The sequence below is a fragment of the Gasterosteus aculeatus genome, chromosome 4 (genome assembly GCF_964276395.1).
Source record: "Gasterosteus aculeatus chromosome 4, fGasAcu3.hap1.1, whole genome shotgun sequence".
NCBI lineage: Eukaryota > Metazoa > Chordata > Actinopteri > Perciformes > Gasterosteidae > Gasterosteus > Gasterosteus aculeatus.
In genome coordinates, this window is record NC_135691.1 from 21342484 (window position 1) to 21857299 (window position 514816).

Here is a 514816-nt window from a genome sequence, read left to right on the forward strand (position 1 = left end):
CAATGACTTGGAGATTGATGAGTGAGCGAAAAGTATCAGCATTTAAGTACACCTTTATTAGGCAAAGCTACAAGCAGATTATATTCGTCTAACAAAATGTTTTTACAAAAACATGTGTTTATACAACAAAGAAATACGTTTAGTCACATTTGCATATTTGTCTGTTTGAAAAATGATACACTGGCGTAAAATCATCAAACATCAAATATTTAATGTTTGCAAACAGGAAACAGAATTGACACATGTATGCATTAGTGCTACTCAAAGGTCTTCATCTTCAGAGTGGGAATTTCACTGGCAAGGACCACGCCACCAACTAAATGCGTTTAATGATTTTATTTGCGAGACGTGACGATAGGATTGTAAATTAAGCCTTCACGAGAGAACGGATCAGATTAAAGAGCTTTTGTCGGAAGAAATGCGTAAATATGATCACTTATACAACCCGTCATTGGCAAGCCTTTTAGAACCATGAATTGAAACGATTGCGTCGACACGACTGCGCAGAAGCATGCGCCAGCCTTTAATCCGTCTAGGCCAGGGTTCCTGGACTGGTCGCCAGCCAATCGCAGGGCTAACACAGAGACATACAACTATTCACACTCACATTCACACACATACAGGCAATTTAGAGTTACCAATCAACCTAATCCCCTGTGCATGTCTTTGGACTGTGGGAGGAAGCCGGAGTACCCGGAGAGAACCCACGCTGCCCAGCAAGGCCACTGGGCAGAGTCGAACCCAGGATCTTCTTGCTGTGAGGCGACAGTGCTAACCACCACACCACCGTACCGCCCTGCCTCACTTCTAATATTATACATCAAATGTAGCTCTCCATTAGTAGATTTTGATTTTTACAGTGACAGCCTCAGATTGGTTCTTAAGGTGCTGATCCGCCGTCATTGTCCTGTATTAAGGCAGAGACAAGAAGAGAAATAGGGGATGTGGATATTTCAAGCTTATTACACAAATATATTATTGAGATTGTTAACACGTTAACTAACGTTTGTTAAAAAATTGTCTTTAACTTCAAACACAGCCATTAGATGATGGGAAGGGAAAGTGGAGAGAGCAGCAAAGTGCACGAGGATAGTTGGAAGAGTTGCTAGTACAACATGTTCCAACCCGGCAGAATTCCACCAGGTGGAACATGTGTGAAACTACACACATTGATGATGAAATGTGTATAGTTTGTAAAATAATAATAATACGATTAAATAAGTGTCTGGAATACACACTTTCTAAAGTGATTACATTCATTTATAAGATTTAGTCTTTACAAGATAAACAATCGTGATTATTGAATTTTAAAATGTGAGATTAATTAAATCATCTTTTGTATCTTTCATCTTCTCTATTGAAAGCCCTGTTTTTGTTTTTAAAACGTCTTTTTTATACAATGTTCCAGAGTAATTGCTATGCTGAAGGTGAAGACTTGTCATCATGAAGGCAACATCTTGTACAAGAAGAGATTTCGGCGCCATCTTCCTCTTTCTGACGGTCTTTGCCTTGATCTTTCTGCTCCATCACATGGACGTTCTGCGAGTAAGAACTTTTTTGAAGGGAGGACTTTGTTTCAATTATTTAATATTAGTCAGGTTATGTGATGGTTTTAAAAATGTGTTTGAATGTTCTTCATTTCAAACAAAAATGGAATTTGATTAAACTACTTTCCCTCTCACTCCTGCACCTTGACTTGCTGACAGCAGCAGCTCCTGCAGTCAAAGGATGAAACTAGCACTATTCTATGTCTGACAGGCATAGCCAAAGGAGGACTCAAGTGCACAACTCTTGAGACGGATGTCACAGGAGGATCTATTCATAAATTTAGTCAATGACAGGCAAGGTCCGCTACACAAAACCATTTAAAAGCATAAGCTTAAGACGGTCAGGCAGAGACGGAATCCAGGGAACGTAATCAAGGTTGTAAACTTGATTAGTAAACCAATTACTAGGCTTTGGGGAATTAAGGTGCTGGCACACTTGCCGGTCGGTACAAGACAAACTAGCAACAAACAACACAGAACACTTCAGGAAGGGGAGCTGCAATGAGCAAACTGGAAAGACACGAGGGTGGCGTAGTCAAGAGAGAGACATGTGAGTGTGAAAGTAATACTGAAATCATTGTAAAAACTGAGGTGAATAGCGTACTTCACGCTAGAGTCCAGACAGTCCAGACAGAAACGTTTTACAACTTACTGTTTTTTATTTGTTCTTACGGAGATATACATCTTAACAAAGTGGTCCAACCACCTGTGAGTTTGGAGAAGCAGACTGTACTAGCACCGATAGAGCACTATCCAACCCTTGCAACTCTGTGCAGTTTAAAAACTAATTCACAGGACGGTTTAAATAAATGGGGAAACTGTAATACAACCATCCCGCTTCAGTTAAACAGATCTGTATACACCAGAAAACATAACTTTTACACTCTTGGTTTGTGTAAAACAAATTTTCCCATGGGTCAATTATTAGAAAATAGTTTTTAGAAACCCCCCCAAATATTCAAATCTTTATATGGTTAATTATTTCTGTATAAGTGTTTCATGTTTTTTTTTACATCTTTTTTTTGACCCCCTGCCATTTTCACCCTAAAGTCAAGTCCAACATCATCATCCCGAGAGTCTCCCCTCATCATATCGTTAATCGCAGCTTCTGCACCTTCCAGCCACTGTCCCCCCAGTACGCTTTGGAGGAACGTCTCATGTTAGACTCCATTGCTTGGCCTGAAACTCCACTTTTACCATCTCCTATTTCCTTGGAGCAGACTAGTGATCCAGCCTACAGCACCTTCACCATTCTCCCAGGGAGGAAAGGGGGGCAGTGGCATGTAGGGGACCAGCTGGAGGTTATGATACAAACCTTTGACTTCCAGGGTCGTCCCAAGAAGTCTGGGGGGGACTTCATAACTGCCCGTCTGCATAACTGTACGCTCAAAGCAGGTGTGGCCGGGCAAGTTGTGGATCATCAGAATGGGAGCAACTCTGCTGTGTTCTCTTTACTCTGGAAAGGAGACCCACAGATTGAGGTAATGCGAAAAACTATTACATATTATGTGTAAGATTTAGAGTCTGCAACCAGGTGAAAACCCTTCTGCTAACCAGTCCTTTTCCAAACGTGTCTGCGAAATAAACTGGCCATCAGGTAATGCAAACATGCTAAAAGGTTCTCACTAGATCCAATGTTTGGTTTATCTATTCAGGGATACTCGGCGTACTAATTAAGTAGAGAACACTCCCTATTTAGTGACTTTTTCAAAGTTAACAAAATATTATTTTCAGGTGAAAACATACCAATGAAATGTTGACGGAATATAAGAAAATTCGTTAATCACATGCAATAATGTTTAATATCATGTTATGGTCTGGCTCAAAGGCCACAACAAACAGAGGAAACCATGCACGCTCCAGGGATTACCAGCAAAAGATGTTTATTCACCGAAGTAACTGATTAAACAAAGGAAAACGCCATTGTGCTGGGGACCAGGAGAAAACCAGCAGTCACCCCCAAACAATCAGGCCACCTTTACACATAGCCGAGTATTTACAGAAACGATTATTTCTGCCCCTCCGTTTTCAAAAATAACGTTGTACACACAAGGTCGTTTTCAAAAAAGTTTCTGTTTATATGAACCCGCATAAATACGGCCCGGGCGCCATCATAACTATGCCAAACCTGTAGTCGGTAGTGTAACGAGAAGGAGACATGCAAACCAATCAGAATTCTCAAAACCAACAACAACTACGAAAAACACTATCAAACTAACTGTAAACATAGGACGCTCAAATGACGTGAAGCATTTTTAGTCGCATACTGTGACGTTTGACAACCTAAAACTCCACTTTGGCCGGAGAAATGATCGTTTTCCGTGATAAAATCTCAGTTTTTGTGTAAATGAAAGGCCAAAGCGCGTGAAAATATATGCGTTTTCCCATTGTGTAAACGGGGTCTCAGAAAGGAGGAGACAGTGGCCAGCTGTGTCTGATCTGCCTGATGGCCTCAGCTCCACCAGGAAGTTCACCCTGTAACACACACAGACAGAGACACACGACACAAGATTTACCTGTTTAACAGTATAAGTACTAGAAATAGCTTGTTGAGTTTTAAAAAGAAAGGGAAAGGATTTCCAAAATGTTCTTGAACAGCCCTGATCCCGACTCAGCTAATACCGGTTCCGAGACTCTCAGCCACGATCCTGACTCGGCCAGTACCGGCCCCGAGACTCTCAGCCCCGACCCCGACTCGGCCAGTCCCCCGTTCAGGCTCCCTCCCTCCCATCCCATGGTCCTCTCCCACCCTCCCGTTGGTGATTTGATGGCCGTCTGGGATCCAGCCCTTGAGGGAGGGGGTTATGGGGGGGGGGCTGAGCCGGCTACTCCAGAGGTGTTCCATGTTCCCCAGCAGCCGGTGTTCCCGGTCCCCGCGCCGCCGACTACTGCGGAGGTGTTCGGTGTCCCCGGGCCTCCAAAGGCTCCCCGGTCGTCTGGCCGCCCGCCCCCAGAGTTTCCCGGGCGGTCCGACCAACGTCTCTGGTTTCCCTCCCACCCCTTGTCCGCTCTCTGCTTTCCCCCCCACCCTGCAGTACCTCAGCGGACCCCCTGTTGAAGACCTCTGCATTAATTTATACATTTCTTTGACCATTGGATTGAGTGAAGCCCTCCCCTTCAATCCTAACAACGTAACTGTCCTCCTGTTGCCGTCCCACTGTTCTTCTCCTTCTCCTTCACTTGCCCCTCTATCTAGTTGTTGATGCTAAACTAACTGGCTCAGTCTGGTCGGCTAACCCTATCTTGCTGGCCCTCCCATTCTGTCTCCTACATACACAAACATGAGACCGTTGTCCCACAGCTAGTGTCTCTACACTATCTTACACCTTTTGCCATCGCTAGGGTCACGATGACTGCTGTCTTTCCATATCTTAACAACCTTGCCTAGTTGGCGTCTCACTATATCTGTCTACAGGCCTCCTGTTAGCTTCTCCCTTCACTGTTGAAGAAACCGATTATAACATGACTACATGTTGGACAATAAGAAACATTTGCCTTAACACTTCCTGAAATCTACTATCATCTCCACTGCCTTCTGAGCATTGAGCTCAAAGTTGTTTTGACTGCACCAGACTCCAATAAGATATTCCTTTATTAGTCCCAGAATGGGGAAATTCACAGCTCGCGGCAGCAAAGTGGACAGTGCACACAAGATACATGGAAAAAACTAAATAAAAACAGAGCAGCAGCATCATAATGATAAAAAAATAACAAGTGAAATAAAAATTAAAAATTGACGAGTGCAGTAAGTAAGTACCAAATAAATATATGTATATGTACACATACTGCAGTGATTATTGCCGTCTTTATTGCACATATAAAAAGATGAGGTTACTCATTCTCATTGAGTCTACACAATGATCGATCCTAACCCCTCAAAAACCTAAAAACCTTTTTATTTTTATTTTTTTGCATCAACCTGCGTGGTGTCCATTTTTGTAGATTGTCTGGAAAATGTAGAATAATATACTAATATAGTCTTCTCATGAAAGATCAAGCAGATATTTCTGTGCCTTGGTATACTCAAAAACTGATGAAACGTAGAGGTAATCAGGTGGAACAACAACAGCATCTTTTCCTTTGTTTTGGTTTGATCACAGTCATTGCAGAGAAGGAGCCCTCAAATAAATATGTGGAAACAAAGGGTAGTAGGTGTTTCAAAGTTTTCTCTCAGGTCAGGAGGCTCCTGCACCTTGCTTTAGAGGAGACAAATGTTTTTTACCTGGACTTACATTTGGGAAAAAAAAAATATATATATATATATCCCCTTATAGCATACTGTTGCCCTTAGACAACACAATACTTTTTTGTACCTTACTCTGTCCCTTCAATTTTTTTGCACCTTCCTTCAGAGGAGAAAAATGTTTTTTTCCTGGACTTATATTTGGAAAAAATATATATAGGGATGAGTATCGTTTGTTTTTTTTCCGATATATTTGTGCTAACTCGATACTTTTAAAACAATTCTGGTGCCTAAATGGTACCTGAACAGATACTTTTTTATTTAAAAAGCACACAGCAACATTGATGAAATTAAAGAAAGTGTGACAGAACGTATCTGTATTTAGTTAACGCTTTGCTGCGTACGATAAAGACGAAAGAATCAAACGATCTCCTGCCTTTCGTTTGAGGAAATTAAGGCACGTGTCTGCAGAACGCCCTTACACTCTCGGTTTACAACTTTGAGAGAAGGTAGAGGAGGGTCGTTGCGAACTCACACTGTGACCGCTGGTGGGTCCGTGCTCACCTGTGCACGCACGTGTCTGCCTGTGGCCATCGGGGCAGAAACTTGCCGATTTTAATAACGGAGAAGAATCACAGACTTAAATAAATATAAATAGATGGCAGATGGCGAGCTAGCTACTGTAGCTGCATGAGTGGTAGCTATCGTTAGCTGTTACAGGGATGGCGTCATCAAAGTATTGTAAATAAAGTTTTTCACATCGCTTCAGGCCCCGAAAGCAAGCACCGAAATCTGCATCGCATTTTGGAACAGTAGGTACCGGCCGTATAGGAACTTGCATAGGGAAAGTATTCACAGGGCTTCACTTTTTCCACATTTTGTTATGTTACAGCCTTATTCCCAAATGGATTAAATTCATTATTGTCCTCAACATTCTACACACAACAACCCATAATGACAAAGTGAAAACAGATTTTTGCAAATCTGTTAAAAATAAAGAACGAAAACATAACATGTACATAAGTATTCACAGCCTTTGCCATCAAAATTTAGCTCAGGTGCATCCTGTTTCCACTGATCATCCTTGAGTCCACCTGTGCTAAATTCAGTTGATTGGACATGATTGAGAAAGGCACACACCTGTCTATATAAGGTATCACAGTTGATATCAGAGCATAAACCAAGCCATGAAGTCCAAGGAATTATCTGTAGACCTCCGAGACAGAATTGTATCAAAGCACAGATCTGGCGAAGGGTACAGAAAGATTTCTGCAGCATTGAACGTCCCAATGAGCTAGTGATGGCAAAGTGAAGCTTTCTGAACCACTGAAGCTTTCCAGCCAATCATATCGGAAAAAGGTTCATTCATTCAATGCATCGCACCCTCTATGATGACCTCTGCTGTATCGAATAGCCTACCAGTATATTTTGGCCAATCTCTGATTATGAAAAGTTGAACCAATAAATCATCTAATAAATACATGGATTCCTATATGACTAAAACTATTGTTTTTCAGGTTTGAATTGTGTCCTTGTTTGTGTATTTCAATTCTCTGTACATTGGAAAGAAGTGGAACAAACATTTATCTATGTCTTTCTGCACCTTTGTGCATGTATGTTTGTGATCATACTAGCAGAAGAATTAATAGAATATATATATATATATATATATATATATATATATATATATATATATATATATATATCACTTATATGTAAGCAATATAATTTAAAATACCAGCAAGTGTTTCCTACTGCATGTGCAGTTCATGGCAGTCATAGGTACTTATGTGAATTGTTTGAATGTGGGAAGTGATTGGCAGAGGAAAGGACAGTGGGGCAGTGAATGTGCTTTTGGACAGGTTTCTTATGACAGGATATTGAGGTGCTTGTGGACACATGGGATGGGGCATGAAATTATTATTGATTTTTATTGAGAAACACAATTTTATCCACAGTATTGGGGTTGAGTTGGTTTCTTAGATACTGTTTCCCCAGCTTTAGAAAAAAAACTCGCTCATCGTGCCTCACACGGCACGATGAGGCAGGAATGCTCAAAAGATTACGTGCTAATACAAATAGATGTAAGTACACATGTTTGTGTTTGACCCAATATTTTAGCGGGTCTTCACTCCGATGAATGTTTGATTCAGCCAAATATCTGGTGGTCTCCACAATAAAAATAAACATCCATAATTACACAATACAAATGACAGACTTTGCCTGCCTATTGCTAACCGTGTTAGAGGAAATCAAATTGAAGTGCTCCCACATCTTGGAGCGAGCTCTCTTTGCCACAGGTTCCATTGTAAATTTGCGCTTTGCTACGACTACTACTACTACTACTACAAGCCCAAAACCTGTTTCGAGCCGATTTGAATCAAATCGAAGCAGTCAAGTGACTGTGCGCAGGAACGAAGCTTCGAACGTCACTGATGACGTCACTGAGCCGGACCGAATCACCGATCAGCAGCGAACGAACCGAGCACCGATACATTTGCTTCGCCTTGCACTGGTTCATATTTTGACACAAGCTTCGAAGCAGGAGGGTCGGAGGTAACAACACTACAATGCGCACAGTGGCCTCCATCATGCGGAAATGGAAGAAGTTTGGAACCACCAGGACTCTTCCTAGAGTTGGCCACCCAGCCAGACTGAGCGATCGGGGGAAAAGGGCCTTAGTCAGGGAGGTGACCAGGAACCCGATGGTCACTCTGACAGAGCTCCAGCATTGTTCTATGAAGAGAGGAGAACCTTCCAGAAGGATAACCATCTCTGCAGCACTCTACAAATCAGGCCTGTTTGGTAGAGTGGCCAGACGGAAGCCACTCTTCAGTAAAAAGCACATGACAGCCCGCCTAGAGTTTGCAAAAAACGCACCTGAAGGACTCTCAGACCATGACAAAAACAAAATTCTCTGGTCTGATGAAACAAAGATTGAATTCTTTGTCTGGAGGAAACCAGGCACTGCTCATCACCCGGCCAATACCATCCCTACAGTAAGCATGGTGGTGGCAGCATCATGCTGTGGGGATGTTTTTCAGCGGGAGGAACTGGGAGACTAGTCAGGATTAAGGGAAAGATGAATGCAGCAATGTACAATGTACAGAGGCCTCCAACCTCTGTAGCCCCTCTTTGCTTCCACACCGTTTTCTCCTGAGGAGACGCCCCCTTTTGGGCTTTGTGAGATGCGTGTAGTGGTAAAAACATTCTGTAAATAATTGTCTTGTGCTAAAAGCCAGGTCGCAGTGTTTGACCCTGAGATGGAGAGAGATAGAGAGATTTAGGATTTGCAGCTGTGTTTGGGAAAGGGGGTCATCTTGCTCTCACGGACCTTCGATCAGAGGAGCATGGTGTGTTACCCTCAGCTTCACCTAAGTTCTTATCTCAACTTGAGTTGTGGCTTCTCGAGACTGGCGCTAAGAACTGTCGGCAAGCGTATAAAAACTCTGCGTTTTTACTGCTCAGGAACGTCTTTACACAGAGCGCTGGAATACGTGCTGGTGTGTTGGACCTCCTGCTTTATAAGCAATAGTTAGAGACAGATATCTGCGGAGAATTGCTCATGTAATCTTTTTCTCTTCTAAATAAATGTTAACTTTTTTACTTTAATTGATCAACGTGCTGGATTTTTCTCATCAATCGACTCGGGGGATCGGAGATCCCGACAAAACCTATGCCGACAAAGTTTCTGTTGGTACTAGCCTTAGAGAGTTTTATGATAGGAAGCAAGGGCCAGGTGAGAAGATACGTGCCTATGCTTATGATCTTCAGGAAAAACTGTGTAAGCTGAAACGGCGAGACCCAGGGCGAGTTCAAGATCTAGACCAAATGCTGAAAGAACAATTCGTACTGGTGTTAAGAGATGACTTCTTACGGCGTGAGACAAAAAGACAAGACAAGGCGCAATCAGCTCTGACCTTCCATGATCTGATGTAATCTACCATCATGTGGTCGGAAGAGGAAGAAGCCCCGGCAGGTGCGGCCAGGGGCCCAGTGCGAGGAGCAGTTCATGCAACAGCTGCTGAAAAAACATCTTCTCAATTGACCATGAAATCACTTCATGATGCTATTCAACATCTTGCTGCCCGCCAGGAGTAGCTTTTTAAAGCAGTTCACAGCAGGGAGCAGGCTGCAAGGCCTTCTGAACCACCTCTAAGAGACAGCGAAGGACGACTCATTTGCTATACCTGCAATCAACCTGGTCACACGAGCCGCATGTGTAGACAGGGGAATCAAGCAGAGCACAGAGTGAGGATGACAGTCGTTGATACCACAGGGGGGAGCCAAGTCGAGAGCGATACACAGAGCTCTAGTGGTTCGGCTTTAGCTGGCATTAGAGCAGTCACCCGGTCAAAAGAGAGAGACTCTGCGACTCCCAGCAGTGCATTCGGGGAGTGCTTCACAATTGATATTTTAATAGGTGGTGTAAAGACCAGCTGCCTTTTGGACACCGGTTCCGAGGTCACTACCATTCCCGAGAGCTATTTCAAGGAGCATTTTCAGGGGAATGAATGTTGTCTGTCGCCAGCTAAATGGGTTCGCCTGACGGCTGCCAATGGCATTGAAATCCCGGGTGTTGGGTGTTTAGAGGCAGATATTGAGTGTATGGGCAAGCTGTTTAAGGGTCTGTGTGTTTTTGTGCTGAGGGACAGTTGCAGTGGCCCTAATGGAAGGAAAGTAGTACCTGGTATTTTAGGGATGAACGTGATCGGTGAACTCAAGGGCTTTCTGACTGATTTCGAGGGTATTAAGAAGCTGGACCGGGGCACACCACCGCCAGGGCAGGCTAGCCTACACCGTGTGCTGGCCACCATCGAAGAAGAGGAGCGGTGTGTGGGCCCAAATAGACGAATAGGGTTCGTGAGAGTGGCAGGGAAGCAGGCTGTCACCATTCCCCCCTTCAGTGAAAAAGTGATCGAAGGTTGCTGTAGGATACCCCCTAGAGTAACATGTTGCTGGTTAAAGTCGTTTCTGTGGAGGAGGTGGATGGAGGAGTGTATGTGAGGAAGGTCACCCATGCAGAGGTTAAGGACGTAGAGGCGGATGAATCACTGTCCGTTCCGGTACAGGCCAATCTCCAGGGCCTGACACCACCACAGGTGCAGAAGTTGGACCACCTTCTCAAGAAACACCAAGATGTGTTCTCCGAACATAACAGTGATTTTGGATACATAACTACAGTGACTCACCGTATTCGGACTGCGGATGCAAGGCCAATTAAGCAAAGGCATTGGCGGATAGCCCCACATATATTCCAAGCGTTTAAGAAACATGTGCATGACTTGGTTGCGCAAGGGGTACTCAAAGAAAGCTGCAGCCCGTGGGCCTTCCCGCTGTAATTGTCATTAAGCGAGACCAGTCTGTACGGTTCTGTTGCGATTACCGTAAGTTAAACAGTGTCACCTTGAGGGACGCCTACCCTCTCCCAAGGGTCAAGGAGTCGTTGGACGCCCTGGGAAAGGCTAAGTTCTTCTCCTCTTTGGATTTGACAGCAGGTTATTTTCAGGTGGCAGTTCATGCAGACGATCAGGGGAAAACAGCTGTTACCACACCGTTTGGCTTATACCAGTGAACCAGAATGTCATTTGGTCTGTGCAACGCCCCGGCCACATTTCAGAGGCTAATGGAGGTCGTCCTAGGCGATCTGACATTTGACCTTTTAGTTATATATTTGGACGATGTCCTAGTCTTCTCCAGTGATTTCGACAGCCACTGTGAAAAACTGGACCTGGTGTTCAGTCGTCTTAAGGATCATGGACTGAAGCTTAAGCCAATTTGATGTTTTACTTATATATTTGGACGATGTTCTAGTCTTCTCCAGTGATTTCGACAGCCACTGTGAAAAACTGGACCTGGTGTTCAGTCGTCTTAAGGATCATGGGCTGAAGCTTAAGCCAAGCAAGTGTTTCTTGTTTAAGTCGGAGGTCAGATTCACACATTGTTTCTGCGGAGGGTGTTCAAGTGGACAGGGAAAAGGTCCAAGCACTCCAGGATTGGCCGGTGCCCAGGAGTACCAAAGATGTGCGCCAAGTGGTTGGGTTTATGTGTTACGTGCCTCGGCCTGCTTGGGGGAGGGGGTGTGTGTGTGTGTGTTTTGATTTGTGTTCCCACAGGCGTTCTGACACACCCACCATGCAGTAATCTCCACTGCCCGCTCCCACCTGCAGCCACTAATCACCCTCACCCACAGCCAATCAACTGCAGGATGCCGTGGCTTAAAAGGAGGTTGGGAGGGAGAGACAGGGAGGCAGAGCTGGTGGAGAGAGCGGAAGGACTGTTGCGAAAAATAACTTTTTGTAGGAACTATTGTTTTGAGCGGAGCTGGGTTCAAGTGACAGTTCTTGTGTTTTGTTTACATATGTATTTGGGTCATGTAAACTGGTGAAGGTTAAGTTATTGTTGTTATTCTGTCTGTGGTTATCACGTTGTTTGTACTTTTTATTTTTTGCTTCTTCCGTTGTCCCAGGGAAAAGGGGACCGCACAATGGGAGTGTGTAGGTAAGAGACCCTGGGGTTTACATACTACCCGTAGATAAACCTCTGTCTATATACACTAGGTAAGACCTGGTCGGACCACCCCCTGTATTTATCAGAGTTTAGCAGATTGTGTTTAGACTAGATAGTTTAGGGGTCTTTTTCATTGGTTAATTTCTTTGCTTTGGTTCCGCTCAGCCCCTTTTCCCCTACTACCGTATTATAGGTGTAATAAACCTTGTTTAAACGATACTTTGTTTTGTTGGTCCTGCTTGTGCGCCCACGCAATTTTTTTTCACCTCACCCACCTTTTGGCCAGCTCACGTGTGACAGCGAGTTACGGTATCCTCTCTCTTGAGAGGAGGGCGTAACATTGTCTTACTACAGGCGTTTTGTCCCGAACTTTGGTCAGTTAGCAAAGCCGTTATATAGGAAAATATCGGGTAAGTTGCACATATAAACGCTTATGCCTGTATTTTGTCCCTTAGGTCACCATCGTGACATTTACAAATCCTAGGGCCGAAACTACTATATTCGTTACACATCGGCAGGTTAGGCTTGAGACTAGTAGGCTTGGGGTTTAGGGACTGAGATCCTTTTTTATCTCCAGCCATTCAGGGAAGACTTACTTACCCCTACTAAGCAGACCGTGGTCCCGTTCGCTACACATGGAATCTACTCGCGCAAATTATTCGCTTCTGGTGTGAACGTACCATTAGCGTTCTTGAGTGAGCCTAGAACTCTGGTGACAAAAGATTCAGGGACAGAGATAGCATTCAAAATGTATTTACTCACAGAAAACATCAAGGACAGTCACATGCCAAGAACAAACTTTGTTTCCTGTTTCCCTCGTCACATTTCGCCTGCTGTCTCGGAGTAGTGAACCTAGTTTTCACTTTCATTTTAAGTTGCTTCATTGAAGTACTATTATCTTTGTTAACTTCTTTGGATAATCCCATATTTTCGAATTACCTCCAGCTTCATCAATGATTTTAATTTAAAAAAATAGCTTTTGCTTTTCTAAGTTCTTTCGTTACCTGGTTTATTAACATTATGAATGTCTGCATATCATTTCCTAATATAGACTTGAGTGCCAGTTTTAACGCATAGTCACGTTTTTTCCATTAGATTCCAGATTTACCCATGGAAGTGCGTTCTTTTGATTTTTGTTAACTTTGGCTTTTTTAATGATAACTGTTAATTGTGGCCTGTACTCAGGATAAGAAGATGTCTTCCTCAACACATGAAAACATGTTGCACTTAATCTATGCATCTATGTGTTACCTTACCTCCATTCAGTTCAGACACAATTACTAACTTCCCACTCAGGTGATGTACTTGACCCACGCCTGTATGGAGCTGAAGCTTGGACAGAGGCGGTTCATGTTTGACCCGTGGCTGAAGGGTCCTGCATTTGCCAGAGGCTGGTGGCTTCTCCATGAGCCTCCAGCAGACTCCCTGGACAGACTGCGTGCAGCTGATCTCATCTACATCAGCTATATGCACTCCGACCACCTCAGGTAGACTTTGGCTGTCTCTTCCCCTGCAAAGACAACACATGACAAAAAGGCCTTATCTGTAGAGTTGCACATTTGGAGGAACAAGTATAAAATCCAACTCCTGTTCTGTTGTCTGTTTAAAACATGGGCCTTTATGTGACTAAATCTTTTCTAGCAATCCCAATAAAGGCTTGAATGCATATGTAATTGTTGCATCTTTGCCGATAGCACTTTTGAGCTAAGTCAAGGTGGTGACTTCTTCCAGCTCTGCTTCTTCTTTTTCTTGGAAAAGGTTTCCAGCAGGTTTGCCTTGCAAGCAGTCACATAAAACTGCTTTGTGCACAAAATACACACATGAACAAACAAAACTTACAAACATGGATTAATTTTCGGAAAGACATCAGAGTAATGGGGTTGCCTCATAGGACGGCCCCCTGAGCCGTTAGGGGTTTGCGTACGTTTCAAGCAGGTTGGTAGTGTTTTGGGATTTACATTTAATTTGTGAGGTGAACAATAATCAGACATTTTTAAAAGCAATGTATGTTGCCCTTTTTACTTTTTTAGTTACCCGATGCTGAAAGTCTTGTCAGAGCGGAGACCAGATATCCCAATTTATGTTGGTGACACATCCAGTCTTTTGGTTGGTAAAGGGATCGAGCCAAGTTGAATCCATATTATTCTAAAACCGATTCTTATTTCATCATTGGTATTAACCATTGTTCAATTGTCTCTTTTGGTCTTGATGCAACAGGTATATGGAGCAAAGCCAAATCAAGCTGACAAACATCCATGTTGTTCCTTTTGGTGTCTGGAATAATGTAACCACTGCTGCTCACAATCTCAACAAAATATTAGAATGTTTTATAAAGTGTTGTAATTGAATAAAAAAAATTATTCGCTACACTAAAATCTTGACATACTAATAATTATAACATTTTAATTTTCATTCCCTACCCATTGTTCTCAGATTGACGCAGACCTAAGGTTTATGATCCTGATGGATGGAGTGCACCCTGAAATGGACACCTGTATCATTGTTGAATATAGAAAAGTGTGTATTGAATGTACTGTATGTAGAAAAGTAAGGTGCATACTTTTCAATGTGTTTCGTATATTGAATACTAGTTGCGGCCCGAAACATACAATTCAATTGTTAAATGCATTTGTCACAGGTCACACAATCCTGAACAGCGTGGACTGTACCAGGCCAAACGGGGGGAGGTTACCACAGAATGTGGACTTGATGATGAGCGACTTCGCTGGGGGGGCATCTGGATTCCCCATGACTTTCTGTGGTGGGAAATACAGTGGTGAGGCTCAAGTCAGTGTTTGGGAAAGTCTCCCCTCTGCCAACCTAAATTTAGTTTGAACTGGAACTACGGAAAGAGAAAGTAATGGTCTGATGTAAGATTTAAGCTTCCTGAGTTTCTATGCACATTTTGTGACGTGTTTAAAAGTTCCATTTAAACCCAGGGAGCTTGATAAATATTTGACTCTCTATCAAATAAAATTGTTGCTTTTGATTTCTCAATATCAAATCTTGCCAATGAAAGCATCAAAGACTAATCGACGTTACTCCCTGTTTCATGTTCTATTGTACACACAATTAAAGATAAATGCTTGTCTTTTAAGTTTGGATATTTTCAATTTGAGTTTAAACTGAAATACAAACAAAAAAACATTACTAATTACAGGTGTTCTACACCCAATGTCACTGTGGACCCCCCTGCTGACACTATATACAGTAACACAAAGGTCTTTATTTATATGCCCAGACTCCTGGAAGGCAGAATTTATCAAGAACGAAAGGAAGAAGCTGCTGAATTACAAAGCTCTGCTGGTGAAGTCCCTGCAGCCGGCGATTTACTGCCCGTTCGCTGGCTTCTTTGTGGAGGCCCATCCATCAGACAGGTACTTTGTTCAGAGGGGTTGGCCAGGATCTGTACAAGAACAGCAGATCACAATAATGGACAGCAAGGATAAATTACTTTGATCTTTATTTCTCTCCTCTTTCTTTTAGCTGTATCAGAGTTTATATGTTATGTGATAAGTTTATCTTGGAATAAACCTGCACTTTGCTTAGTGGTATTCTTGGGCAGTGTATTCTTGGGTTGTTTGTCTGTCTCTATGCGTGTGTGTGTGTCCAGATACATCAGGCAAACAAATGTTGAGAACAGTCCCGAAGACCTGAATGCTCTCATCAATAAGTTTGCACCAGACATCAAGACATGGACGCCCAAGCCGGGTGCTGTGCTGGACCTTGGCCTGGCTCTGAGAGACCCCACCAACAGGTACACTAGCCCTCAAGCAGTCTGCAGACTGAGCCGATACAAACGGGCCAGTACCCAGTTTGGTAGCAGGCTACAGCAAATACACTTTGCTACTAGATAGTGTTTTCAACTAGCATACAGTAATTTCTTTTTTAACAAAATATTTTCCAGCCCGAATTACAAGCTTTTGTCTTGAATCAATGCATTGTTGAAAACATTATAATTGGTAAACTTGAATGATTTTTAGTAACTACGGAGGGCAGGGCTTAGCAAAGTGTCAAATAACTTGGTATCAATGCTTTTATTACACACAGAAATGGAGGCAAAACTACAAAAAAACTTCGTCTTTAATTCTGCATTCATTTGTAGATGAAATAAATAACCCATTTAAATATTTTAATGTCATGGTGGAGCTATATGAAAAGTAGGGGATCTAAAAAGGTTACAAAGAATCATTTCCTTGGGAATACACATCACTTCTTGCTATGGACGCCATGCGTCTGCACAATTCTGTAGAAATCTCTAATAGTTGTTGAATTATTTCATTCTGGACCAAAGTGGTGGAGCAACCCACAGGCTAGTGGGGTCATGACGCCACATGGGGAGGAAATCAGGTTACACTAAGATTTACAGCGCTCTGCTCGGTTTCCTCATCACGTTTTTCTTCCTCTACCTCTGTGATAATCAGTTTTTCATGAACTGGTCCCACTGGCTGACCCTACGTTACTTTCTTTCTGTTGCTTTCTTTTAAAAATGGATGCCTGTTTGATTAAAAGCCAATGTCCCAACATGTATATTCAAGATGATTGAGACAGATGACAGCTTTGAGCCCCATGCTGACGGCAGTGACTACCTGGTGGACTTCTTGGATCTGACGTTCCCCACAAAGAGACCTGAGCGGGAGCACGCCTACATAGAGGTGAGAGTCCATGGAGACAACACGGGACAATAAGTCCAAAATCATAGCAGATAGAGAGAAGATGTTTCATCCACCGTCTTTTTCTGAGCGCGCCACCTTTTATTAAGCAGCCATTTCGCACTGGTGACGTCACTATAGTAACTTCAGGAGAAGCTTGGGTGTGTCTAATGATCTTAAACTTATATTTCAGACTTGTAACAAAGACAGAAAAGGCCTTTTGCGTGAGCAAAGATCTGTGCTTTTTATACTATGCAGCTTGTTTCTGACATACTGCCTCTCAAAGAAATACATACATGAAATTTGTTTCCCTGACAGCAGAATGATAACAGATAAAGCAAGAAGTTCTCCAGCACTCACAATGCTTTGGATCCAAGTCTTCTCCATCATTAGAAAAAAGGATTTGATCTTTAGGAGATATGTTTCAAATTGAGTTAATTGAGAAGCTTCTTTTTAAACACAGTACTAACCAGGATGCATCATGTTTTTGTCCTTCAAGATTAAAAACAGGATTGGAGTGATGAAATATGTGGTGCAGCAGGGTCTTCTCTGGGATGATCTGTACATCGGCTTCCAGAACCGCATACGCCGAGACCCGGATGTCTACCACCACAAGTACAGCCACTTTAATATCAATACATCAAGTTCATTGACAAACAGCAAGTGTTGATAAACTAATAAGCCATTTTTTCATTTGATCCACTTTACCTGACGATGAACATTATGTTTACTCTCGGTCTGACATTGAAAATATTCTCAACTTGAATCCGTCTCGTTGGTCTCCAGGTTCTGGAACCACTTCCAGACGCAGCTCCCAGTTCGCAGGCCAGACTGGGACCAGTTCCTGCAGGAGATTTCCCTCCAGGAGCCTGACACAGCAGCTCGGGGCCAAGGAGCTAATTGTGTAACGTCTTGAAAGACAGATGTGTGTTTTTCTGGAGATTATTTGTCTTCTATTACTGGCCTGTAATCATTTAATGGATTTGTCTAATTTAATCTAAAACTGGAGATAATTTGTGTGCTACTCTGCTGAAAGGATCAGCCTTATTTACCACTTAATTTTTCTTTTGATTGCTTATATTTTGTTAACCATGTCCTCCTTTGCAAACATCTAGTATGGATCTTATGCACTGTTTAATAAATTAGACCAGATTTTTTTATGGCTAAATGACATTCTCAGGTAGAAGGGTTTTTATTTTTAAATGTGACTTGCAAAGTCACACATACAGGAATGAGGTATGATTCTTCTGAAATTATTTTATTTTAAAATGCTGCTAGGAGTCATTTATTGGCCGTCTAGTTTTATTGAAAGGGGAGATGTTTTTTTGTATGATGTATAATTAGTCATTAATGTATTCAGTGGTTTTTAGTAATAAATTTAATGATTAACCACTTTTTGTTTTAATTGCTTATATTCTCGAATGTCTATATGCAGTGATTTTCCAAACACCTGAGCCACTTGCTGAAATACACTTAAGTTCTGTTGCTGATAACATGGAGAAGCTGTTTGTTTTGATCTCAGCTTCTTTTATTTATTTTTGTTTTGTCATTTCAAAATGATTCCATTTTGATATTGTCTCACAAAAGAGCAAACTACCAAAATGTGTTGAAAAAAGTTGGCCGCAGGGATCAGGGATTCGTGTCACGAAAAGTCAAACCAGACAAAATCCAGAGGGTTCCAGAATAAAAGATTTGAATGGACTTGACCGTGGATGTATAAAGACAAGTGGTACATAGTGTTGGAGGCTGAGGTTGTTTCATTTCAGTGGAAGTTACTCAGTGGAGCATGAAGCAAACCAAGTTTGACTTAGATCCACAGATCTTCTGCTTCATGGGGTACATAGAAGAAGCACGCCAACCCCTTCTTTAAGCCCGCCTTCCTGTTAGGATCCCTGTCATTGGATCAGTTTCCTTTTTTATTAAAAAAGTATAAAACTTGCAATTCCATGGTCCAAGCCATGGCAACTTGGGATGCGACATCCAATTGTAGTGTTCAGTTTCAGTCAAAGCTCAGTTTTCTTCCTGACAGCAGTGTAGGACCAACACTGAGCTTCAAAGTCCAGGGGACCAACATTCAACAAAGAACAAAAGAAAGTGGGTCATCGGCCGTTCATATGAAGGCATGTCAATCTCAGTGATCTCTTGTAGCACTCATGAACATTATGGCAGTCTGATTCAATACAACCATTTTCCACCAACATGAATATGATTCAGAGCAGTGTATTTTTCCTCTAGGTTTCATGAAAACACATCTATTAACACATCTAACATTGATTGCGGGTTTGGTGGCAGTGTCCTAGTCTTTCCAGCAGAGGGCATTATTGGACCAACTCTGTGCTAACTTGGTGTCACTCAGAATCAAGTTCAGAATATATTTTATTTGCAATGTATGCGTTTGAGTACTAATTTCAGTCCGGTTACATGTGGTCTCACCATACACACACAGTTCATCCGATGAACAAGAATACATCAAATAATTAAATTAGAATAAAATAGAATAGAAACCAATTATTTAACAACTATACAATATAAATATTCAAAAGTATACATTTAGTTGACTTTAGTTTGGTCTGAAGGGGCTACAGTGATCTTTCTGCCCGTTTCCTCACCCAACAGCTCCACAAGTCCAGCGTGGAGGGCAGGCTGATCCCGATCATTTTCTCTGCTGATGATCTTTTGTAGTCTGTGGTTTTGTTTAGTGGCCAATCCAAACCACACAGGGATGGTAGTGACGTGAGAACAGAGAATAGACTGGATGATGGAGTTAAAGATGTAACCCCGGTATGATGGTGTTGAATGCCAAGCCAAAGTCCATAAACAAACAGATCGCTGGGGAGTCAAGGTGGTGCAGACCCATGTTGACCGCATCACCCACTGACCTGTTTGCTTGGTAGGCAAACTGCAGGGCATTCTGCAGGGTCCCTCTGTTGATCTTCAGGTGGGTGTTGTGGAAGATTTTGCACAGACAATCGGTAAATAAGATTAAGGCTCTTCGGGCGATAGACAGGACTGATTGCCAGCCCATCACAGGCGGTGTGAGACTCCAGCTCAATTCTATATCATGGCAACACCATCCCAGCATTTGCAGGTTATAACCTTGTTCATTCAATGAAACATTTTGAAGGGTTACATAATTTTTTCCATTACATGGGTCAACACCAGCTTCCATAAGACCATAAGCGTCAGGACAATGGGGCTGGATTCATTTAATCCTGTGATGAAGGAGCGTTTGGAGAAGGAGGGGACTTTACACAACTCCAGAGATCAGTTAAAGATCAGCGTGAAAGGTGCATACGCTCCCATGGCGGGAGCGTATGCACCTTTATGTTATCTGGGGGACATAGTAAAATTTAAAACCAGATCATAACAAACAAATATCTGCTTGTGTGTCCCTGTCTATGCAAAGTGTCCTCCTTTTTGACGTGAAGGAAATGGCCACCCTAGTTAAAGTAGTCGAGTCTACTGAGATTACAGTGTAGCAGTGGTCAGGCAAATCCTGAGGAGAGCAGCTTCTCCTCCAACCAAAACTCAACAAACCACCATGCACTAGGCATTTGTTATTATTTAAGCTGTCTCCATGTCAGTATGGACATGGAGTAAGGGTACACCCAAGGGTAAAGCATTTTAAAGTGTAAAACTTGCTTCTTAAGTATTGGTCAAGAGGTTTAAATATATTAGTGGTTCTCAACTGGTCTGGCACCGGGACCACCAAAACCGCGACCCAAATCGAGGAACATTGAAAATATCCGAGATAGTATGGAGACAGAATACGTATGCCAACACAAAAACAAGTTTAATGAAAAAACAAAACAGCCAGCTGGTAGTAATGCTTGAGAAGGAACTATTCCCCTTTACACTAAATTAGCTTAAAAAAAACCAAGTGTATCTTAAGGACACGAGGTAATCCAACATACATAACAATTAAGAATCTTCACCCATTTCAAACAAACTCAACAGCTTTCATGCACAAACAAAAAAGTCTAAAAAAGTCTAAAATGATCTAACTTTAACAGATATGACAAACACTATGTATTGAGGAACAGCTTTTGCACAAATTCAAAATAAATTAAATAAGGATTCAGATATACAAAATGAACGTTTCTTGTGATTACCTCATCAGGAGGTAAATCCTGAAAAACATTGTGCTTTACAGAAAATTAAGCAGCACTCACTTCAACCTGAGGTGAAAACTGACAGACTTGAGTCTGGAGGCATTTCTAATGGGAGAACTTGGGATGTTTTTTGCTCTTGGCAAGAGTCTCAAAGTCTGGAGTTACAGTTGACAAGGCCAGTCTGAGGTCATGCTCAATGTCCAGTCTATTCCTGTGTTTAGTCTTCAGCTGAGAAGCCACACTCACAGAGATAGGTAGTGCTGAAGGGTAGCAGGACTTTTACTGCTCGAGTGGCGAGGGAAGGATACTCGCTGATCACGCTGCTGCACCAGAAGTACGGTCACATGACCGCTCCATCAGCTGACTCTCCGTTGCTTGGCAATGTGACACTTTCTATGTCGATTCCAAACGGGTCACGTATCCAGTCGTCATCCCTCCGTTTCTCGGGAAAGTAGCCATTAAACCGCTCCAGAAGTTTATTCAGATGCATCGTGATGGTTTTCTCCATTCTTGTGTGCGGTGCCAGAATATGGCGTTATATTTGTGCCACAATCCTGAGCGCGTAATTTTAAGTTTTGAGCACAGATAACTATATTTTAGCAAAGAAAAACATATTCCGTGCGCGCAGTTTACTCAAGTGCCCTCTCCACCAGAATGGTTTGACCCAACCTGGCACACGCTGCTGAAAATATGGACGGACGAGCCGGCAAAAAAAATCGACACTCCGCTGCATTAAAAAAAAGTCCCTTCAAAATAAAATCACAGGGTGAATTTTTTTTATTTTTTTTATTCTAATTTGTATTTACCCAGGCAAAGGCCCGCGACCCATTAAAAACGGGTCCCACTAGTTGAGAATTACTGATCTATATACTTATATATTTTTGAATATTGGTTTTGTATATATGTTATGCCTACTTTAGTACATACATGGGCAGTAAGAACGTGTCTATGTGGATCCATTCTTTGGCTAATAAGGCGTCTTTTTTTAATGTAATTGTTTTGATTCAGCAAATAACTAATGTGTTCAAATGTAATCATCATCCGTTGGACAAACTATGTAACCAGGGTAAGCTGATGACCGTTGCTCACACTGGTGACCATTCAGGTGTGTGTGACACTAACATTTTTTTGAAAACATTCTGTAGAAATCAGCCTGCATTGACCTTTAGGCTATATGATAATGGTAATTTTGTGTTAATATAAACTGATGACAGTGGCCAAATTGGATCCAATTATCTCAGTTTATCAGCAATAGCCCAAAAAACCTTACTATTAGTCATTTGTATGATTGAAGAATATTACTTCAAACTGAACGGCTCATTCTCAAAATGCTGTTGCCTATTTTTCAAGGGAAGACAATATTGAATTGTCAGTTCTGTCTTTATTAAATAAATATAAAGACTTTCAGAGCAATACAAATTTATTCAACTACTTATAAATTAAACAACACAGCTGTGTACAAATTCGTTGAAATCATCTTTAGCAGCGGCAACATTAAAGTGATGAATCAGACTTCCATAAAGAGACGATCACTGAGTCTGACAGGCCGCTAATATGATCGGAAGATGCCGATGACCCACTGACATGCCGTTCATGTAAACGAAATGTGACAATAGAGAGAGACAAATGTGCCGACCGTGCATAGGTGTGAGGGGTCAGGACTTCGACTCAGGTGCAGAGCAATAAGGCAACAGAAAATTCTTTCAAGGTTTGGAATCTTTTACTAGGAGAGTAAACTAATGCAAAACAACGGGGGCACAGGCAAAGGCGGAATCCACACGCTCTTGTAGAAACAAAAAGGAAGAGAGCCTGGCAACAAAGTAGAAACAAGATTACAAAAACAGCACTGGGAATTTAACAACAAACATGTACCTCTAGGAACGACAAAAGATAACCTGACACAGACAAGTGGGGAACTGAGGCTTAAATACAGGTGGGGGTGATTACAAACCAAACTCAGCTGTGGGGGGAAACTAGATACAGGAAGTGCCGTGGTTACGAAAATAAAACAGGAAGTTAATCTTCAGTCTCTTCGAGTCGTCACAATAGGGTTGCCACCCGTCCCTTAAAATACGGAATCGCCCCCTCGCCCCGTCATCCCTGTCGTCGTTCCCCCCGTCGGTCGCATCGTCATCGCCCCCCTTATGTTTCTGTTCCGTGCATGCTATATAACATTGGTCACCAAACTAAGGCCCGGGCCTTAGTTTGGTGACCCCTGCTATGTCAGGACCAGATAAAAATGAGGACTCAGATGCAGAGGGTTTGGCGTCTTTAATCGCGTCGTGAAAAAACAAACAAACAAACAGCTATGAGCTATCAGCGTTTCCGACGAAAGTCTACAAACTAAAATCTCTCTTAAACGAGGAAAACGAACGGCTTCGAAAGCGCGCTAAAACTAAAACTAAGAAGCTCCAACAAAGGTCACTCTTACTCAGAGGAAAAACATAAAGGGGTAATCATTCCGAGACAAGGCAATGGTATTAACAAATCCTGTGGCTGTGGCGAGGCTTGGGTGATCGCACGGTGGTACACTCAGGCACAAGACAAAGGGAGACGCAGACTATAAGACACATGAGGGTAATGGGAAACAGGTGGACACAATCAGGAATCAGGGGAGACGATTCGACTGGTGACATGAGGAAGGGCAAGTGACCTGAAACGAGAGGAAGGTTACTACTTTCAAAATAAAACGGAAATGACAAGACCAAAACATGCCGACAAAAACCCAACTTGACCTCACCCTGTGACAGTACCCCCCCTTCTAGGGCCGACTCCTGACGGCCCAGGCTGTTCAGGGTGGTCCCTATGAAAATCCTTTATGAGGTTAGGGTCTACAATGAAACGCGATGGGATCCACTGTCTCGCCTCCGGTCCATATCCTTCCCAGTCTACTAGGTACTGTCTACCCCGGCCCCGAGTGCGTACCGCCAACAACTGCTTGACCTTATACACCGGACCGCCGTCTATAACTTCTGGTTGTGGCGGGGGTGCAGCAGCAGGGACCATCGGGCTCTCTTTCGCAGGCTTGACCTGGCTGACGTGGAAGGTGGGGTGAGCACGAAGGGATCGAGGCAGGCGAAGACGGACCGCCACAGGGCCGATGGTCTTAGTGATGGGGAACGGGCCCACGAACCGTGGAGCCAGCTTCCTTGAAGGCACCTTGAGGTTGAGGTTCTTAGCTGACAACCACACTTTCTGACCTTGCTGGTAGGCAGGGGCGGGTCGTCTCTTGCGGTCTGCAGCCTTCTTTACTCTGTCCCCTTGGCGAATCAGCACCTGCCGGGCGGCTGCCCAGATGCGACGGCAGCGACGAATCATTGCAAGGGCGGAGGGCACAGACACCTCCGGTTCATTGTCTGCAAACACGGGGGGAAGGTAACCAAACACACATTGAAAACGGTGGGAAACTAGTGGCTGAGGTAGGCAATGAATTGTGGGCATACTCGGCCCAGACCAGGTTCTTGCTCCATGTTGAGGGATCCTGGGCCACCAGACACCGGAGGCTGGTTTCCAGTTGCTGGTTGAGGCGTTCGGTCTGGCCGTTGGCCTCTGGGTGATATCCCGAGGTCAGGCTGGCCTTCGCTCCGATGAGCCGACAAAAGGCCCTCCAGAACCGGGAAACAAATTGGGGCCCCCGGTCCGAAACTATGTCCTTGGGGAAGCCGTGGATCTTAAAAACATTGTTCATCATTACCTCCGCCGTTTTCTTGGCGGAGGGTAGTTTTGGCAGAGCAATGAATCTAGCCATCTTAGAAAATCTATCCACAACCGTGAGGACAGTGATGTTACCTTGTGAAACCGGGAGCCCCGTGACAAAGTCTATAGAGATGTCTGACCACGGTCTGGAGGGGATGGGTAGTGGCTGTAAGAGTCCCATGCGTGACGTAGAAGAAGTCTTGTTTCGGGCGCAGACCGAACATGCCTCAACGTACTCCCGGACCTCCGGTTCCATGGCTGGCCACCAGAATCTCCGGGAGATGACGAACATCGTCCTCCGAACTCCCGGATGGCAAGAAAGCAGTGAGGTGTGGGTCCAGTGGATCACCTGTGGGCGTAACTCAACCGGAACGAACAACCGAGTTGCGGGGCACCCACTAGGTGGTGGGGTCTCACCATTAGCCTGCTTTACCTCATTTTCTATCTGCCAAGTCACTGCTCCAACCACACAGGTTAGTGGAAGGATGGCTTCTGGTTCTTTGGCAACAGGCTCGGGGTCGAAGAGTCGAGACAAGGCGTCTGGCTTGACGTTGCGGGACCCCGGCCTGTAGGAAAGGGAAAAGGAAAAACGGTTAAAGAAAAGCGCCCACCTGGCCTGGCGAGAATTCAGTCTTTTGGCTTTTTTAATGTATTCAAGGTTCTTGTGATCAGTCCAGACAATGAATGGGTGGTTAGCCCCCTCAAGCCAGTGTCGCCACTCCTCCAGGGCCACCTTGACCGCCAGCAGTTCCCGGTTACCAACATCATAATTGCGTTCTGCTTTGGACAGCCGCTGTGACAGGAAGGCGCAGGGATGCATTTTACCATCCTGCTCCGACCGCTGTGAGAGGACTGCCCCGATCCCTTCGTTGGAGGCGTCCACCTCAACCACAAACTGTCGCCGGGGGTCTGGCATGGTGAGAATGGGGGCCGAGGTGAAAAGACGCTTGAGGTTCTGGAAGGCCGTCTCCGCCTGTGGAGACCATTGGAACTGCACCTTTGAGGAGGTAAGAGCATGGAGAGGGGCAGCTATTGCGCTAAAGCCTCTGATGAACCGTCTGTAAAAGTTAGCAAAGCCGAGGAATTGCTGAACCCTTTTACGGCTATCAGGTGTGGGCCATTCTGCCACAGCGCTAATTTTTGCCGGATCCATCTGCACCCTTCCAGGGGCTACAATGAAGCCCAGGAAGGAGATGGTGTCGGCATGAAACACACTCTTTTCTGTTTTGACGTAGAGTCTGTTCTCCAACAGTCTTTGAAGTACTCTGGTTACGTGGTCTCTATGGGTGTCAAGGTCAGGTGAGTAAATGAGGATATCATCCAGGTACACATACACGAAATGGTCTATAAAGTCCCTTAGGACATCATTAATCATGGCTTGGAACACTGCGGGCGCGTTTGTTAGCCCAAACGGCATGACCAGGTATTCGTAATGTCCCCTTGGGGTATTAAACCCTGTCTTCCACTCGTCACCCTCTCTTATTCTGATTAGATGGTAGGCACTGCGAAGGTCTAGCTTAGTAAAGACTTTAGCCTGCTGGAGCTGATCGAACACAGAGGACATGAGGGGTAGAGGGTAACGGTTCTTTATTGTGATGTCGTTTAGAGGGCTGTAGTCTATACAGGGCCTCAGGGACCCGTCCTTCTTTGCCACAAAGAAGAAGCCGGCGCCTGCTGGGGATGACGAGGGACGGATCAACCCCGCTTTGAGTGAAGTCTGGATGTACTCCCGCATGGCCTCCTTCTCCGGCCCCGAAACAGAGTACAGGCGGCCCTTGGGAACGACAGAGCCCGGAAGCAGATCTATAGCGCAGTCATATGTCCGATGTGGAGGAAGAGACATGGCTTTAGTCTTGTTAAAAACCTCCCGAAGGTGGCGATAGCAGGGGGGCACGGTGTTCAGGTCCGGGTACTCTGAGTCTGTGGTAGATTTAACGGAAGCAAGGTTAAGCACTGGAATATCCTCTGCCGGACTAAAAACGTCGAGGCAGTTCCCAACACAGTCCTCCCCCCACCCTATAATTTCTCCCGTTCGCCAGTTCACATGGGGGTTGTGGCGACACAGCCATGGCTGTCCCAAGACCAGTGCCTGAGAAGGGGATTGAAATAAATAAAAACGAATGATCTCTTTATGGTTCTTTATGTGCATTTCGAGAGGTTCGGAGGTGTGGGTGATGGTGAACAGTTCAGCTCCGTTGAGGGCCTTGGCTTGGATAGGCTTTACCAAGAGCTCGGACTTGATACCGAGTCTCTCCGCTAGTCCCCAGTCCAACAAGCTCGCGTCAGCCCCCGAGTCTAATAGCGCCTCAAGTCCTGTGGTGGTGTGGTGCATTACCTTGACCGCTGTGAGGGTTCGGGAAGCAGAGCCTGGAGCAGCGAGTTGTCTCACCACTGTGGGTCTCCTGGCTGGACAGCCCGCAACAAGATGGCCCAAATCCCCGCAATAAAAGCACCGCCCTTCTTGCTGTCGTCGCAGTCGCTCTCCCGTGGTCAGCCGGGCCCTCCCCAGCTGCATAGGTTCCCCCCCTTCTTCCGTGGTAAAGGGCCCCGGCTGGTCGGGCGGAGCGCGTTTGGGGTCTGGCCCGCCTGGCGCACGGGAGCGTGGGTATCCCTCAGCCGTAGCAGAGCTGTTGCTCCGCTCTCGTCTGAGTTGGCGGAGCCGGTTATCCGTCCGGATGGCAAGCGCGATGAGAGAGTCTAAATCTGGGGGTAGATCCAAAGGCACCAGGAGGTCTTGAACAGGAGCAGCCAGCCCCTTCAGGAACACATCGTACAAGGCGGTGGAGTTCCACCCGCTCTCTGCAGCCAAGGTGCGGAAGTGTATGACGTAGTCACAGACAGAGCTGTCGCCTTGCCTCAACCTGCTCAGCTCCTGAGCCTTTTCGCGGTCGGTCGACACTGGGTTAAAAACCCTCTGTAAGGCTGCTTTAAAGTCGGTGAGGGAAAAACAGAGTGGGGAGTCACGAGCCCACTCTGCCGAGGCCCATGCTTTGGCCCTGCCGGTCAGGTGGGTCATCATGAATGCTACCTTGGACCTTTCGGTGGGGAAAGCATGAGGAGTCAGTTCAAAATGAATAGAACAGTCAATGAGAAAGGTCTTGCATAGTCCCTGCTCCCCCGCAAATTTCTCAGGGGGGGCTAACCTTCCTCCAGACCCATGGACAACCGCTGTCGGGGGAGGAGCAGCCTCTACTGTCGGGGCCCTGGGGGCTGTGGTGTCCTGGACGAAAAGGTCACGCAGACCCTGAATTTGGGATGAGAGTAGGCTTATGTGAGAAGCCAGTGACGTCTGGAATTCCTCTTGACGGGAAAGACGGGCATCTTGGGCACCCAGGGCTGCCGCCATCTGTTCTGCCTCTGCTGAGTCCATACTGGCCTGAGTGTTCTGTCAGGACCAGATAAAAATGAGGACTCAGATGCAGAGGGTTTGGCGTCTTTAATCGCGTCGTGAAAAAACAAACAAACAAACGGCTATGAGCTATCAGCGTTTCCGACGAAAGTCTACAAACTAAAATCTCTCTTAAACGAGGAAAACGAACGGCTTCGAAAGCGCGCTAAAACTAAAACTAAGAAGCTCCAACAAAGGTCACTCTTACTCAGAGGAAAAACATAAAGGGGTAATCATTCCGAGACAAGGCAATGGTATTAACAAATCCTGTGGCTGTGGCGAGGCTTGGGTGATCGCACGGTGGTACACTCAGGCACAAGACAAAGGGAGACGCAGACTATAAGACACATGAGGGTAATGGGAAACAGGTGGACACAATCAGGAATCAGGGGAGACGATTCGACTGGTGACATGAGGAAGGGCAAGTGACCTGAAACGAGAGGAAGGTTACTACTTTCAAAATAAAACGGAAATAACAAGACCAAAACATGCCGACAAAAACCCAACTTGACCTCACCCTGTGACATGCTATATAACTTAAACCAGGGGTCTTCAACGTTTTTGAGGCCAAGGCCCCCCAAACTGATGGCGAGATGGAGCAGGGACCCCCTACTATATAAATTGCATAAAATTGTGTTTATTATATACTGGGCCTAGTGCCATATAAACATAGCTACCCTGTTATTGTGCATTCAATACTAAGCTATTCAAATAATACACAGGTTAATATATTCATTAAGATTTTTATTTTTTAACATTGAATTTAACTTAAAAAAATGTAACATTGAATTTAACTTAACATTTTTTAACATTGAATTTAACTTAACATTTAACAACATGAAAGGTATAGGGTGGCCGTGCCACTTCCATTTATAAACATACATCTTGCATACAACAGTTAATGACAACTTATTATTGACTGGCTGCGGTCAGTTATCAAAATATTGGCCAAATTACCCGTTTCAGATGACATGAGCAAATACAGAATTCCTTTGTCTTTATTTCTAAAGCCTCGCATTTAGCCAGATAAGGAAATTGTACACATTAACAGGTACTGGGACGTATTGGTAAAATGACGGTTAATTATCTGGTTGTCGACATTATGTTTTAACACCGTTTTGTTGACGAGCTATTGAACCGTGAAGTCTGAATCTGTGAATATCTTGTAACTAACTTTACCGAACGTTTTTATGTCGCAGTGTTGTGCTAGTTTCTAAATGAAGTCAGAATAAACCATTTACTAAAACACAAGGTCTAAAGATCATTTACATGTGATTTGCACGAGGAGGGGAAGAGGCGGGTCCATATTGCTTCATACCTTAGTGGGGCAGGTTTATGACCTTCTGACAAAAGGCATTTGTTTCGTTCTAAAAACAGAACAGCCTACTTTCTGATCTCGGCGGAGTGCGCCACCTGTAACATATACGGGGAAACGCGGAAATTCCTGATTCTATAACAAAGGCAGACAAATTAAAAGGCACAGACCGTTAAGATCAATTGTTGGTTCGCCGTATTTTTATTAACAATAGAATAAAATATTACATTCATTTTGCTAATTTTTGTGACAAAAAGACCACAATATACAACTAATACTATATTTGTTTTTCCAGCCATTCTTTTTTTCCACCGTGCATATGTCATTAACGCTGTCCGTTTCAAGTTTATTTCAAGGGCTCGTATTTTATAATTCCTCATTGATCTCGCAGAGACTCGGGTGGATGATGAGACTTAAAACACCTGTGGCAGAGACAGGACAAAAACAAACAGACCTCATAGTTGTTTACTCACGGGTTGGCGTGTCATTGTAGTATTGTTTTGTCTGTTTTTTGGTTTAACCCCATTACCGGCGTCTCTTTGTGTTTCTTTATTTAGATCGTAGTCATTTGGCGTCTCTTTCGTTTGAACAAATGACTAGCCTTCCCTCAATAGTAGACGATGGGCGGAGAGAGCAGTGACTATAATATCATGTCACATGGCCATTCAGACCAAACAAGGCATGTGTTCTTATTGTGTTATGAAAGCTACTTAAATGTTCTGAGTAAACAGTGCTGTTAAAGCAGTTTCTCCTATGCAAAGGGATGTGTTACATCTTCATGCACACGTTTGACCCCAAACAAACTGATCATAACTACATATTAAAAATAAATAATATCAATAAAATGAAATAGTTACCTGAATAATCTACAAGGAAATATGTCCCGCCCCCCAGCTCATGCAGTGACACGTCGAACACTTTATTTGGCGCATCTGCGAAGAGACTGCGCACCAGTCGCAGTCCTTGTGGGACCAGGGCGCATCTCGTGTTGGTGAGTTTGAGCTCCTGTTTTCATTCTCTTACAGCCTTGAGTCCACTGCCAGGTGTGACAGGGATTACTTTCCCTCCTCTCACAGCAACCAGTCGCTTAGATTACGACGATAATCCATTGATACAGTTGTGTATTTATTAGGTTGAAAAGTCAATTGCCCGTTTAAGTAAAAATATTTCGTCACCCAACATTCCATTAAGGAGCCTAAGAGTACGTGGTTTAGGAATTAGCAACAATATGTTATTAAAGTAAACGTTCTCATAATGCAGATTGATTTTGGCAGTATTATATTATTGTATTTTTTTTTTAAGGTGCAACATTATGGAGGGAACCCTCTCCCCCCAACTCTTATGCACTGATTCATTTGGCTATTTGGATTCCACAACATGTCTGCTTTCAGATTAATGTAAATAAAACATCCAAAATGCACATTAAGTGTTTTTTAGACTACTTTCCTTTTTTTGTGTCTCAGGATTGGTCAACAACCTAAATTCACACATACACACTTTTTTTTTTTTTAAATTAAATTATTTTTCACATCTTTGTGCAATATTATAGTTTGGTTTTGGGGTCTTTTCAATGAAAAGATGTTCTCTTTTTTTGTATATGTCTGTCGGTGGGAAGCCTAGCATTCAAGACTTTTTTGTTTGTTGCCTCCTTTAATTTACTGTTTCTGCATTTTGGAATGTTGGTACTCTTAAACTAAACTGAAAAGCGTGTCTTTTTAAAATCCTACGGTGCAACATTACTGAGAACCCCTGCTAATTTGCCTATTTGGATTCCACAATACAGCTTTCAGATTAACAGAAAATGAAACATTGAAAAATATACATTAAGTGGTTTATTTAACTACTTTTTGTGTCTCGGGATTTGTAAACAACCACTATACATATCTAAATTCGCACATATACACATATATCTGCACACACATACACGATTGAAGATGTCTGTGCCAGGTTGTAACAGATCTACAATAATAATAATAATACATTTTATATATAACGCACTCTTCATCAGCAGATCTCAAAGTACGACCGAGATGGCGAAACATTGGTAAAACATAGTTATGAAGAAAATAAAAGCTAGTAAAAGCTAGTAAAAACAAGTAAAAGTTAGAGTAAAAAACGCCTTCTTGAATGAAAAGGTTTTCAGGCCAGTTTTCAAAGAGTCCAGTGACCGTACTGTCCTCAGGTGGTCAGGGAGACTGTTGTATTGTGGTTGATTCTCTTGCAGTTCACTTTGACTTTGTCTATAAACAGAAGAAATTATTGAGTTACTGAAAAAGCAAATCGGCACAGCAGGGTAATGTTAACCTCACTGAGCTGAAATATATTCATTGGCATCTACCTGCGTATGGGTCTTTGCAACTGCTGGGAAATCGTGCTTACTATGGGAAAAGACACAAGGTGTGGCATGGAGGCATCTCTACACTTTACTGATAACACTGATAACAGGCACATCCTGATATCAACGGTTCAAACATGTCACCAAGGCAACAAAAGGTTTCTAAACTCTTTAGACAAGACCTCCAATTCTTCGTCTTATTTATTTGTATTCAGTTTGCAAATCAAATCTGCAAATCTGAAAAAAATATTTTGTTGTTCAACCTAAGGAGGGGGAAGGTTGTTTTTTTTTAAAGTCGGGAATTGTGTCAGAAATAAGAAATCTCCAGACTCCCCAGAGGACACGGATATGTGTCCTCTGGGGAGTGTGGCAGAAGTCTTGCTGAAACACATGAGCAGATTGTGTCTAGAGCTTTAGGGAATTATTTAAAATAAAATCATCTATCATTGAATTGAATAACTGCCACGTTTACCTTTAAATTAACGCTCTAAGGAAGGAGGGAAAGAAACAGATGTCTCAACCATCAGAGTTCCTCAGAAGATTATAAAGTGATATACATCTCCACACGAAACCCTGCCATAACTTGTTTTTCCTGCTCAGCCATATGAAGATGTAAGGATGTCTTGCACTTTCGTAGATGGATAGATAGATGTGAGTCTATGAAAACACAAAATCTAACAAAAAGTTTCCAATTATCTTAATGTTGAGGTCCTGTGAATATATTTATATCCATTATGATTGGGGAAATGGTGGTGGACCACCCGTCTATGTGGTTGCTTCAGAACTGTGGTAGTGTTTTGTAACAACATTTCTGTGGTAAAGTTTTTAAATTGTTCAAAATGTATGTCCTATTTTTAGGAGCAATGACCTCACAAAGAGCAAAGGTGGTGCTGTCACTGGGTGCTGAAACAGTGTGCTCACTCAAAGAAGGAGTCAACTTCAAGAAAAACCCACAGGACGGTAAATGTTACATCATATTCAAGAGCGACAATGGCTTCAGAGCGTGCAAGAACCAATGCAAACACCAGGGAGGGCTGTTCATCAAAGACATCGAAGACCTGGGTGGCATGTGAGAGCAGTTTGGCAGAATTGTCACGCAATGTGAAATGTGATGTGTTAAAGGAACCTTTGGGTACTGACGGGCTGCTCTGGTTCAACAGGACTGTTAAGTGCACTAAGCACAACTGGAAGTTAAATGTGTCCACGATGAAATATGTGAATCCACCAGACAGCTTTTTGCAGGACGAGCTCGGTGAGTCTGCTAAAATCATATTTTTCTATTTGGGATGCTTATTTTATTGCTGTTACACCAAAGAGGTCTGAATGTTGAGATAGTTCAGATCATCTAAGCACCCTTACTGTTAGGATACAGATGAAATGTAAAGCATGCACTTCCTGTTTATGTTCTGGTTCTTGAAAGTGAATGCATGCCTGATTCATTCTGTGAAATTTGCACAAAAAGTATTATAGAAATTATATTTCCCAATAATGTATCTGACTGCTTCATATCCAGCTCAGGATATATAATCTGTCACTTACAGAGGTAGAGCTTTCTGAAGATGGAAGCCTTCAGTTGATTGAGTTGAGCCCCATCGACCCCTGGCTGGCTGACCCTCGAGAGGCTGTGCAGCTCCAGGATGGAGAGGTGAAAGTATGTATCATGCTGTTAACCACAATCTACTGTTTATCAAATTTACACTATATAAATTTACATTCACACAATGTAATTCTTGTATAAACATCTATGTAGTGAGAAAAAGTGAAAGTTTGAATTTATTGATTTAGGCTTAATTAGGTCATCTACTACTGTGGAGGCAGACTGCAACTAACTGAATACCTCTTATTTATATAAATATACTGTATATATCCTTATTAGTCCTGGAAAACTACAATTTTGAATCATGTAATCTCATTGTTATGCACAATATCATGTATCACTAGTTCAAAACTATTGCACACTTAACCCTCCACGATCATAATATTATGACAGACAAGTTAACACTAACCATGTTTTATTTTATTTATTTTGCGGGGACAATGCACACTAATCAACAGGTGTACTGTAAGTGAGCCAGAGTTAGCTAGAGAGGCTAATTTCCATCTGCTGTTCCGGCCAGATGTTTTTATGGCAACCTAAAATTAAAAAAACATTCAAAATCTTCAAAGGAAATGTAATTAAAATTCATAGACAAAACGGACACAACGTGTCACACAGCAAAAAAAAGAAAAGCTTACGACAATAAACTAGAGAACCATAACAGGCTGCAGCATGCGTCAGGCAGAACAAACAAACCTACAGTGGAAGCACATATACAATATACCACTGAAGCACATAACGTACACAGAGAGAGAAAAAAAACAAGAAAAAAAAATAGCAACACTGAGCAAGACATAAGCACATATAGGTGAATCAAGCAGGCAGGACAGACGGCACGTCAATGCTTGCAAACCTGATTGGCAACAAAACCAGACAAACATCAGTGAATTTAATGAGGTTCTCCCAACTCAGGAAATGGTGTTTGGGGAGAATATTGCACGATGGTGACTTCTGTTTTTAGGGCTTGTTTATGGAGAATGTGAAAACATGTTAATGTTGTGCTGCTGGCTTGTGCCCAGCTAGTTAAACAGTAGGTCAGATAGGGGACAATCATGGTTAAACAATCATGGTTAAACAATGTCTTACATATCTAAAATTCACAAGATTAAAATTCAAAACCTTTGTCACATGTTTTACGTGTTTTTTAAAAGAGAGATTAGAATCAATAATAATGCCTAAATATTTCAAATCTGACACTACCTGTAGCCTCTCACCTGCAACATGAACATCTGGCTCTGGTGACGCTTCCTCTTTGTGAAGAACATACATCATTTTTAACATTCAGATGAAGGCAGGAATGTGCAAGCCATTTAGTTACATTTGTCTTTGTGGATGTGAGTCTAAGTGCAGCTTGTTCTTTGTTCTTTGCGTGAACATAAATCACTGTATCATCAGCATACATTTCAATACCGCATCCATTGCAGACACCCAGCAAATCATTTATGTGTAAACTGAATATTAGATGTCCCAAAATAGAACCCTGAGGCACTCCGACATTAGATCTTCACCCACTCTGACACAGTGGTTTCTTCCTTCAAGATAGGATTCCAGCAAGGCCAGAGACTCTTGGGAAAAGTTAAAATGTGACAGTTTATTGATCAGAGCATTGTGATTAACTTTTAAAAGCCTTTTTGAGGTCAATAAAACTGCTGCTACCACACCCCTTTATCCATTTTAAGCTTCACGTTATCTAAGAGGAAACAGCAGGAACAATACAGAGACATCATTTTCTTTGCCTGACTAAAAAATTGGTGATACTATGGCTGATTTACATCCTTTTGGGAAGACACATTGCGTAAGAGAGTTATTGACAATGCTTATGATTGGGTGAGCCAGTGTGCCTTTGTGTTTCTTCAAAAAAATATTGTGAATTCCGTAAACTTCCATAATCTTTGACCTTATGATACGTTCACACCAAAAGCGAAGAAGCGTAGAAAAAGCGATTTATTCGGTTCGCTCCTTTCGCGTCCCACGCGTCATTCGCACCGCCCATTTAAAATTTGCCTCATTCGCGACCAGACGCGTCTGTGCATTGACTTTACATGTGAAGCCGTTCGAGACGCTGGCGAGTCGCGCTACACCGGCCAGAGGAAAAAGTTGGAATTGCGGGAGTTGGGTTCGCGGTGCTTTTCATCTTTGCCGCCGCGGAGATTGACGGATCCCTGCCATCCAGAAACAGAGCTCCGATAACGGGTGCAAACTAGGGGGACACGTAAGGTGAAGTAACCCAACTTTGTACTATTTAGCAGCAGGCTACACAGAAGAATAACTTTGCCCGGATTGGATTGATTTTTTCTTAGCACCAGCTAGAACCAGGCTAGCCTATTTTATTTGGTACTTTGTGGACTCAGAGAACGGAATTTGAGGATTTTTGCTCTGGACTAAGCCGTAAGGCTGTTGGACATTTCCACTGAGAATAAGGTATTTTTCTTATTGTTTAGGATGAACCATTTTCCTGTGTAAAACAACTACTGAGAAACGGGGACACTGGTCAGTGACGTTTATTGTGTACTGTCTTTGGTCACTGCTGTTAATTTCCTGTCATGTCTTCCTGTGATGAAACTATATTATTCATTATCGACTGAAAGCGTGAAGCGTGATTTAGGGTAACCAACCCATTCCTATATACTTTGTATTTGTTTGTTTATTTTCCTAGTGCAATTAGATTGATAAATCATTATTGATTTTCATTGTTGAAATTATGTGCTTATACTGTGCAGTTCTTTATGCTTCTCTGAAGTAGGGGCGTCTCATCCTCTGTCAGTACATGGTAGTAGAGGAAAATATCGGGTAAGTTGCACATATAAACGCTTATGCCTGTATTTTGTCCCTTAGGTCACCATCGTGACATTTACAAATCCTAGGGCCGAAACTACTATATTCGTTACACATCGGCAGGTTAGGCTTGAGACTAGTAGTCCTGGGGTTTAGGGACTGAGATCCTTTTTTATCTCCAGCCATTCAGGGAAGACTTACTTACCCCTACTAAGCAGACCTCGCGCAAATAATTCGCTTCTGGTGTGAACGTACCATTAGCGTTCTTAAGTGAGCCTAGAACTCTGGTGACAAAAGATTCAGGGACAGAGATAGCATTCAAAATGTATTTACTCACAGAAAACATCAAGGACAGTCACATGCCAAGAACAAACTTAGCTTCCTGTTTCCCTCGTCACATTTCATCTGCTGTCTCGGAGTAGTGAACCTAGTTTTCACTTTCATTTTAAGTTGCTTCATTGAAGTACTAGTATTTTTATCTGTTAACTTATTTGGATAATCCCATATTATTTTCGAATTACCTCCAGCTTCATCAATGATTTTAATTTAAAAAAATAGCTTTTGCTTTTCTAAGTTTTCGTTACCTGGTTTATTAACATTATGAATGTCTGCATATCATTTCCTAATATAGACTTGAGTGCCAGTTTTAACGCATAGTCACGGTTTTTCATTAGATTCTAGATTATTTACCCATGGAAGTGCGTTCTTTTGATTGTTGTTAACTTTGGCTTTTTTAATGAAAACGGTTAATTGTAGCCTGTACTCGGGATAAGAAGATGTTGCTGTCTTCCTCAACACATGAAAACATGTTGCACTTAATGTTGCAGTTAATAATATATTAACTTAATTCAGTTTATCGGGGTTGTCAGACACAATTACTAACTTCCCACTCAGGTGACGTACTTGACCCACGCCTGCATGGAGCTGAAGCTTGGACAGAGGCGGTTCATGTTTGACCCGTGGCTGAAGGGTCCTGCATTTGCCAGAGGCTGGTGGCTTCTCCATGAGCCTCCAGCAGACTCCCTGGACAGACTGTGTGCAGCTGATCTCATCTACATCAGCCATATGCACTCCGACCACCTCAGGTAGACTTTGGCTGTCTCTTCCCCTGCAAAGACAACACATGACAAAAAGGCCTTATCTGTAGAGTCGCACATTTAGAGGAACAAGTATAAAATCCAACACCTGTTCTGTTGTCTGTTGAAAACATGGGCCTTTATGTGACTAAATCTTTTCTAGCACTCCCAATAAAGGCTTGAATGCATATGTAATTGTTGCATCTTTGCCGATAGCACTTTTGAGCTAAGTCAAGGTGGTGACTTCTTCCAGCTCTGCTTCTTCTTCTCTTTCTTGGAAAAGGTTTCCAGCAGGTTTGCCTTGCAAGCAGTCACATAAAACTCCTTTGTGCATAAAATACACACATGAACAAACAAAACTTACAAACATGGATTAATTTTCGGAAAGACATCAGAGTAATGGGGTTGCCTCATAGGACGGCCCCCTGAGCCCCTGAGGGGTTTGCGTGCGTTTCAAGCAGGTTGGTAGTGTTTTGGGATTTACATTTAACTTGTGAGGTGAACAATAATCAGACATTTTTAAAAATAATGTATGTTGCCCTTTTTACTTTTTTAGTTACCCGACGCTGAAAGTCTTGTCAGACCGGAGACCAGATATCCCAATTTATGTCGGTGACACATCCAGACCTGTCTTTTGGTTGGTAAAGGGATCGAGCCAAGTTGAATCCATATTATTCTAAAACAGATTCTTATTTCATCGTTGGTATTAACCATTGTTCAATTGTCTCTCTTGGTCTTGATGCAACAGGTATATGGAGCAAAGCCAAATCAAGCTGACAAACATCCATGTTGTTCCTTTTGGTGTCTGGAATAATGTAACCACTGCTGCTCACATCTCACCAAAATATTAGAATGTTTTATAAAGTGTTGTAATTGAATAAAAAAGAAATGATTCGCTACACTAAAATCTTGTGACATACTAATAATTATAATAATAACATTTTAATTTTCATTCCCTAACCTTTGTTCTGAATCAGATTGACGCAGACCTAAGGTTTATGATCCTGATGGATGGAGTGCACCCTGAAATGGACACCTGTATCATTGTTGAATATAAAGGTGCATACTTTTCAATGTGTTTCGTATATTGAATACTAGTTGCGGGCCCAAACATACAATTCAATTGTTAAATGCATTTGTCACAGGTCACACAATCCTGAACACCGTGGACTGTACCAGGCCAAACGGGGGCAGGTTACCACAGAATGTGGACTTGATGATGAGCGACTTCGCTGGGGGGGCATCTGGATTCCCCATGACTTTCTGTGGTGGGAAATACAGTGGTGAGGCTCAAGTCAGTGTTTGGGAAAGTCTCCCCTCTGCCAACCTAAATTTAGTTTGAACTGGAATTACGGAAAGAGAAAGTAATGGTCTGATGTAAGATTTAAGCTTCTTCTCTGAGTTTCTATGCACATTTTGTGACGTGTTTAAAAGTTCCATCATTTAAACTCAGGGAGCTTGATAAATATTTGACTCTTTATCAAAGAAATGTTGCTTTTGATTTCTCAATATCAGATCTTGCCAATGAAAGCATCAAAGACTAATCGACGTTACTCCCTGTTTCATGTTCTATTGTACACACAATTAAAGATAAATGCTTGTCTTTTAAGTTTGGATATTTTCAATTTGAGTTTAAACTGAAATACAAACAAAAAAACATTACTAATTACAGGTGTTCTACACCCAATGTCACTGTGGACCCCCCTGCTGACACTATATACAGTAACACAAAGGTCTTTATTTATATGCCCAGACTCCTGGAAGGCAGAATTTATCAAGAACGAAAGGAAGAAGCTGCTGAATTACAAAGCTCTGCTGGTGAAGTCCCTGCAGCTGGCGATTTACTGCCCGTTCGCTGGCTTCTTTGTGGAGGCCCATCCATCAGACAGGTACTTTGTTCAGAGGGGTTGGCCAGGATCTGTACAAGAACAGCAGATCACAATAATGTACAGCAAGGATAAATTACTTTGAATGATCTTTATATTTCCCTCCTCTTTCTTTTAGCTGTATCAGAGTTTATATGAAGTTTATCTTGGAATAAACCTGCACTTTGCTTAGTGGTATTCTTGGGTAGCAATTGTTTGTCTGTCTCTACTTTATGCGTGTGTGTGTGTCCAGATACATCAGGCAGACAAATGGTAAGAACAGTCCCGAAGACCTGAATGCTCTCATCAATAAGTTTGCACCAGACATCAAGACATGGACGCCCAAGCCGGGTGCTGTGCTGGACCTTGGCCTGGCTCTGAGAGACCCCACCAACAGGTACACTAGCCCTCAAGCAGTCTGCAGACTGGGCCGATCCAAACGGGCCGGTACTCAGTCCAGTTAGATTGCAGGCTACAGGAAATACACTTTGCTACTAGATAGTGTTTTTAACTAGCATCATCTTTTTTTTAACAAAATATTTTCCAGCCCGAATTACAAGCTTTTGTCTTGAATTAATGCATTGTTTCAAACTTGAAAGATTTAGTAACTACGGAGGGCAGGGCTTAGCAAAAGGTCAAATAACTTGGTGTCAATGCTTTTATTACACAAAGAAATGGAGGCAAAACTACAAACAAATAGAAAATTGAAATTATCATTGAAAATGCGAATACATAAAGACTAATACGTTTCATTTTATTTTCTTGTGAACATTTCCTTTTATCCATGACCAAACGCAGTGGGGCCATCACCAATCCCTCAGACAGTACAAAAATCTACAAGGACAGTTGGGATTTGGATCTGTATGTGGATGAACTGAACAGAGCAATCAACTGTGAGATATTTAAACATCAACGCTGGACCCAGTTTTATTACACCTGGGCAGGCCTCCAAAACTACAACCTTGTTGTGAGGGTAAATACACTTGACAGATCTTCTCTGACCTTTTGAAACCCTTATCGTGAACGCTAGTTGGGTCTTCTCTCTTTCCTGAGCCGTGTAGCATAAGAACATGGTCTGATACACTTGATTCTGGTGTTCTACTGAAGAGTTGTGATGTGAGTCTTTTAGCCAGCTGTAGATTTGGTTAGAGATTGGAGGTGGGAGAGGACTTTAAATGGGTTTAAGGACAACTTCTTTGTTCCTTGTTTTATGGGATATCTGTATAATAGAATTATCTAAATATCGCTAGACTACACAGCAATGTCTTCATTTTTCTAATTCTGCATTCATTCGGAGATGAAATAAATAACCCATTTAAATATTTTAATGTCATGGTGGAGCTATATGAAAAGTTGGGGATCTACAAAGGTTACAAAGAATCATTTCCTTGGGAATACACATAACGTCTTGCTTGAACGCACAATTCTGTAGAAATCTCTAATAGTTGTTGAACTATTTCATTCTGGACCAAAGTGGTGGAGCAACCCACAGGCTAGTGGGGCCATGACGCCACATGGGGAGGAAATCAGGTTACATTAAGATTTACAGCGCTCTGCTCGGTTTCCTCATCACTTTTTTCTTCCTCTACCTCTGTGATAATCAGTTTTTCATGAACTGGTCCCACTGCCTGACCCTACGTTACTTTCTTTCTGTTGCTTTCTTTTAAAAATGGATGTCTGTTTGATTAAAAGCCAATGTCCCAACATGTATATTCAAGATGATTGAGACAGATGACAGCTTTGAGCCCCATGCTGACGGCAGTGACTACCTGGTGGACTTCTTGGATCTGACGTTCCCCACAAAGAGACCTGAGCGGGAGCACGCCTACATAGAGGTGAGAGTCCATGGAGACAACACGGGACAGAATAACAAGTCCAAAATCATAGCAGATAGAGACAAGATGTTTCATCCAGCGTCTTTTTTTTCTGAGCGTGCCAATTTTTATTAAGCAGCCATTTTGCACTGGTGACATCACTATAGTAACTTCAGGAGAAGCTTGGGCGTGTCTGATGATCTTAAACTTATATTTCAGACTCGTAACAAAGACAAAAAAGCCCTTTTGCGTGAGCAAAGATCTGTGATTTTTATACTATGCAGATTGTTTCTGACATACTGCCTCTTAAAGAAATACATACATGATATTTGTTTCCCTGACAGCAGAATGATAACAGATACAGCCAGAAGTTCTCCAGCACTCACAATGCTGTGGATCCAAGTCTTCTCCATCAAAAAAGGATTTGATAAATATCTTTAGGAGATATGTTTCAAAGAGTTAATTGAGGAGCTTTTTTTAAACACAGTACTAACCAGGATGCATCATGTTTTTGTCCTTCAAGATTAAAAACAGGATTGGGGTGATGAAATATGTGGTGCAGCAGGGTCTTCTCTGGGACGATCTGTACATCGGCTTCCAGAACCGCATACGCCGAGACCCGGATGTCTACCACCACAAGTACAGCCACTTTAATATCAATACATCAAGTTCATTGATAAACAGCAAACAATGCCAGAAATGTGCCACAACAGCATTGAGCTTAATTATTTATGATCAGAGTTGTTGTAATGAAACATAGACATTGGAACTTGCCTCATCGTTATCTTCAAATGATATTGCAACTCTCTCTTCAACTGACACTTGGATGACCATGAAATATTCTGAGTGTTGATAAACTAATAAGCCATTTTTTCATTTGATCCAATTTACCTGACGATGAACATTAGGTTTACTCTCGCTCTGATATTGAAAATTCTCAACTTGAATCCATCTCGTTGGTCTCCAGGTTCTGGAACCACTTCCAGACGCAGCTCCCAGTTCGCAGGCCAGACTGGGACCAGTTCCTGCAGGAGATTTCCCTCCAGGAGCCTGACACAGCAGCTCGGGGCCAAGGAGCTAATTGTGTAACGTCTTGAAAGACAGATGTGTTTCTGGAGATTATTTGTCTTCTATTACTGGCCTGTAATCATTCAATGGGTTTGTCTAATTTAATCTAAAACTGGACATAATTTGTGTGCTACTCTGTAATCAATTATACATGAAAGTAACGAAAGAATGAAAGGATCAGCCTTATTTACCACTTAATGTTTCTTTTGATTGCTTATATTTTGTTACGCATTTCCTCCTTTGCAAACATCTATGTATCTTATGCACTATTTAATAAATGAGCCCCAAGGTGTTTTATGGCTAGATGACATTCTCAGGTAAAGAAGGGTTTTTATTTTTAAATGTGACTTGCAAAGTCACACATAGAGGAATGAGGTGTGATTCTTCTGCAATTATTTTAGTTTATAATCCTGCTAGGAGTTTATTGGGCGTCTAGTTTTATTGAAAGGGGATATGTTTTTTTGTATAATTTATAATTAATCATTATTGTATTGAGTAGTTTCAGTAATAAATTGAATGATTAACCACTTTTTTGTTTTAATTGCTTGTATTCTTGAATATATGCAGTGATTTTCCAAAGGCCTGAGCCACTTCTGTGAGCTGAAATACACTTAAGTTCTGTCCCAGCAGGAATTCTGATAACATAGAGGAGCTGTTTGTTTTGGTCTCAGCTTCTTCTATTTATTTTTCTTTTGTCATTTTCAAAATGATTGCATTTTGATATTCTCAGAGTTCACAAAAGAGCAAACTACTAAAATGTGGTTTGGCTGAAAACCAAAGTTGGCCACAAGTATCAGGGATTAGTGTCACGAAAAGCCAAACCCAAAACCAGACAAAATCTTGAGGGTTCCAGAAAGTTTTCAATAAAATATTTCAATGGACTTGATTAGATTGTCTGAGTTGAACTTGATCCGAACTACAGAGACTCAGCGTTGCCACACCGTGGATGTATAAAGACGTATAAAGTGGTACATAGTGTAGGACGCTGAGTCTGTTTCATTTCAGTGGAAGTTACTCAGTGGAGCATGAAGCAAACAAAGTTCCACTTAAAAAAATAAACAATTTGATACAAACACAGATGTTGTATAGCTAAATTGATATGGATATTTAAATGTCTTCAAAACAAAATGTCACATTTTTTGATGGAAATAATATTCTACAGAGCAATTTTTTTTAGAGACAACCTGATATTCAAATTGAAAAAATGATGTGCCAGGCTAGTCTATTTTGCCAAACTGTAACATCTGCAACTCAAAATGCTTCTCAATATCAATATCTTCTCAGTACCCTGGAGGTGTCTGATGGACCGAAACCTAGAGTGGATTTGGATTGTCAAAAAATACCTCCCAATGTTCATACCTAACCATTCGTCATGGGGTCAAAGAAAGATGGTTAGGAGAATTCCTGAGGATTTAGGAAAGGAAAAATCCACGGGGTTCATGGAATCCGACTTTCACTAAGCTTCATAGTTATGATGGCCCCTCAAGATAAGGTGATCGTGAGGAGCCATCTATTTGTATCAATTCCTTAATCGTACAGCTACTGTTGCCACAAGAGGCCGGTGCTCAACCTGTTCTTCCTTGCACAAAGCAGCAGCAGCTATGGATGGTGTTGATGGGTTGAGGATCTACTACAGCCCTGTCCAGCTCTCCTAGAGTTACTTCCTGTCTCCTGGAATCTCCTGTTGTGCTTGTGCTGGTAGAGACATTAAATCTCCTTGCAATTCAGAAGGGTTAGGAAATCGCCTCAAGCTCCCAGTAGTGATAATGACTCTACCTAAAGCCAGAACTAGTGGAAAACCTCCACTACTGTTACGGCTGTCACCGTGGTCTGTATTTCTTTCCTGTCTGTACCAAGTAGGCTGTGCGGCCCTGTGGACTGAAGCCCCGCCTACTTCCTGGTTTCGGTGGAGCACCACAGGTTCACTCCAGCTCCACCCATTGGTCCACCCTGTCCCAGCGCGCCCAATGGCAGGTCACCATCGCAGCCTTACCTCCAGCACTTAAGGAGAGCCCACCAGTGGCTCGGGGCAGCTTGTCTTGGCCAGTGGACTTGTATGCCTGCTGTGTTTGTGATTGAGTGCACCCGGGTTGAGTACTGTGCTTTGGGTCTGTGTGTTTTTTGCCAGCACGGAGCTGACAAAAGGGGGTGAGTTAGGGCCAGAGTCTACACTGATTTCACCACACGTAGTTCTTTGTTTGTTAGCGTCATAGGTGTAGTGGGTGCTGTGCTCTTTGTGTTTTTTTCTGGTACGCGCCTACTGTTTGTTTTAACGTATGTTCAGGCTTAGTCCTCCTTTTGGGGATCTCTTTCATTTTACTAAGTTTGTCTTTCACAGCACCCTCATCCACCCTCCTTTTGTTTGTTGTCACGTGCCTGTTTACCTCTGGTTGCAAATAAATCCTACCCTTTTACAACTGACCAGGTTCTGCCTATATGTTTATGGTCCCCGCACCCCTAGACCATCCAGGGGGTCGTAACACTACATTCCAGACCAGATTGTTATCTGTGCTTCTCTGCATGTTCATACAGACATGGGACGACGGCGTGGCCATCACGGCCAGGGCCTGGGCAAGGCACCGCGTGTTTGAACACAACTCCTATCTCAAAAATGTCTGCCGTGTGCACCCTACCTTCTCCTCTGTGGGAGATAACATATGGGCAGGGAACCCACCAGCATCCTTCCATGTGATGGAAGGTTGTGTGGGGAAGCAGCTACAGGGTTGGCTGTGGCCAAATGGGGTCCAAGGACCAGGCTTTGCGTCTAGAGAGGGGGCCATTTCTTTCTGCAACTATGAAACAGCATGAGTTAAACCCATCCATAAACAGACATCAGAGTTGATCACTTTAAAAGATGTATACTTAGGAGGGACAATAACAAGGCTTGGGGGCTCTAGAAGCGTGGGGTGAATAGGAAAACCATCAGCTGCCTGGTCAACATTTACATTTATATTTAGAGGTGTTTTATCTTGGATGTTTCCTTGTGTAGGGGTAATGTGAACGGAGGGCAACCATATAAACTGAGCAAAAAAAGAAACGTCCCTTTTTCGGGACTATGTATTTCAACAATAATGTTGTAATAATCCAAATAACTTTACAGATCTACATTGTAAGAAGGGTTTAAACAATGTTTTCCATGCATGTTAAATTAACCATAATCAATCAATTAACATGCACCTGTGGAATGGTCGTTAAGACCTTAATAGCTTCCAGAGAGTAGGCATTTAAGGTCACAGTTTTGTCTACCGACTGAAAAACACTCAAAGAAAGATGCCCAGGGTCCCTGCTCAGCTGCGTGAACGTGCATTAGGCATGCTGCAGGGAGGCATGAGGACTACTGATGTGGCCAGGGCAATAAATTGCCATGTCCGCACTGTGAGACGCCTAAGACAGCGCTAGGGAGACCGGAAGGACAGCTGATCATCCTCGCAGTGGAAGACCACGTGTAACACCTGCACTTGATCGGTACATCCGAATATCACACCTGCGTGACAGGTACAGGATGGCCACAACAACTGCCCGAGTTGCACCAGGAACACACAATCCCTCCATCAGTGCTTAGACTGTCCGTAATAGGCTGAGAGGCTGACCGAGGGCTTGTAGGCCTGCCCATAGGCTGACCGAGGGCTTGTATGCCTGCTTGTAGACCTGCCTTTGTAAGGCAGGTCCTTACCAGACATCACCAGCAACAACGCCGCCTATGGGCACACACCCACCTTCGCTGGACCAGACAGGAGTGGCAAAAAGTGCTCTTCACTGATTAGTCACTGTTTTGTCTCACCAGGGGTGATGGACGGATTTGTGTTTATCGTCGAAGGAATGAGCGTTACACCGAGGCCTGTATCCTGGAGAGGGATCGATTTGGAGGTGGGGGGGGGTCCGTCATCGTCTGGGGCGGTATATCACATCACCATTAGACTAAGCTTGTTGTCATTGCAGGCAATCTTAATGCCTTGCGGGACAGGGAAGACATCCTCCTCCCTCATGTGGTACCCTTTATGCATGCTCATCCGGACATGATCGTCCAGCAGGACAATGCCAGCCATACTGCTCATTCTGTGCGTGAGTTTCTGAATGACAGCAATGTCAGTGCTCTGCCATGGCCAGGGAAGAGCCCGGATCTCAATCCCATTGAGCACGTCTGGGACCTGTTGGATCCCAGGGTGAGGGCTAGGGCCATTCCCCCCAGAAATGTCCAGATACTTGCAAGTGCCTTGGTGGAAGAGTGGGGTAACATCTCACAGCAAGAACGGACAAATCTGGTCCAGTCCATGAGGAGGAGATGCACTGCAGTACTTCAAGCAGCTGGTGGCCACACCACATACTGACTGGAAAATTTTAAGTTTATGTCTTATGGTGTTGACTCTTGTAGTGTTCATACAAATATTTACACACATCAAGTTTACTGAAAGTACAAACAGTTGAAAGTCAGAGGACGTTTCTTTTTCTGCTGAGTTATCTGGAGCAGCAGGTGCTCTTGATGTGAGGGCACCTGTGAAAGGAATCTCTGCCGTGAGTATTTTGTCCACTTTGGGGTTTGACTTTGCATCACAGATCACCAACATTTTTTGTGACAGCAAAAATGTCAGCATACCTACCGATATGGACCTTAAATTAATTTGATGTAAGACACAAAATATTTCTGGTTTAGGTGGTGTTCATTTCAACCGTTTGTCACATTGCGTTTTATTTATATATTTACAGGCTACAACTGGACTCCAGACTGGGACCCCACCCCCACTAACCTTGTGACTGCTCCGGTGGCCCGACCCATTGCCCTCACAGTCACCTTCATCGCAGCGTATGCAGTTGGTCAGAATAATGCCAGCGTTTAAGGTTAATAAACTGCTCAAGCAGATTAAAAAAAGATGAATAATTTCTTTATTTTTACAAAAAGGTAATTGACTTATTGTCCAAAAAGGACAGAAATAAGGACTTATTCTGTATCATCTTCCAAACCGCATATAGGACTTAAGTTTATTTGCCATAATAATTGTCAAATGGAATTAAAGCAAACCTAAAGTCCAGGTTGTAAAAAAAGAAAATCTGCCTTTAATTTCGCATTTTCATCCGAGCCGGCCTCTGAGGAAGGACAACAACATATGATGAAAACCTATAAATACTGACCGTTGAAAACAATGATAATAGTTAAATGAGGCAAAGCAGAGGACAATGTATAACATTGCTCACTGGTGTACCACTGGTCTCCAGATAGAGAATCATACTGGGCAATATGAACATGAATTCTTATTACACGTGGCTGAATAAAAGCCTCTTTACTGTGTGTCTGATGTCCCAACTGCCGGGGTCCTGACAGGGCCCTCCAACAAGCACCAGACCACATGGTCCACAACACAAGTACCATGGGGACAGTCTGTGGTTAGCCTTTGTTTTTGTTCTTTTTCTTTTTGCCATTGGTGGTGCTGATGGGCGGAGTCGGGTTCACTGGAGGAGCCCCTAGTCTCTTGGTTTTGGCCCTTTTCACCTTCTCCTTAATGGCTTCGATGTCCAGCTTGTGTTCTGTAGGAGCTGGAACAGAAACAAGTGTTGGGGGAAGGTTAACGGCACCACTGCGGTGCACAGGTTCACACATATTTGCTTTGTCCTCGGATGGAGATTTGTGCACTTATTTCTACCTTTGTTGGTTTTCTTCATCAGAGGCTTCTCTTTAGGAGGAATGAAAGCTTTGTTCCGCTCTTCCTGCTTCTTGGTCAGCGCTTCTGCTTGTTTCACCTGTGAAAAAGGAACAATGACAGTCACACTTTTGGCATTTCTAAACAATAAGATGGACCTCTTCCTAGAGACTACACTAAGTTGATAATGTTTTTCAATACAACTAACCAAGCAACAGGATCAAAGGAGTGGTGGGGTTGCAGCCCTCCCTTTCAATCTGAATACACAGCGTTTGTCTCTTGTTTGTCTTACGTATAATCTCTCTCACACACACTCTGAACGTAGTAGGTTTTTCTATTGCAAAATCCGAGTTCTTATCATGTCTGGGTATACTTTAACTCAATGCACACATTGTAAAAACTTTTAAGAGACAGGTGTGGTACTCGAACTGGCGTTTTTTTACTATTTAACACTGGTTTACTTTATTAGTTCTGTAGGAGGGACAGTTTGACTGCCAACCCAACCCCTGTTTGATGAACGCTCAAGCTGTTATTACCACAGCCATTGGATTGTGGATAAAAATTGGAAGAATCCCCCCCCACACACACGCACACACAAAAAACCTTTGTCAAAAGGCATCAAGTTTGCAGGTATGCATTACTGTAAGAGATGGATCCACTCAGTGCTCACCTTTATCTCCTCCATCTTCTTCCTCTTTTTCACACTTTCATGCAAGAAAAATTCTCCCGTGGCCAGCTCCTTGTCGACCTAGAAGAAGATCCGCAAAGTGAAACTCAAAGCTCTAACCCATCCCCGTCTACAGTTTTTTTAATAGACCATGTTGCATGAGCTCAACCATTGAAGCTAGTAAGCTAACAGAGGACGAGATAAGAGGCAGTTATCACCAACCATGAATGTTAGCATAAACATGGGTAAAGCAAGGGTCTGACCGTGCTCTCCGGCTGTGGCGGAGGGAATGGTGTGTACTCCTTCTTCAAGCTCTTCTTCTTGGGCTCCCTGCGCTTTGCCAAGTTCTTGTGGCGGAACTTAGGCAGAAAGCGCTCCCAGCTCTGCATTCGCAGGTCGGGGTCTTTGGACAGCTCCTGTTTGATCATCAACGTCTGACGGATCCGGCCATTTGAATGGAGTGGCAGGGGCGTGGAGTAAAAGTAACAAAGATGTGATGCTTTGCCGATCCAAGAATGTTTTATTACCATTGCATGTTTATACTGTATTTAGTAAGTCTTTGAATTGAAGGCAGTGTTAGCCAGCTAACCTGGAAGAATCACAGGATATGGGGACACCGTTTATGGAAACTTCACTTACTGAAAAAAATACTACTTCATTTCATGGATGCAATGAGTTATTGTTATCATCTCAGAGCCCCAGGTGATGAGGAGCACATGGGGCGCTATCATGCCCTCAGCTCCAGGTTGAGCCAGCCTTGGCGTACAAACCCAGAGGGGTTTATTTCAGTCAGGAGATCAAGAACAAGGATGGAAATATCTTCATTGGGCAAGCAGTCAGTCCAAACGTTCTAATTTATCCGGTAAAGCGGCTGTCAGCAGCTTAAACGTACCTTAATGTTGTAGATGGGATGAATGTTCTTCATCGTGTCCATCACCACCTTGCGTACCTAATAAGACAGTGGAAGACGCGTGAAAAAAATAAAACAAATCCAGTGGGATACATATCATCATTTCAAATGACAGAAAAAAGTACAAATGTGTGAAATCAATTATTCAAACACAACTATTTCTCCGCTGAATGTTTCTTATTTGGAATCCTATTTTTCATGACAGCAGCGATACTGACAGTCACTGCCCGACTCTGCTCTCATTCTTTGGTTTCCTCTTCTCATGTTCAGACGATCTGGAACTAGCCAGAGGTTGGAACGAGATCTAATATAATAAAACCGGTGCCAAAAGTATAAACTATAAAAAGGGGAAAAAATCTCCATTATAAGGACAAACTCTTAATGCGTAACCTCGCTCACAGAACATGTCAGTCAGTTACAATATTATCGGACGGTGCCTTCATCATCATCATCATGTGACCGGCCGTTTGGATGATGGAAACATGGCGGTATTCAGAGAGGCAACGCTGATACAACAGAGGGACAAATGCATCGACCCGCATGCTGTATAACTTAAACAGATAAAAAAAGAACCCATTTTCCAGTGACGGCTAAATAACACGAGTGTGAAGAGGACGGATACACGCGTTGATCCCATTGACTGCAGTGTCTCCCCCAGGTTTACTACTTCGTTGGTTATCAAACCATTGGCCAAATAACCAGTCTTCTCAGGCTTTATGAGCAAATACAGAATCCCTTTGCGTTAATTTCTAACGCCTCGCATTAAGACACACATCACTTTATTTACGACGCTGCGCTGTGTTGTGCCAGATTCCCAATAAAGTTAGAAAAAAACATTTACGGCAAACCCATGGTCATGAAGACTCATTTAACGTTACATGGAATGTGCATGAGGAGGATGAGGGTCCATGTCGATGAATATCCAACTGAGATCGGCTTGTGCAGTTCAGAAAAAGGATCCTACCACCGAAGGAACCGACCACCGATCACACCAACCTGCCGTTCTGGCAAAGGAACCTGCCACCGACCACTTTTCGCAATCTGCGTCACTCTGATCTGCAGGTGCATCGCAGAGAAAACCAATAGGGTGTCTGAATGGTAAATGTTTATACTTCTCATCCAACCACACTCTATCGAGATGGCGCGATTTATCTGGATAGGTTTTTTGTGTGTGTGTGTTTTTGAAGGATGATAAGCCGGAATGAAAATAGGCAAGAATTAAATAACGAGGCTATTTTAAAAATGTGTGAGTAGAAGTAAAAAAGTAGTCTGAAAAATACTCCAGTAAAGTACAGATACCCAAAATGTCTACTTAAGTAAGGTAACAAAGTATTTGTACTTTGTTACTTGACACCTCTGGCATTAACTAGCATGAAGACTATGCTAGGCTGGCTACAGATGCAAGAAGCTGCTTTTGCATTTGAATCAGTTTGACATCCCAGAAATATCGTTCTGTCTGTTGACCCTACTTCAATGAGTGTAGTTAGTGAAAGTGTGGGGTTAGTAAAGGTTCATACATCCTTTGTTTTAAACTATGAATTGTATTTACACTTGTGGTTTTCGACTCCTGTGGAGAGAAATAAGTTCTTACCTCCTTCAGGCCATTAAAAGGCCCGAGGGCTGAAACCGTGTTGCCCTGCACCATCACGTAGCAGTTTGTCAACAACTCTAAAGCCTGGACAAAAAAGGAGAGAAAAGTAGAGTATTTAAATTGGGATAGGCTTAGCTCATTACTTTTACTAAAAATGAGCTGTTTATAGCAACAAGGATTCAGACAAAATGTGTGGCTGATTAAAAGAAAGCAATGCTTCCCCCTAGTGACCCTTTTCTCAAAATACACCATTGTATCTGCAAAGGAACTATTTTTTTTGCATCCCAGATGTTTAAAATCTGCCTTGGGCAGAACTAAGACATGAGAAGAGGAGGCGAGGAAGGTCTGACCTCAAGTCCAGTGAGCATTCGAGTATTTTGACCGTATGCAAAATAGGCCTTGATATTGGTATGGGACTCACCTTTAGGGTGGAACCCTTGGGGCCAATCAACCGCTGTCTTCGCTTCACAAACCGCTCTCTGTTTCTCACCAGGGTGCCGACTTTGATGATGTCACACGCCATGTCATCCTGTAAAATCCGCACAGCCTGAAGGCAAAAAAAAAAGTACCAACAAAGCAACACAGAATAATAAATTATTATCAAGCTTTCATTTTCTTAAAGCACAAAGTGCAATCTTTAGGAAGCAAAATCTTTTGCGTCTGCTCCAAGACAGACAGCGTTCCAGAGGACAACCCTGCACGACAGACAGCGGTGTCCTCAGATCGTTACCTGTTCGAATGGGACACTCCTGGCCAGCAGCTTGATTAGATCTCTGGCTCTCACGATGGCGTATGGGTCGTAAGTCTTCTTAGTGGTGCAAACTGAGATGCTTCCCTCAATCAGGTCCAGAGTGGCTTTGATGTTCTGGAAAGAACAGGTATCCACGTTAGGTAAGGTCTCAACACCACCATATGACCAGAACTAGACTGCAAAGTGCAGAACAGCAATTCCGACAGTGATAAAAATAACCCAGTCAGGAGCATTTCCATGTGCATACCAAGGGGTCAATGGCCAGAAAAGGCTTTAAAATACAAATGCTTTAAAAAAAAAAAAAAAAATTAATTACTTTGAGACAAACAAATATCTTCCTTCATCATACAGTCACCCCCTCACGGCCACATAAAATTGGAGTGACGTCGAGTGCGAAAAGTGGTTGGTGGAAGGTTTCTTTGTCAGAGCGGCAGGTACCGATGGTCGGTGGTAGGATCCTTTTTTAAGAACGGCATAATCAGAGATTAAAAAGAGATATTTGCTCGCTCGCAGAGCGTGAACTTCCTCGCTCGCGAGGTTAGTCTCTGCTTGTGTTCGAAGGTGTTTTCTACGCGCTCACTGTTTTTCTTTGACAGTAAGGGGGCGGAGCCAGTCACCATGGTATACACCTGATTGGTTACAAACCCCGTCTTTGGATTGGCTGGAGTGATGCATTCGCACAACTATAGAAGCCCATTTCCGCACTAATGTAAGGGGATAAAATTATGAGATAAAACCTTGTCAAAAAACAAACGCCCCCCTTCGGTAATCGTAGTGGACCGTAGATGACAACCAGCTACAACCATAATTTACCATCATTACCGGCACATTAAGAGCAATGCGTCCAGCTCGCAGACCGGTCCGTCAGTCTGAATATCTTGCCAACTTTACCGAACTATGAAGGAGCCTGCGCATATCTCACCTCATTATCTCGATTTTCTACCCGTATTGAAAGTTGGCAAGATATTCACAGATTTGGATTTTTTTCCGGTATTTTACAAAATATTGTGTTGAAATGCAAGCTGCATTGCAGTGTTAATTTTGGCAGCTATTTTTGATTTAGTCTTAGTCTTTAGACGAAAAATGCATATTAGTTTTAGTCCCATTTAGTCATTTTAATCCTTCTTAACTTTAGTCGACAAAAAATAGACTAAAATGTAATTAGTTTTAGTCTAGTTCTGGTCCCATTTAATAGCCATATTAAACTCCTTTTCTTCCCTTCTCAGGCCCAGGGACCCCCTGTGTTGTGTCTACAACTGCATAATAGTCTAGCTTGCAGTACTTGGTTGTCCATCAGATGTCCCTCATAGGACAGGTCTATAGCAGGTCGGCAAACTTTTTGACTCGCGGCCACAATGGGTTGTAAAATGTGACGGAGGAGCCGGGCCAAGAACAAATGGTTGAAGTGTTTGTGTGAGCTAATATAAATGACATGTGAAAAATCATTACATGAAAGGATTTGGATTTTAACAAATAGCAAAGCATTTATTTGCAAGGAAATTTAACAAATTGGCAAAGGTGTAACAACTTCATGAGGACCAGGGATCTAAACGCAACACTTTACGGTCTCTTTACTTGCAATGCTTTTGACATGGCCACCAGAAACTTCATGGTCCTCTATTGTTTCCACTGTCCCAACAAAAGAGACCTTAACGTCCTACAATCGGTGCAATACATAATTTTCTTGGCTTCAGAACCTGCAATGACTATTATGTTACACGTGTTTGTGACGGAGCGTCTCATCCAGCCGAGGAAACGCTGCCTGCCGTCGCCAGAGAACAGAGCAGAAAGGTCCGACAGTCTTTAAACGGGTCTTCATGTTTCTCTGAAGCAGCGCGGCTTCAGCCTGCTAACAGTCAGCTAAACCGAGACAGCTGAGCTAAACTAAGGAAGCCACATTCAAACTCGCCGAAGCGTAAAATAGTCGGCGCGGTCCTTAGTCGGTGCACAAGAACCACCGATGCGAGCGAGCGTTCTAGGTTCGTGGATGACGTCATCATGACGCGTTAATAACCGCCTTACTTGGCCGGTCTGTTGTCTGTCAGCTGCGTGCAAATTTAGGGGGGGAAAGTATCGTGACTTCGTCAACCACCAACATGTTCGTCTCGTCTCGTTAACGAAAGAATAGATTTAGTCATAGTTTTTATTTTTTAAGATCGTTTTCATCACGTCTTAGTCTCGTCTTAGTCATGGAAAAAAGGTCTGTTACCAAAAAAATTTCGTCATTGTTTTCGTCGACGAAATTAACACTGCTGCAAGCCTAGAAAAATGGCTCGACACACGCAAGGACACTAGGGAGGTGTGAAAAGACACGCAAGGGGGGCTTGCGTCTGCGTCGCTCTGAAAACGCAGAAGCATAAACTAGGTTTTAGGAAAAAGTTTGAGCGAACTTACCACGTCGCTTAAGGCCTTCTCCACAAGAGGCCAGCACTCCTTCAGGTAGGCTTCTCTGTATTTGGGGAAGAGCGTTGCAAAGCTGCTCTCCTCCAACAGACCCCGCGGGTTGTCGTCTTTGGTGAAAGACGCCTCTTTCCATCCATCAGGAACAGTAAGGAGGTCAGATTCGTCCACTGCATGACACGGATCAGATCAGAAACATGCAAAGTGTGTTGAAGTTCGTTTCCCCCGACAAACCAGTCAAACTAAATTGGTCAAGATACCAATATACAGACGGACCATGTTTAGGCAACCATTAAAGGATGAGGGCTTTAGAAGAACAGCTACCAATGGATGGTAGTGTTTTCATCTGTAAGGTTATTCTATTGTAGAAAGGTGATCAATAAAATAAAAAAAAATCAATTGTTACTTCGAAAGGAGACCCTGGTGAGTACGTAATGTGCAATAACCCCCATGTTCGCATTGCAACGTCTGACCACAGCAAGAGTGGTTTCACAATGTACCAGCAAAGAACACAGCGAATAACGTTGTTGTTTCGGGGTTGAGTTGCAGAGGTGAACAATGACTTTAATTGCTACATGCAATAAGTTAGACCCTCAACAGATAAAACAACGTTAAATATGTTTCTTTTCGTTTTCCATGGTGCGCAATGAAAGTCAAACAGGGGGAAAGTGGAGAGATATCGTTATACAAGTTAGTTAACACATGTTTCCAACACACGACGTCTCCCTTGCTAGCTTAAAGCTAATCCATGCGTGTTTCGGAGGTGGCATGTACACACTTCAAAGAAGCGGACATAATTCCGCTTTACTTCACAGCGCATTGGTCGCTGGGTGTCAAATATGTTTGTTCATCTCGCCATCAATAATTACTCACCTTGGTGTTTAGTCTTTTTCACTTTTTTCCCTGTTTGTGTTTCACTCACGCAGTCTCCCCTCTTGGAGGACGCCATTTTGTAGGAGGGTCCCACTTCTTCTTCTTCGTAGAAGTATTACGGTAGCTTGCACCCTCAGAGCTGCAACACTGCCATCTCCTGGAGCAAACCTGTCCTGCCGCTTCGGGTATTTTCTGACATGCCGTTTGAACGCTGGTTCATGGTCACCTTCTTGGTCAGAAACCCTCAACTCAAACAGAGTCAGTGGTTCTCTGAGGGGAATCAGCAGAGCAGGAAAGGATTTGGTTTTTGTCAGACACGACTTTGCTATAAATCCTGGGTTTCAGGTTCCCTGTAAGTAAGGCAGCTGGACGTCAGTACTAGCTGAGTTCAAGATTGCAAAACTTGAAATTCCCACGGTCTTCCTCCAGGTATGATTGGCACCGCAGCCTTATTTTGTTGCATGTATGTTCCTGTGAACAATGGTTGTTATCATTAATGATAACAGACTGCATGGTACAGGACAATATTTATAGTGTTGCTAATGTCCAAAGCACATAGTGGGGACCTGAATAAGAGGCATGAGCTATTGGAGGAACTCATCAAGAGGGGGTCCCAGCACTGCTCTTATTCCAGGCTTAAAGTAAAAGGAACTTCTGAAATGGATAATGCAGATAATATTGATGAAATATACTAACTAATTTGACCGCAGTAGAGTAAAAAGGTATTTGAGTGGGGAAGAGACACTGCTGCATAAAGAGCTGAACAAGGTTGTTAATTCACACCTCTAACACTAGCAAACAATGCAATGCAAGATCCATTCATTGGGAGGGAAATCAGCTGCAGATGGCAAATTTCTACCCCAATCATGAGGCTTACATTAACCTAACAATTAGCAGCTGCAGCTATAAAAATGGTTATTTCAGGTGTAAGAACTGTAAGGTTGAGAGAAGACACAAACGGCTGTTAATTGAACAAATGAGTTCTACGTGTACAGTTAACGTTGTTCTAGTCAACATGGAGCATAATAGAAAGAACACCTCTCAAGTCTGAACACGTGGGCCTATGTTCTCCATCGAGCCTAAGAACACCATCACTAGTATACAGATTAGAAATGCACTCAGTATCAGTATTGTTTCTCCGTTCTGTAATAGTCAAATAGTTCTTATGTCACCAGTGTTCCCTCTTTCAAATCGTTTCATCTGTAAAAACTAAACCATCATTTCTGTCTAATTAGAAATACTGTTCAGCATCTTCATGATTCACACAACTCTCACAAATGGGGATCCAAACACTTTATTGCAGCTGAAGACGCTCATAGTATGACATGACAGCTTTGGTTGCACTCACTAAGAGTACGGCTCCTCCCAAAAAGCCTATTGATCCGGCCACAATAGAGATCATAGTCATGTGCTCCGTCCCTGCAAGGAGAGGCACACAGGTCAGTTAACTGTAACCACAGTTCATGAATGCACCTCACACTGAACGCCAAGACTTACCATACTGAAAAACAATCCCAAAGAACTTCATGCATATCCATTACTTCAAGTGAGTGAAAAACTCATTCCAACTTGTCAGAAAGATTATAACGTCCAAATATGAAGTACAACAACAGCTGCAGGATGATGTGATCACGTGACCGTGTACTGTGGACTCCTCGTCATGAACTCACAGTCAGATGGGACTCCTGTCGTCCTCTTCCGGTTGATGACCACCACAGGTCCAGCAGACACAAGAGCAGCTTATTTCCCCTCTCCGCCCGTCTGGCTCACCAACCTCTTGGTGTGCTGCTGGCTGGTGCAATTCTAAGGCAAAATAAGGCAGTTGATGACTTTCACTCCCCGACCGTCCAGTTGGGTCCGTAGTTGTCATAATGACACGTTGTCACAATCAAACCCGTTTAGAAATAAGGCATATATTAACTAATTCCAAATTTAAACGGAACCTTGATGTATGAACTGCTTTTGGTTAAAATTCCTTGAATGACAGCGAAGCCATTGAATATTGTTCATTGAATATAAGTATTTATTTTCTGCATCAGACTTTTTAGACTGTACTTGCCAGTTGTCTCTGACGGCCGCTCGGCAGCCCAATGACAGACCCAATCCCAATCTGTACCTCTACGGATTTACGGACATTAAGGCGCGTTCCCGCTGACTCCTTGAGGGTTTCCATTGTCAATTGTTGAGTGTTTGAGGGTTCTCTGGCAGACATTTCAAGCCCTTTATGAACCCTTTTCGTAAAAATCTGCATTAGATGCCGACTTTGCCCAAGGGAAATTACCCACAAGTCGTTGCAATGTGACGTTGAAAACGAGGAAACCAGTGATAGCATGGATGTATAAAAAAAAGGTAAACAAAGAGGATGGGACACATGTGTTTAGACTGTCATACTCGAATGTATACATTTAAGATAGTATGGATTAAAGATAGGAAAACCCCACATGGAATCAGACGATATGTAGTAATTTAGTCTTTGAAGCCATTTTGACAAAAAAAAAACATTTTAGAAAGATTTTAAATCACTCATTTTATGAGAAAGGAGCCTGGAAGACGTTTAAATCAGAGAGTAAAAAGTATCAAATAAATACTCGATTGCAATCTTTTTTTTGACGTTGTCATGGTGACGTGACATGTTTCCCATTCATATTCACACCATTTAAAGCCCCCACGGATCACTTACCGCTGCATGTCAGGTAAGTCCCTGAGGGTTCAGGGAGGACATTGGGATTGGGCCATTGACCAATATTGATATTAGTCGTCAAGCATTTAATACATTTTCCAAACTTTAACTTAGCGCAAATACTTGAACAACGTTAAAATTTGGTGACACTAAATTGGCAGTCGTTAACTTAAGGTTACTTAACATTAGCTTAGTATTATTTAAAATATAAGACTCCTAGACTTTGGTAAGTTAACGTGATTCAATAATGCAATTATTAGTGAGAAATAAAAAGTTTAATATCAATTGTTGTATATCAATTCACATTGTCACAAGACTAATTCAAGCTAGCTCACTGCCTTTGCGTTAGCTTAGCCACTTCCGCAGCCGCCCTCTGCTAATGCACCACGTACGAAAGAAAGCTTCTCCCACGTACCTTCCTATGGGACTATGTAATACATTACGAGGAAAAACGCGATGTCAAACAGCACGAACAGCCAGACGTCGAACCAATAAGAATGTTTCGGTAAAGATATCGAAGTTTCACTAGTTTTAAGCAGTTTGAGGTCTTTTTCCGACTGAGCCACGGAAATTGCACCTTTCCCCATGTTTGCTTTGGGGACAGCCGTGCGCGAGCCGGAAAACAACACCAACGTGACGTCCTTCAAAATAAAAACAAAAGAAACGTCCTTTCTATATTTTCAAAGGTGTGATTTGTTAGTTAATTAAATTAAATTGAATACCAGTTTTTTATATATTGTATCATGTGAAAATATACTGGAAACCCTTTTTAGCTCATTTGTGCTGCGTGTCAACAGATGTAAGAAGACCATCACCAAAACCTTATTTCCTTCTTGTTACCATCTGTCTATCTTTCTGACTACACGTGTCAATGGCATCGTGTTTACATCAATGCATTGCCATTTCCTATTATCTTAGAATTATTTCACTTATTGCTTTCACAGTTTAGATATTGCAGTATTCATTATACTTGATATAAATACAATTTGGCATTCAAATTCTTTTTTTTTTTAATGACAGCTGCAAAGTTGTTCACTTACTGTAATTTTGTCAAACCACTGCTAGGAGTGACCGATAGTCTTATGCTACTCTTGACACCAGTTAAGCTAAAATCATCTAAATTCTAAAAGTTTGCGCAGATTTATACAAGATGAGCGTGTTTCTCCGGATGCTCTAGTATATAAAACCAACCGAAATGAATCCATAAATGCAACAGTCACTTTGGCAGAAATAATATTACTTGGGACCATTTATCATATGACTTTTTAGAATTATCTCAAGTTAAAAGACCCTGTAACATCTTGGCAGTCTTAATAGTCTCTTTGAAATACTCTGATGCCTTTACCCACCACTCCAGAAACTAGACCAAAATAGACCACACACACAAATAAAAGCCCACCATACTGTTAGCTCATGTGACACCAAATACCATTTATTAGGGCTTTACAAAGACTACAAAATCCTCCAGATGAGTTAAATCACTGTCTCTGTCTATTTACATGATATGTTACATACAAATGTACAAAATATAAAACATTTAAGCACAAATGTTTTACCCCCCACCCCCGAAAAAAGAATTCAACTTTCCCTCAAACCAGAGTAAATGCTATGGTTTTTTAACTGAGATGTAACTGCAAAGTGTTGTGCGGGAAACACGACCAGCTGATCATCAACACTATGGCGTACACTGTTAATGGTGTCAGTGCTCTGCTAGCTCGGGAACTCATGGCCTACACCGGGAGTGAAGAGTAGCTGAGAGGGTGATTTGTGGGAGGTCTAAGCTCAGGTGTGATGCATGGGTGCAACTGTAGGTAAGGAAACACTGGTCGGCCCCGTAACTACCCCAGTACCATGCAAGGACACAACCTTGCAGGTATACGTGGGACTGTGAGAGTCTTGGCCTTAGATACACATGTGAAGCTGAGCAACAGGTACGATGGTAGAAGGTATTATTGTCCTGAGGTTGTGACAACACAACTTCTTGGTCTCCGGTGGGCTTTGACTGACCAGTAGCACCTGTTGGTTGTTGGTAAATGTATACAGTCAGTTCAGCTTCGATGCCTCGGACAGCCGGAGAAACACGAGCTTGGGTGAAAAATGTCCAGAGAGGAGCATCTAAGGAACAACAAGGATTCCTAAAGATGGAGAGAACTTTACAGCTGAGGGAGGGGAGAGTAGGATATTGGAAAAGTGCATTGTTTTTGTTCTCAGTCTGTGATTTTTTAGTGAGTTAAAACATTTTTCTTACTGTACACATTATGCCTCCTGCACAGGCAAAAACATCCAATGACCACAAGACACACACCCGTTTGTGAGTATTGAGTTTGTGCACTCATATTTTTTCTTTTTCTCTCTGTTCTCAAAGTACAATAATTTACTCAGCAAGTTAAGCATGTTGTTACATCAACAGGGCTGAATGCATCTTTGATTCCCTGTGCATGACTGAAGTATATACAGTACAATCCAGCCCAACTTCATAGTGTGCAAAACCAACCCGCTCGTTAAACAAAGAGAAGACAATCAAAATTCTAAATGGCTTCCGTCCATTACACGCATACATAATGGTAAAGGTCTCTTCTCAATGCACCCCCCTTTAAAAAGCTTTAAAACATGCTCATTAGGCTAGAAAACCCCCAAACTCTTGGGTTGTGCTCCTATCAGTTCAAGTGAGCCCAGCTCAATTGGATGAGAAAACAACAACTAAAAAACACCCCAACCTCTCTTTATGTTTTTTTTTTACAATATTGGTTAGTTTTGAATTAAAATACATAATCAATTATTAAATACTTTATTTGTCAGAAACAAGGAAAGGGAGGTTTGGAGGAAGGTAATAACAAAACAGGCTGTTTTTCCGACTACAAGCAGCTTCTTTGACGTAGCAGGAAGCAGATCATCATCGGCCAACATCAACGTCTCTTCTTCTCACTGAGGATGCTTCCTGAACTTTTGCACATCTGAGGCAGTGAGAAAGCACCAGTATCACTGTCCCCCTATTCAGCTCTTGGGCCAATCGTGTTAACTTTCTTTTCAAAAGCATTTGGATTTCTTTTTGGATACCAGATGGGTGCAGATAGTGAACAAGACAAAGTTAAATGAGTGACAGAGAGTTCCACAGGACACTGTCAGATTGCATCATTCAATTTCATATGACTGATACATTGTTAATTGTTTAGCTCTGATTTGTATTCGTTGGAGTTAAAGTCAAGTTTCTCGTTACTTTCTGAATTGCCCTGTTTCAGTATAATGCCCTGCCCGCTTGGTTCTCCATGCAGAGTAACGCAAATGTCTTGCCAAGCCACGCTCCCTTTGGCATCGGATGCTACGCCGGCTAGGCTTTCCGTTCCGGTCCTTGTGCAGCGTACAGTGACAAAGATTGCATATTTGCCACTCAAATTTGATCAACTGTAACTCTATAGCTAATTAAATGTTACACAATACATTTTTTTCCCTGCTGTCTAATATGTGCACTTGCTCCCGACGTGAAGATCCTGTCCTAGGCAAACACTCAGCATCCAATCAGTTGCAGTCCACGTGGAAGTAAAGAAAAAGCATTGTCGTTGTCCCCAGTGAGGGTAGATACGTCCGTTTGGCTCATAGCTTGCATACTTTTTCATATATGTATATTCTCACTTTATACAGATACATTGGGAAAGTCGTTTAGAATGATGACTAATATGTTTTGTTAATGCTATCTTACTACTAAGTGGTAATATTGTCAGGAAATTGTGGTAACATCTGCATGTGAGACCTTCTAGACCTTCTAGAACACAAAGTTCCTCTCTAACTGCATCTCCATGTGCACCAAAGGGTTGCAGAGTAATGGGGGCTTCTGATTGGACAACCGCTGTTCAAGAGAGGGGTTTAATTAAGAACCCTCATTCCATGAGGACCCACAGAAAGTGCTGTCTGCTGATAAAGTGACACATTATTAGCAATAGAGTGACGGGAAATCCAAGTTGACGATCATGCATCATTTGGCAAGTCTATATGTAAATCTAAGGGAAACATTGGCACTTTTCCATTTTCTTTTTCCTCCACGGTAGCACTAGATGACACGAGGACCATGGCGCTTTCGTTGTGCTGGTTGTCTGCGTGCATAGCGGGGGGGGGGTGGTGGCAGCGCCTGACACCAAGGAGGCACGGAGCGGGAGACCAGCACACCTCAACCGAAGGCCGGGCAAGACACGCGACTGTGCTCAACAATGAAACTCAAAATAGCTTGTGAACAGCCACTTTGGCTGAATGTGTTATTTAACAACGTCAGTGAACAGCCAATCAGGCCACCACTGCATCACTTGTCGACGTTCCACAGTATTCTCTTGACTCCCCATCATTAGTGGAGTTAGAGATGAGGGTCCCGAGGTGGAAACAGGCAGGCTGGATGGTCACAAGGAGGGAGAGGGGGCCTCCGATTAAAGGACAGTATCCTCCTGCTGCCTGTGGCTAAGCATGTGTGTGTGTGTGTGTGTGTGTGCATGTTTGTACGAGAAGCACCTCTATAAACAAGGAAAGTTATTAACAACAGAACTACCTCCCACCATTGTAAACATTTGAAGATATGTCTGAAAAAAAAGAAAAGAAAAATAATCCAATTCAAACTTTGGGCTTTCTGTTTTTTTTCTAACACGATCTACGATCTGTTGTTTGTTCACTCCTTAAAAGTTAACTTTGTATCCTTATCAGACCTGTCCTGCCTACACATGTATGAAAAGTTGTACTCTAAAATGTTATACATACATTAAAAAATAACCAGCTGACCTTATCTGAGTTGGATGCTGTGCTTCAAATCATAAAATAATTCCATTTTAATATTGCACCATAGTAAGGTAAAAAAAAAAGTTTTTTTCAAATGGCGGGTGTATCATTTTGGATAATAAAACTTTCCATACATCCTACATCTGTGCGCTACAGGAGGTGTCAGGCGGAAATTTAAAGGTCCCCCTTAAGGTTCGGTCTGCCGACGCAGCTCTGGGTCTCATAGCGCCGACTCCAGTGAGGAGTCCAGCTGGTCGTCATGGTGACTGGTGCTGTCGCTGTCGCAGCTCTGCGTGCTGGAGTAATTGGCTGCCTCCTGCAGCCGTAGCAACATGTTCATCTGAAAATGCAGCACAGAGGCAGAGCCTTAATGATACACAGGGATAAAGAGGCGATTGCGTTATCAGGTATGCAGTATTTCAGATAATTCCTTTCAAAGCTAAACTAAATGCATGCATTAACAATTTAAGCAGGTGTGTCATCTTATATCTCTTTATCTGCTATCGGTCAGAACCTTCGACTTTTATGCCAACACTGTACACATCAGCTAATAGGCCCTGGACTCGTGGCTTACACAGAATGCAAGCACAACATTGTAGAATTCTACTGACAACTCAAAAGAAAAAGACGGACATAAAGGAGTTTAACAATAGAGCCAAGCAGTGGGACCAAACATAAGCGAGAGAAACCTTTGGAACTGGCATGATCTTCAAACCATCCATCATAGACGCAGGTCCAATGATGCATAAGCTTTGCCTCCTTACTTTAAATGTGGTGAAAGGCACTTTTTAATCCATGAATACATATACACATAAACCTGCAGAACGTCTCATCCCTAATCGCAAATGAGCTAAATGATGCAGACGTGCTGCTGAATCTGCGAATTGCCTCAAGTGTTCTTAAAATGAGCTTAAACACACCTGCTGCAATACTGGTCTCACCTCGATGGACAAAACACACACACACACACACACAAATGCACAAATTGCCAAATCAAGCCACGTGTTGTTATTTCTTTTGGGCTGCAATAATAATAACAATAATAATACAAATGGAAAGTCTCTCTCTCTCTCCCCCTCTCTCCACCCATCCTCCCTTAATAGTTCCTATGTGTGTGTGTGTGTGTGTGTGTGTGTGTGCCATGGTTGTACTCCAGAGATTACACCACCCAGCTACATTCCTAGCTTCGTTATGTATTTTATCCGGCCTTGTGTCTTTCTCACCAGTGGGTCTCCCTCGGTGTCACTCTGGGACACCTGCTTGGACGAGGCTCCCTCCTTGGACGAGCTGTAGCCATCGTAGCCCACGTCCTCTGGCCTCAGCTGGAGAAGCGACTGGCCGTCCACCTGCAGCGAGGCAGCGTTCCATGGATATGTGTCGTTCACCCACTTGGACGGATCTTCCCAGGTGGCTCTTTTGCCGTACAGCTGCAGGCGTATCACAGAGGGAGAGGCGGTATGAACGATGCGGGAGAACGTACTCATGGTAATCACTAGTGCGGACTCCTAGCTCACCAGCTGTTGTTTTTCATACATAAAGATGCTGGCTTTCCTTAAATGATTGATGTAATAATTAATAAATAATAAAAATTATTTCAAGGTATTCTTGTGAATTTTGGGAAGGTTTCAGCAAACAATCGACCCACAAGTACGAAAATAATTTGGTGATGAATCAACCCATCATATAATAGTGTCACAGTCACAGGGGAAATTATTGTTCTTTCCTTTGAGTAGGTGTTTTTGACTATTAAACTCCTATTATTTTACTATTTAACATTTGAGACGTTTGATCTCAACTGAGTATTTTTACAATTTAGTAAGTAAAGGATTCAAATTTATTGCATTTAAAAAGTAACTCGTAACTATAGCTAATGGCTGTTTCAAATGATGTCTGCAAAGTCCAATATTTTCATCAGTGCATTAGATCTTTATTTAAATATGAAAATCAATTTTGATTCTAGAAGTGGGAAAATAGATTTTTTACCCAGAGGTTAGAAAAGATTAGAAAACTCTTTATTAATAAAAAAAACACTTCATATACACAATAGATGTTAGACATAATGTCACGGTGTGGTTCACTTCCGGTCTTATTTTGTAGCTTTCTGCCACTCGTGTCCCCGGGTAACCTCACTTCCTGCCTTGTCCTGTCATCCCCTGTGATTGTCTGATCGTTTCCACCTGTGTCCAATCACCTGCACCTCCCTAGTGTATTTGAGCCGTGTGTCTCTTGTGTCACTTGTCGCGTCATTGTCTATCGTCCTGGATGCTCCTCGTTCCTGCCTGCCTTTTTTCCCCCCGGTACTTGTATGTGTTTTTCCCCGTTGGCGTTTTGCTTTGTTGCCTTTTCGACTATTAAAGTCTTTTTGCTTTAAACTCTGCATTTGAGTCCTGCCTCCCACACATCCCCTGACACATAACAATACAAGAAAGTACATTACAACCAATAAATACAACCTCAAAATGCCATAAGGTTCACGAATAACATCAGAAAGATGATGAAATCTAAAAATCTGGTTTAGAACAGAGGTTTAAAATGTCATAGCAACATCCGCTGTTGATGGACACCCAGGACGTACCTGCAGCCCCTCCCTGACAGCCTCCAGCAGGTAGGGCACCAGGGAGTAGTTCCACAGGTCGGTGAACCAAACCCGAGAGCCTTCTACGTCCATGGGACAGGACAGGAAGAGACGGGGACCTGCCGGGGACCAAAGTGCACAGGATATCAGTGTTTGATGAATGGAAGGTGGGAAAGACACACAAAGCAGACTCTGACCTCTGAACTGGGTTCCCACACTCACTTACTGGCTCTGGTGTCGGCCAGAGAGACAGAGAGGATGTATGAGACTGACCTATGGTGACATCCGAGGAGCTGTGTGCCTCCAGGAAGCCATTGAGGTGCTGCCAGGTCTTGGGAATCCAGTCGATGATCTTAATCAGGTCATTACTGCGCATGCTCTTATCGATCTCCGTCTCTATCAGCTTTCGCCGCAGGAAACGGCCCAAGAAGCCTCTGACCGGCTCAGTGTGGTTGGTGCACAGAACCCACCTGTGATTGGACAGCAAAAAAAATGTAACCCACATTTCTCATCCAAACAGCTCAGTTTTTAGCTCATTCCACTTCACCATAAGATATTCACATCCAAAGATTCGGCCCATGAAGGGCTTTCCCCTAATTGTTGGAATGCATTAACGATGCATTCCAAGTATTGTTCTTCGAATCTTTATTTCCGACTTATTGTTGGAATGCATTAACGATGCATTCCAAGTATTGTTCTTCGAATCTTTATTTCCGACTTATTATTGTTGGAATGCATTAACGATGCATTCCAAGTATTGTTCTTCGAATCTTTATTTCCGACTTATTATTGTTGGAATGCATTAACGATGCATTCCAAGTATTGTTCTTCGAATCTTTATTTCTTCATCTTCATCTTCTTCTTCTATTTCTTCCGCGCCACCTTTCAACTCCTTCACACTTTCAGCTATTAAAACAGTTCAAATATTAAAATGTTCAGCTCCTTTCTGGCTTGAGGGCTATGACTTTTCAGCTTTCTACCTCTTAAGCTTGAATTTATATAAATCAATAATCATTAATATTTTAACATGGTTTTCAAATGGAGTTTGCTTTCAAATCCTCCTAAACTTCTTCAACTTTCAGATTTTTCAGCTTCGCAAATCTTTCAGCTACAGACACCATTTAAACTTTTAAATGTTGACACAAGTCTTAACTATTTTATGAAAAAAACTGCTTCTTGATATCTATTGTACTTTTTTCATAATCACTGATTATGTTTCACTAGTTCTTCGCTCCGTTTCTGACTTTTACATGAGTGTGTATTGCGTCTGCTAGAGTGGAGAGCTCGAGGCTAGAGGCTGAAGCAGCGCAGAAATCTGGTTAAAAAAGTATGGAACTTCTGTCCTTGCAGCCAAAGTATACACTCTAGAGGCTTCATTTCTTCAGATTAATGAGGGTATGGTTGTGCTGATTGGATTAATGTGTTCATGGAATCCCAGAGTTTTTTAGTTTTGGCGCAAGGAGTGTTTGAGTGACACAACCTCTGCCAAAAGCCCCATAGGCTCCAATACAAATCTGCCGACATATTTCTCACAAAAATCCACAAGGTACACGTTCTGTCAACGGCCATAGGAGCCGTATTCATTACCGGACAGACATAAAAACACATCCACGCGTTCGGTAGAGTCTTGGGTCTCATACAAACGCCGTATTTTTTAGATAGCTGTTATAGTTTTGCGCTGGTTCTCATTTGTTTGAGGTGTGGATTCTGTGTAACTCGCTGTCCTGTGTCTGCACTTTTGCAGCCGCACAGGTGCGTCGTTGTCGTGGTTACGAGCACTCACATGCTGCAGGATCTGTCTGTGGCTCACAGCTGCTCGCTCCTATGACCTGATTAGTGGAGTCACATGACGCAGCTATGCTTTCTGTCAACAGACCAATATGATAAAGACACTAGCCCCCCCTCCCCCCTCCCCCCTGACCTCTACTTACTGTTAATCACTCTCAGTCAGTCAGTCAGTCTAATTCTCCTCCCCTCTCCCTCTCTTCCTCACCACCATTCCCTTCCTCACCCTCTCACCCTCCCTCCCTCTATCTACACCCCCCCACCCCACCCAATGCAATAGGTGCGCCGTTGCCGTGGTTACTCGTAAACACGCTGCAGTATCTCTGTGTGTGACTCACAGCTGCTCCAATGACCTGATTAGTGGAGTCACATGACGCAGCTATGCTTTCTGTCAACAGACCAATATGATAAAGACACTGGCCCCCCCCCCCCCCTCCCCCCTGACCTCTACTTACTGTTAATCACTCTCAGTCAGTCAGTCAGTCTAATTCTCCTCCCCTCTCCCTCTCTTCCTCACCACCATTCCCTTCCTCACCCTCTCACCCTCCCTCCCTCTATCTACACCCCCCCACCCCACCCAATGCAATAGGTGCGCCGTTGCCGTGGTTACTCGTAAACACGCTGCAGTATCTCTGTGTGTGACTCACAGCTGCTCCAATGACCTGATTAGTGGAGTCACATGACGCAGCTATGCTTTCTGTCAACAGACCAATATGATAAAGACACTGGCCCCCCCTCCCCCCTCCCCCCTGACCTCTGCTCACTGTTAATCACTCTCAGTCAGTATGTATGTCTATTTCTCCTCTCTCTCTCTCTCCCTCTATCTCTTCCTCACCACCCCTCCCTTCCTCACCCTCTCACCCTCCCTCCCTCTATCTACTCCCCCCCACCCCACCCAATCCAATAATTTCAAAATAAAAGCCCCATGGAGGGAATTTTTACTGTAATGTCTGTGATGAGGCCTATTAATTAAAAACTTTTAAGTGTGAATAACAAACATTCTGTCTCCCACTACGAATATTACTCGTACTTCTAGTACTACAACTGATACTTCTACTACCATACTACTAGTATTTCTACTGCTATTAATACTACAACTACTACTAATGTTATTACAAATACTACTATGGCTAATAGTATTCCAGTTGTTTCTACTGCTATTGATACTAAACCTACTATTACTGCTTATACTGCTAGTACTACTAATACCACAATTATAACTAATACTACTACTAATATTACTACAAACAATTTTAAACAAATTTAAGCTCCTGCAACTTCTGTTTTTAGAAAATCTATTGAAATTCAGCTTCCCCACTTCCTGTATTTTCAGCAGTTCTTTAAAATAATTTCAGCTATTCTTATGCCTCTATCAACAGCAATTTTTTAATATTCATTTCTGTATTTTTTTGCAATATTTCAAATGTATTTCAGCTGTTTTCATTTCTGCTTTTTCAGCAAATCTATTGAAATTCCTTTCAGCTTCTCCCATTTCTGTATTTTCAGCAATTTCAAATTCATTTCAGCTTTTCAGCAAATGTATTCAAATTCCCTTCAACTTTCTGTATTTTCAGCTATTTTTAAATATTCAGTGCAGCGTTCAGCTTTTTGCATTCCAACGCATTTTCAGCAGGAAATGCCTTTTCTAGTTCCGACTTATTATTAGTTGGAATGCATTGAGATGCATTCCAAGTATTGTTCTTCGAATCTTTATTCTTCATCTTCTATTTCTTCCGCGGCACCTTTCAACTCCTTCACACTTTCAGCTATTAAAACCGTTCAAATATTAAAATGTTCAGCTCCTTTCTGGCTTGAGGGCTATGACTTTTCAGCTTTCTACCTCTTATGCTTGAATTTATATAAATCAATAATCATTAATATTTTAACATGGTTTTCAAATGGAGTTTGCTTTCAAATCCTCCTAAACTTCTTCAACTTTCAGATTTTTCAGCTTCGCAAATCTTTCAGCTACAGACACCATTTAAACTTTCAAATGTTGACACAGGTCTAAACTATTTTATGAAAAAAACTGCTTGTGGATATCTATTGTACTTTTTTCATAATCACTGATTATGTTTCACTAGTTTTTCGCTCCGTTTCTGACTTTTACATGAGTGTGTATTGCGTCTGCTACAGTGGAGAGCTCGACGGCTAGAGTGTGGGGCATCGCAGGAATCTGGTTAAAAAAATATGGAACTTCTGTCCTTGCAGCCAAAGTATACACTCTAGAGGCTTCATTTCTTCAGATTAATGAGGGTATGGTTGTGCTGATTGGATTAATGTGTTCATGGAATCCCAGAGTTTTTTAGTTTTGGCGCAAGGAGTGTTTGAGTGACACAACCTCTGCCAAAAGCCCCATAGGCTCCAATACAAATCTGCCGACATATTTCTCACAAAAATCCACAAGGTACACGTTCTGTCAACGGCCATAGGAGCCGTATTCATTACCGGACAGACATAAAAACACATCCACGCGTTCGGTAGAGTCTTGGGTCTCATACAAACGCCGTATTTTTTAGATAGCTGTTATAGTTTTGCGCTGGTTCTCATTTGTTTGAGGTGTGGATTCTGTGTAACTCGCTGTCCTGTGTCTGCACTTTTGCAGCCGCACAGGTGCGCCGTTGTCGTGGTTACGAGCACTCACACGCTGCAGGATCTGTCTGTGGCTCACAGCTGCTCCTTGTGACCTGATTAGTGGAGTCACATGACGCAGCTATGCTTTCTGTCAACAGACCAATATGATAAAGACACTCGCCCCCCCTCCCCCCTCCACCCTGACCTCTACTTACTGTTAATCACTGTCAGTCAGTCAGTCAGTCTAATTCTCCTCCCCTCTCCCTCTCTTCCTCACCACCATTCCCTTCCTCACCCTCTCACCCTCCCTCCCTCTATCTACACCCCCCCACCCCACCCAATCCAATAGGTGCGCCGTTGCCGTGGTTACTCGTAAACACGCTGCAGTATCTCTGTGTGTGACTCACAGCTGCTCCAATGACGTGATTAGTGGAGTCACATGACGCAGCTATGCTTTCTGTCAACAGACCAATATGATAAAGACACTAGCCCCCCCTCCCCCCTCCCCCCTGACCTCTACTTACTGTTAATCACTCTCAGTCAGTCAGTCAGTCTAATTCTCCTCCCCTCTCCCTCTCTTCCTCACCACCATTCCCTTCCTCACCCTCTCACCCTCCCTCCCTCTATCTACACCCCCCCACCCCACCCAATGCAATAGGTGCGCCGTTGCCGTGGTTACTCGTAAACACGCTGCAGTATCTCTGTGTGTGACTCACAGCTGCTCCAATGACGTGATTAGTGGAGTCACATGACGCAGCTATGCTTTCTGTCAACAGACCAATATGATAAAGACACTCGCCCCCCCTCCCCCCTCCACCCTGACCTCTTCTCACTGTTAATCACTCAGTCAGTCAGTATGTCTGTCTATTTCTCCTCCTCTCTCTCTCCCTCTATCTCTTCCTCACCACCCCTCCCTTCCTCACCCTCTCACCCTCCCTCCCTCTATCTACACCCCCCCAACCCACCCAATCCAATAATTTCAAAATAAAAGCCACATGGAGGGAATTTTTACTGTAATGTTTGTGATGAGGCCTATTAATTAAAAACTTCTTAGTTTGAATAACAAACATTCTGTCTCCCACTACGAATATTACTCGTACTTCTAGTACTACAACTGATACTTCTACTACCATACTACTAGTATTTCTACTGCTATTAATACTACAACTACTACTAATGTTATTACAAATACGACTATGGCTAATAGTATTACAGCTGTTTCTACTGCTATTGATACTAAACCTACTATTACTGCTAGTACTACTAATACCACAATTATAACTAATACTACTACTAATATTACTACAAACAATTTTAAACAAATTTAAGCTCCTGCAACTTCTGTTTTTAGAAAATCTATTGAAATTCAGCTTCCCCACTTCCTGTATTTTCAGCAGTTCTTTAAAATAATTTCAGCTATTCTTATGCCTCTATCAACAGCAATTTTTCAATATTCATTTCTGTATTTTTTTGCAATATTTCAAATTTATTTCAGCTGTTTTCATTTCTGCTTTTTCAGCAAATCTATTGAAATTCCTTTCAGCTTCTCCCATTTCTGTATTTTCAGCAATTTCAAATTCATTTCAGCTTTTCTAATATCTATAATTTCAGCAAATGTATTCAAATTCCCTTCAACTTTCTGTATTTTCAGCTATTTTAAAAAGTTCATTTCAGCTTTCAGCTTTTTGCATTCCAACGCATTTTCAGCAGGAAATGCATTTTCTAGTTATTCTATTTCTTCCGCGCGACCTTTCAACTCCTTCACATTTTCAGCTATTTAAACCGTTCAAATATTAAAATGTTCAGCTCCTTTCTGGCTTTAAGGCTATGACTTTTCAGCTTTCTACCACTTATGCTTGAATTTATATAAATCAATAATCATAAATATTTTAACATGGTTTTCCAATGGAAATTGTTTTCAAATCCTCCTTAAACTTCTTCAACTTTCAGACTTTTCAGCTTCCCCAATCTTTCAGCTACAGACACCATTTAAACTTTCAAATGTTGACACAAGTCTCAACTATTTTATGAAAAAAACTGCTTCTTGATATCTATTGTACTTTTTTCATAATCACTGATTATGTTTCACTAGTTCTTCGCTCCGTTTCTGACTTTTACATGAGTGTGTATTGCGTCTGCTAGAGTGGAGAGCTCGACGGCTAGAGTGTGGGGCATCGCAGGAATCTGGTTAAAAAAATATGGAACTTTTGTCCTTGCAGCCAAAGTATACACTCTAGAGGCTCCATTTCTTCAGATTAATGAGGGTATGGTGGTGCTGATTGGATTAATGTGTTCATGGAATCCCAGAGTTCTTTAGTTTTGGCGCAAGGAGTGTTTGAGTGACACAACCTCTGCCAAAAGCCCCATAGGCTCCAATACAAATCTGCCGACATATTTCTCACAAAAATCCACAAGGTACACGTTTTGTCAACGGCCATAGGAGCCGTATTTATTACCGGACAGACATAAAAAGCACATCCACGCGTTCGGTAGAGTCTTGGGTCTCATACAAACGCCGTATTTTTTTAGATAGCTGTTATAGTTTTGCGCTGGTTCTCATTTGTTTGAGGTGTGGATTCTGTGTAACTCGCTGTCCTGTGTCTGCACTTTTGCAGCCGCACAGGTGCGTCGTTGTCGTGGTTACGAGCACTCACATGCTGCAGGATCTGTCTGTGGCTCACAGCTGCTCGCTCCTATGACCTGATTAGTGGAGTCACATGACGCAGCTATGCTTTCTGTCAACAGACCAATATGATAAAGACACTAGCCCCCCTCCCCCCTCCACCCTGACCTCTACTTACTGTTAATCACTCTCAGTCAGTCAGTCAGTCTAATTCTCCTCCCCTCTCCCTCTCTTCCTCACCACCATTCCCTTCCTCACCCTCTCACCCTCCCTCCCTCTATCTACACCCCCCCACCCCACCCAATCCAATAGGTGCGCCGTTGCCGTGGTTACTCGTAAACACGCTGCAGTATCTCTGTGTGTGACTCACAGCTGCTCCAATGACGTGATTAGTGGAGTCACATGACGCAGCTATGCTTTCTGTCAACAGACCAATATGATAAAGACACTAGCCCCCCCTCCCCCCTCCCCCCTGACCTCTACTTACTGTTAATCACTCTCAGTCAGTCTAATTCTCCTCCCCTCTCCCTCTCTTCCTCACCACCATTCCCTTCCTCACCCTCTCACCCTCCCTCCCTCTATCTACACCCCCCCACCCCACCCAATGCAATAGGTGCGCCGTTGCCGTGGTTACTCGTAAACACGCTGCAGTATCTCTGTGTGTGACTCACAGCTGCTCCAATGACCTGATTAGTGGAGTCACATGACGCAGCTATGCTTTCTGTCAACAGACCAATATGATAAAGACACTCGCCCCCCCTCCCCCCTCCACCCTGACCTCTTCTTACTGTTAATCACTCAGTCAGTCAGTATGTCTGTCTATTTCTCCTCCTCTCTCTCTCCCTCTATCTCTTCCTCACCACCCCTCCCTTCCTCACCCTCTCACCCTCCCTCCCTCTATCTACACCCCCCCAACCCACCCAATCCAATAATTTCAAAATAAAAGCCACATGGAGGGAATTTTTACTGTAATGTTTGTGATGAGGCCTATTAATTAAAAACTTCTTAGTTTGAATAACAAACATTCTGTCTCCCACTACGAATATTACTCGTACTTCTAGTACTACAACTGATACTTCTACTACCATACTACTAGTATTTCTACTGCTATTAATACTACAACTACTACTAATGTTATTACAAATACGACTATGGCTAATAGTATTACAGCTGTTTCTACTGCTATTGATACTAAACCTACTATTACTGCTAGTACTACTAATACCACAATTATAACTAATACTACTACTAATATTACTACAAACAATTTTAAACAAATTTAAGCTCCTGCAACTTCTGTTTTTAGAAAATCTATTGAAATTCAGCTTCCCCACTTCCTGTATTTTCAGCAGTTCTTTAAAATAATTTCAGCTATTCTTATGCCTCTATCAACAGCAATTTTTCACTATTCATTTCTGTATTTTTTTGCAATATTTCAAATTTATTTCAGCTGTTTTCATTTCTGCTTTTTCAGCAAATCTATTGAAATTCCTTTCAGCTTCTCCCATTTCTGTATTTTCAGCAATTTCAAATTCATTTCAGCTTTTCTAATATCTATAATTTCAGCAAATGTATTCAAATTCCCTTCAACTTTCTGTATTTTCAGCTATTTTAAAAAGTTCATTTCAGCTTTCAGCTTTTTGCATTCCAACGCATTTTCAGCAGGAAATGCATTTTCTAGTTGTTGGAATGCATTAACGATGCATTCCAAGTATTGTTCTTCGAATCTTTATTTCCGACTTATTATTATTCTATTTCTTCCGCGCGACCTTTCAACTCCTTCACATTTTCAGCTATTTAAACCGTTCAAATATTAAAATGTTCAGCTCCTTTCTGGCTTTAAGGCTATGACTTTTCAGCTTTCTACCACTTATGCTTGAATTTATATAAATCAATAATCATAAATATTTTAACATGGTTTTCCAATGGAAATTGTTTTCAAATCCTCCTTAAACTTCTTCAACTTTCAGACTTTTCAGCTTCCCCAATCTTTCAGCTACAGACACCATTTAAACTTTCAAATGTTGACACAAGTCTCAACTATTTTATGAAAAAAACTGCTTCTTGATATCTATTGTACTTTTTTCATAATCACTGATTATGTTTCACTAGTTCTTCGCTCCGTTTCTGACTTTTACATGAGTGTGTATTGCGTCTGCTAGAGTGGAGAGCTCGACGGCTAGAGTGTGGGGCATCGCAGGAATCTGGTTAAAAAAATATGGAACTTTTGTCCTTGCAGCCAAAGTATACACTCTAGAGGCTCCATTTCTTCAGATTAATGAGGGTATGGTTGTGCTGATTGGATTAATGTGTTCATGGAATCCCAGAGTTCTTTAGTTTTGGCGCAAGGAGTGTTTGAGTGACACAACCTCTGCCAAAAGCCCCATAGGCTCCAATACAAATCTGCCGACATATTTCTCACAAAAATCCACAAGGTACACGTTTTGTCAACGGCCATAGGAGCCGTATTTATTACCGGACAGACATAAAAAGCACATCCACGCGTTCGGTAGAGTCTTGGGTCTCATACAAACGCCGTATTTTTTTAGATAGCTGTTATAGTTTTGCGCTGGTTCTCATTTGTTTGAGGTGTGGATTCTGTGTAACTCGCTGTCCTGTGTCTGCACTTTTGCAGCCGCACAGGTGCGTCGTTGTCGTGGTTACGAGCACTCACATGCTGCAGGATCTGTCTGTGGCTCACAGCTGCTCGCTCCTATGACCTGATTAGTGGAGTCACATGACGCAGCTATGCTTTCTGTCAACAGACCAATATGATAAAGACACTAGCCCCCCTCCCCCCTCCACCCTGACCTCTACTTACTGTTAATCACTCTCAGTCAGTCAGTCAGTCTAATTCTCCTCCCCTCTCCCTCTCTTCCTCACCACCATTCCCTTCCTCACCCTCTCACCCTCCCTCCCTCTATCTACACCCCCCCACCCCACCCAATCCAATAGGTGCGCCGTTGCCGTGGTTACTCGTAAACACGCTGCAGTATCTCTGTGTGTGACTCACAGCTGCTCCAATGACGTGATTAGTGGAGTCACATGACGCAGCTATGCTTTCTGTCAACAGACCAATATGATAAAGACACTAGCCCCCCCTCCCCCCTGACCTCTACTTACTGTTAATCACTCTCAGTCAGTCTAATTCTCCTCCCCTCTCCCTCTCTTCCTCACCACCATTCCCTTCCTCACCCTCTCACCCTCCCTCCCTCTATCTACACCCCCCCACCCCACCCAATGCAATAGGTGCGCCGTTGCCGTGGTTACTCGTAAACACGCTGCAGTATCTCTGTGTGTGACTCACAGCTGCTCCAATGACCTGATTAGTGGAGTCACATGACGCAGCTATGCTTTCTGTCAACAGACCAATATGATAAAGACACTCGCCCCCCCTCCCCCCTCCACCCTGACCTCTTCTTACTGTTAATCACTCAGTCAGTCAGTATGTCTGTCTATTTCTCCTCCTCTCTCTCTCCCTCTATCTCTTCCTCACCACCCCTCCCTTCCTCACCCTCTCACCCTCCCTCCCTCTATCTACACCCCCCCAACCCACCCAATCCAATAATTTCAAAATAAAAGCCACATGGAGGGAATTTTTACTGTAATGTTTGTGATGAGGCCTATTAATTAAAAACTTCTTAGTTTGAATAACAAACATTCTGTCTCCCACTACGAATATTACTCGTACTTCTAGTACTACAACTGATACTTCTACTACCATACTACTAGTATTTCTACTGCTATTAATACTACAACTACTACTAATGTTATTACAAATACGACTATGGCTAATAGTATTACAGCTGTTTCTACTGCTATTGATACTAAACCTACTATTACTGCTAGTACTACTAATACCACAATTATAACTAATACTACTACTAATATTACTACAAACAATTTTAAACAAATTTAAGCTCCTGCAACTTCTGTTTTTAGAAAATCTATTGAAATTCAGCTTCCCCACTTCCTGTATTTTCAGCAGTTCTTTAAAATAATTTCAGCTATTCTTATGCCTCTATCAACAGCAATTTTTCACTATTCATTTCTGTATTTTTTTGCAATATTTCAAATTTATTTCAGCTGTTTTCATTTCTGCTTTTTCAGCAAATCTATTGAAATTCCTTTCAGCTTCTCCCATTTCTGTATTTTCAGCAATTTCAAATTCATTTCAGCTTTTCTAATATCTATAATTTCAGCAAATGTATTCAAATTCCCTTCAACTTTCTGTATTTTCAGCTATTTTAAAAAGTTCATTTCAGCTTTCAGCTTTTTGCATTCCAACGCATTTTCAGCAGGAAATGCATTTTCTAGTTATTCTATTTCTTCCGCGCGACCTTTCAACTCCTTCACATTTTCAGCTATTTAAACCGTTCAAATATTAAAATGTTCAGCTCCTTTCTGGCTTTAAGGCTATGACTTTTCAGCTTTCTACCACTTATGCTTGAATTTATATAAATCAATAATCATAAATATTTTAACATGGTTTTCCAATGGAAATTGTTTTCAAATCCTCCTTAAACTTCTTCAACTTTCAGACTTTTCAGCTTCCCCAATCTTTCAGCTACAGACACCATTTAAACTTTCAAATGTTGACACAAGTCTCAACTATTTTATGAAAAAAACTGCTTCTTGATATCTATTGTACTTTTTTCATAATCACTGATTATGTTTCACTAGTTCTTCGCTCCGTTTCTGACTTTTACATGAGTGTGTATTGCGTCTGCTAGAGTGGAGAGCTCGACGGCTAGAGTGTGGGGCATCGCAGGAATCTGGTTAAAAAAATATGGAACTTTTGTCCTTGCAGCCAAAGTATACACTCTAGAGGCTCCATTTCTTCAGATTAATGAGGGTATGGTGGTGCTGATTGGATTAATGTGTTCATGGAATCCCAGAGTTCTTTAGTTTTGGCGCAAGGAGTGTTTGAGTGACACAACCTCTGCCAAAAGCCCCATAGGCTCCAATACAAATCTGCCGACATATTTCTCACAAAAATCCACAAGGTACACGTTTTGTCAACGGCCATAGGAGCCGTATTTATTACCGGACAGACATAAAAAGCACATCCACGCGTTCGGTAGAGTCTTGGGTCTCATACAAACGCCGTATTTTTTTAGATAGCTGTTATAGTTTTGCGCTGGTTCTCATTTGTTTGAGGTGTGGATTCTGTGTAACTCGCTGTCCTGTGTCTGCACTTTTGCAGCCGCACAGGTGCGTCGTTGTCGTGGTTACGAGCACTCACATGCTGCAGGATCTGTCTGTGGCTCACAGCTGCTCGCTCCTATGACCTGATTAGTGGAGTCACATGACGCAGCTATGCTTTCTGTCAACAGACCAATATGATAAAGACACTAGCCCCCCTCCCCCCTCCACCCTGACCTCTACTTACTGTTAATCACTCTCAGTCAGTCAGTCAGTCTAATTCTCCTCCCCTCTCCCTCTCTTCCTCACCACCATTCCCTTCCTCACCCTCTCACCCTCCCTCCCTCTATCTACACCCCCCCACCCCACCCAATCCAATAGGTGCGCCGTTGCCGTGGTTACTCGTAAACACGCTGCAGTATCTCTGTGTGTGACTCACAGCTGCTCCAATGACGTGATTAGTGGAGTCACATGACGCAGCTATGCTTTCTGTCAACAGACCAATATGATAAAGACACTAGCCCCCCCTCCCCCCTCCCCCCTGACCTCTACTTACTGTTAATCACTCTCAGTCAGTCTAATTCTCCTCCCCTCTCCCTCTCTTCCTCACCACCATTCCCTTCCTCACCCTCTCACCCTCCCTCCCTCTATCTACACCCCCCCACCCCACCCAATGCAATAGGTGCGCCGTTGCCGTGGTTACTCGTAAACACGCTGCAGTATCTCTGTGTGTGACTCACAGCTGCTCCAATGACCTGATTAGTGGAGTCACATGACGCAGCTATGCTTTCTGTCAACAGACCAATATGATAAAGACACTCGCCCCCCCTCCCCCCTCCACCCTGACCTCTTCTTACTGTTAATCACTCAGTCAGTCAGTATGTCTGTCTATTTCTCCTCCTCTCTCTCTCCCTCTATCTCTTCCTCACCACCCCTCCCTTCCTCACCCTCTCACCCTCCCTCCCTCTATCTACACCCCCCCAACCCACCCAATCCAATAATTTCAAAATAAAAGCCACATGGAGGGAATTTTTACTGTAATGTTTGTGATGAGGCCTATTAATTAAAAACTTCTTAGTTTGAATAACAAACATTCTGTCTCCCACTACGAATATTACTCGTACTTCTAGTACTACAACTGATACTTCTACTACCATACTACTAGTATTTCTACTGCTATTAATACTACAACTACTACTAATGTTATTACAAATACGACTATGGCTAATAGTATTACAGCTGTTTCTACTGCTATTGATACTAAACCTACTATTACTGCTAGTACTACTAATACCACAATTATAACTAATACTACTACTAATATTACTACAAACAATTTTAAACAAATTTAAGCTCCTGCAACTTCTGTTTTTAGAAAATCTATTGAAATTCAGCTTCCCCACTTCCTGTATTTTCAGCAGTTCTTTAAAATAATTTCAGCTATTCTTATGCCTCTATCAACAGCAATTTTTCACTATTCATTTCTGTATTTTTTTGCAATATTTCAAATTTATTTCAGCTGTTTTCATTTCTGCTTTTTCAGCAAATCTATTGAAATTCCTTTCAGCTTCTCCCATTTCTGTATTTTCAGCAATTTCAAATTCATTTCAGCTTTTCTAATATCTATAATTTCAGCAAATGTATTCAAATTCCCTTCAACTTTCTGTATTTTCAGCTATTTTAAAAAGTTCATTTCAGCTTTCAGCTTTTTGCATTCCAACGCATTTTCAGCAGGAAATGCATTTTCTAGTTATTATTCTATTTCTTCCGCGCGACCTTTCAACTCCTTCACATTTTCAGCTATTTAAACCGTTCAAATATTAAAATGTTCAGCTCCTTTCTGGCTTTAAGGCTATGACTTTTCAGCTTTCTACCACTTATGCTTGAATTTATATAAATCAATAATCATAAATATTTTAACATGGTTTTCCAATGGAAATTGTTTTCAAATCCTCCTTAAACTTCTTCAACTTTCAGACTTTTCAGCTTCCCCAATCTTTCAGCTACAGACACCATTTAAACTTTCAAATGTTGACACAAGTCTCAACTATTTTATGAAAAAAACTGCTTCTTGATATCTATTGTACTTTTTTCATAATCACTGATTATGTTTCACTAGTTCTTCGCTCCGTTTCTGACTTTTACATGAGTGTGTATTGCGTCTGCTAGAGTGGAGAGCTCGACGGCTAGAGTGTGGGGCATCGCAGGAATCTGGTTAAAAAAATATGGAACTTTTGTCCTTGCAGCCAAAGTATACACTCTAGAGGCTCCATTTCTTCAGATTAATGAGGGTATGGTTGTGCTGATTGGATTAATGTGTTCATGGAATCCCAGAGTTCTTTAGTTTTGGCGCAAGGAGTGTTTGAGTGACACAACCTCTGCCAAAAGCCCCATAGGCTCCAATACAAATCTGCCGACATATTTCTCACAAAAATCCACAAGGTACACGTTTTGTCAACGGCCATAGGAGCCGTATTTATTACCGGACAGACATAAAAAGCACATCCACGCGTTCGGTAGAGTCTTGGGTCTCATACAAACGCCGTATTTTTTTAGATAGCTGTTATAGTTTTGCGCTGGTTCTCATTTGTTTGAGGTGTGGATTCTGTGTAACTCGCTGTCCTGTGTCTGCACTTTTGCAGCCGCACAGGTGCGTCGTTGTCGTGGTTACGAGCACTCACATGCTGCAGGATCTGTCTGTGGCTCACAGCTGCTCGCTCCTATGACCTGATTAGTGGAGTCACATGACGCAGCTATGCTTTCTGTCAACAGACCAATATGATAAAGACACTAGCCCCCCTCCCCCCTCCACCCTGACCTCTACTTACTGTTAATCACTCTCAGTCAGTCAGTCAGTCTAATTCTCCTCCCCTCTCCCTCTCTTCCTCACCACCATTCCCTTCCTCACCCTCTCACCCTCCCTCCCTCTATCTACACCCCCCCACCCCACCCAATCCAATAGGTGCGCCGTTGCCGTGGTTACTCGTAAACACGCTGCAGTATCTCTGTGTGTGACTCACAGCTGCTCCAATGACGTGATTAGTGGAGTCACATGACGCAGCTATGCTTTCTGTCAACAGACCAATATGATAAAGACACTAGCCCCCCCTCCCCCCTCCCCCCTGACCTCTACTTACTGTTAATCACTCTCAGTCAGTCTAATTCTCCTCCCCTCTCCCTCTCTTCCTCACCACCATTCCCTTCCTCACCCTCTCACCCTCCCTCCCTCTATCTACACCCCCCCACCCCACCCAATGCAATAGGTGCGCCGTTGCCGTGGTTACTCGTAAACACGCTGCAGTATCTCTGTGTGTGACTCACAGCTGCTCCAATGACCTGATTAGTGGAGTCACATGACGCAGCTATGCTTTCTGTCAACAGACCAATATGATAAAGACACTCGCCCCCCCTCCCCCCTCCACCCTGACCTCTTCTTACTGTTAATCACTCAGTCAGTCAGTATGTCTGTCTATTTCTCCTCCTCTCTCTCTCCCTCTATCTCTTCCTCACCACCCCTCCCTTCCTCACCCTCTCACCCTCCCTCCCTCTATCTACACCCCCCCAACCCACCCAATCCAATAATTTCAAAATAAAAGCCACATGGAGGGAATTTTTACTGTAATGTTTGTGATGAGGCCTATTAATTAAAAACTTCTTAGTTTGAATAACAAACATTCTGTCTCCCACTACGAATATTACTCGTACTTCTAGTACTACAACTGATACTTCTACTACCATACTACTAGTATTTCTACTGCTATTAATACTACAACTACTACTAATGTTATTACAAATACGACTATGGCTAATAGTATTACAGCTGTTTCTACTGCTATTGATACTAAACCTACTATTACTGCTAGTACTACTAATACCACAATTATAACTAATACTACTACTAATATTACTACAAACAATTTTAAACAAATTTAAGCTCCTGCAACTTCTGTTTTTAGAAAATCTATTGAAATTCAGCTTCCCCACTTCCTGTATTTTCAGCAGTTCTTTAAAATAATTTCAGCTATTCTTATGCCTCTATCAACAGCAATTTTTCACTATTCATTTCTGTATTTTTTTGCAATATTTCAAATTTATTTCAGCTGTTTTCATTTCTGCTTTTTCAGCAAATCTATTGAAATTCCTTTCAGCTTCTCCCATTTCTGTATTTTCAGCAATTTCAAATTCATTTCAGCTTTTCTAATATCTATAATTTCAGCAAATGTATTCAAATTCCCTTCAACTTTCTGTATTTTCAGCTATTTTAAAAAGTTCATTTCAGCTTTCAGCTTTTTGCATTCCAACGCATTTTCAGCAGGAAATGCATTTTCTAGTTACTTCATATTTGCCGAATTATTGGCTAGTCAAACATGCCGGGAAAAGTTAAAGTTTCAAACTTCATCCTATTTTGAGTGGCATCATTAGAGTTCTGAGTCAGTGTAGCTTGTTGTTAAAGTGTGCATCCCCAACCTGAAGTTGTGGTGTAGCTCAAGGTTAGGAGAGGAGGAGACTCCCTGGTTCATGGTCCCAATAACATAAGGGCTGGATGGAGACCAAAACAACAACACATCATTATTAACAGTCACAACCTACAAACTGAAAGTAGATTTGAAAAACATTGAATTATGATCCGGTTTCTAAAAATGGGTTATTTCTGCCAGTTCTAATAGGTAATATTTAAAAAAAAGAAATAGACGGTATTCCTGACCCACCATTTGTAGTACTTGCAGTTGAGGAAACCGTTGAATATGTCACTGAGGGAGCCGATGTGGTGGAGGTTGTCCAGGATCACCACAGTGGGGAGCTCTGTGTCTGTCTCCTCAGAGTTACACTGCTCTGCCAGGTTGGACAGATACTGCCGCAGGTCCTGGGCAAGAAAGCGTTAACAGGCAGGTTTTAAACTGGACACAATGACAATGTTTCTGACACGAACGAATGGTCCCTTTTTTCCATTCCAGATAAAGTGTAGTTACGAACGGCAACTTCTACCGCTTACGACTCTACTGTATAGTCACTCCTCCCTCTGGTCAAACTTTCACTTTAGATAAAGATTGTCTGCTACTGGGGGATGCATGTTAGATTGACAAGCCCGTCTCCTAAATGCTAGGATATTTTACTGCTGCTGAGGAAAATGTCAGGTTGTAGAGTCGGAGAAAGCCACCAAGTTTTACACCAACATTTCAAAGCTCACCAAAGTCACACAATGACACAAAGACAAGCTGATGCAGGCAGACTTGTGTAACACACAATACACAATGTAGCAGAAAATATGGATATATCTTTCTACATGCACACAATATTATTTTGGTGTAGGAAGGTATTCTGGGAGAAGTGGGGAAGTGTTAAACTGAAATGTAGGTAATGTTGATGAGGTGCACCTAGGGATGGGTATCAATTTTTTGGGGGGATTTTTTTCTTTCCAATGGCCTAAACCTACACTTAAAAAAAGAAGGAGCACAAACCGATTATTGACGACATTGAGGCCTTTTTTCTTTTATTAGACGAAGGGAATTTATTTTCTTCAAATTGAACAATGTATTAACTGGTTAAAGTCTACAATAAATATAAATACATGAAAAAACATTGGCTTCATACTTTATAACTTCAAACTATGAACAATATATTATAGTACACATCCTCAGTTTACAACTTTGCAGAATGTGGGGGGGGGCAGTCGGGGCTTTGCGTTTTGTTCAAGGAGGCGCCCATACGGCACCGGTTTTTGGTAACCAATCGTAGGTATACTGGGTGGGAGGGAAGACTTTAGATCTAAAGAAGAACCACTGGATTGTTTGAATTCCTCTTGCTACCTTGCTGGAATTCTGGTCCACGTTAAAGCTGGCCACGTTGTGCTCTGTCACCGGCCGTCCCATCTGGGAAATGATGTACTCGGCCAGCTTGGCGGCCAGAAAGGATTTGCCGGTGCCGCTGGGTCCTGAGAGGATTATGCGACGATGCTCCATCAGCAGGTTGAGGTACCGTTGGACGACTGGCTTTGGGATCAGTGTGTCAAACACCAGGCTGTCTATACTGTTCTCCTTCACTCCTAGAATGAGGATGGGAGGAAAGAATGATAGGAAGAAGGAGGGAATATGATGGATAGGAAGAAAATAAAATTAAAACAATTTCAGTTGCATTTCTTTACTTTATTAAATACGGTCCAATTTTGCTTTCTCTACTCCAGAAGATTTTCCTTACGAATTCAAAGCTGGCTTCAACATCAGCTGTAATTCTAACATAGAAACTCTTGTTTCTTTCGCTGCTGTACCTTTGAGGTTGACCTTGATGACGTTGTTGTCGCCCACCAGGTAGCCGCAGGGCAGCAGCTCAGGCACTTCGGAGGCGTGGGAGCGAACCACCTCACCTATCCTGTAGGAGACGATGCTGTCTGAGCTGAGACCCAGGCTGGTATGGGGGTCCACCCGAAACACATACTCCTGCAGGGAGGGAGGGGTTAGAGCAGGGGTGTCAAACTCAATTTAGGTTCGGCCCAGATACTGCCCACTTTGATCTCAAGTGGGCCAGACCATTAAAAATCATAGGGGAGGGGGGGGGGGGGGGGGCGCAGATGGTCTGGCCGACGTGGGGGGGTTTGGCGCGTATGGCGCGCATGGTCCGGGGCGGACACAGTCATTCTCAAGCAGTTGCTGCAGCCTGGAGTAACGCCAGGGTCAAAAATGTCCAACACAGGGGTCCCCACACTTTTTCGGCTCGTGAGCTACTTTTCACTCAACTTTTCAATCGAAGCAGTAGCGGTAACCAAACAGAACAACAGCGCTGCATACTGGGAGCGCAAAACGATTCAATATAAAAAAACAAACACAACGAGCCTCTCGTCTGTCAGAAGCGATCGCGTGGTGACCTGACGTGATTGTTCTTTTTTCAATGGCAGGTGATCTACCGGCACTGCGTTGGTGAACGACCTGGTACCCCTGGTCTAACGCATGCGCTCACTCACAGAGTGCGACCCCCAGTGGACTTTCTAGGAATAGCAGCTACTTTTATGTAATTGATGTCCTTCTGTGATTCTCACAACAGCAAAGTCATCCAGTGGGCCGCTCTGGACCCCCCCGGCGGGCCGGATTCGGGCCGCGGGCCTTGAGTTTGACAACTGTGAGTTAGAGGAACAGCGGGAAATAAAGAACTGCACTATCGATTATGCATATAGGCTGGGATTCTTTTTGACCAACTCACCTTTAAAGTGACAGCGGCTCTTCATATTCACTATTCTAATGCTTAAAAATGTATTATTAGGTAGGAATGAATGAATATTGGTCAATACAGCATTTGTATTAACATATGTTCACATGACAAGCCATCCTGAAAGAGGGATCCTGCCCTGTTTCTTTGCTTTCAGTTAGGTTTCTTTTGTTTTCTTTCTCCCCCTTAAAGGTTTTTTGGGCAGCTTTCTTCCTGTGCCGATGAGAGACATGGTCATATGTGTGCAGATTGTGAAGCAATCAGAGGCAAATATGTAATTAGTGATTTTAAGCTAAAAAAATGGAATTGAATTTAAATCGGTTCATTCCTAACTATTTTTCCAATTGGTTTTATTGCAAAAAGCTTTTGCATTTTAAGTTAAATTGATTAATTGATTCCTATAAAATACCTTATTAGAAAAGGCACATGACAAATTATTTTTTACATGTCATTTGAAATGTCACACGATAAGACGTGAGGGATTCCAATGCCGTAAAATAATTCAGAGCAATGGCCGCGTTTACCTTGAAGAGGCGTCGGATGACCCCATCCAGGACGTCCCACTTGGTTTTCCCACTCACACCTATGGACCCGATCAGGTGGGCTTGGTCATCTGTACCCTGCAGAGGTGCCAGATGAATAAAAGCAGCAGGAATAAGCACCAAGGAGACCAATATAGTGATTTTACTTGAAGAAAAAAGGGAATGTCCACTTCTCGCCACTAACCTTGGTGGTATATGGCCCGCTGCAGATGGTGACCACTATTCGCACACTACGGCCCTCTTTGCGCAAATTGCCCTCGTAGCTTTCATCCAACAGAATATCTGAAAAATATTAGGAACAAACTCTCAGTCTGCCTGCTGGCAAATTCCAGCTGGAAATTGACAAACAGACTCCAAAGCAATAAAAGATAATAGATAATGAGTTTCTTTGTGTGGTAATTACTTTTACATCCAATCAATGATTCCACACAGAACTTTTTCTGGTGAGTGCACGGAATACTAATGACGACTGCGTGTCAGGAAATTACATAGACTGCAACCCTTTTTACCTCACAGACCGGTTTCATGTAAGAAAATATTTTGCGGACCGGTCTTGGAGGTGGCAAGATAATGGAAAAGTCCTTCAAAATGAAATTTGAGGGGTTTTAAATTTATTTTCACCTTATAAAACCACTCTGAGGCTGTTTTGGGCCTCTCCTCCCCTGACACTTCTGAGAAACCACTGCAGACTTCTCCAGCCGATGTACACAAACACTTGGACGCGCTGCAGACACTGAACCCACCTGACATGATGGTGTCAGTGATGTTGAGGTTGTTGAGCGACAGCCCTAGGGACTGGCGGGAGGAGGACGAGGACGTGCTGGAGGTCTCGGATGGCGGCCGGGCCGCCTTGACGGGCGTGGCCGTTGGCGTGGCGTTGCCGCTGGACTTGAGGCGATCGTTCTCCGCCTTCAGTGCCTCTATCTCGTTCTTTTTGTCGATAAACAAATGAAAATGTTTGTCTTAGAGAGTTGTAATGTTTAAGTCAAACCCAATGTCCCCTTACAAATTAAATTATTCTAAGATAAACATAGGAAGGAGAGAAGAACTTCCAAACATCAAAGTATGGGTCAGAATATACAAAGTTTAAAAAAGTTAACAAAATAAAATACACATGCACCAAAACATTTATTTTTTCCTTTTATTGTCTTCCGTATTTTATGGATCATCTGAAATCTTCCAAATAAAAACGTTAAATCTGGGATCAAGTAGCAACGACGTCATATTGGTAACCAGCCATCAGGGATTTTGAAGTTATAATTGTTAATCCAAAATGTTTACTCACACAACTTTAGCACTGTACTACTGTCATGTGTAATATTTGCATGTGTAATAATAGCTGATGCATAAGTACAGGGACAAACACTGACTTATCTGCATCCTACAGCCTGAAAATATACAGTAAGTTGGCTGAAATGGGGTTTGATGTTACCGTCAAAGTGCTCGGCGACCAGAGAGGCCAAAACCAAAAATATTTTTAAAGAAAAGGTATATTCTGGTCACACAAAAAAAGATTTCTTCATTAATCTAAGTTACGTTGTGTGAAGCCACTGTGTCTGCAGACACTCAGCGTTCCCATTATACCCAATGCCTCCTGAGCACCAAACTCACAAACTGAAAAGTCCAATATTGATAAATACTAATGAATACCTAAAGGTAAAGGTACTACTTGACCCTCCGAAACCTAAGCAGATTCAAAACGGGTTTTTATTTAACGGAGTCAAAGACACATATTCTTGCATTCAGGATTGTCACTGTTCTTATATCGAATGAGTATTATTGGAGTTATGGGGCCTCATAAAGCCTTTTATGGTCTTCAAGGCTCTCTTTGTACTGAAGGGTAAATCTCAGATTAGGAGCCTTACATGATCCCCAGATCTGAGAGGAGACTACAGGCTTCTACAGACGATCTACAAAGGGACACTTTATGGCGTTTATGGCGATAACCTTTCAACATGGGCTCCTTTTGAGAATATGAAATTATGCAGCACCTCTGAACAGTGTGCTTGAAGTGACGAGTGCCGTCAAGTAGTAACACTTCAGTGGCAATGATATCACAGATTAAATATGCGTTCTCACGGGGGGAAAAACGTATCTGATCTTTTTCTTCACAGGGATTTTAAACAGTTCTTTTACTCCTCTCTGAGGCGTGTTTACCGTGACACCTCATTTATTAATTGCTGATTTTGAAAGTTTCAGCATGTCAGATTGCGGCGATTTGTGATGGAAAGCCACAGTATCCAATAGATTTCCTAATATTGCTCAGATTTTTGGGACGTAGTTACGTGGGGAATGAAGCAATTCTCCATCAGATGTCTCTATCTGCATTTAGAGAACAGAATGACGGCCAATTGGATATTTTGATTTGAGTCACCCAGCACAGAATTGAGCTGCTATCTGGCCCGGCGGGTTCTCACCTGCATGCGGTTCATGGCCTCTCGTATCTGGTCGAGGTGGTGTGCCGAGCTGAGCGCCTCCAGGCGGATGTCTGTCAGCTTGAGCTCCTTCTCCCTCAGCTCGTTCTTCAACAGGAGGATGGTTTCTGCCTCGGCTTCGGTGCATTCGCAGAGCCTGTAACCAGGGTTACACAGAAGGAGGGGGAGGGCGGGGGGGGCGATCACCTCGAGGGTTATACCAAACACACACACACATAATCTAGAGAGAAGAAATACACACTTTAAAAGGATATTTAGAGGGAAGCTGAAGTCAACGACAGAGAGATAGGACGCCTGGGAAAGCGTGTCCCACCCATTGATGACACCCCCCCCTCCCCAATAACCAGCACACTGAGCTGCTAAAATGTTGCAGTTACACTGAAGAGGCTCTTCAGCTAGTGGAGAGGTAGTTGTCCCATCATGATGATTCAGCCACTCTCAAAAACACCAGGCAGAGCTCTAATATGCAGTTAGATGCAATTTTCTCAAAATCAAAAACAAAACAAGGATGAGACACATTTGAGTCGTTTACTGCGTGAGAGTTCTGCTGACACCAGCGCATGCTTTGACCCACATCAATCTTCTTAAAAAGGAAGTAATCTCACCAGCTGCCACGGGTGCACAGTACCTACATGCTGTAAAAAAGCCTCTTGAAGCAGAGCCAGTATGCTCTGGTTGGAGCTCATCTTTCTCACCCTTTATTCAGCCTACGGACAAGTCAGTGAGACCTTGACCTGGCACATGCCGAGGTGCTTACGGCACCTGAGATGCAGGGGAAAAGTCACACCAATAAAACCCCAGCGCACGCACACCCACTCCCCGGGAGCCCACTGCCCAGCTCCTATTACCGGGACCGGTGCTTGTAGACCACATGACCGTTTGGCCTTTTCTTTGGCGTCCAAATGGGGGAGGACCTGCTTTCGCAAACACACTTACTACAGTGGGAGGGGCGTTCAAGAAAAGGATGAAGAGAGAGGCCAGAAAAGATGGTGAGGATTCACAAACATTTGTGAGAAAGAAAAGAAACAAAGAAATAACAATGAAAATCGTTTGCATTTGTTTGCAAGGAAGCGCGTGGGAGTAAACTAACTGTACGTCGTGTACGTGTGTCAGAGCTGATGTACGCGTCAAAGACTCACTCGGTGGTGGAGGGCGAGGAATGCAGCGTGGCGATGCTGCCTTGCCTGTTGTTGTGCTGCAGTTTGGGCGAGGATGGCAGCGAGTCGATCGTCTCCTCCATCTCGTCATGCGCCGACTGCGATTTGGTTTTCTTCTTGCTGAACGCGTGCTTGAAAGAGCTGCGCAACTGCACATAACACAAGGGCATAACACAAAGATGCCAGCATCAGTGCCCCGAGCGTTGAGGTGCCTGTCACATGACATGTTGCCATCAGGAGGTCACTCTGCGTTGTTTCCCAAGCAGTGGGCGCTGTCTGGTTTTAGGTAAAGAAGGAGGCAAAAAGCAAGACCGTAAGTAGAGATGGAATGAGAGTGGAGGGGACCGGGCTTTGAAATAAGCCAACACATTAGTGCTGAACAGGCAATCCAAACGAACAAGGGAGCAGAAAAACGAGGAGGGAGGATTTTAGGGGTCGGGGGGCTTGCTGTATCCATGCCAACGCTTCCAGGGAAGGGATAGAAGAAAGTTTCTCTGAGGGGGGGAAGGAGAAACAAACAGGGGGGACGAGGAGAATACGGGGGGAACAATCCCAGCACACAAACACACACGGATGAGACGCTGGAAGCCACTGACCTGAGCCGGGATAGAATCGGCCACCTGGAGATGCAGAACACACCCAAAGTTAAGCAAACGCACACATGCCCCCCTCCACCCTCTGTTGCTTGATAAGAGATAAACACTGTTAGTGCATCTCATTTACAGAGCACATAAAGACCGGTAGATCCACTCGATTCAAGTAACTAAACATTTTGCAAAAAGGCCCAGTACATTCTGGGGAAGGCTCCGGCTCCCCTGTTACCCTTGTAGGATGAGATAAAAGGAAGGGCTTGGATGGATTTTGAAACTGATGTTTACACACATTGCTGGGATGGGACATTGCTTGCCACGTTCCACAAGGATGCTCGTATCCTGCTTGAAGCTAGTTGAGCAGGTCAGCAGCTTGTCCCCCGCCCTAATGAGCGTCCCCCTCCCAATTCGTTATTGCATCTCTAAGCATGATCTAGAGAGGCAGTATTAATGCAAATGAATAATGAATTTCTGCTGAACTAAGGGGTTGAGATTTGTATTCATGTCATTAGATTGTTTTAATGTTTAGTGGGGGGGGGGGGGGGTCTCACCTAACGTGACAAACTTGGGTGTCACTGTCAGTGGTGGACTAACATTTCATTTCAAAGGGCAGGCGTTTTGCAGTAACACTGACACTGCGCTCCTTGGCAGAGACGGAACTTGTCCTACGTCATCCGTCTGACTGAGAGGGGGGGGGGGGGGCTGCAGAAAATAACAGATTTTCAGCCAGGGACACAGGGCCGCTATTACACAGTGAAGCAAAGAACAGGAAAATCTGAAAGAGGGAGCGAGAGAGAGAAAGCGAGAGAGAGGGGGAGGAGGCGGCTTTCTGGTTGTGGATGGGCAACAACATTTTTTTTTTGCCTTGATCTATTTGTGAACATAGTTGTCTGTAGAAAGAGACACAGGAGACACAATGCAAACCCTATGGCAGGTGAAAGTACAACCTACACCGTAGCAAACTGGGCCATCAAAGAAACAAAGACAGAAAATAAAGTGAACTTTGTGTCTTTGAGTCATTTTGAACCATCAAATCTGACAAAGTCCCAGTGAGTACCTGGGCGATTAAGAGCCCTTCTCCAAAGTACTGTGGGAAGAGAAAGTGTTTCTCGGTTGGGCTCACTTGACTCAGATACTCTTCTCTAACCTCGGGGCAGCTATCGCTGTGGTTTAAAGCTGAACTTCAGTAACCATGGCGCCAGCGGCCTCTTAAACCAACCTAAGCTGCATGTTGTCCCCGTCTGTGAAGTTCAAAGTGCGTCTTGAACAATAATTGCAAGGCGGTTTGACTCTGCTCGACCCCTTCTGTTAGCCCTCACCACGGGATGGTACATCGGCCACTCAGAGGACATTATCCGGACACTGTAACCTAGCAAAGGGCATGTGTGGGTAGAGTGCAGTCAAGCACAAGGTTTTAGGGTGTAGCATTTCACAGAAGAGAATCTGCCTCTAAAATCGGGGGGGGGGCGCTCCAAGCGCACAAGCACCGATTGGTTTGGATTGGAAGAACAATTCTTTACTAACTGACGCACTTTGGTAGCTGCGCAAAATCCCTTTTCACAAGGAATAAAGGGAGAAAGAAGCCAATATCGGAGTGGTGAAGCACTGTATTGCCTTTCGGGACAGAAATGATGAAACTACTTTTGAGTCACATTCAAACTCAGTCATCCTTAGCTCATTGTGAGGTCGAGCTATGTGCAGGTACATCCAGACTTTTAGCTTATTTTGAAGCTCTGTCAATGGAAGACATTTCATCTTTTAATGCAGACTTCAAAAGTATATACAGTATAGATTAACTGCCACTGAATAATTCATATGGGTTTGAATGAGTCTTTCACTATTTAAAACACCTCACTAAAAAACTAAATGTAATATATATATAATTTTGTATAGAAAAGCAGTTGAGCCTGATATTTTACTCCTTTGTTCTTGCTGACAGTCTTTGCGCGTAACCTTTTTTGGCCCCTTCTGTCTCTCAATGACAACCCTTTTTTCACCTACCCAGCTCTTCTTCTTCTTCTTCTTGTCCTCGGCGTCCTTGCCCATGCTGCCCATGCTGGAGTGACTGGCTGCACTGTTGATACTGGACATGCTCTCTGACGAGTGCTGCCGTCGCATGCGCAGGTCTGCAAATGACGGGCAAAATCTCCTTAGTGTTCTGAAACGACTGGTTACAATGCACTGCTGCATGGACCAAAACCTTCTTCATTTGTCTCTTTCAATCCATCGTGTTATAGTGCCGGTTGAGGAGGCGACATTGATGGTGCTATCAGACATTTACGTTGAATACAAGAGCCAACAATTGCTGGATAGCTTCCTTGCCAGAAAATGTCTTCTTATAAGTCTTATAGACTTTGTGTATGTGAACTAGCATCAATAGGAAAACGTAGGGTTAGCATTAGCACGTTAATATTAAGGAGATCAAATCAACTGAGTTATTATCATTAGGATGATAGATTTTTCCTTAGAGTCTCTTAAAGCCTGAAAAACTCATTTTCAGTCACAATATGTTGAATGGCTTTTGCTGAAGAAATGGACCATGAATTGATAAGAAACAGTTTTTAACCATAACTTAACACAACATTGTTGTTCAGCTATGGTCGGCCTGTCAAAGATAATCCGCTATTAAGGGTTTTGATCCTTGAACTCTTCAGAAAATTGCTTAACACAACACATTCAGGACTAATAAAGACTTTCGCAAAATGACATACACAACACAGCAGTGTTAATTTGGCAGCTATTTTTGATTTAGTCTTAGTCTTTAGACGAAAAATGCATATTAGTTTTAGTCCCATTTAGTCATTTTAATCCTTTTTAGTTTTAATTTAATTTAGTTCTAAAATGTAATTAGTTTTAGTCTAGTTTTGGTCCCATTTAATAGCCATATTAAACTAATTTTCTTCCCTTCTCAGGCCCAGGGACCCCCTGTGTTGTGTCTACAACTGCACCAATAGTACTTGGTTGTCCATTAGATGTCCCTCCTAGGACAGGTCTATAGCAGGTCGGCAAACTTTTTTACTCGCGGGCCAACAAGTGTTTGTGTGAGCTGATATAAATGGCATGTGAAAAATCATTATATGAAGGGATTTGGATTTTAACAAATAGCAAAGCATTTATTTGCAATGCAATTTAACAAATTGGCAAAGGTGTAACAACTTCATGAGGACCAGGGATCTAAACCCAACACTTTGTTGTCTTTGTCTCTTTACTTGCAATGCTTTTGAAACTTCATGGTCCTTTATTGTTTCCACTGTCCCAACAAAAGAGACCTTAACGTCCTACAATCGGTGCAGTACATTATTTTCTTGGCTTCAGAACCTGCAATGAGTTTATTATGTTAGACGTGTTTGGAGAAGCCTGTAACGCAGCGTCTCATCCAGCCGAGGAAACGCTGTCTGCCGTCGCCAGAGAACAGAGCAGAAAGGTCCGACAGTCTTTAAACGGGTCTTCATGTTTCTCTGAAGCAGCGCGGCTTCAGCCTGCTAACAGTCAGCTAAACCGAGACAGCTGAGCTAAACTAACGAAGCCACATTCAAACTCGCCGAAGCGTAAAATAGTCGTCGCGGTCCGTAGTCGGTGCACAAGAACCACCGCTGCACCAATGCGAGCGTTCTGGGTTCGTGGGTGACGTCATCATGGCGCGTTAATAACCGCCTTACTTTGCCGGTCTGTTGTCTGTCAGCTGCGTGCGAATTTAGGGGGGAAAAGTATCGTGACTTCGTCAACCACCAACATGTTCGTCTCGTCTCGTTAACAAAAGTTAGAATAGATTTAGTCATAGTTTTTATTTTTTAAGATAGTTTTCGTCTCGTCTTAGTCATGGAAAAAAGGTTCGTTAACGAAAATGTTTCGTCATAGTTTTCGTCGACGAAATGAACACTGCAACACAGAACGCTTCATTTATAAACGGCTGAATTCCTCCTGCGCCAATCAAGCCCAAAATAGAAAACGCATTGACTTGTGGATCATTAAGGCAGCCATCGTCGTGGTTCCCTCGTTACCTTTGTGCAGGTGGTCGGGGCCGTTGAGCGCCACCTGGATGGCGGTCTGTGCGTCGGTGTTCTGGGTCTTCAGCGTCTCTATCGTTTCCCTCAACTCAACCAACTCAGACTCCTGGAGAGCGACACGGTTGTTAAAACAAAGGATGACGCACAAAAAGCTGTTCAACCAAAATGTGTGGAGCCTCATCACTGAAAATACATTCTTAAACCTGGCATTGGAATATAAATGAGGAGGATAGGAGTCTCCCTGTGGATTTTCCCAAACCCCGCACCACCTGCTTATTGTATAAAAAAACAACATGAAACCCCTTTGAACCCACACAATCAGATAGAAGGAGTCACCGATTCTGCCATTCCTGAAAAAAATACCCACTACGGGCTGCACATTTCTGCTTTAATTAAAAGTTGTGACGGCCTGGTTTAACAAAGACATCCCACCATATCCCAGTATGCTTTCATTTATAGAGGATTAAAAACAGCTGCCAGAACTCTCAGCATTCTGTGTGTGTAATATGTTATGTGTGTGTGTGTGTGAACAGAAGAAAGATTCATAACTTCTGGTCGGGATTTATGTTTGATCATATTACCGCTGCTGCTGCTGTATTATCAGTGTTTCGTTCTCTTTTGAAACCTCCCGTTAGTTTTAAATGTTTTTTTTGGGCCTCAGATTGAGGGAATATGCTAAACCCTTAAATGTTGGTCCAAAATTGTAGAAAAGAAAAAAAAACTACTTCAGACAAGCAAGTCAAACACCTCAGATAAGGTTAGAAGTAATGTTTGCGAGAAATTCAGGCAACAACTAAAACCTATAAGAGAAGAGAATTGCCGTTTCTAATCATCTCCTCTGTGTAATCCTTTCTCCTTCCGTTCACGCAGTATATCTGAAGCTCAGGACCGAGCTCTTGCACCTTTTGTTCGGCCGTCATGGTGAGGCTCTGCAGGCGGCAGGTCATGTTACTCAGACTCTTCTCGAAGGCTGCCACCAGATGAGCCTGCAGACACACAGACACACATTTGAACAAATGCAAACTATAAGTAGCTTCAACTATCAACTGTCTTTCGAATATGGAAATGAAAGGGATCAAAACCAAGGAATTTGGACTGAAATGAGCTTTGCCAAAAAGTACAAAATATTTGAACATAACCGTTCATATAGAACATTGAAGAAAAAGTTGGTGCAGAGACTGAATCAGTTGGTCTGCTGGCTGGCGACGTGCGCTTTACAGTGAGATTTACTGGAGCCCAACTAGCTGCAAACGAGACATGGCGTGCAGGGTCCCGCTACCGTAAGGTGAACAGCTGAGACATGTAGATTAAAACAAACAACAGTGAAAACCCATTGAGTCCCTTTCACATTTCCAGGGCAAGTTCCCAGGGAGCATATTCAGACGGGAAGCAATTCATTTAACTTCTCAGTTTGTTGTGAATTAACCATCATTTCTGGATAAATAATACCAAGAAAAAGTGAAATAAAATAATGTTTCCCACAGAGGCACACAGTTCAATGAGCCCCCACCCGACTACATCAGCCGCCCCAACATGCACAGCGACACACTGGGAGATGACAAATGTATCGTGGGCATCACACAGTTTGTGTATGTGTTCGTCTGAACGTGTAGCTGGATTTGCTTGAGCTTTTGCATGTGTGAGTATATGCTTGCGTGTGAATCTCTGGTGAAGCCTTATGTTCACGGCTGTGCAAATAGGAGGGATGGGCGCGAATTCTGCCAGCTCATCCTCCTGTCCTTAGCTAGAGACTCAGACACCTGTCAGGCCTGGTGTGGCACATGGAGGTGGGCAGCGAGCCCAGACAGATCAGACAGTCTCTGCTTAACACACACACACACACCCTGTGCTGCCTCCTCCACTCTGCGTCCCTAGCTGAATCAGCAAAGGTCTTGACCTTTTGAAATGCCACCTGCTCCAACTCATCCCTGAACTCCACATCTCCTTCCAACTCCACCTGAGAACCCCCCACGCCTCCATCCCAAATGTCAGCCACGAAAGGAGGCGCTGATCACAACTCTGACGCGTCCCGTGGCTGAACCTTCTGTTCTGCTCCAGGGCCCGGCCCCGCTTGACCAGCTTGCGGCCCTGGCCCTGTGTTTGAAGACGGCCATCCCGATCCTGGCGTCTAACCAGCAAACTGGATGAAGACCACTCTGCGGTGCATCACAAGGGCACCGTACAGAGTCAGAAGACAGCTGGCACACCGTCACGACTACGGTTGATCTTCTGTAAACTCTAAGGCAAAGTTGAAAGCAAATGAACGCATCCCGTCCATGGCTGAAAGGCAGTACAATACTTTACCCGTTTGGCAGCATTTGCTCTTCTTTATCCCTTTGCAGGTTGTTGGTTTTTACTAATTTTGCTGCATTTTAATCAAATAATACCAAAACAAACACAAATTATTTTAAAAGGACTTGTTTAAAGGGTTCTCAATCCAACGTGATCACGGTGGAACTAATGAGATTAGTAATAATGTTTTCAATATGAGAGTCGGTATTTGGTTTAACCACCACCCTTAAATCCCATTCAAATCCAAATTCAGGTTCTGCAAAAGAGGAACACACAAAATGATGATAATTAAAATCAAGCATGCAGTGGCGCAGCACACAAAGGAAGGCCAAGATCAAATGACCTCAATCATGGAATAATGATCTCTATGACTTTCTGATGAAAAGACAGGAGAGGAAATGAAAACACGTTCAGCCAATGCACAACGACACAATGTAGACAACTGTTCTGCAAATATTTTCCCTGCAAAAAAACCCAAACCTCCCCTTAAAAAATAACTTTTTTCCAACATCATTTTTTAAGGCTAAACTCCTACGGTTGAGCTTCTCTTCCAATTGAGAAAATACATTCAGAGCACTTGATGTACTTTCCAAAATCAAAAGTTAAAAAATGCATTAATTTGATGTCACAACCAAATTGGAAAGACATTATATTTTACACTCAATAATATATTAAAAGATTAATAGCAAAGAAATTAGAGCTAAAAGGATGCAGGATACGATCAAAATACATAACAGTTATTTCTTTTTCAACATTTTGGAAATGCCAGTATTTCTCTGTATAGACATAATAGGTAAACAAAAAACATTTCCATGTATTGGGACATGTGTTCCAGGAATGTACACGATTAAGTGGCATGTCTTATAAATGGCCCAGTCAGTGGACCGCTGGTCGGGTCACACTGCCCACTGGGGTGAGTAGATGCAACCCAGTCACAGCAAAACGTGTAATAGCTACATGGTGGAACGTGGTATTCTCACGCTTTTGGGGAGAAAGCGTGAGAATACCACGTTCCACAACGTTTCGTTTGCAACTACGTCACGTGACTATCAACTTTCACTCAGCTAAAAATAGAAAATGGCGGACTATCGGTCTATTATCTGTGAAAAACACAATATTTTAAGAAAGCATTTCGATGGCATTTCTTGCGAGAAGTATGCGTTATATTTTCATAATCTTCTATCAGAGAATGTAGAAGACCTTCCGTTTATTAGTTTCTAGTGACGTAGTTGCAAGGCAATGTAAATGAATGGGCCAAAATAAAACATAGTATTGTCACAATTTTGGGGAGAAAGCGTCAGAATACCACGTTCCACAACGTAGCTATTACACGTTTTGCTGTGAGACCGGGGCGAGTAGATGAGACCCGAACCGGGAGGAGGATCCATGGTTTGTACAGTGAATTAGTTCCCATTCTACAGGATCCCAGGTCCCTGAACCTCATGTTCAATACCCAACTTGATCCAAGAGGTAATGGAACCAGCAAAGTGCAACGAGCTTTTCTGACCGCAAAGCATTACCAAGTGGAACCCCAGCTCTGGGGTCGCAGGTCATTCTCATGATAGCAATCAAGCGATGGGAACATCAGCAGCAATGGCCATGAACATTCGTCATTATAGTTCAGAAAGTGAAAACAACGAAAGTCAACTTTATTAACGCCCAATGCAACCAAGCTGCAAAGATGAGTCGATTAGTCACGCCAATCAGCAAGAGAGGAGTGACAAACAACTTAGATGTATTCGACCAACTTCCCAACTTAAGGAGGACCGATTATGTGTGTCCCGGCCAGGCGGAGGGGAGAGGGCTATTGGCTAACGTTAAAGAACTGAGCTTTGTTTAACTTGATCATGGCAACGAGCTGTAAAATCAGTGACAGTCACCTGTGAACAGACTTTGATATCTAAAATCAGTGGAGTTCGCTTTCAGGGTACTGAACGATAAATGATTTCACTGACACTATGTTGCAAATTCAAAGCTTCATCCATCAAGGTATTTCACACAACACGAACAAACTAGTAAGTGTTCTGACTGTCCCTCCATAACTCTTTCATGAAATCATGTCTCCCTTTTCCATTCGGCAACTTTTCCTGCTGTTTAGCCCCTTAGTTTCAGCTCGGCACAACTTTGAGATCAAAGCTTCAGACCGAAGCGAAGAACCCGTCTGCCTCCACGCTTGATCAGGCACTTGGCATTGAGGGTGGCACAAAGACAGCTCCGTCTGGGGGTTGGAGGTCTCTGCATCTCCCTCTTATTTCACCCAAGCCTGACGTCTAGATTCAGTTATCCTCGTTCTCTCTCCCGCGCCTGTCGATCTCCATTTGATTCCTCCTGCTCATTTGAATCGTGGAGAGGCTCCGGTCCTCGCTTGAAGCCCCTGCCGGCTGAGACAAAGGCAAGGAGGCCATGCGAGCTGTGCCGCAGGTTCACAAACACGCACAAGACACATTGCGTCTTCAGGACAAGCGCACCAAAACGCACGCTTAAAAATCAAAAGCCTGAATACAGGCACCTGGCTTCAAACAGAGGGATAAGGAATTGGTCGGCGTCTTCATATCACTCACAGAGCTTCGATAGGCAACGCTCCCCACAAAAGCTCTCCCAACGGAAGTTTGTTATGCAAATGAGAACCGGCTGTTCTGACGAAGTAAACAAACTCACATTGGTAGATAGCTGAGACGTCAGGGTCGCCACCTTCTCCTGAGAGGCGTCGAGCTCCCGACGAAGCTTTCTGATTTGCTGTTTGAGGGAGAGAGAAGACGTAGTTAATGCTCCGGGTAAACATAAACACAGATAGACCTTGAACAACTCCCGTGCTGATAACTTTGATGTAAGAAATGTGTAGTAGTGGTAATACTGTGCAAAGAAGCACAAGTGTGGACACAAGGTGTGGGGGATTACCGTGGAATTTTGGACTGTTTGGCCCTTGATTGAAAAGAGAAGAGTAAATATTAACACTATGTTGCATGCCTTCATCAAATAGCATGTACTGCTGTGGCTGCAGAGACAGGGGTCATCACAAGCCACAGCACTGGTCTTCTCATGGTACCACTTTCAGCAGCGCAACCGGAGAAAGGAGTATGTACTACTTACTACCTACATAATAAGTGCCAGACGTGTCAGTTTACCAAAGTGGACAACACAAGTACATCAAAGTATTGGTTTCTTTCTAAGTTCCAAATTGTTGTCAATGTCAATGTCAATATCAGACATTTTGGATTTCACTGTATTTCTGTTTCTTGGATATTATTCATATGACAAACACATGTTTTTCTCTCCTTTTATGATTTATTATTGTGCCAACATGACAGCAAACGTCTCAAGTAAATGTTCATCAATTAGGGTCCAAATGTGGAAAACATCGAATGTTGATGTGAAGGAAGGAAAAAGAACCAGGATGGGGTGTCTGACGTCATTATTGGCGGTTTGTACCGCATGAGCTCTCCTCCAATGCTAAACTCCACCCATCTGGCAGGGTTCAAACAAGTGAGTGGATTTGCCAATACTACCAATACAAGAAGCAGAAGCTCAAATAAAGACACAGAACAGGTTTTCTCACTGAAGTCAGAAAATCAAACCATAAATCTAAAAAAAGAAATTGGTTGAACAAAGGCCAAAGGGCAGAGCATGCACTACTTACTACACTACACTACTAATATGCAAAGGCTCTTAGTTAGATTGGGTTGCAGAATATTACACATCCTTACCTCTGAGTGTGCTTTCTCCTCCGTCTGTAAGGAAAAATATGGAAAAGATTATTGGCCCGGTGTGCTCTGTTCAATCAAGCCTCTTTAGGCGAGTATGCTGCATGAGAAGCATTGTAATGTCAACAAAAAAATAAAAGAAATGGACAAAACATAGCAGATGAGAATCAAACCGAACATCATATAAAATGAGATAAATAACCGAAAATAATCCCCCTCATCCTGTCAGGCCTTTCCTCTGCAATCTTTGAGTGTAATTGGAAACAAGTGGGGGTGTGTGGTTATTGATTTGCTCTCCTGAAAGCTAATCTGTTGACTGGAAAGCTGCCGGCGCAATTAAAGCCAGAGAGCCAGTACTTGTCCGAAATCTTATCAGCCAAAGTTAAAAATGTGCAGCTTGCTAAAGAATCCGATGATTCTTTTGCATCTATAATTCAAGTTTAAAAGGACAGACAGTGCAACTGCATTTACCAATTTTATGGCCGTTTGGGGGCAGCGAAGCGAGTATTAAACACTGGCATATCGTATAAAGGCTTTATGACAAACTCGCAGACCCTAAGCAACAGTAGCCTTCATTTGGAGATGTTTGTCTGGCAACCTGGCAAATAAAAGTAAAATATTTCAGCTCCACCTCTTTATAGGCCACATACTTTAATGTTCCTTGCTAGGCCAACAGATTTAATTACAGGTTGGAAAACCAAATCAAAGTGGCTAAAACTCAACAGTGGTGAGTGGAACTGTCAGCCCCTCTGCGTTTGTCACTACAAACCTTAAAAAGTACTTAATGAGCCAGATTTCTTAATGTTTTAAAAGTATTGTCTGAAATAAATTGCAATTCTTTCAAGATGTCCATTCATCTGTACTGTAGAATATTATAAACAAACTGAAAAAACGTTTTTTAAAAGAATGTATTCAATAAAGAAATTGCCATTGAAAAACATTGGCGGAGAGAATTCAAAATTTGAGTTACGTTGAACGCATCTTCCAGTGTAATACCACATTGCACCACCATATTCAGGAAAAGACACTCATAATAACTAGTTTCATGAATGCATCATAAGACACCATGTGTGTTGACACAGCCTACTGGACCAACTCTTGTCTTCGAGAAGAGCTCTGTTTTAGGCCTTTTCGATCAAAGATGTCCTTTGTTCTTCTGGAGTTTCAAAATTGAAATCTCCAATGGATGTGCCATTTTATTCCATCCCTAATCCTAAAGAACCATGCCACGTTAAACTTGAATCCCCTAACTTCCCCGTTCTGATGCTCGGTTAGAACTTCAGGTTGTCTTGACCACGTGTACATGCCCACGTAAATGCATTGAGTTGCCGCCATGTAATTGGTTGATTAGCAAATTGTGTTAACAAGCAATTGAACAGGGTACCTAATGAAGTGGCCGTTGAGTGTATACTAGGGCACTAGACGAAGGGACCACTATCCTTTTTTAAACACTCACATCCAACTATACTAACCTTCTATCAATCTGGTTCATCAGCCATAAACTTTACTTTCTGTGAAGATGGCAATGAGTGAGAGCCAATCAGAGGATGGGAGGTTTGGGATTTTTTTTGGCTATCAAAGGGCTCTTTAACATTTAAAAAATACGCCCTTGCACTAGTATGGCTAGTGTTTGAGCCACCATTGGTTCAGCCACTGCAGGCCCCTTAAGGTGGCCTATTTCTAGTTTACATAATGTTTTACTAGTTTTAGATGTACAATACTTGACTTTAATGCTAGCTCTAAAAGCCCAACATTTAGGAGTAGAGGTTGGTAGGCAACTTACCGCAGAGTACAATGAAGACGTGCTGGAGACCAGAGACAATGAAGAGCCATGGACTGTAATCACAAATGTGGAGAAATGAGTGTCAACATTCTTTAAAAGAGGAGTTAAAGTATGATTACAAGAGCATACAATATTCTAATCTTTTATATTGAAATGGACCAGATGGCAGTTCTGTAATTTCTTAATTATTTATTATAATCAACTCAATAGCACTTGATGGTAAGTCATTCAGATGATAGAATCAGTTAATAGTTCTACTAAAAATCTTGATTTAGCCCTGAAAACTGATATCTATAAGAATGCAACCACGGCCTCTTATAGTCACCACTACACTCACAAAAAGATCAAAACATGGCAAGACATGAGCCAACAGCTCAAATCTGGTATCTAAGTCCTTGGTGACTGACACAACCTTTCCTTGCTGAATGTGGCCCTTATATGATCTATAATGGCTTCCTAGCAGCCACCTTTTAGCACACGGTGCGTCTACAGCGTCTGGTTGAAGAGTTCACCCCACCTTCGTCGGTGCTGTCCCTGAAGGAGCCTGAGCGGCTGATTCCGCGTCCAGGGCGGTCCTCTAGGGAGGTTGCGCTGCCACCCAGCGGATGGCCCTCCCCGTATAGGTCAAAGGAGTCCTGGGCAGGGATGCTGTTGGAGCGACTCATGTTGGTGCTGCCTGGTTGCAGGTTGTACTGGCAGATGTTAGTTGGGCTCACTGCACGCAGGGGAAAAACACCAGGAAAATGTTCTAAGGAACTGTTTTGATTACATTGTATTTTCCCTCCGTTACATTTTTGCAGGTGTTAAAAGCATCAATGATCAATCATTTATGCAGGACCATAGTATAAACAGGTGGATATGATCAACAATCATTTCAGTGTGACAGAATCTGTTTCCAAGCCAATAACTCCTAAACGGCCCCTTACGAGAGGAACGAGAACGAGACTGCATGAACTAGTGTAAAAGGCAGGCATATTATGATAGAGTAATAGTGACATTCCCTGCAGAATGACTGATACAGAGTGAACTGCACATGTCACTTAAAGGGTCTGTGTGGGCTGCAGACCTGGACCGATTGGTCCGAAAGTAGACGTTCGCTCCCCATGAACATGCAATAACAGATCTCTTTTCTATGTGCGACAATGAGTTTGGTCCTACAGACTTACACAGGTTGGAGTAGTGGTATTTTCCAGTGTTTGTGCAGGACGCTCCGGGAGGAGACAGTGGGGACTGGCTGCCTGTGTCCTGAAGCCCTCCTGTTGAATGGGACCTCAGCCACTCCATCCCTTCCTCATGGGACGTCTGCCTGGAGGACGGAGGGTACCTGAATCCCACAAAGACACAGTAGGTAGAAACACAGATAGAAAGTCCCAGTAGGATATTTCTGTGGTGATGAAATGAGTGCGGAGCTACATAATAAAAGTGTGTGACCAGATGGCCAAAAAAAAACACAACCATGCAGCCACACACGCAGATACTCGCCTGCAAGTCTCTCCTCACATTCAGTCGTTTATACACACAGTGCGCAACGTTGCCAAAACACACTGACACTGCCGTTCATCTCCTCCCTCCCCAGCTCCAGAGTGGCTCAGCAACACAAGACCCCCTTATCGCCGCCTTAACAATCGGCCATATTTAATCCTTTAAGGATAATAATTGAGTTTGCACTCATCCCTTTACAGAGCCGCCTTCCGTCCGACGCCCCCATTACTACGCTTGTCACATCTGACCCTGCTCCAGTGCCCCACGCCTGTGCTTCCTATTGCTCCCTGGCGGGGATTGGCTTTCTGAGCATACATCTGGTTTCGTTGCTCGTTGGTGTGGAAATAGAGCGGACTGGAATATCCAAGGGTTAGTGTACTTATAAAACGCTCCATGAGCAGGACTAAACATGCTCATTGATTTGGCTAAAGTGGGCAATTACTTGCAGGTCATTTAAGATCAGGCAGAAAAACGCTGCCTGGTTCAAGATGAGAACAGAGTAGTGAAAAAAAAACGTTGAGAAGAAAACACTGCAGTCTATACTGAACATCAGGCATAAATTTAAGTGTAAGACGAGATGCTCTTAAGCCAAAATAGAGCTTCAACACCAAAAGCTATCAAAATGAAAGAATGGTTTAAAACCAGCAGGCCCCCTCTGCAGCGGTGCTGTATAACTGGATAGAGAAGTTGTTCCCTGCAGAGGTTGTGCCAATATGTGATGAATGGGTTATGGTATTTCTGTCTCAGTCTCTTTAGTCCCAGCTAAAATGAAAGTACTACTTCTCCCCTTTGGCTAGCAGTGCAAATGTTATGAGGAGGTTGGGGCCACATTAGGGAGCTGAGGAAGAACTGCAGAACTGCTCTGTCGTGGTGGCTGTGTTTGCCGCATCTCTCAAGAAGCAGACCTACAAACGGCTTTCATGCCTGATCACCCTGTGGCAGCGTTTACAATGCAGCTGATAAGGTTGCCCTTCTTAAAGAGAGTTATAATCTAATATGGACTTCGGATCTGTGATATGTATTTCCTTGCTGCATTGTATTACAAAATATTTTTTGCAAATCCACAACAAGTCTGATTTGTGCTGGAACATAGTCCTGCAGTGAGACAATCACAAAATGTCTGTGGTCTGTGGTGTTTCAATTGCAGATAACTTTAAGCTAAATATTTTACTCATTTACTCTAAGCTAACTATTTGAATTGTTCATGACATTAATATAAGCTGTTCCTTCTGTGTCACACCGTGCAACCCAGACATACAGAAAAATGAAAAAGTATATTTGATATCAGAATGATTATATTCCTAAAAATGTCTAATAATAATCTCGAATAAAGGAAGAATAGTGCAGAAAGGGATCTTGCTGCAGATGTGTTGTACCTCAGTCCCTTTTTGGGAAGCGTGTTTCTGTCAAGAGGCATGCTGTTAAAACACAAAATATGAGTGAGTTAGATGAACAAAGACACATTTCTGTTTGTGATACACTAAAAAAAGAAACATTTTTCAAATCTGACCTTTAACACGCACACACACTAAGACACACACACATGTGCTCGCACATACACAAAAACACACAATGAAGATAAAAAAGACACTAATGTATCACATTACAGACAATATATATAAAATACAAGCCAATTAAAATATTAACTAATTGTTATTAATCATTTTCACTAAGCTAGTAAGGGAAAATAATGATTACTCTTCATTCTGGTATATGTTGATTGCATGCACACTATGTGGACAAAACAATGGAAAACTGATTGACTTGTCGAGACAATGAGGGTCTGGATGATCTCAATTGATTGTGGGATGTTTCCAGCATGGCTTCAGACCCACAACTAATGGTGTGTTGATTGTTTACTCTAAATGATCTCAGAACTACTGAAGAAAGATTGGTACCTCTTCAATGCAAGAGACTAACTTTGGAGAGGTTGCCATGGTAATGTGGTTCAGCGAGTATTAAAAGGGTTGGATGGTGGAAATCATGACAATACCGAAACCACGTCGTAAAAAAGAAACAAAGATTTTCTTCAAAGTATGTTACCGAGGCTTCCTCTGTATTACTCCTGATATCTTAGGATAAAGAGATACACCTCTCGTCTCGGTTCTCAAATAAACAATGAATACGACTCAGCCCAATTGTATTCCCTGTTACTCACCCCTCAGACAGGGTGGACTTGACACTGCCGGTTCGTGTAACCTTGGACCCGTGGTGGCCCAGCGGGAGATCAATGGACTCAGAGCTGGTGTGCAGACTGGTCATGCTTTGGCAGCTCAGCGTGTCCTTGCTGCCAGCTGACGAGCTACAGGCCGGCCAGGGCCGAGCGTTGGAGGGCAAGGAGAGGCCAGAGGCCGGGCTGGAGGCCGGGGAGTCGGTGCACAGGTCTGGGGTTTTACCGTACAGCGGGCTACTGCCGCCACTCAGGCCACCAGCGCTGCCCAGGCTCCCCGTGCCAGAGGAGGGCGAGTCCAGACTGGCCTGCCTCGCCAGTGTGCCGTGGGGGCTGCCCAGTATTGAGGGGCACTTGCCAGAGTCGGGAGTGCCCGGAGAGCTGGCCTTGCTGCTGGCTTTGGTGCCAAACAATCTGGGGGGTAGAGAGGTGGGTCATTCAGAAATGCTCAAAGGACAAGTGATGAGCTTCTGTAAGATCCATACTAGAAAGTGGATTACATTGAGGTTACCTAATGTGTGTTGCATTTGAAATTACCGCAGTGGTCAAACACATCAAGGAACTATGTCTTCAAATTGTAACTTCAACGTAAAACTTAGGCTAAAACACTGAGCACACTTGTCAACACATTTATCCCTCGCAGGCAAACTCCAGCTCATTTCAGCGGCGGACCCTGAGTATCTTACATCTGCTTTCACAGCTTTGCCCGTTCAGCCCTGTGACTTTGAAGAAACTAATATGTCAGGCCACTCAGCCCCGTTTGCCTCCCACATATGCTCAGACAGCCTGCTACTCATATTGCGCCTCTCCCAGTCTGTCATTGCATTAGCATAAAATATCAAGGTGCAAAAAAACTAGCAAGCTTGAAGGCATGCAGACGAAACGGGTCGGCTTGACGGATCAGATAGGGACGGATGTTGTCAGGGATCGGCCAGACGAGAAACTCCCGTCTCCTGTCTGTTCTAATCAAGACTGCTGAGCTGGGTTTGCCCAACGCCAATGAAAAGCCATCGCCCCTTCGTCTGCGGGGTAAAACATGTTTCCTCTGCAGTTGCAGGGAACACTCTATGATAAAGCACCACTGCCTGTGCAGCCAAGGGAACGCGCCAATCAATCTTTTGTCGGCGAAAGGATATGATTTATTAAATGTCATACGTTCATCTTGCGTATTCAAACACCTCTAAATTAGTTGGAGTATTTTTTACAAGACAGCTACAGACAATGTCTTCCACAAATGCTGCAGGACTGCTGGGGGAACCGTCTGAGTCAGGAAATGACTATGAACCAAATTCTGAAATAGATAGAATCAGAATCACCTGAATCCAAAGTACAATCTAAGTACTGCAAGACATGAACTTGCATTGCAGCTTCCTGTACTGAAAAACTAACGCACAGCATGTGATGAAATGCTCGAGTCACATAGAAACACACACGGCGAGAGACAAAGACAGAACGGAAGCCGCAAGCATGTTTTGTGTGTCTGACCTGCGGAACGTAGGGGAAGCGATATCCGGGTACTTGGAGCCCGGCTGCCTGAGGCCCGATTGGCTGGTTGAACTGGAGGTGGGGCTGGACTTTGGGGAGGTGGAGAGTCCTGAAGCGGCGTCCTGGTCTGACACCGCCACTTTCTCCTTGTCCGTCTGGTTGATGGTGATGGGACTGGAGCGGTCGGAGCCCACCTTTCCGTCCCTGCGTTTGGCGCCTGCTTGCGTCGGCGCCGTCCCGGCTGGCTTGCTGCTGACGTTGGAGTCGATGCTGGTGGAGCTGGAGCGGTGCCCGCCGCGGCCCGCTGCCGTTCCGCTGGGGGATTTGGCCGGTCTGGGCAGAGAGCGGTACTGCAGGGTCACTTTGGAGGCGCTGCAGTTGAGCAGGACGCCGTCGTCTTGAGGCTGTGTGCCGTCCAAGCTGGTCTTGCGCACACCGCCGATGCCTGTGCCTTTGCCGAGGGCAGCTGAGGATTTGGGCGCCTTGCCCAGGGTGGCTGAGCCGCTGGCCAGTGTCGCCCCGCTCGAGGTGATAAGGGTACCGCTGGAACCTGGGATCTTCTTGTATCCGAAAGACGCCGTGGTGGGTGGGCGTCCGATGCCGGAGGGAGGTTTCTTACCTTCGTCTCCACTACTCTTTCCGGCATCAGAGGGTGAGCGCTGGATGGCGGGTGAACTCTTGGAAGGCGCCTTGCCCTTCTCCGAGGCCTTAGCGTCATCCGTTTTGCCTGTCAATTTGCATGAAGACATATTAGCACAAATATAAAAAACATCAACACCCAAGCAGATTCTTGGCCCAGTGCCACAGAGCAGGGAAAGCCAAATTAGTGTACCTTTGGGAAAGCAGCCAGAAGGCTTTATCACAGCTCAACTGCAGTGAAAAGCAACACTTAACTGCAATAAAGATGCCAAACTTGTTGAGTGGACTAAAATGTAAAAGGATCGGCACATTCTCCAAGCACAGGTATCCGTGAATTATTTTTTTTTGGGTGGGAAAAGGCAACAAATATGCTAGCAACTCCTGTCCTTCACAAAACATCTTTTACCAAAATCAATATTTCGACATGAATGTCCTTTCATGAATCAACTCCCACCTGGTGTCTTGTGAGCAGCGGAGGCACCCTTGGTTCTGGGCGGCGTGATGCCCACCTGGGCCGTCATGCCCCGCCTCCACGAGCCCGTCTGGGTGGCCTTTTGCCCGGCGTCCTCATACTGACTCTGGGCTTGAGCGGTAGAGGAGGACGAGGAGGGCTTCCAGCGCGAGGAGCCGCTGCCGGGGTCCATGCTAGCATCCAGCTCTTCCTCCACCTTCTTCAGGTCTTCGGCTCCGGCCCAGCTGCTGCTCACCTCTTGCTCTGCATGTTTGGACCTGCTTCCTTTTTGGGACTGGGGTTGTGGTGGGGATGGGTTTTGAAGAAAGCATAAATAAATAAAATAGTGAATGTGCTACCTAAAATCTTGAATGTTGTTGCGTCCTTAAATGTACCAATGGGGGAGTCTCAATGTACAGACAGACATAATGAAAGTGCTATTTAATGTGTTTAAGTTGAGCAATGATCAAGGGCGTGAAGAACTAGCTATTTGTAGTTGATACAATGTTATTTTAAGACCATATTTAAAGACACACCATAACGTCATAACAACGCGGTAGAAGTCCCTGCACCAACTGAGCAGCAGGTTGTTTGCGTCTGTGTGAAGTCGTAGCCATCTCTTTTGGGACCCGTGCACACGCGCACATGCACGCGCACACGCACACGCACACACACACACACACACACACACACTAGGGATTACTAGCCCACCTTGACAGATGGCCAGTCTCCCTAGCAACACCAGGGTCTCTTAAGAGCCCGGTCTGTTGTGTATTTCATGCGGGGCCAAAGATACTTGGCAGAAAAACGCAAACACCGGCGAGGAGAGATGAGCAATGGCCTTGGGTTCACAGTTAATTCCCGTAGCTGTTTTTTTAGAGCTCACGCACTGCCTGGCCTTGGGTTCCATGCTCAACCAGCATGCTAGCAGCTCCGCATCTGATATTTAGTCCGACTGTATTTTTAGTACTGATCACTTTCTGTAACTGCTTTGTAACCTTACTCCTATGATTTATTTAGTATTGCACTTTCACAAAGTTGAGGGACTATAAGAGACAGGTTAAAGAGTCTTGTCTGCCAAGATGTCCCTACTGTACTGAGGCTGCAAAAACACTTTCGAGTTGTCATTCCTAACCACTATTCCTTGACCCCAGTGGAAAACGTCAAGGAAAGATTGTTAGGAGGATTCTTAGGAGTAAGGAGAAGACAGCCGTGGTGAATCCGACTAAGCTACGTCATTATGATGCAACGGGAGACGCATGTTAGTGACGTCAGTTTGCAGTGCCGAAACTACAATTTCTCCAAAGATGGACTACAAAGACGCATCTAGGAGGCCTTCGTGCATTTATCATTTTTACTTTGTAGCCCTTTTTTTGTGTGGAAATGGGCTTCTATAGTTCTGGGAATGCATAACTCCTGTCAATCCAAAGACGGGGTTCGTAACCGGATTTGTTTCACAAGACGCCATTTTACCAGCTCATTTTACCATGGTGACTGGGTCCGCCCCCTTACTGTCAAAAACGAAAACCGCGAGCGAGCAAGCAGAAAACAGCCTCGCAAGCGAGGAGATTCAAGTTTCGAGCCAGAGCTTTGCACGCGAATGTTCGATTTCCGCGCGTGCATGGACCTGATTTGCGCTCTTTTTACATTGATTTGCCTTCATACTTTCCGTAAAGGATGGTCCAATGGTTCCTATGCTAAAGGAGCTAAGTAGGGGAGCATTGTAGCTCCTGTCCTAAGCATTTAGAGGATTCAAACAGCTGTTACTGGCCACTTACACTACTTACAGGTCATTTCACTCAGTTAGGAACCTTCCTAAGCAAATCTCCCTGTAGTGACGCTGTGCACGACCAGATCGTTTCATAAGAAGCCATTTTACAAACTAATTTTGAATCGATAGAAAAAAAGATAGTGGTTCCCTATAATAATAATACTATACTAATTATATACTAATACTAATTTTATATCGCGTACCAAAACACAAAACAAAAAAAGAAAGGGGGAAACAAAACAAACAAGGAGGAATGTGCACGCGGCCTTACCTGCACCCCTTTGGTTTTTCGCGATGAGCTGGCGGCGAAGTAGGTGGCCGTGTTCAGATCATCAGTGCTGATGTTGTCTAGTGTGTCACTCAGGCCGCTGCTCACAGAGCTGCTGTCGTCCCAACTGCAAGAAGAGAAGAACGCGGGTTGCCGAGTTTGTTCTGTTATTTCAGAGCGTGCAACGGCCGCCACTCTCACACCAGGACCGACCGGTATGTTCTGACCTTACACAGCGGTACATGTGCCATCTTCACCTTCCCAGTGTTGCAACTTTGAAATGTCACTGACCAATAAAAGACTTGTTAGAATGATGCGCAAGTATAATTTTCCCCTCTAATTTTAGGGAATGACATGCAAATTGTGGGTACTAGAGTTCTCAATTCCAAATGCCGAATTGCTCAGCTGTTCCATAACTTGTGGGTTTAATATAAATACAGAAGGAAAAATGACTGAGCAGCCCAGCAGACACACAGGGAGAGGGAGAATGAGAGATGACAATCGGTACCGACAAAATGGATGTTAACACAATGGATTACAGGCAGATAACAAAAGAGCCAACCCCTTTTTTTCAATAACCGATCCCATCTGATGGGAATTTCCAGTCTGACAGATTTCGAACAACAGCTTGAGTCTCTTTGAACAAACACCCCCCCCCCCCCAAACTACTAATTACACTTTTATCAACCAGTCAATTCAACTCTCGTCATTTATAATTGATCCCAGGCGAGGATGGGACCCGAATACAGGCGGAAAACAAGGGAGTGATGACTCATTCTTCACAAAGGCTCACAAAGGAGGAAGGCGATAGTAGGTGTGAACGTGGGCGAGTTGGAGACATTCGGACCTGTTCAGCAGTGACGTGATTCATTTTCTAAATATTGTCTCTGAAAATCAATATCAGGTGTTCATGCCAACCATGACTTGTGTATTTGACATGCTTCACGTTGTTGTGTTAAGCAGCCTGTTGCTGGAGACTACACGTGGAAATTAATATATGCTCTATATTGACAAGCCATCTATAAAAACGTTTGTAATTATATAGGGGTGCAACCTGGTTCTCCACCCGTGCAAAGTAAAATTGATTTGCTCCTATGGCAGATTCACAATGAGGGGCATTTATCTTTATCTAATTTATCAAATTTTGCAGATATAGCCTTATATAGTAAGTTCTTATGGAGAGTTTTAGGCTGAAATATACAAAATAATAAATATATATCATAAAAGAAAGTGTGAAAGAGACAAGAGGCAATGTGCCTCCTTGTTCTCTCATTTTGAGATGTCCTTCTCCTTAAATTCAAAGCCGTAATCGGAAAAAGAAAGCCGCAGAGACTGATGTTTGAAGCGCAGAGCAACGTTTCGTATGAAATAAATTGGAAATGTGAGCCCCAGTGCTGTGTGTGTGTCCACAGCTTTACTGCGTTAGTGGGTAAAACTGAAAAAGGCCTCTCCTGAGCTCTGAGAGTGGAGCTCTGATATCAGAGTCGAGTGTAAGTGTCTACACACGCCGAGCTTTAGCAAACAAAGCCCTGGGAAATCGATGGCTTTGAAACATGCCCGGGTTGTTTCCCTCTAATCGGTTCCTCTCATCTGCACTTAAGACCGTCTTTGCTGATAACGTGCCTGTGTTTTGAGTTGAGAGCAGCGTCGTCTGACCCACGCCGGCTGCTTAGCACGTTGTTTGAAGAAGGCGACGGCGAGCCGAGTGTTGAGGTTAAATACGCAGTCGTTCGTTAAGGGAGGAGGGGGCGGGGGTGGGGGGGCTTTGAGCTTCGGTGGTTTGAGCTGGTTGACGGTGCATGCGGGTCACCTTGACGATCCGATTCAAAGGTGCTCAGCTTTACAGCCACGGGGGATTTGCACTGCACTCCTCTGAGACCGGAATGGAAACGGAGCCCAATTTAAAGCTGAATGAAGCAGACCAAAACACTCCAAAACATAAATAAAGGCTGAAATCTATAAACTGTCATGTTGATCTGCTGTAAGATGAAAATTAGAAGAGATCAAAGACACAGATGGTCTTTTTACAAGAGCTGATTGCCCCTTTTGCCAAATTGCACTTCTCAAATATCATTCAGGCGACTTTCAAAGTGAGAAAAGGTTCACTTTTTCCCACATTGCCATTAATTCCCCCCAAACTGAGACAAATTGGACTTGATAGCAAGACGAGCAAAATGACAAAGGGGCAGTCAGAGGAGGTTTGGCTATTACCGTAACGTGGGGGGCAGAGGCAGATGGCACTTACTTCCAGTTCTTACATATATATGTAAAATGCTCTTTTGGGCCAATTAGCAGGACAACTATGTAAAATATAATTATAACGATAAGTCAAAGATGAGAGCTCTCGGAGTCACAAAGGAAAGATGCCCCCTTAGCATGTGCGTTCACTTCTGTAAATGGAATTATTCAGTCATAGGGGAAGATGTCAATGTATTGGCCTCAAAGCCAGAGGTTAACATACGAGTACATGACTGGCTTTTCACCACCATTGAACCATTGCAGTGCAATGAAAGGAGCTTTAAGTTCTCCATCTTTGGTTCTGTTTCTAATGATCATCATCTGTTAACATTAACATGGCATTGTCCACCAACCTTTATCCAGACGAAGGCGAAGGGTTGTGTTTGATGTGTGATGTTAACATCACAGTCCTCAAGATTTTTACTGATATAATTACAAGAGCAACAACAACAAAAAAGACGTCCCCATCCTGAGAAACCCGCCTGACTGTAATGGGCTGAATATTTCATTGCGAGCGGCGATGTACGGAGCAGAATGCTTGAGACGCGGCCGCTGAGGGGAATGTGGCCTTCTCTCCCATATCTATGAATATGAGCACAGATGCCACCAAACAAGTCATCTAATCCCACTGTATTTTAATTGATACTTATTTTCATTACACAAAGCTGCGTTGCCTTGGATCGTGACGCCCAACCAAGCGTGTCCTTTTGTTGATGGGTGTAATGCAGTAGCGCTATGGAATCAGCAAAAAATCTGGCACCAGAAAGCAGCTTCTCACCGGCCAAAGGCAGCTCTCTGGTAGCTAAATGAGGATGTCTACTCTTCTTTGCATTTCTTTACAGATTCAATTGCCAATCGCGGATTTGCGCGTTCGGCTGCTACCGAGAAACGAGCACACTGCTGTGGCTCCATCCAACCGTGCAAACGTCCCCTCATGCAATATTCAACAGACTCGGTCTTGATTCTTTTAAAAGACCCAGAGGACAAAAATGGCCATCAGCAGCACAAAAGAAAAGGAATAACATTGGTAATTACTCTGTTTCATTTAGATTAATGAGATCATGATGAGGGTTGATAGATTATTGGGCGGGATAATGCTAAAGTGAGTGGAGATGGGATGTCCACAGATGGGGGAAGGCAAGGCGTAGTTAAGAGGACTTCTTATGTAATGAAACATAGAGGGGGGGGGGGGGGGGGGGCTCATATGCAGCAGTGCCTGAAGACGTCGGGAACCCAGCAGATGAATTAGCGTCTACATCTTCAATTGAAATATGAAATATTATTGTCAAATTTGTAACACTTTGGATATTATTGAACGTGTTTTTTGTCTGAAAAAGCAACATGTGGTTAAATTGCAAAATCTGCAAAAACATGAGAATTTAGGAATTACTTCTGTCTCCTAGCAGCAGGTTGTTAGTTGGTCTAATATACAAACAGCCGTCAACAAATCAGGCCTTCAATCTCAACTTTTTCCTGCGGTTCATTGTGCTCCTCGGGTGCTCCAAAATAAATCCTTAACTGCACACAGAAAGCGAGGAGAAGAAAACAGAGAAGCCACAACAAAGACGTCTTCTCCAACCACCATGACAACTATCTGTGTCGCAAGAAGAACTTTGCTTTGAAATGCAGGTTTTTTCCCCTCACACACACACACACACACACACACACACACACACACACAGAGCAGGGCTCTGCAATACAAATGGAAAGCGCTCATCCTTCATTTGCCTGTGCCGTAATCCCAGTTAATGCCTCTGAGCCTTTGCAATTAAACATGAGAAAACACCAAGACATCCGCTCAAATGACTCTTCTTCTCTGTGGGCTGCCAACGCTGCCGAGGCTCCCCTAGACTTTGATGGGGAGCACAAAGAGCCGGCCTATCAGAGCCCACTAGGCAGTCTGACTCCACTCGAGCGGCAGCACAAAGCAGCATCAATGGTCTGTTTTACAGGTCATACGTGTGTAAGAGGGTTTCCAGCTGTGCCGCCAACTCACCTCTGGTGGGATGGACGCTGGCCGTCTCCTTGCCGCAGAACTCTTCCCCACTCCCCCACTACCACGGGAGGGAAAACCCCAGCTGATGGAAAGGCTAGAAGCTGTGAGACGGAGTCCAGAGAGGGAAAGGGAAGGAGAGAGGGGAAGGAAAGCACTAGCTCACTCTTCCACTTTCACCCTGGTGCTTTATGCTGCCTGCTGGCTCCTCTGGCACCTCTCCCTCTCTCTCTCTCTCCCCCCTCGCTCTCTCTCTCCCTCCCTCCCTTCTTCCCTCCAGGATGGGCCTGTCAGCCCTTAAAGATGCTGTCGGACATGCCCTCAGCAGCGGGACTACCGAAGGTCAATCAAAGCGGGATTTCAGTGCAAAAAGTAGCTTGATCAACAGAAGAAGGGCTTTGTGCCGAGCCGTGACCAAAACCCCTTTGACTGGAAGTGATCTCATGCATTATACGTGAGATACTCAGAAAAGTCTGCCTGCAGTTGGGACATTATTCATGATCAGCGAGGAGCGGAATGGAGGGAAGCACGGGAGGAGAAAGGGGTGATAGAGTTGGTACATTTATTTTTTTTCATACAAAAAGACTCACGTCAGTGCAACAAAGTCTTTATTTGATGACCGGTGACGCAGAGCCAGACAGCTCATCCAAGAGATGCCATACGAGACACCCTGCTTCATCCTGTCTTTTGGAAGTTCTGGTCACTTCTCATGCTATCAACACAATTCTTATTCACATTGCAATAAAACGTTATGTTTCTGAAGCTAGAGGTGTGATCTTACAGAGGAAAGAGCTTAAATGATGCTGATACTATGTTTAATCACCTCTATGAAATGAGACCAGGCAATAGGAAAAGCAAAGCGGGATTATTAAGCTATTGTCACAGGAAGAGAAAAGTATTTGATGAGACCGATTCAGGTCGGCACAACTCAATTAAACAAGAGGGACAGAGCGACCTTGGGGAGACAGGATGTAGACGAATCCGTTGCCAAGCAGTGACGGACAGTGGGACGTGACGGGCTGGGCGGTTAAAAAGCGTCCAGGCTTCCTACCGCATTGCAGTCATAGAAAACAACAAAATCATTATCCGCTCAGCATCGAGGGGCTTCTGACCAGCTGATGAATCCTGGCAGGGTTTTGTTTGGAAAGTGTGCAAACAAACAGCCAGCACACGGCCGAACCCAGACGTCCTCCTACTCCTCTGGCCAGAAAGGACATGAACTCACTAAACCTCGTTTAAATAAGATGGACGAGTATTATTATCTTAGAACATGTGAGGAACAACAAACTATTGTATAATGGAGGCTTGTCTGTTACTTTAAAGCAGAAGAGCTTGAAAGAAGAGTCGAAACAGTGTGTTGATGAAACAATTTTGATAATTGACTAATTGTTGATTAATTTAATTTAATTTAATTTATTTTTCCTTTTATCACTTGACTGTTCTATGATTGTAGAGATGCATTTCTCTGGAGCTTGGACCCGACATTGTTCGGCGTCTCTCTGGGAAACGCTCGATAGAGTGGCAGAAGTTAACAGCGTGTCAGATCTGTCAACTTTATTGTGCTTTTCATGGTATCAGACTAAAAGATGACCGACGATGAGGTAAGTGTATGTATGGGATGTGGGTTCTATTGACATTCGGGTCAAGTTGTCTTTACAGGTGCACTGAAAAAACAGAAAAACAGGTTGGGGTGCAGCTTTATAAACGTTCATCTGCCTTAATTGCACCATAATGGCCGTCATCTAACACAATTACATTTTCATAATCCACCACAGACTCGGGCTCCATAGCACCGAAGTGAATTACCAGTGATGGGAACTTTGTCGATTCTTATCTCACAGACTCATTTGGCCTGTCAGATGAAGAATGGATTCATATCCTCTGCAGATTTTCAACCACATGCCGGTGCGGGGCTTCAGCAGAAGTGGCCCGTAGTCTACTTATCCTACAATCTATCTTATGTTAGGTCTAGATGAAGACAGATATTTCACGTACCCTATTATCTGAACCCTCAGAAAACTCAGGAGTTCTAAGACCATCCTAGAAGAAGATTATTTCCATGCTCCATTAGCAAGTTATGAATAAGATGAGAGATGACACATGGTAAAAGTGATAACAACAGCTCAAGACGACGATATAATCTCAAAGGTTTGAAAGTTTGAAAAATGACCAGAGCGCTGAGGCTCCACGTATATTGGAAAACTGTTATAGTGAGGGTTTGTTTCCTGTTCTATTTTCCTCACTTCCTGCCCAGGTGTGTTTTCTTCACCCTCTGTGATTTTCCGCCATGTTCCTGATTGTTTCCTGCCGCGTCCAATCACCTGCACCTCCCCAGTGTATTTAAACCATGTGTGTCCTGTCTCCTTGTCGGTTGGTTAATCATTGCTGGTTAGTCACTCAAAAAATATCTACAGTTGTCAGTTTCTTTAAAAGACTTAATTGTTTTAAGAGAATGTAAGGGAGATATTTAAGCTTGCGGAGAACAATAGCAATGCAGGATTTTTAGACAAAGTATAACGAACGTTGTGTAAAAACATATTGACTAAATAGGGCACCCATTTAAGGCTGAAGTCCAACAACAATGGAAACATGATTGCTAAACTGGAAGGTTAGTATTTATGCAGTGAAACAACACCTGTGGACATTTTGGCTTTCATCACCATTCATTCAGACAATGGAAGTGGTGTGGTGTGTCTTCTGGTTTCATCACTGCCCGAATGAGTCAACGCCAGAGAATAAGAAACAAGACGATAACTTAGTTTCCATTCCCCCAAAAAATGGAAACTTCCCCTTGAGCTACTGTGAATGATTAGATGTTAATTAGTGCGTGTTTGTGTGGGCTGCAATTTGCGGTTTTTGAGAGGAAATATATCTGTACTCAGGCACCTGCAAGTGAGGACACACTCTTGCATGCACACACACGCACACACACAGGCAAGGCAGACACAGCTGAGTACTCAAAATGGCTGTAGAACTTCTTCCAAGTACCATCACAGGGTGCTAAGTTTTGTCTGCTCGTTATTAAGGGGGGAAAGACAGAAAAAAGACGTGTGCGTGAGAGACTGACGAGTGCCAGATAACTTGCATTCCAGGTGTGACGTGAGGGGATATTTTCATCATTTTCAGCAGAGTCAAACTACACAGGATGTTACATAACGACTGTGTCATTGATGGGAAGAAAAAAAAATTGATTTCAAATCTCCTGGCCGCTTACGGCAGCACCGAGGAGCTGTGCAGCCTCAACCACGACTGTCACAGAGTGACAGCTGTGACACACACACACACACACACACAGAAATCTCCACACACACTTACCTAAAAAATGGTGGCCAGAACAAACACACAAACAAGCTGTATTTTTTTCCCTTTTTTTTCACACACACAAACTGGTCTCCAATCCCCCAAAAGCTTCTAATGAGAACAACAACAAAAACGCAGAGGAAGCTGCAGAGTTCAGGCCTCAAACAAGAGGCTGAGAGAGGAGGAGAGATATACTGACACACACACACACACACACACACACACACACACACACACACACACACACACACACACACACACACACACACAGAAGAAACCAGGATGCTAAAAGCGAGGCCCGGTTAATTATTCATGACTCTGGTGAGGATGGGAAGCCTGTCGGTGTCAAAACACTCTCCTTGGGCGTCTTTTCTCGACAGTAAAGCCACGAGCACCCGCTCATCTATGTTGGATGACAGCGGGGTATTTTTAGAGGGCGGCTTCAGGCCGAGCACATTTCCCCATTGTTTTAAAGCCAACTGATCAGAAAACAGGTCTGAGCCTTTGCCGTTCTGCTCTGCTCAGCTATAAATACACCGTTTGTGTATTTCTTTATATATATATAAATATTATTATATACCTTCCATACCAAGCAAAAAGACGCTGCGATTCTCCAAAGCGACGTGGACACCCACACAGCTGATCCGATCAACAAACACACATCAGCCGTATCTGACACCAGCCTCATCATGCACATGTCTCATAGCGCAGCAACCAAAAGACCTGGTCTCTCAGTCGCCTGCAGGCTGTGAGTCTTGGCGAGTGGCTTCAACGAATTTCCTGCAGGGTGCTGTTGGTTTGGGATGAAGCTGCCATGGGGGTTGTTATGGACAGAGTAAAGCATAATGAGCCTCGTGGGAGATCGGTTTATGTACACAGAGCCCAAGTGTCTCTACTCCTGCCAGTGTGCTCCCAATTACGGCTTATTCAAAGAGGAGGAAGGAAAAAATGCTCAGTAGCTTACTTTACGGATAAACGATCATTTTACACTGCAGTGTAATGAAAATAGAGTAGAATTTGTCCAAAGCTATGTATTCAACAAGAGCTAAAATCCCCCGGTCTGCTGTAACAACTTCTTCTTCGTCTTTTTGTGACCACAAACTTTATGAAGAAGCTGTCACTTATATCATGGCGAACACTAATAGCCATTGCTATACATATTTGGCCGGGCGCTTGTGAGAAGCGGAGCCAACGAGGAAGCTTTGCATTCTACTGAATACTCCTCCAGTTCTCTGGTTGCAGAACTAAGAACACACTTTATAAACCAATGGGTGACGTCACTATGTTCACTTACTATACGGTCTATGTTCTTATCCTTCATCCGTACAGCAAACAATGGGCTGGTCTCACAAGGATATTTTAGACTGCTGTCTAGCGTTGGGCCAGTGCAAATAATGTACTTATATTTGCATTATATGAAAATACAATTACTTGTTGAGCCCAATATTTTTCCCCCAGCCATGTCTCTATTGTAAAAATCAGTAACACTTGCAGGCACCAAATGACAAAAAGATAAAAACAGGGCTAGTCCCATAGTTTGCCAAAGATGTTGCGAGTGGGTAACAAAGGAAAAACAGTTCTAACACATTAGATATATTGAGTGAGTCAGACTGACTGCTGTCAGCATAACTGAACTCCCAGCATCCCCAGCTCTGATGATATGCTCTAAGAAGTTCCTGCGTAATGTTGCTTTCTTCACTGATTAGTTTTATTACCATGTCCTTAAATCCTCCTAGAGGACAAACGGACGGAACAGAAGGCTTGTGTGTTGAAAATCTCTTAATAATCCGCAGCTGACTGCAGCAAGTACAGATTCCTCGTCTGGGGAAACATGGTTAAAGATATTTGAGGAAATTTACATTTAAATGAGCCACTTTATAATTATAAAAGAAAATAAATTAACCACAACTTTTATCAGAAAATCCCTCATGAATATCAGAAATTGAAGATCTACCTTATTCCTTTTAATCAACCATTCACTCCAAACTCAAAGTATCTCTTGGGTAAGAGAGCCAAAAGGAAACAGTGCTGGAGCAGACATGCAAGAAGAAAAATGGCTACAATGTTGCCTGTGTTCCGACTGGTTCACGTCGGCCATAAAGAAAATAAATGTGACAGGGGGGGGAGGAGAATCTACACAATAGTAGATTCAACTCACTTCCAATCTAAGAATAAATAACTGATGGTATCTGTCCTTCCTACAATGGCGGCATGTGCAATTCAGGAGATGAAAATTTCTTAAAAGTCAGCAGGAAATTGTTTGAACTTGAGCCTTATCTGCTAGTTATTTCCCTTAAAGCCAGGGCGGGGGGAGTGCGGGGGGGGTTTATATGGCGGGAGAACAAATCCTGTCCTACGGACGGAGCTGAAGCCGGGCTGAGGTCGTGTGTCAGTGGGATGTGACCGCCCAGCATCCGACCATCACACATGTCAGAGAGGCAGCGAAGAAGCATTAAAGCCATGTGTACTTTTGTGTGTTTGTACATTTGTGTGAGGAAGGGAGAAACAAACATGGTTTCAGCGTTCTAACTCTGCTCCATTCAGCAGTCTGCTGCCTGCAGGCAGCTTAGGGGTAAGAAGGCATCAATATTTCCTCGTCACTCCCAGAATCCCCGAAGCGCTAACAGACATTAACAGTGAAAAGCCACAATTTCTCTCACGTCACGGCAAGGTGAGGAAGACTTTAGACATGATATCCAAATACAGAGATAATATCTGAGCAGGCTGAGGCGGCGAGTTGGCCTATGTAAGAGACAGTTGACAGGGTTCATACTTATTCTAATCCATTCCTTCCCTTATTCCCCACAGTGTCAAAGTGTGACAGGCAGACCAGCGCGAGACTGACGGGGCCTGGTCTGGCGGCTTAGGATGCTCTGCCAGTCAGGGATGTGATCGGACACACTCCCTGGCTGATTGGCTCGACTGGCCGCTGTGATGAGGGCGCCCTGTGAGGGCGTGCACGTGGACCAGACACGGAGGGATCCGGTGGGCCGTGACACAACTGGAGTACTTAGACAGGAGGCAGAAACATCATCAGCACTAGTCCTACCTGTTTAAAAGGTCCCTGCATATGGAGGACATTGGCCCCTGGAATGGTATCCACAAAGGGAGTGTGTCTTTAACAGCACTGTACTGATTCAAATGATTACAGCAAACTTGAGAGCTGTATCTGATTGCTTTCCAGTCCTCACACCTCAAACTATTGCCGCTCATTAACATTCTGGCTGAAGCTGAGAGTTGCGACGCCGGGAAATGTCACTGCATCGGTCAATTCCCAGCAGCCCCTCTGACGGCCTGTCATCACAATCGTGGCTCGACAACCTTAAAAATCGATGGCACATCTCTCTCTCTCTCTCCCCTCACTTAGTCTTGGATGTCCCTGCAGTAGGGGCGCTGCCCTCTGAAGGACAAAACTTTCCTTCTACTTTTGTTAATTGTGGTTTTAGGTTTATTTCTTCAGTTTTTTTAGTTTTGTCACGTCAGCATTCGTCAGCAAACCTCTTTGTAATTGTCGGTTGGAAAGTGTCATATGGTCATAAAATGTGCATGGTGGAGACTAATATGTATATAACGTGAAAGGCAGACACTGTATGAAAATGTGGTATATTTAAGAATTTGCATTCACATATCCAGTGCGTCCGTGCGTGGATCACAAAGTCAAAACGTGGACATCGTGGCGCTGTCCACCCCGATGTCCAAACCTCCGGTAGAAGCGAGCAGTGGGATTGACGGACTCCATCCTTACCTGTCTATGTCTCCCTGCATCTCTTTGCTGCCTCTCTGGGACGCTTCTCGAGAGGGGGCGGCGGGGTCGGAGGCTCGGCCCGCGTTCCGCGCATACAAATGCAGGCCGCCGTCGGTGAGGTATCTGCGGGACGGGAGTCAATTAGAGCAAGTAGATGTCGAAGAGGGGGTTGTATGCTGTACAGATTTGCAAATGCGTGATATTGGGCTAGGATGTATGTAGATCAAACTGACCCGACTTGATATGTCCGGCCACAGTTTGGTATAAAAAGTCTGAGTTATTCAGTTTTTCCTTTTTTTTTTTTAATGAATAAAGAGCAACGGATTAATTAAATGAATCCTTTAAATGATTATGTGTGTGCGAGGCAACGAGGGAGCTGTACGATTTTGAGGCTTCTGCCAGAAAGCTATCAGACACGCCTGATAAGACTTGGGGATCATCAGTGTAATTAAGCTAATAATTCAGCTAATCACCTTTCCTCCCGACGTGTTCTTACATTTTCTGTTCTGACACATCGTTAATCCTGCCGATGCTTTATCGCATTAGACCCCCCCCCACCCCCACCCCCTCCTGACAGTACGCCGTGCGCCCAAAACTCCTTCACGGGCAATCTAAAGGATGCCCAGTGGGAGCGCTGTTATCGGGTGCGTTGTGTGTGGCATGTCAATTGCTCCCACGCGTTGAAGGTATTCATCGCTCATGAGCGATTGAAGGCCGGAAGCCAACGTGCGTGATGTTGGGTGGGAGACACTAGCTCATCTTTTTTCATTCAGGCAGTCTGTCAGTGTATCGAGTGCCCTGAAAGTGTGTGTGCCCCTTTTAATGCATGACCGACCTGTGGTGGCCTCGGTTATTTGTATTAATGAACGCAGAAAGATGGGGGAGGCCGTGGTGGAATGAATGCACAGCCAGCTGTGACATTGAATGGAACCATTCATTGGTACGGATGAGCCTTCAAAAAACGCCCTCTAAAGTAGCAAGGTATTAGTTTGTGCATTTCTTCCTACGGTGTAACTACTAAAGTCTTTGTATTTAACATTTTAGAGTTCACAGGAAAGGCGGCCTTGGAAGCGCGTCATACTGAAAAGAGAATACGTTCAACTTAACACAGCACGAGTAAATGAGAAAACGACTTCACCGCATGGACAACCCATGCAAGGGCTTCAGAAAACATTGTGCTCAGCGCGAGACAAGAATTGTTTCCAGGAGACACTCAAAGTGACGCGCACAACTGGGTCACACACCACTTGTTGTTGCCGTTTGTGGATGATGAAATTATTGTTCTTCTGACTGTTTTAACAGTACAATCCCATGATTTCAGATAACGGCTGATGAAGTAATGTTAGTCCTTTGCTCTTTTTCATGATATCTGAATCATGCGATGACAATGACAGATCTCAGACTTTGAGCTTTAAGTCAGAAACCATGGCAACAACAAGTAGGTGCCGGCCATGTGCATCACTTATTTCCCTTGGAGACAGTTTTGGTAATGTTTTGAACTAAATACTTAATTAACACAAAATGCTGCGCATGGAGGTTTTCAATGTGTGTCAGGTTAGTGAAGATGTTAATTCATTTGTGGATGTATTTATGTATGTATGTATCTATTTGGACGTATTTTTTTCATTTGCAGTGGATTGAGCTCTTGGGGGCACTAACATGGCTGTCGAAAATGTTTCTATATGCAATAAATCTACAGACACCGATTGAAGTTTTATGTTCAAAACCAAAGTTCGGTAGCTGCTATGATGCTATAGTATCATATTGAACAACAATTATTGTGATTTCAGAGAATGATACTGTGATCACGTTCACCGTCTGAGTTTTTGGCTCCTAGCAGTACTGTGGAGGTTTGGTTTTTATGGGTTGGTGCCCGTTTGGTTCATGCCATGAACACAAATTAATTTCATGCTTTTGCAAAAACTTTCGCACACAAAGGATAAGGAAAGTGCGTCTTGGCAAGTAACACTGTGTAAACGTAACTTTTGTATGTGAGTAAAGCACTGATTAGGCTTTCCAGCAGGAAGTCAGAATTAGTCATTGCATCAGAGGAAGCTAACATGCGTAGCACTCGTCATCCTACCCGCTTGTGATCTCATCCGTCCGGCCGTTCCTCCCTAGGATGTCCCCATCACTCACGTACCCTGCCACCTCCATCTGCTTCCCTCCTGCTGCACTCTCCCCCTGCTCCGCCCCTCTGCCACCCGCTGCCGCTCGCCTCAGCGGGGCGCTGTACACAAACCTGGAGGGGTCCGAGTGGCCGCTGTAGCGCCCGGTGGTGGTGCCAGCGCTCGTCGTGCTCGCTCTGGGCGCAGCGTAGCTGCTGGGCAATGAAGGCGCGTCGCCTGCCTGGAGGCGTGGGGTTTGTGTTTGGCCCAGACGCCAGGCCATGGGGGAGGAGCGCGTGGTCAGGGCTGGTAGGCTCCGCCCATTGACCTCGGTGGTCACCGTGGTGTCGAAGGTGGTTTCTAGTGTACTGTGGAGACAGAGGAAATAAGGCCTTTATTCCGACGTTTTGGTGGAAAGTGTCTTGAATGATTCGAAATCTCAAGTCATCCTATCAAGTGCAGTCCTGTGCAAAGGGCAAATCCTTCAGGGGGAAATGATCACATTTGAAGCCGAGAGTTGTCGGCATCCATCGAGCGCCACTGCCTTCCTGCTCTTATGTTGTTTCTCGTAACCTTGCTTTCTGCACGTGTGTGTTCGGCTCTATAACCTTCCCTAAAGTGCAGTTCCTTCAAGCGTGTTAACTTATAGCGAATGCTCCCATGAGAGCGTACGTCAAACCATAATGGTACATCTCAAGGAGAAAAAGAGACAAAGCTACCAAGCATGCTTTATAAAGACAAAGGATGAATAAGGTTGATTTAAGTAAATAAAACTAGGAAATAACTAGAAGTCAGTAACGGCTGAACTCTTGTAATGGCAGCTTCTCAGGTCTGTACAGATTGGTTATTTCAGAATTTTAAATTTGTTTAATCATTGACAGGAAAGATAAATCTTGCGTTAAGTAAATGAAATGTCATCAACTAAAGGATTGGGGAAAAGTAATGGAACCTGATGGAAGGAGACCGAGAGCATCTTACCGAGCCTCCATCAGCCCTGCAACAGCCACTCCACGTATTTATTTTTATAATATTGCTGCAGAGGGATTGCAACATGTCAACTCCTGTGCAACACGCAACTTCCATCTATCTAACATATTTTTCCAATTTGCAAACAGCGTGATGGAAGTGCAGCCAGTAAATCAGCTGGACTGTGAATGCAAAAACAACACAGTCATGGCCACACACACACACACACACATCCAGCCCTGCAGCTCCATGCAGAATGACACGGGGAGCGCGGCGTGGCGGCAGTGGCAGTGTGAGCTCTCTCTGCTGGGAGGAAGGGGGCACTGCATTCACACGCTTCATCATAAGGATATCATGTTTGTATGTTACAATGAGCTTTAGCAACTTTTTTTACTAGCTTTTCCCTTATTATGTAAATGAATATATAAATGACGCTTTGCTGCACGTCTGCTGCAATATCGCCTTTAGAATTATTTTTACGGACGGTAGTGCGGATGGAGACCTGCGTCTGCAACCTCCATTAGGTGAGCAAAAAAAAGAAGCAATGACACCTTAAAGCAGCGTCTCACACATAGCTGGGAGAGAGGTGTGAGCCTCCTTGTGCATTTGTGTCTGTGCGTCATGGGCAATGCCAAGTTGCCGTGAGAGGGGCAACAAGGCCGGCCAGATTCACAGCACATCTCTGTCAACACCTCCCGAGGTTAACACAGAAACAAACACACACAGACACACAATATAAGTGATACGGGCAGTGTCAGTTCCGAACAGCCAAATTAGACAAAAATAACAAAAACTGCTGCATATCTAATAAATTGATCACAGGCAATGTGACAATACCAAAATCAATTTTGCCGTGGTGTAGAACTCAAAACCATTTAATCATTAGTACACAATGTAGGTTGCAAAATCAGCTTATCTTTATCTCCAGGCAGCAGAGAGAGAGAAAAAAAGAAGAGCGGCAGATTCAATGAGGGAGACTGTGTGGGTGTGTATGTGTTGAGATAAATGAGCATGCAAAACCAGAGATATGGCCCAGCAGGAAGCAAAGAGGAAAAGTGCAGAGATGTTTAAGACCTACCACATATGAACACACATGTTCAACTACGGAAAACACACAATATCCTCAATATAATTGGGTTCATGGCATAAACAAAACATCTGTTCAGCCACGAGATCAGCAGGACAAAAATCCACATTGACTGCAGGAGGTGTGTTATTGCTGAGCAATGGTGAATACAAATGCCCTACATCTTTTCTCCTGCTAACGGGGTCTGGGGGTCTAACAGTTAAACAGAACCTGTATTTCCAATAGTTTGTTGGAAGCTCTTTCTGCGTTCTCAGCTTCAAATGCTGTCAAATGTCATGTACTGTACAATATAAGCCACAGTATTTCTTTCTTATGTGTTTTTGTAACCACATAACTAAGTCACACATGACTAATGTATCGTGAATAAATACCAAAACAATTTTTTGGGACCTTTAAAAACAGGTGAACTTGAATTAATTAAATAAAAAGTGGGGAAATGAATGGTGGAAAAAAAGATTGCAAGATTCTTTTTTTTTACAGCTGTCCACGCACTCCAAACATTAGGTAAATACGCTGCATATATTTGTAACAATTTGTATAACATAGAGGAAAATTAGTTACATTTGAGGAACTTTATCCTGCCGTTTTCTTTTCACCTTTTCAACATGAAATTTCCCGCTCTCACTTGTACAAATTGGTAGGCTTGCAGGAACATTTTTAGTAGGAGTGAATAACATTCTTTTGGAGGCAAGAGCTTATGAGACATGTGTAAATCCCCCAATAAAGTGTTGTATCCATAATTATTGAATAATGACAGAGAAGTTCACCTAGTTGCAGTCTGTCAAATAACGATTCAAAAGACATGAAAAGCTAAATAGCATCAGACTGTAGACTTGTTGACATGAATAGGTCGTAGACTATGTAGACTTGGTCTCACAGTGGAATGATATAATTTACTAAATGAACATCATACTGTATTAAATACAGCTTCAAACCATGAACTCATGTTCACGCAGGGAATACATCAAGAGAAGTAGTCATTTTACACGATCACACACACATCCATAGGCACACTGCTTGCAGCGCAGAGAAAACTGTGACGCGCCGCGGCCTTGTTTTGTGTGCGTGTGCATGTCGCAGTGAGTCTGGTAAGGGTGCGCTCGAATGTTATACCCTGCTAGCTTGAGTGATTCAGAGGCGTAGCTCACCGCCACCACAGACACGCGTCTTCAATCTGGATCGCCAACACAACCATTACTCACACACACACACACACACACACACACACACACACACACACACACACACACACACACACACACACACACACACACACACACACTCTGGTGAGAGGTCACTTTCCATCTTCCATCATGGACGGAAAACTCCTCCTGTCAAGAAGCTCCCGGTTTTGTCGTCCTCCAGCTAAACCACATCGCTCCTCATCTCCGTCTAACTGCTCTCACAGCAACATTGTCTGGGATCGAGGAGTGTCTCTGGCTTTGAAACATCGTTACTGTTCAGAAATGTAACTTAACTCCTAGTGAACGGTTGCAATCTTTGCAAATTGCCTGGTAATGATGCGTCAGCTAAAGGCATATCTACAACAAATTGCTCTCTTCTCAGAATCCTGTACATGAGCACAAATACGACCAGCGGCTATCTCCTCAGTTCAAAAGCAATGAATAATTTAGCCTGCCAGCGTTCTCTCCGTACCCCGAATGTGAGCACCAAATCAACAAACCACAACGGAATGCTTAATAAGTCCAGCGGGTTCCTGAACGTCTCTGAGGGCAGACGGGGATTTCTCACGACCCTTTTCTGTTTGTCCTGGCAGGTGAGTATTTGTTGACAAATTCATACCTTTTTCTTCCCCTTTAAATGCGAATTAATAAAAAAAATTTCGAGGGCTCAAGGCGATTTTTCATCAATATAGACAGTCTGTGCGGCCTTAAAAAATCGGGATCTCTGAGGAAATTGTGAAGTGTGACGTGAACTGGGCTCCCGTGAAGGCTGCAGTATCAAAGGTTAAACGCGTAAACTGTGGCATCATGTTTTTCCAACCGGGCAATATTAACTGCCACTGGCTACATGGCAACAATGCAGTCTTTGGTCTAATGGTATAATGGTTTCCACAGAACTGCAGTGGCTGTTTCTGTGCGACTCCACGTCCATGTTCTGATGGCTCCAGCTGGCAGACCTAAAACCAAGCCTGCACGAATGGGGTATTAACAGGTTCTGAGTATGACAGTCCCGTCTGCTCGAGCGGAGCGGTGATTAATTACTAAAAGAGCTCAGAGCTTCTTGGTGATCACAGCCATTTCTCCTCCATGGGAGGGACTAAGAGGGTCCGGTCGGGGTTTTGTCATGGACAGAATTGGCATTGGGAGGCTGGCTTTGCATTGACAATACAAACATGTCCGCAGACTCTTCAACGCAAGAGCCCAATTCCCTTTTTGTTTCCGTTAAATGTAACGGCTGCTTAGCGGTTTGCGGTTCAAGCCCTCAAACACAGTATATGATGCTGGTGACAATCAGGCACTTTGCACATCTTTCTTACTGACCGTCCCTTACAGACCGATCAATCGCACCCCAACCCAAACCTCTGTGATAAGACAATGGCGTTTTATTGATCGCGCCTGGCTTAGACTCCTCTGAAAAAAAAAGAGAACAAATGCACACACACAGACCGTCATCTGTCTTGGCTGTCTCAGCCCAGCCAAGCTCTTCTACTGCAAATGGGGCAAAACACACAAAATAATAGAGTGAGGGAGGGAGAGGGGCAGAGCAGGGAGCCACTGCCCAGAGGAGCCGACATAAACCAATGGTTATTACGTCATCGTCGCCTGAGCCGCTGCCTCCACACTGTTGAGATGGTCGGCGGCCCCCCGCGGCTCACAGAGTTGTCTATCAACTCCTGAAATGTCATTTCATGAGCGCCAGCTGGTGGCGCCTGGGATTTCAGATGATTAACAGGAAAATGCGGGGAGAAGAAGACATGCTAACAGTCGGTGACGCATCTCCCTGTTGGATCGCTGAGCTGAACTGACTCATTTCAAAATCAGAGAAAACACGAGGAATCTCCAGTGATAAGTGCTGGGAAGTAAAACTCACAAAGGAAACCTATTGTCAGCGGTTAGGTCGTGATATTGGTGCGTCTCCTGCATAGGGTTTGAGCAGTGTCTCTCAAACTGTGGGGCACGACTCTCTAGTGGGTCGCAGTGGTATTACAGGTGGGTCGCAGAGACAAACAACCATTCACACTCACATCCACACACCAACGGGCAATTTATAGTTGCCAATCAACCTGATCCCCAGAGCATGTCTTTGGACTGTGGGAGGAACCTGGAGGGAACCCACGCAGACACAGGGAGAACATGCAGACTCCACACAGAAAGGCCACTGGGCGGAGTCGAACCCAGGACCTTCTTGCTGTGAGGCGATGGTGCTAACGAACTACGATATATTGAGAACTTCCCAAATTACTAGAGCAAAAAGTACACAGACTACTGATACCTCTCTCAAAATGATAAACAGATCCCAGCTCAACTTTAATAAGAAATGCCCGTATCAAGTCTGCAACCCTGTTTTAAAAAGATTTGTAGGGAAAAGCAGGCTCATTGCAGCCACGCAATAAAATATGTTAATATAAGTTAGTATAAGGTGGCTCATACATATCTACACTCAGTTTGTTAAGTGTTGAACATTATTGTTGTTTTGAAAAGAAATGGAGGGTACAATTTGCGTGAAAAATTTGTTCCTCAAAAGTGGCCGTAATTCACTTAAAAAGTGTATTTTTGAACTTTTAGACTTTTAGACGTTTTAGGAGTGAAACACATCAACAATTGCAGCCTTGGCAGTTTAGTGAGTGGAAGACGAGGTCTGGGATTGTCGTCCCCTTTGCAAATACGTGAGACAATGTATTCCCTCACTTTTCTTTTCCAAAAACCAGAACGGAGTAATTTAACATTGCCAGTAAGTGATGGGTAGTACATCTGTGTGCCTACCTGTGGCTGATCTGTGTCCCCCGAAGATTGGACATGGTTTCTTCCAGGTTCTGCCGCAGGTCGGCAATGTTCTTCACCGTCCTCATGCGTCTCGTCTCAGGGTCCTCTCCTGGGGACGAGCATTTTAACATGATTTACTGAGATGTTTGGACACACACACACACAGACACACACGCAGAGGGGGCAGCCACCCAAAACCCACACATGAAGGCTACATGTGCAATACAACAAGCGAGGAGGACATCTGACATGCGGCATTTCATTGAACGTCTTCGTAGGGACACAGAATGACGGCAGATCACGGGCGCACGTCTCTGGAAGCCATTGATTGAATCAGTCAGGCTGCGCCACACGCATTCTCTTTTTTTAGTCTGAGAAGCGGATACATTGTTTTACGCAGCGCTGACATCTTCCCTCCAGGCCCACGCAGGAATGCCGTGACACCACACACTTCCTCCGCCAGGCAGAATGCAGCTAAGACTCTTCCATGTTGGGTAAGCGCTATGTTTAGAGAACTCCCCTCTGACCAACAAGCGCATGGGAGGGGGGGGGGGGGGGGGGACTATACTTCAGGACTGCGAGCCGCACCCCAAATGATCAGCTTGTCTGATCGAATTAAGCCCGTGTGTTCACTCGTCAGGGTAGCCTTTGTCCATTGAGCTGGGTGATGGCTAAATAAGGAGTGGCGTGACGCCGGGAAATGGACGGTGGTCACACTGCTCCTCCAGGTTTGCAGACGGTCGTCAGAAGTCTCCACGGTGGAGACGGATGAGCCAGCAGCTCTCGTGCAGGGAGACGACACAGAAGATGCTGCGGTGATTGGAGGTTTAGAAAAGGGCCTCCAGCGACATCAGTGCCGGAGAGAGAGGGGGAGATGGTGGGGCGTTTATCATGCCGATTGCAATGCGGGTCGGTAAAAAGTCATCAGATTTCAGAGTTGACTTCAAGGTATTTGGATACCCCCCTTCAGCACAAACGCACAGTATATATCTCATTCTAATAAAAATTGGTCTCCGCATTACTGCCAAATATGTTGGACATTAATGCATTTCAACACAGGCGAACAGCCCACAGTTGCTACAGTTCTGCTCTCTGACCTCAACTGAACCTCATTTTACTTTCTGCAATCATTTTTCTTTAAAACTAAGCTAAAGATGCAGGGCAACCAGTAACAGCAGCAGTTTGTTTGAAGACTTGTAGATTCAAACAATCTGCTGTCTGCACTCTCAAAAAGTATTTTCCAAAATGAAGACATGACCTCAATTATAACATATCAAACTGGGTAGCGAACCTTGCAGGCTAGCATAATTGAGGAGCATGCTTTGCGGAGCAAACGCACTGTAGATTGCGCGATGTTGAGTTGGTCCCCTATGCTCTTGACCTCTGACCCCATACTAGATACCCACAATAGATGGTCAGTAATTAGAATCCATGTGGCACTGGTGAGATAAAACCTAGGAGAACAAATACACACATTCAAAGTGACAAAGTTGTGTTGGCAGCCACTACACAGAAGGCCTGAATAAGTTCCTGTATCATCTAAAACCGAGCTGAGAGACACAGAATGTGCTGTCATTCTACAGCAGGTTGACGGATCTCTGCTGCCAAAAACTTTTCTGGGATCTGATGTTCTCTAATTCTTCTTTCCTCCGCTCCTCTCCTCCTCTCACCGGGGCCCCTTTGAGGAAGATCCAATTATAATGCCATTGAAGTATCATGGGGCAATCAAGCCCTCGAGTAGCAGCCATGAGCGGACACTTCATGCAACATTGATATCCTGCCGAGACGTGTACGTGTGTGTGTGTGTGTGTGTGTGTGTGTGTGTGTGTGTGTGTGTGCATATTGTTTTTTGCAGGTGCAAAGGCCAGAGTCCAGTTGAGTACAGGACATCTGGGAATTCTCTGCAGCCCAACACATAAACAAACACATTAAATCACACCAGTGACCATGCCAACGAGTTAACCAGCTCATCGGCTCTTGTGTGAATCACTGTGAGCAGCAGGAACGAGTTACGCCTAATTCCTTGCATAGCGCGGACGTATACAGGTGGTGTTTCAATCGTTTGGACCGGAGCTGCGCGTCCAGCTCTCGGCCCCGGTGAGGCTTAGAAGCAGCCACATTGAAAAAGAAAAATGGAAGGCACGTCCACAAATGCATCTAGACACACACATCTATGAGGTGCAGCAGAGGGAACACTGCTCAGGATAAACCTGTTGTCTGCGTTTTGGGACTGACACATTTACAAACACGTACTGTACCAGCAGTCCTGGCTCTCTCCCCCTCTCTCTTTTAATAATGCATGGGATCTGGTGCCGATGCCCCTCGCTCTAGCTGAATACTATTAGGGAGCCATTCCAGTCCTCTAATTATACCGGCGCATGCCAACACACACACTCTCACAGACAAACGCACAACGAGCTTTACAGCGGTTTGTCACAAATCTGCCTTAATGAAGCTTTGGCTGACATACACTGGGGTGTCGCCATGGCAGCTTTCAGTCACTCTCACACACAGAAACACACACACACCCATACACACAGGCAAACTGATCGATGTATCCACAAGCAATTTTTCCTTTTTCGCTCCCTGTGGCTGAATGTCTGTGGGTGACAGTGTGTGTGTGTGTGTGTGTGTCCTATCAGGCCGAATGGGTACCAACAAAAAGCTGGTCCCGGAGCTAAAAGCTCAAACTGCCACATCAGCAGCCGGACAACAGGTGAACAAATTATTTTCTTCTTCTCAGATATCCAGACAGAACCCGGGAACACTCGTGCGTACGGAGGCATTCACACACAGGGAGAGAGAAGGATCACCTGTATGGACGAACACTGTAGATGGAACACACACACACACACACACACACACAGGTGTAATAATGAGCTATTGATTACGTTGCTGCCGTGAGTCACAGGCGGCGAGGGGGGGCTGTAAGGAATACAAGCTGTTTTTTCTCAGTGGGTGTAGGGGCTGACATTTCCATCGCCTACATCTCGGGGTATTCCTTTTTTCTGCTGCATCATGACGTGGTCCACTCATTAAAAGGGATCAACAATCTGCCCACCGCCAAAGCTCTCCCTGCCGTGCCTCTTCCTTTGCTTTATCTGCAAGGTGAAATTACAATCTGTTTAAATACACGGTGCTTCCCATCAGCTAAACCCCCCCTACCACCTGCCCCCCTCAGCACCCCTTCTCCAGGATCAAAGCGGCGCGTTTTTCTGTCATTCCAGAATGGAAAGCCCGGCATTAATGGAGCTACCGTCAAGGTGTGGCAAGGTACGCCTGCTAAATACACAGTGGACACTCAACAGGGCTGCAGAATGGGACAGTGCAAGCGATAAAGACGGATGTGTGTAAAGGCATCTTTTCATCCGAGTGTGTCCATGACATCACACTGCATGCTGCCAGTGTAAATCCTGTGGATGCTCTGAGTGAGTGTGTGTGCGTGTGAATGCACAAGGGAGGTTGTGTGTGCTTTTCCAGCCAGTCTTCGAAACGTTTTTTGAATAACGTCTTAAAATGGTGTGCCCTGAGAAATTGTCAAGAGGATTAAGAAAATAACCGGCTTATTGAAGGCTTTTTTCTGCTGTGACACTATAATATTTGGTACAAGTTTGCATTTTTAAACTTCATATTTAGGTGCACCCTTTGACTTCCCATTTGCGGTGTTGCCATTGTAATCCTTTTTCAGCGTTGGAAAGATGGCAACCCCCAAATGATTTGTGTCTATAAAAGTCCACATTCATGATTATTTCCTGACTGTGTTGACTTACGTGGGCGGGGCTGCGTGTGCAGCACCTGCTCCAGGTCGCCCAGCATGGTGAGGATCAACTCTTTATCCAGCTGAGCCGCTCCCTCCCGAGGTCCTCCCCCCGAGACCTCCTCCTCCGCCCAGTACCCGCCGTCCTTCTCTCTGCCCACCCGCTTACGGTCGGCCCTTCCCGCCGCCGGCTTCTCGTCTGTGCGCCCGCTGCCGCCCTCTTCATCCGTTGCCCCCTCCCCCCTGGATGCCCGCGCCGGCTCCGTCCGCGGGTGGCCGCTGTACGACGCCCGCTGCGGCCGCCCGCCCGCACCTGTGCACCGCCAGGGCACCGGGATGAGGGAGTGCTCTGACTGAGAGAGCACCTTGGTGAGCGACAGCGACAGGGACCGGGCCCTGGTGCCCTGGGCGCCTCCGCCCCTTGCGACCGCCTCCTTTCTCGGGCTTCCCTGCAGGCTGCCCCCCGCCCGCTGCGTGTAGGACGAGTGCAGCGGCGAGCTTCTGGGTCGCGACAGGAGTGGCGGCGGCTCGTCAAGCTCAAAGGAGTAAACCCGCTGCTCGCCGTCGCTGGACAGCGTCAAGTTGGTGAGCGAGCGCTGCTTGATCCGCAGGTTGAGGTTGTCGGCGAGAGGCTGGGGAGGCCGTCGCGCCGGGCTGCCTCCCTGGTACACCGAGAACTCTGCTCCCCTCTTCATCTCCGCCGCTCCCCCCCCCCCCCCTTTCACGGCTTACCTTTCCTCCGCGGGAGAAACTGCACGCGCGAGTGGAATCCACCTGTGCGCAGCTGTCCGTTTCACATGGCGGACACACTGTCACCGGGAGAGGCGGGTGGGACGGAGGAGGCTGAGACCGAGCTGCGGTGGGCTGCAGGGAAGGCGAGCTCGGGGGGGGTCCGGGTAGAGAGGAGATGAAGCCTTCCTCTCAGGCGTGCAGGGGGACTCCAGGTCCATCCTCGAGCCGCTCCATGCTCAGGTGGAGACGACGAGCCGGATGCAAGCACTTGTTTCTAGCACTCCGTCTTCTGTCCTCATCTCCTCTTCCTCCACCACATTCAGGGGCGTGGAGTCGCTACATCTCTCTCTCTCTCCCTGCCCTCCCGCGCTCTCTTTATCTATTTCCCCTTTTAAAAGGACAGTCCCTTTTCGTCCCCTCTTATCTGCCTTCTGTCGCTCCTTTAATTACCGCCTCACCGCCACTGGCTCCCCCCCCGTCCCCCTCCTGCCCGCGTCTCTCTGACAGTCCCTCTCAGCGAACGGCTGGTGAAGCCAAAGAACGGACGCACATAGCGCTCAGTCGGCTTGTTCATTCCTGTGTGCAGCCTGCAGTACTCTCTCTCCCTCTCTCTCCCTTTCTCTCTCTCTCTCTCAGCCCTCCTTCTCACTGCTCATCACCGTGTCTTTCTCCTAATCCCTCTCGTTCTCCCGCTTTTCTGCTCGCTCCCCTCCTCTTTACAGCCCATATGGTTTCCAACTCACACTCTCCTCCGTCCCTCTTGTCTTCTTTCTGTCTCTCCGTCTCTCCCCTGAAGTGTGACAGCGAGTTGTTTGGACAGCAGCACCTGCGAGCTCGCGGCAGCCGACATAATTAAATGCTATCTGCAGCAGCAAAAGCGTCGGACCGGCGGCGGCTTATCGTGGATCAACAAGGAGACCACAGAACCAGCGTATCCCCATCAATCAGTGCGAGCTTTATTAGCCCCGTCGTTATTACTCACAGCCCGTCTTCCACACATTGTCTAATCTTGGTCACCAACAGATGGTTAGGGAGGAAGCAAGGGGCCTCAGAAACCCTAATTGAGGTTTTGCTCATAGTTAGCGCATTGCTCAGAAGCTACTAACGATGTTTTGAGCTATTCCTAATCGAAACCAACCGTTTAAACGACTGAGGGCGTCGCCTCAGCTGCTTTTACTTTTGTCCTCTCCAAATCGTTTCACAAAAATCGTATATATCAACCTTGTGGATAACGAGCTTGTGCATGCAAACTAAGCCGGCCTGTCATGTGGCGTTTGTGGTATTTGCAAAAAGTGGAATTTGCTTTCCCAGGGACCCATTTCCCCCGAGAGTTTGGGGAATAAGGGAAGGATGTGAAACGGCCACAGCAGAGAGCGGAGCGTTTGAAATGGACCTCAAAACAAAGGCCCACGTCGGAGTCTAATTCCATCCTTCAAATAATGGGCTGCGCAAAAGCCGCAGCCCTGCCACAATGTCTGGAATGTCACAGCCGACCTGACATCCCTGAGACCAGTAATCACGCGCTGTTGTTTGTGTACGCTGCACTTTGTAGACGCTTTGTAGAGTCTCTCCGGCTTCACTTGGTTGACGGCTTAGTTTTTCCTGTTGAGTTCATGCCCGTTAGGATTCATCGGCCATAGCTATTTCAGGATCTTTGGAGGTGACTTGAATCATTGCTAAAATTCCAAAAACAGACAACACGGTGGATATTGGAGAATGCGAGGCAACCGTACCACTTTAATGCACACGGGATGTACTTGACACAGAGGTCTCCTCTGGCGAATGGCAAGATGCAAATGAAAGAAAGGAATGTGTCTTTGCCAGCGGTTTGTGTGCGTGTTGCCTGCACGGAGCTCCCATCCGGCTCCTTCGACAGGGGTTTGTGGTTCGAAGTTGGTCATGTTCCTCGGCACTGATCTCTGGGCTGCAGAGGCTCAATTGAACGAATGTCCACTGACCGTGATTAAAGGAAGATGAAGATGTTCGCACTCTCGGCAGACAAACGTAAGATGGAATCATTTCAAACAGCAGCTTTCAAATCATAAACTAAATATATATAATATACAAAAGGTTGTAGAAAATGTTTGAATTATTGGGGCCTTGTATCACTACACTCTTCATGAAAGTTGTATCTTGCTTTAAGGCTTCAAAACATGGCCAGTTTTTTGATTACGTTGTGAAGTGTGTGCGCGTGATGTGCATCCATCCCCCATTATGGAAATACCGCTGATATCTGAACTAACTACACATTAGGAGCTTTGGATAAAATCTCAAGCAACTCTTTGCTGGGATTTTGAATACACAGCAACATTCTGCAAAAGCGTAAAAAAAAAGAAACCACCAAAAAGCTGCAGATGCTCGTGTTGTCAGTCTGACAGCGTTGACCTTATCCCTTTACCGCATGTTACCACCGTCAAACAGGAACCCCCAGTAAGCACACACACACACACCAAAAACAATCCAATACCTCGGATTAGCTATACACAGCATTAGCCTTCAATAAGTCTCCCACCATGCAGCTCCTCTTTAACTGTAACTGCATTAACCCTCTATCTCTGAAATATTAGGTAGAGGAGCGAATCCATAATGTGAATAAACAAATGTTAATGCTAGCTAAACCACTTGTTCCATCTCCTAAAGAACACAGCAATACAGCAGGCATATGGACGACCACGGCTAAAGCCCCACAGTGTAAAGCCAGTCCTATAGGAGCCAATGCACATGGCATTACACATTCGGACACCCACACAGAGAAATATAATGCATGCACAGTCCACAGAATGTGTGTCGACCCACTGTACCTGATATCTCCTCCAGGCACTGTTTGGCTGTCTTGCTGTAGACCAGCTCTCCCTTGGTGGGGCTGAGGCAGGGGTCAGCTGGGGCCACCATGGTGCAGTCGTTTTCTGAGAATGTCCTGGGGGCACAGGAGAGAAAAAACGAGCGAGCGCGAGGCAGTTAGAAAGGCAGGCCGAGACGTCTGAAAAGCTCCCTGCAGCTTCCAGGGTGGTTGCGAGAGACAGAGATGCTGCGGTGTCTGGTTCCTTCAGTCACTGTCAAACACTGCAGCGGCATAATGCTTTCGGACATGTATGTCAAAAAATGTAAAAAAAGTCCAGCTCACACAAAAACAATATGAATTGTACTTAATACCCACCTGCCTAAAACATATGGCGTTGGCGGTACCAACAGACTTTGTCAAGAGGCAAACAAAACGGCAATAAGGTGATTCCTGAGCACCAAAGTGTTCTGCGTCTTTTTGTGGCTCATGGAAATCCATAAACGATCTTTCTAAACTATTGCCAAACAAATCACTTTTAGAATATCCTCATTTTTTGCTTTGTTTTTGCAAAAGTTCAGAGGAAATAATTGTTGATTGTTAAATTATTTGTGTTTAATAACAATTGTTGTCCTCTAATCGTCCTTAAGTCTCATTAAGATCCATTTGGATTGATGTTAGAGCGCTGCTTGGACACACACAGATAGCATTTCTGCTCAAGAAGGGCTGGGTGATGTAATATAAACATGGCAGCGATATTGTCATTGTTCCACAATATATTTACACATGAGATTTTTGAAAAAAAATGGACAGTGGATTGACCAAATTATATAATAACCTTTACAATCTGGTAATTCCGAAAATGATTGATTGATGAATTTGATCAATTTTACTGTGAAGCAGACTTCCTTTCCTTTTTGTTCCATTGGCAGCATTCACACCAACCAGCAGTACAGTGTAGTTACTGCTGGACTTCTTAGTCCTTGCATCCGGTCTCTGCCGTGTTAAACAAGAAAAAAGTCTGAATTTCAGAGTCTGTTTTTAGTCTCAGTCACATGTGCAACAGATGGACATCTCCAAAGTGGGGGAGGTGGGAGGTGGGGGGGGGGGGCTTTCTATTAGTGCTTTCGAATGCCAGTGTGCAACTGCCTGTGTCCTCCTCTACGTGCTCAGCCGTGGGCTTGCTGATCTGAAGAAACCAGGAGCGAGTCCAACCAGCCTCTACGATGGAGCCAACACACGCACAGACGCACACGCACTCAAACACGCACACACAAGGGACCTCCACCACCTGCAGAGCTGCAGATAAAAATTGGTTGCCAAATACAACAGCAACATCAGCCTGTGATTTCAGCTCATGTGATAAAAGCTTTTCTTTTCTCTTCCTGCAGGCTTCCCTCACCTCAGTGCATTCACAAAAAACTATCGCTGCACACAACAATAATGCACAACCCACAATATAGTACACATACAGCAGATATATGGGTTGAAGGTAAAATAATATTAAAGGGATATATTAAAGGGAGCGTCAATGAACCGATATTATCCAGTTAGAGCTTATTTTCAAATGTAAATGTGTAGCTGGTCGTCACTCACTGGTTGAGGAATTCACTTTCCCTGAAGTGCTCCTATCAGTCACGATACTCCTCCGAGCAGAAGAAGACACAGAGGGGGCCAACCCGAATCAATCCTGCACACTAACTGCGGCAAAGTCCTGCAACCACTCCGGTCTGTTAAACTTGGCAGAGGAAACGCCTTAATGTGGGCATAGAGGAGAAAGTGACTAAGGCAAAAATGCCCAATTGGGCTGAAAATGATGGTAAATTTGCAGCACAGCGAGTGGTGTGTGTGGGGGGGGGCTATTTATAGCCACAGAAGAGGAGGACAAAGATGAGAGGCAACAGAAGTATGCTCACAAGGTAATAGCTGGGATTTCATGGAGACCCTTGTGGAGGTCAACTATAGCTGGACTATATTTTTGGGTGATGAAGTGATGAACTAGAACATACGGTGCAAGTGGCTCTGCCAGAAAGGAGGGGTTACCCTGTCCTTTTATGAGCACTTGACTGATGTAATTCACAGGTCTGAGAACCAAATGTCAAGGAGTGTAAGCTGCCCAGTGCAGAACAACCCAACAGACTGCCGCTTGGAGAGCTATTGTGTTAGCCATTAGTTAGCCAACTCCAACTAGACCTCCACACAGTCATTTTGTCACATATTCTCGGACACTGACCAATTTATAATTAAATATTATTACATTACATTACATGTCATGTCATCTTGCTCAGGGACACTTCGACATGGGACATGGAGCAGCCGGGGTGCAAAACCGCCAACGTTACGCTTCCCTGCGCACTCCATGCGCCACCATCTATATATAACTACATAATAGAGAATATATATTGTGTAATAGAGATAATAGGAAGAAAGGGTTTCTAGTACCACTAGAAACTCAAACTGTTGAGTAGAAACCTGCAGCATCTCTCGGTAAGTACAAATTGTGAATTCGTTCCCCAAGTCTGTTTATATTAGGTTTATGTTGTGGCATCACATACGGTACATTTTGGAAACATTTTTTTTAACCTATTGCTCATCGATTGGGCCTTTGGATCCCTTTTTTTTTAACTGACTCATCACCCAGTATCGGCCGCGGACTGTTTTAACTTGCTGAACGTGGAGGATTAAAGTAATGCTAATGCTGGAAAGAGGCACAGCTCAGTGAGGCAAAGCTGACTGTGCACACCAGAGTAGTCAGACGAGAGAGGGAGAGAAGGGTGAGGGATTAAGCCTTGTTTAATGGGATTCAAAACTCTCTTTCTCTCTGAATACAAAGCCATCTCAGAAACTTTGGCGGCGCTACCGTTTTTTTCACCCTCTGGTACCTCTGCCGTCGTTGAAGCTGCCGGGCAGATTTACCCACTTCCTGCAACGCCAGCTACGTGCATCAAAACAACACCGGTTGTGTGACGAGAAGACACTGCCGATGTCTGGGATCCTCGCATCAGAGACGATACCCAGACAGGGAGATAATAGGCTTTGGCAAGCGTCAGGCAGGGGATGTTAATTTGTACTATAATGACTGTGAAAAGATGTGGAGGCGGGAGCAAGATGCAAAGTGGGGGGAGCGCCAGCTGATCACTGGGAGTGCTCCAGGAACATCCTGGGTGAGTGTGTGCAGTTAAGGTTATAAGAATAAGGGTCAATATATGGACCTCTCTGGGGTTAAATAGTGTAGGACAGTTGGAAATAGACAACTTTGCTTGTGCATGGATGTAATACACACACACACACACACACACACGCACGTCTCACCTGTACATGAAGGGGGCCACAGTGGCAGTATTGGGGTGGTTGTGCTGCTGCTGCTGGGGAAGCTGAACTACTCCGTTCCCTCCGAGGGCTCCTCCTCCCATTATCCCACTGGTCCCAGACAGGGCTGAGGTGCTGGTGGAGGAGGTCATGCTGGTCCTCTTGCCCTCTGGGCCCCCACCGGGCCGCTGTATGTAGAAACTCCCGCCTTGGCCCCCTTTTGTCAGCTTGGCTCGGTCCCCCTCTCCACCCCGCATGTTGCCGCTGCTGTTCAAGGTGGCCTGGCTCTGAGGCTTAGACGCTGTTTGTGAGGGAGTTTTGAGTCCCGACTTGGGGATGCTGCTGGTAGCCGAGGAGGTGCCTCCGTCTTTCTTTCCCGATGACGGCTTCCCCCCCTTGGGGATGAGGCTGGCAATTTTAGAGGTCTTCTTGGTGGGGTCGGCGAATGACTCACGCTCCTCTTTGGGTGGAGAGCTGTCTTTAGAGGACTTCCCAGATCTGCCTCTGTCCTCCTTGTCTTTGGACGAGGCCACGGATCTGCTGCCGTTGGCAGACGCTTTTGAAAATGAAGGGTTGGAGGAAGAGGAGGTCCTGCTTGGTGCAGCGAGGGACGGCGCTGTGGTCTTGGTAGACATCTGCTTGGACGTAGCGTTGTTACCGCTGCTGCTGCACACCGACCCCGTGGGCGTCAATTCCTCTTCGCCGTACTCCAACATGTCGTCCTCCTCCTGCAGAGACATCTCCGCCACCGACGCAGACGCGCGTGAAGCCGATCTGGGGTTGATCAAGCGGAACTTCTCCAGCATTGACCTCTGGGCTCCGCCACTACCGGCCAACCCTGCTTTTGACCCATCCCCTCCGTGCGGGTGAAGGCCCTCAGAGGCCTGGGGTGAGAGGATGGGGGAGTGCGTGGGGCTTGCCAGCATGGACGAAGTGGCGCTGTGCTTGAGGTTCATGGACTTGCTGCGCCAGGACTTGCCGGCAGCGTGCGAGGGGATGGCAGAGGCCAGCTGCTGCCCACTGAGGCTGGTGGGGACCGTCCCGCCTGTGCCGCTCCCGTTCATCCCGACGGGTACTGGGATGCTCCTCACCGCTTCTGAATCAGGCAGGAAGAGACAAACAGGAAGGATTATTTGGTAAATATGTCATATTTCCCATTAAAATACATATTTTTGTGCCACATTGATATTTTTTTCTTTTATATGGTTGAAGTATCCACTGAAGTGACAATAGGAAGAACTTTAAATACCGACCAACATTTCTTGGAGAAAACACTCAACCTTCACAGTCTTCCTGGATTCATCTGACATGAGAAAAATAACCTTTCCAAAGTCCCAGGTGGTTTTGCACATATTTAGCTCAAAAGTTAAGCGAGAATTGGAAACTTTCAGAAGATTCTTCGTGTTCAGTCCCAATTGGCAGAATATATTACAGTAAAAAAGATTGCAAGGTTACATTACACTGGATTCTCAAAGGTGCTTGCACTCAAATGTGCTCTAACTTTGTGTTCAGACCCCCCCCTCCCCCTCCTTATTCACACTTGTATAGAAGCTTGTCACAGCATGTTTGCAGGTGGATGACAGTGGGAATAAGGGATGGCGCAACCATGTCGTAAACCCGCAATGAAAGAGATCACAGCAGCTTCGACCATGAATGGAGAATTTCCCTCCAAGAGGACACCATTCACCCAGATTTGCTGTTCATCAGTCTTGAAAGTTAGTAAGAGTAAGTAAGAGTTTGAACAGTTATTTTCAAATTTTCAAACTTGTTATAACTGAAGAATGTCAGCCTTTCCTAGAACTATGGGTTTTAGAACTATAAAGATATCAGAAAAATGTGGGAACTTAAATCTCAACTCCAAAATGTCTATATATTGAGAAAGCAGTGGGTGTAGAGCAGCTGACGCTTCCTTCTGATCCAGGGATTTATCCCTGCAAGGTTGTTCAACCCTGGCAGAAGATCGAGAGTCCTCGCTCCTTCAGAGAATCCACAAACAAAATGCATAAAATGCTGCTGATATAACGGGTTATTATTCATCTACACATATAGGAACACGTGTGAGGGACATCACAGTGGGTTTTGTGTTACATTTGGAGAGTAACGGCATGGGAAACGTTGTAAAGAGAAATGCTGAATTCAAACGGAGCACAAGTTGTTTTGCTTTCAGCTCTATTATGTTCTAATAAATGAATTAATGGTAGTGAAAATAAATATTAACAAAAGATTATGTGTATGAGGTGATAAATTAGGTTCACAAATAATCCTGTAATTAATGCCAAAAGTCAATTACTAATCATGTAGCCCATGTTGTCTCTATGTCATATTTTTTTATAAATAATAGAGACAACTATCTTTTTAATTACAGGCCACGAGCTATGATGCATTACAAAGGTGTTTACAGCTACCAGATTAACATTTTAATGTTACAAGAAAATATGACTCGCTGAGCAAAATCACACACAGAAACACAAGTACAGATCACCCAAACATCTGTCATGGGTGTAAAATACACGCTTTAGGTTCCAGCGCTGAGGGATGACCTTTATAAAGGCGCACACACACAACTTTACCTGTCTGGTTGACAGACTGACCATCAGTACTCTCTCCCTTTCCTTTATGCCGAGAGCATCCAGCAGCACCAGACAGATAAATATAGTATTTAAGAGAGACGGTTACAACAGAAGACAGGCAGGCAGGCGCGTACAGATATGCAGTTTGAGGCCACTTTCCAGGGAAAGACAATGCATACGGGGACAGAGAATTAGGGATGTGAAGGGAATGAAGACCGGAAGGCGACAGTGACAGCATGAGGTTGTGCGCCATTAGACAGAGTGAGTGTCTGTCTGGCTGTCAGTCAGCACTGTGAGCCGGGTTTAGGTGGCTGTGAGGCTCCTCCAGTCTGCAGTTTAAAGCCCCTTCGGGCAGGCAGAGGGGAGGGCGTTCCGTTTCAGCTGTGGCTGAGAGACTTTACCCAGCTTACATGTCTGAAGACTCGAAAACGCCCCAGTGCACTGTGTCGTACAGCAATAGCACTTCTTTTTGGCTGTAAGACAGATCTTTAAGAGCAATGTTCTAGAAGACACTCTCCTTCTTAGAAAGGTAGGAGGAGTCAGAATGCACAAGGATCTGATCTCAGACCAGAGGAGGCATGATTGGGTTACAATCACAGTATCACAGCCAGAGGTGTCAAATAGCTTAGTTGCGCACCTCTTACTTACTTAAGTTAACTAGCGCAATGTACTTTACTTATCTACATAAATTCCGTTAAATTCTAAACCTAAATGACGCCAAAGAATCCTAACCAAGTGTGCTAATGCAATAGATGAATTCATAAAATCAGATGGCATATAGAAAACACACCCTCATTGAGTGTCTCTTTCTGTGTGTGTGTGTGTGTGCGCGCGTGTTTGTCTAGTCACTCATAAACACAGATGAGACAGCACCCATGCGTGTGTTTGTCTGTGTCCTCTCTGTTACCCTTCATCTTTAGAGATGAGTGCAGTAGCCCTCAAGGCAGTTTTAAATGTTAACTGAAAAGGTGGTTACAAGCATTTGCGTGATTCTGTGTCTGTGTGAGTGTTCGTGTGTCCAGTCAATTAACCTCGTCTTAGAAATACACCCCCCCCCGCCTGTCTCGTCTCATTTTTCACCGCGCAACGACTGGTCGTTGCCATGGCAACAGATTCCTCTTGTCTTGTTTTTTCGGGGGGGAAGAATGAAATGTCATTCCTCCTGGTCCGGTCTCCTCTAAGCGATGCCTGGATTCCAGTGATACAACCCTTGTTTGGAATGACTCGTTCACACACTAACTCACACAGATTCACGGACGATTGGTTCAAATGTCGGCTATGCAGCGATGACATGAGCCCTCTTCCATACCTCTGCTTCTTTTTTTAGTGCTCTTTGAGTTGACCGCTACAGCTGTTCCCCTAACACCACAGTCAGATCAATAAGGCGCTGTCTCCAGAGGACTTCAGCAGCTTCATTCTTTGGCTTCTTTGGTCGAATATTACAGGCCTTTCTGTGGTTTAATTTAGTCGGCTGAAGCTAATGAAATAGTTGCAAGGCGACACGGGTAACTCCCTTCGTGCCCTTTGAGCTCTTGTCAGAAGGAGGTTCTGTGTGCAGTGAAACACTGAATCACTTCATCCTACATGAGGCCGTAGATATAAAACAAATGATGGTAATTATGACTCGGACCCGTAGCCTCTTTTCTGGGTCACAGTTAGGCCTGTGACACAAAGCTACTATCCACATCTGTGTCTATAGCCATTCGAAATCCTAATACCCAGATGTGCAACTGCCAAACTACATAAATTAACATCACAGTGTGATCATCTTTGTTAGTGAATTGACTACAAAAATGTTATAATTATTTGAACACAAAAAAAGGGAAAGTTGAGAAAACAGCTGATATGAGCATAACATCCATGTGGAAATGAATAAGCTCAGTAGAAATTAGACAAGAGGCACAATGACAATACATCTGGTAATTGCATGTGGGCCAACAGCATAATATTGTCACCATAAAACTGTAATGAGAATCTGGACTGTCTATTGACAAAAATCTGAAAAGCTCTGCTGACTATTTTGTATGTATTGAGAGGGTGGCTGACTATCAGATCATCATGCCCAAACAAATGGGATGCAGATGGATGAAAAGGGCTGCATCCTTATTGACGTCAGCAATCAGAAACATTTATTTGCCGAGTGTGTTGGACATATGAGGAATTTGTTATGGTGGGTGGTGCACACATGGCATTGAACAAAAGAGAACAATTTCTGTTATCAGAACTGTTATCTGATCATATATGAATATGTATTTGTATATATTACAAAAAAACAATGGCTTGTAAAGCCCTGAGTGAAAGAAAAGAAAAAAAATCAAAGGATTTAAAACGAAAGGGAATGTGAAACATGATCCGTAAGAGAAAAAACCTCAAGAAAACCCTTCCTGTCTTTTGTTCTCTCTCTCCTGCTTCTTCCCAAAAGGCTCTGGCTGCATCACTGACATTTCCTCACAATTGATTTTTCTTCTTTGCTTTTCATCCGTTACTTTAAAACAAATGAAAGGATCTGGTTTGAGCTTCACTGCAGGACTCATACCATGTGTGAATGGTCCCGCTAAGGATGCATCCACCTCGTAAAAAAGTAAAAAGAGACCGATGGACCGAATCGTTTGTGACTGTTTCCTGAAAGATCAACCTAAAGGAAAAAAAATATTTTGAAATGAAAGCATCCCTTGCTGCTCTCTTTTCAACTCCAAACAATGACCCTTCCATCACCTCTCACCATGCCCTCCCTATGAAGTGACACTCAGAAGGGGTTGGGGTGAGTGCACATCCCGCTTGGACTTTTAGGATCTGATGACAGGTGAGAAAGGAAACCTCTCCTCCACCTCCATTACCTTCTCCTGCTCATCCTCTGTTGACTCTATAGAGTGATGCCAGCCGTTGGAAAAAACCAAAAGGTTTGGCATCACAACGACCTAGACCTCATCATTAATGGTTTTCATCAGTAAATGACTGCGAGCGCTGGGCTTGATTTGAATCTTTATCACTCAGTGAGCCGATGAGTCATGATAAATCTTTTGATGATCCCAAAATTCAATCTTAAAACTGTTAAACAATAAGCTACATTTAGATTGAGTGAGCTAAAGCAGATTATTTACAGACCAAGTCTGTAAAGGAAATATTCACTTTGGTGTGAAATAAACTGCTGCACACTCCACTGTGAGACCGTTCTCTTGAGAACATAATCACTCTAATTAGCTTTGCCGCGCTCGGCAGAGCAGCTGCCTGCATTTGCCCCTTTCTGTCGTCCCTAAAATGACTTTTTCTGTGGTGGGAGGACCTCCACTTAGTGGTGCAAAGAGCCGTAGATGATTCAGCAGACGGGTGGGGACTGGTGAAATGAGGGCCTCGCCTGCCTGAGCCGGCGGTGCCACCAAGTGGCGGGGAGGGAGAATGTGGCCGTGGGCGCTCCGCACTACCTTCTGCTCCTGCCAAGCAGGAGCTTTCTAACGCCATCAGCCACGCGGCGCTCTCACCTCTGTCGTTGCCGCTGGCATACTGGAGGGGCTTGCTCTTGTCGATGCTGTTGAAGCTCTGGCTGCGACGGTTGAGGTTGGACGAGCCCGGGCTCCTGGAGGACCCGCCGCCTGCAGCAGGTGCTCTGGAGGGGCCTGGCAACCTGCGACAGAGGGGTCGGATGTTAAGGTGACATATTCGGAGTGTGAAGCAGACTCTACATGACAACATCACTCATTGTCATGGGGTAAGACCAATTTGGACCTTCAGAGAAGCTTTGCCTCCGACCAGGTTTGGAATAAATGAAGGGACATTTCTTCTCTCTTACAACACACACACACACACACACACACACACACACACACACACACACACACACACACACACACACACACACACACACACACACACACACACACACACACACACACACACACACACACACATATTATATTGAATGATGTCATCAAAAACTACTGCAAAAAAACTGTTTTTGTAGCACTATAACTTTACATGCATTAACGCCAGTTGCTTCTAGTCATTTGTTGGTCAGTTATTCCAACAACAGATATGGCATCTGGCACACGGATCATAGCAAGTTCATTTTTACTATTGATCATCATCATCATGGTTGACGTGATATCTATATATATATATCTATATATATGTATATATATATATATCTATATATCTATATATTCTTTATAGATTGCGTCCTTGCACGTTGGGGAGTAGACTATGCCAAGTTCACTCCAATCAAAATATATTTGACAAGAGAAAGAAAGACGAGCCCAGTCTTAAAGTCTCCCAGCTGACAGGGTGGGAGTGAAGGATGGTGGTTCTGAAAAGCATTGAGAAACGACCTCGCCTGCATCAGAGAGGCCGTGGGTGTTTCCATTCATTGCCTGGTCTTTATAAAGAAATAGCAAACAACAGAAAACCGAGTTGGTTTCTTCCTGCCTCCCTGCATGAAGGCTGTCGTGATGTTCTTTAACAGTGTTAAAGTGAAAAAGAAGAAGAAATCGAAGAAAATCGAGGGTCCCTGCTGAATATGTCACTCGCGTCTAGATGGCAGATGGAACCAAGATATCGGAGGGGAAATTCTTTTTTTAAAAGTGGTCAAAAAAAAAAAAAAACACCAACGTATTTCATATGTTTCATTTTGCTTTTAAAGCTCTTAATAAAACTAAAACAAGAAAGAAATTGACATGGAGCAATGATTTAAAACTAGTGAGAAACATCTCCCAACACTGCCTGAGCTTGTGATTTATCCCTCTGGCAGATGGAAGGAGCTATGATTACATTCATCTGGACGTTTCTGCTTCTGCAACCAAAAACTACTACAGAGTGACCAAGTCAATAGTGTGGCAACTCCTAATATCCTTTAAACACTTTTAGACATACGTTAGTAACACAGCTTAATTAAAAAGGCTGGGGTTCTGTTTTTGTCCAAATAAATGATTGGAACTGGTCCGAACTCTGAGAGGTGGTCTGCAACCGGGTGCTTGTAGGATGGAGCATAATCCACATCTCAGTTGACATATACTTTTTTTCTTGATAAAGCATGTTTTTTGGGAAAATTCTGTTCGCCCTTCTAATAATGGATACGTATATCATATACTGCACACCGCTGGCCTAAAAGCATTTATTACCACGCTGATGTTAATTACGGGCGTATTTTCTATTGCAATAAGAAAAAGATTGTAGTTTACTTTAGGTGTCTCCCTTGAAAAGAAATGAAAGAAAGAGCCCGGCTCAGCATTTAGGAAAGCAGCACGACATGTACTCGGAGGAAAAACTGCCTTATAAGTCCATGTGCTGAACAATGAATACGCTGCTTTATACAGACGGTTGTGCATTGAAAAAAAATGAAAAGAGCAAATGTGCAGAGATACAGTTTCTCTGAATATCCTGAAAGACTGCGACAACACTAGCAGACTATTCTGTTCAGAGATGCTGATCCAGGTGGGAGAGCAGAGGTGGTCGTGCCGATGGACTGGTACTGCAGCAGCCCCACAAAAAAGAGAGAAAAAGGAAGAGAAAGAGAGCATAGACAGGACCGGGTGGGAATAGAAACTTCACATTTGGATGTTCAAGATAAATACCCGACAACGACGAATGAGCACACACACACACGTACTGTACACGCACGTGCACACACAACAGTGGCTATAAGCCCTTTAGCTTTGTCACATACAATCAACAAGGAAAGGGACAGAACAGAGTGAGAAAGAGATGAAGAAAAAACACACTAAGAAGACACAACAAAGAACAAAGGAGCGGGAATGGATGCAGATAGGGAGAGAATGAGAGAAGAATACAGTAGCTGCAGGAGATGATAAGAGCTAAGCATCGGGAAATGAGGGTGAGATTGAAGCAATTTGGATGGATATCAGATCGAATAGCCTTTTATCATAATATTCTTTCATCTTCCAAACTACATGTTTGATAATGCTTCAGAAAACTGGAGCCCAAGAAGAAAGACATGTAACAATGATTGTGTTTTGGGACTGCACTGGACACAGAACAGACACATGCATGAACCGGCCTGTCAGTCACAGCGCTTAACATGACTTTTCTCTGGCCAAGACTTTTGTCACTGATTCTCCTCCTGAGAGCAGGCGATGTGGTGCAGCGCGTCTGGAGTACAGACTACCTTCAGGTCACAAGGATTTACACAGGGTCACCTCAGGCTCATTAAAATGGAAGAAAAGTAAAAGAAAGATTGCACTAGCTAGCAGGTGGCCAACACACTGTCCAACATGACGGTGAAGGACCATTCCTGTAGGTTGTAGCCGATTTTGTAGACGTGTGTTATTTGAGCTAGAAGTGGGGGCTGGGGGACAGGGTAGGAGGCGGGAGAGGTGCCATTGGTCTCCTCACTTCCGGCCCGTGGTTTAATTTGGTGTTACAGCTGGTGATCACAATATTGCTGATTTATACACATATTTTCCAATTATCCAGGAGGCCTTGGATTTTGACTAAATTCTGTATTTAATGAGATTGGAATTCTCTCTTGTGTGGATGCGTCTGCCTACAGGTGTGGTGACCTGGGGCCTCATTTATAAACGTTGCGTACGCACAAAAGAAGGCGTACGCCGCTCTCTACGCAATAATTGGTATTTATAAAAAGCAAACTTGACGGAAAAATGTGCGGTCCTTCACGCAAGCTCGGACCCATGCGTACGCACAAAAACGGGTGAAATGAGAACCGTCGGCAAATGCAAGAAACACGCAAACGTGTGTGAAAGTGTGTAAAACTAGACTGTTGTAAAAAAAAATGCTAATACTGCCTCTCATAAATAACACGAACACCCGTTTGATCGATCTGCAGCGTAAAACAAACAGAAATACAAATTAACACATTTTCAAAAAGAAAAGTGAAATATGTTCTGCAATAATATTGGCATGTTATGCAATTCATCCTCAAAACACAGCGGTTGCTTGTCAGATGCAATCAAATGGACGGTAATAAAATGCCATGATGCCATCACAATGTGTAATGACGCGTAATGGCTGATCTTGCGCTCTTAGAAGATGTGGCACATGGAAGGATTCGCGCTGTAGTGCAGCGCACCATCGGCATGTTTAAGGGCAGATGCCGCTGCCTCGACTGCACTGGAGGGGGGTTATTGTCTACTCCCGAAAAGGTGTGCAAAATCGTGCTGGCATGTGCTGTGCTACATAATGTGGCACAGCTTCCAAACGTGCCTCGACCCCCCTGACGCCGATGTTGGCCCAGACCCTGTCCCCGATCCCCAATCATTGCCGCCAGTCTCTCATCAAGAAGGGACAGCTCTGGTGTCCCCTTCCCCCCCGTAACAGACATACTTTGGCGATGGCCCGCTAAACGTTTTTCTGAGGCAGCTGAAGAAGTTCAACCTGCCAAAGACAATAATGATTCCCTTTGACGGGGCCACCATGGAATCGAACCTCCATCACCATCGCTTTCGCTCTGCTGAGAGGGTGATTGGCTGTAATCCGCCATTCCTCCATGACTTGTTCACTTCCAGGTCTCATTGTAGCTGACGCCTCTCACCCTTAATACAAACTATTCCAGTCCCTCTGGCAGTAGGCTGCGGTCCATCAAGACTTTAGTCACAAATACATCTGCAGTTGTGTTCATTTTTAAAGTCTGGGACTGCGGCAGATTCTGACATTCTGATATTCACAGAAGAATTTATTTCTGTTGCACATATTTTCTCTTTAAAAATACACTTGACACACTCCTTGTCTCACACTATTGGGCTTTGTTTGACTCCCGACTATAGTCCCAATACTCTGGATCAAAGTGTCACAGAGAAAAGCGAATGAAAATGAATGGCTGACACCATAAAACCGGCCCACACAGCGGTTCATTGGAGAGATGACTACCAACAAGGAACACAATTCGAGTTTAGAAATGTACGAGGAGCTCTAAGGTGGCACGCAACAATCACCAGTAAGTCTTCCTTGTAAAGCCAAGCGTAAAATAGACGATCAGTGGACGCGTTCCGCCTGTGTTAAGAACAATGGCAGGAATTCACAATTACTTGTCAATTAACTGGTAAGCACACTTGTACGAATGAGGATCAGATGGCAACGGGGCAATGGTTACATTATCACCGTTGTGTTGTGTCTGTACACATTTGGGCAGAAATGAGTGTGCAGAGCAGCAGCATTGAGGTTTGAATTGAGGTTTGTTGTCATTGATGTGAGAGGGCTGATTACCACTCGGAGGGCTGGAGCTGCTGGCTACAGCATTTTTGCCATTGCTCAGTGGCGACTTGAGAGGAATTATTTGCCAACACGTCATTTCCCACTTCCCCCAGAGCTGGAACAAATGCAGCGAGCATCAGACAACTGGGCTCCAGGGTGTGTACATACCGTATGCGAGGGGGGGGCCACTATGCTTATGTTAACGAGATGATAGGAAGGTCAGTGGCCCAGAGTGTGTGTTTGATAAGTCTACCAGCTCACACGTGACACCGAAAAGAGAAGCCTGTGGTTCCCTGACCGCGAGCGGCAGCTTGGCAACACAAAGAGTGTCCTTATAATGTCTGGTGGCTTATTTGGCACCAGCCTTTTCCCCAAAGATGTGTAAAAGGCACATTTGCAAAGGACACGCCACACAGAACGGAACTTCTCGAGTCGTAAAAGTTCTAGTCTGAGCACAGAGCACAGATCACAGATGTGCAAATAAACTACTTGCCTTTCCCTCAGATCAAGTGGGCGTGAATGTGACGTCTGAAGGTGAAGGTTGTCTTCTGTAAAGTTGGTCAGTTTTGATGTGAGTCATGTCATTTGAGAATGTGTTCAATCTACTTCCCGAATACTCATGTTGCATTTAATTCTACCAATCACATATGAAAATGTAACAGGGAGTGTTAGAATGTGGATGGAGCACGCCTTTTAACTGTGGCGCTCGTCTACGCCCTGCTGCAGTATCCTTGAGGAAAACACTGAAACCCTGCCAGCTGCTCTGTAGCTGACCCTGACCTTTGACCTGCCTGAGGTGGTAATACAATATCACAAAAGCATGGACATGTTTAGCAAAACATAAAACATCTGTGAAAGCATGGAGGTTGTGGTAAAAGCAATTCAAACACACACACAAACAAAGAAGTAATCAAATAAAGGCAGTAAGGCAGTGTTTGCCATGTTTACCTTGTGTTTTTCTTCTGTGGTGACCCTATTCCACTGTGGCCCGGAGGACTTGCATATCGCGCTGTGAGACTGAAGAGAGAGCAGATGACAGCAGGACCGTTAAAACGGAGAGAGGAGGACCGAGAACAGTGTCTTCCCGGAATTTTCTTAATAATCCATGCCTTAATCTAATAATGTGCGTGAGAGGAGTCATTCAGATGGAAGCAGAGGAGATTAACAGGGAGGAAAGAAGAAGCGCATACCACATGCTGCACTGCAGCACGTCAGAAAACATTTCTATTTTATTGCACATGATGGCTCACATATGTTTATTACCACATGCGAATGACTAAGCCAACAACATCTCTCAAGATATTCATAGGACCGTTGACATGAAACAGCTCGAGAGACTTCGCAATCGGGAATTTGGCGGCGGCGTCAATTGAAGAATAAACCCAACGCACGAGGCTGAGGCAAAAGGAAATGCCGGCAGCACCAGTCACAGTTTATAGCCAAACACTAACTCTTAGTCACTCGTGGAGATGGGGAATTAAGTTGCCTCGATGCTTGACAGGAAGTAGTTAATCTACTTGTGGAGTTCTTTAATCATCATGCCTACACCAGTAAACAATGTAGTGGAAGGCCAGGTGGCGAGACTGCTGTTTATTCCAGTGTGTAAATGCTCTGAAGGAAACTTCCTGTGTGAACGGTGTAACTTGCAAACCATTGTTGTCATAGACTGAGTGACCGAAGCCGCCATTCAAAGCCCCTCTATTGCTCATGTCTTCACCTTGAGTTAGGTAATCCCATACTCCAAGAAAGAGCATAATTTGAGCTTCTGCCAGAGGTTCTGTCCAGGTTTTCTATGGACACTTGGGCTAAATGCACCTCAGCTAGCACAATGCTAACATTTATAAAAATACACACAAAAACAGAATGGAAAATGGAACTAAAATATGTTGTTGCGGGCAGTGTTGTGGCAAGCAGTCCATGGTATGAACCATTGAACATACAACAAAGATAACAATGACTACAGGAAACCAGATGCTAACAAAGATGCTACCAGATGCTAACAAAGACTGTGGTTGGCTCTCAAGTGTCACGCATTGAGCGTGACAGTCACGCATTTCGGGCTCTAGTCACGGACTCCCGCCACACATCCAATTCCTCACTCCGGGCCGAGTCGTGTTGGTTAGCCCCCCCCCCAATTTTTCAGTTTTAAATTAAAGAAACAAATAATAAGCTGACTCTACTTGCCAGCTAGCATAATTCTCCATTAAATAACTCAAGTGCACAAAAGCGTCGCCCATCACAAGTTTTGCAAGCAATTTCTTATTGACACTTGAGTATTACAAAATAATCTGTTATGACTGACTTGAGACAAAAAGTGGAGTCCTCAAATAAGTCCTTTTTACCGTACAAGATAATCAACTGTAAATCCTAAAAGTGTCTCTCCAAAGACCGGTATGCTTCAGCTGGTGGACTGAGGACGCTACCAACGTCGGCCTGTTCAGACATCCGTCTCCGCTGTCAACGAGGAACAATTTGTCCTGTGCTGCGATTGTGGGTTGCTGGTTTGGAGTTGGAGAGTGAAAGTAAAGTAAACTAGCTGTACTGGGTTGGCTGAGTTACGCACTGCGGTCATCTTATTCTCTGCCCCGACTAATTTCCTGTGCTCTGAAATGCCAACACACTTCTACATTATAGCACTTCACTCATTTAGCTGACACTGACCCAAAGGGAATGAAAGAGACAAGTTCAGCAGACACATTCACCTTTACGTAGTCCTAGGTACTCCTCTCCTCCTCTGCAGAAGCACACACCATCTACTTTACGCACGTCTAATATATCTACACGACGCTTTTAAAACACCTGCGATAAAGCGCCGACTCACTGTACGTTGCCAATCGACCTTGCATGGTTTTCATGACGCGGCGTTATGCTGACGAGCTCCGGAGCAGACAGGAGAACAGAGGGGAAACAGGTTCAGGTTAGCTTCCCATTATAGAGCAGAGCTCATTTTGCCAAAAATAATTAACTATGTGATACATGACACGCTGCTTAATGGTGTCTGTCGACAAAATATGTTCTTCTTCTGCCGCGTTCTCCAAACTCCCCCCACAGTCCGCACATTTAATTTCCCAGTGGTATGTTTTGTGCTCTATTAAATACCCTAAATGGCTATTAACACACAGACAGGACCTGTTTAGACAGTGATTAATGGAGCCTGTCAAACTCTAAAAAGCCTTTTCAGCATTATGTTGGAAAAAGGGGTCGCAGTTAACTGTTTTTGTGCCTTTGTGGTTTTGCCTTGTTTCTGTCCCCTTTCTTGAGTGTATTCAGAGGGGTTAGCGAACTAGGTTTAAAAGAAGGTAACGTCAGTGAAGCTCACATATAGACTACAGTTGTATATGACAGTGCGGTTCATATTCCCCCCACAAGACCCATCCTGACCTCCCCCCCATCCAACCCCCAGGGATGTAAGATCTTTCCGAGGTGGAAAAAACCCCCAGCACGCATAAGGGGCAGGATGTAGGGCCAGGGAAAAGGGAAGGAGTGGAGGTAAAGATAAAGAGGATGCAGTCTGTCACATTTGACGTACATCAACGGGGGCTCCGCTTAAATCTCCACCACGCTGCGGGACACATGCAAGCGATATGCCTTCAATGTCCTATTAAATATGAGCACTATCAGTTTCAGCCTGATTGTAGCCGCTCTCTCTCTCTCTCGAGGGCAGACACGAACTGGTGGGTCAGAAATGAAAATGGCGTGCGCTCAACCACTGCAGGCCGGCGTGATGACAGCAGGTAATGGGATGTCATCCAACCTTGGTGTCCAAGGGAGGAGGGGGTGGGGAACTCCTTGATGGGCACTCCAAAAACAGCTACATCTAGCAGACTCACACATGAAGTCATATATCCATTTGGGCATGTGACGCAGTCAACTCAAATAGCTAATGTGAACTGATGCTTGATATGTTTCATGAAGCACATGAAGCACTTAACGTGTGGGCAGGCAGCTGTTGTCAAATTTAGATTATGGTTATTTACGGCATGCTGCAACTAACCAATATTAAAGAGTGAAACCGGAACAATCCACGGCAAGCCAAAGCTCTTGTATTCATCTTGTACCGATCATGTGACTGATAAAGAAAGCTAACAACAAAAAAAGATGGCATTCGTTTTTTGGAGTAAAGTGGTCTAAGAGGTCCAGCAAAACCCCAATGTCATCACTATTTTCCTGGGACTTTTAGGCTCAGGTTATAGAAGAAAGACTTCTGGGTCATCCAACATGTACTTCTGATGAAGCCCCCTGGCGCCTTATGTCCGACAGGTGGAACTGTTTCCTGTCATTTTAAAGCAAGACTGAGACTGTTTGACGTATATCAGATGCTAAACCATGTAACCTGACCTGGGTCATCTAAGGGTGCTAAACCAGCAGTATTTACTTGCTAGGCTCCATTAACATCGGGAATTTCTGTATTTTTCAGAGGATTCAAATTAAGTGTTAAAACGCAAACACATATCTCTTATTTCTCAGGCAGATAGTTTACCAAACTAAACATGAAGAGAATGTAAACATGCACAAGCATGCAGTACAAAAGACTTTATTCACCCTGACAGTAACAACCAAGATCAAGGAAATATCCATATGTGAAGGCCTATGCCAGAAAAGCTTCACACAAATGAATAAAAACAGGACACGTGGAACCAAACCATTAAGCAGTTCATGATGCACTAGTCCCTCCTCCTCATAGCACCGGGTGTCTCGCAGAAAGGTCCAAGATGTAGCCGTGATGCAATCCCACACCCAGATAAGCGAGACGGTACCTAGGAGACGAGCCGGGCTTGGCCAGGCTGTTGGCTCTCCCGTAGGGCGAGCAGCTCTTCCTGTCGCGGGAAACGGAGGTCGGCAGGCGTGAGGAGCGCCGCACGAGGGGGTCAACTTGTTCGCCCCGGAACATGGCAAGATAAAGAGGGAGGGTTTCACTGCGCCCTGCTAGGCCCCGGGCCCCTGTACACCCAGCACCGACAACCTCCCGTGACTGCGGTCTGTCGCAAGCCGTCCAATAGGGAGTTCCCTTTAGACACACACACACACACACACACACACACACACACACACACACAGTTGCATACATCCCTGCCCCAGAGACACCAGTCAGACCAGCAGGTGGTGTCTATAGAAAGCTTCCCCACATCCTGACTGTAGATGGCCAAATGTGTGTGTGTGTGTGTGTGTGTGTGTGTGTGTGTGTGTGTGTGTGTGAGAGAGAGAGAGAGAGAGAGTGTGTGTCTCCGCATTTTCTGAGGCACATAATTTGATAATTTAAAAAGCTTAACATTTTGAATTTGAACACAGCCATTCTGCTGGCTTATCTGAGTGTTTTTGAAGTTACTGAGACATGCGTAATCTCCTTGGTCGGCCAGGAGGCTCGCAGGACCCCAACAACATTTATTTTTTCTTAATCTTTTAATGACAATACTTAATTTAAAAAAATGGATGAAAAGGAAAGGGAGGTGTTCACCAGCCTGGTGTGAGGCCTCGAACAAAAGAAACATTACAAATCATTGACAGGATTTGAAGTTGAAACGTAAACTAAGATCAGATATCCAATCACTTTGTGCAGGAGTTAATACAGGAACTTGCTACATATTAAAGTACAAGTAGATGTTGTGTGGACAGTGTTGGCCTTCCCTGTGCTACTAAACCATGGCATGCACTCATCGTCGGCTTATTGTGCTGTTGGACCACCTGAGTCCATTCTTCTGATTACCTTCCCCAAGTTGTTGCAGGCAGGAACGAGCGCTATCCAGGACGATTGACAATGACGCGACAAGTGACAGTAGACACACACGGCTTAAATACACCAGGGAGGTGCAGGTGATTGGACACAGGTGGAAACAATCAGACAATCACAGACGATGACAGGACAAGGCAGGAAGTGAAGTTACCCAGGGAAACAAGAAGCAGAAAACTACAAAATAAGACAGGAAATAAAACCACACCGTGACACAAAGAAGTGAGCCACTTCATGACAATCTTAGTACAAGTTCTTTCCTTCATGAATATACTGTATATGTTCTCCCAGTTGTATTGGTGTAGAGTCCTCAAACATTTCATTAAATAAAAGCTCAAGAAACTCCCAACCAACTTCTTCCGTCTCAACCTGGTGTTTTATGAATGGGAACTTCTGTAATTCCTTTAATGCTGCGTGTGTGCGTGTGTGTGTGTGTGTGTGTGTATTGTCTGTTTCCAGGCTGGACCGATGAGGTTGTGCCTCCAATCTCACAGTCTGGTGTATACAGTATGCATGTGAGAAGACTCTCCACCTGTTGTGGCAGAGGGAGAGTGTGTGTGTGGGAATGAGAGGCAGCTGTGCCCCTAATAACCCCCAGCCCCCCCACCCGCCTTCCCCAACACCCACACACAATACACGGACCCCATTGCCACCACCTCCTAACCCGTGAGGCTAAAGAGATCGACGATATCATCTTACCCACATGCCCCCCTCAAGAGCTGGGACTAAGTGCTCTTATTGCTGACACACGCACACACACACACACACACCGCCGGGCAAAAAGCAACTGGATCGGTCCCGGAGGAATGCGGCTCATGTGTGGCATGGCGGGCTTTCCTCTAAATGCTCTTCTGGGGTCTATTCGGTCTATTTAAGTCTCACAGGGTCATGATGTCCGTCTTCAGATTATGAAGTAACTCCAGTACCAAACTCAACTTCCACTTAAAATAGTGCTACACACCGATTTAGCATCGCAATCCTGTGAAGTTGAAAAATAGATTTAGAAGAACTATTGACAAGAGTCTGGTTTTTGTCTTAATGTTTTGCATATTTTAACAGAAAATCTGAAAGACCAAGCAAAATGAATGTTGATTTCCATCCAATATCCAATTAATCTAATAAGAGTTGGTTTTATAGAGAGAAGCAGCAGCTGGTGCCAATTCTCCATAATTTCAAAATAAAAAAAATGATATGATGATCTAGTGGGTATGTCCCCTTCTTCCAGCTCACAGACGTCTAACTATCGATAACTCAACCAACGAGTGAAAAAGCAACATATTATTAAATGTAATCGGTCCGCTGGTCAGCTGGAGTCCTCTTTTTGACCGTGCGCATAGAGCTGACAACAGTAGAAACCCTAATGAGAAACGGTATCCATGAAGGCTGTTATTCATTTCACACTGAGAGACGCTCATGTCCGTATATCCCGAATTAGGAAAACCCCTAACTGGACCTATTCAAGCATAGAAAAAAGCTAAATCAGTCGACCTGTCTGTCAGCAGGAATCCTAAAACATTCTAAAAAGAATTGGTCCACTGATTCAAACCAGTGTCATTAGCTTGCGACATTCTGGCCCGGGACATCAGACACCAGAGGAGTGGAATGCATGGAGTGGGGTGTACCTGGACTGCATCTCCTGCGTCCTGGGGCCGCCGGCGGTCGGGGCGCCGCTGCTGGTCTGCTGGCTGAGCTCCACCAGGGACTGGTAGTACTGCTGCTGCTGCTGCTGCTGCTGCTTGTAGCGCGACAGGATAAAGAAGAGGCCCAGGATGCTCTTCAGGTTGCCATTCCTGATCTCTGTGGGGACGAGAGCGGGAGGGAAGCGTCAGTGTTATGCAGTGAAGCCCCCACCTTTGGTTCCACCTGTACATGGTCTTTACCCTGCATGGAACAAATACATTTTCTTGGTGTGAAGCCATTTCTGAGGGTGAAATAATGCATGAGCTTTTTTTTTCTTCATCTGTCTGGAAACCAAAGCAGTGTCCAGTGACGCTAACAATATTTTCCAAACCCTTTACTGTAAAGTAAACATATATTTTTAAAAAGCCACTTGGGGATAGAGCTCAAGTGCAGCTGCTGTGCAGCAGGAATAATATTGTTATTAGAGTCATTATACAATAGCTTTGACTGGAGGAGATACCAATGTACAGTATGTAATATGCAGAGGTACAGCATAGAGTGTACAGCACAAGGTAACACTGTGTAGGCCACAGCTCATGAGGAGAAAAAGATGTCATAGATTCCGGTCTAAGGTGTCTGCTTCCACGCAGCTGGTTCCTTTTCGTATGGGAACTGCTGGACTGGTGTTTAACTGGCTGGCGTCCGGTGTGAGGGCAACTCTGGGGCCAAGCCCACCAAAATATACAACGGCCATTACATTTTGGCATTTGCCACGAAATGAATAACTGATCATGTTTTTTCACAGGTGCAGCGGAGGGGGGGGGGGGGTGAAAACGCATCCAGAAGGCGCAGAGGCGGAAGGATTGATTGCTATGGCTAATGCACCCACTTGTGAAATGGAGTTTTTTGGATGAAAACCCTCAGTGGGAACTGGCGCACGCAGGGACAACGGAGGCTGACGCAGGGCTTTTTTTCGCTCCGTCTGGCGAGGCTCAGACGTTCTCCCCGGCTACAGTGTGCCATCTGCAGGCGGGGAAAGTTGGAGGCGATTAATCTCACTGGGGTTTTGATTATTTTCTTGCTTCTCCAACGCCCAGAGGCAATCGTTTATACTGAGCGAAAGAGAGTCCGAACAGCAGCGTTTTGCCGATTCAGCTGCCCCGGAGGAGGGTGGGGGGGGTGCTTTGGCACTTTGGCACCGAAAAACGAGGAACAAAGCGGCCTGCTCCTTCCTGCAAAAGGGAAGCTGCCGTGTAAGGTCAGGGGCAGAATTCTCTGCCGTTATAAAGCAGGATGTACATTCTGAATGGATTTCTGAATTTCAGTTCTGCTCGTCATCGGGTCAGAGCAGCGTCAGTGTATCGGCTCAAACTGCATTGTGGATCTTTCACAAGGCGTCACCTTGTGGCGAGTTGTGACAGAGAATAAGGAGTGGGTGCCATTCTTCTGAGACTAAGAAAGGACATTGCTGGGGAACTCTTCCTGCCCTGAGCGGAGCGGGGCGATGTAGAGGACACGCGTTTCTGCTTGGCACTCGCTCAAAATGTGGAGGCCATTGAAAGTGTTTGCAGTGGATTTATTATATATCATTTTTTTATTATTTGGAGTCATCTCATTAGTCACAGAGGACTTTGAAGGAGGAGAAGGAAAGGCTCTAAGACGGATCAGTAGTAGGAAGAAGAGGAAAAATGCTGTGTGAGCATGACTACATAGTTTGTAGTTTATTTTTAGTCCCTACCTACTTTACTCAGCCTTTCTTGGGTGTAATCCCCAGACATATACACCATATTGCCCTTGCTGGTTGTGTCCTTGCTTCCTCCAATACCCTTGGCTTGCTTTGTTTTAATGTAAAAATGCAAAAAACGTGCAGTGTGCTCCCTGGGTGACCCCAGCAGCATGGCCCTAATGAAATCAGACCCACTTAAAAAAGGAAATGGACCCACTGAGGAAAAGCAGGAGGAACTTAAGTGTTGAGCAGGTCGCCCTCTGGTTCTACAACCAATGAGAAGCTGTTCTCATCTGGTGAGATCCTTCACTGGAAAGAGGCTTTAATAACCTGCTGGGAGGACCTCTTACTCTAACCCATTGTCAGTTGCAGGAAATGTGCGTTTTGGAGATTTACACCTGGTTTTTAATGCTGGTAACAGAAATTCCTGAGGATAATTATCACAATTCCTTTTTTTACAGTCACACTTACGGCCGTAATGTACTTGTCGAAAGCTTGGTTTCACAAGGATGACTTCTCTGTAGGGTTACTCCAAAAACAGCTAACCTCCCTAATTAGGAGGTTAGGGGCCATCCATTGGCTACAATAGGGACGGGATGATGACTTTTCTGCTCCTTTGAATCAAAGGTGTCAGAGACGAAGGGCGCTGACCAAGTAACATTATTTGTTGACATTTAGAGATACACGTTTTTCACTGGACAGAAACTAATTTGATCTTGAGTATAGCATATAGTATTAAAATATGGCAGATGTTGCTTCATTGAACATCACACAGAAGCTCCTCGCATGCCGTGAAAAAAACCCGGACTGATTGGATTTGATTTGATTGATTTGGATTGATTTAGCATATTCTAGGCAAATGCCACATTAAGTGTAAAACTATCAAACTGTCACAACTGAAGAATCACAGAATCCTGCGTGGGAGCTTTTTTTATCCTCCTACAATCCACTCTGATACACTCTTGAGAATGTTGAGAAATGGGCTTCAACCAGCTTTTTCACCGACATATTTGGTCCTGTGGAGAAATGGTCGGCGGCGCTGGGGCAGAACGGGTTTATCCGGGGCTAGAGATACAACAGCGAGTCCTTCGTGTGCTGTTGATTTGGTTAACTTCAATCAGGCACGTCGTATATCCGTCTTACCTTCTGCCGAGAGCCCTTGCACATTCACTCCTCTGGCGTCCAGGAAACTGAGGCAGGCGTCCACATTCTCGATCTGCGGAGGGAGATGGAACACAGTCAGCTCAAGGGACGGACACGAGGAGAATGCGGCGATACTTTACATTCCGCCAACCCAAATGTCTCGGGGCTTCGAAAAGGACAGTGACCGTCACCCGCCCATAAAGCCCACCATTGTGTGGCTGTCGCCCGACCCCCAGAGCTCCACCCTGAGCCTCGGCAGCGTGGCATACTGACTGCTGTGTGTCGCCACCTACACACAGCCTGCTTTTTCATGTCTCACTCATGCACACAAATACATATACACACACAGAAAAACAATGTAGACATCTAGATAGAAACACAGGTCGTGTGGGTCAGCGCGGCTTTGCCAGCGTAGTCAACATGTGACCTCTGCAGCCGGGTTTCAGTTTCACAAAGTTCCACCGAGGGGATTTTGAGCATTCGTCGAGGGCGGCCTGAGGGTTGCTTCATTAGCATGTCGGCCAGCCGCCAGGGCCCCCCACAGGAGCTCTTTTATGACAAGGTCAAGGGTCGGAGCGCTGTCGGTCGGCGCAGCGTGCCAGGGCCACACAAAGGGCAGACAACCAGCGGGCAATGATGATTCATTGAGCAGTGACTCAGCTCGCTCTCTCTGTGGATCAAATGCTCTCTCACTTAGCGACTTAGCAGCACGATCCAAGCACAAGCATTGATGGAAAGACGTTCGCTGGAAAGTTCTCTCTCCAAACTGTTCTACTATCACGACAAATCGTTTGACTTGATTTTCTCCCACTCAACAAGAAAAATGAGCATCACATCACAGGGCAGGAAGAGAGTTTTCATTGAGCGGCTTATCGATGGCCAAAAAACAACACAAACCAATGGGTGAAGAGTCAATGGTGTCAACATGCTGCCGCAGAGAAGACAGAGCAGAAAATAAGGCCAACTGAGTATTACAGTCGCTACGAACACTTTGCAATACATCTATAATTTGATATTTTTCATCCTTTTTATGACCATTCCACAGGAAAGATCACTGGTTCACGTGCTTTCTTCCAGCACCTACTGGCACACGGCGCGATGCAACCACATCCTCGGAGAAGCTACGCTGCAGATGGAGTTCTTTATTCAAAGGCGCCCAGACACGTTGCTGCAGAACAGCTCGTCCCCTCTATGACACTTTTTACTGATGAATGGGGAGCCCCTGTGGGACAAGAAGTCCGACACAAACTCCCTCCATCTGCCTGACACCCCTCCCTCCTCGCATGTGGGCCTCTGCATTCCCACACAACCAGACGCTGACACATGTGTGTGTGCGACCGGGTGCTAGGTTTGTTTGATTATCCCACGGTGACTTTCAGAAGTACGCATGTTCGGAGAGCCATGTGCCGAGCAGCGCTTTGTTAGGGCTCATTACGCCGCTCTTAATTAGACCGAGCCCCGGGACGACGTGGGATGCAGGAGGTTTTCAAAGTGAAACCTCCTGCCAAACATGCATGCGGTTTATGGATAATGTGTAATCGACAATATTTGCACAATAAATGCCATTTTCATCAAGGGACTCCTCAATTAGGCTCAGTCAGTTTGTATGCTAACATCAAACTTGCTGAAGACGGTCGCATCTGTTCCGCAGGCAGCGTGTGTGTGTGTGTGTTTGAAGGCTGCTTAAAGAGCCGATAAAGACAAAAAAAGGAGTGAACTCATGACGGGTAAATCTCTGCACTTGGAGACAGGCGTCTGTCCGCGGGCGCGCAGACTTTGCCGTCGAGGCTTCCAACAAAGCTTTTAGACGCAAAACCGCCGTTTGTTTTTAGTCTCCGAAATGACGTGAATGGGCGGAATGATGATTGAAGGCGTCGATGACGGCCGGGCATCAATGTCCCGCAGGGTTTCTGGCCATGTTTAACTACTCGTTTGGTGGGCACTCTGGCTTTGCGGCATCCACCTCGGGTAAACCGACATCGTTTATTTTTCCAACGCGGGCTGGCATCAGACGGATCCACGCGAAGCCATTAAAAGCAATTTGGAAAAGGGCATTTTGATGAGGCGCCAAATCACAAGTGCACATTTTTTTGATAGGTACCAAGAGGAATGGTGGTGGTTTAGGGGGGTTTAGTGAATGTCACGGTTCTACTGACGAAGGCATCAGAGCGGACAAATGTGTTATGGCTGGGAGAAGAGCCTGAATCTCTGCCTCAACCTGCGCTCTGGAGTCCCTGATGAGTTCAAAACTAAAATCAAGCTCAAAAATTCTGTGAATGGCCCACGGACCGGTGTTTGGGGACCTCTGCTTTAGTGCATTGGGATTCTCACTTTGCTTCCGGTAAGAAGCCAGACTTGGTGAGACACAAGCTCAAATGGTGGCTACATCTGCGTGTGCAGCTCAACGTTCCTGTTACCTTGTGAAAGGTGTCTCTGGGTCTCTGCCAACATATTAAGTGACTGATGCATCAAGCTATCCCTTAACTACAAGTGTCAAATAGAAATGGGCCAACACCATAACTACCGTTTCCTATGAAGGACTGAAAACAACCTCCTTCAGGACGGGGCTGGAAAACCAGGCGTTAATTGAGGGGTTTCAGTCCAGAATAATTCAAATTGAGCGGAAAAAAATAAATCTCCAAAATACAGATGACTTGAGCTTTGTAAACAAAGCAAATTTGGGTTGAGGCGGTGGACTAGTTTTTCCTTCCGATGTGTCGCTGTCTGTATTTATTATTCATTGAAAATCTCATCGTGGTGGAACCTGAATCAGCGGTGGGGCTGTTGGAGGCTGCACGTAGACAGGCAGGGCAGCAGGCAGCTGATTGGCCTCTTTAGCATCTCTGTCTTTTGCCTCGGGCAGAAGTCAAAGTGAGGGGAGGAGTTTTGCCTCAGAAAGCCTGCATCAACGTTTGCTTGCTCTTCTTCCGATCAGTGCACCTGGTACAATGTTGACAGGATGAATGCACGTTATTTTGCTCCTGTTAATCCTCACGGCGCTGCACGCCCAATGAGGCAGAGCTCATCACTCACGCTGAGGCGACACATTACTGGGATGCCTCTTATAGCCGGAGTAGACTTTATTAATCATTGGCGTCGAGCGGAGCTGCTCTGAAAGCCAAACATTTACACGCAGACAAAGCCAAGTCCCTCTGCTCACTGCAGCTGAGTTGCGGCCCGTAGGTTTTGAAAATGAGTTATTTACCGAGCTGTCCCCCCCCGTGTGTAGAGTACCTCATTGACGGTTAGTTTTATTGCAGTTTTGTTTGCAACTTTCCTTCAAAACTCTAATTCAACTAATCCAAAATACAAGAAATGTATTTGTGCTAGACAATAAATTCAACTAGCAACCTCTCCGTGAAAACATATTCTACTAGAAGTTATATTCTACTAATTCTACAGACATTTTATAACTTATACTGTACTTTTATAGCAAATTAATTAATTAATTTATTTATTGGGTGTTGAAATTTTAAAATATTAGTATTACACTATAAATAATATATTTGAATTTGAAGTTTGTTACTCACCGACAAACAATTAGTCACAAGATGCAGTTTTGGCTTAAGAGGGGCGTCATCACGTGTCTTAACCAATGAGAGCATTGGGGGACGGGCCTAAGAATGCTTAGAATGAACCTCAGCAGAAAAGAACTTACGCAGAGATTTGTATTTGAAATCTCTTCAACGGCGGAGTTGATAGAACAGAAGTTATTAATAACCTGCATCACTGAAAATGTGTTTTTTTTTGTTTGTTTTACTGAGATTCTCCAAAGGAAACATCCGTCACAGACTATGTCCTTAGTGCTGGATCACTCGACTCCAATAGAGACACATGCTGCTGAACATAGATTATATGACAGACTGTCATTCTGCTCCCTGATCAAAGAAACATGTTAATGCTCTTACCTGTTACGAAAAAAAAGGATACAGATTTATGAATGTTAACATGCCTGTTTGTGTGATTATGTTATTATTGTGGAGGGTACCTTGTCTTGTTAAAGAGAGCATCAAACTTTGATGCCCAGAAGGTGGAAAATAGCTTTGTTTTTATAATTAATTTGAGAATAAGAATATTTTAACTGTTACCATGTAAAGAAAATTCTGAACCTTATTTGTTTAATGTACACAATGTAAATCACTACTCTTTAGTAAATAATAGAATTTTGCATTTTAAAATGTGATTAAATGCATGAATCTATAAAAACTGTAATTGTTGCCCAGCACTAATTTATATTCCTTCTGTGTATTTTTATATGTATATTGTCTGTTATTGATGGTCGCTGCCATTGGTTGACTGAGGGCCACCAAACAAATTTCTGTAGTATCACTATGATGAAAATAAAAACCTTTTATCTTATCAACCGTTTTCTAGAAAACTAAGTGTCATCACGGGACTTTGGTACATTGGTTTATTGTGTGTATCTACAGTTGATACGACAGCTGCGTCGTTCCTGATTCCAAAACCGACACTAGAAGGTATTGACCAAGCGGAGGTATTTGACTTGTTCTTTTTCTTTTCCCACGAAGAGCAAAGAAGGACACTACACTCATTTCACCACCTCTGCCACCTTTCCTCCACTCTACTCCCCAGAGTGTCTCTCCCCCAACACTGCTCTATCGCCCTGAATGCATCCCAAAAAGTCAGACAGCTAGTGGCAGGCGGCGAATCAGAATGGAGCTTTACGGCGGATGATGGCCTGAGGGGCGGCTGGATCCTCATAATTTGGGGATCATCGCTCATCACGTCAAGAGCCAAAGGAAAGAAACATTTTTCCACCGGAGACGGCACAGGAACTGTGTTATGCAATATTAATCACAATGGCGGCCCACATAATTCCAAACCCTGAGTGAAATCTTTCACGGCCCAGTGCTGACAATCTGTCTTCCCTCAAATCTATCCAAGAGTGGCAATTGCTCATTTTTAGAAATCCCATGAGAGTAAAAACTCACGCTGAACCTCCTGAATCCAGATCGAACTGGCCTGCTCGGGCTGACAAAGACCATGTTTGCTTTCATGGCAGCCCAAGTGTTATGAAACTGAATGCTATAAAACTCTCTAGACTGCAAGAAAACCGAACTGAGGCGATTCGATTCAAGTAGCCAGAGACAAAACAACCCGTCGCAGATTTTTATCACATCATGCCTCATATTTGCGTAAACACAACACTCATTTTCTTTCGGGATTACACTGGCTGTGACGTTGTCAGTTCTTTAAGAAGCTGCCGCACTAGCTCAGTCAGCACATGAACACGCATGATGTACAATGGACGGCCTGCGCAAGGCGACACAGGCGTATATCTGCGGATGTGTCAGTGACATATACTGGTTGAATTTCAAATGTTTACAGCACCAAATAACTTGGGAGGGCCTCCGCGTGGCTTTGCTCATCTGCTGCACAGACGGTGAGGGGTTGTGAGGAGTGTGGGGGGTTCACACGTGTGTGTTAGACAGTCAAACAACCGTGTCTCATGTTTCAACATGTCACCTGGGCTTAACCTTTTCACTGCAACAGTCAGAGCTCGGGACCCCTTCTGTTCATGGTTCAACGCCTGCAAAACACATTACACTGGCAATGAGGCAAACTTGTGTCGGTTGAATAAAAAGTTGAGCCAGAGCAGCATCACTGTCTGGGGTAAATTAGTTAGTTTTTTTGTATAGCCTAAACTACTGCATGGATCAATGTTCCATGCTCTGAGCAAATTCTCATAAAGTCTGTGCTGCAAGGTAAAGTAAACAATGAAGTTTGCTGTTTGGGCATCACAGGACGTCTTGATGTTGTTGTTAGGGGAAACCTGACCGGTCCAAGACTTTTTTAAAGCATGTGATCCTACGATAGCAAAAGGATGAAAGTGTCACCGCAAATATTAACATGTTGACCCACTTATGGACATGAAAAAGTCACTATGCAGAGGACTGAGCGGCAGATGTTTCCCTGAGGGGGGGGACTCTGCTGTGTCACGTACGCACTGTTACAGTCTGTGTAGGTAGACATCACCAATGTGATGGATAGTATTACTGTTGACAGGTGACAAATTAGGCTGTCAGCCCTTGTCTGGGGGGGGGGCTGCTTCTCCCAACGGGGTCAGCGGTGTTGAGCTTCTAGCTCTGGAGGGGGCCTGTGTGTTAACCTGCTGACCAGCGCTGATGCACAACCTCTCTAACCTACTGCATCTCATGGCAGCTGCTTACGGCGTGTGGAGCTCAAAGTGCAAAGAGCTATGAGGTGTCGTGACAGCTGACAGGAGCAACAGGTCACACGTTAACTGCAGAGAACCTGTAATGCTACTGATGGAGGCTAACACGGGGGGGGGGTGGGCTGTATCAGCCAACATACAAGAGAAGGAGACGATACAGTATGCTTATTTCTAACACGCAGGGGATTTGTAAAAAAGACAGATTCATACTTTATTGGCTGTAAGTGAGAAGAGGTTCAGAATAGTAAAGACAGACTGCAGCTGGTCACAGTCCAACGGATCAGAGGTTACCGCTTTAACAAGCCAGCAGAACACACACGTCTTAATACAATACAATAAAAAGTAGACAAACTAGAGGGAGCAGCAACAAAAAAAGTTCGGAGTCTGGGAGAGAGGTTTTAGCAGCTGCTGAGGCAAGTCCTGGGTACTGCCTGTAGACATCCTCACTCGTGGCATCACGCATTCATCCCGCCCCCCCCTTTCAACGGACGTCGCAGTTATACGAAACATGCTGACACAAGACAGCTTGCTCTTTGACTGTGTACTGTGCTGGCAGCAGGACAAGCGTGCGTCGGTCAGATACACGGACGCATCGAGCTCCTTTTCAAAATGTCGAGAAAATATAAAGACGGATAAACCCCAACTCTTCCCGTTGAAACAATATGCTGATGATTTTGATTGCGTTTGTTATGCAATATCAAAGGAAAACAAATTATTAAAGACAAGATTCTCTCAAGCAGCTCTCTTTAACATCTGGCAGATAAATTAGGAGAGTGCATGTTCCTTCATCTGATTAAAGGTGCTTTGATCAATCGGCAAAAATGCATTGGAAATAGTTTGATCATTGGTCTCCACAAAGGCCGGTCAGGAAGGAATCTCCGAAGCCTCTTTCACAGTCCACTCAGCCTGGGAGCGTTTTGCTGTTATTCCGCCCCACTGATCCAGTAACTCCACTAACTCCAGAGAAAGATATCTGGCCCAATGCTCCACTGTGCTCATCATCTGCTAATCACTACCCTCGCCTGGGAAGGAAATCTGTTCTTGGAAACAACAATGGTTTTCCATCTGACTAGGGATTTGAACTAAAAAAAAACGTCAGTTCACAAACGTACCGCTCTTCCATCACTGTGTCCCGACTGTGAGCAAGAGGAGAGAATGAATGATACTCTCCCTGCACAGCCATAGCGTCAGCCGTCCAATTGGGCCATCTGCCTCTGCACTTTGTCGGCCACTGGCTGCCAATCGCTGGGCAGGCACAATGACATCGGGGACGGTTCAGAAGCCCACAGTTCCCACCATCCGCTTGTCTGCGTGCATGCAGACGGACCGGCATTCATTATGGGCGAGTAGCCTGACAGCCGGGGATGGTGTACTCAAATCAACGGACTGAGGAAGAGTGTCACACAGAGGAGAGTTAGTTTGGCCTCGCAGGAACCCAGGCCCGGGACTCCAATTAGGAGGACAGGATTAATTAAAGGCTGAGATGAATGTCCAGCTGCACTGATGATGAAGCATTAGGACAGTGAGGATGATACTGCTGAGTGGCTCGGCCCATTTGTTCTCTCATCTGGCTGGTGTGCAGGCTGCCAACAGATGGGGCCCAGATGAGACCCGGGAACCCAGAGACTATTCGACCTCACACTTCTACTACCACAATACTGAACGCCTTTTCTAGTTTTAATTTCAGTTTAGTTGCTTTAAATCACTTTTCTGATTCCATTAGGTTTGTGGAGTCACTGACTATGGAACCACTTTGGTTCAGACTAAAATATCTCAACAACTTATTGCTAGTTATAAAATGTCAGCATGCTAACACATTAAATTAAGATGTTGTAGAGGGTAAATAGTACAGCTGTGGAACATCAGCATGTTGATATAGCTAATATTAGCATTCAATTCAAAAGGCTGCTGAGCATGAATACAGCATCATAGACAGCTAGCATAGCGCTGACCACTCTTGGCTCACCAGTTGAATGCCCACAGCCATAAACTGTATGAAAGAAGTGGACGTAGCCACCATGACATCACCCATTGGATTGTGGAGTACAGATTTTAAGCTTTCAGTTTTGCATTGTTGGCCATTGCCATCATGATTTTGGCTGTCACCTTCTCGTTGAAAAAAATATGTGATGCAGTAAAATTGGTCAAATTGTATCACACTTTCACACAAACGCTCCCTCACCGTGAAACAAGAGTCAACGAAATGAAATGATGAATTCCAACTGCATTGGGCGAGAGCCAATAATCGATCAAAGTATGATTCACAACATACTTTTCAAATCCAATACCACAAATGAGAAGCAGCGATAAACAGTTGTCTCTAAAACGTTGAGATGTGTGATGTAATCTCTGGGCCTCGTTCTGGTGACAGATGTTGCATCCGTGCATCTTTGCATTCATGGAACATTTTGACAGTGTTTTTCCCTGACATCCTTTGCTGAGGTCGCTAGAAAAACACACACACAACCAGAACGCGAAACTGCACAATCATCCGGATTGCAGGGAAGCGCTCCATGGTTTTATAATGATGTCTGTCTGTAATGAGGAGGATTAGTGTTGCGAGGCTTTAATATTTTTCTGCTGAATGGGCCTCTTCTTGGTCCCTCGCCTGCTGCTCTCGTGTTTTAGCACGATTCTTCTGAGGAATTAGGAATTCAAAAAAAAGAAAATCTTTCCCTCCACTCAAAAACCTGGATGTCGGCACAATTCTGGCAGTGAGGTTAAACTGCACATTGGGATGGAGAGACGTTGCAGAGTGCACAGTGCGGTGAGTCAGAAGCTTAGAAGCCTTCACACAAATACTGTGTGAGATCCTCAATCGATTATAGTTTTACATCACATGTATTTAGCTGAAATATGGATCCTAATCCCTTTGATTGCATGTGGAATGTTCACCTAGACAGGATGAGGAGCATAGTGTTAAATATGACAGGGCAAGACATTTAAGGGCAGGCCCATCTGCGTTCTTTTTAAGAAATGTTACAAATGACATAGCCAGCAAAAAGAAAATCAATAGCAGAACTAGTAGGTCGTGAAAGTAAGCTAATCAATAATAATAAAAGAAGTGAATGCTAGCACTAGCTCAGTCAAAGTCAGTTTTGAAAAGATAGAAATGACAGAAAGGGTTAGTTCCAATTTTCTTAAGAGACGTTGCGATATTCTTCTCTGTAGGTGAATTGTTTGGTTTGTAAATGGAGTCTAGTGCCGTTGAAGAGAGCGAAGTAGCGCTTCCAGGCTCTCGTTGCAATGGACTCTCTGGCCGTTAGGTAGAGCAGCTGTAGACGAGGGAAGCAACTGACAGACGGGCCGCCTAACAAACTTAAACTGTGAACTATATTTAGGTTGTATCTCTTCACCTCGTCATGACCGCACTTTCTAATAGGGAACGGCAACACGGAAGTTCCTAGTCTTCTGACACATTATTATTATTATTAGTATTGTGTTATTTTGTGATTGTGCAACTCCAGATGTGACCTGAACAGGTCCATAGCAGTACACGTTGCCGCCCGCGTGCTATTAAGAAGGGCTTGGGCGAATGGCTTCCTGACGCTGCACATAGATGCATACATATGATTCACTGGGAAGACACACCTTAAGGTCAGTCTCCAAAGCAACTTTTTCTCTTCTTTGCACTCTTTTTCTATTATCACAAAGATATACAACAGTAAAAGCAGAATATGCTCAATCCAATGGAAAAAAGACGGAGCAGACAGAGTCACCACTGATTTAAAAACCCCTCCTTCCACACTCCTGTCAGTTCTTACTCTCATCATCTTCACCGGCTCACTTGGCAGGTTTCAGGCCAATCCTTCCTGTGCCGAATATGCGGTCTACGGTTCTACGGTTCTGTGGACGAACCTTGCTCGTCCCAGCAGACGTTGGTTACACACATAAATCCAAAAGAACCTATTCCCCCGAAGCACAAGTGACTTGTGCACACAACGTTTTGTTGTGAGATCGCTGCACAGCTGCTCCAAACTCAAGAAAAACATAAGAAGACCGGAGACCAGAGGTCAGACTCTTCCACATAATGTTCCAATAGCGCAAATGACATCAATATTAGTAGCTATTAATTCATAGTTGAACAGTACTTTGTGGAAGTACCCCATGGGGCCCCTGCAGACAGGGGTGATGGGCTTTGGCCTCAAAGAACTTTACTCTACGTGCCGGATCACGTAGCTTCATCTGATCAGATATCAAAATGAATAGAATACACATGAAATGCTACCATTTGTCACAGTGATAGACGCAACTTTTTGGAGCAAAATAAAGGGAAGTGGATGGATTGTCTGCAGGAGGCAGAAGTCTGTGAGGAGCCGTAAAAAGAACTTTCTTGGCCATTTCTCTCACTGCTTGCTGAAGCAGAGGCCCGTTGGATCACTCCTTTAGGAAATGCTCGGACTTCAGCTGACTTGTGGACCCACTCTCATTGGGAACATCTGGTTTTGGAGAGGAGGAGTGCCTTATATTGGTAGATTATACATAAAAGCTTGCAGATGCCACTGCTGCGCTGGTTTTCGGCTCCTCAGCTCTCAGCAGCCAGCAGCTGCATTGGCCTCAGTCCACTCGCCGGACCGCCAGCGACCCACCACTTAAAAAACATGGCCTTCGGGATCCCGGTTCAATTCCCAAGTGGGGGAAACAAATAAAAATGCATCTGTGGAGGGGAAGTAAATCAGATCTGTCTGCCACTCCGCCACTGACAGCTGCTACTGTGATGTCTCTGAGGCGTTTAAGCTCCAGGTGCCAGTGGCGGGTTTCCAATATTCACAGCTCCAGTTGTCAATATCTGGACAAAAGTTTGAAAAAAGAGTTATACCCAAGCCGGGGGAAAGGGTGTCTGTAAATAACGAAGGTGTTCAAGCCTGTGGGACAAACAAGTCTAGAAAAAACAGTTTTTTTGCACTTGGAGAGCAATACGTTACGTCTTGGTCTCTTTAGGGGTGTTTAGGTTATTCAGCCAAGGAGACAAAAGGCTGCGCTACAGTCCAGTGGACTGAAGGCTCAGACAGAGATTTTTCAATTCTGGCAGATATCCTCTAACCTGCATCACCCGCGTGGATGGGATTTTATAGTGACTTGTGTTCATTTCTGTTCTCTGGTCCCAGTTCATAATAAAACAGTAGACTCATTTTATGTATGACCAAAAACAGAAAGCAGAAAGGTTGTCACTTTATTGTTAATGAGGAATGGGAAAAATCGAGCGGGGCATGAGGGCACAACACTTTAGTTTAGACTCTCTAACTTTAATGTACTTAAGGAAGATCACCACGGTAACCAAATGAATCCCCTATACAGTCCTTATGAAGATGGTCTCTACATGGCGTCCTGACAGTCCACAGTATATCCAGACAGGGTGTCGCGTCTGTTTGTGTGTGTCACATGTGTGGCACCCCCCCGGCCCCCGAACCCATCTGCACCCACGCCGACAACAGAAGTTGCCGCATGTAGCTCCCCCTGAGTCCAGACTCACTTCATGTGACAACAAAGAAATAAATGAATAAATGCTCAAGAGTGTGTCTTTCCACAGCTTGTGTGGAACCAGTGATTTATCTCCTAGTTAGCAAAGCTTTGGGGATACTGGGAAAAGGCGGCTTGAGCCACCCTTCCAGGTATTTCACCGTCCATCCATTTTCTGCTTCTTTAATTCTAACTGAGTGCCTCCATCGCAGCTGCCGGAGGAACTGCGATGGACGAGGGGAAGCAGTTGTAAACCCGTTAATGGGGCTCTGGGGGACAGAATCCTCCGATTCTTCATGGGACGAATTGATTCCTCTACTAATGTCAGGGATGTAAGCAGAAGAGCCGGCCTAGTGGTAGAAATTATAATATGTGTGATGATTAGTAGTTTGTGCGTTATATGAAATTTATTACATTAGTATGTTAGATTATTAACTGCAATATGAAATAAACAATTTATAGACATTAAAGCCATTTAATCACTGTATGTATAACATCCTTCCACAATATAACGTTAAAGCTTGGGGGAGTTAAACGTAATGGTTAAATAAGATTAGATGCTAGATAATATCAATATAATTGATGTAGGTTGTAGGTTGCTTTAGACTTGGACGGCGAATCCTCTATTTCTCAAAATATCATTCCATTCACAGGCCCTTTCACTTTGTAACTTTATTACTTCTGTTAGTTATTCAATTATTTTTGATTTTTAAACTCAAACCAGTTGACTCTTTTTAACTATTGGCCTCCGGCCGTGGCGAGGGGACACAGGAGCAATCCTCTTTGAGGAGTTGAGAACTTATCACACACACTAGGACCAAATACACGATGCAGTGGTGCATAGTGAGCTCTACATGTAACGAACACAGCTCTGAAGAAAGGGGCCCAGCGACACAGTCCTCGCCCAGCGCGCGCCACAGAGCTAAACAGCCTTAGACGTTTTTAATGGAATGAGGGCCGATGCCAGGGCAAAACCGACGCTGCATAAACACTTAGTCGACTCTAGTTAAAGTGAGGGGCAATCATCTACCAGAGACGACAATCAGCGGTTAAGCGGCCCGTCATCTCGTTAAAAACGAGCACGGGGGGAATGACACCGCCAGCACCGCTCGGCCAGATTACACAGATTATTAGTCAGTCATCGCCATCCTACTGAATAATAAATAAATCATGCTTTGAGACCAGAGTGGTTACGATTGGCTGCTCGGAATCGTGGAGTGAAATCAAGAACCACAAGTGGCAAGTTTATTTTTGAGAGAGAAATTTGTAGGTTACATTAAGTAAGCGTGCATGCCAGGCGGGGGAAGAACAATTCAGATTATTTACTTGGAGAAAAGTACAAATCTAGAAATGTAGATAAAAAAATAACCTACTACAAAACTTTCACGCACTCAATCTAATAAGTTCTCAGTTTGCCGGAAAATGGCCCATGTAGGTATTCCGGTGGGCTGTATTAGTGGATTGTTAATACTGATACATCAAATGTATTTTAACAGTGTGGCTGCTCAAGGTGAAACTGATTTGAACTACTCTACATAGTTTGGTAACTTTGCCCAGTTGTTTTCCACTTAGCGGCCAAAGGGCACCAATGACTCTAAAGTCCTTCACCTTTTACTTTTTTTGTCTCTTTGGTGGAACAATAACAACTCATACATCTATAATACGACAAGAAGATGCTGGTTTCTATGAAACCACGAGATAAAAGGATTGCCTGCATAGTGTCTTGGATATTCCCCTTATGTATTCTATTATCTAAATGTGTAGTAATAGCTGTCAAACAAGTGCGGCAGAGTAAAAGGCACAATGTCTGAAATGTAGTAGTAGCAGTAGTACCCTCAGACGTTCCTACAAAAGATTATCCGTCAGTGCGTTAACGATGGATAGTGTTGAATATCAAAGAGTAACACTCACCATTTGCGACTGACTCCTGGGGCTGCCATTGATATCCTCCACCTTCTCATTGGCTGCGGGACGGAGGGAATGAAGAAACAAGATGTTTACCACCGTCCTGTTTAACAAACTTTGCCACGTCCAGTGACTTTGAGTTTAGGGGCACAAATCCAGCAGGAAACCTTTGCTGAGGTTATGTAGGAGCATGTGTGTGTGTCGAGGTGCAGAGCAACGCAGGAAAAGGTCTGGGAGGCAAAGCTGCCTAATTCGTCAGCTGCCGCAGGAGAATTACTGACAGGCCCGCTTGGCCTCATTGTCTGTTAGGGGGTGAGCAGGGAGGGTAAAGTTTCAATCCAGCGGAGAGCGAGAAGAGAGAGAGAGAGAGATGGGGGTAAATGGAGGCGAGAGAGAGAGAGAGGGAGGAGGGAAAGAAAGAGAGAGAGGAGACGTTGGAGAGGACAAGAGAGCAGGGAGACGGGTTGAAAATGCAGATTGGAGGAGACAGACAGCATCTGTGAGAAAGGCAGCATATTTTACGGTGTGTATGTGAGAGTTAGAGTGTGATAAACACAGGGAGAAACTCGAGCAAAGGCAGGGGACGTAAGAAGGAAAATAATGTTCGACAACTGGTGCAGAGAGTTGCTTCAAAATGATTTGTCTCGCTGTGAGTAAAGAGGCAGATTACACCACAAGGTGTATCGCTGTTACAAAGTGTTACCGTATAAGGTTGGTGAAATAAGCGCTGTCCAAAGCTACCGTTTGATTTCCTACGTTTTGCTCCCTCTTGGATATCAGTCTGGTCCAAGGGGAGTGCGTTGATTTCTTTGTGGAACGTGATGTTGCGTCGTTTTTCCTCCTCCACGGGGAGATATTGTAACCATTGACCCGTCAACAACAGTCATAATTTGCAAAAACGCATTTGACTCCTCACCGAGTTGGTTTAAAGCGTTTTTACCAAATGTGACAGAGGTATGGTCCTTTCTCAACCCCTCCACCTGTCGCATCACGCTAACGTGCTCCCGAAGCAACACCATCGATTGGCCCCTTTCCGTCGGTCGGAGATTAGTAACGGCAAGCCATCGAGCGTATGTGTGTGTGTGACTGGGTTCATCTAACAGACAGGGAGTATCATCAGCAGAGGCAGTGTTTTATTATTAGTGCTTTATTACTGCTGATAACACACTGATTTGTTAATATCAACATTGAGACCTGAAGAAATCAGTAAGACAAGATAGGGGCGATAGAATGAAAGATATGACAGCAGATGATAGAGAAAAGACAGGTGTGTGTGTGTGTGTGTGTGTGTGTGTGTGTGTGTGTGTGTGTGTGTGTGTGTGAGAGAGAGAGCTACCTATGATCTGGATGATCTGTGCCAGCAGGACTCCATCGGTGACGTCCTGGCTCAAGTCCTTGATGAGGCGCTGACAGCCAGACCTGGCCAGGTAGTGGTTGGCCCAGTCTGTGTAAATCTGCAACCATAAAACAAGACGTTCTGTCAATGTTTGCGTGAAAAATAGATACAGAGACGAGTACTGTGTGTGTGTGTGTGTGTGTGTGTGTGTGTGTGTGACAAAGTTCTAAAGCTTCAACAATTGGCAGAGATGCCGCTCACTTGCTTTTTGCCACTGGATGCTGTAAAGGAAGGAAAGGCCAATCTTTGCCACTGAAGCTTACAGACTTAAACATTAACATGGATGAATGAGATGGGTGTCAATGTGGCAGTCTGCTGGCAGTAGATGTTAGAAAACACAAAAACAGATGGGTGGACATTGATAAAGCAGAAGAGGAACAAGCTTCAAAAGGGGAACCTTCCTCTAAACGATTGATTATTCTATCCTGATGTCTTAATGGGGAGGTTTGGTGAAACAGGGGCGTCGTCTTTCCCCCGGTGGGCTTGTACACTCGGGCCATGTTCGGACGATCTTTCGTACTGTCATCCAACCTCTCAGCGGCCTATTTGTCCGTCAGCAGAGCCCATGCGATGGACCTCAACAGCTGCTGTGGCTTCCCCGGGCTCCAGAAGATGTGAACCACATCTGGCCCCGCGTGAGCTTGAGGGTCAAAGACTCTGCCACGTCCTCTGTCCCGGCTCCGCTGGCTCAAGCACACCGAAGCAGATTCATTGGCCTGAAAACTCAACCCGATGTGGTGTTTTCCCTCAAATGGCCTTCCTTCCAGACCCCTCTGAATAAGAAGCAGGAACCCCCCTCATGATTCTCCCCTCGTTTGCCTCACGCGACCGTGATTAAAAAGCGCTCTTTCTCTATTTTTTGGAAGAGCTCCTTTGAGCTCTTAAGACTTTTTATCTGATGTGGCTTCCATCGGCCACGTTCTCTAAGACGGCACACAAATAAACACAGGCTAAGGGATTCCACACACACACACACACATGAAAAAACACACACTGGAAATGCAGACCGTATCACGGCAAGTAAACAAACAGGATGGAGAAAGTGGGGAGGAATTGAGAGTACCAAGATGCTGGAGAGCAAGGTCATGGGACGGGGGGTGAAGCGGGGGTTTCCATCTGCTTTGTTGTTTGAGCAGCCACCCCCAGCTGCCCTGCGTCCCTCTCTAGAGGGTGCCAGGGTGAGGCTGAAATCAGCCAAGTCGGGTTGACCTCCAAATGTAGCACTAAAGTTCATAAAACCTCCAGGATGGCGACTGAAAGGGAATGCTAGGAAATTGCGCTTCTGAAATATCAAAATAAATATTTAGCACTTTCCCATATTGGAAACACACTTCAACAAAAAGGGAAAACTCCTCAGCTCTCTGGGAAAAACAGAAAGGGCTTTTGATCAGTTCGGAAGAGGAGGTGGGGAGCGGGCCCGATAACCTGACGGATGAATCCAAGCTGGACAAATTTGTGGTTCAAATAACCAGCTGCCGCTGCATCTGCTGCAGCTCCTGGGGGGACCTGACTCCAATAAACACACATCTCCAGGCTCTGTAACTGCCTGGAGGGAGACAACGCTAGCTTCACAGAAAAGGACAATCACAGGAAAGTAAACTGAAGACACTTTAGAAGAGGGCAGCTTGAAAAAAGAAAAAAAGAGATCACACGATGAAGAACGTTGAGGCACGAGGGCGAAAGTGTAATGTCCTACCTCTAACCCTGACCTGGGACCTTTTGCCCCCCCCCACCATCCCTCTCTGGTACCCTCTTCTCCCACAGCTGCCTCAGACATCAGAAGCAACCCTTCCAATTTCAACCTCCTACACCCGTTGACCTGCCTCTCCTCTCTCTCTCTCTCTCTCTCCCCCAATCTCAGTGGGAGTGGGGGCAGAGCCGGCGCTACCACAGACGCTAAACATCAGCTTCAGCGGCAAACTCCAGCTGGGATGACTGAGGCACCTGACACCATGGAGACGCACATGCTGGATGAGACAACATGCAAATACAATCCGTACAAATATAAACAATCCAGCAGCTGATCATATACAAGCAAGCCAGCGCTTTCACTTGCCCACCCGTTCTGTCTTTCTGCAGAAAGCATCAATCAGCAGAAGTGGGGTCAGTTGACATTATCCTTACTGATGAAGCATCCTCTCCTTTCCTCCTCTGTGCAGATCCCCCCCATCCCTTCCTGCCCCTCTCAGCGCCGCTCACACCGGAGCCGATAAACCGCCTCCAACAGTACTGATCACAATGCAGTGAATACAGCTACGCAGGTGCTATTCGCAGAGGCTGCAGTGGCGCCGTTGAGCCTTTGGGGGGAGCCAGGTAAAAAGGGAAGAGAGAGAGAGAGAGGGAGGGGAGGAGGAAGTCAAAAGAACCCCCTGTGTGTGTCAATGTGCCCCCACTCATAGACTGCTGATGTATAGGCTCTTTAATCAGCGCAGTCTCCCAAATTAAGAGCCTAAATGGTTTCAAGGGGTTTGTGCGTGCACACAATCGCTCAGAGGACGATTAGTGCAATGCTGTTTTCAACCACCATGCGAGACGTCAGGCTTGAAAGACACCCAGACGTGGCACGGCGGGGCGCCACTCGGGTCCGAAAGGTAATTAAAGACGGCATAAAAGCTGCGTTAAACAGAAAACTCAAACAAGTGATGGGCCAGATCGATGCCTGATTCTCCTCCTCCTCCTCCTCAGATCTCTGCCCGGAGAAACCTTCCTCCTCCGGTCGATGGCGGTGAAATCCGCATTCAAGCATCAAACTATTTGAAGGTCACACAACTGCCAGTGTGTCTCACCACGTTGTGGGAGCACCTGGAAGCCATTTTCCCTGCATAGGGATAGTGTCCGACGCGTCTCCGCTCCCTTTAGAAACCATCATTATCTCGTCCTCGCAGTGGGGAAACGAGTTTTCCTTTCAAACCCACCTAATCCTGAGCTAATGGCGGCAGGCAGCTTTCCAACGTGGCCCCACTCCAATTTCACCGGGCGGGGAGTTTACACAGGTCGATATACAAATCACACACTCAAAGTTTCCCTTTGCGGACTGGCGCCAGCGAGGAGGGATCAAGAGTAAGAACACGTGACAGCGTTATCGGCAACAGTTTTTAAAACCTTTTTTTTCAAAATCTGTTCATGGCGATGGACTACAAATCCGGAGGGATGTGAGTGGGACGGGCGGTGGTTGTAAACTGTTTAGTGTTTGGCAACGGATCTGTCCTGTTGTGTTTACGGCCGCAATGAAGGACACTGTGATAAAACACAACAAATGCAACTAAGAGATGGAACGAAGAATGAATGAATGCGACTAAATCGTGGCTTAGGAACACACGCCCATTGACTCAGATTCCTCTTTCCAGAAAGCTCCTTTGACTCCTGAGCCAAAGTCTTACTCACTATTTCCTGAGAGCCTATTAAGTGTTTGTTTGGACTATTCCTTTCAAGGAAAATTGATTATATATGCCTTCAAGGTCCCGCTGCCTGCATTTTTACCAGTGAAACGTCATGGAGCAGCTCCGGGCAGGCCGGTGCCTTGCCCGTGGGCCCCGTAGGAGCTGTTCCGAGCTATTGTGTAGGATTTAAACCAGCATCGTCTGGCTTCTGCTCGGTTCTCAGGCCGCATGACGCCACTGGGATCAGCAGACAGCAGCAGAAAGAGAGTCTCGTACTGCTATAAAGTGACCCACTCGCTCACTGTCTGCTCTGCCAAGCCAACGCGTCCTCTCAGGGGAAATCCCTTTGCAGAAAATGACATAATTGCACGTCGGGGAGAAGTTTGGACAGCCCAGCCGCATTGGACGTGCTCGCAGGCGTCAGTCAGTCAGTGCAAGAAACCCGAAGGCCGAAGAGAGGGAGAGAGAAAAGTATAAATGACAGCTCCAAAACAGTTAGAAGACGTACGAGCAGAAGACTGCTTGGAGACAGACGGCAATCAGAGACAGATGCTTTTGTTAACTAATTGGATAAACCGTCAGTGGTCGCAAGAGGTTGGCCACAGCAGCAACGTGTTTTAGGCAGCACACAGGAACTACTACATGTAGTGGCTTTCTATCATTTTATTACGGTAGTAAAAAGAACAACGTGATTGACTGTGAACATCTTCATTGATGCATCAGCTCCCGGCGTAATGAATGAAAGCGTACAACGCTTGGTAGGGAACAGGGGAGGGAACAGGGTAGGGAACATATAAAGGAAGACAATGCAATGCCAGAGATTAGGGCTGTGAGAATACGCTGTAAAATATACATAGTCTGGTCCTGTTAAATACCACTGACACGCACACAGCATTTCTAGCATTGATAAATCAAAATCTCAAAAGGGAAGTCAAAGAGGATTACATTTTTATACCGTTGGTCTATCAACAGTTTGAGCAAATACAACAAAATGTTATTTTAATCAAAGTTAGACTGTAACTTTAAATACAGTATCTCATAAAATATCAATCTTCTGATAAGGAAGTAAATGAGTTTGTAATTCATGTTTTTAATCTCCTACTGTGATCTAAATAAAGACGTGTAATACATATTTCATGAATGTAAAAATGTCCTTCATTTATTGTAGTAGTATTTTTAATAATTTAAAAATCCCCTCTCCAGGATTTTATCAGCAAGATAAAAATATTTAAAATCCCATAAACCACGGCAGTGTGTTCAAGAGATCATTTTTTTTCCACACAGAACAAACACAAGGACTGCAGCAGTCACACACACACAGCAGCATCTCACCTCACCATGGTAACCACAGTAGCTCGCTGTGGCCTGTGAGCCAGACGCTGCCACCACGAAAGCTGGTGCGGCGCACACACGCTAATACACACATGCTCACACACTGGCAGCCACACGCTATACTCACAATCCTCTTACAGACAACATTTCAACAGAGAAAATAACTAGAATATTATGATATAATAATATACTAATAATAATAATAATAATAAAGAGAGAAAAAGAAAGACACTAACTAATATTATATTTGTGTGCCATTCAAATGACGAGAGAAGCCTGTGGAGGGCTACGTGCTAATTAGCCGCTAGCCAACCAGATGGGCTCCTTCCACAGGCTGAGATCACACACCGCATCGCCTCACGGTGACTGGTCTTGCTCGGAGGCGGAGGACGGTGGACTTAAGTTCCCCCGTGGCTTTAGGCTGACCCGTCTGTTCTGGGACCCCGCGGGGCTCTGTAATCTTTCCTGCAAGACCACTGCAGGCTCTGCCCACTCCAAACACACAAACACACATACGTAGAGAGGGGACAAGCGGGTAGGCCGTCCCATCAGCCTGGCAAACAAATCACATCCTTATCATTGGATTTATTCTCTGAAAAGCATTCCAACAAAAAACAGACCACGAGGATGCTGACTCATCGTCACGGATTAGTCACACTTCCTCGCAGAATATGACCGGCTCGCTGTTCATTTTATTGTAATGAGTCAGTGACTTTGATTGGTTGTGGTTCTGTTGGCTTTTACAGCCCAGGCCCCAGTTGAACCTGCTTTGGAGGCACTTTCACCCGCAGCAGCAACTGTTGCTTTTTTTTTGACAGTCTTGCTGATACAGTCTGCAGTGGAACAAAAAGTTCATCAAATGCATAATAAAACCAAGAAATAAGAACACAACGGTTGTAATCAGGCCTATGCAGATGGCGGGTTTTGCCGATAGAATACTCGTGTCCAACAGTGTGTTCTGAGCCATCAAAGCTACCAGCGGCCTGGCCACCCGGCACCAGCCCCTTTGGGCGTACGTGTTGTTTGGGTATAAAAAAGCCCATCTAGATGCATTGCACAGCCCACTCTTTGGCTTCAGCCATCTGCTTGTTGAGGAACCAATTAATGTAGAACAATGGCTTTTTGATTGGATGCCGGAAACATTTCTCTTTCCTCTCTTGTTACAAAGCCCCCAACTCTGGGAGAACAATCACCCGAGCTCCTTTATTCGTCAGTTTAGACATTTGTTGTTTGGTCTATAAAGTTAATCAACCTGCTTGTAAACCGTTCAAGAAGGGCACAAGTTTGGGCCGTTGTTTCTATCCATTAATACAGGTGAGATTTATGTCTCAACCGGCATTAAAAATGTCATGTCAACCTCACACGTTCATTTCCTGTGTTTTCTCTGACTGGTGTTGATACAGCGACGTTAGATTTGATCCTTTTTGTCAGCATCAGCTGAGAGTGTGAGCAAGCTGCCTTCAGTGGGCCGGAGACAACACAGGGCCCCTGGTCGTCCACTCTGAATGAAATGCTCTTCCACACAGCGACCAGCAGAGGGCTCCACACTGAGCCTCAGCATCTTCATCCAGCAACAGCTTCCCTGGAGCTGTTGGCAGCGAAATATTTTTTGGGGGGGTTGTTACCAAAACATTTAATGAGTCATCCGAGCATCATGTTAGCCGCTTCACATACAGAGCAGCTTTGGCTCCGTATGTGACGAGGGAGTGTTCTCTGCAGCCATGTCCTGTAAGGCAGACCTTAAAGAAACACATGACTGACCGTCGCAGTGCAGGAAATGACGCTTTAAGGGCTGTCATTACCCACTTTTAGAGATAGCACAAAAGCAGCACAAAAAAAAAATGGTGGTCTGTGGTTTTGGGAAAAAATATTTGTCAAGTCTGGAAACTCTGACGTAAACGAGGCCGGCATGAAGTTTGAAGATGTGGGTACTTAACCTCCAGGGAGGGTCTAACCAAGAGACTTGAAGTTGAATTATGGGAAATGTAGGGTCCAGCGACGTGATAAACTTCACCCAACCGCACGCACCTGGCTGCAGAATTAAAACGTCGACCCCCCCCACCCGCACAGGAGTGTTTTCAGATTAAAGGTCAGTATATCTTAGCCAGTGCACCGTAGACTTTGGTGGGAATATGTCTCCCACAATATGAAAGTGCATAATCAATCCTCCTTCGTAGCCCTTCGATGAGGTCACTGCTCGGTGAGTCATGCTCATGCTTACACTAATACGTAATGATGCTAATCAATGGTAATTCAATGGTACTGAATTGGTAATATTTCAAACAACATTATTTGGGGGGAAAGGATATTTTCTTCAACAACTCAAGACAATAATTTAGTTTATGCGCATATCCGGTACAGTGAAGGCCACAGGCCTCAACCCACCAAGTTCCATTTAGAAACTTTTTAGTTCTGTAATTGTTTTTAACCCATTTCAATAATCCTGTATGCCCTCCTCTACAGAGTTACAGAAACCAGAGACTCTCTATCCGTAACCAAATGAAGCAATTTGTTCACCGCTTCATAAAAGCAAAGTCTGGCTCATCACACCCCTGTCTGCCCTAATACTCAACCCACCCACCTCCTTTATCTACAGTCATCACTTAATTCATTCACCTCAGGTCAGGCAACAGGATGTGTGTGTGTGTGTGTGTGTTAACCAATCAGGGGGAGATTGGGGTCCTGCCTCTGGGGTTGGGGACTGAATGAACCTCGTTGGCTGTCCAATGGGCCTGTCTTTGGGGTTGGACCTTCATTCCCCTCAAGGTCCCCTTCATTGACAGTGTGTAAACAGAGCTCCGTTGTAACACTAAAAGCTTCTTTACACAAATCAAAACTTGCCGTAACGATTCATTGTTACATTAAATACCTCAATTTCACTAAAGCATGAAGCCGGAACACATCAAAAGAATCTACCAGAAAGTTAAACTTCTGCAGAATGACACGGATACGTGCGCTGCCAAGCAGACGGGCACGTTGCCAGACTCCCACAAAAACCCATTTCACAACCTAAACCGCCATCCAGCACTAAATAAAACACCCACACACTCAAGAGTCAGAGCATGGTGGTAACCAGCCGGTGCTGGGCTGCCACCTCTGTGCCTGCACCAGCAGAGGGACCTGCAGACCAGAAAAGAAAGTGCTTGATCATTGATGGACTCATTGAAGTGATATTGCGGTTAATCCCCCCAGTGGCTCTACCAGCTCAGACATGAACAGTCATCTGATGTCACTGTGCACAACAGCAACAGACTTTATCGTGAGCCACTACCGGAGCTACAGGCAGAATGACTGCTGCAGCCCAGCTGGGTTCTAAACGCTACCCTTGCAGTCTCTCTTCTCTCTTGCTGTATTCCATCAAACATGAGTTTATGGGCTTAATCTCCAAGTCTTCTTCAATGCAGCATGATGTTCAATTAGTAAATTATGCTCCATTTAAGTGAAACAGAACGTTACGGGTGTACTTTGGGACGGGGCTACTGTGAGCGACAGATTGCTACAGCTGCGCTGTCCAGTCCGGGTGTGGTTTGTCTACTTTATATTGTATTTTTAGCTCCATCTTCTTGGGTCACTTCTTCATGCAAAAAGCCAAGATCGTGACGCTGAAAATGTGAAACACGAGGCTTCAAATTCGCGGATAACAAATCAATGGATGATGTCCCAGTCTTTTATTCTGAGCTCACAGTTCCATATAGACTCTGCAGCTGACACCGTGACAACACTCCTCAGAGAGATCCGTCACCACCAAGAATAAGAACCGATCCAGACAGGGAGTTCCAGTAACAGTCCAGCTTATGCGGCGTAAAAACACAGGTTCAATGGCGGTGTGGTTACTTAGACATTTACTGTAAATGTGGTGCGCATGGGCTAAACATCTGAGGCGGTTCGGGGGTCTGTGACTCAGGCCTGATTCACAGGTGATGCTGCTGAGTCACAGGGTCCACACAGTGGGCTCTCACTGTGGGTCCTTACGCTTCATCACAGTGTGAGCAGCTCAGTCCTGCCTTGTGCCTTTTTCACTCTACCATTCACTTTTTCATTTCTTTCCTTAGGTTCAGTTGATTGATTGCGCCTTCATGCTGTATGTGTTACTCGCTTTGTGTTTTGACAAGGCTATCAATCAAGGACTACTTCTAATTCTCTTAATGTGACTACTGGTGTTGCTACAATGGCTATTTTTGCTATTTTTTTATATCTTTAATACATAAATCTTGTGGCCCGTAGCGTTGGGACAAAAGTGCTGTATCATTGCTTCAACGGGGCTTTCTCATTTCTTCTTCTCATTCCTGTCCCTCCGGCCTCTCTGAGCAGGCTGAACTATGCAGCTGTTGCAACAGAGGTCAGAGGTCATTCAGTCGGCGCTCTGTCAGGATTTCCTCCTTTTGCTTTTTGAGCCTCGGACAAGCGGGAAATAGCCTCGTCCTGACAGATGGAGGGAGGCAGCCAGAAACACACTTCTACCTCTGGCTGGTGACATGGAGCAGCAGGGGGGGGGTCTCTCAAAGCATGTGCCCCCTTTGTCTCTGTCACAATCTCACAATCTATCACAGCATTTACACTCTTTCAGCCCTCCCGCACAGCTACAGCAACAAGTATGTGTGTGTGTTCGAGAGAAGAGGATGAGGCAAGAGGTAACCAAAGAACAAAAAGTGTAAGAGCCTAAAAGAGGGAACAAAGAGGTTTAAAACTCCAGTCATTAGTGGGGAAGAACTATGAGAATCTGCGATAAACATGTTCACTCACAACGGACACCTGCTCGTGCTGGGGGGAGAAGCCAAAGGAAAACAGTGGGATGAGTTTACTTTTTTCATATAGGTGAACCTGCTAGACTTCCAGCCGGGGCAAAAGGATAACATAAACCGCTATTTTGAACCAATTCTCTACGACTTTGCTCCTTACTCTCCCGAGTTCTATTGTTTTGCAGTCGCATGGGGCAGAAAGAGAAGGGGGGGGGGGGCTGGCTGCAGGACACTTGGCAATCACTGGTTGCTGCCACGCTGAGGCAGACGCTGCCAACTCTCAGGGAGCATTCAAAGGAGCTCACAGTGCGCCTGAGGAGAGACTCGTCAAGATCAGTCGGGAGGGCAATACGAGACAATGCGTCGACGGGGAGGCTGCAGGGACTACAATCATATCAGGCTCTGAAAGTCTCGGGGGGCTTCATCAGGGCTCTACAGGCTCTTCATAGACGTAGCATCAGCAGCCGTCCTCTCTGCTGCTGCGCCGCTTGAGCTGGGCGCCTATTAGCTTCCCTAATTACCAAGGAGCTTTCAATGGGGGAGAAATGAGCAGGGGGGGGGGGCTCTACGGATGAGACTCCGGGGTGAGAGACGGTGTGCTCAGGTTACAGGAACCCTGAGCTGCAACGTTCTTTACGACCTATTCCCAATGGATTTGGACCCACAGCAGTTTCAGTCCACTGGCAGGGTCAAAGGCAGAGAGACAACGCAGAACTAATAGAACGAGGGCGACGGGTGTGAAGGGGGCTCTTAAAATGGAAAAGAACAAGAAGTGAGAGGTAGCGATGCGAGGGGGAGGAAAAGGGAGATTAGTCTGGGGACGTTTTTCCAGTCCACTTGCCCTGCGTCTAGACTCCAGAGTGGACTGGACAGGTCCAATAAAAGAGGATGGATATTGCAGAGCAGAGAATGGGTTAGACGCAGTCCAAAAATACCGATGAAAGGCTACACTATGGAGGAGCTAAAGACACTGAAGGCCAGTCATCAAAAAGCTCTCATCTGAAAAGGGAATAGGAATTTCTCTGACTAAACCGCGAGACCTCAACTTTACAGGTGGACTTGGGAGCGAACACTAGCTGCACTGCAAATTAAGAAATTACAAGCTTGAAGTAGCTCAGAGAAGATTCCTGAACCCATTCTGAGCAATAAATACATAAATTAAAATATAAAAGTTTTGAGTAATGAGGATCAAAATATAGTGTTTGATGTAGGCACGGAATGAAATGTGCATATTTAAAAGGAGTGTGTGTGTGTGTGTTCTGACACTGATTAATGTGCATGGAGTTTTGGCCTGGCGTTGGGTAATCAGTGTCCCATGATCAAAAGGATGGTTGGACCGGAGCTCTCTCTGCCGTCGGAGGAGCGTGACTACGGCCTCCTGTTCACTGTCCTCACTACAAGGGTTAAACGTTTACATCCCATTACCAGGAAACTCAAGTAATAATGGAGGGAAATAACTATATAACAACCAACTCTGGCAATTTTCACATCATGTCAAAGGAGGAATTACATGCTTCCCTCTGGGGTTGGAGCCTCACCAACCCACCCTCCACCTTTTCATTGGTTCAACTCCAAGAAAGTCTGGTCATCAAGTCACCACGGATGCACTCGTTCCACACGCTAAACACAGTATTGTTTCCATCTTGTAACTAAAAAGAACCCAGGTGACGAACACCGACCAGACCCCAATAAGCAATCTGGCTTCACGCCTCCGGAGCTCATTGCAGCACACAGCAGCACACTCGGAGGACCCAGGGTTTAGGGGGGGTTGTAGATCGATTGTTCGAGAAAACAAATTGAAAAAAAAAGTTTGCTGTCGAGGTAAAAATGGCTGTGTGGAAGAAAGAGAGTACACTGCATTTTCACTGCTTTACAGAAGGGTTTTTCCAACGAACTTCATCATCTCCGTGCAGTAAGCTGAGCTGTGAGAAAAGCATGACCCTTCTGTGTTTATCAGACATTAGAGAAGGATGTCGTGTGTGGGTGGCTGATGAAGATGAGGAGTCGGAAATACAGCAAAGAAAATGTATTTAAGCCTCTGCTTTCCACAACAAATGTAATGTCTGTGGAATTTGAGTGCTTGTTGTGGATATATCAAAAATATGACAGATAAGAACTTGTTTACAGTTTAAAGTGTGTCCAAAAGGCCTTCACCTCATTTGATCCTATTTACCATTCAAGTGAAATTGGAATCCCTTAGTCTAAGCGCATATTTATTCCAAATACAAGGACATTCCCTCAAAGTGTTCCTGAGATATTTCCTTCACATGAAGGTTAAGGTCCTTTGACCGCAAAAATAAATCAGTTTAGTACCAAAAGTGACACAATTCGGGAGAGTGGGACAGACGCTGGTCTATAAGGAAGGAAAGTAGAGATACAGTCAGGACGGGAAGGAATTAATCCTCTATCAGCGCTCAGCTCCCCGGCCTGAACAGAGGCGACAGGGTGTTCGATATCCAGCCACATCTACAGCCAAGCAATGAGGGCCTGTTAATAATAAATAAATTCAAGTGGCCCGTGGCTCAGCAGATAAAGTTCACCATTCAGCGAAGTGAGAAACATCCAGCTGGTGCATGCGATTTGATTTGGTCTGTTATGAAGGAACATTGTCGAACAAAAGGATTAAATCCCACAGAGGCTTCTGAATACAAAGCAGTATGGAGTGAAGAGTAAGAGTGAAGCAGTTTATCAACTGAACCTGCCATGTTGCAACGTAACCTACATCCAGTGAAGGTCTCCGGCTGCTTTCATCCTTTAGACTGACTGTTTCTCTGCAGACTCCGCTGTGATTCCAGCTAAAAACCAACTCTTCAAGAAATGCCTCACGCCTGTCGCTGATCGACAGACCAGCAGACTGGATTCTTCTCACAGGCCTGTTTTTAAGTGGGCTGTGCTGTTTATTTTCCAAACTGGTTAAGTTTATTCAGATTCTCGTCAGAGCTGTGTTTTATTTAATAGTCCACATTCTACTACTTTCTACACCTGTATTTGTTTGATTGGTCCATCTCTTTCACATTTTGCCTGTCATAGCCGGTAAAAACCTTATCAAATCATTTTATCTGATCACAAGATCCATGTCTGAACGCCTCCTCTGCTCTCCATATCCACTGCGGGCTGTAGACACTCTCTCCTCCCTTATGGACCTCTGCTCACATTTCTTGCCCATTTTTACTTCCCTCCCAGTGCTTCATGGTACATTTGTCTTTCCTTACATGACATCCTCCTCTGTCTTCTCGCTATCTCCTATTTGTCCTTCTCATCTTCCACCAGGCGAGTGATCACAAAGCCATGCCTGTGCCCTGGTGGGATGCTGAGGGAGAGAAATCTACTGCCTCTTATGAGACGGAGGGAGATGATGAGAGAATCAGGTGCTTAAGGCTGGATGACATCATGCGACCGAATAAGCAAAGTTTCACAGCCTTGAAACTTGCAATAAACAATTCCCTGGCTCCATTTCTTCTCTGCTCCTTTCCTTCCTTTCATTGTTCATTAGACCTTCACTTAAGAATCACCCTTTCGTCCTTTGCAATCTCCTCTTCCGAAGGATCTTCATTCGGGCTGATTGTGAATAAAGATCGAATTCTACCGGGGAGGTTTGGTTTCGACTGCTCAGAGAGTAAGATCTCAACAAGAGGCAAGAGGAGAGATCCCGGGGTGCGTTTGTGATTTACCTCCCCAACATGATGTGGCCGACCTGAAGGGCCAGAGGAGCAAGGCTTCTGTGATCAGACAGCGACTCATTTGGCTCATGGATCGCTTCTCGACCCCGAGCTCCCCTTGCTGCAGCAGTACAATTGACATAAATATATACAGTGTAACTTATGCTGCTTCTTGGAGGCTATAATCCAAAGTGCTTTTCAATATGGAAGGCGGGGGATCCAGCAGGAGTCAAACCTCCCAACCACGTAAATCAGCGGCCGTTTGGATTTCTCAAACTGAAAACCACCGTACCCACAAACCCCTTGCCTTGCTCTGTTTAGAGCAAGAAGAAGTATAGGAGCTGAGGAGAACCTGATATAGAAGCCAAAATGCACCCGATAAGGTCAGACAATGTCAGCTCATCGATACAAAATTCCTATCAAAGGGTGACATCAGGTTAGATGCTTGCTGGGGATAATTTAACTTTCATAGGTGATGGTGGGGTTAAAAAGAACGCCAGCGCACGTGCTCTGTGGGCAACCTGAGGGTAACCTTTCATAGGGACATGGCCCCCCCTCCAAGGCTGTATGCGGTTCTCTTTACATATCCATGCTTTGGACAGAGCCGGGCTCCTGCCACGAATGGCATCAGTCTTCACAATGTATTTTCTCCAAGAAAAGTCAAATTATTCCTCAAAAGAGTAACGGCGCCGAGCTATAATCATACTCTTTACTTGGACACTGTGCTGTGCTCTGCGTACCTCCTCTGCTCTTTCATGTTCCAAGCAGAGGCAGAACTCGCAGCTTGTAAAACACACACGGAGCTGCACTGCACCGCCGGTCAGATCTCAGGTCGGCCCCGTGCTCCTCGCCTGCCGGCCCCTCTGTCTGCAGCGCGGACGGTAGCTCACTGTGCCTCTGGCTTCCAGAGGAAAACTAGAATGTGTGTGTCTGAGTCCCCGCCGTGTCTGGCTTTCGCAGCAGTTAATCCTAACAGCCATGGCGTGCCGCGCCGCTCAGTTGCATTTGAAAGTAGGAGTCATGCATCAAAGCGGAACATGTTGTTATGCGGATACCAAACCCTTCAAAGCAATATCTTGGTTGATCCCAGATCTGAACCCAACTGTTACCAAATCCAAAAGTTTTTAACACAACAAAAATCGGAAAACATCAAGCATGGCTGTTTTTACATTAGCCACATATCGAGGATACAAAAGGGCACATCTGTTTAAGAATTTGCCCACTCCCAAAATAAATGGCCTGAGTCTAGTAAGAACTGGCTGTTTTGATTAAGAGGTCTATTTTGTCCATGTCCTTCCTCTGTGCCTTTTCCATACCATCCATCATCCACCGTGGTCACCGCAACCTTTCGACTGAAATATTCTTGGCCTCCCAAAAAAATAGGTCCCCCCCAAAAAAATCAATCATCAGTTTGCAAAATTTGAACAGGCTTTGATGAAAGCGCGAGCGGAGGAAAACTCTGCTTTAGCAAGTGAGTAATTATCGCTAAAACCCAGACTGTTCCATATGCTTTGCGGCTATGTGACGTCAAGAGGTCTCTCTGGAAGCGAGGCAGTATCCTAAAAAAATGTAAAAATAAAATAAAAACAGTAATCCATTTCCAACAATAAAAAGTCCTATCCCAGGGAATGCTTTGTAAGCGATACGCTCCTCTCCGATGGAGGCTTTTGAATGCGTGGGCCCCTGAAACCTTAGACCCCGGGGCCACTTAGTTTTTGTGGAGCGTGTCAGTAATCCATCCTTCCAACAGGGAGAAAGCGATATTTTGCAGCGACGGGGGAATTACCCACATCACCACAAACCTCATCTCAATACCCTAATATATAGAGGATCTAGCGAGAGGGGCGGGGGGAGATGAAAAGAGAAATGATGTGAGTTATATCAAATAAAGCAACTTTTCATCAAAGGCAGCTCTCAGATCAGTTTGTAAGGATAGAGAGGGAACAAAGCCAGCTGGGTCAAACGCACGCTAGCTCTAATTTGGAAATGCCTGGGCCCTTGTTTCTTGTCGCTCTGATTGAAGTGGAATGGTTTCCCCGGTGCTCTCTCTGGTGACCAGTGCCGCCGCAGGAAGCAACATCTGGCACGGCTGGTTTTAACCTTGACCTGCCCTTTGCTCTCCAATACCTCTGTAATCACCTGTGCTACAAATAAAGTACAACAGGTACTCTCTCAGATCCTTGCTAATAATCAGACAGTGGATGAAAAATCAAACCCAAAAGCATCAACATCAACCTGTGATGCATCGGTAAAGTACGTTTGATCGTATCTAAATCCAGGATCCCAGTAACACTTCTGAATGCTCACATTGCCAGGAATGTGCGTCACCTCCAGTTCCTTCCATACCGACCAGTGGTGGAGGTAGTTCCCATGGGCAGGGAGACCTCGGACTGGTCAGGTAAACACACGGTGACCTCAGCAAACAAAGATCTGAGCGCGCTCCGTGAATCTTGTGTCATTACTGATTTTGGAGGTCTTTCAGACTGCAATTAAAGGACATTAAAACGTTCTAGTATAATGATGATGAATGATAAATCAAACAATCTACGGAAAGAGATAAGACCCATGTTTGTAAACTTAATGTAATGTTATTTTTTAATATCACAGGTTGATGTTTTATGCACATCTGGTCCTCCAATATAACTGTATTATCGAACAAAAAGAAAGCCAATATACCTATACTCACTTTTAAAAATGAACGGATATTGTTCACATCAGAAATAACGGCACTGTGGGGTTGACACAAATTCTTCAGCTTAGAAAGTGAAATTGCTGCATAACCCCACCAATTTCTACGAGGAGATAAGCCGTCAGCTTCGCATGGCTGCAGCTCACCATCACTGCGGCTGTCACTCAGAGATTTCTCTGAAGGTGTGTTTGAAGCTTCCAGGAGCTGTGCCAGCATGCAGTCCTCGGGGGTCGACCTTTCCCCCCCTCATTTGTCCAACAAAACAAGTTTCTGAACCTGAAAAAGGTACCTGACTTTACCCTGAGCCCCGCAGGAATGTGGCAGCCGGCATGTTGGAAGGATGTGCAACAGTGAAGCACATCAAAGGCTGATGTGGTCAATTGGTTCTGCACACACTGAAGGAGAAAGAGAGAGCTGGGCTCAGAGACAGGGGGACCTGGTGCGGTTTTAAAGGCTAAAGTCAGAAGCAACTTACTAACAACGTCCCAGCACTAGTGGAGGTAACGAGAATGCAACTAAGACTGATTGACGATCAGACCATCAATTAAAAATAACCACTGCTTTGCATTTCTTTCTCTTGTCAGCTGTTTTGAAGGGCAATTTATCTCCAGGGGCAGAGGCAGAGTGTTTCGTCTAGGAACACCATATGGACACAATGCTCAAACTACTAAACATCGCTCACTTTTTGTTTCAAGTTGTGTGGGGTAACAAAGGAAGAAGGGATAGGCAGGAAGAAAGCAGAGTGCATTTCTAACAAAAAGAGTAATGCGGATTTGATTGATTACAGCAGGTCGTGTTGGCTCAGGGTTATAAAGAGTGGTTTGAATATTTTTGCCACAATTTAATCCCCCCTGAGAAAAAGGATACAGGTGGATATGTCTTTGTGGCAACGGTGCAAAATCAATTCAAAGGTCTTTTTGGGGGAGAAAATTGTGACAATTCAACAATTTTCTAGTATTGGGTATGACGAAACCTTTCAACTGTTTACCATAGTCTCATCTGTGTGCCTCCAATTCCCAATCAAGAAGGACTTCTTCTGGTTCCAAGCAGCGCTATGGCTTTCTCATCCTTTCTTTATATTTCAGGGTTTGCCTTGAGGATCAGACCGCCAGCTGGCCCGAGTGTGCCGCGACAGGAGGACTGATTCTCCTCGGGAGCTTGTGTGTGTACGGTATTACTGAAAGGAGCCAGCAAACAAGACTCCGCAAAATCCAATTACATGCCATAAAAGATGAATGGCTTGTCTGTGTAATTGTCAAAAGGAATTATGCACTGGGAACAAACCGGAGAAATCTTTGCAGAGGGGCGATGCTGTCGAACAAATTATGGTTTGACAGCGTTCATCCTGTTTTGTGCTCCCTTCCCTTGCATATTGAACAATGCAGAGGTTCAAGTAAGCATGTTTGTTACGCACCATTAACCACTGCATCATGTTGCATTGCAGCTAATACACTGAGACAAATCTCCTTCCCCACAATGTCACTGATAAGCTCCCTCTATCTCTTATATCACCTCCTAAAGATAATCTAACATTTGTCTCATTAGGATATCAAAGTAATGGCTCTTTGTCTCGTCCCATCCAGACCCAGCTAAGTGAATCAAGAGCAAGACAGCAATCTAGTAAGTGTGTCAGTGGATTAGTAGGGCCTGTCACCCCGGTAACCCTGGATGAGGAAGTTGCTTCCTGAAGTTTTTTTGCCTCCAAATGACGGCAGAGCGTGCTCGCTCAATATCTGCCTGATCCCACTTCCTTCCAGAGGCGAGCGAAGCGATCCCTCATCTTTCTCAATATGCGTCAAGCAGGAAATGAGACCAGACGCTAAACATGAGAGGTCACTAACTTGAGACCTGGTTGTTGCCATGCCGTTGTCAGCCTGTGCATCTGATGAAAATAGGAAACCTTTAGTTTGAAAAGGAAAAAACAACCTCAGTGTGTCTCTGTCTGTTTGTGATGCTTTCATACCCTCCGTTCATTTTCTTTGCTTCCACAACTTGCCAATATCAGCCCCCTCTCCTTATGTTCGTCTGTCTTACATTCTTGTTTTCTTTCCTTTCCCGTGTTCTGGACCGAAGGATGTGAAATCATCCGGCGCCGTCTAACGGCAGCTTCGATTTGCAAAAGATCTTGAAATGAGGGGAAAGTAACTTTGGCACAAAGTCCTGCGGGGGGAGGAGGAGGCGTGGCGGCGGCCTTATCTGGTATATTTGCCTAAACTGGTCACAATACCGATGTATGGGAAGAGAGATAGTGAGTGTGTGAAGGCCTGTTTTTCCTTTGGCTTTTGTTGTCCAATTGTCTGTTGGTGGCTCTAATTTGTTTCAAAGATATCAGAGAGACATCAGAAATGTAAATAACCATATGTCTTGTGCAGTAAAATATTTTTAATGAAAGGAAAACCTGCCCAAAAGTTTTTTTGGGGGGGGGCTTTTGGGAATGTATCAACTGCGTGGGGGGGGGGTGGATGCAAAATGGTAGCGCATAGCAGAGAAGATGCCCACACGAGAATGATGCAGATTTAATTTAATTACATTTTTTAATTTTAAGGAATATTTTGGATAATATTTCTTCTTTTCCTGCCAGTCCTTTTTCTTCCCCCTGTTTCCTTTCTCATGAACTCTGTTGGTGTCAACTCAAGCTTCTCCCAGGGGCATCTTCCTCTTCCTCCTCCTGCTCCTTCCTCTTGTGAGAAGGAGGCTTCTGGAAGCTCAGAGAGTGGTTGCAACACACAAACCCCTGCTGCCCGAGGCGGTCCCGCCTGGATATCTTCTCAGTCGTGGCTCAACTGTGGGATTACATCTTGGGAATGTGCTTAACGGATGAATCTGGAGGCCTGGAAATAAGGAGGATAACCTAGAGGCTGGTTTGTGGTCTTCATTGGGAGCAAGTCTTATTCATTATATCCTATTTCCTGTTTTACAATCTGCTTAAGGGAGCTACCGTAAAGAAAAGTTCAGTTGCATTGCATTTCCAGCCTTAACAAGTGTGCAGTAAGTGCTTTCAGTGATTCATCTTTCAACACTTTCTATCCTCAGCTGGCATGACTAGCAGCCTCTTGACTGGGATGAGCGCGCAACAACAAGCTGGGTTTGCTCAGCGCTGAACTGGAAACAGGCTTGTAAAATGAATGAAAAGGCTTCTGCGGGGAGGTGATTTGAAACGAGGCGGGTGAAGCGGGAAAGCTTCCAAAGAGGTGCTGCTGAGCAACCGTCCCAACATGAGGCAGTCGGCAAGGCACACAGTGTGTGTGTGTGTGTGCGTGTGCGTGTGTGTGTGCGTGTGCGTGTTGTGGTTGCCGGAGGAAGGTTCCTACGCTTATTAAATGATCTTATTCTATTTGGAACCGTTTGCTGATCTGCTACTTCCTGCTCCGGGGGAAGAGAAAGGACTTGGGAGTTGGAGGAGTAAATGCGGTCGACTCTCTATCCATCATATTACACAATTAGAATTTTGAATGAAATGTAAATCCACATGTTTCTATCGACAACTTTTATACCTGTGAAAACATGATCATATAATTAATCAAACCCCATAACTGACGGATCATGGCCTGTCGCGGCCCCCCACTCGAGTGCAGAAGAGAGGGCTTCAGTACTGTAAGTGATCAGTCCCACTGACGGACGGGCCAGGTATTGTCACGGGTTCCTTCAATGCAGGTGGGATTCTAATGGAACCCAAGCCGACCACGGGAGGAGACTTCAAAGGGGAATGTCAACCTCGAAAGACACACACACACAACCACACACACGCACACACACACACACACGCACAAGACATGTTCACAAATGTTTAACTGGCCTTTGAGGTTTAACAGAGTTCTTTCAACACACACCCACAATAACTCTAAAGTGCCTGGATCGTCTTTGAGGTGTATCTTATCTTGTCTGCCAGCTCTCTCACACACACACACACACACGCACACGCACACGCACTCTCATGCACATACATACGATAAATCCAAGTGACAGGTTGTCTATATCTTATTTCACCTGTTCACGCTCACACTGCTTTGAATGCTATGTTTGCTTTTGTGGCATATCTTGTATCGTCTGCACCTCATGCACACACACGCACACACACACACACACACACACACACACACACACACACACACACACACACACACACACACACACACACACACATTACAGAAGCTATGGCTGTCTCTGACTGTTAGAAAATACTTTTTTGTCTTTTCCAAGAGTTGTGGGCTGAGCGAGACGGCTTCTTAGCGATATAGTGTGACTTCAAAACGCACACGTCAGCCGTCTGTCAGTGTGTCAGAGCATGCAGAAGTCAGTCACAAATACCAGGAAGGACATCCATTCAAAGACGGCCGTGTTAGTGGGTCACTGAAGCCTTTTCCCAGCCCTCTACATGTTGCTGTTGTGTTGCCTGCAACACTCCTCCTTCCTCCCACTCCTCGACCTACCTTGACATCAGAAGAGCTGCTGCTGCTGAGGCGAATCCTCCAGCCAAAGTCTATGCATATTTTTAAGTGAGTTTAAAATAGCAAAATAATGTATTCATATAGCAATTGAGTATTGCGCTCAAGAACAATTAATATGAGAACCCAAAACACTTCTTTTCTTTCAGTAATGACTATCAGAGAATCGGCAATGTTGCCATATTCTCAGATCCCAGGAGCTAGATTGGTGTAACGCTGTCCTCTAGAACATTACGTTTCCAATCAACTAAACGGCACTCTGAATGATCTTTTCATGGAAATACTTTTTCTCCTTTAGTCTAAAATGTTGTTCAATTTTGTAAATTTAAGCAAAACCCGCGTCTCTGCCCAACCAGACGCGGGTGTCGTTACCGTAAACCAATCGCATCGGTGCAGGCAAACGTTAAAATCTGTTCTCCTCTCTTTTGCTGTCAGTTGTCATTTCAGCACGCACCAAGGCGACCCACCACCACCCCTGACACCTCCAATCTACAGCAGAACCTGGCATAGCAGGAGATTGGAGCAACTTAGGCTCTACCACCACCACAAGTGTCTGGACTCCCAAAGGGGAGGACATGCCTCATCTCGGCTCGGTATCCCGGCCCCTGGTCTATCCTGCAGCAGGATGGAGTCCAAGCCCCAAACAACTTTGCAATATAAATATTATGCCTGTTATAATAAAGCATTGTTCAAATTTCAACAAGTCTCTCCGGATTGAAATGCTACAAAACACCTATGTAGGCAACTAAACTATTGTTGTACATGGTTATGTATTATATATAGATCTGATGATCAGTGAGAAGTAGAATAGAAATGTGATTTTTAAAAGATAGGGCTGCATGTGGAGTACAATAAAATAATTATTGATGGAAATGATGGCAAAAAAAACAAGAAAATCAAAACTCAAGATGGAATGATTCATTCCATCTTCATCTTCATTCATTTGCGTATGTGTTCATAAACTCAATAGTATCCATGGACTGTTTTATAGCAGTAAAACAGCTATTTATACCCATCTGGTCTAACCAGCTTGTGTTTGTAATGTGTTGTCTTTTATTAAATTCATTTCTCGTTAAGAACTGAACTAAACTGTAAAATGGCTCAGAGCTACTCCAAAGGGGATCCTCTCCATCCAAAATATCAGCACACTGGCAATCAATGTTCTCTTACGTTCTCACTATAAAAAACAGACCACTGAAACAATTACAATCACATTCAAATTAGCCCCGATGCACCCTCCCTCAAAACACAATCCATGAAGATGTGAGGGAGAACTGTGGTGTGCGTTTCCTCACTGCTTATTAAAATGCCTGAATACAACCCGAAGGGAGTTTCAACTTCCCATAAGAAAAAAAAGAGAATGCTGTCAAACAGAGTTCATTTTGCTTTCCACACATCAGTGGCGTTTCCTCACAAATGTCCTCCTTAAATATTCCAATTAAAATGACATCAATCAAAGTCCTTGTCTTAATCTCACTTTACAACAGGCCTGCAGAAAAGAAGACATTTCTGCATTCTTGCACAAACTGACAGAACGTCTGGATCTGTGCCATACGCTTTCTGTAGATGTAGTAAACACTGTTGCTATGCAACTGTTTCCAATTGAGCCTCTGGCAGTGAAGACAAAGTCCTATGAGGTATAGAAGTTTCAGAGATAACCTGGGAAGAGTAGAATAGAGTAAAGCAACATCATTCTTGCTGACGCATCCTTGAAAATAGTTGAAAACTACATTCTGTACCTTTAGGAATGGGTGTACTAATGGCTGCTCACGACAATCCATCTGAAAGTTTCACCCCAAACCCCAGATGCAAGGGGGATTATTACCGGTCGGAGGGCGGGCTGTCAATTTATCTCCACATTGCTGCCATCCGCAGTGTTTGAATGTGTGAATATTGGTCAGTTTCGATAGCATATGTGCATTAAGGGGTGCGAATGATTGAGAGGTCTGAAGATGAAGAAATATAGAAGCGGGATTTAAAGCGTTAGCGGTTACCAGGGGTAACTGATGCTTAGACGTTTCACAGGGTAAATTAATACTTTCACCTGCTGGTGGCCATAGAGGGAAAGTTGAGGGATCTCCAAATTAATTTGTATTAATCTTCGAGGAAGCGAGAAGGCCCGAACAACGCGTCATGGAAATCCATCCGATAGATGGATATTTCAGTTGTGGACCAAATGACTACCTAAGTCATTACAAAAGATGCAAGTGGTTCAATTTGACAACACTGTTGTTATCAGTGGGATGGCGCCAACAAATCTTCTTTTATTAAGTGTTCCAGGTTCCATTATATGCTTTTACGTGTTTCTATATCATTCCTAATGACACTCACGGAGTGGAAATGAAAGAATTTCCACTCCATGAACTTGTGTGACTACCATGCCTCTCTCTCTGTCTCTGTTCCCAGGCGCTGTCCTGAACTGAGTGGAGCCTCCATGCAGCTAATGGTCCGCGTATCTGCCTGACCGAACCACCAGGATATTGTCTGCGTGACTGAGGGACTATTCTTTCTGTGGGACGTCGGGTCAGCGAGTTGGAAATTCTGACTTCTTGAAAGCAATAATACAATGGAGCAGGCCTCAAAGTGATTAGACCAAGTAGGAAACTCTCTCCACCCCAACTTTCCTCTAATCTGACGTCAGCACCTCAAGCGGATTATTTATAACTTGTTTCTATTGCTAAACGCAACTGTAGTCTTTAGCCCAGCCCAGCTAACGTTTTTTCCCGAACTTGGGGGGTTACAACCAAGAACCACTAGCTGATCATTTCCAGCTTCTGTCTCAGTATATGGAAGGGTGACAAGACGCAGACCAGAGGCTCCACTAGCAACCGAAGCACACTCAGCATGGTTGATGAGACAGCAGTGCTTCCAGATAACGTGTGCAGTGTTTACGAGGCTTAAACAATCAGCCGACCTCGGCCTGTTGGTGCAAAGAGCAGGCAACCCCCCCTGGAGATCTTTCACCATCCTCTAACATCCAGACATTAGGAAAGTCTGACATTTGTGTCTTTGTGACAAAGCATGTTGCGTAGTTCCCTGACGTGTTTGTAGCGGCCGGAGAGGATAATTGGATATGAATCTAGATTTGAAAAGGTTTTTATTCATCCAGTGAAGGTTGACAGCGTGCATACATTTGCACCAGTGCTCACAATGTTTCACACTTTAATGTCAGAAGCTGTTGGCTGCGGAGCAGCTCCAGCAGATGACTTAGTGCCTTGCTCGAGTGCACTCATGCAGACGTAAAAGCTTTGTAATTGAAATGACCCCATCCCCGATTGAATCTGTGACCTCCGGCCACTGCCTTTTTTCTCAAGCTTCCGCGACTGAATAAAGACACTAGCTGTGGAAAGTGTGCGTGTGTGTGTGTCTGGGGATGGTTGCGTGGTGGAAACTGAAGGTGGAAAAAAGAAAGCTTGAATTTAAAAGCTTAGGAGGAGGCTGTTGACCGGATGCCAGACAAGAAATGCCAACTCCTAACTGCTTCAGGGTGAACGTGACTTAGCTAAAGCCTGCAAGAGGACGGTCACCGAAAGAAAACTTTCGACCGGTCGGCTTTGGTGATGGAGACTTTGCTATTGGTTCAGAGGAAAGATGGAGGCTCGCCGGTAAAGAGAACTCACTGGAAAGCTTGTGCAGTCGTGACGCAGTAGGGAACATGATTCCCCATGACACAGGGCATCAATAAATATGTTAAAATATTTAAACAGATTTGCCCTAATTACCCCCTCTCTGACCTCTGGACGCAATGCTCCCTCTGGGCCGACCACTCCAGGCTTGTGTTAAAACAACTGCAGGGTTAAATCTGCATGTTGAACGCCCAAGTTTGCTCAGCACGGTGTCATACCGCCTACCGCTTGACATGAGTGCCGGAGATAATCGACTCGGAGGCCACTTCCAAGGCAAACATACTTGCGCCCCGCGCGGCGAATGCGCCAGCCGAGATGTCTTGAGCTGAGGACAGACGGAGTGCAGCCACTAAGTAAGCTGGCTGCTGTCTCGGCTCCGTGTTTGGGCTTGGCCGATTTTTGAGGACAGCGGTGGAAAATGTACCCATAATTCCATCTTAATGTTCCACCCACCTCTTGATAAACCAACTGTCTGCTTCAAAATGACTCATTCCGACTTAAGTGTCCCGCTTTCCTCTTACAACCTTGTTGCCTCAACTGAGGCTAAACACTTCATATGGTTAAATATTATTTTTCACTTATTGTGCAAGTTCATCTGAAAAAACTAAACGGGAAAAACACAGGTTCCTGCCAGTATGAGGGGCCGTTTAGGAGACACTCAATAGTTAAGTCCTAAACACATACTACACGTACTAATGAAACACTCTCCGACATCCTCAGAGAAAATTGTTACAAAGGCTGAATGTTGACAAACCGGCCGCAAAAATGTTGCTTAAACAACTAACTTCTCGTCTGAAAAAGTCCTAAAATGACATTTCATTCAATTCCGTGACTTAAATATGGTGGTATTTATAAACTTGGACTTACACAAGGACGGACAAGTCCGAATGAAGTAAGGACGTAAGATTGGCGCTTTTTGCTGTTCAAAACCTTCCCTCTTTGCTTCCGCCTTCCGGTGTAACTGAGATGCCTTCCGTAAGCTAGTGAGATTTCATGTATACACACTAGTGAGATGTATGTGTATATGACACAGCAGTATATATGTATGCGCGCGTGTTTCTCATATGTGCGTGCATAGGTTTACAGAGTAAGTATGCATGTGAAAGTGTCTCAGTAGTGTACGTGAGAGCATTTCAATAGCGAATGTAGCGAGTGTTTCATTAATACGCGTAAGAGTGTCTGAGTAGTGTGCGTGAGAGTGTCTCAATGGTTAAGTCCTAAACGGCCCCTCATATGCCGGGGGGCACCTTACATGTAGCTGCTGTCATCAGAGTATGACCGGCGGTGAATGGCATGTAGCGTTAAAGCCCTTTGAGTGGCCGTAAGACTAGAAAAGAGATAAAAAAGCACAAACCTTTTACTATTCACAGGCTCACTTAGTGAATACTATTTTACATTTCTGCTTTGATCTCTTATGTGATGCATTAGTCAAACTACACTGAAGCACTACCTCTCATGGAACCTGAGGAGAGAATTTAGCAATTCATCTTTACATCAGAAAAAGAGACAGACGTGTGGCCCTGGTTTGACTTCTGCAATCCTGCAGTTAAAATAAACACTATGTCAACACAATTCCACACACACGCAAACCCTATCAGTGTGTGTGGGATTGTTGGAAGTGTTCGCTGCTTTTCCCCCCGTCATGTTTCCCGTTACCCTTTCACGAGATGAAAAGTTTAAGAGAGTGTGCGATGCGAGGTCTGCTGCTGTGGCCAAAACCTGGAAAATGTCAACTTTCTGGCAGACACTGATCACCTTTAATCATCATATTGTAACGGCACTTTCCCCCTTCAGGCTTGAGCGGCATAATGCTGGTGCTGGTGAAGCCTCCACGGCTGTTTGCAGCTGCGATATTAATAAAATGCAAACTTCCCCGTGGTGCTCTCCAGATAAAGCTAGCAAATTGCTTTTGGAAGTAACTGCCAAGGTTTGGGGTCGTCTTCTCACCAGGGCCACCCATGCTAAGGCTACAGCAGGCTCCTAGGCGCTGCTTTGACATTTTCACTGTCTGTAAATGGCATATATTAAATGGAATCATCTCCAAATCCTGTTGAATGTTGTTTGCAGCAATGACTGTATGCAAGCAAGCAGGCCGGTCATTGCATCACATTGGGTTTTTGAATTGACTGGTCGGAGCCTATTTTGCAATAACGAGTTTACTGGACATTAGCCTGCTGGTACACAGCTACTGGCTGAATACACTGTTTTTTCTTTTCTAGTAATATATATGTTCAAGAAATCGACAACGTGCGCAGGACTGCATCATCTGGAGCTGGCACACATCGGCTACAGTAAGTTGTTAACGAAATGTAAGCAGGCACAGACAGAATATACACAGTCGGCAACTGTTGAGTTTACAGAAGAAGCTAGGCACTAAGATCAAGCGTTTGGCAGATCTGAAGGCTGATTGCATAACCTGCAGTTATTAGAAAAACACACACACTAGAACTATTGGGCCATAAAATCCGTTAGCAAGATGGTGTCGAGCATACTAAGCAGTAAAAATGTCTACATGCTATTTGGCCAAAGGCAGAAGAACCCTCCCAAAATGGGGGTGAAGTGGGTTTGCATTAAGAGTAAACAACTCTGCTATTAAAGAGTTACAGGCCGGGCTTTCAGCTCCATGTGCCACAGAGTGGAGACCTGGGAAAAGGAGGCTTACACCCAGCCATACATAAAAGGCAGTCCCACAATCCTCTCTGCTTTTCACACACTGGCATCTGCACATGCATACATCGACATATGCACAAAAAGATGGGCTGCTAAACGATTAATGCATGCTAATTGGTAGCATGGAGTGCATTAAGGGTAAAGCTGCAGACTTTTTACGAGGTGAAAAAAACCTGCAGCAACCACACATTATACTGAGTACCAGTGAAAAGTTTGCACACACTTTCTCATTCATTGAATAACAAGCGGTGTCCAAACTTTTGACTGGTACTGTAACTTCTCAATGTATTCTTCATTCTGAGAGTGAGAGGAGGGGAGAAGAATTGCTCGGTGGGAGTGCAGCCACTAATGGACTAACCATATCAGAAATCATTCAGTGGAGGTTTATCATATGTGGGAGAGGACCTTACCTTTCAGCCCAAAAGTCCTACCTCGTTCTTAGATTCTCTCGCCTGTGCCGGGTAAAAAACCCTGTAAGGGACTTGGCAGCAGACAGGCCGAAGGCCCAGTGAGACCAGCCCTTCCTCCCCCTGCTCAGTCAACACATCTGGGGAGCACAGTGATCAGGAGGAGAACCTAAACATCCTGGTGTACAGCACAGTCAGCACAAAGACCGGACCCTGCGGCCTTAGTTAGTGTAGCGAGTCTGCCTCAGGTCCGCTGGTACCGCATCAAAAGGATCTCCTCCAAGTGCTTCACACAAATAGACCCATCAGATACATGGGAAGCATCTTTTGCACATTTCCATTACTGTCTATCCAAAAGTTTGAATCGTTGTTACTGAATCCTGCTCCCCAAGACTAATGCTCGCTGTCTAGCTCACAGAAATGAATATCAACCAACGGCGATCTGACGACAGAAAGGGTAGAAGGGTAGTGGCCGGTTTCTGTACCTCCATAAACCTGCTCACACTTGTCCAGATGCATTTCTGTTATTAGTTGTGCATTGGGCCTCGTCAAATATGATCAAAGAGAAATATATGCCAACTAAATGGGCCCCAAGAATACTTACCTTTTAGAAATTTCCAAGAAATAGTCAGAATCGTATCTCTGTATGGTACCCTTGACATGAAGCTCCTGGCTGATAATGCACCAACTTCCCGGCCCCTTAAGATCAGCCTGGCTAGTGCTTTTAGACTTCCACCAACAATCCGCTTCCTGTCCTCCTCCTTCTGCTCTCACGTCCATCTTTCGCTATACTCAAATGGTTCCAACTGTGACCTACAGAGTAATATTTATCTCTTCAAATCAGGGCGGACGGCAGTGTCCCTGACACAACTATTTCTCCTTTTCCTTCAAAATCACATTTACACGTCTCACCTTCCCGATTTGCCTCAACCCTCCACTCTCTAACCTTCAGTTTTTTCACCCCACAAAGCCACAGAGTGGGAGCCAGATGCAACAGCGCCCCATGCCGGATTGGGTTATGGGTATCTTCTATAAGTCATCTTCTGTAGTACTGTACATCAGCCTCTCCACATCAATCACATCAACTTTGGACCAAAACTTTTCTGTTCCTTTTCCTTGACTGTTCTCCGTAGTGCATTATCAAGCACCCGACCCCCCTAAGTTGAAACAATCCTCCAGTACTGCCAATTAACTGTGGTATTGAACATTAACACTTAGCTTATTTCTTAAGGTACCTATTGGATGAAAAATCTCTGGTTCAAATTCGGCAGTGAACCTACACTAAGCATAAAATACACAAAAAAGACTGAAAAGGGAAGCTGACTTGTTGTGTCAATAACGTAAACAATTATTACACATAACCTGTCTCTGTTTTGCTCTAGATAGAGAGCTACTGCTTGGAGAAATCTGCAAAGGAAAGTAGCATGGAGCAATACAAAGGCACAGCTGACTTTGTTCAAACAAGCTGTTAGTATGACAGCTGAGAAATAGAGAATAAATAGTTCCTTCTGTGGCAGGGGGAAAAGAGATGAGATTGGTTATCAGCTTAAGCGAGGCCACTTTTGATATTGCAATTGAACAGACCCACTGCTTGTTTAAATGACAATAATCAAGGCCGCTGGATTCGGAAAGTAAATGAGCAGAGGCACTCAAAAGTATCATAGGATGCATCAACAAAAAAAGGGGTTGCTAAGAAAGTATGAGCTTTCACAAGGGACCAACAACAACAGCAGCCAGTAAATAAAACCAAATTCCACGAAAACCAAACTCCAATGTGCGCTTGGAGACTGTGAGAAAACTTCCTCCGGCCCAAACAGCAGAGCTTTGTTGGCCATGTGGGGAGGCCAATGGAGGGAGGAGGGAGGGGGAAGAGAGGAAAGGGGAGGGTAGAATAAGGTTTCAGCTCTCTGGAGGCAATGTCAAGGGCTGGTAGTTCATGTTAAACACTCATTAATGGCAGAGTTAACACGCTTTATGGGCTAACCTATTACAGTGGAATGGCAGAGGCATTAGGGCTTTGAAGTTGGTGTGGAAATGACTTTTTTTATGGAGAGGTGCTTTGCACTTTGGTGGGAAAGAGGTCCACCTGCAGCCGCAAGGAAGAAGAATATCAAGACATTAGAAGGACAATAGAACAGCCAAAGCACTGAATAATTGTAGCCCTGTTTTGATGGATGTAGATCATTGAGACCTGTCTTTCCAAAAGGTCCTCACATGTGATTAAATTATATAATGTAACGGGGTGCACTTGAAAAACCATCACTAGCATCACACAGTAGATTAGCATTAAGTGTGACGTATAATCATACCAATGAGTGATTGAAACTCTCCAAAGCACTTCAGTTACATGTCTATAAACAGTGGGAGGCAGCACACAAACCGCAGGAAGAATGAAATAGGACCAGGACTTAAGGCCAACTTTGTGTTGCTGTGAGACAGCAACGTTGAAAAATTCACCCACCGAGCCTCTAAGCACTGAAAAACTGCTTCATAATTTAAATTACTGTAAAAGACCTCAGTTTGTTTTTTTCCTACACTTTTATTGATGCAGACACAGAGACACAGACAGGCACCCGCAAGGCTCCAGTCGCTGCTTCGCTACATGCAGTTTCACACTCGATTTACTGCCACCAAAAGGCCACAGACACATCAAATGCTGCGACAATACTGTGCAGACGGGTCAGAGGCTGCGGGGGTCACGGACCACTGCCTCAGCCTGTGACCTCATCACTACACTGGATCTGTCTCTTATAGGCTTTATTGCCCCGTGCATCGCCACAGCTGCTTTTCATCGCGGACACATTTGTCCCGTAGTTTCCTCCACAACTTTGTGCACCTCTCGACCGGCAAACCGACATTCATGGAGATCTCCCTCCGTGAATCGGAGGCCATCCGCGCGTAGCTTTCGACGCAAGCCTAGAAAAATGGGCCGACGCACGCAACCACGCAAGGAGATGTGAAAAGGCACGCAAGGGACACGCAAGGGGGTCTGCGTGTCCTTGCGTCTCTCTGAAAATACAGAAGCATAAACTAGGCTTAACCCTCCGAGAGGTGTCTCCAACATCACCAGGGTAACAGCTGAAAGGCCAATTGACATCTGCCCCTCATTTTGCAAAATCTCCAGGGTCTCCAAAAGTTCTAGAAAATAGTTCTTTAAACTAATGGAGGAGCAAAAAACGCTGATTCACGTGAAAAACAAAACTTTGTATTGCTCCATGCTACTTTGGGCAAAGGATGATTCAGGATGGGGCCACCTAACATTTTTTACTTTCAAGGTAATTGTAAGACAAATCCCCTGACAGCTCGCTGATAGTCAGATTAAACATATATATGACATATGAGAAACCGTAACAATTTCCATTTGGCATTTTTATTGCCGTTGCAGAGAAAATCCAGAAAATCTCATTAAATTGACATGTCTGGAATGAAAACGAGGGAGGGCATCGATGCGGGTTGTGGGTAATGATGAGTCAAAATGTGAGGGCCAACCACTCCAAAGAAACATGTGTGCTCCCTCTGTTAAGGGCACCGTAAAAGCTTGTGCCAAGGGAGGCTACCGCAAGGAACTACCACCCAGACTCCCACCAGAACAAGCTTTTTCCTCAAGCCATCTGCTCTGTGGCTTGGTTTGTGTTTTCTATTTATTTATCAAAAACAACCTACAGTAAACATGCAAATGGGCACCATCGCTGGAGGATCGGTGCTGTTTTCTGCTGTTCACATTCAAAGTGCAAGAAACATTCACACCTGGGAACTACTCAAACCACTCAAACCCCACTTTTCTACTAAGAAGTTTGGGATCTTGGATTGGATTTTAATTAAGATCAATATTCAGATAACTGAGGGAGAATATTTAATCATCTAAGCATTTGTTTTGTATTAAGCTTGTGCATTTCACTGGATGAACATGGTCAGAGCTACTCCCTGTCCGGGGGACCCCTCTTCACCCCAGGTGGCTCTGAAGAACCAAGGAACACAGTAATGGGGCTGAGAGTCTGTGATCTACCGCGGCTGCTGTGTAACCTGTGAGTCAACACCACAGAGGCCGCTCGCTTGACTCATAACATCGGCAATCCCAGCCACGGAGCCGGGGGCCCATGTTAGCTTGCATTAGGGTGTTTGCTCCCTGTCCATCCTTTTGACACCGCTTGTTGTTGTTGTGCTCTTCCAGATGTTTCCCTGCAGCTGCCTGGGTCACCATTAGGCATGCTGCTCAGAGGGAGATATGAAAAGGTTGTTGGGTAGGAGAGCAGGGCAGAGGATACAGCTCTGTGACAGCTGGAGAGACAGAACTGGGCCAGGTGCTTGTTAACTGACTCCTGCTGCTTTTTGCATTAAGAATATAACAGGGGGGTGGATGAAAAGAGATGATTTCATCAGATGAAAGAGATGATGGGGAGGGTGGAAAGAAGAATATGACAAAGACAAAGGGTGGGGGGTTAAAGGAAAACTAGTAAGTGAGTTGGAGGGAGCGAAATAAGAAAGAAAGAAGGAATGCTGGGAACGGGAAAGAGCAGCAAAATGATGACAGGAGACCGCTGAATGGAAAAAAAGCGCTGGGGATTGAGAGAGAAAGAAGGACAGAGAGGAAGCTAAGAAAACACAGATGACGGAGGGACCGCTGACAAACAGCTGAGGGGAGACAAATGGAGGTGGAGGTGAAGGTGAAGCGTATCTGCCACCGCCACGCAATGAAGAGCGTGCGTGACCTTGTTGTGACCTCAAACTAGCAAGTGGTTGGAGCGGGGGTCTGGGTCTGTAGCGAGTGTGTGCGTGCATGCATGTGTGTGCACTGTGGCCCGCCAGCCTCTGCATAACAGCATGGTGACTGTCCACACACACCAATGTCCAATCAGTGCCAAGATGTCTTGGAATATGATGGGTTTGCGTTTATCTCACTTATTTGTTGAATTGTGGGGCGGAGAAAGCATGTGTGTGTCTGTGCGTGCCATAGTGTCTCATGCAAGACGATGCATTCTTAATAGCTCTTACTCTGTGGTGTGATACTCAATCCCAGGTTCAGAAAGGGTGAGCTTTTCTTTTATAAAAGACTCCCATTAAAAGAAGAGCTGTTGTTTCCTTGAACGAAGCCTCGGCCACCAAAAAAGGCTTCATTACTGCACTCGGGTCCATGATTCGACTTCTCTTAGTGTTCTGGAGCAGACGCTGTGACTGTACTTCCAGGAGAGAGTATTTTTAACCGGTGTGGCTGTACAGTAAACACCAGCCACCCTGTGTGTTCTCACTCCGACATTTAAACATGGCGGCTGACAGCAGACTCCCCGCCAAAATTCCCATTTGTGGTAGTGATTCAGCTGCGACTTACGTTAACCTGGTCTGTCTTTTCTTTCTCTTTTTTTCAACCAGGGCAATTTTCATGCCAGCTCTCTATGTCATTCTAAATGACAAATCGATGAGAGCCGCTCGCAGTGAGTCTCAATTCAAATTCAAATCATGGGCCTTGCAGACGCTCATTAGCATCGGCATCCACCCTCAGGACGAGGACGTCTCCTCAAGATAAAGAGTCTGGTAGACTAGGACACACTCGCATCACCTCTGTTGTCTTTGTTGTATGAGCTGTGTCTCGAGGGTGGAAGAGTGAGAAAGGACGGAGAGTGAGAGCGAGAGGGAGCGCCCTGACCGATGTGCTGAAAGAAAGAACCATCATAAATGCATTGCTGCAAACATTTCAGGGTTAAATATGTCTCTTTTAGATCATTTAGAATGTTGACCGCTGTTGTAATGGAGCTCAAAAACTAAACTGTTCATATGTGACAAATGTTTCCAATGCATATGAACAAACGAAAGCAGTCTGTTCAAATGTTTGTACAAATCGCCTGAGGGATCTAAATATTAGAGAGTACATGGATGCTATAATCAAGTCTGTGGATGAATGTGTTTGTCATTTAATTCTAATTGTTCCCAATAGCATCTCATATAACTTGAATGAGAGGGAAGATATCACTTTTTTAGCCTCTATGAGGCTTATTAGCTTCTTGGAAGGTTTGCAATCATTCATGAAAACTTTGCATGCGAACGCGGATAGAAAAAATGAGATGGAGAGAGAAAGAGGAAAAAGAGGAACTGACAGTGGCAGGCCCACCCAGAGAAAGAGAAAGCAGAGCTTTGTTTACATTCTACTCGCTCGCTCAAATTCACTGGACCCCGACATCGTTCCCTGAGGCACTCCACCTCACTTTAGAACTCTGAACCCACGCATGATGCATCGAACAAGTAAAAATATGCAAAGACACATCCTGATTATTCTCCTCAGTGTGCACAGAGAAGAGACCCAACCGGATGTTTTTTGTTCTGAAAGTGACCGAGTGCGTCTGGCACTTGTCCATCCTTCCGGCAAACACTTGTATACTTATTCCTGAGGAACAACATTCCGTGATAACGTTTCCCTGACATGAGTCCAGCCAAAATAGCAGCCTGAGTTGCATTTCTGAGATAAAGACTCGCTCACCATATACATACATGACTCTGTCCTGTTGACACAGGAGAGGGCACGTCAGTGTAGACTGACGACAGAGAAAGATAACCTTAGAATGTACAGGAGGTACTACGGCCTCCAACGGCCATACAACAGCCACTATGTTGAAAGTCTAAATGCTCACCTAATTTGCTCTGGGAAGTTGAAATAACCAAGTGTTCTTAACAATCGGAGCTTGATTCAGTAATTGGCTGTATTCTCAGGGTCAAGACAGAAACAGGCTGAGATCAGAAGAGCGAGCTCGCCACAGGTACAGCCACTTCTTCACATCAAACACTGTAAACACATTTCACTCAAATGAGAAACCAATCCGCACCCACACAGTTATTTAAGGATGACTAGAGATGGATCCGATAAACATCACGTTTTCTTCTGCCATGCTGTAGATCTATTCAAGAGGTGTGATGCAATTTTCAGTTCCACCACAAAAGGAACTCACTAAATGAGTCCCGGGGTTGTTTGATTTGGACACCAGCCAAAAACTCTTGATGCAAAAAATAATTCCATTATCAGTGAGGGCAGCGCCGACACTTCATTAGAACCCGGTCGACTCGGATGAGCTTTTCATTCCAGCTCGTCATCCCGTGACAACGGAGGCAGTGGCTGGAAGCCGAGAGGACAAGATGAATACCGAACATCTTACCTTGGGGGGGGGGATCTCAGATTGATTGAGAGGGCAAACATTGCGATTTAAATTGAAGTTAATTAAGCTCAAAAAGTTAAATGCAGATGTCCACGGTCCAATTCACACATGTTAAAAAAACAAAACAAAGCCCGGTTCTGGAAGGCCCAGCAGTATCCCCGACAACTCACCAATCAACCACCTCTGCACAGTTACACACAAAAGAAGACACAACGTGCCTATTAAGGTGTGCGCATTCGGCTGTGGAGTAGATCTCAGGATTTATTCATCAAACAATATATGCAGACTGGACTAATACAGCTTAAAATGAGCTGAAACTAATTCTGAAGGCTGTCCGAAATAAGTCATCTAATTAACATTAAGTGTCCCTTCAAACAACACCTCTCATTCTATAAGTCAGGGAGGACTGCAGATCAAATGCATACTTTGTTTTTCCTTCCTTTCCAGGATTGTCTTGGGCTTCCTGCCCTGCATTTGCTCAAAACAACATCAGGCCTGCTGTCTTCTGCAGAAAACCATACCAAAGGAAAAACAAATCCCTTCTTCCTCTCCGCTTAGCTCCCAACCCTTTTATTTATTTTTGCCCGCTCTTGCGTAGTGATCGTTCTGCTTGCACAGTCCGTGGGAAGTATGATGCTGATTCTTGCACTTCAGGCTTTGGCAAACACCACCTAGGTTTGGATTTGTCTACCCTCGGGCAAACAAGCCAACACATGCTGACTATGGTAAATGCATGGGGGCTTACTCCACCCTCGCTGCCCTTTTCTCCCCCTCTTAAAGGCTAAAGTTAAGAAAAAGAGTTAAGCTCTTAAGGAACTACACAACACAATTAGACGGACTAATTACCCCCTCCGTACCCCCTCCATTCCTCACGCAGACCGACAGGCTAGGGCAGGAGTTCTGCCCACAAGTTTCCCGAAGACGGCGACTTGTACATTTTGAGCAATTTCTGGGTGCTCTATTCTCAGGAAGGCCAGAGACAGTTTTATAGTCCAGTATTATAGTGCACAGTAAGAAGGGTTAAGGTGACACCCACAACCCCCTGACGGCATTTCCATTATTTTGTGTTGATTCTTGCGCCCCCTGTGGATGAAAGCAGTAGTGTTTCCGAGCAATAGCGTCCGTTTAGAAAACTATTGACACTGCAGCGGGGTCTGACAGTGTGCCATGTGCAGTCCTGCTTCTGGTTCTACCTACTGCTGGAGATCAGACAGCAAGTTAATAGGTGTGATCAAACAGAATATGGGAATCCCAGTCCCTAGTGAACCCGCACGATTAACTGTAATTTTGTACACAGTAGGACCAGGTCACAACAATGGCAAGCATCTAATCTTCTCCCTGATGGTCTAGTTTCCTTCTTAGGTATCAGTGTTCAATTGAGACTGTTTAACAAACAGTTGAACACAGGTTGAGGAGCAGCGGGGGAGCCTGCATGAGGAGGATTCTTTGGGAAATAGGATGTGAGATGGACGCTGACACAAGTCAAACCAGCACTCATCTTCTTTAAACCCAGATAAAACACAACTCTTAGGAAACCTTTTAAAGGGCCGAGCAGGAGGGTTGAAAGAACGTGGTTGTGTTTACAAGCTGAACGTCAAGCTGAAGCTGCCAGTTCAGCAGCAGGTTAATGATGAATGGAGTCACCCTGCAGTGGCCAGGACCCTGCAGGGACCTGGCCACGGACACACTGGAAGAGTTTAGAGGGCTGACATGCTCTTTGATCCTCCTGCCCACATTTCCTCTGGGTCACAAGGAAAGTCAGCAGCTTTGTGGTCTGACAGTTGTGGATGGGGGGCGGGCCGAGGCACCGCTGAAACTATTTGGCGGGGACTTTTGAAAACTCCTTCTTCCTCAGGACGGGGCCGAGCCCTCCTTCTCCGTGTCAGCCTGCGAAAGCGAGCCAAACCCTCCCGCAAGACGGAAAGGACTCTGGCAGTTCCTCTGTTTAGTTTAGTTAACCACTAAACGATCTCTGCGTGTCTATTAAGCCACATGTAACATTTTATTATGAATATGCTCGGGGAGCAAAGGGGGAAGTGATCTATCTGAAATATTACCCGGCGTGGAAGACACATTGAGGAGAACAGAGGGGGGTTCAATTGCCCGTAGATTAGTTTCACTTCCTATGGAAGAGCAGACGCAGGTCACTTCCAAGGTAGGGATCTGTATAGTTTTGACTGAATACTAACAAACACAAAACACACAAACACACACACTGATCAATAAATGATTTGCAGACTAGGTGGGCAACCAAATGAGATAATGCACTGAAAGCGATGCATTAGTCATCTGGTTTCCCCTCAGTTGGTGACCGACAACCAACTACATCATCCCACCAGCACACATGAGTCACCACTGCGTGTGAGCCTGAGCTCTGCTCCAGAGCTACACCTGCTCCAGCAAAATAGAGAGAGAGACACCTGCGTGAGCGACACCACCCTACATGCGGAGCCATCACTACTGACCTTGCAGATCTTGCTCTCCTCCGTGTCTGCTCTGGACTTCCCCTCAGGTGTCCTCTGGTACCCGGACTTGATGGACAGCTGGCAGGAGAGCCCAGCCCCGAGCTCCTGCTGCCGGGCGGCGTAGCCCTGCGAGGCGGCCGCCCTGACCGCGCTGGGGATGGGGAGCGCGGGGTGCACCGGCTTACCGCCCACCACGGAGGGCTGCCTGAGCTTGGAGGCGACGCCGACCACCGGCATGGTGCGTTCCCCCGGGGGCACGGAAATAAGAACGCAGGGGTGGGTACGGAGAAGTAGGAAAGGGCAGACAGTTCTGTGGTGACCCCGTCTGATGTCTAGCACAGGAGGGGCAGGAACAACTTTAAAGAAGGAGAAGAAAAAACAGCAGTCTCCTCTCGGATTGAGAGGAGAGCAACTGAGCTCATTCTGTAGCCTACAGTGAGCAGAAAGTGAGAGAGCTTCTCCTCCCTCTAGTTCACTCCCTCCTCCTTCTCCTCCCACAAGCAGCACTCCTCCCTCCCTTTCCTTCTCTCTTTCAAACTACCACAAAGTCAGCCAAAAGCGCCAAGGGGGCGTGAACTCCTCTGGAAGGTAGAACGCCACGGCCCTGATGGCTCAGACCGGAGCGTGTCTCTCTCTCTCCCCCTCTCCCTATCTCGTCCTAGTTTTCTTTTCATCTCATGAGAGAAACAGTGGCAATGTGAGGTGGGCGGAAAAATAAGGACTCCCCCCCCCCCCCAAAAAAAACCTGAAACGTTTGAGTGGTTTAATTAAGAAAAAATCCTGGAATTCCAGCGCAAACAGCTGTTGGAAGGTCTTTGTGAGAAGGAAGTGGAGGAAAAAAAAAGTAAATCCGGTAGCAGATCGCGAGTTGCTCAACTGGTTTCTACTGCTGAGCGTTATTTGTAGTGGCTGCACTCTGTCTCTCTCACACCAACTCTCCCTCCATTCTTCCAGAATGGAAACAGGGAATGAAAATATCCTCTTAAATATCCATTTTGGTTCAGTATTTAGAATGGTGAATCATTTACTAAAAAGTCTAAAAGGAAAGTGACTCACTGTCACTTCACGCTCACAAGAAATACTGTGTACATTTTGGGAAAAGAGAAAAGTGACAGAAGGGTCTATGATTATATGAGACAATGAGACTATATTAGACTACAATATGATATAATAGGATTCATCAGTGAAAACCGGTTCCAAAGACGAAGACCAGATAACACCTACACATCTCAGTGTTAGTGAACCATCTGATCACCTGGTGAAGAAGAAGCGCACCTGGTAGATGCGAAATCTTGTCCCTGAAAGAGCATCCCTCTTGACACATTTCAAGATACTTATCTCGGTCACCCGATAACTACTGCAAGATAAGCCCACAAGTTAGTGCAAAAAAAAAACATCTTGTGATAGCTTCTCTGGAAAGGGGAAAAGCCCCCCTGAGGAGACACAAGAAGAGCCTAAAAGGCAGTATCAGGAATTAGACTAAAAATATGGGTTTATTGCGCCAGGTAATTATATCCCCAAGCCCGCTCCGCGTTATATATATGTGTGTTATCATGCCGAATGTATCTTTTTATGTCGTCTTGTTTATCCGCCACTCCTTGTAGACCGGTCAGCAAAATATGAACATATCACACAAAACTTGTCCGTGAGGCAAGAAACGTTGGGGACCACTGCTGCTCTGACTTCATCGTGTTGGTCAGAATGTGTTTGGTATTCAACTAGAACACAACTGTCTGAATGCTTGGATAATGCATGCTCAGCACTACAAGTTGATATATTCTTAATGGTTGGTCAAAGTATATGAAAGATCTTGATTGAACCAAAGTGGAAATAGTGAAGCGAGAGGAAAGTTACAACAGAGTTACAACTACTGGCCACAAAACTGTCTTGAGGCTGTTTTTTTTCAGAACAACCACCAGAGGCTGCATTGGTGTCCAATGCACATCCCTGATGTGGAGAGCAGGAGGCTGACAGGATCCTTCACAAACATCAGAACCACAACTTTTAGACATCATGAATATCAAGCCTATTGCGGCTTTTTTATTTGGGGATTTCTCAGTTGGTTTCAGCAAGACAAAAAGTAGAGTTAATGCGTGCAGATAGAAATGTGCGAGTGAGGATGTGTTCAAAGACCATAGCTGTACAATGCTATTGGAAACTACATATTTTCTATCGAACACTTTGTTGGTTAGTAAGAGACAGATGAGACATACCGCATTTGGACTGAATTAACCGGACACAGTATTATATGTAGCAGCCCCCTCCCTCCCCCCTCTTTTACATGAAAGGGAGTGAAAGTTTTATATCGAAGGGTCCCATCTGGTTCAGGTTAGGGATGTGCTGGAGTCAGAGGGGGACATTGCAGTGTCACGGCAAACCGGAACTTTTTAACACGGCATTGTCTAATAAAAAGGGGAAAGTCGAAAGCAAAAAACCCTGGGGTTGTCTCACAAGTGTTTCAGCTTCAGCGTTACTCCCTCCACGAGGCCTACTGTGTCACCCCTTCTGGCTTTGCAGCAGAGTTTGACTCACACTAAAAGCTCAGCCTAATAAGTTCTTCTGAGAAATCAGTTGAGTGGGACATGATTCCTTTACACGCCGCTGCTTCCTCCTCTACTCTCTTTCATACTGCCTCAATGCCTCTGACAGTCAATTGCCTTAATAGGCACGCTGCTTCCCCCGGCCCCAGAATAGCTACTCCAGCATGTTTTCAATCACGCACCAGGAGCTATCATGACTGGCCTAAAACAACAGGATACCACGTGAATGAATGGCGCGAGTCCAGCCTTGACTCCTGCTGCCTGCCGAGCAGCACGAACCCCAGCGCCATTTGGCGAGGGTCCAACCTCCGACGAGAGTCGCTGCCCACGGGGTCCGCAGGGACCAAACAGCTCACCGTCGAACCTCAGAGCGGGCTCAAGAAGAAAACCCTCTTGCTTCCAAATGTCCGGTCATCTTAAGCTCTGATATCTGCCGGTGATGATGCCTCTGCTGAAAAGCTCTTTGATTAATATTTCAGAATATTTTGCAGCCAGATTGCAAAGCCATCAGTGGCGGTTCAGTCAAGACCACCTTGTCGAGTCCGGGTCGAAACGAAGTATGCAAGACATGAAACACACCACGGCAAACTAAACCTAAAGGAAACCCTGCATTAAAAACTATGAGATGTGTAACAACATATAGCGCAACCCGAGCATTTCAACCTGAAGATAACGTCTGATCAACATGCCTTCCTCTTGTTTTGGCACAAACATGAACAGACCGCAACTAAAATGAAAGCTCCTGTGTCTATTCCTGTTACAGCTGCGCAGCAAAGTTTCCCTGTGTTTCCGGATAAACCACCACTAAATATGTGGAGGAGAGGCAGTGCTGTCCAGCCGAGTGGAGGCAGAAGGTGGAGGTGGCATTTGGGGAGGGAGGGATGGAAGCCGGGGGGGGTTGACACACTTGTTAAGGGGTCTACTTATGAGATGATAATGCACTGCAGAACGTGGCCGAGTACACCTGTACACACCGGGGGTCATGTTGATATGTGTTTTGAACCGTTGTCATGAGTACTCAAACAGAGCCGTTTATGTAATAAAGTACTGTTATAACAATCGCAGCAGAGCTTGTTTTATTGGTGACCCCCCCAGTATAAGACTGTCATGACCAAAGGAAGTCTCACTCCACGAGGACCCACACTATGGTGTCGACTCATCAATGAGTTGATTTAATTGACAGATAATTAGTGTCCAGCTAGTTGACCTTAGTGATGCTCGTGTCCGTGTTCTGTGGTTTGGATGGAAAACAAAACATGTTTCCTCAGTTAGAATAACACATATTTCTGGGTAATGGAATCATTAATGTCATTTGTTTATTATCTGTTCCAGGCGGTAGGATGCTTGGTAACCTGCACCGCTATGTGTTTGTGTGTATGTGTGTGTTTGGTTTATGTGAAAGATACCACCTAGGGTCACATGACGTCAGCACTGAGGTTGTGTTGTAGCTGTGAAAACAAACACACTGGGGTGCTGGAGATAAGAGAGGGTCAAACACCTTCCGTACACACACACACACACACACACACACAAATCTAGACCCCCCCCCCTAGATAGTCACGCACCCGTCAGCGCTCTGAATGCTATCAGTCAACCGCACGTCAGGCAACATGGAAAACAAACACACGCTCGCGCTGACACACACACAACAAAGAGGTGCGGCATCCTTTGGAGGCGTGCGCGGCGGCTCTGTGAGCTCAGGCATGTGCCATTACTGACGTCAAGCGGGACCCGGGCCGACATAAACATGCACTCACTTTCATCCCCAACTTGGCTCAGAATCCACAGATAGATTCCGGCCCCTCAGTCAACCTTTGGCTTCTCCGCGCTCAATCACCCATGCCAACAACACACATTCACCCCAAACACACCGGGCCGCCCCATGATCAGTTCACCTAGGAAAAGACTAGGCTCATCTGCTTTAGGTAAGGGGCAACCTACTGCCCACTTTGACCTCAAGTGTCCCAGGCCAGTGAAATCAAGGCCGGTGATCACTTTAAAGTACAAATATTTGTTGCAAAATGTACCTGGAGTATCGAAAGTTTACATTGTCATTCAGAAAAACATCTCTTACATTTCCTGATGAATCAGATGAAACTAGTGAGTGTAAACTAACGGAGTTGGAGTAGTAGTGATAATTGATAACACCATTCCAAATGGCTGTAACACAAAGCTCAACATTCACAGTTCCTCCATCATGTATTCATGGACTTCTATCTGCTTTGTCTCTCTGGATTATTCCCACATCCACTTACTCAGTCATTGGTAAACGTATGTTGCCTTTGGTATTGTTACTCTCCAAAGTATTTCAGCACTTATTTCCCCCCCAAACCTTTTTCCAACTCCCTCACTTTCCACTGCAATAGCTCCCTATCATTTGATATTTTCCCTATTGTGTCGCTCCATCTAGCTCTTTTTGATAGCAAAGCCGCCCGGCTCGTGTTCCACGTGAAAGTAATGCGCTACTTCTGGGCTCGGAACTTGGATCAAGAATCATAGTAAGAATGTTGGGGAGTGTCGAGAGTCATTTGGATCCCATTGTGTCGGAGGAGAAAAAAAAAAAAAAAAAACACTTCATTCCTGTTCTATGACAGGAGGATGAAATGATACAGAAGAGGAATGAGGGACGACACGGCGGTGGCAGTACACCATTTTCACCGCAGCTTGCAGGCGGCGTGATGCTTGGAACCACTCTCCAGTTCATCAGTGACATGTTTTCATATTACAGAGAGAGGATCTACCGTACAGGGAGCAGTTCGAGGATCACGTTTCAAGCAGCTCCTACAGCCAGCTCACCTCTCCATCACGATACATCACTTTATAGTCTCTGCCGTCAGAGCTTTCTTCTCCTGCACTTTTACGCTTGACAAATACTCAAAGGCCAGAGACTCTAACTCCCGTCGGCGTCAATCAATCCCATTTAGGACCGTGGCATTCCTTTTGGCTTCGCTCTTCCCCACATCCACCCACAACCTTGACGTTTCCCCTCTGTGAAACACTGGTGTCCTCGGGAAATCTTGGATTTCACAGCTGGAGTTAATAAAATCCTCAAGAGCTGAATGGAAGTCTTTGCTCAAAACAACAAGCAGGAGAGGCGATGTGGAGTTGTCCTGACGTTTGGGTGAGCTGTGCAGTGGAAAATGAAACAAAGCTGACCATTCAATTGAGACGTTTTGAGAGGGGTCAGAGGTCAGAACACAATGACGTTTTCATGTAATTGTGCCCAGGCTATTCCTCTCTCTGTAGAGCTCATCTATTTTAATAACGTAATTCATATTTACTGAAGGCATCAAACCAATCTGACTGATGGGGACAGGAACCTCTTTAACAACTTGAATTACATTTTATGTGCAAATTGAAAGTAAAGGCAACCGTGCCATGCAATCAGTTCAATTTTCTGAAAATGTCCCATTAGAACAAAAAGCTCATCTCAGCTCAGGGGTCATTATCAGGCAGAATGACTCTGACTCAGCTCGGCTTACTCATCCTAAACTAACCAGTCTGACTTCTCATGCCTCAACCTACTCAACTTAAACAAGTAACCACAGCATGGGAACAAAGCAATGCAATGCTGTGGAAAAGTCTGTCGAAGATTAAGTCCATCCTATATTCACAATATATTGTCTTTCTTCAAGTGAAACTTATCCATACTGTTATTATGATTTTTGAGTGTTGGACATTATTTTCCAGTACCGGTGACTTATCTTGTTCCCGACTACTGAAGGTTAGTTCCCAACCCCAATCCATCGTCTCTGCCTCTGTGCTGGCCAAGACATGCAGTGGGATTGATAACTATGCGGTCTTGGAGTGTAAATAGAAGTTCCCCTTACAGCTCAGTTCCATATAAAAATATAGCAGACTCAAAGAGACAGACTACATAGACTTGTAGGTGCCGTCCACAGCAGAGGAGCTTTGCCCTTTTGGTCTCGAGTCGGAACTAATGCCCGTTTGTCCAAACTGGAGCTCCAATTCAGATATGTACTACATACAAGCCTACTTCTAAAAACCCAAACTGCCCCTTTAAATCTCCTCTACACGTTTATCTAACAGTATCCAGGATTCATCATTATCTTAGAAACAAATATTTCTGCACCAAATGGCCCATTGGCCTATTATTGCATGTGGATCAATTCGACAGTTAGCTGGTAGTGCGCATTGATCTATCACAATTTACACTGGCTCCGCCCCAAAATACCGGAGCGTCCCAATCCACCATCAATCCCCACAGACGAGAACTAGTCCTGTCCGAATCACTGCTGGCTTCTACAGCCAGACAGCTGTCCACTTCCTCCCAACGGGCTCCTGCTCACAGGCATCATGATATGAAGACAAGACCAATTCAGAGGCTCACGTCAAAACGTTTAATACTTGTATGTAACTTCAAAAGGTCACAGTCCGTCAGAAACTCTGCTTCAACCGGCAGGAAGATATCTCACCACTTCTCCGTTGAGAGCAAATGTATCATGTTGTATTCATGGAGTCACAGAAAGTCCAACGATGAAAACCTATGTGCATTAAAACCAGTCAGTACAATACATCATTCAATTAAAGTGTTGTATACGATATAATGGAACTCATCCTCAGCTGCAGGACGACTGCTTCCATATCTCATAATCACTACAGTCATAATAATAACAGCTTCATAATACAAACCAAAGCGGCGGCTTTGGACCTTATAAACACTTTCCATAGTCCAAGTGCTCGTTAGCAGCCAGCTTAAGCCGCATTACTTTCAAATGTGTGTTAAGGCACAGCTTTTAACCTGCCTCCCCCCGTGGGCTGCAGAGTAGTGAGAGGTTGTTGTTCGCTCATCTGATGAACACAAATTGGTGTCATCTGTTGCTATCCATATAAATAAAAAAGAATTCATTAATTCATCTCACATTTTGAAGTTGTCCCTAAATCCTATAAATTAACTACTAATCACTTTACGAAGTGTGCATTTTCGACACGCTTTAATGTTACAATACAATGTAGCACAAAACTCCACACATTTGATCATCTCCAAAGCAGAATTCCACAGGGTGGAACATCTTGAACCTCTCCGTCATTTGACGGCTGTGTTTCAAGGGCCAACAATCTCCCCACATTTAGCCAAGCCACTGTCTTTTGGGGACACAGTGGTGGTCCTCTGCAGACTGTGTGCCGTGCAGGGTAGATGTTGAGATGGAAGTAGCTACCAACATCCTCTGGGCACTATCAGTCCTAAAGTGATCCGTTCGCCTCTCATCCCCTTTCTGTTTGACACGTGGAGAAATTCCTCTGCACAGCTTTACACTGTTTGTTGCACCTGTTTTTACTTCCAATGGAAGTCTTGGTCTCTCCGATCGAACTGACAGACACGTGACAGTTTGAGGGGTCAGGGGTCAACGCACACCAAAAGTAAACCAAGTTGCTTTGACTATGTGTTCAAGTATTTTATTGCGTTAATCTCCGCCACGTTATTTCATCAATTAACGTGTTATTACATACATACGTATATATATATATATATATATATATATATATATACACAGTATATAGTACATAGGCACCTTGTTAAGGACACCTCTAACACATTTCCGCTGCCTTGTAAACTACACAGTCTTGCATAAGCTTCTAAGAAAAAAGTGCAGCCGGCGGGCGTCTCAGCTCTGTTTTGATTTATGGTGGGCTGAGCTGCCGTTAGCAGGAAGAGCGCCAACCCGTGATCAGGTGTTTGTGTGTTTGTGTGCGCGTCTGCGTGACAAGATGGGAGTCTTCTGCGTCGGCTGCTCATCCTGTTGACTGGCGGCGTGTTGAAGCAGGCGGGGCTTATGCACCCGTCCGGTTTAATGTACTGCTTTACTAGTTAGTTTGTTTGTTTACTTACAAAGACACTGAATCTTAATTCCTCATTAATGACATTTTTCTCAGGCTGACTATAAGATCATCATTTCAGTAATGATATTACAGCAGTTTGGGTTTGTACAGGTTTCCTCTGGGTCTGCGTGGCTCAGCTGGTCAGGGATGCAGGACTCAAACGCAGAGTTTGCAGGAAACAAAAAATACTTTAATAGTCAAAAACTCCAACAAAGTAACAGGCCAACGGGCAAAAACACACACAAGTACCGAGGGAAAAAAAGGCAGGCAGGAACGAGGAGCATCCAGAGGGTAGACAGGGACAAGGACCATCCAGGACGACAAAAAATGACGCGACAAGTGACAGTAGACACACACGGCTTAAATACACCAGGGAGGTGCAGGTGATTGGACACAGGTGGAAACAATCAGACAATCACAGACGATGACAGGACAAGGCAGGAAGTGAAGTTACCCAGGGAGACAAGAAGCAGAAAACTACAAAATAAGACAGGAAATAAAACCACACCGTGACAGCTGCTTTGTGTTAGGGTTACATAATCCATGTGGACTAACGTGACAACCTGTGCGCAAAACCTAGAGTTGACAATGTTTGCTTGTAGAAAAAGGTGGTTAATATAACATCAACCGCACTTAAAACTCCACTTGCACCCTCTGCCGCTTATCTTCCTCTACAGGTGCCGTCTCCATCCATCAGTGAGATGATGCAAAATGCGTAGTGTGTGCGCAGAGCACAAGGGAGAACTAAAAGACAAGCCAGCATTGCTTACTCTGTGTGTATGTATGTGTGTATATGTTGTGTGGGTGCGAGAGATAGAACCCGCTCTAGTGTAATCAAACCATGAGGGATTAAACAAGAATATAGTGTTCTCTAAAGACTGTTTACTCCTGTGTGTGTGCGTGTGTGTGAATCTAAGGCAACTAGCCGGCGTGTTTACACGTGAGGCTCTTCTCTGTGTTCCCCCCCCCGTGTTTGACGGCAGCCCCTGACAGCTTAACGGCGCTCCGCGTTCCTCCAACCAGAGCTCTAATTATCGCCGGATTCCACTACAATTTGTCAGCATCGTACACACACCATTGCTCAGATTTCCTGTATCAGGTAATCAAATTACTGTGTACTGTCCCTCGGATTAGCCATCTCTTAAATTGTTATATCTGGCAGTATGCAGCAATTGGAGAGTCGTGCAAAGTGAGAATAGATCAAGTTCAGAGTTTCTCCTGCTGCACAGGGTTGGATTAGGTGAGGATTTGACTGGCAGCCTAGCTTTGGATTGACATGGGGAAATAAATTATGCTTATGTTATTGTATGTCCTTCTTTACTCCATCCAGACCAATCCAGACCATCTGGATTCCTATAGGCCTTTATGAGTGCCGCCTGTGTTGATAATAGGCAGCTGACGACAAGCTCTCCGACCTGCTGTTGAGCTGCCAGCTGTTTCTGTTGCCCAGTCTGCACGCAGGAAACTTTCATTTCACTCTCCACCGCTGCAGATTATTCCGGTTACTTTCAGGGGCAAATTCACGGCTAAAGAAACAGGCTCATGCGAGCTTCTTCTGAGCCTGAATATATAGGAACCCAGGTCGCTAGGCAGGAGTAGTGTCATACTCAAATGTTATGGTAACAATGGTTGAGAGGTAATATATCCATCACTCATGTAATAGATTTGAGAATATTTCAACTGGGAAAAAAGAAAGCACTGGCCCAAACACCAGTGAGGACGACCTCTGTAAAGAGTCAGTACCTACACTCTTTTCACTGTCACTGTCCACGCAGTTACTGGTACTGTGATGGGATAAAGGGCTGAATTGACTGAATCATCTCCCTGTGTAGCACACAGGAAGTAAATCAAATCCAGAAGTCAAGGGCCAGTTGCATATGCCCTCCTTCGTTGGCTCCTTGACTTCAGGCAAACAGAAATCTCCATGTTCAAATCTGTCCACAGGTGTCAAACTCAAGGTCCACGGGCCGAATGCGGTCCGCTGGGGGGGGGGGGGGGGGGTCCACATGACTTTGCTATTGTTAGAATCACAGAAGGACATCATTTGCACAAAAGTAGCTGCTATTCCTAGAAAGTCCACTGGGGGTCGCACTCTGTGAGTGAGCGCATGCGTTAGACCAGGGGTACCAGGTCGTTCACCAACGCAGTGCCGGTAGATCACCTGCCTTTGAAAAAAACAATGACGTCAGGTCACCACGCGATCGCTTCTGACAGACGAGAGGCTCGTTTTTTTATATCGATTCGTTTTAAGCTCCCAGTATGTAGCGCTGTTCTGTTTGGTTACCGCTACTGCTCGCAATTATTATTATCCCGAGCAGGAGGGGGCGGGTAGATCGCCATCAGTTGGATTGGAAAGTTGAGTGAAAAGTAGCTTGAGAGCCGAAAAAGTGTGGGGTCCCCTGTGTTAGACCTCCAGGCATCAGCACCCGTTTGAAAATGACTGTGTCCCCCTTGTCGACCGGACCATCCGCCCCTATGGTTTTGAATGTTCTGGCACACTTGGGATCAAGGTGGGCATTATCTGGCCCAAACCTTTTTGGTTTGATTGGGTTTGACACCCCTGGTTTACACTGATGATTCCGGGATTTAAGGGGATATCTGAGGCAAGAATAGTCAGTCTGCAGTCGTCAATAGATAAGCACACTCACTCTTATCCCATTTCCTTAATGCACATTTTAATGTAAATTCTGTTACCTTAACAATTTTGTGCACTGTGCAATTTAGCGAGCTGTTGCTTTGCCTGATTGGAAGCAAACCGTATCCGCGGGTGATGTGACGGTGGTTATTGGTGACAGCTGCAACAAGTAAGTCATTGATATCTTTACCTCGCCTTGATACTTCTGTGAGGACCAGCAACTTCCTGCCTGGTGCAGAGCAGCGAGGATGAGGCTTTGGACCTTTCTGTGGCTGCATGCACACTATATTAAAGAGCTCTATATGTGGCTGACCATTGGCTGGCCATTCCTCTTGCTCAAATCACTCCGATGAAAACCAAACGGGGGCTGAGGGAGGCCAACGGCCAACAATCCAGCCAGTGAAGCCCCCCTCCACCCACCCCTCGCCACCACATGTGTATTGTCCAATTAAGGTATTCTACTCCCAACTCTGTGCCTAGGCAGACTGCCACAGGCTGCCATGCCCCACACAATCTGGTCAGGAGAGTTAATGTGGCTCTCTGGGCCTGACGGGACCCGGTGTGTGATGCCGCCCACTTTGACACTTCATCGTCAGTGGGTGGGCAGTGGCGCGTGTGCAGAGGGCTATAAAAGGCCTGGAGGAGCTCCATCTATGGCTCCCTACCCCTCTTGATGCTGTGTTTGGACCAACTGCCAGTCTGAAGAGAGTGTGCAGATGTGTGTGTGTGTGTGTGTGTGTGTGTGTGTGTGTGTCCTGGAGCGGGGTGGCCAGACTTTACACTTGCTGCAGGATTGTGAGCAGTGTTATAACACATTGCAGACTCCTGCAGTAACACTGAGCCGTAACTACACTTGAAGTGCAATATGAAATAGTGACCGGGTTGGCTGCTAGATAACTCTTTAACTTTTTTACTTAGTCGTCTGTGTCAAGCAACTCTTGAAGGGAGATTCAACTCAATTTCAACATCAACTATTTATTATCAAAAAAAAATTTCTCTAGTTGTATGGAAAGCTGGGGAGAAAACTATTTTTTGGTTCCTTGAATAAAAACAGAAAGCTAGCTCCAGCTAAGTCCAGCTGCTAGCATCTTCTGTACCAACATCTGTATGCTGGAAGTTTAAGGGCAGGCGAGAAGGTCATGCCCAGGATTACTTACTGGTCAGACTCAGTGCAAGTTGTTTGGCATGCTGGGATGTCAGCGGGATGTCACTTTTTTTTTTTTTTTTTTGGGACTGCCATTTTGAAGCCTTGGGTTTGATGTTTGGGCTTTTTTGCAACCAGGGAACCAAAGCGGGTGAGGAGGAGTGGCATAGAGAGAGTAATGTTCTCATAGACTTCTACCCAATCAGACTGCTTTTTGCAACAAGGGGCCTTCTACGTTCAGACCTTGAACCAGAGTTCTTCACCTGGAATGAAGTGTTGACAAAACGACGATCACTCACTAGAATGTAATTAAAAATGACAAATTATATTAATAACATAGAAACAGGTGCCGGTATTTCAAAAATATATAACAACTCCTATTCTTCCAGGGTTTAGATGCAGTAATAATTGTTACACATGCTTTTATTGCCCTGCCAGTAAACTCTGACGGCTGCTGACGGCAGTGGAAACAGCTCTGCAGCAGTCGGGCAGATAAAGAAATAAGTGTTGCCCGCTTGTAGACTGATTGATGCGACAGTTGGGCCGACCCAAGGAACAAATCACTCTCCCGTTCTCTTCACAGACCAAAAGCACACGCTCTCTCAACACCGGCGGACCAGGGCCAGGTCAAGAGTCAGCAGATCACTTTGCAGCCGTGTAGACATGATCCAGTCAGATGAGCTAGACGGGGGGGTCGGGTCAGGGTGAGGGTTGGGTTAGGGTTGGATTGGGTAGTGTAAGCCTGCACACTGTCGCAGCCCATACATTAACAACCTTGCACAATCTTGTAGCACAAAAATGAAATAGCGTTAAATTCTTGCAAGGATGCAAGCTCCTCACTCCGTCCTGTGGAACAGAACCAACCTCATTCTCCCGGCTCCAGGCTTGACTAATCAATGAGACTGAAAGCAGCCTGCCTGCCAGCGTCGGTCTGCTCTATCTCTCTGTCGATCTTTGAGATGCTGTCAGAAAAGCCATTGATCTCTATCTGCCTCTTTGAAGGTCTCAAAGAAGAACGTGTGAATGCATGAAACGGGCTCGCTCGGCCAAGACCGGCCCCGGATGGCAAACTGCGGACGAGCAGCGGGCTCGCTCCTCTCACTTCTCAGCTTCTGTCTACTGGAGGAAAGAGTTTTCCAGAAATGACGGCGGGTGCTGGTATGTCACAGTCGGGTGCTAGAGTTTCCTACAGCCTCAGTAATTAGATGACATGCATTCACATGTGTGCATCACTAACTATAGGCTTGGATTCCACATGGCCTGAGGAAGTCCTTACTGACTCTCAGCGAAGCCTTCACATGCACAGAGTGGTGCTGGTGGAAGTGAAGGCAGACTTGGTCCAGAAGCTCAGAGTCATAGCCTGCCATTGTTGTATTAGGAGAGACAAACATTCACCACGACCGTAGTAAATTGTAATATAACTAGCATTAAAGAGCTGATTTTACCTCTATAAATATTTCTCAGAGGCAGACCTACTGCAGGAGCAGATTACCTCACTGCTCTATATCTATTGATTTCTCTAGATAGATATAAGTGTTTACAAGATATTTGCTAAAAAAAAGGCCTGACAGAAGTGATAACATCGCAGTATGGACAGTAAGCTGAGGCTGAAGCATCGCAACCCCCCCCCCCAGCAAGCGAAAAACAAAATATCTCTGATTGTACATTGAGGGCCAGGAAGACAGAGGTTGGAACATAGCCTTTCTGTTCAGGGACAGAAAACAAATAAACTCCACGAGTCAGAGGACAATTAGAAAACACAAGCAAAGCTTGATAGAGAAGCTGAAGGCGGGAAAGGTGGAAGAAATATCTGGCAAAGTTGTTAGCCGTCAATCAGAATTAAGAATAGTAAAGAAATAGAAAAACAGAGCGCGGTGAATGAGTGACAATAAGCCGGATAATGCAGTTTGTCATTAAGCCGCTTACTGGAGCAAACCGTGGACCACTGCATGTTGACACACCAGCTGTGATTAAAGCTGCATTTCTATTTCCTCTATTGGGGTGTTTTTTTTTGGGACGCTGTTTTTCTTCATGCCCCAAGATATATTCTTTGCGCGGCCACGGTCAGGTGGTGAGAGAGGTCAGGTTTGGCGAAGTGCTCGCGGCGAGGACGGTGAGGGAACCCCCTCCACCCCCTTCTCATGGCTAATAGCCACTGGAGCCGCCATTTCAAGGCCTCGCAGACCGAGATGAGGAGGAGACGGGCGGACGCTACGGGCCTGAAGCGGGGCGGGCCATGGGTTTCCGAATATTTGCACAAACGGGTCGAGACCACACTACTCATTATGGTAATAGCTGGCTCTTAGAGGCTGACGTGTGGACAAATAGCTGTGGTGAACGGGTGAAGGTCGCAGAGTGCGTCGGCAGGATGAAGGAACCTTCTGAGCATCCTGGTATGACCTCTTTATTCATTCATTCCCTCACCTCACTCGCCCCGTAGAACAATTTAGCAAATCACCTAGTTTAGGGAGACTACATTCCTACTGATTGTGTTTACCTGAGCGGGTTGAGTCTGGCAGCGTCCCTACAATGCAGAAATTGAGTAAATCAGATTCCTTTCCCCCTGTCTTGCCTGTTCTCGTCTACGAGGGTGATGGGTATGGCTGAACCATTCAAGAATACACAAGTAGCCTTTTCTCAAAATTGTCTGTAGGTAAATACAATGTCAAAAAACAGTTTGAAGCTCGTTTCCAGGGCCAAGAGTGACCCTTTTTTTCCGGTCGAAAACCGAAAAATGCAATCATGATGTAAATCATTGATAAGCAGAATCCTCACAATTAAAAAACTGGAACCAGAAAATTTGGCCATTTTGAGGAAGTCAAATGGTTTAAATAGTGTCACACCTGGCAATTTTATTTGGATTACGTCCAATTAATAATGGCAGACCCCAAAATAACCAATTTATATATAATTATGTACTAGAAAAACATCACATGTGTATATTCAAATAACTGGCCTGGCTTGAAAAAAGAAAAATTAAATTATCAACGTGATTTCTGTTTAATTTTCTTTAGCCAAAATAATCAGGTTTTGAAGCTACAGTCTACTAATAACATTTTCTTCCCCAAGACTTTTCTATGAATTGCTTTTCAATCACTTCAATCAATTGTTTCATGAATCAGTTTGACTTTCTTCTCCCCCCCAAAATATTTACAATGCTTAAAAAGTGAAGTAAGAAAGAACTAAAATGCAGAGCAGAAGAAGAGGGAAAGCTGACGAAGGCCACCGGTCACATCGACCGTGATCTCACTGAGAATGAAGTCATTCTTGAAGCACCTCTCGGTGTGTAGCAACTGGGGGCAGACACTGGAAAGCTACACCCTCTGGAAGAAGCCACGAATCAGGCACCAGCTCAGCGATCTGTTAGCGCTGCCGGCTGCAGGGAAGAACACAACTCTCTCGGGTCCGTGTTAGCAGCTTCCAGTGTCTTGCCAGTATGTCAAGAAAAAGTGGGGGCTGACGCTCGAGGGGGATGGATGCCGCGGGCCGCCCGGTGGGGGCCGGCAGTGAAGTCCACACATCAAAGCAGTGCTGCTCGAAGCTGCTTCTGATTTAGTCTCTGTCTGGATGGACTGTCCTGGTGACCTTGGGTCGTGGAGTGTTTGCTCTTCTCTTTCTGTTTCTTTTTGGCACAATAAAGACGAAAGAACGGGAGGGGGGCATAAAGTAGGAAAGGTGGATACGACAGTAGCACAATGAGGAAAATATAAAAAGGATACACATCCATCTTTAGTCTATAAAGACGAGTGGAACCCTTGGGATGTTCCTACAACTTGGATTAGAGGAAAGGTTTTTTTTTTAAATCCGTTATCTATAAAGGCCAGAAAGAAAAAGTCAAATTTCCCAGCAATGCACAAAGAATCCTTAGAAAGTCCGTTGAAACCATCATCGGACATCATCGTCCTTCAAACCAGGTCGATTATTGAGAAGTCAGCAGTTAGAAAGGACTGACGCGTAGAACTTTAGGACTCAAGGACACGAAGAACAAATGTTTTGTAGTGTCGCATTACATAAAGTTAATCACAGGATTTACTCAGATGGGTATAAACCTCATTATTTACTATTATTATTACTATAATGGCTGACATGTGTCAGTATCACTGAGTATGCTGGAAGAGAAAAGTATCATCTTTTTTGCTCAGATTGTTACAAATTATGTTCATAAGTGCATGAGCTTGCACTCTGTATTCATTGTTATGCACTGCAATGAAATTGTCAGATGTCATGTAATTATTAAAAAAATATATTCTAAGGAGACATTGGCGATAACTACGGGAAGGAATTGGCTGAAAATACCATAGAGGAAAAGCAGACATGTTTCATAGAAATATTATAAGAAATGCTTGGATGAATCTTTTTAAACACATGTGGACCAGAGGCTTTCAGTCTGAAATCCTTATGTACTGAACTCTGGACCCTGTTTAAAATAAACAATATTTTAAAAGTATTGATGTAAATGGCAACCTGTGGGAAAGTCAACCTCCTCTCACTGCATCACCGCCACTGAGCTGAAAAGACCTGCTCGGATATTCATTTAGCAAATGGATAAGATGGAAAATGTCAAATGAAACTATCCCAGATGTTCGTGCCGAGTCTACTGCCATGTCCCAGGAAGGGGCATGCGCTGCAGACAGGAGACAGCCAATGGATTAGTCTCAGCTGGGTGCCTTTGGAATTGGAAGCCGTTCGCATGAAGAAGGAAAAATAAAAAGACATCATATATGTCGTCTATCCTCCAGCATGCCAAATTGGTGATTACAGCAGTTACGCTGCTTATTTCTGATCTAGTCACAGGACTGTGCTTCGAGGCTAACGAGCCAAAAAATTGCTAAGAGAGTAATTTTGTCCTTCTGTCCTTCGTTCATTTACAATTCAAATACAATCTAAAATATGTTTATTTTTTCCGTTGCTCCGAGCAAAGTAATTACAAATTACAGCTGACTGATGGGGAGGGAGAGATGACCTTTTCTGCATTTCACCGTCTGTGTCCGTCTTTTCTGTTATCTCACTTTGGACGGTTAAAGGACGACGTGTCGCTTTTTAAATGTATCAATCACTCAGCCGTGAAAGTCATTACTGCGTGCATGAGGAGTGTGTGTGTGTGTGTGTCTGTGTGTGTGTGTGAGCATACTGTAAGTGTGTGTTGCCGTGGTTTGGCTCCTGAATCTAGGTTCTTCTTCCCAAACGTTTGGAATATATGTTCTCTGACAGGCAAATGATGGGGCTGGGCACCAGAAGCAAGTGTTGGGGATCATTTAAATATCTACTCAGGGATTGTGTCATTCCCAGGGGAGCCAATAAACATGTTTGCCAAGCTTCCACCGTGATTTGGAGCGCCTCCCAATAGGCAAGGTCAAAGGTCGCTGAGGGGATTTGGATTAGGCGTCAATAAAACTATAAACCTGACTGGTTTTAGATGACAGACAGTTCCGATTTTCACTGATGAGCAATTCTGTCAGAGCAAGAGACAAAGCTGAGGGTGATTCCTCTTGTTCTGTGGCGTATCTTATAATAACCATTTGGCCAACTGCTATATAATTCTGACAACGCCGCTCTGTGTTTTGGTCTTTATACGAGGTCAAACCTGTGTTTGCCAGCCCAAATAATGTCCACTTTGGTCGAATAGAGAAAGTCCAGCCTTTCAGCTTCCTTGACATCCTGAAGGTTCAGAACACAGGCTCCCTCGGAGCGCCTTGCAATAATTACATGCTGCAAAATTAAAGGACAATTACAGTTTATTACAGCTTGAGTTTTATTTTTGTATTTTTTTCAAACACTTTCCATCAGCTCAGTCAGCCAGCTATCACGGGACAGAGTGTACGTACGATGTCCCACGAGAAAACACAGCATGGCGTTTGAATAGAACCTGTCTGAACCGGCAAACTCCCCCCAGAAAGAAGTGTGGCATTTGTGGTTGGACTCGAGCTGACTGCTGGGAATAATTTGGCTTCTTTTTAGGTTTGCGATGGTGTAAGACGTTTTAGTCATATTAAAGCTAAAACATAAAAGGGGCAGAAATTAGGATGATACCAAGTAATTTCCTCAGAAAATAAGAAAAGAGTCAAAATTGAGGTGGGATCAAGTAGTGTCTTCTTAGGTCGCTAACTTATGAATGCGCCTTTGGCCCGAAACATGTGCCAGCTAGCTAGCTAGCTAGCCAGGGTGCTAGTTTTAGCGTACTGGTTTCATGAGCGGCTGATGAGTTCAGCTGAGCACATTTCAAGGTATTTCTGATTCGCAAATGATATAATAGCGTCTCACTCACAACGCAGAGACGAATGGCCGTTCTGAGTGAGAAGACAGCCTCACGGTATCGGTTTGCTGTCCTCACATCTAACTAACCGGAACTCTCCTAACCAACTTGACTAGCTGACTAGCCCAAAACAGATGAACACATGCCTCCCCTGATGTCCCCCAATGACTGGCCGCCCCCTCCCTGGCACGTCCGGTGACTCCCCATGATTGGTCGGGGGGAAAGGAGGGGGCGTGACCCACGGACCAAACACACACACTTACTCAACAGGGTCACTACAATATGTTACAAGGTACTGCATTTAATATCTCACTTGCCACCGTGCAGGAGAAGAAGTTTACAGCTGGGTTGGGTAGTAATTTTGTTTCTTTATATTTAAAAGGAGCTTGAGTAAATTGGGGGTTGGTTTGATATCGTTATGAGTGTCTCTTGTATTTGTAATGTAATCACAACCCATGTGATGTAATTCTAACTAAAATAACAGATGGTAGCCCAAACTATGGAAATTAGTTTGAATGAACAAACTTCATTCAAACTCTTCAGGAAGTTTGAGAAGCAGTTAAGAGAAATTTCTCACTTCAACTCTTGAAGACCAATGTGGGGGGAAGAAAAGAGAGCTAACAGAGAGGTAGAAAGTCTTCCAAGGTGAGGGGCACACTAAGGTCTGTGCAGGAGGAGAATGTGGAGGAGAGAGATATGATTCAGCAGTGAGAGGCGGATGTGAGGAACAGCCGAAAGTCCACTGCTCCACCAATCCGGAGGGGTGGGAGATACCGCACCCGGGCGGCTCACTGACAGGCTCCCAGCATGGGGTTATCCCAGAAATAACACACTGCGTAACGCCCCCTGACCCCCACTCTCACGCCCATTCCGCCTGGCTCCGTCTTCTCATATGCCTCTCACAAGCAGACACTTTATACGTGGGATGGGACCTGTCAAGTTTTTGATGAATTTTTAAGCCTGAAAAGAGAGTGCACGAAGGAGAGAGACCATGGATTGACGTCTACTAGCAGAACCGTAACAACAAATGTCGAAACCTCTCTCAATGTTCATTTCTCTGATTAAATTAATTTGTATCATTAATTGTCATTTAAACTAAATACATGTCTAAACATGTATTATGTTTTTCCAAAATCCTATATAATGAGTGTGTATCTATAAGCGCTCACACGCCTTTGCCTCCTTTAGCCAATAAGTAGTAGTCAGCAGCACTGAGTGGAGAAGAGGGAGGCGGAGAAGAGAAGAAAGAGACACCACACAGCCGTGACGAGAGAGAGAGACGGATCTTGAGACTAAGCGATGGAGGGAGAGAAAGAATAGCAGGAGGAAATTAAAGAGGAGGGGATGCTAGACGTAAAGAGAAAAAGAGAGAGGTTAATAGGTAAGTCAATGGGGCTTGACAGGGCCAGCACAGTCACTTCAGATCCAGAAAGAGAGATGAAGTCACACTTGAGGCAGACTGAGATGGAAAGTCTGTGAAAGTCAATGGATTCACAGAGCACGACGAACCTCCGACCTGTTAAAATTTGGTCCCAAATTAATGTTAGTGTGGCATTATATAGCCTTTAATGTTACCCTTTTTCCCATTCACTATTCCACAAGAGGTGGGAAGGAAGAGCAAGCGGGTGAGGGCAGGGAGAATCGAGACGGCAGATGGAGCGATGGGGCGCAGAAGCAGCTACTAGTTGTGAGAGAGAGGCAGAGCGGGGGAGGTCACTCACCCCTGGTCTGTCTGAACAGACACAATGGAAGCATTAGTTCAGCAAGCAGTGACATGAAAAGACATGTTGCCCTTCCAATGGTTGGCTACACACGTCCATCTGATGCTCATGTAATGGCAGACAGTAACAGTAGAAGTCCCTGAAGTGATTCAAAGTCAGCTTTACTCGTGCAGGCCTCTTCATGTCACTATAGTGCAAAGAATTCCTGTATGCCTGGCCTGTCCAAAGAAACATTTCTAGTTTGCATATTTCATATTCCATCAAAAAGTTAGCAGGACAGAGTAATGATAGCCATTTGGTATTAATAGGCAAAGAAAATAGGCACATTTAACCAAGTAGCACATGCCCTTGAGGAATAAAGTGCAACAGCCACTTACAACCATTACGAGGTGCTACCGTATTGATCTGAGAGGCCTGAGGAGAAGGATGGGAGGAGGAATACGCTGAGGTGCTAATAGCTGTGAGTCATTCATGGTTCATCATCGCCTGCTCTGGTCATCATGCAGCTGTTGGGGACTTCCCTTCCCATCTGCCAGCGGTCTGATAAAAGAATCAAAGGGGCAACTCAAAGTCATTGGGTTGTGTCCTCTCTTCATTTCTCACCTACATCTTTTTTTCTCTTTCCCCTCTGTCGCTCTAGAAGATGAGCCTTGTTTTCTTCTCCTCTCTTCTACTTTATCCTAGCTGCTGATGCTTGTGATTCTAAACAAATGCATCCGGGAAGAATGAGTTTAACAGCTAAGTTGTGGACAGGAAATGCTTCAGTTTGTACCTGGCACTGTCTTGACTTCCCTCTGTCACCGTCTGCGGTTGTTTGAGAAAAGACACGCCATCCCAGCCCCGGTCACTGGATGATTGGGCGCTACCCGGTCATCAATCACCGAGCCTCGGTCAGAGACATTCCCGCCGTAAATATGAGGTGATTCAATACTGCTTAGCCCTCATTATCTGCTATTAGGCTGGAAAGGAAAAGTTCTGAATCCGTGACCCCCCCCCCCCACCCCCACCCACACACACACACACACACCCACACCAAAATCTTGCTGGGCCATGGACGAGGAAGTAATCACTCCGCTGGGTAGTCTGAACATTTTCAACACGAGCGAGTGCCAGCTAACCACGGAAGCCGCGGTGAAAAGGAGCAATCCACGGGCAAAGTCAGTTTGAGAGCTTCTTTTAGCCGTTCCCAAGCCGTTGCAGCGTCCCTGGGCTCATTGCAGAAGGACTTGGCTCGCTCCTCCACAATTCAAATATCTGCTTTATCGCAACAAACCACCCTACCACTTCTGTGCCCACTTTGGAGGGACAAATAAAAGGTGTGAATGCTCCAGATGTTGATGTCCAAAGTATGAGACTAACGAACCACAAACATTCTTCAGTCAGACATGAGTGTCATCCGGCTTGGATCAGGCTGCACCAAATGAACTGAACACTGTGGACACACAGTGGACCGAAGCAGCTTTCAAATAGCTGTAATTGTCGGCGCATTAGGAACAAGACCTTTTCAAAGTTTAGAAAGGACAACACGTTTAGGCGTCACTCATCGCTGTGCAGTGACTCTGCAGCCTCCATGGTGCTTTCGTAATGGAGCGGTCTAAACTCATTCATGTTTACGACAAACTGTACTGTATACAATGCTTGTATGCTCTAGAAAGACTAAGGTAAGCGCACGCGCATGTGCGACAATTGTTTCTTGCTGCTCCACCTATGAGAAGAATATTATACTCAGCCTCCGATTTGAGTGTGGGCTTTAGTAAAAGGATCAGGCAGCAGGGGACTCGCAGGGATGTTGGATAGTTGCAGGATCAGTGCAGCATGGGGTCATTGTGAGGGATTAATACCACTACTGCGGCCCCACACAAACACACGCACACACGACGAGCCATTATTCCCCAACATTGCTGCGCACTTCCTTCCCAACAGTATATCCGTGGATTCATGAGCCGGCCTTGAGAACACAGAGCTGATTATTTGGATTATGCTTGGATATAATGGGAGGTTTGCAGCAGGAGGAAAGGGTTGCAGCTCTTTCCACACAATAGCACGGTGGAGCACTGACTCAGGTTTACTGGAAGCAAAGGGGAAGCAGGACGTCCAAGCAAAATAAACTCGCTGCTTGCTGCTCGTTGATTTTGAGCAGGTCACATGCACACGCTAACACACCGAAGCACTGCTTCTTCCGCTCAGCGCAGCGCTCCTTCTCCTCTGATCGAAAGTGCAATTAGATGGATTGTAAAAATCACTACAGGCAATCAACGACGAGACTACACGCCCGGAGAGGATCACAAAAACTGCGTAAGGGGTGGATTGGGAATCCCTCAAGAAAGCAGACGGACTGAGAAGCGGACAAAGAGGCTCTGAGCTCAGGTCCTTCCAGCTTACCTGCTTGGCGTGCTGGTCTGCCTTGGAGGACATAGTGGGGCTGGCAGCCAGGGTGGCGGGGGCACTACGGCTGCCCCCGGCTAACATGGAGCGCACGGACGCCAGCCACTTCATGGCGATGGTGGGGGGATGGGGGTTGTTGCCCCAAGGTGTCCCAGAAAAAAAAAAGGCGTCCTGAAGGAGGGAAGAGAGCGTGGACGAGAGCCTGGAGGATGATGAGAGAGACGTGCGGCCGCGTGTACGGTCTAAGAGCCTTTCAGTGGCACGGATCCCTCCACGGCACACACGCTAACAGGCACACATTTACAGTTTATATGAACATACAAACACACTAATCCCACAAACAGGCACACACATGGATACTGGCACGCCCCCCCCCCCCCCCCCCCCAACCCCTTCTCCCCCACTACGCCAACCCAGTGACACACAATCCTTTCCCCCATAACTCTGCCACCATCTGTCACTTTCCCCGTGCTCTCCAGCCACATTACTGTAACCCACTGACACACACACACACACACACACACACACGCCTCCCGCTGTGCCCCATGGCCATCAGGCAGGGCAGAGACAGATGACTGGCTTAAGTCCGTCATTAGTGCGTCCTGTGAAGGTTGAGACACTTCTGGGAAGAAACGATGGAGGGACTGATTTCCGCAGATCAATGTATGGGTGTTCGCTAAATAGCCACGTGAGCCACTTCACCACTTCACCCAGGTCACCGTGCTCCACTGACAGATACCACTTTGCATCAGCACGTTTCATTGTAAATAGTGAAACGTTAGGGTTCATATTGCGCACATTTTCTTTAATTAGCAGTTGAATTTGAAATCCTGAAGAATGAACTGTTGAAATCACCCAAACATCATCTCTAAAATCACTTAAAGGTAAAAGAATATATATACTGTAAATGTTAACTGTTTTGACAATATAAACAATGAAAACCTGAGCAGCTATTGCAAAGTTGAACAAATGGCCACGCACTGCAGTTGTTTCTTTTCTTGTAATAATCACAGAGCCACAAGATCACACGAAAATGCATCTTATCAGGCGTCAAGTCATGCGTACGTGTCGGGACCACACTCGTTCGGACCGATCATCGTTCTCCGCAGCAAGTGGGAGAATTCAAGTCAACACTAAGGGTGTTTTTCCACTGAAAAGATGTTTTCTCTCATGGCCTTGGCAACAGTTTGACCGAAGCTTTATCCAGTCACCTGCCTGGTATTTTTCTCAAGGTTTCAGCATTTTTAAAACAGTTTGACGGCTTTTGGGATGGTTTGATGTGACAAACAAGCCGGTGCGTCGAGCTTTAATATAAACTTGGATAAAAGCTACCTGGAATATCCAAGGTCTAAAACTTCATACCTAAAAAATGACTTTCCAGCCATAATTAAGGAGAAAAAAAAAATCTTAATTTCCTTTTCATTTTAGTCCCTTGAATGTATTCGTCTTCATCGCAACTTAAAGGTGAAACACTGTTTGATCAAAACATTGCATTATGGACAAAGCTCCTAAATTGTACAGTCAACCTCCTCACAATAAAAGTGGAAAAACTGTTTCTGTAGGCTTGCCGCTGAAGATGTCGATCACGACACCAGAGAGGTCTACGTCTCGTCATGTGGGGGAAAGAATTGCAGCTCTCGGGTTCTATAAGGTTTGCTGTAGAGGAAGCAATAATCAGAACAAATGGAATGCATGTTCATGCCATCGATGGGAGTTAACTGGGCACTTATTCAGGTCCCTCTGACTGGGCCTTTTTATAAAAACGCTGCACTTTGATCCCACAAGACAGCGCTTTGTGATTTTTAAGTAACAAGCCTGCAAATCAGAAGCAGTAGAGCGCACGAACAAACGTCAGTGTTTTACGTTTTGAAAGACGATAATCCCCAGCAGACTTTACGAGGAGCAGGACAGTATTATTGCTGGCTGGAAGACACCCTTCAGACGCGGCACGGAGGGGTGTGGGGGCCGGGGGGGGGGGTTTGTGTAAGAGTGTTTCCGGCTCGTCCTTCTCTGTGTCTTACTGAGGACTTAATTTATCTTTTAATCCCTCGTGTGGCATTGCATATGGCACAGGGTTGGCTCGGGGGAGGCGGGGGCGCCTAAATCGGCCGGACCTTCGGCCCGAGACACGAAGCAGCCTGGTGGAAGGGAATGAGTGGTTGGAAGAGGATACACAGTGACAACGGTAGCCTACCTCTGCTGACCGCGTGTTCCAGCATCCGAGTGTGTTCATGAGAGACACCTCCAAATGAGGAACTGTGCCTCCGGGGGCTACACCCCCTCCGTGTAATCGCCGAGACCTTTTCCCGGAGACAAACACTGGATCATGCCAAACCACGTCACTGAGACAAGGCACCGACTCATGTGCGAGGTTTCTGATGTGCTTAGGAACCTCCGTGTTGCTGTGGCCTCAATGCTACAAGGGGGAAGGATTCGATTGCGCTTCAGATGGAGCAAAAACCCCGACAACGGCTCCGGCGCGGATACAGCCGGAGGCGGGGTGGGACACGGCAAGCGGCGTGCGTGTTCGGGGGCGGGCCGTGGAAAGGGAAATGAAAGCGCTGTCAGTTGTGGTTGGTGAATTAAGATGTTTGAGTGATGAAAGGAGACTAAAAAGCCCACATGTTGCACATCCGTGAGAGACAGTCACTGGCTCTTCAACAGCTGTTAAATACTCATAAAGAGGATGTTTTCATGAAATTGGCTATGATGCTTTGCATGACAATGTCTAATAAAAGATGAAGTAAGACCATGTAAGCTGCTGTGTCTGATTATCCTTTAATTACACTGATACAGACTTCATAAAATCTCCCTTAGAATATAATGTCTGATCTGATTTTTAATATATACAGTAGGTATGCATTGACAATTGTTAAGTAAAACCCAAAGTGTAAGATTGTTTCCCATTAACATAACATAACAATGTGCAGGTGGGTTTATGGTCCTGAGTAGTGTCTGGAGGGCCATGTGTAGCTTTCAGAGCTTCTATCTGCATTATTCCTGCTGTGCCTTAAAGAGTAAACCTTTGAGTGAGACTGTAGGGAGCAAATAAATAATCAGAAAACGTGCAGTGTCGCTTCGACTCACAACCAAAGTGGACTTATCTCAAGAGGTCTTTTTAACAAGCCCAACCTGCAGCGGACTTCGGCCCACCTCATCATCTCATCATCTGTTGAGCAAAGACTTCATGAGCCACCACAAAGCCGGACAAGAGGACCAAACATCAACAGGGGAAAGGACACTGAGGTGAGAACAGGAATAAATGCTCACAAGCACAAAAACTCATCTTTCATCATCATGCTTTTGCGACAACAGCCTTTCATGTGAGGCCAATGAAACCAATTTAACTGGAAGTGAGAGTGACAGATGAAGAGGGGGGAGGAGGGAGGGAATAAAGAGCGGAGTTATGGGCTTTGGAACTCCTCCACATTCCATCCCCGCTCCCACAACCCCCCCACGTTTTTCGCCGCTCACTCTGTGCTTAAATGCCCCGGTGGAGACGGCCGCTTTCATCCGGCTCCAGGAGACCCGAGAGAAAATCAAGAGGGTTGTAAATGTCCCGGCGAGAGAGAGGCATTAAAGCTAATTCTATCAAGGCAGCAGAGGGCTTTTCTAAAGCAGGCGGGACAGCACTGTGAACTCCGCCCTGGGACACGGCCCGCTGCTGTACGGGGGGACCGCCGTCCACTGTGAACCTCAGCTGTTGTTACGGATGGGGCCTTTAGCTCAGCCAAAACTTTGCCTTTACGGAAAAGAAGGGAAAGTAATGTAGAGGGTATATTTACTGTCATTTTTCCTACAACTTTCAAACGACATCTCACTGCAACATCTGTTTGTCCCTGCCTAGAACAAATACCTTTCTAAGAACCTCACAATAAAGATTAGAGTTATATGCTTCTCAGGCAAGTATAAAGTGGCAGTGGAATAAAAATATATCCTCCCTGTAGGCTGTTGCTAAGCACCTTTCAGACTGCGCTGCAGCCAAAGTTACACTGGGGAGTTAGAAAGGATCAGAAAGAACAAAGTCAGGAAACCCCAGAGGGTTCTGGGATACGGAAAGCTGTTCGTCTCCATCGTAGACGGCACATATAATGACGCCTCTCTAGTTTTAGTTTTGCTCTCACACAGGTCTTGGAGGAAAGATTTTATCGAGATCGGATTGGTTCTTTTTGAAAGAATACCGCTCATGCTCGTTAAACGGCGCGACGCGAGCACTAGCACTGACGGGAGCGCAGCCTTGGGCCCGACGACGATGGCCCAAGGCTGCATCTATATTAGGATGCTGATTGGCTAAATTATATGGCACTCATTTATATCTTTAATCATTAATTAGCATCACATGTTACTGGGTATATTCTATAATTCAAAAACACAAATACAAAACATTGACATAAACATTAATATAACTAAAAAAAGGTGTATTATCTGAGGACTTTGAGCCTGTGCTTTGTATTAGGTTACATCTGCAGTTCCTTTTCAGTTTGAAGGAGTTGGGTTTGATGACGCTTTCACACAACACACCTGTGGTTGTAGAAAGCACACCTGGCTCACGCTCACACTGTATGACAACATGACTGAATACAAACTCAGCAGACTCAAGTTAGACAGCATGAAAACAGACAAAGAAGAAACTAAGGCTGGATGTTGCTCAAGCTTCTCACTGCAGCTGTATTTTTCCAGAGAGACATTTGTCAGCTGAGTTCAATAGTTTGCATTGCGACAGTAACCAGCAGCTCACTCTCTTTTCCCAATTAGTTTAATGGTGTAATAAAGTAAAACGCATAATCTTCCACATGTTCCAACAGTGAAAATGGAACGGAAGTAATTGATGCACAGGTGGCTTTAACTGGAGGATGCGGCGGGGTCAGGACGGGCCACTGTTCCACTTCACAAGCGTACACAGACGGTGGAGCAGAACCACCACAAAACAGACGTGGTGACCTTGATTGGACAAATCCACTTGGAGCGGGAGGACTGGTGTTGCTGTAGTGCAGTGCAGCTTGGCTTTAGTTCTGGATGGCCTCTCTTATCCTCTGCCAATGGATCAAGGGCCAGGGGGGACTTTAGACGTTTTTGGAGGGTTCTTTCCCCTCCGGAAACAGCTTTTTTGGAATGAGGCAGATGTAAACAATTACTGAGCAAAACACTCATGACGGGAGGAAACAGAGGGGGATTAGCTGAGTTTCATCGCCAGAGTTTTGGCATTAATTGACACACAAGCAAAAACAAACGTGTTTTTTTCTTCTGGTTTCTTTTAATAGGAGAGGAAGCCCCCCCCCCCCCCCCCCCCCCCCACACATCCCCTTTTAAATGATGTAGCCCACAGCTCCTGGCTCGGTCATAAGCAGCACTGCTATGCGTTGAGACCCCCCAGAGAAAACACTTTAAATCAGTGGTTTCTCTTGACTTCAGGGATTATGTCAGTCAAAGGGGAAAATAACTGAGGACTCTGGTTGAGAATGTCAGACGGAAAATCTAGCATTTGTGGAAAAACACAGGGTTTACAGTCTGACAGGTCCGATGATTTCCAAATTTGATCCAGTGGTAAATCCTTTGCGTGTCTTTTAACTTGATGAGAGGGACCAAAAAAATTCCTGCGCTGAGGCCAAAAAGGGAGAAAAGAAAGGCGTGTATGAAGAGAGAAGAGAGAGCAAGAAAGAAGGGATTGAAGAGATCTACTTTAAGCCACCGGTGATGCAATGACACCTCACAATATCCATAAACCCAGAATTAGAAATCAGTTAAGCCGGTTGTTCATTGGGATCATTATGCACCTGAAAGTTCAAAGCTTGCCAGTCGAGTCTTGTAGCTGTGAAACAGAAAAAGTGCTGTGCCAGATTTATGCTTGGTCAAAATTCTCTGAATACACAGAAGTTACAAAAAAAAGAAAGCAAACAGGATTTCTTTCATCTCCTTAAGTGGTTGCCGAGCACAACGCAGTCCCAGAATAGATTTTGGGTAATGACTCCCCATGCTGCCTGAATAATTTACCCCTCACTTTTCCCTAGAATAAGGCTAGGAGGTTCCTGCCAAAAATAAAATCTCTAGTAAACACAAGCTCTTTAATATGTGTGTGTTTAAAAAAAAAGATAATAAGTGGGCATTACATGGTAGAAATGCAGCCTGACATTTTTGGCAGGCACATGTCTGGTTTCTGACACGGCAGGGAAGAGGAGGCAAGGTCACAAGGTGCATCGGCGGACGACAGGCCAACAAATGGCCATTGTCCCTGCAGGGGCCCTCCTGGAGGAACTGACACTGTGAGATTCCTCTTCGAGGTGTGGGTGTGCAGAGGGGTTTGGTTTTTTAAGCCTTTGAGAGATGAAGGAGGCCTGCCAGGAATATTCACATTCAAAACAGACACACACAGGAAGTAGGTTGTGTATGTGTGTGTACCGGCTTGCTGTTGGAGTTGTGAGCGACTCGTTGAGTGGCAACAGGGACGGCTGTTTGTCAAAACAAAAGGTGAACAACACTGCTGCATTGTTTCATTGCCAACTTGGATCGGCACGCGCGTCTTTCTGCCACGCCGTAGGGCTTTAACAGTAAATCTTGTCCGGATGGGGAAGGCGACATATCGTCAAACTGGTCAAACTGGTTTCCCTCTCGTGGCTGAACAGATGGATACCAGAAATGCGTTGCTATATTTAAGCTTTTATCTGACTACAGAAACGAACATGAAACTTCTTCGTCTGTCAATGCAGCCTGATAGGGAATTAATGTAATGGAGCTTCAGGTTTAATATTCTTGATGCAGATTTACGCAACGGGAGCGCTCAACTGGCATTAAGGGTGGCGGCCTTGACATTTCACCTTATGTGGAGCAGGGAAACATGTGTAAGGCTTGTTTTCTCCTGAGGGACTTTGTCGAGGCAATTACATTTTTGGTGTCTTGCCTTTGTCATTTTTGGCTCTTGAAGGTTGTTCTTGCACCTCTTCCATTATCTTTTCTGCACTAACTGTATTGTCAAAGTCAGTATTTTCCCACCGATATGTTTTTTATCCCTTTGAAAACTAGCTGACACTGGGTGCACTGGGTTATGCTTGACTGGTTGTTCTATAGAGCACATGGACGACACTATACCCTCATCGCGTGCATAATAATCATCATGCAGCATGACATCTCAGATACTGTTTGGCCCGTCTCTGCATCTGTCAGATTGTTCAAGAAATTATTTTGAAAAGGGGCACGCTGCTTTTATGTAGACATGCCTGCTCTTCTCAGTAATGCCCTGTTTATTCACACATGAATACAACCCATGTCACCCGCAAACCACCAGATGTTATTTGTTGAAAGCACATGACCCCGGGTCTTCTTACGTTGTGTTGTGGGTGAGAACAATTTGAGAGAGGTTTATATATATATATCTATATATATAGATATATATATATATATAGATGATCAAATGAACTAATATGCAGCCTCCAGCCTCAAGACATTGATTATAGTTGGCACCATGCAAAATGCCAGCAAAAGAACAAAAAATAACAGCATAACACAGACCACATCACCAAAAGAAGCCAATGTCAAACACCAAATCCACCAGTGATGGGTGAAAGATGAACTTTGGATATTGCTGTAAACGCAATACACATTCTACCCCTTTTCATCACAACAATCCTTGAGGCTTCACCAGTAATCTTTGATCACCTGGGCTCCCCTTTTCCGAAACATCATAACACAAAGGCCCACAGGTATGTCAGCCATAATGGATTCCCATCGCATCCATACAAACAGACACCAATATGGCCTCATACACAAGCATGTGTGGTCCTCTGTCGACCATATTTTGAGCGTTGCTGTTGTCCTTTCAGGTAAAGCAGGCGTCCACGGCAGAAAATGACTTGCTCTGGTGACTCGATGGGACAAACAAGTACCAAAAATCCTCAGAGTGAGCTTCACACGGCAGGGAATTTAGGGGCAGAGAGAGTCTGTGTCTGTGCACGCATTTTGTTTTGGATGTGACTCTTTGTGCGTTGCCGTTTGGGTTAGAGTTAGTTGAGCCGTCGCTCCTGGACCCAGCATTGTTTCTGTTGATAGAGAAGAACAGAGAAGCAGAAATATTTCTATTTCAAAGAGAATTGTCATGTTCCCCTCTGCTGACATTACTACAAAAATTTTACCAAATACTTAATCAGTAGTGTGAGCTTTCACTCACGCATTGTGTCTGTGAAGCGTCCGCGCTACTCCGGGCGGCCGCCAATTGGTAATAAAAAACAAAAGCGCCACATCTGCTGTGGCTTTGGCGAGGGAGCGTCAAGGCGGCCTCAAAGCAAAATCCATCCTTTATAAGATCCATGAAAAGACCGCACTCAGTGCTGGGATATTAAACAAGAAGGGAAAGGAAAAAAAATAAAAATAAAAATCTGGGTAAACAAAATGTGCTAGCTGTACAGAAAAGCGCTCGGATGGGAAGCCAAAGGCGCTTGGAGGCAACAAGAAAACTATTGACTGGGCTCAGGGCACGACACATAATTCTTCCAACGGAGGAAACTGGACACCATCATTATCCCCACCGTATCTGCAGTTCTGGTGAGGAGGAGAACACAAGCTAGACTAACGCCACGGCGCTTGAAAGGTCCAACGTGTAAAAACAGATGTGCGAGTCCAAGGGATGACATCACATGTAGTATTCTCTTGGAGATGACGGAAAAAACGATGCTGCCCATAGTGAAGGGGGATTGACGCAATTACAAAAGACATGATGAAACTGAGGCAATAGTTGGGTCAGATTGGATGGAAAATAATTCTCTTTGGAGCGTAAAGCAATGGGGGCCAAATAAGTGAGACAAGTCGGCCACGTCTTCCGGTTGATCCCCGTTGGTTTCCACTCATTGACAGATAGAGGTCATGAGCTCGCAGAATGGACAGGACTGAACAACTTGGATCAAAACCACTGCCTCGAACTACTGAGAGCGGCCTGTGTTGAAATCACTGCTCGTCATTTCCTTTCATTTGTCTTGTGAAGGCATTGAATCTTAGGTCCTTAGGTCAAACCCAGAATGTTGGTATGTTGGCGAAACGGCTGCAGGAAGCTCCCCAGCAGTGGGCTCGAGCCGCCAGATCAACACTGTTGCATTAGAGCACTGCTTGAAAAACAGACAAGCCCCTTCAATCACGTTCCGATGAAGACATCCATAGGAAACATCTGCATTTTTCACTGTGAACAGATGTCGGCTCTCACACTACTCTTCCTTCCGCTTTGTCTAAAAAGCAGCTTCATTGCTTCTTTAATTCCCTCCTCTTGGAGGTCAAAGATCAGGATCAGACTCCCACGGCGGTGGTTCGCATTTAGTGTCTCAGCCGAGGACACATGAGCGGGGAAGTTAGCGTGGGAATAGCACAAATGTTTTCAGCACATGTTAGGTGAGTTTAGTTTACTGCTTGGTGCTGAGAGGGACTGCTCTTAACCTGGAGGCTGGAGGTTTGGTCCACAGGTGAGCTCTAAGCCAGCGGTCCCCAACCTTCTTTGCCTCACGGACCGGTTTCATGTTAGACAATATTTCGCTGACAAGAGCGGCCCGCGGCTCCGAACCATGCTGATGGTTATATGCTGGAAAGGATCAAGCTAGTGTTAAACACTTTGGAGAGGTCATATGCATTGTGTTTATTTACGTTTGTCTCATTTGCTGAGTCAACACAGTTGGAACTAATCTGTAATCAAACTGTTTAGTTGAGTGGATGAAAGACATTAGCACATGCCATAACAAGTAAGTTATGGCAATTGTGTACAACCAAAGAATTTACTGTGTCGTAGGAAAACGTTTGGCTTTAGTAGTTTGGCAAACAATAGTGTTTTGGCAGATGCAAGAAACTCACAGCCTCGCTGGGAAAAAATGGCCGCCACAGAAACGACTCCTCTTGCTAGCGCAGGGCCGGCGTGAAGGCTTTCTGGTTTGGACCGAGCAGCGGGACAAGCAGGGCTGGGTGGGCACAGCTGGATCCCGGCTGCCTCCATCCTCACGCCGCATTAGGGGAACAAGAGGCCGGCGGCTGCAAATCCTATCCTAGAGGAGCAGCTCTCCATCCCTCCTCCCAGCTTAAAGTGGGATACCGAGGTCCCCCTCCCACAGAGGCTGCTAATGCTGCACACGGCTGAGCTGCTGCCGCAGATCTGTTGTTACTGCGATAGGATTCCGCAGGATATTTATGCTAAGTTAGTCTCCTCCCGGTGCTGCAGGGAAACTGCATGAGGTAGCCAGAGGTCACTTCTTATTCTATTATTCACAGCAAACCGTGGTAACACTCTCTTAGATGACCAACAGACAATTGTAATGTGCTTTGTTCTACAAAAGGAAGACTAAACCATTCCACAAAGAAGGCTGTGCCATTAAAAGGTAACGTGATGGGGAATAACATTGTGTACCTGTTGACTTGAACAGAGCAAGTCAGATCCATCATGTTGGGCCTTAAGCGAAGTATGACTTCCTGGACCAATCAGCGTTTTGTGAGGAGCGACTGGCAGCAATGGGCGGGGCTTAGGGGTGAGAGATGGCATAAAGGGGTGAAAACAATGGTGGCTCTTGAAGAGGTTGGCGTAGATGCTGCATGAGCATCGGCTCATCAGGACTGGAGCAAAGAACAATACGTTCAACATCTCTTCCCTCTACATCCACCTGGCTTTAGTAAGAGTTTGATGGACAGATGGTTCATCCAATCATCGGAGATCAAAACCTCGGCAGGGTCAGGTTGATATAGCAAATCATGAATCTTTTTCATTTCAGTCACGTATTGATACAAATTTGACAAACCTCAGGTGATCAGAGTGAATAGTCTGGGTCACACTTGATCTGTGCAAAGGGTTAGGCACCAATATTGGAATGCGATATCAAGCAATCCTTTCAGAGGGGTCACATGATGTAAAGCAGCGGCTTGTAAGAGCTCACCAACATTTCTCAAAATGTGATGTGATTGTGTTGGGGTATTAGTGGACCAAGGGGCTGCTGCTATATGACAGAGCCGAAGCCAGGAGTAATCACTGATCTACCCCGACTGACCGTCTGCATGATGTCCTCTGAGTAATGTGTATGGATTAGCTGACAGCCATGGATCAATTTGCGTGAATAAAAGTTAATCTCGCACCGGTCTCTGGAGCACTGACATAGTTTTTGGTTACGACTGCCAATTTTTTGCTAGTAAGAATGGGAGGGGAGGGACCCAACTTAAAGCAGCTCAAAGCTGCAGTGGCTTCAGTATGTACCTGCAGAGGACGTGGGTGAGCTCCCATGTCATTGGGCCGTGCAGCAGGATGCAAAAAGAAGAGCGTTCTTGATGCTGCACTATTTACAGAGATCACCTGGGATGTGAGAGCAAGTTCATCAGCTGTATGCTGCAGGTAAAACTCTTTTTTCTCATTTCTTATCTTCAAAATTTGACATTGGAAGTATGCTGAATCAAAAACAAGTAGTTTCTGTTAGCAATGCTCCCACCACTTGAACATTCTAATTCTGAATTTTAAAAAAGCGTGATATTATTGATACCACTCTTTAGGTAGGTTTCTATGTATTTGTCTTTGTTGGACTATATCTCGTACATTCCTGATGAGTTGGTTTAGTGAGGCGCACAGTGAATGTTTCATCCCCTCCCAACTGGACCGTTAGTCATTCTGCTTATTGTTGGGATGAACTTGTCTCTTTCCCTCCATATATTCACTATTTGTATCACTCGCTGAGCTGCCACTCGGCCCCCAGGTTTCCCTGGTCCCTTAATCGAGAGGAGAGCGAGGGAGGGCTTTTTTTCTTTTGTGCCTTAAACCACACAGTCTTCTTCTGAAATAATCCTTGACCCAGCTTTCCCTCAACACCACCAGAGGAAAGCACAAACGGAAATGAGCCATCAGGGAGCCTACATGCTGACGGTGCACATTTTGGCCACAGGAGGAAGAGTCCGATGACCCACAAGGGCCCGCTTTCGCTCTGGCGTGACTCTTCAGAGAGGAGAGAACCTCCAGATACACAAGTTTTCATTACCTTTGCCTGTGCTCTACTGGTCTTAATGGAGGGGCCGGACGCTGGTCGGGGTCCTTCCTGTTGGGGCTGGTTGACCACCGGCAGGAGAATGTGACATGAGAAAAACAAAACTGTCTTCTGAGAAATCAAATAGGAGAAATTATTTTTCATGTCAGGACTTCCTCGGGTATCAAACGCCACAAAGCTTGGAGGAATTTTTACACGAGTTTGAATTATGTTCAAACGCTTTGCTTTTGAGCATAACTGTGCGACTGCTCTATTTCTTTTGTCACTGCCTTTCCATCGGCAGTCCCATCAGGGAACCACAGTCACATAACAACAATGCTTATGAGGGATTATGTTAGCTGGTATGAATGTACTAACAACCTAAAGCAGCCCGCTTCATCTCATCATTCAATATAGTGCAGAAGCAAAGCCCTACCTGGCAGCCGAGCTGGATGCAGTAATTAGAAAAGTAAAGACATTTCAAAGGCTGTTAAAGAGAGTGGGCCGGGGGACGTATTCTTTCACTCTAATGTCACTGCACTGCTATTTTTCAACTCAAATCAAATACATGTGTTCAAGCAAAACAAGTGGAATCTCTTATAAATTGATTTACATCCCCTTAGAATATACAGACTTTTTACTCTTTTAGCAATTCTAAAAATACCATGCATGTTAAAATGTTAGATAATAACAAGCAGATCGAATCAATAATTTGATGTGCACAATCGGACAAGAATGATGCATTCAAATGTGAGAGGAGCAGCTTGTAATGACCAGCCCACAACCTTTAATTTAAAAAAGTGAAGCCAATGTGGAAGTATCCTAAACCTGCGTTCTCCCTACTGTACACCAGCGGGCGACTCCTCTGGTCCTATAAAATGACTACTTTTTTCTTGATTTATTCCCTCAGTGAACATGAGTTCATGATCTCAATCTCTAGTTTCAAGTCTTCTTCAATATCTCATGATGTGAATTATGCCAAACTCAAACAAAATGCCAAATTAAAGGCTTTAAAACAAAAGCAATATATCTTACACAGAGTCTACACGGGTGACAAGGTCACAAAGACTAATCACCATGTCTGCGTTCCCCATAATCACAAAGCACTTTCAGCTCACTGTTCAACCCAACTCTCGCCCAGCACCAAAATGGGCAAATAAAACAGAGCTGGCAGCATTGAAAGGCTAAAGAGTCATGGTTGGTATAACCTCTGCCAAGTGGCCAGAAATAGGAGAAAATCAGTGGTCATTTTGGGATGTGTCACGGTTCTAAAGGATTGCTGTCAGCAATGTCCTGTGCCCTTGCTCTTCGTTCTCACGGTCAAACCACAGCGTTATAACATCTAGAATCCCACTCAAGTCCAATAAGAGCTGTAGGAGAAGTGTCATCCAGCTTTGGTTGGCCCGGCAACGCTCGGATGCTCCCTGTTACGTTGCAGTCATTAGGCGGCAGCATCGCTCCCCCAGACACACGACTGCATGACTCTGCCGTTTGGTCCTGAGCTCAGGCAGAAAGCTGACAGCTTATCGGGGAGAGGAGGGAGGTTGAAGAAGCAAACACACTGCTGCCAGTGGATGATCACTGAAGTCAGAGCGCTGGCTCCACTCTTCAAAGTGTCAAACTGCATGATTATGCCAATTGTTGGATACAGTTTTAGTAGTAATTATGATCTATCAACTGTCACAGCAACCTTATTCAGTTTACTTTGGCAACAAATCTGTCCTCTTTTAACAATTTCTGTGTAGGATCACATGGCCTGTCTGTTGGAGAAAGGGTTGTGCAGGAATGTGTGTGTGTGTGTGTGTGTGTGTTTGTGCACCTGCACATGCAAATTGGGGAGAAGATCCTTTGCATATCATCACTTCATCATCGCCTCGGTCTCAAAAACAAATCAGAGCAACAGGGTATTGGTGCGGTTGCTGCAAACACACAGAGGGGTGTGGACACAGCTATACAGAACAAACAAGTGGGACATTGTCTGCAATCTGAGAGCCAGATGATAAACACACAAGATAACAGCCGATGGAAAACAAAGGTAAATACAAACGTGCGACTCTGTCCCTGATTTTCTCTGTGCTTCTCTTTCTTTCTACAAGAGAGACATCTACTGCCCTCGACAGGTCGACCATGGTTGCTCCATACCTGCGTCATGAGAATGCTCCGACTACTGCAAATGACTTGACAGTATTTTTAGTTTTGTTACATTTCATTAAAAGAACTTCAGGAGTCAAAGACTCTCACTTTTCCCAAACACACACACACACACACACTTGAACAGACCTACATCCTGCACCGGTCGCTCTTTGTTCCTCATGGCCAGCAGCAGACCACAGAATTCTGAATCACGTCTCACTGCAGCGCTTCACCTCAGACTCGTATGTGATAAATGAGCTTGCGTGTCACACACTACACACACCACGGGAAACCTTACCTCTGGCCACAGAAGTATAGCGCACTCTAAGAAGCAGCTAAGCAGCCATGAACAGGAATTGTTTAGCATTTTTGCTTTAAAATTCAATTCACAATGATGTGATCATTTAAAGATAAATTGATTACATATAAAATGGAGTTGGTCACTCTCCAGAACTTAAAAACCTCTAAAAAAAGGCACAAGGGTTCTATATTCTATATGAATATGAAGAGCTTATTGTTGTGTTATTGTATAGTGACGTGTATTCATATTCTGAATGAATGCGGATTGAACAAATAAATAGTAGTTGTAACAGCAGATAACTAATATATTTGCGCTTTTATTCCTATCACATCACATTTTGACTATGCGTTCAACACTGTCAATGTTTAGAGGGAAATGAGAACACAAACAATGCTTAGCCTTTAGGCTGATTAATAATTCAAAAACCATTCATGCGTGCGTTCACCAGTATTTGTTTGATAAGATATTTATCAACCGCACGACACTAAACGAAAACCAAAGAATGAATGACCTAATCGAATATTTACTGGCTCCTCTTTACGAGCGCCTCTCACTAATGCAGCTGGGACCTTAGTCACATGTGCAGCAAATGAAAGGGGCCTGCAACTTATTTAGATCTTGTCCCATATATTTTTTCTTTCATCCACATCATTTTTGGTAAGATTCAGATGAAGGATTTTGGTAAACAACGAAAAGGGTTCTGTCATAATTCCAAAAGCACAGATGGGGTTCATCTTTAGGAAAGAGGGAGTTTTTAAGCGTTTTAAGGGTTTATAGGTGATACTGATCTTTGTGCATTTAAATGCAGCATGAAAGGGAACTCACTCTATTACACACTTCCTGCTGGTCATTTAAAAAAATAGAGAAAAGAATGTAGAATTGCACGCTGCTGCCGCCAGTAGCTTAGAGCATGAAGGTGAACACGGCATCTGTCAAACAACACTAATCCCTTTGATGTCCACACAGTGGGACTGTGTCCCACCCACACTGACCAGAGCGCCCATCTACACCCCCCTCTGGTTACATGCTGTTTGAGGTCAGGCTGGCGGTGAGTCCCTTCCTCCACTATGTAACTTATTATTAGTGATCAGTGGCCTGCTGTATGGCTTGGCCCTATGGGGTCTGTGTGGGTGTGACCACATAAGGCCCTTCTGAGGCCATGGAGACCTTATGAGGCCTTGTGACGCCCTGTGGGGCCACATGATCTCCTGCTGATGAGGCCCCGCGTTTTGTTTTTAAAATTAAATAATTAAAAAACTTTAAAAAACAGTGATATGCGCGTGCAGACACGGGTGGAAAATGTCTGTGTGCGTCCGTACCCCCCACCTCCCCCGCGTTGGTCCCACTACCACTAACTGCACACACTGAAGACACACCGGCAACACACACTTTAATAACAAGAAAAAAAGATTACATGGCTTAGGTAGCTCTGTTCCTGAGAAAATAGCTTTTAGGCGGTCCTAAAGGAAAAAGCAGCCCGAAGTAAGGAGGGGAAATATTTGTTCAACGGAGTGGAACAGTTGGGGAAATTACCTTTGGGCAGGTAGAGAGGAAGCGTCAAAACAGAATTAATGTTGCAACCCAAAGCTTCGAGGTCAGATGATAGAAGATATGAGGAGCCGAGTCAAAGTTGGACCTTAAACTTTATACAGCACAGAAGAAAACAAAAGGTTTTCGGCTGGGATTATACAGCAATGTACCAGTCCTCTGGTAGGGAGGCTGAGTCACTGCTTTTCCAGATTGAGTTAGGCGATATGGCTGAAATGAATATAAAACAAAGAATATTATTTTTCCTATTCAAGCAAAGACTGGAGAAACCTATTTTCTTTAATATCACATCCCCAGTATCATCCCGCCCATACGACCTAAAGCCAGGTCAGAAAATGCACTTCACCATTTTTCCAACAAGCTCAAACCAGGATCATCTGGATTATGCTATAACAACAGAGTCTAAATCTAAATCAGATCTTGTATTCCTCTTGGGCTTACATTGCCAATATCGTTGACATGTCCTGGTGAGGGTAATAATCCTTTCTTCGCCAGAGGTCCCTGAGGGGACGACGGTATGAAGGAAGGAAAATTAGATGGAAAAGGTTTGTGACACGCGAGTTATGAAGTGTGAATTGTTACTGAAGTGACTTCTGACACACCTCGCTGAATTAGCTTACAATTCAAGGCTCATCCCGTCCCACTGGAGATAGTAAACCCGATTCTCCAATTTAATTTCCTACCTATCTTTGCTTTCTGTTCTATGTTCCCCTGAGCATCTCTCTCTTTCTGTCCTATTTCAAATCCAATTAGCTAACTGAAGGTTGAAGGCAGTGAATGCTGATAAATGCTGCTAAAAGGGAGGACTGATTGGATTTTGATGGGAAGCAAACAAGCCCTGGCTGGAACAAAGCTAATGACTTTTCCCTCCGCTCTTTCTGACCGAGGTCGGACGGAGATCAGAGCCCACGAACCTCAGCTGAGGATCCTGGGAGGCCTGTGTGTTATCTCATCAGTACAAACAAGGCTGAGCACAGCAGCTACACGAGGCAGATGGAAATCTGAAACCTTCCCCAGTCCGACCGCTTGGCCTCAATCCTAAAAAGTACAGACAATGACAACAGGCCTAGACACACAGCCCGAGGCAGGGAAAGATGCAGAACAAACAACTCGTAAATTTCAGAGGAGTGCATATAAACGTCATTGTGAAGGGAGCGCGTGCCCTCCAACGCTATGCTTCTTTCCTCCAATACGTTTGTTTAGCAATACTGCAGATTGACCTTGCCTCCAATCCCTAAAACGCAGCAATTATGGATGGAAAAATCCGAAACGCAGGCCTCCCGTTCCAAAGCCACCGTTATTCATAGCTTCCCTGTCTGCCACAGTTCAGCGCCGATAGGATTTACAACGGCGTAATTGATGCGGGAACTCTTATAATACGAGAGAAAAGCCAGGGCAGGATTTCCTCCTGATCTGTTAACGTGAAGATTCCCGGCGTGCGTGGACGGGCAGAGGTCGGACGCAATGAGAGGCAAACCATCTGTTGGTAAAATGAGCAGATGATTTGTGGAGATTTGTGAGAGGTGAGTCTCAGGTCCCCCTTCCTCTGAGCAGCTCTTAGATTAGAATACCGACTGAAGACGGAGCAGAGAGGGAGAGAACTGAGTTTGTTCAATGGCTCCATAGATTGTGAACAAAGAGTCTTTCACACACCTGAATGTGTGCGTTGACTTGGGATGAGACTATAAATTTGCAGACAGAGGGGTAAATTGGAGGACAGGGGGTAGGAGTGAAGGGAATACGGGGTCATATAGGGGCAACGAAGGAGAGATGCTTCTAGCGGAACACATTGGAATTTTGTAATTGTTTAATGCAAACGGAGATTACACAACGACAGAGCGGTCCGGTGATTAGGTTGCCAGGTCTCTGGCCGTACCTTGACAGCGGTTTCATGAGTCATTGCCACAAGCATTCCGTAACTTCAGCTGTGCTGTTGCTAAGCTTATATATAGTTCAGAAAAGGAATTTTAATATGTTACCAATGAAATCAATTTGCCACACAGGTTTTTCCAATTTGTCCCAATAGTGGCGGACAAGCCTGGCAGTGGGTTTGGAAGAGTACCTGGAATTTGAGTTAGACCGTAGCTGTACCGCTCCACTGTCCAATTCAATGCTGAATCCGTACAGATCAGACCACACTGGAAAGAAAAGTCTGGTCAGAGAGGCTTATAAATTACCTACAGCTGCCTGTGGTCACGAATGTTTGACAAGTCACTGATGAAGGCATGATTAGAGAAAAATAAAGATGGCACGCCTATTCTAAATCACATTATATGAAGTTTGAGGGCATTTTCTGCTTCTGGTCCAAGTTTATAATGTAATGCTATCCAAGTCCTGCTCTACCAAGAGAGCTGCATGGGTGGCACGGGTAGGAACAAAGCCTCCAACTCACAATGGAGTTCAACCCACAAACCTTCTTCTTCTTCTAACATTGCTCACCGCTACCTGTGGGTAAGGTCTGATTTGTCGGTATTCTCTTCAAAGCACTAATCAAATAGTAACTGTGGTCTATCAATCAACAGTTCTATCCTTATAGTAAAACATTAAAAAAGTCAACAGTATTAAGGTGAGGGATAAGCTGGAGAATTGCACGAAGGGTGACTTGTAAAAGTGCTACTAGTTTATGAATGAAGCTTTCTTGGACATGTCCCCCTTCATGGGAATACCTGTCAGGAGACGTTTGTGGGAGAGCTGCCGTTTCCCATTTTGTTGCCGTCAGTGGACAGATTCTTTCCGACTGCTTTCGGCCCACCGGGACGTCTCGCTCTCTCCGATGGCTAGCAGCCGATTAAGGCTATGTAGGAATGTTTTGTTGAGAGGTTACTATTGGCTACCAGAAGCCAACTCCTGGGAACCGCGACAAGAATTGCGGTGGAATTTGGGACATTTTTTGCCCTCTAAATATTGTTCCCAGGCATGTTTTTGACCAATTAAACTGCCAGAGAGGTAAAGGATGAGGGCTGACTGTGATAACACTGCAGCAGTTCACCAAAAAGTAAGACGGTGAAGGTGAGAATTGACAGCAAAGAACGTGTGCGCGACGCGATAGTCGCCGCATGACAAATGTCTGCCAGAACACCGGAGCTAATCACATCAAGGTCAAAACTGTGGGGATCGAAGAGCACGGTGATCCTTTTTAGATGATTAAAGATTACGAAAGCCCCTCTGCCCTGTATGAAACGATGTCGCTCTCAGCCAGCGAAACCCGAAATGAGGCAAGACTGAAATGGAAGAAGAAAGGAGACAGACGCACGGAGGGTATTATCGAGCATGCGTTTTGTTGTGTGTGACAGGATAAAAGAGAATACAGTGTGAGGAGGAGACGAGAGGCAGGGACCAACAGAGATGGAGTGAAACTAAGGCAGGAGCTTTGTTTCCTTCCACCTGTCAGACAAATTTAACATTCCACATGGTTTTATAGTCACTAAGAACCAAGTCCAAATGTCTCCCATCTGTTCAGACGGAAAAAGACCAGGATGGCTGGCAAAATAAACTGGATCCCGGATGTCTAAAAAAATAACCAGATTAATCTGAAAAACTAATGCTTTGATATACTATTAGCAGCAAAGACAACTATTTTTTGGCAAAAGCTTCAAAATGAAAAGAATGAGAAGAAAAGCCAATAATGCATTAATGTCATGTTGGTTTTTACTGCAGGCTAGAGGTAGTGTGATCTATTTTGGATTTGATACTGTGGGTGACCCTGACCTGACCCCAGACACACCTGGGGCCACAGTCAGGGCTTGGGAGAGGTGAGGAACCACAAGAGGAAACAGTGAGGGGGACGGGAAAGGATCCCAGCTCCGTGCGGCGGAAAAGGCAGGAAGACGGGGTCCCGCGGCGAGGTGGAAGAGACAAATGGAGTGAGGCTTGGAGACAGAGATGGGGACGGGGACGGCAGCCATATCCAGTAAGAGTGAAGGGAACCACAGCAGAACAAGTGTAGGTCGAAGGCCCACTCTGTCCGCGTGAACACGCAGCGCAGACGTCCAGGCCGTAACACACACGTTGACACAGCAGACGAGCAGGGAGGTCAGCGCCACGGAATAGAAAGCCCTGGATTATACGCAGGCGTTGCTCTACAGCCTGGAGTTTTAAAACCACAGTGGAGAGTAGAACTTGTGAGTCGGGCCACTCTGGAGCTTTATTCCTCGAGCCGTGGCACGAATGTTAACCAGAGTGCTTGCGCTCGCGGTGGGGGCTGAGTGAAACCCGACCGTCGGGCCGGACCGGCAGCTCCGCATGCGGGCGACCCGCGGCGTTTGTATAACGGGCCTTTAACGAGGTGTCTGACGGGACGGCTCGGCACCGGGCCCAAACCGATCGGAACCCGTGTCTGCAGCCAAAGCCTTTTAATATCAACGGCCCGCTTTCTACATGATTTCGCTGACGCACTCATTTGCAGCAACTTACGAAGAATTAAAATACACTGAGTATGAGACGTGAGGCTGGGCGAGGAGCAGAAGTTATGATTAAGTAACACACAACGTCTTCTGTTACACTACCTGCTTCCTTTCTGAACACCTAGACACTTTCTTCGCCTCTTCGACACTCTCTAATTCGCTGGATTAATACTTTGTTTCTTTGCATTATCCAGCCTTGAGTTGCTAAGAGATTTTGAACCTGAGTATTGCAATTTAATTCCAAAGAGTAATATGACATTTAAAAGCTCCTTATGTGCAGTAAATGCTTGTAGGAAAAAAAAACGTGAAATATTTTGGAATTATTTAAATAGAGAAAATGTGATGCATGAACCAAATCTCCCAACCATTCCCCAAAGAATAGGTTCTTATATAGAAAGCAATGTCTCTGAAACATCTCGTTTAAGAGGCACTGTTTTTCTGAAGACCCTCTTGGAGCAGCACCAACTAAACTCCACAGTGTGACAAGATAACAATAACGTTCTTCCAGAACAAAGCTGTGTGCGCATCAGCCTGCGTTTACCTGCAGACCAACCCCAGACGTGCAATAGCCCCACCCGGCAACAGATGGCAGTGTTCTGTCTGTGATGGGGAAGCTGCACGGCAGACGGAGGCTGCTGGAATGATGGAGCCAACCTTGGGAGGCAAATGTGAGGCTCCAAATTGAGCTGGAGAGGTGGAGAGTTGGGCGGAGCTGCTCCTTCTCCCTGCAGAGCTCAAGATTATCATCCTTTTACATTTATACTACGGGCGTTTAGCAGATGCCTCCGTCTGCTGTGACGGCAGGAAAAGCTCTCAGCTGCTAGTTCACCAACTAATAGGAGGGACAACGCGGAGGCCATCACACTCGGGTGTGTCCACTCCTCATATTCAATCCATTTTAAGGCAGAACGTTAATGACCTTGTTAATAGAAAAGACAAACGAGAGAGCAGTGGAGAGGATGGGGCTCAAGGATGAAGAAGAAGGGGCCAGGAGGGAAATGGGAGCAGAACACTGAGAGGGAAGCAGGGAGAAGTCAGAGGGAGGATGCTGCTGCAGTGGGGGAGTGCTGGGGAAAAGGTCAGCTGCCTTTTCAGCACTTCGCTTTGACAGACCAGGGAAACCGTGGCCTGGATAAATCCCCTCCTTTGTCTTTATTTACCGACATGTCGAGGGTTCGTACCGCCGGCTCTATAAATGGGCTCCGGTGGGGCAGAGAGACTTGGTGCACAGTCGAGTGGTAGCAAGGTGCCGCGTCAGATACAGAAAGTCCCCGGTGACATTAGCTGGGATGTAAGTGGCTGTGTGCTTGGTGGGGTTTGGTAGCCTTTTCGTTATTTTGGTTCTCCGTAATGATATTGGAAGCATTGTGTATGTCCCTGAGGTGACTTAACGACAACGAGTCTACACATAGAAGGCTGACAATACATACTTTAGGTACATTTGCATTCCTGCAGTGTTAAGGCTTAACACCACCCTGTAATATAAAACCTTCGGTAGCTTAGCATGAAGGGAAAGTGTCGGCCTGATAGCTGTAAAAGGTAACAACCTCCCCACGCTACAAGTACCGCTAAAGCTCAGTGATTGAAACCATACGTGTTGGCTTGGTACAACAAGTAAGTGGGCTGAGGTGTGTGGCCACGTGGAGTCAGCCCGTTCACTGGGGGTTGCATGTTTGTCATTTGACTAATTTAATGGTTGCCCTTCCCCAAGAAAGAAACACGAGATGCGAGTGAGTCCGCAACAGTAATTCACCACACGCACACACACAGAGTGCACATCATTTGCTCATCATCTGAATCAATTTCTGACCAGAGCTCATTGCTCTGCACCTCCTTATCCTCCGTCACGACTCACTCCCTCCGCTCCTGCTGCTCAGGCTAACATTACCTTCCGCTATCAGCAGCCCCCGCTCACCGCGTACTGAAAGCCCGTCGTAAAATATTTGGTCGATTCCAGCGGCAACCACACTCCCATCCACCCTCCCAGTATGATAACATAATGCTGAAAAGTGCTTATGAAAGGGTATCCTAGAGGCTCAGCCCCCTGCTGCCAAAACCACACACTCAAACTGAAACCGTGGCACAAAGAAATGGGGCTTGAACTCTACTGACTTTCCATTCGGAATAATAAATAACTACGAACCGTCATAAAAGGTGAGAAGTGGTCGCTTCCTGCTCATGTCTGCCGCGAACGAGAACTGGAGTTCACTTGGCCAAAACAGCTGATTTAATCAACACACACAATAAGTCAACAATGTTTCATGTGGAAAAAAGTTCCTTCTTACGTGTCTCACTACACATGTGATGCACCAAACTTTTAAAAAGGGATGTGTTTATGAAACACATTTTGGGGTAATAGGAGTAAACTGATTTTAACCTGTGTGTGTGTGTGTGTGTGCCATACAAAGACAATCCCCCACATGAATCGTGAATACAATATGTACTGTATATGTGCAAAAGCCGTGCAGGGGGTCAAAAGTGGACGCTCCCGTGTAATTAACCCTGAGAGGGCGGCCGGTGTAATGGAGGCATTCCGATGTGACTCGCGAATCTAATGAGACTTTTAACTGCTCTGCGGCGCCGGGGGTCACCGCCGGCTGACGCTGTTGTCGTCAAGGAGACACACAAGGTTATGAAGGCGAAGGATGAAATACAGCATATTTCCACACCCCTCCCGCGGCAGTGTGTCTCACTGCATGCTGGGCGAGAGGTCAGGGGTTACAACAGCGAGAGAATCGCTCCATTTCAGACCAGGCCTCGGGACTGACGGCGGAATCCTGGCTCGCTACACTTGCTTTGAAGCTCTTAGGCGAGAGGGAGGGTAGAACAGGACGGATGGAGTTGGGGGTAACACAGAGTTTCCCAGTCCGGTCAGATGTGAGCCTGCGGATGCACCGCTGCTGCTGCTGCTGCTGCGGTCAGATGCTATTAGAGACACATAGGAGACGGGTTGCCACTGACAAGCCGAGAGACACCAAGTCTCTGCTTTACGTGAAGGCAGAGGTGGCGTGGGAGGGTTACACGGGTAGAATTTACACTACGGTCTCCGTCAGGCTCCAGAGTTCACGACCCCCCCCCCCCCCCCACACCCCTCAACAAGCAGGTCTTTGTGTTGCCTTTAATTTGACAAACGCCGTCTTTTCCCTTTACTGTTTGGCCGCATAGCCGTGAAAACACGTAGTTAATTTGAGACGATGATTAGGCTTTTACAGTCACTACCGAGAAGGAAAGGCCGAAAAATCTAAGCGCAGTGTGATTGGGATTGCAGAGAGCCTCATGGTAAGAGGGAAGAGAAATTTAGTATAATTTATAGCCGTTCCACGCTATTGGAAAAAGAAACACTCAAGTAGCATACCAATTAAGTTATTTTCTCTGGTTTTTGGAGGCCCGGTGATTATTTGGGATAGAGGCGGTGCAGGGTGGCGTGTTCTGGTTTGGCCCTGCGTCAGGCCCGGCAGCGTGGAGATCCTCTCTTTTGGGTCCTCGTGACCGCGGCGTCTCGTGTTACCTCGCGTAGAGCCGCCTCGCTTCCTGCACCGCTTAGTCTGAGACGCGCTTTGCCGTCTGTTTGTTTGTGTTTCTGGGTGTGTTTGAGTATGTGCAAAGTGCTCACGCGTTCTCTAAATGTTTCTGCCTTGGCAGAACTTTGCAGTCAGTGTTGATTAGAACTCGCAGGTCGACTCCGTATTGTTTTCAGCACGACGGAGTGACGAGGTTCGACAGTCACTGACACCATGAGACATCTGGACTACCCGGACGTGCGGTAGCATGAACAAATCAAAGGCTTAGGTGGGATGCCCAACAAGTGCTCCATTTACTCCATTTATATGATGCTCATTCCTGCTCGGGATCAGTGTCATAGACACGACACCACACTCGAAATGATCAAAAACAGGAAAGACGTGCACAAATGAGAGGAATTAGAACCAAGGACAGAAACATGAGCTAAGTGGTGAAAGAGCAGAGTGGACAGCGTGTTATTTAGAGCTGGACTGGCCTGAAGGCATGGCACCAAGTCTACCTCAGCAGGTGGGTTGCCCCCACCCTGCTTCAGAATTCCACCCGAGTGGAGGGACAGCTAAGGGCCTTTTTTGGGGGGTTTGCTGCTCGCTTCTCGCTTCCGCTTCTCCTGGAAAGAAAGGAGCGCCTGAGGGGACAGCAACAGACCGGCGGCCCACGTGACGCTTGGCTCCACCGCGTGCCGACTGGCGCTGCCAATCTGGGCCCCTCCACGGGACCCACCTTGAGAAAGAAGCCACCCGCCGCGTGGCACAGATGGGATGCCACGGAGCTGGCACGCTCCTTTGGTTCATTGATTCCTGTTGACCGTGTGATATTTTTATAACAGAAGGGGACTGCAGATAGAATTCATTCATGAGAAATGGTTCACATTGACACCACCCTGACAACAGCTGAGGCTTATACGTGTTAACAAATGACTAAGTTGGCTGCGTTCTGACCTGCATTCAGAGTGAATACAGCGCCACGTAGGACGTACTGCCGCACCAGGTTCCCTCCAGCTGGAGGGAGAATCAATTTGAGATCTGCATTACGTCGCGTACAGGCTGGAGGTGGTTGATTCTCCTCTGACGCCGCTATTTCTGGAAGACGGATGTTTCTCACACAAAGTACATCATCTTATTTTGCACAAACCTGCTGGGAGCCAAAACAGGATGAGGCTATATTTTAAAAAGAAAACATGGATTCCAAAAAAAGAATGTTCAGCAACACAGGGGCCTTTTCTGACAAAGAGGATGTGCTCTGTAAATCAGAGATGGACTGAATACAATGGGATGTAAGGACGAAGGAGGAGATGGGAGCGTGCCTAACCTGCTGGCTCATTGAGGCAGCGAGGGGAGCACAGAACATCAGGAAAAGGATCCTTTGTAGAGTTTGGTGGTTGCTATCCTCAGACCAACTCATTAAGTAAAGCTAAGCAACCTTATTTTGGCTTTAAGGTTCCCCGGAGAGCTGATTAGAGGCCGGCGGCGGCGACGCTATGCAGCGCCTTAATATGAATGGACCTAACATTATGAATGTGATGGAGAGTGGTGCGAGAAGTTGAGTCCTCGTGGTGTTAAAAACACTTCAGTATTTCGATGAACAAAGAGCTGGCCTCTGTGCAGCAGCAGCATCTGCACCCCTGTGAATGGTTAGCAAAAATAACAAAATCATTTTGGATTCCTTTGGCACAAATTAAAGTCAAATTTGAATTTAGGAGCATGCGGCTGTTTTTGTACTGGAGTTGAATCCATGGTCGGGGAATGAACTGTGCACTAACTGCCTCCATCCATCAGTATCAGTATCCCTCAGTGGACTCCAGCTTCATCTCCGAGTGGAGAACCGGAAAAATCCCGGTTTCACCAAATGCGGGTATCCAAGGATGAGGAATGTTGTATCAGGATTCCATTTGACTTTCATTTGGCGTGCTTGGTAAATAATTTCCGCTATGAACTAGTGAAAAGTGTTGGCTGAAGGTCACTGTGCGATATGTAATCCGAGGTGGGGGTACTAGCCGCTGAGCTGGGAACATAGATCTTACAGCGAGGACAAGGAACAATGCACAGGGTTCAACTGGTCACCAGTGGAGCGTATCCATGCTCCACGCCCACTTTGTCCGGCGAGACACAGCGGGAGGAAGGACTGATGGTTTTACAGCACGCTGGGCGGAAACGGGGGGTGGGGGTAACTGGGAGCGAGCTGTAAGAACCGCCCAACCACAGCACATGATTTATCCCCCCGTCCTTTCTGCAGAGCTATTAAGGGTAAGACAATATTTTCATATTGTTTCATTAAACACCATGGGGCCTTATTTATTGCCGTCTCCCTAAACAGCTCTAGGGTCCCTGTTTGCACGGCCCCTGACTGTGTGTGTAGCTCCCCCTCCCACACACACACACACACACACACACACAGAGGGACACTGCATGCAGGTGTGTGTCTGTGTCAAAAATGACCAAATGTGATTTAAAGGTCTCTTTTTCCAGCAGCGTGTGGTGGATTATGGGTTTTGAAGGATCTAGATTAACGGCATTACAAAATTCTGCGCTTTGCCTACCAATAACATTACTTCAGGCATGCTGCCAACTGAAGTTCTCCCAGCAACAGCAATCCATGACCCTCGTGTCACATTACATAGCAGTCCAGTGAGTTGTTTTTCATCTGGTTCAACGAAAAAGTCACTGGCGGCGGCTCGAGGAATCAATACCTCCCCTCTATCTCTAATCTTTCCTGATTCCTACAGATGTTGTGTAAAAACTGCAAGAGGAACACACAATGATATCAAAGATAAGAATTGCTTAACATGGGTTTGCAACCCACAGTCTTAACAAGTGATGAATTTAACTTATCGTACACTAGACTGCTCCACCTCGGGCCTCGTCATACGTGTTGCTTCATGGGCTACAATGAAATACCAACACTGACGACTTTGGAGGACTCTGCAGCTGGGATGAGTGGGGTTTGGGTCGGATACTTTGTGATACAATAACATCCTCCCTTCATGCCAAGACATCTTGTAGTGCAGACCACTGGCAGAGACTGAAATGTCGGCCTCAAGGCCTTGGAGTGATTCTCACAACATCAGAAATCAAGACCAAGACGGGAAGATGACTGGAACTAAATTACAACCCGTAACGCGCGCCTGCTGTGGGCCAACATCTCAGTGTTTAAAAGATAAAAAATGAATGAATGAATTAAAACACACAATGGAAACGTGTTGGTTACAGCAGGAATCATACCTCTGTACCTGGCAGAGTGAGCACCGATCAATGGGTTTAAGAGCTTTCTGAGAGTGTTCATGTATCTGCAAAGAAAATCCAAACCACTCAAACACACACAAACTAAATGGTGCTGCGCCCTCCACATCCTCCACATCCACCTGGAGCTCCGGCTACCGGTTTAAGGTGGCAGCAGAGCCGGATGTGGGTCTGCCCGCGTTCTGCTGTGCTCTTCCGAGGTTTCAGGTGGCACAAGCACTTCGAATAACTCGGACTGTCATAGCCAATCAAAGGTTCCTCATGGTACCTCAAATATAACCACTACACACCTAACCCTAACCTTGAATTAAACCCAAACCAAAACATAGTGTAAACCCAAAACTTAACCCAAAGGCTAATGTCACTGAGCCCATACTCACCCCTCCAAAAAATGATTATTATTAAAACCACAAATCGTCACATGCACCAGTCTACAGTGTAAATGCCTCCAGTGTTCTAGGCATTTCAGGGTGTGATGTGACGTTGAGGCGGGGTGAGAGACAGGGGGAGACAGTGGAGGAGACTGGCGGGATGGGAGAGGGAGTTGGTGGCCTGGAAGTGAAGAGCTTGTCTCATTTTGGCTTGTCTCTAAAGATCAGGAGCCACACAGTGTAGGACAACCAGAGGAAGCAAAGACCCTGTCAGAACCACTGACTGTCATCTGGACAAAGGGTGCACAGACAGTGTTTGGGGTGGGGGGGGCACGGTATCTTTGAGACTTTTTAATGCTTCAACGGATTGACGTTAAAGCCAATTTCACGGCGAGGAGTATAAAACTTAGCTGTACAAGAGAGATTGTTATTATTTCATTAAACACGTTGTCTTGCTTTTACATTCCAGGGGGATGAAAGAATGTTTTCAGTTAATGTTTCAGTTTCTGTGAGCACCGATGGAGAACCTGTTGCAGAGGGACACAGACATGAGACCTGTGGGCCTCGAAAGATGAGAGCCGGTTTCTTCTGAAGGAAGTTGGGATAGACTCCTCCCAAAGAAAGCAGCCAATACGATACACTGAACCCAATCAATGTTCTCTGCTCTGTCTGCCTGCCTGGCGAAGGCTGCAGAGGGTTGGCTGTCAGCTGGTCCTGAGAAGCAGTGAATTGTTTCTCGCTGTTGTGATACGTCGACTCAAGGCTGTGACACGGGCGAGGTGCGTCCCTGTAAGATGTGGATGTTTACAGGAAACTGGGTTCAGGGCTGTAATGTCCGCTTCTAGCAACAGCAACCAGGGTCCTTGGCTGCTCAACAGCTGTGAAGATGAAAATGGATTGTCTGACCTGACTAAAACAAAACAAGGCTCATATACTGGTTAAAAAGTATGAGGAGCTTATCGATCTGAAACATATCTCTGCTCTCCGCTGACTAAAACAGAATCCACTTTCAGCATAAAGCTGGAGGACCTTGAAAATTACACTGAAGTCGCTGTAAAGCGATCAAAGCAATCAAACTATTTATCTCCTGTTACCAATTACTCTACTCTGCATATCAACGCTGTTGGTTTCCCCCACATTTTTCAAGCCTCATTTAGGATAATTCCTACAACCAAGCTAAAGCTCAATGACATTGAGAAATAAACTTTTGGACCAGTCACTCCCAGTCCACTCAATGACCGAAAGACTGCCCAATACAAAGCAGCGGCTATAATATGATAAATGACTCAGAGAGCTCCATAAACTCTCCGAACAACCTTGATCTCCTTCACTCTTCAGGATGGTCATTAAACGATTCTTTTATAGAGTCCTTCAGGACCTTGGACATCAGCAGGGCAAGAGAGACATGAGCACAAAGATGTCAACAGCCCACTGACTATTAATCCAAAGTCTCACAGAGGAGTAACTTCTCCTATGGATTTACTAATATATGTCACATGGTAATTAAGGGGGAGTCTATTCGCTGCCACGGCACGCTTTCACCTTGACGAGCTCCGTCGCTAATGAACTGTGCGGAGGAGATGCCACTTCTCCCCACTAGTCCTGGGAGCACTACAGATATCCTCTCCTTGTGACCACACCGCTTTCCCGAGGTCTCCTCGCTAAACTGGCACGATGTGGGGTGGACTCTCTTCAAAGGGTAAAGAAGGACTCTCACATGGTAATTAAGGACATTTAGTTTGCGGGGGACGACTGCTGAGGGGACAGAAGCCAGGGGAAGGATTTATGCCTATTGATTAAGGTTCAGCGACAGGTCCGATTGCTGTACCTCGGGGGAGATGTAATAAAAGGGAAGGCGATATACAGCCCCCTCATCCACCTTGAAACAACGCGCATGTGAACTGCAGCGTGGTGGAGGCGTTTCATCACTGTGCTTTACTTAGATCAGTTCAGATGCTTCTTCTCAGAGCTTGGACATTTTCAGGGTGGATGTCGCTTAACAGATCTACAGACAAACTGAACAACAACACTTTTAATGATCTTTAATATCTTTGTAGAGTGAAACAAATTTACATTGCAACACATTTACTGACTGCTGATCTGAACGCTCAATGCACACAAAAACTAACACTAGAAAGCAATCAGATGTGTTTGCCAGTAATCAGAGTTGAGTTGACCGGTTTCAAAGTTTGGTTTTCATCTGGAATATTTAAGTCACATCTGAAGCTCCACTTGTATCATTTTCAACTCATTTTATAGTACTGACTGTCGTTAAGATGCTAGTGGATAGAAATGATCCTTCTGGTGGATACAAATCCCAAACACTGCATTAATGAGGGTGGCTTGGGGGCTCAGAGAGCCATCCATGCAAAGTATGCAGGGGTATGTTCCAGGCCTCTGCAACCATGCACGGGATTAGTCTGCATAGAAAACACAGAAATCCGCCTTTGCATTCATAAAGCTGCACGAATGCACGGTGTTAATTGGCTTATGCACAAACTGATTAAAAGCTTAATTAACTCATTTAGTCAGATTAGTTTTTACATGACTATATTCACGGGTGGAAAATTACTGTAATTCCATGCTAATCAAATTATTAGTGTGTGTATGTAAATGCAAATAGCTGCAATGGCTTAAAAATACATGAACAATCTCACATAAGAAAATGAATGTGCATGGGTTTTGCACAACATGATCTCAGTAGGTAGGGCTGGGTACCAATTAAAACGTTAGAATGACAGTAACAATACCAGTACCCTTAAAGTAATACGAATATGTCGTTGCAGGACTGCACTGTGCTCATTGCAGCTGCTGCAGAGCACGTCACACAGCGCATTAAATTCAAGAACACTTGCTGTGATTAGCTGCGGGTAAAACCTTAAAAAGCTTGATTGCTGGTATTGTTTGATGGAAAAGTTCCCATACTAATATGTACCTAACGAACACCAAAGGTCATGAAAGATCATGGATGGTGAATGTAGCAATAAGATAAAGTAGCGGATCCTCTTTCAGTGTTTAAGCGAGTCCTGCATGAGTCATCACCTTTTTGAAAAGCGTGAAAATCTTATTTATAAATAAAACTCCATGAAGATAATGCACTTTAAAGATGTTGTTGGACACCGTTACATGTGGGATCAAGTCGTCCGTACTTCTCTGCCGGCGTTGTTTCCCCTCGAGGGGCCATTCTCCAGGAGAGCCCCCCCTGAGCACCAACAACGCGCTCCTGATTACCCCCATGGTTGACCTTCTGCCTCCAGCATGAACACAACCCCATTCAGTTTCACCTGCCGACATCGGCTCTGAGAACCAGGAAACCACCTCACTGCTCTCTGGAATCAAATATCCTGTTGTTGTTCAGTAGTAGTGGAAGTAGCAGCAGCCTGAGGAAAAACAGCTGAGGCAAACACGCTGCCCCGTGCCCATTCATCAGGTCTACACACCAAACACACACACACGGCCAGTTCCTCAGCAGTCCACCCCCCACACCTTTTCAATGCTCCTTGTCATGAATATTAATCACCTTACAAGCATGAGATTAACCTTCTCGTACGGCGATCAGCCGTCACATCCTCTCGTGTGTGACCTGTGATCTATCCTGCATGTGGTTAATTTGGTGTGGCAGAGGCTTCCCCCCCACCACCCCTGGCAGGGGCAAGGGGTTGAACATCAATGCGTGAGACAGGTTCTTTGGCGCCCACACGGAGATTAAACGCTGAGGCGGAATACAGACCGATAGCAGAAGGTTAGGCCTGACATGCTTAGAATAACACAGGCTGCACATAGCTCGCTGCAAGGAGAGGGTGTCTCCGGTGGCGCGCCAACAAAGTGCAGCACGGCTTCCTCGTGTAATACCAAATACTCAAAAGCATCAAGTCAATTCTGCATACAAGCTTATCTAGAGCGACTCATGTATTGTAATGCCAGGCACTAGAATAAGCTCCGATTCCAGGCGCACAACAGCAGATAGGAGCACAAAGGTTCAGAGTTATAATCCTCTTCCCACGTTCATGTGGAGGTGGAGGGATTACATAAGAGACCTAAGGTGGGAAAACAAAGCAAGAGCATGTAAAAGGCAACATCATCGAGACTCAGCCGCAAGACGATAGGCTGACACGGAGAAGAGGAACAAGGTCGAACCCTCAGAGGAGCCGGGAACCGATTCACTGCCTCTGTGTTAAAACTTTACTGAACTTCTGCTCACAGAGCCCCCGGGAGGCGGGCGCAGACCGGTGGGCGATGATGAGCCCAATTGAATACTGATTGCAGTAATTGTGCTGCAGCGGGGGGGATTAATCACTGAGGTAAAGACGTGCAAGCTGAATGGTTTGCAGGTGATAATGAGACTTGTCACTTTCCTTGGAATAATTATCGCATGTATTCAATGAACAGGAGTTGGAGGAGTCTTCAGCATTGGTACGAGAAGGTAACAAGAAGGTAACTTGAATACACAGGACTCTGGAGTTGGAGATTTTTTTTCTCTCATTAAATCTCAAATGAGTCTGAAAAAGGATCAAACTGGGTGACTGTTGACCATCTGGTGCACCAGATGTGTTTAACCTCCTCACTGCTCGTCAATCTCCGTTTTCTTGAATACGTTCCCTGCAAGGTCCAGGGATTAGCAACATCTGAGTGAGTGATGTCTAATAATAATACTTTTCAGCATGTGCTGATTCTAAAAAGATGACAACAAACAAAAATCCCAATGTGATACACTCTTTATGGCCTTGTGGCTGGAAGACCCAAAGAAGATTAAGTTTATAACAACCCTGATTAGACTTGGTTGATTTACACCCCTCTCTATTAAACTACCTATTTATTGTACACTGCATATAATTCAGAAGATTCCCTCACGTGCCACAGACAGAACAGTATTGGATCATGAAACCAGTGGATTTGCAAAATAGCTCAGCTGAGAACTGCAATATTTGGACTAAGTAAAATCCCAAGTTTTTTACCTAATAATGGCAGTGGAGGAAATTAAATCAGTTATTATAATTTGTCGTTGCGCATTGTATTTTTCTGTAATTCTGAAAATAAAACTGCTATAATTTACATTATCAGGCCAATGGCTCAATAACTATTCTGTCACCTCCTTTGGCAATAGAAAAAATTGTACAAAAAATGTACAAAATGTCACGGTAATGAATCAGGAAGGCGTGAAGACGTTTTGAATCGAAATCAAATGTTAACATAATGGTGAGTCGAAACCGACGCAAGCCTAGAAAAATGTCTCGACACACACAAGGACGCAAGGAGGTGTGAAAAGCGACGCAAGGGACACGCAAGGAGGGCTTGCGTCTGCGTCGCTCTGAAAACGCAGAAGCATAAACTAGGCTTAAAGCAATGCCATCGCTGGAGACACGAGCAGGCCTAGAAACATCAGCTGAGACGAAGGTTGTGGTCGAGCAGTCAGAGGGGATAACACGCAGCCTAATGGAGAGGCTTGTTTTCACTTCCAGAGGTTCTGTCATCCTCGACCTGCTGCATGAGGACCGAGCAGAGACTGGTTGTCATGTGACCGTTGCATTTTACCGGGAGCAGAAACATGCTCAGCATGCATGCAGTCGGCTGAAACGAAATAAGTCGGCGGCATCATCATGAATTATTAAACACCAGTAGTCTATCAAACCTCAGTGGCCCCCCGGGGGAAACTCTAACTTGTCCAACATGTAACGGAGCCGCATGTGAGGGTTTATTAAGAGGAGGAGGGACGTGAGGCTCCAAGGTCTCCCCCTCTACCTTCTGGGATCCACAGGCGCCATCGGCAGGAGGAGGAGCCGTGTGCGGCCCAAACACCTGTCACTCTCAAGGGCGAGCCGAGCACCAGAGTGACCGCCACCTGCCCGTGTTGTTTTTGAATGCACTAGAATGCTTAATGCTCATGGAGGCCGGCCAAAAAGAGCATTTCACTCCTCGGTCTGCATGTGAGGCCGTAGGGGTGTAGCGTTACAGGTGAGCGATTGTAATATGAAATGATAGTTTCCTTCTTTACCCTGAGGCGCTGGAAATACATTAGCACAAGTGTAAGGGGGTATCTGCTTGTCCTACTACTCTTCTTTCCCGATTGTTGCTACATTAGGACCGGCTCCTCTTGCTTCTCGCTTCAGGGTAAGAGCGGAAATAAGAAAGGAGATGAAGGTGAAAAATTCCAAAACCTTTGGGTCCTGGATATTTATATTAAAAACAAAAACAACTCGGGAAAACCTGGTTCAACATCAGACTGTGGGAGATATAAAAATAGCCCTAATCCCCGGAGAATATGGATATATATATATATATATATATATATATATATATATATATATATATATATATATATATATATATATATATATATGTCGCATATGTTCACCCTAAAGAATTGAAGTTTCAAGGTAATCACAGAAAATAAGGAAGGCAAGCCGTAAACTATGATTGTGTTTTAAATTAATAATGAAAATATGTGCTATCACAATCCAACAGTATCCGGCTGTCGTATAACCTTTGCACCGCAATTAAACACAAGACAGGTCTACGCCAGGGAACGATGGAGAATCACAAAGCAAACAACACTCAAAGGTCAGCGATGCACAGAGATCTTATCACCAGATGGTCTTTCAGCAGCAAAACCAAACCGCACACGGTGGAGCGACGGGTCGACTGCCTCGGTTCACATAAAGCGCACCAGATAAAGGGTTGTTTGACGCCGGCATTTTAAAGACGCCTGTGGCACTCATTCCAGCCCCGAAGGAACACGAGTGACAGCAGCCCAGATGAGGACTCATGTCATGTAGGAGAAAGTCAGTGATCAAACGATCTTATGTAACAGAGTATAGTGAGGTGCTCTTGAGCGAGGCCATTCAGTCTGCAATAATGGGAGACTGTGTCAGTTGTGTCTTAACGCTGTTCAGCCACAAAAGAAAGTTTTTTTTTTGATGGACTTCTTTAAAGGTTGTTCCTAGTGATCCCAAAAAATTAATTGTCTGTCTTTCGCCGTTCAATCCAATCCTATATTGGTTCCAAATATTGAGGTTATTGAGTTAGAGAGCAAATATGTACTATCATGATAAAACAACTATTAGAGGTTACGATTCTCAGTTAATGGTCAGGTCATCGTACTTCCCCTCAGTGACTGTTTTGCTGTGATGAGCTTCTTTGGCACGCTCTGTTTTCTCTTGGTCAGAGCTTTACAAGGTCCTTTGTGAAAGGGCCCTCATCATGCCCGTCAGCTCAGCATTGGATATCTTCTCTAATTAACTTGAAGCCAGCTCGGCAGGTGTCCGCATAATGAGAGCGAGGGCTCCTGCTCCTTTCCACCGTGCTGGCGAAGCAGTGACTCATGAGGTTTGGCCATTTGCATAATGAGCGCCGCTTCGAGGACAGGTGAGAAAAGGATGCGCTGCGATAAGGGAAGGCGGCGCAGCGGTACCTCCACACCAGCCACCAGCAGTAGAGGGTAACTGGACTGAGCAGGTGCCAGGCGTAATTTTAGCCTGAGAGGGAGACGGCCGCAGTGTCTTGGGATCTGAAGGCCGGTGGAAACAACGTGACTGACAAGCCACTCGCAGATCCACTTCCCCGCCTGTCAGTCTGTGAGCAGGGCACAGCGTCACAGCAGCACCTCTGTGACCCGCGGTGATCTCGTCCCCGTGTCACAGCCACTTGGTTGTCATGTTGTGAGCCTCGGTACAGACCCTGAAAGTGGGACGTGGATAGAGCCGTGAAAGATTTTACTCTAGTGAACGTACTGTTGCTTAAGGTGTTGGAATCAATTGTTATTGGGATGTGACTTCATATAGTAGTTGCTGGCCATCACCAACTCAGCTACGCTGAGCAGTGGTTGGTTGAACTTCCCTATTTCATTGGACCCACATGCAGTCAGAGACCTTGTCTCTCATTGACGAATACTAATTTTAGTAGTAGTAGATTATTGATGGTAGTGAAGAGTGTGATATCATCAGAAATATTTGTGGTAAATAGTAGTGCTAGGTGTACTAAAACGTTCATGTTGTCCATCGCTCTGTGGCGTTTGTTTTGGTGCAGTTTGAAGAATTATTGAGATGGTGGTGACTGCGCCAAAAAGTCCTCTTCTAAAAGACACAGGGTCTCCATCCCTGGACATCATGTCATTCTCAGTCTGCAGACTAGATCATGTTGAAAACCATCTGCCCACAGGGTCATGGCCGTTCGTAGTTGGTGTGGTCTGCCTCCCGCTAACCAACGAGACAACATGCCAACGACTTTGGATGTTTGAGGCAGCGCACACGGCACACTGAGTGGATCGCCGTGGGTAACCCAGCTGAACCCCACTCGCAATAGGCTTCACAATCATTCCCCATGAACAAGTGGATTCCCAGTAAGGGTCATACGCTAATGCCCTTTGTGCTCACCCTGAGCCCTACAACTGATCGGAGGGCTTATTGGCTTAGGATGTTCCCCAGCACTCAGAAGATGATCAAACTTGAATGTATAGAGGATTTCAGGGGTTTTGTGAGGGTCTCCACAGGTGTTAAGCGGGTACATTTAAAATGCAGCGTGGTCCCTTTGTTTTTCCTGGCTACAGAAGTGAACCATCATATTAGTGACAGGCAGTAACTTTGCCGTTTCTCTACCACGTTCAGGTGCTGGCTGCAAGTTATTATCAGCGGACGGGTGGGACAGTGCAGACATGAGGAACCAAATGGATTGAGTGTGAATCCTATTGCCTGCTGGGTTACAAACCTCAGAGCCTCCCAGCTCATAAGATTGTATCCAAAGTAACTCCAAAGTGTGTGGGAGGCAAAAACTCTTTCTCCATCTTTGAGGATTTTTGCCATTATTGAATATGGACCAGCTAAGACGGCAACTCTTTCTTCATGACAAGTGTTTGTCTCGAGTATGTTTTTGCAAAAGCACTTTTCCATTTTTCATAGTAAGATTTATTAATAATGTATGAAATAGTTGAAGCTCAATCTGTCTTTGGCAGAGAAACAGGGGCGCACATTGGAACAGCTACAAAGGACTGAAATGTATTCTCTGTCCAGATAACAACCCTTCCATACGGTGTGTGCGCGTGTGTGCGTGTGTGTGCATGTGTGTGAGGGACTGTTTGTAGAACACATTTTCAATGCAGTAACACTTTATAGTGTGATGAAGCTCAACCCTATACATACTGTGGACAGTTGGACTCATCATTGCATTTATCTGTCATTTATCTTGAAAACGTGGACAAAGAAAGAGGTTCAGCAGTTCGCAGCGTGGGGTTGGTGCTCTGGATGACAGCAGATAATTACACTGCTGGTGGACTGATTAATACACTTTACATTCACAACAGCCTGAGGCAGTGTTAGGGTGTAGAGCAAGCAGTGAGTGGTGTGTGTGTGCAGAAGGTAGAGGCGTGATCAGCCAAGGTCATCTACGTATCATGCTCTGGATGAATGCCGACGGCCTTTGGTGATTATTGATCTGCACGAGTGCAGCCGACCATAGTGAGCTGTGCTCGTCCTTCCACACTTTACTACTACGCATGTGTTGAATTCTTTGAAACGGCTTTAAATAACAGAACAAGTATACTTTCTGGATGGCATTAAAACACAATGTATACAAGCGATTTATTATGTTGATTGAATCAAAATGATAATCAAAGAAAAAGCAGTCCCACTGAACCTTTCTTGACTGAGTTGTCTCTAAAGCCTTAACCTTTTTATTGAGGGACAAGCAAAGTCAATTATCACTTGTGATGCCTTTTGTGTCCAGAAAAAAATAAATGAATGTGCTGCTTTACAACCATTTGTAAGGCTCTTTGAAAAATGAGTCGAGAGAAAAGAGTAAACGGGACAGTTGCCATTTTATAATGAACTCGTTCAGCTATTAATTCAAATCCAGTGCGAGGAGGTACGACCTCGCTATGACCTGGGGTTGGAGCTCTGATGAAGCTCGTGCGAAGCAGTGCTTCCGCCGCCTGTCAGAGGTGATGGCGTCGGGGTACTTCTCATCTTTCAGCGATGTGCTTCCTGCATCACTCCTCCCACTCCTCTGGCAAACGAGCACATCCACAGCAGCACGGCAGAGAGGAGCACGAAGATGCTGGAGCTCCGTCTCTATCTTGCTTGCCTTTTCTGTCTTTGCCTCCACCCGCGGCTCCTCTTCCCCGACGCACTCCGCGGGTGGGAGGCAGAGATGTTCTAACCATTAGTCTGTTCTTAGTCACACTACAAAATTGATTGCAAACGGAGAGGAATTAGGGAGTAATTGAAATGACATCATCACAGCAATTATCTCGGAGGCATTGCTGTAGAGGAGGAAGTCAGATAGGAAGTTCGCTTCGGGAGGCTTCCATGGTACGGAATCAGAGCAGACACCGGGACACGCTGGGAGAATGTTCAATTAATTATACTTCATTTATAAGGGGCGATTCACAAAGAAGGGCAATGGAAGGAGTTTTGGAGAGCACCAATTTGATTAATGACTTGAAATGCTCTGATTGCACAGGCTAAAATATCTTTCTTAGGCTTATGCTCTTTATGTTTCCATCCAGTGCTATCAGAGCCTGCAAGGACAAAGTGATGTAATGCTGTTTGTCAAGGAAAATGGGTCGCTGCTTAATTAATATTAAAAATGCATGCAATAGTCTTTGGTTTAATGCGATCTCCTCCACTAGATTGACCTTTGATCACCTGGATTGGAAATGGCAAGCTTCATCCACCCATCCACATCGATATGGATATTCATTGTTGGTGTTAATATCATGATCTATGTTGGCCACAGAGGACAGTGAATTCATCTACAAACGATTGGGTGGCTAGATTGTCGTGTAACGTGGCCTCTCCTATTTCTTGCTAGTGGCGGACACAGATGTTGTAACACTCACTGTGTTCCAAGATGTCAGGAATGTTATGACTGAAAGAAATATGTCCAAATGTCCAAAGCTATAGATAAAAGATAAAACCAAACTGCCTTCAGTATGCATTCACATAGATGGCATGGAATGGTTTTGAGATATTATAAAAAGGATTTATGAATAAATAAATATAAATGAAAATACGTCTCTAAAATCACTGAAAAGCTACAATTCAAAGATTTGTCTACACACCATAAGCATGTGATGGTACACTACAATTTGTGATATAAAGTCTGCTTCATGACCTTTAACCTTCACAGCACAGGCCATGGCTGCTCTTTTTGTGCCGTTGTAGGGCAGCGTTCATCCCCGATAACAAAAGTGGCATCTAAGAACAGCGCTAACACTAACCTCTCCGAGAAGGGATGGGGGGGATGAAGGGGGGCAACTTTTATGCGAGCGAACAAACTGCCGGACAAGGACACACGGGATCAAGAATTGCTCCTCTTGTGGTGAACAGGACGCTGTCTGGCTCTGTACATTGGATGCTCATTAAAATCTAGATCAATGGACGAGGTCAAGAACAGTGCAGTGCAAGTATCCCCCTGAAACATCACAGACAATAATATCCCTCCCCAACTGTGTGAGAGAGAGCGTGGACTCACATGACAACTCAGTGGGGATCCCTGCAGTTGTTGCTGTGATATTACACAACCTCTTTGGGGCTGGCATTGCAGACTGGGGGGGGAAGTTGTGACATTACATTATTACACATTACAGGGGATTTAGCTGACGCTTTTATCCAAAGCGACTAACATTGCATTTTTAACCCATGGCTTTTTCGCCCGGGGTGCAATTAGGGGTTGAGTATCTTGCTCAGGGACTTCGACATGGGGCATGGAGCAACCGGGGCTCAAACCGCCACCCTTGTGGTTCCCAGTGCACCCGCTCTACCCCCGAGCCACGTCGACGAGGAAAAGTTGTTCGAACGGGAGCAGGCGCATAGCGGAGAAGAAGAAGAAGAAGAAGAAGAAAAAAACAATAAATCCGCTGCCACTGTGACACCGGCTCTCCGTCCCGCTGAGGACGATTCTCTGCTGTTCATCAGCTGGGCGCCACCAGCCAAATGAGCGCAGAGTCAAACCCCCTTCGCTAGCCTATCAGCTGTTGCTGTCTCCTTTAAAAGGGTTTTAGCCCCGCCTCTATCGTCTCATGGGACCCTCCGCCTCCCCAGCACCATCCGCCTTCTCAAATTCAACATCCAACAACTCTGGCAGAACCTCCAGCCGCCGCCACCACCAGTGTCTGTACTCCTTTTATATGTATGTATACATGGCTGCTGCTCAGGGAAAACACAGCGCAATCCCAAATCCCCTCGTTGAGTTCAAGAGCCAAATAAATTCTGTGTAACTCATGAAAGCATCACCTGGTACAATAAATGTTAACTACAAATAATTCAGGTCCCAGCACCGACATGAAAGTGGAACGTACCGTGAACTTCAGCACGACCGATTTATTTTAATAGTCTGAACACACAGTTCTGTGCACCTCGTAGCTTTTCTTAATGTAATTAAGTCCCAGATCTATTCATTGACTCCACGTGTGAAGAAATGCAAAGGACACGGAAGGTTAAGTGTGGAACGAGAGACGGAGCACAGAGGGAAGACGATTGGACAAGAGACGGAGGATTGAACCAGAGCTGAAACAGAGACGGTGAGGTGTGTGTGTGTGTGTGTGTGTGTGTGTGTGTGTGAGTGAGTAAGTGAGGAGTGCGAGGGATAGGAGCCTCGGATTATGCAGGATGAGGATTCACATCTCGCTGTTCCAAGGGATCAGTGAGCCATTGTAATTGTCCCTCTGGTGAGGGAAGTTTTTACCACCTACCTACTCAATGATTTTAGATGTTCACTTCAACGTTGCCCTTTTCTAAATCTATTGACAGATGTCTCTTAGGCAAAGTCCCAATGTCACATGGACCAGATATAAGATATATAAAGGGTCTATTATCTTGTTAGATTTGTTTGTTTTTAAGAGGTGCTTTAGTGAAATATTGAAATTTTAAATAGTTAAGAGCTACAAAAAATACATAATCTAAAATAATCTTTAGAATAGTCAATAAAGTAATCTGTTAATGACTACATTTGTATTTTAAGAGAAATCCTCATGAGGTCCATTATGTTGAGCACCTGTTTTAAAATCCATTTCATCTTGCCTGTGTGGACGTAGTGTCTTGGATCAAATACCAATAAAAACCGTATATTCCTTTTTTTGGAGCAATACAAACATAATCGTCATTGCCTTAGAGATGTTTGTCTGGACAAAAACAGATTCCCAAACGTAACAGGTCACATAATGGGCGGCACCTACTCATGTTGAAGGACGCGGGACAGTGTTCATAACTATTACAGAGTGGACGGGAAGATTACAGCCGGGCAAAGCAGGCCTCTTCAGCACATGTCCATCACATGGAGGCATTCCAGGCACGTGGAGGTTTTATTTGTAGGCTGCGGTTTACTTGTTTGTGGACATTTAAGGCCTAAACAAACAAAACCAACTGCACAAAGTGACCTTTCCCAGTGTCTTTTGTTCAAACCAGAATCAAGTAGCTGCAGGTGTGAGGTCCTGCAAATGTTCACGCTGCAGAAGGTTCTCTTGAAGGTGTGTTCACTTCTCCCGTCTCCTTTTCCCTTTCTCCATCTCCCGCCGCTTTCCACCGAGCTCTCTGCGTTTGTCCTTGCAGAGGGCCAGTGGCTCTGTGCCTGTCTCAGCGGAGGACTGCAGGGGGAGGCTAATGAGGTGCCCCGGCAGTCCAGAGCCTGGCTCCTCATCTGGCCTCTGCAGCGGACGGACCGTCACACCTGTCGCCAACTACTGACAGGTGAGCACACAACAGAAGGCCAACGATACCGAAGCCACTGTGGAGGTCACTTTCTTATCAGAGACATTGTGGTCGAAGTACCGCTGCGCTTCAGTGACAAATGCAAAATAAACCAGGAACCATTTGCATCTTCTCTTGTGTTACAAGCAGACACAAATGGAAGCTGCAGTCATTTTAATGTTTCATTAGGTTAGGAGAAACCTGTGTGTGGTTTGAACCAATTCAAGCTCCCTCTTTTAAACAGATGCCTGTTTTAATTCTAAAAATCAGGTCATGCTGGAATCAGCAGCTGGTGGTAATGGCCAATTGTCAATGTCATCATTCATGATTTTGTCCTAATAAGCAGCATTTATGCCAACACCCATGTGAATTCATGGATTTGGGCAAGAAAGATGGTTCATCAATGCCACAGTGACCTCTGAGCACCAAAATTAAATTCTGCTTTGGGTCCCAGTGCCAGACGGGATGACATTCATTGCTGACTTTACTGAGACACCAGGTTCATGAGAATAGGCCTCACATGCTAACATACGACCTGCTCTTAACCTGCCTTTGGTTGAATGACCTTCCTCATATAATACCAGTAAACATATCTATCTGAACCTTAAAACCCCAGTAAATAGACTTAGTCATTTTTAGGTTTAAACATAGCTGGACCCTTACATTTGGGTCAAACTAAGTTAAAGTACAAATGTTTTTGTTAGCACACGATTTAATCCTTCATTAGTTACAGTGGGTTCAAAGTCTTAATAAAAGTTTTTTTTTTCTTAAGGTAATTTTTCCCTCTTGGACCTATCATAAATCAAGTCAAGTCAAGTCATTTTATTTTGTATAGCCCATTATCGCAAATTACAAATTTGCCTCAGAGGGCTTTACAGTCTGTACACATACAACATCCTCTGCCCCGAAACCCACCATCGGCACAGGAAAAACTCCCCAAAAAATGAAAAAAAAAAAAAAAAAAAAAAAAAAAAAAATCATAAATGAATGATTTGATGATATATCTTCGTACATGATATCATTTTTGTTAAATCTGCAGGCATGGCGTTGGCTATTGGGGATCCATACAACACTGAACTAATCTAATCTATTAGATTCCGGTGGAAAGAGTACACATGGTGATAATTAATTTCACATAGATATCAAGATACAACAAAACTTGTGCTTTGAGGTTCAGTATTGCAGTTTGATTAAAAAAAAAATTGGACAACTTAGCAAAGTTCAACCACTGATGAAAGATGGTAGTTGCAGGAAATATCCCATAAGTGGAATTTGCTGACACTTTTTGTTTTGACATCTAGAACTAGAGCCTCCATTTCGAGATGTCTCGAGGGCCTTTTTGACCTGTAAATCTCTCAAACGACGCTTTCTGTCAATAGAAAACCAATGAAACCCACTCTGGATTCATTCAGGATGTAATAGCTGAAAAATAGCCTCTGTGTTTGTCTCGGCATGTGCCAGTCACCACTCTCTGTCAGCACGGGATCATTATTCACTCTTCCAGCTGAGTGCAGGTCTGTCACCCTCCACCGGAGAGCATGCTGGGAAATGGGTCACTGTCAACACCGTCTGCCTCCCCCACATATGCTCCACCAGCACCCTGTCTACCTGGAGGAGATCCATGACACCTCGACAAAGAGCTAACGAGAGAAAAGTGTGCAGCCTCTCCTCCAAATCCCCGCCGCTGGTTATCAGAGCGGAGGCCAGGCAGATATAAAACGTGTGTCACTCCACTATTGTCATGTGTTGTCCTGTGACAGCCCGCTGCGACGGTGAGCGGGGACATTTGAGGCGATGCGCGGCCCGCTGAGCGAGGCCAGACGCACCGCGGTTTATGCCGCAGTGTCGATACTCGGGAGGGAAAGCCAGACCCAGTGGCGCTGATGGAAGCAATAAGGGTCAAATAAGGCAAACAAATGTACCTTGTGAGCATCTGCCATTTCAATGTCGAGCAACAGTTATCAGTTAACCTGATGAAGGGCACAAGAGCTGTACTTTGAATCCTGAGTTGGCTTAAGAAGCCCCGCCTTGTACTCCAACAGGACTCATGTTTCCCGTTGCAGCCAGGAGCATCAGCCATTTGCAGATGATACAACACGACAACAAACAAGCAAATTACATTTCTTCTTCCTCTGTTATCATTTTTTTCTGGTTACTTGAAGAGGACACTTTAAAATAATGTTGATGCATAGTTTTATGGAACGTGGCTAAATGAAAGTCATTTGGATTACGTTGAATACTGTGGAGCTGTGGCTAAAGCTGTGTTCATTGTCCCAACATGTGGTTGGTTTTGTTAGACTGCCAAGCATTGCTTGTTTTTTTTTATTAACGTTATGTACTGTTGAGAAATAAGTCGAAATGGCTCAGGAAGAAACCCTGGGATGGGACTAACCTTATGGAGTCACAGCTTCTCCCCATGTGGCCCACAGCGCCTCAATGCTTCGTGATTCATTATAAAAATTGTCTGTCTGATAGCACTGTGAGAGGTTTCTGTCTGCTAAATCAAAGAGGCCAATCATAACTCTGTTAAACTCCCCTGCTATGCGTCATGTGTCCACCAATCAAATCCAACAAGGCTTCCAAAAAATAGAAACTGAAATACACTCCTGTCTGTTTTACACTGAAGAACGTCTGGTGTGTGCATAAAGGTAAGTGACCTGGTAGGGAGAAGCCATGCTCTACATTGTGGTAACCATTCAATGTAAAGTTGGTGCATCTTATTCATAATTCTCAATCGAGGAGCCTCCGTCTTCCACAGGTCCTCCGGTGCCTTTATGAGAAGTCGCTACTCTGTTGAACTCGCAGTCACACTTCATGGAGTCCACATATTAATCCCACCCTGTCTGAGTTGTCAGCGTATTGCAGCGGTGGTTTCCTTTTTTTTTTTTTTGTAGACTGCTGCTTAGAACTTTTCTCCTCTTTTAAAAGCGAGCGATTACTAAAATGCAGCCAGATGTTGAATGTGTCTGAGGTACCATTCTCGCTCGACTGAGGCGAAGCTGTACCTCAAGCCAACTGGCATGCTGTTTCTGAGGAAAGTGGCTCAGTTTAGTATGAATAGCCGGGCTTTAGCGGTAGATGAGCGACGGCGGAGCAATCTCTGGGGTTGCCAATGCACAGAGCCATTACTGTACACACGCATCTGTTGCTGTGGGCTACCTGTCAGCCCGCTGGCTGTGTTCACCAGTCCTCGAGCTCAGGACACGGAGCTGGGGTTCAAGAAGTCTCCTTTGCGCCTCTGCTGGAGAGCACCCTACTGATGACATGTGTGAGAGTGAAAGACGTGGGCCCGCTGGTCCTGAGCAAAAGAAAAGGGGCGAGCTGAGATCCCGGGGCCCCCTCATGAACCAGGGTTCATCAGGGTTTAGGGTTCCTTAAAAAATGTCCTGAGTGAATGACTACTTGATTTATTTCCTCAGCAATCCTTGTACACATGAGTTCATGGTCTCACTCTCTATTTTCCAGTCTTCTTCAACACAGCATGATGATAATTTAGCATTAAGAGTCAAATCGAGTCAAATCGACCACAAAGCAGTGTATGCCCTGAGGCAGGACTACTGTAATCGTGTGAACAAACAAAATGGCAACAAAGACGGGACAAAATGCTGAACTCAAGGTTTGAGAACCACAGGCCGCATACCAATGGGGGTTGTCACGACGACCACGTCCTCTTCTTATAGTTAATGATAGCCTCGCTAGAAGGGACAAGTAACGGCGTAATGAGGGAGGACATTACTGTTCTTGTTGTGTATAAATAGGAACCAGATTTCTCTTTATATAGAAAAGAACGCAGGGCTCCAATAGCTCCCCCTTCACGGGGAAAGGGAGCGTGGTCCACTTCACTCAGTGATCACGGAGCCGAGGCCACGGTGCGAGTTCACAGTTCGTCCACACACTTGGCAAATATAATAATGATCCTGGGAGTGAGCCAACACCATGCGGGAGCGAAATTTGAAAAGTGTATCCAATTAAGACGTCCAACTGATGAGTTTGGTTCCTCAGGGTACCGGGGCAATAAGATCAACATGGCAATATCACAGGATGAATAAAAAAGAGGAAACAATGCCCTGGAGTGCAGAGGACATGTCCTCATTATCATTATTTATTTTTATTTTTTACTGTGCGCTTGCAGAACATTTTTTGTAACATAATTTTACTAACCAAAACATACCTGTCCGACAAAGTTGGTCAGAACTTTGAATTTTACTTTATAAAGAAATGTGAAATCACCTACTTTTAAGACATTGATATCTTTTAATCAGATCATCCGAAAGTGGAGATAAAACCAAGTTGACGGAGAAAATGACACATTGGAAAAGGTTTTTTTTACATTCAAAGCACGTCCTTGTTCGCATTCAAAGCAGTACATAAAGTTGATTGCTTTAACTCTTTATTTGTTAACTGCAAAATAAATAAATATAAACTGTAAACAAAGTTGGCCCGGGAAACAAAACTGTGCAGAGGAATTCCTCCACGGCCTGGCTGCTATGCTACTTCCATCTCAACAGCAACCCAGCGCTGCACACAGTCTGCAGAGGACAGAAGAGTCGCTGGTTCAACACCTTCCACCCGGTGGATTTCTGCATCCATGATGATCAAGTTGTTCACATCACTAAAATACACGCTTTGATTAATTGATTTCTCATTACTTGTAAGATTTAGTCTTTAGAAGAAAAACAAACTTTTAAATGTGATTAATTAATTTCAAAATATGCGATAAATTAGTTGACTTCTAATTGTTAATCTATTAGAGCCCTAGTTTGAAGTGAAGCACTTTGAATCCCCTTGTCGTTGAAATGTGTCTGCCTTGCCGTACACGGACTCGATCACCTCATATGCTCTTCCTATCATTTATATAAAAAATATTTTCATGTGGGACTTTTGATTACTATAGTAAATCAAGAAAGCGAGCAGCCTCAGGCAGCGTTCATGCAATGTTTTACAGTGTGAGCCGTCGGGTCACATTCTGCATGAAAATCTGATTATTTTAAGCACAGTCCAGGATGTGGGCGCTCTTCTGTGAGAGCAGAGGGAGCCAAGACTTTCGCAGATTCTTGCAATCGCAGATGGAATACTGATAATAAACTGACTTTCATGGTATTCATCCTCACATAAGGATGTAACAACCAATGTCACAACAACACTTATTGTAACCCCACTGAAATGACCTGGCAATTTCAGATTTACAACCACAGATAAATACAAGCAACATTCACCCATACTAAACACGAATGAGGCTAAACACTCACTTTTCCTCCTAATTGGAGCACCATTTTCTACCCAAAATCCACAATATTGAAAAAAAGAAAATGCAGAATTGTTGCAGTTGATGTGGAAATTCTCTATTCAGGTGCTATAAACCCTCTGTATAAGAAGAAGTCAAATTTCAATCAATGGAAAGAAAACTGGAAATTGACTAAGCGCTGCCCCTAAAACTTGGGTTTCACCCATACTCCATGTTTTGCACCTCAGCCAAGGGTACAAACTACAATTGAATTTGTTTTAATTGGTATTCACCTAAAAACAGATGGGAGGAAACGGTCAATACAATACACACAAATCCCTCCTCGGGAGCAGAGACTCTTCTGCTTACACATTGTGAGATGGTTAAAAACGGCAGGACAGGCCTGTTAATAGTGCCAGAGACTATAGATATTAACTGTGACAGCGCTTCGGTCGAGATGTTGTCATCAATTTCTCACAGGGCGCTTGGTTAGTACGCCCACCTCGCTTCCGTGAGGTAGCTGGGGATCAAATCAAAACCTTGTGCGTCTTTGATGCCCTGTATCCCTCTCAGCTTTGCTTGTGTCTCAGTAAAACTGAGCATAAGAAGGACTAAGCAGAGTGAGATGTCTGCTGTCTCCAACCCGATCTCTCTGAATCCATACCGGCGACTGCCGCTTGTGCTGACTCAATGAGAATCAGGTTCTAAATCAGTTTTGAAAACTTTATCTGGGTCTGAAATTACTGGCTTCCTGATTAATAATCAAATGAAACACTAAATGTTTTGGTCAGTTCCAACAGGGAAAAAATCCACAGCATCGTGGTGTGAAACTGACTGGAACAGACCCCCCGCGCTCCTCGAGCAAGAGGCCCACAAATGACACCAGACCATGTGTATCTGAAGGGCAGGGAAGGCGGTCTCATCCCAGGCCGAGCTCCGGCCTCTGTGATCAGTCGGTCATGTTGCCGAGGAAATGCTTATTATGTGGTCGTGCCTGGGCCTTGTTTGTCGTGACCTTCGTGGCTCTTCTTATGTGGCAATTGGGGCTTTGACAAAAGGAGAGAGACCACAGGAACCACCCTGGTAAAGAGGGCAAAAAAGTGACCCAAAACATGGTCAGACTAGGGTGACCTAGCCAATGTAAACAGCTTGTCACAGCGTTCTGACATATTATACTCCACCCGTCTAGGTAGGTCTTAATTCTGCTCTTTCTGCCCCTGAACCACAAGATTCCCAAGGGATTTGTTCATGCATGTTTTTGAAAAGCTTTACAACAAGCAAGCGAGCTTTTGCAGGCCATCGGCATCAATACCAGTCACATGAACGTTATGTGAAAATGCTTGACTCTGATCTATGCATGAAGTAAACACAATGATCTTCATCACTCACAACCTAACCAATATTTTCAGAGTAAATGTGGTGTTGGAGAATTGTAGTGCTTCGATTGGTACAGAAAAATACTTAATGTATTCAAATACCCAAACGTTGCTCTAAAACCAGAAAGAAATACTTTGTAAAGTAACAATACAGTCAATACACAAGATGCCACTAACCGACAAGCAGCCATATTAAAGAGGAAGTCGAAGAAACATGACACATAACACAAGGAGCGTTCTGTTATCTCCGGTGCTCACAGTGAGCCAGTATGAGCCGTCCTTCCTACCTCTGCTCCAACATGCTTCTTGAATACGCAGGTGCACACATGGCTCATGTCTTCTGTTTCTTCTTCTTCCCCTGGCTGGTGTGCTGCCCCCCCCTCCAACACTATCTTTAACGCAGCAGCATCACATTCTGGTGCACACTCAAACAAACTAACCGAGACCGCTTACCAACGAGGGGGGTCTTGAAATGGTCTCCAACAGGACCCATCTGGCGGGTCGATGGCAGTGAGAGGATATTATCTACATTAACGCAGGCTTATAAATCACAGAAAATCTTTTCTTCATTTACACCAAAGGATGGAATCAGACTGATACTTTTGAAGACCCATCTTGTGAAAGAAACCCTTAAGGACTCCTTCCCCGATTACCAGGGGTCACACAGACACCAACTGTCTTACTAATGTACTGCATTTAGCTTTTGAACTGGACCCACGAGGAGCCTTTGAGGTGCTGCTTGCTGTAGATTGTCTTCCCACGGGGGATACGTTCATCCACAGGAAATACTTGGCTTTCAATTGTTGTGCTGTGACCTCCGCACACCTCACATTACACACGATCAGAATGAGTAGAGTAGCAGCACAATGTCTTTCAAGACATCCTTTTTCTTTGGAGCGGGTCAGCGAGCACCTTGACGTGGTTGATTAGAGACCACTGGAGATGCAGTGTTAAGGATGCTTGGCTGGTTTTATAGAGTCCCACTAGCCACCTTCCTCCCTCATAGCACGCTCTCAACTCAGGACGGTCCTTGATGAGGACTGAAGACAATTCTTTATCAATTACTGACATGGACTGAAAAAGACAACAGTGGCCTATGTATATTAGGGCGGCGGGATTGCACAATGGGATGAAGAGCAACTATCGTCCTCGGATCTACCATTTCATTTTTAAGATGAATTGACTTAGAAGACAGTGAGAAAACAAAATGCAATTTTAAATGAGATGAATTGAACTCCTTTCAGCGGAGCACAGGAACTGCAGAGATCATCTGCGAGGACCACCGACTGACGGACTGCTACGCTCATCGACCTCAGTTTCTTTCAATATGATCCCATTTGGAGGACGAGAAAGGCTTAATTAATGTCGTTGTTATTGCAAAGAACAACACAGACCAGCTGTGTTTAATTAGACCATAGAAAGAGCCAAATCCTTGATGAGGCGAGACCACAAAGCCACTCGATGCCTCCTCTTTCCATATGCAAATGAGCTCGGGCTCTAGCGCTTAGAAGCCCCACCCAGAGGATGTGACCTGAACCAGACACAGCTGGAAGAAGTGCTGATCCCGTGTTCCATCGTGTGGCTGGTACCAGCATGCATCAGTCATGAGAGAGTCTCCCAAACCCTGCGGCGCTGGCGCCTCTCTCAGGAACCCAGCTGCTGTGATAATCCTGTTATCTACCATTAAAGGTGCACAGAGGTTTGGCGGGAGGGGGGGGGGATCCTGAATGGTGGCGGAAAACACTCCGGGGCTCTGAGGTAATACGGCTACACCTGATACCGCCTCCAAGCGTGTCAGGTTAACCCTCACAGCCACAAACTAGATCTGAGAGCAAATCCGTCTGGATGCGATCCAGGCACGCGCGCCTGTGCACAGGTGGGCTCGCACGGGCATTGTTAGTGTTGACAGCTTGCTTCTTACGGTCCTACTCCGCACTCGAGGGGGACATCGTTACATGCCGGCATGCTGTGTATCGACATGCTGTGCGTCGAGCATGCATAATGCATGAAGTGTTCAGCTTTCAACATATGCATGCGGAAACCCTGAGAACAATACCAGCTCGGCACAAAATCAAATCACAAGGCAGCGAGAAGAGGGCCCAGCGAAGACACACTTATTGTGATGTAAAGGGTTTCCTATGTAGATATGACACTATTAAGGGTACACCTCCTGCTGCTGTCACAGCCGCTGGTTACAGATCCCCTGAGGGTACTTTTATGTAAAGTTTTTGAATAAAATGTTGTATTTATTTTCAAAGTTCAGATTGCATTGTTCTGCTGGACCTTCAGTGGTTGTTGCTTCCCCTTCACGGCACAGATGATTACCATTTATATAGCTGCTGGTTACAAAGTAGATCCGGGGTGTTGCCCCTCGTGCAGGAGCAATGGCTTTCCATTTAAAAAGGCCTTTACGACCAGGAGATCATTTAAGATGTTCGACTGCTGGAAAGCTCATGGATTTTAGCGGTGGTTTTATGGCAGACGTGCACATACTCACTGCAGCACGCATGTAGCGGAGGGCCTTTCGATCCCATGACTGTAACCACGTCCAAAAGCTGAGTGATTTAAGACGGTGTCTTAATAGGTACAATGCAGCTCCATGTGCCTGTTCGATCAGCGTGTAAACCTGAGGGTCAATCTCATCTCATGACATGAGGGACATGATGAGGAAGGCGTGTACGAGGCGCGTACACACACGGACAAACACACACAGACCGCCCAGGATTTCTGAGACCCGCGGTCCGTACCGCCTGGCTCGACTTAAGGCAGACATCACCGCTTATCTACAGGGTGGGGAAGTAGCAGATTACGTGTAATCAGGATTAACAATCAGGTTTCAAAAGATAAATAAACACCAACTATAATAAAAGCACTTACATTTGGATTTGTTTTCAAGATTCTAAACCGCTGATTTCTTCGTTTTACTTTCAATGCGTACTGCGGCGACCGGATGCAGAAGGACGTCCTGGTATTTCTGCCACACTGCATTAGACATACTATGTAATAAGCATACTACATCTGATCCTGGGCTACTGATAAGAAGCATGGATAACGGGAGTGTATCTGTGCCGCTGTGAGAGGCAGAAGGGGCTGTTCTCTCTGGCTTCCCAGCAGTGTCACAGGGTTCAACCGTCTCCCTGCGTGGACTCTCCCTGCTTCCATCCCGTTACCCCCCTACAACTAACTCTCACTGCCGACTGCGTGTGTCTCTCTCCCTTTTCTCTATCTGTCTCCCCCTCAGTCTCTGCCTGACCTGGACTTCAGCACTCATCCCTTTGCCTCTGAGGCTTTGCTCTGTGAACACCGCGATCGTGAGGTTGTCCTGTTTTGACATGTTTTCCCTTCGACTTTATTCTGTGGTCCTGACCGACTAATTCCTCAAGGAATGAGCTGCTGAAGTACCGTCAGTAGCCAAGTGTGTGTATGTATGTGTGGGAGTTTTCATAGGATGTCACCACACCATTACCAAAAGTACTGACATGTAAAACGATCTGTGTAAAGAAGCAGATCAATCTAGCAAGAATTCTTTCTGGCCACTATCACCGTGTGCCAAAAACTAAATAAGTCCCTTGAAGCCTTGTCAGCAGCCCAAGAGGCTACGGCGTCCGGTACGATACATGAACATCTTGCTGCATCTAATACAATGTAATGGCAACTCTGTCCGATGGTTGAACTGAAGTAAGCTCTCCACAACAGTCACCATGGAAAACCCTACATTCTAACAATAAAATTAATTTGATGGACAGTCATTTGTAACTACAGTGACGTCATGCCGATGACATGGATTGTACCACCTCCACCTCATTTTAAGCCCAGAGAGCTCCTCTCCTCCTTCATAACGAAGACAGAAATAAAGCATGCTTCACAAAAAGGTCAACATGCACAGAAAAAAAATATGATAAATAATAAGATACAAACATATACATCTCCATTATCATCAACAATAAGAAATACAAAAGGACAGATGGACCAGAGTCAGTCCCAACATCCCATGATTTTATGGCAATCTGATCCGATCGGCCCCTCACAGCCCTGCTCAGTGTAAGGCGCCATGTTAACATATTACATTACAGGTCATTTAGCAGACACTTTTATCCAAAGCGACTTACATTACACTTTAAACCCATGGCTTTTTTCACATTTTTGCCCGGGGAGCAATTAGGGGTTAGGTGTGTTGCTCAGGGACACAGGGACATGTCGACATGGAACATGGGGCAGCCTGGACTCGATACACCATCCTTGTGCTTCCCAGCACTCCTTCTCTAATCCACGCCACGAGGACCCATATATAACCATCTTCTGTTCTGCAATGATACATACATCAAATCGCAGCGTTACAAACCTACCTGGTGTTCAATTATTCACTCGTCTGTCAGCAGCCCCCAAGGAGCTTGAGAACGGTCTATCACATATGACAGTCCGCACGCGGGGGCGTGGGGGTAGCGAGCCAGTTAATTCTGGCACAATGCAGTGATGGCTTTAATGCATGGTCACAACATGAATGATGCATAAAGCATGAATATGATGCAATGAAAAGACCAACCCAATGTAAAGGTTTGTTCGGGCAAAAGCTTTCAGGTGATTGGCTGATGAGAAGACTGGACTGGAGATGCCTTAGCAACACTGCTGCCCCTGCCTGACCGCCCATGCAACCAATCACTATGAGCACGCTGTCCCTCGGGCACAGGTGAGCGGCCCAATCGTAATCACTGCCTCCTCATTCTCAGGAAACAATGTGGAAATTAAAGTATCATCCATGTGGGACTGGAAGGAAAACAGAGAAGTGGGGGAGTGAGAGAAGAAGAACGTAGGAGGACATAAAGACTCCCTGCATGATGAAGGGAGGAGCGCTGGCCAAATCCAGCTTTCTACTTTATTAATTTACTACCTGCAGTGTTTCCCCATCTAACCAGCCAGCGGGGGCCCTGTGGGGAATCACCCCGCCTCCACCCTGAAATGATCCCGCCCCCTTACTCACATATACATACACATATGCACACGTGGCGGTGGACATAGAGCACACACGTCCGCCCCCCCGCTGGATGGTCCAACTACTGCCCCCACCCCCCATAAAGTTGTAACCACAGGGGAAACACTGATTTGGGTTTGAAACTTGTGGACATTCCTCAAAGTGATCAGATGGATGGACGACAAACACCACACAGATCCAACTTCATGTTTGCAGAATTGATGTCACTAAACCTCCATGTGGACTCGGCTCAAGCCTGCCAAGATGGTGATCTGTAGGCGTAGAGACAAGCTAACAAACAGATCTAACTAGAGCCTGGAGAATAAATATACCGAATATCATAAGCATTTTTTTAATTCACTATCTTTTCTGATAGTTAGATGAGAAAATAGATTCCACTTCTGTCTGCCCATTAAATATAATGCTAGGGCCAGCAATCGGGTTAGCTTAGCACATATACAACAAACTGAGGGAAAGAGCTAGCTTTCTTCTGCCTTAAGGCAATATAATCTGCATCCCTGAAGCCTACTACCTTAAAGCAAAATGTATTTTTGTATCCCTCAAACACTGTGTTAAACTGACCATTCTCCTTATTATTATATTAAGTTTGGTATCCACCACAGTGGATACACATTCTGCCCCCATTACAACGTGAAAGGTAGCAGCCATTAGGGTGATCTCTGCAAATGTGTGTTGTCAGCAGCAATGCTCTTCCACTGGATTCAACCACAAAGGCTGCACGAGAGGAGTGAGTATGAGACAAAGGGGAGAACCCATCAAGACGCAAAGACGCAACCCATCAAGTCGTTGCAATTACAACGCGCATCCCACCGTAACCACAGAAACATCGCTAGGAATATGGAAACCTTTCCAAAGAGCTCTTCTCTCTTAAAAACGTGTCTCCTGGCTGAAGACAAAAGTCCAGACAGAGAGGTAGAGCTTACCTATTGGCATGAAATACATCCTCAAACCAAAATGCTAGCTGAATTGAGCCCAGTCAATTCCCCCAGCAGATGAATATTTGATGTCCCTCTTTGCTCAGTTCCAATGTCCGCTTTAAGGGAGGGTAGAAATCACGTTACATTTTGTAGAATATGCTGCTCTTTGTTTTCTTGTTCTACAGTATATTTCTGTCAAATCTCCAGAGGGGAACAACTGTTAAAAGAGAGCCTGTGTAATTTAACTGAACCCCAAGGGTGCATTAGCTTCTGATTTCTGAAGAGGTCATGTGGATATTTCTGTTTGTAGGCTCCACTGCAATCATCTACCATTGTGCTATAACACCATTCCAAGGTTAGCAACACACCTTCCTTCCTCTGCCTCCTCTAAAAAGGTTCTTAAATGTTGTTGCCAGGCAGCGACGCAGCAAAAACATCTCTGTGTGGCTTTAAGGAGTAAAAAAAGAAAAGAAAAGGAACAAAAAAGGAGCACTCTCAGCTGGCACTCAGGTCTAAAAGGGAAAAGAATGAGACTCAATCATGAGATCTTAATAGAGTTACAAATGTTGGACTTGATGTATTCCTGCGTCTTCGACGTACTCCGCTGTTCGTCGGGCATCACATGGACCATCATCACGCTCATCAAAAGCACTTCATTACAGGAATCAGGTCAGAGAGTCTGAGCCTGTGTCTGCATTGTGGTTGGGGTGAATGTCTGGGGAGCTTGTGTGTGTTTGTGTTAAACCAGTCCAGTAGTGTGTACCAAATCTATGCATGTGGGTGCATCCATGAGAATACATCCTGCGTGGCCAAAAAACAGAGAAGACAGAGGCTGCTGCTGCCCTCCAGTCTCGCTTTCTGGAGTTCCCTCGATCGAGCCCCTCCAGCGCCGTCACACGTGAATCTGACCCCGTCGAGGTCAGAGTCTGACTCGAAGCTAGCCTCTGCTAAGCTTACTGTTATCCACCCGATCTGTTGCCCTACCCGAGCAGAGGACCATTAGCATACACGATATTGCTTTGCTGAAAAGAAAATTTATTTATGTCTCATTTTTTGTTATCATTCCCTTCCTATTCCCAAAGTGGTTCACATAAAAGCATTGCAAAACATGAGTAAATATGTATTCCCATGGGAAGGGAGGAGGGGTGCTGCCCGACTGGAGGCACTGAGGGGGGGGTAGAACACAACCTGCACCCCCCCTTTGTCTTTATAAATAGCTATTAGGAAATATGGAACAAAAGAGCTGCTGGGAATTTACGACAATTGGACCTACATGTTCTCTTTTAGAACAGAGAACAGCAAAGTATGCGATAAACAAACTTTCATCCGTTTGCTTTCACAATCATTCAAGTGGAATACGGCGAGAGCCAAAGCTTCGGTTATCTTCCTGAAAAAAGCAGCACATGCGTACACAGCGAGGAGGTGAAAGAAGAGCATTGCGTTGACAAATCGGGAAAGGTTCGGCCTACCTTTTTCTGGTCCTCCAGCTTTTGACTTGTCGACTTCTTGCCATGCTTGCTGGCATCCGGTACATCCATCCCTGGTCCCAATACAGAATACCTCCAGAGTAAAATCACGGGAAGTAAGTTGGAGAGAATCCTCACGGCTACAGTTTCCCAACGAGAGCCCGTGTCCGGCTCACGCCTTCACCAGGACACGGGCGGTCCATGGCAAGGTGGTGGTTTGTACAGTCAAAATGTGTCCCTGAGTGTTGTCAGAAGAGAGACGTTTTGGGAGGGAAACAGGACAGATACCACTCACAGTGCGATGGGCTACAGAGCGATGATATCACCTTGATGACTGACGCGAAGGGGAACACTGGAGATGACTCTCAGCCCGCAGGGTTCAGTAGTTTTACATCAAGATGCAATCCCTGGCTCCAGCACACAGTCTTCCCTCCACACCTGGGGAAAGAAGGCCAATACATGCTTTCATTCAGATGAAGAAAAATAAAGGAAGAAACACTGTTTTAGCTTAACAATTAACGCACAAGCTCTCTGGCTCTCCGAAAAGTCAATATTCCCCCTGGTGGTGCAATGTACGAATGGTTAGGGTATCTGCATATCAAAGTGGACGTTGCCATGGAGCTCAAAGAGGGAGGGAGAAGGAGGAAGCTTCTGCTACATGCAGTTTCTTCTACGCCAAGAGTTATTCTTTTTGGTTGTGGTCTTTTTTTGTCCGAATGAAAGCATCTGGGGAAGGACTGAGTCATGCTGAGGTCGGGTAAACTCATGCCCTGGGAGGGGTCCAGGCATGGAAAGATAACCACAGCATCAACTTGTCTGCTTGGTTCACGGTGCACAACATCTGATATATTAAAAAAATGTGAAAATCTTTTATGCTGTGCCATCGGAGCAGCATTACTGAAATCCAAACATGTCATTGTCTGTTCCGTCCTCAACCCATCGATTTATTATTCCATATCATCAGATCAGCATTCTGACAGACTGGCTAATCGTCATGGTCAAAGATGTTATTGAAGGTTGGCATAAGGGGGGGTTCAGCAAAATATAGCCTTATGATAGATACATTTCTATTTTTACTTAAAACCGATCTATAACTGAATTATATTGGTTTTTACTTGAAACAGAGCCCAGCTTGGGGAACCTGCTTTGGGTCCGCGCCGTTTCCTCTCTGAGCACCGGCCAGATCTTTGCTATCAAACACTTACCGAGCCTGCGAGTGCCGTGTAGCACTGCAACCCTGTCAGTTACTTAAGGGCAATCATGTCAAGTGCTGCCAACTCAGAATTGGTTCTTAAGGGACATCATGAGTCAAGCGCTGAGGCCTGACGAGATTTTCCATTAAAACCCAGAGTGTTAGCTGATGGCAATAAGCTGTGAAAAGATTTCCTTTCAAGTACCATGGGGATGCTGTTCCATTACATTATGTAGCAGCCTCAAACAACAAGCTAAGCAGAGGGAATATTTCCAGGTGATGAGAAAAATTAAGCATGCTCTCCAAAGACTGGAAACACCATGCAGTTTGGCACAAGGGATAACACCACATCCCAGAAATGCTAAAGTTGCTAAAAGCAAAGCTGCATGGCTCCTAGGATTCCCCTCAGCAGTGGAATTATAAATTCATGCATATTACATCAGTGCTCATTTGCTCCGTTTTCTTTTTCTTGAATATTACAACAGATACAAGGAAACCTCACGAGGAATAGTATGGCAACCATTCTGCTTGCTGCCGGGAGTAGGCCGGCTGTCAGAGTGACAAGACGGCCTGCAATGTAGTCCACTGGGGTCAGAGGTCGTTCTCCATCTGCTTTTCCTGACAAGCAACAGCAGGTACATAGCCCCCTTGGCAAGGGGGCAAGGACAGAGTCACAAGACAAACAAGTGCCCGAGTAGAGATTACTCCACTGCATCTTTCTGCCATGGGAACCAAACTGGATCTCAAAACAAACCAGAATGAATCCAACCACATGCTCACATCAGTAACTCACGTACACAAAGGTCTGTGGGTTACTGATACATTAGAGTATAACAATAAACAACTCCATTATTACTTCTCAGATGTCGTTCTAGTTAATTTACTCACCAACTGTGTGTCTGTCTCTCGCTAAGCGTCAATAATGCAGTTCACTGCAGCAATTTCAATTCTACAAACTTTTACTTATAGAACGTCATGAAAGCAAACGGTCCCAAAAGCAGGAGCCGGAGCCTAAACAGGCTGACATGACGTGCACAGTTATTATTGCAAGAGGGTGCAGAGATATTATTGTTAGTTATTGTACTTTTTTCCAACAGGTTGCCTCTTTATTTGTTCTTAAACGTAACAATAGGGAGAACACGTTGAGGAAAATATCTGGCTGCCAATGTTTGAATTGCAACAGGCTTTTTTTATGGACGGCATTTTGAGTGAGCAGCTGTGTTGCTAATGACTAATGATTTCCGACTGACTGCCAAAACGGTCTATTATGTTCTACCAACTAAACTCTTTGCCTGTATTTTCTGTCAAGCATATACAGCATAATAAATCAAGTATTCGCTGAATGTAATCTGATGAAATAGTGTTCGCTGCATGAACACCATCAGACAAGAGTAACCCTTGCCATTCAATTAAAGGGCGTGCCGCGTCCCCCTACGTTTACAACTATATACTGATCTCTGTGGACATCAGAGTTCCGTCCCGATCGCCACAAACAGACACGTGTGTATTCATGGGGGGGAAACACTGCAAGTTCTTTCTTTTAGACTTCAGATTAAATATGAATTCTTTGGAGATAAACCTCAAACTAAATTAAAATAAAAAAGTTACGTGCCAAGTCACTCGTCAAGAGTTTTACCTATGTTTGGCCAACAGAGAATTATGGGTAATTAGCTGCAGCTGGGTACGTTTGCCAGGGGTTACACTGACAGAAAATGAAATAACCTCTTAGAGCTTGACAGCAGTCAGTAATGGCAACGTTAAACTGTGTAAATAATTACCACATAAATATGATCTGAGATAAAAAACAAAAACAATAATACTTAAGTTAAACTACACATTACACTACACAGCACATTTCGTCAATATTTCCCCATATTTTTCTCAATTTCTATATATGGATTGAATGACAAAGACAAAGACTTCTTGAATTTTCTAGTAATTGTTGTTGGAAAGAATATTAATGTGGACTTTAATCCCCTATCAGCTATAAATACATTATACGTTATATACTATATAAGGGTATTTGGAAGTAGTGGATATCTCCATATTTATGAGGGCCTATTTCATCTCAACTTGTTGAGAGATGCCGATGATCCCATCTTTAATCTCTACAGCTGGTCGACATTTGCCCTCGCACAGTGGCCTTTCTCCGGCACTTGGTATTCAACGGGTGTCTGTAACTCTCCAAGTGGTCAATAAAGTTTGATTCATGGGGCCCCCGGCAGTAACGGCACACTGCTGCCTTAATTCGAGATGCAAATGATGGCCATAGATCGAGCCTGATTTCCTCAGGGTGAGCAGGGGGTTGGGCGGGCGTGCGCCGTAAATTATCACCCCGATAGGTCAGAGGTCAGACATAAGGAAAGTCCCACCATCACATCAAAATACTATAATGCCATAATGCCATAATGCCCTTCCTTCAATATAAACATCCCTATATCAGCCTCTATGAGTATCCTGACACAACAAAACACACAATATGGCTCAAATGACAAATACATTCTCAGCCTTTTAAACTATTTTTTTGTAAATATACAGAGTGGGAAGTTGTATTCCCCTATAGATATCCGGTGTCCACTATGAATGTTTGGACAGAAATGGTAATAGCAAGTAAAAGGAATATTTTCAATAATTAGGACAATCGCAATGGCCTCACCACACTTTGCTCCACAATGGGCCAATAATAATATTGATATAATAAATACAAGAGGGATCCCTTGCTACACATTAAGGATTGGAAAACTGATAATTTATAACAATTTCCTCGTTAATTTATAACAATTTAGTCAGTAAAAGTTTTATTTGCAATTAATCTAGATTAATGAATTCTAAAATGTGAGATTCTATCGCTGATTCTATCCTGACTCCCCCACAGCTCCACCAACCTGCAGACATGCCACCAGCCAGCTTCAAGGCCTCCAATATCATCCCCGTTTTTTATTCTGAACTTTTATTTTTAGTTCCTTTTGCACTATGTTGTCTTATCTGTCTTGTTGTCCATTTTACAGTCTGATGTTATGCACCAACGCCAAGTCAAATTCCTTGTATGTCTATCATATTTTCGTAATAAATGTTCCTGATTCCTGAAAAACAGCCTGCTGGGGCCATAAGCGTGTGGATAGAACATGAGTAGGTGTGCAGACGCTGTGAATCTTTAAGGCTTCAGAAGAGAGCAGTGTGTTTACTTTTCAGGTTGCTGCATCCGCTAAAGCGAACTAATACATAGTGAGCATGCTATGGTGGTGAGAAAAATGCTCCTTCCTCTCTGTCTGGGGTGGCCACTAAGTGGGAGGAAGGAAGCTCTGACCAGCCACAACAGTATGCGAGACACTTACTACAACATGCAATAAAACATAACTGAGCTCCAACCAGACGGAAGTGGAAGCCTTGAGTTTGTCATTTTGGCCTTTGCCGTCTGTTTCTTTTGGCCGTCATCTTGTTTTTTTCTTCGTCGCCCATCTTGGTATTTGGCCACAACCGTCTTGTCTTTTTAGCAACCAGAGGTGAAGCGAGTATAAGAATTAATGCTGAATAAGAACCAAAATGTTACCTCCTGGACTAAAAACTCACAATGAAAACGTTAAGAACTAAACAAGGACAACGGTGTGGTACCTGCCTGTCAATCACAAGGTAGCTTTAAATATTTTAAATGTATATATTTTATATTCAAGAATAAGGATTTGTACCATTCACTCATCAACGCACATAGAATACAAAGACTGATACAAATGTAAAAATGAGATCGAACATTTACAGGTTGAGATACAATCAAATATATTTGTTAGAAAAACAGTTAACTTAAGTCCTTTTCTGATTAGATAATGTCATATTATATTAGATATTTCTTTAAATAAGCATAATGTAGCTGTTGATTGTAGTGATGGAAGTAGGTTGTTCGGCAGATAAGATCAATATTTCGATTGAGGGAGTCAATCAGTCAAAATGAAGAAAAAAAATCAGTCTTGTGTATAGTTGAGGGGAAAATAAATTATATGTTCATACGTGAATGCAGTTTTTCAGATAAAAAATTGATGATAGTTTGAAATTAATGAAGTGAGAAGAAAAAACGGGAGTGATAGTAGCTACAGTACATCTAATTTGCATTGATCTGCACCAAATTTGCACCAAACGCTACCCTGGCTTTTCCCGTTGTCAGGGAAACTGTGGAGGGATGGTGGTAGCTTGTGTGTGTGCCCGTGTGTGTGTTTTTGCTGCAGGTATCCTGGCTCTCTTTAACAGGGTAAGCGCTATTGTGAAGACTGTCAACGAGAAGGAGCAGGTCATTATCTTGAGGAATGCATGTCGCGATGTCGGTTTGTTTTGTTCCGCACACTCGCCCGGGCCTGACATTCTCCCAGCACTTGGCTGTTTATTGTTTTCCCAGAGATGACACAGTGCTTGGCAGTGACAGCAAAATGACTCACGAGTGACATCGGGACCTTCACAACCAAAACAGTACCTGGCAAAAACCTTAAATCTCACACTGGCAGAAAGATTTATTAATTAAACAAGAAATACCGCTAAAGTTAAGATGAGAATTTAGCGGTATTTCTATTATAAGATGAGAATTTTTTAAAGCTTACATTCACCTTCGATTGACCACTGGAATGCCGAAATGCAACAGCCACAGGGAGCATGAAAAGCAAACTACCAGGTGAAAACAAATGTAAGAGTAGGGCTGTGCGGTGTGGCTAAAAATTCATATCACGGTATTTAGAAAGATTCTGACGGAATCCCGTGACAGTATAGTTTTTTCAACTAAACATTAATTCATTGATGCCAATAAGGACCGCCGGCTGCCTGAACAGCTGTTCGCCGCTTGCGGCCAACTCGCTTGCATCTGTTTAAGCACTTTATTTGTTGCCGTTTTTTGTTTGATGGAACGTGTGGTGGGCGGCTTTGAATAATGAAAATGATTTCGCCCTAACTAATCTTGAGAGATTTTTTGGGGAATATAAATAACATAAATCCTTAAGTGCTCTAAAGAATAAACTTATTAACAAAATAGGTTAAAAGTTTTAGTTAAGAATTGGTTTAAACCCATTGTAATCAAAATGTCAAATCAACCTACCTTGGTCAAATCTATTAATTAGGCTATATTGTGGTTCATGGACAGTCATAGAGGCATAATAGTTTTGTGGTTGAATGGTTGAAAGCCTAGAAGGCTCTACAGGTCACAATCAGAAGAACATGAATCCGACCGTTCGCCGGTCCGACGCACCGCCACCACCTCCCATCGACCGTAATGGTCTGGCCCGCGTTCGGTCGAAGTGGGCTGCATGGCCCGCACTTGACTTAAACCAAAATGTCCTGGGGGTGGACCTTCAGCTATGTCATTGCTTCACAGAATGTAACCAATGTTGTCCATCCCCAGTAGGCCACCCCCATCGACGACTTTGGGCCCCACAAACCACCAGATTGCAGCCAACAACATGGCTACAACGCCAAATAAATTCAAATTCCCTGATATTTGAGCCACCGATGTGTGTTGCTGCGTGCGCGGTAAAATTTTGGTCAACTTTATTTGTCCCATCGGTTTTTCGCTCCACGTAGTGCAATGTAAAAAAAGAAAGCACGAAATAAGGCACGAAATAGCATTACTCAAAGAGACACAGACTCATTAAACCAAGAGTTCAACGAAAACTCCCACTGCTGCCCACCTACGTAAAAGTATGACCAGCATCAGCATGCATCATCCACATGCAGCAACAGAACAAGAGGTCAGCATGAACAACATGCTAATCTTCCTCTCTGTGTCTAATGGGGCTGGGGGGGATGAGTGTTTGGATGCGTTGGTCTGGTGATGAGGGCACTCTGAAGGTCTGAAGGTCGAGATTGAAGCCCTGTATTTAGCCGCTTGGCCTCACTACATTCTTGTAAATAGTTGATACCGCCACACCAACACATGAGGGAGGATTCTTAAATCGACTCAGTTAAAGGCAGAAAGGTTGTTGTTGTTGTTGTTGTTGTCTACAAGCCATTTCTTAGTTACATTCAAAAGAGAGATTGTAAATTATGTTTGAACCAAAGTGTCACTTCTGGTCCCTCATTAATGGAGACATTTAGTCTCTGATTCATTTAGTAGGAGAAATGAGCTTTTCCAGCATTCCAAAAAAATTAAATGAAATAAATAGTATTTCCATTCCCTTTCAACGACATGTCGAGAGCTGAGCCGGCGCTAGCAGTGAAAACCTTGGAAACAATGCTCAGTGTTCACTGAGGGGGGACCGGATGATACTATTGGTCACAGCAGCGTTATGGGCGGTAACCGCATACATCCACGGGGGACCAGAAACGTTGCCGCAATGAACAATATCTAGTTTTAACCCATATGTGTGAACAAGTCCAAAAGATGAAACATCTCAAATGTAAATTCTTCGCTTCTTGTAATGTTAGTCTGGAAATGTCATTGTTTCACTCAATTGAGACTCCTGAATAATTCTTATGGAACTTTCAATCTACAGTGGATTTCACAATTTATTTGACACAAATGGCTTCAGATGCCGTTTTTTATGTCTCTCACTTTACGAAAGGTGGATGCCTCCCGCCTCTCTTTAGCCAACTCCCTCCCTCCCTCCTTACTCTCACCTCTCGTTAATCACAGGAATTGTACATCAGTGTGGAAATAAATAACGCCCCCCCCCACCCCCCCCCACACACACACACAGCCTCTCCAGGCAATCCATCGCCCTTGCTCCATCAGTCTCTTTCTCCGTCTAGCTGAAGTAACGTCCACAGTCTCTCTCTGTCTCTGTCTCTCGTGTTGTACCTGGCCAGCCTCCCTGGGCTCAAAGGTGTGGAGGATGAGACGAGGAAAAGACAACACCTCCATTCATCTACATACAAGCTGCATTACAAGTCAATTACACTCATATTACGTGAGTGTGCCTTCAGCCAGCCAAGCGTCCTCCTCACTCGCCAAACCCATTCTGCACCGCCCGGCGCCGCCCGTGTCGAGCATTATGGAGGCGTGTAATCTTGTGATATTGTGTCGGGATTAACATCAAATCTCATTATGGTGTGGCGGATCAGGAGAGAGGGGGCTTTTTACTTTTTTTTTAGGTTTCTGAAGGTGAGCGAGAAGGAGGGAAGAGAGATTAAATCCATCTTCATTACACATGCTGGCATTTGGGAGGTTTGGGAGTCTGTTGGCAAATTTACTACGTGGGCCTGATGAACACACACACACACAGAACAACAAACCCAACTGGGGTCAGAAAGAGATATGTGGCGGCACAGCACAGTGAAATAGGACACAAATCACCCCCCCCCCGACCCATCCTCCTCCTCCGCCTCCTCCTCCTCCTTACCACGCCTTGCCCCTCCACACCAACACGCCTCTCCTCTGTGAGCGTTTTCCCTCCAGCCCGCCTCGCCGGCGCTTCATAAACCTCTCTTTTACTGCCAATAGATCCGTGGAGGTTGTAATTGTTGAAGTGATATATGGCGGCTCGATTTCGCTGCCATTTAAAACGCCACCGCCCCAAAGTGGTGTTGGGGGGGTGGAGGGGGGTGGAGAGCCTTCGTCCTGTTAAATTAAACAGATTCGGAAGCTAAGTAAGGGGGGCATATGTAAACCTATGTCCCAGAGGGGTGTATGGGGGATAACAATCAGGCACACACACACACAAACAAAAGCCATAGGTTTTATGCTGTTACGCACACTTAATCCCCATGCCCTGCATTCTGAACATGCCAACACACAAGGGGAAAACAAACATTGACTCAAACACATATACAAAGCAAAGGCACAAAACACACGCACCCCCCCACCAGCGGTCTCACTAAATCACTCCGAGGCCCCAGCAGAAATGAGGCATAACAGCGAGGCAGCGTTACAACCATTGATTGCTGAATGCATCCTTTTCTTCCCCCTTCACAGCGGGGCGAGGAGTGTGTGTGTGTGTGTGTGTGTGTGTGTGTGTGTGTGTGTGTGGAGGGGGGCATGTATATCGCTTTACATAAGCCACTGGTTGAGAAAATCATCTCATGTGACTTGTATTCTTCCAGACTTTTATTAATCCGTTTTGGCAGGTACAGTTTCCTTTGTTCATTTCAAAATATGATGTTGCAGATGTTATCAAAGTGGCGGTTTTCTGATCCGTAGTGTAGTAACCTCTGGATACGCGTCATTCCTCTCCGCGGGAAAACAACATTCTCTCTGCAAGTTTGACGCTGTCAGTGAGGAGAGTGAGGCCATAAAATAATGCAACGGCTCCTTTGACTTCTCCGACAGGAGAGCTCAACATGAAGCCAACAGAGGAAAAGACACCTTTAACGACCTCAGGTAGCCATTTAAAAAACTTTACTTTTAGTTTTCCTGAACTTCCAACTGTTAGCCGGATCATTTTCAGGATGAGATGACGTAGATCAGGCTTTTCGGTTCCCCGAAGCAGGTTTGTCTAAATCACCACAGCAACACATCGAAAAACTTGAACCTGCTCTGGCGCGATGCAGAGAACATCTGGAAAGCCGCTGTATGTCGTGCTCTTCATAAAGTTCTGTTGGTTTATTTGTCGCTTAATAAACTTCTGAATGTTCCACATTTCACTGCTTCAATTGATCAAATGTCTGATTATGAATAATGGATATATAATGATTCTCTCATACACATTCACACACATAATAGAACTCTTAGTGCTATATGGTCATCTACACATACATATGATACATAAGCTGATACAGTACATATATCCTATTCATTCGTATCAATTAGATTCTTTGGGCTTGTTTTCATCTACATACTCTGAAAGAGTTGAGATTATTCTCATTGGATGATGCATCTGTGAAACCTCCTGCAAGCAGGCACATTTAAAGAAATATAATCTGATTGATTAGAGTGACGAGGCACTTAAATGAGCCTTTACATTTTACCAACACGCATAACGTTAACTTGTCTGCAAAACTTTGTCAGGCTTGTAGCCTCGCGGGGGGGGCGGTGTCAGTTTTTGCCAGGATTATATGATTCATTTAATGTTATTTTGTTATTTTCGCACAATATCGCAAATTGGCCTCAGAGGTCTTTACAGTCTGTACACATGTGAAACCCTCACATTGGCACAGGAAAAACTCCCCAAACAATGAAAAAGTATTTGATGGGAAGAATATAGGGAAGTACCTTAAATGTATCCGACAGAAATGATTCAAATTAACACATTATCTCATCATATGTGTTCATGATCATCTCCTGCTCGTCAACGGAGAAAAACGATGCTCTTCCTTTAAGTTTATTTGTCGTTATACTGTTATACTGGTGTTCGACTCTTCCGCCTTCTAACGTAAAACGATTATCCTGATGACTGAAATCTGGTTCAAACTAACGAGACGGTTTGAGCGCAGTTCCGCATTCGAGGAGCCGAGATAGCCTGATGTCAATCATCTCGGTAATTTGAGCTGGATAATCGGGACATTTGATCGACAGGACCCAGGTGTTGTTTCAAGTGTTTTTATTTTTTTGAAATATTGACTTTGGAATCCTTGCTGAGACAGCTGATTGTTGAAAATGGAGTTTTATTGTAATTAGCACAGTGGCATCGAGTGGTTCGATCTCATATTCCTTCAGACATTGTGAACAAAGCTAATGGAAGTCTTCAGTTGGGTGACAGATGCACTCGGCGGCAGCGTTCTGCAACAAAACGACTGTGGCACAGATATGCTACAGCAACATAAATCACTTTAAAAATAAACTTTAAATCAAATCAAGTAGGAATTATGTTTACATTCAAAATGTGCTGTTTTATTTGCTTGCTGGCTTGTTGGCCATGATAATCATGAATTAAATCTCTCATTTATTAAATTTAAATCAGAGTGGTGCTTTGTAAAATCCAAATGAGAATGACAAGTAAATAAAAAGCAGTTTACTACCTTCCTGAATAGACAAACTGAGTACCGACTCATGTGACTTCAAGAGAACTCTTAGATGTGCACAGTGTGTGTTTCAGTGTTTAGAGCAAAGCGGCCGAGCATCGCCTGTCTGCATGCTGAGGATATGTTGATGCACATGAAGGATCTACCGAGGATAGCCCTCCGGTGGGTCGCACCCCACCCAGCATCACGCGTGGAGGCTGGGGTGAGCCGTGGTGATGGAGGGGAGCAGGAGAGGACCCTTCAAGTCTCCAGTATTCCATTAGCTGCTATGTGATGTACTGCTGAAGCACAGAGAGCCACACAATCACACACACACACACACACACACACACACACACAGATGGGAAACCAGTTATCCCCCCTGTATCCTACCGACACCCTCCCCCCATCCCACATGCCTCTCCTCTTCATCCTCCTCCTCCTCCTCCTTCACACACCTCACACCATCTCTATCAGTCACCATCCATCACACAAGACCTCCACAGATGGGCCAGCAAATAACACACACACACACACACGCACACAGGCTTGAGACTCTCTCTCACTCCAACAGACACTTGCATGGTCGGCCAGACAAACAAACACACACTCACAACCACCGTCAGTATTACACTCTCCCTCTTGCTCACTCATACACACACACACACACACACACACACACTCCACCCTACTTTGGCACACGCACACACTCCACCCCGCAAACTCTTTCATCTGCGGCTGTAAGCTGCTCAGACCCCAAAAACCTCCCCGGCCGAGGGGAAACCCAATTAGGAGGCAATTAGCGCCATCGGATCTACCTGAGAGACGGCGACTGGCGCTTGTGCCGGCAAAACAAAGCGGCATACGCGTGTGCACTCGCTAGCTGTGTCACTCCCCGCTGCCTTTAAACGCTGCTGCTGATTCCCACACGTTTCTGATCAATGTGAGAGAAAAAAGAAAAGCGCTAATGAGCTTCACTTCTTTTGCAAGCAGCGCTGGATCAGTCCAATTAAAGAAAAAAGGAGGAAGGGTCGAAACAGAAAACTTGACAAAGTTGTGTGTTGAAGGAAACGCGCAGAGCGCACGGGTTCTCGCCAAGCTAATCAACAAGTTAAGTCACCAAAGAACGAGGCAGTGAATCAAAAGCTCACCTTTAAATTTCCATCCGCACTCTATAGTTTAACGGACGGTTCCACTCAAATGCGTATTCCAATCCGCCGCCGGCTCTGGAGCTTGTGAATGGGACTTATCCCGCTCTCCGTGCATCACACATCCAAACCTAGACGGGCAAAAAAAAAAAAAAGATTCCTCCCTGAGCATCCAACTGCACCTTCTCCACCCTCTCCCCCCACGCCCCCCAGCCCTCTCCTCCCGTAGCTCAGGGACAGCCTCCTCCGGTGCCAGTGTGTGTGTGTGAGAGAGAGGAGGTGCAGCAGTGGCTGTAGTAGCAGTAGTAGAATGAGGTGGGATGGATGGAGGGAGGGAGGGAGTGGGAGGGGAGGGATGCTGGCGGCTCACATCATGAGAGAAGTCGTAATCTGCGCATCGGGCGTGCACACGGCAGAGGAGTGGAGCCACCAGAGAAGAAGATGATGAAAAAGAAGAAGAGGAGGAGAGAGAGGCAGGCAGGCAGTGGTGAATGAGCAGCGGATACGAGCTCCCTCCCCTCACACTACCGAGTCTCTCTCTCCCCTTCCTACACACACACACACACACACACAATCCTACCCCCCGCCCTGCTACAGATTGCAATGCACTGATGAAATTTTAATGGTTCTTTTAGGAAGAATAATGAACATGCTGGTCCCTGGAGTTCCGTGTACATGTGTGTGTATGTGTGTGTGTGTGTATATGTCTACACACACACACACAGAGGAATGCAACAAACATGTCTATATGCATAAGCAGCATACAAGTGTGCTTTTCTCTCTGTCTTGTTCCCCCTTTTTCCCCACCAGAGCATACTCCCACTCACAGATTCACTTACGCACCCCCCCTTTCTTCATTTGCACGCCGCGTTTAAAGGCACGCACACAAATACGGGCTCACACTCAACAGCGTCAAACACTGCTGCTGACTGACAGACACGCACGCGCTACTGTCGCAGAGGGAAGGCGGTGTGGGGGAGTAAACCGAGAGATCCGACCCATCCTCAAAACGCTCTCGTGGTGCACACCCGCATCCACACATGAGCACACACCCAAATAAGGTGGAACAAAGAGAGCAGAGGCAGCATGTGGAGGCACCAGGAGGAAGCATGGGAGGAGAGGAGGGAATCTAGGAAGCACAGTACCTTCAGTCTACTACAGTCTACTATAATACAGTACCATGTATTATAGTATATATATATATATGTATATATATATATATATATATATATATATATATATATATATATATATATATATAGTATGTTCTAGTGTGCTGCAGTGTAAAATGCAGTTTAGTATTATTAAATTCATTTTATTTTGTATAGCCCAAAATCGCAAATTACTAATTTGCGATTTTGGGCTTTACAGTCTGTACACACGCGACATCTTCGGTACGAAAACCCTCACATCGGCACATAGAAAATGAAAAACCCTTCTATGGGGAAAAGAGGGAAGAAACCTAAGGGAGAACGTCAGAGGAGAATCCCTCTCCGGGATGGACCGACTACAATGGATGTCATGTGTACAGAATGAACAATGTAAAAGATCAATACATTCAATTCCTATAACATAAATGATTCAAATAGTGTGAATAGTAAAGTATGGTATAGCATAGTTTAGTATACCGTAGTATATTGCTTGTACAGTATAGTTTTGTGTAGTATAATATAGTACTTCTAGAGTGTAGTTGAAAATTGAGTATTGTAGTATTTTTAGTGTGGTCAGTATAGTAAAGTGGAGCACACTATAATAGTGTGTAGCAGAGAATAGAGTTCAGTATAGAGTATGTTAGAATGTATTATAGCAAAGGACAGTTCAGTAAAGTGTAGCAGATTAGGGTAAAATAAGTTAAATAATAAAACCAATCAGAGGCAAAAGAAAGCAAAAACTATTGTCCATTATAACTTAATGTACGCATCATCAATTAAAAATGTTCACATATCTACATGAATCGGATAATTAAGTACAAAGCCTTTTAAGTGGGAATTAAAGCAGCAAAATAAAATTAAGTCAAAATTAAGGGAATGCCAAATTCTAGCTGCCAACTTCTTTCTAAACGCGAGTGTTTATTGATATAATTGAACACAAACACCCTTAAACTGAGCTTTATGCATCTAAAAAATGGAGATTCAAATAGAAAGTCTAAGCCTGCTCTAACAAAGCGTAAATAGGAATATGTAATAAATACAGTGTCCATGACAGCTGCACATCCTCCTAAGACAGTAGCATCTGATGGATTTGCAAAGCTTCACATTTGTTATTGACCTATTAGTGCTGGCATACACTGTTTCTTGTTTGATGCGTCTGTGTGTTGCTCTTAACCCATGCCTCCATACCATCAGAAACATTACATACGTATAACTAAATAGGGAACAAAGTCTTATATCAACAAATAGGAGGTAAGCCGCGTCTGTGTGTGGAGGGGGTAAAAATAATCACTGTGGGAGCTTCTTCTCCGTTACCTTATTGTGCGTTTGTATCTTCTGAATTGTATCTTGAATGCAATATAATAACTATAGCTGGACTTCCCTAATGTGATCCAAATGGTGGGTGTTCAGGTAGTGTTTTGTAAATAGACAAAAAAATGTAAAATTTGAATTCATGCAACGTTCACATTAAACTTGTGTGTTCCAATTATTTCAAATATTGGAAAGTGAAATAATGTTTTGAAGGTCGGCCTGTTAAAAACCCATTCAAGCCCTATTCAATGGATCATAATTAAGGCAACAGTTTGTCAATCAGCCATTTTAGAGTTACAGAGGCTGATTGAAATAATCATCTAGATGCTACACATCTTTGCACAAATCTATCTTTACTTTAACCCTCTACACTGATTCCATGCCAGTGTTTCCCCTACCATTACAACAGGGGGGGGGCAAAATTTTGTTATTTCTCCACACTGACATGAATATGTTGAATACGTCGGTGTGGCGCTCGCAGCACCGGTCGGCCGGACTATTTGCCGGACTACTAAATTGTAGCCCAGACACGGCCCCAATCCAGAGCCGGATTTATTTGAAGATTGTATCAATTTAAAACCAATCTGAAACTGAAATGTGCCAGGAAGAGGTAGAATAAAAGGGGGAAGAGGGTAGAACTCACATCAAACCAGGACTCGTCTGGCTCCTTTACTCCACTGTCCACATATCAGCCTCCATCACGACAGTGTTAAAAGGATCCTGCAAAGGGAGACAAAAAGGGATTTGTAGCAACCCAGTGTGTAGCTCAATACACAAACATGATCATCACCTCAGTTTAGTGGCAGTTGTGTGTCTCATTCTGTAGACACACAAGCCATATCCACTTTTATGCCAACTGCTACCTCCTGCTCTTTAGAGCGGAACCCATCCCAACCTCAAAAAAGTAGAATCAACTGGGATTGTCACATGGTATGATCGAAAGTTCCCAATGCAGCAGGACAGATTACGATTACGAGTATTAATAAATGTTTTCAGGAAAGTTTCCCTCCGTGGTAAAAGAAACCAATAAACTATGAGTCAACTCTCTTTTTCTGAGGTATATGTTCCAATCCCTCATTTTCCACCATGGCTGCACATTGCTCCTCTGAAACAGTCCCATAAATCAATTATCTCTCAGGCTTATTACGCCCCCCCCCCCCCCGAGAAAGAGAACTGCTGTCTTCAGTTTTAGGTCACTATTCTAATGCTACGTTCACACCAAACGTTTTAAACGCAGTGGGGGCTCTCGAGGGACCACTTGTGTTCAATACGCAAGAATCGCCTCATTCGCATTAGGGGGCGTGGCTTATCACCCTGAAAACAGTTCAACTTCCCGCCATTGTTTTAAGACATAGCGATTGCGTACCTGTTGTGGAGGTTCTACTCAGGTCGGACCACCAAACGCCATCGTGTTTTTGTACTAAATAGCATCCGTAGGCGCAGACTGCGCCTGGATGACTGCCGCCATCAGCGGTACACGATGTTCGCCGTTAGCCCGTTTGATCGTTGGCTCGGACCGGACTTCACCGCCCACAACATACGTCTCCGCCAAGTATAACAAGACTCCGTGTGCTCGAGCACATCCAAACGGCTCTTATAAGAGCCACACACACGTTGTCATTGACGTCAACTTCCTGCACTATTACTTGAGTAGCAGTGTGTCGTTAACAATACAATTACCCTACACTTCAATGTACAGCATTCAGTGCAGTGATGAGATGTTGTAAAAAAGCCATGTATCGTTGTATGCCGTTTATTAACGGACAATATCACCTCTTGGCCTCGCAGACACACAAGAGCCACTTTAAACTTTTCTTTTTTAAGAATTGAGAACCGGGGAGAGAATGGGCCAGTCGAGTATTTAAGGAGGCTGTTTAAGGTCTGTCAATAATGATGGGAATCCCATGGAGAGGAGGCTTGGAAGGCACCAGGCGCGGGTTTGATAGGAACACATGAGTCGTCCTCCATCCCGGGATGCAAAAACAACAGCTTACAAGGTCAAAGCTGTCTGGAGACTGAAACGCCTCGCTGGATGAATCCTGGAAACGCCTCACAGCTCAACAATAAAAACAACATGCTACATTGAGGGTAGTGGGGGACTTATGCAGAGGTTTGATTGGACCATTCGTGTCTGATAGGGAAACAGTAGAGTTTCTCTGGGGAATGCGAAAAAAACACAGCTCCAAGGGGGAGGCTGTCTGGAGGAAATGGGGGCAAATTGTCATGCCAATTGGATCGCATTAAACAAGTTGTTGTTCGGCATGTCAAGAATATAAAAGTTAGTTAATGAGCTCTAAAATGCAAAGCCACATGTATAGTCCTTCAAAATGAAATACAGCCAATGCTACAGCCAATCCCACACAGCACACAACAACCCTGAGAGCTATTGTTTGATTGCTGAACGGAGACAAATCCAATTAACAGGATGTTGCTGGAAGTGACCTTTTCCTTCATCACGGCTGTTGGCCGCCCCCCTTCCTTCCTGGCCATGATGGAGGACATTTGAAGAGACGCCAAATTGGTTACGAGTGAGCTGAGGTGTGTGGTCAGAGATAAGGGTTACGATGGCTCAAAGAAACTTGTGGTGTTCCTCCTGCGGGGCGATTCATGATATCTCTCGCTCGCTCTCCCTCCCCCCGCCCCCATGTTTATGAGGGATCGTTAATGGGTGGGTGCAGCTCAAAACAAGCGGTGGGCTAATTAAATGTAAGCGCTTACCTGGCAGGCCGCCAACAAAGGGCAACTCATTCCATACACTACCCTCAGAGGAGGATCCCATTTTTCATTGGCTATGTGGATAAAATACTCTTTTTTTATATATGACTCAATATCGTACATTTACTGAAAAGCTATTTCTGAACTTAGGTAATGGCAATCAACCCAATTATTGCCATGATATATAATCTGTTAGAAGCGCTACAACTATTCAAAAGGAAGAAAGAAATATAAAATGTCGATACATCTTTACTGGGAGCCAAGATTCCCCAAATGACTACGGCATAAAACGGGTAGGTCCATGAGTCCAGGCAGTTAAACACGGCATCCTAGACAAACAACAAGCACTGGCATCTTCAGCGCCTGCCAGTAACGACTGACTCCTCAGGACGAGGACACATTTCATCCTCCAGCAGTCAGCACATAAACGCCCGCACTGGATTCCACACAAGAAACACGCGCCATGCAGATGCGAGCGTGTGTGTGTGTACACTCGCGTCATTTAGTATTCAAAACAAACTATACACACACACACACACAACACAGGCTTGTCACATGGATCTCTCTGGAGTATGGGAGGACTCAAACTAGAGCAACTAGAGAAATGACAACAGAATCCTTTGAAAATTGGGCTTTTATCCATTCAGCCTGACATGAAGCTACACCCACAATTCCATTCATAACATGCTTTCTTCTTTTAGGAAAGACATGCACATTGTTTATTCATTAATACTCTCAGTAAGACGGATTACATTTATCTATTTATCACCTGCCGATTCAGATTTTTTTGTTAAAATGAATTGACAGCAAGGGTCCAGAATAACTAATAGACTAACTGTTATCCTTTACCTGGTGGTCATCCATCATGGTTATATACATGAAAATATAAAATTCTAATATATAATAATACATCGCTATTTTTATTCAAATCCCTGCTTTGAGTAATTGAGTAATACAAAAATACTTGCCAAAGACTAAATTTTACGAGATGCCGTTTTGTCCCATGAAAACAATAATATACCATATCCCTTCACTCAATACATTACTGAATGCATGAACCTCTGCTAATGTTAACCGTTGTTACCTCTTATGGGGACTAAATGTTGCCATGCTCCTTTGTCAAACTACCATGAGGGCATGGCATACGTGTTTATTATGGTCTCGATGGGTGTGTCTCTGATTCCCAGTCCTTGATTCCGACAATCCTCAGTACACATAAGTACATCCCCAATAAAACAAAGTGCTCCTTCTTCTCCATAGTGACGCTGCAGAATGGTCTCATGTACACGGGGCTGTAGAAGCAGTCATCACTCGCATAACCATCATGTCCATTTATGTCAGTTGAATGAAAACACAGCTGGGACATGACTAACCTCTGGTATTTTAATTAACATCCATCAACATGCTGTAGCCAGGCCCCAGCTGTTTGCATTAGCATCCAGAAAGGCTCTCTGGGGGAGTGGCGCTTAGACAGACAGTCAGTCTCCACCTGACTCTATGCACTATGTCATTCTATGCTTTCATTTTTTACAATAATATTTGCGTGTCAGTGGGAATGTTTCTTTCATACTCATTTTCCAGACCTTTGAATTAATCAATTAATACCATTGTTGCATGCAGAGGTGAAGGTTTGACCCCTGCGCTGCTGCCATAATGTGGACAGGCTACACACAGGCAGAATGGCGCAATGACAAAGAACGAATTAACGACCGCGTCGTGTCGAGGTGGGTTGGATGGGGGAGGCGAGAGCAGCCAGCCAGAGGAGGGGTGGTCTGGGGGGGGGGGGCTGAGCTGGCCCAAACCACACACCCTGTCCTGCATTACCCTTCCTCCCTGCTGAATTGTTACATCTCATTTTCTCCCAATCCATCTCGGGGACATTGGCGGGCATATGCTCAGGTCGAGGTCAGGGGCGCATGATAGAATTAACGTCCCAAGGACGATGGATTACTGCTCTTGCTGTCAACATTGCTGGAGCGGAGAACCCTGCTAAATGAATCAAGAATGTTACTGGTTTAAATGATCAACCAACTGTATGTACAGTTGGATGAAAGGCTCAAGATATGTGTGCGTCTGTGTGTGCCTCAGTTGGTCTCCAGCCAATCTTAAAATAAATGTGCAGTAACTCTTGGTCTCCAAAGGTTGATGCTACTGACTGGAATGAACCACCTAACAATAGATTTAGTCAATTTAAACATTTAACCACCGAAACTGCACACAGACAAGTCAAAGTTTTATATGCTTGCAAAGAACATTAGCACGGACACTAATGGTTCCAAAAGGCGGATCCTAAAGACGTTGGCGGTCCCTAACCATTTTTGGTTCCGAGTGAAATTCTTGGATGGATTGCCATGAAATTTCATTTAGCATCACAAGATTTGAATGTGTTGTATACTTTGGTTCATGAGCAAATACCTGCAAAGTGAAAGATGTTTTCATTGGGCTCAGGTGCACTGTGTTTTCTGTGCTCATTTTCTAACGTACAAATACAATGGCGAACATTGTAAACCATCGGCATGTTTGAATTGTCCCTAAATTAGTTTAGTTTTTCGGTTTTGGTTCAATGGATCTGACCAAATAAATACAGACTGTTTGTGATTAGGCCAACAACCCATATCGTGTTCTGAAACTGATTTGAGCAAAGGTAGGACGATTTTAGAACAGTTCTATCTCAAAGTTGTGGTGTGCATCTTGTTCTCCAGGGATTTTAAGACAATGTATGAGGTCCCATTGCTCTGAAACGGCACGCAGATGCTTAAAAGTGGCCCATAGTGGAAAAAAAGGAGCTCGACCTAGTTTGGCTCTCCTGACTAAGTCTGACCACTGTGCAGCATTTGCACCAGATCGGGTTCCCCTTGAGGGTTCATCTCAAATGAATTGTAGGGATGGAGTTGTCAGCTAATCGAGTTGGAGTTAAGTGTTATATCCTGTTTGAGCTGCCGCATATTTGAAAATGTAACCACCAAAACTGCACAACACAGGGCCCTTAATGCACATTCACACCGGTGCCTGGGAGCTGCTAAGGGAATCGACTGGCTGTTAGAGGCCGCAAGCTAGAGCTGCGAGGGAATGGTTCCTTGTATATGCCTCTGTGCAGGAGATACAATACAACACAGCGGGATAAAATACTTTAAATTGGATTACAGTTTTGCCGACATGATCCTGATTGAGTGCTGCAGAGAGGAGTACAAGACACAAAAGCATTGTGTGCCACCAATATAGGCAATGATGGGATTAAAGAATAAGGCATAAAGATGTGCAAAAATCCAAAGAAATGGGATCAACAGGGTGAAGTAAGACGTTACGTCTCATTCTCCTCCAACACAACCGCATAATGTAGATAAATATGAATGTGCGGAGGATGGGGTTCATGGGATATGGGGGATGTTCAGAACAGTGGGGACCACTACAACGTATTTAATGGGCCGCGCTGCTGCAGGAGAACTAATTCCCAGTGAGATCTTAATGCCATACCGTCCCTTCCCTCGCCAAAGACCACCATGTATGCAGACTTTGGAGAGGGACCCTTGATCATTAAATGCATACTCACGAGGCACATTGGCTTTCTTGGTGAGCAAATTGTTTGGTGAAATGCAAGGCTAAGAGGATGCGCCGAGGCAGTAAAAATCCTATTATTAGTCCTTATTCCTTCAATGGCTGTGTAAAACATTAGCAAAGGGATTACATTATGAGACAGATCCTGCACCGCCTTTACTTAATGAAGAGGAAAATGGAAAAACCGCATGTGCGTTAAAGAGATGCTTTTTTCAGTTAACTGGTAATTAAGGTTGGGTTACATGCAATGGGTGAGGGGGGGGGAATCACAACGAGGTCTTTTTTGCAACACCTAATTGAGCACTGTACCTGAAAAATGACAGGGCAGAACAAAACTGCTGGTTAATTATCTGTGGATTGGAAGATGGAACAATGTAAAGAAAGACAAAATGTTGACAAAAAAGCTCTCCCCCGGAGTCACAGGGACACAACACTAAATAAGACAAGCCAATAAAAGCTACATGAAGAGGATTAGCGCTACTATGAATAATTGAAAACACATCTTAAATACCTTCAGGAGGAGCGGATCTCATTGGCCTCTTTGAGCCATTCAGCTACATGGGACTCACTTTTGTTATTTGCAAACACATTGTAATTCAGAAGCTTCTGGGGACTCTTTATGTCCCCTTGCCTCAAGTCACATATGTGGAATTACAGCCTCCCTAACCATGCTTTCAAATGTTGGGGTTTGTAGACTGGTGACTGGTGACATTCCCTCTGGATTATTTCATCGGAAGCTTGTAATTTACTCACCAGCTTGTAATAACGCAATTTCACATCAACTTAAAGGTATTAGCTTTGTGGTAGGCAGGATGAAACACACCGACGCAGGTTTATTTTGCTACAGTGGCCAGCTGATGGAATTCCCTTTGATATCACTAATACAATGAGAGCTTAAGAGTAGTAGCGTCTGTTAAAATCTACCCTTAACCAGCCTATTCACCACGGTGGTACAACAGGCTGGTCTTCACTTAATCACATCACAAGCATTACGTCTGTGCTACAAGCTACATGTGTGTATTTGTCAGTGCAGCTCCCCTCAGAGCAACCGCGAGCATTAACGTACATGTCACATCAATTGCATGACACTGACATACACTACACATGGATCCATTTCAATTTAGGCCCCAAGGCCCTTTGACATCCTTCCCCATCAACGCAGAGAGACACTTGTCTGGTCTGCCATTGTGGAGCATTTCTACAGTGGCTGTCAATCAAGACACAGCCGTCACAAAGGACGTATGATGTGTTTAAGGACAGCCGGGCGGGACAAGGGAGCATTGGTGCCTGGGGCTGAGGGATTCGGCTAAAATGATTGTGATTGTGTGCATTTTGTAATACTGTAATATTGCAAGATATTAGAGATTCCTTTTTTTTTGAAAACCTGTTTATTAGAAATCTTTTAGAAACAACCATGTTTTCTAAATCCCGTAGAATGTGATGTTATAGTCAGGACATGTTTCCAACACAACAATATTTAATATTAAATGGTATTCAGTGACTTGTCATATTGCGATTCCATTTGGAATAATGCTGCAGCCCGAATGGAGATTCCATGGCCACGATGGTTTGTTTGGTCCAAAGAATTAATAACAAAATAAACTTTTATATGTCTTTTTTGTTTTAGTTTGCAGCCAGGCTTGTGGTATGGCATCAGGAATGACACCCTTTTGACTGATATATACTGGCTTATTCGGACTGAAATAGAATTATCCGTTTCATGTAAACACCTTTGTCCGACTATGTGCGGTCCGACTACGATCCGACTAACACACCTGGATAACTCGATCCGATCCAGTTGATAGTTCGACTTCGGACTTTGCGTCTTTGCGCATGCTTGTGATCCCGACGGCGTCTTCTCTCCGTTATCAAATCAGCCAATAGCGCCATTCGCATTCGCTGTACTCCTATTAACATCATGCAAAAATAGTAAAGGGATGTAGCTTCACCTCCTTGCTCTCCGTTCGCCGTCTTTCTCGTAGTGTTGATGTTGTTGTTGTTGTTAGTGGTGAAGAGGTCAAGCGGAAATGGCGGTAGCACAAGTAGTTGTAATGAAAACAGCGCCACCTATCGTATCGGATATGACATGCTTTCGGCCAATGATTCGATTTATTCACGTCAACGTGCCCAAATGCAGATGTAGAAAGATTTATAAAAATGAATGTCACACTTTCCCTAAATACTTCTATTATGAAATCAGAATCAGGGTCGACCCTGCTGGCACGCGGCGAGGCAGATTCTGTTGTTTTTCATGTGGCGTCACCCTCCTCTCGTAAAAGCAGCAGGAGATGGGGCCTGACCTACCACAGCAAAATCAATACCACGAAGCAAAACATCTCTGGCTCCCGTGGGAGACGCTGGTCAATGAGCCGAACATGCCTGATGGTGGGACCAAACAGGCAGCTGCTGGGTGTCGTCTTAAACCTCATTAAAGGCAGCTTGAGCCCCATCTACTATCCAGAAGCTGTAAGCAGACAGAACAAACAACAGCTTGTGATACACATTTTTTGTTGACTGTAAACAAAAAGAATCAGCAGCACTCTCTGACAGCAAAGAGGAAAAAAAGGAAACTACTGCTGCAGTAAATCAAATCAGGATGCCGCCACAGACCGGGTAATGCCCGGCTTCTATCTCAGCACTACATGGAACGCGACCTAATGTGTGTCAGTCTGCCTGACACACAGAATGAACAGCCCAGGGGTTTGTTTGGTGCAAATTAAATTCTAACGTGGGGTGAATATATATATAAATATATATTTTTTTAAACCAATCTAATTGAATTGCCATGCACAGTCATGTATCTTAAATTACAGCACCATGCAAATGCGGTAAAGTTAACACCAGATGCAGGCGTCCATGTTCGATGGCTAACGGGTGTGATTAAAGAAGAAAATCCAGAGAATTAATTTCCGTTTCTCTGCCTTGCGTTAAACCGCCTTTGCATTTCCTCTGTGTTGCATTGTAACCCCCCCCCTGCCCCAAACCCCACCAGGTGTTACAACACATTACACATGATATCATTTCTGAGGCAATTTTCACATCCGACATTGTGGATCCTTTCAACACAAAGCAAGAGGTCAAATTCCCCTTAAACCTGGCAACCAAAGGGAAGGAGCAGGGAGGGGGTGGGGGGGCAAGAGGTGAACCGACGACAATCAGAAGCTGTCTACTTGATGTGCAGGACCAGGGCTTATATTGAATTGAATTATGAGAGGCCACCATGCTCGCTGAGCTTTGATGTTGGGGGGTGGGCGGGTCGGGGCCGGGGTGAAGGGGAGGAGAGGGATTGGACGAGTGTTCCCATCAGAAGAGGCCGCTCAGCCTTTTAAATGTGACTCACGGATGAGATGGATTGAGACAACAAAGGCACACGGACAGAAGAACGCGGACCTGGAGATGAGTTTTCAACGAGGGAGGGATGGAGGCGCGGACAGGAAGACAGAACAAGGCATGCGACACTCAATCACACCCTCAGTTCGTTTTTTCATCTGCTCTGATTTCTATCTATCAAAACATCAGAGGACACACGACTCCCGGGCCAAAAAATGTCTAATTGACACACCCAAAGGTGAAAGTAAAACAATAATACTTTAATTATATATATTGTTTTTCTAAATACCCAATGACGCTTTACATAGGGCAAAGAAAGACAGAACAAAAAAAAAGCGCAAACATAAGAAACAAACAGTACACTGGCGAAACTGTGCAGAATGAGTCACGCAGTGGAGGGTGGGGTGTAGGGGTGTAGGGGCTAGCGGTTGAAGGTGAGTTTGAAGAGGTGGGTTTTGAGAACTTGTTTGAATGGTTAAAGGATGGCAGGAGGAGGGCAGGGCGTCCAGAGGGGAGGGGCAGCAGCCCCAGGTCCGGCGCTTGGTCCTGAATGTCTTTAGGGTGACAGCATCGGCGGACCTGAGGCAATGGGTCGGGGGTCGGGGGTCGGAGGGGGAGGAGTTCCGAGAGGTAGAGAGGGCCAGGTTGTTTAGAGCTTTGTAGGTGGTGAGTAGTGTTTTGAAGTCCATCCTGTAAATACCCAAATGGGTGGAGCGGCAGAGTTCTGAACATATTGGAGTTTGTTGAGGATTTTGTTTGTGAGAGCCGTGGAGGAAGCTGCTGCATCCAAGTTTTGGATGTTCAGAAGACAGATTCAGATAGTGAGTCAGCGAGGATGGACCATTAACATGTGGCCATAATCCCTTTGGATTCACTGGCTTCTGGACATAAAAAGTCTTAGAATACAAACATTGGAGATTCCCTTTTCCTATGAGGAACAAGAACGTATTGTACTAGCAGGACCAGATTTTATTAGGAAACACGCAGTGCTACAAAGGAATGGCAACAGACCCTTTTAGCTTGTGAGAAATGAAGCGTTTTGAGACCCTCAGCACAGTAGTAAACAGTCAATATTTGTTTGGATTATCCCTCAAATGAAGAGATCATTTACTTTTTTTGAACTAATTCAGGCTACATCGATGCATTCAAATTGACACTATGCCTCGAAGGACCTGCACCCTCACTGCTGTTGAATTCTAGGTTTAATCTGTCCCTCACATTATCAACATTTACGTTTTGGTCTTTGTATTTGTACCAGTGAAAGATGGCAACCCTTAATCGTATACCTTAAAGTTGTTTTTCATGTTCCATGCTGCCTGGTGGCTTTTCCAAAAAGGCCATATTTGAACATCTTATTGACTTTTACCACAATTCTTTGGAATATCTGACTGCTCTAAATACATACAATGAACAGTAGATCTCTGTCAATCCCATCTGCAGTACTGTTAATGATTTCCATCACCGCTGGTCTTAAGTCGCGGAATGAGAATAACACGTTAGTACATTTAGAGTTGGTGCCTACTGCCCCAAAAATATCAGAATGATGAATTGTAAATTTTGCTCAGTCGATGCATGCTGACTGAAAAAGCAGACTTTCCAGCTGGGTCGAGATTTTACTGTGAGGCTTTAGCTCGCCTGTGAACCAGCTGTGTCATCGCTGTTAGATGGGTGAGCGGGAGCAGAGGGGAGTCGCTGGGTGTGAATGAATGAGGTCCAGTCAGGTGTGGGGCGTGCTCCGTCCTCCCATAAAAACCAGCCGGCCTCCGAAGGCATCATTACAAGCCCACACACACCTGCTGCGCAGGGAACAGCATCTGCAGCCAGATGTGAGCGTGCGTGCGTCTCAGACACAGTGGTGATTTTAAATTAGGTGCTTCTGGAATTCCGTGACACACTTTGCTATTTTGACTGAACCATTTGACTAGCCTTAAATGAGCAAGTATTTGAAGAGAGTTGCCGCTTCCAGTTACTTCCAGTTGGTTTGCAGCTATGTCCTTGCAGCGTCAGAGAAAACAAAACGAAGAGCCGCTCTAAAATGAGCAACTTCTGAGACGGGAGAAAGATGAATCAGCTCAATCAATCATAAATCAACGACTACATCCCTTCAGTCTGTGACGCGGTGTAGGCAAGCTGATGCTACATCCGGAGCCACATTGCTCCTCTGTTCTGCCTGGTACATAATACAATGCTTTCACACTGTCTGCAGGGATAGCAAAGACTCTGCATCACCTGAGTAAAACCGTAAGGCAGGACCAAAGCTAGGGAGCGAATCAGCTAGAGTTAACTTCTCATTTAATCCACACATAGACTTAATGTACATCAAATGAAAAGTTGTGTTTTCATGATGATATCTCCAAGCTGCTTGTTGTGCTAACTAGCTCTCCTCAAGTGGATTTTCTCACACACACACACACACACACACACACGCACGTTGTATTATCAGGGATTAAATGGGGAACGTCCTCTCTGATTTAATGAACTGTTAATTTTCAGTCTGTAGAAAAGTAAGAACCGTTAATTACCGGAATTTGGGCTTTGACCTGGTACTGACGTTTTGGCTCCCTAGATAAAACAAGTCTAAAGTATGCAAAGCCTTCTATAATACATGTAACAGGAGATTTGTTTGAGAGAATACACGTCAGATTCTTCATTAGTCCGTAGAATATAAGCATATTTCTATCCGTTCACCAGAGACTGTGTAGAGAGAAAAATACAGATCACTCGTATGTTTTCTGGGAATGTATGAACATATTAAATAAATACTGGGATATGAATTACCAAAGACGTGTGTGGTGCTCAATCGAGGCAAACGTTCAATGTGGTTCTTTTAGTGCCGACCAAGAAGGAAATGGTGCTCAGATGACGTCCTTTGGAGAATTCAGAGATCTAAATGTGGTGAGAAATGGGTTAAATGGAGTGCTGAGAAGTCCCTTTACAGGGACACCACAAGCCATTGAATAAAGACAGGGTCAACTTGAGTTGTATTACTTTGTAATGTGTATTCCTGGCATAAATTACACAAACAAGTTTGTTCTGTGGCAACTAAATGAAAAACAAAACTAAAACCCATGTGTGGGAAAAAAAGAACTGGAACCCACCACATGAAATACGTAGGAATCTAACCGCTCACAAACCGTGTGCAAACAACTCTTCTGAAAATAACACTTATTTACACACAAAGAAATTTTCATTGTTCCTCCCACAGATGGAATTTCTGTGAGTTTGGGAGTGTGAGCAGAAGAAAGATGAGGTCCACATGTGTTGAGCCTGAGAAAAATGAAATAAAAGAAAATGCTTGCAACAGTTCTCATGCAAATTCTTGCCAGCACAATCATTTATTTACTTATCAGCTGGTTTTCATTTTCTAATCCTGGATTACACATCCAAATGACTGCATTAGCTGCTCCCTGTGCACTCATCCTCAAAAAAGAGAAGCCAAAGAACCGGGGGTTATTATACTTTCTTCTAAAAGGTGCAACATACGGCATTCAGAGCAATACCCTCCCTGTGAGCGACACGCTGCTGGCTCAGTTCGGAGGTTATAGAAATGCTCCAAATCCTCAGTACGGAGTCCCTCGCAGCTTCATACTGCACACGAAACAAAATGGAATTTGTATGAACCCACCGGTGGCAGTGTTACACGCGCAGAGCATCGGATGTGGTGTCAGGAGGGAGGAGGAGCTCCAAGGTCGGTGGATCGGTCGAACCACCGCAGGGCTTTCGCCCCGCGCCCCGGGTAAAACCAAATATTGAGTGTTTTTTAACCACGTTATGTCAGGTGACGCAACCCCACAGAGTCCAATGTTTTTAGTTGCGTAACCGTGTGTTAAATTACAAGCATACTTATTTTAATGTTGCCCCAAACTACCACCCGCTGTCAACCACTTGATGAAACGTTAACCGCAACGTTTTCCACGAGCCAAACTTCTGTGCCGAGACGCTATGGCTTCCACCTGGGTCATTACAGTGGAGAGCAAAAAACAATAATGGTTCCAGTTGGAAAAACCCTGGAATCTCCATCAGTATCAAAGTGTTTCACACATCCGACATACGTCAACGCCATCGGTGACTCGTGCAGTGGTTTAGAAGGTTTACAGCCCTTGGTGGTTTCTGCAGTTGAATACTGCCTGTTGCTGTGATGCACCAGCATCGCACCACTCGCCGGGTCTATGGAGGGGCCCAGCACATCACTGCATGCTAAGAAATCCTTTTTAATTATTCATGGGGAGTTGTAGCGCAGTCAGACTCCCCGCTGAGTGTGTAGCTGGGATTCACAGCGGCGCGGGTGTGGGGCGGGCGCAGGGGGGAGGTGGGGGGGGGGGGGGGGGGGGTCGCGTGCACACGAGTGATCCTGATGACGGCATGGTTAAAAATAGGGGCATGCCATCATGCGGCGCAGGTCTGGTGAGGACGGGGAGGGGGGTTGGATGGAGCAGTGTGTGGCATATTCTCTCATGTTGTGGATCAAAGCGCTCCCAGTGCTCCCAGTACAGAATGAGATCACTTTGACTGGGAGGAGGCTGCCGAAGCTCTTTATCGCCACCTCTTCACTTCATTTTGGAGTTTCATTGGTTCTATTCACAAACATTGGTTATTAGCAACTAAGCAAATTACCCAAGATTTGGAGTAAAACATTGGGAAACTAATAATTTTGCTATTAACAATTGTTTTAACTAAAATAATGTTTACCTCTTACTGTCATTGCAGAGAAAAAATGTTTCAACGATGAAGTTTTAGTGAGGATGCGCATGTTTGGGACGTAGAGAGAGTAACACTGGGTATAGAACGAGATTATACTGAAAGGGTTTTGTGATAGTTTGTATTTGTATATGTAATGTATTGTCAAGCTCTTCTGTTCTGGGAACTGCCTAAAAAACTCATTCTATAGAGCTGGTAAAGCCGTAGACACTCTGCCAGCTCTAGGCTTGTAGTCTCTGGTTTTAAAGTTCCAAAGGTTGTGATTTTCCTGGAGGTCACAGCAAGTCACTCTATACACAATGTCTAGTTTCTTAAAAGTCTCACTTGTATCCACTAAAGTGTCAGCTTTCCAGTCATGGCCAAACATGCAGCTCTAATGCTGTTGTGGGACCCAGAATGGACATTTAGTATTCAGATCAGAACGTAGAAATAAATCTGTCTCAATGTATAATATTATATGTTGATTAAATGGTTTTATTAGCTGTCTGGCCTCAGTTTACCCACCAAAAAGGAACAAAAAGGCACAATCTGCATTAGTCACAGATCTAGCTCCATCTCGCTGACTTGAAAGATCAATATTGCAGGTCTCATTCTAAAATGACAACCAATGCTTAAGAAATGACAAAAAAAATGTCTGGCTCTAATGTCTGAGGGGGATCTTGAACCCTTGAATAATATTTCTTTAATTATCAGGCAAAACAAGCCACTTGTTCCAAGACTGGATCCATTGCATTTTGGCAGTACAGCCTCCATTTGCCAACGCGGTCATGGAGATGCACGTGCAGCAGAGCGGCTTGCAGTGGGAGGGGGCCGGCCAGTGCTGACCACAGATGTGAAGTGGCGCTCTGAAGGCTCGGTCCAGGAGGCTCGTTGGCCGCTCGCTCGCTAACAGTGATAACTCTACACAATCGCACCGTAATAACATGCTCAGGGTCCTGTTAACTCTGCGTGTAATAATGCTGTGACCGTTAACAGGAAAGATGGTAGCACCAGCGCCCAAAGAGCGCTGGTGTGTGGTGGCGGCCCTACTACGGTGGAGGCGGGGGTCGCTCCGGGCCATTATCCTCTCCATTAGCATCCCGATTACACACCTTCGCTCCCATTAGCAGCAGGCGGACGTGTGCTGTGACCTTTGTTTGAGGCGTTACTCTGCCACTCCTGTGTCATTCCCAAAGACAACCTTAAACCACACACACACACAGCGGGGTGCTTTCCGCCGCCGCACTTATGCCGGCAGGTGGAGTCTAAACGAGTAGGTAACAACATCCCGTACACACAGAAGCTACCCGAAGCATTGTGGGAGAGCGTCTTTGTCCAAGTGGGAAATGGGAGAGACCGTTTTACTTCCTCCCTATTGAAGGTCGATGCACAAAGTCTGCAAAAATCTCCAAAAAGCCCTACTTTCAAAATGTCAAGTTAAACAAGAGTTCCTCTGATGAAAAGCAATGATTAAATTTAAATTTAATTAAAGAAAGCGATCTGCGACCGTGTGGTGCTTGACTGACGGGTCAGAAAACCTTGCGAGGCAGCCGGTAAAAGTGGTGAACTGTGGAATAGCCAAACCACCGTAGCGTCAGGAAAATCAAGCAAAGCCACTTCTCAAGTAGCCCTAGCATCAGCCTCTCGATGCAGCAACCTCTAGCTCATCTGAATGTGCTGTAGCTTTACTCTTTCTGGTGAGATTTTCAAACGTTATTAACGTATGATGGATTGTCCGGTGTTAGTGAACCTTGTATGAATTATCCTGATTCATACTCTGTTACGCTACGCATTGTACATTGTAAATATTGCACAGGGTCACAGCCACTGTTGCTTTTCATCGCGGACACATTTGTCCCGTATTTTCCTCCACAACTTTGTTCACCCCTCGACCGGCAAACCGATTGGTTAATTTTAGTTTGTTTTATGAAACAAAAAATGGACATGTATGAGCCTGAATATTACTCAAACCAACAGGCTTCATTGACTAAATCTAAAACGTCACAAAGTGTGAATGGCATTGCTCCTATTCTTTGTTCCACAAACTCCATTATATGAGAAGAATGCAAACTCTAACTCTAGACCCTCCTCCTCTCTGGCACATCCACCCTGAGGACGCACGGCATGTTTTGCATTTGGTGTGCTTTCACAAATTTGAGAATTACCCGCACAATTTTAAAAGGTTCAGTAATCGTAATGCTGGAGCTTTGGCGGTCAGAGGAATCAGCAGATTGAGGAGGAATTGCCGGCTTCTGGGCGTGTTGCATCTAAAAGAAGCTGGGTGAATTCTTTTGTGGAGATATGCTACCTGAGAACGTTTGTCTTCCTTGAATAAATCACTCAGCTTGTATTTTTCAATAGAAAAATGGATTATAAGTGACAAGCCTGATGCCCTCGCTCACAGTATTCAGGCCAGACAAGCTAAAGCTACAGCAAGGAGGGAATAAGCAAGAATAAACTTACTCTTTAAACTTCTTATGTCTCATTTTTTAAATCCATACGCAAACGTAAATGTACGTAAATGAGAGGAAAAAAAGATTCGATTATTATTGTGGAAAAAACAAAAGCACAGCAGAGGTGAAATTAATTACTCATCACTAATAGCTAATCTTGGTGGGAAAGGTGTCCCGATACTTGGCGCTACCCACTTCAAGCCGCCGAGTTACATAAACATTACGGAACATGTGAGGGCAGGAAGGGAAAGAAAATAACAAACTTCCTGTAGCCTTAATTACTGTTGCCAAGGCACTTGACCTCCATTTCACCCCCAGCCAGCAGCTCATTGGCTGAGGGCGGAGGAGCCGGGCCGGTCCTCAAAGTCCAACGGGTGCCGGCGTGAATATGAATCAGCAGGGAGCGCAGAGAGACCATGTGCAACGACAGGAAAACAATCTCCCTGCCCACCTCCACTCATCTTACATACTGACTTTCCTTTCTTGCCCCCCCCGCACCCTCAAACACCTCCATCAAAATAAGCTGTTTCACATGTATGAGGCGCGCTCAGAGGGCCTGTGATGAAAGAGGCAGAAATACACAGCAGAGGGACATGAGCCTTGAGCGCACCTTTGGTACCACCCAATCGTTCCCATAATTCCACACCTTTGCACCCGCCTTCCCCCCGTTAGCTCTGCGACGTCGGTGCTTCAGCTGTGATGCGTTGACAATATAGGGAGATTGTTTATTTCATGTGCCATTTCCAACAGCGCAGCAGTAATGAGCAACAACATTAGCATTTTGCTGACACTTCTCCACCCCCCCTCAATCGCCTGCTCGCTGGGCATTAATATCCAGTGTTGTTGGTGTGCAAATCCAACACACCCAATTCACTTGATTTCCAAAGAGCAGGAGGGTGTCCTGCAATGATAGGACAAGGAGAGGTATTCAGATATGACAATAATTTGTCCTTTCCATTTTCACCACAAATAACTACCCATTACGTCAATTAATAGATGAATTATTAATCTTCTGCTGCTCGGCAGTGCTCTGAAGTCTTAAATAAATCTTTTTGATGTCACCAGGGTTAAAAGCCCCCCGAGGATTTTTTGCAACGACCAAAGTTCTGTTTACATTCCTTAAAATGTGTGTTCTTCTTCCTCGAGTCTTTTGGTGCGTTGTAACGTTTCCTCAGGTAACAATGAGTAGAACACATGAAACCATGACAATAAAAACCTCGCCGAGATCTGAACTCCCACTCATAGCTTATTAGAACTTATTTTTATGTCTCATTACATGTCAATCACTCTGGCCCAGACATGTCAAACTCAAGGCCCGCGGTACAATTATATACGGCCCGCCAGTTAAATAACATGTCGATCATAACTGGCCCGCCGGTCAATAGCACGCTCCCGGCTGATACGAAAAGTCCCAGAAGGCACCGCAAAAGCTACTAGCGATAAGTCTAGCCACTTCTGGGGTGGAGAAGGAGGCGGGGCTGCTCAGCGTGCTCACGGCGAGGGATCACAGAAGAGACATGCAGGGGGAATTTTATTGAATTCTGGCATCATAAGTATCAGGGATCATGATATTTATGGCAGGTATTGTGTCAAAGCCATCATTTTGGTATAGTGACAACCCCACTGCGCATGGCCATCGGCCCCCCGACGTAATTTTTTCACCTCCCCTGTGGAACGCCTTGCCCATCCTCATCTGACAGGCTCCCATCCTATCATCATTCAAACAATCCCTCAAAACCCACCTCTTCAAACTCGCCAACCACTAACCCTAAACCCCACCCCCCCACTACATGACTGGCACAGGTTAGTTATACGTGTAGCCATCTGGTACCAAGCATCTATCTCTGCGTATTGAGTGGGCCGGTTGACAGTAACTCCCGGGCCACTTTTCCCCCCCAGTCGGCCCCCCAGCATGTTTTCTCGTATTTGTCTGAAATTTCCACGGTCCATCAGCTTAAGAGCTGCTGATGGCTGGATAGTGTGACCGCCTCTTGACTGGTCGGAGAGCATCTTGTGTGCTCGTGTACAGGTTGACTGGCCGCATGCAAGCTTTCCTCCGGCCCTTATGAAATCCACTTGAGCCATTCAACACAAAAGAGGCTGAAAGAAATCAATCTGTTGCCGCACGTCTGGTTCTGGTTTAATTACGCAGAGGGACAGCGGCGCAAAACAGCACGTCCGCATCCAGACAAATGGCATCGGCCATGATTGCCTCCAAATGAGCAGATTAATGGACACGAGGATCATTACCGGCGTCGGAGGAATGTCGCGGCTCACAGGCAAAATATGGAAAAAGTGTTTTTGCTGAAATGTTTTTCAAACAGCGGATGGTGGCTTGGGTGAGATAATCAGCAAATAAATATCTTCTCATTAAACTATATCAAGGTCACAGCTGCTGAACCGCTTGAGTGGAGAACGCAATAATCTTTCATTAGATGCTGATTTATTAAGAAGTTGACATCAAGTCTTCTGATCTTTAGTGTGGCATTACGTTAGATTCTTACATGATGTTAGTTATTCCTTCTAGGGCACATAGAACCCCGCCCCCCTCTCGTCACGTCAGAAATGATAAGACCCTGGTGGCTTTGTTCTGATGACCCCCAGGCAGATGTATGTATTCAATGAATATCACACATACCCTGTACAGGGGAATAAAACCCTGTCAAGGAAAATCAGAAACAAGGTGAGGATGGCCCTGTCATTAGAGAACGCATGCCTTAACTTAAGACACAGTGTTGACAATGAGCATCAACATGCCCCCCCCCGTGCACGTGCTCTACAGCCAGTCAGCCGGCGGGCTTTGTTTCTATTTGCTCAGGTTTGTGAGGACAGCTGTATACCATCATGCACCAGGGTGGACTATAACAACGACTAACACTGGTTTACAGCGGAACTCAAGACAAGAAAGAGTCCGTCCAGATGGGGACACCTGTAGGCTTCATTTTGCGCTTGAGGGGAAGACAACTGGGAGTGTAGGAAGTATAAAACTTCTGTCCAATGCAACCACCCATCCCCGATCGTGAGACTCAAGATCCCCTGTCTGGGGGGGGGGGGGCTGCTGCAGGACAACTTACGATCAAAATTCCAGTTTTGGCCGACATACATATTGACCATCATAGTAGAGGTCAGTGGGAGGGAAGGAAGTGGGGTGGAGGGAGACAGCAGAGCACTAGAGTGTGCAGACTAAGCTAAAGCATGATGACAGCTGTGCTGGCTGCAGCTGTTAGGCGCGTCAGGTCATTAGGGCATCCTCATGCTTAATCAGGGAGAAGAGCAGCATCACTCCTTATAGGGCACAACGCTGAAACATCCTCAGCACACGGTTTCCTCTTTTGTTCGTTGTCCTACTTCGAACAAATCAAATTAACTCTACCTAATCTTTATTAAATAGAGTTATATTTAGGAAAGGGGTCTAAACTAATATTATTAAGCTGGAGTTTGAATTGAGAACTGTGGGGGGGGGGGTTGTCTCCCTGTAAGGTGCATTCGGGCAGCCCGGTGACGATTTGAAAACATGGGGAGAAAGGCGAACCAGGGAACTCAAAGAGCACTTCACTCCTGTGTCATTCCCCTCGCGGCAGTTTCTGCGGTTGTCATGGTCACAGGGCGACCCGGGCACCATGCGCTGTCGCGTTTTACTGTTTTTTATCAATTTTACTATCTTTTACTATAAATTTTACTATTTATCGTTTTACTATCAATGGAAGCGGCTGTGGCAGACTTCTCGCTGTCCTACTGGACCGTGGTCCTGACGCCTGCTGCTGCCATCATCATCATTATATTTTAGATATTAATCATATTACTGTAATCATAAACCAACATTACCCTCTCCTTCTTCTTTGTGCTTTCCCTCCCCACAGGCTTCTGTGGATGGTGGTTCTATCTGATGGTGGTTGCCCCTGCAGTGGTCCTGCTGTGCGCCTGGCTTACTACTCACAATTACTTGAATCCTTTCTGTCATAGGAATTGCATGTATTATACATTGTAGTCTGTTCATCCCGGGGAGGGATCCTCCTCTGACGTTCTCCCTAAGGTTTCTTCCCTTTTTTTTCCCCTCTTGGAAGGTTTTTTTTTTTAGTTTTTCCTGTGCCGATGGTGGGTTTCGAGACAGAAGATGTCGTATGTGTACAGACTGTAAAGCCCTTTGAGGCAAATTTGTAATTTGCGATGTTGGGCTATACAAAATAAAATGAATTGAATTGTGTGAATGCACCCTTATTAGTGTGCCACTTCCGATTTGGTTTCAGCAACCTTCGCTTTCTCGTGCACGTCTGTTTTAACCTACCACTAAATTGACTGACCTGTTGATATCGCGACCGGACTATGGCCCTGAACCCAAATGCACGACTCGTAGACAAAAAGAAATCAAAGTTTATTAACAAACAGGCAAGCACGACTGAAATAAAAATCACTCTTGGTCGAGGAAAGAACTATGTACTAAATCGAAGAACAAAAACATGATAAAGTTATCGATACACACAGACACTGGTTCCTTGACGCAGACGATAACTTGACTAACTCTGTTTCCTGGACATGGCAGTTGACATAGATGAGAGAGAAATTGATCATGATAATATATCTCTCTATAATCAGCTTGACACTAGCCTTACGGTTAAGAAAAAAAGAAATTGTCAGGTAAAATATATATATTTACTACTTTATTCACTCACTGAGGAGAAGGTATTTGTGTTACCTGCACCTCTTATTCAATAATTGATTTACATCTTTACTCCCGTTAAGATGTAAGTTGGCTGTTGGGTTTTGAAAAAGGATTCTGCTGTGCTGTGAACCAGAAAATGGCTGATATCCTCTGGGTGGTGCATACACGTTCCTTTATATTGATCCAAGGTGACTAGGGAATTAGCACGTGTGAATAATTGTGTTCATTTAGCAGCAGTAGTGGTAGTTTAGTAGCATAGAGTCCTGTCAGCAGTGGCAGTAGAGTGCTATCATTCTTTACAGCGCAGATGGATAACTATGCTTCAGAGCAACTGTTTTGCGTGGCTTCTGACCATAGAAATATGTCATCTTTCAGTCTGTGTATGATCATGCACTTTAGCGCTGCATTAAACCACTCAGTTGTATGTACAGAAACACGATGCGCCTCCAACTAATTTACGCAGTGACATACAGTGCCAGTCAAAAGTGTGTCCAAACTTTTGACTGGCACTGTATTTGAAGTAAATATTCATCACAGTTAATCGTTAGCATATATATTGTAATGACAATTGTATGTAGTTATTTGTAATATAATATTTTTCACTATTTTTCATAAGTTCTTTTTTATCAACATCTCTGCATAGTCAGAGTTGGATTTATTCCTATTTCATCATCCCATCCAACCGTTTAAAATAATCCAGAGGCTCGTGCATATATGCATGATTGTCCCCACTGATCCCCTCCTATCAATGATATATTCTGAGAGGGGATCCTTTAATGTTGGAGGTTTGCCTCTGGCAGCCTCTCTGTTCAGTCCCCTGATGACGGACAGCACACCACTGCTGGTGATTAGATCATGAAGGATATCATGACGTATCCACAGCCGGCAGACTGCCATCTGAAGGTATATCAGACCACTTTGGAGGGTGTGGGGGAGGGTGAATAAAGGAAGACTTACGGAAAATAAAATGCATACCCTTCTATCCATTTAAATGCCCCCCCCCACACACACACACAGAATTTTTACTCAATCTGATGGCGAATCCGTTTTGACTTTGCTGTTCAGAGGAAGAGATCAATAACTGCGGCAAATGGGAGAATAATGGTGCAGCTCAGCATCAGTTATGATCAATTCACCTTAACGAAACACGACTGGCTGGCAGAGAGGAAATAACACAGTGAGGAATGGAAGTGGCGTCCCTAATAAACGCAGGTGTTCTCTCAGGAGCAACCTACCAGCCATGTGAGAGAGCCCCCGCCACTTACTGCTGACATGGGACGGGAATTAAGAAAAACATCTTCTCCCCTGGGATCACAAAAGTCTACAATAGCGACTTATTTCACTCTTTATCAAATTGGTGGAATGAACGATTGCCAAGGAATCACACACTGAATTTCAGGTATTCTTACTAAAACATTACGGTTCTGTAAATAGTAACGAGGCAAATCTAATCTAATTATGTGCAGCTGAAAGTTGTCCCCGACAAATGCGTACTGCTGTATAAGAAACGTATGCTAAAATCTACAGCGCCAAGCTGTTTTATGATCTATGAAGTGAGACTTGCCCTTAGGTTGGTGGTACAATAACAGGGCGTCACGCATGGTTAAAGGTCCGGGGATTATAATACAATAAATGATTATGTATCACATTGGGGATAAAACACTCCCGCTGTGGACTTTGTCGATAGTCATAAAGCCCAACTCTGCTACACACAGAACAGGCTGCTCAGTCTGCATCGGGTTCCTTTGGAACTGAATAAATGTAAACACCCTTAGTCAAAAAATGAGTGGGCCAAAAGACAAACAATTCATTTTACTTTGCAAATCAGCTTGTGGAACGGGCACAGTCTGTGCTTCAATGTGACGAGGAAAAGTGATGGGACACCTCTGCTGCTTTCAGGGTAACGGAAGAGTAAGCCATCAAACACGCGTATTGGATACACCCATGAACCCACTGGACAGAATGAACAGGAAAAGAGCAGTTACACACACTGCTGCCGGACGATGAAGAGACCCCAATCGGGACAACACTGTCAAAGCACCATGAAGCAGGCCAACTGTCAACAATCCTATAGGCCATTATTATTAGAATAGAATTAGCACATATTTTGTTAAGTTGAGGCCAGATAAAAAAACCTTTATCACATGGTCCTTCTCTGCTGATGGAAGCAGATGCTCCGTTAACCTTTAACCAGGTCCACTGAGGACACATCCGTTGTACTACTGAGGTTCCTCCATCCACATGGTTAGTGGCGTTGGTTATTACAGAGTACCATCGCTGCCTATGACTTAATCAACATACACGAAAACACCTTGTTCCCTATTATTTCAACCTTGTTGCCATGCAGGTAATTCATAGACTATTAAGTGCATCGTGCTGCCGTGAATCCAAGGTCGCCTCGGCTGTGATGGGAATGAGAATCTTAAAGCTTTGCAGCAGAGGAAGGAGGAGGTGAAGCGGTCGGTGAAGTAGGTAGAGAGGCTTTTAAAGTGGGAGAGAGCGGGCAGGGAACAATGGTTCTGTGTAGATGAAAAAACTCCTTCACCTTCTCTTCAACAAATATTTGAGTGTTAGAGACGGTTCGTACAATATGAGCAGGAAATAAAATATGAAACATCTCTACCTCAAATGACAACTGAGCAAATTTCATCTGGATAAAAGTACTAAATGTACGGAGGATATACACTAACCGGCCACTTTATTAGGTACACCATGCTAGTAAGAAGTTGGACTGAATTTTTGTCTACACAACTGCCGCCACTTCGTTATTTTCTCTTTGGGACAATTCTCTGTAAACCCTAGACATGGTTGTGTAAAAATCCAATAGATCCCAATAGAGTCACTCAGTCATTTTAATCCCCTTTCTTGTACATTCTGATGCTTGAACCTTAGCAAGTTGTCTTGACTACATTTGCATGCCTAAATGCATTGAGTTGCGGCCATGTGACTGTCTGATCATTCATTTGTGTTGAACAGGTGACGGTGAGTGTACGGAGACAATGTTTACCCTAGGGGGGGTGCTATGGACGGACAGACAGCGTCATTTTCCATCACAGCTCTCGGCCTGCTGGTGGGAGTGTGCCCATATTGGGGGCACGCCCACTATTGGCCTGATATCCAATAATCAGTGATTTAGTCTTTTATATGTTGAAAAACAATGTCATTCACTTGAGTGCTCATATTAACACCCGGTAGTATGCGCTGCCCCCCCACACACACACACACACAGAGCGAGAGAGTGCGAGAGCGAGGGAGATAAGCACAGAAGCAGGACTTCCTGTCTGCCCCCCTGTCCCCTGCTCTCCTGGGTAATCAGCTATGAGCACAAAAACATCCCCCTGCTGCAATCTGTTGATCTGCGAATCGTTCACCTGTCGCTCGAAGACAAGAGAAAAGGAGCCGTACGAGTCCTGCCCGGTTAGGTCTCGTCCCCTGGCCAAATGTCACCCGTCGGGATTAGCCGGGCGCTTTGAGAGCCCCGCGGCACAGGTGATAAATGCTCTGATACGGCGGTGGTTGAAGGTGTCTTTCCCTTTTCTCTCGCTGGTTATTGACTTCCTGTTGCACTTTTACTCAAATGATTTATGGCACTTACTGCGAGGAGCTTAGCTGCAATAGTTATATTTACTCCACTGTGAGCTCTCTGATCTGTTAGCTGCCTTTACTTTGTATGTTTGTGTGACATTAATTAGAGAAGCACATGGAGTAAAGGAGATACGTGCTGCATTGTGCAATTAAATCAACATCCCACATTTTTAAAAGTCATAATAAAATAATCAAGAACATTGGCGGAACATTGGTACCGTTTTGTCTTCAATGATTAAAGGCCTAATAATACAGGCTGTCTCTACCCACATATGTCATATACACTTTATTTATTGCATTACCAGAAAGTATGCTAGAAGATATTTTGTGTAAAAATACAGTAAGCCTCAGCAGCCCCATTTGCTTATTATCCAAATGAATCACATTTGAGAAATGGTTAATCCATGGCAACTGTAGGTCTTTACTGGGCAAATACAGGCCATGAAATGCAATCTACAAAGGGCAGCAAATCACAGCGCATCAATACGCACAACTGCTACGCAAGCGCATCATCTAAATGCACGTGCAGCAGCAACGCAGAAATCAACAACAATCTCAATGTGATGCTGTCATTTCTCCTGCACAATTGGCAATTACAGCAAACCGAGGCATTTCTGTGAACAAGCCGCACCAGCAGGAAGGGATCACAGATTTAACCCGCTACAGATACGAGCGTCATTGGTAATCAATGGCGGCTTAGAGGCATCTACCGATCGGCGCACGGTTGTCCTTGTCACGTGGCGCCGATGATCTGTGGTCGGGCACACAAGCTAACGTTTTCTCAATCAGCTCTGCATTCCGAGCAACGTGGCCCTCCGCGGATACACGTGTGTGGTTACTGCACGAGAGACCCGTATTTCTGTCTTTGTCTACGATTCCTTGTGAGGGCGGGACTGGTAGTAAGGAACCCGATCCACCTCGACGTCTCGGGACAGCATGTGTAAATTACCTCTGGGAGACTGGACAAGGCAGCTGGATTGAGTTTAATTGTGTTCAAATCAAATTTAAGAAAGAAATAAGGGAGGGAGGATGGACGAGATAGAGCCGAGGACCCTTCAGGAGCGCAGTGCTCCATCAGCAGGGCTGGGATGTGCTGTTCTTCCTAATACACTCTCTCTCTCTGAAACCACTATTAAGCCAGTAGAGGAGCTAGATGTGGTTCTTCATTCAGATCCCAGCATGTTCATTGGAACCAAAAACCAAACCAAAGAGGGAAATATGTTGTCTAATTAATTCACTTGAAAACCCACCAAATGCTTTTACGCGGTTATTGTTAATGTAAGGGTCATTTCTATATTTTAAACATTCGTGTTTACAGCAGTCCACCCCCCTACCGCAGGACAGATGTCCTTGAAAGAGCCCGCCCTTGCACGTCTTTCCTCCTACACTGGCAGAAACTCGCCAAGGCCTCAACTGGAAAAAGATTCTCCCGGGACAAAGTATAAACTTCCCTTATGCTGTAAGGACAGCCAGAGAAGAAGATAAGCTTCGCTGGCACCAGGTGGCGGGAGTGCGTGCAGCCTTTGGGGACGCAGCACACACTCTTGTCCCCACTGCAAACCGACGTGTTTTTTGGGCCTGACAGCGCGAACCAGAGAAGGAATGAGAGAGGGCGAGTGAACGTGTGACAGAAGAGATGAACGCTAACTTGGAGGACAAATCCACAGCTCTGGTTGGCAGCCAAGTCCAGCTAGAGCAGACCAGCAGTGAGGTTTACTACATAGAGACACTAGAGACCAGTTCACAGTGGCGCTGTAGGTCGAGAGCTGAAGGGATGACGCATTTATGTGGGCTAAGCTAGAAGGTAGCATCATCCTGGTTCTTTTCATTGGATTTGGGATCATAGAAAAAAAGGAAGTTATTTACCGGTTTTGTTAAGCATTATGATATTGAGACAGAGTTCAACTAGACTATAGGAAACAAAGAGGCCGTGAAGGGATACTGGTGGGCATAATGATACTGAGTCTCATTTAGTCACCTTAGACAGTCTTTTGAAGACACATGAATTGGACATGGGGGATACAGCTGACCTATTGCATGTCAGAGATTAGAACAGACAATCTGTTTTTTATCACATACCTTATTTCAGGCATCTAATCAATAACCATCAACTTCAAAACAAGGGGACAGGAAGGACTTAATCCAGCCGATTATCCATGCATACATTCTTCAGCGTAGAAGTAATGCCAGACTGGGTTTTCTCCCACAGGTGGTGAGCCAATGGGAATGAGAGATGAGGGGTGCCGCGTCACTCCTTCAGGCTGTGCCCAGGGTTAGGGCACAGGGCCCCGCGGCAAACCCGCTCACCAAACGCATGCCATGGAGCCCTCCGTCTGGGCCAGGCTGCAGAAGGAAGCTCCTTCCCTCTTCTGTTAACTCATACGTTTTTTCTTTCTGAACCATTCTTACATGTAGAATCCAATGTTTTTGATTAAACGTCACTATTTCACCATTTCACTATTTCTTTGTTACGGATTCTTTATCCAGAGCCATGTCTTCGAAGACCAACAAAAATATTAAAATATGATAACAATGCATATTTTTGCAGCTTCTAGCAGGCATGAACGGTGTAGTTTTGAAAATTGTTTTTTTTTAAAACATACTTTGTCATATTGCCGGCGGGTTTTGGGAATCAGAGATCAGGGATTTTCTTTCTTTCTGGCTCAATCTAGTCTGTTTTATTAGAAGTTGTCGTGCAGCGCTCTTTTGTCTTGCAAGTAGGCTTCCTTTGAGATAAAAGGGCACCTGCTTCACATGCATGCTGCTGGAGGATGCACAATAAACCCTTTTCTGGTTCAGGTGCGACTTGCTCTTACATATTTTGCCTGAACGTGTCATGAAGAGACCTTCTTCATTCATAGAACTGCACTGAACGGATCACAGCCATAATTACTGTAAAGCTCCTCATTCTGGGTTGCAGTGCTTTTAATGATGCATTGCGATCCAGGATCAAGGAGACAGGGAAGCATCGTTTGTAGTCCTGGTAGATGTCCAACGCATGGGTAGAGAGGGATTACATCGTATGAAAAGGAGATATCTTTGAGTCTGCCTGGCAGCCCTGCTGAGAGAAGGAAGAGCGACTGAGGCCGAGAGGAAGAACCAGACAGAAGGAAAGGAAGCCAGACAGAGACAAAAAACAAAGGCAATTATAAAGGATGGTTTGAGGGACAAAAAGAAAAGATGAGAGATGAGATGGTTATAGAGCCTGACAGAGAGAGACGGAGATAGAGGCCATGGGGAAAAGTCAGGCACAGGGAGAAAAAAAAGGAAAGCCAAGGAGAGGAAGAGGAAAGAGTGCGGAAATCCAGAACGTTAGAAGCTGAGACATAGAATGAGAGCGCCTCAGCAGGGGGCAGTAACAGGGCCTCATTGGACTGGTCTTTGTTGCTCAGTGGACTTCCCTAAAGCTCCAACATAACAAACTGGGTTATTGGGGAAGATGGACATTGACGACTACAGAAGGATGTTAAAGCAGGGAGCCAGAGAGAGGTGACAGCTGACTCTTCACAGCTCGCGTCCAGACACACAAAACGAGCACCGGTTTGGCAGTTCCTCCTTCCCTGGTCCAGACTTAGCAGCCAGGGGATGATGGTCGAGGGGGGCAGGAAGGCTGCAGGGTCTGAGTTGTCGGGGGCGGCGGCGGGGGAAACAGCTGTGAAGACCCGGGGCGAGGACAGCGCCGTGTTGAAGTGACCGTTTAGGCTGCGTCTGCGCTGCTCAGGGAAAGTGTTCCAAGCTGCCGTCTCATTGATGTGCACTAAAAGCAGTTTAGTTTAACCGTTCTAATCTAATGTTTGTATTGTTAATTTTTTTGCTTGCACATTTGTCTTATTTTACCGTAACTTATCCTTTTATGTTCTATTTGTCTGGTAATACCGCACCAATCACCAGAAGAAATTCCTGTCTGTGTAACATAGGTGGCAATGAACAGCTTTCTGATTCTGAACTGAGGAAGACCGCACGTGTTTGTACTGTGTGTGCTCATTCTGTTGGATTCATTTCAATATATGCATAAATTACAAACCAAAGTTCGTTGATGTACCTTTTTCTACTCTGTTCTCATAAAGTGAAATAAGCCACTTTAATTGCTTTAGGTTTGTTCGAAGCACATTAATGGCTGTGGCATCGTCATCATTTATCAATAGTAAATTGAGGAGAGTGCATCGCAGAACAACAGATGTCTGGTTGGTGCCTATTACAATACAGATGGATAATCTAACAATTACCAAATGTTTGGTTAGTGATGCAATCACGGCAGCAACAATTTGAAGTAAAGCAATAAGAGAACTTCATTGAATAATAAACTGACTACAAAAATGCTGGTGGAGAAAATCCCACTGAGTGGCAGAGATACTCAATACAAGGCAGCTACCGGCAAATCGCTTCTGTTTGATGCAGTATGAATGCACACTAGTTTTTAAAAACTTAAAAAACTTAAAGGGTTTATTGTGTTCTCTTAGGACCCTCATCCTGTACATTGCCTGTAGTTAGAGAGTAGCAAACATGTCAAGTAAGGAAGTCAGTTTCTGAAGGCCGGCACTTGGCTCTCTATACAGCACAAATTGCAACTAATATTTATTAATAAATATGCGGTCATCAACCTCTTTGTAAGTCAGTTGTCAAGGCAACGTACGGAGGCACAAAGAGGCCAGAGAGTCACTGCAGGAAATGCTTACTAGTAGGGCTATCCTGTTGTCTTTTTCAAGTGGGGTATGTGAGTATGTATAGCTGTTGGGATACAATAAAGACTTGATGAATCATGGTATGATGCCCTCGCTGTTCCTAAAATACTGTGGTCCTCATGGGGGGCAAACTAGTAAGACAGTGGAGTCCGCTGAGCGAGAATTGGGTACCAAACCACTGTGGCGGTATCACATCGTATATCAGCTCAGTCTCGCTACACAGGAACAGCGCTCGTCATTCGCTATCTGATGGGCATGTGCGACTCTCTAGAGAAAAGGAAAACATGGCTCACTGTTTTGCTGCTTCCATCATCAGCTCGTAGATTAAAAAAAACGTGAGCCATCTCGTTTTGTTCTCATCCACATGCCCAGTGCCAACAGGACAGAGGCCAGCAGAGCAAATACCGTTACTCCGAGCTAGCAAAATGTCAGCAATTCTTTGTAAGTAATGACCCGACGGTCAAATTCAATTCTGAAATAAAGTACTGTGCCATCTCTGTGTATCTGTTAGTGTTTATTCCTCAGGGTTTTGCTAGTGCATTAAAAACAGGATAGAAATCATGTCACATTCATAAACGGCAAGTTTTGTGCAGCTGCTAAAAATAATGGTAATGAAAATATAGATTTCTGTTTGCACTGCAAAGGGTCAGATCGGCACTCTGTATCAACCAGTGTATACGTTAAAGTATGAGATATATAATAAATAATCTGCACTATGTTGTCTTATCTGTCTTGTTGTCCATTGTCTTACTGTTTGATGTTATGCACCAACTGCCAAGTCAAATTACTTGTATGTCTAACATATTTTGGTAATAAATGTTCCTAATTCCTCCTCTTGTTCAGCATCTCGTCGCAGGTTTTGTTGTTAAATTTTTTTTTTTTAAAGCATTGAATAGAACAGTGAAACTGAATGAAAAAAAACACATTGCAGAGCAATAAACAATGAGGGGTGGAGGGGAGTGGAGTTGGTGTTATTATCTGAGGATTTGTTATTAATAATGAAATAATATATATCAGAGAAGCGTAATGGGAGCTGGCACCAACTATCAAGGGAGATGATTCACAAATCCTCCTCGGCAGTCTTCAGAAAAAACACTGTACTTGAAACTACCTGAATGGAATCTGAACATTTGTACAGCTAGCTTTACAATTTTTTGCTACTTTGATCGTATCCATGTATCCACTCTCCTCATCATGTGCAATGAAGTTAACCACTTCCCCCTCAGGGATCACTAAAGTGCATCGTATCTCCCTATGTGATATTCCTCATCTCACGAGTATTGTTCTGCAACGGCTCCTAGCCGGAGGCCACTCGGGCAGACGTCATCCCGCCGTCTCTCCACCTCGCTCATAAAAACTCAGCACTGTTTGACCTCTGCACCTGCCTGGAGGGGGGACGCCTCCTTGATTTGATGGGGGTGGGGTGCAGCGAAGATTCCCAAAGCAGACAAAGCAATAAAACCCAGGGGGCAACGGCTGAGTGGAGGACGAGAGAGACTAAAAAGAGGCAGTTCCTAAAGAATATCAGGGATCAGCATCGGAAGTGTGGCGGCACTCCGAGAGGAGAGAAACGTAGCCGGTGAAACACCTCGCTAAGAGACCACACAGACCCGTTGAGATGGTCTCAATTCCACTATAGGCTGCATCCTTGAGGACGCATTCGTCGACCGCATAAGTCACTCTCGCCTGTCCCAATCCGTCGGCTCCTCCGAACGCGGTGGAGGGACGCAGCCCTCCAGCAGCCGATTGGAGGACACATCGGATCTATCCTTTGTGGTCCAGCACAACCCAGCATGCAGTGCGGGCCGACGAGGATTTCATATATTCAGGACGCAGGCAGGTAAGGCCAACAGCGACGGCAGAGTTCAGTTAAGTAGTAGAATTCACTTATCTACTGATATAAATGTTATAATATAATATGTATCACCGCATCATGGTTTATAAAATAGCTTAAGTTACGTTGGTAACCGATGCCGTGTTTTTAAATACCTATTAGACACTAGAATAAACTGCTCTTAGTTATAACGTTAAGTCAGTCATGCTGCCCTCCGCCCCCCCATACAGCCCCTGACTCGGACTGTTCCCCTCACCCTCCCCTCCTGCTGGGTCCATGTGCTGCTTCTTATGAACATCAGTGTACCAACACACGTTTCCAACAAATACACAACGAGCAGCTCACATTACCGGGAGCCGCTGTGCTGTCAACAGCAGCTCGTCTGTAGTTATCAGTGAAAAGTCACTTTAATGACTTACGTTTCACACTTTAGAGGCTGATTAATGTCCTACTGAGTTTGTGACAGTTTTATAGCTGGTTTATGCTTCAAATTACGAATAGAAATGGATCAAAATAAGCTCAGGTACACGAGTTATGGACCTGAAAAATCTATTTCAAAACAAAGTCAGTAAACGTTACAGACATTGAGAATAAATACACAAAGAAACAACTTGATTTGCTCCTTTTGTTTTGTGATTATAAACTTTACATTTAGTTGTGTTTTATGGAGCAGGAGGAAGGAGAACAGCCTGTGCGGTAACATTCAGCTTGTGTAGCTTGGACATATTGTGTAATATCTTACGGTTACAGATAAAATAGCTTGTAGAAGTTAATAAATGTGTTTGCTGTGTTTATTGACAGTATTGATTGATTTTCTCTCCCTTAAGGTTGCATTATTAATTTTAGCTGAAAGTACATGGCTTAACCGATTTAATTTTAATTTAAAATAACCGAGAATGTTCTCTCAGCCTGAAATGTATCACGCTCTGGAGGTGAAGCATATCTTTCTAGATTAAATGAAATAAGAGTATCTTCTCTATCTGTACTTTTTTCCAGTTTTAAGGCTTTTACTGTCAAGCGCAGCAGGTTGCTAGGCAACGGGAGCAGCGGGGTAAAGCTGATGTCTCCCCCCCGTAGCCAGACCGTCCTATTTCAGAGACCGCTTGGTTCAGCCTATGCGGTTGTTGGCAGACCAGCCCAGGTATACCAGTGGCTTAGACCGGTAGATCGGCATAGAACAGCATAAAAAGTGCTGTTTAGAAGATGTAAAGCTGGTTGATAATGTACACATTCCAGCTTAAATAAAAGCTCAAATTGGATACAATTGTGCACAATTAAATAGGAAAAAGATGATCATTGTTGGTCAGAACGATCTCCCGAGGAACAATGCAACGTTGTGTTGCCAGCCCTTTAGTACCGTGGGAGTTGGCAGACGAGGAAAATAGCACGGGGTGAAGGGATGTAGTCATTTCAAAATGGGTCCAACTCCCTACAGTTAGTAGGAAAAAGACCGTTATCTTAAGAAACCACTTCCACCCAAGTAGGTATCATCCCCTCTGCTCGCACCGCTGGTGTCCGGAATCACACAACATATCATTTAGATTTACCAGCTGGTCACCTCTGAAAGGCCCGGGTGGTCCGCTAAGTGCTCCACATGCAGCGCTTTTATTTAAACGGATTTAGCTGCTGCTGGGCCGCCCGGCAGCTAAGAGGTTACAAAAGGACCATCAGAGGAGTCGCTGTGCAGTACATCAAACCGACCTAAGCACAATGGTACGCTTACCCAATCTGCTGTGAGAAGAAAACATCTTGATCGCCAAGAAAAGCTCGATTAAAGGCTGCAGGTGTGAAGAACTCACTGGATAAATGTTAGTTAGCAAGAGTAGGAACAAAGAAAAGAAAATACTTTGGATATAAGTCCAAAACAAGTTTAAAGTTCAGCAAACAACTAGCTGAAGTCACAGCACACACACACACACACACACACACACACACACACACACCTGAGTGAATAACACAAAGCGGCAGATATACACTGCTGACTGCATCACAGTCTCAGAGTTGCTGCTCTGAGCCATCGACACATCTAATACACTTGAAGGCCAGACGGGGAGTTAGCCAATCATTACAGTTGTGGTTGACACACACCTTTTAAGGACATCTGCACTTCGCTGTGCTTTCTATTCACCGCTGTTGGGAGGACACAACATAAACAGGCCCATGCACAAGTGTCAGTCTGGAGCATAACCCTTGAATTATGCTTTGTGCGGTTTCAGTAGATTACACGGCATAATGAACGAAGGCGTCTGACGGTCAGTAAATCAATCTTACCGAAGGTTTACAAGCCGATTATGGCTGTAAACACAGCTGCTCCACGTAAACATAGCGCTGTAGAAGTAGGGCCACAAATTCAAGCAGAACAGAGCAAATTGAAATCGGTGTCAAAGTGAACCGACTTTTACCCAACTTCAGCCGCATGTGAGACCAAAGAAAAAGTTCATTAGCAGCTTCCTCTCTGAAGCATTTGTCCAGAGATAAAAAGGTAGAAGGAATACGTGTTGGACCAGTTGAAATCCATCACTAAGCAAATGAAAAGGTGGGAATGTTTGAGGGCTGGTCGGAAAGTGCAAACACTGCTGTGCCCTGCGAACATCTGAGTCCGAGGGGGATCTTTCCTCCATTTGTCCTTGATCACCTCGAAGCTGCTCCAGAAAGAGTGCCATGGGAATTCTGTTACTTCAGAGACACAATGACTGTTGGTGACGGAAGCGTCTTCTTCCAGACTTCCCTTTACTAAGTGCAGACCCAGAAAAGAGCTAAACTCTTCTGCATTACAGTAAGTTAGCACTCAGAGGCCACATTTCCAGGCTTGAAAATGAGACTAGAAAGAAATTTAAAGTTTTTAGATCGGTGGGAAAGAAAACCAGTTCAAGTTCAAAGTTGCAAAGACGTGGTCAGTCCCAGAACTGACCACAGGCGGAATAGGTGAAGAGTCGTGGAGGCCTGCCTAGTGATGAAGTCAACCGTTGGCAGGAACATGAGCAGTTAGGAGGCGTCATCGCTCAGCCTGACAGCGGGGGAAGAGAGGGGCTTCGGTGGGCAGGTAATGAGACATTGTTGCCGTAACTGGTCAGGAGACTAATGCAATGTGAACTCTTGACTTCACACGCTGTAGTTCCAGATGGAAACACAGGTCCTCTGAAGTGGCAGCTCTCACTGGAGTAGAAGTGCATGTCTGATTGGTTGTCAGCAAAGCATGCACTTCTTAAACAAACCCTATCATTTCATGGGCTTAGGTGATGGTAATTATCTTATCCGTTTTTGTTACTAATGGTTTCTTGTGGTTATTATCATTATGTTAACTAATTATTGACTAGTGGGTGCACTCTGGGATGGTCTCCAGCATCCTCATACTCCAGAATAAGAGGTCTTACTGGGTCCTCTCAGTTCTTAGTAACTGAGGGCCGATTCAATCCAGCTGGGTCTCCTTGGATTGACGACATTGTAACATTGGATTATGTAACTTTTGACCTGATGATATCTCTAAAAAGAGAGGTAAGCTTTTTCAATTGAGAAAGATATGAACATCTCTACCCATTAAATGTCAGGACTCACTGTTCCAGAAGGCTGTTGCAGTTGTTGTTTTGTATTAGTCTGCATTTTTATGAGTTGCTCGTTGATTTGACCAGACACAACAAAGCTGAGGAAAAGTCATAAGTTCTTTCTCTGCGGACCATAAACCTAAGTATTTGATTTACTTTCATTACGGTTTAAATTGATCAGCACATATCAACACTGATTTGACCCAGTTGGCCTATTCATTCCAGTCCCAGCCAGTAAGTGTATATCTGAAATGGTTTGTGTTCAACTTATTACACATCCAAGTGAAAAATCACTCCATCAGTCAATCAATCCGTTTACGGCTTCCAATAAACCATCTAAATGTAGATATTTTGGCCTTTTCAATGCAAAATGTCAATGGATTTATGTTTTGCAAAAAATATTTTGGGAGGCACACTATAGTAATCGAGTCATTTGCTCCAACTTTAAAGCTTCAAAAGATGCATGGATGCTGGCCCAAATGGTGATCTGCACGATGTCTGATCATAAAACGTGTTTTATCGCAGTCTTTTCCGAACTTTATTTGAAAATTATGTTAAAAGGTAGTAATAGAAGTTCCAGCCCTAAAGATTGTTTTACCATAAAAAAGGGTGATAAAGCATGTCACAATCGACAGTCCTAGTAGTATTTGGCGGTAGTATTAGTGGCAGCAGCGCTGTGACAACATTGGGAGTCAACTATCCTTCATCTGAGAGCCCAGAATAAAACACAATCTACTCTTGTTCTTTTCAATCACCTGTCTATGTAGAACCAATTTCTACCACCACAACACTCTAGGCCAGAGGTCACTAACTGGCGGACCACAGTCCGGATCCGGACCAAAAGCAAAAAAAAAAAGGACTTGCGTTTTGAACGTGAGACCGCAGTTTTCACCCGGCACAGCTTTGGTCGTCTTTACGGTAGTGGCTTGAAGCACAGACCGATTGCATTCGAGTTAAACCATCCCACGTGATACCACTCGATCAATTGAGTCTTTGCATTCCAGGCAGGATGATATCGTCTCAATACTGCGGACAGACGAGAGAGGTAGCGGTAAATTACAAATAAAAAGACTGTAGGAAGAAAACAGGTGAGAAAAATGAGGAACAAATGGACAGCGAAAGTAGAGCATTTAAGCATCAATGGACGGACTCGTTTCTGTTCATACTGCAGCACTAAACCAGTGTCTCGTATGCTTAGAACCCATTGAAACGCCATCATGAGGCGCAATGAGCTGAGTTTTTCTGAATTGAAGCACTTTATTTGAACATGCAGAAATTAACTTTTTTTGTTTTAAATGCAGCAATACATTTTAGTTAATTGAGAAAACATTCATATTTGCAGTCACACATAGATGTTCAGGTCTTTGTTACGTGACAATACATTTTGTCAAAAGAGTTATAGAATCATACTGAATTTGATTTGTTAGTTGTGTATTGATTACATGCTCTATTCCTCCATTTAATCACACCTAAGTAGTCACATTAGGATCTTTAGTTGAATACCCCTGCTCTATACCATTGTTCTTCTTTTATTATCTTTTATTATTATTTTATAGATCACCTAGAGACCGAGCCTGTCCATGATGAAGACTCAGTGGTGCAGTGAGAGTGCAAGCAGCCATGTTTCCCAATACAGGATATATAGAGACTCACAATAACAAACAGGCTGTGACAGACATGGCTGACATGATGAATGGATCTCCAAGAGCAAAATCTCTAAGCGAGACATAAAGGCTGCGTGTGAACTTTGAATACATGCCTGGCAGCATGCTGTCATTAACAATGGGCCTCAGATGAAGCTACTGCGTGAGCCCCACCTGACAATGTCTCACATCAAGAAGGTCCTGGGTTCGACTCTGTCCAGTGGCCTTTCTGTGTGGAGTCTGCATGTTCTCCCCGTGTCTGCGTGGGTTCTCTCCAGGTTCCTCCCACAGTCCAAAGACATGCTCTCTGGGGATCAGGTTGATTGTGGACTCTAAAATTGCCCGTAGATGTGTGGATGTGAGTGTGAATGGTTGTGTGTCTCTGTGTAGCCCTGCGATTCGCTGGCGACCAATCCAGGGTGTACCCTGTCTATCGCCCGAAGTTGGCTGGGATGGACTCCAGCCCCCCCGCGACCCTGTGTGCAGGATAAGCGGTTTGACAATGGATGGATGGATGGAAATTCTAAAATACCTCCCTTAGAAAACCCTCTGGTAGCCACCTGCCAATCAGTTAACCCGCCCTAAAGCATACTGATTTACGTGCATGTGACTCTAGATGGACCAAGATTCATTAAATGAGAATCACGTCGTATTGAATAAGACTTAAAATAGCGATTGACTACATGAACTCCTACAGAATGCTAATTATGCTATAGACTTTTTCATGTTGTTGTCCATCTGCCTGTTTAGATTGGACCCAGAGAAGTGAGACGTACTTTGGGACTCTGGACACTTGTTCCCTCCTGCTGGCTATCCCACTAGTCTGCAATAAGAAACAGTGTTGTTTACCATACAGCCAACCCCTTGGTAGTCATCTATCTACCCGCTGTGTGGGGCATTTCAGAAGCCTTGTGCAATACAAATCAGGTCCCTTTGACGTCCTTGTTTGAGAGTCATTTATCTGCCGTGGCTCTGAGACAAAGTATAATAAACACACTAATCCATAGACACGCTTCTTCCACACATCGGGTCAATAAAAACAAAAGAGGCTGCCTCCATCGTTTGCATCAAGGGGAATTCCACCTTCGGCACTGCTCACCGATGATTTAAAAAGCTCTGATCACAGTCTGATTGATTTAACACAACAGCAGTTGGATTGCAAATGAGATCTACGTATGCTGCAACGTGTGGAGCTTTAACTTCCTTGGCTCTAAATGGAATTGTGATCCTCTTATTTGAAAGTACTCAATAAACTCTCTCTCTGCTTTTATTTCTGTGTGTTAATGCGAGTTGCCAATTCTCACTGGACCGCCCTGTACAAATAAAAAGGTTAATGGAAGAATGAATAACTACACGAAACCTCCACCACCCCCCACCACAGGTAGGCCACGGCCGGGTGGACCACTACAGAAGAATCACCTGCGGTGAGGGGAAATCACTGTTGCTATGGAAACACCATTTCGGAGTCTCGGGATGCCAGGTGCACATGCTGGCTTCAGCCTTATTTTTCCAAATTTACAGTGGTCCATCCTCACGTTTGATGAGTGCTGGTAAAATATTAACACTAATAAACAGTGTGCAGCCCTTTGAAAATAGCAGGACTATTACACTGACAGGGGCTGCATCATCAATGTTGTCCTGGATAGGGATTTTAGACTAAAGCTTGTATGATGGAGAGTATGAATAATTAAAAATTGATTTGTATTATCTATACATTGTACAAAACTGGACATAGTCACTGTGACCAATGGTATGTTGGTCGCCTAGTTTCTGTGTATTGCCATGTTGGCTTTTTGCAGAAACCAGAGGTGACACAAGAGGGTGGAGCAAACCAACTCGTACATCCTCCAAGACCCTTTTATGCTATCAAAAATGTTAGGATTAACTTTCATGAGCTGGAATGAAAATCACCAGGAAGGGTTTAAAGTTGCCAAAAACTCGGGACCACCCCCAGACCGGACAACCTGTCATTCACAAAGTAGCCCCGCCCTAAATCTTACCCTGTTTTATGGTCTATTTCACTCTAAATGGACCACCATTTGCTAAATGAACATCATTCTGTATTGGCGAGACTTGAAACAAGAGATTGAGACCAGGAACTCATGTTTACAATATTTACTGGTAAATCAAGTCAGAAGAGGGGATAATTTCATCATAGTCTTCTAGGCCCCAGTTGCCCCCTGGTCGCCCCATGGTGGCCATAAGACAGAATGCATGTTTAATACACATCAGCATTGGCTTTACTTTTCAGACCCAGTAGTTGCCTTCTGGTCTTATCTGAGCTACCCACAGGCTGAGACTAAATGTTTAAATTAAGTTAAAAATACCTGTCAGAACACTCAGCATAATAATCAGGATTGTTGTTTTTTAAAGTAACATGAGTGGTATCAGTCTTCCGGCTTCCTCCCACAGCCCAAAGACATGCTCTGGGGATCAGGTTGATTGGTAACTATAAATTGCCCGTAGGTGTGTGAATGGTTGGTTGTATCTGTGTTGGCCCTGTGATTGGCTGATGAAGTTGGCTGGGATTGACTCCAACCCCCCCCGTGACCCTGTGTGCAGGATAAGCGGTTTGAAGACGGATGGATTTGCCTCCAAATGGGAAATAATGAATCATAGCCACGTTAATGTAACATTTTCATTAACTCGTCAGAATAAATTAAATGCCAAACTAGGGAATAACATGCAATAAATCTGATCACAAAATAAAACTAGTACATACTTTAGATGCAATCTTTGACTTTTGAACTGCCCACAATATAAATCAGGAAAAGTCATCAGTCAGTAATCTTGTTATACAAACAGATCAGGATCCGGTTTGGAAAATAAAAACCTGGTCTTTGCCTTTGTAGACCGAGGCTTCCACTGTTACATGAAGCCTGAGCAAACGCAAAGAGCGAGCGAGAGAGAGAAGATCACATGCTGCAGTCATTAATGCATCATCCGTCATCAATTCAATAAACTGTGCGTCCGCATGAACTTCCCTCTACGGTCGCCCGAGGACCAGGCGTGCACAGGAAAATCACTATTTTCTCGCTGACACAGGCGTCAAGCCCCGCTCTATTATCAACCCATGCATCCTGCAGTGTGCAAACAATTATCTTGCAGTGACATGGACATGTGAATTCCAGTGAGGGGAGGGGGGAAAGCACAAAGGCAGACTTAATGAATGACAGGAATCATAGAGTCTACCAGCTGACAGTTGCATAGCATTAAGCAATTAGCTAATTGGGCTACCGGATAAACAATGTGGTTGATTATGTATTGTTTCTGGGGGATGTTTTGAAGGCATAGACATTTAAAATGCAGATGCTGAGTCAGTCTGTTTGCAGCAGTTCTGAAACGAGTGCAGCAGCTGGAGAAACAGAGCCGGAGTGAAAACAGAGACTTTGTCGGAGTGAAAACAGAGACTTTGTTGGAAGATATTGAACACGGAGGCTAGCGCTCCAGGCTCATGTGAGGAGATCACAAAGCATGGCTGTTCCCTTAAGCTTGCGTGGGAGAAGAATCACGTCGGCACATGGGCACATCAGGTGGGACGGTAAATTTGTTTGCATCCCAACTCATGCAATATGGAGGAGGTTAATCATCACCGCGGCATTTTGAAAGTGAGTCTGTTCAGGACAGCGGGAGAGGAGAGCATTAGATGTTCATTAGGCAGCAGACAGGAAGCCATGAGTACACTGACTGGGTCTGTGTGCAGCCCCACACAGCAGTCGGCTCCGGTTTTGACCTATCGCACCGTATCCGCCCACCGATCTCTCATCGTCAAACGGGGGACCCGAGTTGCATCCGCCAATCAAACCTGGCTTTTCCCTGTAGGCAGCTAGAAGGCAGCCTACATTAGGACCCACAGGGGCGATAAAAGGGGGTGGGATATTTACCTGGGCTTTTCCTTCTCAACGCAACTTTGAACGAGACGAACAGCTTATCAACCACGAGGCCTTTGTTCGATTTGGTTCTTTTTCTTTTCTTAAATAGGTTTGAAAGCATGGTGTTAAGAGTAACATTTAACACAAGATTTAGGGCCTAGATAAAACTTTGTTCTAAACGGTAGTTTCTACCGTTTAATTGTTTTTTTGTGCTACAGTCGCTGTTCTTATGTCACTTAATTCACGCTGTGCTCTGTATTATATTTTGGTTCTGATTTGTGTGCTGGTTTAGTCATAATTTACCTACATATTCCTTGACAGATAGCTCTATTTAGGACCTCCCGGATGATACTGTTTGGCCTTTCTGGATGTTTTGATTTTGGCAGTCAATAAACTATTTATTTCTTTGTATATTTGTAGTTAATTTGGCCTTTATTTTGTAATTAACACAAATGCACTGTCGTTATAGGACGTAAACTGTGATTTCAACAAACCGTCCCCGCTGCATTTCAGGTGAGGAGCCGTTTTGGATTTGTTGCACTGAGGATTCATAAGATTCTGTATGATCTGCTTGGATGATTACAGCCTGTCAGAAAGAATCGGCCACAGAAAAAATTCTTAAACACTCGATTCGCTGGTTCAACCTGGCAGCAGACCGGAGTGCCGCCAGGAGGCGTGCTGCTAATATTCAATAATCATGAATATTTATTTAAACGGTGTGCAATTGTACAAATATATATAATAACTTGTTTGGCTTAGTTATGGTTGCAGTTATTATGTATAGTTGTACAAATCTTTATAATTGTTTGGTTTAATTATGTTTGCATTTCTTATGTATAATTGTACAAATCATGTACTCATCATAGTAAGAGTGAGGTGTCTTTCACTGCTCCAAAAGTGTGTCCCAAACTAACAGGAAGAACTGGGACTCTTGCTTAAATTAGCTTTCTTAGATTCAACATGTACAAAAGTAGTCCCATAAGCAATGACTAAATGAAAACCTCATTGGGTCTCAACAGCTTTGCATTACAGGATTCCATCTACCAGATTAGACTGGGAGTAATTTTACATGATATGATTATAGTTCATTTTTATAGACTTTAAAAGAGTTTCTTCTTGAACACAAACAAAAGACATTTGTATTCAGTGTTTCTCAGAAAAATCCCAGCGAGCGGACCGAGTAACATGTGACCTGCTGCAAACGACATCAAGATCTATCAAAACGTAAACTCAGCCGCAGTAAGCTGTAACCTGCGAAGGTTCGGTGACTTTACCAAATATCTGACAATTAAAACTATAAATGACCGTCGCTCTCCATCTGAGGGTATGTTCCACGTTGCTCCGCCATGAACTCATTAGTTGTTGCTGCCCTTGACTTTACTTGTAACGCGCCCACAGCTTTGGCTGTACTCAGATCTTCAGAAGCTGAAGATGTGGAAGATCTTCGCATACACCATTTCCGCACGAAGCCACTGTAACCCCCATTAAAACTCTGATGTCAAACAAGCAATGATAAAAAGGTAGTTATTGTTTGATCTCTTTACCCTAACAGAGTTGCCTGCGACGCCGTAGTGTCTTCGAGGGGGTAGTTTTGTGGAGGCATACTGTCACGGTGTGGTTCACTTCCTGTCTTATTTTGTAGTTTTCTGCCACTCGTGTCCCCGGGTAACTTCACTTCCTGCCTTGTCTCGTCATCCCCTGTGTTCGTCTAATAGTTTCCACCTGTGTCCAATCACCTGCACCTCCCTTGTGTATTTAAGCCATGTGTCTCTTGTGTCACTTGTCGCGTCATTGTCTTTCGTCTTGGATCGCCGTAGTCTCTTGCCTGTGTGCGTTTGCCCCGGTTCCTGTGTTTTTTGACCCTTGTGACTATTAAAGTCTTTTGTTTCCCGCAAGTCTGCGTTTGAGTCCTGCCTTCCAACCTCACACCCTGACAGAATGACGCGACCAAAGAAGGGCTCAGCAGACCCGCTGCCAGACTACGGTCCGGACTACCTGGACGTAAGGAGTCCCTTCTGGCAGCGGAAAACAAACTGTGTTTTTGGTCCCAGGAGCTATCAGCTCGCCTGCCTCGAGCTCCAGGACCTCCTTAACCCTAGGAGGAGCAAGCGGAAGAAGCGATCTCCCGTTCCCGCTGGGCCGCCGCAGCGATCTCCCGTTCCCGCTGGGCCGCCGCAGCGGTCTCCCGTTCCCGCTGGGCCGCCGCAGCGATCTCCCGTTCCCGCTGGGCCGCCGCAGCGATCTCCCGTTCCCGCTGGGCCGCCGCAGCGATCTCCCGTTCCCGCTGGGCCGCCGCAGCGATCTCCCGTTCCCGCTGGGCCGCCGCAGCGATCTCCCGTTCCCGCTGGGCCGCCGCAGCGATCTCCCGTTCCCGCTGGGCCGCCGCAGCGATCTCCCGTTCCCGCTGGGCCGCCGCAGCGATCTCCCGTTCCCGCTGGGCCGCCGCAGCGATCTCCCGTTCCCGCTGGGCCGCCGCAGCGATCTCCCGTTCCCGCTGGGCCGCCGCAGCGATCTCCCGTTCCCGCTGGGCCGCCGCAGCGATCTCCCGTTCCCGCTGGGCCGCCGCAGCGATCTCCCGTTCCCGCTGGGCCGCCCCGACTCTCACCCATGCCCCCGACCCGACCAGTTCCGGCCCCACGCTCCATGCCCCCGACCCGACCAGTACCGGCCCCACGCTCCATGCCCCCGACCCGACCAGTACCGGCTCCATGCCCCCGACCCGACCAGTCCCCGCTCCGAGACTCATGACCCCGACGCCCCCAGTCCCCGCTCCGAGACTCAGGCTCCCTCCCTCCCATCCCATGGTCCTCTCCCACCCTCCCGTTGGTGATTTGAGGGCCGTCTGGGATCCGGCCCTTGAGGGGGGGGCTACGGGGTGGGTTATGGGGGGGGCTGAGCCGCCGCAGACTACGGAGTTGTTCCATGTCCCCGAGCTGGAGCAGACTGCGGAGGTGTTCCGTGTCCCCGAGCTGGAGCAGACTGCGGAGGTGTTCCGTGTCCCCGAGCTGGAGCAGACTGCGGAGGTGTTCCGTGTCCCCGAGCTGGAGCAGACTGCGGAGGTGTTCCGTGTCCCCGAGCTGGAGCAGACTGCGGAGGTGTTCCGTGTCCCCGAGCTGGAGCAGACTGCGGAGGTGTTCCGTGTCCCCGAGCTGGAGCAGACTGCGGAGGTGTTCCGTGTCCCCGAGCTGGAGCAGACTGCGGAGGTGTTCCGTGTCCCCGAGCTGGAGCAGACTGCGGAGGTGTTCCGTGTCCCCGAGCTGGACCTCACTACGGAGGTGTTCCGTGTCCCCGAGCTGGACCTCACTACGGAGGTGTTCCGTGTCCCCGAGCTGGACCTCACTACGGAGGTGTTCCGTGTCCCCGAGCTGGACCTCACTACGGAGGTTTCCCGTGTCCCCGAGCTGCGGACGACGACTACTACCCCGGACGTTTCCCGTGTCCCCGAGCTGCCGACGACGACTACTAACCCGGACGTTTCCCGTGTCTCCGAGTCTGCCATTCTAGAGACGTTCCGTGCCCTGCAGTCGCCGCTCCGGAGCCGGATTGGTGACCGCCCGCCGGGCCGACCCCCAGAGGCTCCCCGCTCGTCTGGCCGCCCGCCAGGCCACCCGCCAGAGTTTCCAGGGTGGTCCGACCAACGTCTCTGGTTTCCCTCCCCACCCACCCCTTGTTCGCTCTAGTGTTGGCCGTCTGGAATTCGGCCCTTAAGGGGGGGGGTACTGTCACGGTGTGGTTCACTTCCTGTCTTATTTTGTAGTTTTCTGCCACTCGTGTCCCCGGGTAACTTCACTTCCTGCCTTGTCTCGTCATCCCCTGTGTTCGTCTAATAGTTTCCACCTGTGTCCAATCACCTGCACCTCCCTTGTGTATTTAAGCCATGTGTCTCTTGTGTCACTTGTCGCGTCATTGTCTTTCGTCTTGGATCGCCGTAGTCTCTTGCCTGTGTGCGTTTGCCCCGGTTCCTGTGTTTTTTGACCCTTGTGACTATTAAAGTCTTTTGTTTCCCGCAAGTCTGCGTTTGAGTCCTGCCTTCCAACCTCACACCCTGACACATACATGACCTCAGATACCAGTTCTGATAAATAATTGTATACTATAAACCATAATTAACCTTCTGGTTTCCTTAGGAAACTCTTAATCATACAATTTATTTTTTTATTTCCTCTCACGTCACTTTGAATATTTGAACATCGCACCATTCATCTGTTTACACACTTACATTAGCAGACAGAACTTAGGTATTTACCCCCCCCCCCCCCCCCCCACCAAAATAAAGAGGGTCAGAGGTCAGGGTCAAAACAACGAGGCTGACAATAACACTACGAGCCTGTGGTGCCGAGCTCAAGGACACGTCGGCCCCTGGCACACTTATAGGCCCTTTATAGGATCTTTATCTAGCAGCACTTGAAGCAGCCGTGTTCCTGTGTGATAACAGCCCCTGTGGGGAGGCAGGCGTAACATCCCCCTACTCCAGACCTTGTAATCGCTCCGTTCTCGTGCACCCCGCCCCCCCCCGTGGGGATCCTCCTCTGTCAGTCACCGTCAGGTCGGGCTTACCAAGACTCCTTTTGCTGACATACACTGAGATTGAGATCTCCCCGGTAATGCCATGTCGTCCCACCTGCCGTGCCACTGCTGAGAGGCGAGGCGAGAAATTCCTCGAAAGGGAAAAAAGCCACGCTGTGTGGAAAGGACTTTCTCAATGAGCAGACATGTAGCTCTAGAAGGTGCTCTACAACTTGGTCTCACTCCTCAGACTCCAGATGACCCTGAGAAGGTGTGGTCAACGTGCGCCCCCACTTCTCCCCCATCTCTCTTGCTTCTTCCTGTCCATTTCAGAAAGCATATGCATCAGCACTGGCCTGCATCCCAGAGGACACCCATCTTTGTTATTATGGCAGCACCGGGGGGGGTCTTTGCTCCTGCTTTGCTGACCTGACCTTCCACCGTCCAGTTTGTGTTGCTTGAGAGAAGGGCGGTAGCAGATTATATGGACCTCCAAGCAGCCGTAAAAAGATGATTTACGGCCCTGTGCTGCTCTAGATGCAACAGTAGGTCTCCCCACTAGTGGAAGAGCAGAGGGGGTTTGGTGTTGGGATGAGGGGGAGAATTGACTTGCTAGGAATTGGAGGGGGGAGAGGAATAAAACCAAAGGAGTGTTGGTTGGTTTTCTTTTCATGTACTGCAAAGGAGATTAGGGCTTAAGCTCCGGCTAGTCGCATGGAAAAAGGATCCTCCGTGGACCAAGAAGGGGATTGAGGAAGAGAAGAGGGGAGTCAAACAAGGCCACTGCGTGAAGCCCTTTTCTCGCTCACTTGTATTCCCGCGTTGAAATTTGGCAATCCAATTAGCGCTCCATTTCAGACTATCCACAGCTGTTATCATAGCGTCAAACCTGAGAGGAAATAGAAAAGGGAGCGAGGATAGAGCCTTGACATTTCTGTTCTGGGCATGTAGGCTGGCGTCAGCTGCGGCTGGCAATTTCAAAGCATGTTGGAGATAAATCACTGTGATAGTTCCAATCCAGTCTTGTCCTCGTGTGTGTGCAGTTGAGGAAAGAGGAGATGGGCACACGGGGAGCTGACGGAAATTCATTCATAAGGTCAGAAATTGTGAGAATTCTGGCGTTCCTACATTAGTGCACATAAAAGACAGGAATTGTTCAGTCGACTACAGCAGTTTCAATTCATTCAATTAACTAAATTTCACGTGATTGAAGTTTAGCACGTCTATTTATACGTTCCGTAGACTGGTCACTTATTTAATAATGCATACAGTTAGGCTATGGTTGGACTGCACATATGGTAGAAATATGGCTCGAGTTAGTAGAGGTCAGATCTTCTACTTTGAATAGATGACAGAAATTGTCTTTGTTAGGAGGATTTCACTTTGACAGTGGGGGGGCTCTTAACCCTAGTTTTCCTGCAGAAAATCTCGAAACGCCTCCCCAGTACTTGTTCCGTCGCTAGATAAAGGGCCCACTAGTTCGGAACAATGACATTGTTGGTAAATCACCAGGTGCGATGTCCACAATCATGCATTAAATGTGAACGTAATTTCTGTCTCACCGCAGGCTCCGGCATAATCTGTGTAAACAAAATGCAGACTTCTTCAGCAAGAACCAGAAGCCTTTTCCCTTGCTCAGCCTCTCCCTCATTTTCTTACATTTCCACAGAGGTCTGTGCACAGAGGCAGGGGTGCGCGGGGTGTGAAGCTACTGTAATCAACAGCTTTCCAGTGCAATGGGACCAATCTATGAAAGCACCAGTGTCGTATTGATGTTTGTTGGCGAGACTCCAGCTCTCGGCGATCTGAGAGGGACTCGGACTAAAATAGTATGGGATGGTGCCAAACCTCATCAGCACACACAAGCCAAGAAAACATGTGACCACTTTACGCAGGAAGTTAGTCAAACACTCGTTTGTCCATACTTGTCTATACTGGTGCGAATGGGCATCAATCGGTTGCAACCAAGACCTGATTCTAGGTTACTCTTTGTGCCTGATGAGGAGATGTCACTAACTTGTATCCGCTGTACTAGGGAGGATAGTGAATACTTAAATCTGAAAAACATGATGAAGCAAAGCCTACTCTCACTCATCCCAAATTAATTTGACCACCAACAAACAGTCCATACTTGGAAGGTAGCATTTCAGCAGCCGCGTCTCGTCTCAGCTGTTGGTTTGGAAAATAATCCAAGCTGAGCTAAACAACAGACTCAGCACGGGCCGATTGTACAGGAGGCATGTACCAAGGCAGATAAAGTCCTCTAGCACAGTGGTCTCAAACCACCGCGCCACTTGGTACCGGGCCGCACCACAGAAAGAATACATATGTGTGTGTGTGTGAGTGAATATATATATATATATATATATATATATATATATATATATATATATATATACACACACACACACACACACACACATATTTTTTTTTTTATTTCACTTTTTATCTGAAAATGGTTTTATTTTTTTAAATTGACTGGATACTCTCTCAATTTACTTGCGCTCCTCTCTCTTATATATAATATATACATATTTCCGAAGCGTCAAAGTGTTTTTTTCAACTGCCCAACTTTGTTATTCAGGAAGTTTGTATCAAACAACCCCTTGTACTACTCGGTATTGTTAAAGTAGCTTCTAGTATCAGAAAGGTTGGTGACCCCTGATCTATCCTATTTATATACGTTTCCCCTACCATTATTAAAGTCTGGAAGTTATTTGCTGCACACGGCACTCTGCCCCGATGGACACAGGTGCGCACGCACACAGGTGAGCACGCTTCCACCGGCCCACCCCGGAGTGGTAAAGCGGTGTACCGCCGTTCCTTCGTTGTTGTTTGTCATTAAGCCCAAATTGACGAGCAGACAGTGACATTTCCTGATTCCTTGGATTTTTTTAAAACCTTTAATGTTGTCAATAAAAAATAACATTTTTAAACAAAAAAAAGATTTAGCACTGGTATCGGAAAAAATCCAAACGATAACACCCCAAACAATGAAAAGTAAAAGTCAAGCCAAACAACAAACAAGTGAAAAGCTGTCCCTCACAAACAAAGTCTATTGACTTCGATATGCTATCAACCAATGAGCAACATGTTGCTTAGTATTTTACTTCATGCTTAGTATCACCATGGCCATGCTGCGACTAATACCAACCACACAAGTCCATCAATACATGCAAGCACATCAACAACTCAGATCAATGCTAATTTCAGCCCACTCCCTGCAGGAGTCCATCTGATGATGAAGGGCGGGGGGCTGGAGGGGGCTTTACACTCTCCCTTTGCACATGCGATTAATGACCTCAGACCTTGCGGGTGGTAACCGCGTGGGCGCATCGGGGAAAACCCGCCAACTGTGCGAGGAGCTGTGTGTTCTGAGATCAGAGGTCGAGACCAGAGCTGGAGGCTTCTTGTGATTTTAACGTAGAAACGGAGGGCCGCAGTGTGGCGTGGCCTTTACAGACAGCACCGGCTAACGGCCCTGTCGCAGTGAAGACACTAACCGGTCTACCAGTTTGCTGCTCTGCAGCTGAACTCCCGTACCTTCCAATTTCTGTACACGGTAGTGAATGGAGTTTGAAAAAGGAAAAAAACTGCCTATTTGCATTTGAGTATTTGGGTTTAATGACCTTCCTGGGATAAACACTGACGCATTAGCATAGTGTTGTGATCCACTGCAAGAGGCTGTCCCTAATTCAGTGTGTGAACATTTCGCCTGTGATTTAATTTACCCAAATGGGAAATTTAGAGGCTGCGGCAGTTTGATCCAGTATCACATAGCACCAAATTATAGGCTCTGATCTGATGGTTTGAGTGTGCACTTCAGGTGATAAAATACTAATTCTTTCGATGACGGATGACTGCACATTGATCAAATAAACAAGGCTGTAATTGGTGAGGATTTCTAATGATGTAAACTCTCTGTGACAAGGAGAGGGTTAAGGCCACCATCTAAGCAGGTTATTTCAGCATGCTCTGATGATTGCATCATCAACCGATTCTTCCTGCCCGCAGTGGGACATCTCCCCCGCTGCTTTCTAATCTAATCATAGATATTAAAAAGCTTAACCAGGACCGAAACCGGGAGTTCGCTGAAGAAGATTTGACAGGTCTTCTTCCCAATTTAGTCCCTATTATTTCTTGCACCAGCTGGAAAGCCCCAACCCGGGAAACAACCCCTATCACATCACATCCACCCTCTCCTAAAGACAAATCCCTGCCCCTCGGCAACACCCCGATCTATCCGGTAACTGCCACCAACAGAGTTAGTCTTGCATGACACGTCTGGCAGTAATGCAACCTATCCGTCAGCGGCGGCGTGTCCTGGCGTAAGTCATCGCTCGATGAGTAACCATGGTGATGGTTTTGTCTCCAAACCGCCATCCTTTTCACCCATCCCCAAGAACGTGCCAAGTGCCTTAGCGTCTGTGGACAGACGCAGGACTTCTGAGGCACACGCAAGCTTCGGGTTTCTGCCAGAAATACTGTACAAGCGCCAAATTACTCAGCTGAGATTCAGATGAGATTGCTGGTACCTGGCCTTATGGGTATGACCGTTTAATGAATCTCATCACACAGCACGGGGGCGTGTCCTAAACCTAATTTCAGACTCAGAAATGTATCATCAACCTGAAATCTACAGACGTGGTCATTGGCTCAGTAGTGTCATAGTGAAGGGCAAAACCATACGGACGGTGTGTATTACCTCATAAAAACAGTAAACCCTGCCAGCACACTAAAGAAGCTCTCAGTCTGCACACATCAATCTCCAAAAGGGAAGGGGTTCAGAGAATGCTCGCCAAGCCTCAGACGGAGAATTTAATAATCTGTTGCTTTCCTGCATAATTTCCAACACACACACACACACACACACACACACACAAAAAGACAAAAGGAGTTTGCTTTTCAAAAGGAGGACATTGTGATGTTGAAAGTGTTCCGTCACAGTTCTGCATCTCCGTCTTCAATACACTGCTCACGCTTGACTGGCTTAGTTTAATGGCTTCTTAGGAGACATGAGGTTTCCTACTTCTCCAGAAAACATGCTTGCTTAAAAAACAAAACATAATACAAACCCTCGCTTACTAGATCAAAGGACACCAAACCCAGACATCCAATTGATCCTACAACAATGGAAGAACAACAGCTCCTGTGGCGTTAAAAGGAAACCAACAAGTATCCATCTTGCATCTAAACTTAGCAATGCCTCAGCCAGCATCTGAGGCGGAGTCTGGCCTAATTCTCCAGTCAATTGTCCCCACGTTGAGTGGATAAATGTGTGCCATTTTAAGGACAGCTTTCCAGCGAAGGGGGTGTGGTAGCTCTGGGACAACATGACCATGTCAGCTCCACAAATAGGAAGATCCATGCACTGCAGGCGTTGACAGGTCTTCTGTTCGTAGTACAGCATGCGTTATGATGAATGAGCTGCAGTCAGTGGCGGGGGAGGCGCCCTTTGTTCAAAGTCACAGCCTTGAGCAAGATATCACAACTTGGGTAGAGTTGCCCTCTCATCCCTCCAGGAGGACAGGCGCTTGCACGTGGGGCATCCTCACACTTTTGGATGAGCAGTCAGCTCAGAGCACACACACACAGGCATTCAGAGACAAAAAAAATGTCCTCACGTACACACAACAGGCAGCCATCATTAGCAGTGGGCAGGTTCCACGGCTCTTGGCATGCAGGCTGAAAAAACAGCTGTGTGTGTGTGTTGCCAATCCATGCTACAATCCACAAAGCCTGTATGAATTCTCATTGACAGTGCGAGCAAAGAGGCCGACATGGTTTTTATCCCAATTTTCCAAACTATCAACGCATATATAATAATAATAAAAGGACTGAAATCCACCGTGAGCTCAATTGTGGCTCTCTGAAAGCCCAGCCGAACATGCAGACACTACAGAACACGGTGAGAAGATGGAGTCCTCCACACTGATAACAGCGTTTCTCTCCGATCAGTGGATTGGATTTCAGAGCCCCGACTCCCACAGTGCATTAACAACGACAAACAAACCCCCCCAATCTCAACAGAGGCGTGCTGAGAAATCCATTAAAAGCTCTGCTGCGGCCGCGGACATTAGTCATATTTTTAGTGAAAAGTCGCACAAAAGGACTGTAAACGACCTTGGGAGAAAATTGCAGTGAAGAAAGCCCTGAATCAAATGTGCATCTGACGGCAGACATGCGATGCGTCGTGCTTGTCATGGATGACGGGGAAATAAGTGGTTATATAGTTTAAATAAAGAAGGGTGAGACGGGATAAGAGGTCTCAACATTTGAGCGACAGCGGTTGGTTGCTTATCTACATCAGAGCTTGCCTATCCCAAAATACTGCAACTCCAACAATGAGGCAATTTTAAGGGTGTAAAAAGAAATATGATTCTAGCTAAAAAATAGCAATAGAATCCTGAAAATGAATACATTTTCTTTGTAATACAGATCCTACTGTGCAATAACATGGTAAAAACGCTTGCTGCGGAGCACTTGCACGCATTGCCAAGCGACTAGCTTAGAATTCGTGTCATGTCTGGAGCGTGGCGTCATAATGTGTGCTGAAGCTCCAGTCTGCGATACCACCAAGGCTGGACGCCACCCATCCCTTCATCAGTAACTTACTTACCCTGAACAACCATTTACATCAAAGTCAACCATCTGGAAAATGTGCTATTCAGCTGTTATTTCACCTTTGTGATTTGAAGACACCCATTCCCTGCACAATACCATAGTTTACCCACGATCGGACAATTCTAAAAAGGAAATGCTTTGGTTGAGTCTGTGCGTTATCATTTAATCATCACTCATTTATTCGGAAAGTTGCAGTCATGCATAATCAAATCAGCTTTTACTTGAGCTAGAAAAAGTGTACATTGTACATTGCTGATGTTTTTTATGTCCAAGCAAACCAGGTGAAGAGGACGAGGAACACATGTTCAGGTCAGCCAGTGTGTCAGTGCTGCTTGCGTCTAGAGAAACATTGAGGTCATAACCCTTTAGATCTTCCATCCGGGCGTAAGACCTACTGCGGTACAAATTGTGTTTACTCGTGTTTTAATTAAGTCAAATATAGTTGCAAGTGTGTTCTGATCTGAGGTTGTAGGTTTTGACACATTAGCGCCACCTTTTGAAGTCAGTTACCATACACGTCAGTGATTTATTAATCTATTATTATCAGGATTACTGTTTTTTCTCCAATGCTGCAAAATAAAAAAAATGTAACACCAGCAGACAGACTAACCCCCCAACCCCCGTCAGCCAAACCGGTTGCCCGACTATTACCTCCCCTGAAGTTGTAAACCCAGAGCAAACACGCTAAATCCTCATGAATTCTCCTGACCATCTTTCCTTGAGCCTGTGACATGGAAAAGTGGTTAGGAATAGACGTTAGGTGGTCATTTTTAGGACCAATCGAATCCAGCCTAGGGTTTAAACACTAAAAGGGAGTAGGTGCAGCAAACTTGGCCGGTGAGTGATTGAGCTGATGAGGTGGCAGTGGCTAACGGACTGAATGAGCTGATTAGGTGAGCGAGAGATGAAGGGCCGGGGAGAATGCAAGCTGAACTGTGACTTGTGAAATTCACCATTAGCTGCAGCAAGAGCAGCGTTTCTCTCTCCCCGCTATCAGTTATCAGCCAACTCTCACAATACGAAAAGATGAAGATGAGGATGAAGATGAAAAGATGAAGACGTTTTACAGCAAATGACTCACTGGTGGCGATTTCATCACTGTTTCATAGCAACCTGCAGACTTACAAAAAAAAAATGAATTCAGGGGTATAAAGCCCCGAGCGAGCGCACACACACTCAACTTAAGAGTGAATCCAAACTCTTCCCTCTGCAAGAAAGGAAAATCTACTTGAATGCAAACCCTGTTGCATTCCACATGGACCTCAAGGTTGCAGCTGGCAGATGGTGTGAATGAAAAAGCAGAACAATGCTTTGAGACAGATAATAAATCAAGGGAGGAGGTGGAAGATAATGCCTTGCCATGTGGCAAACACACAGGCTCGCACACACAGGTGTGAGCCCACTCCCAACAGCAGACAGAGAGCGGGCGTCGGAAAAAGTATTGGTGTATTGTTCCAAGGTTTTTACCTTTTTAAAATCCTATAAACACTACTTCATAGTGGATGCCTATGGTTTTGCAATTCTGCGCCAGCCAAACTTTCATAGAAGCAGCTCACAAATTGAGGTTGAAAATAAGCTTGCAATGTGGCAGGTGTTTCCAGCACTGTTAAAAAGTTCAAGTGTTCTACATTACACAGCTGTGAAAACCACCGCGTCACCGCGACTGACAAGTGAGAATGTCATCACTGCACACAAAGAATCAGTGCACATTTGCTGTGGGAAGCTTTATGACGTTTCCTACGGCTTTGACGCACTTCAGGGCGAGAGGGCACATATTGAACCCGTCAGTTCTATTGCACCTGGGGGCCACTTTTAGAAAAATATACAGCCAGTTCAACCCAAGGATCTCTGAGGTGTTTTAACATTAAAAAAGAAAATCTCTCCAGGCTGTGTTGGCTCTACAGGATCTGTGTGAGGGGCGTAGACCTGGACATGCAAGTGAAGCGCAAAGCTGCCACTTTGGACCGCTCTTGTCCTTGGGCCTTCGGTTGGACCTGGCGGTTTAAAAGGAGTGCCTTCTGTCCACATTGTCCACAGTGTTGAAAAAAAACAAAAAAAGAAGTGAACGGAAACAGGACTAATTGCCCTCATCCCTCCGAACCTTAATGCCAACGCCCCCCTTATGAATGTTGCATGGAGATGGCTGAGCATTGCTTTCCCGGGCCACCGTTGCACACATCCTGTCACATATGGTGCTCTGCCGAACAGGCCAACGCACACTGTGGCTGGGCAAATACGGCTGCAGACCCGGGCTCAGGACAAATTGCCTCGCTAGGTGCCTTTGCCAGATGAGAGCCCGCGGCTAATCAGTGGAGATGCACTGTGGCGTGGGCGGGAGCGTCTGCCGCTTACAGCATACACTAAGTGAGAGTCACTGCTGATGGTGAAGACGAGTGGGGAACCGCCCCTTTTGAGTTCATACAAAATACTAAATAGTCTTTTTTTTTCCTATTATCAGCTAAGAGCATAAACTGATACAGCCTAAGATGGAGCATTGGGAATCAGGTCGTACAGTCGTATTGAGCTCCTTTTCTTAGGCAAGAAAAACAAGAGAAAAAGAAAGTTTAGTTCCAACTAGAAAAGGCATTTCCTGCTGAAAATGCGTTGGAATGCAAAAAGCTGAAAGCTGCACTGAATATTTGAAAATAGCTGAAAATACAGAAAGTTGAAGGGAATTTGAATACATTTGCTGAAAAGCTGAAATGAATTTGAAATTGCTGAAAATACAGAAATGGGAGAAGCTGAAAGGAATCAATAGATTTGCTGAAAAAGCAGAAATGAAAACAGCTGAAATAAATTTGAAATATTGCAAAAAAATACAGAAATGAAAATTAAAAAATTGCTGTTGATAGAGGCATAAGAATAGCTGAAATTATTTTAAAGAACTGCTGAAAATACAGGAAGTGGGGAAGCTGAATTTCAATAGATTTTCTAAAAACAGAAGTTGCAGGAGCTTAAATTTGTTTAAAATTGTTTGTAGTAATATTAGTAGTAGTATTAGTTATAATTGTGGTATTAGTAGTACTAGCAGTATAAGCAGTAATAGTAGGTTTAGTATCAATAGCAGTAGAAACAGCTGGAATACTATTAGCCATAGTAGTATTTGTAATAACATTAGTAGTAGTTGTAGTATTAATAGCAGTAGAAATACTAGTAGTATGGTAGTAGAAGTATCAGTTGTAGTACTAGAAGTACGAGTAATATTCGTAGTGGGAGACAGAATGTTTGTTATTCACACTTAAAAGTTTTTAATTAATAGGCCTCATCACAGACATTACAGTAAAAATTCCCTCCATGGGGCTTTTATTTTGAAATTATTGGATTGGGTGGGGTGGGGGGGAGTAGATAGAGGGAGGGAGGGTGAGAGGGTGAGGAAGGGAGGGGTGGTGAGGAAGAGATAGAGGGAGAGAGAGAGAGAGGAGAAATAGACAGACATACTGACTGAGAGTGATTAACAGTGAGCAGAGGTCAGGGTGGAGGGGGGAGGGGGGGCGAGTGTCTTTATCATATTGGTCTGTTGACAGAAAGCATAGCTGCGTCATGTGACTCCACTAATCAGGTCATAGGAGCGAGCAGCTGTGAGCCACAGACAGATCCTGCAGCATGTGAGTGCTCGTAACCACGACAACGGCGCACCTGTGATCATTAACGATCTGCTGCAAAAGACAGAGACATGGCAGCAAGTTACACAGAATCCACACCTCAAACAAATGGGAACCAGCGCAAAACTATAACAGCTATCTAAAAAAATACGGCGTTTGTATGAGACCCAAGACTCTACCGAACGCGTGGATGTGCTTTTTATGTCTGTCCGGTAATAAATACGGCTCCTATGGCCGTTTACAAAACGTGTACTTTGTGGATTTTTGTGAGAAATATGTCGGCAGATTTGTATTGGAGCCTATGGGGCTTTTGGCAGAGGTTGTGTCACTCAAACACTCCTTGCGCCAAAACTAAAAAACTCTGGGATTCCATGAACACATTAATCCAATCAGCACAACCATACCCTCATTAATCTGAAGAAATGAAGCCTCTAGAGTGTATACTTTGGCTGCAAGGACAGAAGTTCCATACTTTTTAAACCAGATTTCTGCGCTGCTTCAGCCTCTAGCCCGCGAGCTCTCCACTCTAGCAGACGCAATACACACTCATGTAAAAGTCAGAAACGGAGCGAAAAACTAGTGAAACATAATCAGTGATTATGAAAAAAGTACAATAGATATCAAGAAGCAGTTTTTTTCATAAAATAGTTAAGACTTGTGTCAACATTTGAAAGTTGAAATGGTGTCTGTAGCTGAAAGATTTGCGAAGCTGAAAAATCTGAAAGTTGAAGAAGTTTAGGAGGATTTGAAAGCAAACTCCATTTGAAAACCATGTTAAAATATTAATGATTATTGATTTATATAAATTCAAGCATAAGAGGTAGAAAGCTGAAAAGTCATAGCCCTCAAGCCAGAAAGGAGCTGAACATTTTAATATTTGAACGGTTTAAATAGCTGAAAGTGTGAAGGAGTTGAAAGGTGCCGCGGAAGAAATAGAAGAAGAAGCTGAAGAACTAGAAAAAGCATTTCCTGCTGAAAATGCGTTGGAATGCAAAAAGCTGAAAGCTGCACTGAATATTTAAAAATAGCTGAAAATACAGAAAGTTGAAGGGAATTTGAATACATTTGCTGAATATTTAAAAATAGCTGAAAATACAGAAAGTTGAAGGGAATTTGAGTACATTTGCTGAATATTTGAAAATAGCTGAAAATACAGAAAGTTGAAGGGAATTTGAATACATTTGCTGAAATAAAAGATATTAGAAAAGCTGAAATTAATTTGAAATAGTTGAAAATACAGAAATGGGAGAAGCTGAAAGGAATTTCAATAGATTTGCTGAAAAAGCAGAAATGAAAACAGCTGAAATAAATGTGAAATATTGCAAAACAGAAGTTGCAGGAGCTTAAATGAATTTTAAAAAGTACAGAAATAACAAAAGCTGAGATGAATAAAAAGAGGTTTAAAATTGTTTGTAGTAATGTTAGTTGTAATTTGGGTATTAGTACTAGCAGTAGAAGTCGGTTTAGTATCAATAGCAGTAGAAACAGCTGGAATACTGATACTATTAGCCATAGTAGTATTTTTAATAACATTAGTAGTAGTTGTATTAATAGCAGTAGAAATACTAGTAGTATGGTAGTAGAAGTATCAGTTGTAGTTCTACTAGAAGTACTGGTAATATTCGTAGTGGTTATAGTAGTATTTGAAAGAGCAATGCGTATTTCAACAAAACCGCTTCATGGTTAAGGTACAGATAATCATTGAGGCTTTTAGTTTGTAATGATGGAATTGGGTGAGGGGGGGTTGGGAGACAGAATGTTTGTTATTCAAACTAAGAAGTTTTTAATTAATAGGCCTCATCACAAACATTACAGTAAAAATTCCCTCCATGGGGCTTTTGTTTTGAAATTATTGGATTGGGTGGGGTGGGGGGGTGTAGATAGAGGGAGGGAGGGTGAGAGGGTGAGGAAGGGAGGGGTGGTGAGGAAGAGATAGAGGGAGAGAGAGAGAGAGGAGAGATAGACAGACATACTGACTGACTGAGTGATAAACAGTGAGAGGTCAGGGTGGAGGGGGGAGGGGGGGCCAGTGTCTTTATCATATTGGTCTGTTGACAGAAAGCATAGCTGCGTCATGTGACTCCACTAATCAGGTCACAAGGAGCAGCTGTGAGCCACAGACAGATCCTGCAGCGTGTGAGTGCTCGTAACCACGACAACGGCGCACCTGTGCTCATTAACGAGCGGCTGCAAAAGGCAGACACAGAACAGCAAGTTACACAGAATCCACACCTCAAACAAATGGGAACCAGCGCAAAACTATAACAGCTATCTAAAAAATACGGCGTTTGTATGAGACCCAAGACTCTACCGAACGCGTGGATGTGTTTTTATGTCTGTCCGGTAATAAATACGGCTCCTATGGCCGTTTACAAAACGTGTACCTTGTGGATTTTTGTGAGAAATATGTCGGCAGATTTGTATTGGAGCCTATGGGGCTTTTGGCAGAGGTTGTGTCACTCAAACACTCCTTGCGCCAAAACTAAAAAACTCTGGGATTCCATGAACACATTAATCCAATCAGCACAACCATACCCTCATTAATCTGAAGAAATGAAGCCTCTAGAGTGTATACTTTGGCTGCAAGGACAGAAGTTCCATATTTTTTTAACCAGATTCCTGCGATGCCCCACACTCTAGCCTGCGAGGTCCCGCCTCTAGCAGACGCAATACACACTCATGTAAAAGTCAGAAACGGAGCGAAGAACTAGTGAAACATAATCAGTGATTATAAAAAAAGTACAATAGATATGAAGAAGCAGTTTTTTTCATAAAATAGTTGAGACTTGTGTGAACATTTGAGAGTTGAAATGGTGTCTGTAGCTGAAAGATTTGCGAAGCTGAAAAATCTGAAAGTTGAAGAAGTTGAAGAGGATTTAAACACGATCTCCATAGGAAAACCATTAGACGAAATATTCATGATTACTGATTTATATAAATTCAAGCTTAAGAGGTAGAAAGCTGAACATACATAGCCCTCAAGCCAGAAAGGAGCTGAATATTTTAATATTTGAACGGTTTAAATAGCTGAAAATGGGAAGCAGTTGAAAGGTGGCACGGAAGAAATAGAATAAGAATAAGTTGAAACTAGAAAAGGCATTTCCTGCTGAAAATGCGTTGGAATGCAAAAAGCTGAAAGCTGCACTGAATATTTGAAAATAGCTGAAAATACAGAAAGTTGAAGGGAATTTGAATACATTTGCTGAATATTTAAAAATAGCTGAAAATACAGAAAGTTGAAGGGAATTTGAGTACATTTTCTGAATATTTAAAAATAGCTGAAAATACAGAAAGTTGAAGGGAATTTGAATACATTTGCTGAAAATATTAGAAAAGCTGAAATTAATTTGAAATAGCTGAAAATACAGAAATGGGAGAAGCTGAAAGGAATTTCAATAGATTTGCTGAAAAAGCAGAAATGAAAACAGCTGAAATAAATGTGAAATATTGCAAAACAGAAGTTGCAGGAGCTTAAATGAATTTTAAAAAGTACAGAAATAACAAAAGCTGAGATGAATAAAAAGAGGTTTAAAATTGTTTGTAGTAATGTTAGTTGTAATTTGGGTATCAGTACTAGCAGTAGAAGTCGGTTTAGTATCAATAGCAGTAGAAACAGCTGGAATACTGATACTATTAGCCATAGTAGTATTTGTAATAACATTAGTAGTAGTTGTAGTTTTAATAGCAGTAGAAATACTAGTAGTATGGTAGTAGAAGTATCAGTTGTAGTACTACTAGAAGTACTAGTAACTTGCTTAGTGGTTGTGGTAGTATTTGAAAGAGCAATACGTATTTGAACAAAACTGCTTCATGGTTAAGTTACAGATAATCATTGAGGCTTTAATTTTGTAATGATGGAATCGGGTGAGGGGGGGTTGGGAGACAGAATGTTTGTTATTCAAACTAAGAAGTTTTTAATTAATAGGCCTCATCACAAACATTACAGTAAAAATTCCCTCCATGGGGCTTTTATTTTGAAATTATTGGATTGGGTGGGGTGGGGGGTTGTAGATAGAGGGAGGGAGGGTGAGAGGGTGAGGAAGGGAGGGGTGGTGATGAAGAGATAGAGGGAGAGAGAAAGGAGGAGAAATAGACAGACAGACTAGCTGATTAACAGTGAGCAGAGGTCAGGGTGGAGGGGGGAGGGGGGGCGAGTGTCTTTATCATATTGGTCTGTTGACAGAAAGCATAGCTGCGTCATGTGACTCCACTAATCAGGTCATAGGAGCAGCTTTGAGCCACAGATAGAGATCCTGCAGCGTGTGAGCGAGTAACCACGACAACGGCGCACCTATTGGATTGGGTGGGGTGGGGGGGTGTAGATAGAGGGAGGGAGGGTGAGAGGGTGAGGAAGGGAATGGTGGTGAGGAAGAGAGAGAGGGAGAGGGGAGGAGAATTAGACAGACTGACTGACTGAGAGTGATTAACAGTGAGCAGAGGTCAGGGTGGAGGGGGGAGGGGGGGCGAGTGTCTTTATCATATTGGTCTGTTGACAGAAAGCATAGCTGCGTCATGTGACTCCACTAATCAGGTCATAGGAGCAGCTTTGAGCCACAGATAGAGATCCTGCAGCGTGTGAGCGAGTAACCACGACAACGGCGCACCTATTGGATTGGGTGGGGTGGGGGGGTGTAGATAGAGGGAGGGAGGGTGAGAGGGTGAGGAAGGGAATGGTGGTGAGGAAGAGAGAGAGGGAGAGGGGAGGAGAATTAGACAGACTGACTGACTGAGAGTGATTAACAGTGAGCAGAGGTCAGGGTGGAGGGGGGAGGGGGGGCGAGTGTCTTTATCATATTGGTCTGTTGACAGAAAGCATAGCTGCGTCATGTGACTCCACTAATCACGTCATTGGAGCAGCTGTGAGTCACACACAGAGATACTGCAGCGTGTTTACGAGTAACCACGGCAACGGCGCACCTATTGGATTGGGTGGGGTGGGGGGGTGTAGATAGAGGGAGGGAGGGTGAGAGGGTGAGGAAGGGAATGGTGGTGAGGAAGAGAGGGAGAGGGGAGGAGAATTAGACTGACTGAGTGATTAACAGTAAGTAGAGGTCAGGGGGGAGGGGGGGCTAGTGTCTTTATCATATTGGTCTGTTGACAGAAAGCATAGCTGCGTCATGTGACTCCACTAATCACGTCATTGGAGCAGCTGTGAGTCACACACAGAGATACTGCAGCGTGTTTACGAGTAACCACGGCAACGGCGCACCTATTGGATTGGGTGGGGTGGGGGGGTGTAGATAGAGGGAGGGAGGGTGAGAGGGTGAGGAAGGGAATGGTGGTGAGGAAGAGAGGGAGAGGGGAGGAGAATTAGACTGACTGACTGACTGAGAGTGATTAACAGTAAGTAGAGGTCAGGGTGGAGGGGGGAGGGGGGCTAGTGTCTTTATCATATTGGTCTGTTGACAGAAAGCATAGCTGCGTCATGTGACTCCACTAATCAGGTCACAAGGAGCAGCTGTGAGCCACAGACAGAGATCCTGCAGCATGTGAGTGCTCGTAACCACGACAACGACGCACCTGTGCGGCTGCAAAAGTGCAAACACAGGACAGCGAGTTACACAGAATCCACACCTCAAACAAATGAGAACCAGCGCAAAACTATAACAGCTATCTAAAAAAATACGGCGTTTGTATGAGACCCAAGACTCTACCGAACGCGTGGATGTGTTTTTATGTCTGTCCGGTAATAAATACGGCTCATATGGCCGTTTACAAAACGTGTACCTTGTGGATTTTTGTGAGAAATATGTCGGCAGATTTGTATTGGAGCCTATGGGGCTTTTGGCAGAGGTTGTGTCACTCAAACACTCCTTGCGCCAAAACTAAAGAACTCTGGGATTCCATGAACACATTAATCCAATCAGCACAACCATACCCTCATTAATCTGAAGAAATGAAGCCTCTAGAGTGTATACTTTGGCTGCAAGGACAGAAGTTCCATATTTTTTTTACCAGATTCCTGCGATGCCCCACACTCTAGCCTCGAGCTCTCCACTCTAGCAGACGCAATACACACTCATGTAAAAGTCAGAAACGGAGCGAAGAACTAGTGAAACATAATCAGTGATTATGAAAAAAGTACAATAGATATCAAGAAGCAGTTTTTTTCATAAAATAGTTAAGACTTGTGTCAACATTTGAAAGTTGAAATGGTGTCTGTAGCTGAAAGATTTGCGAAGCTGAAAAATCTGAAAGTTGAAGAAGTTTAGGAGGATTTGAAGGCAAACTCCATTTGAAAACCATGTTAAAATATTAATGATTATTGATTTATATAAATTCAAGCATAAGATGTAGAAAGCTGAAAAGTCATAGCCCTCAAGCCAGAAAGGAGCTGAACATTTTAATATTTGAAGGATTTTAATAGCTGAAAATGTGAAGGAGTTGAAAGGGGGCGCGGAAGAAATAGAAGAAGTTGAAGAAATAAAGATTCGAAGAACAATACTTGGAATGCATCTAATGCATTCCAACAATAAAGATTAGAAGAACAATACTTGGAATGCTTAAAGCATTCCAACTAACTAGAAAATGCATTTCCTGCTGAAAATGCGTTGGAATGCAAAAAGCTGAAAGCTGCACTGAATATTTAAAAATAGCTGAAAATACAGAAAGTTGAAGGGAATTTGAATACATTTGCTGAATATTTAAAAATAGCTGAAAATACAGAAAGTTGAAGGGAATTTGAGTACATTTGCTGAAAAGATTAGAAAAGCTGAAATGAATTTGAAATTGCTGAAAATACAGAAATGGGAGAAGCTGAAAGGAATTTCAATAGATTTGCTGAAAAAGCAGAAATGAAAACAGCTGAAATAAATTTGAAATATTGCAAAAAAATACAGAAATGAATAGTGAAAAATTGCTGTTGATAGAGGCATAAGAATAGCTGAAATTATTTTAAAGAACTGCTGAAAATACAGGAAGTGGGGAAGCTGAATTTCAATAGATTTTCTAAAAACAGAAGTTGCAGGAGCTTAAATTTGTTTAAAATTGTTTGTAGTAATATTAGTAGTAGTATTAGTTATAATTGTGGTATTAGTAGTACTAGCAGTAATAGTAGGTTTAGTATCAATAGCAGTAGAAACAGCTGTAATACTATTAGCCATAGTCGTATTTGTAATAACATTAGTAGTAGTTGTAGTATTTATAGCAGTAGAAATACTAGTAGTATGGTAGTAGAAGTATCAGTTGTAGTACTAGAAGTACGAGTAATATTCGTAGTGGGAGACAGAATGTTTGTTATTCAAACTAAGAAGTTTTTAATTAATAGGCCTCATCACAAACATTACAGTAAAAATTCCCTCCATGTGGCTTTTATTTTGAAATTATTGGATTGGGTGGGTTGGGGGGGTGTAGATAGAGGGAGGGAGGGTGAGAGGGTGAGGAAGGGAGGGGTGGTGAGGAAGAGATAGAGGGAGAGAGAGAGGAGGAGAAATAGACAGACATACTGACTGACTGAGTGATTAACAGTGAGTACAGGTCAGGGTGGAGGGGGGAGGGGGGGCGAGTGTCTTTATCATATTGGTCTGTTGACAGAAAGCATAGCTGCGTCATGTGACTCCACTAATCAGGTCATTGGAGCAGCTGTGAGTCACACACAGAGATACTGCAGCGTGTTTACGAGTAACCACGGCAACGGCGCACGTATTGCATTGGGTGGGGTGGGGGGGTGTAGATAGAGGGAGGGAGGGTGAGAGGGTGAGGAAGGGAATGGTGGTGAGGAAGAGAGGGAGAGGGGAGGAGAATTAGACTGACTGAGAGTGATTAACAGTAAGTAGAGGTCAGGGGGGAGGGGGGAGGGGGGGCGAGTGTCTTTATCATATTGGTCTGTTGACAGAAAGCATAGCTGCGTCATGTGACTCCACTAATCACGTCATTGGAGCAGCTGTGAGTCACACACAGAGATACTGCAGCGTGTTTACGAGTAACCACGGCAACGGCGCACCTATTGGATTGGGTGGGGTGGGGGGGTGTAGATAGAGGGAGGGAGGGTGAGAGGGTGAGGAAGGGAATGGTGGTGAGGAAGAGAGGGAGAGGGGAGGAGAATTAGACTGACTGACTGACTGAGAGTGATTAACAGTAAGTAGAGGTCAGGGTGGAGGGGGGAGGGGGGGCCAGTGTCTTTATTATATTGGTCTGTTGACAGAAAGCATAGCTGCGTCATGTGACTCCACTAATCAGGTCACAAGGAGCAGCTGTGAGCCACAGACAGATCCTGCAGCGTGTGAGTGCTCGTAACCACGACAACGGCGCACCTGTGATCATTAACGGCTGCAAAATGCAGAGACATGGCAGCGAGTTACACAGAATCCACACCTCACACAAATGAGAACCAGCGCAAAACTATAACAGCTATCTAAAAAATACGGCGTTTGTATGAGACCCAAGACTCTACCGAACGCGTGGATGTGTTTTTATGTCTGTCCGGTAATAAATACGGCTCCTATGGCCGTTTACAAAACGTGTACCTTGTGGATTTTTGTGAGAAATATGTCGGCAGATTTGTATTGGAGCCTATGGGGCTTTTGGCAGAGGTTGTGTCACTCAAACACTCCTTGCGCCAAAACTAAAAAACTCTGGGATTCCATGAACACATTAATCCAATCAGCACAACCATACCCTCATTAATCTGAAGAAATTAAGCCTCTAGAGTGTATACTTTGGCTGCAAGGACAGAAGTTCCATACTTTTTTAACCAGATTTCTGCGCTGCTTCAGCCTCTAGCCTCGAGCTCTCCACTCTAGCAGACGCAATACACACTCATGTAAAAGTCAGAAACGGAGCGAAGAACTAGTGAAACATAATCAGTGATTATGAAAAAAGTACAATAGATATCAAGAAGCAGTTTTTTTCATAAAATAGTTGAGACTTGTGTGAACATTTGAGAGTTGAAATGGTGTCTGTAGCTGAAAGATTTGCGAAGCTGAAAAATCTGAAAGTTGAAGAAGTTGAAGAGGATTTGAAAAGCAAACTCCATTTGAAAACCATGTTAAAATATTAACGATTATTGATTTATATAAATTCAAGCATAAGAGGTAGAAAGCTGAAAAGTCATAGCCCTCAAGCCAGAAAGAAGCTGAACATTTTAATATTTGAAGGATTTTAATAGCTGAAAGTGTGAAGGAGTTGAAAGGTGGCGCGGAAGAAATAGAAGTTGAAGATGAAGAACTAGAAAATGCATTTCCTGCTGAAAATGCGTTGGAATGCAAAAAGCTGAAAGCTGAAATGAATATTTAAAAATAGCTGAAAATACAGAAAGTTGAAGGGAATTTGAATACATCTGAAATTACACATATTAGAAAAGCTGAAATGAATTTGAAATAGCTGAAAATACAGAAATGGGAGAAGCTGAAAGGAATTTCAATAGATTTGCTGAAAAAGCAGAAATGAAAACAGCTGAAATAAATTTGAAATATTGCAAAAAAATACAGAAATGAATATTAAAAAATTGCTGTTGATGGAGGCATAAGAATAGCTGAAATTATTTTAAAGAACTGCTGAAAATACAGGAAGTGGGGAAGCTGAATTTCAATAGATTTTCTAAAAACAGAAGTTGCAGGAGCTTAAATTTGTTTTAAATTGTTTGTAGTAATATTAGTAGTAGTATTAGTTGAAATTGTGGTGTTAGTAGTACTAGCAGTATAAGCAGTAATAGTAGGTTTAGTATCAATAGCAGTAGAAACAGCTGTAATACTATTAGCCATAGTAGTATTTGTAATAACATTAGTAGTAGTTGTAGTATTAATAGCAGTAGAAATACTAGTAGTATGGTAGTAGAAGTATCAGTTGTAGTACTAGAAGTACGAGTAATATTCGTAGTGGGAGACAGAATGTTTGTTATTCAAACTAAGAAGTTTTTAATTAATAGGCCTCATCACAAACATTACAGTAAAAATTCCCTCCATGTGGCTTTTATTTTGAAATTATTGGATTGGGTGGGTTGGGGGGGTGTAGATAGAGGGAGGGAGGGTGAGAGGGTGAGGAAGGGAGGGGTGGTGAGGAAGAGATAGAGGGAGAGAGAGAGAGGAGGAGAAATAGACAGACATACTGACTGACTGAGTGATTAACAGTGAGAAGAGGTCAGGGTGGAGGGGGGAGGGGGGAGGGGGGGCGAGTGTCTTTATCATATTGGTCTGTTGACAGAAAGCATAGCTGCGTCATGTGACTCCACTAACCACGTCATTGGAGCAGCTGTGAGTCACACACAGAGATACTGCAGCGTGTTTACGAGTAACCACGGCAACGGCGCACCTATTGCATTGGGTGGGGTGGGGGGGTGTAGATAGAGGGAGGGAGGGTGAGAGGGTGAGGAAGGGAATGGTGGTGAGGAAGAGAGGGAGAGGGGAGGAGAATTAGACTGACTGACTGACTGAGAGTGATTAACAGTAAGTAGAGGTCAGGGTGGAGGGGGGAGGGGGGGCCAGTGTCTTTATCATATTGGTCTGTTGACAGAAAGCATAGCTGCGTCATGTGACTCCACTAATCAGGTCATAGGAGCAGCTGTGAGTCACAGACAGATCCTGCGGCGTGTGAGTGCTCGTAACCACGACAACGCCGCACCTGTGCGGCTGCAAAAGGGGAGACATGGCAGCAAGTTACACAGAATCCACACCTCAGACAAATGGGAACCAGCGAAAAACTATAACAGCTATCTAAAAAATACGGCGTTTGTATGAGACCCAAGACTCTACCGAACGCGTGGATGTGTTTTTATGTCTGTCCGGTAATAAATACGGCTCCTATGGCCGTTTACAAAACGTGTACCTTGTGGATTTTTGTGAGAAATATGTCGGCAGATTTGTATTGGAGCCTATGGGGCTTTTGGCAGAGGTTGTGTCACTCAAACACACCTTGCGCCAAAACTAAAGAACTCTGGGATTCCATGAACACATTAATCCAATCAGCACAACCATACCCTCATTAATCTGAAGAAATTAAGCCTCTAGAGTGTATACTTTGGCTGCAAGGACAAAAGTTCCATACTTTTTTAACCAGATTTCTGCGCTGCCCCACACTCTAGCCTCGAGCTCTCCACTCTAGCAGACGCAATACACACTCATGTAAAAGTCAGAAACGGAGCGAAAAACTAGTGAAACATAATCAGTGATTATGAAAAAAGTACAATAGATATCAAGAAGCAGTTTTTTTCATAAAATAGTTGAGACTTGTGTGAACATTTGAGAGTTGAAATGGTGTCTGTAGCTGAAAGATTGGCGAAGCTGAAAAATCTGAAAGTTGAAGAAGTTGAAGAGGATTTGAAAAGCAAACTCCATTTGAAAACCATGTTAAAATATTAATGATTATTGATTTATATAAATTCAAGCTTAAGAGCTAGAAAGCTGAACATACATAGCCCTCAAGCCAGAAAGAAGCTGAATATTTTAAAATTTGAACGGTTTAAATAGCTGAAAATGGGAAGCAGTTGAAAGGGGGCGCGGAAGAAATAGAATAATAATAATAAGTTTAATAAAGATTAGAAGAACAATACTTGGAATGCTTAAAGCATTCCAACTAACTAGAAAAGGCATTTCCTGCTGAAAATGCGTTGGAATGCAAAAAGCTGAAAGCTGAAATGAACTTTTTAAAATAGCTGAAAATACAGAAAGTTGAAGGGAATTTGAATACATTTGCTGAAATTATAGATATTAGAAAAGCTGAAATGAATTTGAAATTGCTGAAAATACAGAAATGGGAGAAGCTGAAAGGAATTTCAATAGATTTGCTGAAAAAGCAGAAATGAAAACAGCTGAAATAAATTTGAAATATTGCAAAAAAATACAGAAATGAATATTGAAAAATTGCTGTTGATAGAGGCATAAGAATAGCTGAAATTATTTTAAAGAACTGCTGAAAATACAGGAAGTGGGGAAGCTGAATTTCAATAGATTTTCTAAAAACAGAAGTTGCAGGAGCTTAAATTTGTTTAAAATTGTTTGTAGTAATATTAGTAGTAGTATTAGTTATAATTGTGGTATTAGTAGTACTAGCAGTAATAGTAGGTTTAGTATCAATAGCAGTAGAAACAGCTGTAATACTATTAGCCATAGTCGTATTTGTAATAACATTAGTAGTAGTTGTAGTATTAATAGCAGTAGAAATACTAGTAGTATGGTAGTAGAAGTATCAGTTGTAGTACTAGAAGTACGAGTAATATTCGTAGTGGGAGACAGAATGTTTGTTATTCAAACTAAGAAGTTTTTAATTAATAGGCCTCATCACAAACATTACAGTAAAAATTCCCTCCATGTGGCTTTTATTTTGAAATTATTGGATTGGGTGGGTTGGGGGGGTGTAGATAGAGGGAGGGAGGGTGAGAGGGTGAGGAAGGGAGGGGTGGTGAGGAAGAGATAGAGGGAGAGAGAGAGGAGGAGAAATAGACAGACATACTGACTGACTGAGTGATTAACAGTGAGAAGAGGTCAGGGTGGAGGGGGGAGGGGGGGCGAGTGTCTTTATCATATTGGTCTGTTGACAGAAAGCATAGCTGCGTCATGTGACTCCACTAATCACGTCATTGGAGCAGCTGTGAGTCACACACAGAGATACTGCAGCGTGTTTACGAGTAACCACGGCAACGGCGCACCTATTGCATTGGGTGGGGTGGGGGGGTGTAGATAGAGGGAGGGAGGGTGAGAGGGTGAGGAAGGGAATGGTGGTGAGGAAGAGAGGGAGAGGGGAGGAGAATTAGACTGACTGACTGACTGAGAGTGATTAACAGTAAGTAGAGGTCAGGGGGGAGGGGGGAGGGGGGGCTAGTGTCTTTATCATATTGGTCTGTTGACAGAAAGCATAGCTGCGTCATGTGACTCCACTAATTACGTCATTGGAGCAGCTGTGAGTCACACAGAGATACTGCAGCGTGTTTACGAGTAACCACGGCAACGGCGCACCTATTGGATTGGGTGGGGTGGGGGGGTGTAGATAGAGGGAGGGAGGGTGAGAGGGTGAGGAAGGGAATGGTGGTGAGGAAGAGAGGGAGAGGGGAGGAGAATTAGACTGACTGACTGACTGACAGTGATTAACAGTAAGTAGAGGTCAGGGTGGAGGGGGGAGGGGGGGCGAGTGTCTTTATCATATTGGTCTGTTGACAGAAAGCATAGCTGCGTCATGTGACTCCACTAATCAGGTCATAGGAGCAGCTGTGAGCCACAGACAGATCCTGCAGCGTGTGAGTGCTCGTAACCACGACAACGCCGCACCTGTGCGGCTGCAAAAGTGCAGACACAGGACAGCGAGTTACACAGAATCCACACCTCACACAAATGAGAACCAGCGCAAAACTATAACAGCTATCTAAAAAATACGGCGTTTGTATGAGACCCAAGACTCTACCGAACGCGTGGATGTGCTTTTTATGTCTGTCCGGTAATAAATACGGCTCCTATGGCCGTTGACAGAACGTGTACCTTGTGGATTTTTGTGAGAAATATGTCGGCAGATTTGTATTGGAGCCTATGGGGCTTTTGGCAGAGGTTGTGTCACTCAAACACTCCTTGCGCCAAAACTAAAAAACTCTGGGATTCCATGAACACATTAATCCAATCAGCACAACCATACCCTCATTAATCTGAAGAAATGAAGCCTCTAGAGTGTATACTTTGGCTGCAAGGACAGAAGTTCCATACTTTTTAAACCAGATTTCTGCGATGCCCCACACTCTAGCCTGCGAGGCCCCGCCTCTAGCAGACGCAATACACACTCATGTAAAAGTCAGAAACGGAGCGAAAAACTAGTGAAACATAATCAGTGATTATGAAAAAAGTACAATAGATATCAAGAAGCAGTTTTTTTCATAAAATAGTTGAGACCTGTGTCAACATTTGAAAGTTGAAATGGTGTCTGTAGCTGAAAGATTGGCGGATCTGAAATATCTGAAAGTTGAAGAAGTTTAAGGAGGATTTGAAAACAATCTCCATTTGAAAACCATGTTTAAATATTAGTGATTATTGATTTATATAAATTCAAGCTTAAGAGGTAGAAAGCTGAAAAGTCATAGCCCTCAAGCCAGAAAGGAGCTGAACATTTTAATATTTGAAGGATTTTAATAGCTGAAAGTGTGAAGGAGTTGAAAGGTGGCGCGGAAGAAATAGAAGTTGAAGATGAAGAAATAAAGATTCGAAGAACAATACTTGGAATGCATCGTTAATGCATTCCAACAACTAGAAAAGGCATTTCCTGCTGAAAATGCGTTGGAATGCAAAAAGCTGAAAGCTGCACTGAATATTTGAAAATAGCTGAAAATACAGAAAGTTGAAGGGAATTTGAATACATTTGCTGAAATAAAAGATATTAGAAAAGCTGAAATTAATTTGAAATAGCTGAAAATACAGAAATGGGAGAAGCTGAAAGGAATTTCAATAGATTTGCTGAAAAAGCAGAAATGAAAACAGCTGAAATAAATGTGAAATATTGCAAAACAGAAGTTGCAGGAGCTTAAATGAATTTTAAAAAGTACAGAAATAACAAAAGCTGAGATGAATAAAAAGAGGTTTAAAATTGTTTGTAGTAATGTTAGTTGTAATTTGGGTATCAGTACTAGCAGTAGAAGTCGGTTTAGTATCAATAGCAGTAGAAACAGCTGGAATACTGATACTATTAGCCATAGTAGTATTTTTAATAACATTAGTAGTAGTTGTATTAATAGCAGTAGAAATACTAGTAGTATGGTAGTAGAAGTATCAGTTGTAGTTCTACTGAGGTACTAGTAATATTCGTAGTGGTTATAGTAGTATTTGAAAGAGCAATGCGTATTTCAACGAAACCGCTTCATGGTTAAGGTACAGATAATCATTGAGGCTTTTAGTTTGTAATGATGGAATTGGGTGAGGGGGGGTTGGGAGACAGAATGTTTGTTATTCAAACTAAGAAGTTTTTAATTAGTAGGCCTCATCACTAACATTACAGTAAAAATTCCCTCCATGGGGCTTTTATTTTGAAATTATTGGATTGGGTGGGGTGGGGGGGTGTAGATAGAGGGAGGGAGGGTGAGAGGGTGAGGAAGGGAGGGGTGGTGAGGAAGAGATAGAGGGAGAGAGAGAGGAGAAATAGACAGACATACTGACTGACTGAGTGATTAACAGTGAGAAGAGGTCAGGGTGGAGGGGGGAGGGGGGGCGAGTGTCTTTATCATATTGGTCTGATGACAGAAAGCATAGCTGCGTCATGTGACTCCACTAATCACGTCATTGGAGCAGCTGTGAGTCACACACAGAGATACTGCAGCGTGTTTACGAGTAACCACGGCAACGGCACACCTATTGGATTGGGTGGGGTGGGGGGGTGTAGATAGAGGGAGGGAGGGTGAGAGGGTGAGGAAGGGAATGGTGGTGAGGAAGAGAGGGAGAGGGGAGGAGAATTAGACTGACTGACTGACTGACTGAGAGTGATTAACAGTAAGTAGAGGTCAGGGTGGAGGGGGGAGGGGGGGCGAGTGTCTTTATCATATTGGTCTGTTGACAGAAAGCATAGCTGCGTCATGTGACTCCACTAATCACATCATTGGAGCAGCTGTGAGTCACACACAGAGATACTGCAGCGTGTTTACGAGTAACCACGGCAACGGCGCACCTATTGGATTGGGTGGGGTGGGGGGGTGTAGATAGAGGGAGGGAGGGTGAGGAAGGGAATGGTGGTGAGGAAGAGAGGGAGAGGGGAGGAGAATTAGACTGACTGACTGACTGAGAGTGATTAACAGTGAGCAGAGGTCAGGGTGGAGGGGGGAGGGGGGGCGAGTGTCTTTATCATATTGGTCTGTTGACAGAAAGCATAGCTGCGTCATGTGACTCCACTAATCAGGTCATAGGAGCAGCTTTGAGCCACAGACAGAGATCCTGCAGCGTGTGAGCGAGTAACCACGACAACGGCGCACCTATTGGATTGGGTGGGGTGGGGGGGTGTAGATAGAGGGAGGGAGGGTGAGGGGGTGAGGAAGTGAATGGTGGTGAGGAAGAGAGAGAGGGAGAGGGGAGGAGAATTAGACATACTGACTGACTGAGTGATTAACAGTGAGAAGACGTCAGGGTGGAGGGGGGAGGGGGGGCGAGTGTCTTTATCATATTGGTCTGTTGACAGAAAGCATAGCTGCGTCATGTGACTCCACTAATCAGGTCACAAGGAGCAGCTGTGAGTCACAGACAGATCCTGCGGCGTGTGAGTGCTCGTAACCACGACAACGCCGCACCTGTGCGGCTGCAAAAGGGGAGACATGGCAGCAAGTTACACAGAATCCACACCTCAGACAAATGGGAACCAGCGAAAAACTATAACAGCTATCTAAAAAATACGGCGTTTGTATGAGACCCAAGACTCTACCGAACGCGTGGATGTGTTTTTATGTCTGTCCGGTAATAAATACGGCTCCTATGGCCGTTTACAAAACGTGTACCTTGTGGATTTTTGTGAGAAATATGTCGGCAGATTTGTATTGGAGCCTATGGGGCTTTTGGCAGAGGTTGTGTCACTCAAACACTCCTTGCGCCAAAACTAAAAAACTCTGGGATTCCATGAACACATTAATCCAATCAGCACAACCATACCCTCATTAATCTGAAGAAATGAAGCCTCTAGAGTGTATACTTTGGCTGCAAGGACAGAAGTTCCATATTTTTTTAACCAGATTCCTGCGATGCCCCACACTCTAGCCTGCGAGGTCCCGCCTCTAGCAGACGCAATACACACTCATGTAAAAGTCAGAAACGGAGCGAAGAACTAGTGAAACATAATCAGTGATTATGAAAAAAGTACAATAGATATCCACAAGCAGTTTTTTTCATAAAATAGTTTAGACCTGTGTCAACATTTGAACGTTTAAATGGTGTCTGTAGCTGAAAGATTTGCGAAGCTGAAAAATCTGAAAGTTGAAGAAGTTTAGGAGGATTTGAAAGCAAACTCCATTTGAAAACCATGTTAAAATATTAATGATTATTGATTTATATAAATTCAAGCATAAGAGGTAGAAAGCTGAAAAGTCATAGCCCTCAAGCCAGAAAGGAGCTGAACATTTTAATATTTGAACGGTTTTAATAGCTGAAAGTGTGAAGGAGTTGAAAGGTGCCGCGGAAGAAATAGAAGAAGCTGAAGAATAAAGATTCGAAGAACAATACTTGGAATGCATCTCAATGCATTCCAACAACTAGAAAATGCATTTCCTGCTGAAAATGCGTTGGAATGCAAAAAGCTGAAAGCTGAAATGAACTTTTTAAAATAGCTGAAAATACAGAAAGTTGAAGGGAATTTGAATACATTTGCTGAAATTATAGATATTAGAAAAGCTGAAATGAATTTGAAATTGCTGAAAATACAGAAATGGGAGAAGCTGAAAGGAATTTCAATAGATTTGCTGAAAAAGCAGAAATGAAAACAGCTGAAATAAATTTGAAATATTGCAAAAAAATACAGAAATGAATAGTGAAAAATTGCTGTTGATAGAGGCATAAGAATAGCTGAAATTATTTTAAAGAACTGCTGAAAATACAGGAAGTGGGGAAGCTGAATTTCAATAGATTTTCTAAAAACAGAAGTTGCAGGAGCTTAAATTTGTTTAAAATTGTTTGTAGTAATATTAGTAGTAGTATTAGTTATAATTGTGGTATTAGTAGTACTAGCAGTAATAGTAGGTTTAGTATCAATAGCAGTAGAAACAGCTGTAATACTATTAGCCATAGTCGTATTTGTAATAACATTAGTAGTAGTTGTAGTATTAATAGCAGTAGAAATACTAGTAGTATGGTAGTAGAAGTATCAGTTGTAGTACTAGAAGTACGAGTAATATTCGTAGTGGGAGACAGAATGTTTGTTATTCAAACTAAGAAGTTTTTAATTAATAGGCCTCATCACAAACATTACAGTAAAAATTCCCTCCATGTGGCTTTTATTTTGAAATGATTGGATTGGGTGGGTTGGGGGGGTGTAGATAGAGGGAGGGAGGGTGAGAGGGTGAGGAAGGGAGGGGTGGTGAGGAAGAGATAGAGGGAGAGAGAGAGGAGGAGAAATAGACAGACATACTGACTGACTGAGTGATTAACAGTGAGAAGAGGTCAGGGTGGAGGGGGGAGGGGGGGCGAGTGTCTTTATCATATTGGTCTGTTGACAGAAAGCATAGCTGCGTCATGTGACTCCACTAATCACGTCATTGGAGCAGCTGTGAGTCACACACAGAGATACTGCAGCGTGTTTACGAGTAACCACGGCAACGGCGCACCTATTGGATTGGGTGGGGTGGGGGGGTGTAGATAGAGGGAGGGAGGGTGAGAGGGTGAGGAAGGGAATGGTGGTGAGGAAGAGAGGGAGAGGGGAGGAGAATTAGACTGACTGACTGACTGAGAGTGATTAACAGTAAGTAGAGGTCAGGGGGGAGGGGGGAGGGGGGGCTAGTGTCTTTATCATATTGGTCTGTTGACAGAAAGCATAGCTGCGTCATGTGACTCCACTAATCACGTCATTGGAGCAGCTGTGAGTCACACACAGAGATACTGCAGCGTGTTTACGAGTAACCACGGCAACGGCGCACCTATTGGATTGGGTGGGGTGGGGGGGTGTAGATAGAGGGAGGGAGGGTGAGAGGGTGAGGAAGGGAATGGTGGTGAGGAAGAGAGGGAGAGGGGAGGAGAATTAGACTGACTGACTGACTGACAGTGATTAACAGTAAGTAGAGGTCAGGGTGGAGGGGGGAGGGGGGCTAGTGTCTTTATCATATTGGTCTGTTGACAGAAAGCATAGCTGCGTCATGTGACTCCACTAATCAGGTCACAAGGAGCAGCTGTGAGCCACAGACAGATCCTGCAGCGTGTGAGTGCTCGTAACCACGACAACGACGCACCTGTGCGGCTGCAAAAGTGCAGACACAGGACAGCGAGTTACACAGAATCCACACCTCAAACAAATGAGAACCAGCGCAAAACTATAACAGCTATCTAAAAAATACGGCGTTTGTATGAGACCCAAGACTCTACCGAACGCGTGGATGTGCTTTTATGTCTGTCCGGTAATGAATACGGCTCCTATGGCCGTTGACAGAACGTGTACCTTGTGGATTTTTGTGAGAAATATGTCGGCAGATTTGTATTGGAGCCTATGGGGCTTTTGGCAGAGGTTGTGTCACTCAAACACTCCTTGCGCCAAAACTAAAAAACTCTGGGATTCCATGAACACATTAATCCAATCAGCACAACCATACCCTCATTAATCTGAAGAAATGAAGCCTCTAGAGTGTATACTTTGGCTGCAAGGACAGAAGTTCCATATTTTTTTAACCAGATTCCTGCGATGCCCCACACTCTAGCCTCGAGCTCTCCACTGTAGCAGACGCAATACACACTCATGTAAAAGTCAGAAACGGAGCGAAGAACTAGTGAAACATAATCAGTGATTATGAAAAAAGTACAATAGATATCCACAAGCAGTTTTTTTCATAAAATAGTTTAGACCTGTGTCAACATTTGAAAGTTTAAATGGTGTCTGTAGCTGAAAGATTTGCGAAGCTGAAAAATCTGAAAGTTGAAGAAGTTTAGGAGGATTTGAAAGCAAACTCCATTTGAAAACCATGTTAAAATATTAATGATTATTGATTTATATAAATTCAAGCATAAGAGGTAGAAAGCTGAAAAGTCATAGCCCTCAAGCCAGAAAGGAGCTGAACATTTTAATATTTGAACGGTTTTAATAGCTGAAAGTGTGAAGGAGTTGAAAGGTGCCGCGGAAGAAATAGAAGAAGCTGAAGAATAAAGATTCGAAGAACAATACTTGGAATGCATCTCAATGCATTCCAACTAATAAAGATTCGAAGAACAATACTTGGAATGCATCGTTAATGCATTCCAACAATGAGCCTGGTTCCAGATACCTGAACTTTTAAGTGGTGCAACGGATCATGAACTCATGTTTGGAATCGTATCACGGATCATATCACCTTAAAGGGGGGGGTCAAAAATTACTTGAGCATTTTTTTTGCTGATGATACTAAATGTTGAACGTTAGTGATGCATATTTTAGGATACATGGATACATTGACTAACATCAGGCTGATAATTTGAATCTAGCTTCAAATATATCAAATCGTATCTTTTCCAAACCACCTGCTTTGCACGCTTTTCATCCTAACCATAGTTCCAGATTCAGAAATACTATCAGAATGCTTAACAAGTTCACATGATAGAAATAGTAAAGGTTTAACTGGGAGGGCAACATTGAAGCAACTAACAATTGTCATTAAGCATTAATCATTTTTTATCGTCCAAAAAAATATCTCATGGTGATGTCTTCAAATGCATTGTTTTGTTCAACAGTAAATAGAGAAAGATAATCACTTTACTTAGGACTAAAAATATGGAAACCATTTGTATGTGACAAGCTGGGACTAGAGAACAATAGCTTTAAATCTCACTTCTGTAAAGTTTTAAAATTACACACCAAATCAATTTATACATTACATGTCATTTAGCTGACGCTTTTATCCAAAGCGACTTACAATAAGTGCATTTCAACCATAAGAATACAGACACAAAAGAAGAAACAAGACAGTACAATTTCATTAAATGAAGCTTAGGCGAAAATTCAGTCAGGAAGACTGGACAGGCTGTGCCGTTCCCTGGCGGCCTCCTCTCTCCCTGGGGGCGCACGGCCAGCTGATTAGGGGCGGGGTCGGGTAGTATCAGACGTGGGTGTCGTTACCGTAAACCAATCGCATTGGGGCAGGCAAACGTTAAAAACTGTTCTCCTCTCTTTTGCTGTCAGTTGTCATTTCAGCACGCTCCAAAGGTGACCCACCACCACCCCTGACACCTCCAATCTACAGCAGAACCTGGCATAGCAGGAGAGTTATGCAACTTGGGCTCTACCACCACCACCACCAGTGTCTGGACTCCCAAGGGGGGGGATATGCCTCGTCTCGGCTTGAGATCCCGGCCCCGGGTCTGTCCTGCGGCAGGATGGAGTCCAAGCCCCAAACAACTTGCAATATCATATTATACCTGTTATAATAAAGCATTGTTCAAATTTCAACAAGTCTCTCCGGATTGAAATAAGCTGACACAATTTGCTATAGATAAGAGCCATTATAAGTACAATTTAAGTGCTACAATTTGTTAGTCTTTTCAGTCAATGTATAGTCTGAAGAGGTGTGTGGAGGAAGATGGGCTTTCTGGGGTCCTGGTGTCTTCAGAGAGCGCGTTCCACCATTTAGGAGCAAGGACAGCAAAGAGTCGTGATCTTGTCGAGTGTTTTGCTCTCAGTGAGGGAGGAACAAGCAGTTTGGCAATGTACAGTATATATACAGTTGACATAATCCGCCATTCCCTCGGAGAAGCTTAAAGAATCTGAGTATTTGACAACATCTATAACGAGGCAGATGAACGGAACGCAACCAAGGTTTTGCTTCTGCATTTTTATGCAATGCAATTTCTAATAAAAACCTCTGCCACTATGTTTCAGGAAACAACATTTTGAAGAAAAAGGCCCCTCGAGTGGGAGACAAGTCCCCACCGGGTTAGCATCAAGTTATCACAAAGGGTATAGGCACGGTCTTACAACTGAATGGTCACAGATCTGATAACTGAATGCCTGTATCCATGAGCAACCTCATTAATGAACTAAGCCCCATTGAGCTCAGCGTCTCGCTCCGGATGAGAGCATCTATTAAATATCATTGATGAAATATTTAAAATATACATGAAAGGTTGACAAGAAGGGCTACTGCTAACCTGGGTGACAGTCACTCTGACTTTCATGCATTATGCATCAAAGGGCCACCACTCATTGATGAGAGCTCATAAGAACGAGCAGTGTTCTCTGACCAGCACTTTGGGGACGCTGCACGTTTTCTAGAATAACCTGAGCTCTGAATTCTGAGCTGAATTGAAAGATTGGAATATTAAAGATTATCCACGTGATGATGATGATGATTCATGACCAGAAGGGAGATCAAGGCACTGTTTGGGTCAGATATTCTGAGCCCCGTGCCAGGCCATTGGTAAGCTGCATAAACACAGCAATTACATGTTCACCGCGGATGCAGTTTTCCAGGATAATATAATTAGAATGATCCTCTACATACGATGAGCGATTCCTACAACCAGAGGCAATTCCAAAGAGATAGTTTCCAAAGATGGTACAACTTATTACTGTATACTCCCCAGCTGGAGGTAAGGATTAGGTCCTGGTTTCTGAGGATGGAGTCTTAGTTATAGAGGAAATCAATTCACATTTAAGCTGTAGTTTCCTCGCTTCCTCTACGCTGACCAATAGATGATCAACCAAACTTTTAAAAAGAACCACTTATTTCCAACTTCTTTTGGATGGGAGACTGAAGAGTCGTAAACTACACCCAGCAGGAGTCAAACTTTCAATCTTTGGCATCTTGCATTGTAATCATAGGAAATGTATTCTTTAATAAAATATATTAACTGTAAAAGTGGAATGTCGGTCAGGAAAGCATTGTGGGCCTGGCCGGCCAAACAGGCTCACCCTCTCCTGCTCCTTTGTCGGCACGCCTTTCCAACTGCCAGCACCGCATCAGGGCTTTGCGGAAACATTTTTCGATTTAATGGCTCAGAGGCTTCATTTTTTCATTATTTGTTACAGTTTCTTCCCGTTGGCAGTCGGGCTCATCAACAGAGCCCGGTCCCCCACTGTCTGACTGTGACATTCCACCGGTCACTCTGCTTCATACTGCACATTTTCACTCGTTACTTTGTCGTCACTCGTTACTTTGTTGTCACTCGTCACTTTGTCACTTTTTCGCTAGTGCACTTTATTTTTTTATATTTTTTTACTTTTTTAATATTTTTAATTTTTAACTTTAACTTTATTCTCTTGTTTTATACTAACCCATAGCCTTATTCTACTAACCCATTGTATTAGCATTTCATTTTATTTTATTTTATTACTTGTGCACTGCTGTCTTGTTGTCTAGTGTTTCTACTGTCACGCACCAACCGCCAAGACAAATTCCTTGTATGTTTGACATATTTTGGCAATAAATGTTTACTGATTCCTGATTGAGTGGCTAATAACACCAATGCCCAGAAAATATATCTAGTTTTCTATTAACAAATGGACTAAATTATGGGGATAATGGTTTTTATCTTATTGCCCCCCCATGGAGCAAAGTTCCAAAGGCCAGCTGTAGCTCGCACTGTGTTGTCCAGTCTACCAAGGCGCTGCATAACATTGGAATGGTGTACAAGATCATCAAAGGATCAGGATTCAAAACAGGAATGTTAATGATTCCTCATTTTCCCGTTAACCAAAGAAAAGTATTAGAGAAATTAATTAACTACTAAGCACACAGCAATAATGCCCTCTCTTTCTCGACCGGACACTCGCCAACGTGACACAGGACTTAGGAGCAATAATGCCACGGTGACACAGTTGAAAACCTCCCACTTTAAATTGTTAAGGGAAGACTTATTGGGAAAATGGCTGCATCTCCAGTGTGTGGCATGGTGAGCAGCAAACACAATCATGGTTGTGTCCCTCCATTTACAACCCGGATTGTTTTATAAAGTGATTGAACTAAGTGAAAAACTAAACAGAAACACAGGCTTACTGGTTCATTCCGGCGCATGTTCCAGCCAGGGGAATAAAATGTGCCTGGCATCCAGAAACTGACATGTGGTGACCGAATACAGTAATGGGAAGCCTCTCGCTCAACCACCCAGCCTCACCAGCACAAAAAATGATTACATTACTTTTTTTTTTTTAAAGACAGACCTGAGAGGTATGCGAGTTTCCTGAAAACCACTAAAAACAGAACCTGCAGGAGCGAGAGCAGCTAAATGGCGTCAGCAACATGCAGCAGCAAAGACAGCGTTCAATGATGAATTTACGTTTACACGTCCGCGTCACGGCGTGAGATGATTCAGTGGTCACCTGATCGTCAGGCACATTCCCTCGAGTTGCAAGCATAAAATGTCCTCGTCAAAATATCTAATGTTGTGTTCCAGCCTTCACGACTAAACGGGTTCTCGCCGTGGCAATGGATTGATCGGTGCATCTAATGACTTCAACCCTCCGTGCAAGTGTGTTTGGTCATGCACTGGGAATAAAAGGCTGGAGACAAGACGAAAGGAAACACAGACTAAAAGAGCGGAGAGTTTGTTAGGTTTGTTTGTCACCTCAAGACAAATGACGTGTGATTGACAGCAGGCTTTCATTTGCTGTCAGAAATTCAAATGGATGTAATAGGGAAAAGTAGCATAAGTACATCATAGCAACAAAATGTCCCCCAAATGTTCCCTAAGTTCCCTATGAGAGGCGTTTATTCTCTGCCTGGCATTAATACATTTATTAAGTTCTGAGTAACTTGATAAGAGGTCAGTATTTGGAATGATGAAAGAAGAAGACATTGGTGAATTAAGCTGAACCAGTTATTTCAATATGTCAGACTTTAACATTTAGGTAAATATAAAGCTTCAGCTTGGTCTCACAGAAATATTACAAAGATTTAGATCAGGGTCTCAAAAGCGTCATGAGTATGTAGAGATTAAAGAAAAGTATAATCTTTTGATTGGACTGCTTTAGGTGATAGCAAGAATATTGTTTTTAACCTTTGGAAAGACAGTCCTTCTCTATGATAATCTGATCCTCTTCTGGCTGAATATTCATATTCAATGGACAGATATGACATTGGTATCAATCCAATAAGCAAAGCTTTGTCAAAATGCTACGGTATTCCTTCTTTTTGTTCCCCAAATGCAATATATTGCCAAATTCCCCGGCAAATTCCTCAAACATGACATTTTGGCACTAATTACTACTGCAATTAGAAATCGTTCAACCAACCTGAGAGTAATTTGTTAATGTTTAACAAACGGGTGTAAATAGACATGCTGAACAAGTCCTGCCTGTTTTACCGGCCTATTTGCAGGGGGACACACTGTGTACAAGAAGCAAATACCAGCCACATACATTTAACAAGGTCACCAGGTGAAGTAGGGCCGTCCAGGTCAGCTCTGACAAAACAGCCGGTAAACGGTAGCAGGGAGACGGAGAGGGAGAGGGAGAGAGAGAGAGAGAGGGGGGGAGGAAGCATGTGATGACCGTCAGAGGTCTGCTCCATTGTTTATTAACTCCCTGGCCAAAGACGCATATCAGCGGGCCACATTGTTACGCGCTGGCATGCGCCCACTTGGCAGAGGCTTCCTCCACACCACACACAGCCCTCGCTCCATGTGGTCATTCATGGTGGTTTACAGGGAAACGATGCTGTGTTAAGAACCGCACAACTCCTAATTACTTCATTCCCTTTTGTTTCGAGGCGATTTTAAAAACAGGACTCAATCCAAAAAGTTGGGGACAGGAAGCAGAGCAAGGCTGCTGATGTAAATGGTTAGAGCTGCCGTGCACAAAAAACTGGGTAGATAAATGTATTGGGATCCAATAGATTTACAGGTTGGGATCAAAATGTGTCGTAACAGAACTGAAGGCGAGCACACAAATACAAACATCTCTTCAGATCTACAACTACACATTTGAAGTGGTGGGAGAGAGAAAAAGAAGAATACAGAAAAAATGCATTGAGGATTAAGTTCAACTGGAAGCTCCATGTGTTGATTTTAAAAACCCATCTATGAAAAGCCGCTCACATTGCTAATGCAGTACAACTTGCTCATGTAGGCTAGCGGTTAGCATAAAATCAAAGCGGTAAAATATTCTACACCGGGTAACCTGGTTAACCTGCCGTACCCAAATTGCGTTGATTAATTATTGATAGAGGTGATAATGACGCAGCTATCAATCCAAAGGTTTTAAAAGAGTAATGCTTTAAATGAAGGTGAGGTTATTCCTTCTATTGCACTTAATACTAAATAGTTGAAGCTACTGATTTTGCGATGTTCTTATCTTATCATTCAACATAATCTTAGTGTAGATTTTAGAGCTGGGCTAACTGAAGACATGCATACAATACAAACTAACAGGTTTATCACTAAAAGACATGGAGAAAAATTCGAGGAGAGCTACAAAATAAGACATTCTGAGACAGAGAGACAACTCAACCACTCAGTAATTACACACAAGTACCCCGCTGATTGATCACTAGAGTCACTTTGAATTTATGAGATGGTTTTTCTTGACAATGACAGAAAACATTATTTTTCAGAAGAACAGCAATGCTTGCAATAAGAGCAAGGTGTCTAGTGTACTTTATATGCTGTAAAACTCCCTCAGCTACATGGGTAATTTCCTTAAAGTGAGGCACACCTAGCTAAGGAAGGAGCCTAATGGGCAATGAGTATCTACTGACAACCAAAGAAAGTGAGTGTGTGTGTGTGAGTATCGGTCGGTGATTTAAGTGTTTCCAGTGTTGTCTAGACCCAGAGGACATCAGCACTAACACCACTGAAATGAGAGGGAAATTATAAACAAACTAGAGTTCATTCGGTATGCATGAGTTGCTGCCCTTGGGCCTGTGCAGTGCTGCATCTGTGCCCATTTTTACATCTTTTGAGCAAATACGGCCACATTAACCAAACGAGGAGGTTACATAAAGCTTTTGATAGACGGGGCTTTCTATCCCGGCACATAAGTTGCTCTCTTGTGAATTGAGAAATTCAAGTGATGATTTTGCTAAAGCGTACAGAGTTCCATGAGTTTTCTACCCTGAGTAGGTATTACTTACTTACTACTTCCTGGGTCAGGGTCATCCCTCTCAATTCTGGTCATTGTGTATCGATAGCCAAATACGCTTTCAAAGACGCAACTGCGTTAACATTTTTCTGCCTGATGTTCAGATCATTAGTTTAAAAGACAACAGCTATTACCTCTGTAAACATGGAGCGCGGTAACGTCCTCCTGCAGAGCACAGAAAACTGACTTTTCCTTTGGTGTACTCATTGTGTCTTGTGTTACTGACTAAACATAATGTGCATGCCGTGCCTCCCTAAAAATAAGGCCCTCTTCCCATCAGTCCTTCTCCCAAGGGTGATAGTCTAGATTACATCTACCTCCATTTACTGGAAAAAGTCCTCATGCCACTGTAGAATCTATGATATTACGAATAGTGCGTGTGTGTGCGCGTTAACATACAGCAGTGAGACTAAATAACACGCTCTGAGTTCAGTGGGTTTCCATGCAGCCTCAAGCTGCCTCCATTCCTAACAGAGCATCCTCTGGCACCTACGAGGCAGCTTGCGCTCTGAAACCTACAAGGAAGCGTTAACACGTGGCGTCGCTAACTTAAAGTGAACTCACATAACCCCTTGGAAACATGAATCATGCAAGCCCCCTTCGGTTTACCAGGCCAAGCCTGCCAATGCTTTGATGGTACGATTGATGCAATGCTGACGGTTGTGCGAGGAGAGAAAGCGGTTGCCTTCTCTTTGTGTCAGCAACATTCTCTGTCTGGCCTGGCGCCGCGGCCAAATCTTCCTCAAGACATGCATGCGTGCACACACACACACACACACACACACAGCAAGTTGCCTAGGCAGAATTCAATCCAAATACTAATTTAATTTCATGCAAACAATAGCCGCAGCTCGGAGAAGTCTTGTGGGTACGTTCATGATGGTATTTTGCACTGTGCCGATTAGTGCTTCCCCTTTGGGCTTTGCTACCTTCACATGCAGAGAAAGACAGACGGCAGGAAGGTAAAAGGAGTGTGTTCACGGTGCCGTCCAACACACCGCCGAGTCAAGAGGTCCAAAGGAGATGTAGTGGGAAAATATTTGATCCATTGATGTGGCGAGCGTGCGCCAGGAGATCCCTGCCAGAACATTTGGGGTTCGCAGAAACAAAAGCATCCCTGGGATTGGATGTGTGATAGGGACCGGGCTCTGTTGATGATGCAAGTGTAAGGGAGTCACAGCAACGTGCCGAACTCGGCTGCAGGTTTGTAAAAGAGGAGGAGGAAGATCAGCAGGGAAGGCTTTCCTTTTTTTTGCACGCGGGTGTATAGGGTGATCCAATAAGTATGACTTCTCCCTTATCCCCTTAACTCCATGGATCAGTCCTTTAATTGAGGCGGAATCACGTGAGAACGCTGCAAGCTTACAGCAGAAGTCTATCTCATCTCCCTGCAGTTTAGCACATAATGCACCTGTTTCAGCACTTGCCTTTGAGTTACAAGATCATTAAACCGCCGTGCCATTCATCACATCCCATTTGCCCCAAAGAGGGGGCAAAGAATCTGTATGCTGCGAGCCAGAGTCTCCTTCCTCCTGGGTTTACTATGCAGCCGCTTCAATGTCAAACTCAGCTTAGAATGAGCGGGGAGATGAATGGGTCTGATGTATATCGGCCTGCCACATTCAAACCGATGAGTTATCAATCTCAATGCAAATGACATAAAAATGCAGATTTGTGCCATTGGTGCGGCGCACCACGTTTCGTGTTAACCTATTAGCACAAGTCAGGATTGAAAAGTTGCTCCACGTTGAGGGGAAGTGGATGCCGGCCTTGCCATCTCTTCCTATGCAGCGTCAAGCTCCAAGATGAGCTTCAGATTTTTCTTGTAGCCGTTCAGCTGTAGCTTGTTCCCGCCACGTCAATCTGCATTTTAGGCATGGAAGTGAAAGCCTCCGCTGTCAGCCCAGTCAGCACTACTTAACTGCAGCAGCATGTTAACATCAGACTCCATCATGCCTCAGATGGACTGGATCAAAACCACCCTTTGCACTCACTTTGAACCTAAACCCAGGGAACTTCGCCTTTCCCGGTTTTAAGGGCATCAAAACAAGAGCCCTGTAGAACTGTGATGGACAACAGAATTAGGCAGTTCACATCTCCCAGAACAGGCTGTATTTCCAGCAGACTGTCAATGTGCAGGATTGTGTGAAGCTGGAGTTGAATGTTGCAGGTAAAGACAACAAACTCTATTGGTCCTTTGACCCGGGGAAGGTCAAAAGAGACAGCGTCCGTTTGAGACATGTGGTAGAGACAGTAGGGTCGTGTCAGGTGTCTACAAGGAGCGTGGGGATTCATGGGCAGATAAAAAATAAAGGATGGTATCCAAACAAGCAGACTGGACATTTTTTTAGCAGTTTGTCATCTATTTTTGCCTGAGAAAAGTAATGTCCAATTTGAATTATAAACCTCTACGTGATGCTATTAGTCAACTAGCAGTCTAATTTTAAAAGAAGAGAATAACCAAAACCAATCAGTGCACATCTAGTCAGTTAGTAAAGTTTAAATACTGCCCTGGCAGCAGATGGTGAGGATCTACTTGCTCAGAGGTTGCTAAAGGCTTTTGTCTTTGTACCTCGTTGAGTTTCTTATTGGATAAATTAAACATACGACATGATGGGGCAACAAGTAAGGGGCTGACCATCAAGTCATTTGGAATACTCCTCAGGGGAGCCTGTATATCTGTATTAAATATGAAAACAATCCAAGTCAACAGTTGTTATACATGTCAGTCTGGACATGTGATCCAAAGAGATCCCTAAAGCTCTCGTGCTGCAACCCGGCAAAACTTAATATGAAGACAAATTTCGCTTTGTTAAGATTTATTGCGATAACTCCCCCCAAAACAAATCTGGCACTGTTAATTAAAAGTACCTGATTTTTACACCAAGCTAAGTTCAGAAATGCTTTAATAATATGGAGAAAAAAACACAAATGAGCGACTGATCCACTGGGCTTGTATGTAGTATACGTAAATATGTATGAAGACAAAAAAAAAAAAGTTAAGCCCTGTCGAGGACAAACTAAAGAAGTTTCACCTACCACCTGTTTTTCCCTTTACCTGTTTCCTTCCAGTGTTGCAGGGCCCGATTTCAAGGAGCATATATCTTGTCCCTCATTGTACTGGAGAGGTTTTCCACAGCTCCAGGCTGCCCAGCGACTATCTGCCAGGGAAAGTTCATTCGGCATGCTCAAAGAGCATCTTCATAGGCCATCAGTGTCATGAAGCTGTCCGCCACTAACAATCACTGGTGACAAATAGTCCCCCTTCTACCCTCTCCGAGTCTCACCATCATTGCCTATTCTCTCTGTGTGGAGACACAAGCGAGCTGCTCCCCAGAAAAGCGGTTTGTGTCCTGCACCTCGTCCTCTTTGATTCTACACAGCTTATGTCTTCCATTCTGCCTTTTAGAAACAGCCTTTAATTCAAACTCGTTACTGGCTTCAGAAACACTTTGCAATCAACTCTTTGAGCATCCGTGAGCACCTCACAAACACAGCAGCGGATATAGTTTGACCTGGATTCACTGCACGATGTGGCAGAAGAACGTTTCGAAACGCGAAACTAGCATCACTAGGCGTCCCAGCAGGTACTATTTAGGGTCTGATTAAATCAGACGCAACTCCCCCAACTAAAATGACAGTGGATCTTATCGATGGTGATGGGAGAACACGTCGTGGCTCTCCATCAAGGCCGTTAAACCCTCGTCCGGAGGCCCACCCTAATTCAATCCGACACTTTAAATGAAATATCTTCAGCAGTCATTGATCTCTGTGAAACGGCACCCTTGTGATGCGACGCAGACACGCCCCAAGGGCACAAAAAGAAGCTGTAAAGTGAAAACTGGGACTTGAAAGAGAGGCAATGAGGAGAGATCGTAGGGGGAAGGAAGAGCAGAGAGTAAGGTGTTACATCCATGTCGCCGGCAATTTAATGATGACAAGGAAGGAACGGGTGAGTTTGAGAGGAAGTATGATCAAAGCGGTGCAGAAGACTGGAAGGAGCAAGTGATGGGAGCGCTAGAGATAATAGAGGGATAAATTGAGGGACTAAGTTGGAGATGCGGGTCAAGTCCTCCGGGCTCTATTGAATCAAATTAATCAACTGTAAAACCCAAACACATACCTGCACCCCATCGCATCACCCCCAAGCTAATGAGAAGTGTCACGCTACTCATTTCAAACGCTAACGGTAATTGCATTATTTCCACTGCACAGGAAAATATAGGAAATTTGACCACACCCTTACTATTCCACAATTTGGAGACATTTTTGGTATCTGCACACACTTCAGTCAGTCAGTCAACCAAAATATTGATTCAGGCTCAATACCCAGCATTACTTGGTAAAAGCAGACAGACAAAAATCTGTCTTGGATTAGAAGACAAATCAGAACAATAGAAAAGACAACATCGTTCAAGACAACATTTTCTATTGCAATAGAAAATGAATACAAGCTTTTGGACTGACCATATCCCTGTGGGGTCTGAACAAATTGTGGGTGCAATCTTCAACATTTCTAAACATTAACCAACATAATCAACCAATTCGAACTATAGTGCTGGAAGGAATTTAGAACGGTAGAATGATTGAAGACCTGCTGGCCCTCGGGGGCAGCATTCACCACAGTGAACGACTTCAACCAATCAAAGCGCTCACTTTGGCGCCTCCACTCGCCCAACCAGACTACACCCAGCCCCTCCCCCCCCCCCAACATGAGCACAAAGTGCTGGCCCGACATCACGCCTGCCTACTTAGCGGTGTGAGCCAGGCCGAGACAAATCGCCCTGGTAAGGTCATTAGTATTCCCCGGGGGACGAAGTCCTGAGCCTCCTCATATCTGCAGCTTCTGGCTGAATGAATGAGGGGTTAACGCCATCGATGGTCCCGCAGCCGACCCCCGGCCTCACAGCGCTCCTGTGGGACGGGACACCAGATGCGGCAGCGATGGCACTTGTTACACAATCAAGGGAAGAATTGGTGCGCCTGACTTGGGCTCAAATAACAAAGAAGCTCTCTGGAACAAGAGCAGCACATAACAAAAGTTACATTTCTTGCAACCTGTAAAATTACAAGAAGCCTAAGAGGACGCCCGTGGACAACTTTGGGAAGATTTGGTTTTGATCTATTCCAAGCCTGATGAAAATTGACCATGATTCCCCAAGAGATTTCAGTTTAAGATTACCTGTGGACTTTATTTCTTCTTCTGTGGTATCCCTGTATCCCCATCTAGACTAAAGTCCGCTATAACATTTTGATGATTTTAAAATGTACGATATGATTAGTATGGAGTTTGTGTCATTTGGTTGCATCGGAGGACTCTTTACAGCCTCAAAACGGCAAAAATCAATGCGGCGAGCACGCAAATCTAGTCAGCCATCTATTATTAAAAATGTTGCAGGCATCCGTGAGAGCCGGGCTTTGAGTGATACTAAATAGATTAGCACGTGCCCTAATCTAGATCTGTGTCTCGTAAAAAACAGACCTCAGACAATGGTCCCTACCAGTAATACTTCTGTGACCGAAAGGAGAAACCCTGTACCAGCATCCTCAGCATAGAGGCATCTCCCAGACATGTGGTGGACAAAGCCTGCCGCTCGGTGTGGAGGTGCAAGAGTTCCCGCCGAGTGCAGCTTCACATGAAGTTTGTCGTTATCAAAGGAGGCAGAGAAAAGGACACTGCAGGGATGTAGTTTACCGGAGGGTTAACTACACTAGCTGTAAAGTCTTTTAATCTGGACTTATCTCAATGTTTATATGCAAAAGGCAGTATCAAATTGAACACAGTTGTATTAAAATGCGCATTTAGAGAAACCAAATCTATTTTGAAAACAACTCTTGTTACTTGCCTTGTGATGATAACATAACCAAGATCACCACTTCGCAGGGAATCACTTGGCCACCTTGCTGATCCGACAGCATATTTATTTACACCCTACATCATTTGGAGCAGGTGCGCTGTCTCTGCAACAATCTCTATCTTCCGTCCCCACAAGCCTCTCTGCCGGTGGCAACGTGACACCTTTCTCCTGGTAAATGAACGGTAAAAGATCTTACCTGGTATCCAGCAGCTGGAGACGGGAGTCTCTCTCTGTCTCTCTCCTTTCACCGCAGCTCTTCTTCCCCACTCATGCCGACCAAGGCGAAACACAGCAACGGGAAAAAAGCAGTTCTGATCCCTCCTTAAATGTGCTGCTGAAGCGCGCAGAGGACGGCTGTCATCCGAGAGGAGAGAGAAAAACAGCTCTGCTTCGGGTTGAGGGAAAGCGGCGGCGGCAGCCCGCAGACGCGCCCGTGTGGCGCTCAGCAGGGGGACTGCAGCGCCTGCGCGGGACACCAGGTGGCGGTGTAGCACCTCAAATCCGTCACCTGTGCGCTCCCGCCTCCATGGGGAGGGCTGCTGTAGCTTCTGGGGACGGCTGGAGGGACGAGGTTCTACATTAGGTGCCATGAAAAACGATTCATTTTTGATTATAGGGAAGAAAGAAAAAACAATACTCACGATAATGAGAGTTTGTGGCAGTGAGGTGAATCCCGGAACGCCCGTTACTGCGTTTTAATTGATTGACAGCAGCTTCTTCCACCTGTATGTAACATATACTTAATGTGGTAGGCTTTAAACTGCTACTACTTTGTTTCATCTAATGAGTAGAAGTTAAAGTGGACTATCAAAAACGTGTGGGAAACCCATTATTAATTAGCGTATGCGTTAGAGCGTGGTGCCGCCACACGACTGGTGGCTGTTCCTACCTGTTCATGCTAATAGGCTAACAGGGCGGAGAAGGTACCAGGGCTAACAGGGCGGAGAAGGTACCAGGGCTAACAGGGCGGAGAAGGTACGAGGGCTAACAGGGCGGAGAAGGTACCAGGGCTAACAGGGCGGAGAAGGTACGAGGGCTAACAGGGCGGAGAAGGTACCAGGGCTAACAGAGCTCGACGACTTTACCTATGGAGCCACCGTGAGATGTGCATGAACGTATAGTTCACGGGAGGGTCGGGAGAGTTCTCAGCCGCCATGGGAACACATTGCAGAGCAGTGGCAGGAAGACCTTAGTGACCCGGACGTTAAGACCCGCCCTCCTCTGTCTGTGATTGGTTGACCGTGGCATTAAACCAACTGTAGGCAATCTAATTATTAATTATTAATAATTATTAATTATTGTTAAAGAATGTTTAAACATCATGTAACTATGCTACTGTTTTCTTGCTTGTTGAGACAGAATAGCATGTCAGCCTTTCGTAGCAGTGTTTGTGGTTAAATTAAAAAAACACAGCCAGCTCATTACTGTTTATGACTTTAGGCTGTGACCTTCTTCAATCAGAGCATCGGCGGTTTGATTACCTGCTAGTCCATGTCAATGTGACTTTGGTCACCCACACATTTCTCTCTCAGGCTGTGCCGGCGGTGTATTTTTAGTAAGTATAGTCCTAATGGGCAGGTGGCACCTTAGATGGTAGTCCCTGGCATCAGTGCATTGCGTGACCAAGGGTCCATTTCAAGTAGGAGGTTTAACAAATTCTGTGTCGAACCCTAAACTCTGAGTTAATTTACCCTGAGATGGGAAACTCTGAGCTTTTGGTTTCAGAACAGCTGTTCAGAGTTGGTTCAATCAACTTGGAGTAGTGCGTGCACCACCACAATATGAAGGCAGGATGAATGGAGCCATGATACTACAATTTACCATGGCAACCGCAACGAACAATTCATTTATCCCTATTGAGGTGGAAATATTAATGCAAGCGTATGGCGAGTATGAACCCGTGATTAGACAAAAAAACGCTACAGCACCAAAAGACAAAGAGAAACGTTGTGGCAGAGAATTGCTGTAAGTTCCAATATAGTGTCAGTTAATATTTCATTTACACACTAATCATAATCCATACGTTTTACTAATTCCCAGTTTTTACACTGTTCGTTAGAATGCACGTGTAGTGCATTGTACAGGCTTGAAATACACATCCATGCTCATTTAATCACAAGAATAATATCGCTGGTAAAAACTGGTACAATGGTATTGGACCTATAATATATTATATTCATTTGCCATTCTGTGGAACTCCTCTGTAATGGCTCTCACTGGTTTGTGTCCAGGGAACAAAAACGTTTAAAAGACGTTTCAGAGCGACGCACACGTTTCTCGCAGCTCTGCATACTTACTAATATTCTAATGTTGTAAAGGAAACTGCCGTTTGCAAAAAAAGTAATACTACACAAAGAATGTGCTTGGATGTGACAACATGTCCACGATGAGTGAGTTAGTTATTTGAAGACGAGTGAGGTTATGCACATTTTTGGACTGTGAAGAAAAACGATACCGTTCAAGTAGTTATCTGGAAATGACAATATATCTAATTGGGGCCTCAATATTCTCTCCCGACGTGTTTAACACCGTGCGTGCGTGCGTAAGTAAGTAAGTAATAGCGCTTCTTCATCAACAGGATCGTCCAGAAAAGGACGTGCCATGTTCGAGAAAACACTAGTCTTTAACATAACAGAGATCTTACTTTGTTCATATGTGGAAACTTTCTAAAACAGAAAAGTCAGATTTTCCCTCATCTCAGGGTTAATAAACTCTGAGTTTCCACTAAACCTGCTTCTTGAAACGGACCCCAGAAGACTAGAAATTGATAACATTCAAGTACAGTCCAATTACAAATTATTCAGATAGGTTTTCGGTTGTTCTTACTTATCTATTCTTCTGTCTATATTCATAAATATGGTCTTTCCTTCCCAGAAGTTGAAAAGGGTGGACAAAGTTTTCTGTCTTTCAATCATTTCATTTTTGTTTTACACAGGCTGCATGGTACATGCCTTCCTCAGAAAGAACGGCACACAAGCGCCAGCCATATAATGCAAAAAATGCAAAAAGCCATGGGTTAAAAATGCAATGCAATGTAAGTCGCTTTGGATGAAAGCGTCAGCTAAAATGACCTGTTCAAGACAAAGAAACATATTTTGTTTCCTTGGAGAACATATGTAATCCTTTCCAATGGGATGAGTTGTAAAATATTATAAAGCCAACTTGATACGGATGGTTTGGTTTTGTCAAGCCAATGTTGTAAAACGTGCACAGTAACATAGCAGCCTAAGGGTTCCCGTAGCAGCACCTGGGATGTTTTGTAGAGGAATGAGCTTACAGTTTTTGCTCGTGGCTTGAACACATTTTACAAAATTTTGCTCATTGTGGCAAAACTCTAAACACAAGTAAACATGACACAACACTGGGAAATATTCCTTTGTCAAAATGTAACTCTGATGACAAAATGACACATACATGCATCATATGAATACACTTTCAGATCAGCAGCAACACACTAGTCTACTTTATATAAAAAACTGCAGTCTTTTGTTTTCAATGTTTTTATTCAATTCCACAGAGGGCATGTTTGCACAACAACCAAAAAATTAAATACTGAATTCAAAATCATTACATTAGTATATTTTACAGTACAGTAAATTCAGTTCAATCAAAAATAAAACAAACAATACACTACTGTAAACACAGAAATACACAATTTATTCATCAAAGAATAGATGTGTTTTCCCAATGGTACCCTGAGATTACATTTTTGAACTAAGTGTCTTATATATGAAATAGTTTGTAGTGTCTAGGAGCAAGTGTGTTGCAAAAAGGAGTAAGTCTGTTACAGAATTGCAACTAAAGTGCAAAGCAGCGCTTTTGTTTAAGGTATGGTTACACTTTGTTTAAAGTATAGTTACAACAACGTCAAGTTATGTTACTTTTGTTTAAGCCTGTGTCCATAGTGTTCAAGCAACGGGCAAAAACTGTAATAGCTTCCTGGATTATGGATTATTGGTTACTCGTTTCAACCCCAAATCAATGAATTTCCAGAAAACCTTATATGCCTTACATGTTACTTACACCAAGGCTAGGTCTTAAAAGGGTTTAAACATAAGCCAGAGCAGTCGCTGCTGCAAGCTGGGGTAGCCATGTGTGTATTGTCTTTACTATTTAACATGATTGTCTTCTGATGGTATTTATTGTTCCCATGGTTACCTGCTGCTGTGGGTGATACCAATTAAGGAGAATAGTTACGGGTAAATATGGGTTATTTTTTTTCCTCTTCAGCCGTCCTGGTAAATGATTGTCTCGATCTGCTCTGGTCAAGGACCTTCCTCATATAAGAGAGTTTAAAAACTGCAGTTTTGTAAGAATCTGAAAAATGTGCATACGTTGCCAGTAGTCTTCCTGAATTTCATGGTACCACCTTCATAGAGATTATTTATCATGTCGATTTTTTACTTCTTTTTTTGCTATACAATGTATAGATTAGCCCTTTTAAATATACCTCAGTAGTTTCCCAAAGTATGGAGGGATTTACAGGACCATTGTTGTTCATTTCTAAGAACACAGAAAGCTCTTTCCTGATGTAATCACAGAATTCTGAGTCTGATAAGATGGCTTCATTGCATTGCCATCTATAGGTGTATGCTGGGGTTTGCAAGGTCAAAGTCAATTAGGCTTTGTCTGATATAAATCAAGCAAATCCTACAATATATGAATAAAGATGCTGCTTTATCTGAAATAAGCAGGTAATCTATTCTAAAACAAGCCTAATGAAAACCCTTTGTGATTTTATGCTATAGCAAATGTTATTAATTATGTTACAGGTTTGATTTAGTGAGGGGGGTATTGATCCCTATCTAATAGGATGATACAGTCATCTAGTAAACAAACAGGTGCTATTTTACACAACCAGCTGTTGCGAAGAAACATTATCATTTGGAGTTGGGTTCGTGTTCACCTCTATGTCCAATATTTGCTCTCTTTCAGGTCTGAGTTGGTTCTCCACCAACTGCTGGAGGAAATATCTGTCTCTTAAGCTTTTTTAGTCAGAATGCCATCTTGTGATGGTAGAGTCGTTCATGTTTCCTGGTATTGTTCAGTTCAGTTACCGTTCTGTTTGGTGCTGAGCCAAAGGCTCTCGGGTTTCTCCTGCATTCTTGATCCTTTCCTGCAGATAGTGTACCAGCATTAGAACAGCCATTGGTACATTATGTGATTTCATTCGAAGGAAGTGCTTGGTCATATTTGGAGATGTTAAAGAAATAAAATAAGAGATATTGATTGGGTACAAAGCAATCTTGTATCACAACTGCTCATTATGTAAACCCAAGGATTTCTTCATGCCCACATTACATTACAGGTTATTTAGCTGACGCTTTTAGCCAAAGTGACTTACATTGTATTTTTAACTGTTTTACATATTCAACCCATCCCACACAGTGGGAGTAGTGTGCAGCTGTAAGGAGCAGTTAGAGGTTGGGTGTCTTGCTCAGGGACACTTCGATATGTGACATGGTTCAGGCTTCCAACCGCCAACCTTACGGTTCCCGGCAAACATTCCTTTGCTAAAATAAAGGAATCTTTCCTCATTACTTTCAAAACGTGTTCTATTCTTACAAATGTGTCCCCCCACACTACCACATCGTGTCCCTTAGTGTGACTCCAGTTGAAACAAGGATTTGTGCTTTTCTACCATTCCACCAACAAACCACTATGAAATTACTACCAACAACCACCACCCGAATATTCCCCAATAACCACAAAATGTACTGCAGGAGGCTGCTCACTAGTATTAATCACCTCAGCCATTAACACCAGAAGTGATCAGAATTAATGCATCACTTATCATTTACAACATTCATTTTAGGTAAATACAGACGTGTTTTCCAGCTCTAGGCAGTGAATCATATTAAGGATTTGGCACAGTGCTGTGTAAAGCATTAGAAGGTAAGCTCATAGCCTTTCACAGCCAGTTAACAACACAGACAATAAAAGTGAAATAACGTTACAGGACAAAAATGAAGACTGCTTTAGCGGTGTTACAGTGGTGGAACATGGTGCTGCGATCTTCTTCTAAAACGACCACAAAGCGGCTTCCTGCCGACTAGATTCCCTTCACAGCCTACTGTCATTGTTTGGGCGTGGTGTTCAGTATCCAATGATCCATTCACACATAGATGACTCTCAACACGCAAAGGTTTAAGCAGTATAAAAGTTCTTTCCACTTATAGAACGTTCACACTTACATGTTTAGAATTAGTGGAATTTGTCTTTTTTCACAATGTTGGGAATTCATTCTTTGCAGTTTTAACTACTTCATAAGTATTCTCTAACTTCTATCTAGCGGTGGGGCACCACACACCCCCACAGACCGGGAACTTTCAGCGACCCACGCACCCACAGAACACACTGGAGATTCAGATCCTTCAATTCACGAGATTTATTGGGGAAGCACATACTGAAATAAACCAAGCTCTTTCCAGAAAGACACTGACCAGGCGATGAAACCACAGTGGGACAAAATTGCTTAACTGATGATTTATTAAAAAGAAGAAAATAGAAAATATGACAACTTGGAAGAGGAGGTGATACATGATTGATAATCTTAAAAAGGTGTATTATGTTCTTACACCGTTCATTTGTTACAATACATTTTAATTAAGAGAATTCATTCTTCTTTATGTTATTCATTTTTTACAAAAGTCTCAAAGTCAAAGTCAAAGTCTAAAAGAATCAATTATTTATTGCAGCCTTTATATTCACTGTTGCCAAAATAAGAAGTAGCGTAATAACACCGACGTGACAGAGATGACAGAGATTGACAGCTTTAACTTTTAGAAAGAAATATAAACTCTGCTCATTCCTTTTTCTGTACAGTACAGAGTCTCCTGAAGAAAGGATAATACTTCAAAGCATTGAAATGCAGTTGAAGGAGATCCTCACCACTACGTTGCAGGTTGGTGCACATCAGGTGTCTGCCTCACACGCAGCATTATGATGAGCAGTGCATGATCAAACCGGACTTGCTAACAACCCAAAGTTTGCCCAGGTCGTAGCTCACGTGGCGCATTGCCATGCACATTGGGATGTGGACCCAGTTTAATCCAAATGGGCGAGCTGTGGAAATGCCAGTTCTAGTAACAAAAAGTTAGAGGAATATGAAAAAATAAAGAAAGGGATATTAATAATATTCAAACGTTTTCATCAGCAGACTGATATGAACACAAATGACAATTTGCTTCCCATTTGTGATATTTACACATATATCTTAATAAATAAACACTGAATAGGTGCTGTAATTAGAAGCCATACTTTTACATGCACACCTTATCAAACTTCATTCATTATATCATTTTAAAATCCTTTTACTGCGCATAAATGCAAGATGTCAACACTTTTTTGTGGACTTGCTTACCTTTCAAAGACATCTCCTTGTTTGGTAACTCCAAAAACCCTCCCGTCAGTCCCCACTTCAATCATTGTTAGCCTCCCGGGCAGCATTCTCCAGCCGGATGTGCTGCAGGTGCTGGGCTTCATGTTCTGTGATTACAAGCAAACACAGACTCTATGTCACCATCGATGGAGGTGTATGCTTCACCTGTTCTAACAGTACCGCCAACAACACAGAGAGATTTCTGTAGCGCTGCTGACCTGTGCGAAGAAGATCCAGTCGTTCGTGTCGACTCCCCAGCATCCTAGTGGGCCGCAGCTGCTGTACTTCAACCTCCTGGACAGGGATCTCCAGGACAGGGAGCCCACTCCTCTGTAGGACAAAGTGATCCTGCTGTTCAGGCAGTAAGCGATGGAGGAGGGAGAAACTCCCACTACCTGATCATTTCCCGCGTCCACTTGAAGCATAGACAGACTTGGAGACACACAGTACATTTCAGCAGTTCCATGTGAGTGCTGTAAAGTACTGTAAATGTGCAAAAACGTTGATTGGGAACACGAAGAGCTGTAGTGTAGTGCACAATGTTACACAGTACATTTAACTGTTAATAATGGTTGGTAAGTAGTAGTAGTTACCAGTGGATGGTTTAAAGGTGCCTGCTACGTATTTGTAGACTACGTTATTGATGCCAACTCCCCAGAGTCCTGCAGGTCCCACTGTGACGTGCTTTATACTGATCGTGCTCAGCCTGTTCCAATTCAATCCAGTCAGGAAATACGCATTAGAGTGTGCGTCTCTTACGACCACTTTCCCTAGGCCGGCATCAACCTGGCGAACACTATACAGCCGCGGAGCCTCGGCGCAGGTCCAGGCTGCAGAAGCAAAATGATCAGGAGGGGAAAACAAAGATCAGTTAAAAGAAAACCAAATCAGATCTGATTTATTCTTGTTATAAAATGTACTTACCAGCATCGGTGATAGCCAGGTAACCAATCCCAAGCAAGAAGGCGACAACACCTTTCATGTTGTCTCTGCGTTTGCACGTCTTTTGGCAGTGTACCTCTGTGTGCTGCTGCTGTCCTGCATCCCCCCTGGTTCCTCTGGCTTTTATACTTTTAAATGCTAGTGGCTAAACCGTGAGACAAACGACAGGCAAAGCTGGTTCTGCAAGCTGTCTGGAGAAGTTAGAAGGAAATGTGTATTTAATTCTATTGTTGTGGCATTTTTTTTAGAAAATATGCATCCTGTTCAACAGCCAATGTTACAGCTCACCACAAGATCTGAGATGGAAATCACGGATCAGAATTGAGGAAGTGTTCACTTTGGTTAGCACATTGTTCTAAGGAGATCAGAAGTCGTGAAAAGTGAAGAGACTAAATGTACTAAATGGATGAGGCGGTTCTGTAAGGTTCTACGGTTAGGTAGGTCAGCCCAGTAGCTTCCTCACCCACTAGAGAAGCTTGTTCCCTTCAAAGGGTCTGAAGGAAAGTAAGGGGCTTTGCAAGATGATTATTGAGAGACAATTTCTTTCTTACTACATAAATCCACATTTACGCAAATTTATGTAAATATAATATGTATAATAATATAGTATTTTATTTTTGGCCTATTTGACCCTTACACAAGGGTGGCATGTGGTGTGGTGTTTAGCATTGTTGCCTCTCAGCGAGATTGTCCTGGGTTTGACTCCAACCAGCAGGCTTTCTGTGTGTTGGGTTCTCTCCGGTTACTCCAGCTTCCTGCCACAGTGCATGTCTGTGTGTGTGAATGGTCATTTGTCTCTCCGTCAGCCCTGCGAATGACTGGCGACCAATCCAGGGTGTACCCTGTCTCACCCAATGCCAGTCTCCATGACGTGAAGGTCCACGAAGCCTTTGGACCAAGCCCAGAGAGCCATGACACTGAAGCCTCTATTGTATGTGCAGGGGTTTTACTCTGCTAAATGAGGTAATAACTCCCACGTTGACATGCCAGTTCGCGGTACCGTGAGGTCCTAATTCTCTGTATCTGACCCGAGGAAACCTGGACCACTTGTGAATATACGCGTTCTTGCTAGGGTGACAGGACTGCTGGGAGGATACAACATGTAAATAATTGATTAGAGCTTCCAGCTAAATCATCTGAACTTCCACTGAATTTTGAAGACTCAACAACCACACAACAAACTTTTTCCCTTTGAAAAGTTAACCAGAGTAGAGCCTTACACAGTGGTAAAGTTTCTCTGTTTGGCAAAAGGCTGCTAAAAGTCAGAGGACTTTGTGTTTCCTCTCAGCACTTGCAAGAGGCAAACTGGGATAATCATCAAATCTTGCTTTCCCTGATACCTTTATCATTTAATGGTTTTCAAACTGCTTCCACACGTCTTTAGATTATCTCCTCTGAGATGGATCACAACATCATTCTGATTTGTGCAGCAATGTACTTATGGAATGTGGACTCCTGGAAACCGTGGCAGTGAAAATGGAACCTAATAAATGCTAAACTGCTGTGTGTGTGTGTGTGTGTGTGTGTGTGTGTGTGTGTGTGTGTGTGTGTGTGTGGACAGGGAAATTGGCAGGTTATTACTTAAAACATGCAGTATGAGTCAAGAAGGCACAACTTTGAATTCGTTTTGATGGATCATAATGTTTCCTCTTTGGCAGACATTGAGCTCTGGTTCAACAACATCGGTGAAGGGCAACGCCCACGAACAAGGACATTTAAGGTAACAAGGCAACAGGGAAAACTATGCAGATAATGCAGATCCACCGCATCACCGTTCACAACAGCAGAGAAACTTCTTAATTAGCACTACCCTGCTTCATAAGCAGGGGTTTTTAACCTGCGTACTATTGCATATCCAGTGCCGGCAGCCAACTAATGCTCTCAAGCCAACTGCTAGTAAATACTTTTCTAAATTGGATTTTAAATTCTTGGAGTAACCACCCAGATAACCAATAGCACAGTAATGTAGCGTGATAGTGGATTCTACGTCAGTAAAACGATAAGCCTGCTGATTTTCCTTTACCAGCGTTAATCGTATTATACATAGTGTGTATAGAAGTGCACCCTTGTATTTGACTATGCACATTTGTGAACCAATTTATGGTTGTACCAAAATATTTGTCATCACACCATCATGTTGCTTTTCTGAGAGGATAGTCTTTGTGCTACAAAGGCAGCTGATGTTCATTTGACCAACTCATTTTATTTGCTGAATGCTTAATTGAAATAAAACATATCGACTTAATCAACCAGAGAGTATTTCAATAATTTAGTGAGAAGCTGCTTCAACCTTATCTGGTTAAACGTCTGCTTTAATTTGCACCATAACACACAGGATGTTTAATGAAATATTTGTATAGCTGTAACACTGAGTCAGCACTGAGTGGTCAGAGGCTCGAACACAGCAGTCCCAGAACCGTGATGCTGATACGTCCACTTTCTGTCCAAGTCCAAGAAACAATTCAAACATGGCACATTTTTGGCCCTTTCAAAGCAAGAATAAAAACCTACTAAAAGTACTAAATACATTTCCAATTTCTCGCTCTAGAGGAGAAGTAAGTCAAGATCAAGTAAGAATTCATAAACCATGAATAACAACATTTTATGGCTTTACAACAGTGGTGAACAACCTAAAAATGCCATCCAGACTGCTGCCATCGCTACAAAGCTACTTTGACAAATCATGATGTACCGTCACTCCAAGACTTAAAGTTTTTCTACAAAACACACTTGAAACGAATAGGAAACATATATATTATAAAACTACCTGGGTGAAACCAGAGCCCACTGCATCGGTTGCTGGTTTTGGGGATCAGCATTGTTAAGTAACTGTTTTGAGGGACCTTGCGTGAATGATCTATATCCCCTGCACTGTGATGCATAATTCACTGAGCTCAGCCTCCTGCAGGCTCCCCCAGTATCTCTCGCTCTCTCTCCATTACTCATACATCACACATATGAACCCTAACGCGCAGCTGGCTGGCCGCTTCACGCCAATTTGCACCAAACCGTTTTTCTGTAATATTGTTGAATCAAAAAACATTGCACTGCAAATTAGAATATGATCATTACTACTTCAATTGGGAGCAGCATTTGATGGAGAACACCTCTAAGATATGAACAGGTTTATTTTCAATCCAAACAACTCATCTGTAATGATTCTTATTGTGTTATGTATTATATTTTATTAATGAAGCTTCTATTCTCCTCATTTTCATTTTTACAATGAAAAATGTATTACAAAATGCCCAGATGAACTGAGTTTGAGGAGTAAAGGTTGGTACACTGTGTAAATCCATGTGTTACACTATTAGTGGCTTGATGGCGCCCTCTCTCAGTAGGTAAACGCTGTTGCTCATTTCAATGATTGACGTAGTAAGATTTTCACAAATATACGATGGTATATTTTAAGCCAAGGACCACTTTGCTAAACTAGGCTAATTCCCTCCACTACACCAACTGTACTGTAGATTTACAGGATTTGATGAATTAGATTAAAGGTCATGGCAGTGGCAAATGGACTGAACTTGTTTTGTGCTTTCTAACCATTCCCCCTTTCAACCACACTACAAAACATAATTCCCAATTCATATAGTGTTAACAAGGAGCTGTCACGTGAGGTGCCACCGGCCCGTCAGGACTAACTGACATCCACACAGCGTAGTCACAGAGCAGATTGGGGTTAAGTGTCCAAGGACAAGGACACATCGGCAATGGGCGATCTCTAACTGAAGGACAACTCTGCTCTGCCACTGAGTCACAGTTGCTGTCAAATCTTGACTGTAAATGTTAACTTAAGAATTGAAGCATTAGCTCTCGCCAAGGAGGGCTGTGGATGGAAATCAACATTTTGCAGGGTGAGGTGCAATGACATTTCATGAAACTAAAATGTGAAGCATGAATGTTTTTCAAAATGTGCAACTGAAAAAAACGTGCAGTTGTCGGGACGTGTAAATTCAACCTAAAGGAACATGGATGTGGGAGGATTTTGATATTGTCCATCCCAACTGATTGCTATAGACCAAGTGTGTTTTCAAGAGGCATCATCATTGTTTAAAGAGTGGAGTTTAGTGAAAGTTTGGGGAAATAATCTTTGTTTGCTTTTGTTGAGCATTTTCAGTGTTGAAATAAAAACAAAACTATTTTAGCATTTAGGCCTCACCCAAGCACTACTTTCCCTAAAACCTCCCATTTTTCACATTTTATGTATTGGTCTGATGGTGGTATCGCTCCTTAACTCAAATAAGAACTTCAATAAACCAATCTGCCATGAGAGGAATCTCCAACAAATTAAAATGATCCAAATGGTAGTGTTTCATGATATATGAATAGGATTATTTTCGTGTTGATAATTAGGTGATGCATTCCACAGTGAGCCAGAGCAGCAAGGTACATTTAACTGCATTTGTGCTGCTGCTGCTGCTGACTGGCATTCAATGCAGACTTGAGTTGCGTCTGAAGGATTTTAATTGGGGAATGTCACAACTTATTCAGACATGAAGTGTTAAGTGGCCATCACAGTGATGTGAATAGGAGGCTGTGAGCTTTTATAAGTAAATCATTTGGGAAAAGAGCAACAAGGCGTTGTGAGAGAAATTTGTCCCCACTACCAGTTAATAGCCCAAACATTGCTATTGAGTGCATGTTACGGACCCTGAAACAATGGTATCCATAAATACTTTTATTAGTTCTGTCTTTGGAATACAAAAATGTGTCCTCCCCTCATATGCACAGCACAAATGGGCAAAATGGCCATCATGCTGACAGGGGCCACTTACACATTCAACATGTTAGAAAAACAATATGAATGACAACATCGCAGCCTGTAGTATCGGAACGCAGATACTACAGGCCTCGGGCTAGATCTGCTCTCTATCGTAACCTCTCCTCTCTCACCTATCCCACCCGCTCCACACATGTCCAGCACCTCGTCACAGGAGGTCTCTGGAACTGCCAGTCAGCGACTCGCAAGGCAGACTTCATCTCCGGCTTTGCTATCCAGCAGTCACTTGACTTCCTCGCTCTCACCGAGACCTGGATCACACCTGAGAACACATCCACCCCAGCCGCTCTCTCCTCCGCCTTCTCCTTCAACCACACTCCCAGGCCCACTGGTAGGGGTGGTGGCACAGGTCTACTCCTTTCACCCAAATGGAGCTATTCTCTTTACCCTCTACCACCATCCACTCCATTGTCCTTTGAATTCCATGCTGTAACAGTCACTCACCCGGTACAATTAACCATCGTTGTCCTCTACCGTCCGCCAGGCTCCTTAGGTCATTTCTTGGAAGAACTGGACATTCTCCTGTCTAATTTCCCTGAAAATGGACCTCCGCTCATCCTCCTGGGTGACTTCAACATCCAGACAGAGAAGTCATTTGACCTCTTACACCTACTTTCTTCTTTCGCTCTGTCACTCAGTCCCTCTCCTCCTACTCACAAAGCCGGCAATCACCTTGACTACATCTTTACTAGAAACTGCTCTACCACTAACCTCTCTGTAACTCCACTTCATGTGTCTGATCACTTCTTCATCTCTTACTCCCTTCCACTCTCTATAACTAACAAATCTCCCTCATTGACTGACTCTGTACCTGTTCGTCGCAATATTCGCTCCCTCTCTCCCTCCTCGCTGGCATCCTCTGTTCTATCAGCTCTCCCTTCAACTGATTCCTTCTCACTCTTGCATCCGAACGCTGCTGCAGAGACTCTCCTCTCAACTCTTTCCTCCTCTCTAGACTCTCTCTGCCCTCTTACGACACGACGGACTGGCAAATCCCCTCCGGCTCCGTGGCTGTCTCAACCGGTGCGTGCCATGAGAGCCACCATGCGAGCGTCGGGAAGGAGATGGCGTAAATATAAACGACCTGATGACCTGCTTGAATTTCTATCTCTCCTCTCCTCTTTTTCTGCTTCTATCTCTGCTGCCAAAAGCTCTTTCTACCAATCCAGAATTGAATCTTCATTTTCTAACCCCAAAAAACTCTTTTCTATCTTCTCCAACCTCCTCGACCCCCTACCCCTCCTCCCCCCTCCACCCTTCTTCCGGGAGACTTTGTCAACTACTTCACCAAGAAAATAGCTGACATACGCTCCTCCTTCTCAAACCCACTTCCTACTTCTCGCGTCCCACCGACCTCACCTCTTTCGCCCTCACTTTCCTCTTTCACCACCCTCTCTCCTAACCAAATTCTTACCCCAGTAACCTCTGCCCGTCCGACCACCTGCCCTCTTGACCCCATTCCATCACATCTTCTACAATCTATCGCACCTGACCTTCTTCCGTTCCTCATCTGTCTCATCAACAACGCTCTGTTATCTGTCTGTTTTCCCAATTCTCTGAAGGAGGCAAGAGTCAACCCCCTCCTGAAGAAACCTACCCTCAACCCTACTGAAGAAAACAACTACAGACCGGTCTCTCTTCTTCCCTTTTTGTCCAAAACCCTTGAACGTGCTATCTTTAATCAACTCTCCTCTTATCTCCACTGTAACAACCTCCTTGACCCCCACCAGTCAGGTTTCAAGCTCACAGGCTCTGCTCTCTCCCTTCTCTCGTCCTACCTCGACGGCCGCACCTACCGGGTAACCTGGCGAGGATCTGTGTCGGAACCTTGTCCTCTTACTACTGGAGTTCCTCAGGGTTCCATGCTGGGTCCCCTCCTGTTCTCGCTTTACACCAACTCTCTTGGCGCCGTCATTCACTCGCATGGCTTCTCTTACCACAGCTATGCCAACTAAATCTCTCCTTCCCTCACTCGGACACCCAGGTGGCGGCTCGGATCTCTGCCTGTCTAACTGACATCTCTCAGTGGATGTCCGCCCACCATCTGAAAATCAACCCCGACAAGACTGAACTACTTCTCTTTCCCGGAGAAGATTCGCTTACCCAGGACCTGACAGTCAACTTTGGAAACTCCGTGCTAACGCCCACTTTGACCGCTAAGAACCTCGGCGTCACACTCGACAGCCAACTCTCCCTGACTCCCAACATCACTGCGATACTGTAGATACACGCTCTACAACATCAGGAGAATACGTCCCCTTCTCACTCAGAAGGCAGCACAGGTACTGATTCAGGCTCAGGCTCATCTCCCACCTGGACTACTGCAACTCCCTTCTGGCTGGTCTCCCTGCCACCGCCATTCGATCTCTGCAGCTCATTCAGAATGCAGCAGCTCGACTGGTCTTCAACCTTCCGAAATTCTCCCACACTACTCCACTCCTCCGCTCTCTTCACTGGCTACAGGTGGCTGCCCGCATCCAGCTCAAAACATTGGTGCTCACGTACCATGCTGTGAATGGATCAGGTCCGGCTTACATCCAGGACATGGTCAAACCCTACATCCCAACTCGCACTCTCCGCTCTGCATCTGCTAAACTACTCGTTCCTCCCTCACTGAGAGCAAAACACTCGACTAGATCACGACTCTTTGCTATCCTTGCGCCGAAATGGTGGAACGAGCTCTCTGAAGACACCAGGACCGCAGAGAGCCTTCACACCCTCCGCCACAAACTAAAGACACACCTCTTCAGACTCTACCTCGACTAAAGACTAACAAATTGTAGCACTTAAATTGTACTTGTAACGTCACTCATCTCAATTTTTTTTTTTATTTGAGGAAATTGCACTTTCTTGTTTCTTGTTCTCCTGAGTTTGTACCCTATGGTTGAATGCACTTATTGTACGTCGGATTATTATTTGGATAAAAGAGTCCGCTAAATGACATGTAATGTAATGTTATTATCTGTCATAATTGGACTGTTACACCATCTGCAAACCATAAAAGCATTGCACGAAGGTACTGGAGGTCAGGGTAATCAAAATCAACGATGCAAGGAATAAATAAATAAAAACAAACAGGAAGAAATTTAGGCATGAAGCCATCGCACTGTCGGGGGGTTGTAGTCATTTGAAACACTGCTGGCGGAGAAGAGGGAATTACGTTTACGCCTTTTAAATTTTACATAGTTAATTGAGTTAGGGCTCAATTTGTTCCTTATACTGCTAACAGTACCAATACGATGCAAAATTAAAGGAAATAGTTTTATGTTGTCACTTTCAGAATACATATTTATCACAATACACAAGGAAAAATTATGAAATAAAAAATGAAATGCATGCCATTAGCTGGTATGCAGTGGTAGTTGCTCACAATACAATAAAACAAGGCAATCCACTTTGTTGAATAATCGTTGTTAAGTAAAATACAGTCATTTTCAGTTGAAAAGATTTGAAAAATGACTCCTATTTTGGAACGAGAACACATTTCATCAACAGCAAAACCAAGTCTTGTCAAATTCTAGCAGTTGTGTTCTAATAATTTAAGCCTCACAAAGAAAGTCCTGCAGAGTGCAGATAGACTGATATTCAGATGATCTTACATTATAGACTTATTCCTCATACGAAGCCCAGGACTCCTGATAGGATTCATGGCCACGATCATCCAATCTGTTTCATGAATCCATGTACATATTTCTGAACACATTCTCAATAAGATTATGTAACAGACTCAAATGCCATCGCTGGCTTTCTGTCCATGTCATGCAGTGTCATGCCTGGGAGTTGACCCTGGGACTTCAGAGTTGATACAGACCATAAATCTGATGGCAGAAGACAAAACTTCCTGTGTAGCTGCAACACAAAATAATGAGATGTCTCATCTAATGCGTTTCCATTTGCATTACCACATGATTCTAGCTCTTCAAACCGCTTTGAATTATTCAAACTACTGCAATGCCAGTTGAAAAAATGCCTGTTCAGAACAGATTGAATGCTTGATTTAATTATACTTCTACTTTAGATGAAAACACGGCAGCAACCTGTTCACCGACAGAGAAATATCAGAGGTTACGTTGCAGATTCAGATGTGACTCACAAAATAGAACAATAGGGAAATGCAATCTTCCTCATGGAAGAAAAAACATATCCAAGTCACGAAAAATTGGTAAAAAGAACTGTGCTTCTGTTCACTCCTGAGAAATGAAAGCTTTCGGTTGTAAAGTTTGTTTATGTAGCATCAATGAGACAATATCAGTCTGTGTGCAGCATCCAGCGGCAAAAGAAGGTGCAGTGAATGCCTGAAACAGAGCCTGTTTCCACTTTGTTCAAAGAGCCTTATCTGAGTTGCACCAAATTGGACACTGCGCTCCTGTGGGTTTCCCAACAATACATTTGTTCAGTGTGAAGTAGATTGAGTAATGCGATGGACGTACACACATGCAAACAAAGAAAGATCCCACGATTTATAGTTAGATTCATTTCAGGAATAAGAATTGCTTTATGTATAAACTTAGCTAAAACCTGTGCACAAGCGTCGGTGTAAAGGCTCAAGAGACAAAGCTTTAGTTTCTCAAATTTAGGGTGATAAAAAGTATATTATGTCCCATATTGATTTATTCCCTATGCACGCTCCCGTCTCTTTACCACAACCCTGAGTTTAGCAATAAGCAGCACATCATGTTGTTTATTGGCAGACTACATTTGTTACACACTGCTGAGCAGGTGAGGCATCAGGTGTAAACTCATAAATCCTCTAAGACATTGCCCGCATTTTAATTAGATCCCAAGTTTCTATCAGGTGCACTGTGTGGAGTGTCAGAGCAGAAGTATGAGCTTACCAAATAGCCCTTCATGCTGAGCCGCAGATTCTTCTTCTCTCGTAGTTAAATCATACCCCTTTGACAGCCCAGCCCAGTAAGACTAATGGTCGAAGGTCGCGAGCACCTCCGGCACAGACGAGCCCTGCAGGACGCCACGGTCCACAGGGACGGAAGCTGATGGGAGGAGCGAGCGTCTCTTCCCAGAGCCCGTGGGAAGGCTTTTGTAAGTCACTTTGGGCTACAATAAGTTTGAATGGTACTTTTTTGATGAAGGTAACATGGGGCACATTGGATACACAGTGGCAGGCCTACTTCATTCACCAGCACGCAGCTGTCCAACTTTAGTTTGGCTCAAGATATACTCATAATGATACTGAGGAAGTAGCATCTGACTTAACAGAGCTCACTAATGTTCACTTGGGAAGGCTCATTCAATCCAGTTCGTATAGATGACTAAGGTCACACAGGAATATTACAAGTAATAATCAACAATAATTTAACGCAAAGTAGCAGCTGATGCACTCATCGTTCATGGTCCTCTCCCAGTCCCCTGCAGCGGGTCGCGTAATTCACAAATTGGGGGAAATCTGGGGTTTATTTAACAGAAATAATTGACCACAGTATTTTAGAGCATAGTAAAATTATATTTAAACATGCTAGCTTAGCCAAAATACAGAGAGCCTAACTTAATTTAAGGTTACCTTCCTAAAGTGTCATTGTTTACGTCTTTAATTAGAGCCACCACAAACTATGAAGACACAGTATTCATTCTCTCAACATAACGTGGCAGTAGTGTGTGGTAGAAAATATCCCATAGGTTTCGACATGTTGTTTTTGTGTTATTTTGTGCACACAAAATTAAAGTTAAGTAAAGTGAATTAAGTAAAAAAGGACATTTTTAAATGAGATATTAGAGGCATAACAAATTTGATTGCATGTGAAAATTGTTTGGGAAACATGCAACTTTAAGATCAAGAGTTATGCCCAAAGACAGTATGGACATACATGGTCTCCAGAGCAAATTTCATTTTTTGTTCAATCCCATACATGCCTCCAGCCATTTATCTGTTCTGAGTAGCACAGATCACATTTCCCTCAATTTAAATGTACATGGGAACGTAACGTTTCCTCTCAACATTTAGACGCAGAAGGAACCCTGGAATAATCCCTGTTTGGCTTCCCCTGACAGTACCTATTATCAGGTCATAGACTGTTCCCAAACTGCTTCTTCAAGCCTTTAGCTTATGTCCTCTGTCACTCAGATAAATCCCAGACTTTGGATTTGAAGTGCTTGTGGAATTCAAACAGGTTTGTAAACCTGGAAATACATGTACATGTAAATATTAATATTCAGCCGTGTAATAATATCATCCCAGTTGTGCCGGTGCCTCTGATGAGCTACATAGGCCCAGACACAGGACCCTACTTGCTAGGCCAGTGGTGAACAGTGTTTAGAGAGTAAGCCCAGACTCCACATGGATTTGCCTTTGATCCTGTAACCTGACGGCAAACTGTATGTGTGAATGCACACAAAGATCATCATGTAGCTTTAACAGGACACACACACACACACACACACACACACACACACACACAGACACGCCTGTTTTTGTCCATTTGAATTCCGAGCATCGTTTCATCTAAGACCCCCATCTCACCTACCGCCAGTTCCTCATGTGCTTGAATTCACGATCAATACTGCCAGAGGAGATGCAATAAGCTTTACTGCTTCACCTAACACCTACACCCCCCCCCCACCCCCACACACACACACGTCACCAAGAAGAAAACAGCACAAAATTCCTCTGTTAATGTTGAAGACAGTCAGAGATATGCTCTCTTCTTGAAAAGTAGTTAGATTAATGATACCCCAACATGTGGATTTGTTTTGCTGATGAACAGAAAACGAGTCAAACACGATGAACTTTTTGCAGGTAAGAGACAGTTCAGTCACAACTGTCAAGTGACAAGAGGGACAAAGCCTTTCATTTTCCTCAAGTGTGTGTTATATTGTCAAACAGCCTGCGCTCACTGTGGATTTAAAAATAATAATAATAATTTTAAAAATATAACTCATTTTGGCGGAGCCTGGCTGAATCATTAGCGGAGCTGATGCGACTCGGGTAAGCTGGCTAGCAGCTTGCATCCCACCACGGCTCTTACCTGCTGTCCTTGTGTCAGAGATTTGAAGTGTATTAAACATTTATGTGCAATGTTCTAACCCACTAACAGGGGCTGCTGTGTATGCTCTTTAATCAATGCAAAATAAAGTAAGTACAAGGTACTAAGTATTGTACCAGGTAGGTGCTAAATTGGAAATTCAGAGCGCACAGATTGCCTCAGCGTGGAGGCGACTTGGCAGACAGCTCGCTGCTAACGGCGCGCAGAATGAATGCTAATGGGGATCTTTCCCACTGAAGACACAAGCAAGATGCTTCAGTCTCCACCAACCACCTCTCATGAAGTGACGCGTACGAAAAGCTCTCTGATGCCACTCTAGTGCAGGAGGGATCCTGTCAGTGACGAGGGAATCTTATGGCAGAGCGAGAATATCTCTACAACTGAACTGTTAATAATATAATATAAATGTTAATAATCGTCCGATCTGTAAGTACGCTGTCCACTGCCTCTGTATGCTTTTATTAAACTGTTGTATTAGTACTTAGCTTAAGTGAAGGATCTACTGTAAGTGGCACAATACACAATCATGTGGGTAGATGTAGGTGAGCGAGTTAAGATTTTGTGAAAAAAATCCCCATTACAGTGAAAACCAAAGAGGTTTGAGCTCTACGAAACATGTCTACAATAAAAAAATGAAAAGAAAACAAAGCAAAACCAGACCACAAAGCAGCTGCTACTGTTTGGGATTCAGTGCCGAGACCCTGTTGAGTAAATGTGTTGAACTCACTGAGCTCAGCCTCCCCCCTCTGCATTACCCATACATCACAGACGGGAGTCCTAACGGGCAGCTGGCTGGCCGCCTCTCAACCAAATTGTTTTCCTCTGATGTCCTGAAGAGGTGAAACAGAATCACTGCAAACTGCAGATTAGATTGTGAAGTGGTATCAATCCCGCACAAACAAAGGTCTGCAATGATTCATTTTGTGTGATGCGTGATTTTTTTATACAGAAAAATGGATTTGAAAATGCATCCAGCGCCGAGCCGGTAATAACGTGAACATTTTGCCCTCTTCTGTTTCTCACTGTGCGTTTGTTTATGTGCGTGTAAAAGCTCATGGGATGTAAAACCCCTGAATATGAATGCTAATAAGGTTTTTATGCAGCTACAGCCCACGTACTAGGGTTTTACTATAATCAGTCACATACATCTCTAAACAAATAGCAACAGTTGTAAAAAAAAGTATTAAGCGGTAAATGCAACATTTGTACAGTACTGTAATGGTTCTATGGGATTTAGATTACGACAGCAATTTTTATGGCAAACAAAACCGCTTTTTCAATGTGTTTCACAGTGATTAAATCAGTGACTTGTGTACGTGTTTGCTGGGTAAGACCACAGCATCAACAGTGAAGTTGTCTATCTGCTGTTATGGCCAGTGATGGAATTGTGTAGATGATCCTCGTTCACAGTGCATATTGACAGCAGATGAAATGACCCTGGTTGGACTTTCCACGTCTGCTGCATTCTCTTCCATTTCATTCTGTGGATTACCGACTCTGCACGGCTGATAATTCCATCCCCATTGAATAAATAGTCCCGTCTCCATGTTTGTATAAAAGTTGTTTGCTTACCAATTCCATCAACACGACCAAGCCACGGATTTACATTTGGGGTTAGGTTGTCAATTTCCATTCCGTTTCCATTCGTCCGATGGTTGATAGGGGGTTTGCAGGGGATGTAAGGGTCTGTATGTAAATGGCTGACTGGGCTGGCCGGTTATAGAGAAGGGTCATGGTGTTTTTCTGTGGCTGTGGTTTGGATTTCATCTTTTCATAATTTGTCCATCCTGTATTTTAACAGTCATTTCAAAATTAGCTAGGTGATTTCATGTGGTATCGTATAACATTGTGCTATTTATGATAATGATAATGATCATTATCAGCATTTAAAGCCAATATAAGTAAGGAATAGATATACCTGCACTATTTTACTGAGAAGGAAAAGGTGCTTTAATAGTTTAATATCAATACCACAAAAGAAGAAGACACAGAAAGAAGAAACAGAGGAATTCAGATGAAGTTCTTGACCAAAATGCAGTTGTAGTGTTTGTACTTTGAATTCGAGTTGAATTAACTTCCGTTGGGATAACATTGGAGATTCTTGTCATGATGAATCGCTATAAATCGGATAAAAAGGCCCAACAGAGCTCAGGCTGATAGAAATAAATTGGTTGTGTGGAGTTCTGAACATCTGATCAAGGAATGCTACTCTTCACTTCTGCGATGAGAAGTCATAAAAAGTCGACTGGCTTGAGTTTAAGAATTATAAAGAATTTAATAACTTATAACAGAAGTAATAAGCAATACAGTTAAGTATTTCTTTCTGCTCCAAGGCACCACGTGACTCCCCCCGGGCTCCATCTGATGGCCGAATCTGAACTCCCTCACTGACCTGACCGATCCCTGTTCACTTAATACTACAGTACATTCAATGATCACACCTTTGGCTTAAGGCTTCTTCATGTAAACATAACAAAGCATGCATAGTATTGGTATCATCTAATAGCTAGTACACTTTAATAATAATAACACATCACAGTTCATTACATCTCAACCATTATGTTTAACTCGGCGCAAAATCAAAATATTTGCCTCACAGGGGCAAATATGTGTACAGTATGTGTAAATATGTGTACATATGTGTACAGTAATTATATGACTTAAATGCCTATGAATTGTGTTTGATTCATATTGAAATTATTTAATCTAACATGCTGATGTAATAACTACGATCTAATAACACACAAACTACAATTCCAATACCAAACATTACTACATGTTTTTTCATTTCCACCACTAGGTGTGCTCTTCTGCTTAAATCTGAAACAGTTGCTTGATTCGACTAACATTAAACCCAAAGTTAATCAAGTGTACTGCAACAGATAAACAACCCCAGCTTATGACTAAACAAACAGCATTGCTTATATCATTTATCAGTTTCCATTCCTGCTCTTGTTCAGGTTGACTGTTTCCATCTGTCAGACCCTTTGGCAGATCTCAGGATGCACGTACAGCCTCGCCTGCTCCAATCACAGTTGAGTATTGTGTTGTGACATTGTTCAAATGTCAGAGAGCTGTGAAAGCAGGTGGTGGGGAGTCACTGTTGGCGCCCAAACAGCTTCAGCTGACTTCCCGGCAACTTGATGAAGGACAAGTTACAACCTGCCCACTGACAGCTGAGAGCTGCAAGGTAGCGGCCTGATTTAACGGGCCGAGAGAATGATCGGTCCTTAATATCTGCTGGTTTGCTTCTATTATACTGAATAACAAGTACTGAATAACTTTGGGTTTTCAACCAGCGTTCTTTGAGTGTCGCTGGGTGTTACAAGCAGATGGGGAAGGAGATAAAACCATTCTATGCTGTACCGAGAAAATCCTGATTAGAACTAAACACACAGGTGTTTATAGATCATATTCAACACAGCGTATTTCTCCAATAAAGGTAGTGATAATGACGTGGTAATGACGTGGTAATGACGGGGTAATGACGGGGTAATGACGGGGTAATGAGTGCCATGTCTATGTGATGTCGGTGTTTTACTTTCTGCTGAAGAAGCTGAAGAAGTTACTGCCGAGATATAATGAAACTTAAGGGCAGTTTCTGTGTTTTCATGTTACTTACTGTATTGATCCACTATGTACTGCTTCCAAATGTGTTTATTATTTTATATATGGGATTTCATTAGCTCCCATCAATTAGATTTCTTCTTTTCTCAATTTTTATTCCCAATTTATTTAACCTTTATTAAATGTTATCAATACAACAATTAGTGGTAAGCTAATGCCTGTTCTCCTTACATTGGATTTGATTTATTTCTTTGAAAGGGTGGTAGACTTTCAGAAGGCAAACAATGGTTTTGGAAAGAAAAAGAGGTGGAGCCTTTTGGCTGTGGAAAATGAACAAGTTGCCTACTGCCCAGCAGACACTTGTTCCAGCTCCACAAAACCCCTCGTAAAAGCTGAGGCCCCCGTCTGGGAGGTGATGAACACAGAAGGCCACCATAAGTTGGGGCGGAGTTGATGAAGATGGAGGGCGCCCCAACCTGCTGTAGCTCACAGGGACATTAGTGAGGGACCATCCAAAAGTCACTACATCGTCAAGAAAATGTTTGGTTTGACCCATCAATGTGTGATGGTGTTCAGCAGAGAGTTTACAAAAAGGTGTCATATTAACATGTACCATCCGTTGCTCGGTATAAAAGCCAGCCGAGAGTCAACGGAATCTATGAGCGTATATTTATGGCACTTGAAAGCGGTATAATGCAGAAAATGAGGCAGGAAAGTTAGTTATGTGACTGTGAGGGCACCTGAGAAGCCAACTTCAGATTGTGTCTAAACCTTCACTAAATGCCCGGTGTAGGACAGTGAGGATGTTGTGAAATGTCTGCACTGAGCTCATTGGGAATCCTAACAATTTTCCAGAAGAACAGTTTGAGAAAAGGTCAGCGATCAAAAACAGAGCAAGAAAGAGCTGCAGCATCTATGTTGGAGTCATAAAAGTTCAGAGGAGAGTACAAATGGCAGAGGAAGAGAGACGAGTGGAGAGGGTAGAAGGCAGAAAGAGCCTGGTGATTTAACATCTCCCAGAATGCCTTGCACAGACAAACCCCCGAGAGCACGCCTGCAGCCGATTAGCATAGAAACAAGTCAGACAGGGACGACTTATGTTTTCAGGAGGAAGTCTTACTATTGGCTCTAAAATCCCGAAAATCCCGAATGCCCAATAAAAGTAATATTTGCAGAATAGTAGAACACTGTGCTACTACAACTGTCCTTTTATCAGCTATTTCTCGAGTTTAAACACAACATTTCCATCGAATCCGACAGTCGAATAATTCAAAATGTTTGCTGTTTATTTCAGAATGGATGGCAACATTGAAACTACAGCTGTCAATTTATCGACCTCTGTAACCATAACACTATTAATAGTTTTAAACCATCAACAGCGATACTATGCTTTGGATTTAAATATGAGCATTCTTACTAAGGAAATATAAAAAAAAGTATTATATATGAATTTATGTGAATAAAAAATGTTCTATGACAGTTTACAAAACGGCAAAGAATATTTCACAAAAAAAATATCTCCCATAGTTATTTTTCCAGACTACATGCTGCAAGAGATCAGGGCCTGAATATAGTCAAATTCAATCTGGTGACCTCCTTCATAGGTTGACATCTACAGTAATTCATGCATTGTGCATTTCACTTAACTTGCAATGAGAAGAGATCCATTAACACGATTGTAAAATCATATTTTCGAACTGTTAACTACCCCTCTACGTGGTATCACAGATTTATTGTACTTGCCTCGTTTCCCTCCTTCTCCACTGACCCAGATTTGAATAGAGTTTGGCGGTAGATTTGGGACACTGTGGAGTCTTATGCAATAACTTTGGGGCTGTTCCTCAGCTCTTTGCATGCAGGGCGGGAACCGGGCCGCTAAAAAAAGAAAAAAAAGGACTGAGTCTCCCCCCACAACTTTTCGCGCGGTAGCCCAGGTGATATTAGCGCCACTGCAGTTGCACCCCTCCCCCGACCCGACCCCCACCCGTCTGCTTCAACCGCAGAGGTAATTACAGGCAGACAATAGCCCCAGTGATTAGGTTAAAACAAGGTATTGACAGAGGGTTTGTGGGTGCCAGTTGACGCTGATCTCGCTGCTGGAGGGGAAGCAGTGGAGATGCGAAATGCTCAGCTGAACGTCAAAGATCGTCTATTGAGTGACGAGTCACTGGTTTCAGAATTTTAATCCGTTTTAAAAGACAAACTCAGACAGTATTAGCAGGACATTATACTGTGTTTCATTTACGCTCATTAACGTTGCGCTGGAAGATTCAGGGTAAAAATGAGAGAAAGGGCAAAATAAGAGATTTCTGATACTGCACAAAAAATAGTTACAGAGTGAGACTTCTTCTTTTAAACCCCCCGGGCTTGGACAGAGCGCGCCGGTTGCCCCGCCAGCTCAACTCAGGGGGCGTGGCCATGTTCCGCGCCCCGAGCACAACCACGCTGACTGGCTGCTGATGAGTGACGCGCCAATTCATCTGTGTGTTGATTGGCCGACGTGAGCCAGATGCCTGAAAGCGCCAGAAAACAAGCTTGAGCGGGGTATGCTGGCGTCTCCCCGGGAATGTGCAGAGTTTCCTCGGATCGGACACAAGTAAAGGACCAGAGGTGCAGTCAGAGGAGGACCGGGACGTTTATTTTAAAGAGGGAAATTAGCTGCTATGTTAATGTAAAAAAAGTTCCCGCTGACACGTCGAAAGAACCGGACACACACCTCCACTGTAATATTTCATTCATCAGCAGGAGAGAAAGGTGAGGAGCCCTGGGGTGCGCTGGGCTGGTCAGCTGAGCTAGGAATGCTAGCAGAGCAGCTCATTAAAGCTCAATTAGCATTTACAACCAACGTTGTAAAAATGTCACGGTAACCTAACGTTTGGTGCTCCATGTAACGGGCTCCGCCGCACCTATTAGTGCGGCCCGATGTGAGGGAATTTACCTTCCGCCAAGCCGGGAAAGTTAAGGCGACCTCCCGTAACCACCGTGAAGTAACCCGTTATGACCAATGTCATGCGATGATCCATTCGGCTCTTGCTCGTTGAAATGCAGTCGGTGTGCGGTCAGCGGGGCGCTCGGCCGTTACTTTGCGGTCGTTAGCTTGCTGCGGGCTAATTAGCTGCTGTTCTTTGCGCCAAATTCCGCTGACCGCTCGCCTTGAGCTTTCGGCGAGTCGCTCGTTACTTTACTTTACTTTACTTTACCTGCACGCACTTCACTGCGACCTCACCACTCATCTAAGATCCCGGTTCGGTATTTGGTATCTGATATCTTGTATCCATCTCCTTGTTTTCTTCGGGCTGCCGTTTTGTCAGATGGAAGTCAAATGTCTCGCGCTGAAAGACCTCACGAGTCCCAGGAAAGGCTTCACGCAGGAGGATGAGGGCCACGGGGATCAGAAGGTAAGAGGGCCTACTGCCTGATCTTAGGTGTGGTCTGAGCGGTAAAACCGGTCCGGGGGCATCTGAATCAGTAAAGTGATGTTCTGGCTCGGGTGGCTTTTGTTTTTCAAACGGGTTTGTGTGGGATACCGGGGTGGATTCATTCATTCAGTGCATTCATTCTAATTAAAGTAAGGCGCCAGTCTCCAGTTTGTCTGTCCTGATGCAAACATCTGACATCTGATGGAGATGTTTGTCTACAGCAGCAGGGGAAGACTCTTAACGCGGTTTATTGTCTCCTCCTCAGGAAAACCTCTACGCAGAGAGGAGAAGGTCCACGCCTCTGAAATCTGCAGAGACCTCCGGCCCCGTCTTTGCAATGACCAGAAAGGGGGGCCCCCCCGACATGGTCCACGTCACCCCCATTAAACACACACCCCTGGCCGAGCCCTGGACCCCCACGGCCAATCTGAAGATGCTGATCAGCGCGGCGGGCCCGGACATCCGGGACAGAGAGATGAGGAAGGTGCTGTTTAGACCCATCGAGAACGAGGAGCCAGAAAGTCCGGATGCTCCAGTGGAAGATACGGAGGTGGAAGACTGTCAGGTATGAAAAGAGAGCTCAACTAGATCTAGATCTCATCTGTGTTAAAAGTCCAGCGAGTAACACGGAACCCTTCATTTTACTTGCATTCGCAGCCGAACACCAAAAAGAGCACAAATACAACGCGGTTTGATTTGCCAACTCGAGTTATGGCAAATAGGTAGTTATAATGCTAACAACTGTCAACTGGGACATCATTTGTGATGCGGCAGGTTGAAGGTTTCCCAGATTGCACTGTTTCCTTCTTTTAAAAACATGTTCCAGAAGAAGCTCTGGACTGCGATGTCACGCCGGCGCTGAACGATGACGCGCATAGTGGCGGCCCCGTTAACCCAGTGAGATTTATTTACCAGATTCTATATTTTTGTCCTCCATCTGTCCAGTTTGAAGCTGGGGATGAGGAGGATGACGACACCGAGAAAAAGCCGAGCAGAAAGCAGAAGAGTCTGGGTCTGCTGTGCCAGAAGTTCTTGGCCCTGTACCCCGACTACCCGCACTGCCCCATCTGGATCTCTCTGGACGAGGTGTCCACCAGTCTTGGTAAGTCGTGGGCGCGGAGTGTGGTGCTGTCCCAGTCACATGGGTCATTGGATTTATGGAAAGGCAGTCATTGAAATCAAATCAAAACACGGGATTCGTCGTCTCTCGCCATGAAACAACCAGGAGTGGAGCGGCGGCGGATCTACGACATCGTCAACGTGCTGGAGTCCCTCGTGCTCGTCGGTCGGATCGCCAAGAACAGCTACAGCTGGTACGGTCGCCTGCGGCTGGAGGCCACGTTGGCGGAGCTGCAGCGGAGGGGTCGGCAGCAGGGCTACCACCTCCAGATGGACCCGGCCACCGAGGGCCGGGGGGCCCGGCCGGGGCGCGAGGACGACAGGGCGGAAGGCGACGCCGTCAGCGGTAGGGTGCCCAGAGATTCAACCTCTACTTAAAATGTTTTCCAACTTTAAAAGGTCCAGGGATCAAAAAAAATCCCAACTTTGCCGCCGGCCACCAATGACCTCGTCTTCCTAAACGAGCACCGCTGCGTCTTTGCCGCCGACTTCTCTGATGGCTGTTGTAGTTTCAGGAAAAGAGTTTCAGTTTATGCTGCACATTTGCCATTTTAAAGGGTAGATTGCATGTTTGATGCAGCTGCCTCCAAATTAACACTAAAGAAAAAACAATCATCACCTGTTTTCCATAGCGATCCCCCACATAGTGTACACACACACACACACACACACACAGCTCATTAAGGCATCGGCTGCACTTTTAATCAGCTCCTGCTTTACTTGCTGCTGTAAGGACTTGATTTTTAGATTAATAAAGACTCTTTCAGTAAAGTGGAGACCCGCGTATGCCGTCGTCTGACACACTCGTGTTTCTCTTTGGTGTTCGTAGCTTGTGGCAACAGGAAAGACAAATCTCTGCGCATCATGAGCCAGAAGTTCGTCATGCTCTTCCTGGTGTCCAAGACTCAGACGGTTACTTTGGACGCAGCAGCAAAGATCCTCATCGAGGAGAGCCAGGACTCGTCCAGTCACAGCAAGTACAAAAGTAAGCGGGCACGAAGGAACACGTCCTGTTACACAAATCACCGCTTCCATTCCGGTATCAACACTTCTATCCACTTTTGTGTGTTCAGCTAAGGTGCGGCGGCTGTACGACATCGCAAACGTGCTGACCAGCCTGCGTCTCATAAAGAAGGTCCATGTGCGTGAGGAGAGAGGCAGGAAGCCCGCCTTCAAGTGGCTCGGCCCCGTCGAATTCAAAAGCTCTGCAAGTGCTGGTAAGAGTTTGAGTGGAAATTAAAACAATCCACGCGGCGGAGCGGATGCACTAAACGTCTCTCCTCTAACAAATGGACGCGTTGAAAAGCAAAAACCAACTGCTAGCATCGGTTGCCACGCAACAAGCTAATGTCACTAAGTAAAACCTTTTTATTTATTATGGGATTTTATGCAAAGGGGGTTCTGTATATATTTGGGCAAGACCAGCACTAAACCGTGCACGTTCCCAGGACCTGGGATTAATCACTCATCTGTGCAGCGTTTTTGGTTAAAACCATGTCCCAAAACTCTCCGTCTCCCTCCCATCAGCTGCAGGAAACGGTGTGAACGGGGCAGCTGTGACTCTGCCTGAGGCCACGCAGACAAAGGCGGGCGCCGTCCTCGGAGGAGCCAAGATGGCGCGCCACGCCTCCTTCAACGTCACCCCCACTCCTGTGGGCGCGCAGCGCCTGGTCAGCTCGGCACCCAGCAGTCCGCGGCGAGACGTTACCGGTAAGAGATGTCTTCCACGCTCAGCCAGCCAATCGTTTAACAGAGCGTTTTGTGTCCCCATCGGATCAATGGTTATCTTCTTCACACCACAGGTCTGCCGTCCCAGCCTGTGGATTATTCCAAAAAGACCCCGGGCAACAGCGCCGTGTGTCGGCTGCAGTTTGGCAGCAGCACTGAGTGAGTTAATGCCACCGACCCGCTCGGCCGCGCTCTCTGTTTAGATTTATCTGCAGTCTACCGATCCAGATTTACTGCCGCTTAAGTTTACTGCGTCCAGTCTGCGTCCGATTTACTGCAGCCCATCCTCCGCATGGGCTGCCTGGGACGAGGACACATGTTGGGAGGTAAAGTCAATGCTACAAACGGCTCATCTCAAAACGGAGTCCCCATTCACTGGAAGAGACTGCGGAATATTTCACACTCGCTGCCGTCGTTTGCATTCGGCTGACGCTCCGGGCTTCATGCAACATGCCAGCGGCAGCTTTGGCTCCGTGTGATGCCGTACCCGGTATTCATAGTGTTTAAGTGGCCAAGTGTTTTTGGAGGTAGAGAAATGGGAGATGTACGACACCAATTCTAATCATTCCGTGCTTCTGTCTGGTTTCCTCGGCAGTAACCGCCCCGTCTGCAGCAGTGGCAGCCCGCTGCCTCCGTCCTCCACCCGTGCCGTCCCGCGGGCCCCACACCCGGAGCATGTCTTCGGCGCCGCCGCCGCCTCCTCCTCCTCCTCCTCCTCCTCCTCACATTGCTTGGCCTACCTGTCCCAGCCGTCGGTGGTCATGCTGTACCGGGCCCCAGACACGCCCGAAGGTCCTAAGTCGCTCGGGGCGGAGTCTGATGAGGGCAGGAAGAGGAGGAGGGATGAGGGCGAGGAAGAGGGGATGGAGTTCAAAAAACAGAGGGCGGCGGGGTTCCTGGGATGTGAGGAGGTGAGACGCTTATTGCCTGGAAAATAATTGATCAGTGTTTAATATCTATCATGGTGCTTTGCACATGGTGCTTAGTGCCGTGCTGTGAGGTTTCTTTATTTGTGATGGACAACGGCTGGACTGCACTTTTTCATCAGGAAAATGACTAAATAGAAGATCGTTTCAAATGTGTTTCTGGATCATAAATTGTTACATTTGATCACATAATTGTTTCCCTAAAGCCGGATTGTGGACTTCTTTTGGAACTGTGCCGTGGATCTGTGTCACACGGATACAGCTGATGTAACCTCGCCACTTGCTGTCCTTCTAGGGGAGCGCTGAGCCTCACAGGGAGGCAGCAGAGGCTTCGCCCGCAGGTCACACCAGGACGTCCCCCAGTCGGCCAGTAGGCCTCGGCGGAGAGCAGAGTCATGGGGGCAGCAGCATTGAGCCCCCCCAACCATCGCACTACCTCTACGTACCCAACAACGCAGGTAATACACACAACTAAACACCGATCCCGCAGGGGCTGATCAGCAGGCCAGAGGAGCAGACGAAGCTGCTAAATAGTTCCATATGTGGGGGTTAAATGTGTGTGTCCTTGTTGCAGTATGTTGTAAAGAAAGAAAAGAAAACCAATCAGATTTGTATGCAAGTAGTCACTAAAATGCAAACCAAAATAGTCTCCATAAGAGGGCAGTGAATTAAGACGTTTGGCCTAAAATCCGTCTGCGTGTCTCGGTACAGTCAACCAACGGCCATTAAATGTTTCCTTCTCTTCTCCAGGTCTGAACAACCTCAACTTCCTCTTCTCCGCCGGCCAGTCGCCGGCCGGTTTGGCACGCCCCCCCGCCGGCGTCCCCACCCTGGTGCCCTACGTCCTGATGCCCTCTGCAGCCCTCTCCCATTACCGCCTGCAGCAGCAGGGCTCCGAGGCCTGTAACAAACTGAGCTTCAGCCTGCCTGCTGCCGTCATGTCACCCGCCCACTTTATGGTGGGGGCGGCGCCGTACGGCCTGGCGGCGGCATCGGAAATCAACGGGTCTGCGCCGTCTACCCAGGACAAGAGCAGGCTGTACAGCTCGGTGACAGGAGCTCCGCATTCTCCTTCGGGGCTGCATCAGACGGCCCGCATCCACACACCAGAACCGCTGGTAAGAAGCATTGAGGACTCTTAAGAACACGTGAACATTTTTCTCCTGATAGACGCGTGACTTTCTGGTACCGGTCAAAACACAGCTTGACACGAGAGCAAATGCGGCAGCTCCGTTTGTGGATGATTTCCCCTCATTTACTTGTTCAGACACTCTGATTAAGGGCTTTCAGGTTGATCAATCGCAAAGTTGTTGAATGGGGATTCGATGGCAATGAGGCGTAAACCTTCCCGTACCGCTCATTATGTCCGCACCTTCTCACTTCTCTCTCTCTCTCTCCATTCACAGACGCCACACACACCGAAGGAAACTGCACCATCTGCCTCCAAGGCTTTCTTCCAGACCCCAGGCACGCTGGGAAGTGTAGTCAGCTCCGCGCCAGCGGGCCGAAAACGAGGCTCGGCCCAGAGGAGGCTGGACGTCGGCCGCCCGCCGACCGACCAGCTGGATGTGTGAGGAGATGGAGATGGTTGGCTAACGGGCCGTTTTAACTCAGCTATTGATCCTGAATGTGAAAGAATGTAGTTTTAAACCATTGGTGCTTTGTTAAATTTAGCGGTTTCCTCCTGAAAGGCCGAACTGTAAGCAAAACACCGTCAGTGGAGAACAGCAATGAACTAAGATACCAAACAATTTGGTATCTGATATTTTGCAATTTACGTTTCTTTTTAAGTCTTAAAACTTTGCTGTTATTGGTCTTTGTGTCAACAGTCCGCGCGTGCCTCCTGGCTCAGTTACATGACTAGATTTCAGCGAATGAGAGAAGTATTGCTAATGTCACAGTGCCCTCCTGTGGTCGGAGTTGGTTACTGCTGTTTATATTATAGCCACAATCCCCCTACCCAGATGTGATCAAGCTACCCAATTCCCTGCATCCAATTGCTATTTATATTTTAGTTAATATATGTTAATTATACGGACTGTAATGGAACATGGACTGTGTTCTTTCAGCACCAAGTATCTGACAATGTCCAGCTCATTTTAATGGGATTGTTGCCCGTCGACCCCTTAGCTTGCGTTTCATCATCACGGTAGAATAGAAATTCTATTAGCTGCAGATCACCAGCAGACAATCCCCTCTTGGCTCATCTCAGACTTCACTGTAAGGAGAGCAATCACTAAAGCCTTAAATGTTTTTAGCCAGCGAGCATCCCCCCTGTCCTTGGCCTACTTGAACCCATCAGGAAGACAAATTTCACTAGTGCTGTGCATGTTTTATCGGTGGTATCCGCAACCGCTGTGCTGGGAGGTTTAACACCAAACCCTGACGACTGAGGAGGTCATGTGACCCTGCGCTCAGGTACTTGAATACTTGTGACTTCAGAGTACTGTAAAGATGTATTTTTAATCTGAAATGTATCCAGGTATCGATACATTTGGGAGCTCCCTGTAGGGCTGCGTCCTGCTGTTGGCTGCTGATGTTGGGAGAGCTAAGTGCCTTACCTGAGGCACCTTGGAGGAGATAAGAGAACTGTTCAGGGGATTTCTATCATCAGCCCTCTACTCATAAACTCACTAACTTGCCTCCAGAGAAAAGTACTCGAACTTTGTACAGGAATCCTTCGGGGGCGTTTAGCGGTGTCACACCAAAGGGTGCACAAATAATCCACTGACCAGTGGCTGCTTCTTTGTGAATGTGCTGTCTGATGTCTTTTTGTATATTATATTCAGATTGCCATTTATATCTTCACGTAGAGAATGTCAGCTCTTTACTGTATGTAAGGGCCAAACTGGTGCTGTATGACTTCCACAAACTTTCATTAAAGATGTATGACTTTTGTTCGTCATTCCTGTGATCTCTTTTCTCAAATATTATACTATTCAGTTTTATTCTACAATGGAGGGGGGTAAACCCTAAAATGTCAAGCCAAATGATAGTGGAATTACAGATGGTTTCAGTTTATCAATTTACAGATGTTTGCAATAACTTATTAGGATACAGAGTGGCCCAGCAGATGCAATGCTACGGTGGTCAGATAACATCTGTGTCCCACTTCCTGTTGTGTTGCATGCAGTCAACACTAAAATGGAGCTGATGGTTTGTGTGAAGACCGTGTCATAATATTACTACAAGTTATTCATTCCTCAAAAGTGCAGTAAATTTGTTTCCACGCTGAGGTTAAATTATTCATAATAAATTAAATCCCATTGGGGATAAACACATGAATTGTGATGTGGTCAGATTGGGCTCATTGAGTCAAATGTAGTAACACACACATCACTTGTGTGAGGACATGATCATTTGATCTAAACTTTTATATCAGCACTTAAACACTAGATGTGTTTGGCCCCTGCCAGGCATTTATGACACTCAACATCAGCAGCTGGGACAATTCACTTCATACAGATGGATAGTTCAGCAAAGTATCTGCTGTGGCCAGCAACACTACAGGGAGGGCACGCTGTCCCTGTTCACTTTCACATATGCACCCAGCGATGGGCAAAAATACATCCAAATACCTCTCAAATAAATGTATTAAAATAAAATGAAAAAAAACTGGATTTAAAAAATAGGAAACTGGTATCTTATTAATGGGACCTTTTGAAAATGAAAATATTGATATGTGAATAGCATCTTATCTTAAGCCTATGCATACTATAAAAGTAAAATATAGAGCAACACTACAGGTTCAGGCTGGCTGGCTGTAATCAAGACTGGCCGTGTTCAATTAGCTGCATGTAATTAATAATCTAATTAGGTTGATTGGCCGACGAAGAAACACGTTTTCATATTCCTGATGTGTTCCAGCTATTGTTTATAGCCCCAACAATTGACCTTGTCACCATCCATTTTACATAGAATAATGCTGAAATGAGCAGTTGAACATTCCTCTATCAAGCGCTCTATTGTTATGGCACTATCCCGACTAACTGCATCATGGCATAATGATGAGGCTGAGGTTTGTTGATCGAGGCGCAGGGTATCTCTCCGTCATTGTAGGGTCGAGTAACGGTGTCAGTGTCCAGCTTTGCGATGTAAAACATGGCTTCTTCACCAGTAATGAACATTTACTTTGATCATCAGGAATCTGGGTGAAATTTGGCATAAAAATGAGGAGGAAGTTGCAAAAACTGCAAAAGCCCATGGGATGGTGTTGTGCATTTACTTACTTTGCATTATCATGTTTGAGAACTGCAAAGAGAGACAATCGTTATTAAAAGGATCAGCGCTACATTGGTCAGAGTTGTGCCTACGCAACAGAATATCATGTTTGATATACAGCAACTATGTCAAACCTAACCAAACCTTTCTCTCACACACTCCATCATTTGCACCGTGTCCAGCAGGGAGCAGGGTAACTGCAGCCTTCGTCAGTCTTCATCACCACACATGCTTTTACTTCTTCAAGCCCCGACCCAGTGTGGACGGGAGAATAGTGCTGCTCATACAGATCTTTGGGATGTGACTCGTCTGTGTTTACTGATCTCACTTTATCACCGCGTTATGCCTTGCCACCGCACACATGTGTTTGTATGGCGACATGGATCCGTCTGAAATCTATTTAGATAGAAACATGTTGTTGGGGGCATATTGTAATAAAACTTTTCCTCTGATGTCCGCTCTCCGTCTCCCTTCACGTAAACTCTCCATGACCCTGTTACATACGCATCATTCCTTGACCAAGCGTGTGTGGGTGCCGCGATGTTTCATGGTCCTCCGCTCACCACGACTCATAACCTCTGACCTGCACCCGAAGCAGCAGTGGCGAGGCCACGCCCCCCGAAGCCCCTCCCACTCCCGGCAAGCACGCGGAGTATGTGGCGTTGAGTCTGCAGCCTACTGAGGACACGGCGGGACCCACACAAGGTAACTCTGTTCTGCTCTTTTTTTCGTGAGTAAATTCTGTGGCTTTACTGAGAAAATTAAGCTGTTTTGCAATGTTAGTGTACATATGGAATCCTTGGTTGAAGTTAGTGGGTCGTATAGCAGACTGCGCAGTTCCAAAATGAATCTTTATAACCAGGCATTGATGTGGTCGATCCGTTTGAACTCCACTGTGGATTAATAGTTGCTTTTTCCTTTTGTTCAGAGGACAGAAATGAAGAATAGAGAAAGGAAATGAAAAGAAATAACACCGAACCACCGGGATAACGAGCCAAACAAAACTTACGTTTATTAAATGTAAAGCATAGGAAACTGTATAGGAGAGCTTAAAACCCGCGAGCCCAAATAAAGATATAATTAAACGTTGGTGTTTTAATACGATAGAACGTTGATAATAACATGCCAACGCTGCTGTTATTCTCTTGTTAACGTCGAAGCGAAATGTAGTTAATTCACTTTAGTCAAAAACATTAACAAACAGCCGGTTTGTCAGTGAACCAACACGATGTTTGTCCAACACAACAGGTCGCTAAAGTAAAGTCCTGAGCTGCTACACCGGGAAGAAAAACAATGCAATTTGTGTTTCTTTCTAAATCTGAAGTTCTGAGTTCCCAAAGCGTTCAACAATACAAACACTCGTACTGAATAGAATGTGGCATGTTTAAAATCACTGGATATCCCCACAAATATCTGTGTTTGCAGACTTAAGCCAGAAATAATTTTCATGAAGTTGTAGACTAGTTGTTGCCATTGAACTCTGTGACTCTTTAAACTCAGCCGACTTATTGGTGTCGTGCCTTGTCATCACAGCCAACCTCCCCCCACGTAATGATAGTGTTCATTTCATCTCCACGTCAGTGTCAGGCTTTTTCCACAGTCTCTAATTCAGCTGGGAGACGGACCGACCAGATTAATACTCGAATGAATACAGAATAATAACAGTTTCCATCAGGGGAGTCAGAGACGGACAGATTTCCAAACTCTCGGTCTGATCAAACCAGTTCCACTTTCTCCTTTCACGCTCCCCGGTAGGATATCGCAGCAGTGCAGTCGGCTTTGCAGCGATGAAATGAAATGTTGGATGTGTCTCGCCCCCCCTTGGCGAATTTTTAAAGGGGACTGAGTCTGTAATTACAGACAGATGTGCATGTGAGTCAAGGAGTGAATGGGGGTGTTGTAGTGTGTGAAGTAACAGCAGTGGTTACTCTAGTCTCACACTTCCTTACTGCACTACATTCACTCCCACCAGACAACAAAAGCCTGAAGGCGCCCTGAGACATTCCTCTGGGAATTAGTCGGCCCCGTCGTTGAGCCCGACCACTCTTGCATTGTTGCTTTTTCTATTTTTTCACCTGATTTTCATCAGGGTAAAGCGGTGGATTCACTTCAACCATTTGTGACATTGGAATCCAGCAACGGAGCTTCTCAAAGGGCAGATGTAGTTATTACAGCGTGGATCGAGCAGCTGTTTGCTTCCCATACGAAGAGAGAAAAGGGGATTCAAACAGCGACACGCTCCCTTTCCATCCAAAACTACAGATGAAGTGCTTTCGAGCGAGGCATTACCCCTCTGAGCAGAGCCCACTGGGCGCCATGGTTACCTGCCGCGTCCTTCAGGTGGAAGTGTCAATAAAGTGCTGAAAAACATGAATTATTTAAAAATCACCTTTCCTTTGTGGAAGAGGCCGAGTGGAGACGGACAAAGTAACGCTGCCCCGGATGCTCCAGCAGCTCATGTCCTCTCCGTCTCTCTTCTCAGAAACAAAGACAATGCCGAACTGGGGAGGAGGAAACAAGTGTGGCGCGTGCCGCGGGACGGTTTACCACGCCGAGGAGGTGCAGTGTGACGGGAAGAGTTTCCACAAATGCTGTTTCCTCTGCAGTAAGTACGGCTGCAACTCTGAAGGGCAAAGCAGGGTCCGTGTGCGCTTTAACAGTGCTAGCCATCTTTCAAGCGTACCAGATACTCTTTTTATCCGTTTGGCCAACGCAGGAAGTACCGCCAGGACAAATTCATTGTATGTTTGACATATTTTGGCAATAAATGTTTCCTGATCCTGACCACTCTACAGCTGTGCACGAGCTCGCTAACATTTTTATATAAAGCCTGTATTACCAACATGGAGTTAAAAAGACGTGGTGATTGTCCGGTGATGGTTGCTCGAAAAGAGGCTATCGAGCGGCATTATGGGAAGTGTGGGCTAGAGTCAAGATACCTCAGCCGCCAATGCTGCTTTAAACAGGAATATTCTTTTTTTTTTGTTGTCTTTTTAGTGCAACGTTGGCTAAATGTGTTTTTGACACGTAGTGAAGCACAAGTGAAAGACTGGTTTGCAATGAAGATGAGAGAAAAGCATCTCATTCAAAAGCCAGCACTAAAGCTGTCAGACGATAAGAGAAAACCTGTTGCCTTGTGAAAAGAGTCACGTGAGCTTCTTGGATTGAAAAGGTCACTGAAAGTTAATGCATGAGAACCCTTACGTCAACAATACCCCCCCCCCCCCCATTAGCACACAGACAAACACATTTGTTAAAGATTCTCACACAGTGCCGACATTTTTTTCCAGCTGCTGCCTATTGATCGTGCCAAAGGTCTTACAAATGTTAATGTCAAATGTTCTAAGAGCAGATATACCATCGACCTGCACTAACTAGACCAGATTCCGAGTTGCAGACGGCCGTGGAGGATCAGGATAAAGACCGGAAAAGTCCGTTCCACCTCTGCACAGCTGCTCAGTGGAAGCTCATGCTGACATTTGTCAAAGTGCTGTGTTTGTATCAGTTTGTTGGACTGGTGGGCCTCTTCTTCTGCTCCGGAACCACACTTAAAACGCCAGTGAAGCCATTCCATCAAAGAGACTAGAATAATACAAACCTTCATTGAGCTGCTATCATGAGAAGACCAAAGTAATAAGAGCCACAAAAAGATGGACTTCAGCGCCTCCTCTACAATGGCAGCTTTGTCGGACATTCCTGCTGAGGACATTACGGGCATGGGGACTTAGTGTCCTTGGCTCTCCTTTGTCCTTTTCTCCAGTTTCTAAGTAGGACATTCACCACTTTTCCTTTCTGTGTATGAAAACCATCTATACACGGAAAGGACTGTCACCCAGAGCCTCATAGGTCTCTTTGTGCTCAATTGTATTTGCTCATACCTTTTGCCAGCAGTCCCGCATGAGGTTTGATGATTTAACTGTAATGAAGGGGAACTTTTAATACTCACAGAACCCCTAATAGTCTATGAAGATTTAGGTGTGATTTGATCGGGAATACAGAAATCTATCTTCACAATAGCCCACAAAGCCTCCTTTCGAAAAGCTTTCAAGACCCGAGGCCTCTTTCAGTTGTGTGAAATATTACACCGGTATCAGCCGGTCACACAGTGCAGGCCGGTGCATGAACAATTCCAGTAATCCCAGTCTTTGTTTTGTACAAACTTGGCAAAAACAAATGGATCCTGCCTGGACATCTGAAAAACTAGTTAAAAACTGGCACACTAAAAAAAATGCAGCCCCTCCACTGAATGCATCGTGCTGCTTTGTATATTAATACTTTGACTTTATAGGTTGAGTTTGTGTGTTTTTGGACGCAATGCAGACGCACAGAGATTAGCTTGTGTGGCTCCCTCACATGCACTAGAAAGGCACGCCGCCGGCCCGGCTAGGTCAACAAAGCCAGGCTGAGCTCAGATACACACAGAGAGGGACATCACTCCACTAGAGCTTTTGGAATGCAAAAAGGTTTTTTTTCTTGTTGCAAAATGCCATAACTCCTTCTCTCTGCACGCCCTCAGTGGTCTGCAGGAAGGGCTTGGACAGCACCACGCTGGCTATTCATGACCAGGAGATCTACTGCAAGTCATGCTACGGGAAGAAGTACGGCCCCAAAGGATACGGCTACGGCCAGGGAGCGGGGACGCTCAACATGGACCGGGGGGAGCGGCTGGGAATCAAACACGAAGAGTGAGCTGGCCCGTCGACGGGGACGAGCAGGAGGATTATTTCATCTGCTCTAGTATGAGGCTGTATGCAGGGTTATACGCTTAGTCATGACGTGTATGCAGCTACTCAGGGGTGTGGTTACTTCCATTGCTGTACTGTAAAAAGATGTGTTGTGTGACTTGTAATTGTACGGTCATAATCAAAATGCCCTTTTGATTGCCCCTTACTGCCCTCCACCAGTACAGCAGCTTTGAGAACAGCATGAGCGTGAGTCAGTGGGTACCGATCTCAGTTGATGAACGAGATAGTTAAAACCTGAATGAAACCTGCTCTGCCAAGTTACAATCTGAGAGTTTAATACATTGACCAAAAGATTGTTTATTACTTTCCAAACGGCTCTTGGCATTATGACAGACAGAGGGCGTCTCGTCATTACACAAGTGATGTGAGGGCACCAGAAACACCCACGCAACCCGAGTGTTTACTCCTGCCTCGGGCGTCTGGTGATGGCGGTTATGAGAGCGCCTGATTATATAACCAGCGGGATCCGGCTTCCCTCCTTTCCCTCTGTGCTCCGTCACAAAGGGCTTCATTCAGGGGCCACTGGGGCTGGCGGTCACCCTCCAATAAACAGCCCTCCAGGGGCCCAGTTTACTGAGGGAAGCGGTAGAGTGGGGTCTGCTGGGTTTATTTATGCTGGTTTTCAACCACTCAGAGTTATTCAACAAATAAAGACTCAATGTGATACTTACCTAAGGTATTCCTACATGGTCAACGTGTTAATGAGTGAATGTTTTGTCAGGAAAAGCAGGTTACAGTCTCAAGGAATTTTGTTTCACCATTTTACAGAATATGCTACAAGATTATCTTCTACTCATGATATTTTGGGGGGAAAAGTAATGTACTTAATGTATATGTTCCCCTCCCACAGGACACAGTCTCACAAACCGACCACTAACCCCAACCCGTCCAAATTTGCCCAGAAGTTTGTCGGTTCAGACAAATGTGCCCGGTGTGGAGACTCGGTCTATGCCGCTGAGAAGATCATGGGGGCGGGCAAGGTGAGAGCTTTGTCCTCTTGAGTTCAATGGATTCATATTTGGTACATCATTCATGCTATTAATCGAGGCGTCTTTGTCCAGTGCTTTGATTAATTCATTAGACACTGACCTGGTACGGTAGTGGTCAGAATAGGTCTTCCAGGAGTATTCACCCTCTTTCCAGGTTGCTGGGTAACCATCTTTATAGATGTGGAGAGCAGGTTTGTTCTTCTAATCCAAGGATTAGCAGTTTGATTCCCGGCTTTACCAATCTGCATCTCAGTGGGAAAGAACTGTAGCCCCCTCATTGCTCCTGTAGCTGTGAACGTCAGTGACTGATGGGCAGGTGGTACTGTGCTCAGCTGTGAATGATGACGGGTAAAAGTACCAAGACGACGAAGAAAAGAGAAATACAAGTACAGTCGGTTTACCATTTACCAACGTCCTGTTGATCAGGTTAGCATGCTCACATCAACGTTCAGGTCACCAGCGTGCTTCGTTCCTGCCGTACCGAGCTGCAGGCATGCTGCACACTGCTAGCTTTGTTGGATATACAACTGACTGAGCCACACAAGTCTTTTGCAGAATAAGGACACTTTGGATACAACATGTTCTCTCATATCTAACTGGATACGAGCCGAGTCCATTATTAAGCTGTCACTCGTGGAGCCAAGTAGCAAAAAAGACGACTAATCATCGACCATCATCAATCATCAGCTAATGTTAATAGCTGATATAATTATAGTCATGGCAAAACTAACCTGAAGCGTACAAGTAGCCTGCGCCTGGGAATCTGGTCTTTAACCCCAGAATTTAAGGATGTGCTCTCCAACGGATTCCGTTTCACTGAATCGAAGCTGCAGTGCGGTTTAAATGACCCATCAAATGTGTTGGGTGCATTCCACTATACGATTATACATCCCACAGTCAGAGCTCAAACAGAAACCCAACCTCCCAAGCGGTGTTGGGTCCTTAAAATCAACATCTCAAACCGCGGGGGTGAAATTAATTTGGCTGGTTTGAACACACATGGTTGTAACAGTGGTGAACCACAGGCAGCAGGTTTGATGTGGTCTCTGATGAGAGAACACAAACCCTGTTTTTCTGATTGAAGTCACTCCATGACGTTGGGACGGGAGCTTCCTCACAGCTGGCGTCAATTGTGGACAGCGGGTTCTGGCACAGTTGCAGTAGATGAAGTCAGGATGTTTGGTTCTTTGGACAAAAATCAATGAGTGTCACACGTTGTCCAAGGAAGAATGACAATTTGGGTTCTGAGCGTCCTTTTCCCTCCAAAAATGTTATTGGAGTGTTTCCTGTTGCTGTTTTATGGCAGCTACTAAACTGGTTTAATGTGAAATCTACGGAGGTTCAACTCATTGGCTTAAAGCACAACCTGTATTTTTCTGCGTTCGCTGCAGGAAACAATGACGTAAAGTGGAGGAAAGATCTATTATAGGCTCTTAAATCACTGCTAACACTATATATAAAGAATTGGACAATTTATGGTTTATTTAGCATGATAGCATGAAGACGGACGTGAACAGCAGTACAATGTCTCCCTTTCTCCTCATAGCCATGGCACAAGAACTGCTTCCGCTGCGCAAAATGTGGCAAGAGCCTGGAGTCAACCACTCAGACTGAGAAAGACGGAGAGATCTACTGCAAAGGTGAGTTTAAATGCTACAAATATGTGGTTACTTACTGCTTGGGGAAAGCAGGAGTAGAATAAATGACGTAATTACCTAGTAATAATTCAGCAGTGGGTTTAGTGTACTGCAGGACCAGAGACACACAAGCTTAATTCACTCGGACTATATCATCTGGCATGTCAGCATGCTAATGTTAGCGTGTAGCTAACGCCTGACACAGCTTTACAATAGGTGAACAAGAGCAACAAGACCAAGAGAACCTTTAACACATCCTCATCACTTGACTTTGGCGTTTCTAAAGTGGAGATCAACGCTTGTGGCTGAGCTCGTCACTACCGTCAGCTCATGTGACCACATCAGCAAAATGCATCAATGAAGGCCAGCAGATGATGTTTTGCTGAGTGTCATAAGACCCTGAACTGAGGGGGAGGAATGTTGCAGTCTGGTTCACAGGCAGGGTGCCTGGACTGTATCGAAGGAGCAAAGATATTTGATATGTGGTACTTTTAGTTTGTTCAAGGTTTCATCGCAGTGATGCTGGAAATTATTTGATTTCTGTGAATCCTCCACAATACGGTTTAGTGGATTAAATACATGAATGAAGCCCAAAATGGACTCTTCACTAGTGAAAGATAATACACTCCACAATGTTAACGGCAAAGTTGCCCACGTCTCCCATGTGGGTGTCCAAACGGTGTTGGTGGTCCTCAGTGCGTGCTGGACTGAGACAGGAAGCTCTTCTTCCAGAGGCTTTATCTGGCAGTGAAGTAGTTGTAGAGCTACAGGCTGCTGTTTCAGCTTCAATTTCTATGTCTCCACTCAGTGAAGCATCAGCGCGCTACAGTCTGCAAGAAAACTCCCCAGGGTCTGTTTGTATTCATCTGTGAAGCTGGCGTCCCCTGATGTGCACGCATTGTGGACATTTGAAAATGATTTTACTGACGCAGACATTCAGCCGTATTTGGTCGAAAGCTCCAGTGCAATGCATGCTGGTACATGTATGCACTGCCAACGGTGAACAGGAGAACTCCACAAGCATGTGCCCCTCTTTGAGCAAGCTTGACTCAGCAACATGAAGCATTCACTTCCTTCCCCATGCAAATGATTGTTTTCAGTCGGGCGTGTAAGGACGCAGCGCCCTGCAGCTTGTGAATGTTTATCATTTCCTCCCTCTCTCCCTCCGCAGCGTGTTACGCCAAGAACTTCGGGCCCAAAGGCTTCGGTTACGGCCAAGGAGCCGGCGCCCTGGTCCACGCTCAGTGATCCCACGCTGTCTTTACACTCCTACCCAACATGAACGCCCACCGGCCCGCCCCTTGTGCTTCCTCCCTTGTGTGCGTTTGTGTTGAAGTAGCTGCTAGTGATACAAATAAAAACCATTAACAAACCGAAACCCACGTGTTCACATTTGACTATTTTATTATTAAAGCCATTAAAACTGAACCATGCCCATATGTCTACATCTGAAGCGGAGTTACAGTGATGTCTGGAGGTGGGCAGAGAGGCACTGGAGATGATTATGTGCTTTAACTTCTTTTGTTTTTTGTATCTATTTAATCATTCCGCATGGCGAGGGGGAGACAGAACAGACTTTTCAGGCTGCTGGAAGAACTTGTGAGGACTGATACGGCTTTGACTTCATGTCCTGGATGAGTTCTGCCCTGGAAAAACAACAAAACACCAGCCCTGTTCCTTAAAAAGGCAATATTAGAACACAAGCAGTTACTTACTGCTATGATATCAAGTCGCAACCTCTGACCTTTAACGCACACACGCAAGCCTGTGTGTTGTCTTTGCAGGGCAGAAATGAAAGTCAACCAACCACTGATGACGGTCGCCACCATCATTGAAATTTTGGAGGGGGGGCGACAGACGACGACATTGACATAATTGTTCCGGTCTGATGATGAAGATGCAAACACAAGGCCCAAAAGTTCTCGACGCCTTAATGTAATAGAACCTCCCCGCTACCCCTTCAACTATTGCATGATCGCATTTCAGCTTTTAAAAACAAAAAAAGTTGCCGCCTGTGTCTTTGCTTTACAATTTGTACATCCAGTGGTATAACAAACGATATAACACATAGAAATGAAGAAATCTAAAAAAAACAACTTTAGGATGACAACGGAGTCCACAAGCATGGAACATTCAAATATATTACACACTCGCACAGGAGAGCCTGACTATAAAATCTGGCTCCCTGATGAAAAATTCCACTAAACACACTGGATTTGAGAAATAAAACGGCTTTTAAAACAAATACCGATGATGAACGGAAAGCAGAAAAGTACTTGCAAATACTCAACATTCACTATATACAAACACATGGCTTGCCGGGCTGTCACCATGGGGACGACTACAGGGTCGGGTTGATGGGGGGGGGGGGGGGGGGGGGGCGTAAGAGCCCAGCTGTCCCGAGCATGGTACATGCAGTGGTTAGTCCTCGGCAGGGTAAAGTACGGGTACTCGGGGGTTAAAATGCCTATAGACAGCAGTGTGGGACATCACTAGACGCTACGCTCAAACACTTGCAGTAGAGTATCTTGGTCCTCTTTCCAGTCGGTTGGAAGCAATTGCCGCCCCAAACTCAGAAAAAGAAAAAGAAAGTCCAGGACCACCTTCAACTAACACTGAAAAAAAGGAAATAGTTAGAGAAAGATATTGTTTATGTACAGGTGAACATTCTTTACACTTGAGTCCATCCTGCTGCCGACTGCGCGGGGGGCCCAGACAGGAAGTGATGGGAGTTTGCCATGTCTGATGGGCCCCTCCTCCTCAGCTTCCTCTCTGTAAACAATGGAAGCGGGGGTTTGAAGCGTTGCTGCAGGGCCCATGTAGAGTAACAGCCCGAAAAACTAAAAACTAAAAAAAATCAGTGCAATGTTGTAGGCAGACAAAAGACAAACAAAACAAATAAGACTTTACAGCTTTCTTTGAGAGAAACGCACATGGAATAAACCGTCCTTGGAAACTCGCCCGTCCTTCCGCCACGTTCCCCTTTTATACTCCGCTGCTAATAAATACACTCGCTATAAAGAGTTGTATTGTGAAGTTCCCGAGCTTCCTTGTCAAACCGCATCAGGTACTTTTTAATCATTTATTCTCATAAAAACCTACTCAGCTAAAATGATGTGAGATGTAAAAATGGTGGCGCTAGCACATACTTACTTCATCTATAAATAGTTTTAAAATAAATATACCTGTATCACATTGTCTGTAGGAAATTCTCTGTCGACTCTACGGCGACCGCCGCTGGAGGAGTCACTCACCCCCGCCTGCGTCAACGGCGAGAGGCGGCCGCTTTCAGGCCGCAAAAAAACAAAACCGCTTAGGTTTTTCCTAAAACTCTGTCTCAGCTTCATCTCAACAGGCAAGAAGCCAGACTCCTGCAGCAGCTCCACCCCTTCCATAACTCAGACGAGTTCATCAGCTCGACTCATCACGGTGCAAAATCAAGACCTTAAAAAAAAAAAAAAAAAGACATTCCTTTCTATCGCTAATTTACTGGAAAAAAAACTCCCATCAGCCTCCCCGGCCACCAAAGTTCACTTTCACAGGAATAACATACCTCCGGAATAAATCAAAAAAACCTATAGGGACACCATAATTAAGGATTTAAGGGGTGGGTGGGTAGAGATACTGCAACGTTATGGGGCTGCTGTTTCTGCAGCGGAGTGTTTCCGGTTCAAACTGAAATGCTTTTATTTTGTAACTCCTGTGGTCCGTCAGCCCCTCTCCTCTCCTTTTGAGCCTGGCAGCATCGCACCGTCCAAAAGGGCTGAGGAGAAGAGACGAGGTGGAGGGGTGGGACGGCGGATGCTGTAGAATAGTTGTAGTAGTAGTAGTAGTAGTAATAAGAATAGCAGTAAAGGGGGCGGGGGGGAGGGGTGGGTGTGGTGTTTTCCCGTAACAGCATGCTAGTCCTGGCTGATTTTTTTGTTTTTCCAAGTCTTTTGATCGGTGTGAGAGAGATGGTCCAAAGAAAGCAAGCGCTCTGGAGAACAGCGTCGCTCTGATATGAACGCCGGCGCGCGGGGGGGACGGGGAGCGGAGGGTCTAAGCAACACTGGGCTCCCTCGGCCCACCTTCCCCTTTTCTTCCTCCTCTACACCAGCTGGTAGCCTGAGCCTGACGACTGGTCGTACTCTATTGTGTACTGCGTGGTCCAGTCCACCGCCACGGGCCGGATCAGACCGCAGCAGCGGATCTCGAAGAAATCAATGAGGTTTCTGATGCAGCCGTGGCTGCAGAGGGACGGAGAGAGGGAGGAAACGCAGTCAGCGGCATGGTAACGACTAAAGAGTACCATCTCATATCTCAGAACTACAGTTAGCATCATTCAAACACTACGCACTTACACCAGTTTAGCGTTACGCTCTTTTATGAAAGAAAGAAAAACAACCTGCAACCTGACTGCTGAAAGTTGGAGGTTCCTCTGACACACACTCACACACACACACCTCTGAGTAGTAAACACACAAGAGAAGATCACTCACTTGAAAGGGCTTTCGATGGACGTGGCGGTGACTTTAAAGTGCTTGTATCTCCGGGCATTCATCCTCTCGTTGGTGGTGATTCCCAAGGCAGCAATCTAAGAAGGTAAATATAGGTCAGCCATCTGTGCGTGGCTCTATGCGTGAGTATTACAAGATCTATTGTAAAGTTTCCCACCTGGTAGAGCTGACACATGATGAGCACGGCCACCCACATCAAGTGGAAGATGCTGTTGAGGAACATCCAGAACATCCAGGGAGAGCAGGAGGCGATCTGGGTCAGGTAGAGCCAGAAACCATCCTTGGCATAACTGGTGGCACAGTGGATCCTCCAGTCTGAGTGAGAGCAGAGCGAGGTGAGGGAGTTCGCAGAGACACGCATTGAGCACGGGGGAGAACGAGGGAAGGGGAGCGGGGTTTCCTACTCACAGGAAATGCAGCCATATATCATCCAGCAGATCATGCAGAGCAGGAAAAACAGGTAACCCATGAAGTAGCGGTGATTCCCACTTCCTGTTCAGGAGAAAGAAAAAAAAGACACATCATGTGCAGATCAAATGATTTACAGTCACTTGTAATTTTCCATTTGCACTCTGCAAGGGAGCTGATAAAACATTATGATAAAAAGCTACAAATCCCAGTCAGTGAATGCGTTGACGTACCAACACAGTTCCCCACCCAGGGACAGTGGTGGTCAAACTTGGCGATGCAGCGGTTGCACACGGCGCAGTGTTTGGACCTGATGGGCTTCCGTATCTATCAGGACAAAGTCGCAAAAGCGCAAAGCGCTTGTGTTATTGTTTCTGTTCTGCTCTGCATGTATGCTGATGTAACAGAGGAGTGTGATTTTTACCAAACAGGTGCTGCAGAAGATGCTCAGATCCAGGCTGCCTGTCTCTGCCAGCTCCACTATTGTCTGCAGGAAGGAAGAGAGAAACAAAAGCAGGATTTCTGAATTTATTTGCTGAAAGCGGACAGAGACAGGACAGAGTTCTAATTGGCACGGCAACAAAATAACAACCTTAGAGCCGAGAGATCCCACCAAACAAAAGCTACAATGGAAGTATTACAATTTAATACGATCATTAGGTTGGTTTCGGTTTTAAAGGCAAACATTCTTAACATAAAAGGGTTCGGACCTGAGCAGCAAAAAAAAAACATTTACAGCATTGCAAACATTAGATTACTGTGCAAATAAACTAAAATCAGAGGACAAGAGGTGGAAGGGGATGAATGGAAACCTTTGAGGCCTCTGATGCAGAGGCGAGTCCTGTCCTGTCCTGGACAATACTAGTTAAATATAGCTCTTCATCAATCACAGGGGCTGGTAGGAAGAGGAGGCCTCTGTTGTTCCTCATTAGTGTGATAATCAGCGACTTACACAGCTCGCTGATGTTAAAATGGTACGTGATGGGGGGCCTGTATTCCCTGCTCACGAATCAAGGCACGGTGTCGATGATTCCCCTGCGCTCATGCTTTCCTTCCCAAGCTTGCTTTAACATTCCTTTAATAATGCCCCCGCACTCACTTTTATACACTGAGAGGAGTAAAGTACGAATACAAAATCAAACAGCTAAGTTAGAGGCTGAAACAGCAGAAAGCATCATCACTGCGTAGTATGTCCACCGTGCTGCTGGTGTCTTTACCTTTTTCTTCTGCTCCTCTGACGCTTTGATGATTCCCGGGTCAGACTTCCAGGATTTACCAAAGTTGTAGAACAGAGCGACGGTGTTTATCAGGAAGGGCATGTGGACAGTGGCAAAAGGGAGATGTGCAGCGAAAGGTTAAGGAAGACAAAGATCTCCTTTGTAACGACAGGTTTTTACCACAATCATATCCTCTTTTTTTCTATGTCAACAAAACTGTGTCCTATTGCAGTGACTTTAATAGGAGTCGGCTTGTCCTGGGATGGTAACTCGACTAACTGACATGATCTGTGTCATTCAGCTCATCGGGACGTCCTTCCATGAATACACACGAGGGAGACCATGAACCATTCCTGAACTAGCAGCCCGCACACACGTTGCTACTCAGTGTGTTCACATGGAAGTGGACCTATACCGGTTCCCAAAGAGCACTTGTAAGCAGGTCCTTCGTGTCACCGAGTGGAGCCTGTCGATTATTTGTTGTAGAGTCACTCTGCAGCTGTTCGCCAGACAAAGCCCACATAAAAATGAAAACATAGAGGCCTCGACCCAATTTGCTAATGTGTGATTAAAAGTGAGAGTACTGAGAAACAAATCTTTGACTATGGAAGCAGGCTTTCACTTGTGTTCCATCCTGGTGTTTGGATTAGGTTCTTAAATTGAAACATCTGCGCTGTTGCTAGCACAAGTTTAATTTATACTGAAAGTATATACGCAAGCTTGTTAAATCTCACAGGATGTCACTGTGTGAGGAACCGTTTTTCTACTGCTGCCCCTAGATCCGTGCAGCTAGTGTTACTAAATATCTCCGTGGTTAGCCTGAAATGTAAACCTCAATCGCTCTTCCTGATCCATCAAATACTATTTATTTTTATATTATCTACAGCCAAACTCATCCTCCTTTACATTCAGGTTTGGCTGCGAAGAAGAGTTTCTCTTCTTCAAATGAATTGTAGGGCAATAATAAGCCACTTAAGTTGATAGTACACTCTTCGATTCAAACTGAACTCTTGGATTTGGATCGTCAAAACAGACCGTTTCAAACCAACCAACAAAGGCCAAATCGAGCATAGCAGACGATACTAAAGAACACAGAGCTCAGTTAGTTAGTCTGATGGACCACACGAAGCCATCGATCCTCACAAGTATCTCCATAGAGAAGTGGGTGTCGACTGGATTAGTAAAACCCTCTCAGGGCTCGTCACTGCTCACTCCTCTCTCTCCTCAAACGGGTTGGAATGCTTACTCAAGGAGAGACGGTGGTAACCTGCTCATAGCACCCATTCATCTTTTGAAAGGCCGAGAGGTGAGGTGTTTCTTTTTTACAATGTCCTCCTAGCAAGAGGGTCCCAGACGGATTGCTCAGTTTGGTACTGAAGACCCACAAAGACACACAGACATACTATTGTGAGATTAATGCTACATCAGTACAGTACAACACTCCAGGGTCACCTGCTGGAAATGCATTCAAGAGCAAAGTCCATTGAGGAGAATATGATCCGATTCCGTGAAAGGCACACAGCCCGCCCCCCCTTTGCACTGCATTTTGCTCATCATGAGCAATTGAAGGAAACGTTTCCACTCCCGTCTGACCAAATGATCAGGCCAGGACGATTTAAACCAGATGTTGGAGACCTTCAGCCGACAAGTCAAACATAAGGTTTATATCATCATCTTAGATCCAAGATCAGTAAACCAAGTGCAGATTCAAGAAATATTTAGAAAATGCAAAGGACCATGCGCTCCAATCCACTCTTTATGCTTTGTTTAATGTGAGGAGTTGGGTTAATCGAGATCAACAGCTGGCGGTCAAGTCCTATTACACAACTGCAGAGGAGGAGAAGATAGCATAATTAAATAAGTCCCAGTGAACGCTCAAACAATTGAAACCAAAGTCAGTGGAGTCTCCTCACCTCCCCAAACTGATCTGATCTTTCCATCCGCTACTTCTGCTTCAGTGGACCTTGTACGTCACCATTTATTCTCCATCGGTTTTTATTAGATCTTTTGTCCACCTCAGCCAAGGTGAATATATTTTTGTATTGTGATATTTGGACTTTTTAACTGCCAGCGTTTCCACCAATTTATGTTCACTTTGAATTTGAAAGAAAACTTCACCAGTGCATAAAAAATGTCTCTCTTTAAAACACGCTCCAGACCATCCAGTCCCAAAATGCTCCTGATTTTAATAAAACATTTGCATAGATACATGCGATTATAAATACATAACTCATTTATATGCACAGAGGCAACAAGAAGCCTCTGTCCAACAGAGAAAGCGAGCGATGGCGAGAGAGCCAACAGTTGAAAAGGCTGCAGGAGGAAAGTGAACCTCGCTGAGCTGTCGGGAACATGATTTAAATAAAAACCCACCATTACTGGAAAGAGATATATGGCAGATAGAACAAAGGCTAAATGACTACTGCGATAGCTGGAGGCATAACGAGAAAAGGCACTTTTCAAAAGGAAACGTCTCCGGACAAGAAAGCGCAGCTTGTATTGAGTGTAGGAACAAGCATTTACTAGACTGCAGGCTCAAACGGAGCCTCACCAACGCTCTTTGAGGCTCAGGGCACATGTGAAGACCCGGCATGGGGGGCAGGTCAGGAACATGTCAGTCTGTGGTACATTTCCTTCCATCAATTCTATCTGTAGACACTCCACACTAAACATCTCCAGCGGCATTTAGAGGAACAGACAACACAACGGTTTTCTTTGACAATAACCTCAGGTCAAAGTCATGCTACCCTCTTCCCATCAGCGCAGCAGAGAGGCAGAAAACTAAATGCCCTCCACAAAGGAGAACCGGGCTAAAGTCAACCTACAGGCATCACAGGCAGCAGGGAAAACATGTAAACTACCACTTCATATTTCATTGACACCTTGTGTGCAATTTCACAAACTGCCCTACAAATGAATAAAAGCTCAATAAATAGCCCGTTAACCAGCATGTGACACAAGTGAGAGGCTATGAGTTGACGTTTGTTTTCCAGACGGTGCTACAGGTCTGGAAGCATTGGAACTTCATTTACTCGGACTGTTACATTTCTGCAGTCATTATTCTAAGCTAACCCGCCGCTGACCGCTGTGTACAGATCATTCTGCTCATATAACTTACAGCCAGATAAAGCAATGTTCCCAAAAGGTCGTGAGAAAAGCAAAGGCTGATCTTCTTCTTCTCATCTTAAGACGGAAAAGGATATCGTTCCAGAACCAGTAGAACCAGGTAGCGTACATCCAGAACTTGGTGGCCAGATAGATTCCCAGAGGGAGAGCGCTGTGCATGGAGTGGTCGAAGAAAGCCCTGCACAGAAAGAGAAGGGGGGTTGGGGGGAGGGGGGTCATCAGCAGGGTTCTCTTTATCTGTTCTGAGTTTTGCCAGTCACATTTCTGTTTAATTACAACTGATTTCTGTAGTTTAGGGAATTGTCCTTTAAAGGGCATTAGTCCCACTGCACTGCTCAGCTCGTGTGTTTAATATACCATGGCCCCCCTGCAGATGTGAACCAGCACGCTGTGGCACATATGGACAAATGCAAGCTGGGTCTTAGATGGGAATCCTGCAGATAGCAGCAAAAATAAACGCAACCATAACCTGCAGCTGGACTCACAGCCACCATTGTTTGTTCAACAAGTAGGTATTACAAGAATGTCAGTAAAGAGAAATAAACACACTGCGTAATGTGTGTTATTTTAGTCTCAGAGCAAACAATAGTGAGGACAACAAACAACACTGGCAGGACCAGGTGGCAGCGGTAATGGGGCTTAAGTAGGGGGAGCAATGTATGTGTGTGTGTTTGTTTAAGAGACTATTTGTTTACAAACGGCATGGAATGTTGGAAATGACATACACAATATGTGCATGTGCAGTTTATGTGTCTATCCAGTGGTGTTTTATCAAAACCAGATGTAGTATGCTGTATGTGTGAGGTGTCAGTACATTGGGTCTAGTATAGTCCCCTGGAAGAATTGAAGAGGTCGCCTGTGACCTTAATTCCTTGATAATCTGCCATGACTGCTGTTTGACAAAAAACATCCAGAGCAATTACACAACAGTTGTGACAAGACGAGTCCAGTGTGGATTGTTTGTGTGATTTGGGCAATACGAAAAATGTTTTTGATAGATTAGTTATTTAATGCACAGACATGAAATCCCCTGGTAACACTATGCGAGTGTACTGGTGTGTCATGTGGGTCTTTGGTGGCCGGAGACGTACTTTGAGAGGCACTGCACGGTGACCCAGACGCCGGCGTACATGAGGCCCTTAACCAGCCACGAGTCAATGTCCAGGTCAGCGATGAAACCAACCAGCCAGATGACCAGGAAGGGGGTTGCCAGCATCACCTTCTGCCTGAACTCCTGCAGGAAAAGGAGAGGAAGATAGAAGAAGCAGCAGGAAGGTAGGAGGCATAGGAAGAAAAAAGATGGAGTAAAAGGTGGAATGGGGGAAAAACCAGGTGGGAGACAGAGAATTAGTACGAAACCTGGACGCCGGAGATTAGACAAAAATGGATAATACAGATGCGATTTTTACAAGCAGGAATGAGCCCCCATTGAACTTGGGAGGGGGGGTGGGGGGGGGGGGGGGTACAAAGAGCTTCGTAAAAGTAAAAATATTTCTATGATTCATAGGGTAATGAATCATGAGCTATCTACCTACTGGCTGATCACCAACACTGCTGCACTCATTTCCAACGGTTTCTATTTTAAGGGAGAGTGCCAACAGCAGTTTGAAATATTAGATATATTATTATTTATTAGAGAAATCTGACTGAAATATTCATGATTCAAAGAGTTTCATGGTAAAAAAAGAAGCAAATTAAGTGTTTATAAATAATCAAACATTACATCTTTTTTATAGCTATTTGTATAACAATATTTGTGTCTCAGCCGTGGAGAAAAGTCAAGAGAAAACCAAAGAAGTTAGAGGTATTCTACAAATCTAGTTACAGCCTTTAAAGCTCTACTCACCAGGGCCACTGAAGGGGAGGAAAAGCTCAGCTGGGCATCAATTCTAGTCAGGTTTTTCAACACTAACTAGTCTTATTCTAAAAGTTACCTTCTTCAACTAGTAAAATCCCAGCAGACAAGTGGAAAGACAACACACGTTAACGGTTTTTAGTAGAAGCAACACGTTTATGCATGCACAATCTTCAATATTTGAGCAAACAAAATCTGCAAAGAAACATTCAGAGACAAAAACAAACCAGCTACAGATGTTTGTGTGTTTTACGCCGCCGGGTTTAAAGTTCAATGTATGAGAAGAATATTTATCTGGACGCATGTCAATGAATGAACTGTAGTGACTGGAGGCTATAAAAATTGTTCCTGTATTTTCCAGTAGTTGTAATATCAGACACAGCTTGTCTGACTGTCTGATCGGGGGGCAGTTCTAGACTACAAGGTAGTCCCAATCCCAGACACGCTGTGAGGCCGTCCCCTGGTTCAGTGTGGACAGGCTGAGCAATCCATCTGGACTGAGACAGAAGCTGGCCATCAAACGAACACACACAAATGTGTGTGCGTGTGTCTTCACAGCGAAGATTAGATGTTCACGTGACCTGAATGAAAGCATTGTGTCTACTCGTTCCAATTTTGAGACCACAATAAATATTGCTTGACTGTTGTACACCATAAAACGCCTGTCCCGTCCCGTTTGTGTTGGAATGTGTTTGAGCGCGTGTCTGAATGTGTACCTTGTCCATCTTCAGTCTTTTTAGGTAGGATGGGCTGTCGTAGCCTTTGGCTTGCCGCGCTTCCTGTAAGTGATTGATCATCCAAACGTTCTTCCTTTGCTTGGCGAGATCTAGGGGTGTTTCGCCCTAAAAACAAACCGCACAAGAATGCTCTTTACAAATCCACCATCCCCAAAAGTCTGAATGAACTGAACAAATAGGGCCGTACGGGTGCACCGAGACAGTGGTTTGGGCCGCTACCTTGATGTTCTGTGCGTCGACGTTAGCGTTGGCGTCCAGCAGCAGGCTGATGACTGTGGTGTTGCCGGCCAGCACGGCCCAGTGCAGCGCTGTATTCTTGTGATATTTGTCGCCCAGGTTGACGGACACATTGAAAGTCAGTAGCAGCCGGGTGGGATCCACACTGTCACACAAGGGAGGAAAATTGAGTCAAACAAAGAGGCTCGTCACAAGCAATAAATGGAGAGATATTCTGTTGAATATCAAACATGACAAAAAAACATCTAGTTCAAGCATAAGCTATTTTTTTAGCCTACAGCAGCAGTTCAATTGCCCCAAAAACATCAATATCATTAGAAAATGCTCCATTGAAACTTGTGTGGATCGGATTTAATTTCCTACAATATTATTTGCAGTCTGTCTAATGGATGTCGACTCATTTATGCATGAGGAAGCTGCGCGTGTGGCGGCAGTCAGCAGATACATGAAGCTTGAAATGAATTAACGAACTGTAGCAGCAACACTCTCAAATAACACATGTACACACCTGTGCGTCCTGTAAGCCGCCCACATCAGAGGAGTCATGCCGTTCTGATCCATCATGTCCACATCCTGACAGAGGAAAGATGCAATCCAAAAACCCCAACGACCCGAATTATTAGTGGGCGTTGGAAAAGACAAGCACGAGGGCTCCCTCTACTGGAGAGCACTCCACTCCCTCTACAAGTATAGCTGCTGCTGGGAAATGTATAAGTATTCTAGCAATACGCCAACTTCCTGACGAATGAGCTGCCGCGTTGACGTTACCCACCTGTCCTTTGGCGATGAGATAGGCCACGATGGAGGTGTGGCCAAACTGTGCGGCCAGATGGCCGCAGCTGCAGCCCTCGCCGTCGATCAACGAGGGGTCGGCGCCGTACTTCATGAGCTGCACCACCATGGACAGATGGCCTTGTCTGGGAGGAGATCGAAAAGAGCGCAAAACAAAGGACACGTCTTATTGCGACAACTCACCACTCAAAGAGTAACATGTTTCAAATGAACAGTAGTGTTTCGTTTGATCTTTACTGGAGGTGTTTTATGTCTTTAGGCAGGTGAATGCTTTGTAGTCTGGTAAAACCAGCCAGTGACACACAGGAACAAATAACTCTTTTTCCAGAGGTCTGGTGTGAAGAAGGTCATAGACATTTTTACTTCATCACACATTTAGATGCTGAATGGAGGACCGGCCTAAACTCAACAGCCCACAGATCAGGGCCTCATTCACTCCTATTAAGCAGTCATATTTGCACATGAAATTATGGAGCAACATGTGCTGCTGCGACAGCGACAGACTCCCTGTCGGCTTTCATCATCTGATGTTTGTCTCAGCTGTTTAGCGAGTGATTTGTTATTTGCCTATACTGCATATGGTATTCAAAATGTATTTTTATAACAAATTCCCTCTCTCTCTGCAAAGTAAACCTCTCCCTGGAGCAATAAAGACGGGAATAAATGTAATGTCGAAGATTTATCTCATGTGAGAGTTTTGTTCTATGACTTAGGCGATAGGCTGAGGGGCTTTTAAAGGTCAATGTCAGGTGGGGGCCGGGTTGTGGGGAGCTGGTTCGAGACACATATTCTGTGTGTGTGTGTTTGTGTGTGTCATTCAATAATTCAGGATGAGGAGTGAAGCCCCACTGGCTGCTTAGAAGAGAAACCTGTCCCTGTTAAACCACTCAGTGAGAATTACAAAACGGAATCAGAGTCCTAAAGGTGTGTTCAATGGAGGGATTTAGGAATGAGAAATCTCTTCTTTGAAGCAGACAATAGAAAACAACTCTAAATGCCCTAGTGACAACAATCGGGAAGCAAACAAAAGTGTTTCCTAGAATTAGATTTCTGTTATGACAATTTGTGAAATTGAATAAAGGCTTTGTGAAATCCAATATGTCCACCAAATGGCACATGTGTTGTTTGCAGGGTGTGTATGTGTGTGTGTGTGTGTGACCTGGTGGCCCAGTGCAGAGGTGTGGAGTTGAGGTCTCCTCCCAGCTGGTCCACTATGGCTCCCTTGGTTATGTAGTACCTGCACACACAAACACAATAGTCAGGTTGAACTTCAAACAGCATCCATTCACCAGACAATCTCATTTTGATAAGCGAATCAAGGTGTGGGCAGCACTAATGGTAAAAGAAAAAAACACAATTCAACGGGACTGCCAAAATGCTGGGACCCAGAGCCCACACAAAGAGTGGACAGTATTCAGCAGTCAGGGCTGTAGTGGAGGGTAAACGCACGTAAATGCCGTTTACGCACCTCTGGAATTTTGGAAATAGCGTTTACGCACCTCAAAGTTCCCTGCGCCTTGTATTCTTCCGTTGGAATAATCCGAAATAAACTTGGTGTAATTTTAAAACAGCTAAGACTACGTTTCCTATTGTTGAACATATAAACAGCGTAGTCTGAATCATGTTCATCTGCGCTGTATTACGGTCTGTGAGCATCCAATCAGTGCCTTGCGGCTGCAGCAGCGTCACCAATCAGGATCCAGGAAGCACATACACGCTGTGGATCAGCCCAGTGGTCCCCAACCTTACCTCACGGACCGGTTTCATGTCAGACAATATATTTCGCGGACCAGTCGAGAAGGTCCGACGGGGGGGGGGGGGGTAGGTAGTCGTTGCGGGGGGAGTGGGGGGTAGTAGTCGCGCGCTCTGTGTTCGCTGGTCGTGCACGGTAAAAGAAAAACGCCTGGTGACGCGTAGATTAGAAAACAAGTCAGTTCTCAGTGTAAAAAAAACAACATGCTGTATAGGCTATTTATGATGACATAGGTAGTACATGAGTGTTCCTTTAACTTATGTTGTCAGTGTAATTGACAGGCTGCTAAACTGGTTAACTCTTAAATTCAACATATATTTTTTCAGGCAGTGAGAGGACAGGCAATGATGCAGAGAGCACAGGGAGAGGAGAAACACCAGGTCGAATAGAGAGAGGAGAAGCACAGAGGAGCCATGAACCCCAGAACGCGTGTTCTGGGGTTCATGGCTCCTCTGTGCAAGGCAGGACCTGACATGGAGAACAAGGAGGCCCTCTGGGCACTACTGTGAAAAGGAGACTCCGTATGTACATAGTTCTTAATCTGCAATTGTGTTGTTATGTTGTGTTGACATACTTTTCTTCACTGTTTTCTTAAATTTAATAAACTACTAACACATGTATTCATTGTCATTGATTGTATATGACTTTTACTGATAACATAATGCAATATAGCCAGGACAGCCTCACAGAGTCGCGACGCTTTGTGTTGCGTTGCTTCGCATCGAGGTCTGTATGATCACAAAATTCTGAGTTTACCCACCTCTAATTTTACCACTACAGCACTGAGCACAGTCAAAAACAGTTCTGCAAAATTAAATGGAAAGTGGAGAACTCATGTAAAGCTGATAAAGGATTTATCCGTTTTATGCAATGGTACATTGAATATATGTTTAGGTTGTGGGTCGTATAAAGACATGGTAACTAACTAATTAGTAACACTAATTATAACTCTTGAATTGTTGTATCACCTGTTTTAAACAGTAATTAGAGAAAAGGAGTTGCTGGAGAGGGTCGAACACTATCAGCAGTATTTGGAGAACATGTACGACTGCAACCTCAGCCTGCATATTGCTAAGGATGCATTAAACCTGAAGTCACCGAGTGACCTGAATACAGCGGGGTAAAATCTCAGTGTGTGTTTAGAAACAGGATCTGCCTTTGCATTGGGGGAGCATCGGTTTTGGTGCGATGCGGTAGGGTGGGAGAAAATACGAAAAGGCGGTTAACCCGGGGGCTTCTACCGCCGTCAGGGCGACGCGCTCCGTGGATGCAGCGAGAGGCGGGTCGTCTCGGTCCTGCTACCAATCGGCCGGCCCGGGGGGAACTTGCCCTGTGCATGGCCCTCCGGGCAGAACAGGCGGACCCGCAGTCCGGAGACAGTAGCTCCCAGCTTAAAAAACTTGCTGGGATGGTTGTGTTTTAGGTGAGATTTTAGTTGTTGCCACTGTTCTTAAACAAAGTCGACGGCTTGTCCCCATTTGGACTTGTTTATCTGAGGCTGTGCGATTGGCAAACATTTTCATTTATATGTAAATTTTAATACAATGTATCACAGCACCAAAGATGACGGCGCTCATTTTCATATATTGTGCGATAAGTCAATATATTGATTTACGCAACAGGCCTATCAACAACCATCTATGGCCCCAACAACTTGGTACAAAATGGGACTGGACTCACTTGACCAGATCTATCCTGTTGTTGATGGCGGCCCAGTGAAGGAGCGTTACGTTTTCTTTGTCTGGCTGCCGGACATCGAAGCCCGCCTCCACCAGCTCCCTGCAGCGCTCAAAGATGCCGTACCTGAGGAAGAGGAATTAAAGGGATCTCATCTCAAACACAGACAGATATTCCAGACCTCAAAAGCAGACGAACCATATCTGTTGGTGTCTCGTGTAGCATCTTGCGCAGAGCTTCTGTTGTCTAAATAGGACATATTTCTCTACCTCCCCACATTCTGTCCTCACTCACTACTTTAGCATATGCAGATTAATGCTGGCGGCGTTTAGTCTACATGTTGCAGTGAAACATCTGTCCCGAATAAACCATTTCAACTAAAGACACATTTAAAAGGAAAATAAAAAATATTTTCTGCACAACTGGGCGGCTATGATCAACTTGTCTGAGACAGACAGTCGCGTGATAAAAACTCCTGAAAAATATCGTTAATAGATGTGTGCACTCCAGGCTGCCCCATGTTCCATGTCGAAGTGTCCCTGAGCAAGACACCTAACCCCTAATTGCTCCCTGGGCAAAAATGTGAAAAAAGCCATGGGTTTAAAGTGTAATGTAAGTCGCTTTGGATAAAAGCGTCTGCTAAATGACCTGTAATGTAATGTAATTTAATGCACTCAAATGTTGTGTATATAGCTTCCATTTGTTCAAATTTTGGTAACAATAAATTAACAAAGGAACTCCTTCTGAGGATACATTGTGAATTTGAGACACAATTCTATCACAATTCTAATTTATTTGTTTCCCAGTTTGGATTTATAATAAAGAAAGTTACATTCTTAACGAGACCCTCGCTCAGACTGAGAATAACAACAATGGTGAAACCAAACATCCCAATCTGACCACATGGCCCTGAGAGCACCGATCTGATCCACTCACTGTGTGGCTTTGACAATGTCCCAAGTGCTGTAGTCGTCCACATGGTTCTTACGGCTGACAGGCTCAGTGTAGCCGTGGTTGTAATGACTCTGCGGTTTGATTTCCTAAAAAGGAGGAAACAAATAGGTTGTTACGGTTGTGCTGCTTTATTAGAGGATGAACATGATGTTGGAACACAAACAAATGCCCTTGCTTTGCACGTGAACTGCGGTTGTAGGTATGTGTATTATAAACATGTCTTCTGATTGATATCAGATACAGGTTTACATTTTGAAAAATATGTCCTTTATGAAGAAACATTTTTGGCTTGTCAATAGTGTTGTTTTTTTAAATGTATGGATTTGTGAAAGCCCCAATAACAGGGGGGGTTCTGGTCTGAACTTCAAGGTTTTGACGTTAAATACATTTTTAGAATGTTAGTAAAAAATGTCAACACTGGGTTGCTAAACTGGAAAGTGTCTGTAGGGCCTTCAGATCTCCAGACCCTGTATCCCTTGAGGACATTTTTGCTTGGCTGTGTCCAACAAATAAGACTAAATCAGTGGCTGTTCCCACCGCAGCACATTCTGTAGAGGAACACATGACACGCTGGGTGGAGCTGCAGTGATATATGATGTCACCATAGACTTGAACTATAAACAACGATAAGACATCAAACAACAAAACTGGAGGGAGAGTCAAGGCGCCGTCAGCGAAGCTAACCTGCACACACACACTTCCTCCTGAGGGCGACATGTAAACAGAGCATTCACACTGTCACAGCTTCAAACAGGTGGGTGTGTTGTATGTGTACAACGCAGGCTGTACGCAATATGGACGTGGTGTCCGTGACCTCACCCATAGGTTTCTGAATAGCCGCCGTTAAGCTCAGGGTGGGGAGATCGCCGCCATAGCCTCACTGTCACTGAAAGCGGTCTTTTATATGCAGAAGTTGACATAAACCAGATGGTTGGGTCCTACAGAAACCCCCTGCCTGTACTGGGGTCAGCAGCCCGGGATGGTATAGCTCTAGAAACCAATGCAGTTTTTGTAGCAGGTCATTTCCAACATGGCGGCCCACTTGTTGACCAGCCTCGAGTCGATATTTGAATTTTAAAAGTGCGAGACATGGCTGCTTGGTGTGAACATGAGTAGTGACTTGTCAACAGTTAGGATTGTTTTTTTATCACGGCAGTGATTCAATCAAATTAGCTATAATTTATGTTATTAGTTCTACCTGGGATGTTTCTGCCAATATGAGTCAGAATGTCTGCGAGAGATGTGTGTGAACTGGATTCATCTGGACACCATAAAGAAACTAAAGCGCCATGACGGGCCAGGAGCCTCACAATTTTAGTCATCAGAAAAATAACATTATGGCACAAGATGGACAAGCCTGATTGAACTACTACGTCCTCGCTTTGGGACAACACTTTCATTCCATGGTCGTGGTATTAGAAGAGTGAAATAGCGGCTTTGGGCCTGAAACAGAAGGGTTTATATCTAAATGTGTCACACAGCTGTGGCGGCTGTGCAACTCGCATTCAATTAGTCCCCATAGCAACGTCAGGGAAACCGTGATCAGCCTTCCTCGCCCATAGACAAGGGCCGAGTGTGGTAGAGACAGAGCGACCACGTTGCCCTTTTGCCATTCTGATTTTGTGGAAGAACTGTAATGAACTTTGCAACATGTTGTGCCACGTGTGGACATACACACCGCAATCAGCAAAAGGCGGCTAAAGTAAAACTATACACTCGCCCGAACACGTAAAATAAAGAAAACCAGTTAGATTCTCCATTCTCTTTTCTCGTGCTATGACTAGCGTGGGGAGTAGGAGAGTGAAGGTGGGGGCGTGAAGGCGATATTTAATCCGTCAAAGCTGTCCGGAGGCGTTTCTACTTTTCACAGCCAAGTTTTAGTAACTTGCGAATCCATAAGATCTGTTTCAACTACGCCATGTGCAATTCAGGCTAGATTGGCTGCCAGAGAAAAGTGAGAGTAACTTAACAGGAAATATCTTATCTCCATCTGGATTTTCAATTGAGCTGCAACGAATGTGTTTCGACGGACCGGATGAAGACGTCCTGGATAGAAACCCTCTGACAGCAGCCATTTATTCACCTTCCTCATCTCAACCTGGGGGATGACCTTCGACCCCTTCCCAGTTACAGCAGCACCAACCCCTCTGTTCATTTCTTCCAGCCATTTAAAAAGCTGACCTTTGGAACTTTTTGGATGTGTATTTCTCCTGACAAGGGATGGACCCATCTGCCAATAGCTGGGCTTTGGGTATTGGCCAATAGCTGGTACTGATCCAAAATCAGTGCGCTCATCAGTAGCTGGTAATCTTGAGTGTGAGCTGGAGCCATGAAGAAGTCCCAACAGGAAACAGCAGCTACTTAGCAGCCTAGAGACGTTGTTCATCGCTACATGTTAGCACATATATACACACACTGGTATAATCTACTTTATTATGCTGTGGCTCCATACCATCACCCAACTATAGGCAAGCTCATCACCTCCGCGAATGGTTAAATTGCAACGACTTGCATTGCAAACAATTTGCCTTCACGGAAGACAAATAATGTGCTGGAGCAGAGGGTTCAGGGCCTCGTGCACAACATCTCAAGCCAAGATCACCTCCAAGAGTCAAGTGGAAAATGGGTGGAGGAGAACAATTCCTTGACTGAAGGCAACATATATCTGGAACAACAGAAGCCTAGAGAGGGTAAAAAGACGAGTGCTGAACAGTAAAAGCCCCAAAATCAGATTCCAATTCCAACCTCGAGAGAAGAATATGAAAATGGGGCACAACTGATCTTACGATATCAAAGCTTAGATGGTCACGTGTCAAGGTCAAGTGTGGCAATGTCAGTGTGTTCAGGTCAGACTGCACGATTACAAGAAAACCAAATTTAAACAGTCAAAAATATACATATTATTGAAAAAGACAATTCCTGTCTTATTAATACAATTGCACTGTGGGGGGGTTTTGCCTCTTAATTGCACAGCTGCCTCCGGGTGATGCGTAAAACAAGTAGACAGGCAGCAGTGATGTAATCCTGAATACATTTCATGTCACTCTCATTTCCATGCTAACCATTGATTTTAGGTTGAGTCTTATCTGTTCAGTGAGGCAGCAGTCCCGGCTTTTGTTGATGCGACATATGGCAAACGCTCCTTTGAAGGTGCGGGTCACGTATCTTTTTTTCCCAAAATGTGTGTTCATCGGTGTACTGTAGGATGTAGTGGTCATAGCAACAGTAAAATACGGATGGCAAATTTCTTATTGGCAATTAACATCCAAAATCAGAGAAAAAAGATAAAGACAAAAATGATAATAATATTTTCGCACTGCAACAACTACATTGCTTTTTTCTTCTTGCGGCCTGTGGCCGTAGCTCAAAATCAAATTTGATCGTAAATGGGAAACTAATTCAATAGTCAAGGCCTAGTTTACGTCCGGGGATCATGGGGAATTGGAGGGGGGACATTTGTTTTATGAGGGAAATAATGTGAACGCACTAAGGAAACAGAATGGACGATTTCCAATTTGTAAAGTATCAAATCAAGTGCTTGAGCGCTTCTTTATTTGCCTTTAATGCCGTTAACACTCATTTGCGTTTTTAAATGGGAAATTTGTCCCTTACGTTCCGAGAGAGAGAGAGAGAGAGGAGAAATGTTTGCATTTGACATGCTGAACTGATTTCTGAGCATGCAGCTTGACTTCTGATGCTCCAAATTCAGGTGCCTCGTGCGTTCAGCCCAACTATTCCCCCCACAATCTACCCAATGACCCAGATTCACAGCAGCAACTTGCTGAAAACAGAGGCAACTTTAAGCCAAGCAAGCATAGGCAGAACAAACCCAATCTACGAAGACGCTACCACTATCTGACACATTCTTTCAGTACGACAGGCATATGTCGTGCCATGGCAGACGATTTACCCCTTGACAGATTGGAGGGAAATAAACGTGGGATCTTGGGCAGTGGAAGTCAGTCAGTCAGACTGAGGAGAATCCGTCAAAATACAATATGTTGCATGACGTTCCTGTTTATTTAATGTGAACAGTCAGGTCTCCCCTTGGTGTTTTACAGTGCTTAGGTGCTATGAGGCTGTTGGACAACGGGGAGAAGACAACCAGCTCTGGACTTGAATTCTGACAGATTACTGGCATTTAATTTGCTCTCATTTTTTGCATGACGGGAACATTGTATAAATGACAGAACCCCCGTTTTCAAACACCTCCCACACACTGCAATGGCACGGACATTTCTGATTTTAGAAAAGATAAATTGAACATCAGCATTCTGTACATTTACCATTCAAACAAATGCAGTCAAACAACAGGCCAGAACAAACTAGAAAAGGCATTTCCTGCTGAAAATGCGTTGGAATGCAAAAAGCTGAAAGCTGCACTGAATATTTGAAAATAGCTGAAAATACAGAAAGTTGAAGGGAATTTGAATACATTTGCTGAAATGACAGATATTTGAAAAGCTGAAATGAATTTGAAATTGCTGAAAATACAGAAATGGGAGAAGCTGAAAGGAATTTCAATAGATTTGCTGAAAAAGCAGAAATGAAAACAGCTGAAATAAATTTGAAATATTGCAAAAAAATACAGAAATGAATATTAAAAAATTGCTGTTGATAGAGGCATAAGAATAGCTGAAATTATTTTAAAGAACTGCTGAAAATACAGGAAGTGGGGAAGCTGAATTTCAATAGATTTTCTAAAAACAGAAGTTGCAGGAGCTTAAATTTGTTTAAAATTGTTTGTAGTAATATTAGTAGTAGTATTAGTTATAATTGTGGTGTTAGTAGTACTAGCAGTATAAGCAGTAATGGTAGGTTTAGTATCAATAGCAGTAGAAACAGCTGGAATATTATTAGCCATAGTAGTATTTGTAATAACATTAGTAGTAGTTGTAGTATTAATAGCAGTAGAAATACTAGTAGTATGGTAGTAGAAGTATCAGTTGTAGTTCTACTAGAAGTACTAGTAATATTCGTAGTGGTTATAGTAGTATTTGAAAGAGCAATGCGTATTTCAACGAAACCGCTTCATGGTTAAGGTACAGATAATCATTGAGGCTTTTAGTTTGTAATGATGGAATTGGGTGAGGGGGGGTTGGGAGACAGAATGTTTGTTATTCAAACTAAGAAGTTTTTAATTAATAGGCCTCATCACAAACATTACAGTAAAAATTCCCTCCATGGGGCTTTTATTTTGAAATTATTGGATTGGGTGGGGTGGGGGGGTGTAGATAGAGGGAGGGAGGGTGAGAGGGTGAGGAATGGAGGGGTGGTGAGGAAGAGATAGAGGGAGAGAGAGAGGAGGAGAAATAGACAGACATACTGACTGAGAGTGATTAACAGTGAGAAGAGGTCAGGGTGGAGGGGGGAGGGGGGGCGAGTGTCTTTATCATATTGGTCTGTTGACAGAAAGCATAGCTGCGTCATGTGACTCCACTAATCAGGTCACAAGGAGCAGCTGTGAGCCACAGACAGATCCTGCAGCGTGTGAGTGCTCGTAACCACGACAACGCCGCACCTGTGCGGCTGCAAAAGGGAGAGACATGGCAGCAAGTTACACAGAATCCACACCTCAAACAAATGGGAACCAGCGCAAAACTATAACAGCTATCTAAAAAATACGGCGTTTGTATGAGACCCAAGACTCTACCGAACGCGTGGATGTGCTTTTTATGTCTGTCCGGTAATAAATACGGCTCCTATGGCCGTTTACAAAACGTGTACCTTGTGGATTTTTGTGAGAAATATGTCGGCAGATTTGTATTGGAGCCTATGGGGCTTTTGGCAGAGGTTGTGTCACTCAAACACTCCTTGCGCCAAAACTAAAAAACTCTGGGATTCCATGAACACATTAATCCAATCAGCACAACCATACCCTCATTAATCTGAAGAAATGAAGCATCTAGAGTGTATACTTTGGCTGCAAGGACAGAAGTTCCATACTTTTTTAACCAGATTTCTGCGCTGCCCCACACTCTAGCCCGCGAGGTCCCCCTCTAGCAGACGCAATACACACTCATGTAAAAGTCAGAAACGGAGCGAAGAACTAGTGAAACATAATCAGTGATTATGAAAAAAGTACAATAGATATCCACAAGCAGTTTTTTTCATAAAATAGTTGAGACCTGTGTCAACATTTGAAAGTTTAAATGGTGTCTGTAGCTGAAAGATTGGCGGAGCTGAAATATCTGAAAGTTGAAGAAGTTGAAGAAGTTTAAGGAGGATTTGAAAACAATCTCCATTTGAAAACCATGTTAAAATATTAATGATTATTGATTTATATAAATTCAAGCTTAAGAGGTAGAAAGCTGAAAAGTCATAGCCCCCAAGCCAGAAAGAAGCTGAACATTTTAATATTTGAATGGTTTTAATAGCTGAAAGTATGAAGGAGTTGAAAGGTGCGGCGGAAGAAATAGAGGAACTAGAAAATGCATTTCCTGCTGAAAATGCGTTGGAATGCAAAAAGCTGAAAGCTGAAATGAACTTTTTAAAATAGCTGAAAATACAGAAAGTTGAAGGGAATTTGAATACATTTGCTGAAATTATAGATATTAGAAAAGCTGAAATGAATTTGAAATTGCTGAAAATACAGAAATGGGAGAAGCTGAAAGGAATTTCAATAGATTTGCTGAAAAAGCAGAAATGAAAACAGCTGAAATAAATTTGAAATATTGCAAAAAAATACAGAAATGAATAGTGAAAAATTGCTGTTGATAGAGGCATAAGAATAGCTGAAATTATTTTAAAGAACTGCTGAAAATACAGGAAGTGGGGAAGCTGAATTTCAATAGATTTTCTAAAAACAGAAGTTGCAGGAGCTTAAATTTGTTTAAAATTGTTTGTAGTAATATTAGTAGTAGTATTAGTTATAATTGTGGTATTAGTAGTACTAGCAGTAATAGTAGGTTTAGTATCAATAGCAGTAGAAACAGCTGTAATACTATTAGCCATAGTCGTATTTGTAATAACATTAGTAGTAGTTGTAGTATTAATAGCAGTAGAAATACTAGTAGTATGGTAGTAGAAGTATCAGTTGTAGTACTAGAAGTACGAGTAATATTCGTAGTGGGAGACAGAATGTTTGTTATTCAAACTAAGAAGTTTTTAATTAATAGGCCTCATCACAAACATTACAGTAAAAATTCCCTCCATGTGGCTTTTATTTTGAAATGATTGGATTGGGTGGGTTGGGGGGGTGTAGATAGAGGGAGGGAGGGTGAGAGGGTGAGGAAGGGAGGGGTGGTGAGGAAGAGATAGAGGGAGAGAGAGAGGAGGAGAAATAGACAGACATACTGACTGACTGAGTGATTAACAGTAAGAAGAGGTCAGGGTGGAGGGGGGAGGGGGGAGGGGGGGCGAGTGTCTTTATCATATTGGTCTGTTGACAGAAAGCATAGCTGCGTCATGTGACTCCACTAATCACGTCATTGGAGCAGCTGTGAGTCACACACAGAGATACTGCAGCGTGTTTACGAGTAACCACGGCAACGGCGCACCTATTGGATTGGGTGGGGTGGGGGGGTGTAGATAGAGGGAGGGAGGGTGAGAGGGTGAGGAAGGGAATGGTGGTGAGGAAGAGAGGGAGAGGGGAGGAGAATTAGACTGACTGACTGACTGACAGTGATTAACAGTAAGTAGAGGTCAGGGTGGAGGGGGGAGGGGGGGCGAGTGTCTTTATCATATTGGTCTGTTGACAGAAAGCATAGCTGCGTCATGTGACTCCACTAATCAGGTCACAAGGAGCAGCTGTGAGCCACAGACAGATCCTGCAGCGTGTGAGTGCTCGTAACCACGACAACGACGCACCTGTGCGGCTGCAAAAGTGCAGACACAGGACAGCGAGTTACACAGAATCCACACCTCAAACAAATGAGAACCAGCTCAAAACTATAACAGCTATCTAAAAAATACGGCGTTTGTATGAGACCCAAGACTCTACCGAACGCGTGGATGTGTTTTTATGTCTGTCCGGTAATGAATACGGCTCCTATGGCCGTTGACAGAACGTGTACCTTGTGGATTTTTGTGAGAAATATGTCGGCAGATTTGTATTGGAGCCTATGGGGCTTTTGGCAGAGGTTGTGTCACTCAAACACTCCTTGCGCCAAAACTAAAAAACTCTGGGATTCCATGAACACATTAATCCAATCAGCACAACCATACCCTCATTAATCTGAAGAAATGAAGCCTCTAGAGTGTATACTTTGGCTGCAAGGACAGAAGTTCCATATTTTTTTAACCAGATTCCTGCGATGCCCCACACTCTAGCCGTCGAGCTCTCCACTGTAGCAGACGCAATACACACTCATGTAAAAGTCAGAAACGGAGCGAAAAACTAGTGAAACATAATCAGTGATTATGAAAAAAGTACAATAGATATCCACAAGCAGTTTTTTTCATAAAATAGTTTAGACCTGTGTCAACATTTGAAAGTTTAAATGGTGTCTGTAGCTGAAAGATTTGCGAAGCTGAAAAATCTGAAAGTTGAAGAAGTTTAGGAGGATTTGAAAGCAAACTCCATTTGAAAACCATGTTAAAATATTAATGATTATTGATTTATATAAATTCAAGCATAAGAGGTAGAAAGCTGAAAAGTCATAGCCCTCAAGCCAGAAAGGAGCTGAACATTTTAATATTTGAACGGTTTTAATAGCTGAAAGTGTGAAGGAGTTGAAAGGTGCCGCGGAAGAAATAGAAGATGAAGAATAAAGATTCGAAGAACAATACTTGGAATGCATCTCAATGCATTCCAACAATAAGTCGGAATAAAGATTAGAAGAACAATACTTGGAATGCTTAAAGCATTCCAACTAATAAGGTGGTGCTACAGCATCCTGAGCTTTAGACAAGGTGCAAGCAGTTAATGTCTTCTACATAAAAGGGTAGACAATATCACCTACAGTGTCTCTTTGATCTACAATCTGAGTTGATTGAATATTTAAAGCTCTACCTGCAAAACAGAGCTAAATTGCATAAAAACGTGTATTAAACGTCAGTTAAAAATAAGCAGCTACCTTTCTCAAAATGTGTTTTTGTATTTGTATGCAATCTCACGCACTTGCTCCACCTCTTACACTGAAACCAACAATACTCGCCTAAGTTTGTATGAGTTCTTGCGTTACTTTCCAATCAGGTCAATCAGGTCGGGGTAACAAATCAAAGATAGTAATTACTTTTCTAATAATTAGGAGTTCTATCTTTATTAAACCTAAACTGAAAATGTCCAGGAGAGAGCTTAAATTTGATATAAAAACGTAAAAGAAATAAGGCTTTATCCTAAACTAGAAAAGGCATTTCCTGCTGAAAATGCGTTGGAATGCAAAAAGCTGAAAGCTGCACTGAATATTTGAAAATAGCTGAAAATACAGAAAGTTGAAGGGAATTTGAATACATTTGCTGAAAAGCTGAAATGAATTTGAAATTGCTGAAAATACAGAAATGGGAGAAGCTGAAAGGAATCAATAGATTTGCTGAAAAAGCAGAAATGAAAACAGCTGAAATAAATTTGAAATATTGCAAAAAATACAGAAATGAATATTAAAAAATTGCTGTTGATAGAGGCATAAGAATAGCTGAAATTATTTTAAAGAACTGCTGAAAATACAGGAAGTGGGGAAGCTGAATTTCAATAGATTTTCTAAAAACAGAAGTTGCAGGAGCTTAAATTTGTTTAAAATTGTTTGTAGTAATATTAGTAGTAGTATTAGTTATAATTGTGGTATTAGTAGTACTAGCAGTATAAGCAGTAATAGTAGGTTTAGTATCAATAGCAGTAGAAACAGCTGGAATACTATTAGCCATAGTAGTATTTCTTAATAACATTAGTAGTAGTTGTAGTATTAATAGCAGTAGAAATACTAGTAGTATGGTAGTAGAAGTATCAGTTGTAGTACTAGAAGTACGAGTAATATTCGTAGTGGGAGACAGAATGTTTGTTATTCACACTTAAAAGTTTTTAATTAATAGGCCTCATCACAGACATTACAGTAAAAATTCCCTCCATGGGGCTTTTATTTTGAAATTATTGGATTGGGTGGGGTGGGGGGGAGTAGATAGAGGGAGGGAGGGTGAGAGGGTGAGGAAGGGAGGGGTGGTGAGGAAGAGATAGAGGGAGAGAGAGAGAGAGGAGAAATAGACAGACATACTGACTGAGAGTGATTAACAGTGAGCAGAGGTCAGGGTGGAGGGGGGAGGGGGGGGCGAGTGTCTTTATCATATTGGTCTGTTGACAGAAAGCATAGCTGCGTCATGTGACTCCACTAATCAGGTCATAGGAGCAGCTGTGAGTCACAGACAGATCCTGCAGCGTGTGAGTGCTCGTAACCACGACAACGGCGCACCTGTGATCATTAACGATCTACTGCAAAAGACAGAGACATGGCAGCAAGTTACACAGAATCCACACCTCAAACAAATGGGAACCAGCGCAAAACTATAACAGCTATCTAAAAAATACGGCGTTTGTATGAGACCCAAGACTCTACCGAACGCGTGAATGTGTTTTTATGTCTGTCCGGTAATAAATACGGCTCCTATGGCCGTTGACAAAACGTGTACCTTGTGGATTTTTGTGAGAAATATGTCGGCAGATTTGTATTGGAGCCTATGGGGCTTTTGGCAGAGGTTGTGTCACTCAAACACACCTTGCGCCAAAACTAAATAACTCTGGGATTCCATGAACACATTAATCCAATCAGCACAACCATACCCTCATTAATCTGAAGAAATGAAGCCTCTAGAGTGTATACTTTGGCTGCAAGGACAAAAGTTCCATATTTTTTTAACCAGATTCCTGCGATGCCCCACACTCTAGCCTCGAGCTCTCCACTCTAGCAGACGCAATACACACTCATGTAAAAGTCAGAAACGGAGCGAAGAACTAGTGAAACATAATCAGTGATTATGAAAAAAGTACAATAGATATCAAGAAGCAGTTTTTTTCATAAAATAGTTGAGACTTGTGTCAACATTTGAGAGTTGAAATGGTGTCTGTAGCTGAAAGATTGGCGAAGCTGAAAAATCTGAAAGTTGAAGAAGTTGAAGAGGATTTGAAAAGCAAACTCCATTTGAAAACCATGTTAAAATATTAATGATTATTGATTTATATAAATTCAAGCATAAGAGGTAGAAAGCTGAAAAGTCATAGCCCTCAAGCCAGAAAGGAGCTGAACATTTTAATATTTGAACGGTTTTAATAGCTGAAAGTGTGAAGGAGTTGAAAGGTGGCGCGGAAGAAATAGAAGAAGTTGAAGATGAAGAAATAAAGATTCGAAGAACAATACTTGGAATGCATCGTTAATGCATTCCAACAATTATAACTAGAAAAGGCATTTCCTGCTGAAAATGCGTTGGAATGCAAAAAGCTGAAAGCTGCACTGAATATTTAAAAATAGCTGAAAATACAGAAAGTTGAAGGGAAGTTGAATACATTTGCTGAATATTTAAAAATAGCTGAAAATACAGAAAGTTGAAGGGAATTTGAGTACATTTGCTGAATATTTAAAAATAGCTGAAAATACAGAAACTCGAAGGGAATTTGAATACATTTGCTGAAATAAAAGATATTAGAAAAGCTGAAATTAATTTTAAATAGCTGAAAATACAGAAATGGGAGAAGCTGAAAGGAATTTCAATAGATTTGCTGAAAAAGCAGAAATGAAAACAGCTGAAATAAATGTGAAATATTGCAAAACAGAAGTTGCAGGAGCTTAAATGAATTTTAAAAAGTACAGAAATAACAAAAGCTGAGATGAATAAAAAGAGGTTTAAAATTGTTTGTAGTAATGTTAGTCGTAATTTGGGTATTAGTACTAGCAGTAGAAGTCGGTTTAGTATCAATAGCAGTAGAAACAGCTGGAATACTGATACTATTAGCCATAGTAGTATTTGTAATAACATTAGTAGTAGTTGTAGTATTAATAGCAGTAGAAATACTAGCAGTATGGTAGTAGAAGTATCAGTTGTAGTACTAGAAGTACGAGTAATATTCGTAGTGGGAGACAGAATGTTTGTTATTCACACTTAAAAGTTTTTAATTAATAGGCCTCATCACAGACATTACAGTAAAAATTCCCTCCATGGGGCTTTTATTTTGAAATTATTGGATTGGGTGGGGTGGGGGGGTGTAGATAGAGGGAGGGAGGGTGAGAGGGTGAGGAAGGGAATGGTGGTGACGAAGAGATAGAGAGGGAGAGGGGAGGAAAATTAGACATACTGACTGACTGAGTGATTAACAGTGAGAAGAGGTCAGGGTGGAGGGGGGAGGGGGGCGAGTGTCTTTATCATATTGGTCTGTTGACAGAAAGCATAGCTGCGTCATGTGACTCCACTAATCAGGTCACAAGGAGCAGCTTTGAGCCACAGACAGAGATCCTGCAGCGTGTGAGCGAGTAACCACGACAACGGCGCACCTATTGGATTGGGTGGGGTGGGGGGGTGTAGATAGAGGGAGGGAGGGTGAGGGGGTGAGGAAGGGAATGGTGGTGAGGAAGAGAGAGAGGGAGAGGGGAGGAGAATTAGACAGACTGACTGACTGAGAGTGATTAACAGTGAGAAGACGTCAGGGTGGAGGGGGGAGGGGGGGCGAGTGTCTTTATCATATTGGTCTGTTGACAGAAAGCATAGCTGCGTCATGTGACTCCACTAATCAGGTCACAAGGAGCGAGCAGCTGTGAGCCACAGACAGATCCTGCAGCGTGTGAGTGCTCGTAACCACGACAACGCCGCACCTGTGCGGCTGCAAAATGCAGAGACATGGCTGCAAGTTACACAGAATCCACACCTCAGACAAATGGGAACCAGCGCAAAACTATAACAGCTATCTAAAAAATACGGCGTTTGTATGAGACCCAAGACTCTACCGAACGCGTGGATGTGTTTTTATGTCTGTCCGGTAATAAATACGGCTCCTATGGCCGTTGACAAAACGTGTACCTTGTGGATTTTTGTGAGAAATATGTCGGCAGATTTGTATTGGAGCCTATGGGGCTTTTGCCAGAGGTTGTGTCACTCAAACACTCCTTGCGCCAAAACTAAAAAACTCTGGGATTCCATGAACACATTAATCCAATCAGCACAACCATACCCTCATTAATCTGAAGAAATGAAGCCTCTAGAGTGTATACTTTGGCTGTAAGGACAGAAGTTCCATATTTTTTTAACCAGATTTTCGCGCTGCCCCACACTCTAGCCTGCGAGGTCCCCCTCTAGCAGACGCAATACACACTCATGTAAAAGTCAGAAACGGAGCGAAGAACTAGTGAAACATAATCAGTGATTATGAAAAAAGTACAATAGATATCAAGAAGCAGTTTTTTTCATAAAATAGTTGAGACTTGTGTGAACATTTGAGAGTTGAAATGGTGTCTGTAGCTGAAAGATTGGCGAAGCTGAAAAATCTGAAAGTTGAAGAAGTTGAAGAGGATTTGAATACAAACTCCATTTGAAAACCATGTTAAAATATTAATGATTATTGATTTATATAAATTCAAGCTTAAGAGGTAGAAAGCTGAAAAGTCATAGCCCCCAAGCCAGAAAGAAGCTGAACATTTTAATATTTGAATGGTTTTAATAGCTGAAAGTATGAAGGAGTTGAAAGGTGCGGCGGAAGAAATAGAGGAATAAGTCGGAACTAGAAAATGCATTTCCTGCTGAAAATGCGTTGGAATGCAAAAAGCTGAAAGCTGAAATGAACTTTTTAAAATAGCTGAAAATACAGAAAGTTGAAGGGAATTTGAATACATTTGCTGAAATTATAGATATTAGAAAAGCTGAAATGAATTTGAAATTGCTGAAAATACAGAAATGGGAGAAGCTGAAAGGAATTTCAATAGATTTGCTGAAAAAGCAGAAATGAAAACAGCTGAAATAAATTTGAAATATTGCAAAAAAATACAGAAATGAATAGTGAAAAATTGCTGTTGATAGAGGCATAAGAATAGCTGAAATTATTTTAAAGAACTGCTGAAAATACAGGAAGTGGGGAAGCTGAATTTCAATAGATTTTCTAAAAACAGAAGTTGCAGGAGCTTAAATTTGTTTAAAATTTTTTGTAGTAATATTAGTAGTAGTATTAGTTATAATTGTGGTATTAGTAGTACTAGCAGTAATAGTAGGTTTAGTATCAATAGCAGTAGAAACAGCTGGAATACTATTAGCCATAGTAGTATTTGTAATAACATTAGTAGTAGTTTTAGTATTAATAGCAGTAGAAATACTAGTAGTATGGTAGTAGAAGTATCAGTTGTAGTACTAGAAGTACGAGTAATATTCGTAGTGGGAGACAGAATGTTTGTTATTCACACTTAAAAGTTTTTAATTAATAGGCCTCATCACAGACATTACAGTAAAAATTCCCTCCATGGGGCTTTTATTTTGAAATTATTGGATTGGGTGGGGTGGGGGGGAGTAGATAGAGGGAGGGAGGGTGAGAGGGTGAGGAAGGGAGGGGTGGTGAGGAAGAGATAGAGGGAGAGAGAGAGAGGAGAAATAGACAGACATACTGACTGAGAGTGATTAACAGTGAGCAGAGGTCAGGGTGGAGGGGGGAGGGGGGGCGAGTGTCTTTATTATATTGGTCTGTTGACAGAAAGCATAGCTGCGTCATGTGACTCCACTAATCAGGTCATAGGAGCAGCTGTGAGCCACAGACAGATCCTGCAGCATGTGAGTGCTCGTAACCACGACAACGGCGTACCTGTGCTCATTAACGAGCGGCTGCAAAAGGCAGAGACATGGCAGCGAGTTACACAGAATCCACACCTCAAACAAATGGGAACCAGCGCAAAACTATAACAGCTATCTAAAAAATACGGCGTTTGTATGAGACCCAAGACTCTACCGAACGCGTGGATGTGTTTTTATGTCTGTCCGGTAATAAATACGGCTCCTATGGCCGTTTACAAAACGTGTACCTTGTGGATTTTTGTGAGAAATATGTCGGCAGATTTGTATTGGAGCCTATGGGGCTTTTGGCAGAGGTTGTGTCACTCAAACACACCTTGCGCCAAAACTAAAGAACTCTGGGATTCCATGAACACATTAATCCAATCAGCACAACCATACCCTCATTAATCTGAAGAAATTAAGCCTCTAGAGTGTATACTTTGGCTGCAAGGACAAAAGTTCCATATTTTTTTAACCAGATTCCTGCGATGCCCCACACTCTAGCCTCGAGCTCTCCACTCTAGCAGACGCAATACACACTCATGTAAAAGCCAGAAACGGAGCGAAGAACTAGTGAAACATAATCAGTGATTATGAAAAAAGTACAATAGATATCAAGAAGCAGTTTTTTTCATAAAATAGTTGAGACTTGTGTCAACATTTGAAAGTTTAAATGGTGTCTGTAGCTGAAAGATTGGGGAAGCTGAAAAGTCTGAAAGTTGAAGAAGTTTAAGGAGGATTTGAAAACAATTTCCATTGGAAAACCATGTTAAAATATTTATGATTATTGATTTATATAAATTCAAGCATAAGTGGTAGAAAGCTGAAAAGTCATAGCCTTAAAGCCAGAAAGGAGCTGAACATTTTAATATTTGAACGGTTTAAATAGCTGAAAATGTGAAGGAGTTGAAAGGTCGCGCGGAAGAAATAGAATAATAATAAGTCGGAAATAAAGATTCGAAGAACAATACTTGGAATGCATCGTTAATGCATTCCAACAACTAGAAAAGGCATTTCCTGCTGAAAATGCGTTGGAATGCAAAAAGCTGAAAGCTGCACTGAATATTTGAAAATAGCTGAAAATACAGAAAGTTGAAGGGAATTTGAATACATTTGCTGAAAAGCTGAAATGAATTTGAAATTGCTGAAAATACAGAAATGGGAGAAGCTGAAAGGAATCAATAGATTTGCTGAAAAAGCAGAAATGAAAACAGCTGAAATAAATTTGAAATATTGCAAAAAAATACAGAAATGAATATTAAAAAATTGCTGTTGATAGAGGCATAAGAATAGCTGAAATTATTTTAAAGAACTGCTGAAAATACAGGAAGTGGGGAAGCTGAATTTCAATAGATTTTCTAAAAACAGAAGTTGCAGGAGCTTAAATTTGTTTAAAATTGTTTGTAGTAATATTAGTAGTAGTATTAGTTATAATTGTGGTATTAGTAGTACTAGCAGTATAAGCAGTAATAGTAGGTTTAGTATCAATAGCAGTAGAAACAGCTGGAATACTATTAGCCATAGTAGTATTTGTAATAACATTAGTAGTAGTTGTAGCATTAATAGCAGTAGAAATACTAGTAGTATGGTAGTAGAAGTATCAGTTTTAGTGTAGAAGTACTAGTAATATTCGTAGTGGTTGTAGTAGTATTTGAAAGAGCAATACGTATTTCAACGAAACCGCTTCATGGTTAAGGTACAGATAATCATTGAGGCTTTTAGTTTGTAATGATGGAATTGGGTGAGGGGGGGTTGGGAGACAGAATGTTTGTTATTCAAACAAAGAAGTTTTTAATTAATAGGCCTCATCACAAACATTACAGTAAAAATTCCCTCCATGGGGCTTTTATTTTGAAATTATTGGATTGGGTGGGGTGGGGGGGTGTAGATAAAGGGAGGGAGGGTGAGAGGGTGAGGAAGGGAGGGGTGGTGAGGAAGAGATAGAGGGAGAGAGAGAGGAGGAGAAATAGACAGACATACTGACTGACTGAGTGATTAACAGTGAGCAGAGGTCAGGGTGGAGGGGGGAGGGGGGGGCGAGTGTCTTTATCATATTGGTCTGTTGACAGAAAGCATAGCTGCGTCATGTGACTCCACTAATCAGGTCATAGGAGCAGCTGTGAGTCACAGACAGATCCTGCAGCATGTGAGTGCTCGTAACCACGACAACGGCGCACCTGTGATCATTAACGAGCGGCTGCAAAAGACAGAGACATGGCAGCGAGTTACACAGAATCCACACCTCAAACAAATGGGAACCAGCGCAAAACTATAACAGCTATCTAAAAAAGACTACGTTTGTATGAGACCCAAGACTCTACCGAACGCGTGGATGAGCTTTTTATGTCTGTCCGGTAATAAATACGGCTCCTATGGCCGTTTACAAAACGTGTACCTTGTGGATTTTTGTGAGAAATATGTCGGCAGATTTGTATTGGAGCCTATGGGGCTTTTGGCAGAGGTTGTGTCACTCAAACACTCCTTGCGCCAAAACTAAAAAACTCTGGGATTCCATGAACACATTAATCCAATCAGCACAACCATACCCTCATTAATCTGAAGAAATGAAGCCTCTAGAGTGTATACTTTGGCTGCAAGGACAGAAGTTCCATATTTTTTTAACCAGATTCCTGCGATGCCCCACACTCTAGCCTGCGAGGTCCCCCTCTAGCAGACGCAATACACACTCATGTAAAAGTCAGAAACGGAGCGAAGAACTAGTGAAACATAATCAGTGATTATGAAAAAAGTACAATAGATATCAAGAAGCAGTTTTTTTCATAAAATAGTTAAGACTTGTGTCAACATTTAAAAGTTTAAATGGTGTCTGTAGCTGAAAGATTTGCAAAGCTGAAAAATCTGAAAGTTGAAGAAGTTTAGGAGGATTTGAAAGCAAACTCCATTTGAAAACCATGTTAAAATATTAATGATTATTGATTTATATAAATTCAAGCATAAGAGGTAGAAAGCTGAAAAGTCATAGCCCTCAAGCCAGAAAGGAGCTGAACATTTTAATATTTGAAGGATTTTAATAGCTGAAAGTGTGAAGGAGTTGAAAGGTGCCGCGGAAGAAATAGAAGAAGATGAAGTTGAAGAACTAGAAAATGCATTTCCTGCTGAAAATGCGTTGGAATGCAAAAAGCTGAAAGCTGAAATGAACTTTTTAAAATAGCTGAAAATACAGAAAGTTGAAGGGAATTTGAATACATTTGCTGAAATTATAGATATTAGAAAAGCTGAAATGAATTTGAAATTGCTGAAAATACAGAAATGGGAGAAGCTGAAAGGAATTTCAATAGATTTGCTGAAAAAGCAGAAATGAAAACAGCTGAAATAAATTTGAAATATTGCAAAAAAATACAGAAATGAATAGTGAAAAATTGCTGTTGATAGAGGCATAAGAATAGCTGAAATTATTTTAAAGAACTGCTGAAAAAACAGGAAGTGGGGAAGCTGAATTTCAATAGATTTTCTAAAAACAGAAGTTGCAGGAGCTTAAATTTGTTTAAAATTGTTTGTAGTAATATTAGTAGTAGTATTAGTTATAATTGTGGTATTAGTAGTACTAGCAGTAATAGTAGGTTTAGTATCAATAGCAGTAGAAACAGCTGTAATACTATTAGCCATAGTCGTATTTGTAATAACATTAGTAGTAGTTGTAGTATTAATAGCAGTAGAAATACTAGTAGTATGGTAGTAGAAGTATCAGTTGTAGTACTAGAAGTACGAGTAATATTCGTAGTGGGAGACAGAATGTTTGTTATTCAAACTAAGAAGTTTTTAATTAATAGGCCTCATCACAAACATTACAGTAAAAATTCCCTCCATGTGGCTTTTATTTTGAAATTATTGGATTGGGTGGGTTGGGGGGGTGTAGATAGAGGGAGGGAGGGTGAGAGGGTGAGGAAGGGAGGGGTGGTGAGGAAGAGATAGAGGGAGAGAGAGAGGAGGAGAAATAGACAGACATACTGACTGACTGAGTGATTAACAGTGAGAAGAGGTCAGGGTGGAGGGGGGAGGGGGGGCGAGTGTCTTTATCATATTGGTCTGTTGACAGAAAGCATAGCTGCGTCATGTGACTCCACTAATCAGGTCATTGGAGCAGCTGTGAGTCACACACAGAGATACTGCAGCGTGTTTACGAGTAACCACGGCAACGGCGCACGTATTGCATTGGGTGGGGTGGGGGGGTGTAGATAGAGGGAGGGAGGGTGAGAGGGTGAGGAAGGGAATGGTGGTGAGGAAGAGAGGGAGAGGGGAGGAGAATTAGACTGACTGACTGACTGAGAGTGATTAACAGTAAGTAGAGGTCAGGGTGGAGGGGGGAGGGGGGGCTAGTGTCTTTATCATATTGGTCTGTTGACAGAAAGCATAGCTGCGTCATGTGACTCCACTAATCAGGTCACAAGGAGCAGCTGTGAGTCACAGACAGATCCTGCAGCGTGTGAGTGCTCGTAACCACGACAACGGCGCACCTGTGATCATTAACGATCTACTGCAAAAGACAGAGACATGGCAGCGAGTTACACAGAATCCACACCTCAAACAAATGGGAACCAGCGCAAAACTATAACAGCTATCTAAAAAATACGGCGTTTGTATGAGACCCAAGACTCTACCGAACGCGTGGATGTGTTTTTATGTCTGTCCGGTAATAAATACGGCTCCTATGGCCGTTTACAAAACGTGTACCTTGTGGATTTTTGTGAGAAATATGTCGGCAGATTTGTATTGGAGCCTATGGGGCTTTTGGCAGAGGTTGTGTCACTCAAACACACCTTGCGCCAAAACTAAAGAACTCTGGGATTCCATGAACACATTAATCCAATCAGCACAACCATACCCTCATTAATCTGAAGAAATGAAGCCTCTAGAGTGTATACTTTGGCTGCAAGGACAAAAGTTCCATACTTTTTTAACCAGATTTCTGCGCTGCCCCACACTCTAGCCTCGAGCTCTCCACTCTAGCAGACGCAATACACACTCATGTAAAAGTCAGAAACGGAGCGAAGAACTAGTGAAACATAATCAGTGATTATGAAAAAAGTACAATAGATATCAAGAAGCAGTTTTTTTCATAAAATAGTTGAGACTTGTGTGAACATTTGAGAGTTGAAATGGTGTCTGTAGCTGAAAGATTGGCGAAGCTGAAAAATCTGAAAGTTGAAGAAGTTGAAGAGGATTTGAAAAGCAAACTCCATTTGAAAACCATGTTAAAATATTAACGATTATTGATTTATATAAATTCAAGCTTAAGAGCTAGAAAGCTGAACATACATAGCCCTCAAGCCAGAAAGAAGCTGAATATTTTAAAATTTGAACGGTTTAAATAGCTGAAAATGGGAAGCAGTTGAAAGGGGGCGCGGAAGAAATATAATAATAACTAGAAAAGGCATTTCCTGCTGAAAATGCGTTGGAATGCAAAAAGCTGAAAGCTGCACTGAATATTTAAAAATAGCTGAAAATACAGAAAGTTGAAGGGAATTTGAATACATTTGCTGAATATTTAAAAATAGCTGAAAATACAGAAAGTTGAAGGGAATTTGAGTACATTTGCTGAATATTTAAAAATAGCTGAAAATACAGAAAGTTGTAGGGAATTTGAATACATTTGCTGAAATAAAAGATATTAGAAAAGCTGAAATTAATTTGAAATAGCTGAAAATACAGAAATGGGAGAAGCTGAAAGGAATTTCAATAGATTTGCTGAAAAAGCAGAAATGAAAACAGATGAAATAAATGTGAAATATTGCAAAACAGAAGTTGCAGGAGCTTAAATGAATTTTAAAAAGTACAGAAATAACAAAAGCTGAGATGAATAAAAATAGGTTTAAAATTGTTTGTAGTAATGTTAGTTGTAATTTGGGTATTAGTACTAGCAGTAGAAGTCGGTTTTGTATCAATAGCAGTAGAAACAGCTGGAATACTGATACTATTATCCATAGTAGTATTTTTAATAACATTAGTAGTAGTTGTATTAATAGCAGTAGAAATACTAGTAGTATGGTAGTAGAAGTATCAGTTGTAGTTCTACTAGAAGTACTAGTAATATTCGTAGTGGTTATAGTAGTATTTGAAAGAGCAATGCGTATTTCAACGAAACCGCTTCATGGTTAAGGTACAGATAATCATTGAAGCTTTTAGTTTGTAATGATGGAATTGGGTGAGGGGGGGTTGGGAGACAGAATGTTTGTTATTCAAACTAAGAAGTTTTTAATTAATAGGCCTCATCACAAACATTACAGTAAAAATTCCCTCCATGGGGCTTTTATTTTGAAATTATTGGATTGGGTGGGGTGGGGGGGTGTAGATAGAGGGAGGGAGGGTGAGAGGGTGAGGAAGGGAGGGGTGGTGAGGAAGAGATAGAGGGAGAGAGAGAGAGAGAGGAGAAATAGACAGACATACTGACTGACTGAGTGATTAACAGTGAGAAGAGGTCAGGGTGGAGGGGGGAGGGGGGGCGAGTGTCTTTATCATATTGGTCTGTTGACAGAAAGCATAGCTGCGTCATGTGACTCCACTAATCAGGTCATAGGAGCAGCTGTGAGCCACAGACAGATCCTGCAGCGTGTGAGCGAGTAACCACGACAACGGCGCACCTATTGGATTGGGTGGGGTGGGGGGGTGTAGATAGAGGGAGGGAGGGTGAGAGGGTGAGGAATGGAGGGGTGGTGAGGAAGAGATAGAGGGAGAGAGAGAGAGAGAGGAGAAATAGACAGACATACTGACTGACTGAGTGATTAACAGTGAGAAGAGGTCAGGGTGGAGGGGGGAGGGGGGGCGAGTGTCTTTATCATATTGGTCTGTTGACAGAAAGCATAGCTGCGTCATGTGACTCCACTAATCAGGTCACAAGGAGCAGCTGTGAGTCACAGACAGATCTTGCAGCCGTGTGAGTGCTCGTAACCACGACAACGGCGCACCTGTGATCATTAACGGCTGCAAAATGCAGAGACATGGCAGCAAGTTACACAGAATCCACACCTCACACAAATGAGAACCAGCGCAAAACTATAACAGCTATCTAAAAATGACGGCGTTTGTATGAGACCCAAGACTCTACCGAACGCGTGGATGTGCTTTTTATGTCTGTCCGGTAATAAATACGGCTCCTATGGCCGTTGACAGAACGTGTACCTTGTGGATTTTTGTGAGAAATATGTCGGCAGATTTGTATTGGAGCCTATGGGGCTTTTGGCAGAGGTTGTGTCACTCAAACACTCCTTGCGCCAAAACTAAAAAACTCTGGGATTCCATGAACACATTAATCCAATCAGCACAACCATACCCTCATTAATCTGAAGAAATGAAGCCTCTAGAGTGTATACTTTGGCTGCAAGGACAGAAGTTCCATACTTTTTAAACCAGATTTCTGCGATGCCCCACACTCTAGCCTGCGAGGCCCCGCCTCTAGCAGACGCAATACACACTCATGTAAAAGTCAGAAACGGAGCGAAAAACTAGTGAAACATAATCAGTGATTATGAAAAAAGTACAATAGATATCAAGAAGCAGTTTTTTTCATAAAATAGTTGAGACTTGTGTCAACATTTGAGAGTTGAAATGGTGTCTGTAGCTGAAAGATTGGCGAAGCTGAAAAATCTGAAAGTTGAAGAAGTTGAAGAGGATTTGAAAAGCAAACTCCATTTGAAAACCATGTTAAAATATTAACGATTATTGATTTATATAAATTCAAGCTTAAGAGGTAGAAAGCTGAAAAGTCATAGCCTGGAAGCCAGAAAGAAGCTGAACATTTTAATATTTGAAGGATTTTAATAGCTGAAAGTGTGAAGGAGTTGAAAGGTGCCACGGAAGAAATAGAAGAATAACTAGAAAATGCATTTCCTGCTGAAAATGCGTTGGAATGCAAAAAGCTGAAAGCTGAAATGAACTTTTTAAAATAGCTGAAAATACAGAAAGTTGAAGGGAATTTGAATACATTTGCTGAAATTATAGATATTAGAAAAGCTGAAATGAATTTGAAATTGCTGAAAATACAGAAATGGGAGAAGCTGAAAGGAATTTCAATAGATTTGCTGAAAAAGCAGAAATGAAAACAGCTGAAATAAATTTGAAATATTGCAAAAAAATACAGAAATGAATAGTGAAAAATTGCTGTTGATAGAGGCATAAGAATAGCTGAAATTATTTTAAAGAACTGCTGAAAATACAGGAAGTGGGGAAGCTGAATTTCAATAGATTTTCTAAAAACAGAAGTTGCAGGAGCTTAAATTTGTTTTAAATTGTTTGTAGTAATATTAGTAGTAGTATTAGTTGAAATTGTGGTGTTAGTAGTACTAGCAGTATAAGCAGTAATAGTAGGTTTAGTATCAATAGCAGTAGAAACAGCTGTAATACTATTAGCCATAGTAGTATTTGTAATAACATTAGTAGTAGTTGTAGTATTAATAGCAGTAGAAATACTAGTAGTATGGTAGTAGAAGTATCAGTTGTAGTACTAGAAGTACGAGTAATATTCGTAGAGGGAGACAGAATGTTTGTTATTCACACTTAAAAGTTTTTAATTAATAGGCCTCATCACAAACATTACAGTAAAAATTCCCTCCATGGGGCTTTTATTTTGAAATTATTGGATTGGGTGGGGTGGGGGGGTGTAGATAGAGGGAGGGAGGGTGAGAGGGTGAGGAAGGGAGGGGTGGTGAGGAAGAGATAGAGGGAGAGAGAGAGGAGGAGAAATAGACAGACAGACTGGCTGATTAACAGTGAGAATAGGTCAGGGTGGAGGGGGGAGGGGGGGCGAGTGTCTTTATCATATTGGTCTGTTGACAGAAAGCATAGCTGCGTCATGTGACTCCACTAATCAGGTCACAAGGAGCAGCTGTGAGCCACAGACAGATCCTGCAGCATGTGAGTGCTCGTAACCACGACAACGCCGCACCTGTGATCATTAACGGCTGCAAAATGCAGAGACATGGCAGCGAGTTACACAGAATCCACACCTCAAACAAATGAGAACCAGCGCAAAACTATAACAGCTATCTAAAAAATACGGCGTTTGTTTGAGACCCAAGACTCTACCGAACGCGTGGATGTGCTTTTTATGTCTGTCCGGTAATAAATACGGCTCATATGGCCGTTTACAAAACGTGTACCTTGTGGATTTTTGTGAGAAATATGTCGGCAGATTTGTATTGGAGCCTATGGGGCTTTTGGCAGAGGTTGTGTCACTCAAACACTCCTTGCGCCAAAACTAAAAAACTCTGGGATTCCATGAACACATTAATCCAATCAGCACAACCATACCCTCATTAATCTGAAGAAATGAAGCCTCTAGAGTGTATACTTTGGCTGCAAGGACAGAAGTTCCATACTTTTTTAACCAGATTCCTGCGATGCCCCACACTCTAGCCTCGAGCTCTCCACTCTAGCAGACGCAATACACACTCATGTAAAAGTCAGAAACGGAGCGAAAAACTAGTGAAACATAATCAGTGATTATGAAAAAAGTACAATAGATATCAAGAAGCAGTTTTTTTCATAAAATAGTTGAGACCTGTGTCAACATTTGAAAGTTGAAATGGTGTCTGTAGCTGAAAGATTGGCGGAGCTGAAATATCTGAAAGTTGAAGAAGTTTAAGGAGGATTTGAAAACAATCTCCATTTGAAAACCATGTTTAAATATTAGTGATTATTGATTTATATAAATTCAAGCTTAAGAGGTAGAAAGCTGAAAAGTCATAGCCCTCAAGCCAGAAAGGAGCTGAACATTTTAATATTTGAAGGATTTTAATAGCTGAAAGTGTGAAGGAGTTGAAAGGTGCCGCGGAAGAAATAGAAGAAGATGAAGTTGAAGAATAAAGATTCGAAGAACAATACTTGGAATGCATCGTTAATGCATTCCAACAACTAGAAAAGGCATTTCCTGCTGAAAATGCGTTGGAATGCAAAAAGCTGAAAGCTGAAATGAACTTTTTAAAATAGCTGAAAATACAGAAAGTTGAAGGGAATTTGAATACATTTGCTGAAATTATAGATATTAGAAAAGCTGAAATGAATTTGAAATTGCTGAAAATACAGAAATGGGAGAAGCTGAAAGGAATTTCAATAGATTTGCTGAAAAAGCAGAAATGAAAACAGCTGAAATAAATTTGAAATATTGCAAAAAAATACAGAAATGAATATTGAAAAATTGCTGTTGATAGAGGCATAAGAATAGCTGAAATTATTTTAAAGAACTGCTGAAAATACAGGAAGTGGGGAAGCTGAATTTCAATAGATTTTCTAAAAACAGAAGTTGCAGGAGCTTAAATTTGTTTAAAATTGTTTGTAGTAATATTAGTAGTAGTATTAGTTATAATTGTGGTATTAGTAGTACTAGCAGTAATAGTAGGTTTAGTATCAATAGCAGTAGAAACAGCTGTAATACTATTAGCCATAGTCGTATTTGTAATAACATTAGTAGTAGTTGTAGTATTAATAGCAGTAGAAATACTAGTAGTATGGTAGTAGAAGTATCAGTTGTAGTACTAGAAGTACGAGTAATATTCGTAGTGGGAGACAGAATGTTTGTTATTCAAACTAAGAAGTTTTTAATTAATAGGCCTCATCACAAACATTACAGTAAAAATTCCCTCCATGTGGCTTTTATTTTGAAATTATTGGATTGGGTGGGTTGGGGGGGTGTAGATAGAGGGAGGGAGGGTGAGAGGGTGAGGAAGGGAGGGGTGGTGAGGAAGAGATAGAGGGAGAGAGAGAGGAGGAGAAATAGACAGACATACTGACTGACTGAGTGATTAACAGTGAGAAGAGGTCAGGGTGGAGGGGGGAGGGGGGGCGAGTGTCTTTATCATATTGGTCTGTTGACAGAAAGCATAGCTGCGTCATGTGACTCCACTAATCACGTCATTGGAGCAGCTGTGAGTCACACACAGAGATACTGCAGCGTGTTTACGAGTAACCACGGCAACGGCGCACCTATTGGATTGGGTGGGGTGGGGGGGTGTAGATAGAGGGAGGGAGGGTGAGAGGGTGAGGAAGGGAATGGTGGTGAGGAAGAGAGAGAGGGGAGGAGAATTAGACAGACTGACTGACTGAGAGTGATTAACAGTAAGTAGAGGTCAGGGTGGAGGGGGGAGGGGGGCTAGTGTCTTTATCATATTGGTCTGTTGACAGAAAGCATAGCTGCGTCATGTGACTCCACTAATCAGGTCACAAGGAGCAGCTTTGAGCCACAGACAGAGATCCTGCAGCGTGTGAGCGAGTAACCACGACAACGGCGCACCTATTGGATTGGGTGGGGTGGGGGGGTGTAGATAGAGGGAGGGAGGGTGAGAGGGTGAGGAAGGGAATGGTGGTGAGGAAGAGAGAGAGGGGAGGAGAATTAGACAGACTGACTGACTGAGAGTGATTAACAGTAAGTAGAGGTCAGGGTGGAGGGGGGAGGGGGGCTAGTGTCTTTATCATATTGGTCTGTTGACAGAAAGCATAGCTGCGTCATGTGACTCCACTAATCAGGTCACAAGGAGCAGCTTTGAGCCACAGACAGAGATCCTGCAGCGTGTGAGCGAGTAACCACGACAACGGCGCACCTATTGGATTGGGTGGGGTGGGGGGGTGTAGATAGAGGGAGGGAGGGTGAGAGGGTGAGGAAGGGAATGGTGGTGAGGAAGAGAGGGAGAGGGGAGGAGAATTAGACTGACTGAGAGTGATTAACAGTAAGTAGAGGTCAGGGGGGAGGGGGGAGGGGGGGCTAGTGTCTTTATCATATTGGTCTGTTGACAGAAAGCATAGCTGCGTCATGTGACTCCACTAATCACGTCATTGGAGCAGCTGTGAGTCACACACAGAGATACTGCAGCGTGTTTACGAGTAACCACGGCAACGGCGCACCTATTGGATTGGGTGGGGTGGGGGGGTGTAGATAGAGGGAGGGAGGGTGAGAGGGTGAGGAAGGGAATGGTGGTGAGGAAGAGAGGGAGAGGGGAGGAGAATTAGACTGACTGACTGACTGAGAGTGATTAACAGTAAGTAGAGGTCAGGGTGGAGGGGGGAGGGGGGGCTAGTGTCTTTATCATATTGGTCTGTTGACAGAAAGCATAGCTGCGTCATGTGACTCCACTAATCAGGTCACAAGGAGCAGCTGTGAGTCACAGACAGATCTTTCAGCGTGTGAGTGCTCGTAACCACGACAACAGCGCACCTGTGATCATTAACGATCTACTGCAAAAGACAGAGACATGGCAGCAAGTTACACAGAATCCACACCTCAAACAAATGGGAACCAGCGCAAAACTATAACAGCTATCTAAAAAATACGGCGTTTGTATGAGACCCAAGACTCTACCGAACGCGTGGATGTGTTTTTATGTCTGTCCGGTAATAAATACGGCTCCTATGGCCGTTTACAAAACGTGTACCTTGTGGATTTTTGTGAGAAATATGTCGGCAGATTTGTATTGGAGCCTATGGGGCTTTTGGCAGAGGTTGTGTCACTCAAACACACCTTGCGCCAAAACTAAAGAACTCTGGGATTCCATGAACACATTAATCCAATCAGCACAACCATACCCTCATTAATCTGAAGAAATGAAGCCTCTAGAGTGTATACTTTGGCTGCAAGGACAAAAGTTCCATACTTTTTTAACCAGATTTCTGCGCTGCCCCACACTCTAGCCTCGAGCTCTCCACTCTAGCAGACGCAATACACACTCATGTAAAAGTCAGAAACGGAGCGAAAAACTAGTGAAACATAATCAGTGATTATGAAAAAAGTACAATAGATATCAAGAAGCAGTTTTTTTCATAAAATAGTTAAGACTTGTGTCAACATTTGAAAGTTTAAATGGTGTCTGTAGCTGAAAGATTTGCGAAGCTGAAAAATCTGAAAGTTGAAGAAGTTTAGGAGGATTTGAATACAAACTCCATTTGAAAACCATGTTAAAATATTAATGATTATTGATTTATATAAATTCAAGCATAAGAGGTAGAAAGCTGAAAAGTCATAGCCCTCAAGCCAGAAAGGAGCTGAACATTTTAATATTTGAACGGTTTTAATAGCTGAAAGTGTGAAGGAGTTGAAAGGTGCCGCGGAAGAAATAGAAGAAGTTGAAATAAAGATTCGAAGAACAATACTTGGAATGCATCGTTAATGCATTCCAACAATAATAAGTTGAACTAGAAAAGGCATTTCCTGCTGAAAATGCGTTGGAATGCAAAAAGCTGAAAGCTGCACTGAATATTTAAAAATAGCTGAAAATACAGAAAGTTGAAGGGAATTTGAATACATTTGCTGAATATTTGAAAATAGCTGAAAATACAGAAAGTTGAAGGGAATTTGAATACATTTGCTGAAATAAAAGATATTAGAAAAGCTGAAATTAATTTGAAATAGTTGAAAATACAGAAATGTGAGAAGCTGAAAGGAATTTCAATAGATTTGCTGAAAAAGCAGAAATGAAAACAGCTGAAATAAATGTGAAATATTGCAAAACAGAAGTTGCAGGAGCTTAAATGAATTTTAAAAAGTACAGAAATAACAAAAGCTGAGATGAATAAAAAGAGGTTTAAAATTGTTTGTAGTAATGTTAGTTGTAATTTGGGTATTAGTACTAGCAGTAGAAGTCGGTTTAGTATCAATAGCAGTAGAAACAGCTGGAATACTGATACTATTAGCCATAGTAGTATTTTTAATAACATTAGTAGTAGTTGTATTAATAGCAGTAGAAATACTAGTAGTATGGTAGTAGAAGTATCAGTTGTAGTTCTACTAGAAGTACTAGTAATATTCGTAGTGGTTATAGTAGTATTTGAAAGAGCAATGCGTATTTCAACGAAACCACTTCATGGTTAAGGTACAGATAATCATTGAGGCTTTTAGTTTGTAATGATGGAATTGGGTGAGGGGGGGTTGGGAGACAGAATGTTTGTTATTCAAACTAAGAAGTTTTTAATTAATAGGCCTCATCACAAACATTACAGTAAAAATTCCCTCCATGGGGCTTTTATTTTGAAATTATTGGATTGGGTGGGGTGGGGGGGTGTAGATAGAGGGAGGGAGGGTGAGAGGGTGAGGAAGGGAGGGGTGGTGAGGAAGAGATAGAGGGAGAGAGAGAGGAGGAGAAATAGACAGACATACTGACTGACTGAGTGATTAACAGTGAGCAGAGGTCAGGGTGGAGGGGGAAGGGGGGGCGAGTGTCTTTATCATATTGGTCTGTTGACAGAAAGCATAGCTGCGTCATGTGACTCCACTAATCAGGTCATAGGAGCAGCTTTGAGCCACAGACAGAGATCCTGCAGCGTGTGAGCGAGTAACCACGACAACGGCGCACCTAATGGATTGGGTGGGGGGGTGTAGATAGAGGGAGGGAGGGTGAGAGGGTGAGGAAGGGAATGGTGGTGAGGAAGAGATAGAGAGGGAGAGGGGAGGAGAATTAGACAGACTGACTGACTGAGTGATTAACAGTGAGCAGAGGTCAGGGTGGAGGGGGGAGGGGGGGCCAGTGTCTTTATTATATTGGTCTGTTGACAGAAAGCATAGCTGCGTCATGTGACTCCACTAATCAGGTCACAAGGAGCAGCTGTGAGTCACAGACAGAGATCCTGCAGCATGTGAGTGCTCGTAACCACGACAACGGCGCACCTGTGATCATTAACGATCTACTGCAAAAGACAGAGACATGGCAGCAAGTTACACAGAATCCACACCTCAAACAAATGGGAACCAGCGCAAAACTATAACAGCTATCTAAAAAATACGGCGTTTGTATGAGACCCAAGACTCTACCGAACGCGTGGATGTGTTTTTATGTCTGTCCGGTAATAAATACGGCTCCTATGGCCGTTTACAAAACGTGTACCTTGTGGATTTTTGTGAGAAATATGTCGGCAGATTTGTATTGGAGCCTATGGGGCTTTTGGCAGAGGTTGTGTCACTCAAACACACCTTGCGCCAAAACTAAAGAACTCTGGGATTCCATGAACACATTAATCCAATCAGCACAACCATACCCTCATTAATCTGAAGAAATTAAGCCTCTAGAGTGTATACTTTGGCTGCAAGGACAAAAGTTCCATACTTTTTTAACCAGATTTCTGCGCTGCCCCACACTCTAGCCTCGAGCTCTCCACTCAAGCAGACGCAATACACACTCATGTAAAAGTCAGAAACGGAGCGAAAAACTAGTGAAACATAATCAGTGATTATGAAAAAAGTACAATAGATATCAAGAAGCAGTTTTTTTCATAAAATAGTTGAGACTTGTGTGAACATTTGAGAGTTGAAATGGTGTCTGTAGCTGAAAGATTGGCGAAGCTGAAAAATCTGAAAGTTGAAGAAGTTGAAGAGGATTTGAAAAGCAAACTCCATTTGAAAACCATGTTAAAATATTAATGATTATTGATTTATATAAATTCAAGCTTAAGAGCTAGAAAGCTGAACATACATAGCCCTCAAGCCAGAAAGAAGCTGAATATTTTAAAATTTGAACGGTTTAAATAGCTGAAAATGGGAAGCAGTTGAAAGGGGGCGCGGAAGAAATAGAATAATAATAATAAGTTTAACTAGAAAAGGCATTTCCTGCTGAAAATGCGTTGGAATGCAAAAAGCTGAAAGCTGCACTGAATATTTGAAAATAGCTGAAAATACAGAAAGTTGAAGGGAATTTGAATACATTTGCTGAAATGACAGATATTTGAAAAGCTGAAATGAATTTGAAATTGCTGAAAATACAGAAATGGGAGAAGCTGAAAGGAATTTCAATAGATTTGCTGAAAAAGCAGAAATGAAAACAGCTGAAATAAATTTGAAATATTGCAAAAAAATACAGAAATGAATATTAAAAAATTGCTGTTGATAGAGGCATAAGAATAGCTGAAATTATTTTAAAGAACTGCTGAAAATACAGGAAGTGGGGAAGCTGAATTTCAATAGATTTTCTAAAAACAGAAGTTGCAGGAGCTTAAATTTGTTTAAAATTGTTTGTAGTAATATTAGTAGTAGTATTAGTTATAATTGTGGTGTTAGTAGTACTAGCAGTATAAGCAGTAATGGTAGGTTTAGTATCAATAGCAGTAGAAACAGCTGGAATATTATTAGCCATAGTAGTATTTGTAATAACATTAGTAGTAGTTGTAGTATTAATAGCAGTAGAAATACTAGTAGTATGGTAGTAGAAGTATCAGTTGTAGTTCTACTAGAAGTACTAGTAATATTCGTAGTGGTTATAGTAGTATTTGAAAGAGCAATGCGTATTTCAACGAAACCGCTTCATGGTTAAGGTACAGATAATCATTGAGGCTTTTAGTTTGTAATGATGGAATTGGGTGAGGGGGGGTTGGGAGACAGAATGTTTGTTATTCAAACTAAGAAGTTTTTAATTAATAGGCCTCATCACAAACATTACAGTAAAAATTCCCTCCATGGGGCTTTTATTTTGAAATTATTGGATTGGGTGGGGTGGGGGGGTGTAGATAGAGGGAGGGAGGGTGAGAGGGTGAGGAATGGAGGGGTGGTGAGGAAGAGATAGAGGGAGAGAGAGAGGAGGAGAAATAGACAGACATACTGACTGAGAGTGATTAACAGTGAGAAGAGGTCAGGGTGGAGGGGGGAGGGGGGGCGAGTGTCTTTATCATATTGGTCTGTTGACAGAAAGCATAGCTGCGTCATGTGACTCCACTAATCAGGTCACAAGGAGCAGCTGTGAGCCACAGACAGATCCTGCAGCGTGTGAGCGAGTAACCACGACAACGGCGCACCTAATGGATTGGGTGGGGGGGTGTAGATAGAGGGAGGGAGGGTGAGAGGGTGAGGAAGGGAATGGTGGTGAGGAAGAGAGAGAGGGAGAGGGGAGGAGAATTAGACAGACTGACTGACTGAGAGTGATTAACAGTAAGTAGAGGTCAGGGGGGAGGGGGGGCCAGTGTCTTTATCATATTGGTCTGTTGACAGAAAGCATAGCTGCGTCATGTGACTCCACTAATCACGTCATTGGAGCAGCTGTGAGTCACACACAGAGATACTGCAGCGTGTTTACGAGTAACCACGGCAACGGCGCACCTATTGGATTGGGTGGGGTGGGGGGGTGTAGATAGAGGGAGGGAGGGTGAGAGGGTGAGGAAGGGAATGGTGGTGAGGAAGAGAGGGAGAGGGAGAGGGGAGGAGAATTAGACAGACTGACTGACTGAGAGTGATTAACAGTAAGTAGAGGTCAGGGTGGAGGGGGGAGGGGGGCTAGTGTCTTTATCATATTGGTCTGTTGACAGAAAGCATAGCTGCGTCATGTGACTCCACTAATCAGGTCATAGGAGCGAGCAGCTGTGAGCCACAGACAGATCCTGCAGCGTGTGAGTGCTCGTAACCACGACAACGCCGCACCTGTGCGGCTGCAAAAGGGGAGACACAGGACAGCGAGTTACACAGAATCCACACCTCAAACAAATGAGAACCAGCGCAAAACTATAACAGCTATCTAAAAAACACGGCGTTTGTATGAGACCCAAGACTCTACCGAACGCGTGGATGTGTTTTTATGTCTGTCCGGTAATAAATACGGCTCCTATGGCCGTTGACAGAACGTGTACCTTGTGGATTTTTGTGAGAAATATGTCGGCAGATTTGTATTGGAGCCTATGGGGCTTTTGGCAGAGGTTGTGTCACTCAAACACTCCTTGCGCCAAAACTAAAAAACTCTGGGATTCCATGAACACATTAATCCAATCAGCACAACCATACCCTCATTAATCTGAAGAAATGAAGCCTCTAGATTGTATACTTTGGCTGCAAGGACAGAAGTTCCATATTTTTTTAACCAGATTTCTGCGCTGCCCCACACTCTAGCCCGCGAGGTCCCCCTCTAGCAGACGCAATACACACTCATGTAAAAGTCAGAAACGGAGCGAAGAACTAGTGAAACATAATCAGTGATTATGAAAAAAGTACAATAGATATCAAGAAGCAGTTTTTTTCATAAAATAGTTGAGACTTGTGTGAACATTTGAGAGTTGAAATGGTGTCTGTAGCTGAAAGATTGGCGAAGCTGAAAAATCTGAAAGTTGAAGAAGTTGAAGAGGATTTGAATACAAACTCCATTTGAAAACCATGTTAAAATATTAATGATTATTGATTTATATAAATTCAAGCTTAAGAGGTAGAAAGCTGAAAAGTCATAGCCCCCAAGCCAGAAAGAAGCTGAACATTTTAATATTTGAATGGTTTTAATAGCTGAAAGTATGAAGGAGTTGAAAGGTGCGGCGGAAGAAATAGAGGAATAAGTCGGAACTAGAAAATGCATTTCCTGCTGAAAATGCGTTGGAATGCAAAAAGCTGAAAGCTGAAATGAATATTTAAAAATAGCTGAAAATACAGAAAGTTGAAGGGAATTTGAATACATCTGAAATTACACATATTAGAAAAGCTGAAATGAATTTGAAATAGCTGAAAATACAGAAATGGGAGAAGCTGAAAGGAATTTCAATAGATTTGCTGAAAAAGCAGAAATGAAAACAGCTGAAATAAATTTGAAATATTGCAAAAAAATACAGAAATGAATATTAAAAAATTGCTGTTGATGGAGGCATAAGAATAGCTGAAATTATTTTAAAGAACTGCTGAAAATACAGGAAGTGGGGAAGCTGAATTTCAATAGATTTTCTAAAAACAGAAGTTGCAGGAGCTTAAATTTGTTTTAAATTGTTTGTAGTAATATTAGTAGTAGTATTAGTTGAAATTGTGGTGTTAGTAGTACTAGCAGTATAAGCAGTAATAGTAGGTTTAGTATCAATAGCAGTAGAAACAGCTGTAATACTATTAGCCATAGTAGTATTTGTAATAACATTAGTAGTAGTTGTAGTATTAATAGCAGTAGAAATACTAGTAGTATGGTAGTAGAAGTATCAGTTGTAGTACTAGAAGTACGAGTAATATTCGTAGTGGGAGACAGAATGTTTGTTATTCAAACTAAGAAGTTTTTAATTAATAGGCCTCATCACAAACATTACAGTAAAAATTCCCTCCATGTGGCTTTTATTTTGAAATTATTGGATTGGGTGGGTTGGGGGGGTGTAGATAGAGGGAGGGAGGGTGAGAGGGTGAGGAAGGGAGGGGTGGTGAGGAAGAGATAGAGGGAGAGAGAGAGAGGAGGAGAAATAGACAGACATACTGACTGACTGAGTGATTAACAGTGAGAAGAGGTCAGGGTGGAGGGGGGAGGGGGGAGGGGGGGCGAGTGTCTTTATCATATTGGTCTGTTGACAGAAAGCATAGCTGCGTCATGTGACTCCACTAACCACGTCATTGGAGCAGCTGTGAGTCACACACAGAGATACTGCAGCGTGTTTACGAGTAACCACGGCAACGGCGCACCTATTGCATTGGGTGGGGTGGGGGGGTGTAGATAGAGGGAGGGAGGGTGAGAGGGTGAGGAAGGGAATGGTGGTGAGGAAGAGAGGGAGAGGGGAGGAGAATTAGACTGACTGACTGACTGAGAGTGATTAACAGTAAGTAGAGGTCAGGGTGGAGGGGGGAGGGGGGGCCAGTGTCTTTATCATATTGGTCTGTTGACAGAAAGCATAGCTGCGTCATGTGACTCCACTAATCAGGTCATAGGAGCAGCTGTGAGTCACAGACAGATCCTGCGGCGTGTGAGTGCTCGTAACCACGACAACGCCGCACCTGTGCGGCTGCAAAAGGGGAGACATGGCAGCAAGTTACACAGAATCCACACCTCAGACAAATGGGAACCAGCGAAAAACTATAACAGCTATCTAAAAAATACGGCGTTTGTATGAGACCCAAGACTCTACCGAACGCGTGGATGTGTTTTTATGTCTGTCCGGTAATAAATACGGCTCCTATGGCCGTTTACAAAACGTGTACCTTGTGGATTTTTGTGAGAAATATGTCGGCAGATTTGTATTGGAGCCTATGGGGCTTTTGGCAGAGGTTGTGTCACTCAAACACACCTTGCGCCAAAACTAAAGAACTCTGGGATTCCATGAACACATTAATCCAATCAGCACAACCATACCCTCATTAATCTGAAGAAATTAAGCCTCTAGAGTGTATACTTTGGCTGCAAGGACAAAAGTTCCATACTTTTTTAACCAGATTTCTGCGCTGCCCCACACTCTAGCCTCGAGCTCTCCACTCTAGCAGACGCAATACACACTCATGTAAAAGTCAGAAACGGAGCGAAAAACTAGTGAAACATAATCAGTGATTATGAAAAAAGTACAATAGATATCAAGAAGCAGTTTTTTTCATAAAATAGTTGAGACTTGTGTGAACATTTGAGAGTTGAAATGGTGTCTGTAGCTGAAAGATTGGCGAAGCTGAAAAATCTGAAAGTTGAAGAAGTTGAAGAGGATTTGAAAAGCAAACTCCATTTGAAAACCATGTTAAAATATTAATGATTATTGATTTATATAAATTCAAGCTTAAGAGCTAGAAAGCTGAACATACATAGCCCTCAAGCCAGAAAGAAGCTGAATATTTTAAAATTTGAACGGTTTAAATAGCTGAAAATGGGAAGCAGTTGAAAGGGGGCGCGGAAGAAATAGAATAATAATAATAAGTTTAATAAAGATTAGAAGAACAATACTTGGAATGCTTAAAGCATTCCAACTAACTAGAAAATGCATTTCCTGCTGAAAATGCGTTGGAATGCAAAAAGCTGAAAGCTGAAATGAACTTTTTAAAATAGCTGAAAATACAGAAAGTTGAAGGGAATTTGAATACATTTGCTGAAATTATAGATATTAGAAAAGCTGAAATGAATTTGAAATTGCTGAAAATACAGAAATGGGAGAAGCTGAAAGGAATTTCAATAGATTTGCTGAAAAAGCAGAAATGAAAACAGCTGAAATAAATTTGAAATATTGCAAAAAAATACAGAAATGAATAGTGAAAAATTGCTGTTGATAGAGGCATAAGAATAGCTGAAATTATTTTAAAGAACTGCTGAAAATACAGGAAGTGGGGAAGCTGAATTTCAATAGATTTTCTAAAAACAGAAGTTGCAGGAGCTTAAATTTGTTTAAAATTGTTTGTAGTAATATTAGTAGTAGTATTAGTTATAATTGTTGTATTAGTAGTACTAGCAGTAATAGTAGGTTTAGTATCAATAGCAGTAGAAACAGCTGTAATACTATTAGCCATAGTCGTATTTGTAATAACATTAGTAGTAGTTGTAGTATTAATAGCAGTAGAAATACTAGTAGTATGGTAGTAGAAGTATCAGTTGTAGTACTAGAAGTACGAGTAATATTCGTAGTGGGAGACAGAATGTTTGTTATTCAAACTAAGAAGTTTTTAATTAATAGGCCTCATCACAAACATTACAGTAAAAATTCCCTCCATGTGGCTTTTATTTTGAAATTATTGGATTGGGTGGGTTGGGGGGGTGTAGATAGAGGGAGGGAGGGTGAGAGGGTGAGGAAGGGAGGGGTGGTGAGGAAGAGATAGAGGGAGAGAGAGAGGAGGAGAAATAGACAGACATACTGACTGACTGAGTGATTAACAGTAAGAAGAGGTCAGGGTGGAGGGGGGAGGGGGGGCGAGTGTCTTTATCATATTGGTCTGTTGACAGAAAGCATAGCTGCGTCATGTGACTCCACTAATCAGGTCATTGGAGCAGCTGTGAGTCACACACAGAGATACTGCAGCGTGTTTACGAGTAACCACGGCAACGGCGCACCTATTGCATTGGGTGGGGTGGGGGGGTGTAGATAGAGGGAGGGAGGGTGAGAGGGTGAGGAAGGGAATGGTGGTGAGGAAGAGAGGGAGAGGGGAGGAGAATTAGACTGACTGAGAGTGATTAACAGTAAGTAGAGGTCAGGGGGGAGGGGGGAGGGGGGGCTAGTGTCTTTATCATATTGGTCTGTTGACAGAAAGCATAGCTGCGTCATGTGACTCCACTAATCACGTCATTGGAGCAGCTGTGAGTCACACACAGAGATACTGCAGCGTGTTTACGAGTAACCACGGCAACGGCGCACCTATTGGATTGGGTGGGGTGGGGGGGTGTAGATAGAGGGAGGGAGGGTGAGAGGGTGAGGAAGGGAATGGTGGTGAGGAAGAGAGGGAGAGGGGAGGAGAATTAGACTGACTGACTGACTGAGAGTGATTAACAGTAAGTAGAGGTCAGGGTGGAGGGGGGAGGGGGGAGGGGGGGCTAGTGTCTTTATCATATTGGTCTGTTGACAGAAAGCATAGCTGCGTCATGTGACTCCACTAATCAGGTCATAGGAGCGAGCAGCTGTGAGTCACACACAGATCCTGCAGCATGTGAGTGCTCGTAACCACGACAACGACGCACCTGTGCTCATTAACGGCTGCAAAATGCAGAGACATGGCAGCAAGTTACACAGAATCCACACCTCAAACAAATGGGAACCAGCGCAAAACTATAACAGCTATCTAAAAAATACGGCGTTTGTATGAGACCCAAGACTCTACCGAACGCGTGGATGTGTTTTTATGTCTGTCCGGTAATAAATACGGCTCCTATGGCCGTTTACAAAACGTGTACCTTGTGGATTTTTGTGAGAAATATGTCGGCAGATTTGTATTGGAGCCTATGGGGCTTTTGGCAGAGGTTGTGTCACTCAAACACACCTTGCGCCAAAACTAAAGAACTCTGGGATTCCATGAACACATTAATCCAATCAGCACAACCATACCCTCATTAATCTGAAGAAATGAAGCCTCTAGAGTGTATACTTTGGCTGCAAGGACAAAAGTTCCATACTTTTTTAACCAGATTTCTGCGCTGCCCCACACTCTAGCCTCGAGCTCTCCACTCTAGCAGACGCAATACACACTCATGTAAAAGTCAGAAACGGAGCGAAGAACTAGTGAAACATAATCAGTGATTATGAAAAAAGTAGAATAGATATCAAGAAGCAGTTTTTTTCATAAAATAGTTGAGACCTGTGTCAACATTTGAAAGTTGAAATGGTGTCTGTAGCTGAAAGATTGGCGAAGCTGAAAAATCTGAAAGTTGAAGAAGTTGAAGAGGATTTGAAAAGCAAACTCCATTTGAAAACCATGTTAAAATATTAACGATTATTGATTTATATAAATTCAAGCTTAAGAGGTAGAAAGCTGAAAAGTCATAGCCCGGAAGCCGGAAAGAAGCTGAACATTTTAATATTTGAAGGATTTTAATAGCTGAAAGTGTGAAGGAGTTGAAAGGTGGCACGGAAGAAATAGAAGAATAATAACTAGAAAAGGCATTTCCTGCTGAAAATGCGTTGGAATGCAAAAAGCTGAAAGCTGAAATGAACTTTTTAAAATAGCTGAAAATACAGAAAGTTGAAGGGAATTTGAATACATTTGCTGAAATTATAGATATTAGAAAAGCTGAAATGAATTTGAAATTGCTGAAAATACAGAAATGGGAGAAGCTGAAAGGAATTTCAATAGATTTGCTGAAAAAGCAGAAATGAAAACAGCTGAAATAAATTTGAAATATTGCAAAAAAATACAGAAATGAATATTGAAAAATTGCTGTTGATAGAGGCATAAGAATAGCTGAAATTATTTTAAAGAACTGCTGAAAATACAGGAAGTGGGGAAGCTGAATTTCAATAGATTTTCTAAAAACAGAAGTTGCAGGAGCTTAAATTTGTTTAAAATTGTTTGTAGTAATATTAGTAGTAGTATTAGTTATAATTGTGGTATTAGTAGTACTAGCAGTAATAGTAGGTTTAGTATCAATAGCAGTAGAAACAGCTGTAATACTATTAGCCATAGTCGTATTTGTAATAACATTAGTAGTAGTTGTAGTATTAATAGCAGTAGAAATACTAGTAGTATGGTAGTAGAAGTATCAGTTGTAGTACTAGAAGTACGAGTAATATTTGTAGTGGGAGACAGAATGTTTGTTATTCAAACTAAGAAGTTTTTAATTAATAGGCCTCATCACAAACATTACAGTAAAAATTCCCTCCATGTGGCTTTTATTTTGAAATTATTGGATTGGGTGGGTTGGGGGGGTGTAGATAGAGGGAGGGAGGGTGAGAGGGTGAGGAAGGGAGGGGTGGTGAGGAAGAGATAGAGGGAGAGAGAGAGGAGGAGAAATAGACAGACATACTGACTGACTGAGTGATTAACAGTGAGAAGAGGTCAGGGTGGAGGGGGGAGGGGGGGCGAGTGTCTTTATCATATTGGTCTGTTGACAGAAAGCATAGCTGCGTCATGTGACTCCACTAATCACGTCATTGGAGCAGCTGTGAGTCACACACAGAGATACTGCAGCGTGTTTACGAGTAACCACGGCAACGGCGCACCTATTGCATTGGGTGGGGTGGGGGGGTGTAGATAGAGGGAGGGAGGGTGAGAGGGTGAGGAAGGGAATGGTGGTGAGGAAGAGAGGGAGAGGGGAGGAGAATTAGACTGACTGACTGACTGAGAGTGATTAACAGTAAGTAGAGGTCAGGGGGGAGGGGGGAGGGGGGGCTAGTGTCTTTATCATATTGGTCTGTTGACAGAAAGCATAGCTGCGTCATGTGACTCCACTAATTACGTCATTGGAGCAGCTGTGAGTCACACAGAGATACTGCAGCGTGTTTACGAGTAACCACGGCAACGGCGCACCTATTGGATTGGGTGGGGTGGGGGGGTGTAGATAGAGGGAGGGAGGGTGAGAGGGTGAGGAAGGGAATGGTGGTGAGGAAGAGAGGGAGAGGGGAGGAGAATTAGACTGACTGACTGACTGACAGTGATTAACAGTAAGTAGAGGTCAGGGTGGAGGGGGGAGGGGGGCGAGTGTCTTTATCATATTGGTCTGTTGACAGAAAGCATAGCTGCGTCATGTGACTCCACTAATCAGGTCATAGGAGCGAGCAGCTGTGAGCCACAGACAGATCCTGCAGCATGTGAGTGCTCGTAACCACGACAACGACGCACCTGTGCGGCTGCAAAAGTGCAGACACAGGACAGCGAGTTACACAGAATCCACACCTCAAACAAATGGGAACCAGCGCAAAACTATAACAGCTATCTAAAAAATACTACGTTTGTATGAGACCCAAGACTCTACCGAACGCGTGGATGTGTGTTTTATGTCTGTCCGGTAATAAATACGGCTCCTATGGCCGTTCACAAAACGTGTACCTTGTGGATTTTTGTGAGAAATATGTCGGCAGATTTGTATTGGAGCCTATGGGGCTTTTGGCAGAGGTTGTGTCACTCAAACACTCCTTGCGCCAAAACTAAAGAACTCTGGGATTCCATGAACACATTAATCCAATCAGCACAACCATACCCTCATTAATCTGAAGAAATGAAGCCTCTAGAGTGTATACTTTGGCTGCAAGGACAGAAGTTCCATCTTTTTTTAACCAGATTCCTGCGATGCCCCACACTCTAGCCGTCGAGCTCTCCACTCTAGCAGACGCAATACACACTCATGTAAAAGTCAGAAACGGAGCGAAGAACTAGTGAAACATAATCAGTGATTATGAAAAAAGTACAATAGATATCAAGAAGCAGTTTTTTTCATAAAATAGTTAAGACTTGTGTCAACATTTGAAAGTTTAAATGGTGTCTGTAGCTGAAAGATTTGCGAAGCTGAAAAATCTGAAAGTTGAAGAAGTTTAGGAGGATTTGAATACAAACTCCATTTGAAAACCATGTTAAAATATTAATGATTATTGATTTATATAAATTCAAGCATAAGAGGTAGAAAGCTGAAAAGTCATAGCCCTCAAGCCAGAAAGGAGCTGAACATTTTAATATTTGAACGGTTTTAATAGCTGAAAGTGTGAAGGAGTTGAAAGGTGCCGCGGAAGAAATAGAAGAAGTTGAAATAAAGATTCGAAGAACAATACTTGGAATGCATCGTTAATGCATTCCAACAATAACTAGAAAATGCATTTCCTGCTGAAAATGCGTTGGAATGCAAAAAGCTGAAATGAACTTTTTAAAATAGCTGAAAATACAGAAAGTTGAAGGGAATTTGAATACATTTGCTGAAATTATAGATATTAGAAAAGCTGAAATGAATTTGAAATTGCTGAAAATACAGAAATGGGAGAAGCTGAAAGGAATTTCAATAGATTTGCTGAAAAAGCAGAAATGAAAACAGCTGAAATAAATTTGAAATATTGCAAAAAAATACAGAAATGAATATTAAAAAATTGCTGTTGATAGAGGCATAAGAATAGCTGAAATTATTTTAAAGAACTGCTGAAAATACAGGAAGTGGGGAAGCTGAATTTCAATAGATTTTCTAAAAACAGAAGTTGCAGGAGCTTAAATTTGTTTAAAATTGTTTGTAGTAATATTAGTAGTAGTATTAGTTATAATTGTGGTATTAGTAGTACTAGCAGTAATAGTAGGTTTAGTATCAATAGCAGTAGAAACAGCTGTAATACTATTAGCCATAGTCGTATTTGTAATAACATTAGTAGTAGTTGTAGTATTAATAGCAGTAGAAATACTAGTAGTATGGTAGTAGAAGTATCAGTTGTAGTACTAGAAGTACGAGTAATATTCGTAGTGGGAGACAGAATGTTTGTTATTCAAACTAAGAAGTTTTTAATTAATAGGCCTCATCACAAACATTACAGTAAAAATTCCCTCCATGTGGCTTTTATTTTGAAATTATTGGATTGGGTGGGTTGGGGGGGTGTAGATAGAGGGAGGGAGGGTGAGAGGGTGAGGAAGGGAGGGGTGGTGAGGAAGAGATAGAGGGAGAGAGAGAGGAGGAGAAATAGACAGACATACTGACTGACTGAGTGATTAACAGTGAGAAGAGGTCAGGGTGGAGGGGGGAGGGGGGGCGAGTGTCTTTATCATATTGGTCTGTTGACAGAAAGCATAGCTGCGTCATGTGACTCCACTAATCACGTCATTGGAGCAGCTGTGAGTCACACACAGAGATACTGCAGCGTGTTTACGAGTAACCACGGCAACGGCGCACCTATTGCATTGGGTGGGGTGGGGGGGTGTAGATAGAGGGAGGGAGGGTGAGAGGGTGAGGAAGGGAATGGTGGTGAGGAAGAGAGGGAGAGGGGAGGAGAATTAGACTGACTGACTGACTGAGAGTGATTAACAGTAAGTAGAGGTCAGGGGGGAGGGGGGAGGGGGGGCGAGTGTCTTTATCATATTGGTCTGTTGACAGAAAGCATAGCTGCGTCATGTGACTCCACTAATCAGGTCACAAGGAGCAGCTGTGAGTCACAGACAGATCCTGCAGCGTGTGAGTGCTCGTAACCACGACAACGGCGCACCTGTGATCATTAACGATCTGCTGCAAAAGAGCCAGAGACATGGCAGCAAGTTACACAGAATCCACACCTCACACAAATGAGAACCAGCGCAAAACTATAACAGCTATCTAAAAAATACGGCGTTTGTATGAGACCCAAGACTCTACCGAACGCGTGGATGTGTTTTTATGTCTGTCCGGTAATAAATACGGCTCCTATGGCCGTTGACAAAACGTGTACCTTGTGGATTTTTGTGAGAAATATGTCGGCAGATTTGTATTGGAGCCTATGGGGCTTTTGGCAGAGGTTGTGTCACTCAAACACTCCTTGCGCCAAAACTAAAAAACTCTGGGATTCCATGAACACATTAATCCAATCAGCACAACCATACCCTCATTAATCTGAAGAAATGAAGCCTCTAGAGTGTATACTTTGGCTGCAAGGACAGAAGTTCCATACTTTTTTAACCAGATTTCTGCGCTGCTTCAGCCTCTAGCCCGCGAGCTCTCCACTCTAGCAGACGCAATACACACTCATGTAAAAGTCAGAAACGGAGCGAAGAACTAGTGAAACATAATCAGTGATTATGAAAAAAGTACAATAGATATCAAGAAGCAGTTTTTTTCATAAAATAGTTGAGACTTGTGTGAACATTTGAGAGTTGAAATGGTGTCTGTAGCTGAAAGATTCGCGAAGCTGAAAAATCTGAAAGTTGAAGAAGTTTAGGAGGATTTGAAAGCAAACTCCATTTGAAAACCATGTTAAAATATTAATGATTATTGATTTATATAAATTCAAGCATAAGAGGTAGAAAGCTGAAAAGTCATAGCCCTCAAGCCAGAAAGGAGCTGAACATTTTAATATTTGAACGGTTTTAATAGCTGAAAGTGTGAAGGAGTTGAAAGGTGCCGCGGAAGAAATAGAAGAAGTTGAAATAAAGATTCGAAGAACAATACTTGGAATGCATCTCAATGCATTCCAACAATAAGTTGAATAAAGATTCGAAGAACAATACTTGGAATGCATCTAATGCATTCCAACAATAAAGATTAGAAGAACAATACTTGGAATGCTTAAAGCATTCCAACTAATAAAGATTCGAAGAACAATACTTGGAATGCATCTAATGCATTCCAACAATAATAATAATAAGTTGAACTAGAAAATGCATTTCCTGCTGAAAATGCGTTGGAATGCAAAAAGCTGAAAGCTGAAATGAACTTTTTAAAATAGCTGAAAATACAGAAAGTTGAAGGGAATTTGAATACATTTGCTGAAATTATAGATATTAGAAAAGCTGAAATGAATTTGAAATTGCTGAAAATACAGAAATGGGAGAAGCTGAAAGGAATTTCAATAGATTTGCTGAAAAAGCAGAAATGAAAACAGCTGAAATAAATTTGAAATATTGCAAAAAAATACAGAAATGAATAGTGAAAAATTGCTGTTGATAGAGGCATAAGAATAGCTGAAATTATTTTAAAGAACTGCTGAAAAAACAGGAAGTGGGGAAGCTGAATTTCAATAGATTTTCTAAAAACAGAAGTTGCAGGAGCTTAAATTTGTTTAAAATTGTTTGTAGTAATATTAGTAGTAGTATTAGTTATAATTGTGGTATTAGTAGTACTAGCAGTAATAGTAGGTTTAGTATCAATAGCAGTAGAAACAGCTGTAATACTATTAGCCATAGTCGTATTTGTAATAACATTAGTAGTAGTTGTAGTATTAATAGCAGTAGAAATACTAGTAGTATGGTAGTAGAAGTATCAGTTGTAGTACTAGAAGTACGAGTAATATTCGTAGTGGGAGACAGAATGTTTGTTATTCAAACTAAGAAGTTTTTAATTAATAGGCCTCATCACAAACATTACAGTAAAAATTCCCTCCATGTGGCTTTTATTTTGAAATTATTGGATTGGGTGGGTTGGGGGGGTGTAGATAGAGGGAGGGAGGGTGAGAGGGTGAGGAAGGGAGGGGTGGTGAGGAAGAGATAGAGGGAGAGAGAGAGGAGGAGAAATAGACAGACATACTGACTGACTGAGTGATTAACAGTGAGAAGAGGTCAGGGTGGAGGGGGGAGGGGGGGCGAGTGTCTTTATCATATTGGTCTGTTGACAGAAAGCATAGCTGCGTCATGTGACTCCACTAATCAGGTCATTGGAGCAGCTGTGAGTCACACACAGAGATACTGCAGCGTGTTTACGAGTAACCACGGCAACGGCGCACGTATTGCATTGGGTGGGGTGGGGGGGTGTAGATAGAGGGAGGGAGGGTGAGAGGGTGAGGAAGGGAATGGTGGTGAGGAAGAGAGGGAGAGGGGAGGAGAATTAGACTGACTGACTGACTGAGAGTGATTAACAGTAAGTAGAGGTCAGGGTGGAGGGGGGAGGGGGGGCTAGTGTCTTTATCATATTGGTCTGTTGACAGAAAGCATAGCTGCGTCATGTGACTCCACTAATCAGGTCACAAGGAGCAGCTGTGAGTCACAGACAGATCCTGCAGCGTGTGAGTGCTCGTAACCACGACAACGGCGCACCTGTGATCATTAACGATCTACTGCAAAAGACAGAGACATGGCAGCGAGTTACACAGAATCCACACCTCAAACAAATGGGAACCAGCGCAAAACTATAACAGCTATCTAAAAAATACGGCGTTTGTATGAGACCCAAGACTCTACCGAACGCGTGGATGTGTTTTTATGTCTGTCCGGTAATAAATACGGCTCCTATGGCCGTTTACAAAACGTGTACCTTGTGGATTTTTGTGAGAAATATGTCGGCAGATTTGTATTGGAGCCTATGGGGCTTTTGGCAGAGGTTGTGTCACTCAAACACACCTTGCGCCAAAACTAAAGAACTCTGGGATTCCATGAACACATTAATCCAATCAGCACAACCATACCCTCATTAATCTGAAGAAATGAAGCCTCTAGAGTGTATACTTTGGCTGCAAGGACAAAAGTTCCATACTTTTTTAACCAGATTTCTGCGCTGCCCCACACTCTAGCCTCGAGCTCTCCACTCTAGCAGACGCAATACACACTCATGTAAAAGTCAGAAACGGAGCGAAGAACTAGTGAAACATAATCAGTGATTATGAAAAAAGTACAATAGATATCAAGAAGCAGTTTTTTTCATAAAATAGTTGAGACTTGTGTGAACATTTGAGAGTTGAAATGGTGTCTGTAGCTGAAAGATTGGCGAAGCTGAAAAATCTGAAAGTTGAAGAAGTTGAAGAGGATTTGAAAAGCAAACTCCATTTGAAAACCATGTTAAAATATTAACGATTATTGATTTATATAAATTCAAGCTTAAGAGCTAGAAAGCTGAACATACATAGCCCTCAAGCCAGAAAGAAGCTGAATATTTTAAAATTTGAACGGTTTAAATAGCTGAAAATGGGAAGCAGTTGAAAGGGGGCGCGGAAGAAATATAATAATAACTAGAAAAAGCATTTCCTGCTGAAAATGCGTTGGAATGCAAAAAGCTGAAAGCTGCACTGAATATTTAAAAATAGCTGAAAATACAGAAAGTTGAAGGGAATTTGAATACATTTGCTGAATATTTAAAAATAGCTGAAAATACAGAAAGTTGAAGGGAATTTGAATACATTTGCTGAAATAAAAGATATTAGAAAAGCTGAAATTAATTTGAAATAGTTGAAAATACAGAAATGGGAGAAGCTGAAAGGAATTTCAATAGATTTGCTGAAAAAGCAGAAATGAAAACAGCTGAAATAAATGTGAAATATTGCAAAACAGAAGTTGCAGGAGCTTAAATGAATTTTAAAAAGTACAGAAATAACAAAAGCTGAGATGAATAAAAAGAGGTTTAAAATTGTTTGTAGTAATGTTAGTTGTAATTTGGGTATTAGTACTAGCAGTAGAAGTCGGTTTAGTATCAATAGCAGTAGAAACAGCTGGAATACTGATACTATTAGCCATAGTAGTATTTTTAATAACATTAGTAGTAGTTGTATTAATAGCAGTAGAAATACTAGTAGTATGGTAGTAGAGGTATCAGTTGTAGTTCTACTAGAAGTACTAGTAATATTCGTAGTGGTTATAGTAGTATTTGAAAGAGCAATGCGTATTTCAACGAAACCACTTCATGGTTAAGGTACAGATAATCATTGAGGCTTTTAGTTTGTAATGATGGAATTGGGTGAGGGGGGGTTGGGAGACAGAATGTTTGTTATTCAAACTAAGAAGTTTTTAATTAATAGGCCTCATCACAAACATTACAGTAAAAATTCCCTCCATGGGGCTTTTATTTTGAAATTATTGGATTGGGTGGGGTGGGGGGGTGTAGATAGAGGGAGGGAGGGTGAGAGGGTGAGGAAGGGAGGGGTGGTGAGGAAGAGATAGAGGGAGAGAGAGAGGAGGAGAAATAGACAGACATACTGACTGAGTGATTAACAGTGAGAAGAGGTCAGGGTGGAGGGGGGAGGGGGGGCCAGTGTCTTTATCATATTGGTCTGTTGACAGAAAGCATAGCTGCGTCATGTGACTCCACTAATCAGGTCACAAGGAGCAGCTGTGAGCCACAGACAGATCCTGCAGCATGTGAGTGCTCGTAACCACGACAACGCCGCACCTGTGCGGCTGCAAGAGGGCAGACACAGAACAGCAAGTTACACAGAATCCACACCTCAAACAAATGAGAACCAGCGCAAAACTATAACAGCTATCTAAAAAATACGGCGTTTGTATGAGACCCAAGACTCTACCGAACGCGTGGATGTGTTTTTATGTCTGTCCGGTAATAAATACGGCTCCTATGGCCGTTTACAAAACGTGTACCTTGTGGATTTTTGTGAGAAATATGTCGGCAGATTTGTATTGGAGCCTATGGGGCTTTTGGCAGAGGTTGTGTCACTCAAACACTCCTTGCGCCAAAACTAAAAAACTCTGGGATTCCATGAACGCATTAATCCAATCAGCACAACCATACCCTCATTAATCTGAAGAAATTAAGCCTCTAGAGTGTATACTTTGGCTGCAAGGACAGAAGTTCCATCTTTTTTTAACCAGATTCCTGCGATGCCCCACACTCTAGCCCGCGAGCTCTCCACTCTAGCAGACGCAATACACACTCATGTAAAAGTCAGAAACGGAGCGAAGAACTAGTGAAACATAATCAGTGATTATGAAAAAAGTACAATAGATATCAAGAAGCAGTTTTTTTCATAAAATAGTTAAGACTTGTGTCAACATTTGAAAGTTTAAATGGTGTCTGTAGCTGAAAGATTTGCGAAGCTGAAAAATCTGAGAGTTGAAGAAGTTTAGGAGGATTTGAATACAAACTCCATTTGAAAACCATGTTAAAATATTAATGATTATTGATTTATATAAATTCAAGCATAAGAGGTAGAAAGCTGAAAAGTCATAGCCCTCAAGCCAGAAAGGAGCTGAACATTTTAATATTTGAACGGTTTTAATAGCTGAAAGTGTGAAGGAGTTGAAAGGTGCCGCGGAAGAAATAGAAGAAGTTGAAATAAAGATTCGAAGAACAATACTTGGAATGCATCGTTAATGCATTCCAACAATAATAATAATAAGTTGAATAAAGATTAGAAGAACAATACTTGGAATGCTTAAAGCATTCCAACTAACTAGAAAAGGCATTTCCTGCTGAAAATGCGTTGGAATGCAAAAAGCTGAAAGCTGCACTGAATATTTAAAAATAGCTGAAAATACAGAAAGTTGAAGGGAAGTTGAATACATTTGCTGAATATTTAAAAATAGCTGAAAATACAGAAAGTTGAAGGGAATTTGAGTACATTTGCTGAATATTTAAAAATAGCTGAAAATACAGAAACTCGAAGGGAATTTGAATACATTTGCTGAAATAAAAGATATTAGAAAAGCTGAAATTAATTTTAAATAGCTGAAAATACAGAAATGGGAGAAGCTGAAAGGAATTTCAATAGATTTGCTGAAAAAGCAGAAATGAAAACAGCTGAAATAAATGTGAAATATTGCAAAACAGAAGTTGCAGGAGCTTAAATGAATTTTAAAAAGTACAGAAATAACAAAAGCTGAGATGAATAAAAAGAGGTTTAAAATTGTTTGTAGTAATGTTAGTCGTAATTTGGGTATTAGTACTAGCAGTAGAAGTCGGTTTAGTATCAATAGCAGTAGAAACAGCTGGAATACTGATACTATTAGCCATAGTAGTATTTGTAATAACATTAGTAGTAGTTGTAGTATTAATAGCAGTAGAAATACTAGCAGTATGGTAGTAGAAGTATCAGTTGTAGTACTAGAAGTACGAGTAATATTCGTAGTGGGAGACAGAATGTTTGTTATTCACACTTAAAAGTTTTTAATTAATAGGCCTCATCACAGACATTACAGTAAAAATTCCCTCCATGGGGCTTTTATTTTGAAATTATTGGATTGGGTGGGGTGGGGGGGTGTAGATAGAGGGAGGGAGGGTGAGAGGGTGAGGAAGGGAATGGTGGTGACGAAGAGATAGAGAGGGAGAGGGGAGGAAAATTAGACATACTGACTGACTGAGTGATTAACAGTGAGAAGAGGTCAGGGTGGAGGGGGGAGGGGGGCGAGTGTCTTTATCATATTGGTCTGTTGACAGAAAGCATAGCTGCGTCATGTGACTCCACTAATCAGGTCACAAGGAGCAGCTTTGAGCCACAGACAGAGATCCTGCAGCGTGTGAGCGAGTAACCACGACAACGGCGCACCTATTGGATTGGGTGGGGTGGGGGGGTGTAGATAGAGGGAGGGAGGGTGAGGGGGTGAGGAAGGGAATGGTGGTGAGGAAGAGAGAGAGGGAGAGGGGAGGAGAATTAGACAGACTGACTGACTGAGAGTGATTAACAGTGAGAAGACGTCAGGGTGGAGGGGGGAGGGGGGGCGAGTGTCTTTATCATATTGGTCTGTTGACAGAAAGCATAGCTGCGTCATGTGACTCCACTAATCAGGTCACAAGGAGCGAGCAGCTGTGAGCCACAGACAGATCCTGCAGCGTGTGAGTGCTCGTAACCACGACAACGCCGCACCTGTGCGGCTGCAAAATGCAGAGACATGGCTGCAAGTTACACAGAATCCACACCTCAGACAAATGGGAACCAGCGCAAAACTATAACAGCTATCTAAAAAATACGGCGTTTGTATGAGACCCAAGACTCTACCGAACGCGTGGATGTGTTTTTATGTCTGTCCGGTAATAAATACGGCTCCTATGGCCGTTGACAAAACGTGTACCTTGTGGATTTTTGTGAGAAATATGTCGGCAGATTTGTATTGGAGCCTATGGGGCTTTTGCCAGAGGTTGTGTCACTCAAACACTCCTTGCGCCAAAACTAAAAAACTCTGGGATTCCATGAACACATTAATCCAATCAGCACAACCATACCCTCATTAATCTGAAGAAATGAAGCCTCTAGAGTGTATACTTTGGCTGTAAGGACAGAAGTTCCATATTTTTTTAACCAGATTTTCGCGCTGCCCCACACTCTAGCCTGCGAGGTCCCCCTCTAGCAGACGCAATACACACTCATGTAAAAGTCAGAAACGGAGCGAAGAACTAGTGAAACATAATCAGTGATTATGAAAAAAGTACAATAGATATCAAGAAGCAGTTTTTTTCATAAAATAGTTGAGACTTGTGTGAACATTTGAGAGTTGAAATGGTGTCTGTAGCTGAAAGATTGGCGAAGCTGAAAAATCTGAAAGTTGAAGAAGTTGAAGAGGATTTGAATACAAACTCCATTTGAAAACCATGTTAAAATATTAATGATTATTGATTTATATAAATTCAAGCTTAAGAGGTAGAAAGCTGAAAAGTCATAGCCCCCAAGCCAGAAAGAAGCTGAACATTTTAATATTTGAATGGTTTTAATACCTGAAAGTATGAAGGAGTTGAAAGGTGCGGCGGAAGAAATAGAGGAATAAGTCGGAACTAGAAAATGCATTTCCTGCTGAAAATGCGTTGGAATGCAAAAAGCTGAAAGCTGAAATGAACTTTTTAAAATAGCTGAAAATACAGAAAGTTGAAGGGAATTTGAATACATTTGCTGAAATTATAGATATTAGAAAAGCTGAAATGAATTTGAAATTGCTGAAAATACAGAAATGGGAGAAGCTGAAAGGAATTTCAATAGATTTGCTGAAAAAGCAGAAATGAAAACAGCTGAAATAAATTTGAAATATTGCAAAAAAATACAGAAATGAATAGTGAAAAATTGCTGTTGATAGAGGCATAAGAATAGCTGAAATTATTTTAAAGAACTGCTGAAAATACAGGAAGTGGGGAAGCTGAATTTCAATAGATTTTCTAAAAACAGAAGTTGCAGGAGCTTAAATTTGTTTAAAATTGTTTGTAGTAATATTAGTAGTAGTATTAGTTATAATTGTGGTATTAGTAGTACTAGCAGTATAAGCAGTAATAGTAGGTTTAGTATCAATAGCAGTAGAAACAGCTGGAATACTATTAGCCATAGTAGTATTTGTAATAACATTAGTAGTAGTTGTAGTATTAATAGCAGTAGAAATACTAGTAGTATGGTAGTAGAAGTATCAGTTGTAGTACTAGAAGTACGAGTAATATTCGTAGTGGGAGACAGAATGTTTGTTATTCACACTTAAAAGTTTTTAATTAATAGGCCTCATCACAGACATTACAGTAAAAATTCCCTCCATGGGGCTTTTATTTTGAAATTATTGGATTGGGTGGGGTGGAGGGGAGTAGATAGAGGGAGGGAGGGTGAGAGGGTGAGGAAGGGAGGGGTGGTGAGGAAGAGATAGAGGGAGAGAGAGAGAGAGGAGAAATAGACAGACATACTGACTGAGAGTGATTAACAGTGAGCAGAGGTCAGGGTGGAGGGGGGAGGGGGGCGAGTGTCTTTATCATATTGGTCTGTTGACAGAAAGCATAGCTGCGTCATGTGACTCCACTAATCAGGTCATAGGAGCAGCTTTGAGCCACAGACAGAGATCCTGCAGCGTGTGAGCGAGTAACCACGACAACGGCGCACCTAATGGATTGGGTGGGGGGGTGTAGATAGAGGGAGGGAGGGTGAGGAAGGGAATGGTGGTGAGGAAGAGATAGAGAGGGAGAGGGGAGGAGAATTAGACAGACTGACTGACTGAGTGATTAACAGTGAGAAGAGGTCAGGGTGGAGGGGGGAGGGGGGGCGAGTGTCTTTATCATATTGGTCTGTTGACAGAAAGCATAGCTGCGTCATGTGACTCCACTAATCAGGTCATATAAGCAGCTGTGAGTCACAGACAGATCCTGCAGCGTGTGAGTGCTCGTAACCACGACAACGGCGCACCTGTGATCATTAACGGCTGCAAAATGCAGAGACATGGCAGCAAGTTACACAGAATCCACACCTCAGACAAATGGGAACCAGCGAAAAACTATAACAGCTATCTAAAAAATACGGCGTTTGTATGAGACCCAAGACTCTACCGAACGCGTGGATGTGTTTTTATGTCTGTCCGGTAATAAATACGGCTCCTATGGCCGTTTACAAAACGTGTACCTTGTGGATTTTTGTGAGAAATATGTCGGCAGATTTGTATTGGAGCCTATGGGGCTTTTGGCAGAGGTTGTGTCACTCAAACACTCCTTGCGCCAAATCTAAAAAACTCTGGGATTCCATAAACACATTAATCCAATCACCACAACCATACCCTCATTAATCTGAAGAAATGAAGCCTCTAGAGTGTATACTTTGGCTGCAAGGACAAAAGTTCCATATTTTTTTAACCAGATTTCTGCGATGCCCCACACTCTAGCCCGCGAGGTCCCCCTCTAGCAGACGCAATACACACTCATGTAAAAGTCAGAAACGGAGCGAAGAACTAGTGAAACATAATCAGTGATTATGAAAAAAGTACAATAGATATCAAGAAGCAGTTTTTTTCATAAAATAGTTGAGACTTGTGTGAACATTTGAGAGTTGAAATGGTGTCTGTAGCTGAAAGATTGGCGGAGCTGAAATATCTGAAAGTTGAAGAAGTTGAAGAGGATTTGGAAAGCAAACTCCATTTGAAAACCATGTTAAAATATTAATGATTATTGATTTATATAAATTCAAGCTTAAGAGGTAGAAAGCTGAAAAGTCATAGCCCTCAAGCCAGAAAGGAGCTGAACATTTTAATATTTGAAGGATTTTAATAGCTGAAAATGTGAAGGAGTTGAAAGGTGGCGCGGAAGAAATAGAAGTTGAAGATGAAGAAACTAGAAAAGGCATTTCCTGCTGAAAATGCGTTGGAATGCAAAAAGCTGAAAGCTGCACTGAATATTTAAAAATAGCTGAAAATACAGAAAGTTGAAGGGAATTTGAATACATTTGCTGAATATTTAAAAATAGCTGAAAATACAGAAAGTTGAAGGGAATTTGAGTACATTTGCTGAATATTTGAAAATAGCTGAAAATACAGAAAGTTGAAGGGAATTTGAATACATTTGCTGAAATAAAAGATATTAGAAAAGCTGAAATTAATTTGAAATAGTTGAAAATACAGAAATGGGAGAAGCTGAAAGGAATTTCAATAGATTTGCTGAAAAAGCAGAAATGAAAACAGCTGAAATAAATGTGAAATATTGCAAAACAGAAGTTGCAGGAGCTTAAATGAATTTTAAAAAGTACAGAAATAACAAAAGCTGAGATGAATAAAAAGAGGTTTAAAATTGTTTGTAGTAATGTTAGTTGTAATTTGGGTATTAGTACTAGCAGTAGAAGTCGGTTTAGTATCAATAGCAGTAGAAACAGCTGGAATACTGATACTATTAGCCATAGTAGTATTTTTAATAACATTAGTAGTAGTTGTATTAATAGCAGTAGAAATACTAGTAGTATGGTAGTAGAAGTATCAGTTGTAGTTCTACTAGAAGTACTAGTAATATTCGTAGTGGTTATAGTAGTATTTGAAAGAGCAATGCGTATTTCAACGAAACCACTTCATGGTTAAGGTACAGATAATCATTGAGGCTTTTAGTTTGTAATGATGGAATTGGGTGAGGGGGGGTTGGGAGACAGAATGTTTGTTATTCAAACTAAGAAGTTTTTAATTAATAGGCCTCATCACAAACATTACAGTAAAAATTCCCTCCATGGGGCTTTTATTTTGAAATTATTGGATTGGGTGGGGTGGGGGGGTGTAGATAGAGGGAGGGAGGGTGAGAGGGTGAGGAAGGGAGGGGTGGTGAGGAAGAGATAGAGGGAGAGAGAGAGGAGGAGAAATAGACAGACATACTGACTGAGAGTGATTAACAGTAAGTAGAGGTCAGGGTGGAGGGGGGAGGGGGGGCCAGTGTCTTTATCATATTGGTCTGTTGACAGAAAGCATAGCTGCGTCATGTGACTCCACTAATCAGGTCACAAGGAGCAGCTGTGAGCCACAGACAGATCCTGCAGCATGTGAGTGCTCGTAACCACGACAACGGCGCACCTGTGCGGCTGCAAGAGGGCAGACACAGAACAGCAAGTTACACAGAATCCACACCTCAAACAAATGAGAACCAGCGCAAAACTATAACAGCTATCTAAAAAATACGGCGTTTGTATGAGACCCAAGACTCTACCGAACGCGTGGATGTGCTTTTTTTGTCTGTCCGGTAATAAATACGGCTCCTATGGCCGTTTACAAAACGTGTACCTTGTGGATTTTTGTGAGAAATATGTCGGCAGATTTGTATTGGAGCCTATGGGGCTTTTGGCAGAGGTTGTGTCACTCAAACACTCCTTGCGCCAAAACTAAAAAACTCTGGGATTCCATGAACACATTAATCCAATCAGCACAACCATACCCTCATTAATCTGAAGAAATTAAGCCTCTAGAGTGTATACTTTGGCTGCAAGGACAGAAGTTCCATACTTTTTTAACCAGATTTCTGCGCTGCCCCACACTCTAGCCTCGAGCTCTCCACTCTAGCAGACGCAATACACACTCATGTAAAAGTCAGAAACGGAGCGAAAAACTAGTGAAACATAATCAGTGATTATGAAAAAAGTACAATAGATATCAAGAAGCAGTTTTTTTCATAAAATAGTTGAGACTTGTGTGAACATTTGAGAGTTGAAATGGTGTCTGTAGCTGAAAGATTGGCGAAGCTGAAAAATCTGAAAGTTGAAGAAGTTGAAGAGGATTTGAAAAGCAAACTCCATTTGAAAACCATGTTAAAATATTAATGATTATTGATTTATATAAATTCAAGCTTAAGAGCTAGAAAGCTGAAAAGTCATAGCCCTCAAGCCAGAAAGGAGCTGAACATTTTAATATTTGAACGGTTTTAATAGCTGAAAGTGTGAAGGAGTTGAAAGGTGCCGCGGAAGAAATAGAAGAAGTTGAAATAAAGATTCGAAGAACAATACTTGGAATGCATCGTTAATGCATTCCAACAACTAGAAAAGGCATTTCCTGCTGAAAATGCGTTGGAATGCAAAAAGCTGAAAGCTGCACTGAATATTTAAAAATAGCTGAAAATACAGAAAGTTGAAGGGAATTTGAATACATTTGCTGAATATTTAAAAATAGCTGAAAATACAGAAAGTTGAAGGGAATTTGAGTACATTTGCTGAATATTTAAAAATAGCTGAAAATACAGAAAGTTGAAGGGAATTTGAATACATTTGCTGAAATAAAAGATATTAGAAAAGCTGAAATTAATTTGAAATAGCTGAAAATACAGAAATGGGAGAAGCTGAAAGGAATTTCAATAGATTTGCTGAAAAAGCAGAAATGAAAACAGCTGAAATAAATGTGAAATATTGCAAAACAGAAGTTGCAGGAGCTTAAATGAATTTTAAAAAGTATCGAAATAACAAAAGCTGAGATGAATAAAACGAGGTTTAAAATTGTTTGTAGTAATGTTAGTTGTAATTTGGGTATTAGTACTAGCAGTAGAAGTCGGTTTAGTATCAATAGCAGTAGAAACAGCTGGAATACTGATACTATTAGCCATAGTAGTATTTTTAATAACATTAGTAGTAGTTGTATTAATAGCAGTAGAAATACTAGTAGTATGGTAGTAGAAGTATCAGTTGTAGTTCTACTGAGGTACTAGTAATATTCGTAGTGGTTATAGTAGTATTTGAAAGAGCAATGCGTATTTCAACGAAACCGCTTCATGGTTAAGGTACAGATAATCATTGAGGCTTTTAGTTTGTAATGATGGAATTGGGTGAGGGGGGGTTGGGAGACAGAATGTTTGTTATTTAAACTAAGAAGTTTTTAATTAATAGGCCTCATCACTAACATTACAGTAAAAATTCCCTCCATGGGGCTTTTATTTTGAAATTATTGGATTGGGTGGGGTGGGGGGGTGTAGATAGAGGGAGGGAGGGTGAGAGGGTGAGGAAGGGAGGGGTGGTGAGGAAGAGATAGAGGGAGAGAGAGAGGAGGAGAAATAGACAGACATACTGACTGACTGAGTGATTAACAGTGAGAAGAGGTCAGGGTGGAGGGGGGAGGGGGGGCCAGTGTCTTTATCATATTGGTCTGTTGACAGAAAGCATAGCTGCGTCATGTGACTCCACTAATCACGTCATTGGAGCAGCTGTGAGTCACACACAGAGATACTGCAGCGTGTTTACGAGTAACCACGGCAACGGCGCACCTATTGGATTGGGTGGGGTGGGGGGGTGTAGATAGAGGGAGGGAGGGTGAGAGGGTGAGGAAGGGAATGGTGGTGAGGAAGAGAGGGAGAGGGGAGGAGAATTAGACTGACTGACTGACTGAGAGTGATTAACAGTAAGTAGAGGTCAGGGTGGAGGGGGGAGGGGGGAGGGGGGGCTAGTGTCTTTATCATATTGGTCTGTTGACAGAAAGCATAGCTGCGTCATGTGACTCCACTAATCAGGTCATAGGAGCGAGCAGCTGTGAGTCACAGACAGATCCTGCAGCATGTGAGTGCTCGTAACCACGACAACGGCGCACCTGTGCTCATTAACGGCTGCAAAATGCAGAGACATGGCAGCAAGTTACACAGAATCCACACCTCACACAAATGAGAACCAGCGCAAAACTATAACAGCTATCTAAAAAATACGGCGTTTGTATGAGACCCAAGACTCTACCGAACGCGTGGATGTGCTTTTTATGTCTGTTAGGTAATAAATACGGCTCCTATGGCCGTTTACAAAACGTGTACCTTGTGGATTTTTGTGAGAAATATGTCGGCAGATTTGTATTGGAGCCTATGGGGCTTTTGGCAGAGGTTGTGTCACTCAAACACACCTTGCGCCAAAACTAAAGAACTCTGGGATTCCATGAACACATTAATCCAATCAGCACAACCATACCCTCATTAATCTGAAGAAATGAAGCCTCTAGAGTGTATACTTTGGCTGCAAGGACAAAAGTTCCATACTTTTTTAACCAGATTTCTGCGCTGCCCCACACTCTAGCCTCGAGCTCTCCACTCTAGCAGACGCAATACACACTCATGTAAAAGTCAGAAACGGAGCGAAGAACTAGTGAAACATAATCAGTGATTATGAAAAAAGTACAATAGATATCAAGAAGCAGTTTTTTTCATAAAATAGTTGAGACTTGTGTGAACATTTGAGAGTTGAAATGGTGTCTGTAGCTGAAAGATTGGCGAAGCTGAAAAATCTGAAAGTTGAAGAAGTTGAAGAGGATTTGAAAAGCAAACTCCATTTGAAAACCATGTTAAAATATTAACGATTATTGATTTATATAAATTCAAGCTTAAGAGCTAGAAAGCTGAACATACATAGCCCTCAAGCCAGAAAGAAGCTGAATATTTTAAAATTTGAACGGTTTAAATAGCTGAAAATGGGAAGCAGTTGAAAGGGGGCGCGGAAGAAATATAATAATAATAATAATAATAAGTTGAACTAGAAAAAGCATTTCCTGCTGAAAATGCGTTGGAATGCAAAAAGCTGAAAGCTGCACTGAATATTTAAAAATAGCTGAAAATACAGAAAGTTGAAGGGAATTTGAATACATTTGATGAATATTTAAAAATAGCTGAAAATACAGAAAGTTGAAGGGAATTTGAGTACATTTGCTGAATATTTAAAAATAGCTGAAAATACAGAAAGTTGAAGGGAATTTGAATACATTTGCTGAAATAAAAGATATTAGAAAAGCTGAAATTAATTTGAAATAGTTGAAAATACAGAAATGGGAGAAGCTGAAAGGAATTTCAATAGATTTGCTGAAAAAGCAGAAATGAAAACAGCTGAAATAAATGTGAAATATTGCAAAACAGAAGTTGCAGGAGCTTAAATGAATTTTAAAAAGTACAGAAATAACAAAAGCTGAGATGAATAAAAAGAGGTTTAAAATTGTTTGTAGTAATGTTAGTTGTAATTTGGGTATTAGTACTAGCAGTAGAAGTCGGTTTAGTATCAATAGCAGTAGAAACAGCTGGAATACTGATACTATTAGCCATAGTAGTATTTTTAATAACATTAGTAGTAGTTGTATTAATAGCAGTAGAAATACTAGTAGTATGGTAGTAGAAGTATCAGTTGTAGTTCTACTAGAAGTACTAGTAATATTCGTAGTGGTTATAGTAGTATTTGAAAGAGCAATGCGTATTTCAACGAAACCACTTCATGGTTAAGGTACAGATAATCATTGAGGCTTTTAGTTTGTAATGATGGAATTGGGTGAGGGGGGGTTGGGAGACAGAATGTTTGTTATTCAAACTAAGAAGTTTTTAATTAATAGGCCTCATCACAAACATTACAGTAAAAATTCCCTCCATGGGGCTTTTATTTTGAAATTATTGGATTGGGTGGGGTGGGGGGGTGTAGATAGAGGGAGGGAGGGTGAGAGGGTGAGGAAGGGAATGGTGGTGAGGAAGAGATAGAGAGGGAGAGAGGAGGAGAATTAGACAGACATACTGACTGAGAGTGATTAACAGTGAGCAGAGGTCAGGGTGGAGGGGGGAGGGGGGGGCGAGTGTCTTTATCATATTAGTCTGTTGACAGAAAGCATAGCTGCGTCATGTGACTCCACTAATCAGGTCACAAGGAGCAGCTGTGAGTCACAGACAGATCCTGCAGCCGTGTGAGTGCTCGTAACCACGACAACGGCGCACCTGTGCTCATTAACGGCTGCAAAATGCAGAGACATGGCAGCAAGTTACACAGAATCCACACCTCACACAAATGAGAACCAGCGCAAAACTATAACAGCTATCTAAAAAATACGGCGTTTGTATGAGACCCAAGACTCTACCGAACGCGTGGATGTGTGTTTTATGTCTGTCCGGTAATAAATACGGCTCCTATGGCCGTTTACAAAACGTGTACCTTGTGGATTTTTGTGAGAAATATGTCGGCAGATTTGTATTGGAGCCTATGGGGCTTTTGGCAGAGGTTGTGTCACTCAAACACTCCTTGCGCCAAAACTAAAGAACTCTGGGATTCCATGAACACATTAATCCAATCAGCACAACCATACCCTCATTAATCTGAAGAAATGAAGCCTCTAGAGTGTATACTTTGGCTGCAAGGACAAAAGTTCCATATTTTTTTAACCAGATTCCTGCGATGCCCCACACTCTAGCCTCGAGCTCTCCACTCTAGCAGACGCAATACACACTCATGTAAAAGTCAGAAACGGAGCGAAGAACTAGTGAAACATAATCAGTGATTATGAAAAAAGTACAATAGATATCAAGAAGCAGTTTTTTTCATAAAATAGTTGAGACTTGTGTCAACATTTGAAAGTTTAAATGGTGTCTGTAGCTGAAAGATTGGGGAAGCTGAAAAGTCTGAAAGTTGAAGAAGTTTAAGGAGGATTTGAAAACAATTTCCATTGGAAAACCATGTTAAAATATTTATGATTATTGATTTATATAAATTCAAGCATAAGTGGTAGAAAGCTGAAAAGTCATAGCCTTAAAGCCAGAAAGGAGCTGAACATTTTAATATTTGAACGGTTTAAATAGCTGAAAATGTGAAGGAGTTGAAAGGTCGCGCGGAAGAAATAGAATAACTAGAAAAGGCATTTCCTGCTGAAAATGCGTTGGAATGCAAAAAGCTGAAAGCTGCACTGAATATTTAAAAATAGCTGAAAATACAGAAAGTTGAAGGGAATTTGAATACATTTGCTGAATATTTAAAAATAGCTGAAAATACAGAAAGTTGAAGGGAATTTGAGTACATTTGCTGAATATTTGAAAATAGCTGAAAATACAGAAAGTTGAAGGGAATTTGAATACATTTGCTGAAATAAAAGATATTAGAAAAGCTGAAATTAATTTGAAATAGTTGAAAATACAGAAATGGGAGAAGCTGAAAGGAATTTCAATAGATTTGCTGAAAAAGCAGAAATGAAAACAGCTGAAATAAATGTGAAATCTTGCAAAACAGAAGTTGCAGGAGCTTAAATGAATTTTAAAAAGTACAGAAATAACAAAAGCTGAGATGAATAAAGAGATGTTTAAAATTGTTTGTAGTAATGTTAGTTGTAATTTGGGTATTAGTACTAGCAGTAGAAGTCGGTTTAGTATCAATAGCAGTAGAAACAGCTGGAATACTGATACTATTAGCCATAGTAGTATTTTTAATAACATTAGTAGTAGTTGTATTAATAGCAGTAGAAATACTAGTAGTATGGTAGTAGAAGTATCAGTTGTAGTTCTACTAGAAGTACTAGTAATATTCGTAGTGGTTATAGTAGTATTTGAAAGAGCAATGCGTATTTCAACGAAACCGCTTCATGGTTAAGGTACAGATAATCATTGAGGCTTTTAGTTTGTAATGATGGAATTGGGTGAGGGGGGGTTGGGAGACAGAATGTTTGTTATTCAAACTAAGAAGTTTTTAATTAATAGGCCTCATCACAAACATTACAGTAAAAATTCCCTCCATGGGGCTTTTATTTTGAAATTATTGGATTGGGTGGGGTGGGGGGGTGTAGATAGAGGGAGGGAGGGTGAGAGGGTGAGGAAGGGAGGGGTGGTGAGGAAGAGATAGAGGGAGAGAGAGAGAGGAGAAATAGACAGACATACTGACTGACTGAGTGATTAACAGTGAGAAGAGGTCAGGGTGGAGGGGGGAGGGGGGGCGAGTGTCTTTATCATATTGGTCTGTTGACAGAAAGCATAGCTGCGTCATGTGACTCCACTAATCAGGTCATAGGAGCGAGCAGCTGTGAGCCACAGACAGATCCTGCAGCATGTGAGTGCTCGTAACCACGACAACGGCGCACCTGTGATCATTAACGATCTGCTGCAAAAGACAGAGACATGGCAGCAAGTTACACAGAATCCACACCTCACACAAATGAGAACCAGCGCAAAACTATAACAGCTATCTAAAAAATACGGCGTTTGTATGAGACCCAAGACTCTACCGAACGCGTGGATGTGCTTTTTATGTCTGTCCGGTAATAAATACGGCTCCTATGGCCGTTGACAAAACGTGTACCTTGTGGATTTTTGTGAGAAATATGTCGGCAGATTTGTATTGGAGCCTATGGGGCTTTTGGCAGAGGTTGTGTCACTCAAACACTCCTTGCGCCAAAACTAAAAAACTCTGGGATTCCATGAACACATTAATCCAATCAGCACAACCATACCCTCATTAATCTGAAGAAATGAAGCCTCTAGAGTGTATACTTTGGCTGCAAGGACAGAAGTTCCATACTTTTTTAACCAGATTTCTGCGCTGCTTCAGCCTCTAGCCCGCGAGCTCTCCACTCTAGCAGACGCAATACACACTCATGTAAAAGTCAGAAACGGAGCGAAAAACTAGTGAAACATAATCAGTGATTATGAAAAAAGTACAATAGATATCAAGAAGCAGTTTTTTTCATAAAATAGTTGAGACTTGTGTGAACATTTGAGAGTTGAAATGGTGTCTGTAGCTGAAAGATTCGCGAAGCTGAAAAATCTGAAAGTTGAAGAAGTTTAGGAGGATTTGAAAGCAAACTCCATTTGAAAACCATGTTAAAATATTAATGATTATTGATTTATATAAATTCAAGCATAAGAGGTAGAAAGCTGAAAAGTCATAGCCCTCAAGCCAGAAAGGAGCTGAACATTTTAATATTTGAACGGTTTTAATAGCTGAAAGTGTGAAGGAGTTGAAAGGTGCCGCGGAAGAAATAGAAGAAGTTGAAATAAAGATTCGAAGAACAATACTTGGAATGCATCGTTAATGCATTCCAACAATAATAAGTCGGAAATAAAGATTCGAAGAACAATACTTGGAATGCATCGTTAATGCATTCCAACAATAAAGATTAGAAGAACAATACTTGGAATGCTTAAAGCATTCCAACTAATAAAGATTAGAAGAACAATACTTGGAATGCTTAAAGCATTCCAACTAATAAAGATTCGAAGAACAATACTTGGAATGCATCTCAATGCATTCCAACAATCAGTAAACTTCAGATCGTAAGATATAGAAATGTAAAATAACCTCATAATCGAGTCTTACACTATCTGATACTCCTTCCTTTGTGTAAACTAAACTGACCAAATAAACACGCAGTACTTGCCTTCAGACGCGCAGCCATCATGGACCACGTGTTCCCATTAAGGTGTCATGTATGAATGTGAATCTATAATGCAGTAAAAGCAAATCTATTTGTGGAAATTAGAATATTTAGGATATTGCGTCATTACCACTTAAGTTCCATAATGGCATAAATTGTAAGCAGGACTTTTACATTCTTTTACATTACATACATGTATCATCAGCCCAAATACATTTTCAGGGCTTCCTGGAAATAAAATATTGGAATAATTTCAACTGCACACTGCCAGGATTAACAGTTACTGACCATGAGCCAGTGAGCGCGAGCGTAAATTAACTGCAAACAGTCAAGCAAAAACAGGAATGTGCAGAAAAAAGCAGGCCAACTATCAGAGGAAACTGTAACACGAGCTCTTCCTGACAGAGAACCTGCTAAGCAGATACTGATGCATAATAACCAGGCTTTGTTCAAGATGCAAATTCTAGACTAAACAAAACTATCCACAACCACAGAACGAATGCATACAAGCTCTGTAGCAATATATGGCACTATATGCAAGTGATACACAACACATAAAAAATAACGTGTGAATATAAAGCCTTTGGTTTGTGATGAACGTTATGGGAAACACAGCCCATGTGTCATCAAGTTGCATGTGACCGTGCTGGCTATAGGAAACCACAGGCATGCAACTGATGTGCAGCGTAAAATAATAAAGATAACATTAGGTAACTTGGGCTCAATTAGGTATACAACTTTGTGTCGGCTAGGTGTCATTGGCTAACAATGCCAAAACAGGCCTTTCAGCTGCAATGTGATTTCTGCATTGTCTTCTGTGTTAGAAAGAAGAGGATTCCTTTGTGTTCATTAAAAATAATGAGTTCATCTCGACTCGCATTCCTAGCATGACAATGTCTCACAGTGTCAACACAGGTAGATGCAGATAACGTCACTGTAAATACCTTCCGGGAGGAGCTGCTTTAACATGAGGTAAGCTAGCTGACAGCAACTACAAGTCCTGTTAACGACACGAACATCGTTCACAACACAAAACGTGTCGCTTTGTTCTCATTCATGGCTGTTTATTTAACCGTATCATGATTTTCGAGTGGACGTACACTTGGACTACCCAATTGACATCCCCGCAGCTATGCGAGCCACCAATACCAGCTTCGCTAATGTGCAGACCTAACGGCGTATGACTTAAAGGATTAAATAGGCATAACGTTCATTTTACCAATTACAGACTTGGGCACACAGCTTGCAGTCTCGTTTGCTTGCTACACGGTGTCACTGTCACACAAAGAACCACCTAGCATAACGTTGACATGTACAGGAACATCTGCCCAGCGTGTCTTTGCTATGCAGCAGGAAGAGGAGGAGGGCTCTCGTTAGCACCGTTAGCATCGTTAGCTTCCTGCCACCCCCCGCCGTTGTTCCTGCAGGGGGCATCGGAGTTTCTGAAAAAGCACGGCAAACCCCCACAGCCACCGGCACACAGACGGGTGTGATGCGTTTTGTATATGTTTGTGTGTCCGTGCGAAGACATGAAGTCCAGTGACCATACCTCGGGATGGAGAATAGGGACGCAGCCAGCTTCTTTCTCATATTCCTCCATCGCGTCGGCCATCTTGGTGGTGAGGTTCGCAGAGCATTGTGGGAAACGGGAGGCTGCGTGTAGGGGGGAAACAAACAGAGGAGGAGCAGAGAGGAGCAGCAATAAAAAGCACTGATGAAAGACAGGCCATACCAGACAGGTGGAATACGTATAGCACATGCAGTGACCGAGGGCAAGGATGTATATTCCCGTCATCAAATTCAGTTACGTACATTATTATTGCGAATACTTTCTCCAGGGCTTGATCGAAGAAAGGCCTGATGCACTCGGATTTTTTTTTTCTGATAGGAATACAGAATAGAATATATAAATGAAAATCCCGACATGGTTTTCCAGTGTTTATGTGCACAGTGGATATTGTCAAAAATGGAAAGACATGGGTGACATCTGACAGTTGACAGGAAGGCCAGAAGCAACCACTGTAGAGCATGGACCACATTGCAGTTACTCATTCTTGCCGATAAATGTTCTCCATGTCCCGTCGCACTGTGCCTAATCTTTACCTCCATCAGCCGCTGGATGTCACTCTATATCCAAGCATAAATACACGCAGCTCCTCCACTAAAAACAACTGTAGCAATCCCGGGCAGCTTGTAAACATGCAGTTGCTTTTTATTGTTACATATCAATAATACCGTAGAAACCTTAAACTATGTCAGATACCCGTTATAGCCAGTTTACAATGTATATATACATATATACATGTATATATACATATCTATATAATGTTATGCAGCCCGAAATACACGATTTAATGTAACTGATTACTTATATTTCTGAATGAATTTACACAGAGAAGAAGACTCTTTAACGTGACGTATCATCGGAAACATAACTACGTGGTGGTGTAGCAAGACTTGTTAGCAAAGTGGATAGGA

At 44.0% G+C, this 514816-nt stretch overlaps 8 protein-coding genes across 32 annotated transcripts; 4 read left to right on the forward strand and 4 right to left on the reverse strand.

Annotated features, from left to right (window-relative positions):
- The first annotated feature begins 13419 nt into the window (after positions 1-13419).
- Positions 13420-17871, forward strand: LOC120816947 (cytidine monophosphate-N-acetylneuraminic acid hydroxylase). The gene is given in 11 exon segments (XM_078100947.1): positions 13420-13727; positions 14271-14333; positions 14335-14346; positions 14458-14524; positions 14674-14753; positions 14877-15016; positions 15482-15617; positions 15854-15997; positions 16745-16895; positions 17392-17507; positions 17679-17871. Coding segments are annotated over 11 exon segments (1227 nt in total). The 5' UTR covers positions 13420-13539; the 3' UTR covers positions 17809-17871.
- Positions 17872-30325: 12454 nt separating this feature from the next.
- On the forward strand, positions 30326-42460 carry LOC120817747 (cytidine monophosphate-N-acetylneuraminic acid hydroxylase). Of its 2 annotated transcripts, XM_078101061.1 has the most exons (15): positions 30326-30394; positions 32597-32807; positions 32899-32990; positions 33280-33389; positions 37005-37195; positions 37743-37823; positions 37935-38001; positions 38164-38245; positions 38332-38469; positions 38940-39075; positions 39305-39448; positions 39850-40024; positions 40770-40886; positions 41389-41504; positions 41833-42460. In XM_078101061.1, exons 2-15 carry the CDS (start codon positions 32602-32604, stop codon positions 41960-41962), a joined length of 1785 nt encoding a protein of 594 aa, XP_077957187.1. In that variant the 5' UTR covers positions 30326-30394; positions 32597-32601; the 3' UTR covers positions 41963-42460. The 2 variants fall into 2 exon arrangements, with proteins under 2 accessions (XP_077957187.1, XP_077957188.1); XM_078101062.1 differs by lacking the exon at positions 40770-40886 and having other exon boundaries at positions 41833-42243.
- A 4331-nt stretch (positions 42461-46791) lies between these two features.
- Positions 46792-58083, reverse strand: krr1 (KRR1 small subunit processome component homolog). 2 transcript variants are annotated; one of them, XM_078101063.1, is made up of 12 exons: positions 57854-58083; positions 56429-56561; positions 54759-56177; positions 53880-54055; positions 51465-51599; positions 51156-51281; positions 50735-50818; positions 49126-49182; positions 48497-48667; positions 48237-48314; positions 47570-47666; positions 46792-47462 (listed from the first exon to the last, which is right to left on the reverse strand). In XM_078101063.1, the coding sequence occupies exons 3-12, from the start codon at positions 54832-54834 to the stop codon at positions 47314-47316; spliced, it is 1149 nt and encodes a 382-aa protein (XP_077957189.1). In that variant the 5' UTR covers positions 54835-56177; positions 56429-56561; positions 57854-58083; the 3' UTR covers positions 46792-47313. The 2 variants fall into 2 exon arrangements, with proteins under 2 accessions (XP_077957189.1, XP_077957190.1); XM_078101064.1 differs by having other exon boundaries at positions 57439-58046.
- A 766-nt stretch (positions 58084-58849) lies between these two features.
- On the reverse strand, positions 58850-391877 carry nav3 (neuron navigator 3). 21 transcript variants are annotated; one of them, XM_078101054.1, is made up of 45 exons: positions 391516-391877; positions 304206-304282; positions 301104-301231; positions 289241-289352; positions 288918-289152; positions 174668-174785; positions 173338-173390; positions 159771-159843; positions 156904-157078; positions 150502-150570; positions 144876-145018; positions 138830-139922; positions 135540-135655; positions 128250-128358; positions 122384-122617; positions 120142-120264; positions 108869-108992; positions 106830-107121; positions 105737-106463; positions 104240-104665; positions 103458-103499; positions 101766-101923; positions 101117-101314; positions 100600-100652; positions 98820-98843; positions 98014-98037; positions 97774-97851; positions 93726-93809; positions 92818-92929; positions 90818-90942; positions 88823-88846; positions 88209-88375; positions 87918-88004; positions 87052-87205; positions 85378-85564; positions 84819-84916; positions 84617-84712; positions 83161-83329; positions 82703-82938; positions 81605-81759; positions 81363-81434; positions 65042-65238; positions 64769-64887; positions 63417-63620; positions 58850-62533 (listed from the first exon to the last, which is right to left on the reverse strand). In XM_078101054.1, the coding sequence occupies exons 5-45, from the start codon at positions 288984-288986 to the stop codon at positions 62414-62416; spliced, it is 6927 nt and encodes a 2308-aa protein (XP_077957180.1). In that variant the 5' UTR covers positions 288987-289152; positions 289241-289352; positions 301104-301231; positions 304206-304282; positions 391516-391877; the 3' UTR covers positions 58850-62413. The 21 variants fall into 21 exon arrangements, with proteins under 21 accessions (XP_077957180.1, XP_077957174.1, XP_077957181.1 ...); XM_078101048.1 differs by having other exon boundaries at positions 122225-122617; XM_078101055.1 differs by lacking the exon at positions 301104-301231.
- Positions 391878-397790: 5913 nt separating this feature from the next.
- Positions 397791-400037, reverse strand: LOC120817095 (fish-egg lectin-like). The gene is made up of 5 exons (XM_078101065.1): positions 399625-400037; positions 399292-399530; positions 398919-399131; positions 398683-398807; positions 397791-398401 (listed from the first exon to the last, which is right to left on the reverse strand). Exons 1-5 carry the CDS (start codon positions 399680-399682, stop codon positions 398260-398262), a joined length of 777 nt encoding a protein of 258 aa, XP_077957191.1. The 5' UTR covers positions 399683-400037; the 3' UTR covers positions 397791-398259.
- A 17375-nt stretch (positions 400038-417412) lies between these two features.
- Positions 417413-425079, forward strand: e2f7 (E2F transcription factor 7). Of its 2 annotated transcripts, none has more exons than XM_078101066.1 (13): positions 417413-417744; positions 418302-418388; positions 418675-418974; positions 419355-419511; positions 419635-419874; positions 420358-420513; positions 420602-420745; positions 421056-421238; positions 421331-421415; positions 421852-422167; positions 422478-422640; positions 422933-423300; positions 423589-425079. In XM_078101066.1, the coding sequence occupies exons 2-13, from the start codon at positions 418302-418304 to the stop codon at positions 423754-423756; spliced, it is 2367 nt and encodes a 788-aa protein (XP_077957192.1). In that variant the 5' UTR covers positions 417413-417744; the 3' UTR covers positions 423757-425079. The 2 variants fall into 2 exon arrangements, with proteins under 2 accessions (XP_077957192.1, XP_040031191.2); XM_040175257.2 differs by having other exon boundaries at positions 421083-421238.
- A 1914-nt stretch (positions 425080-426993) lies between these two features.
- On the forward strand, positions 426994-435152 carry csrp2 (cysteine and glycine-rich protein 2). Of its 2 annotated transcripts, none has more exons than XM_040173728.2 (6): positions 426994-427108; positions 428886-429008; positions 430920-431088; positions 431999-432128; positions 433684-433777; positions 434946-435152. In XM_040173728.2, the coding sequence occupies exons 2-6, from the start codon at positions 428897-428899 to the stop codon at positions 435020-435022; spliced, it is 582 nt and encodes a 193-aa protein (XP_040029662.2). In that variant the 5' UTR covers positions 426994-427108; positions 428886-428896; the 3' UTR covers positions 435023-435152. The 2 variants fall into 2 exon arrangements, with proteins under 2 accessions (XP_040029662.2, XP_077957208.1); XM_078101082.1 differs by having other exon boundaries at positions 427089-427133.
- An 8-nt stretch (positions 435153-435160) lies between these two features.
- Positions 435161-514075, reverse strand: zdhhc17 (zDHHC palmitoyltransferase 17). The gene is made up of 17 exons (XM_078101081.1): positions 513888-514075; positions 451012-451115; positions 450079-450201; positions 447805-447882; positions 446626-446770; positions 446362-446426; positions 445836-445998; positions 445596-445721; positions 444116-444258; positions 443100-443202; positions 439899-440021; positions 439106-439168; positions 438915-439008; positions 438682-438765; positions 438431-438588; positions 438256-438350; positions 435161-438003 (listed from the first exon to the last, which is right to left on the reverse strand). Exons 1-17 carry the CDS (start codon positions 513948-513950, stop codon positions 437865-437867), a joined length of 1869 nt encoding a protein of 622 aa, XP_077957207.1. The 5' UTR covers positions 513951-514075; the 3' UTR covers positions 435161-437864.
- Positions 514076-514816: the final 741 nt, after the last annotated feature.

Coding starts and splice junctions, on each gene's coding strand:
- LOC120817747 (XM_078101061.1), top strand. CDS start 32,602: ATGACCTCACAAAGAGCAAAGGTGGTGCTGTCACTGGGTGCTGAAACA. Junction 39,449..39,849: donor CTGAGAGACCCCACCAACAG/GTACACTAGCCC, acceptor GACCAAACGCAG/TGGGGCCATCACCAATCCCT. Junction 40,025..40,769: donor ACTACAACCTTGTTGTGAGG/GTAAATACACTT, acceptor TGTATATTCAAG/ATGATTGAGACAGATGACAG.
- krr1 (XM_078101063.1), bottom strand. CDS start 54,834: ATGGCGTCCTCCAAGAGGGGAGACTGCGTGAGTGAAACACAAACAGGG. Junction 49,183..50,734: donor CTTTTAATGGCCTGAAGGAG/GTAAGAACTTAT, acceptor CTGTCTTATTAG/GTACGCAAGGTGGTGATGGA. Junction 47,667..48,236: donor AGAAGATGGAGGAGATAAAG/GTGAGCACTGAG, acceptor CCTTTTTCACAG/GTGAAACAAGCAGAAGCGCT.
- nav3 (XM_078101038.1), bottom strand. CDS start 211,515: ATGCCGGTGGTCGGCGTCGCCTCCAAGCTCAGGCAGCCCTCCGTGGTG. Junction 107,122..108,868: donor GAAAAACCAAAGGGGTGCAG/GTAAGGCCGCGT, acceptor CCACAACCCCAG/TCCCAAAAAGGAAGCAGGTC. Junction 81,435..81,604: donor AACTGCAAGTACTACAAATG/GTGGGTCAGGAA, acceptor GTCTCCATCCAG/CCCTTATGTTATTGGGACCA.
- LOC120817095 (XM_078101065.1), bottom strand. CDS start 399,682: ATGAAAGGTGTTGTCGCCTTCTTGCTTGGGATTGGTTACCTGGCTATC. Junction 399,531..399,624: donor CCTGGCTATCACCGATGCTG/GTAAGTACATTT, acceptor TTGCTTCTGCAG/CCTGGACCTGCGCCGAGGCT. Junction 398,808..398,918: donor ACTGGATCTTCTTCGCACAG/GTCAGCAGCGCT, acceptor TTGTAATCACAG/AACATGAAGCCCAGCACCTG.
- e2f7 (XM_078101066.1), top strand. CDS start 418,302: ATGGAAGTCAAATGTCTCGCGCTGAAAGACCTCACGAGTCCCAGGAAA. Junction 420,514..420,601: donor CAGTCACAGCAAGTACAAAA/GTAAGCGGGCAC, acceptor TTGTGTGTTCAG/CTAAGGTGCGGCGGCTGTAC. Junction 421,416..421,851: donor CAGTTTGGCAGCAGCACTGA/GTGAGTTAATGC, acceptor TTTCCTCGGCAG/TAACCGCCCCGTCTGCAGCA.
- csrp2 (XM_040173728.2), top strand. CDS start 428,897: ATGCCGAACTGGGGAGGAGGAAACAAGTGTGGCGCGTGCCGCGGGACG. Junction 431,089..431,998: donor CTGGGAATCAAACACGAAGA/GTGAGCTGGCCC, acceptor CCCCTCCCACAG/GACACAGTCTCACAAACCGA. Junction 432,129..433,683: donor AGATCATGGGGGCGGGCAAG/GTGAGAGCTTTG, acceptor TTCTCCTCATAG/CCATGGCACAAGAACTGCTT.
- zdhhc17 (XM_078101081.1), bottom strand. CDS start 513,950: ATGGCCGACGCGATGGAGGAATATGAGAAAGAAGCTGGCTGCGTCCCT. Junction 445,722..445,835: donor TCGACGCACAGAACATCAAG/GTAGCGGCCCAA, acceptor GTTTGTTTTTAG/GGCGAAACACCCCTAGATCT. Junction 439,169..439,898: donor CAGAGGAGCAGAAGAAAAAG/GTAAAGACACCA, acceptor TCCTTCCTGCAG/ACAATAGTGGAGCTGGCAGA.